We start from the raw sequence: 571,521 nt of genomic DNA on the forward strand, positions 1-571,521 counted from the left end.
ACACTCAGAGACAGACAGAGAGACTCAGAGACACAGACAGAGAGACTCAGAGACAGACAGAGAGACTCAGAGACAGAGAGACTCAGAGACACAGACAGAGAGACTCAGAGACAGACAGAGAGACTCAGAGACACTCAGAGAGTCTCAGAGAGACTCAGAGAGACTCAGAGACACTCAGAGAGACTCAGAGAGACTCAGAGAGACTCAGAGAGACTCAGAGAGACTCAGAGAGACTCAGAGAGACTCAGAGAGACTCAGAGACAGAGAGACTCAGAGAGACTCAGAGACAGAGAGACTCAGAGACAGACAGAGAGACTCAGAGACAGACAGAGAGACTCAGAGACACTCAGAGAGACTCAGAGACACTCAGAGACAGACAGAGAGACTCAGAGACAGACAGAGAGACTCAGAGACAGACAGAGAGACTCAGAGACAGACAGAGAGACTCAGAGACAGACAGAGAGACTCAGAGAGACTCAGAGACAGACAGAGAGACTCAGAGACACTCAGAGACACAGAGACAGACAGAGACACTCAGAGAGACTCAGAGACAGACAGAGAGACTCAGAGACACTCAGAGAGACTCAGAGAGACTCAGAGAGACTCAGAGACAGACAGAGAGACTCAGAGACAGACAGAGAGACTCAGAGAGAGACAGAGAGACTCAGAGAGACTCAGAGACAGACAGAGAGAGTCAGAGAGACTCAGAGAGACTCAGAGACAGACAGAGAGACTCAGAGACACTCAGAGAGACTCAGAGAGACTCAGAGACAGACAGAGACACTCAGAGAGACTCAGAGACAGACAGAGAGACTCAGAGACACTCAGAGAGACTCAGAGAGACTCAGAGACAGACAGAGACACTCAGAGAGACTCAGAGACAGACAGAGAGACTCAGAGAGACTCAGAGAGACTCAGAGAGACTCAGAGAGACTCAGAGAGACTCAGAGAGACTCAGAGACAGACAGAGAGACTCAGAGACAGACAGAGAGACTCAGAGAGACTCAGAGACACTCAGAGAGACTCAGAGACAGACAGAGAGAGTCAGAGACAGACAGAGAGACTCAGAGAGACTCAGAGACAGAGAGACTCAGAGGCACTCAGAGACAGAGGCACTCAGAGACACTCAGAGACACTCAGAGAGACTCAGAGAGACTCAGAGAGACTCAGAGAGACTCAGAGAGACTCAGAGACAGACAGAGAGACTCAGAGACAGACAGAGAGACTCAGAGACACTCAGAGACACTCAGAGACAGACAGAGAGACTCAGAGACACAGACAGAGAGACTCAGAGACAGAGAGACTCAGAGAGACTCAGAGAGACTCAGAGAGACTCAGAGACACTCAGAGACACTCAGAGACAGACAGAGACACTCAGAGACACTCAGAGACAGACAGAGAGACTCAGAGACACTCAGAGACAGACAGAGAGACTCAGAGAGACTCAGAGAGACTCAGAGACACTCAGAGACACTCAGAGACAGACAGAGACACTCAGAGACACTCAGAGACAGACAGAGAGACTCAGAGAGACTCAGAGAGACTCAGAGACAGACAGAGAGACTCAGAGACAGACAGAGAGACTCAGAGACAGACAGAGAGACTCAGAGACAGACAGAGAGACTCAGAGACAGACAGAGAGACTCAGAGACAGACAGAGAGACTCAGAGACAGACAGAGAGACTCAGAGACACAGACAGAGAGACTCAGAGACAGAGAGACTCAGAGAGACTCAGAGAGACTCAGAGAGACTCAGAGAGACTCAGAGACACTCAGAGACACTCAGAGACAGACAGAGAGACTCAGAGACACTCAGAGACACTCAGAGACACTCAGAGAGACTCAGAGACACTCCGAGAGACTCAGAGAGACTCAGAGACAGACAGAGAGACTCAGAGAGACTCAGAGAGACTCAGAGAGACTCAGAGAGACTCAGAGAGACTCAGAGAGACTCAGAGACAGACAGAGACAGACAGAGAGACTCAGAGAGACTCAGAGAGACTCAGAGAGACTCAGAGAGACTCAGAGAGACTCAGAGAGACTCAGAGAGACTCAGAGAGACTCAGAGAGATTCAGAGAGACTCAGAGAGACTCCGAGAGACTCCGAGAGACTCCGAGACAGACAGAGAGACTCAGAGAGACTCAGAGAGACTCAGAGAGACTCAGAGAGACTCAGAGAGACTCAGAGACAGACAGAGAGACTCAGAGAGACTCAGAGAGACTCAGAGACAGACAGAGAGACTCAGAGAGACTCAGAGAGACTCAGAGAGACTCAGAGAGACTCAGAGAGACTCAGAGACAGACAGAGACAGACAGAGAGACTCAGAGAGACTCAGAGAGACTCAGAGAGACTCAGAGAGACTCAGAGAGACTCAGAGAGACTCAGAGAGACTCAGAGAGATTCAGAGAGACTCAGAGAGACTCAGAGAGACTCCGAGAGACTCCGAGAGACTCCGAGACAGACAGAGAGACTCAGAGAGACTCAGAGAGACTCAGAGCGACTCAGAGAGACTCAGAGACACTCAGAGACACTCAGAGACACTCAGAGACAGACAGAGACAGACAGAGACAGACAGAGAGACTCAGAGAGACTCAGAGAGACTCAGAGCGACTCAGAGAGACTCAGAGACACTCAGAGACACTCAGAGACACTCAGAGACACTCAGAGAGACTCAGAGACAGAGAGACTCAGAGACAGACAGAGAGACTCAGAGACACTCAGAGAGACTCAGAGACAGAGAGACTCAGAGACAGACAGAGAGACTCAGAGACACAGACAGAGAGACTCAGAGACAGAGAGACTCAGAGACAGACAGAAAGACTCAGAGACACTCAGAGAGACTCAGAGACACTCAGAGACAGAGAGACTCAGAGACAGACAGAGAGACTCAGAGACAGACAGAGAGGCTCAGAGAGACTCAGAGACAGAGAGACTCAGAGACAGAGACAGAGAGACTCAGAGACAGACAGAGAGACTCAGAGACAGACAGAGAGACTCAGAGACAGACAGAGAGACTCAGAGAGACTCAGAGACAGACAGAGACACTCAGAGACACTCAGAGACAGACAGAGAGACTCAGAGAGACTCAGAGACACTCAGAGAGACTCAGAGACAGACAGAGAGACTCAGAGAGACTCAGAGAGACTCAGAGAGACTCAGAGAGACTCAGAGAGACTCAGAGAGACTCAGAGAGACTCAGAGAGACTCAGAGACACTCAGACAGAGACAGAGAGACTCAGAGACACTCAGAGAGACTCAGAGACAGAGAGACTCAGAGACAGACAGAGAGACTCAGAGAGACTCAGAGAGACTCAGAGAGACTCAGAGAGACTCAGAGAGACTCAGAGACACTCAGAGACACTCAGAGACACTCAGAGACACTCAGAGACACTCAGAGACACTCAGAGACAGACAGAGACACTCAGAGAGACTCAGAGAGACTCAGAGAGACTCAGAGACAGACAGAGAGACTCAGAGAGACTCAGAGACAGACAGAGACACTCAGAGAGACTCAGAGAGACTCAGAGACACTCAGAGAGACTCAGAGAGACTCAGAGACACTCAGAGAGACTCAGAGAGACTCAGAGACACTCAGAGAGACTCAGAGAGACTCAGAGACACTCAGAGACACTCAGAGAGACTCAGAGAGACTCAGAGAGACTCAGAGACACTCAGAGAGACTCAGAGACAGACAGAGAGACTCAGAGACAGACAGAGAGACTCAGAGACAGAGACACTCAGAGAGACTCAGAGACAGACAGAGAGACTCAGAGACAGACAGAGAGACTCAGAGACACTCAGAGAGACTCAGAGACAGAGAGACTCAGAGACAGACAGAGAGACTCAGAGACACAGACAGAGAGACTCAGAGACAGAGAGACTCAGAGACAGACAGAGAGACTCAGAGACACTCAGAGACACTCAGAGAGACTGAGAGACACTCAGAGACACTCAGAGACACTCAGAGACAGAGAGACTCAGAGACAGACAGAGAGACTCAGAGACAGACAGAGAGAATCAGAGAGACAGAGAGACTCAGAGAGACTCAGAGAGACTCAGAGAGACTCAGAGACAGACAGAGAGACTCAGAGACAGAGACACTCAGAGAGACTCAGAGACAGACAGAGAGACTCAGAGACAGACAGAGACAGACAGAGACAGACAGAGACAGACAGAGAGACTCAGAGACACTCAGAGAGACTCAGAGACAGAGAGACTCAGAGACAGACAGAGAGACTCAGAGACACAGACAGAGAGACTCAGAGACAGACAGAGAGAATCAGAGAGACAGAGAGACTCAGAGAGACTCAGAGAGACTCAGAGACAGAGAGACTCAGAGACAGACAGAGAGACTCAGAGACACAGACAGAGAGACTCAGAGACAGACAGAGAGAATCAGAGAGACAGAGAGACTCAGAGAGACTCAGAGAGACTCAGAGAGACTCAGAGAGACTCAGAGAGACTCAGAGAGACTCAGAGACACTCAGAGACACTCAGAGACAGACAGAGAGACTCAGAGAGACTCAGAGAGACTCAGAGAGACTCAGAGAGACTCAGAGAGACTCAGAGAGACTCAGAGAGACTCCGAGAGACTCCGAGAGACTCCGAGACAGACAGAGAGACTCAGAGAGACTCAGAGAGACTCAGAGAGACTCAGAGAGACTCAGAGACAGACAGAGAGACTCAGAGAGACTCAGAGAGACTCAGAGACAGACAGAGAGACTCAGAGAGACTCAGAGAGACTCAGAGAGACTCAGAGAGACTCAGAGACAGACAGAGACAGACAGAGAGACTCAGAGAGACTCAGAGAGACTCAGAGAGACTCAGAGAGACTCAGAGAGACTCAGAGAGACTCAGAGAGACTCAGAGAGACTCAGAGAGACTCAGAGAGACTCAGAGAGACTCAGAGAGATTCAGAGAGACTCAGAGAGACTCAGAGAGACTCCGAGAGACTCCGAGAGACTCCGAGACAGACAGAGAGACTCAGAGAGACTCAGAGAGACTCAGAGCGACTCAGAGAGACTCAGAGACACTCAGAGACACTCAGAGACAGACAGAGACAGACAGAGACAGACAGAGAGACTCAGAGAGACTCAGAGAGACTCAGAGCGACTCAGAGAGACTCAGAGACACTCAGAGACACTCAGAGACACTCAGAGACACTCAGAGAGACTCAGAGACAGAGAGACTCAGAGACAGACAGAGAGACTCAGAGACACTCAGAGAGACTCAGAGACAGAGAGACTCAGAGACAGACAGAGAGACTCAGAGACACAGACAGAGAGACTCAGAGACAGAGAGACTCAGAGACAGACAGAAAGACTCAGAGACACTCAGAGAGACTCAGAGACACTCAGAGACAGAGAGACTCAGAGACAGACAGAGAGACTCAGAGACAGACAGAGAGGCTCAGAGAGACTCAGAGACAGAGAGACTCAGAGACAGAGACAGAGAGACTCAGAGACAGACAGAGAGACTCAGAGACAGACAGAGAGACTCAGAGACACTCAGAGAGACTCAGAGAGACTCAGAGAGACTCAGAGACAGACAGAGAGACTCAGAGAGACTCAGAGACAGACAGAGAGACTCAGAGACAGACAGAGAGACTCAGAGACAGACAGAGAGACTCAGAGAGACTCAGAGACAGACAGAGACAGACAGAGACACTCAGAGACACTCAGAGACAGACAGAGAGACTCAGAGAGACTCAGAGACACTCAGAGAGACTCAGAGACAGACAGAGAGACTCAGAGAGACTCAGAGAGACTCAGAGAGACTCAGAGAGACTCAGAGAGACTCAGAGAGACTCAGAGACACTCAGAGAGACTCAGACAGAGACAGAGAGACTCAGAGACACTCAGAGAGACTCAGAGACAGAGAGACTCAGAGACAGACAGAGAGACTCAGAGAGACTCAGAGAGACTCAGAGAGACTCAGAGAGACTCAGAGAGACTCAGAGACACTCAGAGACACTCAGAGACACTCAGAGACACTCAGAGACACTCAGAGACACTCAGAGACACTCAGAGACACTCAGAGACAGACAGAGACAGACAGAGACACTCAGAGAGACTCAGAGAGACTCAGAGAGACTCAGAGACAGACAGAGAGACTCAGAGAGACTCAGAGACAGACAGAGACACTCAGAGAGACTCAGAGAGACTCAGAGACACTCAGAGAGACTCAGAGAGACTCAGAGACACTCAGAGAGACTCAGAGAGACTCAGAGAGACTCAGAGAGACTCAGAGAGACTCAGAGACACTCAGAGACACTCAGAGACACTCAGAGAGACTCAGAGAGACTCAGAGACACTCAGAGAGACTCAGAGACAGACAGAGAGACTCAGAGACAGACAGAGAGACTCAGAGACACTCAGAGAGACTCAGAGACAGAGAGACTCAGAGACAGACAGAGAGACTCAGAGACACAGACAGAGAGACTCAGAGACAGAGAGACTCAGAGACAGACAGAGAGACTCAGAGACACTCAGAGACACTCAGAGAGACTGAGAGACACTCAGAGACACTCAGAGACACTCAGAGACAGAGAGACTCAGAGACAGACAGAGAGACTCAGAGACAGACAGAGAGAATCAGAGAGACAGAGAGACTCAGAGAGACTCAGAGAGACTCAGAGAGACTCAGAGACAGACAGAGAGACTCAGAGACAGAGACACTCAGAGAGACTCAGAGACAGACAGAGAGACTCAGAGACAGACAGAGACAGACAGAGACAGACAGAGACAGACAGAGAGACTCAGAGACACTCAGAGAGACTCAGAGACAGAGAGACTCAGAGACAGACAGAGAGACTCAGAGACACAGACAGAGAGACTCAGAGACAGACAGAGAGAATCAGAGAGACAGAGAGACTCAGAGAGACTCAGAGAGACTCAGAGACAGAGAGACTCAGAGACAGACAGAGAGACTCAGAGACACAGACAGAGAGACTCAGAGACAGACAGAGAGAATCAGAGAGACAGAGAGACTCAGAGAGACTCAGAGAGACTCAGAGAGACTCAGAGAGACTCAGAGAGACTCAGAGACACTCAGAGACACTCAGAGACACTCAGAGACAGACAGAGAGACTCAGAGAGACTCAGAGAGACTCAGAGAGACTCAGAGAGACTCAGAGAGACTCAGAGAGACTCAGAGACAGACAGAGACACTCAGAGACAGACAGAGAGACTCAGAGACAGACAGAGAGACTCAGAGACAGACAGAGAGACTCAGAGACACAGACAGAGAGACTCAGAGACAGACAGAGAGACTCAGAGACAGACAGAGAGACTCAGAGACACAGACAGAGAGACTCAGAGACAGACAGAGAGACTCAGAGACAGACAGAGACACTCAGAGACAGACAGAGAGACTCAGAGACACTCAGAGACACTCAGAGAGACTCAGAGACACTCAGAGAGACTCGGAGACACTCGGAGACACTCAGAGACACTCAGAGACACTCAGAGACACTCAGAGAGACTCGGAGACACTCGGAGACACTCAGAGACACTCAGAGACACTCAGAGACACTCAGAGACACTCAGAGACACTCAGAGACACTCAGAGACAGACAGAGACAGACAGAGACAGACAGAGAGACTCAGAGACAGACAGAGAGACTCAGAGACACTCAGAGACACTCAGAGACACTCAGAGACACTCAGAGACAGACAGAGAGACTCAGAGACACTCAGAGACACTCAGAGACACTCAGAGACAGACAGAGAGACTCAGAGACACTCAGAGACACTCAGAGACACTCAGAGACACTCAGAGACACTCAGAGACACTCAGAGACACTCAGAGACACTCAGAGACACTCAGAGACAGACAGAGACAGACAGAGACAGACAGAGAGACTCAGAGACAGACAGAGAGACTCAGAGACACTCAGAGACACTCAGAGACACTCAGAGACACTCAGAGACACTCAGAGACACTCAGAGACACTCAGAGACACTCAGAGACACTCAGAGACACTCAGAGACACTCAGAGACACTCAGAGACACTCAGAGACACTCAGAGACACTCAGAGACACTCAGAGACACTCAGAGACAGACAGAGACAGACAGAGACACTCAGAGAGACTCAGAGACAGACAGAGACACTCAGAGACACTCAGAGAGACTCAGAGAGACTCAGAGAGACTCAGAGAGACTCAGAGACAGACAGAGAGACTCAGAGACAGACAGAGAGACTCAGAGACAGAGACACTCAGAGAGACTCAGAGACAGACAGAGAGACTCAGAGACACAGACAGAGAGACTCAGAGACAGACAGAGAGACTCAGAGACAGAGAGACTCAGAGACAGACAGAGAGACTCAGAGACAGACAGAGAGACTCAGAGACACTCAGAGAGACTCAGAGAGACTCAGAGACAGACAGAGAGACTCAGAGACACTCAGAGACAGACAGAGAGACTCAGAGACACTCAGAGACACTCAGAGAGACTGAGAGACACTCAGAGACACTCAGAGACAGACAGAGAGACTCAGAGACACTCAGAGACACTCAGAGAGACTGAGAGACACTCAGAGACACTCAGAGACACTCAGAGACACTCAGAGACAGACAGAGAGACTCAGAGACACTCAGAGACAGACAGAGAGACTCAGAGACACTCAGAGACACTCAGAGACACTCAGAGACAGAGAGATGCAGAGACAGACAGAGAGACGCAGAGAGACTCAGAGAGACTCAGAGAGACTCAGAGACAGAGAGACTCAGAGACAGAGAGACTCAGAGACAGAGAGACTCAGAGACAGAGAGACTCAGAGACAGAGAGACTCAGAGACACTCAGAGAGACTCAGAGAGACTCAGAGAGACTCAGAGACAGACAGAGAGACTCAGAGACACTCAGAGAGACGCAGAGAGACTCAGAGACACTCAGAGACAGAGAGATGCAGAGACAGACAGAGAGACTCAGAGAGACTCAGAGAGACTCAGAGAGACTCAGAGAGACTCAGAGAGACTCAGAGACAGAGAGACTCAGAGACAGAGAGACTCAGAGACAGAGAGACTCAGAGACAGAGAGACTCAGAGACACTCAGAGAGACTCAGAGAGACTCAGAGAGACTCAGAGAGACTCAGAGAGACTCAGAGAGACTCAGAGAGACTCAGAGAGACTCAGAGAGACTCAGAGAGACTCAGAGACAGGCAGAGAGACTCAGAGAGACTCAGAGAGACTCAGAGAGACTCAGAGACACTCAGAGACACTCAGAGACACTCAGAGACACTCAGAGACACTCAGAGACACTCAGAGACACTCAGAGACACTCAGAGACACTCAGAGACAGAGAGACTCAGAGACAGACAGATAGACTCAGAGACACTCAGAGACAGAGAGACTCAGAGAGACTCAGAGACAGACAGAGAGACTCAGAGAGACTCAGAGACAGACAGAGAGACTCAGAGACAGACAGAGAGACTCAGAGACACTCAGAGAGACTCAGAGACAGAAAGACTCAGAGACAGACAGAGAGACTCAGAGACACAGACAGAGAGACTCAGAGACAGAGAGACTCAGAGACAGACAGAGAGACTCAGAGACACTCAGAGAGACTCAGAGACAGAGAGACTCAGAGACAGACAGATAGACTCAGAGACACTCAGAGACAGAGAGACTCAGAGAGACTCAGAGACAGACAGAGAGACTCAGAGAGACTCAGAGACAGACAGAGAGACTCAGAGAGACTCAGAGACACTCAGAGACACTCAGAGACAGAGAGACTCAGAGACAGACAGAGAGACTCAGAGACACTCAGAGAGACTCAGAGAGACACAGAGAGACTCAGAGACACTCAGAGACACTCAGAGACAGACAGAGACAGACAGAGACAGACAGAGAGACGCAGAGAGACTCAGAGACAGACAGAGAGACTCAGAGAGACTCAGAGAGACACTCAGAGACACTCAGAGACACTCAGAGACACTCAGAGAGACTCAGACAGAGACAGAGAGACTCAGAGACACTCAGAGACAGAGAGACTCAGAGACAGACAGAGAGACTCAGAGAGACTCAGAGAGACTCAGAGAGACTCAGAGAGACTCAGAGAGACTCAGAGACACTCAGAGACACTCAGAGACAGACAGAGAGACTCAGAGACAGACAGAGAGACTCAGAGACAGACAGAGAGACTCAGAGACAGACAGAGAGACTCAGAGACACTCAGAGAGACTCAGAGACAGAGAGACAGACAGAGAGACTCAGAGACACAGACAGAGAGACTCAGAGACAGACAGAGAGACTCAGAGACAGACAGAGAGACTCAGAGAGACTCACAGACAGAGAGACTCAGAGACAGAGACACTCAGAGACAGACAGAGAGACTCAGAGACAGAGAGACTCAGAGACAGACAGAGAGACTCAGAGAGACTCACAGACAGAGAGACTCAGAGACAGACAGAGAGACTCAGAGACAGACAGAGAGAGACAGAGAGACTCAGAGACAGACAGAGAGACTCAGAGACAGACAGAGAGACTCAGAGACACTCAGAGACACTCAGAGACAGACAGAGAGACTCAGAGAGACTCAGAGAGACTCAGAGACAGAGAGACTCAGAGACACTCAGAGAGACTCAGAGACAGACAGAGAGACTCAGAGACAGACAGAGAGACTCAGAGACAGACAGAGAGACTCAGAGACACTCAGAGACAGAGAGACTCAGAGACAGAGAGACTCAGAGACAGACAGAGAGACTCAGAGACACTCAGAGACACTCAGAGAGACTCAGAGAGACTCAGAGACACTCAGAGACAGAGAGACTCAGAGACACTCAGAGACAGAGAGACTCAGAGACAGACAGAGAGACTCAGAGACACTCAGAGACACTCAGAGACACTCAGAGACACTCAGAGACAGACAGAGAGACTCAGAGACAGACAGAGAGACTCAGAGACAGACAGAGAGACTCAGAGAGACTCAGAGAGACTCAGAGACAGAGAGACTCAGAGACAGAGACAGAGAGACTCAGAGACACTCAGAGACAGAGAGACTCAGAGACAGAGAGACTCAGAGACAGACAGAGAGACTCAGAGACACTCAGAGAGACTCAGAGACAGAGAGACTCAGAGACAGACAGAGAGACTCAGAGACAGACAGAGAGACTCAGAGACAGACAGAGAGACTCAGAGACAGACAGAGAGACTCAGAGACAGACAGAGAGACTCAGAGACACTCAGAGACACTCAGAGACAGAGAGACTCAGAGACAGACAGAGAGACTCAGAGACACTCAGAGACACTCAGACAGAGACAGAGAGACTCAGAGAGACTCAGAGAGACTCAGAGAGACTCAGAGAGACTCAGAGACACTCAGAGACACTCAGAGAGACTCAGACAGAGACAGAGAGACTCAGAGAGACTCAGAGACAGACAGAGACAGACAGAGAGACTCAGAGACACTCAGAGACACTCAGAGAGACTCAGACAGAGACAGAGAGACTCAGAGAGACTCAGAGACACTCAGAAAGACTCAGAGACAGACAGAGAGACTCAGAGACACTCAGAGACACTCAGAGACACTCAGAAAGACTCAGAGACAGACAGAGAGACTCAGAGACAGACAGAGAGACTCAGAGACAGACAGAGAGACTCAGAGAGACTCAGAGACACTCAGAGAGACTCAGAGACAGAGAGACTCAGAGAGACTCAGAGACAGACAGAGAGACTCAGAGAGACTCAGAGACAGACAGAGAGACTCAGAGAGACTCAGAGACAGAGAGACTCAGAGGCACTCAGAGACAGAGGCACTCAGAGACAGAGAGACTCAGAGACAGAGAGACTCAGAGAGACACTCAGAGACACTCAGAGACAGAGAGACTCAGAGACAGAGAGACTCAGAGACAGAGAGACTCAGAGACAGAGAGACTCAGAGACACTCAGAGACAGAGAGACTCAGAGACACTCAGAGAGACTCAGAGACAGAGAGACTCAGAGACACTCAGAGACAGACAGAGAGACTCAGAGAGACTCAGAGAGACTCAGAGACAGACAGAGAGACTCAGAGACAGACAGAGAGACTCAGAGACAGAGACACTCAGAGAGACTCAGAGACACTCAGAGACAGACAGAGAGACTCAGAGACAGAGACACTCAGAGAGACTCAGAGACAGACAGAGAGACTCAGAGACACTCAGAGAGACTCAGAGAGACTCAGAGAGACTCAGAGAGACACTCAGAGAGACTCAGAGAGACTCAGAGAGACTCAGAGAGACTCAGAGAGACTCAGAGAGACTCAGAGAGACTCAGAGAGACTCAGAGACAGACAGAGAGACTCAGAGACACTCAGAGAGACTCAGAGAGACTCAGAGAGACTCAGAGAGACTCAGAGAGACTCAGAGAGACTCAGAGAGACTCAGAGAGACTCAGAGAGACTCAGAGAGACTCAGAGAGACTCAGAGAGACTCAGAGACAGACAGAGAGACTCAGAGACAGACAGAGAGACTCAGAGAGACTCAGAGACAGAGAGACTCAGAGGCACTCAGAGACAGAGGCACTCAGAGACAGAGAGACTCAGAGACAGAGAGACTCAGAGACAGAGAGACTCAGAGACACTCAGAGACACTCAGAGACAGAGAGACTCAGAGAGACTCAGAGAGACTCAGAGACACTCAGAGAGACTCAGAGAGACTCAGAGAGACTCAGAGAGACTCAGAGAGACTCAGAGAGACTCAGAGAGACTCAGAGAGACTCAGAGAGACTCAGAGAGACTCAGAGAGACTCAGAGAGACTCAGAGACAGACAGAGAGACTCAGAGACAGACAGAGAGACTCAGAGAGACTCAGAGACAGAGAGACTCAGAGACACTCAGAGACAGAGAGACTCAGAGACACTCAGAGAGACTCAGAGACAGACAGAGAGACTCAGAGACAGAGAGACTCAGAGACACTCAGAGAGACTCAGAGACACTCAGAGACAGAGAGACTCAGAGACACTCAGAGACACTCAGAGAGACTCAGAGAGACTCAGAGAGACTCAGAGAGACTCAGAGAGACTCAGAGAGACTCAGAGACACTCAGAGAGACTCAGAGACAGACAGAGAGACTCAGAGACAGACAGAGAGACTCAGAGAGACTCAGAGACAGAGAGACTCAGAGGCACTCAGAGACAGAGGCACTCAGAGACAGAGAGACTCAGAGACAGAGAGACTCAGAGACACTCAGAGAGACTCAGAGACACTCAGAGACAGAGAGACTCAGAGACAGAGAGACTCAGAGACAGAGAGAGAGACTCAGAGACACAGACAGAGAGACTCAGAGAGACTCAGAGACAGAGAGACTCAGAGACAGAGAGACTCAGAGACAGACAGAGAGACTCAGAGACAGACAGAGAGACTCAGAGAGACTCAGAGACACTCAGAGAGACTCAGAGAGACTCAGAGACACTCAGAGAGACTCAGAGACAGACAGAGAGACTCAGAGACAGACAGAGAGACTCAGAGAGACTCAGAGACAGAGAGACTCAGAGGCACTCAGAGACAGAGGCACTCAGAGACAGAGAGACTCAGAGACAGAGAGACTCAGAGAGACTCAGAGACAGACAGAGAGACTCAGAGAGACTCAGAGACACTCAGAGACAGACAGAGAGACTCAGAGACAGACAGAGAGACTCAGAGACAGACAGAGAGACTCAGAGAGACTCAGAGACACTCAGAGACACTCAGAGACACTCAGAGACACTCAGAGACAGACAGAGAGACTCAGAGACAGACAGAGAGACTCAGAGACAGACAGAGAGACTCAGAGACACTCAGAGAGACTCAGAGACACTCAGAGAGACTCAGAGACACTCAGAGACAGACAGAGAGACTCAGAGACACTCAGAGAGACTCAGAGACAGACAGAGAGACTCAGAGACACTCAGAGACAGAGAGACTCAGAGACAGAGAGACTCAGAGACAGACAGAGAGACTCAGAGACAGACAGAGAGACTCAGAGACAGACAGAGAGACTCAGAGACACTCAGAGAGACTCAGAGACACTCAGAGACACTCAGAGACACTCAGAGACACTCAGAGACAGACAGAGAGACTCAGAGACACTCAGAGACAGACAGAGAGACTCAGAGACAGACAGAGAGACTCAGAGACAGACAGAGAGACTCAGAGACAGACAGAGAGACTCAGAGACAGACAGAGAGACTCAGAGACACTCAGAGAGACTCAGAGACAGAGAGAGAGACTCAGAGACAGACAGAGAGACTCAGAGACACTCAGAGAGACTCAGAGACAGAGAGACTCAGAGACAGACAGAGAGACTCAGAGACACTCACAGACAGAGAGACTCAGAGACAGACAGAGAGACTCAGAGAGACTCAGAGACAGACAGAGAGACTCAGAGAGACTCAGAGACAGAGAGACTCAGAGACAGACAGAGAGACTCAGAGACAGACAGAGAGACTCAGAGACACTCAGAGAGACTCAGAGAGACTCAGAGACAGACAGAGAGACTCAGAGACACTCAGAGAGACTCAGAGACAGAGAGACTCAGAGACAGACAGAGAGACTCAGAGAGACTCAGAGACACTCAGAGACAGACAGAGAGACTCAGAGACACTCAGAGACACTCAGAGACACTCAGAGACACTCAGAGACACTCAGACAGAGACAGAGAGACTCAGAGACAGAGAGACTCAGAGACAGACAGAGAGACTCAGAGAGACAGAGAGACTCAGAGACACTCAGAGACAGACAGAGAGACTCAGAGAGACTCGGAGAGACTCGGAGACACTCGGAGAGACTCGGAGAGACTCGGAGACACTCGGAGACACTCGGAGACACTCGGAGACAGACAGAGAGACTCAGAGACACTCAGAGACACTCAGAGACACTCAGAGACACTCAGAGACACTCAGAGACACTCAGAGACACTCAGAGACAGACAGAGAGACTCAGAGACAGACAGAGAGACTCAGAGACAGACAGAGAGACTCAGAGACAGACAGAGAGACTCAGAGACACTCAGAGAGACTCAGAGACAGAGAGACTCAGAGACAGACAGAGAGACTCAGAGACACAGACAGAGAGACTCAGAGACAGACAGAGAGACTCAGAGAGACTCAGAGAGACTCAGAGACAGTCAGAGAGACTCAGAGACAGAGACAGAGAGACTCAGAGACACTCAGAGAGACTCAGAGAGACTCAGAGAGACTCAGAGACAGACAGAGAGACTCAGAGACAGACAGAGAGACTCAGAGAGACTCAGAGACAGAGAGACTCAGAGGCACTCAGAGACAGAGGCACTCAGAGACAGAGAGACTCAGAGACAGAGAGACTCAGAGAGACTCAGAGAGACTCAGAGACACTCAGAGACAGAGAGACTCAGAGACAGAGAGACTCAGAGACAGAGAGACTCAGAGACACTCAGAGACAGAGAGACTCAGAGACACTCAGAGAGACTCAGAGACAGACAGAGAGACTCAGAGACACTCAGAGAGACTCAGAGACAGAGAGACTCAGAGACACTCAGAGACAGACAGAGAGACTCAGAGACAGACAGAGAGACTCAGAGACAGACAGAGAGACTCAGAGACAGACAGAGAGACTCAGAGACAGACAGAGAGACTCAGAGACACTCAGAGACACTCAGAGAGACTCAGAGAGACTCAGAGAGACTCAGAGAGACTCAGAGAGACTCAGAGAGACTCAGAGAGACTCAGAGACAGACAGAGAGACTCAGAGACAGACAGAGAGACTCAGAGAGACTCAGAGACACTCAGAGAGACTCAGAGACAGACAGAGAGACTCAGAGACAGACAGAGAGACTCAGAGAGACTCAGAGACAGAGAGACTCAGAGGCACTCAGAGACAGAGGCACTCAGAGACAGAGGCACTCAGAGACAGAGAGACTCAGAGACAGAGAGACTCAGAGACAGAGAGACTCAGAGACAGAGAGACTCAGAGACAGAGAGACTCAGAGACAGAGAGACTCAGAGACAGAGAGACTCAGAGACAGAGAGACTCAGAGACAGAGAGACTCAGAGACACTCAGAGAGACTCAGAGACACTCAGAGAGACTCAGAGACAGACAGAGAGACTCAGAGAGACTCAGAGAGACTCAGAGAGACTCAGAGACACTCAGAGACACTCAGAGACACTCAGAGACACTCAGAGACACTCAGAGAGACTCAGAGACAGAGAGACTCAGAGACAGAGAGACTCAGAGACAGAGAGACTCAGAGACAGAGAGACTCAGAGACACTCAGAGACAGAGAGACTCAGAGACACTCAGAGAGACTCAGAGACAGACAGAGAGACTCAGAGACACTCAGAGAGACTCAGAGACAGAGAGACTCAGAGACACTCAGAGACAGACAGAGAGACTCAGAGAGACTCAGAGAGACTCAGAGACACTCAGAGACAGACAGAGAGACTCAGAGACACAGACAGAGAGACTCAGAGACAGACAGAGAGACTCAGAGACACTCAGAGAGACTCAGAGAGACTCAGAGAGACTCAGAGAGACTCAGAGAGACTCAGAGAGACTCAGAGACACTCAGAGACAGACAGAGAGACTCAGAGACACAGACAGAGAGACTCAGAGACAGACAGAGAGACTCAGAGACACTCAGAGAGACTCAGAGAGACTCAGAGAGACTCAGAGAGACTCAGAGACACTCAGAGACAGACAGAGAGACTCAGAGACACAGACAGAGAGACTCAGAGACAGACAGAGAGACTCAGAGAGACTCAGAGAGACTCAGAGACACTCAGAGACAGACAGAGAGACTCAGAGACACAGACAGAGAGACTCAGAGACAGACAGAGAGACTCAGAGACAGAGAGACTCAGAGACACAGACAGAGAGACTCAGAGACAGACAGAGAGACTCAGAGACACTCAGAGAGTCTCAGAGAGACTCAGAGAGACTCAGAGACACTCAGAGAGACTCAGAGAGACTCAGAGAGACTCAGAGAGACTCAGAGAGACTCAGAGAGACTCAGAGAGACTCAGAGAGACTCAGAGACAGAGAGACTCAGAGAGACTCAGAGACAGAGAGACTCAGAGACAGACAGAGAGACTCAGAGACAGACAGAGAGACTCAGAGACACTCAGAGAGACTCAGAGACACTCAGAGACAGACAGAGAGACTCAGAGACAGACAGAGAGACTCAGAGACAGACAGAGAGACTCAGAGACAGACAGAGAGACTCAGAGACAGACAGAGAGACTCAGAGAGACTCAGAGACAGACAGAGAGACTCAGAGACACTCAGAGACACAGAGACAGACAGAGACACTCAGAGAGACTCAGAGACAGACAGAGAGACTCAGAGACACTCAGAGAGACTCAGAGAGACTCAGAGAGACTCAGAGACAGACAGAGAGACTCAGAGACAGACAGAGAGACTCAGAGAGAGACAGAGAGACTCAGAGAGACTCAGAGAGACTCAGAGACAGACAGAGAGAGTCAGAGAGACTCAGAGAGACTCAGAGACAGACAGAGAGAGTCAGAGAGACTCAGAGAGACTCAGAGACAGACAGAGAGACTCAGAGACACTCAGAGAGACTCAGAGAGACTCAGAGACAGACAGAGACACTCAGAGAGACTCAGAGACAGACAGAGAGACTCAGAGACACTCAGAGAGACTCAGAGAGACTCAGAGACAGACAGAGACACTCAGAGAGACTCAGAGACAGACAGAGAGACTCAGAGAGACTCAGAGAGACTCAGAGAGACTCAGAGAGACTCAGAGAGACTCAGAGACAGACAGAGAGACTCAGAGACAGACAGAGAGACTCAGAGAGACTCAGAGACACTCAGAGAGACTCAGAGACAGACAGAGAGAGTCAGAGACAGACAGAGAGACTCAGAGAGACTCAGAGACAGAGAGACTCAGAGGCACTCAGAGACAGAGGCACTCAGAGACACTCAGAGACACTCAGAGAGACTCAGAGAGACTCAGAGAGACTCAGAGAGACTCAGAGAGACTCAGAGAGACTCAGAGACAGACAGAGAGACTCAGAGACAGACAGAGAGACTCAGAGAGACTCAGAGACACTCAGAGAGACTCAGAGACAGACAGAGAGAGTCAGAGACAGACAGAGAGACTCAGAGAGACTCAGAGACAGAGAGACTCAGAGGCACTCAGAGACAGAGGCACTCAGAGACAGAGAGACTCAGAGACAGAGAGACTCAGAGACACTCAGAGACACTCAGAGACAGAGAGACTCAGAGACAGAGAGACTCAGAGACAGAGAGACTCAGAGACACTCAGAGAGACTCAGAGAGACTCAGAGACAGAGAGACTCAGAGACAGACAGAGAGACTCAGAGACACTCAGAGAGACTCAGAGACAGAGAGACTCAGAGACACTCAGAGACAGACAGAGAGACTCAGAGACAGACAGAGAGACTCAGAGACAGACAGAGAGACTCAGAGACAGACAGAGAGACTCAGAGACAGACAGAGAGACTCAGAGACAGACAGAGAGACTCAGAGACACTCAGAGAGACTCAGAGACACTCAGAGACACTCAGAGACACTCAGAGACACTCAGAGAGACTCAGAGAGACTCAGAGAGACTCAGAGAGACTCAGAGAGACTCAGAGACAGACAGAGAGACTCAGAGAGACTCAGAGACAGACAGAGAGACTCAGAGACACTCAGAGACACTCAGAGACACTCAGAGACACTCAGAGACACTCAGAGACACTCAGAGAGACTCAGAGAGACTCAGAGAGACTCAGAGAGACTCAGAGACAGACAGAGAGACTCAGAGACAGACAGAGAGACTCAGAGACACTCAGAGAGACTCAGAGACAGACAGAGAGACTCAGAGACAGACAGAGAGACTCAGAGAGACTCAGAGACAGAGAGACTCAGAGACAGAGAGACTCAGAGACACTCAGAGACACTCAGAGACAGAGAGACTCAGAGACAGAGAGACTCAGAGAGACTCAGAGACAGAGAGACTCAGAGACACTCAGAGACAGAGAGACTCAGAGACACTCAGAGAGACTCAGAGACACTCAGAGACACTCAGAGACAGAGAGACTCAGAGACACTCAGAGAGACTCAGAGAGACTCAGAGAGACTCAGAGAGACTCAGAGACACTCAGAGACACTCAGAGACACTCAGAGAGACTCAGAGAGACTCAGAGACACTCAGAGAGACTCAGAGACACTCAGAGACACTCAGAGAGACTCAGAGAGACTCAGAGACACTCAGAGAGACTCAGAGAGACTCAGAGAGACTCAGAGACAGACAGAGAGACTCAGAGAGACTCAGAGAGACTCAGAGACAGACAGAGAGACTCAGAGAGACTCAGAGACAGACAGAGAGACTCAGAGACAGACAGAGAGACTCAGAGACAGACAGAGAGACTCAGGGAGACTCAGAGACAGACAGAGACACTCAGAGAGACTCAGAGAGACTCAGAGAGACTGAGGGAGACTCAGAGACACTCAGAGACACTCAGAGACACTCAGAGACAGACAGAGACACTCAGAGAGACTCAGAGACACTCAGAGACAGACAGAGAGACTCAGAGAGACTCAGAGAGACTCAGAGAGACTCAGAGAGACTCAGAGAGACTCAGAGACAGACAGAGAGACTCAGAGACAGACAGAGAGACTCAGAGAGACTTAGAGACACTCAGAGACACTCAGAGACACTCAGAGACACTCAGAGACAGACAGAGACACTCAGAGAGACTCAGAGACACTCAGAGACACTCAGAGACACTCAGAGAGACTCAGAGAGACTCAGAGAGACTCAGAGAGACTCAGAGAGACTCAGAGAGACTCAGAGACAGACAGAGAGACTCAGAGACAGACAGAGAGACTCAGAGAGACTCAGAGACACTCAGAGAGACTCAGAGAGACTCAGAGACAGACAGAGAGAGTCAGAGACAGACAGAGAGACTCAGAGAGACTCAGAGACAGAGAGACTCAGAGGCACTCAGAGACAGAGGCACTCAGAGACACTCAGAGAGACTCAGAGAGACTCAGAGAGACTCAGAGAGACTCAGAGAGACTCAGAGAGACTCAGAGAGACTCAGAGACAGACAGAGAGACTCAGAGACAGACAGAGAGACTCAGAGAGACTCAGAGACACTCAGAGAGACTCAGAGACAGACAGAGAGAGTCAGAGACAGACAGAGAGACTCAGAGAGACTCAGAGACAGAGAGACTCAGAGACACTCAGAGACACTCAGAGACAGAGAGACTCAGAGACAGAGAGACTCAGAGACACTCAGAGACAGACAGAGAGACTCAGAGACAGACAGAGAGACTCAGAGACAGACAGAGAGACTCAGAGAGACTCAGAGACACTCAGAGACAGAGAGACTCAGAGACAGAGAGACTCAGAGACAGAGAGACTCAGAGACACTCAGAGAGACTCAGAGACACTCAGAGACACTCAGAGACAGACAGAGACACTCAGAGAGACTCAGAGACAGACAGAGAGACTCAGAGACACTCAGAGAGACTCAGAGACAGAGAGACTCAGAGACACTCAGAGACAGACAGAGAGACTCAGAGACAGACAGAGAGACTCAGAGACAGACAGAGAGACTCAGAGAGACTCAGAGACACTCAGAGACAGAGAGACTCAGAGACAGAGAGACTCAGAGACAGAGAGACTCAGAGACACTCAGAGAGACTCAGAGACACTCAGAGACACTCAGAGACACTCAGAGACAGACAGAGAGACTCAGAGAGACTCAGAGACAGACAGAGAGACTCAGAGACACTCAGAGACACTCAGAGAGACTCAGAGAGACTCAGAGAGACTCAGAGAGACTCAGAGAGACTCAGAGACAGACAGAGAGACTCAGAGACAGACAGAGAGACTCAGAGAGACTCAGAGACAGAGAGACTCAGAGACAGAGAGACTCAGAGACACTCAGAGACACTCAGAGACAGAGAGACTCAGAGAGACTCAGAGACAGAGAGACTCAGAGACACTCAGAGACAGAGAGACTCAGAGACACTCAGAGAGACTCAGAGACACTCAGAGAGACTCAGAGACACTCAGAGAGACTCAGAGACACTCAGAGACACTCAGAGAGACTCAGAGAGACTCAGAGACACTCAGAGAGACTCAGAGAGACTCAGAGACACTCAGAGAGACTCAGAGAGACTCAGAGAGACTCAGAGACAGACAGAGAGACTCAGAGAGACTCAGAGAGACTCAGAGACAGACAGAGAGACTCAGAGAGACTCAGAGACACTCAGAGACACTCAAGAGAGACTCAGAGACAGACAGAGAGACTCAGAGACACTCAGAGACAGACAGAGAGACTCAGAGAGACTTAGAGACACTCAGAGACACTCAGAGACACTCAGAGACACTCAGAGACACTCAGAGACAGACAGAGACACTCAGAGAGACTCAGAGACACTCAGAGACAGACAGAGAGACTCAGAGAGACTCAGAGAGACTCAGAGAGACTCAGAGAGACTCAGAGAGACTCAGAGACAGACAGAGAGACTCAGAGACAGACAGAGAGACTCAGAGAGACTTAGAGACACTCAGAGACACTCAGAGACACTCAGAGACACTCAGAGACAGACAGAGACACTCAGAGAGACTCAGAGACACTCAGAGACACTCAGAGAGACTCAGAGAGACTCAGAGAGACTCAGAGAGACTCAGAGAGACTCAGAGAGACTCAGAGACAGACAGAGAGACTCAGAGACAGACAGAGAGACTCAGAGAGACTCAGAGACACTCAGAGAGACTCAGAGACAGACAGAGAGAGTCAGAGACAGACAGAGAGACTCAGAGAGACTCAGAGACAGAGAGACTCAGAGGCACTCAGAGACAGAGGCACTCAGAGACACTCAGAGACACTCAGAGAGACTCAGAGAGACTCAGAGAGACTCAGAGAGACTCAGAGAGACTCAGAGAGACTCAGAGACAGACAGAGAGACTCAGAGACAGACAGAGAGACTCAGAGAGACTCAGAGACACTCAGAGAGACTCAGAGACAGACAGAGAGAGTCAGAGACAGACAGAGAGACTCAGAGAGACTCAGAGACAGAGAGACTCAGAGACACTCAGAGACACTCAGAGACAGAGAGACTCAGAGACAGAGAGACTCAGAGACACTCAGAGAGACTCAGAGACAGACAGAGAGACTCAGAGACACTCAGAGAGACTCAGAGACAGAGAGACTCAGAGACACTCAGAGACAGACAGAGAGACTCAGAGACAGACAGAGAGACTCAGAGACAGACAGAGAGACTCAGAGAGACTCAGAGACACTCAGAGACAGAGAGACTCAGAGACAGAGAGACTCAGAGACAGAGAGACTCAGAGACACTCAGAGAGACTCAGAGACACTCAGAGACACTCAGAGACAGACAGAGAGACTCAGAGAGACTCAGAGACAGACAGAGAGACTCAGAGACACTCAGAGACAGACAGAGAGACTCAGAGACAGACAGAGAGACTCAGAGAGACTCAGAGACAGAGAGACTCAGAGGCACTCAGAGACAGAGGCACTCAGAGACAGAGAGACTCAGAGACAGAGAGACTCAGAGACACTCAGAGACACTCAGAGACAGAGAGACTCAGAGAGACTCAGAGACAGAGAGACTCAGAGACACTCAGAGACAGAGAGACTCAGAGACACTCAGAGAGACTCAGAGACACTCAGAGAGACTCAGAGACACTCAGAGAGACTCAGAGACACTCAGAGACACTCAGAGAGACTCAGAGAGACTCAGAGACACTCAGAGAGACTCAGAGAGACTCAGAGAGACTCAGAGACACTCAGAGAGACTCAGAGAGACTCAGAGAGACTCAGAGACAGACAGAGAGACTCAGAGAGACTCAGAGAGACTCAGAGACAGACAGAGAGACTCAGAGAGACTCAGAGACAGACAGAGAGACTCAGAGACAGACAGAGAGACTCAGGGAGACTCAGAGACAGACAGAGACACTCAGAGACACTCAGAGAGACTCAGAGAGAGACAGAGAGACTCAGAGAGACTCAGAGACAGACAGAGACACTCAGAGAGACTCAGAGAGACTCAGAGACAGACAGAGAGACTCAGAGAGACTCAGAGACACTCAGAGACACTCAAGAGAGACTCAGAGACAGACAGAGAGACTCAGAGACACTCAGAGACAGACAGAGAGACTCAGAGAGACTTAGAGACACTCAGAGACACTCAGAGACACTCAGAGACACTCAGAGACACTCAGCTCTTCATCCATTGTAAAAGTAGCAGTGCAGAAACCAAAACTATCTTCAAACAAATTTGGTTCTAATTGCAACCCCATCAGACTCTGGCTGAATATCTTCAAATAGCTGCTTCGTTGTTTCAGCCTCTTCCTCGTCTTCAGGCACAACTGCTCTGCTTTAAAACTAAATTTTGGACTCGAGAGTCGGGCCGGTGAGAACGCAGCTCTTCTTTCTCTCTCAAAGCTTCTCCAAACTACTGGATGAGGAGGAGGCTGTTGTTGGCTGCAAAGAGCTGGGCTGAAAAATGGCAGATGCAGTTTAACCCTGATAAGTGCGAGGAGATTCATTTTGGTCGGACAAATTTGAATGCGGATTACAGGGTCAACGGCAGGGTTCTGAGGAATGTGGAGGAACAGAGAGATCTTGGGGTTCATGTCCACAGATCTCTGAAGGTTGCCACTCAAGTGGATAGAGCCGTGAAGAAGGCTTATAAGTGTGTTAGCGTTTATTAACAGGGGTCTTGAGGTTATGCTGCAACTATACATGACCCTGGTGAGACCACATTTGGAGTATTGTGTGTAGTTCTGGTCACCTCATTATAGGAAGGATGTGGAAGCATTGGAAAGGGTGCAAAGGAGATTTACCAGGATGCTGCCTGGTTTGCAGGATAGGTCTTATGAGGAAAGGTTGAGGGAGCGAGGGCTTTTCTCTTTGGAGCGGAGGAGGATGAGAGGCGACTTAATATCGGTTTATAAGATAATGAGGGGTATAGATTGGGTGGACGTTCAGAGACTATTTCCTCGGGTGGATGTAGCTGTTACAAGGGGGCATAACTATAAGATTCAGGGTGGGAGATGTAGGAGGGATGTCCGACATAGGCCACCATCACCAGCCCCACCACCAACACCCCCCCACCACCACCACCATCACCCCCCCACCACCAACACCCCCCCACCACCAACATCATCCCCCCCACCATCAGCACCATCACCACCCCACCATCACCCCGACCCTCACCACCACCCCCCCACTATCAGTACCCCCACCACCATCACCCCCACCATCAGTACCCCCGCCACCATCACCCCCACCACCACCATCACCACACACACAAATCCATGTGAAGCTTCTCTGAACTGCTAATGCAATTATGACCTTAAATAAGGAGACCAAACCGTACCCAGTCCTCCAGATGTGGTCTTACCAATGCCTTGTATAGCTGCAGTAAAACCTACTTATTTTTATACTCTGTTCCTCTTGAAAGATTCACCAACATTCAATTTGCCATCCCAATCACTTGCTGTACCTGCATATTAACTTTTTGTGATTTACATACCAGGACACCCAGATCCCTCTGTACTTCACAGTTCTGCAATCTCCCCATTTAAATAATATGCTGCTTTCAATAATAATAATCTTTATTGTCACAAGTGGGCTTACATTAACACTGCAGTGAAGTTACTGTGAAAAGCCCCTAGTTGCCACATTCCGGCACCTGTTCGGTTACACAGAGGGAGAATTCAGAATGTCCGATTCACCGAACAGCACATCTTTCGGGACTTGTGGGAGGAAACCGGAGCACCCGGAGGAAACCCTCGCAGACACAGGGAGAACGTGCAGACTCCACACACACACTGACCCAAGCCGGGAATCGAACCTGGGACCCTGGTGCTGTGAAGCAACAGTGCTAACCACTGTGTAACCGGGCCTTTTCACATTTTCCGACATAATACTCCATCTGCCTAATTTTTCTCCCCTCACTTCGGCTGTGCCCCTTTGCAAACTCTTCATCATCTCCAGAACTTTCTACTTTTGTGTCATCAGCAAAATTAACAACCGTGCATTCGGTCTCTTCACCCATCCTGATCCCTGTGTCACTCCACTCATTACATCTTACCAACCTGAAAATGGCCCATTTATCCCATAAGACGGGCAGCACGGTAGCCTTGTGGCTAGCACAATTGCTTCACAGCTCCAGGGTCCCAGGTTCGATTCTGGCTTGGGTCACTGTCTGTGTGGAGTCTGCACATCCTCCCCGTGTGTGAGTGGGTTTCCTCCGGGTGCTCCGGTTTCCTCCCACAGCCCAAAGATATGCAGGTTAGGTGGATTGGCCATGATAAATTGCCCTTAGTGTCCAAAATTGCCCTTAGTGTTGGGTGGGGTTACTGGGTTATGGGGATGGGGTGGCGGTGTTGACCTTGGGTAGGGTGCTCTTTCCAAGAGCCGGTGCAGACTTGATGGGCTGAATGGCCTCCTTCTGCTCTGTAAATTCTATTCTATTCTAAGGCTATAAGACATAGGAGCAGAATTAGGCCACTCGGCCCATCGGGTCTGCTCCGCCATTCAATCATGGCTGATATTTTCTCATCCCCATTCTCCTGCCTTCTCCCCTTAACCCCTGTCCCCTTATTAATCAAGAACCTATCTATCTCTGTCTTAAACACTCAGTGATTTGGCCTCCACAGCCTTCTGCGGCAAAGAGTTCCACAAATTCACCACCCTCTGGTTGAAGAAATTCCCCCTCATCTCAGTTTTGCAGCATCGTCCCTTTAGTCTGAGATTGTGTCCTCTGCTTCTAGTTTTTCCTACAAGTGGAAATATCCTCTCCACGTCCACTCTATCCTGGCCACGCAGTATCCTGTAAGTTTCAATAAGATCCCCCCTCATCCTTCTAAACTCCCAACGAGCATAGACCCAGAGTCCTCAACCGTTCCTCATACGACAAGTTCTTCATTCCAGGGGTCATTCTTGTGAACCTCCTCTGGACCCTTTCCAAGGCCAGCACATCCTTCCTTTGATACGGGGCCCAAAACTGCTCACAATACTCCAAATGGGGTCTGACCAGAGCCTTATACAGCTTCAGAAGTACATCCCTGGTCTTGTATTCTAGCTCTCTTGACATGAATGCTAACATTGCATTTGCCTTCTTAACTGCCGACTGAACCTGCACATTAACCTTAAGAGAATCGTGGACAAGGACTCCCAAGTCCCTTTGTGCTTCTCATTCCTAAGCATATCCCCATTTAGAAAATAGTCTATGCCTAGATTCCACCTTCCAAAGTGCATAACCTCATACTTTTCCACATTGTATTTCATTTGCCACTTCATTGCCCACTCTCCAAGCTTGTCCAAGTCCTTCTGCATCCCCCTTGCTTCCTCAATACTACCTGTCCCTCTACAGATCTTTGTATCGCCTGCAAACTTAGCAACAGTGCCTTCAGTTCCTTCTTCCAGATCATTAATATATATTGTGAAAAGTTGTGGTCCCAGCACAGACCCCTGAGGCACACCACTAGTCACCGGCTGCCATCCTGAAAAATACCCCTTTATCCCCACTCTCTGCCTGTCAGCCAATCCTCTATCCATGCCAGGATCTTACCCTTAACACCATGGGCTCTTAACTTATTTAACAGTCTCCTATGCAGCACCTTGTCAAAGGCCTTCTGGAAATCTAAATAAAACACGTCCACTGGTTCTCCTTTGTCTAACTTCCTTGTTACCTCCTCAAAGCACCAACAGATTTGTCAGACACGACCTCCCCTTGACGAAGTTGTGCTGACTCAGTCCTATTTTACATCTTTAATAACAGACTCTAAAATCTTACCAATGATTGAAGTCAGGCTAACTGGCCTATAATATCCCGTCTTCTGCCTCCCTCCCTTCTTTTTTTTCTTTAAAAATAAATAATTTGAAGCATTTGTAATTTTCACAATTTAACATATTGAATTTTCTAAAACCGCGTGGACCGACGGACAAAATGCCCCTAAAATAACAACACAAAATAAACCATGTACCCCACTTCTCCCGACCTATCCCCAATGACTCATTACCCGTATACTAATTTCCCTGTCCTTATTTAACATTACCATGCCTCCTATTCCCCCCCCCCCCCTTTTCCCTTTCCCCCTTACGGCTGACATTCAGTTTTTGTTAAAGCGGAACTTCCGGTTGCGGCGATGCACTGCTAAGCCGCACATTTCGGCAGCTCCCGTTCTAACGGACTTTTGGGCTCTTTTCGGGAGCCCCAACGGAAATTTTTTTGGACAATTTCCGACCAAACCCAGTGTGGGGTGACGAAGGAAGGTGTCCCCCCGGGTGTGTATAGAAAGGATCGGTGGTAGTGGCCAGATTGCGAAGGATCCTCTGGAGCAGCGGCAGAGAAGAGAAGAAGCAAGATGGCGGCGGATGGAGCCCAGTCGACATGGATCCCGGACCAGCAGGAGTTTCTCCGACGGTGTGTGGAGGAACTAAAGGAGGTGGTGCTGGCGCCGATGGGCTAAAAGAAACACAAAAGGCCCAGGCGATAGAGCTCCGTGGGGTGAAGGCAAAGGCAGCCGAAAACGAGGATGAGATACAGGACCTAGTGGTAAAAATGGAGACGCATGAGGCGCTACATAAGAGGTGTATTGAAAGACTCGGAGTCCTGGAGAACAGCTCGAGGAGGAAGAACCTCCGGATTCTGGGTCTCCCCAAAGGAATGGAGGGAGCTGACGTTGGGGCTTATGTGAGCACGATGCTCCACATGCTAATGGGAGCTGAGGCCCCCTCCGGCCCCATGGAGGTGGAAGGAGCTCACCGGGTCCTTGTGAGAAGACCAAAGGCTGGAGAACTACCAAGGGCGATAGTGGTGAGATTTCACCGCTTCACTGACAGAGAGGCTGTCTTGAGCTGGGCCAAGAAGATACGGAGTAGCAGGTGGGAGAATGCGATGATACGAGTGTATCAGGACTGGAGCGCGGAGGTGGCGAGAAGGAGAGCGAGCTTTAATCGAGCCAAGGCGGTGCTTCACAGGAAGAAAATAAAATTTGGGATGCTGCGCGATTGTGGGTCACGCACCAGGGCAAGCACTACTACTTTGAAACGTCGGATGAGGCATGGACCTTCATTGAAGAGGAGAAACTGGACCAGAACTGAGGGACTGATGTTGGGGGGAGACAAAGAGGTTGATGTACAGAAATGTAAATTGGGGAATGGGAGGTTCATAGTATCGAGACGATAGACGGGGATTTTATCTCCTCTTGATGGGGGGGACACTGAGAAATGTGGGCGCCGGTGGAAAAAGGGACTGAGAGGGGGGATGGGGGAGCTGCGCCATAGGGGGCAGCGCTGATCCAGGAAAGCGCGGGGTTTATCCCGCGCTAGGGAGATAATGGCGGGAAGATAGGCGCAGGAAGGAAGAGAGTCCCACGCACAGTGGGGTCCAGGAGAGAGTGGGGGAAGCCGGGGTCAGTTAGAGTTAGCTGACTTTCGGAAGCATCATGGGGGGGAGTAACCATGCTAGATGGGGATCTAGCGGGGGGAGGGGGGGGGGGGGGGATCAACTGGGTTGCTGCTGCTGGGAGCGAGTGGGAGCTGGCAAGAGAAGAGGTGGTCGGGACGGGGGGGGGGGGGGGGCTGTCGGGCGGACGGGTGGGTGCGCGGGACCCGGACGGGGGGCTGGCCTAGAACAGGGGATGGCTAGTCGGCGGGGGGGGGGGGGGGGGGGGGGGGGGGTCGGCCCCCCAATCCGGCTGATCACGTGGAACGTGAGAGGCCATAATGGGCCGATTAAGAGGGCCCGAGTGTTCGCGCACTTAAAAAGACTGAAGGCAGACGTGGTCATGCTTCAGGAGACGCACCTGAAGGTGGCGGACCAGGTTAGGTTAAGGAAAGGATGGGTGGGACAGGTGTTCCACTCAGGGTTGGACGTGAAAAATAGAGGGGTGGCAATATTGGTGGGGAAACGGGTGTCGTTCGAGGCTAGGAACATTGTAGCGGACAGCGGGGGCAGATATGTGATGGTGAGTGGCAGACTGCAGGGAATGGCGATCGTGCTGGTCAACGTATATGCCCCGAACTGGGATGACGCGGGATTTATGAAGCGGATGCTGGGACGCATCCCGGACCTGGAGGTGGGAAATCTGGTAATGGGGGGGGGGGGATTTCAATACTGTGCTAGACCCAGGGTTAGATAGATCTAGATCCAGGACCGGAAGAAGGCCGGCAGCGGCCAAGGTGCTTAGGGGGTTCATGGAGCAAATGGGGGGGGGGGGGGGGGGGGGGGAGTGGATCCGTGGAGATTTGCTAGGCCGTTGGCCAAAGAGTTCTCCTTTTTCTCCCATGTCCACAAGGTATACTCCCAAATAGATTTCTTCATTTTGAGCAGGGCACTGATCTCGAAGGTGGCAGGAACGGAGTATTCGGCCATAGCCGTTTCAGACCATGCCCCGCACTGGGTGGATCTGGAATTAGGAGAGGAGAGGGAGCAGCGCCCACTCTGGCAGCTGGATGTGGGATTATTGGCGGATGAGGGGGGTCTGTGGAAGGGTGCGGGGATGTATTGAGAGGTACCTGGAGGCCAATGATGATGGTGAGATCCAGGTGGGGGTAGTATGGGAAGCGCTGAAGGCGGTGGTTAGGGGAGAGTTGATCTCCATTAGGGCTTACAAGGAGAAAAAGAGGGCAAAGAAAGGGAGAGATTAGTGGAGGAGATTTTGAGTGTGGATAAAAGGTATGCGGAGGCCCCGGACGAAGGACTATATAGAGAGAGGCAAAGACTTCAGGCGGAGTTTGACCTGCTGACCACAGGGAAGGCAGAGGCACAGTGGAGGAAGGCACAGGGGATGAGGTATGAGTATGGGGAAAAGGCGAGCCGGCTGCTGGCCCACCAACTTCGCAAGAGGATAGCGGCGAGGGAAATTGGGGGAGTCAGGGATTAAACGGGAACTACGGTGCGGAGTGCAGGGAAGGTAAATGAGGTGTTTAAGACCTTTTATGAGAGGCTATATAGGTCCCAACCCCCGGAGGGAAAAGAGGGAATGCAACAGTTTCTGGACCAACTAAGGTTCCCGAGGGTGGAGGAGCAGGAGGTGGCAGGTCTGGGGGCGCCAATAGAGGTGGATGAGGTGACTAAAGGGCTGGGGAACATGCAGGCAGGGAAGGCCCCGGGACCAGACGGGTTCCCGGTGGAATTTTACAGGAAATATGTGGACTTGTTGGCCCCGCTGCTGGCGAGAACCTTTAACGAGGCCAGAGAAGGGGGGACTCTACCCCCGACAATGTCGGAGGCGACGATATCACTAATTCTGAAGCAGGACAAAGATCCGCTGCAATGCGGGTCATACAGGCCTATCTCACTCCTGAATGTAGACGCCAAGCTGCGGGCAAAAGTGCTGGCAATGAGGATAGAGGATTGTGTCCCGGGGGTGGTGCATGAAGACCAGACAGGGTTTGTAAAGGGGAGACAACTGAATGTCAATGTGCGACGGCTATTGGGGGTGATAATGATGCCCCCAGCGGAGGGGGAGGCAGAGATAGTGGTGGCGATGGATGCAGAGAAGGCATTCGATAGGGTAGAGTGGGAGTATCTATGGGAGGTGTTGAGGTTTGGGTTCGGGGAGGGGTTTGTCAGTTGGGTCAGGCTCCTATATGGGGTCCCAGTGGCAAGTGTAGTCACAAATCGGCAAAGATCGGAGTATTTTCGGTTACATAGGGGAACAAGGCAGGGGTGCCCCCTGTCCCCGTTACTGTTCGCGTTGGCAATTGAACCACTGGCCATAGCGTTGAGAGACTCTAAAAAATGGAGGGGTGTGGTTAGAGGGGGAGAGGAACACCGAGTGTCACTCTACGCAGATGACCTACTGCTATATGTGGCGGATCCTGTAGAGGGGATGACAGAGGTTATGCAGATATTGAGGGAGTTTGGAGATTTTTCGGGATATTGGCTAAATATGGGGAAGAGTGAGCTTTTCTTAATACACCCTGGGGATCAGGGAAGAGGAATAGACGCCCTGCCGTTAAGGAGAGCGGAAAGGAGCTTCCGATATTTGGGGATTCAGGTAGCTAGGAGCTGGGGGACTCTACACAAACTCAATCTGACGCGGCTGGTGGAGCAGATGGAGGAGGATTTCAAGAGGTGGGATATGCTGCCGCTCTCACTGGCGGGCAGAGTGCAGGCGGTAAAAATGATGGTCGTCCCAAGGTTTCTTTTTGTGTTTCAATGTCTCCTCATTCGGATCACTAAGGTCTTTTACAAGAAAATAGACAGGAGCGTTATGAGTTTCGTGTGGGCAGGGAAGACCCCGAGGGTAAGGAGGGGGTTCCTGCAGCGCAGCAGGGACAGAGGGGGACTGGCGTTGCCGAATCTGGACGACTACTACTGGGCCACCAACGTGGCGATGGTTTGTAAGTGGATGAGGGAGGGAGAGGGGGCGGCGTGGAAGAGGCTGGAGATGGCGTCCTGTAAGGGAACGAGCCTAAAGGCGCTGGTGACGGCGCCGCTGCCGCTCTCCCCGAAAAGGTATACCACAAACCCAGTGGTGGTGGCAACCTTAAGGATCTGGGGGCAATGGAGGCGACATAGGGGTGTGACGGGTGCCTCGGTGTGGTCCCCGATCAGGAACAACCATAGGTTTGTCCCAGGAAGGATGGACGGAGGGTTCCAGAGGTGGCATCGGGCAGGAATTAGGAGATTGAGAGATTTGTTTATTGACGGGACGTTCGCGAGCCTGGGAGCGCTGGAGGAAAAGTATGAGTTGCCCCCGGGGAATATCTTTAGATACATGCAAGTGAGGGCGTTTACGAGGCAACAGGTGAGGGAATTTCCACTGCTCCCGGCACAAGAGATCCAGGACAGTGATTTCGGGGGCATGGGTGGGTGATGGCAGGGTGTCAGATATATACAGGGAAATGAGAGACGAGGGGGGAGACGATGGTAGAGGAGCTGAAGGGAAAATGGGAAGAAGAGCTGGGGGAGGAGATTGAGGAGGGGCTGTGGGCTGATGCCCTAAGTAGGGTAAATTCCTCGTCCTCGTGTGCCAGGCTTAGCCGGATTCAATTCAAGGTTCTACACAGAGCACATATGACGGGAGCAAGACTGAGCAGGCTCTTCGGAGTGGAGGACAGGTGCGGGAGGTGCTCGGGAAGCCCGGCGAACCCCACACACATGTTCTGGTCGTGTCCGGCACTGGATGAGTACAGGAGGGGAGTGGCAAAGGTGATTTCAAAGGTGGTGAAGGTCCGGATTGATCCTCTCAGAGCGAACTTGATTTTCTCCAGACTGAGAAACTCTACCATATCGCTGACCCACACTCCTGATTTCGGGGGCTCCGCGTCCCTCCATCTCAGCAAGATCCGTCTCCGGGCCACCAGGGAGAAGGCCAGGATATCGGCCTCCCCCCCCCCCCCCCCCCCCCCACTTTGCACCCGGATCTTCCAACACCCCACATTTTGCTAATTCTGGACTCGGACTTACCCTCCCTTCCAGGATTTCCGACATAACATCTGCAAATCCCTGCCAGAATTCCCTCAGTTTCGGACATGCCCAAAACATATAAACATGGTTGGCCGGCTACCCCCACACCACCCACATCTGTCCTCCACCCACACCACCCACATCTGTCCTCCACCTCCTCGAAGAACCTACTCATCTGGGCTAACGTCATGTGGGCCTTGTGGACTACCTTGAACTGAACCAAGCTGAGTCTAGCACAGGACGAGGATGCATTTACCCTTTTCAAGGCTTTTTCCCACCGTTCAGTTTCCAGCTCCCCTCCCAACTCCTCTTCCCACTTCCTCTTCACCTCTCTGATAGGGGCCCCTTCCCACTCTAACAATTCCCTGTATATGTCCGAAACCTTCCCACCTCCAACCCCTGTTTTTGACAGCACTTTATCCTGTAGTCCCCTCGGGGGCGGGGGGGGGGGGGGGGGGGGGGGGGGGGAGGAAAGCTTGGGACCTGCCTCCGTACAAAGTCCCGCACTTGAAGGTACCGAAACCCGTTCCCCCCCGGCAAGTCAAACTCCTCCTCTAATGCCTCCAAGGTCAGGAAGCCCCCCTGGATGAATAGATCACCAAACCTCTCAATCCCTGCCCACTGCCATACCTTAAAGCCCCCATCCAGCTCCCCCCGGGACAAACCGGTGATTGTCACAGATCGGTGACCACATTGACACCCCCTCCAGTCTCATATGCTGCCTCCATTGCCCCCACACCCTCAGGGCTGCCACCACCTCAGGACTTGTGGAGTACCGAGCCGGCGAGAACGGCAGGGGCGCCGTCAGTAAAGTCTCCAGACTCGTTCCTTTGCAGGATGCTGCCTCCGTCCGCTCCCAGACCGACCCCTCCCCCACTTCCTGACCATCGATATGTTGGCAGCCCAGTAATAGTTAATAAAGTTCGGGAGTGCCAATCACCCTTCCCCGTGGGCCCGTTCCAGGAGCGCCCTCTTTACTCTCGGGGTTTAACTCGCCCATATAAACCTCAATATTGCCACATTCATATTTCTGAAAAAAGCCTTTGGGACAAAAATCGTGAGACACTGAAAAAAGAAAAGCAGTCGCGGAAGGACAGTAATTTTCACCCTTCCTTCTGTCATTGCACCCCCGAGTGAGATTCGAAGAATCTCAAACTCCTCTTTTGCTCACTCTGGTCCAATCTTTCGAAACCTTACCCTGATACATTCCTGATATTGCTACTGCATTTACTTTAATTACTTTATTTTAATTACGACCGGATTTTTATGAAGGCAAGTTCCAAACATGACATTTTAACTTCATCATCTCTCCAATCAATGCTGCGAACGGGTTTTAATTCACTGTCTTCCCACCAATTGGTCATGTTTTAATTGTGATACAATTTGTTTTGCTCCAGACACCATGCCTCTCCAAGTCAACCCTGCATGCCCACCCAAATTCTGAACAACCTTATCTTTACATTTTATAGCTTCATTGATTATTTTTCCTGCAGTTTTAGTTGGTAGCTTCACCCAAACTTCCTGTATTATCAATTGTTTTAATATCTTAATTTTACCTGCATCTATTTTTATTAAATCTTTTCCTGCCATCAGATTCTCATTTCCTTATACTGCAAGTAATTCTCTTAATCTAACTTTTGATCCAATATTTGATCCAGCTGACTGCTGCCCAGTACAAACTCTTTATCCGTTTAGCCTAAGACTAATTTAGTTCTGAACATACTGATTTATCACATAATACTGATCACATTTCTACCTGCCATTTATAACTTCTAATTAATGTGAAACTCAGTTCTGCAAAATACATTTTATTTAAATACAAACACCAAAGGAAATTCACAATTCCTTATTAGACATACACACATTCATTCAGATCTTGGATCTCTACTTTGTAGGATTTCACAAATCCTTATTAAACACACACTCATTTATCCACTGAGATCTTGGACCTCTATTCAGTGGGGTTTTAGTTACTTTAACAAAAATTGAGACCCCCCCATGCTGATAAGTCTCACTTATGCAGGAGTTTTTTGCCTCTGTTAATTTTTTCCACTCTTGTTTCATTGCTTCAACTCTCTTGACCATGTTTCAGAGCAAGAGGATTATTTTAATTGCCATTTTTCAGAATTCTAAGTTCTGTTCCTGGTTGGCCCTTTCAGTTGCAATCTGAAATTAAGGATAAGTACCCTTTCTGGGCCCTATCCAAGGCTGACTAAGGCACTATATTCCTGTTTTAGTTAAGGGTCGATTGGTTATTGGTCTCTAAATATTCTAGGCATTCTCATTCCTCTAGGCTTTAAACTCACAATCCGACTTACTCTCAGGATGATTTATTTTTGGCCTCCTTTTACCAGTAATGGATGCAAGATTTTTAGTGCTGTCACCAAGATGTCTTGCAGACTTTTTCTCAGGGTCAGCATCTTCTGGTCTGCTGATTTTACACACCCAACCTGAGCTTCAGTCCCCTCGATCCACAGAATATCCTTACAAAAGTCAATCACACATGACTTTCCAGACTAAACTCGGCAGGTAAAGTCTGACTCGCACAGAGACCAGAAACTTCTAATATTCCAGCCTTTGCGCCGGTTAGAAACTTCTCATATTCCAACCGTTTCCTGGGAACTAGAAACTTCTAATATTCTAGCCCCCATTCTGCTCAACTAGAAACTTCTAATATTCTAGGTCCCTGTTCGGGCGCCATGTTTTTAAAAACTCACCACTATTCTTAGAATTCCCCTTATACCAAAAAGGGCCGACAATCTAAATGGTGATCAGGGATTCTCACTCCCCGACTCCGATGTGGGTGCTATTCAGGTCAAACTATATTTTCAAATTATCCCCTGGTTTAACCCATACCTTCACCGAAGATTTCATCTACTTACCACTAAGTAGCATCGATCCTGGGCTCCGCATTGCTAAGTAAGTAAAGTCGACTAATAACCACTGTTTCAGGTTAAAACTTTTAAGTTATTTTATTATTTTTATTTTTTTTCCTCTTTTTAAAAGATGCAATCACTGTCTTTACAGAAAAGGAAAAAGATCTTGCTTCTGGATCCTTCTGGTTGGTTGAAGGGACCTTCAGGCCCAACTTGACAATCAATCTTCTTTAAAGTCTGGCCTTCTTTAGATGTATCAGCTATTTTAGCTCGGCTGCTTTGCCCTGTCTCTTTCCCATGACCGAGCTGACTGTAATCTGACTCTGCTTCTCCCCTCACTCTCTCTCTGAGTTCTGGTTCTGGTTCTGGATAGTTCCTGCTCTGGTCTCGAGGTTTATATTTGCTTTCTAACAATTACGTTTTTATGATGTTGCTGTAAAGTAACTCTTATTTTCTTTGATTGTAAAAAGCACCTTTTGATCTAAACCTTTTAATCCAACTAAATATACATTTTGACATGACTTCATCTCATAGATCTGACTACATTGTGTCCTTTGTGATGTTCAAAATGCTTTGACTTCAAGAGGTGTTACTTTTAATTCCTGTCATTTCTATAGTTTTATTTTCCAATTGTGTCCTCAGCTCAATTTTGACTTTGATGTTGGCTTTGAATTATGTTTCTCGTAGACTGATAGTCTCCAGTTTTCTTTAATTTACCTGGTATTAGCAAATTTTCACACTTAGAATTATCACAAAATTCAACTGAACCTCATCCATTCTTTTCCAGCTGCTAACTAAGATAGTTACTTTCAATGAAGGTGTGAGCCATTGTTTTTGGCTTCATTCAAAATCCTGTTTGTCTTGTTTGCTAAGCCTGCTTGACCAAGGCTATCTGCATTTTACAATCCTTCCCTGGCACTGCTGTTAACCCTTTGTGGGATCTTTCCCTGTATCCTCTCATGTTTCTCTCAGACCAGATATTGCCAGACTTCCATGTTTGAAATGACACATCTTTCCATATTATCAATTACACCCTCCCCACCAGCGTCAGTGGGAGCATGTCCCATCTACAAAAATCCCTTCTCATTTGATCCACTGCTTTGCCCAAATTTAACTTGTGAAGCTGCCCCCAATCCTTGGCCACTTGAATCCCCAGATACCTAAAACTCTTCCCAACCACTTTAAAAGGCAGCCCCGTCAGCCTCCTTTCCTGTCCCCGTGTCAGAATCACGAACATCTCGCTTTTTCCCATATTTAACTAATAGCCTGAAAATCGCCCAAATTCTCCTTATACCTCCATGATTTCGGTCATCCCTCCCACCGGGTCCGTGATATAAAGCAGAAAATTGTCCGCATAGAGAGAGACCCTGTGCTCCATCCTCCCTCTCACTATTCCCCTCCAGGTATTCGCTGCTCTCAGGGCCATTGCTAAGGATTGTTGATCAAATCAGTTTATAACAAAGTCATACTGGGGGATGTATATATTTAATTGACCCCTTTCAGTCATCACAAGCTATTCATTTATATCAGTTACATTCATGAAATAAATAAGAGTCTGGAATCTATAAACCTTTTATTTTCAGTTACGAAACTAAAAACCCATTCAGGCAGCGACACTGCAGTTTAAACAGAAACATTATTTATCATTTACATGAAATATTTCAACAGCAAGTTTAACCACTCGTGGTTATCTGCAGACTGAACATTAGATCAGATTAGGGATGCAAAATAGCCAAAGAGAAAATATATCTTAAAGATATTAAATGGTAGAAATATTTATAGTTTTCCTTCCATTAAAAAAAACTTTCTAGATTTTGTTGCAGGAGTTTGGGGTATTGAATTACATATATGTGTACCCCGGGCCAGAGACATTTACAAATTATACAGCCACAATAATAAAATACCATAATTATTTACACAATAAAATGCTGATTTTAGACTTGTACCAGCAACAGGAATCTGGGACTTTTACAAACTTCTTCAATAAATTATCTTTTTAATCGGTTAGCCTGATCAACATTACGATCTCAATGCTACATATCAAAAATAAGGAGATCGAAGCACATCATATCCTGACTGAAATCAGTACAAGTAGCCAAGCCGTTTCAGCATTACGTTTCCAGAAACATTACAAAATAACTTTACATTTATCTGAAATGTCATTATCAGGTTTTTTTAAACAAATAAGCTCCCAGTAACTTTGCTGCTTTCTAATATCAGCTAAAAAGTATAAAAAGAAAAAGACTAGCATTCATATAGCACTTTCCCTACTTCAAAAGTCTCCAAGCCTTTGACAGCCAGTGAAGCAGATTAGAAGTGCACCACTGTAGGTGGTGATTTCGTTTTAAGTGTAGTGGGCTCGGATAAATAGTTCAAAATGTTAAAGGTGGTTAAAGTTCAAAATTGTGCCACACACTAGCGGCAATGAATGGAAGTTGCAACATGGCAATTAGTGTCTATGGAGGGACAGTGACAGCAATCAATGTGCCAGAGACTCCCCTGCTCTTTCTTCTACCACATCTCACCAACCCTCCCTTCCCGGCTGTGGAACAATACTCAGAGGAAATCAAAACTAAAAAAAGTAAAATAAAAATGATCAGATGAATGTGATCCTATTAATGAGGAATGGAATGGAGGTGTGCGGTAAACCCGAGTTCTACTCGCTTCCTTACCAGCATCAATGCCATTTAATTTCAGTGACTCAGACAGAGGACCTGCGACAAATACAGCAAGCAATATATAATAAATAAAACATAGGGACATACAATATATGCCACAGAAATAAAAAAAACAAAGTGGAAAGCAACTAGTTAGTAGATACAGAAGTTCACTTGTTTAAAAAATGTTTTTTCCATTAAACTGGAGAAATATGTGTGAAATATTGTGGCCATGTCAGTTCTGAAATCTTCAGTGAAAACCTCTTGCAGCATTTCCTAAAATTTCAGGAGCTGCTTTGTCCACTTTCCTAAATTAGGCGGGGATTCATACAATATTTACAAATGTCCCTAACATCTTAACAACCTTGAATTACTCCAAGAGATAGGGACGTCAGTTGTACACCATTAGCTAATTAAAATATCATCCGATTTTACCCTCTCGCCCAAAGATATGTACCCCTCACCGTTCACCACTTTACCCTCCGCACCAGCACTCGGGACCTTGCATTCGAGCTTTGCCGAGACGTTGGAAGCTGTGGATGGGGGTGGTCATTGTGGAGTCCAAATCTTCTCTCCCCATATCCATGCAAAAACAATTACTAGCCAAGGATCATTGGGAAAGCAAAGATACATCAGATCTGGGATGAGAATCTAGGAGGATCACAGTTTATGTCACCTTATTTCTGCTCATCCCGTGCATACCCGTTCTCCCTGTTGCGGTGTAAAAAGACAATTCCCTCCTGTAGTGACAACATGGCTTCTCGGTGGGTAGCTGAAACACTGCATCAGAACTGGTACCAATTGGGAATGTGCTGATACCTGCAAGAAGTTTCCCCAAGAATGTGACAACAGTTTTTCTAATACAGACAAGTGTGAAAGCCGACAGAAACCGAGAGTGGATTCTCCGGGTGTCGATTCCCTCCCATCCCCAGCTCAGCATCAATAAAACCAATTCAAACTACACACTCACCCCCAACACCTGTGATATCTGTAGACTGACCATTGACCAGGGACCGTGTCTGAAAGCCTCCTGCTCGAATTCCAAACCATGAGGTGCGTTTACTCACTGACCTAACCGGACAAACCAGAATGGACCTGACAGTTCTGAATTAAATATTGGACTGAAAGCTAGCCTTTTTACGAAAATGAACCTTGTTCCACCTTCAGCGTCTTAAAATGTTTAGCTTGCGTTTCGTAGCTCTGCATCCTTAACTGTATGACCTTTATTTGTGGCAGCATTCTGATAAGATGTGCATTTTAGGAGGATAATCCCAAAACTCTGTTTTTATTAAAATGGCTTTTAGAAGAAAAGTCCAAGAGTGACCGTCAGACCATTTCTTTTTGCTATTCAGTTTTCTTTATAAACCATTAACTCACAAAGCATCTTTTTAACCTTTGCAAAACAATTGTTTACATTTTGCTAATCCTTTTTTTTTAATGAACATAAAGTACCCAATTCATTTTTTTTCCAATTAAGGGGCAATTTAGCGTGGCCAATCCACCTCACCTACACATCATTGGGTTGTGGGGGCGAAACCCACGCAGACACGGGGAGAATTTGCAAACTGAACACGGACAGTGACCCGGGGCCGGGATCGAACCTGGGACCTCGGTGCCGTGAGGCTGCAGTGCTAACCACTGCCCCACTGTGCCACCCCTCATTTTCCAAATCCTTACAGAAATATCTGATAAAACAGTCCCAACACAACAATCATTAAAAATAAATCTCTTGTTTCACAATAATCCCACTTTCAACTTTCGCAAGAACCAGAGATTTGATCATCCGTGGTTGAATCATCAAGATAACATCCAAACTGCTTTGTGATGTCTCTGTGTTCTGGTCAGTCGCTTTCTAAATAATGCAGAAATCAGAGTCTCCGACCGAAGATTCTGGGGAACCTACACACTGTAGTTCTTGATGTGGAGATGCCGGCGTTGGACTGGGGTGAGCACAGTACGAAGTCTTACAACACCAGGTTAAAGTCCAACAGGTTTGTTTCAATGTCATTAGCTTTCGGAGCGCTGCTCCTTCCTCAGGTGAATGAAGAGGCCTGTTCCAGAAACACATATATAGACAAATTCAAAGATGCCAAACAATGCTCGGAATGCGAGCATTAGCAGGTGATTAAATCTTTACAGATCCAGAGATGGGGTAACCCCAGGTTAAAGAGGTGTGAAAGAGGTGGACCTGGGATTCATGTCACATTACATTCATCCCCCACCATCTGGCCTGCGAAATCCTACCAACTGTCCTGGCTTGGTACAATTCACACCTCTTTAACCTGGGGTTACCCCATCTCTGGATCTGTAAAGATTTAATCACCTGCTAATGCTCGCATTCCAAGCATTGTTTGGCATCTTTGAATCTGTCTATATATGTGTTTCTGGAACAGACCTCTTCATTCACCTGAGGAAGGAGCAGCGCTCCGAAAGCTAGTGACATCGAAACAAACCTGTTGGACTTTAACCTGGTGTTGTAAGACTTCGTACTGTAGTTCTTGTATTTCCTGATGTGCAGCACATGCACGTTGTGTGTAGTAAGCAGTGGAAGGCAGTCAGACAGCAGGTTGGCGAAACCAAACCTTTAGGATCATCAAGTGACCTTAAACTGTACAATCATTAGAGCAGACAGCAATGCGATGAGAACTGGGCCCTCGTCCTTCCATCAGGGTGGTTAGTCATGCTGCAGTACCTCCTCTTCCATCAGGGTGGTTAGTCACGCTGCAGTACCTCCTCTTCCATCAGGGTGGTTAGTCACGCTGCAGTACCTCCTCTTCCATCGGGGTGGTTAGTCACGCTGCAGTACCTCCCCGGTAGCCCAGCTGCTTTGCTTTGGGAAGTAAACATCTCTATTTGGCACTCACAATTACCAGTTCTGAACCACAGATTAACACAGCGTTAAATTGACATGTGGTTTCTGACATTAAGCTTGGAATTCAGTTTTACTGAGAGGGAGGTCCCTCCCCCCAACACCAACTGCCGAAGGTCAAAATCAAACACCTCTGTCAATTTGTGTATTTGTCAATAAAGCTAAAGTTCTCTCTCTGGTGTGACAGTGAAAATGCCTGTCCATTAATGTACAATATACATTTTAAAACTTTAAAGTACCTGAGATTGCAATAAAAGTAATGATCAGTCTTTAGCAGAGAAAGGTGTGTGTGTATTTGGTAAGGCATCCAGTGCAAAACGTTTGTCGTGAGAAGCTGCATCACATGATCATGCCACTGACACTCGGCAAACTCACATGCACATAGCAATTTTCTAGGCAAAGTCATCAGAGTGGCGAATCAGCAGCTCGAAGGAGAATGGGGAAAACTTGTATCCGGTGCCGGTGTAGAATTTGTTTTGAAATTCCACCCTGTCGATGGAGGAAAACAAAAGTGTATATTAATATTCCACCCCTCTTGCCATTCATAACAAATGTGTGCGCGACCCCCCCCCCCCCCCACGAGCCACAAGAGGAGATATTGGGCAGCATGGTAGCATTATGGATAGCACAATTGCTTCACAGCTCCAGGGTCCCAGGTTCGATTCCGGCTTGGGTCATTGTCTGTGCGGAGTCTGCACATCCTCCCCGTGTGTGCGTGGGTTTCCTCTGGGTGCTCCGGTTTCCTCCCACAGTCCAAAGATGTGCAGGTTAGGTGGATTGGCCATGATAAATTGCCCTTAATGTCCAAAATTGCCCTTAGTATTGGGTGGGGTTGCTGGGTTATGGGGATAGGGTGGAGGTGTGGACCTTGGGTAGGGTGCTCTTTCCAAGAGCCGGTGCAGACACGATGGGCCGAATGACCTCCTTCTGCACTGTAAATTCTATATAAATACTATCTATATTAGGGCAGATGATCATGGGTTTGGTCAAAGGTCGGTTGATTTCTTTTTATAAATTTAGAATACCCAATTCATTTTTTCCAATTAAGGTGCAATTTAGCGAGGCCAATCAACCTACCCTGCGCATGTTTTGATTGTGGGGGCGAAACCCACGCAAACACGGGGAGAATGTGCAAACTCTGCACAGACAGTGACCTGGGACTGGGGTCGAACCTGGGTCCTCGGCGCCGTGATCAAAGGTCGTTTCTGAACAATTTCTTGGAGGAGGATACAGAGGTCGAGACTCCAGTCCCAAGCCGACATGGTTAATTATTAATTGTCCTCTGAAGTGGCCGACCAATTAAATGGGCCACTTAATGCCAATCTTGTCAGAGATTCCCACAGCCAGCGAATAAGTAAAAAGGCTACTTGAGCATAGATTTGGGTGTCAAATGGAAAGGGGGACAATGAAAGAGGACCGGGAGGTGGAATAGGACTGCCTAAAAGATCGTCCCTTTAGTCCGAGATGGTGTCCTCTGCTTCTACTTTTTCCTACAAGTGGAAACATTCCACGTCTACTCTATCCAGGCCTCTCGGTATCCTGTAAGTTTCAATAAGGTCCCCCCTCATCCTTCTAAACTCTAACAAGTACAGACCCAGAGTCCTCAACCGTTCCTCATACGACAAGCTCTTCATTGCAGGGATCATTCTTGTGAACCTCTTCTGGACCCTTTCCAAGGCCAGCACATCCTTCCTTAGATACGGGGCCCAAAACTGCTCTCAATACTCCAAATGGGGTCTGACCAGAGCCTTATACAGCCTCAGAAGTACATCCCTGGTCTTGTATTCTAGCCCTCTCGACATGAATGCTAACATTGCATTTGCCTTCCTTTTTGTTTTATAAATTTAGAGTACCCAATTATTTTTTTTTCCAATTAAGGGGCAATTTAGCGAGGCCAATCCACCTACCCTGCACATCTTTGGGTTGAGGAAGAATGTACAAACTCTGCACAGACAGTGACCCAGGGCCGGGATTCGAACCCGGGTCCTCAGCGCCGTAGGCAGCAATGCTAACCACTGCGCCACGTGCCGCCGCATTTCCCTTCCTAACTGCCGACTGAACTTGCACGTTAATCTTAAGAGAATCTTGAACTACGATTCCCAAGTCCCTTTGTGCTCTGATTTCTTCAGCATTTCCCCATTTAAAAAATACTCTATGCCTCCATTCCTCCTTCCAAAGTTCATAATCTCACTTTTCCACATTGTATTCCATCTTTGCCCACTCTCCCAGCCTGTCCAAGTCCTTCTGCAGCCTCCTGCTTCCTCATTACTGCCTATTCCTCTGCATACCATCTGCAAACTTAGCAACAGTGCCTTCAGTTTCTTCTTCCAGATCGTTAATGTACATTGTGAAAAGTTGTGGTCCCAGCACAGATCCCTGAGGCACACACCGGCTGCCATCCTGAAAAAGACCCCTTTATCCCCACTCTCTACCTTCTGCCAGTCAGCCAATCCTCTATCCGTGCCAGGATCTTACCCTTAACACCATAGGCTCTTAACTTAATTAACAGCCTCTTATATGGCACTTTTTCAAAGGTCTTCTAGAAATCTAAATAAATCATGTCCACAGGTTCTCCTTTGACTAACTTCCTTGTTACCTCCTCAAAAAATTCTTTTTAAAAAAATAATAATTTTAGAATACCGAATTATTTTTTTCCAATTAAGGGGTAATTTAGCGTGGCCAATCCACCTAACCTGCATATCTTTGGGTTGTGGGGGCGAAATCCACGCAGATACGGGAAGAATGTGAAAACTCCATACGGACAGTGGCCCAGGGCCAGGATCTAACCCAGATCCTCAGCGTTGTAGGCAGCAGTGCTAACCACTGTGCCGCGTCAAAAAATTCGAACAGATTTGTGAGACATGACCTCTCCTTGACGAGCCATGCTGACTCAGTCCTATTTTATGATGCACTTCCAAGCACTCCGCAACCTTATCTTTAATAACAGACTCTAAAATCTTACAGGGGCTGTTTAGCACAGGGCTAAATCGCTGGCTTTGAAAGCAGACCAAGGCAGGCCAGCAGCACGGTTCAATTCCCGTAACAGCCTCCCTGAACAGGCGCTGGAATGTGGCGACTAGGGGCTTTTCACAGTAACTTCATTGAAGCCTACTTGTGACAAAATGCGATTTTCATTTCATTTCATGACCAAAGTCAGACTAACCGGCCTATAATTTCCCGTCTTCTGCCTACCTCCCTCCCTTCTGAAACAGCGGTGTTACATTCGCCACTTTCTAGTCCTCTGGGACCCTTCCTGCCTCCAGTGATTCCTGAAAGATCACCACCAATGACCTGGGGTGTAGTCCATCCGGGCCAAGTGACTTATCGACCTCCGCCCTTTCAGTTTCCCCAAAACCTTCTCCTTAGTGATGGTCACTGTACTCACCTCTGCCCCCTGGTTCTCCTGGAGCTCTGGCATCCCACTGGTGTCTTCCACCGTGAAGACTGATGCAAAGTAACTATTCAGTTCCTCTGCCAATTCTTGGTTTCCTATTAGTCTCCAGCCACGTTTTCCAGTGGTCCAATGTCTATTTTTGCCTCTCTCTTACCGTTTATATATTGAAAAAAAACTCTTCCTATCTTCCTTTATATTACTAGCTAGCTTGCACTCATACTTCATCTTCTCCCCCCTTATTGCTTTTTTAGTTGTCCTCTGCTCACTTTTAAAGCCTTCCCAATCCTCTAGCTTCCCACTAATCCTCGCCACTTTGTATGCTTTTTCTTTTGCTTTTATGCTGTCCTTGACATCCCTTGTCAGCCATGGATGCCTTGTCCTCCCCTTAGCATGTTTCCTCCTCCTTGGGATGAATTTCTGTTGTGCCTCCCGAATAACCCAAAAAAACTCCTGCCATTGCTGTTCCACTGTCTTCCCTGCTAGGCTCCTTCTCCAATCAACTCTGGCCAGCTCCTCCCTCATGTCTTTGTAGTTACCCTTATTTAATTGTAATACCGTTACATCTGATTGCAGCTTCTCCCTCTCAAACTGCAGGGTAAATTCTATCACATTGTGGTCACTGCTCCCTTAGGGGTCCTTCACCTTAAGCTCCCTAATCAAGTCTGCCTCATTACACATCACCAAATCCAGAATTGCCTGTTCCCTAGTCGGCTCTGTCACAAGCTGCTCCAAAAAAACATCTCTTAGACATTCCACAAATTCCTTTTCTTGGGATCCACTGTGGCTGGAGAAGGAGCAGGTAAGTGAAGGATGGAAAGTCAGAAGGCTTTACTTTCAGGTCTTCAATTACAATGATGCCTTTAAAGTAAGGTGGCTATTTAAACATTGCACCTGTGCTGAGGACCTTTCATAAAAAATCAAACTTGCACAGAGAACCTAATGCTCAGAGCAGCATTTATATTGGAATGTTGCAGTCACTCACCACATTTTTTATTGATGTGATAATCTTAAATATATTTTCATTTGTTTCACTACGAAACCATCTAAGGTTAAAAAGTCTGTCAAGAGAAATGAAAATAATGCAGGGATCATATTGCAACACAAATTTACCAATGCAATCGGAGAGCATGTAGGAACGCGGAGAGCCCCTCCATCACCAATAGAATGGCCACAGTAAGAACGGCAAAGAAGCCAAAGGCAGGGAATAACAATAGGGAACCATAATCGTTATCCATTCGAAGACCCATGTGCAACACCATCCCCCAGAGAACCTCAGAAAGCTCTGTTAAAAACAAAGGGAAAAAACACGCAAGTTCAGAATGTATAGTCATTAACTTGTCATTCACATAACCATTAACAAGCTATATGTATGTCACTAAACTTGGTGTATAACCATCAATAAATCCAGCATATAACCATGCAGATTAGCCCATACACTAACTGACACTAACTGGAATAACTATGCTGTGTGTACAACATTTAATGATGGCCACAATAACACTGATGAAATCAGGTGGATTTAAAAACCATTGGTATTATTCATGAATCAGTAAATGTATCTACTTACGAGCATGAGCCAGACTTAGAGCCCAAAGCCTCAGGTATGAGGCAGTATTAGATACACAACCCAGGCAATATTCAATGGTGTGAATAGCTTGATGCATGAAAATGTCACCAAAATCGAACTAGGAAAAAAAGAACAAAGGGGTCACTTCTACATCACACATTTTTTGATGAATACTTTGTGCCTCCGCCCCCCACGCCCGTCGCACGGACTCGGCTGTAAACCAAGTCAATGAGGCGTCTGGGTCGGACACGCGAAAGGACGTGACACGTGACAGAAAAATGTTCCAACGTGCAGGGGGAAATAAATATACAGCATACCACGGAGATTAAAAGCTTTTAGAAGGAAAGAAAAAAATTCCAGTAATTTTAATTAATTGACTTTGAATTCATGCAGAGTCAACGTGGTTTGAAATGAAAATGAATGGGAATGGGAAATCAGGTTTAATCAATTTCTTGAAGTAGCATGTACTGTGTGTAAAGGGGAACTGGCGGATGTCCTGGACTTAGATTTCCAGAAGTCATTTGATAAGGTGCCACGTGAAAGGCTTTTGCAAAAAATCACATGGTATAGGAGGTGACATATTGGCATGGATTGAAGATTGGCTAGCTTCCTGGAAACAGAATAGGCAAGAATTGGTCATTTTCTGGTTGGAAAAATGTAACGAGTGGTGTGCCACAGGAGTCAGTGCTCGGGTCTCAACTTGTTACAATTTATGTAAATGACTTGGATGAAAGGATCAAAGGCAGGTTGCTAAGTTTGCTGATTACACAAAGATAAGCAGGAAAGTAAATCGGAAAGATGACATAAGGAATCCACAAAAAGATATAGATAGCGTTACAACACCTTGGGCAAGTGAGCGGTCAATTCTGGCCCCGGTCGTCCTGGAGTCACAACACAAGTGAATTAAGCAATAATTCTTATGAAAATACACAAGATCTTTGGCCCTTGGCTGTCCAATAATTACAGTCAATTATATATATATAATTTACAGTGCAGAAGGAGGCCATTCGGCCCATCGAGTCTGCACCGGCTCTTGGAAAGAGCACCCTACCCAGATCCACACCTCCACCCTATCCGCATAACCCAGTAACCCCACCCAACACTAAGGGCAATTTTGGACACTATGGGCAATTTATCAAGGCCAATCCACCTACCCTGCACATCTTTGGACTGTGGGAGGAAACCGGAGCACCCGGAGGAAACCCATGCAGACACGGGGAGGATGTGCAGACTCCGCACAGACAGTGACCCAAGCCGGAATCGAACCTGGGACCCTGGAGCTGTGAAGCAATTGTGCTAACCACAATGCTACCGTGATGCCCCTTAATGGGTTTGTAAGATTAAACACGATTATTGTTTATTTGTATGCAGTAAAACAACCAGTTAGCGGCGAGCGAATACCAGTCTCCGCTTAACTACCCCCCACCCTCTACACCCACACACACATGACAAGCAAACACAGAGGGAAAAGGAAAAGGTGAACAAAAATAAGGGTCAAGGTCAAAAGGTAAGAATCCTTCGTTCAGTTGATGTGTTCTTCAGTGCACCCTATTCACAGCACGAGTGTGGTTTAAAGTCTCTGGCCCACATTGTAATATTCTTCTTTGCTCAGCAATATAATTATATCTTACACTCAGCCTTTCCAGGAAAAGCCTCACCTCAGCCTCTTTCATCAGTTTCTGGATTCTGCTTACCCAGCCTTTTCTGGAGTCAGAGAGAGCTCTAACACTGGATCCTCTGGAGAGGATTCTGAGAGAGTTAGTATTCCTCCATCCAGCTTGCAGAATTGGAAGTGAAATGAGAAAACCAGCCCTGTGACTCAAAAGCACCTCAGAGGAAAAATATCCAATCACGGCCTGCTGCCGGGCAGAATACAGCCTTTTTAGCTCATTCATTGACCACCAGATAAGTCAATCAAATTGCATCAGCACTGATGTCAGCCAATCTACCATTTTGATAGTGGGGGATCCAGCGATGGTTATGCCGTTGAATGTCAAGGGTGATAGTTAAGATTGTCTCTTGTAGGAGATGGTCATTGCCGGGCACTTGTGTGGCGCGAATGTAACTTGACACTTGTCATCCCCGAGCCTGGATCTTGTCCGGGTCTTGCTGCATTTGGACACGGGCTGCTTCAGTATCTGAGGAGTCGCGAATGGTGCTGAACATTGTGCAGTCACCCGCAAACATCCCCATTCTGAACTTATGCTGGAAACAAGGTCATTGATGAAGCAGCTGAAGATGGTTGGGCCTAGGACACTACCCTGAGGAACTCCTGCAGTGATGCCCTCGAGCTGAGAGTTTTCCCCCTGATTCACATTGTCAGGTGAGAGTACCTTTAAGAAATGGATGTTTAAGCAATGTACCTTTAAGAAATGGAGCTGATCATATTACTGAAGTGATGTCAGAGGGTGAGGGGAGCTGAGCTCACTTCTGCTTTTTTGAGTTTCAGTTTTGAGAAGGCAGCTGGGAGTGTCTGTGTGTTTTGCTGTGAGCTGCAGGAAGAAACACAGAGCTGGTCTGTGGATTTCTGCAATCCAAAGACTATAAATATATTGAATGTAACCTAATGTGTTCTTATTTTTGAAGGTTTTAAGTCTTTTGGATGTTTAAAGGAACAGTTTGAAAGATTATTTAGTGTTGTAGTCTTTGGGGTTATCTTTGAAGTAATGGGTGTTAAGATATTCAATGTTTGGTTTTAAAAGGTTAACTTGAGTTCATAGAATAAACACTGTTTTGTTTTAAAAACCATTTGTCCATTTCTGCTGTATCACACCTGGAGAGTACGCAGTGTGTTTCCCACACCACAATCTATTACAAGTTGTGGGTCGGTTGAACTCCATGAAACACTTTGGGGTTCTGTAAACCCAGACCCATAAAACCATTGACTCCAGTTTAGTTCGGGCTCCGTGATGCCACACTCGGTCAAATGCTGCCTTGATGTCGAGGGCAGTCACTCTCACCTCACCTCTGGCATTCAGCTCTTTTATCCATGTTTGACCCAAGGCTGTAACGAGGTCAGGAGCTGAGTGACCCTGGCGGAACCCAAACTGAGCGTCCGTGAGCAGGTTATTGCTGAGTAAGAGACCCTTGATAGCTCTGCTGATGACTCCTTCCCTCACTTTGCTGATGATGGAGAGGAGACTGATAGGGCGGTAATTGGCTGGGTTGGATTTGTCCTGTTTCTTGTGTACAGGACACACCTGGGCAATTTCCACATTGCCGGGTAGATGCCAGTGTTGTAGCCGTACTGGAACTGCTTGGCTAGGGGTGCAGCAAGTTCTGGAGCACAAGTCGTCAGTACTGTTGCTGGGATATTGTCAGGGCCCAGAGCCTTTGCAGTATCCACTGCCTTCAGCCGTTTCTTGATATCACCTGGAGTGAATCGTATTAGCTGAAGACTGGCATTTGTAACACTGGGAGCCTCCGGAGGCAAAGATGGATCATCCACTCGGCACTTCTGGTTGAGGATTGTAACAAATGCTTCAGCCTTGTCTTTGGCACTGATGTGCGGGGCTCCTCCATCATTGAGGATGGGGATATTTGTGGAGCCTCTTCCTCCAGTGAGTTGTTTAATTGTCCACCACCATTCACGGCTGGATAAGGCTGGACTGCAGATCTGTTGGTTGTGGAAACACTTAGGTCGGCACGTTTGCAAAGTGGTTAGCACTGCTGCCTCACAGCACCAGGGAACTACAGGCCGGTGAGCCTTACTTCAGTGGTAGGGAAATTACTGGAGCGAATTCTTCGTGACAGGATCTACTCCCATTTGGAAGCAAATGGACGTATTAGTGAGAGGCAGCATGGTTTTGTGAAGGGGAGGTCGTGTCTCACTAACTTGATAGAGTTTTTCGAGGAGGTCACAAAGATGATTGATGCAGGTAGGGCAGTGGATGTTGTCTATATGGACTTCAGTAAGGCCTTTGACAAGGTCCCTCATGGTAGACTAGTACAAAAGGTGAAGTCACACGGGATCAGGGATGAGCTGGCAAGGTGGATACAGAACTGGCTAGGTCATAGAAGGCAGAGAGTAGCAATGGAAGGATGATTTTCTAATTGGAGGGCTGTGACCAGTGGTGTTCCACAGGGATCAGTGCTGGGACCTTTGCTGTTTGTCGTATATATAAATGATTTGGAGGAAAATGTAACTGGTCTGATTAGTAAGTTTGCAGACGACACAAAGGTTGGTGGAATTGCGGATAGCGATGAGGACTGTCAAGAGGATACAGCAGGATTTAGATTGTTTGGAGACTTGGGCGGAGAGATGGCAGATGGAGTTTAATCCGGACAAATGTGAGGTAATGCATTTTGGAAGGTCTAATGCAGGTAGGGAATATACAGTGAATGGTAGAACCCTCAAGAGTATTGAAAGTCAGAGAGATCTAGTACAGGTCCACAGGTCACTGAAAGGGGCAACACAGGTGGAGAAGGTAGTCAAGAAGGCATACGGCATGCTTGCCTTCATTGGCCGGGGCATTGAGTATAAGAATTGGCAAGTCATGTTGCAGCTGTATAGAACCTTAGTTAGGCCACACTTGGAGTATAGTGTTCAATTCTGGTCGCCACACTACCAGAAGGATGTGGAGGCTTTAGAGAGGGTGCAGAAGAGATTTACCAGGATGTTGCCTGGTATGGAGGGCATAAGCTATGAGGAGCGATTGAATAAACTCGGTTTGTTCTCACTGGAACGAAGGAGGTTGAGGGGAGACCTGATAGAGGTATACAAAATTATGAGGGGCATAGACAGAGGCTTTTCCCCAGGGTAGAGGAGTCAATTACTAGGGGGCATAGGTTTAAGGTGCGAGGGACAAGGTTTAGAGTAGATGTACGAGGCAAGTTTTTTACGCAGAGGGTAGTGGGTGCCTGGAACTCGCTACCGGAGGAGGTAGTGGAAGCAGGGACGATAGTGACATTTAAGGGGCATCTTGACAAATATATGAATAGGATGGGAATAGAAGGATACGGACCCGGGAAGTGTAGAAGATTGTAGTTTAGTCGGACCCGGGAAGTGTAGAAGATTGTAGTTTAGTCGGACCCGGGAAGTGTAGAAGATTGTAGTTTAGTCGGACCCGGGAAGTGTAGAAGATTGTAGTTTAGTCGGACCCGGGAAGTGTAGAAGATTGTAGTTTAGTCGGGCAGCATGGTCGGCATGGGCTTGCCCCTTAATTGGAAAAAAACAAGAATTGGATATTCTACATTTTAAACAAAATGGATATTTTGGCCTTGGAGGGAGAGCAGCGGAGGTTTACAGAAAGTATACCTGGATTACAGGGGTTAAATTATGAGGAGAGATTACACAAATTAGGCCCGTTTTCACTAGAATTTAGTTGGTAATGGGGTGATCTGAGTGAGATTCAAGATATTAACGGGGAAAGACAGGGTAGATAAAGATAAACTATTTCCACTGGTTGGAAATTCTAAAACTAGGGGACAGTCTAAAAATCAGACGACGAGGCGGTTCAGGAGAGATGTTGGGAAGAATTCTTCACTCAAAGGGTAGTAGAGGGTTGGGACTCTCTCCCACACACAGCAGCTGAAGCTGGAACCGTTGTTAATTTTAAATCTGAGATAGATTTTTGTTAAGCAAAGATATTAAGGGATATGAGCCAAAGGCAGGTAAATGGATGTAGGTCTCAGATCAGCCATAATCTCACGGAATGGTGGAACAGGCTCGAAGGGCTGAATGGCCCGCTCCTGCCAAGCCCTCCTGTACTCTTCATTAAACTGTCGATCCTCTGGCTCGGGGTAACGGTGGAGTCGGGGGTATGTCGGGCCATGACGTTACGGGTCACGGCTGAGCACAATTCTGCGGCTGAAATAAAAATGATTAAAACAGACAAGTAAAGCCTCCTGGACAAGCAAAATCTTCTCTTACTTCCTGCTCAGCTCCATCTGCCTGGCTGGTGTGGTTTGAATGTATATCTCCCTGCTCCATTTCATGAGTTCTCAGCAGTGACACTTCCTCTTCACTCCCCCTTCGCACAAGCGTGTAACCTTTCTAAATATAAAACAGCAGAGGGATTCAGTCAGGCAGTTATTCACAGCAAACTCTACACATTTTAGATTTTATTCTAAGGTGGACATCAAGATCGTAAAGAGGTGATTTAATGGACTGGTAGCAAGAATAAGGGACTTTAGTTATATGAAGAGAACAGAGAAGCAGGGATTGTCTCCTTTAGAATGAACAAGGTTGAGGGGAGAATTGGCAAGAGTTGTTCAAAATCATGAGGGGTCTTGGTCAAGTGAGGAGAAGTTGTTTCCACTGAGAGAAGCTGAACTGGACACAGATTTGCAGCAATCGGCAAAAATGTCACAGGTAGCAGAAGCAAACATTTTTATACAGCGAGTTGCAACCTGGAGTGCACTGTCTGAAAGGACACAGTAAAAGTCTTACAGCACCCGGTTAACGTCCAACGGGTTGTTTCGAATCACTGGCTTTCGGAGCGCAGCTCCTTCCTCAGGTGAGTGGGCAGTGGAAGCAGATTCAATTGGTTCACGAGGCTGGTTTAGCACACTGGGCTAAATCGCTGGCTTTTAAAGCAGACCAAGGCAGGCCAGCAGCACGGTTCGATTCCCGCACCAGCCTCCCCGAACAGGCGGCGGAATGTGGCGACTAGGGGCTTTTCACAGTAACTTCATTTGAAGCCTACTTGTGACAAGCGATTTTCATTTCATTTCATTTTCAATTGTAACTTCCAAAGGGGAACTGGATAAATATTTGGAGGGAAGCATGGCTGTCGAGAAAGAGAAGGGGCAGCAGAACAAAATGAACAGCCCATTGGCAGAGCGAGTACAGGCACGGCGGACACAAGGTCTCCTCTGTATTGTGCTATTCGAGAATACCAATCAATTCAAAAAAAGACGAGGCAAATCAGGAAAGTTTTCAAACGGTTTAAAGTTTTCCATTGTCTCACGGCAGAACACAAACCCTTCCATTTCAACATTCTATCCCCTTATTGTCGGAGTGAACGCACAAATCCAGCTGCCAGAGGACCTGGTGACGTGGACTGGACAGTGACAGACAGGGGAAAGGTCACATCGGGTCAGTGGGAGCGCAAGTGGCGTTCCTGAGGGAGCTGTGCTCAGCATTCCACCAAATTTAATAACCATGGGAAAAGCTTCAACGATGCCCAGATATGAAGAGGAGAGCAGGCAGATTACTCAAACATTGATGCGATTCAAAGACCTACTCTGTATGTCCCAAAGTTTCTTCCTCCGTGGTGCTTCCAGTACAGATATCCCGGTTTCCCAAACAGCAAAACGGGAACAGATAATATAGAAATGACAACCAGGAATATTTGGACTCCATTCTGTTCACAAATGAATACAAATTATTACGTGTTTGTATCATTAGAAATACATAACTGAACCAAAATATCGGAATCTGATCACTTTTAAAATTGGCTATTTTTATATTAATTTATTACAAACAGATCAACTCGGAATAACTTTAGTTCTTACTGTTGGAGCAGGAGTCAGTTACAGGAGACATACTCTGAACAGTTTGAAGAATAACAAAGTGCAGTAACAGGTATACTTGTTCATATATTCAGCAATACCCCTTGGAACAATAGTGGGGGGGAAAGGATTACCAACGGATTTCACAAGAGAGGACAACACAAAAGTGCAGAAACATTTGGGGCCTCCCTCCGATCGGAAGGGATTCTATGAAAGCTACTTAACAAAATGTTCCAAGATGTGGTTTTGTGGATTGGTCATGTTAAATTGTAACTGAGTGTCCAATGGTTAGGTGGGGTTACAAGGGAGTGGGCCTAAGTGGGCTGCTCTTTCAAAGGGTCAACGTGGACTCGATGGGCCGAATGTCCTCCTTCCTCACCATTGGGATCTCTGATCATTCTCCAATGCCAGGCCTCTCGTCTCGGTCGATGGACATGAGTTCAAGCCCATATCCAATCACACAATCCAGTAACCTAGACTGACACTCCAGTGCAGTGTACTAAGGGAGCGCCGCACTGTCAGAGGGTCAGTACTGAGGGAGTGCCGCACTGTCAGGGGGTCAGTACTGAGGGAGTGCTGCACTGTCAGAGGGTCAGTACTGAGGGAGTGCTGCACTGTCAGAGGGTCAGTACTGAGGGAGTGCTGCACTGTCAGAGGGTCAGTACTGAGGGAGTGCTGCACTGTCAGAGGGTCAGTACTGAGGGAGCGCCGCACTGTCAGGGGGTCAGTACTGAGGGAGCGCCGCACTGTCAGAGGGTCAGTACTGAGGGAGTGCCGCACTGTCAGAGGGTCAGTACAGAGGGAGTGCTGCACTGTCAGAGGGTCAGTACTGAGGGAGAGCTGCACTGTCAGAGGGTCAGTACTGAGGGAGTGCCACACTGTCAGAGGGTCAGTACTGAGGGAGTGCCGCACTGTCAGAGGGTCAGTACTGAGGGAGTGCCGCACTGTCAGAGGGTCAGTACTGAGGGAGTGCCGCACTGTCAGAGGGTCAGTACTGAGGGAGTGCTGCACTGTCAGAGGGTCAGTACTGAGGGAGTGCTGCACAGTCAGAGGGTCAGTACTGAGGGGGTGCCGCACTGTCAGAGGGTCAGTACTGAGGGAGTGCCGCGCTGTCGCAACTGCTTTCTTCTTACCGGCTTAGACTGGTTGCACATGTGCCTTATTAAAAAATAAATCCAGGTAAGAGTTGCAGAAGACACATTAATGCAGTGTCTGTTTTCTCTTTCCAAGATCTTGTGTTATCATTTGAGGAATTGGCGAGTTCTCCCTAGAGTCCTGGCCAATTAATCCCAACATCACTCTGAGAAAAGAGATGATCGGGAGCTTTGGACTCTGAAGCCTGCTGGATTATGCAGACCAGGAGATAATGTAGCATCAGGTCACCGAGGCTTCGAGTGAATGAATTTAAATGGCCAAGTTATCTGGGTTGTTATAACATGATGTCTGTTAATCCTATTCATAATGCTGGTCAGTAAACATATCTCTGAGCTATTTAACTGGTCGACACAGTTCGGCATAAATTTAGCTGGAGCTTGAGCTATTCTATTTGCACACAGAATTTTAACTGAATCCTACTCAAAAGAGATGGACCCTTAGAGCTAGCTAGTTCCAAACTAAAAGTAAACTGCTTGCACACAAAACCACACACCATCAACTCTCCCCTATAATTAACTTCTTGATGAGCCTTTTTCTACTGATTATCTCCAAGGCAGCTTGGTCACATGATCGGTTTCTGGGACCAAGGTGTTTTGCTAGAAATCATCTTCTCGTTCTTAAAGGGACTATCACCCCAAATTAAACTGTAGGTCCCCCCACCACCCCCCCCCCCCCCGCCCCGAAGACGGCCATCGCAGACCATAAAACAGTTCATATTCTCTATTTTCTTCCTTACTTGAAAATAAATTAATTCTGTAGTTCTTTTTTTTTTTTTTAAATATGTTTTATTGAAATTTTTTTCCCAAACAACAATTTTTCCCCTCTTACAAAGCAAACGCAACAATAATACAGAAATTTTTAACAATACACAAGTAACAAAACCCCTTTATCTTTGACCTACACTAAACCCCCCCCCCCTCCCCCCTCGGTTGCTACTGCTGGTCATCTGTCTTCCCTCTAACGTTCCCCTAGGTAGTCGAGAAATGGCTGCCACCGCCTGGTGAACCCTTGAGCCGATCCTCTCAGGGCAAACTTTATCTGCTCCAGTTTAATGAACCCCGCCATATCGTTTACCCAGGCCTCCAGTCCGGGGGGTTTCGCCTCCTTCCACATGAGTAGGATCCTGCACCGGGCTACTAGGGACGCAAAGGCCACAACGTCGGCCTCTTTCGCCTCCTGCACTCCCGGCTCTTCCGCAACTCCAAATAGAGCTAACCCCCAGCCTGGTTTGACCCGGGCCTTCACCACCCGCGAAATCACTCCCGTCACTCCCTTCCAATACCCTTCCAGTGCCGGGCACGCCCAAAACATATGTGCGTGGTTTGCCGGGCTTCCGCTGCACCTCCCACATTTGTCCTCCACTCCAAAGAACCTGCTCAATCTTGCTCCCGTTATGTGTGCTCTATGTAGCACCTTAAATTGAATCAGGCTAAGCCTGGCGCATGAGGAAGAGGAATTTACCCTGCTTAGGGCATCAGCCCACATACCCTCCTCTATCTCCTCCCCTAGTTCTTCTTCCCACTTTCCTTTTAGTTCGCCCACCGACTCCTCCCCCTCTTCCCTCATCTCTCGGTAAATCTCTGACACCTTGCCCTCTCCGACCCACACCCCTGAAAGCACCCTGTCCTGTATCCCGTGTCGGGAGCAATGGAAATTCCCTCACCTGTTGTCTAGTAAACGCCCTCACCTGCATATATCTGAAGAAATTTCCCCGGGGCAACTTATACTTTTCCTCCAATGCTCCCAAGCTCGCAAAAGTCCCATCTATAAATAAATCTCCCACCCTCCTAATTCCCAACTGGTACCAGCTCTGAAATCCTCCATCCATTCTACCTGGGGCGAACCTATAGTTGTTCCTGATTGGGGACCCCACCAGGGCTCCCCGCACCCCTCTCTGTCGCCTCCACTGTCCCCAGATATTCAATGTTGCCGCCACAACCGGGTTCGTGGTAAACGTTTTAGGTGAGATCGGTAGCGGCGCCGTCACCAGCGCCTCTAAACTCGTCCCTTTACAGGACTTTCTCTCCAGTCTTTTCCACGCTGCTCCCTCACCCTCCATCATCCATTTACGTATCATTTCCACATTGGCGGCCCAATAGTAATCGCCCAAGTTCGGTAGTGCCAATCCTCCTCTGTCCCTACTACGCTGAAGGAACCCCCTCCTTACTCTCGGAACTTTCCCTGCCCACACGAAGCTCGTGATGCTCCTGTCTATTTTATTAAAAAAGGTAATTCTGTAGTTTTAAACCCAGCCACAATAAAAGTGTTTATTCTACCATTTCCGGAATCACGGTGTCTCCAAGCACAGTAACCAGAGGTAAATCCCTGGCTCAGCACGCCAACACAGATATTGGGCAGCTAAAGGCAGGCTCCAGTTACAGAAGTGTTCTTGGGCACCGATTCCAAGAGACGTGTGGAGTAAAGCCCGCGATCAAAGCTCATCCCCTTTCACAGTCAGCAACAAGAATTACATCATCGGCAGCAAATTAGGATACTATGGGGTCATCTCTTTAGGGTCAAAAAATGGATTTATCAGAGTTATATTTTTTCAAATGGTGAAGTAGGAAAAGGGTAACCCACGTACGTAAATCAATAAAATATATTAGGTTAAAACAAAAATCAGAAACTGGATGTGAGCTTTTATAACTAAAGGGCAAGTTTCCATTCAGCCCTAAAAAGCCCATGCTACCCCACCCCACACCTACCCTACATCTACCCCACCCCACCCCTACCGCACATCTACCCTGCACCTACCGCACATCTACCCCACATCTGCAGCACTGTGGACAGTTTCGGGCACTGCAGCTTAGACAGGACATATTGGCTTCGGAAGGAATGCAACACGGATCAACAGAATGTTATCAAAGTTCCAATGTTAGATTATCAGGAGAGATTTCATAAAGTAGGCTTATAGTCTCTGAAATATAAAGGGTTAATGGATACTTTGTTTGAAAATGTTGAGAATTTGAAAGGCACTGATGGAGTTTAATGAGTTAACTGGTCAGGAGGGAAATTGGAAAAAACTTCCTCACACAGAGGATGTAGGAAGTGTGGAGCTGGGTGTCCCAACTGTAGAAGCCAGTTCTGTAAAATACTGTAAAATACAACTAGTATAGGTAAAAGATAGCTGTTTTAGTACTCATTTTTAAGTTTGGGAGAGGCTTAGTTGATGAATCAAGTCCTGGCGCAATACGACAAGTTGTAAGATTTGTAATATTTCTAGACTATGTTAAGTTGTTCGATTCCTTGTATTATTAGACTGTGTATAGTTGAAGGAATTTATATCATCTCTGCTATTCGGTTATCAGTAGCACTTTGCGAATACTGGAACTCAGCAGAAATTTGCAGTTAAAACTTCTCAGGTGCCAAAAAGAATTTTTATTTGTAGTCGCTTGATTACAATTTGAAAGTCATTTAAAAGGCAATTCGTAGACAATTCGAAGCTTTCAGAGAATTACAGACATTATCTTTCTTTGCTTAGGCAGACAGCTCGAAAGTAACTTTTAAAAGGTCAAAGTCTGGCAATGAAACATGAAGAGAGAGAGAAAGCTAATCTTCAGCTAAACTCAAACTCAAAAGTGGACTAACATCACTGACACAGACTAACAGACTGACAGAATCCCCAAAAGACATAAAACTAAAATGGAGACTATAAAGGACAAAACTGACTAAACTAACAGAAAGACAACACAAAGACATCTTCGCACAACATACACACCCCCAAAGACAATACACACAAAGACAACACTAAAATGGCGGGCGGAAACCTTTCAGTTATACACTTTCATATCTGTTTTAAGTCATTTAATCACACCCCAATATAATCCTAATTGGTTTGGGTTAGACTCAAACACATTTGATTTGATGGCAAGCCGTCCATCTTCAATGTGCAACATCAGCTTTTCTGACCCAGCTGTTATCTGCATTCTGAACAAGGTGATTCAGCCCTTGGCTTTGACAATTAGCACAAGCAGTGTCAAATTGTCTTGCAAATGTGCTGCTATAATCTTATAATGGAATTTTATGCTGTTTCATGTATCATATTGAAGTCCTGAATTTATGTGTGCTGAAATTCTCATTTTTAAAAATGAGTACTAAAACAGCTATCTTTTACCTAGACGTTGTATTTGAAATACCTGGCTTCTACACCAGTGCAGGGTTTAAATCGGAGGCTGATACATTTTTGCCGGCAAGAATGTTAAAGAATATGGAGGCAGATGAATGAAGGTAGGATACAGATCAGCCATGATCCAATTGAATGGCAGCAGCACAGGCTCAAGGGACTGAATGGCCTTCTGTCCTATATTGGGAAGCACAGTGGTTACCACTGCTGCTTCACAGCGTCAGGGTCCCAGGTTCGATTCCCGGCTTGGGTCACTGTCTGTGCGGAGTCTGCACGTTCTCCCCGTGTCTGCGTGGGTTTCCTCCGGGTGCTCCGGTTTCCTCCCACAAGTCCCGAAAGACATGCCTGTTAGGTAAATTGGACATTCTGAATTCTCCCTCTGTGTACCTGAACAGGCGAATGTGGCGACTAGGGGATTTTCACAGCAACTTCACTGCAGTGTTAATGTTAGCCTTTTGTGACAATAATAAAGATTATTGTTATTATTCAGAGAATGTGACTTTTTCCATTAAAATATCCAATTTGAAGAAAAATTACAAGACATTGCCACAAGATGATCTTTTTAAAACCGGTGAACGTGATACACAATTTCACAAAGTATGCATCAAACGTACTCTCAATGCCTACCTGTCCAGGGTAAAGTTGAGCATCTTCATTCCTTTGCATGACGAACATGTTTATAAAATGGATCAAGATACTCGGTGCCAATTCGGAGTTCGCAGCAGAATATGCCAGCCATTTATAAATGATCATAAACACAAGATACCCAAAGAGGCACATCATGAAGAGCATTTCAGGGATAAATACCAGGTAGATGTTAAATTGCTTCTTAAAGTGCCTGGATTGTACAAAAATAAAAATAAAATTAATCAAACAACACAGTGTCAATATATGTGTCAGAAGCTTCGGCACAATCTTCATTTTCTAGCAGGGGCCTTCATTACTTATACACCATTATCTTAGTGTAATTACTGTAATTATCTTACTTTAATTATAAAAAGTTGACAGCAGACACATCATCGAAAGCTTCACATCTCCGAATGTATTGCAAAAATAGTACTATTGTCTCGAGAAAACAGGACCACAGACCACCGTCACATCTAGCCAATAGCACCTGGAACCACCGTTCAAACACTTAGATCATTCAGGCAGAAGTCATTAGAACCCAGCATTATAGGGGCAGAACGGCAGCACAGTGGTTAGCACTCTTGCTTCAAAGGCTCCAGGGTCCCAGGTTCGATTCCCGGCTTGGGTCACTGTCTGTGTGGAGTCTGCACGTTCTCCCCGTGTCTGCGTGGGTTTCCTCCGGGTGCTCCGGTTTCCTCCCACAGTCCAAAGATGTACAGGTTAGGTGGATTGGCCGTGATAAATTTCCCTTAGTGACCAAAAAGGTGGGGTGGGGTTACTGGGTTGGGGTGGAGTCGTGGGCTTAGGTAGGGGGCTCTTTCCAAGAGGCGGTGCCGACTCGATGGGCCGAATGGCCTGCTTAGGCACTGTAAATTCTATGATTCTATCGTTCATCATGTTATTACTGACCAGTAGCAAGAATGACTGATCACAAGGACCCCATGACTGAGAAAAACCCCAACTTATTAATGAACTGTACGCAGAACAATACTTTTCACTGTACCTCAGTACACGTGACAATAAACAAATCCAGACCAATCCCACCCTCCCTTACCCCAGAACAGCTCTGAGAAGCTTTGCTGCACAGTTTTAATTATTAACCTAGCCCAGGTGTGATGATATTTGTCGTCTCAGTGATCTCACACATGTAATTTGAACACTTTCTGCGCAATGTAGCGAGAGATGGTTTTTTTTGACAATGTGCCTACTCCTACCAGCTCCTTCTTAACAGCTTACATTTATGTAGCCTCTTCAATGTAGTGAAACACCAGTCTAAGGCATTCACATTAATCAGGAACATTAATCGGACAAATCGGCCTCGGAGCCACATTAGGAGATATTAGGACAGGTGACCAAAAGCTGGATCAGAGTGGTCAGTTTTAAGGAGAATTGTGAAGGATAAAAGAGACAGTGGGGGTTCAGGGCAGGAATTCCAAAGCTTCAGCAACCCCCCACCCCCCCATGGTGGAATATTTAAAACCAGGAATGGTCAACGGCCTGAACTGAAAGAGCGCAGAAATCTCGGAGAGTTATGGAGCTGGAGGAGGTCACAGAGATAGAGAGGAGCGAGATCATGGCGGAATTCCCAGCACAAGTTACTGGGCACCAGTTGTGTTTGGCAACTGGCTGACTTTGCGCCTCCCAGCTCAAGGAGCAGAGGTCTACGACCCGCATCGGCATGGAATTCTCTGATGAGCTGTAAAGCTGTACATTAATTACAATCGCTTCAACAGTGTAAGTTTGGAGAATTCTCGGAAGAGCAAAAGTGATGAGCAGGTGCGTTTTGGTGTTGCTGTACGTTTGCTCTAGAAGGACTTACAAGTGATTGAAGACTCCAAGGATGACTCCAAAGGTCATGTGAGTAATGCCCACGATGACTGACATTTTCATTTTAAACGAATTTAGAAAACTGAGGCGATTAGTTGCCAGATTCCAAATCTGAAAGACAAAACAAAAAAAAAAGTTATACAAATCCAGATTTTAGTCCACTAAAAATTATGGACCAAGACGTGGCAATCAATAGCACCAGGGATGAAATATGGAGAGAAGCGGAGAACGTATTCTCTGGCGAGCAGGTGGTGGTTCCAGAACTATCTGAGAGAGGTGTTTATACATTGTTTTCTCCAGCAGAAGCCGCGTAACCAAACAACACAAATTTAAAGTAATGGGAAAAAGGAGCAGAGGCAGGCGAGGCAAATATTTTCCTCAATGAATTATGCTGATCTCAAATGCAGTGTCTGAAAGGACGGTGGAAGCTGGTCAGGGTGGTAGAGATTAAATAGTGGGAGAAAGAGAGCTAATTTGGGAAGATGTGATAAATCAAATAAAGGGAAGACAAGGCAGAAGAGCAGGTTAGGAATAATAAACTTTTTCATAGAATTTACAGTGCAGAAAGAGGCCATTCGGCCCATCGAGTCTGCACCGGCTCTTGGAAAGAGCACCCCACCCAAGCCCACACCCCACCCTATCCCCATAACCCAGTAACCCCACCCAACACCAAGGGCAATTTTGGACACTAAGGGCAATTTATCGTGGCCAATCCACCTAACCTGCACATCTTTGGACTGTGGGAGGAAACTGGAGCACCCGGAGGAAACCCACGCACACACGGGGAGGATGTGCAGACTCCGCACAGACAGTGACCCAAGCTGGGAATCGAACCTGGGACCCTGGAGCTGTGAAGCAATTGTGCTATCCACAATGCTACCGTGCTGCCCCGCATGGAGTTCTAAAGGCTCTGTATCTGAAAGCATGTAGGATTCATGATAGAACAAAGAGAAATATACTTGTGAGATCTGCTACTCATTACAGAGACATGGCTGCAGGATGCCAAAGACTGGGACCTGAATATTCAGTGTTATAAGCTGTTTAGGAAAGATAGGAAGCGAGGAAAAGGACCTCTGTTAATTAAGGGTGACATCAGTACAATAAAGAGAGATTACCTTAGTTCTGGATATCAAGGTTTAAAATCAGTTTGGGTAGAGACGAGATTTAGTAAAGGTAAGAATTCACTTTTGAGAGAGTGGTTTATAGGCCCCCAACCCCACTGTAGTACAGGGTATACAGGAAGAAATAATGAGGGCTTGTGAGAAAGGTACAACAATAATCGTGGGTGATTTTATCCTACATATCGATTGGACAATTCAGATTGGCAACGGTAGCCTGGATGATGAGTTCAGTGTGTGTTTTGGGGACAGTCTTTTGGAGCAGCACATTTTAGCACCGACCAGGGAACAGACTGTATTAGATCTGCTAATGCCAGTAGAATCTCCACAGTGCAGGAAGCCATTCAGCCCATTGCATCTGCACCAACCTACCAAAAGAGCACTCTACCTATGCCCACCCCCTCGTCCTATCCCAGTAACCCCACCTAGCCTGCACACCGTTGGACACTAAGGGGAAACATAGCATGACCAATCCACCCAACCTGCACATCCTTGGACAGTGGGGCTAAGGGATAGGACAGTGGGACTAAGGGATAGGACAGTGGGAGTAAGGGATAGGACAGTGGGACTAAGGGACAGGACAGTGGGAGTAAGGGACAGGACAGTGGGAGTAAGGGACAGGACAGTGGGACTAAGGGACAGGACAGTGGGACTAAGGGACAGGACAGTGGGACTAAGGGATAGGACAGTGGGACTAAGGGATAGGACAGTGGGACTAAGGGACAGGACAGTGGGACTAAGGGACAGGACAGTGGGACTAAGGGATAGGACAGTGGGACTAAGGGATAGGACAGTGGGACTAAGGGATAGGACAGTGGAGATGCAGTGGCAGACATTTAAGGAGATATTTCAGAATACTCAGAAAAGATACATTCCAGCGAGAAAGAAAGACTCCAAGGGAAGGCCACGCCACCTGTGGTAACCAAGGAAGTTAAAGATAGTGTCAAATAAAAAAAAGAGGAATGGCTGGTCAGAAGATTGAACAGGATATATAGAACAACAAAGACTGACGAAAAGATTAATAAGAAGGGAGAAATTAGAGTACGAGAGAAAGCTAGGTAGAAATATAAAAACAGCCAGTCAGAGTTGATATAATTAAAAAAGGAAAAATGTTAACGTAGGCCTTTTGGAGAGAGAGAAAAAATGGACAATTAATAATGGTAAATAAGGAAATATCTGATGAATTGAGCAGATATTTTGCATCAGTCTTCAACTGTAGAAGACACAAATAATTGTGAATCCAGAGCCATGGGAGGGAGGAACTTAAAAAGAGGGGCTGGTTTAGCACACTGGGCTAAATCGCTGGCTTTTAAAGCAGAGCAAGGCAGGCACGGTTCAATTCCTGTAGCAGCCTCCCCGAACAGGCACTGGAATGTGGCGACTAGGGGCTTTTCACAGTAACTTTTCACAGGGGCTGGTTTAGCATAGTGGGCTAAACAGCTGGCTTGTAAAGAAGAACAAGGCCAGCAGCGCAGGTTCAATTCCCGTACCAGCCTCCCTGAACAGGCGCCGGAATGTGGCGACTAGGGGCTTTTTATAGTAACACCACCGGCGCCCCGCAAGGCTGCGTACGTAGCCCCCTACTCTACTCCCTGTACACACACGACTGCGTGGCAAAACTTGGTTCCAACTCCATCTACAAGTTTGCTGACGATACGACCATAGTGGGCCGGATCTCGAATAACGATGAGTCCGAATACAGGAGGGAGATAGAGAACCTAGTGGAGTGGTGTAGCGACAATGATCTCTCCCTCAATGCCAGCAAAACTAAAGAGCTGGTCATTGACTTCAGGAAGCAAAATACTGTACACACGCCTGTCAGCATCAACGGGGCCGAGGTGGAGATGGTTAGCAGTTTCAAATTCCTAGGGGTACACATCTCCAAAAATCTGTCCTGGTCCACCCACGTCGACGCTACCACCAAGAAAGCACAACAGCGCCTATACTTCCTCAGGAAACTAAGGAAATTCGGCATGTCCACATTGACTCTTACCAACTTTTACAGATGCACCATAGAAAGCATCCTATCGGGCTGCATCACAGCCTGGTATGGCAACTGCTCGGCCCAGGACCGCAAGAAACTTCAGAGAGTCGTGAACACCACCCAGTCCATCACACAAACCTGCCTCCCATCCATTGACTCCATCTACACCTCCCGCTGCCTGGGGAAAGCGGGCAGCATAATCAAAGATCCCTCCCACCCGGCTTACTCACTCTTCCAACTTCTTCCATCGGGCAGGAGATACAGAAGTCTGAGAACACGCACGAACAGCCTCAAAAACAGCTTCTTCCCCACTGTCACCAGACTCCTAAACAACCCTCTTATGGACTGACCTCATTAACACTACACCCTGTATGCTTCACCCGATGCCGGTGCTTATGTAGTTACATTGTATATGTTGTGTTGCCCTATTATGTATTTTCTTTTATTCCCTTTTCTTCCCATGTACTTAATGATCTGTTGAGCTGCTCGCAGAAAAATACTTTTCACTGTGCCTCGGTACACGTGACAATAAACAAATCCAATCCAATCCAAACTTCATTTGAAGCCTACTTGTGACAATAAGCGATTTTCATTTTCATTTCAAAACAATTACAATCAGCAGGGAAAGGGTACCAAGAAAATGAAAAAATCAGAGTGCAATGAAGCAGAGTTAACGTGGTTTTGTGAAAGGGAAATATATTGGACTAAATTATTGGAGTTCTTTAAGTAAAAAGCAAGAAGGATAAAGGGTAACCTGTGGATGTGCTGTACTTAGAGATCCAGAAGGCATTTGACAAGGTGCGACATCAAAGGTTACCAGACAATGTAAGAGCTCATTGTGTCGCAGATAACATATTATGAACATACCAGTTAGGAGTAGGAATAGGCCATTCAGCCCCTCGTACCTGCTCTGCTATTCAATAAGATATGGCTGATTGGATTGTAACGTCACAACATCCTGGGCTAGTGTGCGGTCAATTCCAGCCCCACAGGCCCCAGAGGCGCAAATGACTTAACCAATAAATCTCAGAAAAATACCCCAAAACATGGGTCCTTGGCTCTCCAATAATTAATCATCAGGTGTGTCAATTTAAACACAATTAATGTTTATTTATAACGAGAACAAATACAAAATATGCAGTGAATACAGCTGTTTAACGTCAAGCTAATATCTGACTCCCCCTCTACCCACACAAACAAGACAGACACAAATACCCCTGATAACTTTTCATCTCTGTTACTTATCAAGAATCTATCTACCTCTGGCTTAGAATATTCAAAAACTCTGCCTTTTGAAGAAGAGAGTTCCAAAGTCTCAACTCTGAGAAATAAAATCTTCCCATCTCTGGCTTAAATGGACAACCCCTTATTTTTAACCTGTGACCTCTAGTACTCCAGATGTGGCCTCACCAAAGCCCTGTGTAACTGAAGCATCACCTCCCTACTGTTACATATAGAACATAGAACATAGAACAATACAGCGCAGTACAGGCCCTTCGGCCCACGATGTTGCACCGAAACAAAAGCCATCTAACCTACACTATGCCATTATCATCCATATGTTTATCCAATAAACTTTTAAATGCCCTCAATGTTGGCGAGTTCACTACTGTAGCAGGTAGGGCATTCCACGGCCTCACTACTCTTTGCGTAAAGAACCTACCCCTGACCTCTGTCCTATATCTATTACCCCTCAGTTTAAAGTTATGTCCCCTCGTGCCAGCCATTTCCATCCGCGGGAGAAGGCTCTCACTGTCCACCCTATCCAACCCCCTGATCATTTTGTATGCCTCTATTAAGTCTCCTCTTAACCTTCTTCTCTCCAACGAAAACAACCTCAAGTCCATCAGCCTTTCCTCATAAGATTTTCCCTCCATACCAGGCAACATCCTGGTAAATCTCCTCTGCACCCGCTTCAAAGCCTCCACGTCCTTCCTATAATGCGGTGACCAGAACTGTACGCAATACTCCAAATGCGGCCGTACCAGAGTTCTGTACAGCTGCAACATGACCTCCCGACTCCGGAACTCAATCCCTCTACCAATAAAGGCCAACACTCCATAGGCCTTCTTCACAACCCTATCAACCTGGGTGGCAACTTTCAGGGATCTATGTACATGGACACCTAGATCCCTCTGCTCATCCACACTTTCAAGAACTTTACCATTAGCCAAATATTCCGCATTCCTGTTATTCCTTCCAAAGTGAATCACCTCACACTTCTCTACATTAAACTCCATTTGCCACCTCTCAGCCCAGCTCTGCAGCTTATCTATATCCCTCTGTAACCTGCTACATCTTTCCACACTATCGACAACACCACCGACTTTAGTATCGTCTGCAAATTTACTCACCCACCCTTCTGCGCCTTCCTCTAGGTCATTGATAAAAATGACAAACAGCAACGGCCCCAGAACAGATCCTTGTGGTACTCCACTTGTGACTGAACTCCATTCTGAACATTTCCCATCAACCACCACCCTCTGTCTTCTTTCAGCTAGCCAATTTCCGATCCACATCTCTAAATCACCCTCAATCCCCAGCCTCCGTATTTTTTGCAATAGCCTATCGTGGGGAACCTTATCAAACGCTTTGCTGAAATCCATATACACCACATCAACTGCTCTACCCTCGTCTACCTGTTCAGTCACCTTCTCAAAGAACTCAATAAGGTTTGTGAGGCATGACCTACCCTTCACAAAGCCATGCTGACTATCCCTGATCATATTATTCCTATCTAGATGATTATAAATCTTGTCTCTTATAATCCCCTCCAAGACTTTACCCACTACAGACGTGAGGCTCACCGGTCTATAGTTGCCGGGGTTGTCTCTGCTCCCCTTTTTGAACAAAGGGATCACATTTGCTGTCCTCCAGTCCTCTGGCACTATTCCTGTAGCCAATGATGACATAAAAATCAAAGCCAAAGGTCCAGCAATCTCTTCCCTGGCCTCCCAGAGAATCCTAGGATAAATCCCATCAGGTCCCGGAGACTTATCTATTTTCAGCCTGTCCAGAATTGCCAACACCTCTTCCCTACGTACCTCAATGCCATCTATTCTATTAGCCTGGGACTCAGCATTCTCCTCCACAACATTATCTTTTTCCTGAGTGAATACTGACGAAAAATATTAATTTAGTATCTCGCCTATCTCTTCAGACTCCACACACAATTTCCCATCCCAGTCCTTGACTCGTCCTACTCTTTCCCTAGTCATTCGCTTATTCCTGACATACCTATAGAAAGCGTTTGGGTTTTCCTTGATCCTACCTGCCAAATACTTCTCATGTCCCCTCCTTGCTCGTCTTAGCTCTCTCTTTAGATCCTTCCTCGCTACCTTGTAACTATCCATTGCCCCAACTGAAACTTCACACCTCATCTTCACATAGGCCTCCTTCTTCCTCTTAACAAGAGATTCCACTTCCTTGGTAAACCACAGTTCCCTCGCTCGATGCCTTCCTCCCTGCCTGACCGGTACATACTTATCAAGAACACGCAGTAGCTGATCCTTGAACAAGCCCCACTTATCCAGTGTGCCCAACACTTGCAGCCTACTTCTCCACCTTATCCCCCCCCAAGTCACGTCTAATGGCGTCATAATTGCCCTTCCCCCAGCTATAACTCTTGCCCTGCGGTGTATACTTATCCCTTTCCATCATTAACGTAAACGTCACCGAATTGTGGTCACTGTCCCCAAAGTGCTCTCCTACCTCCAAATCCAACACCTGGCCTGGTTCATTACCCAAAACCAAATCCAACGTGGCCTCGCCTCTTGTTGGCCTGTCAACATATTGTTTCAGGAAACCCTCCTGCACACACTGTACAAAAAACGACCCATCTATTGTACTCGAACTATATCTTTTCCAGTCAACATTTGGAAAGTTAAAGTCTCCCATAATAACTACCCTGTTACTTTCGCTCTTATCCAGAATCATCTTCGCCATCCTTTCCTCTACATCCCTAGAACTATTAGGAGGCCGATAAAAAACTCCCAACAGGGTGACCTCTCCTTTCCTGTTTCTAACTTCAGCCCATACTACCTCGGAAGAAGAGTCCCCATCTAGCATCCTCTCCGCCACCATAATACTGCTCTTGACTAGCAGCGCCACACCTCCCCCTCTTTTGCCTCCTTCTCTGAGCTTACTAAAACACCTACTCAATTGTACTCAATTCCCCTTACAATAACCCACATTCTATTGGCATAGGCAGAGGATTGGCTGGCTAACAGGAAACAGAGAGTAGGCATAAGACCCTGATGGGAGTTGATGTACAGGCCCCCTAGCAGTAGTCAGGATGTGGGGCAGAAAATAAATCAGGAGATAGAAAAGGCATGTAAAAAAGGCAATATTACAATAATCATGGGGGAACTTCAATATGCAGGCGGACTGGGAAAATCAGGTTGGTCGTGGATCCCAAGAAAAGGAATTTGTGGAATGTCTAAGAGATGGTTTTTTGGAGCAGCTTGTGACAGAGCCCACTAGGGAACAGGCAATTCGGGATTTGGTGATGTGTAATGAGGCAGACTTGATTAGGGAACTTAAGGAACCCTTAGGGAGCAGTGACCACAATGTGATAGAATTTACTCTGCAGTTTGAGAGGGAGAAGCTGCAATCTGATGTAACGGTATTCCAATTAAATAAGGGTAACTACAAAGACACGAGGGAGGAGCTGGCCAGAGTTGATTGGAAAAGGAGCCTAGCAGGGAAGACAGTGGAACAGCAATGGCAGGAGTTTTGGGGGTAATTAGGGAGGCACAGCAGAAATTCATCCCAAAGAGGAGGAAACATGCTAAGGGGAGGACAAGGCATCCATGGCTGACGAGGGATGTCAAGGACAGCATAAAGGCTAAAGAAAAAGCATACAAAATGGCGAGGATTAGTGGGAAGCCAGAGGATTGGGAAGCCTTTAAAAGCGAGCAGAGGACAACTAAAAAAGCAATAACGGGGGAGAAGATGAAGTATGAGTGCAAGCTAGCTAGTAATATAAAGATAGGAAGAGCTTTTTTCCAATATATAAAAGGTGAGAGAGAGGCAAAAATAGACATTGAAATGTGGCTGGAGAAGTAATAATAGGAAACAAAGAAATGGCAGACGAACTGAATAGTTACTTTGCATCAGTCTTCACAGTGGAAGACACCAGTGGGATGCCAGAGCTCCAGGAGAACCAGGGGGCAGATGAGAAGGTTTTGGGGAAACTGAAAGGTCTGAAGGTGGATAAGTCACCTGGACCGGATGGACTACACCCCAGGGTTCTAAAAGAGATAACTGAGGAAATTGTGGAGGTCTTAGTGATGATCTTTCAGGAATCACTGGAGGCAGGAAGGGTTCCACAGGACTGGAAAGTGGTTAGTGTAACACCGCTGTTTAACAAGGGAGGGAGGGTTCCGGTGGCGGCTGTGGAGTAAACGGTCGCACATTCAGCAGCTCTCGCCTGTAGTGGTTTTTTTTAATGGTGTCTAAGCTGGATTTTTCAGAAAATTTCTCAACATAAATTGATCGAAAGGAGAGGAAAAGGAGGTGACCCTCAATTTATGGAATCGTGTCCAAATAAGAGTCGGAAAAGGAGAAACCAAAAGACGAGTGAAAGCAAGAATCAGAGGTCATCGAGCTCAATGGTAACAAGACAACGCAGCTCACTGGTCGATGGAGCAATGGGTCGAGTTCCTGGATGAGAAGTTCGCCCGGCATCGCAAGGAGTGTGCAGAAGATGTGACCCAGATGAGAGCCTCGATTAAGGTGGTGGTTGACCGGGTGGAGGAGAAAATGACGACCCAGGGATGAGATTCTAAAGTTGCAGGAGCTGGCGACTGAACAGGAGGAGGAATGGCTTTGGAAATTAGCAGACTACAGGACAGCCAGAAACGCCTGCTTGATAAAGCGGAGGTCTTGGAGAACCGGTTTCACAGGCAAAATATCCAAATCATCGGGTTGCCAGAGGGGAAGGAGGGAGCGTATGTGGGGAAGATGTTGCAGGAGATGGTCGGGGCCGATGTGTTTGACAAGCCGCTGGAGGTGGACCGGGCGCACAGGGTGCTCGTACGTAAGCCCTAGGGTTGTGAGCCCTCGAGGGCCATGGTGGTGAGGCTACATCGATTGCTCGACAAGGAGCGTATCATGAAGTGGGCCAGGCAGACGAAACGGTACATGTGGGAAGAATCGGAGATCCGGGTGTACCAAGTAGCAAAGATCCAAGTAGCAGAGATCCGGGTGTACCAAGTAGCAAAGATCAGTGGGAGACTAGAGGACTGGGAAATCTTTAGGGGGCAACAGAAAGCTACTAAAAAAGCTATAAAGAAGAGTAAAATAGATTATGAGAGTAAACTTGCTCAGAATATAAAAACAGACAGTAAACGTTTCTACAAATACATAAAACAAAAAAGAGTGGCTAAGGTAAATATTGGTCCTTTAGAGGATGAGAGGGGAGATTTAATAATGGGAGATGAGGAAATGGCTGAGGAACTGAACAGGTTTTTTGGGCCGGTCTTCACAGTGGAAGACACAAATAACATGCCAGTGACTGATGGAAATGAGGCTATGACAGGTGAGGACCTTGAGAGGATTGTTATCACTAAGGAGGTAGTGATGGGCAAGCTAATGGGGCTAAAGGTAGACAAGTCTCCTGGACCTGATGGAATGCATCCCAGAGTGCTAAAAGAGATGGCTAGGGAAATTGCAAATGCACTAGTGATAATTTACCAAAATGCACTAGACGCTGGGGTGGTCCCAGCGGATTGGAAATTAGCAAACCGTGACACCACTGTTTAAAAAAGGAGGTAGGCAGAAAGTGGGTAATTATAGGCCAGTGAGCTTAACTTCGGTAGTAGGGAAGATGCTGGAATCTATCATTAAGGAAGAAATAGCGAGGCATCTGGATGGAAATTGTCCCATTGGGCAGACGCAGCATGGGTTCATAAAGGGCAGGTTATGCCTAACTAATTCAGTGAAATTTTTTGAGGACATTAACAGTGCGGTAGATAACGGGGAGCCAATGGATGTGGTATATCTGGATTTCCAGAAAACTTTTGACAAGGTGCCACACAAAAGGTTGCTGCATAAGATAAAGATGCATGGCATTAAGGGGAAAGTAGGAGCATGGATAGAGGATTGGTTAATTAATAGAAAGCAAAGAGTGGGGATTAATGGGTGTTTCTCTGGTTGGCAATCAGTAGCTAGTGGTGTCCCTCAGGGATCAGTGTTGGGCCCACACAGTTCACAATTTACATAGATGATTTGGAGTTGGGGACCAAGGGCAATGTGTCCAAGTTTGCAGACGACACTAAGATAAGTGGTAAAGCAAAAAGTGCAGAGGATACTAGAAGTCTGCAGAGGGATTTGGATAGGGTAAGTGAATGGGCTAGGGTCTGGCAGATGGAATACAATGTTGACAAATGTGTGGTTATCCATTTTGGTAGGAATAACAGCAAAAGGGATTATTATTTAAATGATAAAACATTAAAACATGCTGCTGTGCAGAGAGACCTGGGTGTGCTAGTGCATGAGTCGCAAAAAGTTGGTTTACAGGTGCAACAGGTGATTAAGAAGGCAAATGGAATTTTGTCCTTCATTGCTAGAGGGATGGAGTTTAAGACTGGGGAGGTTCTGCTGCAATTGTATAAGGTGTTAGTGAGGCCACACCTGGAGTATTGTGTTCAGTTTTGGTCTCCTTACTTGAGAAAGGACATACTGGCACTGGAGGGTGTGCAGAGGAGATTCACTAGGTTAATCCCAGAGCTGAAGGGGTTGGATTACGAGGAGAGGTTGAGTAGACTGGGACTGTACTCGATGGAATTTAGAAGGATGAGGGGGAATCTTATAGAAACATAAAAGATTATGAAAGGAATAGACAGGATAGATGCGGGCAGGTTGTTTCCACTGGCGGGTGAAAGCAGCACGAGGGGGCATAGCCTCAAAATAAGGGGAAGTACATTTAGGACTGAGTTTCGGAGAAACTTCTTCACACCCAAAGGGTTGTGAATCTATGGAATTCCCTGCCCAGTGAAGCAGTAGAGGCTCCTTCATTAAAAGTTTTTTAAGATAAAGAATGATAGTTTTTTGAAGAAAAAAGGGATTAAGGGTTATGGTGTTCGGGCCGGAAAGTGGAGCTGAGTCCACAAAAGATCAGCCATGATCTCATTGAATGGTGGAGCAGGCTCGAGGGGCCAGATGGCCTACTCCTGCTCCTAGTTCTTATGTTCTTATGTAAAACTGGGGACCAGAACTCGCAAAGAGAGCAAGTTTCAACAAAATTAAGGCGGCCCTGTTTGAGAAAGACATTAAATTCGGACTGTTATACCCGCCGCGTCTTTGGGTGGCCTACGAGAACTGGGAGCTGATCTTCAATTCTCCGGAAGAGGTGGTTACTTTCGTGAAAGACAATAATCTGGCTTAAGGACTCTTAAATTCTAACTGCGGTGGGCTGATTTGAGGGACGGGATGGAGTGACGGGGAGGAGAGAAACATGGTTTTGTGTTTTGCTTTGTCTTGTTTAAAATTTCAGTCTTTTAATTCTGTCAGTTAAGTTGCGATGTTCGGGAAGAAAAGGGTTTGGGTGTCTTATTTTATTTTTTTTAATGTTTTTCTCTCTTTTCTTTTCTCTCAAAACAAAGAACAAAGAACAAAGAAATGTACAGCACAGGAACAGGCCCTTCGGCCCTCCAAGCCCGTGCCGACCATGCTGCCCGACTAAACTACAATCTTCTACACTTCCTGGGTCCGTATCCTTCTATTCCCATCCTATTCATATATTTGTCAAGATGCCCCTTAAATGTCCCTATCGTCCCTGCTTCCACTACCTCCTCCGGTAGCGAGTTCCAGGCACCCACTACCCTCTGCGTAAAAAACTTGCCTCGTACATCTACTCTAAACCTTGCCCCTCTCACCTTAAACCTATGCCCCCTAATTGACCCCTCTACCCTGGGGAAAAGCCTCTGACTATCCACTCTGTCTATGCCCCTCATAATTTTGTATACCTCTATCAGGTCTCCCCTCAACCTCCTTCGTTCCAGTGAGAACAAACCGAGTTTATTCAATCGCTCCTCATAGCTAATGCCCTCCATACCAGGCAACATTCTGGTAAATCTCTTCTGCCCCCTCTCTAAAGCCTCCACATCCTTCTGGTAGTGTGGCGACCAGAATTGAACACTATACTCCAAGTGTGGCCTAACTAAGGTTCTATACAGCTGCAACATGACTTGCCAATTCTTATACTCAATGCCCCGGCCAATGAAGGCAAGCATGCCGTATGCCTTCATGACTACCTTCTCCACCTGTGTTGCCCCTTTCAATGACCTGTGGACCTGTACTCCTAGATCTCTTTGACTTTCAATACTCTTGAGGGTTCTACCATTCACTGTATATTCCCTACCTGCATTAGACCTTCCAAAATGCATTACCTCACATTTGTCCGGATTAAACTCCATCTGCCATCTCTCCGCCCAAGTCTCCAGACAATCTAAATCCTGCTGTATCCTCCGACAGTCCTCATCGCTATCCGCAATTCCACCAATCTTTCTGACCTCTCGTCTTGTGTAATTTGATTTTGATTTATTCTCTGTAACAAAGATGGTTGATTCTTGCAGGCATGATTTTGATTAAGCTGCTTGGAGCTTCTTCTATTGTATTTGATTCTCTTTGAAAGTGATGGGACTGATAAGAATCGGTCAGAGGGGGAGGGGTAGAACCTGGCAATCTGGTGTAATAACTTTTAAACTCAAACTGTGGGGGTCTGAGTTTGGGGGAGGAGGCAAGATGGCAGGGTGGTGAGGAAAATGGTTCAGTGTTTTGCTATGTCTTGTTTAAAATTTCGGTCTTTTAATTCCTGAGAGTTAAGTTGCAACGTTCTGGAAGAAAAGGGTTTTGGTGTTTTGATATTTTTCTTTCTTTCCTCCCTGCTTGTGTAATTTTGATTTTGATTTACTGCTTTATGTATGAGATCACAGAGGGAAGAACTTTTTTTTTTTTTTTTTAAATATATTTTATTAAAGTTTTTCGATCAAACAAAAATTTCCCATTTTACAACTTTGTAATAATATATACATTGATCGTTTTTTAAATAAATAATATGCTAACTAACGGCAACTGCCAACAACAAAATAAGAAACAACAGAAATAATAACTAAAATAGTAACTTTGTGAAATCAAATATAAATAACTAATATATAAACACACACATAAAACCCCTGAAGACCCAAATGAGCCCCACCCCCCCCTCCCCCCTGGGCTGCTGCTGCCTGTCCTATTTTCCCTTATCGCTCTGCGAGATAGTCGAGGAACGGTTGCCACCGCCCGGTGAACCCCTGAGCCGAACCTCTTAATGCATATTTTATCCGCTCCAGTTTTATAAACCCTGCCATGTCGTTTATCCAGGCCTCCACGCCCGGGGGTTTAGCTTCTTTCCACACAAGTAGAATCCTTCGCCGGGCTACTAGGGACGCAAAGGCCAACACGTCGGCCTCTCTCGCCTCCTGCACTCCCGGCTCATCTGCAACCCCAAATATAGCCAACCCCCAGCTTGGTTTGAACCGGACCCCCACCACCTTCGAGATCACTTTTGCCACACCCACTCAGAACCCATGCAATACCGGACATGACCAAAACATGTGGGTGTGGTTCGCCGGGCTTCCCGCGCATCTCCCGCACCTATCCTCCACTCCAAAAAATCTACTCAGCCTTGCTCCCGTCATATGCGCCCTGTGTAGAACCTTGAATTTTATCAGGCTGAGCCTGGCACACGAGGACGAAGAGTTTACCCTACTTAGGGCATCTGCCCACAGCCCCTCCTCAATCTCTTCCCCCAGCTCCTCCTCCCATTTTCCCTTCAGCTCCTCTACCATCGTCTCCCCCTCCTCTCTCATTTCCCTGTATATATCTGACACCTTGCCATCACCCACCCATGCCCCCGAAATCACACTGTCCTGGATCTCTTGCGCCGGGAGCTGCGGAAATTCCCTCACCTGTTGCCTCACAAATGCCCTCACTTGCATATAGCGAAATGCATTCCCAGGTGGCAACCCATATTTTTCTGTCAGTGCTCCCAGACTCGCGAACATCCCGTCTAAGAACAAGTCCTGCAATTTCGCAATTCCTGCTCGCTGCCAAGATTTAAATCCCCCATCTATCCTTCCCGGGACGAACCTATGGTTGTTCCTTATCGGGGACCACACTGAGGCACCCGTCACTCCCTTATGTCGTCTCCACTGCCCCCAAATTTTCAGAGTTGCCACCACCACTGGGTTTGTGGTGTATTTTTTCGGGGAGAACGGCAACGGCGCCGTCGCCAGTGCTTTTAAGCTAGTTCCCCTACAGGACGCCATCTCCAGTCTTTTCCACGCCGCTCCTTCCCCTTCCCTCATCCACTTACATATCATTGACACGTTGGCAGCCCAATAATAATCACTTTGACTCGGCAGTGCCAGTCCCCCTCTGTCCCTACTGCGCTGCAGGAACCCCCTCTTTACTCTTGGGGTCTTTCCAGCCCACACAAAGCTCATGATACTCTTGTCCACCTTCTTAAAAAAGGCCTTTGTAATCAGTACAGGGAGGCACTGGAACACAAAAAGAAACCTCGGAAGGACACCATTTTAACCGCCTGCACCCTGCCCGCCAATGACAGGGGCGCCATGTCCCACCTCCTAAAGTCCTCTTCCATCTACTCTACCAGTCGTGCCAAGTTAAGCTTATGCAAGGTTCCCCAGTTCCTGGTCACCTGGATCCCTAAATACCGGAAATCTCTTCTTACCCTCCTCAACGGTAAATCGTCTATTCCCCTGCCCTGTTCCCCGGGGTGCATCACAAACAGTTCACTCTTCCCCATATTCAATTTATATCCTGAAAATTCTCCAAACTCCCTGAGTGTCTGCATTATCTCAGGCATCCCCTCCACTGGGTCCGCGACATACAACAACAAATCATCCGCGTATAATGACACTCGATGCTCTTCTCCTCCTCTAAGTACCCCCCTCCACTCCCTAGAGCCCCTCAGCGCTATGGCCAATGGCTCAATTGCCAACGCAAACAGTAACGGGGACAGGGGACATCCCTGTCTTGTACCCCTATATAGTCGGAAGTGGTCAGATCGTTGCCTATTTGTAATGCCCCGGGGCCCTGTACAGGAGCTGAACCCATCTAATGAACCCCTCTCCAAATCTCCTCAGTACTTCCCACAGGTAGTCCCACTCCACTCTATCAAATGCTTTCTCTGCATCCATCGCCACCACTATCTCCGCCTCCCCCTCCGGTGGGGGCATCATCATCACCCCCAACAGCCTCCGTATGTTAGCATTCAATTGCCTCCCTTTAACAAACCCCGTTTGATCATCATGCACCACCCCAGGGACACAGTCCTCTATCCTCGTCGCCATCACCTTGGCCAAAAGCTTGGCATCTACGTTCAAGAGGGAAATAGGCCTGTATGACCCACACTGCAGCGGGTCTTTGTCTCTTTTCAGGATCAGCGATATCGTCGCCTCCGACATCGTCGGGGGTAGTATCCCCCTTTCCCTAGCCTCATTGAAGGTTCTCGTCAGAAGTGGGGCGAGCAGGTCCACGTATTTCCTATAGAACTCCACCGGGAACCCATCCGGTCCCGGGGCCTTCCCTGTCTGCATGTTCCCAATTCCTTTTACTACCACCTCCACCTCAATCTGCGCTCCCAGTCCTGTCATCTCCTGTTCCTCAACCTTCGGGAACTCCAGCTGGTCTAGGAAACGCATCATTCCCTCTTTCCCTTCCGGGGGTTGAGCCTTATATAGCCTCTCGTAAAATACCTTAAACACCCCGTTCACCCTCTCCGCTCCCCGTTCCATCTTTCCCTCCTCGTCCCTAATTCCTCCGATCTCTCTCGCCGCCCCCCTCTTCCTAAGTTGTTGGGCCAGCAGCCGGCTCGCCTTCTCTCCATATTCATACTGCACTCCCTGTGCCTTCCTCCATTGTGCGTCCGCCTTACCCGTGGTCAACAAGTCAAAGTCCGTGTGCAATCTCCATCTTTCCCTGTATAGCCCTTCATCTGGAGCCTCCGCATATTGCCTATCCACCCTCAAAATCTCCCCCAACAATCTCTCCCTTTCTTTACCCTCTTGTTTCCCCTTATGGGCCCTTATGGAGATCAGCTCCCCTCTAACCACCGCCTTCAGCGCCTCCCAGACCACTCCCACCTGGACTTCTCCGTCATCATTGATCTCCAAGTACCTTTCAATACATCCCCTCACCCTTACACATACCCCCTCGTCCGCCAACAGTCCCATATCTAATCTCCAGAGTGGGCGCTGTTCCTTTTCCTCTCCTACTTCCAGATCTACCCAATGTGGGGCATGATCTGAAATGGCTATAGCCGAATACTCCGTTCCTGCCACCTTCGGGATCAGCGCCCTTCCCAGGACAAAGAAGTCTATCCGGGAGTACACTTTGTGGACATGGTTGGTGGTGATGGTGGGGGTGGGGGGTGATGGTGGGGGTGGTGATGGTGCTGACTGTGGGGGGGCTGGTGGGGGTGGGGCTGGTGGGCGTGGTGCTGATGGTGGGGGTGGGGGGTGATGGTGGTGGTGATGTTGTGGGTGGGGGTGGGGGTGGTGGGGTGTTGGGGGGTGTTGGTGGTGATGTTGTGGGTGGGGGTGGTGGGGGGGGTGGGGGTGATGGGGGGGGGGGGGGGCAGGCAGAGTCTGATCCAGTGAAATTTTGGGGAATGAGAGGTGACCCGATTGAAACTGGTGAGATATTTTGGGGACTTGTGGAGACTGAAAGGATGCTTCCCCCTTCTGGGAACGAGGGCGTCTCCCATTTAAGGTGGAGTTGGGAGGATTTGTTTTCTCGGAGGGTCGGGAATCTTGAGAACTCTTTTTCCCAAGAGGCAGAGTCACTGAATGTTTTTAAGCCAGATATAGGCAGATTCTTGACTAACAAAGTTATCGGGGGTAGGTGGAATATAGATTTGAGGCCACGCTCAGGCCAGCCATGATCTTATTGAACGGCGGATCAGGCTCGAGGGGTCAAATGTCAGACTCCTGCACCTAATTTATGTTGAAAATTACTTCAAAATGTTAATAAATATATGAAAAGGAAAATGATTTCTGGGCTGAGTGAGCTGGGAGCAGGGATGAATGGGAGCCACTGAACCAGCACAGCTGTGATGGGCTGAATGGCCTCGTTGTGTGCTGTATCACTCTATGAACACTCACCGGATCAATTCCAAATGGATACGGCCCTCTGAAAACACCAGTCACATTGGGATCCAGGGTTAAGTACTGATTATGCCGAACATCAGCATTTCTAAAGAAAAAAAAAAATCCGTAAATTTGGAATTCTGACAAGAGTTCGGATCCACTCTGAAGGAGTGACACCATCCTTCATACTTTCACAAGATTTTTTTTAGCGAAACAAATAAACTTCTAAAGCATAAAGAGAGTACTATAGTTAGCTATCGCATTTCTATTAGAAATCTAGTGCTAGGAAACAGATAGTTGACAGTAACTTTGAAATTTAAAAAAATATATTTTTTAAAAAAAGACAAATTTTAATTTTAATTAATTGACGCAATGTCAGTTAGAGGGGTGCTGTGCTCTGACTGTGAGATGTGGCAGGTCCGGGAGGCTTCCAGCGTCCCGGATGGCTTCATCTGCAGAAAGTGCACCCAACTGGAGCTCCTCACAGACCGCATGGTTCGGTTGGAGCAGCAATTGGATGCACTTAGGAGCATGCAGGTGGCGGAAAGCGTCATAGATCGCAGTTATGTAAATGTGGTCACACCCAAGGTGCAGGCAGAGAAATGGGTGACCACCAGAAAGGGCAGGCAGTCAGTGCAGGAATCCCCTGTGGTTGTCCCCCTCTCGAACAGATATACCCCTTTGGATACTGTCGGGGGGGATAGCCTATCAGGGGAAAACAGCAGCAGCCAGAGCAGTGGCACCACGGCTGGCTCTGATGTTCAGAAGGGAGGGTCAAAGCGCAGAAGAGTAATAGTAATAGGGACTCTATAGTCAGGGGTACAGATAGGCGCTTCTGTGGACGTGAAAGAGACTCCAGGATGGTATGTTGCCTCCCTGGTGCCAGGGTCCAGGATGTCTCCGAATGGGTAGAGGGCATCCTGAAGGGGGAGGGCAAACAGGCAGAGGTCGTTGTACATATTGGTACGAACGATATAGGCAGGAAGGGGCATGAGGTCCTGCAGCAGGAGTTCAGGGAGTTAGGCAGAAAGTTAAAAGACAGGACCTCGAGGGCTGTAATCTCGGGATTACTCCCTGTGCCACGTGCCAGTGAGGCTAGAAATAGGAAGATAGAGCAGATAAACACGTGGCTAAACAGCTGGTGTAGGAGGGAGGGTTTCCATTATCTGGACCACTGGGAGCTCTTCCGGGGCAGGTGTGACCTGTATAAGAAGGACGGGTTGCATCTAAACCGGAGAGGCATTAATATCCTGGCCGCGAGGTTTGCTAGTGTCACACGGGAGGGTTTAAACTAGTATGGCAGGGGGGTGGGCACGGGAGCAATAGGTCAGAAGGTGAGAGCATTGAGGGAGAACTAGGGAATAGGGACAGTGTGGCTCTGAGGCAGAGCAGACAGGGAGAAGTTGCTGAACACAGCGGGTCTGGTGGCCTGAAGTGCATATGTTTTAATGCAAGGAGCATTACGGGTAAGGCAGATGAACTTAGAGCTTGGACTAGTACTTGGAACTATGATGTTGTTGCCATTACAGAGACCTGGTTGAGGGAAGGGCAGGATTGGCAGCTAAACGTTCCAGGATTTAGATGTTTCAGGCGGGATAGAGGGGGATGTAAAAGGGGAGGTGGAGTTGCGCTACTTGTTCGGGAGAATATCACAGCTGTACTGCGAGAGGACACCTCAGAGGGCAGTGAGGCTATATGAACAAAGAACAAAGAACAAAGAAATGTACAGCACAGGAACAGGCCCTTCGGCCCTCCAAGCCCGTGCCGACCATACTGCCCGACTAAACTACAATCTTCTACACTTCCTGGGTCCGTATCCTTCTATTCCCATCCTATTCATATATTTGTCAAGATGCCCCTTAAATGTCCCTATCGTCCCTGCCTCCACTACCTCCTCCGGTAGTGAGTTCCAGGCACCCACTACCCTCTGCGTAAAAAACTTGCCTCGTACATCTACTCTAAACTTTGCCCCTCTCACCTTAAACCTATGCCCCCTAGTAATTGACCCCTCTACCCTGGGGAAAAGCCTCTGACTATCCACTCTGTCTATGCCCCTCATAATTTTGTATACCTCTATCAGGTCGCCCCTCAACCTCCTTCGTTCCAGTGAGAACAAACCGAGTTTATTCAATCGCTCCTCATAGCTTATGCCCTCCATACCAGGCAACATTCTGGTAAATCTCTTCTGCACCCTCTCTAAAGCCTCCACATCCTTCTGGTAGTGTGGCGACCAGAATTGAACACTATACTCCAAGTGTGGCCTAACTAAGGTTCTATACAGCTGCAACATGACTTGCCAATTCTTATACTCAATGCCCCGGCCAATGAAGGCAAGCATGCCGTATGCCTTCTTGACTACCTTCTCCACCTGTGTAGCCCCTTTCAGTGATCTGTGGACCTGTACTCCTAGATCTCTTTGACTTTCAATACTCCTGAGGGTTCTACCATTCACTGTATATTCCCTACCTGCATTAGCCCTTCCAAAATGCATTACCTCACATTTGTCCAGGTTAAACTCCATCTGCCATCTCTCCGCCCAAGTCTCCAGACAATCTAAATCCTGCTGTATCCTCAGACAGTCCTCATCGCTATCCGCAATTCCACCAACCTTTGTGTCGTCTGCAAACTTACTAATCAGACCAGTTACATTTTCCTCCAAATCATTTATATATACTACAAAGAGCAAAGGTCCCAGCACTGATCCCTGTGGAACACCACTGGTCACAGCCCTCCAATTAGAAAAGCATCCCTCCATTGCTACCCTCTGCCTTCTATGGCCTAGCCAGTTCTGTATCCACCTTGCCAGTTCACCCCTGATCCCGTGTGACTTCACCTTTTGTACTAGTCTACCATGAGGGACCTTGTCAAAGGCCTTACTGAAGTCCATATAGACAACATCTACTGCCCTACCTGCATCAATCATCTTAGTGACCTCCTCGAAAAACTCGATCAAGTTAGTGAGACACGACCTCCCCTTCACAAAACCGTGCTGCCTCTCACTAATACGTCCATTTGCTTCCAAATGGGAGTAGATCCTGTCTCGAAGAATTCTCTCCAGTAATTTCCCTACCACTGAAGTAAGGCTCACCGGCCTGTAGTTCCCGGGATTATCCCAGGGTAGAGATATATGGGTAGAGATCAGGAATAAGAAGGGTGCAGTCACAATGTTGGGGGTATACTACAGGCCTCCCAACAGCCAGCGGGAGATAGAGGAGCAGATAGGTAGACAGATTTTGGAAAAGAGTAAAAACAACAGGGTTGTGGTGATGGGAGACTTCAACTTCCCCAATATTGACTGGGACTCACTTAGTGCCAGGGGCTTAGACAGGGCGGAGTTTGTAAGGAGCATCCAGGAGGGCTTCTTAAAACAATATGTAGACAGTCCAACTAGGGAAGGGGCGGTACTGGACCTGGTATTGGGGAATGAGCCCGGCCAGGTGGTAGATGTTTCAGTAGGGGAGCATTTCGGTAACAGTGACCACAATTCAGTAAGTTTTAAAGTACTGGTGGACAAGGATAAGAGTGGTCCGAGGATGAATGTGCTAAATTGGGGGAAGGCTAATTATAACAATATTAGGCGGGAACTGAAGAACATAGATTGGGGGCGGATGTTTGAGGGCAAATCAACATCTGACATGTGGGAGGCTTTCAAGTGGCAGTTGAAAGGAATACAGGACCGGCATGTTCCTGTGAGGAAGAAAGATAAATACGGCAATTTTCGGGAACCTTGGATGACGAGTGATATTGTAGGCCTCGTCAAAAAGAAAAAGGAGGCATTTATCAGGGCTAAAAGGCTGGGAACAGACGAAGCCTGAGTGGAATATAAGGAAAGTAGGAAGGAACTTAAGCAAGGAGTCAGGAGGGCTAGAAGGGGTCACGAAAAGTCATTGGCAAATAGGGTTAAGGAAAATCCCAAGGCTTTTTACACGTACATAAAAAGCAAGAGGGTAGCCAGGGAAAGGGTTGGCCCACTGAAGGATAGGCAAGGGAATCTATGTGTGGAGCCAGAGGAAATGGGCGAGGTACTAAATGAATACTTTGCATCAGTATTCACTAAAGAGAAGGAATTGGTAGATGTTGAGTCTGGAGAAGGGGGTGTAGATTGCCTGGGTCACATTGTGATCCAAAAAGACGAGGTGTTGGGTGTCTTAAAAAATATTAAGGTAGATAAGTCCCCAGGGCCTGATGGGATCTACCCCAGAATACTGAAGGAGGCTGGAGAGGAAATTGCTGAGGCCTTGACAGAAATCTTTGGATCCTCGCTGTCTTCAGGGGATGTCCCGGAGGACTGGAGAATAGCCAATGTTGTTCCTCTGTTTAAGAAGGGTAGCAAGGATAATCCCGGGAAATACAGGCCGGTGAGCCTTACTTCAGTGGTAGGAAAATTACTGGAGAGAATTCTTTGAGACAGGATCTACTCCCATTTGGAAGCAAATGGACGTATTATTGAGAGGCAGCACGGTTTTGTGAAGGGGAGGTCGTGTCTCACTAACTTGATAGAGTTTTTCGAGGAGGTCACTAAGATGAATGATGCAGGTAGGGCAGTAGATGTTGTCTATATGGACTTCAGTAAGGCCTTTGACAAGGTCCCTCATGGTAGACTAGTACATAAGAACTAGGAGCAGGAGTAGGCCATCTGGCCCCTCGAGCCTGCTCCGCCATTCAATGAGATCATGGCTGATCTTTTGTGGACTCAGCTCCACTTTCCGGCCCGAACACCATAACCCTTAATCCCTTTATTCTTCAAAAAACTATCTATCTTTATCTTAAAAACATTTAATGAAGGAGCCTCTACTGCTTCACTGGGCAAGGAATTCCATAGATTCACAAACCTTTGGGTGAAGAAGTTCCTCCTAAAATCAGTCCTAAATCTACTTCACCTTATTTTGAGGCTATGCCCCCTAGTTCTGCTTTCACCCGCCAGTGGAAACAACCTGCCCACATCTATCCTATCGATTCCCTTCATAATCTTATATGTTTCTATAAGGTCCCCCATAGTCCCAGTCTACTCAGTCTCTCCTCATAGGCCAATCCTCTCATCCTTCTAAATTCCAACGAGTACAGTCCCAGTCTACTCAACCTCTCCTCGTAATCCAACCCCTTCAGCTCTGGGATTAACCTAGTGAATCTCCTCTGCACACCCTCCAGTGCCAGTACGTCCTTTCTCAATTAGGAGACCAAAACTGAACACAATACTCCAGGTGTGGCCTCACTAACACCTTATACAATTGCAGCATAACCTCCCTAGTCTTAAACTCCATCCCTCTAGCAATGAAGGACAAAATTCCATTTGCCTTCTTAATCACCTGTTGCACCTGAAAACCAACTTTCTGCGACTCATGCACGAGCACACCCAGGTCTCTCTGTACAGCAGCATGTTTTAATATTTTATCATTTAAATAATAATCCCTTTTGCCGTTATTCTTACCAAAATGGATAACCTCACATTTGTCAACATTGTATTCCATCTGCCAGACCCTAGCCCATTCACTTAGCCTGTCCAAATCCCTCTGCAGACTTCCAGTATCCTCTGCACTTTTTGCTTTACCACTTATCCTCGTGTCGTCTGCAAACTTGGACACATTGCCCTTGGTCCCCAACTCCAAATCATCTATGTAAATTGTGAACAGTTGTGGGCCCAACACTGATCCCTGAGGGACACCACTAGCTACTGATTGCCAACCAGAGAAACACCCATTAATCCCCACTCTTTGCTTTCTATTAATGAACCAATCCTCTATCCATGCTCCTACTTTCCCCTTAATGCCATGCATCTTTATCTTATGCAACAACCTTTTGTGTGGCACCTTGTCAAAGGCTTTCTGGAAATCCAGATATACCACATCCATTGGCTCCCCGTTATCTACCGCACTGTTAATGTCCTCAAAAAATTCCACTAAATTAGTTAGGCACGACCTGCCCTTTATGAACCCATGCTGCGTCTGTCCAATGGGACAATTTCCATCCAGATGCCTCGCTATTTCTTCCTTGATGATAGATTCCAGCATCTTCCCTACTACCGAAGTTAAGATCACTGGCCTATAATTACCCACTTTCTGCCTACCTCCTTTTTTAAACAGTGGTGTCACGTTTGCTAATTTCCAATCCGCCGGGACCACCCCAGAGTCTAGTGAATTTTGGTAAATTATCACTAGTGCATTTGCAATTTCCCTAGCCATCTCTTTTAGCACTCTGGGATGCATTCCATCAGGGCCAGGAGACTTGTCTACCTTTAGCCCCATTAGCTTGCCCATCACTACCTCCTTGGTGATATCAATCCTCTCAAGGTCCTCACCTGTCATAGCCTCATTTCCATCAGTCACTGGCATGTTATTTGTGTCTTCCACTGTGAAGACCGACCCAAAAAACCTGTTCAGTTCCTCAGCCATTTCCTCATCTCCCATTATTAAATCTCCCTTCTCATCCTCTAAAGGACCAATATTTACCTTAGCCACTCTTTTTTGTTTTATGTATTTGTAGAAACTTTTACTATCTGTTTTTATATTCTGAGCAAGTTTACTCTCATAATCTATCTTACTCTTCTTTATAGCTTTTTTAGTAGCTTTCTGTTGCCCCCTAAAGATTTCCCAGTCCTCTAGTCTCCCACTGATCTTTGCTACTTTGTATGTTTTTTCCTTCAATTTGATACTCTCCCTTATTTCCTTAGATATCCACGGTCGATTGTCCCTCTTTTTACCGTCCTTCCTTTTTGTTGGTATAAACCTTTGCTGGGCACTGTGAAAAATCACTTGGAAGGTTCTCCACTGTTCCTCAACTGTTTCCCCATAAAGTCTTTGCTCCCAGTCTACCTTAGCTAGTTCTTCTCTCATCCCATTGTAATCTCCTTTGTTTAAGCACAAAACACTAGTGCTTGATTTTACCTTCTCACCCTCCATCTGTATTTTAAATTCCACCATTTTGTGATCGCTCCTTCCGAGAGGATCCCTAACTATGAGATTCTGAATCAATCCTGTCTCATTACACAGGACCAGATCTAGGACCGCTTGTTCCCTCGTAGGTTCCATTTCCTCGTAGGTACAAAAGGTGAAGTCACACGGGATCAGGGGTGAGCTGGCAAGGTGGATACAGAACTGGCTAGGCCATAGAAGGCAGAGAGTAGCAATGGAGGGATGCTTTTCTAATTGGAGGGCTGTGACCAGTGGTGTTCCACAGGGATCAGTGCTGGGACCTTTGCTCTTTGTAGTATATATAAATGATTTGGAGGAAAATGTAACTGGTCTGATTAGTAAGTTTGCAGACGACACAAAGGTTGGTGGAATTGCGGATAGCGATGAGGACTGTCGGAGGATACAGCAGGATTTAGATTGTCTGGAGACTTGGGCGGAGAGATGGCAGATGGAGTTTAATCCGGACAAATGTGAGGTAATGCATTTTGGAAGGTCTAATGCAGGTAGGGAATATACAGTGAATGGTAGAACCCTCAAGAGTATTGAAAGTCAAAGAGATCTAGGAGTACAGGTCCACAGGTCATTGAAAGGGGCAACACAGGTGGAGAAGGTAGTCAAGAAGGCATACGGCATGCTTGCCTTCATTGGCCGGGGCATTGAGTATAAGAATTGGCAAGTCATGTTGCAGCTGTATAGAACCTTAGTTAGGCCACACTTGGAGTATAGTGTTCAATTCTGGTCGCCACACTACCAGAAGGATGTGGAGGCTTTAGAGAGGGTGCAGAAGAGATTTACCAGATTGTTGCCTGGTATGGAGGGCATTAGCTATGAGGAGCGGTTGAATAAACTCGGTTTGTTCTCACTGGAACGAAGGAGGTTGAGGGGAGACCTGATAGAGGTATACAAAATTATGAGGGGCATAGACAGAGTGGATAGTCAGAGGCTTTTCCCCAGGGTAGAGGGGTCAATTACTAGGGGGCATAGGTTTAAGGTGAGAGGGGCAAGGTTTAGAGTAGATGTACGAGGCAAGTTTTTTACGCAGAGGGTAGTGGGTGCCTGGAACTCGCTACCGGAGGTGGTAGTGGAAGCAGGGACGATAGGGACATTTAAGGGGCATCTTGACAAATATATGAATAGGATGGGAATAGAAGGATACGGACCCAGGAAGTGTAGAAGATTGTAGTTTAGTCGGGCAGCATGGTCGATACGGGCTTGGAGGGCCGAAGGGCCTGTTCCTGTGCTGTACATTTCTTTGTTCTTTGTTCATGGCTAAACTGTAGAGTATGGTAACTCATTTGACTACTTGATGTTTAACTATATAACTGCTCATACAAATCAGTCACACATTTTATAAATCAACTATTCACTCACTCCCTGCCCAGTAAGACATCTTTGATCGTGTAAATACGGATCTTCAACTTACACAAGAGGCAAGTGCAAGAAGTAAGACTGCCTGAACCTTTGTAACAGACCAAATATTGCACCAGCTGTTCTGCCCACTCCATGCAGCCTGCGCACCAACCCTCCTCGCAGTCCCTATTGCTTCACTAGAATGCTGAGAGGGCTGTCCTGTGTTGGGAAGCTGAGTAAATTGAGGCTATATTGTCTGGCGTTTAGAAGAATAAGTTGTGATCCTATTGTGGCAGCACAGTGGTTAGCACTGTTGCCTCACAGCACCAGGGACTCGGGGTCAATTCCGGCCTTGGGTCACTGTCTGTGCGGAGTCTGCACGTTCTCCCCGTGTCTGCGTGGGTTTCCTCCGGGTGCTCCGGTTTCCTCCCACAGTCCAAAACGAAATGATGTGGAGATGCCGGCGTTGGACTGGGGTGAGCACAGTACGAAGTCTTACAACACCAGGTTAAAGTCCAACAGGTTTGTTTCGATGTCACTAGCTTTCGGAGCACTGCTCCTTCCTCAGGTGAATGAAGAGGTATGTTCCAGAAACACATATATAGACAAATTCAAAGATGCCAAACAATGCTTAGAATGCGAGCATTTGCAGTTAATTAAGTGTTTACAATCCAGAGAGAGGGGGAACCCCAGGTTAAAGAGGTGTGAATTGTGTCAAGCCAGGACAGTTGGTAGGATTTCGCAAGTCCAGACCAGATGGTGGGGGATGAATGTAATGCGACATGAATCCCAGGTCCCGGTTGAGGCCGCACTCATGTGTGCGGAACTTGGCTATAGGTTTCTGCTCGGCGATTCTGCGTTGTCGCGCGTCCTGAAAGCCGCCTTGGAGAACGCTTACCCGGAGATCAGAGGCTGAAGTGTTCCCCGACTGGAAGGGAATGCAGACGCTGCGACAACGAACGAACGGGCATCGCGCGACAATCACCAGGCAGGAATGTTCCCTTCTAGTCGGGGAACACTTCAGCAGTCAAGGGCATTCAGCCTCTGAGGCCGTTACGGGAATTGAACTGTGCTGCTGGCCTGCCTTGGTCTGCTTTCTAAGCCAGCGATTTAGCCCTGTGCTAAACAGCCCCATAGGCCGAATGGTCTCTTTCTGCACTGTAGGGATTCCATTCTATGGAAGCAAGTACTGAAAGATTGCTTCCCCTGGTCTGGGAATCTATAACGAGGGTCAGGATCCGTTCATTTAGGACTGCGAATAGGAAAGCTTTCATCCCCTTTGAGGGAAGAAGGTTTTCCTCTTCTCAGTCTTTGGAATTCTCTATCCCAGAGTGTTGGGAGTGCTCCAACGTTGAATACATTCAAGGCCAGGAGAGACAGATTTTTGTTCTTGGAGACCATTGTCTAGTGGCCATTCCATCCGACTGCCCGTACAGTTATTAGGAAGCATACTTGCTAGTTTAAAACTAGGAGTTAGTGGACCCAAATACTTACTTCCAAACGTTGCTGTTATACATACTTTTGACACTCCACCCAGACCCAAATATATTCAAGGACTTTGAAAAGCAGTCATTGTAGATAAGACCAGTGTACAAAGAAAATAGTCCCATCATCAGGATGATATAACGGCCATCAAAAAAAGTGTTCCAGATCTGTCAGCAATAGAAACAAGAAATTAGTTAACCTTCAAGCTTAATGACAAACTCACTTTAGTCTCAGTTACAGTGATAATGCCAAATGTTGGGGGCGTGATGGTGGGAGTGAAGGTGGGTGGTGGATTGATCACGAAGATTCTCTCTGACGGGCACTGGAGGAGAAGTTCGAGATGCCCCCGGGAAATGCCTTTAGATATATGCAGGTGAGGGCGTTTGTGAGGCGACAGGTGAGGGAATTCCCGTTGCTCCCGGCACAAGAAATTCAAGACAGGGTGATCTCGGGTGTATGGGTCGGGGAGGGCAAGGTGTCGGCAATACACCAGGAGATGAAAGAGGGGGAAGCGCTGGTAGAAGAGTTGAAGAGTAAATGGGAGGAGGAGCTGGGGGGAGGAGATTGAGGAAGGTCTGTGGGCTGATGCCCGAGGCAGGGTTAATTCCTCCTCCTCGTGTGCCAGGCTCAGGGGGGGGGGGGATGGGGGATTGCCTGGGAGGGTGGATGAGCAAGAGATAACATGAAGGGTTGGGGAAACTGGCACGTACGGGAGAGAGCCAGTGTACATGTATATATCTTGCTCTGTGCGATTTCTTGTTATTTTGTTACCGGGGGGGGTTATTGTTTGTAAGGGAGAAAAATTGTGTTAAAAAACTTTAATACATATATTTTTTTTTAAAAAGATTCTCTCTGACAATATTCAGACAAGTGCGTGGCACAGTGGTTAGCACTGCTGCCTCACAGCACCAAGGACCCGAGTTCAATTCCGGCCTCGGGAGTCTGTCTGTGCGAAGTTTGCACATTCTCCCGTGTCTGCGTGGGTTTCCTCCCACAGTCCAAAGATGTGCAGGTTAGGTGGATTGACCATGAAATGAAATGAAAATCGCTTATCGTCACAAGTAGGCTTCAATGAAGTTACTGTGAAAAGCCCCTAGTCGCCACATTCCGGCGCCTGTTCGGGGAGGCTGGTACGGGAATTGAACCGTGCTGCTGGCCTGCCTTGGTCTGCTTTCAAAGCCAGCGATTTAGCCCAGTGTGCTAAACCAGCCCCTTGATAAATTGCCCCTTAGTGTCCAAAAGGTTAGGTAAGGTTATGAGGATAGGGTTGAGGATTGGGCTTAGGTAGGGTGTTCTTTCGGAGGGTCAGTGCAGACCCGATGGGCTGAATGGCCTCCTTCTGCACGGTAGGGATTCTACGACTTTTAAGGCTTTAAACATCTGACATTGTTGGGGTTTTTGATCTAACTCAATCTGTGCGCTCAGTTAACCTGTAGCCTGCTCAGCCTCACCTCATTTCTCGTGCGCTTGAGTTTTGGGTTGTTTTCGGACAGTACCATCCACAATGCAAATACAGACATGATCAAACCATGTCCAAAGTCCCCAAACATCACGGCAAAGAGGAAAGGGAAGGTGACAATAGTGTACGGGCCTGGTGGAAAGTAAAGCAGAAAATATTACTGTGTCTGTGCAAACTGCTTACAGTTACAGGACCCACCAGTCCATTCAAACAAACAACTTCACACAAAAAACACAGAATGCAAAGATGAAGCTAAATTGTCACATGGGATATGCACACCCGTTATGAACAGAAGGTATTTTACAGCATAGAAACCAAATCATTCAGCCCAACAAGTCGATGCTTGTGTTTATGTTCCATGAATCTCTCCACCTCACTTTATCAGTATATCAAAAAAGAACAGATTGTCCACGTGGATGGGCCGGAGACAGAAACATGAACCGACCCAACAAACTTGGAAGTGAGTCTGGACAGGATGCTGTCCTTCTGGAAACATCGAAAGAAAACAGCAACAAAATTCAATACCAGAAAGAAACGTGGATGGCTGCTGCCTCAACATCGACCTCGGTCACCCCCGCACCCCGACCTCGGTCACCCCCGCACCCCGACCTCGGTCACCCCCGCACCCCGACCTCGGTCACCCCCGCACCCCGACCTCGGTCACCCCCGCACCCCGACCTCGGTCACCCCCGCACCCCGACCTCGGTCACCCCCGCACCCCGACCTCGGTCACCCCCGCACCCCGACCTCGGTCACCCCCGCACCCCGACCTCGGTCACCCCCGCACCCCGACCTCGGTCACCCCCGCACCCAGACCTCGGTTACCCCCGCACTCCGACCTCGGTTACCCTCACACTCCGCAGCAAAGTATAGTGCACCTGTCTGTCAAAAGTCATCTCACACATTCTGTTGACACTCAATTGAATGCAACAATGGACAGTATAACTGGAACCATCTATTCCGCTCCCCTCCCCTGGTTTCCTGTCCTTGCAAACATCACTCACGCACACATCTGCCAAACGACAAAAAGTCACCAGCTAGTTGGAAGAATCTGTGCTGCCGCTCACTTATCCACTCCATAATGACCTGCTCGACCCACCTACTGCCCGCCTTCTAACTCAGTCCCACACGGCACACCTTCCTGAGCAAGAGCTACCAACAGATCTCCTTTGGATCCAGGAATGGGAGACACAGGAAGTCACTAAATTTCCTGGTGACAAACCAGGGGCATCTTGACAAATACATGAATAGGATGGGAATAGAGGGATACGGACCCAGGAAGTGTAGAAGATTGTAGTTTAGTCGGGCAGCATGGTCGGCACGGGCTTGGAGGGCCGAAGGGCCTGTTCCTGTGCTGTACATTTCTTTGTTCTTTGTTCTAAACCACACCTGTCGAATGGCTTTGAACTACGAGAGTGAGAGTGGTCTTTGTTGAACAGGTTCCGGACAGGCCAGGGCTCCGGTGCAGCCAATCTCCATCGCTGGAGCCTCAGTTCAAATTCCTGATGCATTTTTGCAACTACATTTGAAGTGGTGCACATTACTGAGGAGTGTCCCCCAAGTGACGGATTAATCACCTGAAACTCAGCAAATGAGGAGAATATCACCTGGTTTCAGGGATTTGCGCTCACTAAATAAAATAATAAAATCATACCTTTCTATTCCTTTGTCCACCATGTGTTTATCCATCTTTCTGTGAAATGTATTAATGCTGCTTGTTACATTACTCGTGCACAATGGAACTCCCCATCCTTTCCCAGTCTCTGGGGAATGGGATTGGATTTATTGTTGATGTTATATTGACGGCTCCTAGATCTGGACTCACCACAACTGGCAACACATTATCGACACCTATCCTTTCAAACACTTTCAGAATCTCAGGGCCTCCATCAGGTCAGTCCTCAACCGAGACGGCACGGTGGCGCAGTGGTTAGCACTGTTGCCTCACGCCATTTGAGGACCCGGGTTCGATCCCGGCCCACTGTCCGTGTGGAGTTTGCACATTCTCCCGTGTCGGCGTGGGTCTCACCCCCACAACCCAAAAGATGTGCAGGGTAGGTGGACTGGTCACGCTAAAGTGGGATTGAGGGGAAGCTAAAGTGCCCCTTAATTGGAAAGAAAAATAATAATTGATACTCTTTAAAAAACTGCTACTGATCCTCCCCCCCCCCCCCCCCCCCCCCCCCCCCACCACCACCCCACCCCCCCACCCCCCACGGCCACCCTTCGAGTGGAAAGAGCCCAAAGCCTGTTCAATCTTCCCGCATAATTCTGACCTCAGTTTGGGTATCATTCTTGCAAATATTTTCCCAGTTTTCCGCTTTGTAATATGGAGACCAGAACCGTGTGCAATACACCAAGCTTCATGTACCTGGGTTAACTTCCTGATAGTTTCCGACTCCGTAAGCATCCACAATATTTTGGAATCCCGAAGTGAATTTGTTTGTTCGGAGGAGCGTTGGGGGAGTGTCTGTCGTGGGAATTCGATTCACAAACGACGGGACTGTTGCCATGCTCTTCCTCTGGAAACACACATCCACAAATCAGCATCCAGCATTACAATGAGGAAAATTCAGAACTGCACACAGCAACAGAACCCAACCCGAACAAAACTAAACACAGGTGCTGGGGACCATTCTGAGGCCGGGATCGAGGGGGAAGCGAGAGAGAGAGCGAGGTGACGGGGAGGCAGGTGCAAGGAGGAGCGGAACGGGAGCAGGGGGGCTGTGGGAGGACCACAAGGAGGGGAAAGGCGGGGGCTAGAGCAAGCGAAGCAGAGTGGCAATAAGGTGGGGAGGGGGAGGGGGGGGGGGGACGCACACCAAAAGAGAGCACACTAAAGACTGCAGAGGGAGAGAAAAGAAAGTAGAAAGACATCATTCCATGAGAACCCCCACAGTTGGATATTCAGCTTCCCCCGTGTCCAGACTCACTGTAACAATTGACACTTGGTTAAAACAACTGAAGGGACAATCTCTGGAACTCTGTCCCAGCATGCAAAGCAGCTTTAGGAGCTGCCAGATGTAAGGGAGGATGGACGCTGTCCATACTCTGGCGTAACAAGACACTCAGTTGTATTAAACCGCTGCGAAAACACAAAAAGGAATGAAACCGGACGGACCACCCGGCATCGACCCAGGCACCGGAAACGACAACAGCAAACCCAGCCCTGCCGACCCTGCAAAGTCCTTACTAACAACTGGTGTGTTGCACCAAAGTTAGGAGAGCTGTCTCACAGACTAGTTACGCAACAGCCTGACAGGGTCAGACTCACAGAATCAAACCTTACAGACAATGTTCCAGACACCACTCTCACCATTCCTGGGTATGTCCGGTCTCACCGGCAGGACAGACCCAGCAGAGGGGCCGGTACAGTGGGATACAGTCGGGAGGGAGTTGCCCTGGGCGTCCTCAACATCGACTCTGGACCCCATGAAGTCTCCTGGCTTCAGGTTAAACATGGGCAAGGAAACGTCCTGCTGATTACCACGTACCGGCCACCATCAGCTGATGAATCAGTACTCCTCCATGTTGAACACCACTTGGAGGAAGCTCTGAGGGTGGCAAGGACGCAGAATATGCTCTTGGTGGAGGACTTCAATGTCCATCACCAAGACTGGCTCGGTAGCACCACCACTGACCGAGCTGGCCGGGTCCTAAAGGACAGAGCTGCTAGACTGGGACTGCAGCAGGTGGTGAGGGAACCAACAAGAGGGAAAAACATACTTGACCTCATCCTCACCAACCTGCCTGCTGCAGATGTATCTGTCCATGACAGTATCGGTAGCAGTGACCACCGCACAGTCCTTGTGGAGACAAAGTCCCATCTTCACATTGAGGATGCCCTCCATCATGTTGTGTGGCACTACCACCGTGCTAAATGGGACATACTTCGAACAGATCTAGCAACTCACGACTGGGCATCCATGAGGCGGTGTGGGCTATCAGCAGCAGCAGAATTGTATTCAACCACAATCTGCAACTTATGGCCCAGCATATCCCCCACTCCCCCATTACCACCAAACCACGGGATCAACCCTGGCTCAATGAAGAGTGCAGGAGAGCTTGCCGGGAGCAACATCAGGCATACCGAAAAATGAGGTGTCAACCTGGTGAAGCTACAACACAGGACTCGCCAAACAGCATAAGCAGCAAGTGATAGCGGGCAGCAGGGTAGCATTGTGGTTAGCACAATTGCTTCACAGCTCCAGGGTCCCAGGTTCGATTCCGGCTTGGGTCACTGTCTGTGCGGAGTCTGCACGTCCTCCCCGTGTCTGCGTGGGTTTCCTCCGGGTGCTCTGGTTTCCTCCCACAGTCCAAAGATGTGCAGGTTAGGTGGATTGGCCATGCTAAATTGCCCTTAGTGTCCAAAATTGCCCTTAGTGTTGGGTGGGGTTACTGGGTTATGGGGATAGGGTGGAGGTGTGGACCTTGGGTAGGGTGCTCTTTTCAAGAGCCGGTGCAGATGCGATGGGCCGAATGGCCTCCTTCTGCACTGTAAATTCTATGATAATCTATGATAGACAGGCTGAGCGATTCCACAATGAACACATCAGATCCAAGCTCTGCAGCCGTGAATGGTGGCGGACAATTAAACAAGTCACTGGGGGAGGAGGCTCCACAAATATCCCCATCCTCAATGATGGAGGAGCCCAGCACATCTGTGCAAAAGACAAGGCTGAGGCATTCGCAACAATCTTCAGCCAGAAGTGCCGAGTGGATGATCTATGGACATAGATAGATTAGGAGAGTGGGCCAAAATGTGGCAGATGGAGTTTAACGTGGATAAGTGTGAGGTCATGCATTTTGGTCGAAAAATGGAAAGGCAGCCTGTTATCTAAATGGGGCGAGATTTCGGGGAGCTCCGATGCAGAGGGATCTGGGTGTCCTTGTGCAGGAGTCACAGAAAACGAGCATGCTGGGGCAGCAGATAATCAGGAAAGCAAATGGAATGTTCATAGATCATAGAATTTACAGTGCAGAAGGAGGCCATTCGGCCCATCGTGTCTGCACCGGCTCTTGGAAAGAGCACCCTACCCAAGGTCAACACCTCAACCCTATCCCCATAACCCAGTGACCCCACCCAACACTAAGGGCAATTTTGGACACTAAGGGCAATTTAGCATGGCCAATCCACCTAACCTGCACATCTTTGGACTGTGGGAGGAAACCCACGCAGACACGGGGAGGACGTGCAGACTCCGCACAGACAGTGACCCAAGCCGGAATTGAACCTGGGACCCTGGAGCTGTGAAGCAATTGTGCTATCCATAATGCTACCGTGCAACATTGCTAATGTTGGCATTTATAGCTAAAGCAATTGAGTATAAAGGTAAGGAAGTGTTGTTGCAACTGTACAAGGCATTGGTAAGACCGCACCTGGAGTATTGTGCACAGTTTTGGTCCCCTTATTTGAGGAAAGATGCAGTGGCCTTGGAGGCAGTTCAGAGGAGGGTCACTTTCTCTGGAGTTTAGCAGAATGAGGGGAGGTCTAATCGAAGTATACAAGATGCTCAAAGGCCTGGATAAAGTAGACGTGGAGCTGATGCTTCCTCTTGTGGGTCATTCTGGAACGAGAGGTCATAGTCTAAGAGGTAGCAAATTGAAAACGTATTTGAGGAGAAACTACTTCTCCCAAAGGGTTGTGAATCTGTGGAATTTGCTAGCCCAGCGTGTGGTGGATGCTGGGACAGTGAGCAAATTTAAGGAGGAGTTAGACAGATTTTTAATTGGAAAAAGGTTGAAGGGTTATGGAGAACGGGCATGACGGTGGAGTTGAGGCCAGGATGGGATCAGCCATGATCACATTGAGAGTGTGAGGCTCGGGAGGCTAAATTGCCGACTCCTGCTGCTAGGTCATGTGTTCTAGGGAGAAGATGCTCTGGCTGATTTCGCAATCCAGCTCTTGGTCTGTTACATTGTACAGTACGAAGTCTTACAACACCAGGTTAAAGTCCAACAGGTTTGTTTCGATGTCACTAGCTTTCGGAGCGCTGCTCCTTCCTCAGGTGAATGAAGAGGTCTGTTCCAGAAACACATATATAGACAAATTCAAAGATGCCAAACAATGCTTGTGACATCGAAACAAACCTGTTGGACTTTAACCTGGTGTTGTAAGACTTCGTACTGTGCTCACCCCAGTCCAACGCCGGCATCTCCACATCATGTTACATTGTAGGTAGGTGAGGAACACATCAGCCATGACAGACTGACGGAGCAGACGCGATTGGCCGAATGGCCCAATTCTGCTCTTGTATCTGATAAACTTATGGGAATCAGGGGGGAAACTCTCCGCTGGTTGGAGTCATACCCGGCACAAAGGAAGGTGGTTGTGGTGGTTGGAGGTCAATCATCTCAGCTCCAGCTATCACTGCAGGAGTTCCTCAGGGTCGTGTCCTCGGCCTAACCATCTTCAGCTGCTTCATCAATGACCTCCCTTCCATCATAAGGTCAGAAGTGGGGATGTTTGCGGGTGACTGCACAATGTTCAGCACCATTTGCGACTCCTCAGATACTGAAGCAGCCCGTGTCCAAATGCAGCAAGACCCGGACAATATCCAGGCTCGGGGATGACAAGTGTCAAGTTACATTTGCACCACACGAGCGCCAGGCAATGACCATCTCCAACAAAAGAGGATCTAACCATCGCCCCTTGACATTCAATGGCATTACCATCGCTGAATCCCCCACAATCAACATCCTGGGGGTTACCATTGATCGAAACGGAACTGGACCCAGCCACATTAATACTGTTGCTACCAGGGCAGGTCAGAGGCTGGGAATCCTGCAGAGAGTAACTCACCTTCTGACTCCCCAAAGCCTGCCCACCATCTCCAAGTCACAAGTCAGGAGTGTGATGGAATACTCTCCACTTGCCTGGATGAGCGCACCTCCAACAACACTCCAGAAGTTTGACACCATCCAGGACAAAGCAGCCCCGCTTGATTGCTCCCCTTCCACAAACATTCAATCCCTCCACCACCGACGCACAGTGGCAGCCGTGTGTACCATCAACAAGACGCACTGCAGGAACTCACCAAGGTTCCTTAGACAACACCTTCGAAAACCACGACCTCTACCATCTAGAAGAGCAGCAGATACCTGGGAACCCCACCACCTGGAGGTTCCCCTCCAAGTCACTCACCACCCCGACTGGGAAATATATTGGCCGTTCCTTCACTGTCGCTGGGGCAACATCCTGGAACTCCCTCCCTAACAGCACAGAGGCTGTACCTACACCTCAGGGACTGCAGCGGTTCAAGAAGGCAGCTCACCCCCACCTTCTGAAGGGCAACGAGGGTTGGGTGACAAACACTGGCCTAGCCAACGATGCCCACATCCTGGAAATTAATTTTTAAAAATCATGTTTGCAAACTAAAAATGTAAATAACTGGAAAACGGTGTGCAGAGTACAACCTTGTTGAAATATTAACGTCCAACTTCCCACTAACAGAGGGAAGGATCCTTTCTAAAACTCAAGGTGCCACCCGCTTGTATATCAACGCACTAGAACACAGGAAATAGGAGCTGGCTATTCCCCCATCCAGCCTGCTGTCCCATCCATCTCTCATGGCTCTCATCGCCAATTTCCTGCCCGTTCTCAAATTCTTTAATTCCCTGAGACACCAAAAATTTCCCTATCTCAGCGTTAACTATATTCATCGATGGAATATATGAACTCGCTGGGACACAGAGCACCACGGTCAAACGGTCAAGTTTAATGTAAGAAATAGGGACAGCAGCAGACCATTCAGTACTTTCAAGCCGCTGCACTCTCCGATATCATGGTTAATCTGCTACTTTAACACCATCCCCACATCCCTCAACACTTTTAATATTTAGAAATCTGTTGATTTGTGTCTGGAACATGCTCAGTGACAGAGCCTCCACAAGCCTCTGGGGTAGGGAATTCCAAAGGTTCACCTACCTCGGAGTGAAAATGTTCCTCCTCATCTCAGTCTTAAATGTCCTGCTCTTATTCGGAGATCTCGCCCCCCCCCACGAAGCTGCCATCTACCCCAGCGAGCCTGGAAATGTTTTTTATGTTTGAATGAAATCACCTCTCATTCTCCTAAACTCCAGATATTAAAGGCCCAACCTATTTAATATTTCCTATCGGACAACCCCCCCCCCATCCCAGGAGTTAGCTTGGTGAACCTTTGTTGCACTGCCTCTGTGGCAAATATATCTTCGGAGAATAAAACTGCTCCCAATACTCCAGGTGCAGTCTCAACAAGGCTCTACAGAATTGCAGCAAGACATCTCTACTCCAATACTCAGATCACCTTGAAATAAAGGCCACTATGCCATGTGCCCTCTGAATTGTTTATCGCACCTTGTTAGATTCCAGTGACTCACAAACAAGGACACCGGCGGCCCTTTCAAATTCAACACTTCACAGCGTCTCTTCAGCAATTCCCGTTTTTTTCTGTTTTCCCCCCAAAGTGGATCACCTCACATTTCACCACATTGTCTTCCATCTGCCGGATTTCTATCCACTCGTTTAGCCCCTCCAAATCCCCGTGAAGCGGCTTTGCATTCTCCTGTACTCCCCTTATCTATTCTGTTAGTTATGTCCTCTAAAAACTACAACAGGTTTGTTAAAGATGATTTCCCTTCCATTAACTCATTCGGATTCTGTCCAGTTCCACCATTATTCTCTCAGTGCCCAGTTGTCACATCCTTTATTGAAGATTCCAACATTTTTCCACTGCGGATGTCAGGCTAGCAGGTCTGTAGTTCCCAGTTTTCTCTCTCCCTCCCTTCAGACATACTGGCGTTACATTTGCCACCTTCCAACCGACAGGAACCATTCCAGAGTCTGTGGAATTTTGAAAGACCATCACCGATGCATCTAGCAATCACAACAGCCACCTCTGCCAATACTCTGGAATGCAGATCGTCATAATCAGAGCTCATCATCAAGGCTGATTTGTGGAACGCCAGTTTATTGATAATATGAACAAAATGCAAATGAAAATCCTTCATATTGAGGAGGAAAATTGACCAAGCATTTTTATTTCAGTGCACACCATTATCCCCACATGTAATAAATTTGTTTCCCCCTGCCTGATAAGTTTCCTGCCCCAACACACCTGAAATTCATATCGAACAATCTGCCATTGTATGAAATGAAATGAAAATCGCTTATTGTCACAAGTAGGCTTCAATGAAGTTACTGTGAAAAGCCCCTAGTCGCCACATTCCGGCGCCTGTTCGGGGAGGCTGGTACGGGAATTGAACCGTGCTGCTGGCCTGCCTGGGTCTGGTTTCAAAGCCAGCGATTTAGCCCAGTGCTAAACCAGCACATTTCAGCAGGTTGCTAACTGGCTTCAGGACAAAAAGCTAAGAATGAGAACAAACAAAACTCGCCAAAACCTGCCACGAAATTAACATCAATTCAAGGATTGTTGGTGTGGCAACTGAAATTTTATTTTAATCCCCACCCACCCCCCACGATGGCGCCGGATGGTGACTCTCTTTCTACATCTTTTACATCGCTTCCTACATCTTTTACCTACTTTTATTGGTGTTTCAAGTTAACATTTATTGAACACAATGCAAAAAAGAGGAGCTGGGTTTCACCCGTACAGTGTCATACAACAACAAAGAACAAAACTGTACAAAGGTCCAACCAACTAACCTCGAGCCCCTCGCCATCACCAGAGCAGTGTCCGGGGCCCTGACGCTGGATAATAGTTACATTTTTACATCGGTCTTCGAACAGTTGGTCGGGTTCCGCTGGGAACCTCTGCCGCTTGGTGGTAGCATTCCGCTGGTGGTTGGTGGGGAGGGAGGGGGGCGGCATCTATCCTATTCCCCTCTTTTTCTGCCTCCCCACCCCCAGCTAGCTGCTGGCTGCAAGCAGGTCTGTGAACAGGCTTGTGAATTTGCTCCAAGTGGTGTGGAATCTCTGCCCGGAACACTTAATTTCAAATTAGATTTCTTTTTTTCTAGCTTCAAGAATTCAGCCAGATCGGAGAGCCATTCTGAGGCCTGGGGCTGTGCTGCCCACTTCCACCCTGGCCTGGAGATGTGAGGCGAAGGCCTGCTCGTCCGCCCCCTTCCCTGTCCAGAGCTCTGGGTGCTCTGACATCCCGAAACCTCCCACAGTCGGGCACGGCTCCATCTCGACCCCTACCTCTCTGGACATGGCCTCGAAGAAGGCGGTCCAGAATTCTCGGAGTCTGGGGCAGGACCTGAACATGTGGGTGTGGTTGGCCAGGACCCCTGGCACCACCCGTACTTGTCCTCCACCTCTGGGAAGAACCCACTCATGCGTGTTTTGGTGAGGTGTGCTCTGTGCATGGTAGCATTGTGGATAGCACAATTGCTTCACAGCGCCAGGGTCCCAGGTTCGATTCCCGGCTTGGGTCACTGTCTGTGCGGAGTCTGCACGTTCTCCCCGTGTCTGCGTGGGTTTCCTCCGGGGGCTCCGGTTTCCTCCCACAGTCCAAAGATGTGCAGGGTAGGTGGATTGGCCACGATAAATTGCCCTTAGTGTTGGGTGGGGTTACTGGGTAATGGGGATAGCGTGGAGATGTGGGCTTGGGTGGGGTGCTCCTTCCAAGAGCCGGTGCAGACTCGATGGGCCGAATGGCCTCCTTCTGCACTGTAAATTCCATGATTCTATGACCTTAAGCTGCATCAGGCTTAGCCCAGCGCAGGACGAGGTGGAGTTGACCCTGTGCAGCGCCTCGATCCAGAGTCCTCCCCCTATCTCTGTGCCCAATTCCTCTCCTCACTGCAAACAGGTATAATAATATACTCCATTTTTCTTTGTTCTTCTTCCTCCAACTGAAATCCTTCTCGATTGACAGTCTCTTTGAACAAAGTCTCTGCACGATCCATCCATTCCTCCACTCCTTGGCATTTCTCTTTAGAATCAGATACTTTAGTTCAATCTGACCACAGGGCCCCTTGCAATTCTCCAATACAGGAGCATTGGTGATCACAGCTTTCAGGCAGTCAAATGCCTGTTGAAAGTCCACTGTCCATTGAAATTTTTTAGGTTTCTTTAGCAAGTCCATCAGTGGAGTAATCACTCCACAAAACTTTTGCACAAAGGTTCGATCAAATTCATTCATGTTAAGAGACCGCATTGTCTCCCTTCGACTTGAGGGTATCAGAAACTCCGCAAGGAAAGTGATTCGGGCTTCTCCAAATTCACTTTCGGCTAGGTTCATCACCAAACTCGCCTCCTGAAGTCGATCGAAGAACTCCAAACGATGTTTTAAATGTTCTTCCCATGCCTGGAAGTTGAAAATAACAGCAGATGTCCCACTTTCTCCATGCAATCCTTCAAACGTGGGACAGGATAAGAGTCCGGACTGCATTCACCTTCCTATAGTACACACACAAACGTTGGGTACTGTCTGGTTTAGGTACCATCACCATGGGTGAGCTCCATTGGCTGCAACCCACTTCAATTATGCCATTCTTCAGCATACTCTCAATCTCTTTGTTAACCTGTGCCAATTTTAAAGGATTAAGTCTATACGGATGTTGTTTGATAGGAACAGCATTTCCCACATCTACATAATCTATAGCCATTTTAGTACTTCCCAATTTATCTCTACAAACTTGCCCATGTGATATCAATAACTCTTTCAGCTCAGTTTGTTTTCCTCTGGAAGGTAACTTAACAATTCATCCCAATTTTTAAGAACATCCTCATTTTCCAATTTAATTTGAGGTATGTCAAATTCACAGTCATCTGGATTTGGTTCATCACTTTGAGTTAGAATCATTTCCTTTCAATCTGATACGGTCCAATAAAAATGTTTCTGGATTTTAGCTGGAGTTTTCCTTATTCCCAAATGACCTCCCACTGGTACCTCATGTGCAACTCGCAACACCTCCTTTCTATACCCTACCGGCAATACTACTTGATGAACTTCTGCCCACTTTTCATCCGCCTGCATATGTACAGGTCTCCATTTTCTCATCAAAACATCACTTTTACGGTAATAACACTCTGGTATACTCTCAGATTCCTCTTTCATATATGCTTTCTGATATATCCGTTTTATTTCTACATCTTTCTGCTGTAACTCCGCCAATTTTCCTGAACTAAAAATATCCGCCTCATCCTCCACCTGTTCTTGTTCTTTTTCAACCATCTGATCAAAAATCGTTTCTGATAATTGCACTTCAACTTAATCTTCACTCTTTGATTTCTCCTCTTGTCTTAATCTGTGACTTTGCGACCTTGTTACTACACAATCCGGAAAAATCCCAGGATATTCGTCCTTCAACACTTCAGTTGACTGATTTTCCACTGGCTTATCAACCACAGTAGGCATCACTCCCACCTGCGATCCAGCTATATCATTACCCAAGATAAACTGTATTCCTGGACAAGATAGTTTATCTATTACTCCTACTACCACTTCACCACTCTTCACTGGGCTTTCCAACCTTACCTTATATAATGGAATGCTGCTCCTCTCACCCTGGATTCCACATATCACCACCTTTTCTGGCAACATTCTTTCCAAACTACATAACTCCTCATCTCTTACCATTAAAGATTGACTAGCCCCTGCATCTCTTAAAATTGTGACTTCTTTACCTGCTCCTCCTGATACATGAGTAAATGGTGCTGGTTTAGCACACTGGGGTAAATAGCTGGCTTTTAAAGTAGACCAAGGCAGGCCAGCAGCACGGGTTCAATTCCCGTACCAGCCTCCCCGAACAGGCGCCAGAATGTGGCGACTAGGGGCTTTTCACAGTAACTTCATTTGAAGCCTACTTGTGACAATAAGCGATTTTCATTTTTCATTTCACTTTACCCACACAAGTAAATTCTTTAAAGACATCTGGCACCTTCTTAACAATAATCCTTGATCAGGCTGTACAATCGTTTGCACCTCCTTCCCTTCCCTTGGGCTTTCCTTTACCACTTTAACAAACCCCACTGCTTATCCTGTTTTACCACATCAGCCTGCCCAATGCTTTTCTTCAACCACCAACACTGTGACTTTACATGGCCTAGTTTATTACAGTGAAAACATCTGAAACTTTTCATTTCTTTTTTAATCTGAGGTACACTCTCTTTATTGTCTCCCATCAGATCACCTTTACCACTTCATATCCCCAGTTTCTACCCCTCACCGGCTGAAACTGATGTTGGAACCCAATCTTTGATTTATGAACTAATTCATAATCATCTGCCATTTCTGCTGCTAATCGCACAGTTTTAACCCTCTGCTCTTCCACATGGGTTCTCACTACATCAGGAATTGAATTTTTAAACTCCTCCAAAAGTATAATTTCTCTGAGAGCTTCATACGTTTAGTCTATTTTCAAAGCCCTTATCCACCTATCAAAATTACTCTGTTTGAGCCTTTCAAACTCCATGTATGTTTGACCAAATTCTTTCCTTAAATTTCTAAACCTTTGTCTGTAAGCTTCAGGCACTAGCTCATATGCACTTAAGATGGATTTCTTCACCTCCTCATACGTTCCAGATACCTCCTCCGGTAGTGATGCAAACACTTCACTAGCTCTACCTACCAGCTTTGTTTGAATCAGTAACACCCACATGTCCTGTGGCCATTTCATTTGTTTAGCTACCTTCTCAAATGAAATGAAAAAGGCTTCCACTTCCTTCTCGTCAAACGTTGGCAATGCTTGGACATATTTAAATAGATTCCCACCAAGCCTTCGACTATGACGCTCTTTCTCACTATCCTCATCACTATCATCCAACTGTACGTTTCCCTTTACGTCTGCCAATTTTAACTGATTGTCATGTTCCATGGCCATTTTCTGAAGTTAAAACTCCCTCTCTTTATATTTTTCCCTGATCTGTATCTCCCTTTCTTTTTCTTTTTGTTCTGCGAGGGCTATTCTTTCTTTTCTCCTTTCTTCTCTCTCCTTTTCTTTTTCCTCTCTCTCTTTCTCTTTCTTTTTCCTCTCTCACTCTCGTATTCAAGCCGCTTTAATTCTTTCTCATGTTCCATTTGTTTAATTTGCAACTGCATTTTTGCCATTTCCAATGAGTCAAACTCTATCTCAGGCAACTTTAAATGCTTAACCACCGCCATAATTACCTCATCTTTTCGCATTTTGTCAGGTAATGTTAACTGCAATGTTCTTGCCAAATCTAACAGTCTGCTTTTCGCTTCTTTCCGTAAAGTACTACGTGTGACATTCTCCACCCCCAAAAACTTCTGAGCCTCTGAAAGAGCCATTGTTCACAACACTCTCCCCACTAAAACTAAAATACCACACCGGAAAAGCAACAATCCTTCACTGTCTTTAAGTTCACAAAAGCCCGACTTTTATCCCGGACGAGCCCCCAATTGTTATGCGCGAGGCATTTTCAGAACCCCAAAATGTATCATGGATTTGTTGCTTTTCCAAGCACACGGCTTGTTCCCTAGGTGTGGGATTACAATTATGGACACGTGGGTTTTTAAACACAAAACACTGTTTATTCCATGAACTCAACTTAACATCTTAAATAAACATTGGATCTCTTAACACTCCTTACTTCAAGGATAACTCAGAAAATATTGCAACAGTAAATAATTCCTCAAAATGTTCCTTCAAACTTCCAAGAGATTTAACACCTTTAAACAGAATCACATCAGATTAAAGGCTTTACTATTATGAGCTTAAATCACCCAAATGATCCAGAGATAGTCTTTCATGGCAGAGATCCAGCTCACTGCAAACACAGACACTGCCAAGCTCTTTTCAAACTGCAAAACTAAACTGCAAAATGGCTGACCTGACCTCAGCTCCACCCACTCTCTGACATCACTGTTTTCTTAAAGGTACATTGCTTAAACATCCATGTCTTAAAGGTACTCTCACAGGACATAATGCTGATTGGAGGGGCAGGGAAGAGGGGCAAGGAAACAAGACTGTGCTAGCGAAAACTTGACAGCCAGAGTTGGAAAAACTGAAAGCAAACACGCTTCATTTCTATCAGAGTCTTGCCTCGGGTCAATGTGACCCACTACAGTCAAAGTCAATGCTTTAATGAAACATTAAGCAGCACTCACAGATCCTTCTTCCAATGCTTGTCGAACTTTAGGCAGATCAGCCACTGGACACCAGACCTCGGCAATCAGACACTTATTGGTGACATCAAAGCTGCAGAGGTTCAGGATGTGGTAAATGGCCTTCATTTTCCTCACTTGAATTAGCCACGTGTGGATGGATTCTGATGCCTTGGACAGAACTTGCTGAAGGTATTCCTCAGTTCTGTACAACACCTGAGGAAACAAGTTTAAAAGAAAACCTAAAACAATGCTTCTGGATTTCACCCCCCATCCCTTGTAAATAACGATTCAGACAATAAATCTGGATGGTTTTCATAAATCAATGAACCGGGGGTTCTCTGTAAGCATCATTCTCATCTCTCAGTCTGAACAGCATAAGTAATTGGGCCAAGAGGAGAGCATTTCACCCTCGTGCCTGCTCCGCCATTCAATTAAATCATGGCTGATCTTCTACCACAGGTAGGCCTTCCCTCCCAATCCCCACATCCCTCGATTCTCTTAACACCCAAGTATGTGTCGATTTCTAACTTGAGCATCCACAGGTCTCTGGGGTAGAGAATTCCAAAGGTTGAGAAACTCTCAGTGAATAAATTTCTCTTCGTCTCAGTTCGAAATGATCGTCCCCTTTATTCGGAGACTGTGATTCCGTGTTTAGGACTCTCTGGCCAGGGGAAATATTTTCTCGGAGTCTATCTGTCAAGCTCCTTAATAATCTGATGTTCCAATGATTTCACCTCATATTTTTCAAAGCTCCAAGAACTATAGGGCCAATATTCCCATACCAGCCTCCCCGAACAGGCGCCAGAATGTGGCGACTAGGGGCTTTTCACAGTAACTTCATTTGAAGCCTACTTGTGACAATAAGCGATTTTCATTTCATTTCATTTCAATATTTCCTCACAGGACAACCCGCTCAACCCAGAAATCAATCTAGTGAATCTTCATTGCAAGTCCTCCAAGACAAGCATGTTCTTCTTTCGGTAAGGATACCAAACTGTGCACAATCTGGGCTAATATCCCCTGGGCAGTCCTGAGAGAATGCTGCATTGTCAGAGGGGCAGTGCTAGAGATTGTTGCAGCACAAGTGTTGCCTTTCAGAGGAGATGTTGAACTGGGGCCTCAGTGCCTGAACCATTTGTTACAACACCCTGGGCGAGCGCACGGTCAATTCCAGCCCCACAAACCCCGGAGTCCCAACAGAAGTGAATTAACCAATAATTCATATACGTTCCTGAGATCTTAGACCCAATGACTTACAGGCACCAGATTTGTAAATAAAACACAACTATTTATTTACAACAGGAGAAGAGTTAAACATCCAATAGCGATAATAGAACAATGGTAATTACTCTCCGAACACTGCCCCATCCTCCACCCACATACACACAAGTCAGATACAAAGGAACGACGGGGAAGGAACAATGTGGACTAAACGGGAAGAGAGATGAGAATCTTCGCTGCTGAGGTAGTGGTCTTTGTAGGAAGTGATCTTCTCAGAATGCGAGGTGTTGAGAACCATTCCTTGGGTTGGATCTTCTAGTATCTGCCTTCAATTAGACCAGGCGGGCTGCAGGAATTCAGCTGGAGAGTCACCTTCACCTGTACCAGGCCTCCACCAGATTGACTCCCAGTCCGGGCGGCACAGTGGCTAGCACTGCCGCTTCACGGCGCTGAGGACCCAGGTTCGATCCCGGCCCCGGGTCACTGCCCGTGTGGCGTTTACACATTCTTCCCGTGTCTGCGCGTGTCTTGCCCAAACCCAAAAAGATGTGCCGTGTAGGTGGATTGGCCCTGCTAAATTGCCCCTTAATTGGGGAAAAAAAAGAACTGGGTATTTTAAATTTATATTAAAGAAAAAGACAGACTCTCAGTCTCACTGAGATAATATTAGAATTCTCCACCTGAGAGTTTACAGCAGGTTGACTGTCCACACTACCTTTCAGCTGCCTGTCTGGCAAAGGTTTTCGGCTGTGCTATGGAGAGATATCAGACTGATTTTTTCCCCCAGCCTTTCAGAGAATTAAACTTGCACAGGCCTGCCTGCTGCTTGTAGTCTTTCAATCAGAAATGACCTTTGCAGGCCTGGCTGGGTAGTGTTTAAAAATCACCAGCCTCAGCTGAAGGTGTTTAAATCAGATCCTGCTGATTTCCATAACCAAGCAGAAACTGAAAACAAAAGTGGAACTTGCCTTCTGTTTCAGAAACCTTCAGGAAGCTTCTGAAGGGGTCCACCAATCACAATCAAGAATGGGATAAATCCTGGAATTTCAGAAGAGCTGACTGGCTGCTAGCCAAGTCCATCAAAATGACATAGCGGGAAGCTGCCACACAGCACACTGCATGGAGGAGAATCCACTTGGGCGAGTTCAAATAGTAGCTTTGGGGGGGGGGGGGGGGTCAATAGTCTGTAGTTTAACAGCAGCCAGCAAGACGTGAATTGAAAAGAGGAAACCAGAATTTGACAAGGATTTAAAAGAGGTTCCTTACACATTTGAAGTTAGTAAAGAAGTCCCCCAGTCTTGGCTTAATATCTCTCCTTCAACTACCACCTCCAAAAACAAGGGCATTAGATCATTCACTCATTCTTTGTTGGTCTTGTTAGCAAATTGGCTAAACACAATTTCTTGTAAAGTTTGGCTGCTTCCACTCTACAGGAGTCTCCAACTGAATTTTGTGGAGTTTGTAACACCATCAGAGTGCAAACTGAAATTCTAGCCCGAACACAGGCGAGATGTGGAGTGACTTACTGTGTGGAGATCTTGTATTCGAGTGTTGAGACCTGCCACAATGTCCTTTCGCTCCTGGTTTGTGTTTGGATATGGATAGACGTGACAGTGATAACTGCAAACAATGGGTTTCAAATGGAATAGTTTAAGTGCGAATATTCACTTGTACAATTATACAATCACAATAATCTTTCTTGTCACAAGTAGGCTTACATTAACACTGCAATGAAGTTACTGTGAAAATCCCCGAGTCGCCACATTCCGGCGCCTGTTCTGGTATACAGAGGGAGAATTCAGAATGTCCAATTCACCAACAGCACGTCTTTCGGGACTGCGGGAGGAAACCGGAGCACCCGGAGGAAACCCACAGACACTGGGAGAACGTGCAGACTCCACACAGACAGTGACCCAAGCCGGGAATCGAACCTGGGACCCTGGCACTGTGAAGCAACAGTGCTAACCACTACATAGATGGAAACTCGATCCTTCCTGCTCTCACCTCCATCACACCACACTCTCAACGGTGAGCAGTGAAGCAGCTCAAAGCCCAGTCTTTGCCGAAGCTGCTTTGTAACTGGCCACGAGAGAGAGCGCGAGAGCTGCCCAGGGCAGCACGATCGGGAGTGTTTGTGTCACAGTGGTGACAGTGCTCAGCTTGTCAGAGGTCAGGAAACGCTGTCTGGAGTCCAGCACCTAGTTACACAGCTGCTGCGCGGAATCATCGGTCAGCTGGTCAGTCAGCGACACCAATGCAGCCCTGACGGTGCCCGGCCGCGCCAACGCTGACCCGGCAACATTATGACTTTCCCTGATCTGCTTTATATAATAACCAACTTACTCATTTGCTGAATTGAGTGATCAAGTTAAAAAACATTGAAAAATCAAGATATAACTGGATAAATACTTGAAAAGGACACATTTGTCGGGCTGCAGGGAAGAGCATGGAGCGATTAACTAGAAAGCTCGTTCAGAGATACAGCACAGACTCAATGAACCAACCGACCATTACTAGGGGCTGCCTGATTCGATGAAAGGGTATGTTCTCTTACCAATCACATATCTTCTTCACCTTCTGACCAATCTGCTCCCCCCAGTACGACACTAAAAACACAACCCATTTCACATCTTCACCCTAAAGGTAGAAACATAGGTTAAAAAAATGTATGACAGAGAAGAAAAGAGGGGGAAGCAGGGAGAGCAGGGGGTAGGAGAGCAGGGGGTAGGAGGGGAGGGTTCAGGGGGGTGGGGCAGCCCGAGGGATGGGGGCGGCATAGGGGCAGGGGTGGGGGGGCAGAGGGGCAGGGGTGGGGGCACGTACCAGAGAGGGGCGACAAAGAGGGAGTGCAGAGAAAGCAGCAAGGGAGAGGATGAAGTGAGAGAGAGGGTGGGTAGAGAAAGTGGGGAGAGGGTGGGTAGAGAAAGTGGGGAGATGGAGGGAGAGAACAGAGTCCATCTTGCAAATACTCACAGATTCTGGATCTTCTAGAGGTATATCTAACTCCTCATATGTAAGGATTGTATAACCCTTACAAACTCTCCACAGCATTCGCTCAAAAGGTCCAACCTTCCATGGATGAATAATGCCAGCTATGAACCTGCAGAAAAAAGCATTTCCCAACCTGAGCTCGAGACACGGCAAAGGAATAACAGCAGGATTCTGCTCCTAAAGCACCACCAAATTTAACTGGAGCCAGTGAGGGGAGTGATGTCAACAAACAGCAAAATCCGGAAAAACATTGATTTATTCAATCGCTACAAATAAATGCTCCACAAAAAGATGATTTATATGGAGATCGCTGGCAAATGTCCAATGTGCAGAGTGTGTGGAAATTGTGTTTCTCTGTGATATGTAACAACAGAAACTCCCATGGCTCAGGGACACTTTTGAAAAATAAGTTTAGACTGCCCAATTCTTTCTTCTTTCCAATTAAGGGGCAATTTAACGTGGCCAATCCACCTACCCTGCACATCTTTGGATTGTGGGGGTGAGACCCACACAGACACGGGGAGAATGTGTAACCTAGGACCGCGATTGAACCTGGGTCCACGGCGTCGTGAGGCAGCAGTGCTAACCACCGTGCTGTGAGGTGGCAGTGCTAACCACTGTGCCACTGTGAGGTGGCAGTGCTAACCACTGTGCCACTGTGAGGTGGCAGTGCTAACCACTGTGCCACTGTGAGGTGGCAGTGCTAACCACTGTGCCACTGTGAGGTGGCAGTGCTAACCACTGTACCGCCATGATGCAGCAGTGCTAACCACTGTGCCACAGTGAGACAGCAGTGCTAACCACTGTGCCGCCATGATGCAGCAGTGCTAACCACTGTGCCACCGTGGGGTAGCTGTGCTAACTACTGTACCACCGAGGGGCAGCAGTGCTAACCACTGCATCACTGAGAGGCAGCAGTGCCAATCACTGTGCCAATGTGAGGCAGCAGCGCTAACCACTGTGCCAATGTGAGGTGGTAGTGCTAACCACTGTGCCACAGTGAGGCAGCTGTGCTAACTACTGTACCACCGAGAGGCAGCAGGGCTAACCACAGCATCACTGAGAGGCAGCAATGCTAACCACTGTGCCAATGTGAGGTGGTAGTGCTAACCACTGTGCCACTGTGAGGCAGCGGTGCCAACCACTGTACCCATGTGAGGCAGCAGTGCTAACCACTGCAAAGCTGTGAGGTAGCAGTGCTAACCACTGTGCCCATGTGAGGCAGCATTGCTAACCACTGTGCCACCGTGAGGCATAAGTTTTAACCACCGTGTCACCATGAGGCAGCAGTGCTAACCACTGCACCACCGTGAGGCAGCAGAGCTAACCACTGTACCACGATGAGGCAGCAGTGCTAACCACTGCACCACCGTGAGGCAGCAGAGCTAACCACTGTACCACGATGAGGCAGCAGTGCTAACCACTGCGTCACCATCAGGCAGCAGTGCCAACCACTGCGCACCCATGCCACCCAGCTCAGGGCCATGTGATTAACGTTCTAACCAGCTTCATATCTTGGCGTGACCTCTTGAGCACAAAGTATTGTTGGGCAAACATACTATATTTATGGGCATGGTCGATAAGACGGAGAGTGCTTCAGACAACCACAGAGGACGTTAGAGGAACCATAGGGAAAGTAACAGATGGCAGCTGCCACTCACTACGTGGACTGCTACACCTGGAGAAAAATCGAGTTCTTACTCTCTGACCAGGGCAGGTTTTACGAGAGCTTGGAAACGCTGTTAAATAGGTGAGATGTGTCCTTAGAGTCTGACCATTGCACATTTACAGGAACTCCACACAATCAAATGCAAACCCCGGTAATGAACCAATTATTTAACAGGAGAAATGTCCTATTAACATACACTTTTCAGATGAAGCAAACTCAGGCACAAATTTACAAAAATTCTGGGCCCATTTCTGACAACAGATGGCAGCTGTTAAATCTGATTTATAGTCGCAACCCCAAATTTATAAAATTTACACCACACAATTTGAAGATTAAATTAAACAGATTTTTCGCTCAAGATGTCACTCACTTAAACTGGGAAAATAAATAAATAAATTCCAGGCATTTTAGTCCCTGATCAACAACACTCTAGAAACGATCACTGACAGCTGTACCAATGGAATAGGATCACTGACAGCTGTATCAATGGGATAGGATCACTGACAGCTGTATCAATGGGGAAGGATCACTGACAGCTGTACCAATGGAATAGGATCACTGACAGCTGTATCAATGGAATAGGATCACTGACAGCTGTATCAATGGAATAGGATCACTGACAGCTGTATCAATGGAATAGGATCACTGACAGTTGTATCAATGGGGAAGGATCACTGACAGCTGTACCAATGGAATAGGATCACTGACAGCTGTATCAATGGAATAGGATCACTGACAGTTGTATCAATGGGGAAGGATCACTGACAGCTGTATCAATGGAATAGGATCACTGACAGTTGTATCAATGGGGAAGGATCACTGACAGCTGTATCAATGGAATAGGATCACTGACAGTTGTATCAATGGGGAAGGATCACTGACAGCTGTATCAATGGGGAAGGATCACTGACAGCTGTATCAATGGGGAAGGATCACTGACAGCTGTATCAATGGGGAAGGATCACTGACAGCTGTATCAATGGGAAAGGATCACTGACAGCTGTATCAATGGGGAAGGATCACTGACAGCTGTATCAATGGGGAAGGATCACTGACAGTTGTATCAATGGGGAAGGATCACTGACAGCTGTATCAATGGGGAAGGATCACTGACAGCTGTATCAATGGGATACGGTCACCGACAGTTGTATCAATGGGAAAGGATCACTGACAGCTGTATCAAGGGGAAAGGATCACTGACAGTTGTATCAATGGGAAAAGATCACTGACAGTTGTATCAATGGGAAAAGATCACTGACAGCTGTATCAATGGGAGAGGATCACTGACAGCTGTATCAATGGGGAAGGATCGCTGACAGCTGTATCAATAGGAGAGGATCACGGACAGTTGTATCAATGGGAGTGGATCGCTGACAGCTGTATCAATGGGGAAGGATCGCTGACAGCTGTATCAATGGGAGAGGATCACGGACAGCTGTATCAATGGGGAAGGATCGCTGACAGCTGTATCAATGGGAGAGGATCACGGACAGCTGTATCAATGGGGAAGGATCGCTGACAGTTGTATCAATGGGGAAGGATCGCTGACAGCTGTATCAATGGGAGAGGATCACGGACAGCTGTATCAATGGGGAAGGATCGCTGACAGTTGTATCAATGGGGAAGGATCGCTGACAGTTGTATCAATGGGGAAGGATCACTGACAGTTGTATCAATGGGAAAAGATCACTGACAGTTGTATCAATGGGGAAGGATCACTGACAGCTGTATCAATGGGAAAGGATCACTGACAGCTGTATCAATGGGAAAGGATCACTGACAGTTGTATCAATGGGGAAGGATCACTGACAGCTGTATCAATGGGGAAGGATCACTGACAGCTGTATCAATGGGAGAGGATCGCTGACAGCTGTATCAATGGGAGAGGATCGCTGACAGCTGTATCAATGGGAGAGGATCGCTGACAGCTGTATCAATGGGAGAGGATCACTGACAGCTGTATCAATGGGAAAGGATCACTGACAGCTGTACCAATGGGAAAGGATCACTGACAGCTGTATCAAAGGGAAAGGATCACTGACAGTTGTATCAAAGGGAAAGGATCACTGACAGCTGTGTCAATGGGAAAGGATCACTGACAGCTGTGTCAATGGGAAACATGTTCAGGAATACAGCATAGATACGTAGAACATACAGTGCAGAAGGAGGCCATTCGGGCCATCGAGTCTGCACCGACCCACCTAAGCCCTCCCTTCCACCCTGTCCCGTAACCCAATAACCCCTCCTAACTTTTTTTGGTCACTCAGGGCAATTTATCATGGTCAATCCGCCTAAGCTGCACATCTTTGGACTGTGGGAGGAAGCCGGAGCACCCGGAGGAAACCCACGCACACACGGGGAGGATGTGCAGACTCCACGCAGACAGTGCAGACGCCACGCAGACAGTGACCCAAGCCGGGAATCGAACCCGGGAACCTGGCGTGTGAAGCAACTGTGCTACCGTGCTGCCCCCAGTCTGAGCTTGCAAAACTCAAAACCTAGTTTCCAACAGGTTCTGATTCTGCGACTGGACAGGACTTGCTAAACAATCCTGACTGTGCTAAGAATTACACTGAAAACCAATTTAAGATTATCCGTCGGGCTGGTATTGTGGTTCACCTACACATGCTGGAAGCCATATGTATTTACACACGGGGCCCTGTCCTTTACAGACAGGAGGAGCAAGTCTATGCAATGCACATTTTTCAGGTAAACAAAAGCTTGAGGGACAGCCATTCCCTGGTTCATTCCCCATGGCAATGCCTTGATCAATCAGAGCTGACCTGTCTGGTTTGAATTTAAACAAACGTTGGGCAGTTAACTGTTCCCTGGTACATTCTCCATGGCAAAGTCTTTACCAATCTGAGTGCACTTGCCAGCCAATCAGCATTTCTCATGCAGCATAAACTGTTGTTGCCTTTACAATTGGTGTTCTTGTGAATCTGTTCTGATGAGTACAAGGCAAAAAGCTTCGCCAGCCTGTCTCTTTTTCCAGCAATACTCAAGTTCTGTACTACCAAATGACTAAACATTTGATATAAAGATGAATAAATATAACCAGATCATTGTAGAATAGGACGGAGGGTTGTGGGGTCAAGGGCGAGAATGCACTTTATCGTTCTCTTTTCAGCTCTGGAAGAGGTTAGATTTAGCATTTAAAACCCGGCCCACAGTGACTCAGGGTCAAGGGGCCTTACTCGCTACACTGGAATTGTCCAGATTCACCTCCTGCAACCCAGACTGGTGACAAAGACATTAAGAACTTCATGATGGGACTGCACTGCTGGGGTTAGAGTAGAGGGAGCTTGCACCTCACTCCGGCGACGGACATGTCGCAACCTTGGTGTGCAGAAAACTTACCAAAAGGCTAAAAATGTACAGATCTTTAGAGGAAGAAAGGAACAGACGCAGAGCGAGTGCAGGAGTAGAAGAGGGAAATGAAAGTCTAGCTGCCAAATGAGGGACAGCACATATGCCAAGAGCAGGATAAAGGAAAAGATCACGATAACATTGTAAAAAAAGTACAAGTATCCCATTAAACCACTTCAAACAGTACGGAGAAAATGCTGATGATATTTAAAAGTTTTTCTGGAACATGCACTAACATTATTCCAACTTAAACTTCTCTAAACATAATAATGCATGGAGCATAATGAATGAACACTCTCTAGGAACCAGCCCCGGCCCGGGCCAGCCACCGTACATTCAGCTCACCCAGTACCCTCTCCCACACCGCAATCATCATTCCTGTCTTCACTCTGTTCAGCTCTGGTCGCCCTATTATAGGAAAGATATTGTTTAACTAGAAAGAGTGCAGAAGAGATTTACGAGGATGCTACCAGGACTCGATGGTCTGAGTTATAAGGAGAGGCTGGATAGGCAGGGACTTTTTTCCCTGGAGCGTAGGAAGCTTAGGGGTGATCTTATAGAGGTCTATAAAATAATGAGGGGCATCAATAAGGTAGACGGTCAACATCTTTTCCCAAAGGTAGAGGAGTCTAGAACTAGAGGGCAGAGGTTTAAGGTGAGAGGGGAGAGATACAAAGGAGACCAGAGGGGAAATATCTTCACACAGAGGGTGGTGAGTGTCTGGAACGGGCTGCCAGAGGCAGTGGTAGAGGTGGGTACAATTTTGTGTTTTAAAAAGCATTTAGACAGTTACATGGGCAGGGTGGGCATACTAGAGGGATATGGACCAAATGCGGGCAATTGGGACTAGCTTAGTGATAGAAACTGGGCGGCATGGACAAGCCGGGCCGAAGGGCCTGTTTCCCTGCTGTAAACATCTGTGACTCTCTGTCACTGCTTTTAGGGGAGACCATGGCATCGTGGTAATCTCACTGGACTAGCAATCCAGAGGCCCAGGCTGATGCTCTGGGAACACGGAATCAAATCCCACCATGATAGCTGGAATATGAAGCTAATCTCAGTAATGGGGGCCATGAAACTATCAATTGTCGGAAAACCCCATCTAGTAAGCCACTGAGTTCAAGAGCAATTAGAGATGAACAAGAAATGCTGGCCTTGCCAGCAATGTCCACATGTCGGATAACGCGTCATAATTCAAAATTGCTTAGTTCACATATTCTGATAATTCTGTTTTTTTGGAGCTATACAATGGAAGGAGTGTCACAGCTGACAGACCAGGTATGCTGACATACCCTAATTTAGCTCCGAGTCTCTGCATATTCGTATAATCCATTAGCGGCTCTTTATCCAAAGACGGAAACTCCTCGAATTGCGCTTGGTGGGAAAGATCAAGCTAAAGAGAGAAAAATAACATCATCAGAAAAAAAACAGTTGCGAAAAAGCAACCGGACCAACGATATTCCTCCTTCCACAGACCCGGCCTATCATGGACCCAATATCATTCCTTTTTTAAAAAATATATTTTATTCAAGATTTTTTGGCCAAACATAACAATACGTAGTGTTTCTTTTAAACAACAATAAAGCAATATAAATAACAGTGGCCAGTTTTAAACAAATAAATAAATAATATATGAACAGAAACAAAAACCAAACTAAATGGCAACTGCCTTGTCAAAAATAAATACTCTCCAAAGATACAATCCAACAGTCCAATATACATTACCTAAAACAAGTGCCTATACATATACAATAACATCCGAGAGTCCGTCCGATTCCTCCCCCCCTCCCCCTCCCCTCCCCCTCCCCCCTCCCCTCCCCCTCCACCCCCCTTCCCCCCCCCCCTCTCCTCCTCTCCCCCCCTCCCCACCCCCACCCAAAACCCCTGTAAGTGCCGGACATGACCAGAACATGTGGGTGTGATTCGCTGGGCTTCTCGAGCATCTCGCACACCTATCCTCTACGCCAAAAAATTTACTGAGCCGTGCTCCAGTCATGTGCACCCTGTGTAACACCTTAAATTGTATCAGGCTTAGCCTGGCACACGAGGACGATGAGTTTACCCTGCTTAGGGCATCAGCCCACAGCCCCTCCTCAATCTCCTCCCCCAGCTCTTCTTCCCATTTCCCTTTCAGCTCATCTACCATGATCTCCCCCTCGGCCCTCATTTCCCTATATATGTCCGACACCTTACCATCCCCCACCCATGTCTCTGAGATCACTCCATCCTGCACCTCCTGCGTCGGGAGCTGCGGGAATTCCCTCACCTGTTGCCTCTCAAAAGCCCTCAGTTGCATATACCGAAATGCATTCCCTTGGGGCAACCCATATTTTTCCGTCAGCGCTCCCAGACTCGCAAACGTCCCATCTACGAACAGATCTCTTAATTGTGCTACCCCAGCTCTCTACCATGCTCCAAATCCCCCATCCATTCTCCCCGGAACAAACCTATGGTTATTTCTTATCGGGGGACCGCACCGAGGCTCCCGTCTTTCCCCCATGCCGTCTCCACTGCCCCCAAATTTTCAATGTAGCCACCACCACCGAGCTTGTGGTGTATTTCTTCGGTGAGAACGGCAACGGTGCCGTCACCATAGCTTGTAGGCTAGTCCCCCTGCAGGACGCCCTCTCCAATCTCTTCCACGCCGCTCCCTCCTCTTCTCCCATCCACTTACACACCATTGAAATATTGGCGGCCCAGTAATACTCACTTAGGCTCGGTAGTGCCAGCCCCCCCCCCCCCCCCCCCCCGTCCCCCCGTCCCCCCCCCGTCCCTCCGTCCCTACTACGCTGCAAAAATACCCTCCTCACTCTCGGGGTCTTCCCAGCCCACACAAAACTCATAATACTCTTCTCGATTCTTTTGAAAAAAGCCTTCGTGACCACCACCGGGAGGCACTGAAACACAAAAAGGAATCTCGGGAGGACCACCATTTTAACCACCTGAACCCTCCCTGCCAGTGACAGGGACACCATGTCCCATCTCTTAAAGTCCTCCTCCATCTGTTCCACCAACCACGTTAAATTTAGCCTATGTAATGCACCCCAATTCTTGGCTATCTGGATCCCCAAGTACCGAAAGTCCCTTGTTACCTTCCTGAACGGTAAATCCTCTATTTCTCTGCTCTGCTCCCCTGGATGCACCACAAACAACTCACTTTTCCCCATGTTCAGTTTATACCCTGAAAAATCCCCAAACTCCTCAAGTATCCGCATTATCTCTGGCATCCCCTCCGCCGGGTCCGCCACATATAGCAACAAATCATCCGCATACAGAGATACCCGGTGTTCTTCTCCTCCCGAGTACTCCCCTCCACTTCCTGGAACCCCTCAATGCTATGGCCAGGGGCTCAATCGTCAGTGCAAACAATAACGGGGACAGAGGACATCCCTGCCTCGTGCCTCTATGGAGCCGAAAATAATCAGACCCCCGTCCATTCGTGACCACGCTCGCCATCGGGGCCCTATACAGCAACTGTACCCATCTGATATACCCATCTCCAAAGCCAAATCTCCTCAGCACCTCCCACAAATAATCCCACTCCACTCTATCAAATGCTTTCTTGGCATCCATCGCCACCACTATCTCCGCTTCCCCCTCTGGTGGGGGCATCATCATTACCCCTAGCAGCCTCCGTATATTTGTATTCAGCTGTCTCCCCTTCACAAACCCAGTTTGGTCCTCATGAACCACCCCCGGGACACAATCCTCTATCCTCGTTGCCATTACCTTGGCCAGAATCTTAGCGTCCACATTCAGGAGGGAAATAGGCCTATAGGACCCGCATTGCAGCGGTCTTTTTCCTTCTTTAGAAGGAGCGATATCGTTGCCTCTGACATAGTCGGGGGCAGCTGCCCCCTTTCCCTCGCCTCATTAAAGGTTCGCATCAGTAGCGGGGCCAGCAAGTCCATATATTTCCTATAGAATTCAACTGGGAATCCGTCTGGTCCCAGGGCCTTCCCCGCCTGCATGCTCCCAATCCCTTTCACTACTTCCTCCGTCTCAATCTGTGCTCCCAGTCCCGCCCTCTCCTGCTCCTCCACCTTAGGGAATTCCAGCTGATCCAGAAAGCACATCATTCTCTCCTTCCCATCTGGGGGCTGAGCTTCATATAATCTTTCATAAAATGCCTTGAACACTCCATTCACTCTCTCCGCTCCCCCTCTCCCTCCTCATCTCTCACCCCCCCTATCTCCCTCGCTGCTCCCCTTTTCCTCAGTTGGTGGGCCAGCAACCTGCTCGCCTTCTCCCCATATTCGTACTGTACACCCTGTGCCTTCCTCCATTGTGCCTCTGCATTACCCGTAGTCAACAAGTCAAATTCTACATGTAGCCTTTGCCTTTCCCTGTACAGTCCCTCCTCCGGTGCCTCCGCATATTGTCTGTCCACCCTCAGAAGTTCTTTCAACAACCGCTCCCTTTCCCTACCCTCCTGCTTTCCTTTATGTGCCCTAATAGATATCAGCTCCCCTCTAACCACTGCCTTCAGCGCCTCCCAGACCACTCCCACCTCAACCTCCCCATTATCATTGAGTTCCAAGTACCTTTCAATACACCCCCTCACCCTTAAACACCCCCCCCTCATCTGCCAATAATCCCATGTCCATTCTCCAGGGTGGACGCTGTTCTTTTTCCTCCCCTATATCCAGGTCCACCCAATGTGGAGCGTGATCCGAAATAGCTATAGCCGTGTACTCCGTCCCCGTCACCTTCGGGATCAGTGCCCTTCCCAAAACAAAAAAGTCTATCCGTGAATAAACTTTGTGGACATAGGAGAAAAACGAAAACTCCTTACTCCTAGGTCTACTAAATCTCCAGGGGTCTACTCCTCCCATCTGCTCCATAAAATCTTTAAGCACCCTAGCTGCAGCCGGCCTCCTTCCGGTCCTGGACCTCGATCTGTCCAGCACCGTATTAAAATCTCCCCCCATTACCAACTTTCCCACCTCTAGGTCCGGGATAAGTCCTAACATACGCCTCATAAAGTTGGCATCATCCCAGTTCGGGGCATATACGTTTACCAAGACCACCGCCTCCCCTTGCAATTTGCCACTCACCATCACGTATCTGCCCCCACTATCCGCCACTATGGTCTTTGCCTCAAACATTACCCGCTTCCCCACTAGTATAGCCACACCCGTTTTTTGCGTCTAGCCCCGAATGAAACACCTGCCCCACCCATCCTTTGCATAGTGTGACCTGGTCTATCAGTTTCAGATGCGTCTCCTGCAGCATAACCACATCTGCCTTAAGTTTCTTTAGGTGTGCGAGTACCCGTGCCCTCTTTATCGGCCCGTTCAGCCCTCTCACATTCCACGTGATCAGCCGGGTTGGGGGGCTCTTTACCCCCCCCTTGTCGACTAGCCATCTCCTTTTTCAATCCAGCTCCTCACCCGGTTCCCACGTAGCCGTATCTCCCCCCAACGGCCCCCTCCCGCCCCGACCACCCCACACCAGCTCCCCCTTCTCCCCAGCAGCAGCAACCCAGTTAACCCCCCCCACTAGATCCCTCACTAGCGTAATTGCACCCCCATGTTGCTCCCAGAAGTCAGCAAACTCTGGCCGACCTCGGCTTCCCCCCGTGACCTCGGCTCCCACTGTGCGAGGCCCTCTCCTTCCTGCTTCCCGCCATGATTACCAGAGCACGGGAACAAAGCCTGCGCTTCCCATTTGGCCCCGCCCCCAATGGCCGGCGCCCCCAGCTCCTCCTCCTCTCCCACGACATGGGGAAGAGAGAAAAGTTACAGGGTCGCAGGATTAACAACTTGGGAAATCATCTCTTCCCCCTTTTCACCCCACATATTCACCCCACCACTTTGTCCCAAATGTTCTTTTTCTAGCCCGCTTATTCCAGTTTCTCCTCGACAATAAATGTCCACGCCTCTTCTGCCGTTTCAAAGTAGTGGTGTTTCCCTTGATGTGTGACCCACAGTCTTGCCGGCTGCAGCATTCCAAATTTAACCTTCCTTTTGTGCAGCACCGCCTTGGCCCGATTAAAGCTTGCCCTCCTTCTCGCCACCTCCGCACTCCAATCTTGATATACGCGGATCACCGCGTTCTCCCACCTACTGCTCCGAGTTTTCTTTGCCCATCTGAGGACCATCTCTCTGTCCTTATATCGGATAAATCTCACCACTATGGCTCGAGGAATTTCTCCAGCCCTCGGTCTTCGCGCCATAACTCGATAGGCTCCCTCCACCTCCAACAAACCCGTCGGGGCCTCCGATCCCATTAACGAGTGCAGCATCGTGCTCACATATGCCCCGACGTCCGCCCCTTCTGCACCTTCGGGAAGATCAAGAATCCTTAAATTCTTCCTCCTCGCATTATTCTCCAGCACCTCCAGCCTTTCCACACACCTTTTGTGTTATGCCTCGTGCATCTCTGTTTTCACCACCAGGCCCTGTATGTCGTCCTCATTCTCAGCAGCCTTTGCCTTCACGACCCGAAGCTCCTGCTCCTGGGTCTTTTGCTCCTCCTTTAGCCTTTCAATCGCCTGTAATATCGGAGCCAGCAGCTCCTTCTTCATCTCCTTTTTAAGTTCTTCCACACAGCGCCACAGGAACTCTTGTTGGTCAGGGCCCCATATTAAACTGCCTCCTTCCGACGCCATCTTGCTTTGTGCCTGCCTTCCTGGCCGCTGCTCTAGAGGATCCACCGCAATCCGGCCACTTTCTCCTCCTTTTTCCATCCGTGTCCAGGGGGGATTCCCTTCTGGTTTACTGCACAGTGTTTTTAGCCGTTAAAATTGCCGTTGGGGCTCCTATCAAGAGCCCAAAAGTCCTTTCCACCGGGAGCTGCCGAAACGTGCGACTTAGCTGGTCATCGCCGCACCCGGAACGACCCAATATCATTCCTAATCTAAAGAAAGGTTTGCACACAGGGGTAGAGCCGCCCCACTTTGATGGGGAACATTTTTGCTGTTGTTCTGATTTGCATTCTGGAACTTCAAAAGCTGACGACATTATCACTTCAAATCCAATCTGCTGCCGAGGCTGCAGTTGGTCTTTTAGCCTGTCCAACAATCTTTTGCCAAATGCTGTAAAGTGGGACCGTGTGCATGCAACTTTTACAGACAGTGGCATGCCCGCTGTGTATTTTCTGTGTCTGTTTTCATTTTCACAGAGGCACAGTTGCTGGATTTTACACTCTGGTTTCAGTTCTGATTATTTTGAATGCAAGATCTCTTCTTAAAACAGGAATCAGATTTGAACATGAGCTAAATAATGTTTGCGATGTGGAATATAAAGTGATACTTCACCCTGGCTGCTCCTTTTGTTGGAGCAGTAAAGTAGCAGTTCCTAGCCAGTGAAATCATCGAGGAGCTGCCAACCTTTCCCAACAGAAACCACTATTCCAGACATCAAAAATCAGTATGTTGGCAGTAAAATCGGTATTTTCATTACAAAGGAAAAAATGCCCACCAATCTGAAGTCCAGCTTTATACCGTTATTGCACAAGTCGAAAACACAAATGGAAAATGCAAATCCATTGCTTTTACATCCACGTCCAGGCATCTCGATGCTGGACCGCGCAAAGGATCACATGCCACGCATGCATTGTATAGGTGGGGGCGGAGATGAGGGGGCGTGCATGGGGCCCTGTCTCCCAGCAGCTGTCGCCAAGGAAACCCCGCCCCCGACCCCACAGAGCCAGCCAGCCCTTCACAGGGAGCTGCCTCAACATTGTTTTCCATCCCTCCGAAAAACAAACTCCTCTCGCTTCAATACTCTCCTACGGAAACCAGGTGTCGGGTTGGATTTGACCAAGGGCTTGCATGTGGATTGCGTATTTCCACGCGAGAAATCGTATTGCCAGATTCAAGCAGATTTTCCGTATGAAGTACGGAAATTCCGTGCTGGTCGGCGATGTTATCGTCAGGGTTACAGCTTTAAAGACAAAATACCAGGCCCCGAGCAGGCGCCGGAATGTGGCGACTAGGGGCTTTTCACAGTAACTTCATTGAAGCCAACTTGTGACAATAAGCAATTTTCATTCATTTCATTTTCATTTCAATTACAGCAATGACAAAATGTCTCAAAGATATTCAACAGCGAAGAACCAGGTAAACTGGTCACTGCCTCAAAATACTGTCAGGAATAATGAGGGGTGATGTTTACCAGAAGAGTTTGCTTTTTGCACACCTTCTCCAGGCGGATCCCCGAGCTGGTCCTGGAGCCACGACACAGGCAGATTTGCATGAATTGCCGTGAGGAGAGAGAGCTGCCACGGAAACCAGCTCAACCATCGCTTTTCCTGCTCCTTTGAAGAATCCAACAACCTTTGACCTCCCATCTCCGACATGGAAGAGTGCCGGGCTGAGGCCATGGTGTGTGTGGAAAACAAGGAATGAGAATTCAAAATTCAAGTGCTGCATAATCAGGATCCGCTGCTCGTCAGTGAGCGGAGGGGGGCTGGATGAACAGGATTTGGTGTAAGTTAGGCCAAGGGCCTTAAAAATTTTCAGTATAGCAAGTGCATGACTCACACATCCCCACCGATTCCAGGCCGGGGGGTGGGGGGGGGGGGGGTTGGCATGTTCCCAGTGTAGAATTCAGACTCAGAGACAGCATCAGGTCTCCCGTTCATACGGTGCTCCCCCCATCCCATCCACCTCCAACCCCCCTCTCCCCCCACACCCCCCAACCCCCCTCTCCCCCCATCCCCTCCACCCCTCCCCCTCCAACCCCCCTCCCCCTCCAACCCCCCTCTCCCCCACACCCCCCAACCCCTCCCCCCACACCCCCCAACCCCTCCCCCCTCTCCCCCCCTCTCCCCCCAACCCCAACCTCCTCTCCCCCAACCCCAACCCCCTCTCTCCCCCCAACCCCTCCCCCTCCACCTCCCACCTCCCCCTCCCCACTCTCCCCCCAACCCCTCCCCTCTCTCTCCCCCAACCCCTCCCCCCTCCACCTCCCCCCTCTCCCCCCAACCCCTACCCCCTCTCTCCCCCAACCCCTCCCCCTCTCCCCTCCCCCTCCCCCCTCTCCCCCCAACCCCTCCCCCTCCCCCCTCTCCCCCCAACCCCTCCCCCTCCCCCCAACCCCTCCCCCTCCCCCCTCTCCCCCCAACCCCTCCCCCTCCCTCCCCCACTCTCCCCAACCCCTCCCCCTGCCTCCTCTCTCCCCCAACCCCTCCCCCTCTCTCCCCCCAACCCCTCCCCCCTCTCTCCCCCCAACCCCTCCCCCCTCTCTCCCCCCAACCCCTCCCCCTCTCCCCCCAACCCCTCCCCCTCTCTCCCCCCAACCCCTCCCCCTCTCTCCCCCCAACCCCTCCCCCCTCTCCCCCTCTCTCCCCCCAACCCCTCCCCACTCTCACCCCAACCCCTCCCCTCTCTCCCCCCAATCCCTCCACCCCTCAACCACTCCACCCTCTCCCCCAACACCTCCCCCCACTCTCCCCCCAACCCCTCCCCCTCCCCCTCTCCCCCAACCCCTCCCCCTCCCTCCCCCAACCCCTCCCCTGCCCCCTCTCTCCCCCAACCCCTCCCCCCTCTCCCCCAACCCCTCCCCCCTCTCTCCCCCCAACCCCTCCCCCCTCTCTCCCCCAACCCCTCCCCCTCTCTCCCCTCAACCCCTCCCCCCTCTCACCCCAACCCCTCCCCTCTCTCCCCCCAATCCCTCCACCCCTCAACCACTCCCCCCTCTCCCCCAACATCTCCCCCCACTCTCCCCCCAACCCCTCCCCCTCTCTCCCCCAACCCCTCCCCCCTCTCTCCCCAACCCCTCCCCCTGCCCCCTCCCACTCTCTCCCCCAACACCTCACCCTCTCCCCCCCCCAACCACTCACCCTCTCCCCCCATGCTCCCCCAACCCCTCCCCCCCCTCTCCCCCCAACGCCTCCCCCCCCCCCGATGTGAAATACGAGAATTCAACCCAAATCTCAAACAGTCACTCACTTCGGAAGTTCTTTTTACAAAATTCTGGGTTACTCTCAGCATATGGTTGTACTCTGTCAACTCCAGAAAATTTCTCTTCAGAGTTTCCTTGTTTTTTGTCACTTCTCTCAACTCCGCTTCCAACTGCTGAAGCTGGTCCTGAAAACAGAGAGAGAGAGTCAGGGTCGGGGTCGGGGGCGGGGGCGGGGGCAGGGGCAGGGGCAGGGGCAGGGGCAGGGGCAGAGTCAGAGTCAGAGTCAGAGTCAGAGTCAGAGTCAGAGACAGAGTCAGAGTCAGAGACAGAGACAGAGACAGAGACAGAGACAGAGACAGAGGCAGAGTCAGAGGCAGAGGCAGAGGCAGAGGTAGAGGCAGAGACAGAGTCAGAGTCAGAGACAGAGACAGAGACAGAGACAGAGACAGAGACAGAGACAGAGTCAGGGACAGGGACAGGGACAGGGACAGGGTCAGAGACAGAGTCAGAGACAGAGACAGAGACAGAGACAGAGACAGAGACAGAGACAGAGACAGAGTCAGAGTCAGAGACAGAGTCAGAGACAGAGTCAGAGACAGAGTCAGAGACAGAGTCAGAGACAGGGACAGGGACAGGGACACAGTGAAAGTGACAGAGACAGAGGCAGAGACACAGTGAAGTGACAGAGAGGCAGAGGCAGAGGCAGAGGCAGAGACAGAGACAGTGTCAGTGTCAGTGTCAGAGACAGAGACAGAGACAGAGACAGAGTCAGAGACAGAGTCAGAGACAGAGTCAGAGTCAGAGACAGAGACAGAGACAGAGACAGAGTCAGAGACAGAGACAGAGACAGAGTCAGAGTCAGAGACAGAGACAGAGACAGAGTCAGAGACAGAGACAGAGACAGAGACAGAGACAGAGACAGAGACAGAGTCAGAGACAGAGGCAGAGTCAGAGGCAGAGTCAGAGGCAGAGTCAGAGACAGAGACAGAGACAGAGACAGAGTCAGAGACAGAGTCAGAGTCAGTGACAGAGTCAGAGTCAGAGTCAGAGACAGAGTCAGAGACACAGTGAAAGTGACAGAGTCAGAGACAGAGACAGAGACACAGTGAAAGTGACAGAGTCAGAGACAGAGACAGAGACAGAGACAGAGACAGAGTCAGAGACAGAGACAGAGACAGAGTCAGAGACAGAGACAGAGACAGAGTCAGAGTCAGAGACAGAGACAGAGACAGAGACAGAGACAGAGACAGAGACAGAGACAGAGTCAGAGACAGAGACAGAGACAGAGTCAGAGACAGAGTCAGAGACAGAGTCAGAGTCAGTGACAGAGTCAGAGTCAGTGACAGAGTCAGAGTCAGAGACAGAGTCAGAGACAGAGTCAGAGACAGAGTCAGAGACACAGTGAAAGTGACAGAGTCAGAGACAGAGACAGAGACACAGTGAAAGTGACAGAGTCAGAGACAGAGACAGAGACAGAGACAGAGACAGAGACAGAGGAGACAGAGACAGAGTCAGAGACAGAGACAGAGTCAGAGACAGAGTCAGAGTCAGAGTCAGAGTCAGAGACAGAGTCAGAGTCAGAGACAGAGTCAGGGACAGAGTCAGGGACAGGGACAGGGTCAGAGACAGAGACAGAGACAGAGTCAGAGACACAGTGAAAGTGACAGAGTCAGAGACAGAGACAGAGACACAGTGAAAGTGACAGAGTCAGAGACAGAGTCAGAGACAGAGTCAGAGACAGAGTCAGAGACAGAGTCAGAGACAGAGTCAGAGACACAGTGAAAGTGACAGAGTCAGAGACAGAGACAGAGACACAGTGAAAGTGACAGAGTCAGAGACACAGTGAAAGTGACAGAGTCAGAGACAGAGTCAGAGACAGAGACAGAGACAGAGACAGAGTCAGAGTCAGAGTCAGAGTCAGAGACAGAGACAGAGACAGAGTCAGAGTCAGAGACAGAGACAGAGTCAGAGACAGGGACAGGGACACAGTGAAAGTGACAGAGACAGAGGCAGAGACACAGTGAAAGTGACAGAGACAGAGGCAGAGACACAGTGAAAGTGACAGAGACAGAGGCAGAGACACAGTGAAAGTGACAGAGGCAGAGGCAGAGGCAGAGGCAGAGGCAGAGGCAGAGGCAGAGGCAGTGTCAGTGTCAGTGTCAGAGACAGAGACAGAGACAGAGTCAGAGACAGAGACAGAGACAGAGACAGAGTCAGAGTCAGAGACAGAGACAGAGACAGAGTCAGAGACAGAGTCAGAGACACAGTGAAAGTGACAGAGGCAGAGACAGAGTCAGAGACACAGTGAAAGTGACAGAGACAGAGACACAGTGAAAGTGACAGAGTCAGAGTCGGAGTCGGAGTCGGAGACAGAGACAGAGACAGAGACAGAGACAGAGACAGAGACAGAGACAGAGACAGAGACAGAGACAGAGACAGAGACAGAGACAGAGACAGAGACAGAGACAGAGACAGAGACAGAGACAGAGTCAGAGTCAGAGTCAGAGACAGAGACAGAGACAGAGTCAGCGACAGAGACAGAGACAGAGTCAGAGACAGAGACAGAGACAGAGACAGAGTCAGCGACAGAGACAGAGACAGAGACAGAGTCAGAGACAGAGACAGAGTCAGAGACAGAGACAGAGTCAGAGACAGAGACAGAGTCAGAGTCAGAGTCAGAGACAGAGACAGAGACAGAGTCAGCGACAGAGACAGAGACAGAGTCAGAGACAGAGACAGAGACAGAGACAGAGACAGAGTCAGCGACAGAGACAGAGACAGAGACAGAGTCAGAGACAGAGACAGAGTCAGAGACAGAGACAGAGTCAGAGACAGAGACAGAGTCAGAGACAGAGTCAGAGACAGAGTCAGAGACAGAGTCAGAGTCAGAGACAGAGACAGAGACAGAGACAGAGTCAGAGACAGAGACAGAGACAGAGACAGAGTCAGAGTCAGAGACAGAGACAGAGTCAGAGTCAGAGTCAGAGTCAGAGACAGAGACAGAGTCAGAGACAGAGTCAGAGACAGAGTCAGAGACAGAGTCAGAGACAGAGTCAGGGACAGGGACAGGGACAGGGACAGGGACAGGGACAGGGACAGGGACAGGGACAGGGACAGAGTCAGGGACAGGGACAGGGACAGGGACAGGGACACAGTGAAAGTGACAGAGTCAGAGACAGAGGCAGAGGCAGAGACAGAGACACAGTGAAAGTGACAGAGACAGAGACAGAGACAGAGTCAGAGACAGAGTCAGAGACAGAGACAGAGACAGAGTCAGAGACAGAGTCAGAGACAGAGACAGAGACAGAGTCAGAGACAGAGGCAGAGGCAGAGGCAGAGTCAGAGACACAGTGAAAGTGACAGAGTCAGAGACAGAGGCAGAGGCAGAGACAGAGACACAGTGAAAGTGACAGAGACAGAGACAGAGACAGAGTCAGAGACAGAGTCAGAGACAGAGACAGAGACAGAGTCAGAGACAGAGTCAGAGACAGAGACAGAGACAGAGTCAGAGACAGAGGCAGAGGCAGAGGCAGAGTCAGAGACACAGTGAAAGTGACAGAGACAGAGACAGAGACAGAGACAGAGACAGAGTCAGAGACAGAGTCAGAGACAGAGTCAGAGACAGAGTCAGAGTCAGAGTCAGAGTCAGGGACAGGGACAGAGACACAGTGAAAGTGACAGAGTCAGAGACAGAGACAGAGACAGAGACAGAGTCAGAGACAGAGACAGAGTCAGAGACAGAGTCAGAGACAGAGACAGAGACAGAGACAGAGACAGAGACAGAGTCAGAGACAGAGACAGAGTCAGAGACAGAGTCAGAGACAGAGACAGAGTCAGAGTCAGAGACAGAGTCAGAGACAGAGTCAGAGACAGAGACAGAGTCAGAGTCAGAGTCAGAGTCAGAGACAGAGACAGAGACAGAGACAGAGTCAGAGACAGAGACAGAGACAGAGACAGTCAGAGTCAGAGACAGAGACAGAGTCAGAGACAGAGTCAGAGGCAGAGACAGAGACAGAGACAGAGACAGAGACAGAGACAGAGACACAGTGAAAGTGACAGAGTCAGAGACAGAGACAGAGTCAGAGACAGAGTCAGAGACAGAGTCAGAGACAGAGTCAGAGACAGAGTCAGAGTCAGAGTCAGAGTCAGAGACAGAGACAGAGACAGAGTCAGAGTCAGAGTCAGAGACAGAGACAGAGTGAAGCATCATTTCCATTAACACCTCTCATTAATAATAATTATTATCTTTATTGTCACAAGTAGGCTTACATTAACACTGCAATGAAGTTACTATGACAAGCCCCTAGTCACCACATTCCGGCGCCTGTTCGGGTACACTGAGGGAGAATTCAGAATGTCCAATTCACCTAACATCACGACTTTCGGGACTTGTGGGAGGAAACCGGAGCACCCGGAGGAAACCCACCCAGACACGGGGAGAATGTGCTGACTCCGCACAGACAGTGACCCAAGCCGGGAATCGATCCTCGGACCCTGGCGCTGTGAAGCAACTGTGCTAACCACTGTGCTACCGTGCCGTCCACCTGCAGCATGTGTTCTTCAACTGGTTTCAGCCAATTAAACTCCCATTATTTCAACAAAGCAGGCTTCCCTCTCTCTGCTCAATGCAGAATGTTTGTGGAGTGGAATCGATGGGCCGAATGGCCTTACTTCCGCTCCTATGTCTTATGGTCTTCTGGATATTTTCACAATCACGGCACAATTATTTTGTGCCTTCACGTTTATTGAAGCCTCGGTGAAAGAGTTCTGACATTAAACCGGGGGACGAATGTGAAAGAATTAAGGGCAGATACAATACCTCCTGGCGAGAGGGAGTGTGTCAAAGACGGGCGTCAGAGATAAATAGAAAGGCAACTATAGACCGGTGAGCCTCACGTCTGTAGTGGGTAAAGTCTTGGAGGGGATTATAAGAGACAAGATTTATAATCATCTAGATAGGAATAATATGATCAGGGATAGTCAGCATGGCTTTGTGAAGGGTAGGTCATGCCTCACAAACATTATTGAGTTCTTTGAGAAGGTGACTGAACAGGTAGATGAGGGTAGAGCAGTTGATGTGGTGTATATGGATTTCAGCAAAGCGTTTGATAAGGTTCCCCATGGTAGGCTATTGCAAAAAATACGGAGGCTGGGGATTGAGGGTGATTTAGAGATGTGGATCAGAAATTGGCTAGCTGAAAGAAGACAGAGGGTGGTGGTTGATGGGAAATGTTCAGAATGGAGTACAGTCACAAGTGGAGTACCACAAGGATCTGTTCTGGGGCCGTTGCTGTTTGTCATTTTTATCAATGACCTAGAGGAAGGCGCAGAAGGGTGGGTGAGTAAATTTGCAGACGATACTAAAGTCGATGGTGTTGTCGATAGTGTGGAAGGATGTAGCAGGTTACAGAGGGATATAGATAAGCTGCAGAGCTGGGCTGAGAGGTGGCAAATGGAGTTTAATGTAGAGAAGTGTGAGGTGATTCACTTTGGAAGGAATAACAGGAATGCGGAATATTTGGCTAATGGTAAAGTTCTTGAAAGCGTGGCTGAGCAGAGGGATCTAGGTGTCCATGTACATAGATCCCTGAAAGTTGCCACCCAGGTTGATAGGGTTGTGAAGAAGGCCTATGGAGTGTTGGCCTTTATTGGTAGAGGGATTGAGTTCCGGAGTCGGGAGGTCATGTTGCAGCTGTACAGAACTCTGGTACGGCCGCATTTGGAGTATTGCGTACAGTTCTGGTCACCGCATTATAGGAAGGACGTGGAGGCTTTGGAGCGGGTGCAGAGGAGATTTACCAGGATGTTGCCTGGTATGGAGGGAAAATCCTATGAGGAAAGGCTGATGGACTTGAGGTTGTTTTCGTTGGAGAGAAGAAGGTTAAGAGGAGACTTAATAGAGGCATACAAAATGATCAGGGGGTTGGATAGGGTGGACAGTGAGAGCCTTCTCCCGCGGATGGATATGGCTGGCACGAGGGGACATAACTTTAAACTGAGGGGTAATAGATATAGGACAGAGGTCAGAGGTAGGTTCTTTACGCAAAGAGTAGTGAGGCCGTGGAATGCCCTACCTGCTACAGTAGTGAACTCGCCAACATTGAGGGCATTTAAAAGTTTATTGGATAAACATATGGATGATAATGGCATAGTGTAGGTTAGATGGCTTTTGTTTCGGTGCAACATCATGGGCCGAAGGGCCTGTACTGCGCTGTATTGTTCTATGTTCTATGTCAGACCAAAATAAATTCTAAAAAAACACACATGGAGAGCAAGGGGCAAAGGACAGAAAGTGGTACAAGATGTAGAAAGAAATCAGGAATTGAAAATTAGGCATTATAGTAGAGACAACCCTCACCTTGAACTTGTGTCCCTTCGTAACTGACCCTTAAACAGCTGTTCCCCTTAGTTGAAGTTGAGGGTCGGGAGGTTTAGGGGGGATTTGAGGAAAAATTTTTTTACCCGGAGGGTGGTGAGGGTCTGGAACGCACTGCCTTGGCCCGGGGGGGGGGGGGGGGGGGGGGGGTACAGGCGGGTTGCCTCACATCCTTTAAAAAGATGAGCACTTGGCACGTCTTAACTTTCAAGGCTATGGGCCCAGTGCAGGAAAATGGGATCAGGTAGACAGGTCAGGTTCTTTCTTGCATCGGTGCAGACGCGATGGGCCGAAGAGCCTCTTCAGCACTGTATTATTCTGTGATTCTGTGAACCACGGAAACCCAGCACACAACAGAAAGGGAAGTAGGAGGGACCTTTAATTGGATCAAAAATAATTAAAGTGTGGCTTAACTTGCGGATGAATGGGCCATTTTGCACTTCGATGAAAAGGCCGCAGAAATCAGGGTTGTACATCACAGCAAACTGAGATTGGGACTATGGATCCTCCAAACAGGCTTCGTTCAGGCTTCCATATTGACATTCCAAAGCTGTTACATGTCCTGTGCATCCCCTTACCTCCCAAGTGTTGACAAAATATCAAGTTATGACCCTCAGCATGATAGTATCAATCAGTTATTGACACTGGGTAAGCTCCAGAAAAAGGGGATATTAACAAGCGGTCGCGGGCGGGACGCGGTCGCGGGCGGGACGCGGTCGCGGGCGGGACGCGGTCGCGGGCGGGACGCTGCTGCTGTGTTGCTGCGGAAGGGGCCATGTTCATTGGCCAACTGCCTTCTTCAGGTGGAGGGTGGACCAGAGGAGGAAGATCAGGAGAAGAGTTTCCTAACACTCCGGCTGATACCAACTCACTGTGACAACAGCTCCCAACTGTTATGGATTGTACACTTTTTCCAGCTAATTAGTTAACGCATCTTAACTAAATTGCTGTTTCTTATTAAACGTTCTTAAACTTCCTTATGATTGGTCGACTGCCTATTGAGGTACCTCTGGTCCCCAAGCCCCAGGAGATCTTATAAAGGGAACATCGCCAAACGGAACAGAAAGATTGGGAATGTGGGACTGGACACAGACATTGGGATTAATGGATGTTTTTCAGATTGGCATTACATGATAGGTCCTGGACTATCAATGTATCCCAGGTGGTAGCAGTCTTGTCTTGGAGACAGGAGATCGGGGGTTCAGGTCCCACGCCAGACTCTAAAGCATACACCCCAGGTTGACATTTAAGTGCAGTAGTGAGGGAGGGCTGCATTGTTGGGGGCACCATCTTTCATACGTGACATGAAACAAGCCCGGCATCGGCCCTCTGTTAGACATAACAGATCCATGACATCAAACTGACAAGTGAATGAGCTCTCCCATGTCCTGGCCAACATTCATCCCTCAACCAATGTCATTAAACCAATGAATTGGTCATGTAGGGCATTGCCGTTTGTGGGATCGTGTCACGTGTCAGGAAACACAGAGGTACTTTTAAATAATCAAAATTCTTTTGTGGCTATTAGAAATAAGGCAAAGCACCTGCTTATACATCACGGATCCAATGGGTGGGATGGATGAAATCATGGGAATCCTGAGGGAATTCAGCCGGTTCTCGGGGTATAAACTGAACATGGCAAAGAGTGAGTTGTTTGTAGTCCAGGCGAGGGGTCAGGCGGGTCGGCTGAGGGGGCCGCCGTTTAGGTTAGTAGGGGACAGTTTTAGATTCTTAGGGATACAGGTGGCGCGGGACTAGGGCCGGTTGCACAAGTTGAACTTATCCCGGTTGGTGGAGCAAATTAGTGTCGAGTTCCGGAGGTGGGATGTGGTCCCACTGACTCTAGCGGGGAGAGTGCAGACGGTTAAAATGATGATCCTCCCGAGATTCCTGTTCGTATTCCAGTGTCTCCCCATTTTCATTCCGCGGTCCTTTTTTAAGAAGGTCAATAAAATGATTATCGGATTTGTGTGGGCGGGAAAGTCCCCGCGGGTGAGGAGATTGATGCTCAAGAGGAACCGGGGGGGAAGGGGGGCTGGCGCTGCCAAACTTTAGTAATTACTACTGGGCGGCCAACATAGCTATGATAAGGAAGTGGATGGTGGGCGCGGGGTCGGATGGGGGCCGCTTCATGCAGAGGCACCAGTCTGGCAGCCCTGGTTACGGTACCCCTGCCGCTCCCGCCGGCCCTATGGTGGTGGCGACTTTGCGGATCTGGGGCCAATGGAGAAGGCACGTGGGGGAAGTGGGAGCATCAGTTTGGTCGTTAATTTGCGACAATCACCGGTTTGCCCCGGGGAATATGGACGGTGGGTTCCGAACATGGCGGAGGGCTGGGATTGAGAGGATGGGGGATCTGTTCTTGGAAGGGAGATTCCCGAGCAAGTGGAGAAATTCAGGCAGGCGAGAGGGAATGATTTTAGGTACTTGTAGGTGCGGGACTTCCTACGCAGACGGATTCCATCCTTTCCACGCCTGCCACTTGGGGGGATCCAGGACAGGGTAGTGACCAGTGGATGGGTGGGGAGGGGAGGGTCTCCGATATATACAAAGAGCTTATGGGGGCAGAGGAGACGCAGACCGAGGAGCTGAAGCTTAAGTGGGAAGAGGAGCTCGGGGGTGAGATGGAAGAGGGCTTATGGGCGGAGGCGTTGAGCAGGGCCAACGTGACCGCAACATGCGCTAGGCTCGGCCGGATTCAATTCAAGGTCGTCCACCGGGCCCACATGACAGTGGCCCAGATGAGTAAATTCTTTGGACTGGAGGACAGGTGCGCCAGATGTGTGGACGTTGTGTCCCGGGTACTGAAAACAAGCGTGGTGATGAGTCCAGAGGTGGCAATTCTTGGGGTTTCGGAGGACCCGGGAGTCCAGGAGGAGAGAGAGGCTGACGTTTTGGCCTTTGCTTCCCTGGTAGCCCGGCGACGAATTCTGCTGGCATGGAGGGACTCAAAGCCCCCGAAGTCGGAGGCCTGGCTATCGGATATGGCGCACTTTCTCGGTCTGGAGAAAATTAAGTTCACTCTGAGAGGGTCACTGTCAAGGTTCGCCCGGAGGTGGCAACCATTTCGAGACTTCTGCGTGGAAAATTAGGCGGGTTCTTGTAGGAGGGGAGCTGGTTTTTGCACTATGTTGATTGTTCTCTGCACACTGTTTTGTATTGTTGTTGTTTACTATGCCAAAATGCCTCAATAAAATTGTTTATCAAAAAAAAAGAAATAAGGCAAAGCTTTAAGTTTAATTTTGTGCTTCTGTATTTGAAAGGGTTAATGATTTCAGTTTGGTTTAGATGCACACATGATGAAAGCAAACAAGGTATAAAGGAAAATGAGGTTGTTGCTTAGCAACCAGGGGCCACCCTAGGACCCAAAAATAACTTTTCAGTTAGTTTCAAGCTAGAACCAGGAGATGCAGGACAGGACCCGGGAGCTGCAGACAGCAGACTTTCCAAAGGAACAGGAGAGAGTCCGCAAAACCAGGGAGTTGGGAAAAAGTTAGGTTAAAGGAACAAAGAACAATAAGCTGAACAAGGACTTGTTCAGGAGAGTTCAAGTAAAAGCAGAGAAAGTGCTGTGAGTTAAAGAGACAGAACCAGATTCAACAACAGACAAAATCAAAAGTGTGGCGACATCTTAATCGAGCCTGCGAAGCAGCAGTGTTCTGCTGACATGGCTGGCTAGTGTGGATGCTCAAAAGCACGTGGAAATACCAAGCAAAGGAGAGAATGAGATCATGGAAGTGGATCCTTGGGGAAGGCATCCGAGAGAAAGCATTGTTGAGAAAAGAGTCCAAGCATGTTCTTCAAGAGAAGTTTGGAAACACTCACGTGGAGGTCGGAGTTCCAATGAGACCAAGTTGTCAGTGTGACAAACATCTGGGAGGACTGATGAGAAACCCCGAACAGTTGTTTTAGTTGTACGGGCGGCACGATAGCACAGTGGTTGTCTCACAGCGCCAGGATCCCAGGTTCGATTCCCAGCTTGGATCACAGTCTGCAAGTTCTCCCTGTGTCTGCATCAGTTTCCTCCGGGTGCTCCAGTTTCCTCACACAAGTCCCGAAAGACGTGCTGTTAGGTGAATTGGACATTCTGAATTCTCCCTCTGTGTGCCTGAACAGGTGCCGGAATGTGGCGACTAGGGGATTTTCACAGTAACTTCATCGCAGTTAGTCGCCACATTCCGGCGCCTGTTCGGGTCAGAGGGAGAATACAGAATGTCCAATTCACCTAACAGCACGTCTTTCGGGACTTGTGGGAGGAAACCGGGGCACCCGGAGGTAACCCACACAGACACTGTGAGAACGTGCAGACTCCGCACAGACAGTGACCCAAGCCAGGAATCGAACTCGGGACTGTGAAGCAACAGTGCTAATCACTGTGCTACCATGAAGGAGTAGTGCACTATAGTTAATCTTTTAATGTTTAGTAAATGTTTTATTATTTGGTTAAAAGGTAATCGGCAGTTCTGTGACTCTCTTCATCCACATCTCTAAACAAAATATAAAAGTTACGATCTGTTGAGCGAGGGTTCCACTGTCCAATCAGCTGGGATCGTAACATACATCCAAACTGGCTGTCACGTTTCCCAACTTCACAAAAGTGACTGTGTTTCAAAAGTACCTCATTGGCTGCAAGACACTGTAAAATACGTCCTTGGGTAATAAAGCCACTGCAAAAATGCAAGGTCTTTATTTATTCATTCTTGTATATTCTTTAAACACAGACACAACAGCAACGATAGTGGAATTTGATAGAGGTAAAGAGGCATTAGAAAACTGGGAATAAATAGAAGAGAAGATGGGAAGACATCGACAGGTCTCCTAAGTGGGGAAGTGGGAAGCAACTGATGTTCAACATACAGAAATGGGAAGTAGCAGATACAAGCAAAAAAGTGAAAGGGCAAATATTTCAAATGGTAAGACTGAGCGTCGAGTCACAGGCAGATAAAGTGGAATAGATACAGAGAGCTTTAAAATGGGGGAATTCAACAAGAGGAGTCTGTGAATCACGGTGTGAGCTTTAAAGGAATGTGGGAACAGCACAGGAACAATCCAATGGACTGGAGATGGAGTTTACAGTCAGAAAGACCACCCGATAAATGGAACATTTTTGTATGAGGGTTAAGGAAGCTTTTTTACAATTTTTCACAATTCGGAGGCTGAATAGGGAGTTTCCACTGATTGGAAAAGTGAAAATGAGAAGACATCGATAGGGTTATGACAAGAGCAAAGGACAGGTTGGTGCTTTTAATTTCAGGCTATTGTCATAGAATCATTTATTTACAGTGCAGGAGGCCATTCAGCCCTTTCAAAGAGCACCTTACTGAAGCCCACCTATCTACCCTACCCCCGTAACCCCCATTTAACCTTTTTGAACACTAAGGGCAATTTATCATGGCCAATCCACCTAACCTGCACGTTAGGAAACCCACGCACACACGGGGAGGATGTGCAGACGCCGCAGATAGTGACCCAGCCGGGAATCGAACCTGGGACCCTGGAGCTGTGAAGCAACTGTGCTAACCACTGTGCTACCACGCTGCCCCCAACTGCCACTCACACTGTCATGTGAGTGTGCCTTTAAGAACCTTTTTCGTGAGGGGCAGCACGGTGACGCAATGGTTAGCACTGCTGCCTCACGGTGCCGAGGTCCCAGGTTCGATCCCGGCTCTGGGTCACTGCCTGTGTGGAGTTTGCACATTCTCCCCGTGTTTGCGTGGGTTTTACCCCCACAACCCAAAGATGTGCAGGCTAGGTGGATTGGCCACACTAAATTGCCCCTTAATTGGAAAAATTGAATTGGGTACTCTAAATTTAAAAAAAAAAATGTTTTTTGTCTCATCACATGGCTTCAGTGATGTCATTGTGTGGGTGGAGCTGGGCTGTGGCTCTGAATTTTTACTTTGAGTTTGGACTGGTTTGAACTGCACAGGTTGAAAGACGGGTCTCTCCATCTTCATTTTAAAAGCGGTTTCCAGACTGCTCGGTAACTTAAAAGAGATAATTGCTTTCTGGAAGGAATTCAAAGCTGCTGTTTGGAAAGGTGAACAGAGTATCAATAACAAGTCTAATACCAGTCAGAATGCCGTGTGCTGGGCCACACCTTTGAAAAAGGGGTTTCTGGTTTAACTTGGATCTTGTTATTGAATTGGAACAGTTAAGGGGGAATTCATTAGGGGTTATACATAGATTATTGCAGCTGTGTGGGGGTCTTTATGTTTGTAGTTGATAAAAACTCTTGCTGTGTGTATTTATACAAATGTTAACTAAGTTCTTAGAATAAAGCTTGTGTTTTTGATTTAAAGTATCTAAGAAGTCCATTGAATAACTCCTGAAAGGCAGGCTCCTGCTCATCCTACAGTTATAGGTCAGGTGAACTCCATAATATACTTTGGAGTTTTCTAAACCCTGGCCCATAACACTATGCAACACATTGGAATTCCGCTGTGTTACACCCAGAGACATGGATCCCAGTTAGTAACGTCTGGTAAAGAGACAAACGTTTCAGCATCATGAGAATAAAACTATAGAGCGTGAGCGTCATCTGAAATTCTGCTCACTGAACGGGGGCTGTCTGAATGTTGTGTGCGCACCAGCTGCGGTTTTCTAATGCCACTGAAGACCCAAGAATAAGGCCTCAGACCAGTGTCCACACCACTTCTGACTGTCCCTGTCGATTCTCCCAAGCTGGCAAACCAAGAGAAAATAAAACAAACTTTACATCACAAGCATCTCGCCCATAAAGCACCGATAACTGACAGGAACTTACTTGTATTTTTAAAACATGCTTCGGCAGAGGTGCAACAGGATTTACATCACAGTCCATCAGAGATATATCGGCCTTTTTAATTTCTTGCAACAAATAACCTGGAATACAGAAGAAAGTAATTATTCTCGTCTAATAATAGACCAGAAATGTGTATCTTGTGGGGGTTGGACAGAGTGCAACACACCATCAAACTCCTGACAACAGACAATCTTGATCATACTAACAGGGGTGGGGCCAAAGGTGAGGGGGCTATGGTACGAGAAAGTAGGAATTATCTTAGCCTCTTGCTGACACAGCAGAGAACTGTACTGCCTCTAGCCGTCCAGACCTCCCAGTGGATGTGAAGTGTATGTGGGGCCACCCTGAAGATACGGTGAGGCACTATGTAAATGCATAAATACATTTTCCTTTGGCAAGAGAAACAGACAGCACTCTGCATTGGGAGTCCTGTTCAATTCAGTATAATCATTGAATAATCTTTATTGTCACAAGTAGGCTTACATTAACACTGCAATGAAGCTACTGTGAAAAGCCCCTAGTCACCACATTCCGGCACCTGTTCGGGTACACCGAGGGAGAATTCAGAATGTCCAATCCACCTAACAGCACGTCTTTCGGGACTGGTGGGAGGAAACCGGAGCACCCGGAGGAAACCCACGCAGACACAGGGAGAACGTGCAGACTCTGCACAGAGTGACCCAAGCTGGGAATCGGACCTGGGACCTCGGCGCTGTGAAGCAACGGTGCTAACCGCTGTTCTACTGTGCCGTAACATATTTGTAACATTGTATTTGCATCATCCTGCCCGTCAAGTGCACAGCACATGTAATCCAATCAGATTTTCAAAGGAACTGACAATCAAACAAAAGTCAGACTTCCGGGTGCGACGATGACCAGCTAAGTCGCACGTTTCGGCAGCTCCCGGTGGAACGGACTTTTGGGCTCTTAATAGGAGCCTCAACGGCAATTTTAACGGCTAAAAACACTGTGCGGTAAACCAGAAGGGAATCCCCCCTGGACACGGATGGAAAAAGGAGAGGAAAGTGGCCGGATTGCGGTGGATCCTTTAGAGCAGCGGCAAGGAAGGCAAGCAAAAACCAAGATGGCGTCGGAAGGTGGCAGTTTAATATGGGGCCCTGAACAACAAGAGTTTTTGAAACGCTGCGTGGAAGAGCTTAAAAAGGAGATGAAGAAGGAGCTGTTGGCCCCGATATTACAGGCGATTGAAGGGCTAAAAGATGAGCAAAAGACCCAGGAGCGGGAGCTTCGGGTCGTGAAGGCAAAGGCTGCCGAGAACGAGGACGATATACAGGGCCTGGTGGTGAAGACGGAGATGCACGAGGCACACCATAAACGATGTGTGGAAAGGCTGGAGGTGCTGGAGAATAATGCGAGGAGGAAGAATTTAAGGATTCTTGGTCTTCCTGAAGGTGCAGAAGGGGCGGACGTCGGGGCATATGTGAGCACGATGCTGCACTCGTTAATGGGAGCGGAGGCCCCGGCGGGTCCGTTGGAGGTGGAGGAAGCATACCGAGTGATGGCGCGAGGACCGAGAGCAGGAGAAATTCCCAGAGCCATAGTGGTGAGATTCCTCCGTTTTAAGGACAGAGAGATGGTCCTAAGATGGGCAAAGAAAACTCGGAGCAGTAGGTGGGAGAACGCGGTGATCCGCGTTTATCAAGGCTGGAGTGCGGAGGTGGCGAGAAGGAGGGCGAGCTTTAATCGGGCCAAGGCGGTGCTTCATAAAAAGATGATAAAATTCGGAATGCTGCAACCGGCAAGACTGTGGGTCACATACCAAGGGAGGCACCACTACTTTGAGACGGCGGATGAAGCGTGGACTTTTATCGTGGAAGAAAAGTTGGAATGAGCGGGTTATTGAAAAAGAACGTTTGAAACAAAGTGGTGGGGCGAGTATGGGGGGCGAAGAGGGGGGTAAAAAGGGGGGAAAGAGGAGTTTTATGTTATTAATCCTGCGATGTGGTAACTTTTCTCTCTTCCACAGGTGGTGATGGGGGGAGGAAAGGAGGTGGAGGAGATGGGGCGTTGGCCATTGGGGGCGGGGCCAAGGGGGAAGCGCGGGCTTGGTTCCCGTGCTATGATAATCACGGCGGGAATAGGGAAGCAGGAAGGAGGGGGCGTCGCACGGTGCGAGCCGAGGTCACGGGGGGAAGCCGAGGTCGGCCAGAGTTTGCTGACTTCTGGGAGCAACATGGGGGGTGTAACTACGCTAGTGGGGGATCTAGCAGGGGGGATGGGAGGGGGGAATTATTGGGTTGCTGCTGCTGGGGAGAGGGGGGAGCTGGTAGGGGGTGGGGTGGGAGAGGGGGGAGCTGGTAGGGGGTAGGGTGGGAGAGGGGGGAGCTGGTAGGGGGTGGGGTGGGCGGGGGGGCACCGCCTGGGGGGCACAGCTGCGTGGGAACCGGGTGAGGAGCTGGAAAAAGGGGATGGCTAATCGACAAGGGGGGGGGGATAAAAAGCCCCCCAACCCGGCTGATCACGTGGAATGTGAGAGGGCTGAACGGGCCGATAAAGAGGGCACAGGTACTCGCACACCTAAAGAAACTTAAGGCAGATGTGGTTATGTTACAGGAGACGCATTTGAAACTGATAGACCAGGTTAGACTACGCAAAGGATGGGTGGGGCAGGTGTTTCATTCGGGGCTAGATGCGAAAAACAGGGGGATGGCTATATTAGTGGGGAAGCGGGTAATGTTTGAGGCAAAGACCATAATGGCGGATAGTGGGGGCAGATACGTGATGGTGAGTGGCAAATTACAGGGGGAGGCGGTGGTCTTAGTGAACGTATATGCCCCGAACTGGGATGATGCCAACTTTATGAGGCGCATGTTAGGACGTATCCCGGACCTAGAGGTGGAGAAGTTGGTAATGGGTGAAGATTTTAACACGGTGCTGGAACCAGGACTGGACAGATCGAGGTCCAGGACTGGAAGGAGGCCGGCAGCAGCCAAGGTGCTTAAAGACTTTATGGAGCAGATGGGAGGAGTAGACCCATGGAGATTTAGTAGACCTAGGAGTAAGGAGTTTTCGTTTTTCTCCTATGTCCACAAAGTTTATTCGCGAATAGACTTTTTTGTTTTGGGAAGGGCGTTGATCCCGAAGGTGAGGGGGACGGAGTATATGGCTATAGCTATCTCGGATCACGCTCCACATTGGGTGGACTTGGAGATAGGGGAGGAAAAAGAACGGCGTCCACCCTGGAGAATGGACATGGGACTAATGTCGGATGAGGGGGTGTGTCTAAGGGTGAGGGGGTGCATTGAAAAGTACTTGGAACTCAATGATAATGGGAAGGTCCAGGTGGGAGTGGTCTGGGAGGCACTGAAGGCAGTGGTTAGAGGGGAGCTGATATCAATCAGGGCACATAAAGGAAAGCAGGAGAGTAGGGAACGGGAGCGGTTGCTGCAAGAACCTCTGAGGGTGGACAGGCAATGTACGGAGGCACCGGAGGAGGGACTGTACAGGGAAAGGCAAAGGCTACACGTAGAATTTGATTTGCTGACTACGGGTACTGCAGAGGCACAGTGGAGGAAGGCACAGGGTGTACAATACGAATATGGGGAGAAGGCGAGCAGGTTGCTGGCCCACCAATTGAGGAAAAGGGGAGCAGCGAGGGAAATAGGGGGAGTGAGGGATGAGGAGGGAGAGATGGAGCGGGGAGCAGAGAGAGTGAATGGAGTGTTCAAGGCATTCTGTGAAAGATTATATGAAGCTCAGCCCCCAGATGGGAAGGAGAGAATGATGTGTTTTCTGGACCAGCTGGAATTTCCTAAGGTGGAGGAGCAGGAGAGGGTGGGACTGGGAGCACAGATCGAAATGGAGGAAGTAGTGAAAGGAATTAGGAGCATGCAGGCGGGGAAGGCTCCGGGACCGGATGGATTCCCAGTTGAATTTTACAGGAAATATGTGGACTTGCTCGCCCCGCTACTGATGAGAACCTTTAATGAGGCGAGGGAAAGGGGACAGCTGCCCCCGACTATGTCAGAGGCAACGATATCGCTTCTCCTAAAGAAAGAAAAAGACCCGCTGCAATGCGGGTCCTATAGACCTATTTCCCTCCTGAATGTAGACGCTAAGATTCTGGCCAACGTAATGGCAATGAGGATAGAGGATTGTGTCCCGGGGGTGGTCCATGAGGACCAAACTGGGTTTGTGAAGGGGAGACAGCTGAATACGAATATACGGAGGCTGCTAGGGGTAATGATGATGCCCCCACCAGAGGGGGAAGCGGAGATAGTGGTGGCGATGGATGCCGAGAAAGCATTTGATAGAGTGGAGTGGGATTATTTGTGGGAGGTGTTGAGAAGATTTGGCTTTGGAGATGAGTATATTAGATGGGTACAGCTGCTGTATAGGGCCCCGATGGCAAGCGTGGTCACGAATGGACGGGGGTCTGCATATTTTCGGCTCCATAGAGGGACGAGGCAGGGATGTCCTCTGTCCCCATTATTGTTTGCACTGGCAATTGAGCCCCTGGCAATAGCACTGAGGGGTTCCAGGAAGTGGAGGGGAGTACTCAGGGGGGGAGAAGAACACCGGGTATCTCTGTATGCGGACCATTTGTTGTTGTATGTGGCGGACCCGGCGGTGGGGATGCCAGAGATAATGCGGATACTTGGGGAGTTTGGAAAATTTTCAGGATATAAACTGAACATGGGGAAAAGTGAGTTGTTTGTGGTGCATCCAGGGGGGCAGAGCAGAGAAATAGAGGACTTACCGCTGAGGAAGGTAACAAGGGACTTTCGCTACTTGGGGATCCAGATAGCCAAGAATTGGGGTACATTGCATAGGTTAAATTTAACGCGGTTGGTGGAACAGATGGAGGAGGACTTCAAGAGACGGGACATGGTATCCCTGTCACTGGCAGGGAGGGTGCAGGCGGTTAAAATGGTGGTCCTCCCGAGATTCCTTTTTGTGTTTCAGTGCCTCCCGGTGGTGATCACGAAGGCTTTTTTCCAAAAGGATTGAGAAGAATATCATGAGTTTTGTGTGGGCCGGGAAGACCCCGAGAGTGAGGAGGGGATTTTTGCAGTGTAGTAAGGATAGGGGGGGCTGGCACTACCGAGCCTAAGTGAGTACTATTGGGCCGCCAATATCTCAATGGTATGCAAGTGGATGGGAGAAGAGGAGGGAGCGGCGTGGAGGAGATTGGAGAGGGCGTCCTGCAGGGGGACTAGCCTACAAGCTATGGTGACGGCGCCGTTGCCATTCTCACCGAAGAAATACACCACAAGCCCGGTGGTGGTGGCTACTCTGAAAATCTGGGGGCAGTGGAGACGGCATAGGGGTAAGACGGGAGCCTCGGGGTGGTCCCCGATAAGAAATAACCATAGGTTTGCTCCGGGGAGAATGGATGGGGGATTTGGAACATGGCAAAGAGCAGGAGTAACACAATTGAGAGATCTGTTTGCAGATGGGACGTTTGCAAGTCTGGGAACGCTGACCGAAAAATATGGGTTGCCCCAAGGGAATGCATTCCGGTATATGCAACTCAGGGCTTTTGCGAGGCAACAGGTGAGGAAATTCCCGCAGCTCCCGACGCAGGAGGTGCAGGACAGAGTGATCTCAAAGACATGGGTGGGGGACGGTAAGGTATCAGATATATATAGGGAAATGAGGGACGAGGGGGAGATTATGGTAGATGAGCTGAAAAGGAAATGGGAAGAGGAGCTGGGGGAGGAGATTGAGGAGGGGCTGTGGGCTGATGCCCCAAGTAGGGTAAACTCATCGTCCTCGTGTGCCAGGCTAAGCCTGATACAATTTAAGGTGTTACACAGGGCGCATATGACTGGAGCACGGCTCAGTAAATTTTTTGGAGTAGAGGATAGGTGTGCGAGATGCTCGAGAAGCCCAGCGAATTACACCCACATGTTCTGGTCATGTACGGCACTACAGGGGTTTGGGTGGGGGTGACAAAGGTGCTTTCGAAGGTGGTGGCGGTCCAGGTCGAACCAAGCTGGGGGTTGGCTATATTCGGGGTTGCAGAGGAGCCGGGAGTGCAGGAGGCGAAAGAGGCTGATGTTTTGGCCTTTGCGTCCCTAGTAGCCCGGCGCAGGATACTGTTGATGTGGAAGGAAGCCAAGCCCCCGGGTGTGGAGACCTGGATAAATGACATGGCAGGGTTTATAAAGTTGGAACGGATTAAGTTCGTCCTAAGGGGATCGGCTCAAGGGTTCACCAGGCGGTGGCAACCGTTTGTCGAATACCTCACAGAAAGATAGAGGGAATGGAAAAGAAGAAGACAGCAGCAGCAACCCGGGGGGGGGGGGGGACCAGAAGGACTCTCAGGGATGTTAGTGTACATGTATAATATGTATAGGTTGTTGTTATAGGTAATTGTATATTGGACTGTTGAATTGTATTTTGAGAGTATTTATTTGGGACAAGGCAGTTGCCACTTAGTTTTGTTTTTTAATTTTGATGTTGTTTATATATTATTTATTTCTTGCTTAAAACTGGCCATTGTTATTTATATTGTTATATTACTGTGTAAAGGATACACAATGTACTGTCATGGTTGGCCAAAAATTTTGAATAAAATATATATATTTTTTAAAAACAAACAAACAAACGTCAGTCTTACAGAAGCAGCGGGTGAATCGTGTACTTATTTTATCACCATGACAGCATCGATAAGGGAACAGGCACGTGCTCAAATTAAATAGGAACCAGAGACATCTTCAGGGTCCCTCCTCTTAACTCTAACCAGAACCAATCAATTCTCGACACACTGTAGGATGTTAAACCGCAAACAATCTGTGTAAACAAAAACAGAAAATACCGGACAATCTCAGCAGGTCTGACAGCATCTGTGGAGAGAGAGGGGAGCTGACGTTTCCAGTCTGGATGAGTCTGACAAAGCAGCTTTGACAAAGAGTCATCCAGGCTCAAAACGTCCGCTCCCCTCTCTCTCCACAGACGGTCAGGCCTGCTGAGATTGTCCGGTATTTTCTGTTTTTGTTTCAGATTCTAGCATCCGCAGCAATTTGCTTTCATTTAGTCTGTTTAAACGATGGATTCAATTCTGCCAAGATCTTCTTATACTTTGTTCCACCAAAATCTAAATGATTTGAAAAAGACTGAAAGGCAAAAATGCTCAGGTCATCGAAAAGGCTGCTTTTGAATCACAATGTGGCAACACAAGCTTGATGGGCGGAATGGCCTCCCTCTGAGCTGTTATCATTCTGGATGGGGGGGGGGCCTAAACCCCCTTCTTAAACATTGACTTCCTCCACCAGCAGTGCACAGTGGCCACAATATGTACCATCGACTCACACAGTAACTCCCTCAACAACATTCCATGGGAAGGTGTGACGGGTCGAAATCTGCATTGTTGGAGCAGACACTCGAGCGTTCAATGTTATAACAATCTTTATTGTCACAAGCAGGCTCACATTAACACTGCAATGAGGTTAGTGTGAAAAGCCCCTAGTCGTCACACTGCGGCGCCTGTTCGGGTACACAGAGAGAGAATTCAGAATGTCCAATTCACCGAACAGCACGTCTCGCGGGACTTGTGGGAGGAAACCGGAGCACCCGGAGGAAACCCACGCAGACACGGTGAGAACGTGCAGACTCCACTCAGACAGTGACCCAAGCCGGGAATCGAACCTGGGACCCTGGGGCTGTGAAGCGACAGTGCAAACCACTGTGCTACTGTGCCGCCCAATGTAGACACAAGTTCAGGAAAGCAGAAATTGCGCAGACAATAACCCTACTTCAGCAACAACAATCACTCAGTCATTGATGACGGAACTGCGGCTCCGAGTACACCGGCCAGACACAAATTCCGGTTTAAGTGGCCGATTGTCTGACAAAATAAAAGTGAAAAACTGGTAATTATATTTACATCCTGCCAGAACAGCCTGGCATTATTCTCAAAACTCACAAACTCGTAAACAGTGGTCTAAGACAGCTGGCTTGTAATGCAGAACAAGACCAGCAGCGTGGGTTCGATTCCCGTACCAGCCTCCCTGAACAGGCGCCGGAATGTGGCGACTAGGGGCTTTTCACAGTAACTTCATTGAAGCCTACTTGTGACAATGAGCGATTATTATTATATTAACCATTTATTTCCCTGCCTGACAAGAAAAATATAAGTTTCGAAAAAACACCTTTAAAGGGGCCGGTATTTGCGGAGTGATATTCAAAAGGCAGCTGGAGGCCCAGTTAATGCAGCAAAATTGAATACCTGTGCGCCAGGTTTCATTCGCATCTGTTCTAGATTTCAAAGAGAGGGAGACATGAACCCAATTATTGCTTTTTAAATATCAGGTTGCCGGCAGGGTTAGTACCCGTACTCCTCCCAACCCCATCACTCAGTTGAAAATGAAATGAAATGAAAATCGCTTATTGTCACGAGTAGGCTTCAATGAAGTTACTGTGAAAAGCCCCTAGTCGCCACATTCCGGCGCCTGTTCAGGGAGGCTGGTACGGGAATTGAACAGTGCTGCTGGCCTGCCTCGGTCTGCTTTCAAAGCCAGCGATTTAGTCCTGTGTAACACAGCTTTGTGCAAACTTTCCATTCGGGGGCCACATTCACTTATTATTCTCACTCAAAGGGCCAAAGAACAAATTTCAGAAAGATGAAGTTTGGCACAGCAAGGAATTGAATAATTTAAAAAATTTCAGGCTTTAAGGAATAAAACAGCTGCTGAGCAAAAGTTCAGCAATGTCAGTGCAATAAATTAAGTTCCAAAAGAATAAATAATAAAAAATGACCAGAATAGGAGAGTGTGAATGTGGGTTGGGAGTCTGAGTGTGTGTGTGTGTGTGTGAGACAATGAGAGTGAATGGGAAACTTTAGACTGGGCACGCAAGGCAGACTCGCTCTCCCCCACATGGCAACGCCACCGCTCTCCCCCACACGCACACGCCACCGCTCTCCCCCACATGGCAACGCCACCGCTCTCCCCCACACGCACACGCCACCGCTCTCCCCCACACGCACACGCCACCGCTCTCCCCCACACGCACACGCCACCGCTCTCCCCCACACGCACACGCCACCGCTCTCCCCCACACGCACACGCCACCGCTCTCCCCACACGCACACGCCACCGCTCTCCCCCACACGCACACGCCACCGCTCTCCCCCACACGCACACGCCACCGCTCTCCCCCACACGCACACGCCACCGCTCTCCCCCACATGGCAACGCCACCGCTCTCCCCCACACGCACACGCCACCGCTCTCCCCCACACGCACACGCCACCGCTCTCCCCCACACGCACACGCCACCGCTCTCCCCCACACGCACACGCCACCGCTCTCCCCCACACGCACACGCCACCGCTCTCCCCACACGCACACGCCACCGCTCTCCCCCACGCCCCACACGCCACCGCTCTCCCCCACGCCCCACACGCCACCGCTCTCCCCCACGCCCCACACGCCACCCACTCTCCCCCACGCCCCACACGCCACCCACTCTCCCCCACGCCCCACACGCCACCCACTCTCCCCCACGCCACCCACTCTGCCCCACGCCACCCACTCTGCCCCACGCCACCCACGCCACCCACTCTGCCCCACGCCCCACACGCACCCACTCTGCCCCACGCCCCACACGCACCCACTCTGCCCCACGCCCCCACTCTGCCCCACGCCCCACACGCACCCACTCTGCCCCACGCCCCACACGCACCCACTCTGCCCCACGCCCCACACGCACCCACTCTGCCCCACGCCCCACACGCACCCACTCTGCCCCACGCCCCACACGCACCCACTCTGCCCCACGCCCCACACGCACCCACTCTGCCCCACGCCTCACACGCACCCACTCTGCCCCACGCCCCACACGCACCCACTCTGCCCCACGCCCCACACGCACCCACTCTGCCCCACGCCCCACACGCACCCACTCTGCCCCACGCCTCACACGCACCCACTCTGCCCCACGCCCCACACGCACCCACTCTGCCCCACGCCCCACACGCCACCACTCTCCCCCACACACACGCCACCGTTCTCCCCCACACGCACACTCCACCGTTCTCCCCCACACGCAACCGTTCTCCCCCACACGCAACCGTTCTCCCCCACACGCACACGCCACCACTCTCCCCCACACGCACACGCCACCACTCTCCTCAACACGCACATGCCACCACTCTCCCCCACACGCCACCACTCTCCCCCACACGCACACTCCACCACTCTCCCCCACACGCACACTCCACCACTCTCCCCCACACGCACACGCCACCACTCTCCCCCACACGCACACTCCACCACTCTCCTCAACACGCACATGCCACCACTCTCCCCCACACACACGCCACCACTCTCCCCCACACACACGCCACCACTCTCCCCCACACACACGCCACCACTCTCCCCCACACACACGCCACCACTCTCCCCCACACACACGCCACCACTCTCCCCCACACACACGCCACCACTCTCCCCCACACACACGCCACCACTCTCCCCCACACGCGCACGCCACCACTCTCCCCCACACGCGCACGCCACAGTTCTCCCCCACACATGCACGCCACCAGTCTCCCCCACACGCACACGCCACCGCTCTCCCCCACACGCGCACGCCACAGTTCTCCCCCACATACGCACGCCACCGCTCTCCCCCACATATGCACGCCACCATTCTCCCTCACCCGCACACGAACCCGCTCTGCCCCACACGCCACCGCTCTGCACCACATCCACACGCACCCACTCTGCCCCACACGCACCCACTCTGCCCCACACGCACCCACTCTGCCCCACACGCACCCTCCACCGTTCTCCCCCACACGCAACCGTTCTCCCCCACACGCAACCGTTCTCCCCCACACGCACACGCCACCACTCTCCCCCACACGCACGCCACCTTTCTCCTCCACACGCACACGCCACCACTCTCCTCAACACGCACATGCCACCACTCTCCCCCACACGCCACCACTCTCCCCCACACGCACACGCCACCACTCTCCCCCACACGCACACTCCACCACTCTCCCCCACACGCACACTCCACCACTCTCCCCCACACGCACACGCCACCACTCTCCTCAACACGCACATGCCACCACTCTCCCCCACACGCCACCACTCTCCTCAACACGCACATGCCACCACTCTCCCCCACACGCCACCACTCTCCCCCACACGCACACGCCACCACTCTCCCCCACACGCACACTCCACCACTCTCCCCCACACGCACACGCCACCACTCTCCCCCACACACACGCCACCACTCTCCCCCACACACACGCCACCACTCTCCCCCACACACACGCCACCACTCTCCCCCACACACACGCCACCACTCTCCCCCACACACACGCCACCACTCTCCCCCACACACACGCCACCACTCTCCCCCACACACACGCCACCACTCTCCCCCACACACACGCCACCACTCTCCCCCACACACACGCCACCACTCTCCCCCACACACACGCCACCACTCTCCCCCACACACACGCCACCACTCTCCCCCACACGCGCACGCCACCACTCTCCCCCACACGCGCACGCCACCACTCTCCCCCACACGCGCACGCCACCACTCTCCCCCACACGCGCACGCCACAGTTCTCCCCCACACATGCACGCCACCAGTCTCCCCCACACGCGCACGCCACCGCTCTCCCCCACACGCGCACGCCACAGTTCTCCCCCACACATGCACGCCACCAGTCTCTCCCACACGCACACGCCACCGCTCTCCCCCACACGCGCACGCCACAGTTCTCCCCCACATACGCACGCCACCGCTCTCCCCCACATATGCACGCCACCATTCTCCCTCACCCGCACATGAACCCGCTCTGCCCCACACGCCACCGCTCTGCACCACATCCACACGCACCCACTCTGCCCCACACGCACCCACTCTGCCCCACACGCACCCACTCTGCCCCACACGCACCCACTCTGCCCCACACGCACCCTCCACCGTTCTCCCCCACACGCAACCGTTCTCCCCCACACGCAACCGTTCTCCCCCACACGCACACGCCACCACTCTCCCCCACACGCACGCCACCTTTCTCCCCCACACGCACACGCCACCACTCTCCTCAACACGCACATGCCACCACTCTCCCCCACACGCCACCACTCTCCCCCACCCGCACACTCCACCACTCTCCCCCACACGCACACTCCACCACTCTCCCCCACACGCACACTCCACCACTCTCCCCCACACGCACACGCCACCACTCTCCCCCACACACACGCCACCACTCTCCCCCACACACACGCCACCACTCTCCCCCACACACACGCCACCACTCTCCCCCACACACACGCCACCACTCTCCCCCACACACACGCCACCACTCTCCCCCACACACACGCCACCACTCTCCCCCACACACACGCCACCACTCTCCCCCACACACACGCCACCACTCTCCCCCACACACACGCCACCACTCTCCCCCACACACACGCCACCACTCTCCCCCACACACACGCCACCACTCTCCCCCACACGCGCACGCCACCACTCTCCCCCACACGCGCACGCCACCACTCTCCCCCACACGCGCACGCCACAGTTCTCCCCCACACATGCACGCCACCAGTCTCCCCCACACGCGCACGCCACCGCTCTCCCCCACACGCGCACGCCACAGTTCTCCCCCACATACGCACGCCACCGCTCTCCCCCACATATGCACGCCACCATTCTCCCTCACCCGCACACGAACCCGCTCTGCCCCACACGCCACCGCTCTGCACCACATCCACACGCACCCACTCTGCCCCACACGCACCCACTCTGCCCCACACGCACCCACTCTGCCCCACACGCACCCACTCTGCCCCACACGCACCCACTCTGCCCCACACGCACGCCACTGCTCTCCCCCACAGTCACCTGCTCGCACTCGCTCCCACATATACACACGCTTACTTAGTCCCTCTTGCACACTCCCTCTGGTGCCCTGGCCCCCTCTGCGCCCCCCCCTTCCCAATGCCCTTGCCCTGGCCCTGGCCCCCTCTGCCCCCACACGCACACTCCCCTGCCCCCACACGCACACTCCCCTGCCCCCACACGCACACTCCCCTGCCCCCACACGCACACTCCCCTGCCCCCACACGCACACTCCCCTGCCCCCACACGCACACTCCCCTGCCCCCACACGCACACTCCCCTGCCCCCACACGCACACTCCCCTGCCCCCACACGCACACTCCCCTGCCCCCACACGCACACTCCCCTGCCCCCACACGCACACTCCCCTGCCCCCACACGCACACTCCCCTGCCCCCACACGCACACTCCCCTGCCCCCACACGCACACTCCCCTGCCCCCACACGCACACTCCCCTGCCCCCACACGCACACTCCCCTGCCCCCACACGCACACTCCCCTGCCCCCACACGCACACTCCCCTGCCCCCACACGCACACTCCCCTGCCCCCACACGCACACTCCCCTGCCCCCACACGCACACTCCCCTGCCCCCACACGCACACTCCCCTGCCCCCACACGCACACTCCCCTGCCCCCACACGCACACTCCCCTGCCCCCACACGCACACTCCCCTGCCCCCACACGCACACTCCCCTGCCCCCACACGCACACTCCCCTGCCCCCACACGCACACTCCCCTGCCCCCACACGCACACTCCCCTGCCCCCACACGCACACTCCCCTGCCCCCACACGCACACTCCCCTGCCCCCACACGCACACTCCCCTGCCCCCACACGCACACTCCCCTGCCCCCACACGCACACTCCCCTGCCCCCACACGCACACTCCCCTGCCCCCACACGCACACTCCCCTGCCCCCACACGCACACTCCCCTGCCCCCACACGCACACTCCCCTGCCCCCACACGCACACTCCCCTGCCCCCACACGCACACTCCCCTGCCCCCACACGCACACTACCCTGCCCCCACACGCACACTCCCCTGCCCCCACACGCACACTCCCCTGCCCCCACACGCACACTCCCCTGCCCCCACACGCACACACACCTCTAAACTCCCACATATTCACAGCAGCACCATCTCTTCCCTAAATCTGCCAAGACATTTCCCTCCCCGGGCCCAACTTGACCTCGCCCCTCCCCGGGTTACAGCCGAGCTGTTGTTTCCCTTCCCCGGGACCAGCAGCCGGGGGGCTCACTCGCCAATGCTGCCCCTCCCCTCAAATCCTGTTGCTCTCACAGTCCACCGATCAGAAGCTGAGGCCTGTGATTGGAGGAGCAGCTGCAAGAATCCCTGTTCACTGCAACCCACCTGTGGGACAGGAGTTTGAGAACTGGAGCTGGGGGCTGTACAGACGGACCGAACATCGGCCAAGCCTGAATCAGCATCATCTGGAAATAGAAATCAATCTGCTCGTGACCTACCCAGAGTTTTCTCCATCTCTTCACACCTCCTCATCTCACTGACAAATTTACGTTGAAAGGTTGTAACGTTCGGATTGAGCTGAAGCAGAAATGGATATTAAATTAGTTGCATTAGCAGAATAAAGTCCAGTGTAAGCATTCAAAATTCCATCACTTACAAAACTGTACAATAATTAACTTCATTAAATCATAATTTGCGAATAAAATACCCATTTGTTATCACTTGGCTTGTTAAATGGGTGTTAATGGGCCTGTCCTCTTGAAAGTGAACTTTCGGAAAGCTACGGGTTCTGGTGGAGTCCCTGGTCGCGAACTCAGGCCATGCGCGCACCAACAGGTGGGTATGTTCGCGGACATCATCACCTGTCCCTACTCCGTTCCAAGGTTCCCATCTGCTTCAAGAAGCCCACCATCATACCGGTGCCAAGGAAGAACCAGGCAACGTGCCTCAATGACTACCGTCCAGTGGCTCTGACATCTATCATTATGAAGTGCTTCCAGAGGTTGGTCTGGAGACATATCAATTCCATTCTCCCAGAACGCCTTGATCCACTGCAATTCGCATACCGCCGGAACCAGTCTACAGCAGACGCCATCTCCCTTGCCCTACACTCATCCCTGGAGCATCTCGACAAGGACTGCTACATCAGACTCCTATTTATTGACAACAGCTCCGCCTTCAACACCATAATCCCAGCCAAGCTCATATCAAAGCTTCAAAACCTAGGACTTGGCTCCCCAATCTGCAACTGGATCCTCGACTTTCTGACCCACAGACCACAATCAGTAAGAATGAACAACAACACCTCCTCCACAATAGTCCTCAATACCGGGGCCCGCAAGGCTGCGTACTTAGCCCCCTGCTCTACTCCCTGTACACACACGACTGTGTGGCAAACTCCGGCTCCAACTCCATCGAAATGTTTGCCGATGACACGACTGTAATAATAATAATAATCTTTATTGTCACAAGTAGGCTTACATTAATACTGCAATGAAGTTACTGTGAAAAGCCCCTAGTCACCACACATCGGTGCCTGTTCGGGTACACAGAGGGGGAATTCAGAATTGTGGGAGGAAACCGGAGCACCCGGAGGAAACCCACGCAGAAACGGGGAGAACGTGCAGACTCCGCGCAGACAGTGACCCAAGCCGGGAATCAAACCTGGGACTGAGGCGCTGTGAAGCAACAGTGCTAACCACTGTGATACGGTGCAGCCCTATGGTGGGTCGGACCTCAAACAACGATGAGTTAGAATACAGGAAGGGATAGAGAACCCAGTGGAGTGGTGTAACGACAACAATCTATCCCTCAACGTCAGCAAAACTAAGGAGCTGGTCATTGAAGCAAGTACTGTACATACCCCTGTCTGCATCAACGGGGCCGAGGTGGAGATGGTTCACAGCTTCAAATTCCTAGGGGTGCACATCACCAACAATCTGTCTTGGGCCACACACGTCGTCGTTACGACCAAGAAAGCACAACAGCGCCTATACTTCCTCAGGAAACTAAGGAAATTCAGCATGTCCACATTGACTCTTACCAACTTTTATAGATGCACCATAGAAAGCATCCTATCGGGCTGCATCACAGCCTGGTATGGCAATTGCTCAGCCCAAGACCGTGGGCAGCACGGTAGCATTGTGGATAGCAAAATTGCTTCACAGCTCCAGGGTCCCAGGTTCGATTCCGGCTTGGGTCACTGTCTGTGCGGAGTCTGCACGTTCTCCCCGTGTCTGCGTGGGTTTCCTCCGGGTGCTCCGGTTTCCTCCCACAGTCCAAAGATGTGCAGGTTAGGTGGATTGGCCATGATAGATTGCCCTTAATATTCCAAATTGCCCTTAATGTTGGGTGGGGTTACTGGGTTATGGGGATAGGGTGGAGGTGTTGACTTTGGGTAGGGTGCTCTTTCCAAGAGCTGGCGCAGACCCAATGGGCCAAATGGCCTCCTTCTGCACTGTAAATTCTATGAAAAGACAGCCCAGTCCATCACACAAACCTGCCTCCCATCCATTGACTCCATCTACACCTCCCGCTGCCTGGGGAAAGCGGGCAGCATAATCAAAGACCCCTCCCACCCGGCTTACTCACTCTTCCAACTTCTTCCATCGAGCAGGAGATACAAAAGTCTGAGAACACGCACGAACAGACTCAAAAACAGCTTCTTCCCCACTGTCACCAGACTCCTGAATGACCCACTTATGGACTGAACTGATCTCTTCACACATCTTCTCTACTGAGTAGTACTGCACTCCTGTATGCTTCACCCGATGCCTGTGTCTATGTATTTACATTGTGTATTTATTGTATGTCCTAGGTTTTGTTTCATGTATGCAAAGTTGCCACCCAGGTTGATAGGGTTGTTAAGAAGGCGTATGGTGTGCTGGCTTTCATTAACAGGGGGATTGAGTTTAAGAGCCGCGAGGTTTTGCTGCAGCTTTATAAAACCCTGGTTAGACCACACTTGGAATATTGTGTCCAGTTCTGGTCGTCTCATAGGAAGGATGTGGATGCTTTGGAGAGGGCACAGAGGAGATTTACCAGGATGCTGCCTAGACTGGAGGGCATGTCTTATGAAGAAAGATTGAGGGAGCTAGGGCTTTTCTCACTGGAGCGAAAAAGGCAGAGAGGTAACTTGATAGAGGTGTACAAGGTGATGAGAGGCATGGATAGAGTGGATAGCCAGAGACTTTTCCCCACGGTGGAAATGGCTGTCACGAGGGAACATAATTTTAAGGTGATTGGAGGAAGGTATAGGGGAGATGTCAGAGGGGGGGGGGGTGACTGGAACTTGGTGCAGGAGCCAAGGTTGGACAGGTATGCAGTAGGTTAGCAGTATTACGGTGGCGGAGAGGATGCTAGATGGGGACTCTTCTTCCGAGGTAGTATTGGCTGAAGTTAGAAACAGGAAAGGAGAGGTCACCCTGTTGGGAGTTTTTTATAGGCCTCCTAATAGTTCTAGGGATGTAGAGGAAAGGATGGCGAAGATGATTCTGGATATGAGCGAAAGTAACAGGGTAGTTATTATGGGAGACTTTAACTTTCCAAATATTGACTGGAAAAGATATAGTTCGAGTACAATAGATGGGTCGTTTTTTGTACAGTGTGTGCAGGAGGGTTTCCTGAAACAATATGTTGACAGGCCAACAAGAGGCGAGGCCACGTTGGATTTGGTTTTGGGTAATGAACCAGGCCAGGTGTTGGATTTGGAGGTAGGAGAGCACTTTGGGGACAGTGACCACAATTCGGTGACGTTTACGTTAATGATGGAAAGGGATAAGTATACACCGCAGGGCAAGAGTTATAGCTGGGGGAAGGGCAATTATGATGCCATTAGACGTGACTTGGGGGGGATAAGGTGGAGAAGTAGGCTGCAAGTGTTGGGCACACTGGATAAGTGGGGCTTGTTCAAGGATCAGCTACTGCGTGTTCTTGATAAGTATGTACCGGTCAGACAGGGAGGAAGGCGTCGAGTGAGGGAACCGTGGTTTACCAGGGAAGTGGAATCTCTTGTTAAGAGGAAGAAGGAGGCCTATGTGAAGATGAAGTGTGAAGTTTCGGTTGGGGCGATGGATAGTTACAAGGTAGCGAGGAAGGATCTAAAGAGAGAGCTAAGACGAGCAAGGAGGGGATATGAGAAGTATTTGGCAGGAAGGATCAAGGAAAACCCAAAAGCTTTCTATAGGTATGTCAGGAATAAGCGAATGACTAGGGAAAGAGTAGGACCAGTCAAGGACAGGGATGGGAAATTGTGTGTGGAGTCTGAAGAGATAGGCGAGATACTAAATGAATATTTTTCGTCAGTATTCACTCAGGAAAAAGATAATGTTGTGGAGGAGAATGCTGAGCCCCAGGCTAATAGAATAGATGGCATTGAGGTACGTAGGGAAGAGGTGTTGGCAATTCTGGACAGGCTGAAAATAGATAAGTCCCCGGGACCTGATGGGATTTATCCTAGGATTCTATGGGAGGCCAGGGAAGAGATTGCTGGACCTTTGGCTTTGATTTTTATGTCATCATTGGCTACAGGAATAGTGCCAGAGGACTGGAGGACAGCAAATGTGGTCCCTTTGTTCAAAAAGGGGAGCAGAGACAACCCCGGCAACTATAGACCGGTGAGCCTCACGTCTGTAGTGGGTAAAGTCTTGGAGGGGATTATAAGGGACAAGATTTATAATCATCTAGATAGGAATGATATGATCAGGGATAGTCAGCATGGCTTTGTGAAGGGTAGGTCATGCCTCACAAACCTTATTGAGTTCTTTGAGAAGGTGACTGAACAGGTAGACGAGGGTAGAGCAGTTGATGTGGTGTATATGGATTTCAGCAAAGCGTTTGATAAGGTTCCCCACGGTAGGCTATTGCAGAAAATACGGAGGCTGGGGATTGAGGGTGATTTAGAGATGTGGATCAGAAATTGGCTAGCTGAAAGAAGACAGAGGGTGGTGGTTGATGGGAAATGTTCAGAATGGAGTACAGTCACAAGTGGAGTACCACAAGGATCTGTTCTGGGGCCGTTGCTGTTTGTCATTTTTATCAATGACCTAGAGGAAGGCACAGAAGGGTGGGTGAGTAAATTTGCAGATGATACTAAAGTCGGTGGTGTTGTCGATAGTGTGGAAGGATGTAGCAGGTTACAGAGGGATATAGATAAGCTGCAGAGCTGGGCTGAGAGGTGGCAAATGGAGTTTAATGTAGAGAAGTGTGAGGTGATTCACTTTGGAAGGAATAACAGGAATGCGGAATATTTGGCTAATGGTAAAGTTCTTGAAAGTGTGGCTGAGCAGAGGGATCTAGGTGTCCATGTACATAGATCCCTGAAAGTTGACACCCAGGTTGATAGGGTTGTGAAGAAGGCCTATGGAGTGTTGGCCTTTATTGGTAGAGGGATTGAGTTCCGGAGTCGGGAGGTCATGTTGCAGCTGTACAGAACTCTGGTCCGGCCGCATTTGGAGTATTGCGTACAGTTCTGGTCACCGCATTACAGGAAGGACGTGGAGGCTTTGGAGCGGGTGCAGAGGAGATTTACCAGGATGTTGCCTGGTATGGAGGGAAAATCTTATGAGGAAAGGCTGACGGACTTGAGGTTGTTTTCGTTGGAGAGAAGAAGGTTAAGAGGAGACTTAATAGAGGCATACAAAATGATCAGGGGGTTGGATAGGGTGGACAGTGAGAGCCTTCTCCCGCGGATGGATATGGCTGGCACGAGGGGACATAACTTTAAACTGAGGGGTAATAGATATAGGACAGAGGTCAGAGGTAGGTTCTTTACGCAAAGAGTAGTGAGGCCGTGGAATGCCCTACCTGCTACAGTAGTGAACTCGCCAACATTGAGGGCATTTAAAAGTTTATTGGATAAACATATGGATGATAATGGCATAGTGTAGGTTAGATGGCTTTTGTTTCGGTGCAACATCGTGGGCCGAAGGGCCTGTACTGCGCTGTATTGTTCTATGTTCTATGTTCTAGGTCACGGCCGCGCTCGCTGGTCCCATCGGGGGGGCGTTGGCTGCGCTTACGTTTTTCTCAGCAGTCCATAAGGTATACTCGCAGATTGATTTTCTTGTGGTGGGGAAGGCTTTGTTGGCTGGGGTTAAGGGGTCGGAATACTCTGTAATTGCAGTGTCAGATCATGCTCCGCATTGGGTGGATATGGTACTGGAGCAGGGGGTAGCGCAGAGGCCGGGGTGGAAATTAGATGTGGGACTTTTGGGGGACCAAGTGTTCTGTGAGAAAATTGAAAAGGTAATTAAGGAATATGTAGGTTTTAACTGTACGGGTGAGGTGTCGAAGGCAGTTGTCTGGGAGGCTCTAAAGGCAGTGGTGAGGGGTGAGGTGATTTGGTTTAAGGCCAGGGTGGACAAAGAGGAGAGGTTGGAGCGGCAGAGGGTAATAGATGAGATGTTGGAGGTAGATAGGAGTTATGCAGAAGTGGGGGACCCGGCGAAGCTGGAATAGAGGAAGAAACTACAGGCGGGCTTTGACCGACTATCTACCAGGAAGGCGGTGCGCCAACTGAGGCGGGTAAGGGTGCAATTTACGAACATGGAGATAAGGCGGGGCATATATTAGCAGGTCAGCTCCGAAGGGAAGCGGCGGCAAGGGAAATTGTTCAGGTGAGGGATAAGGCAGGGAAGTTGGTGGTGGCTCCGGATCTGATTAACAAGGGTTTTGAGGAATTTTATGAGAGGTTGTACAGGTCAGAGCCACCTGGGGGAGACCAGGAGATGCAGGAATTTCTAGATGGGTTGGAGTACCCAGGGCTAGGGGAGGGGGACAGTGCTACATTAGAAGGAGTGATAGTGGAGCAGGAGATAAAGGATGCGATTGGGAGGATGCAGTCGGGGAAGGTGGCAGGGCCGGATGGGTTTCCGGTGGAATATTATAAAAAATTCAAGGATAAGCTGGCACCCCTGATGGTGGGGATGTTTGAGGAGGCGATAGGGAAGGGGGTTGTTACCACAAGCTTTGGGGCAGGCGTCGATTTCCCTGTTGCTAAAAAAAGATAAGGATCCGACGGAGTGTGGGTTGTATAGGCCCATATCACTTCTGAATGTGGACGCAAAAGTGTTGGCGAAGGTACTGGCGGGTAGGCTGGAGGAGTGCCTTCCGAAGGTGAGAGGGGAGGGTCAGACGGGGTTCGTGAAAGGGAGGCAGCTGTTTTCGAACATTAGGAGGGTTTTGAACGTTGTTATGGCACCGGCGGAAGGGAAGGAAATAGAGGTGGTTGTGGCATCGGACGCTGAGAAGGCGTTTGACCGGGTAGAATGGGTAGAATACCTGATGGCAGTCCTAGAGCGGTTTGGGATTGGACCCAGATTTGTGAACTGGGTAAAGCTACTATATAATGAGCCGAGGGCGAGTGTCCGCACAAACAACATCAGCCCGAGATATTTTCCTCTCCACTGTGGGACTAGGCAGGGATGTCCTTTGTCCCCCCTGCTGTTTACACTCTTGTAAAACTCTACTGGGGATCCATCCAGTCCCGGGGCTTTCCCCGACTGCATGGCCTTTAGGCCCCCCAGTACCTCCTCCGCTCTAATCAGGGCCCCAGCCCGTCCACTAGTCCCCTGCCTACTTTTGGGAAGGTTAGTCCGTCCAGGAACCGTTTCATCTCCTCCGGCAGAGCATAGGGTGTCCTTATATGCCGGTGATTTGCTGTGATAGGTGTCGGAAACGAGTGTGTCGCTTGGGGGAATATTGGAGCTGCTTCGAGTGTTTGGGTCTTTCTCCGAGTACAAATTAAATCTAGACAAGAGTGAGTATTTTGTGGTGTCACGGCTGGGAGGGGGTGGGGGGGCTGCAATTCCGTAGGGCAGGGACTCACTTTAGGTACCTGGGGCTGCAGGTTGCCTGGGAGTGGGGGGGGGGGGGGGGGGGAAAGAGAGAGAGAGAGAGAATCACTATCTCGGACCATGCCCCGCACTGGGTGGACCTGCAGGTCGGGGGGGGGGGCAAATTACCAACGCCCGCAATGGAGGTTAGATTTAGGATTGTTGTCGGAGGAGGGGATATGTGAGAGTCTTCGGAAGTGTACGCAAAATTACTTGCAGGTGAACGATACGGGGGAGGTTTCAGCAGCGACCCTGTGGGAGGCACTGAAGGCAGTAGTGAGCGGGGAGCTGATCTCAATTCGGGCTCACAGGGTCGGGGCGGACAGAGCAGAAGTGGGTAGATTGGTTAAGGAGATTCACCGGATAGACGAGGAGCATGTGGGGTCCCCGGGGGAGGACCTACTCGGGGAGACGGAGATTGCAGGCGGAACTGGGGGTGCTATCCACGAGTAGGACCGTGGAACTTAGGAAGGCGAGGGGAGAGGTGTATGAGCATGGGGAGAAGGCCAGCAGATTGCTCGCACAGCAACTCAGGAAGAGGGAGGCGGCCAGGGAAATAAGTCGAGTGGTGGATGGGAAGGGGAGCAGAGTGGAGGACTCGGCTGGACTGAATAAGGTATTTCGGGACTTTTATAGTAAGCTTTCCACTTCAGAACCCCCGGAAGAGCCGGAGGAGATGAAACGGTTCCTGGACGGACTAACCTTCCCAAAAGTAGGCAGGGGACTAGTGGACGGGCTGGGGGCCCTGATTAGAGCGGAGGAGGTACTGGGGGGCCTAAAGGCCATGCAGTCGGGGAAAGCCCCGGGACTGGATGGATCCCCAGTAGAGTTTTACAAGATGTTCTCGGAGATAGTGGGACCGGTCCTGACAAGGGTTTTTAATGAGGCAAGGGACAGAGGGACCCTGCCTCCGACAATGTCTAATCCTGCGGGTCATACAGGCCAATCTCCCTGATCAATGTGGACGCCAAGCTTCTGGCCAAGGTCCTGGCGGTTAGAATTGAGGACTGTGTACCGGAGGTGATTGGGGACGATCAGACAGGGTTTGTGAGAGGCAGGCAGCTGACAGCCAACTTGAGAAGATTGCTTAATGTGATTATGATGCCCCCGACGGGCAAGGAGGTGGAGGTGGTGGTGGCAATGGACGCTGAGAAGGCCTTCGACCGGGTGGAGTGGGGCTATTTGTGGGAGGTACTCGGATTGTTTGGGTTCAGGGAGGGACTGGTTAATTGGGTCAGACTATTGTACCAGGCCCCAAAAGCTAGCGTAAGGCCGAACAGGATAATGTCAGATTATTTCAGGCTACATCGTGGGACCAGACAGGGATGCCTACTCTCCCCGTTGCTGTTCGCGCTGGCCATAGAACCGTTGCCGATTGCGGAGAGCTGCAAAGTGTACTGGAAACATTGAGAAAGTTTGGCCAGTTCTCAGGGTACAAATTAAATATGGCCAAGAGTGAGATGTTTGTGGTGCAGGCGAGGGGCCAGGAGAATAGACTGAAGGAGCTGCCATTTAGGCTGGTGGAGGGAAGTTTCCAGTACTTGGGGATACAGGTGGCACGAGACTGGGGCAGGTTGCATAAGTTAAATTTGACTAGAGTGGTGGAACAAATGAAGAGGGAGTTTCGGAGATGGGATGCACTCCCACTGTCACTTGGGGGAGGGTGCAGATGGTAAAGATGACAATCCTCCCTAGATTCCTGTTCATCTTCCAATGCCTCCCGATCTTTATCCCACGGTCCTTCTTCAAAAGGACCAGCAAAATCATCATGAGCTTTGTCTGGGCGGGAAAATCCCCGCGGGTGAAGAAGGCGATGCTTGAAAGGAGCCGCAGCGAGGGGGGACTGGCATTGCCAAATCTGATCAACTACTACTGGGCAGCTAACATAGCCATGATAAGGAAGTGGATGGTGGGTACGGGGTCTATCCGGGAGCGGGTGGAGGCGGCTTCCTGCAGGGGCGCTCTTTGGCAGCCCTGGTCATGGCTCCCCTACCGCTTGCGCCAGCCAGGTACTCCACCAGCCCGGTAGTGGGGGCGGCCCTGCGGATTTGGGGCCAGTGGAGAAAGCATGCAGGGGAGGTGGGTTCGTCGGTCTGGGTTCCAACTTGTGATAACCATTGATTCGCTCCCGGGAACATGGATGGAGGGTTTCGAACATGGCGGCGGGCGGGGTGAGGAGGGTGGGCGATATGTTCCTGGAGGGGAACTTTGCGAGTTTGAGGGAGTTGGAGGAGAAAGCTGGGCTGGAAAGGGGAAATGTCTTTAGGTACTTACAGGTGCGGGACTTTGTACGCAGACAAGTCCCATCCTTCCCACGCCTCCCGCCAATAGGGATCCAGGACAGAATAGTCTCTAGAGGAGAAGGAGGAGAGGGTAGAGTCTCGGATATCTACAAGGTGCTCATGAAGGGAGAAGAGTCCCAGACGGAGGAACTGAAACTCAAATGGGAGGAGGAGCTCGGCGGGAGATGGAGGACGGGGTATGGGCAGAAGCCCCGAATAGGGTAAACTCAACCGCAACATGTGCCAGGCTCGGCCTGATTCAGTTTAAGGTCATTCACCGGGCCCACATGACGGTGGAGATTAGAGTAGAGCAGGAGGGATAAATAGGCAGGTAGTGTCTATGGGAGAGGAACGGGCATGTGCAGTATGGTTTGATTGAAGTATTGGTTTTATATTGATGTTTGCACATTTCTGTAATCTGTAACTATTTACAATGCCAAAAAATACCTCAATAAAATTGTTTGTTTAAAAAAAAGGAATGGGCAATAAATGCTGGCCCAGTCAGCCACACATCAGAACACTGAATTTTTATAAAGGTGATTAAATGGATGGTCAAAGACAAAGCTTTTAAGGAGCATCTTTTGTTTTCTTTTCGTTTTTTACATTTAGATACCCAATTCATTTTTCCCAATTAAGGGGCAATTTAGCGTGGCCGATCCTCCAATCCTGCACATCTTTGGGTTGTGGAGGCGAGACCCACACAGACACGGGGAGAATGCGCAAACTCTACACGGACAGTGACCCAGAGCCAGGATCGAACCTGGGACCTCGGTGCCGTGAGGCAGCAGTGCTAACCGTGCTGCCCAGAGGAGCATCTTTCAGGAGTAGTTTAGGGAGGGAATTGCTTAGCTCGGGGCGGAGGCTGCTAAAGGCACAGCCGGTAACTGTGCAGCGATTAAAATCAAGACGCTAGCTGGAGCGGTTTGGGATTGGACCAAAGTTTGTGAACTGGGTAAAGCTATTATTTAAGGAGCCGAAGGCAAGTGTCCGCACAAATAATATCAGTTCGAGATATTTCTCTCGCCACCGTGGGACGAGACAGGGATGTCCTATGTCCCCCCTGCTGTTTGCACTTGCGATTGAGCCTCTGGCCATCGCATTGAGAGGTTCGGGAGCATGGAAAGGAATAGTGCGGGGGGGGGGGGGGGGGGGGGGGACAGAGCATAGGGTGTCCTTATATGCCGATGACTTGCTGCTGTATGTGTCGGAGCAGAGTGCGTCGATAGGAGGAATATTGGGGCTACTGCGGGTATTTGGGTCTTTCTCGGGGTACAAGTTGAACCTGGACAAGAGTGAGTACTTTGTGTTGTCTCGGCCGGGGGTGGGGGCAGGGGTGGGGGGGCTGCCATTCCGTAGAGCAGGGACTCATTTTAGGTATCTGGGGGTGCAGGTTGCCCGGGAGTGGGGGAGGCTTCGCAGGTACAACATCACTAGTTTGGTGGGGAGAGTGAAAGCCGATCTGGCAAGGTGGGACGGCCTTCCTCTGTCACTGGCAGGTCGGGTACAGGCGGTTAAAATGAATGTGTTGCCGCGATTCCGGTTTATTTTTCAATGCCTACCGATTTTCCTGCCAAAGACTTTTTTCAGGGAGATTGAGGGAAGGATTATCTCATTCATTTGGGGAGGGAAGGTGGCCAGAGTGAGAAAGGTGCTGCTACAGAGGGGAAGGCAGGCAGGTGGTTGCAGGCAGGTGGTTTGGGTCTCCCGAACCTGTTGTACTACTACTGGGCGGCGAATGTGGAGAAGGTGCGGAGCTGGGTCAGAGGGGTTGATTCCCAGTGGGTCAGAATGGAGGAGAGTTTGTGCAGGGCGTCGGGGCTGAAGGCACTTGCAACAGCGCCGCTCCCGATAGCTCCGGGGAAATATTCAGGGAGTCCGGTAATAATAGCTTCATTGAAAATCTGGAGGCAGTTTCGCCAACACTTCGGGTTGGGGCAGGGTCAAGGGAAATGCCGATTCGGGGGAACCACAGATTTGAGCCAGGGAGGTGGGATGGAAGTTTTCGGAAATGGGAAGAGAGGGGGATTAAGACGCTAAAAGATTTGTTTCTTCGGGGTCGGTTTGCAGGATTGAGGGAGCTGGAAGCGAAGTATGGGCTAGAGCAGGGAGAAGGGTTTAGGTACATGCAGGTTCGGGATTCTGCCAGGAAGGAGATACAGAGCTTCCCAGAGGAACCGGCCTCCACATTGCTGGAGGAGGTGCTGACGACAAGAGGACTGGAGAAGGGGGCAGTGTCAGCGGTGTACGGAGCTATTCTGGAAGAGGATAAGGCACCACTGGAAGGGATCAAAGCAAAGTGGGAGGAAGAGCTGGGAGAGGTTATAGAGGAGGGGGTCTGGTGTGAGGTGCTCCGGAGAGTGAATGCCTCCACCTCATGTGCGAGGTTGGGGCTGATACAGCTGAAGGTGGTATATAGAGCGCACCTCACGAGGACGAGGATGAGTCGATTTTTTGAAGGAGTAGAGGATTTGTGTGAGCATTGCTTGGGGCGCGATTCACGTTCATATGTTTTGGTCCTGTCCAAAGCTAGGGGAGTACTGGAAGGAGGTGTTTAGGGTAATTTCCAAGGTGGTGCGTGTGAAACTGGACCCGGGTCCCCAGGAGGCCATATTCGGGGTGTCGGACCAGCCAGGGTTGGAAACGGGAGCGGAGGCAGATATCATAGCCTTCGCCTCGTTGATCGCCCGAAGGCGGATCCTGCTGGGATGGAGAGCAGCCTCTCCACCCAGTGCCCTGGCGTGGCGACCTGTTGGAATACTTGACCCTTGAGAAGGTTAAGTTCGAACTGAGGGGAAGCTCGGAAGGGTTCTACAATTCATGGGCGTTATTCATTAAGCACTTTCAAGAACTGGATAACATCGAACATTAGTTTGGGGGGGGGGGGCTGTGCAAGATTAAGGGTGACTATGGGTAATCCCTGATTCCTTTCTGTCATTTGTTTGTATAAACATGTGGGCTGAGGTTTGGGGGTTGGTGGGCGGATGGGATCGTTGTTATGGGGATTGACATATATTGCTGATTATTGTTTATTGTTGATGGGTGTAAATGTGGGACAAAATGTGAAAATGGAGGAGAATTAAAAAACATTTTTTTTTTTTTTTTTTAAATCAAGACGCTCAATAGGCCGAAGGTGTAGTATGTCGACTGGTCAGGGAAATCAACATGGCCGCAGTTAAGTGGAAGCTCGATAGGCAAAGGAGAGAAGCAGATATTTGATGGGCGAGTTGTAGGGATAGAGAATGTGAATCAGAAACATCGAAGGTTGCAGCAAGTGGTCAGTGTTCGAATGTCTACAGACACGGCCACTCACAGCAGACTGCTTCATCCAGGTAGTTACGCTCTAACTACCTGGCGGGCCAGAGGGGGCCGGTCAGGGCGGGCCAGAGGGGGACCGGTCAGGGCGGGCCAGAGGGGGACCGGTCAGGGCGGGCCAGAGGGGGACCGGTCAGGGCGGGCCAGAGGGGGGCCGGTCAGGGCGGGCCAGAGGGGGGCCGGTCAGGGCGGGCCAGAGGGGGGCCGGTCAGTGCGGGCCAGAGGGGGACCGGTCAGGGCGGGCCAGAGGGGGACCGGTCAGTGCGGGCCAGAGGGGGACCGGTCAGTGCGGGCCAGAGGGGGGCCGGTCAGGGTGGGATATTAAAGGGTGCGGGGAGTGAGGGGGAGAGTGGGATTAGACTGGGTGGGATATTAAAGGGTGCGGGGAGTGAGGGGGAGAGTGGGATTAGACTGGGTGGGATATTAAAGGGTGCGGGGAGTGAGGGGGAGAGTGGGATTAGACTGGGTGGGATATTAACGGGTGCAGGAATCGAGAAGGAGAGTGGGATTAGACTGGGTGGGATATTAAAGGGTGCGGGGAGTGAGGGGGAGAGTGGGATTAGACTGGATGGGATATTAACGGGTGCAGGAATCGAGAAGGAGAGTGGGATTAGACTGGGTGGGATATTAAAGGGTGCGGGGAGTGAGGGGGAGAGTGGGATTAGACTGGGTGGGATATTAAAGGGTGCGGGGAGTGAGGGGAAGAGTGGGATTAGACTGGGTGGGATATTAACGGGTGATTTTATGACTTGCTGCCTATTTTTAGTGTTTCAGATGTGTTTTGCTTTTTCTGATGTATGAATAATCAGCCTGGGAGATAGAGAGATGTGAATGATGAATATTGTTGCTGATTGTGTAGTTCTGGGATGTGAACAGCCAGGAGCAAAATAACTCCTGATGCTGGAAAATTATAATTGCTAACCGGCAGGGAAGTTTAAAGTAAGGACTCGGTTTCTCTCGCAGTAAACACCAGAGTAATGTCGAACATCTCAATGAAGGAGTCACAAAGATCAAGTTGCAAAGTCACAACAAATTATCCTGCGCAGGGGCACTGATCAAGGTACAAAGCAGGACAGTCGTGTGATAGATATACTGCTGGATGTGTTTTAGGAGGTTGGAATGAAATGAAAAGCAAACAATTGGATAATAAAAATAAGCTTTAGATAAAATAAACTGCAGATTCAGCTGCAAGGAGGACTTGTGAGATGCAGATTAGCCCAATCGCAGGTGAAACAGGTGCTTAGGTCAGCAAAGTGGAGACTCGCAGTCTAGATACCCAGATCGCAGTCATGCCCTGTTGCAAAGCAGAGCTCCCCGGGAATCAAGCTGTTGTATAGAAAATAAAGCAGCAGAAGTCGGTCTGTGTGAGACAACAAGTTCTACTGTAAACAAGAGGAACAGTTCCCGAAAGAAAGTTACAGGTCTTGTGTGCAATTTATTTGCTGGATTTGATTCAGTGTTAGAACCTATGGGATGTTGTTTTGGGGATGGTGTATTCTTGGAGCTTGGGGAAGATAGGTTTGGATTGAGAGGGGTAATTTAATAATACTGTCTGGATAACCATTATTATAGTTAATTGTAAATGTTGTTCTTTACTGTTGCCTTTCTTGTGTTTTAAAGTTGCATCAATGTTTTGTTATTTGAATCATTTACAACACGACTGACCCCTTTTCCTCATTGGGTTTCAAATCTTATCACTCATTTATTCCAAATCGCAATAACAAGGAACAAAGAAATGTACAGCACAGGAACAGGCCCTTCGGCCCTCCAAGCCCGTGCCGACCATGCTGCCCGACTAAACTACAATCTTCTACACTTCCTGGGTCCGTATCCCTCTATTCCCATCCTGTTCATATATTTGTCAAGATGCCCCTTAAATGTCACTATCGTCCCTGCTTCCACCACCTCCTCCGGTAGCGAGTTCCAGACACCCACTACCCTCTGCGTAAAAAACTTGCCTCGTACATCTACTCTAAACCTTGCCCCTCTCACCTTAAACCTATGCCCCCTAGTAATTGACCCCTCTACCCTGGGGAAAAGCCTCTGACTATCCACTCTGTCTATGCCCCTCATAATTTTGTAGACTTCTATCAGGTCTCCCCTCAACCTCCGTCGTTCCAGTGAGAACAAACCGAGTTTATTCAACCGCTCCTCATAGCTAATGCCCTCCATACCAGGCAACATTCTGGTAAATCTCTTTTGCACCCTCTCTAAAGCCTCCACATCCTTCTGGTAGTGTGGCAACCAGAATTGAACACTATACTCCAAGTGTGGCCGAACTAAGGTTCTATACAGCTGCAACATGACTTGCCAATTCTTATACTCAATGCCCCGGCCAATGAAGGCAAGCATGCCGTATGCCTTCTTGACTACCTTCTCCACCTGTGTTGCCCCTTTCAATGACCTGTGGACCTGTACTCCTAGATCTCTTTGACTTTCAATACTCGAGGGTTCTACCATTCACTGTATATTCCCTACCTGCATTAGACCTTCCAAAATGCATTACCTCACATTTGTCCGGATTAAACTCCATCTGCCATCTCTCCGCCCAAGTCTCCAAACAATCTAAATCCTGCTGTATCCTCTGACAGTCCTCATCGCTATCCGCAATTCCACCAACCTTTGTGTCGTCTGCAAACTTACTAATCACACCAGTTACATTTTCCTCCAAATTATTTATATATACTACAAACAGCAAAGGTCCCAGCACTGATCCCTGTGGAACACCACTGGTCACAGCCCTCCAATTAGAAAAGCATCCTTCCATTGCTACTCTCTGCCTTCTATGACCTAGCCAGTTCTGTATCCACCTTGCCAGCTCACCCCTGATCCCGTGTGACTTCACCTTTTGTACTAGTCTACCATGAGGGACCTTGTCAAAGGCCTTACTAAAGTCCATATAGACAACATCTACTGCCCTACCTGCATCAATCATCTTAGTGACCTCCTCAAAAAATTCTATCAAGTTAGTGAGACACGACCTCCCCTTCACAAAACCATGCTGCCTCTCACTAATACGTCCATTTGCTTCCAAATGGGAGTAGATCCTGTCTCGAAGAATTCTCTCCAGTAATTTCCCTACCACTGAAGTAAGGCTCACCGGCCTGTAGTTCCCTGGATTATCCTTGCTACCCTTCTTAAACAGAGGAACAACATTGGCTATTCTCCAGTCCTCCGGGACATCCCCTGAAGACAGTGAGGATCCAAAGATTTCTGTCAAGGCCTTAGCAATTTCCTCTCCAGCCTCCTTCAGTATTCTGGGGTAGATCCCATCAGGCCCTGGGGACTTATCTACCTTAATATTTTTTAAGACACCCAACACCTCGTCTTTTTGGATCTCAATGTGACCCAGGCTATCTACACACCCTTCTCCAGACTCAACATCTACCAATTCCTTCTCTTTGGTGAATACTGATGCAAAGTATTAATTTGGTACCTCACCCATTTCCTCTGGCTCCACACATAGATTCCCTTGCCTATCCTTCAGTGGGCCAACCCTTTCCCTGGCTACCCTCTTGCTTTTTATGTACGTGTAAAAAGCCTTGGGATTTTCCTTAACCCTATTTGCCAATGACTTTTCGTGACCCCTTCTAGCCCTCCTGACTCCTTGCTTAAGTTCCTTCCTACTTTCCTTATATTCCACGCAGGCTTCGGCTGTTCCCAGCCTTTTAGCCCTGACAAATGCCTTTTTCTTTTTGACGAGGCCTACAATATCTCTCGTTATCCAAGGTTCCCGAAAATTGCCGTATTTATCCTTCTTCCTCACAGGAACATGCCGGTCCTGAATTCCTTTCAACTGACACTTGAAAGCCTCCCACATGTCAGATGTTGATTTGCCCTCAAACATCCGCCCCCAATCTATGTTCTTCAGTTCCCGCCTAATATTGTTATAATTAGCCTTCCCCCAATTTAGCACATTCATCCTAGGACCACTCTTTTCCTTGTCCACCAGTACTTTAAAACTTACTGAATTGTGGTCACTGTTACCAAAATGCTCCCCTACTGAGAGTTAAGAACTGGCATTCCAGGTTTCCCCCCTGGGATTTGGGACGCCGTCGCATTGAACATCAACGGGCCGGCTCACAACAGGAGGCAAGAGGACACGAGGCATCAGAGCTGATCCTCACAGCGAGCTTGTGCAAAGCCCCCGAATAATGAAACTTTTTCAATGTAAGAACAGGATGTTGCTAAACCAATCCAATAAAGGCCATTTCCCAACGTGTGGCCACGTCAGTAACACTGCAATCAGACACTGTCCATAAACACAGAAATCAGAGAAAAGTGAGACTCAGAGCCTGTGACCAACTACAGAATGTTGAGTATCTGAAGCAGGGCTGGTCCCATGACCCTGCGAATGGACACCGGATAGTTGCTACCATTTAGAACATAGAACATAGAAAAATACAGCACAGAACAGGCCCTTCGGCCCACGATGTTATGCCGAACCTTTGCCCTAGATTAATCATAGAGTATCACTGAATTTACAGTGCAGAAGGAGGCCATTCGGCCCATTGAGTCTGCACCGGCTCTTGGAAAGAGCACCCTACCCAAGGTCAACACCTCCACCCAACACTAAGGGCAATTTTGGACACTAAGAGCAATGTATCATGGCCAATCCACCCAACCTGCAAATCTTTGGACTGTGGGAGGAAACCGGAGCACCCGGAGGAAACCCACGCAGACACGGGGAGGACGCGCAGACTCCGCACAGACAGCGACTCAAGCCGGAACCGAACCCGGGACCCTGGAGCTGCGAAGCAATTGTGCTATCCACAATGCTACCGCGCTGCCCTTAAGAACAAATTAATCTACAATATATCATTTTACAGTAATCCATGTACCTATCCAATAGCTGCTTGAAGGTCCCTAATGTTTCCGACTCAACTACTTCCACAGGCAGTGCATTCCATGCCCCCACTACTCTCTGGGTAAAGAACCTACCTCTGACATCCGCCCTATATCTTCCACCTTTCACCTTAAATTTATGTCCCCTTGTAATGGTTTGTTCCACCCAGGGAAAAAGTCTCTGACTGTCTACTCTATCTATTCCCCTGATCATCTTATAAACCTCTATCAAGTCGCCCCTCATCCTTCTCCGTTCTAATGAGAAAAGACCTAGCACCCTCAACCTTTCCTCGTAAGACCTACTCTCCATTCCAGGCAACATCCTGGTAAATCTCCTTTGCACCTTTTCCAAAGCTTCCACATCCTTCCTAAAATGAGGCGACCAGAACTGTACACAGTACTCCAAATGTGGCCTTACCAAAGTTTTGTACAGCTGCATCATCACCTCATGGCTCTTAAATTCAATCCCTCTGTTAATGAACACTAGCACACCATAGGCCTTCTTCACAGCTCTATTCACTTGAGTGGCAACTTTCAAAGATGTATGAACATAGACCCCAAGATCTCTCTGCTCCTCCACATTGCCAAGAACTCCACCGGTAACCCTGTATTCCGCATTCATATTTGTCCTTCCAAAATGGACAACCTCACACTTTTCAGGGTTAAACTCCATCTGCCACTTCTCAGCCCAGCTCTGCATCCTATCTGTGTCTCGTTGCAGCCGACAACAGCCTTCCTCACTATCCACAACTCCACCAATCTTCGTATCATCTGCAAATTTACTGACCCACCCTTCAACTCCCTCATCCAAGTCATTAATGAAAATCACAAACAGCAGAGGACCCAGAACTGATCCCTGCGGTACGCCACTGGTAACTGGGATCCAGGCTGAATATTTGCCATCCACCACCACTCTCTGACTTCTATCGGTTAGCCAGTTCGTTATCCAACTGGCCAAATTTCCCACTATCCCATGCCTCCTTACTTTCTGCAGAAGCCTACCATGGGGAACCTTATCAAATGCCTTACTAAAATCCATGTACACTACATCCACTGCTTTACCTTGATCCACATGGTTGGTCACCTCCTCAAAGAATTCAATAAGACTTGTAAGGCAAGACCTACCCCTCACAAATCCGTGCTGACTATCCCTAATCAAGCAGTGTCTTTCCAGATGCTCAGAAATCCTATCCTTCAGTACCCTTTCCATGACTTTGCCTACCATCGAAGTAAGACTAACTGGCCTGTAATTCCCAGGGTTATCCCTATTCCCTTTTTTGAACAGGGGCACGACATTCGCCACTCTCCAATCCCCTGGTACCACCCCTGTTGACAGTGAGGACGAAAAGATCATTGCCAACGACTCTGCAATTTCATCTCTTGCTTCACATAGAATCCTTGGATATATCCCGTCAGGCCCGGGGGACTTGTCGATCCTCAAGTTTTTCAAAATGCCCAACACATCTTCCTTCCTAACAAGTATTTCCTCGGGCTTACCAGTCTGTTTCACACTGTCCTCTCCAACAATATCGCCCCTCTCATTTGTAAATACAGAAGAAAAGTACTCGTTCAAGACCTCTCCTATCTCTTCAGACTCTATACACAATCTCCCGCTACTGTCCTTGATCGGACCCACCCTCGCTCTAGTCATTCTCATATTTCTCACATATGTGTAAAAGGCCTTGGGGTTTTCCTTGATCCTACCCGCCAAAGATTGTTCATGCCCTCTCTTAGCTCTCCTAATCCCTTTCTTCAGTTCCCTCCTGGCTATCATGTATCCCTCCAGCGCCCTGTCTAAACCTTGTTTCCACAGCCTTACATAAGTCTCCTTTTTCCTCCTAACAAGACATTCAACCTCTCTTGTCAACCATGGTTCCCTCACTCGACCATCTCTTCCCTGCCTGACAGGGACATACATATCGAGGACACGTAGTACCTGTTCCTTGAACAAGTTCCACATTTCACTTGTGTCCTTCCCTCACAGCCTATGTTCCCAACTTATGCACTTCAATTCTTGTCTGACAACATCGTATTTACCCTTCCCCCAATTGTAAACCTTGCCCTGTTGCACGTACCTATCCCTCTCCATTACTAAAGTGAAAGTCACAGAATTGTGGTCACTATCTCCAAAATGCTCCCCCACTAACAAATCTATCACTTGCCCTGGTTCATTACCAAGTACTAAATCCAATATTGCCTCCCCTCTGGTCGGGCAATCTACATACTGTGTTAGAAAAGCTTCCTGGACACACTGCACAAACATCACCCCCACCCAAACTATTTGATCTAAAGAGTTTCCACTCAATGTTTGGGAAGTTAAAGTTACCCATGACTGCTACCCTGTGACTTCTGCACCTTTCCAAAATCTGTTTCCCAATCTGTTCCTCCACATCTCTGCTACTATTGGGGGGCCTATAGAAAACTCCTAACAAGGTGACTGCTCCTTTCCTATTTCTGACTTCAACCCATACTACCTCAGTAGGCTGGTACTCCTCGAACTGCCTTTCTGCAGCTGTTATACTATCTCTAATTAACAATGCCACCCCCCACCTCTTTTACCATCCTCCCTAATCTTATTGAAACATCTATAACCAGGGACCTCCAACAACCATTTCTGCCCCTCTTCTATCCAAGTTTCCGTGATGGCCACCACATTTCATAGAATTTACAGGGCAGAAGGAGGCCATTCGGCCCATCGAGTCTGCACTGGCTCTTGGAAAGAGCACCCTACCCAAGCCCACACCTCCACCCTATCCCCATAATCCAGTAACCCAATCCAACACTAAGGGTAATTTTGGACACTAAGGGCAATTTAGCATGGCCAATCCACCTAACCTGCGCATCTTTGGACTGTGGGAGGAAACCGGAGCACCCGGAGGAAACCCACGCAGACACGGGGAGAACGTGCAGACTCCGCACAGACAGTGACCCAAGCCGGAATCGAACTTGGGACATCGTAGTCCCAAGTACCGATCCATGCCTTAAGTTCACCCACCTTATTCCTGATGCTTCTTGCTTTGAAGTATACACACTTCAACCCATCTCCGTGCCTGCAAGTACTCTCCTTTGTCAGTGTTCCCTTCCCCACTGCCTCACTACACGCTTTGGCGTCCTGAATATCGGCTACATTAGTTGCTGGACTACAAATCCGGTTCCCATTGCCCTGCCAAATTAGTTTAAGCCCTCCCGAAGAGTACTAGAAAACCTCCCTCCCAGGATATTGGTGCCCCTCTGGTTCAGATGCAACCCGTCCTGCTTGTACAGGTCCCACCTTCCCCAGAATGCGCTCCAATTATCCAAATATCTGAAGCCCTCCCTCCTACACCATTCCTGCAGCCACGTGTTCAGCTGCACTCTCTCCCTATTCCTAGCCTTGCTATCACGTGGCACCGGCAACAAACCAGAGATGACAATTCTGTCTGTCCTGGCTTTTAACTTCCAGCCTAACTCCCTAAACTTGTTTATTACCTCCACACCTCTTTTCCTACCTATGTCGTTGGTACCAATGTGCACCACGACTTCTGGCTGCTCCCCCTCCCCCTTAAGGATCCTGAAGACACGATCCGAGATATCCCTGGCCCTGGCACCCGGGAGGCAACATACCTTGTGGGAGTCTCGCTCGCGACCACAGAATCTCCTATCTATTCCCCTAACCATTGAATCTCCTACAACTATTGCTTTTCTATTCTCCCCCTTCCCTTCTGAGCCCCAGAGCCAGACTCAGTGCCAGAGACCTGGCCGCTAGGGCCTTCCCCCGGTAGGTCATCCACCCCCAACAGCATCCAAAATGGTATACTTGTTTTGAAGGAGAACGGCCACGAGGGATCCCTGCACTGTCTGCCTGTTTGTTTTCTTTCCCCTGACTGCAACCCAGCTATTCTTGTCCTGTACCTTGGGTGTGGTTACCTCCCTGTAACTATTCTCAATCACCCCCTCTGCCTCCCGGATGATCCGAAGTTCACCCAGCTTCAGCTCCAGTTCCCTAACACGGTCTTTGAGGAGCTGGAGTTGGGTGCACTTCTAGCAGGTATAGTCAGTGGGGACACCGGTGGTATCCCTCACCACCCACATCCTTCAGGAGGAGCATGCAACTGGCCTAGCCTCCATCCCCTCTTACCTTACAGAATATAGCTGCCCTGTGGACCAACTGGATCTCCGCCCTCCGACTCTGCTCCCAGTCAGCTGCACTCTCTGTAAACTCCTGGCTCTCTTCTCACTCTTTGCGGAAATGTAGGAAACAAAATGAAAGGAGCACCTTACTCCCTCCTCACCTAACTCCCTCGGTCACCAAACTCTTACTATAGCACTCAAAAAGCACCAAATTCAGCACTCCCTCGGTCACCAAACTCTCACTATCGCACTCAAAAAGCACCAAATTCAGCACTCAGTGCAAACAAAGTCTGCACTGTAGGGGATCACTATTATACTGTGAATCTCGCCTCTGAAAACTGGCCTAATCCAATTAACTAATTAACAAGCTCCAGCTGCAAGTGCCTAGAAGTAGAAGCCTGTTTAAAGCTGATTGAAAATTGACCTTCTTCTAAACCAAACAGCAGCTTTTAAGTTGTAGAAACCTCTATTTTTACAATGACAACAGTGACAGCAGAGCTCATCGAACCAATAAAGGAACTCAGAAGCAGTCGCACTCCCGCCCCGCCGGTCCCCGCACTCCCGCCCCGCCGGTCCCCGCACTCCCGCCCCGCCGGTCCCCGCACTCCCGCCCCGCCGGTCCCCGCACTCCCGCCCCGCCGGTCCCCGCACTCCCGCCCCGCCGGTCCCCGCACTCCCGCCCCGCCGGTCCCCGCACTCCCGCCCCGCCGGTCCCCGCACTCCCGCCCCGCCGGTCCCCGCACTCCCGCCCCGCCGGTCCCCGCACTCCCGCCCCGCCGGTCCCCGCACTCCCGCCCCGCCGGTCCCCGCACTCCCGCCCCGCCGGTCCCCGCACTCCCGCCCCGCCGGTCCCCGCACTCCCGCCCCGCCGGTCCCCGCACTCCCGCCCCGCCGGTCCCCGCACTCCCGCCCCGCCGGTCCCCGCACTCCCGCCCCGCCGGTCCCCGCACTCCCGCCCCGCCGGTCCCCGCACTCCCGCCCCGCCGGTCCCCGCACTCCCGCCCCGCCGGTCCCCGCACTCCCGCCCCGCCGGTCCCCGCACTCCCGCCCCGCCGGTCCCCGCACTCCCGCCCCGCCGGTCCCCGCACTCCCGCCCCGCCGGTCCCCGCACTCCCGCCCCGCCGGTCCCCGCACTCCCGCCCCGCCGGTCCCCGCACTCCCGCCCCGCCGGTCCCCGCACTCCCGCCCCGCCGGTCCCCGCACTCCCGCCCCGCCGGTCCCCGCACTCCCGCCCCGCCGGTCCCCGCACTCCCGCCCCGCCGGTCCCCGCACTCCCGCCCCGCCGGTCCCCGCACTCCCGCCCCGCCGGTCCCCGCACTCCCGCCCCGCCGGTCCCCGCACTCCCGCCCCGCCGGTCCCCGCACTCCCGCCCCGCCGGTCCCCGCACTCCCGCCCCGCCGGTCCCCGCACTCCCGCCCCGCCGGTCCCCGCACTCCCGCCCCGCCGGTCCCCGCACTCCCGCCCCGCCGGTCCCCGCACTCCCGCCCCGCCGGTCCCCGCACTCCCGCCCCGCCGGTCCCCGCACTCCCGCCCCGCCGGTCCCCGCACTCCCGCCCCGCCGGTCCCCGCACTCCCGCCCCGCCGGTCCCCGCACTCCCGCCCCGCCGGTCCCCGCACTCCCGCCCCGCCGGTCCCCGCACTCCCGCCCCGCCGGTCCCCGCACTCCCGCCCCGCCGGTCCCCGCACTCCCGCCCCGCCGGTCCCCGCACTCCCGCCCCGCCGGTCCCCGCACTCCCGCCCCGCCGGTCCCCGCACTCCCGCCCCGCCGGTCCCCGCACTCCCGCCCCGCCGGTCCCCGCACTCCCGCCCCGCCGGTCCCCGCACTCCCGCCCCGCCGGTCCCCGCACTCCCGCCCCGCCGGTCCCCGCACTCCCGCCCCGCCGGTCCCCGCACTCCCGCCCCGCCGGTCCCCGCACTCCCGCCCCGCCGGTCCCCGCACTCCCGCCCCGCCGGTCCCCGCACTCCCGCCCCGCCGGTCCCCGCACTCCCGCCCCGCCGGTCCCCGCACTCCCGCCCCGCCGGTCCCCGCACTCCCGCCCCGCCGGTCCCCGCACTCCCGCCCCGCCGGTCCCCGCACTCCCGCCCCGCCGGTCCCCGCACTCCCGCCCCGCCGGTCCCCGCACTCCCGCCCCGCCGGTCCCCGCACTCCCGCCCCGCCGGTCCCCGCACTCCCGCCCCGCCGGTCCCCGCACTCCCGCCCCGCCGGTCCCCGCACTCCCGCCCCGCCGGTCCCCGCACTCCCGCCCCGCCGGTCCCCGCACTCCCGCCCCGCCGGTCCCCGCACTCCCGCCCCGCCGGTCCCCGCACTCCCGCCCCGCCGGTCCCCGCACTCCCGCCCCGCCGGTCCCCGCACTCCCGCCCCGCCGGTCCCCGCACTCCCGCCCCGCCGGTCCCCGCACTCCCGCCCCGCCGGTCCCCGCACTCCCGCCCCGCCGGTCCCCGCACTCGCGCCCCGCCGGTCCCCGCACTCGCGCCCCGCCGGTCCCCGCACTCCCGCCCCGCCGGTCCCCGCACTCCCGCCCCGCCGGTCCCCGCACTCCCGCCCCGCCGGTCCCCGCACTCCCGCCCCGCCGGTCCCCGCACTCCCGCCCCGCCGGTCCCCGCACTCCCGCCCCGCCGGTCCCCGCACTCCCGCCCCGCCGGTCCCCGCACTCTTGCCACATCGTTCCCACACTCCCGCCCCCCCGTTCCCACACTCTTGCCACACCGTTCCCACACTGCTCCCACATTCCTGCCACATTTACTTTCTGAACATCTTGAGCAATCCCAAAATTGTTTTTTCCCCAGTGTAATTAATCTTTCAGTCCAGTTACCAAATATTTAAAACACAGATCTACCTGGAACAAACACTTCTGATTTACAAGGATGGAGTTAGAACAGTGAACAAGCCGGAGCTCTTTTCCCAAAAAAATTATCAAGATGATTTGATAAGCGAAGTATAGAGATGATGTTTCCACTTGTGGATGGGCAGCATTCCTTCAGTACTGACCCTCTGACAGTGCAGCACTCCCTCAGTACTGACCCTCTGACAGTGCGGCACTCCCTCAGTACTGTCCCTCTGACAGTGCGGCACTCCCTCAGTACTGACCCTCTGACAGTGCAGCACTCCCTCAGTACTGACCCTCTGACAGTGCAGCACTCCCTCAGTACTGACCCTCTGACAATGCGGCTCTCCCTCAGTACTGACCCTCTGATAGTGCGGCACTCCCTCAGTACTGACCTTCTGACAGTGCAGCATTCCCTCAGTACTGACCCCTCTGACAGTGCGACACTCCCTCAGTACTGACCCTCCGAGAGTGCGGCGCTCCCTCAGTACTGACCCTCTGACAGTGCAGCACTCCCTCAGCACTGACCCTCTGACAGTGCGGCACTCCCTCAGTACTGACCCTCTGACAGTGCAGCACTCCCTCAGTACTGACCTTCTGACAGTGCAGCACTCCCTCAGTACTGATCCACTGACAGTGCGGCACTCCCTCAGTACTGACCCTCTGACAGTGCAGCACTCCCTCAGCACTGACCCTCTGACAGTGCGGCACTCCCTCAGTACTGACCCTCTGACAGTGCGGCACTCCCTCAGTACTGACCCTCTGACAGTGCAGCACTCCCTCAGTACTGACCCTCTGACAGTGCAGCACTCCCTCAGTACTGACCTTCTGACAGTGCAGCACTCCCTCAGTACTGATCCACTGACAGTGCGGCACTCCCTCAGTACTGACCCTCTGACAGTGCGGCACTCCCTCAGTACTGACCCTCTGACAGTGCAGCACTCCCTCAGTACTGACCCTCTGACAGTGTGACACTCCCTCAGTACTGACCCTCTAAGAATTTAAAGCTGCCAACCATCTTCACCTCGGCCCTGTTGATGCTGACAGGGGTCTGTACAGTACTTCGCTTCCTGAAGTCAATGACCAGCTCTTTAGTTTTTCTGGCATTGAGGGATAGATGGTTGTCGTTACACCACCCCACTAGGTGCAGAAAGGCAGTTCGAGGAGTATCACCCGACTGAGGTAGTATGGGTTGAATTCAGAAATAGGAAAGGAGCAGTCACCTTGTTAGGAGTTTTCTATAGGCCCCCCAATAGTAGCAGAGATGTGGAGGAACAGATTGGGAAACAGATTTTGGAAAGGTGCAGAAGTCACAGGGTAGTAGTCATGGGCGACTTTAACTTCCAAATATTGAGTGGAAACTCTTTAGATCAAATAGTTTGGATGGGGTGGTGTTTGTGCAGTGTGTCCAGGAAGCCTTTCTAACACAGTATGTAGATTGTCCGACCAGAGGAGGGGCAATATTGGATTTAGTACTGGGTAATGAACCAGGGCAAGTGATAGATTTGTTAGTGAGGGAGCATTTTGGAGATAGTGACCACAATTCTGTGACTTTCACTTTAGTAATGGAGAGGGATAGGTACGTGCAACAGGGCAAGGTTTACAATTGGGGGAAGGGTAAATACGATGTTGTCAGACAAGAATTGAAGTGCATAAGTTGGGAACATAGGCTGGCAGGGAAGGACACAAGTGAAATGTGGAACTTGTTCAAGGAACAGGTGCTACGTGTCCTTGATATGTATGTCCCTGTCAGGCAGGGAAGAGATGGTCGAGTGAGGGAACCATGGTTGACAAGAGAGGTTGAATGTCTTGTTAAGAGGAAAAAGGTGACTTATGTAAGGCTGAGGAAACAAGGTTCAGACAGGGCATTGGAGGGATACAAGATAGCCAGGAGGGAACTGAAGAAAGGGATTAGGAGAGCTAAGAGAGGGCATGAACAATCTTTGGCGGGTAGGATCAAGGAACACCCCAAGGCCTTTCACACATATGTGAGAAATATGAGAATGACTAGAGCGAGGGTAGGTCCGATCAAGGACAGTAGCGGGAGATTGTGCATAGAGTCTGAAGAGATAGGAGAGGTCTTGAACGAGTACTTTTCTTCTGTATTTACAAATGAGAGGGGCGATATTGTTGGAGAGGACAGTCTGAAACAGATTGGTAAGCTCGAGGAAATACTTGTTAGGAAGGAAGATGTGTTGGGCATTTTGGAAAAACTTGAGGATAGACAAGTACCCCGGGCCTGACGGGATATATCCAAGGATTCTATGGGAAGCAAGAGATGAAATTGCAGAGCAGTTGGCAATGATCTTTTCGTCCTCACTGTCAACAGGGGTGGTACCAGGGGATTGGAGAGTGGCGAATGTCGTGCCCCTGTTCAAAAAAGGGACTAGGGATAACCCTGGGAATTACAGGCCAGTTAGTCTTACTTCGGTGGTAGGCAAAGTAATGGAAAGGGTACTGAAGGATAGGATTTCTGAGCATCTGGAAAGACACTGCTTGATTAGGGATAGTCAGCACGGATTTGTGAGGGGTAGGTCTTGCCTTACAAATCTTATTGAATTCTTTGAGGAGGTGACCAAGTATGTGGATGAAGGTAAAGCAGTGGATGTAGTGTACATGGATTTTAGTAAGGCATTTGATAAAGTTCCCCATGGTAGGCTTATGCAGAAAGTAAGGAGGCATGGGATAGTGGGAAATTTGGCCAGTTGGATAACGAACTGGCTAACCGATAGAAGTCAGAGAGTGGTGGTGGATGGCAAATATTCAGCCTGGATCCCAGTTACCAGTGGCGTACCGCAGGGATCAGTTCTGGGTCCTCTGCTGTTTGTGATTTTCATTAATGACTTGGATGAGGGAGTTGAAGGGTGGGTCAGTAAATTTGCAGACGATACGAAGATTGGTGGAGTTGTGGATAGTAAGGAGGGCTGTTGTCGGCTGCAAAGAGACATAGATAGGATGCAGAGCTGGGCTGAGAAGTGGCAGATGGAGTTTAACCCTGAAAAGTGTGAGGTTGTCCATTTTGGAAGGACAAATATGAATGCGGAATACAGGGTTAACGGTAGAGTTCTTGGCAACGTGGAGGAGCAGAGAGATCTTGGGGTCTATGTTCATACATCTTTGAAAGTTGCCACTCAAGTGGATAGAGCTGTGAAGAAGGCCTATGGTGTGCTCGCGTTCATTGACAGAGGGATTGAATTTAAGAGCCGTGAGGTGATGATGCAGCTGTACAAAACTTTGGTAAGGCCACATTTGGAGTATTGTGTACAGTTCTGGTCGCCTCATTTTAGGAAGGATGTGGAAGCTTTGGAAAAGGTGCAAAGAAGATTTACCAGGATGTTGCCTGGAATGGAGAGTAGGTCTTACGAGGAAAGGTTGAGGGTGCTAGGCCTTTTCTCATTAGAACGGAGAAGGATGAGGGGCGACTTGATAGAGGTTTATAAGATGACCAGGGGAATAGATAGAGTAGACAGTCAGAGACTTTTTCCCCGGGTGGAACAAACCATTACAAGGGGACATAAATTTAAGGTGAAAGGTGGAAGATATAGGAGGGATATCAGAGGTAGGTTCTTTACCCAGAGAGTAGTGGGGGCATGGAATGCACTGCCTGTGGAAGTAGTTGAGTCGGAAACATTAGGGACCTTCAAGCAGCTATTGGATAGGTACATGGATTAAGGTAAAATGATATAGTGTAGATTTATTTGTTCTCAAGGGCAGCACGGTAGCATTGTGGATAGCACAATTGCTTCACAGCTCCAGGGTCCCAGGTTCGATTCCGGCTTGGGTCACTGTCTGTGCGGAGTCTGCACGTCCTCCCCGTGTCTGCGTGGGTTTCCTCCGGGTGCTCCGGTTTCCTCCCACAATCCAAAGATGTGCGGGTTAGGTGAATTGGCCAATGATAAATTGCCCTTAATGTCCAAATTGCCCTTGGTGTTGGGTGCAGATGTTGAGTTTGGGTAGGGTGCTCTTTCCAGGAGCCGGTGCAGACTCAAAGGGCCGAATGGCCTCCTTCTGCACTGTAAATTCAATGATAATCTATGATTAATCTAGGACAAAGGTTCGGCACAACATCGTGGGCCGAAGGGCCGGTTCTGTGCTGTATTTTCTATGTTCTATGTTCTCTATCTCCCTCCTTTACTCTGAGTCATCGTTGTTTGAGATCCAACCCATCACGATCGTGTCATGAGCAAACATGTAGATGGAATTGGAGCCAAATTTTGCCATGCAGTCGTGTGTGTAAAGGGAGAATAGTAGGGGTCTAAGTACACAGCCTTGCAGGGCCCCGGTACTGAGGACTATTGTGGAAGAGGTGTTGTTGTTTATTCTTACTGATTGTGGTCTGTTGGTCAGAAAGTCGAGGATCCAGTTGCAGAGGGAGGAGCCAAGTCATAGGTTTTGGAGCTTTGATATGAGCTTGGCTGGGATTATATAGTGTTGAAGGCGGAGCTGTAGTCAATAAATAAGAGTCTGATGTAGGTATTCTTGGTGTCGAGATGCTTCAGGGATGAGTGTTGGGCCAGTGAGATGGCGTCTGCTGTGAACCGGTTGTGGCGGTGTGCGAATTGCAGTGGATCAAAGCGTGCTGGGAGTATGGGTTGATGTGCCTCACGACCAGCTGCCTCACGACCAGCCTCTCGAAGCACTTCATAATGATTGATGTAATCCGGACGATAGTCATTGAGGCACATTGTCTGGTTCTTCTTTGGCACCGGTATGATGGTGGTCTTCTTGAAGCAGGTGGGGAAGTACGGAATGGAGTAGGGAGAGATTGAAGATGTCTGTGAACACACCCACCAGTTGGTCTGCGTAAGCTCGGAGTGCACGACCAGGGATTCCATCAGAACTCATTGCTTTCCGTGGGTTCACTTTCAGGAAGGCCAATGGGTATGGGTGTGTCCGGGGCTGCTGACATCGGTTTGCATAGAATGCATTAAGTTCATCAGGGAGGGGAGCTCTGTTACCAGAGATTCTACTTGGTTTTGTTTTGTAGCTGTTATGTTGTTCAGCCTTGCTACAACCGACAACGGTTTGCGTCGTTAGTCTGGGACTCTACCTCAGTCTGGTTTTGTCTCTTGGCATCCCTGATGGCTTTGCGGAGGTGGTACCTGGATTTCTGATATAGGTCAGGGTCACCCGCCTTGAACACTTCAGACCTGGACTTCAGTAGGGAGTGAATCTCCCAGTTAAACCAGGAGTTCCGGTTGAGGAATGCACCTTCTTTGGCACGCAGTCCTCAACACACTTGCTGATGAAGTCTGTGACGGTGGGGCATACACGCCTAGGTTGGCCACCAAGTTCTTGAATATGGACCAGTCCATTGACTCCAAACAGTCACTTAGAAGCTCTTCCATTGCCTCGGATCAGCACTGCACAATCTTTTTCAACGGATTCTCCCTCTTAAGATTCTGCTTGTATGCCGGGAGAAGGAGTACTATCGTGTGGTCCAATTTTTCCAAATGTACTCGGGGAATGGACCGGTTTCCATCCTTGATGTTTGTGTACTAGTGGTCAAGGATGTTGGGGCCCTGGTGGGACAGATGTGCTGGTGGAATTTTGGCAGTACACTCTTGAGGTTGGCCTTGTTGAAGTCTCCGGCCACAACGAACAAGGCCTCCGGGTGTTCTGTTTCACTGTTATTTATAACTGTGTACAATTCGTCCAGCACCTTCTTCACTTCTGCCTGGGGTTGGATGTAGACCGCTGTGATAACGGCCGAAGTGAACTCCCGCGGAAGGTGGTTTGGGCGGAACTTCACGGTCGGGTATTCCAGGTCCGGGGAGCAGTAGGTCACCAGCGTCGCTACATCTGAGCACCAGGAGGAGTTGACGAGGAGGCAAACGCCTCCACCCTTCGCCTTGCCCAAGGACACTGTCCAGTCCATTCGGTTAATTGAGAAGCCCTCAGATTGTACAGGTCTTCCCTTTGGCGTGTTCGAGGTCTGCACTCCCTCGGGCTGGTTAGGTGGTGTTTGGGTCGCTGGCAGGGTCTTTTCTGGCCAAGGTCAGGCTGATGATACTGCATTAGCTGGAAAGCGAGGGAGATGCCCTAAGGCTATGGAAGATGCTATAGAAATACACAATCACTTATTCTGCTGCTGTGTGCTATCACGAGGTGTGTGCATTTGAGAAAATGCTGTTGTGTGTCGGGAAGAGAGATGGAACCTGGGGGCAGGGACCCCTTTTACTGATAGCCCTGTGCAGCAGAAAGTTTCACATTAATTTGAAACATGTGCTGTAAAATAGTCACTATCACACAAGCAGCATCTTAACAAACCTAACCACAACTTCTGACTACTCTTTTATCTGTCTCATCTTTGCTTAGATATTTATCTCCTCTCTCTGCTGAGCACAAACGATAATAAACTCTTACACATTCATATTAGTGCAAATACAATTGCACTAAATACGTCCAGTCAAACCCAGCACTTGAAGCCTGCACACTAACTCTACCCAGTGAAACACGCCAAAGTGAGCAGCGTTTCCAGTTGGTTCCCAGATATCTTCACAGTTGATCTAGAAAACATACGTGGCATTTGGCATCTCATTAAAGTTGCCTCCTGATTGTTCTTCATCCGATTCAAAAATTCCCACAGAGAATGAATAACTTTGAGGGCCAATTGCAGGTCTGAAATTTACAACGTTTACCAGCGCCACCCTCTCAAGTCCAAACTAGCAGAAGACTGTTCTCCCCCACGTTCCAAGATGGGCTAATTCGCTCTCCAGTTCAGGCAGGTTGTCGAAGTACCGGGTAAAACCTGCCCTCAATGTCTCATTCTTCTTTTTTTTTTATATATATGTTTTTATTCTCCATTTTCCTTCAAAATTTACCCCCCACCCACAGACAGTAATGGTAACAAATACAAAATCAATCCCCTTAACAATAACAACGATCCCTTCCTCCCACCACCCCAAACAACGGCCCACCTGTCAATATATGCATCCAATAAAACAAACCCTCCCACGGTGGAAACAAGAAACAAAGGAGAAAAAGAAAAAGGGAGTCCGGGACCGCCCATGGTCACCATTAACCTATAGAGTCCACCACCCCCCCTCCCTCCAACTCCTCCCGTCCACTGACTCATGTAAAACTCCTCCCCCCAACCCCAGTTCCTTCCCCCCAACTTTCCACCCCGGCTAGACCACTCATAGAACATAGAAAATAGAACATAGAAAATACAGCACAGAACAGGCCCTTCGGCCCACGATGTTGTGCCGAACTTTTGTCCTAGATTAATCATAGATTATCATTGAATTTACAGTGCAGAAGGAGGCCATTCGGCCCTTTGAGTCTGCACCAGCTCTTGGAAAGAGCACCCTACCCAAACTCAACACCTCCACCCAACACCAAGGGCAATTTGGACATTAAGGGCAATTTATCATTGGCCAATTCACCTAACCCACACATCTTTGGACTGTGGGAGGAAACCGGAGCACCCGGAGGAAACCCACGCAGACACGGGGAGGACGTGCAGGCTCCGCACAGACAGTGACCCAAGCCGGAATCGAACCTGGGACCCTGGAGCTGTGAAGCAATTGTGCTATCCACAATGCTACCGTGCTGCCCTTGAGAACAAATAAATCTACACTATATCATTTTACCTTAATCCATGTACCTATCCAATAGCTGCTTGAAGGTCCCTAATGTTCCCGACTCAACTACTTCCACAGGCAGTGCATTCCATGCCCCCAGTACTCTCTGGGTAAAGAACCTACCTCTGATATCCCTCCTATATCTTCCACCATTCACCTTAAATTTATGTCCCCTTGTAATGGTTTGTTCCACCCGGGGAAAAAGTCTCTGACTGTCTACTCTATCTATTCCCCGGTCATCTTATAAACCTCTATCAAGTCGCCCCTCATCCTTCTCCGTTCTAATGAGAAAAGGCCTAGCACCCTCAACCTTTCCTCGTAAGACCTACTCTCCATTCCAGGCAACATCCTGGTAAATCTTCTTTGCACCTTTTCCAAAGCTTCCACATCCTTCCTAAAATGAGGCGACCAAAACTGTACACAATACTCCAAATGTGGCCTTACCAAAGTTTTGTACAGCTGCATCATCACCTCACGGCTCTTAAATTCAATCCCTCTGTTAATGAACGCGAGCACACCATAGGCCTTCTTCACAGCTCTATCCACTTGAGTGGCAACTTTCAAAGATGTATGAACATAGACCCCAAGATCTCTCTGCTCCTCCACATTGCCAAGAACTCTACCGTTAACCCTGTATTCCGCATTCATATTTGTCCTTCCAAAATGGACAACCTCACACTTTTCAGGGTTAAACTCCATCTGCCACTTCTCAGCCCAGCTCTGCATCCTATGTATGTCTCTTTGCAGCCGACAACAGCCCTCCTTACTATCCACAACTCCACCAATCTTCGTATCGTTTGCAAATTTACTGACCCACCCTTCAACTCCCTCATCCAAGTCATTAATGAAAATCACAAACAGCAGAGGACCCAGAACTGATCCCTGCGGTACGCCACTGGTAACTGGGATCCAGACTGAATATTTGCCATCCACCACCACTCTCTGACTTCTATCGGTTAGCCAGTTCGTTATCCAACTGGCCAAATTTCCCACTACCCCATGTCTCCTTACTTTCTGCATAAGCCTACCATGGGGAACTTTATCAAATGCCTTACTAAAATCCATGTACACTACATCCACTGCTTTACCTTCATCCACATGCTTGGTCACCTCCTCAAAGAATGCAATAAGATTTGTAAGGCAAGACCTACCCCTCACAAATCCGTGCTGACTATCCCTAATCAAGCAGTGTCTTTCCACTCGGACCCTGTTCTGCCAGGCTCCGATGGCCGCAGCCCCTCCCCCCACCTCACCCCCATTCACTGGCCGGCTTAAACCGGCCAGCGTGGAGGCCCCCGCCCGGGTCCCTTTCCCCCTTGCCCGGCCCGAGGAAAGCCCAGAAATCCCCTTTTAGCACACAAACCCCGCATATCCACCTACACCCCAAAGAGCCCTCATTTCGAGTGAAAGTCCCATCACTTCCCTTGTCCAAATATATACCACATTGGCTCCTTTAGCCCATACACCCGCACGCAGTGATACAAAAAAGAAGAAAATACAGTCCTGAGGTTACATCGGCACATGGCCATTCCTCAGTTTGTCAGTTCTGCCACAGTCCTTCTGCTTTCGCAAACTCCTCCGCTGCTTCCGCCATTCCAAAATAAAAGTCCCTGAGCTTGTAAGTCACCCTCAGCTTCGCTGGATATACAATGCCGCACCGCACCTTGCCAATGTACAGTGCCCTCTTCACCCGGTTGAAGGCAGCCCGCCTCCTTGCCAGCTCCACCGTAAAGTCCTGGTATACACGCATACCAACTCCAGCCCACTGCACCACCCGCTTCTGCTTGGCCCAGCACAGGACCTTCTCCTTCGCACTGTACCTACGGAAGCACAGAGTCACTGCCCTTGGCGGCTCACTCGCCTTCGGTACAGGCCTCCACGACCGATGAGCCCGATCCAGTTCATATCGGGAGGGATCCTCCCCCTCCCCCAATAGTTTTGCCAACATCGCGGCAAAATACTCAGTCGGCTTCGGTCCTTCAACTCCTTCGGGCAGCCCCACAATCCTCAAATTCTGTCGCCTGGATCTGTTTTCCAGGTCTTCCATTTTTCCTCGCAGATCCTTGTTAGTATCCATCACCTTCCGCATCTCCTTCCCCATCTCGGTAAGTTGATCACCGTGCTGCAATAATGTCTCCTCCACTTCCTTCAGCGCCTCCCCTTGCTCCCGCACCTCCGCTACTGCGCTCTCCACCGCTATCGTCACCGGGGAAATCGTCTCCTCCACCAGCATACTCAAAACCTCCCTCATCTCCTTCCTCACCGTCTCCATGCATTTTGTAAACTGCCTTTCGAATTCCGCAGGCATCACCTTAGTTATTTCTTCAGCCGTAAGCAATGCGGCCTCCCCCAATGCTCCAGCTTCCATTTTCCTTGGTGACCTTTCCACTCCCCGGCGGACCTTCAGCTGTTTTTTTTTACGGCCGTTTTTTTGCTCACCCTCGACATTCTTCTTTACTGTGCCTTCACTGTGCCTCCTCTGTGCCTTCTCCCTGCTTTTGCCGCCTCCGTGGACCCTGGGACCGGGCTTATAGCCCCGAAAATGCCGTTCCCGAACGGGAGCCCTCCATTGTGCGGCCGCCTCCCACCCGCCGTCACCGGAAGCCTTAAATGTCTCATTCAAAGTTTAGGGAAGCTCGCTAATGTGAGATTCGGGAGTGCAACAGTTCAGCAATTGTAGCACAATCAATCACTGCTGAGACCAGATGAGGAGGAGTCAATCGATGGCTTTATTACGCAGACTTGTTCCCCAGCAGCACAGTTACAGAATGCGGCTGCTGGGAGAACCCGGGCTCTTATACTCCGCCTTACTGGGTGGAGCCAGTAGGCGGATGATCCAATTGGGACCCGGCGTCTATCCACCAATAGCCTCCCGGCATCATAGGGTACCGTAATACCCCTAATGCATACCATCACAGCAATAAAGATTCTGCATTTTTGATTCAGCACAAAGTGAACTCTTGAGGCAAGCACCGACTCGGAGCCCAGGAGCACAAATCACATCAAACATCTTCTTAAAACATTTCAAGTCTGACATGTTAAATTGAGCTGTTTTAAAGAGGGGAATTCGCCATCCAGTCATTGAAGTACAGGTTTAATCGGAGCAGAGCAGGATGGGATTTATCCTAGGATTCTCTGGGAAGCTAGGGAGGAGATTGCTGAGCCTTTGGCTTTGATCTTTAAGTCATCTTTATCTACAGGAATAGTGCCAGAAGACTGGAGGATAGCAAATGTTGTCCCCTTGTTCAAGGAGGGGAGTAGAGACAACCCCGGTAACTCTAGACCAGTGAGCCTTACTTCTGTTGTGGGCAAAATCTTGGAAAGGTTTATAAGAGATAGGATGTATAATCATCTGGAAAGGAATAATTTGATTAGAGATAGTCAACACGGTTTTGTGAAGGGTAGGTCGTGCCTCACAAACCTTATTGAGTTCTTTGAGAAGGTGACCAACAGGTGGATGAGGGTAAAGCAGTTGATGTGATGTATATGGATTTCAGTAAAGCGTTTGATAAGGTTCCCCACGGTAGGCTACTGCAGAAAATACGGAGGCATGGGATTCAGGGTGATTTTGCAGTTTGGATCAGAAATTGGCTAGCTGGAAGAAGACAAAGGGTGGTGGTTGATGGGAAATGTTCAGACTGGAGTCCAGTTACTAGTGGTGTACCACAAGGATCTGTTTTGGGGCCTCTGCTGTTTGTCATTTTTATAAATGACCTGGAGGAGGGCGTAGAAGGATGGGTGAGTAAATTTGCAGGTGACACTAAAGTCGGTGGAGTTGTGGACAGTGCGGAAGGATGTTACAGAGGGACATAGGTAAGCTGCAGCGCTGGGCTGAGAGGTGGCAAATGGAGTTTAATGCAGAAAAGTGTGAGGTGATTCATTTTGGAAGGAATAACAGGAAGACAGAGTACTGCGCTAATGGTAAGATTCTTGGCAGTGTGGATGAGCAGAGAGATCTCGGTGTCCATGTACATAGATCCCTGAAAGTTGCCACCCAGGTTGAGAGGGTTGTTAAGAAGGCGTACAGTGTGTTAACATTTATTGGTAGAGGGAATGAGTTTCGGAGCCATGAGATCATGTTGCAGCTGTACAAAACTCTGGTGCGGCCGCATTTGGAGTATTGCGTGCAATTCTGATCGCCGCATTATAGGAAGGATGTGGAAGCATTGGAAAGGGTGCAGAGGAGATTTACCAGAATGTTGCCTGGTATGGAGGGAAGATCTTATGAGGAAAGGCTGAGGGACTTGAGGCTGTTTTCGTTAGAGAGAAGAAGGTTAAGAGGTGACTTAATTGAGGCATACAGGATGATCAGAGGATTGGATAGGGTGGACAGTGAGAACCTTTTTCCTCGGATGGTGATGTCTAGCACGAGGGGACATAGCTTTAAATTGAGGGGAGATAGATATAAGACAGATGTCAGAGGTAGGTTCTTTACTCAGAGAGTAGTAAGGGTGTGGAATGCCCTGCCTGCAACAGTCGTGGACTCGCCAACACTAAGGGCATTCAAATGGTCATTGGATAGACATATGGACGATAAGGGAATAGTGTAGATGGGCTTTAGAGTGGTTTCACAGGTCGGCGCAACATCGAGGGCCGAAGGGCCTGTACTGCGCTGTAATGTTCTATCGCCGAGTTTCTAACCACACCCGCCACTGACATTTTCACTTAATGGAAAGTGGAAGACTGACTTCAAATTGCTTCTTTAAACATTCACAAGGCTAACGCTCTTGTGGTCACCAGCTCAAATTCCACAACAGCAGCAGCTGAAGTTTAATTCAATTCATTAAAAATCTGGAATTGGAAGCTCGCGTCAGTAATAGGGAGATTGAAGCTATGAATTGTCATGGGTGTTTAGGGCAGGAAATCTACTACCTTTCCCCGGCCCACCTGTGATATTAGACTCACGGCAGTTAACCCACAAGTAAAAGTTGACTTTGAACTGCCCTCTGAAGCAGCCTAACAGGCCACGTGATTAGGGATGGACATCTCTCTGCCAGCACCTCCCACATCCCCTGAAAGAATTTTTTAAATTGCAGTAGTTAGTATGAAGGCAGATGGACACAGTGGATGAGTTTCAATACCCACATGATTCAACCTCAATCACATCACATCCTGAAAATACAATCTGCAATGCCCAATGCAGTCTATACTTTAGCTATAAAGCACCAGAAAAATTAAATCACTCCTGTATTTAGCAAAACAAATCTGCACAAGGTTCTAAAATGTTAATTTGATGACTGTCCAAGATTAAAACTGAGGCTGCTTCCGGATGTGGAAGGGGAGGAAAGAATTGGGGATATATAGAAGTGGCTGGAGGAGCAGGGAGGCGAGCGGGTGGTGAAGATCAACGAGAAATGGGAAGCGGAGTTGGGAATGGAAATCAATTGGGGAGTATGGAGTGAGGCACTGCGAAGGGTAAACGGGACCTCCTCTTGTGCAAGGATGAGCCTGATACAGTTTAAGGTGGTGCACAGGGTGCATAAGACTCGGGCGAGAATGAGTGGGTTCTTTCAAGAGGCAGCAGATGAGTGTGAGAGGTGTGGGCGGGGGCCAGCGAATCACACGCACGTGTTTTGGGGTTGTGAAAAATTGGGAAGTTTCTGGGCGGGAGTGTTAGTGGTCTGAGCCAGGATAGTGGAGGAGGGAGTGGACCCGGACCCTTTGGTGGAGATATTTGGTGTTTCAGAGAAGCCAGAGCTCATGGAGAGGAGGAAGGCCGATGTTGTGGCCTCCCCCTCTCTGATTGCATGGCGGCGAATTTTGCTGGAGTGGCGGTCGGCATCGCCACTGACTGGGGTAGCAGCTTGGTTGGGTGACCTGTATTACTTCCTGCGGTTAGAGAAGATAAAGTATGAGTTAAGCTCAGCAGGGGAGTTTGAGAAAAGGTGGGGGATGTTTGTGACCGTGTTTGAGGAGCTGTTCGTCGCAAAGGGGGTGGGGAAGAGAAAAATCTGTACAGACTGTATAGTTGATTGTTGGGAAGAATGTTTCCCGGGGTGTTTATTTGCTGTAACCTACTTTGATACAAGTTTGAATAAAATGCGTTTCGGAAAAAAAAGATTAAAGCTGAGAATTATCGAGATCTGCAATAGCATTTTATTTCTGTTTTTAATTTCGAGCACCCAATTATTATTTTTTTCCCAAGGGGCAATTTAGTGTGGCCTATCCACCGACCCTGCACATCTTTGGGTTGTGGGGGTGAGACCCACACAGACACGGGGATGAAATCTGGCTGTGAAATCATGAAGTTATTTTTGGAGATATGGTTTCGTTTATATTACAGTGAAGGAGCTACTAGATCTTTATCTGCTCAAATTGTGACTTTAATATTTTTATTGCAGGATGTTGTAAACTGCAATATGGACAGACCTGAATATTACAGGCTCACCAGTTTAACATCAGATAACGGAGCTTTCAAAACCAATAACCTGGAAGAATATTAACAGGCAGTATGAGAAACATGGCCTAATACAAGAGGGTGAGCAATTTGTTAAATATAAATCATGTTTCGCTAACTTGATTTGTGTTTTTGATGGTAACAGAGAGGATGGATCAGGCGTGTGCATGTTGTGTGCACTATCGTTCAAAAGGAGCTTGAAAAAGTAGATTATTTTTTGACTTATTAGCAAAACCGAAGCTCGTGGATATGGGACATGGCTCAGTTGGTAATTCTCTAGTTTCGGAGTCAGGAGATGCAGGTTCAAATCCCTGGCAGTATACTGAGGGTTACTGTCAGAGGCACTATCTTTCCGATGAGATATTGAAGCAAGGCTCTATCTGTCCTTTGAAGTGGACATTAAAGATCCCATGGCATTGCTTTGAAGAGCAGGCAAGTTATCCCTGGTGTCCAGACCAATATTTAACCGCAAAATATCACCAAACTCACCATGCTGCCTTCGACAGCACCTTCCAAACATGCGACCACTACCATCTCGAAGGACAAGAGCAGCAGATACCTGGAACCCCACCACCTGGAGGGTCCCCTCCAAGTCACTCACCACCCCGACTGGGAAATATATCGGCCGTTCCTTCACTGTCGCCAGGGCAACATCCTGGAACTCCCTCCCTCAAAGCACAGTGGGTGTACCTACACCACATGGACTGCAGCTCAATCTGCCAAGGCAGCAGCTCACCACCACCTTCTCAAGGGGCAATTAGGGATGGAGAACAAGTACGGGCTAAGCACATATCCCATTAAAAAAATATATTTCAATGTAAGGCTGAATATCTGGTCAGTTGCTGTCTATGGAGAGAGGTGGAAGCAGAGACGATGAATGATTTCAAAAGGAAGTTAAATGGGCACAAGGAAAATGAACTTGTACGGTTAGAGGGTTTAAAGAGGGGGGATGACTCTGCAGAGAGGCAGCATAAACTCGATAGGCCGAATGGCCTCCCTCAGTGCTGTAACGACTCTGCGCCTTCGATGGTCCCAGGTGTGAAGGATTGCATTCAGCTGGATATGCTGGAGAAGCCGGGATTATTCTCCTTAGAGAAAAGAAGGTGGTTAAGTGGGGATTTTATTGACGTGTTTAAAATTATGGATGGTTTCGGGAGACAGAGAAACTGTTTCCAATGACTGAAGAGTCAGCAATGAGAAAGTGCGATGTTACAATGAACCAGAGAAATCATGAAGTCAACTACTTTTTTTTAAAAACAGGAGTGATTAGGATTTGGAATGCACTGGCTGACAGCAAGGAGAATACTGAGGTTTAGACATCTGCAATAAATGCCCAGTATAGTCAACAATCACATCTCCAAGTAGAACATTCCATGTCATCACCAGAAACTGCTATTCTTACTTACATAGCCGAGCATTTATTAAATTCAACTCCCTACATAGTGGGGCGGCACGGTAGCACAGTGGTTAGCACTGTTGCTTCACAGCACCAGGGTCCCAGGTTCGATTCCCGGCTTGGGTCACTGTCTGTGCAGAGTCTGCACGTTCTCCCCGTGTCTGCGTGGGTTTCCTCCGGGTGCTCCGGTTTCCTCCCACAAGTCCCGAAAGACGCGTTGCTCGGTGAATTGGACATTCTGAATTCTCCCTCGGTGTACCCGAACATCATAATCTTTAATGTCACAAGTAGGCTTACATTAACACTGCAATGAAGTTACTGTGAAAATCCCCTAGTCTCCACACTCCGGCGCCTGTTTGGGTACACAGCGGGAGAATTCAGAATGTCCAATTCACCTAACAGCGCATCTACTTGTGACAATAAAGATTATTATTATTATAGTAAACTATAAACAAACATCAAATAACATTAGCAACACTTGATACATTTTTAGGAATCACTTCTCCATTTATAGTTAAACTTTAGATTATTTAGCAATGGTTTACAGATTAAATCTTCTAAGTAATAGCAAACCTCATTAGACAATGTCTTGCTACGCAGTAACTTTATAGATATTATATATTAATGATTTTTAGATTAAATAACCATACACATTATACAACAACTTATACATTAAATAATAATGCCAATGCTTTAAACTGGTAACTAGTCAGCAGGTGGATTGTCAGTTGGTATTCCACCAGTCAGTCAGTAAGCTGGTTACCAGTCAGTGAGCTGGTTACCAGTCGGTGAGCTGGTTACCAGACAGTCGGTGAGCTGGTTACCGGACAGTCAGTAAGCTGGATACCAGTCAGTCAGTGAGTGAGCTGGTTACCAGACAGTCGGTGAGCTGGATACCAGTCAGTCAGTAAGTTGGTTACCAGTCAGTAAGCTGGTTACCAGACAGTCGGCGAGCTGGTCACCAGTCAGTCGGTGAGCTGGTTACCAGACAGTAGGTGAGCTGGTTACCAGACAGTCGGTGAGCTGGATACCAGTCAGTCAGCAAGTTGGTTACCAGTCAGTAAGCTGGTTACCAGACAGTCGGCGAGCTGGTCACCAGTCAGTCGGTGAGCTGGTTACCAGACAGTCGGTGAGCTGGTTACCAGACAGTCGGTAAGCTGGATACCAGTCAGTCAGTGAGTGAGCTGGTTACCAGACAGTCGGTGAGCTGGTTACCAGACAGTCAGCTGGTTACCAGTCGGTGAGCTGGTTATCAGACAGTCGGTGAGCTGGATACCAGTCAGTAAGCTGGTTACCAGTCGGTGAGCTGGTTACCAGACAGTCGGTAAGCGGGTTACCAGTCAGTCAGTAAGCGGGTTACCAGACAGTCGGTAAGCTGGTTACCAGTCAGTCAGTAAGCGGGTTACCAGTCAGTCAGTAAGCGGGTTACCAGTCGGTCAGTAAGCGGGTTACCAGTCAGTCAGTAAGCGGGTTACCAGACAGTCGGTAAGCTGGTTACCAGTCGGTCAGTAAGCGGGTTACCAGTCAGTCAGTAAGCGGGTTCCCAGTCAGTCGGTGAGCTGGTTACCAGTCAGTCGGTAAGCTGGTTACCAGACAGTCGTTAAGCTGCTTACCAGTCAGTCGGTGAGCTGCTTACCAGACAGTCGGTAAGCTGGTTACCAGTCAGTCAGTAAGCGGGTTACCAGTCGGTCAGTAAGCGGGTTACCAGTCAGTCAGTAAGCGGGTTCCCAGTCAGTCGGTGAGCTGGTTACCAGTCAGTCGGTGAGCTGCTTACCAGACAGTCGGTAAGCTGGTTACCAGTCAGTCAGTAAGCGGGTTACCAGTCAGTCAGTAAGCGGGTTACCAGACAGTCGGTAAGCTGGTTACCAGTCGGTCAGTAAGCGGGTTACCAGTCAGTCAGTAAGAGGGTTCCCAGTCAGTCGGTGAGCTGGTTACCAGACAGTCGTTAAGCTGCTTACCAGTCAGTCGGTGAGCTGGTTACCAGACAGTCGTTAAGCTGCTTACCAGACAGTCGGTGAACTGGTTACCAGTCAGTCGGTGAGCTGCTTACCAGACAGTCGGTGAACTGGTTACCAGTCAGTCGGTGAGCTGGTTACCAGACAGTCGATGAGCTGCTTACCAGTCAGTCGGTGAGCTGGTTACCAGACAGTCGGTGAACTGGTTACCAGACAGTCGGTGAGCTGTTTACCAGTCAGTCGGTGAGCTGGTTACCAGACAGTCGATGAGCTGGTTACCAGACAGTCGATGAGCTGCTTACCAGTCAGTCGGTGAGCTGCTTACCAGACAGTCGGTGAGCTGGTTACCAGACAGTCGATGAGCTGCTTACCAGTCAGTCGGTGAGCTGCTTACCAGACAGTCGGTGAGCTGCTTACCAGACAGTCGATGAGCTGCTTACCAGTCAGTCGGTGAGCTGCTTACCAGACAGTCGGTGAACTGGTTACCAGTCAGTCGGTGAACTGGTTACCAGACAGTCGGTGAGCTGGTTACCAGTCAGTCGGTAAGCTGGCTACCAGACAGTCGTTGAGCTGGTTACCAGACAGTCGGTGAGCTGGTTACCAGACAATCGGTGAGCAGTCGTTGAGCTGGTTACCAGTCAGTCGTTGAGCTGGTTACCAGGCAGTCGGTGAGCAGTCATTGAGCTGGTTACCAGTCATTGAGCTGGTTACCAGTCAGTCGGTGAGCTGGTTACCAGTCAGTCAGTAAGACGGTTACTAGTCAGTCAGTGAGCTGGTTACCAGTCAGTCGGTAAGACGGTTACTAGTCAGTCGGTGAGCTGGTTACCAGACAGTCATTGAGCTGGTTACCAGACAGTCGGCGAGCTGGTTACCAGACAGTCGGTGAGCTGGTTACCAGACAGTCAGTAAGCTGGATACCAGTCAGTCAGTGAGTGAGCTGGTTACCAGACAGTCGGTGAGCTGGTTACCAGACAGTCAGCTGGTTACCAGTCGGTGAGCTGGTTACCAGACAGTCGGTAAGCGGGTTACCAGTCAGTCGGTAAGCGGGTTACCAGACAGTCGGTAAGCTGGTTACCAGTCAGTCAGTAAGCGGGTTACCAGTCAGTCAGTAAGCGGGTTACCAGTTGGTCAGTAAGAGGGTTCCCAGTCAGTCGGTGAGCTGTTTACAAGACAGTCGGTAAGCTGGTTACCAGTCAGTCGGTAAGCTGGTTACCAGACAGTCGGTAAGCTGCTTACCAGTCAGTCGGTGAGCTGGTTACCAGACAGTCGATGAGCTGGTTACCAGTCAGTCGGTGAGCTGCTTACCAGTCGGTGAACTGGTTACCAGTCAGTCGGTACACTGCTTACCAGACAGTCGGTGAACTGGTTACCAGTCAGTCGGTGAACTGGTTACCAGTCAGTCGGTAAGCTGGTTACCAGGCAGTCGGTGAGCTGGTTACCAGACAATCGGTGAGCAGTCGTTGAGCTGGTTACCAGTCAGTCGTTGAGCTGGTTACCAGGCAGTCGGTGAGCAGTCATTGAGCTGGTTACCAGTCATTGAGCTGGTTACCAGTCAGTCGGTGAGCTGGTTACCAGTCAGTCAGTAAGACGGTTACTAGTCAGTCAGTGAGCTGGTTACCAGTCAGTCGGTAAGACGGTTACTAGTCAGTCGGTGAGCTGGTTACCAGACAGTCATTGAGCTGGTTACCAGTCAGTGAGCTGGTTACCAGTCGGTGAGCTGGTTACCAGTCAGTCAGTAAGCTGTTTACTAGTTAGTCAGCGGTACTCACGTCTCTGAACTCCACCAGGCCGTCCTCCCCCAGCTCACTGACACAGTCATAGGCCGAGGCTGCCTGCAGGAAGAGCTGGGCCAGGCACATCTCCTCACTGCGGAACACCGAGCCCATCCTCCCCGCCCGGCCTGCCCGCCCGCTGCTCGGCCCCCGGAGCCTCTCTCAGAGCCGGAGGCGGGACACACACACCACTTCCGGGTAGGCGCGGTGACGCAGCACGCTGGCCCAGCCCCCTGCAGTCTGATTGACAGCTGGAGCTCAGGCCCCGCCTCCTGCAGTCTGATTGATAGCTAGAACGCAGGTCCCGCCCCCGGCACTGATTGACAGCTGGGTCTCGTGCCCCGCCCCCTGCAATGTGATTGGCAGCTGGAGCACAGGCCCCGCCCCCTGCAGTCTGATTGACAGCAGGAGCTTAGGTCCCGCCCCCTGCAGTCTGATTGACAGCTGGAGCTCAAGCTCCGCCCCCTGCAGTCTGATTGACAGCTGGGATACCGGCCCCGTCCCCCGCAGTGATTGATAGCTGGGACCGAGGCCCCGCCCCCTGCAGTCTGATTGACAGCTGGAGCTCAGGCCCCGCCCCTGCAGTCTGATTGACAGCCCGGACCTAGACCCCGCCCTCTGCAGTCTGATTGACAGCTGGAGCTCAGGCCCCACACCCTGCAGTCTGATTGACAGCTGGAGCTCAAGCCCCGCCCCTGCAGTCTGATTGACAGCCCGGACCTAGACCCCGCCCTCTGCAGTCTGATTGATAACTGGAGCTCAAGCCCCGCTCCCTGCTGTCTGATTGACAGCTCAAGATCAGGCCCCACCCCCTGCAGTCTGATAGACATCTGCACACTGGCCCCATGCGCAGCAATGCATCCAGAGCTCCCTGACTGCATTGATGTGGTTGCACTGGAGGCTCTGAGCAATTGGGAGGGAGTGGATAGGCTGGGGCTGGTTTCCTTGGAGCAGCAAAGGTGGAGTGTAAGCCTACTTGTGACAATTAAAAAAGATTATTTATTTATTCCTACTTTTCTCCCCTCTTAAGTTCCTTTACAACATATGTAATGCTTAAGTTCTATATTTTGATTTTGATTTACAACAACATGTTAACATTTAATTTTTGCAATTTAACTGTCTTTAACTGCTTCTGGTTTTGTAATTAACATTTTGGTTTTGATGTTTAGATGCTTACTCCTTTCATTGCGAGTGTAACAGCTTCCAAAAGAAAATCTTCAAGCTGAAATCTGCAGGACCATCTGCTTTTCTTTGGTTCCTGGACTGTTTATTGCTTTTAGCTTCATGTGTTTTTATGCGTCACAATAAATTTGGAATCTGACAGTGCAGTCGGAGTGATGCATCACTGACCTGCAACACACACAGACACATCATCTTGTTCACTTATTAGTTTTACTTATGTGAATGGGGTGGGTGAATCTAGATTTTCTCTTTCTCACCTTTGAACACAGAGTGACCAACTGACCACGTTCTAACGGCTTGTCCTTTGACAGTTTGCCTCTTTGCTCTGTATTTTCTGGAACAGCCAGCGGCAGACTGATCGTGGGAGTCTCCCGGGCAAGTTTGATTCGAGTGGGCGAGTCAGCCAGTGTATTGGAAATGTCACACTCATTGCCGTGATTTATTGCTTCATGTCCCATTTTAAAAAGATATGTTTACTCGGCCGCTGAAACAGAATTTTCCCTCAATCTGCTGTGAGCTTTTATCACTTCTGCTCCATTGGATTTTTGAACCTGCGACGGCACATCAGAATCCCAATTTGTATGTGTCTGGAGAAATCAAGATAGTGCCACGCAGTGCCCACAATTAAGAAAAGATAACATTTATTCAAAAACCCATGCTTACAAATTTACTTACATCTCAACACCTCACAGAACGCCAACATAAAAATGCAGGAAAATCCATTGGCCTGGACTCTGCTGTCAGTGACAACACAAAAATGGTCACCCCTGACTTTGCAGAAAGCTACTTACAAAGATCTACTAATCTGTGTGACATGGATTTCTCTCTCCCAACAACAGTTTGATTCTAATACATCATCCAGATAATCTCCAGCTGCCCAGCAGCAATGAAATCATCAATCAGGGCAGCATGGTGGCACAGTAGCACAGTTGCTTCACTGCCCCAGGGTACCAGGTTCGATTCCCCGCTTGGGTCACTGTGCGGAGTCTGCACGTTCTCCCCGTGTCTGCGTGAGTTTCCTCCGGGTGCTCCAGTTTCCTCCCATACTCCAAAGACGTGCAGCGGTGGATTGGCCATGATGAATTGCTCTTAGTGTCCAAAAAAGGTTTGGTGGGGTTACGGGGATAGGGTGGAGAGGTGGGCTGAAGTAGGGTGCTCATTCCAAGAGCCGGTGCAGACTCGATGGGCCGAATGGCCCCCTTCTGCACTGTAAATTCTATCAATCACATTGAAGTATTCTCAAAGACAGCAAACCAGCAAGTAAAATGCACAGATTACCGTTCAGTTTTACAGAGCAAAATAAATGATTGGAATATTCATATAGCACACTGGGCTAAATCGCTGGCTTTGAAAGCAGACCAAGGCAGGCCAGCAGCACGGTTCAATTCCCGTACCAGCCTCCCCGAACAGGCGCCGGAATGTGGCGACTAGGGGCTTTTCACAGTAACTTCATTGAAGCCTACTTGTGACAATAAGCAACTTTCATTTCATTTCATTAAGGCAGCTGAAATATCAAACTTAAATGTGGAATTTATCGGAATGGAGAGGTTTAACAATCCAGGGCCAAGAGATTTCACAGCAGTAATCATGAACACACTTAACAATTCAATTCATTCAACAAGGTACAACTTTTTCCAAGAGCTTTTAACAGTAAGACTAAGTGTAAAACAGAAAATTCTGATGAATTCAGTGATTTTTATTTGATTGCAGTATGTCAGCAGAACACTCTCTGACGAAGCACAGAATCACTGACACAACTTGTGGATTTCTCAGTTTAGCTGCGAATGTTTCAGGGTGATCTTGGTAAATTCTGACAGCCTCAGTCAGTAGTACTGCAAAACCCAGGCCAATATTTACACGATAAAACAGCTAATGAAATTGTACATATGTACACACAAACAATATTAGAATAGATGCATGGGGCAAAAGATAATTCTCAGACCCGCACCAAACCAGTTTTCGCTAAAGAAGTGATCACCTTGTGGAACAGGCAAAAACTACAGAACCATCTCAGAATCTACTGGGTGACAGAGAGGGACTGTAGCTTTCAATTCAAGTAAATGAGCAAAATGGCCCTGTGTTTCTCTGCACTTTTCTGTGGAGCAAGTCGAGTAAAAATGATGCAATTAAATGGCTGTGGAATGGATTTGCTGCAGCTGTCTAATAAAACGTGGTGCTGTTCCAAGCTTTGCGGATTTTATCCCAGGGGTCTCCCAACACTGCAGTCACCAGGAAGATTATCACCAGCAACATTGCCTGAGCAATCGACTGCGAGTATGTTTCTTCTGGCAAAGAAAACAGAAATCTCAAATTACATTGGATGGGCAATATTTTGATCCCTTTTAAGAGGGAACGCAAACTTTCCAGTTATAAATAAATGACAGAAGTCAACTTGGTCTGTACTCCAGGTTTTCAATTTCTGTATGAGAGGTCCCTGCAAACAGCAATGCACTCAAGAAATGATACAAGCTCCTAATTGAGACTGACACTGCGATGCAGTACTTGCAGAGTGCTACATGGTCAGTGGTGCCATCCATTGAATACAGAATTACATAAAGGTCCCATGTGCCTTCTCCACTGGATAGTCACCACTGTCACTATTTGAAAGGGAAGGTGTTCTCATGGCGGTCCTGACCCACATTCCTTCCTCAAAACCAGCATTAAACAAATTATCTGATCAATTAGTTACCACTTGTGGAATCTTGTGTACACTCATTTGGCTCCATGTTTGCCTACAGAACAGTGGCTACACTTTGAAAATAATTCATAGCTTGGAAACACTTTGGGAAATACCAAGGATACGACACGACATTATACAACTGCAAGTTTGTTATTCTTTGCAATCAGACCATAGGATATAGATAAAGGAGCAGAATTGGGCGATTCGGCCCATCGGGTCTGCTCCGCTATTCGACCAAGGCTGATATGTTCCTCATCCCCATTCTCCTGCCTTTTCCCCATAACCTCTGATTTTCATATTAATCAAGAAATCCCTTTATTAATAAAGAACACCAGATTTGTGCTTGAGGTGCTGTTAGCTACAGGACTGCAGACCACGAGCTGAAGGGTGGAATTAGACAGAATAATTCTTTCTTAGAACACAAGAACTAGGAGCAGGAGTCGGCCATTCAACCTCTCGAGCCTGCCCCACCATTCAATACGATCATGGATGATCACATCATGGCCTCAACTCCACTGTCCTGCCCGTTCTCCATAACCCTTCAACCCATTACCAATTAAAAATCTGTTGAACTCCTCCTTAAATTTACTCGCTGTAATCCCAGCATCCACCACACTCTGGGGTAGCGAATTCCACAGATTCACAACCCTTTGGGAAAGTAGCTTCTTTCTCCTCAACTCTGTTTTAAATGTGTTACTCCTTACCCTGAGACTATGACCTCTCGTTCTAGAATGCCCCACAAGAGGAGCATCCACTCCACGTCTACTTTATCCATGCCGTTTATCATCTTGTATAACTCTATTTAATCTCCACTCATTCTTCTAAACTCTAGAGAGTATCGGCCTAAACTGTTCAAACCCTCCTCGTACGACAAACCCCTCATTTCTGGAATCATTCTAGTGAACCTCCTCTGAACTGCCTCCAATGCCACTACATCTTTCCCCAAATAAGGGGACCAAAACTGTGCACAATACCCCAGGTGCGGTCTTACCAATGCCTTGTATAGTTGCAACAACACTTCCTTACCTTTATACTCAATTGCCTTAGCTATAAATGCCAACATTCCATTTGCTTTCCTGATTATCTGCTACACCTGCATGCTCGTTTTCTGTGACTCCTGCACACGGACACCCAGATCCCTCTGCATCGGAGCTCCCCGAAGTCTCGCCCCATTTAGATAACAGGTTGCCTTTCCATTTTTCCGTCCAAAATTGATAACCTCACACTTATCAACGTTAAATTCCATCTGCCACATTTTGGCCCACTCACCTAACCTATCTATATCCATTGTAAATTTCTTATTTCCTCATTGCAACTTGCTGTCCCACCTATTTTTGTGTCATCTGCACATTCGGCTACAGAACCTTCTATCCCTGTATCCAAGTCATTAATATAGATTGTAAATAGTTGGGGCCCAAGGACCGAACCCTGTGGCACCCCACTAGTTACATCTTGCCATCCAGAAAATGACCCATTTATCCCAACTCTCTGTCTTAGGGAGATAGAGAACCTAGTGGTGGAGTGGTGCAATGATAACATTCTCTCGCTCAACGTCAGCAAAACTAACGAGCTTGTCATTGACTTCAGGAAGCAGTACTGTACGCACCCCTGCCTGCATCAACGGGGCCGAGGTGGAGATGGTTAGCAGTTTCAAATTCCTAGGTGTGCACATCACCAACAATCTGTTCTGGTCCACCCACAAACAAACAAAGAACAAAGAACAAAGAAATGTACAGCACAGGAACAGGCCCTTCGGCCCTCCAAGCCCGTGCCGACCATGCTGCCCGACTAAACTACAATCTTCTACACTTCCTGGGTCCGTATCCCTCTATTCCCATCCTATTCATGTATTTGTCAAGATGCCCCTTAAATGTCACTATCGTCCCTGCTTCCACCACCTCCTCCGGCAGCGAGTTCCAGGCACCCACTACCCTCTGCGTAAAAAACTTGCCTCGTACATCTACTCTAAACCTTGCCCCTCTCACCTTAAACCTATGCCCCCTAGTAATTGACCCCTCTACCCCGGGGAAAAGCCTCTGACTATCCACTCTGTCTATGCCCCTCATAATTTTGTAGACTTCTATCAGGTCGCCCCTCAACCTCCTTCGTTCCAGTGAGAACAAACCGAGTTTATTCAACCGGTCCTCATAGCTAATGCCCTCCATACCAGGCAACATTCTGGTAAATCTCTTCTGCACCCTCTCTAAAGCCTCCACATCCTTCTGGTAGTGTGGCGACCAGAATTGAACACTATATTCCAAGTGTGGCCTAACTAAGGTTCTATACAGCTGCAACATGACTTGCCAATTCTTATACTCAATGCCCCGGCCAATGAAGGCAAGCATGCCGTATGCCTTCTTGACTACCTTCTCCACCTGTGTTGCCCCTTTCAGTGACCTGTGGATCTGTACACCTAGATCTCTTTGACTTTCAATACTCTTGAGGGTTCTACCAGTCACTGTATATTCCCACGTTGATGCTATGACCACGAAAGCACAACAGCGCCTATACTTCCTCAGCAAATAAGGAAATTCGGCATGTCCACTTTGACTCTTACCAATTTTTACAGATGCACCACAGAAAGCATCCTATCTGGCTGCATCACAGCCTGGTATGGCAACTGCTCAATCGAAGACCACAAGAAACTTCAGAGACTCGTGAACACAGCCCAGTCCATCACATGAACCTGCCTCCCATCCATTGACTCTGTCTACATCTCCCGCTGCCTTGGGAAAGTGAGCAACATAATCTGAGGGTTATGGGGAGAAGGCAGGAGAATAGGGATGAGAAAATATCAGCCATGATTGAATGGCGGAGCAGACTCGGTGGGCCCAGTGGCCTAATTCTGCTCCTATGTCTTATGGTCTCATAATCAAAGACCCCTCCCATCCGGGTTATTCTTACTTCGAACTTCTTGCATTGGGCAGAAGATACAAAAGTTTGAGAACACGCGAGTTTGAGAACACGCACTAACAGGTTCAAAAACATTTTCTTCTGCTGTTACTAGACTCCTGAATGATCCTCTTATGGACTGAACTGATTTCTCCACAAATCTTCTTTACTGAGTAGCAGTACACTCCATATGCTTCACCCGATGTCTGTGTCTATGTATTTACATTGTGTATCTATCGTATGTCCTATGTTTTTTTCATGCGTGGAATATGTCTGGACTGTATGCGGAACAATACTTTTCACTGTATCTCGGTACACGTGACAATAAACCCAAGTCCGTTAGCTGTCTTCTATCCAAGCTTACAAATGACCCCTAATCACATGTAATCTAACCTGGTGTATTAGCCTTCTGTGCGGCAAACACCTTCTGGAAGTCCAGATACACTACGTTTACAGGATTCCCATTATCCACTTGGCTTGTTACATCTTTGAAGAACTCTAGCAAATTAGTCAAACACGATTTACCCTTCATAAAACCATGCTGCCTCTGATGGATTGCGTTTTGACTTTCCAAATGTCCTGATATTACTTCCTTAATAATTGATTCTCACAATTTCCTAACAACAGATGTTAAATTAACTGCTCTATAGTTTCATACTTTCTACATTCTTCCAATCCACTGCCCTTCTGCCTTCAGAGACCTATGGACAAAGACGCCAGGGTCCTTTTGTTCCTTGTAACTTCCCAGTGTCAGGCCATTCACTGAATACTTTCTTGTTAAATTACTCCTTCCAAAGTGTATCTCTCTTTTCAGGATTAAATTCCATCTGCCACTTTTTTGCCCATTTGACCATCGCTCACTGTTAACCACCCGCCAATCTTTGTCATCCGCAAACTTACTGATTCTACCTCCCCACCTCAGCCCCCCCCCCTCCCTCCCCTCCCCCCCCAAACCCCCCCAACACAGTCATCTATGTCGTTTATATAAATGAGAAACAATAGGGGACCCAGCACAGATCCCTGTGGGTACGCCATGGGCACTGGCTTCCAGTCACTAAAGCAGCCGTCTGTCATCACCATCAGTCTCCTACAGATAAGCCAATTTTGAATCCACCTCATCCACCTTATCAAGGTACCTTGTATCCATGGGGCCTTGTCAAAGACTTTGCTGAAATCCATATGAACTACATCAACTGCACCACCCTCATCTACACTCCTGGTCACATGCTCAAAAAATACAATCAAATTTGTTAGGCATGACCTGCCTCTGATAAAGCCATGCTGACTATCCCTGATCAAACCTTGCCTCTCTAAGTGATAGATTCTCTCCTTCAGAATTTTCTCCAATAGTTTCTGTACCACTGTTGCGAGACTCACTGGTCTGTAGTTCCCTGGCTTGTCTCCACAACCTTTCTTAAATAGTGGGACCACATTAGCTGTTCTCCAGCCCTTTGGCACCTCCCATGTGGACATTGAGGAATTAAAAATTTGTGTCAGAGCCCATGCAATCTCCTCCTCCCCTGCACATTAGGAACGACAGAACGTCCTTACCTGTGTAACCTCTTGTCAATGGAAAAGCAAGCTCAGGCCAGCAAACATCATTTCGAGAACAGTCATATTCAAAATAATTCATCTGGAAACTAGTCAACAAAATTATTTCAGTGGTTAACTGATAATAGTTTGGTTGCATACATAATAATTTTAAAGAACTTAAGAAAAATTGTGTCTTTGCAGATACGAATGCAGCATTTAAGAGGCATTTAGCGGAATAAATTAAAAGGGTGGTGGATCGCCATTGCACACCTACTTTTACAAGAACATCCTTTCTTAGACAAGGAGACCAAAACTGTACACAATACTTTGCAGAAGACAACAATATAAACATAGAAAATAGGAGCAGGAGGCCATTCGGCCCTTCAAGCACGCTCCGCCATTCATTATGATGATGGCTGATCATCCAACTCAATCGCTTAATCCTAATTCTTACTTCGAACTTCTTCCATTGGGCAGAAGATACAAAAGTTTGAGAACACGCCATATCCTTCCCCCCCATATCCTTTGATCCCACTCTCCCCAAATGCTATATCTAATTGCTTCTTGAAAACATGAACTCAACTATTTCCTGCGGTAATGAATTCCACAGGCCGACCACTCTCTGGGTGAAGAAATCCCGTATCCTCAGACTGTGACCCCTGGTGCTGGACACACCCACCATCGGGAACATCCTTCCCACATCCACCTTGTCTAGTCCTGTTAAAATTTGATAGGTTTCTATGATATCCCCCTCATTCACTCCAGCATTTACAATCCGAACTGATTCAATCTCTTCTCATAAATCAGTCCACGAATCAGTCTGGTAAACCTTCGCTGCACTCCCTCTATAGGAAGAACGTCCTTCCTCAGAGAAGGAGACTAAAACTGCACAAAATATTCCAGGTGTGGCCTCACCAAGGGCCTGTATAATTGCAGCAAGACATCCTATACTCGAAACCTCTCGCAATGAAGGCCAACATACCATGTGCCTTCTTTACCGCCTGCTGCACCTGCATACTTACCTTCAGTGACTGGTGCACAAGGACACCCACATCTCGTTGCACATTCCCCTCTCCTAATTTATGGCCATTCAGATAATAGTCTGCCTTCTCGTTTTTGCTACCAAAGTGGATAACCTCCCATTTCGCCACATTATACTGCACCTGCCATTCATTTGCCCACTCACTCAACCTGTCCAAATCACAATGGGTGAAGGTGCACAATTTGCTGGTCTCCTTTTTCTTTGGGCCCTCTTCTTAGCTAACTGAACTTTCTGTTTGTCCTCGTCCAAGTAAACTTCTATACTTATTACAGGGCTTCACAGGGTAGAAGCCGAGAGGTTATATACCCCAGCTGGACAATCTCAACTATCTCAGGATTAGGGGTTAGTCATTCAGGACTGAGATGAGCAGACTTCTCTCAGAGGATTGTGAATCTTTGGAATTCCCCACCCCAGGGAGTTGTGGGCGTTCAGTTGCGGAGTATATTCAAGAGAAAGATAGACAGATTTAGACTAAGGGATATAAGTGATAAAGTGGAGTCGAGAAAGAACATCAACTATGATCATAATGATGGTGGAACAGATTCAAGGGGCTGAATGGTCTACTCAAGCTCTTGCTTCCCATGTAATAATAATAATCTTTATTGCTGTCACAAGTAGGCTTACATTAACGCTGCAATGAAGTTACTGTGAAAAGCCCCTAGTTGCCACACTCCGGCGCCTGTTCAGGTACACAGAGGAAGAATTCAGAATGTCCATTTCACCTAACAGCACGTCTTTCGGGACTTGTGGGAGGAAACCGGAGCACCCGGAGGAAACCCACGCAGACACGGGGAGAACGTGCAGACTCCGCACAGAGTGACCCAAGCTGGGAATCAAACCCGGTTCCCTGGTGCTGTGAAGCAACAGTGCTAACCACTGTTCTACCGTGCTGACCATGTTTCATTTATGTATCTTCCTTCCTTAATATAAGGTGGCAGCTTGCTGTAGCTTAACGCCTGCCATAGCAAAGAATGAAGATTTGGAAATCACCGTGTGTGGATAGGGTTGCAAATCCTATAGGATCACCTGGGGATCTCCAAACATTAAAGACCAATTTTCAGGACATTGATACAAGTAAACCTATAGAAAGATCATGGGGACGATATAAAGATATTTTAAATCTTTGAACACTCTAGTTCTAAAACTATCAGAGATGGGCCTGTTTAACCGATGGACAAAAATCACCCAATCGAGTAACAGAGTTTATCAAACTGAGGGTGAGGTGATCAATGGGTGGATGAAAGTGCCGGACGGCTAATGGTTGCATTGTGAAGGTGGGGCAGGGGGAGGGAGTCACTGTGATGACATTGCCAGCAATATTTCACCATGCGGGGAATCTGCTGTAGCATGTTTGGATATCACCGTCTCTCTTATTGGAGGTCAATGTAATTTTGTTTTGTAATAGAAGAATATTTATACATCTATCCTCAATAATGAAATGCCTTCATTGGGAATCTGACACAATCCACACGGCCGTTTCCCCCTACCTGGTTTTCTTTGGTTCTGGCTCTGCTGGAACTTGGATAAAGTGGACCGATGTGGTGACCCAAAAGGGCTGTGAAAGGGAACGGTTCTGGCAGAACTCTGTGTTACCTCCTCCACAGTTGATTTGCCAGGTCACTGTGGAAAAACTGAGAAGACATATAATTCACCCAACTGGTTACAATAAGACAAGGAGAGCAAAGGAGAATTTTTTTAATGCAATTAATTGTTGTGATTTAGAATGTGCTGTATGAAAAGGTGGTTTTTATAACCCCACGGAGACCACAGGGGGAAATCACTGAATTATCTCCCTGTGTGCCTCGTGGAGTTAGAGTTTCCTTATTGAGTGGCCGCCCAATAAGGACTCATTGGCTGGGCATTAAATACTGAACCAGATCGGGGAGTTGCCGTTGGTCCCCAGGCTGGGACGTTTGCTCTGTAATCCGCCCCCCCCCCCCCCCCCCCCCCCCCCGGGATATTTGCTCTGTACCTGCCCCCCCCCCGGCTGGGACGTTTCTCCTAGCCCGAGTTGGCCATTACTGTTGTGGACGGTCATTAACAGAATTGTTACAGTACAGGAGGGTCATGCAGCCCATTGTGTCTGCACCAGCTCTCTGAATGAACAATGCACCTGATGCCATTCCACTGCCCTTTCCCCATAACCCTGCATACGTTTCCTTTCTGATAATTATCCAAGTTTCTTCTTAATGCTTTGATTGAACTGCCTCCACCAAAACATAGAAAATAGGAGGAGTAGGCCATTCGGCCCAGAGCCTGCTCTGCTGTTCATCATAATCATGGCTGATCTCCGATCTCAATGCCGTACACCCGCGCTCTCCCCATGTCCCCTGACTACTTTAATGTAGAGAAATCAATTTCCTTTTTAAATATATTCAGTGACTCAGCCTCCCCAGCCTCCTGGGGTAGAGAATGCCATAGATTCACCGCCCTCTGAATGAAGACATTTCTCCTCATCTCTTCCTAAATGGCCTACTCCATATCCTGAGACCGAGATCCCTAGTTCTATACCTACCCCCACCCCCCGGAGCTCCTCTCATTCACTTAAACTCCAGTGAACACAGGCCTAGTCAACCAAATCTCTCTTTGTTTGACAATCCTGCCAAACCCGGAACTGAAACACAATAAACAGCTGTGGTCTCACCAAGGCCGGGTACAGCTACAGTAAGGACGATCAGATCCTTTTCTATGTCAATATCCCCCAATCCATCACCATTTAAATAACACTCTGCCATTGTTTTTCCTTCTGAAATGGATAATTTCACATTTATCCACGTTATACGCTATCTGCCATGTATTTACCCAGTCATTGAACTTGTCCAAATCTCCTTGAAGCCTCTCAACATCCTCCTCACCACTCACATTCCACCTAGGTGGCACGGTAGCATTGTGGATAGCACAATTGCTTCACAGCTCCAGGGTCCCAGGTTCGATTCCGGCTTGGGTCACTGTCTGTGCAGAGTCTGCACATCCTCCCCGTGTGTGCGTGGGTTACCTCCGGGTGCTCCGGTTTCCTCCCACAGTCCAAAGATGTGCGGGTTAGGTGGATTGGCCGTGATAAATTGTCCTTAGTGTCCAAAATTGCCCTTAGTGTTGGGTGGGGTTACTGGGTTATGGGGATAGGGTGGAGGTATGGGCTTGGGTAGGGTGCTCTTTCCAAGAGCCGGTGCAGACTCGATGGGCCGAATGGCCTCCTTCTGCACTGTAAATTCTATGATCCTATGATAGGTTTGTGTTGTCAGAAAACTTGGAAATATTACATTTGGTTCCCGCATTCAAATCATTGTCATGCATTGTGACTGGCTGGGGCTCCAGCCCTGATCCCTGCTCTACCTCTCTAGTCACCGCCTGCCACTACAAAAAGTTTCTGCTTCCATCTGCTAACCAATTCTCAATCTATGCCAAGATATTAGCCCCAATCCCATGTGTTTAAATTTTGTACACTAATCTCTTATGTGGAACTTTATCAAAAACGTTCTGAAAATCCAAATATACAAGATCCACTGGTTCAACCATATCTATACTCCTAGTTCCATCCTCAAAAACCTCCAGTAGGTTTGTCAAATATGATTTCTCTTTCATAAATCCAAGTTGACTTTGTCTAATACAGTTGATATTTTTCCATGTCCTGTTATTACATCTTTCACCATAGACTCTAGCATTTTCCCTACTACTGACGTTAGGCTAACCGGTCTCTATAATTCCCCATTTTCTCCCTCCTTCCTTTATTAATTGGTAGGGTTACATTCGCCACCCCCCCAATCTGCCAGGACTGTTCCAGAATCTACAGACTTTTGGAAGATGACAACCATTGCATCCACTATTTCCAGGGGCACCTCCTTTAGTACCCTGGGATGTAGATTATCAGACCGTGGGCATTTATCAGCTTTCAGTCCCATTAATTTCTCCAGCAATATCTTTTTATTGAAAGTTACTTCCTTCAATAGTAAATTTCAAAAGGGAACTGGGTACACACTTGAAAATAAAAAAAATGTGCATGTGCAGGGCTATTGGGAAAAGGCAAGGGGTGTGGGATTAACTGGATAGTTCTTACAAGCAGTCAGTACAGGCTGATGGGCAGAATGGCCTCCTATCTTTCAGTACTAGTACAATACGTGGTGGTAAGGCTCACAGTCCTCAGGTATTGAGCTACTCATCTCAGTTAATATCTCTGTGTCACGATTTCAGGCAGAAAACAACTACCGTCAAAGAGTTGTGACAAGTTTTAATAACTTTCATCATACTTTAATTTTCTTCTTTCATCCACATCCATTTCTTCATTGATTTATTAGGTCTACCCTAGGAATAACAAACAGCAATATGGCAATGTGAAGAGAGCAGGACGCAAAGTGATAGGAAAGTTGTCAGGAAAATTGAAGTGTCTAAAAGTGAGTCCCAAGTAGTTTGGTAGTTATAACTTGAGTATTGTTGAAAAAAAGGACACATGCTATCAAAGCTTTTTGTCTTGGGGAAGCCCACACAAAATTACTAGCAGTAAACAGGAAACAACTTACGATGGGCACTTACAAAAGCTAGAAGCCACACATATTCACAAACATAGCACTGTCCTTTGCAGATAGAAAGAACATGTCCACACTTTGTGCATTTTCAGCTGAACGAAAGCTTAGGGAGCAGTCAGTCCCTGGTTTATTCGCCATGGCAAGGTTGGGCAGTTTACTGTTCCATGTTGCATTCTCCATGACAACACCTCCCCAGAGTCCACTTGCCAACCAATCAGCAATCTCTTCTCATTAATTGTTCTATCCCCTTTAATGTTGGTAATTTCTTGCAAGCTGCCCTGAGGAGTGCAAGATGAAAAGCTTTGACAGCATGTCTCTTTTTTCAGCAATACACGAGTCTCAAATGTGAAAAATCAGAGGCAGAAAGATCAAGTTAGGGCAGAAATAGACAGTTGAAAAATCCATTGCCTAGGGTAATCTTTCTTACCCTCATGCAATATTATAAGGGAGGACATGCTGGTGAAGAATAGAAACTACAGGTGTGCAAGCTGCGTCGCCTCTACCCACCCAAAAATGAAATAATATGTTTTATAATTGGAAAAACCTGGGGCAGCATGGTAGAACATAGAACATTACAGCGCAGTACAGACCCATCGGCCCTCGATGTTGCGCCGACCTGTGAAACCAATCTAAAGCCCATCTACACTATTACCTTATCATCCATATGTCTATTCAATAACCATTTGAATGCCCTTAATGTTGGCGAGTCCACTACTGTTGCAGGCAGGGCATTCCACGCCCTTACTACTCTCTGAGTAAAGACCTACCTCTGACATCTGTCCTATATCTATCTCCCCTCAATTTAAAGCTATGTCCCCTCGTGCTAGCCATTAACATTCGAGGGAAAAGGCTCTCTGTTGTCAGGTGAGAGTACCTTTAAGAAATGGATGTTTAAGCAATGTACCTGTAAGAAAATAGTGATGTCAGAGAGTGGGTGGAGCTGAGCTCAGTTCGGCCATTTTGAGGGTAGTTCTGGGTTTTTAGTTTAAGTTTGAGACAGCAGCTTGGATGTGACTGTGTTTTTTGGCTGTGAGCTGCAGGAAGAAAAGCAAGGTGCTGGAGCTGAAGTCAACCAAGCTGACATATCTCTGCCATCCAACAGAAAATATATATTAGCTGTGACCTGGTGTGTTACTGTTTCTGTGAAGGTGAAGTCTTTTGGATGTGTAAAGGAACAGTTTGCAGGATTGGGTAGTGTTGTATTATTTTCAGGGTTATCTTTGAAGTAAGGGGTGTTAAGAGATCCAATGGTTTTTTAAAAGGTTAATTTGAGTTCATGGAATAAACATTAAAAAACACGTTTTACTATCGTAATACTACACCTGCGGAACAAGCCGTGTGCTTCAAAAGCAACAATCCATTAATGGGGGGGGGGGGGAGGTTGGTTGAACTCCATGATACATTTTGGGGTTCTGAAAACACCTCTCCCATAACAACTGGGGGCTCATCCGGGATAAAAGTCTATCTATTGGACTGGCTTTTGTGAACTTAAAGACAGTGAAGGATTGGTGCTTTTCCGGTGTGGTATTTTAGTTTAAGTGGGGAGAGTGTTGTGAACAATGGCTCTATCGGAGGCTCAGAAGTTTTTCGGGGTGGAAACGGTAACATGTGATACCTTACTGACAGAGACTAAAAACAGACTGTTGGGTTTGGCAAAAGCATTGCAGTTAACACTGTCTTGCAAAATACGAAAAGATGAGGTACTTAACACGGTATCTGCACATTTACATTTGCCTGTGATACATTTTGACTCATTAGATATGGCAAAGCTCCAATTGCAGATTAAGCAATTTGAACATGCAAAAGAATTAAAGCGGCTCGAATATGCAATGATAGAAAAACAAAGAGATAGAGAGGAAAAAGAAAAGGAGAGAGAAGAAAGAAACAAAGAAAGAGATAGAGAGGGAAGGGAAAAAGAGAGAGAGCTTGAACTTCGGAAAATGGCTCTGAAACATGAAAATCAGTTAAAATTGGCAGACGCAAAGGGACACGTACAGTTGGAGCAGATGGATGAGGATAATGAGACAGAGCGTCATAGTCGAAGACGTGGTGGGGATCTATTTAAATATGTCCAAGCATTGCCAAGGTTTGACGAGAAGGAGGTAGAAGCCTTATTTCATTTGAGAAGGTAGCTAAACAAATGCAATGGCCACAGGACATGTGGGTATTACTGATTCAAACAAAGCTGGTAGGTAGGGCTAGTGAAATGTTTGCATCACAACCAGAGGAGGTATCTGGAAAGTATGAGGAGATGAAGAAATCCATCTTAAGTGCATCTGAGCTAGCGCCTGAAGCTTACAGACAAAGGTTTAGAAATTTAAGGAAAGAATTTGGTCAAACATACATGGAGTTTGAAAGGCTCAAACAGAGTAATTTTGATAGGTGGATAATAGACCAAACGTATGAAGCTCTCAGAGAAATTATACTTTTGGAGGAATTTAAAAATTCAATTCCTGATGTAGTGAGAACTCATGTGGAAGAACAGAGGGTTAAAACTGTGAGATTAGCAGCGGAAATGGCAGATGATTATGAATTAGTTCATAAATCAAAGATTGGTTTCTGACATCAGTTTCAGCCGGTGAGGGATAGAAACTGGGGATATGAGAAATACTCAAGTGGTAAAGGTAAAGGTGATCTGATGGGAGACAATAAAGAGAGTGTACCTCAGATTAAAAAAGAAATCCAGGAGGGTGGAAAAGAAATGAAAAGTTTCAAATGTTTTCAGTGTAATAAACTAGGCCATGTAAAGTCACAGTGTTGGTGGTTGAAGAAAAGCACTGGAAAGGCTGATGTGGTAAAACAGGATAAGGCAGTGGGATTTGTTAGAGTGGTAAAGGAAAGCCCAAGGGAAGCGAAAGAGGTGCAAACGATTATACAGCCTGTTCAAGAAGTAATTGTTAAGAAGGTGCCAGATGTCTTTAAAGAATTTACTTGTGTGGGTAAAGTTTACTCATGTGTATCAGGAGGAGCAGGTAAGGAAGTCACAATTTTAAGAGATACAGGGGCTAGTCAATCTTTAATGGTAAGAGATGAGGAATTATGTAGTTTGGGAAGAATGTTGCCAGAAAAGGTGGTGATATGTGGAATTCAGGGTGAGAGGAGTAGCGTTCCATTATATAAGGTAAGGTTGGAAAGTCCAGTTAAGACTGGTGAAGTGGTAGTAGGAGTATTAGATAAACTATCTTGTCCAGGAATACAGTTTATCTTGGGTAATGATATAGCTGGATCGCAGGTGGGAGTGATGCCTACCGTGGTTGATAAGCCAGTGGAAAATCAGACAACTGAAGAGTTGAAGGACGAATATCCTGCGATTTTTCCGGATTGTGTAGTAACAAGGTCGCAAAGTCACAGGTTAAGACAAGACGAGAAATCAAAGAGTGGAGATGAAGGTGAAGTGCAATTATTAGTAATGATTTTTGATCAGATGGTTGAAAAAGAACAAGAACAGGTGGAGGATGAGACGGATATTTTTAGTTCAGGAAAATTGGCGGAGTTACAACAGAAAGATGTAGAAATAAAACGGATATATCAGAAAGCATAAACGGAAGAGGAATCTGAGAGTATACCAGAGTGTTATTACCGTAAAAGTGATGTCTTGATGAGAAAATGGAGACCTGTACATATGCAGGCGGATGAAAAGTGGGCAGAAGTTCATCAAGTAGTATTGCCGGGGACTTCCGGGTGCGGCGATGACCAGCTGAGTCGCACGTTTCGGCAGCTCCCGGTGGAACGGACTTTTGGGCTCTTAATAGGAGCCCCAACGGCAATTTTAACGGCTAAAAACACTGTGCGGTAAACCAGAAGGGAATCCCCCCAGGACACGGATGGAAAAAGGAGGAAAGTGGCCGGATTGCGGAGGATCCTCTAGAGCAGCGGCAAGGAAGGCAAGCACAAAGCAAGATGGCGTCGGACGGTGACCGTCTAGTATGGGGCCCTGACCAACAAGAGTTCCTGCGGCGCTGTGTGGAAGAACTTAAAAAGGAGATGAAGAAAGAGCTGCTGGCTCCGATATTACAGGCGATTGAAAGGCTAAAGGAGGAGCAAAAGACCCAGGAGCAGGAGCTTCGGGTCGTGAAGGCAAAGGCCGCTGAAAATGAGTACGAAATACAGGGCCTGGTGGTGAAGACAGAGATGCACGAGGCACAACACAAAAGGTGTGTGGAAAGACGAGGTGCTGGAGAATAATGCGAGGAGGAAGAATTTAAGGATTCTTGATCTTCCCGAAGGTGCAGAAGGGGAGGACGTCAAAGAACAAAGAACAAAGAAATGTACAGCACAGGAACAGGCCCTTCGGCCCTCCAAGCCCGTGCCGACCATGCTGCCCGACTAAACTACAATCTTCTACACTTCCTGGGTCCGTATCCCTCTATTCCCATCCTATTCACGTATTTGTCAAGATGCCCCTTAAATGTCACTATCGTCCCTGCTTCCACCACCTCCTCCGGTAGCGAGTTCCAGGCACCCACTACCCTCTGCGTAAAAAACTTGCCTCGTACATCTACTCTAAACCTTGCCCCTCTCACCTTAAACCTATGCCCCCTAGTAATTGACCCCTCTACCCTGGGGAAAAGCCTCTGACTATCCACTCTGTCTATGCCCCTCATAATTTTGTATACCTCTATCAGGTCTCCCCTCAACTTCCTTCGTTCCAGTGAGAACAAACCGAGTTTATTCAACCGCTCCTCATAGCTAATGCCCTTCATACCAGGCAACATTCTGGTAAATCTCTTCTGCACCCTCTCTAAAGCCTCCACATCCTTCTGGTAGTGTGGCGACCAGAATTGAACACTATACTCCAAGCGTGGCCTAACTAAGGTTCTATACAGCTGCAACATGACTTGCCAATTCTTATACTCAGTGCCCCGGCCAATGAAGGCAAGCATGCCGTATGCCTTATTGACTACCTTCTCCACCTGTGTTGCCCATTTCAGTGACCTGTGGACCTGTACTCCTAGATCTCTTTGACTTTCAATACTCTTGAGGGTTCTACCATTCACCGTATATTCCCTACCTGCATTAGACCTTCCAAAATGCATTATCTCACATTTGTCCGGATTAAACTCCATCTGCCATCTCTCCGCCCAAGTCTCCAAACAATCTAAATCCTGCTGTATCCTCCGACAGTCCTCATCGCTATCCGCAATTCCACCAACCTTTGTGTCGTCTGCAAACTTACTAATCAGACCAGTTACATTTTCCTCCAAATCATTTACATATACTACAAAGAGCAAAGGTCCCAGCACTGATCCCTGTGGAACACCACTGGTCACAGCCCTCCAATTAGAAAAGCATCCTTGCATTGCTACTCTCTGCCTTCTATGGCCTAGCCAGTTCTGTATCCACCTTGCCAGCTCACCCCTGATCCCGTGTGACTTCACCTTTTGTACGAGTCTACCATGAGGGACCTTGTCAAAGGCCTTACTGAAGTCCATATAGACAACATCCACTGCCCTACCTGCATCAATCACCTTAGTGACCTCCTCGAAAAACTCTATCAAGTTAGTGAGACACGACCTCCCCTTCACAAAACCGTGCTGCCTCTCACTAATACGTCCATTTGCTTCCAAATGGGAGTAGATCCTGTCTCGAAGAATTCTCTCCAGTAATTTCCCTACCACTGAAGTAAGGCTCACCGGCCTGTAGTTCCCGGGATTATCCTTGCTACCCTTCTTAAACAGAGGAACAACATTGGCTATTCTCCAGTCCTCCGGGACATCCCCCGAAGACAGCGAGGATCCAAAGATTTCCGTCAAGGCCTCAGCAATTTCCTCTCCAGCCTCCTTCAGTATTCTGGGGTAGATCCCATCAGGCCCTGGGGACTTATCTACCTTAATGTTTTTTAAGACACCCAACACCTCTTCTTTTTGGATCTCAATGTGACCCAGGCTATCTACACACCCTTCTCCAGACTCAACATCTACCAATTTCTTCTCTTTGGTGAATACTGATGCAAAGTATTCATTTAGTACCTCGCCCATTTCCTCTGGCTCCACACATAGATTCCCTTGCCTATCCTTCAGTGGGCCAACCCTTTCCCTGGCTACCCTTTTGCTTTTTATGTACGTGTAAAAAGCCTTGGGATTTTCCTTAACCCTATTTGCCAATGACTTTTCGTGACCCCTTCTAGCTCTCCTGACTCCTTGCTTAAGTTCCTTCCTACTTTCCTTATATTCCACGCAGGCTTCGTCTGTTCCCAGCCTTTTAGCCCTGATAAATGCCTCCTTTTTCTTTTTGACAAGGCCTACAATATCTCTCGTCATCCAAGGTTCCCGAAAATTGCCATATTTATCCTTCTTCCTCACAGGAACATGCCGGTCCTGAATTCCTTTCAACTGACACTTGAAAGCCTCCCACATGTCAGATGTTGATTTGCCCTCAAACATCCGCCCCCAATCTATGTTCTTCAGTTCCCGCCTAATATTGTTAGAATTAGCCTTCCCCCAATTTAGCACATTCATCCTAGGACCACTCTTATCCTTGTCCACCTGTACTTTAAAACTTACTGAATTGTGGTCACTGTTACCGAAATGCTCCCCTACTGAAACATCTACCACCTGGCCGGGCTCATTCCCCAATACCAGGTCCAGTACCGCCCCTTCCCTAGTTGGACTGTCTACATATTGTTTTAAGAAGCCCTCCTGGATGCTCCTTACAAACTCCGCCCCGTCTAAGCCCCTGGCACTAAGTGAGTCCCAGTCAATATTGGGGAAGTTGAAGTCTCCCATCACCACAACCCTGTTGTTTTTACTCTTTTCCAAAATCTGTCTACCTATCTGCTCCTCTATCTCCCGCTGGCTGTTGGGAGGCCTGTAGTAAACCCCCAACATTGTGACTGCACCCTTCTTATTCCTGATCTCTACCCATATAGCCTCACTGCCCTCTGAGGTGTCCTCTCGCAGTACAGCTGTGATATTCTCCCGAACCAGTAGCGCAACTCCGCCTCCCCTTTTACATCCCCCTCTATCCCGCCTGAAACATCTAAATCCTGGAACGTTTAGCTGCCAATCCTGCCCTTCCCTCAACCAGGTCTCTGTAATGGCAACAATATCATAGTTCCATGTACTAGTCCAAGCTCTAAGTTCATCTGCCTTACCCGTAATACTTCTTGCATTAAAACATACGCACTTCAGGCCACCAGACCCGATGTGTTCAGCAACTTCTCCCTGTCTGCTCTGCCTCAGAGCCACACTGTCCCTATTCCCTAGTTCTCCCTCAATGCTCTCACCTTCTGACCTATTGCTCCCGTGCCCACCCCCCTGCCATACTAGTTTAAACCCTCCCGTGTGACACTAGCAAACTTCGCGGCCAGGATATTTATGCCTCTCCGGTTTAGATGCAACCCGTCGTTCTTATACAGGTCACACCTGCCCCGGAAGAGCTCCCAGTGGTCCAGATAATGGAAACCCTCCCTCCTACACCAGCTGTTTAGCCACGTGTTTAGCTGCTCTATCTTCCTATTTCTAGCCTCACTGGCACGTGGCACAGGGAGTAATCCCGAGATTACAAGCCTCGAGGTCCTGTCTTTAACTTTCTGCCCTGAACTCCTGCTGCAGGACCTCATGCCCCTTCCTGCCTATGTCGTTAGTACCAATATGTACAACGACCTCTGCCTGTTTGCCCTCCCCCTTCAGGATGCCCTTTACCCGTTCGGAGACATCCTGGACCCTGGCACCAGGGAGGCAACATACCATCCTGGAGTCTCTTTCACGTCCACAGAAGCGCCTATCTGTGCCCCTGACTATAGAGTCCCCAATTACTATTACTCTTCTGCGCTTTGACCCTCCCTTCTGAACATCAGAGCCAGCCGTGGTGCCACTGCTCTGGCTGCTGCTGTTTTCCCCTGATAGGCTATCCCCCCCGACAGTATCCAAAGGGGTATATCTGTTCGAGAGGGGGACAACCACAGGGGATTCCTGCACTGACTGCCTGCCCTTTCTGGTGGTCACCCATTTCTCTGCCTGCACCTTGGGTGTGACCACATCTACATAACTGCGATCTATGACGCTTTCCGCCACCTGCATGCTCCTAAGTGCATCCAATTGCCGCTCCAACCGAACCATTCGGTCTGTGAGGAGCTCCAGTTGGGTGCACTTTCTACAGATGAAGCCATCCGGGACGCTGGAAGCCTCCCGGACCTGCCACATCTCACAGTCAGAGCACAGCACCCCTCTAACTGACATTGCGTCAATTAATTAAAATTAAAATTTAAAATTTTAATTTTTTTTTTATATTTCAAAGTTACTGTTGACTATCTGTTTCCTAGCACTAGATTTCTAATAGAAATGCGAAAGTCGGGGCATAGTGAGCACGATGCTTCACTCGTTAATGGGATCGGAGGCCCCGACGGGCCCGTTGGAGGTGGAGGGAGCTTATCGAGTTATGACGCGAAGACCGAGGGCTGGAGAAATTCCTCGAGCCATAGTGGTGAGATTTCTCCGATATAAGGACAGAGAGATGGCCCTCAGATGGGCAAAGAAAACCCGGAGCAGTAGGTGGGAGAACGCGGTGATCCGCGTATATCAAGATTGGAGTGCGGAGGTGGCGAGAAGGAGGGCAAGTTTTAATCGGGCCAAGGCGGTGCTTCACAAAAGGAAGGTCAAATTTGGAATGTTGCAGCCGGCAAGACTGTGGGTCACACACCAAGGGAAACACCACTACTTTGAGACGGCAGAAGAGGCGTGGACATTTATTGTGGAGGAGAAGCTGGAAGAGGCGGGCCAGAAAAAGAACGTTTGGAACAAAGTGGTGGGGTGATTACGAGGGGTGAAGGGGGGGAAAAAGGGGGAAGGGATGATCTCTCAAGTTGTTAATCTTGCGACCCTGTAACTTTTCTCTCTTCCCCATGACGTGGGGGAGGGGGGGGAGGGAGGATGAGGAAATGCGGGCGCCGGCCATTAGGGGTGGGGCTAAGTGGGAAACGCCGGCTTTGTTCCCGCGCTATGGTAATCATGGCGGGAACAGGGAAGCAGGAAGGAGGGGGCCTCGCACAGTGGGGGCCAAGGTCACGGGGGGAAGCCGAGGTCAGCCAGAGTTTGCTGACTTCTGGGAGCAACATGGGGGGTGCAATTACGCTAGAAAGGGATCTAGCGGGGGTGGGGGGTTAACTGGGTTGCTGCTGCTGGGGAGAAGGGGCAACTGGTACGGGGTGGGGTGGTCGAGGCGGGGGGGCGCCGTCGGGGGGAGATACGGCTACGTGGGAACCGGGTGAGGAGCTGGATTAAAAAAGGGGATGGCTAGTCGACAAGGGGGGTGGTAAAGAGCCCCCCAACCCGGCTGATCACGTGGAATGTGAGAGGGCTGAACGGGCCGATTAAAAGGGCACGGGTACTCGCACACCTAAAGAAACTAAAGGCAGATGTGGTTATGTTGCAGGAGACACATTTGAAACTGATAGACCAGGTCGGACTACGCAAAGGATGGGTGGGGCAGGTGTTTCATTCGGGGTTAGACGCGAAGAACAGGGGGGTGGCTATATTAGTGGCGAAGCGGGTACTGTTTGAGGCAAAGACCATAGTGGCGGATAGTGGGGGTAGATACGTGATGGTGAGTGGCAGATTGCAAGGGGAGGCGGTGGTTCTAGTGAACGTATATGCCCCGAACTGGGTTGATGCAAATTTTATGAGGCGTATGTTGGGACGTATCCCGGACCTAGAGGCGGGAAAGTTGGTAATGGGGGGAGACTTCAGTACAGTGCTGGACCCAGGGCTGGACAGATCGAGGTCCAGGACCGGGAGGAGGCCGGCTGCAGCTAGGGTGATCAAGGACTTTATGGTGCAGATGGGAGGAGTAGGCACCTGGAGATTTAGCAGGCCTAGGAGTAAGGAGTTTTCGTTTTTCTCCTATGTCCATAAAGTATATTCACGGATAGACTTTTTTGTTTTGGGAAGGGCACTGATCCCGAAGGTGACAGGGACGGAGTACACAGCTATAGCTATCTCGGACCACGCTCCACACTGGGTGGACCTGGAGATAGGGGAGGAAAAAGAACAGCACCCACCCTGGAGAATGGACATGGGATTATTGGCAGATGAGGGGGTATGTTTAAGGGTGAGGGGGTGTATTGAAAGGTACTTGGAGCTTAATGACAATGGGGAGGTTCAGGTGGGAGTGGTCTGGGAGGCGTTGAAGGCAGTGGTTAGAGGGGAGCTGATATCTATTAGGGCACATAAAGGAAAGCAGGAGGGTAGGGAAAGGGAGCGGTTGTTGAAATAACTTTTGAGGGTGGACAGACAATACGCGGAGGCACCGGAGGAGGGACTGTACAGGGAAAGGCAAAGGCTACATGTAGAATTTGACTTGTTGACTACGGGTAATGCAGAGGCACAATGGAGGAAGGCACAGGGTGCACAGTACGAATATGGGGAGAAGGTGAGCCGGTTGCTGGCCCACCAACTGAGGAAGAGGGGAGCAGCGAGGGAGATAGGGGGGTGAGAGATGAGGAGGGAGAGATGGAGCGGGGAGCGGAGAGAGTGAATGGAGTGTTCAAGGCATTCTACGAAAGATTATATAAAGCTCAGCCCCCGGAAGGGAAGGAGAGAATGATGTGCTTTCTGGATCAGCTGGAATTCCCTAAGGTGGAGGAGCAGGAGAGGGCGGGACTGGGAGCACAGATTGAGATGGAGGAGGTAGTGAAAGGGATTGGGAGCATGCAGGCGAGGAAGGCCCCGGGACCAGACGGATTCCCAGTGGAATTTTATCGGAAGTATATGGACTTGCTGGCCCCGCTCCTGACGAGAACTTTTAATGAGGCTAGGGAAAGGGGGCAGCTGCCCCCGACTATGTCAGAGGCAACGATATCGCTCCTCCTAAAGAAGGAAAAAGACCCGCTGCAATGCGGGTCCTATAGGTCCATTTCCCTTTTAAACGTGGATGCTAAGATTCTGGCCAAGGTAATGGCGACGAGGATAGAGGACTGTGTCCCGGGGGTGGTTCATGAGGACCAAACTGGGTTTGTGAAGGGGAGACAACTGAACACGAACATACGGAGGGTGCTAGGGGTAATGATGATGCCCCCGCCAGAAGGGGAAGCGGAGATATTGGTGGCGATGGATGCCGAGAAAGCATTTGATAGAGTGGAGTGGGATTATCTGTGGGAGGTGTTGAGGAGATTTGGCTTTGGAGATGGGTATATCAGATGGGTACAGTTGCTGTATAGGGCACCGATGGCGAGTGTGGTTACGAATGGACGGGGGTCTGATTATTTCCGGCTTTACAGAGGGACAAGGCAGGGGTGTCCCCTGTCTCCGTTATTGTTTGCACTGGCGATTGAGCCCCTGGCCATAGCACTGAGGGGTTCCAGGAAGTGGAGGGGAGTGTTTAGGGGAGGAGAAGAACACCGGGTATCTTTATACGCGGATGATTTGTTGTTATATGTGGCGGACCCGGTGGAGGGGATGCCAGAGATAATGCGGATACTTGGGGAGTTTGGGGATTTTTCGGGGTATAAATTGAACATGGGGAAAAGTGAGTTGTTTGTGGTGCATCCGGGGGAGCAGGGCAGGGAAATAGAGGATTTACCGCTGAGGAAGGTAACAAGAGACTTCCGGTACTTGGGGATTCAGATAGCCAAGAATTTGGGTACTTTACACAGGCTTAATTTAACACGATTGGTGGAACAGATGGAGGACTTCAAGAGATGGGACATGGTGTACAGGTCCACAGGTCATTGAAAGGGGCAACACAGGTGGATAAGGTAGTCAAGAAGGCATACGGCATGCTTGCCTTCATTGGCCGGGGCATTGAGTATAAGAATTGGCAAGTCATGTTGCAGCTGTATAGAACCTTAGTTAGGCCACACTTGGAGTATAGTGTTCAATTCTGGTCGCCACACTACCAGAAGGATGTGGAGGCTTTAGAGAGGGTGCAGAAGAGATTTACCAGAATGTTGCCTGGTATGGAGGGCAGAAGCTATGAGGAGCGATTGAATAAACTCGGTTTGTTCTCACTGGAACGAAGGAGGTTGAGGGGCGACCTGATAGAGGTATACAAAATTATGAGGGGCATAGACAGAGTGGATAGTCAGAGGCTTTTCCCCAGGGTAGAGGGGTCAATTACTAGGGGGCATAGGTTTAAGGTGAGAGGGGCAAGGTTTAGAGTAGATGTACGAGGCAAGTTTTTTACGCAGAGGGTAGTGGGTGCCTGGAACTCACTACCGGAGGAGGTAGTGGAAGCAGGGACGATAGGGACATTTAAGGGGCATCTTGACAAATATATGAATAGGATGGGAATAGAAGGATACGGACCCAGGAAGTGTAGAAGATTGTAGTTTAGTCGGGCAGTATGGTCGGCACGGGCTTGGAGGGCCGAAGGGCCTGTTCCTGTGCTGTACATTTCTTTGTTCTTTGTTCTTTGTCCCTGTCACTGGCAGGTAGGGTGCAGGCGGTTAAAATGGTGGTTCTCCCGAGATTCCTCTTTGTGTTTCAGTGCCTCCCGGTGATGGTCACGAAGGCTTTTTTTAAGAGAATCGAGAAAAGTATTATGAGTTTTGTTTGGGCCGGGAAGACCCCGAGAGTGAGGAGGGGGTTCTTGCAGCGTAGTAGGGATAGGGGGGGGCTGGCACGACCGAGCCTAAACGAGTATTACTGGGCTGCCAATATTTCAATGGTGTGTAAGTGGATGGGAGAAGGGGAGGGAGCGGCATGGAAGAGATTGGAGAGGGCGTCCTGCAAGGGGACCAGCCTACAAGCAATGGTGACGGCACCGTTGCCGTTCTCACCGAAGAAATACACCACAAGCCCGGTGGTGGTGGCTACATTGAAAATTCGGGGGCAGTGGAGACGGCATGGGGGAAAGACGGGAGCCTCGGTGCGGTCCCCGATAAGAAACAACCATAGGTTTGTTCCGGGGAGAATGGATGGGGGATTTGGAGCATGGCAAAGAGCTGGGGTAGCACAATTGAGAGATCTGTTCGTAGATGGGACGTTTGCGACTCTGGGAGCGCTGACGGAAAAATATGGGTTGCCCCAAGGGAATGCATTCCGGTATATGCAACTGAGGGCTTTTGCGAGGCAACAGGTGAGGGAATTCCCGCAGCTCCCGACGCAGGAGGTGCAGGATAGAGTGATCTCAGAGACATGGGTGGGGGACGGTAGGGTGTCGGACATATACAGAGAAATGAGGGACGAAGGGGAGATCATGGTAGATGAGCTGAAAGGGAAATGGGAAGAAGAGCTGGGGGAGGAGATTGAGGAGAGGCTGTGGGCTGATGCCCTACGTAGGGTAAACACGTCGTCCTCGTGTGCCAGGCTAAGCCTGATACAATTCAAGGTTCTACACAGGGCGCATTTGACTGGAGCACGGCTCAGTAAATTTTTTGGGGTAGAGGATAGGTGTGGGAGATGCTCGAGAAGCCCAGCGAATCACACCCACATGTTCTGGTCATGTCCGGCACTACAGGGGTTCTGGGTGGGGGTGGCGAAGGTGCTTTCGAAGGTGGTGGGGGTCTGGGTCGAGCCGAGCTGGGGGTTGGTTATATTCGGGGTAGCAGAAGAGCCGGGAGTACAGGAGGCGAGAGAGGCTGATGTTTTGGCCTTTGCGTCCCTAGTAGCCCGGCGCAGGATATTGCTTATGTGGAAGGAAGCCAAACCCCCGGGCATGGAGACCTGGATAAACGACATGGCAGGGTTTATAAAGTTAGAACGGATCAAGTTCGTATTAAGGGGTTCGGCTCAAGGGTTCACCAGGTGGTGGCAACCGTTCGTCAACTTCCTCACAGAACGATAGAGGGAATGAAAAAGAAAGAAGACAACAGCAGCAAACCCAGGGGGGAGGGGGGGGAGGATCCGGGCGGGCTCTCAGGGATGTTATTGTATATGTATAGACATTTGTTATAGGTAATGTATATTGGACTGTTGGATTGTACTTTTGGAGAGTAACTATTTTTTACAAGGCAGTTGCCATTTAGTTTTCTTTTTGTTTCTGTTCATATATTATTTATTTATTAGTTTAAAACTGGCCACTGCTATTTATATTGCTTTATTGTTGTTTAAAAGAAAAACTATGTACTGTTATGTTTGGCCAAAAAATCTTGAATAAAATATATATATTTTTAAAAAAGTAGTATTGCCGGTAGGGTATAGAAAGGAGATGTTGCGCGTTGCACACGAGGTACCAGTGGGAGGTCATTTGGGGATAAGGAAAACTCAAGCTAAAATCCAGAAACATTTTTATTGGCCTGTTGTTAAAGATGTAGTTAAATTTGTTCAATCATGTCACACACGTCAAGTGATCGGGAAACCTCAAGCAGTGATAAAACCAGCGCTCTTAATACCCATTCCAGCATTTGAGGAACCTTTTATGAGGGTCCTAATTGATTGTGTAGGACCGCTTCCTAAAACAAAAAGTGGAAATCAATATCTTGTGACTATAATGGATGTGTCAACTAGGTTTCCAGAGGCCATTCCAGTACGTAATATTACAGCTAAAAGGATTGTGGAGGAGTTACTTAAATTCTTCACTAGATATGGACTACCCACAGAAATTCAATCGGATCAAGGATCGAATTTTACTTCAAAGTTATTCAAAAAAGTTATGGATAGCTTAGGAATAAAATAATTTAAAACAACTGCGTACCATCCAGAATCGCAGGGAGCGTTAGAAAGGTGGCATCAGACATTAAAGACAATGTTGAGGGCGTATTGTCAAGATTATCCAGAGGATTGGGATAAAGGAATCCCATTCGTATTGTTTGCAATTAGGGATGCACCTAATGAGTCTACCAAATTTAGTCCTTTTGAACTAATTTTTGGTTATGAGGTCAGAGGACCACTTAAATTGATTAAGGAAAAATTGGTGGGTGAGAAATCGGAAATTACACTCTTGGATTATGTGTCAAATTATAGGGAACGATTAGAGCAGGTGAATTGGCTAGACAACATTTGAAAGTTGCACAAAATGTGATGAAACAGGTAGCGGACAAAAAATCCAAAGTTTGTAGTGGGGATAAAGTTTTAGTGTTGTTAGTGGTAGGTGAGCCTTTAAAAGCTAGGTTTTGTGGACCGTATCAGATTGAAAGGAAATTAAGTGAGGTGAATTATGTGGTAAAAACGCCAGATAGAAGGAAGACTCGCCGAGTGTGTCATGTGAATATGCTTAAAAGGTACTTTGAAAGGGAAAGAGAGAAAAAGGAGGTTTTAATGATTCTAACTCAAAGTGATGAACCAAATCCAGATGACTGTGAATTTGACTTACCTCAAATTAAATTGGAAAATGAGGATGTTCTTAAAAATTGGGATGAATTGTTAAGCTACCTTCCAGAGGAAAAACAAACTGACTTGAAAGAGTTATTGATATCACATGGACAAGTTTGTAGAGATAAATTGGGAAGTACTAAAATGGCTATAGATGATGTAGATGTGGGAAATGCTGTTCCTGTCAAACAACATCCATATAGACTTAATCCTTTAAAATTGGCACAGATTAACAGAGAGTTTGAGAGTATGCTTAAAAATTGCATAATTGAAGTGGGTTGCAGCCAATGGAGTTCACCCATAGTGATGGTACCTAAACCAGACGGTACCCAACGGTTGTGAGTGGACTATAGAAAGGTGAATGGTTACAAGAACGGACTCTTACCCTATCCAACGTTTGAAGGATTGCATTGAGAAAATGGGACAATCTGCTTTTATTTACAACTTCCAGACATGGAAAGAACATTTAAAACATCGGATGGAGTTCTTCGATCAACTTCAGGAGGCGGGTTTGGTGATGAACCTAGCCGAAAGTGAATTTGGAGCAGCCCGAATCACTTTACTTGAGGAGATTCCGATACCCTCAAGACAAAGGGAAATAATGCGATCTCTTAGGATGAATGGATTTGATCAAACCTTTGTGCAAAAGATTTGTAGCGTGGTTGCTCCACTGATGGAATTGCTGAAGAAACGTAAAAAGTTTCAATGGACAGGGGACTTTAAACAGGCATTTGACTGCCTGAAAGCTGTGAGCACCAATGCTCCTGTATTGGAGAATTGCAAGGTGCTCTGTGGTCGGATTGAACTAAAGTATCTGATTCTAAAGAGAAATGCCGAGGAGTAGAGGAATGGATGGATCGTGCAGAGACTTTCTTGTTCAAAGAGACTGTCAATCGAGAGGGTTTTCGGTTGGAGGAAGAAGAACGGGAAAAATGGACGATATTATTATGCCTGTTTGCATGTGTTGTTTTTTTTTAAACGAAAAAGTATTTTTACTGTGTGCATTTCTTAATTGATGGTGCAAGGTTAAAAATGAAACCATCTTGAAGTTGATGATTTTTTTTTTCTTGGGGGGAGGTGTCATGTGAGAGTACCTTTAAGAAATGGATACCTAAGCAATGTACCGTTTAGAAAATAGTGATGTCAGAGAGTGGGTGGAGCTGAGCTCAGTTCGGCCATTTTATGATTAGTTCTGGGTTTTTAGTTTCAGTTTGAGACAGCAGCTTGGGTGTGACTGTGTTTTTTGGCTGTGAGCTGAGGAAAAGCAAGGTGCTGGAGCTGAAGTCAACCAAGCTGATATATCTCTGCCATCCAACAGAAAATATATATTCACTGTGACCTGGTGTGTTACTGTTTTTGTGAAGGTGAAGTCTTTTGGATGTGTAAAGGAACAGTTTGCAGGACTGAGTAGTGTAGTATTATTTTCGGGGTGATCTTTGAAGTAAGGGGTGTTAAGAGATCCAATGTTTATTTAAAAGGTTAATTTGAGTTCATGGAATAACATTGTTTTGTTTTAAAAACCACGTGTCCATAATTGTAATACTACACCTGGGGAACAAGCCGTGTGCTTCAAAAACAACAATCCATTACAGGTGGGGGGGTTGGTTGAACTCCATGATACATTTTGGGGTTCTGAAAACACCTCTCCCATAATACTGTCCACCCTATCTAATCCTCTGATCATCTTGTAGGCCTGAATTAAGTCACCTCTTAATATTCTTCTCTCTAACGATAACAGCCTCAAGTCCCTCAGCCTTTCCTCATAAGATCTTCCCTCCATACCAGGCAACATTCTGGTAAATCTCCTCTGCACCCTTTCCAATGCTTCCACATCCTTCCTATAATGCGGCGACCAGAATTGCACGCAATACTCCAAATGCGGCCGCCAGAGTTTTGTACAGCTGCAACATGACCTCATGGCTCTGAAACTCAATCCCTCTACCAATAAAAGCTAACACACCATACTACTTCGAAACAACCCTTTCTTTTTTTTAAAATATTTTATTGAAAATTTTTGGTCAACCAACACAGTACATTGTGCACCCTTTACACAATATTATAACAACACAAATAACAATGACCTATTTTATAAACAGAAAATGAATAAATAATAAATAACAAAAATGAAAACTAACCCTAATTGGCAACTGCCTTATCACAAGTAACACTCTCCAAAAATATAATTTAACAGTCCAATATATAATTATCTGTAGCAACGACCTATACATATTATACAGTATATATTAACAACACTGAGAGTACTTCTGGTCCCTCCTCCCCCCCCTCCCCCTCCCCCCCCCCCCCCCCCCCCGATCCTGGGCTGCTGCTGCTGCCTTCTTTTTTCCATTCCATCTATCTTTCTGCGAGGTATTCGACGAACGGTTGCCACCGCCTGGTGAACCCTTGAGCCGACCCCCTTAGGACGAACTTAATCCGCTCTAGCTTTATAAACCCTGCCACGTCATTTATCCAGGTCTCCACCCCCTGGCTTGGCTTCTTTCCACATTAGCAATATCCTACGCCGGGCTACTAGGGACGCAAAGGCCAAAACATCGGCCTCTCTCGCCTCCTGCACTCCCGGCTCTTGTGCAACCCCAAATATAACCAACCCCCAGCTTGGTTCGACCCGGACCCCTACTACTTTTGAAAGCACCTTTGTCACCCCCATCCAAAACCCCTGTAGTGCCGGGCATGACCAAAACATATGGGTATGATTCGCTGGGCTTCTCGAGCTCCTCGCACACCTATCCTCCACCCCAAAAAATTTACTGAGCCGTGCTCCAGTCATATGCGCCCTGTGTAATACCTTAAACTGAATCAGGCTTAGCCTGGCACACGAGGACGACGAGTTTACCCTGCTTAGGGCATCTGCCCACAGCCCCTCCTCGATCTCCTCCCCCAGCTCTTCTTCCCATTTCCCTTTTAGTTCATCTACCATAGTCTCCCCTTCGTCCCTCATTTCCCTATATATATCTGACACCTTACCATCCCCCACCCATGTCTTTGAGATCACTCTGTCCTGCACCTCTTGTGTCGGGAGCTGCGGGAATTCCCTCACCTGTTGCCTCGCAAAAGCCCTCAGTTGCATATACCTGAATGCATTCCCTTGGGGCAACCCATATTTCTCGGTCAGCGCTCCCAGACTCGCGAACTTCCCATCCACAAACAGATCTTTCAGTTGCGTTATTCCTGCTCTTTGCCACATTCCATATCCCCCATCCATTCCCCCCGGGGCAAACCTATGGTTATTTCTTATCGGGGACCCCCCCAAGGCTCCAGTCTTTCCCCTATGCCGTCTCCACTGTCCCCAAATCTTCAGTGTAGCCACCACCACCGGGCTTGTGGTGTAGTTCCTCGGTGAGAACGGCAATGGGGCTGTCACCATAGCCTGTAGGCTAGTCCCCCTACAGGACGCCCTCTCTAATCTCTTCCACGCCACTCCCTCCTCCTCTCCCATCCACTTACTCACCATTGAAATATTAGCGGCCCAATAATACTCACTTAGGCTCGGTAGTGCCAGCCCCCCGCTATCCCTGCTACGCTGTAAGAATCCCTTCCTCACTCTCGGGGTCTTCCCGGCCCACACAAAACCCATGATGCTCTTTTCGATCCTTTTAAAAAAAGCCTTCGTGATCACCACCGGGAGGTACTGAAACACAAAGAGGAATCTCGGGAGGGCCACCATCTTAACCGCCTGCACCCTCCCTGCCAGTGACAGGGATACCATATCCCATCTCTTGAAATCCTCCTCCATTTGTTCCACCAACCGCATTAAATTTAACCTATGCAATGTGCCCCAATTCTTGGCTATCTGGATCCCCAGGTAACGAAAGTCCCTTGTTACCTTCCTCAACGGTAGGTCCTCTATTTCTCTACTCTGCTCCCCTGGATGCACCACAAACAACTCACTTTTCCCCATGTTCAATTTATACCCTGAAAAATCCCCAAACTCCCCAAGTATCCGCATTATTTCTGGCATCCCCTCCTCCGGGTCTGCCACATATAGTAACAAATCGTCCGCATACAAAGATACCCGGTGTTCTTCTCCTCCTCTAAGTACTCCCCTCCACTTCTTGGAACCCCTCAACGCTATCGCCAGGGGCTCAATCACCAGTGCAAACAATAATGGGGACAGAGGGCATCACTGCCTTGTCCCTCTATGGAGCCGAAAATATGCAGATCCCCGTCCATTCGTGACCACGCTCGCCATCGGGGCCCTATACAACAGCTGCACCCATCTAACATACCCCTCTCCAAAACCAAATCTCCTCAACACCTCCCACAAATAATCCCACTCCACTCTATCAAATGCTTTCTCGGCATCCATCGCCACTACTATCTCCGTTTCCCCCTCTGGTGGGGGCATCATCATTACCCCTAACAGCCTCCGTATATTCGTGTTCAGCTGTCTCCCCTTCACAAACCCAGTTTGGTCCTCGTGGACCACCCCCGGGACACATTCCTCTATTCTCATTGCCATTACCTTGGCCAGGATCTTGGCATCTACATTTAGGAGGGAAATAGGTCTATAGGACCCGCATTGTAGCGGGTCCTTTTCCTTCTTTAAGAGAAGCGATATCGTTGCTTCAGACATAGTTGGGGGCAGTTGTCCCCTTTCCTTTGCCTCATTAAAGGTCCTCGTCAATACCGGGGCGAGCAAGTCCACATATTTTCTATAGAACTCGACTGGGAATCCATCCGGTCCCGGGGCCTTTCCCGCCTGCATGCTCCTAATTCCTTTCACCACTTCTTCTACCTCGATCTGTGCTCCCAGTCCCACCCTTTCCTGCTCTTCCACCTTGGGAAATTCCAGCCGATCCAAAAAGCCCATCATTCTCTCCCTCCCATCCGGGGGTTGAGCTTCATATAATTTTTTATAAAATGTCTTGAACACTCCATTCACTCTCTCCGCTCCCTGCTCCATCTCTCCTTCCTCATCCCTCACTCCCCCTATTTCCCTCGCTGCTCCCCTTTTCCTCAATTGGTGTGCCAGCAACCTGCTCGCCTTCTCCCCATATTCGTACTGTACACCCTGTGCCTTCCTCCATTGTGCCTCTGCAGTGCCCGTAGTCAGCAAGTCAAATTCTACATGTAGCCTTTGCCTTTCCCTGTACAGTCCCTCCTCCGGTGCTTCCGCATATTGTCTGTCCACCCTCAAAAGTTCTTGCAGCAACCGCTCCCGTTCCATACTCTCCTGCTTCCCTTTATGTGCCCTTATTGATATCAGCTCCCCTCTAACCACCGCCTTCAGTGCCTCCCAGACCACTCCCACCTGGACCTCCCCATTATCATTGAGTTCCAAGTACTTTTCAATGCACCCCCTCACCCTTAGACACACCCCCTCATCTGCCATTAGTCCCATGTCCATTCTCCTGGGTTGGCGCCCCCCTGTTTGCTCCCCTATCTCCAAGTCTACCCAGTGTGGAGCGTGATCCGAAATGGCTATAGCCGTATACTCCGTTCCCCTCACCTTCGGGATCAACGCCCTTCCCAGCACAAAAAAGTCTATTCGCGAGTAGACTTTATGGACATAGGAGAAAAACGAGAACTCCTTACTCCTAGGTCTGCTAAATCTCCCCGGGTCTACACCTCCCATCTGCTCCATAAAATCTTTAAGTACCTTGGCTGCTGCCGGCCTCCTTCCAGTCCTGGACTTCGACCTATCTAGCCCTAGTTCCAACACCGTATTAAAATCTCCCCCCATTATCAGCTTTCCCATCTCTAGGTCCGGAATGCGTCCTAGCATCCGCCTCATAAAATTGGCATCATCCCACTTCGGGGCATATACGTTTACCAAAACCACCGTCTCCCCCTGTAGTTTGCCACTCACCATCATGTATCTGCCCCCGTTATCCGCCACTATAGTCTTTGCCTCGAACATTACCCGCTTCCCCACTAATATAGCCACCCCCCCGTTTTTCGCATCTAGCCCCGAATGGAACACCTGCCCCACCCATCCTTTGCGTAGCCTTACCTGGTCTATCAGTTTCAGGTGCGTTTCCTGTAACATAACCACATCTGCCTTAAGTTTCTTAAGGTGTGCGAGTACCCGTGCCCTCTTTATCGGCCCGTTCAGCCCTCTCACGTTCCACGTGATCAGCCGGGTTGGGGGGCTTCCTACCCCCCCCCCCCCCCTCCTTGTCGATTAGCCATTCCCTTTTTCCAGCTCCTCACCCGGTTCCCACGCAGCTGTATCTCCCCCAGGCGGTGCCCCCCCGCCCATCCCCTCCCATACCAGCTCCCCCCTCTCCCCAGCAGCAGCAACCCAGTAATTCCCCCCTCCCACCCCCCCCCCCCCCGCTAGATCCCCCGCTAGCGTAATTACTCCCCCCATGTTGCTCCCAGAAGTCAGCAAACTCTGGCCGACCTCGGCTTCCCCCCATGACCTCGGCTCGCACCGTGCGACGCCCCCTCCTTCCTGCTTCTCTATTCCCGCCATGATTATCATAGCGCGGGAACCAAGCCCGCGCTTCTCCCTTGGCCCCGCCCCCAATGGCCAACACCCCATTTCCTCCACCTCCCCCCATCACCACCTGTGGAAGAGAGAAAAGTTACCACATCGCAGGATTAGTACATAAAACTCCTCTTTCCCCCCTTTTTAACCCCCCTCTTCGCCCCCCACATTCGCCCCACCACTTTGTTCAAACTTTCTTTTTAATAACCTGCTCATTCCAGTTTTTCTTCCACAATAAAAGTCCACGCTTCATCCGCCGTCTCAAAGTAGTGGTGCCTTCCTCGATATGTGACCCACAGTCTTGCCGGTTGCAGCATTCCAAATTTTATCTTCTTTTTATGAAGCACCGCCTTGGCCCGATTAAAGCTCGCCCTCCTTCTCGCCACCTCCGCACTCCAGTCTTGATAAACGCGGATCACCGCGTTCTCCCATTTACTGCTCCGAGTTTTCTTTGCCCATCTAAGGACCATTTCTTTATCCTTAAAACGGAGGAATCTCACCACTATGGCTCTGGGAATTTCTCCTGCTCTCGGTCCTCGCGCCATCACTCGGTATGCTCCCTCCACCTCCAACGGACCCGCCGGGGCCTCCGCTCCCATTAACGAGTGCAGCATCGTGCTCACATATGCCCCGACGTCCGCTCCCTCCACACCTTCAGGAAGACCAAGAATCCTCAGGTTGTTCCTCCTTGCATTGTTCTCCAGTGCCTCCAACCTTTCCACACATCGTTTCTGATGTGCCTCATGCATCTCCGTCTTCACCACCAGGCCCTGTATGTCGTCCTCATTCTCGGCTGCCTTTGCCTTCACGACCCGAAGCTCCCGCTCCTGGGTCTTTTGTTCCTCCTTTAGCCCTTCGATCGCCTGTAGTATCGGGGCCAACAGCTCTTTCTTCATTTCCTTTTTGAGCTCTTCCACACAGCATTTCAAGAACTCTTGTTGTTCAGGGCCCCATGTTAAACTGCCACCTTCCGACGCCATCTTGGTTTTTGCTTGCCTTCCTTGCCGCTGTTCTAAAGGATCCACTGCAATCCGGCCACTTTCTCCTCCTTTTTCCATCCGTATCCAGGGGGGATTCCCTTCTGGTTTACCGCACAGTGTTTTTAGCCGTCAAAATTGCCGTTGGGGCTCCTATCAAGAGCCCAAAAGTCCGTTTCACCGGGAGCTGCCGAAACGTGCGACTCAGCTGGTCATCGCCGCACCCGGAAGTCTCCTCCGAAACAACCCTTTCAACCTGGGTGGCAACTTTCAGGGATCTATGTACATGGACACCGACATCTCTCTGCTCATCCACACTACGAAGAATCTTACCATTAGCCCAGTCCTCAGTATTCCTGTTACTCCTTCCAAAATGAATCACCTCACACTTTTCTGCATTAAACTCCATTTGCCACCTCTCAGCCCAGCTCTGCAGTTTATCTATGTCCCTCTGTAACTTGCAACATCCTTCCGCACTGTCCACAACTCCATCGACTTTAGTGTCATCTGCAAATTTACTCACCCATCCTTCTACGCCCTCCTCCAGGTCATTTATAAAAATGACAAACAGCAGTGGTCCCAAAACAGATCCTTGTGGTACACCACGAGTAACTGAACTCAAGGCTGAACATTTCCCATCAATCACCACCCTCTGTCTTCTTACAGCTAGCCAATTTCTGATCCAAACTGCTAAATCACCCTGAATCCCATGCCTCCGTATTTTCTGCAATAGCTTACCATGGGGAACCTTATCAAACGCTTTACTGAAATCCATATACACCATATCAACTGCTTTACCCTTGTCCACCTGTTTGGTCACCTTCTCAAAGAACTCAACAAGGTGTGTCAGGCACGACCTACCCTTCGCAAAACCGTGTTGACTATCCCTAATCAAATTATTTCTTTCTAGATGATTATAAATCCTATCTCTTATAAACCTTTCCAAGACTTTGTCCACAACAGAAGTAAGGCTCACTGGTCTATAGTTACCGGGATTGTCTCTACTCCCCTACTTGAACAAGGGGACAACATTTGCTATCCTCCAATCTTCTGGGACTATTCCTGTAGACAATGACAACATAAAGATCAAAGCCAAAGCCTCAGCAATCACCTCCCTAGCTTCCCAGAGAATCCTAGGATAAATCCCATCTGCCCCAGGGGACGTATCTATTTTCACACTTTCCAGAATTGCTAACACCGCCTCCTTATGAACCTCAAGCCCTTCGCGTCCAGTAGCCCGAATCTCAGTATTCTCCTCGACAACATTGTCTTTTTCCTGTGTGAATACTGACAAAAAATATTAATTTAGCACCTCTCCTATCTCCTCGGACTCCACGCACAACTTCCCACTACTGTCCTTGACTGGCCCTACTCTTACCCTAGTCATTCTTTTATTCCTGACATACCTATAGAAAGCTTTAGGGTTATCCTTGATCCTACCCTGCCAAAGATTTCTCATGCCCCCTCCTGGCTCTTCTTAGCTCTCTCTTTAGGTCCTTCTTAGCTAACTTGTAACTCTCGAGCGCCCTAATTGAACCTTCATGTCTCATCTTTACATAAGCCTCCTTCTTCCTCTTGACAAGTGATTCAACTACTTTAGTAAACCACGGTTCCCTCGCTCAACCACTTCCTCCCTGCCTGACAGGTACATACTTATCAAGGACACGCAGGAGCTGTTCCTTGAACAAGCTCCACATTTCAATTGTGCCCATCCCCTGCAGTTTCCTTCCCCATCCTATGCATCCTAAGTCTTGCCTCATCGCATCATAATTGCCTTTCCCCCAGCTATAACCCTTGCCCTGCGGTATATACCTATCGCTAAAGTAAACGTAACCGAATTGTGGTCACTATCACCAAAGTGCTCACCTACCTGCAAATCTAACACCTGTCCTGGTTCATTACCCAGTACCAAATCCAATGTGGCCTCGCCTCTTGTTGGCCTATCTACATACTGTGTCAGGAAATCCTCCTGCACACATTGGACAAAAACGGACCCATCTAAAGTATTCGAACTATAGCGTTTCCAGTCAATATTTGGAAAGGTAAAGTCCCCCATAACAACCTATCGAAAAGACAGGGAGGTGGGCAGAGGGGGCGGGGTTGCCTTGTTAATTAGGAATGAAATTAAATCAATAGCACTAAATGACATAGGGTCAGATGACGTGGAGTCTGTGTGGGTAGAGTTGAGGAACCACAAAGGCAAAAAAACCATAATGGGAGTTATGTACAGGCCTCCTAACAGTGGTCAGGACCGGGGGCACAAAATGCACCACGAAATAGAAAGTGCATGTCAGAAAAGCAAGGTCACAGTGATCATGGGGGACTTCAATATGCAGGTGGACTGGGTAAATAATGCTGCCAGTGGACCCAAGGAAAGGGAATTAATTGAATGTTTACAGGAGGGCTTTTTGGAACAGCTTGTGATGGAGCCCACGAGGGAACAGGCCATTCTGGACTTAGTGTTATGTAATCATAGAATCATAGAATTTACAGTGCAGAAGGAGGCTATTCAGCCCATCGAGTCTGCACCGGCTCTTGGAAAGAGCACCCTACCCAAGCCCACACCGCCACCCTATCCCCATAACCCAGTGATCCCACCTAGCACTAAGGGCAATTTATCATGGCCAATTCACCTAACCTGCACATCTTTGGACTGTGGGAGGAAACCGGAGCACCCGGAGGAAACTACGCACACACGGGGAGAACATGCAGACTCCGCACAGACAGTGACCCAAGCCGGGAATCAAACCTGGGACCATGGAGCTGTGAAGCATTTGTGCTATCCACTATGCTACCGTGCTGCCCCAGCCTGGCTAATGAGTCAGACTTGATTAAAGATCTTAAAGTAAGGGAGCACTTAGGAGGCAGTGATCATAATATGGTAGAATTCAATCTCCAATTTGAAAGAAAGAAGGTAGAATCAGATGTAAAGGTGTTACAGTTAAGTAAAGGTAACTACAGGGGCATGAGGGAGGAACTGACGAAAATCGACTGGGAGCAGAGCCTAGTGGGAAAGACAGTAGAACAGCAATGGCAGGAGTTTCTGGGAGTAATTGAGGACACAGTGCAGAGGTTCATCCCAAAGAAAAGAAAGGTTAACAGAGGGGGGATTAGGCAGCCATGGCTGACAAAGGAAGTTAGGGAATGCATCAAAGCAAAAGGGAAAGCCTATAATGTGGCAAAGAGTAGTGGGAAGTCAGAAGATTGGGAAGGCTACAAAAACAAACAGAGGATAACAAAGAGAGAAATAAGGAAAGAGAGGATCAAATATGAAGGTAGGCTAGCCAGTAACATTAGGAATGATAGTAAAAGTTTCTTTAAATACATTAAAAACAAACGGGAGGCAAAAGTTGACATTGGGCCGCTCCAAAATGACGCTGGTAATTTTGTGATGGGAGACAAGGAAATAGCTGAGGAACTAAATAAGTACTTTGCGTCAGTCTTCACAGTAGAAGACATGAGTAATATCCCACCAATTCCGCAGAGTCAGGGGGCAGAGTTGAATATGGTAGCCATCACAAAGGAGAAAGTGCTAGAGAAACTAAGAGGTCTAAAAATTGATAAATCTCCGGGCCCAGATGGACTACATCCTAGAGTTCTACAGGAGATAGCTGAAGAAATAGTGGAGGCGTTAGTTATGATCTTTCAAAAGTCACTGGAGTCCGGGAAAGTCCCAGAGGATTCGAAAATCGCTGTTGTAACCCCCCTGTTCAAGAAGGGAACAAGGAAAAAGATGGAAAATTATAGGCCAATTAGCCTAACCTCGGTTGTTGGCAAGATTCTAGAATCCATTGTTAAGGATGAGATTTCTAAATTCTTGGAAGTGCAGGGTCAGATTAGGACAAGTCAGCATGGATTTAGTAAGGGGAGGTCGTGCCTGACAAACCTGTTAGAGTTCTTTGAAGAGATAACAAATAGGTTAGACCAAGGAGAGCCAATGGATGTTATCTATCTTGACTTCCAAAAGGCCTTTGATAAGGTGCCTCACGGGAGACTGCTGAGTAAAATAAGGGCCCATGGTATTCGAGGCAAGGTACTAACATGGATTAACGATTGGCTGTCAGGCAGAAGGCAGAGAGTTGGGATAAAAGGTTCTTTTTCGGAATGGCAACCGGTGACGAGTGGTGTCCCGCAGAGTTCAGTGTTGGGGCCTCCTCTTTATATATTAACGATCTAGATGACGGGACTGGGGGCATTCTGGCTAAGTTTGCCGATGATACAAAGATAGGTGGAGGGGCAGGTAGTATGGAGGAGGTGGGGAGGCTGCAGAAAGATTTAGACAGTTTAGGAGAGTGGTCCAAGAAATGGCTGATGAAATTCAACGTGGGCAAGTGCGAGGTCTTGCACTTTGGAAAAAAGAATAGAGGCATGGACTATTTTCTAAAGGGTGACAAAATTCATAATGCTGAAGTGCAAAGGGACTTGGGAGTCCTAGTCCAGGATTCTCTAAAGGTAAACTTGCAGGTTGAGTCCGTAATTAAGAAAGCAAATGCAATGTTGTCATTCATCTCAAGAGGCTTGGAATATAAAAGCAGGGATGTACTTCTGAAGCTTTATAAAGCATTAGTTAGGCCCCATTTAGAATACTGTGAGCAATTTTGGGCCCCACACCTCAGGAAGGACATACTGGCACTGGAGCGGGTCCAGCGGAGATTCACACGGATGAGCCCAGGAATGGTAGGCCTAACATACGATGAACGTCTGAGGATCCTGGGATTATATTCATTGGAGTTTAGGAGGTTGAGGGGAGATCTAATAGAAACTTACAAGATAATGAATGGCTTAGATAGGGTGGATGTAGGGAAGTTGTTTCCATTAGCAGGGGAGACTAGGACCCGGGGGCACAGCCTTAGAATAAAAGGGAGTCACTTTAGAACAGAGATGAGGAGAAATTTCTTCAGCCAGAGAGTGGTGGGTCTGTGGAATTCATTGCCACAGAGGGCGGTGGAGGCCGGGACGTTGAGTGTCTTTAAGACAGAAGTTGATAAATTCTTGATTTCTCGAGGAATTAAGGGCTATGGAGAGAGAGCGGGTAAATGGAGTTGAAATCAGCCATGATTGAATGGCGGAGTGGACTCGATGGGCCGAATGGCCTTACTTCCGCTCCTATGTCTTATGGTCTTATCCTGTTGCTTTCGCTCCTATCCAGAATCATCTTTGCAATCCTTTCCTCTACATCTGTGGAACTTTACGGAGGCCTACAGAAAACCCCCAACAGGGTGACCTCTCCTTTCCTGTTTCTAACCTCAGCCCATTCTACCTCAGTAGACGAGTCCTCATCAAACGTCCTTTCTGCCACCATAATACTGTCCTTGACTAACAATGCCACCCCTCCCCCACTTTTACCACCTTCCCTGAGCTTACTGAAATATCTTAACCCCGGAACCTGCAACAACCATTCCTGTCCCTGCTCTATCCATGTCTCCGGAATGGCCACAACATCGAAGTCCCAGGTACCAATCCATGCTGCAAGTTCACCCACTTTATTCCGGATGCTCCTAGTGTTGAAGTAGACACACTTTAAACCACCTTCCTGCCTGTCGGTACACTCCTGCAACCTTGAAACCTTACTCATGACCTCACTACTCTCAACCTCCTGTATACTGGAGCTACAATTCAGGTTCCCAACCCCCTACTGAATTAGTTTAAACCCTCCCGAAGAGCATTAGTAAATTTCCCCCCCAGGATATTGGTACCCCTCTGGTCCAGGTGTAGACCATCCCGTTTGTAGAGGTCCCACCTACCCCAGAATGAGCCCCAATTATCTGAAACCCTCCCTCCTGCACCATCCCTATAGCCACATGTTCAACTGCTCTCTCTCCCTATTCCTCGTCTCGCTAGCACGTGGCACGGGTAACAACCAGAGATAATAACTCTGTTTGTCCTAGATCTAAGTTTCCACCCTAGCTCCCTGAATTCCTGCCTTACATTCCTATCCCTTTTCCTACCTATGTCGTTGGTGCCTATGTGGACCACGACTTGGGGCTGCTCCCCCTCCTCCTTAAGGATCCCGAAAACGCGATCCGAGACACAGTGGCACAGTAGTTAGCACTGCTGCTTCACAGCAAAGGACCCGGATTCGATGTTGAGTACATGTTGAGTTTGCACATTCTCCCCGTTTCTGCATGGATCTCACCCCCACAACGCAAAGATTTGCAGGGTAGGTGGATTGGCCACACTAAATTGCCCCTTAATTGGAAAATTAAAAATTGGGTACTCTAAATTTATTTTTAAAAATAAAAAATAATAATTGGATATTATTCAGCACTGATTTGGGTGTAATTAATTAGCAAAATATTAAATGTTAATTCCTCAGCAACATTTAAATCTGAAGGTTTATTTTGCTAGACGTCAACTAGCCAATGCAATAACAATGCCCAACTTCTTACTTAACTTCAGATGCAAGTATCTCTCGTTGTGGTACGCCTTCAATTGCACCAATAACTGCTGTGAAGAACCAAAGTTTCAAGTTGGCAGGAATCCCAGTGCATAATCCATTCAAAACCTCTTCAGTGCTGGATGACATAGTAGGTGAAACTGAATTGAAATATTTTTAAAAGTTAAGTATTAGTGCAGGAATTCTTGCCCAATTTGTAAAACTAAGGCATCTTCCAGCCCTAGAATATAAATGGACATCAGAAGAACTTGAATTCATATAGCATGTGATCATGTCCTTTGGGAATTTCTAAATGCTAAACAATCAATGAATTGGTTTTGAAGTGCAGTCATTGTAGTTCTGCAAAGACAGCTAATTTACGCACAGGAAGCTCCCACAAACAGCAAGAGAGATATACAATTAGGTTATCTGTTTTTGGCAGAGTCGGGTCGAGGGACAAATGTTGGCCAAGGCACAGAGGATACTCCCTGTTCTTTAAATAGAATAATTTGTTTCCACATGAACAGGCAACTGGGGCTTTAATTTATCCTACCCTTGAACATCAGTCCCAGAGAAAGCAATCCCTTAATACTGCACTGAAATGGCAACTCAGATTATGTACCTGGGAGACTTGATTTCATTACCTTCTGACTGAAAGTTGAGTGTTACCCGGGAGCAAATATCTTCTACTTTCGATGATAGGTTTCTGGGCTCCATAATTACTTCCACTAGTTTACTGAAATAGTAAACACGGTTTCTGGTTCAACAAACACACCATCAGACAAAAGTCTGGTGTGATGCAGTGAGGTTAGAAATTTGACTGCTACATCTGACAGTTAACCTTTCTGGATGACTGGAAAGAAGCAGAACAAAGGCCCCAATCAGGGAGCCTCAGGTACACCTCGCAGTGTTGGGGAGGGTGACACACTCTTTGTAAAGATCAATTCTCTAATCCAGCCAGGCAGGATATCACTATGCTGTCACTAACTACATCTACACATGTGCAGGAAAGTGCTGCCACCAGCATTGCAGCATCAACAGAAGTAGCCAGCTGGAAAAAAATCCCTTCCGGATGCAGTGCTGCATTGTCAGAGCTGCCTCCCTTCAAACAGGATGTTAAACCCATGACCTCACCTCCCTCTTTCAGATGAATGCAGGAGATCCCACAGTATTAATCAAGGAGTAGCTATTTTCTCCCTCAACCTATAGCTGTAAGCAAATTAACTAGTCAGTCACCTCACATCTGGAGCACTGAGAGTATTGGTCTCCTTCTTTAAGGATGGATGGAAATGGAAAGAAGCAGTTCAGAGAAAGTTTACTAGGCATACCAGGAATGGGCAGTTTAAGAGGAGAGGCTGGACAGGTTAGACGTAACCACTGGAATTGAATAGTCACGGGCGACTTCATTAAAATCTTCAAGGTCCTGAGGAGTCTTGACAGGATGGATGTGGAGAGGATGTTTCCTCTTGTGGGAGAATCTACAACTAGCGGCCGCTGTTTGAAAATAAGGGATAATTAATTTGAAACAGAGATGAGGAAAGATTCTCTCAGATGGTTGAGAGTCTCTGGAACTCTCTTCCTCAAAAGGCACCACCACCACTGACCGAGCTGGCCGGGTCCTAAATATGTTCCACTGAATATGTTTAAGGCAGAGCGAGATAGGTTCTTGGTAACAAAGGGCAAAAAGGTTATCAGGGTAAGCAGGAATGTGGGGTTGAGGTTACATTCATGATCTAATGAAATGGTGGGGCAGGTTCAAGGGGCAGAGTGGCCTACTCCTGCTCCTGGTTTGCACACATTGCTGCAGTGACTGTCTTCAGAAGTAATTCATTTGCTGTGAAGCACTTTAGGATGTCGTGAGGACCATATATACAAAGTTTTTTTCATTTTGACAATTGCTTATGATACATGAACAACAATTAAATAGGAATTTGCTCAACGTTTTATACAGCATGTTATAACGGTATTAAATAAATAAATGCAGCAAATGCTACACTTCACCAATAGAGGCAGTGGGGTAGTGATATTGTCGCTGGACTAGTAATCCAGGGACCCAGGGTAATGATCTGGGGTCCCGGGTTCGAATCCCACCCCGCAGGTGATGGAATTTAAACTCAATAAAATATCTGGAATTAAAAGTCTAATGATGACCATGAAACCATTATCGATTGTTGTAAAAACCCAATCTTTAGGGAAGGAAATCTGCCAACCTTACCTGGTCTGGCCAACATCTCCAGACCAACAACACTCTGGTTAACTATTAAATGCCCTCTGAAATGACATTCAACTGTTACGAAAACACAAAAAAGGAATGAAACCGGATGGACCACCCAGCATCGAACCAGGCACCAGAAACGACAACAGCAAACCCAGCCCTGCCGACCCTACAAAGTCCTCCTTACTAACCACTTGTGCCAAAGTTGGGAGAGCAACAGCTTGACATAATCATACCTTACAGACTATGTCCCAGATCCCACTATCACCATTCCTGGGTATGTCCTGTCTCACCGGCAGGACAGACCCAGCAGAGGGGCCGGTACAGTGGGATACAGTCGGGAGGGAGTTGCCCTGGGCGTCCTCAACATCGACTCTGGACCCCATGAAGTCTCCTGGCTTCAGGTTAAACATGGGCAAGGAAACGTCCTGCTGATTACCACGTACCGGCCACCATCAGCTGATGAATCAGTACTCCTCCATGTTGAACACCACTTGGAGGAAGCTCTGAGGGTGGCAAGGACGCAGAATATGCTCTTGGTGGAGGACTTCAATGTCCATCACCAAGACTGGCTCGGTAGCACCACCACTGACCGAGCTGGCCGGGTCCTAAAGGACAGAGCTGCTAGACTGGGACTGCAGCAGGTGGTGAGGGAACCAACAAGAGGGAAAAACATACTTGACCTCATCCTCACCAACCTGCCTGCTGCAGATGTATCTGTCCATGACAGTATCGGTAGCAGTGACCACCGCACAGTCCTTGTGGAGACAAAGTCCCATCTTCACATTGAGGATGCCCTCCATCATGTTGTGTGGCACTACCACCGTGCTAAATGGGACATACTTCGAACAGATCTAGCAACTCACGACTGGGCATCCATGAGGCGGTGTGGGCTATCAGCAGCAGCAGAATTGTATTCAACCACAATCTGCAACTTATGGCCCAGCGTATCCCCCACTCGACCATTACCACCAAACCACGGGATCAACCCTGGCTCAATGAAGAGTGCAGGAGAGCTTGCCGGGAGCAACATCAGGCATACCGAAAAATGAGGTGTCAACCTGGTGAAGCTACAACACAGGACTACTTGCGTGCTAAACAGCATAAGCAGCAAGTAATAATAATAATATTAGCAATATTAGTAATAATAGACAGAGCTAAGCGATTGCACACAAATGCATCAGATCCAAGCTCTGTAGTGAATGGTGCGGACAATTAAACAACTCACTGGAGGAGGAGGCTCCACAAATATCCCCATCCTCAATGATGGAGGAGCCCAGCACATCTGTGCAAAAGACAAGGCTGAGGCATTCGCAACAATCTTCAGCCAGAAATGCCGAGTGGGTGATCCATCTCGGTCTCCTCCAGAGGTCTCCGGCATCACAGATGTCAGTCTTCAGCTAATACGATTCACTCCACGTGATATCAAGAAACGGCTGAACAGAGGTGCGGGCTTGGTTCCCGCGCTATGATAATTATGGCGGGAATAGAGAAGCAGGAAGGAGGGGGCGCCGCACGGGGCGAGCCGTGATCACGGGGGGAAGCCGAGGTCAGCCAGAGTTTGCTGACTTCTGGGAGCAACCTGGGGGGAGTAATTACACTAGCGGGGGGTCTAGCGGGGGGGGGGGGAATTACTGGGTTGCTGCTGCTGGGGAAAGGGGGGAGTGGGTACGGGAAAGGATGGGCGGGGGGGCACCGTCTGGGAGAAATACAGCTGCGTGGGAACTGGGCGAGAAGCTGGAAAAAGATGATGGCTAACCGGCAAAGGGGGGGGGTGGGAAGCCCCCCAACTCGGCTGATCACGTGGAACGTGAGGGGGCTTAACGAGCCGATAAAGAGGGCACGAGTACTCGCACACCTTAAGAAACTTAAAGCAGATGTGGTCATGTTACAGGAAACGCACCTGAAACTGATAGATCAGGTTAGGTTGCGCAAAGGATGGGTAGGGCAGGTGTTCCATTCGGGGCTGGATGCGAAAAACAGGGGGGTGGCTATATTAGTGGGGAAGCGGGTAATGTTCGAGGCAAAGACTATAGTGGCGGATAACGGGGGCAGATACGTGATGGTGAGTGGCAAATTACAGGGAGAGATGGTGGTGTTGGTAAACGTGTATGCCCCGAATTGGGACGATGCCAATTTTATGAGGCGAATGCTAGGACGCATCCCAGACCTAGAGACCGGAAAGCTGATAATGGGGGGAGACTTTAACACGGTGTTGGAACCAAGGCTGGATAGGTCGAAGTCCAGGACTGGTAGGAGGCCGGCAGCAGCCAAGGTGCTTAAGGATTTTATGGAGCAGATGGGAGGGGTGGACCCGTGGAGATTCAGTAGACCTAGGAGTAAGGAGTTCTCGTTTTTCTCCTATGTCCATAAAGTCTATTCACGCATAGACTTTTTTGTGTTGGGTAGGGCATTGATCCCGAGGGTGAGGGGAACGGAATATACGGCTATAGCCATTTCGGATCATGCCCCACACTGGGTAGACTTGGAGATAGGGGAGGAAACAAGAGGGCGTCCACCCTGGAGAATGGACATGGGACTAATGGCGGATGAGGGGGTGTGCTTAAGGGTGAGGGGATGCATTGAAAAGTACTTGGAACTCAATGATAATGGGGAGGTTCAGGTGGGAGTGGTCTGGGAGGCGTTGAAGGCGGTGGTTAGGGGGGAGCTGATATCAATAAGGACACATAAAGGGAAGCAGGAGAGTAAGGAACGGGAGCGGTTGTTGCAAGAACTTTTGAGGGTGGACAGACAGTATGCGGAAGCACCGGAGGAGGGACTGTATAGGGAAAGGCAAAGGCTGCATGTGGAATTTGACTTGCTGACCACAGGCACTGCAGAGGCACAATGGAGGAAGGCACAGGGTGTACAGTATGAATATGGAGAGAAGGCGAGCAGATTGCTGGCACACCAATTGAGGAAAAGGGGAGCAGCGAGGGAAATAGGGGGGGTGAGAGACGAAGATGGAGAGACGGAGCGGGGAGCGGAGAGAGTGAATGAAGTGTTTAAGACATTTTATAAAAAATTGTATGAAGCTCAACCCCCGGATGGGAGGGAGAGAATGATGGAGTTTTTGGATCGGCTGGAAATTCCCAAGGTGGAAGAGCAGGAAAGGATGGGATTGGGAGCACAGATCACGGTAGAAGAAGTGGTGAAAAGAATTAGGAACATGCAGACGGGAAAGGCCCCGGGACCGGACGGATTCCCAGTTGAATTTTACAGAAAATATTTGGACTTGCTCGCCCCGCTACTGACGAGGACCTTTAACGAGGCAAAGGAAAGGGGACAACTGCCCCCGACTATGTCAGAAGCAACGATATCGCTTCTTTTAAAGAAGGAAAAGGATCCGCTACAATGCGGGTCCTACAGACCAATCTCCCTCCTCAATGTAGATGCCAAGGTATTGGCCAAGGTAATGGCAATGAGAATAGAGGAATGTGTCCCGGGGGTGGTTCATGAGGACCAAACTGGGTTTGTGAAGGGGAGACAGTTGAACACGAACATACGGAGGTTGCTGGGGTAATGATGATGGCCCCACCAGAGGGTGAAACGGAGATAGTAGTGGCGATGGATGCCGAGAAAGCATTTAATAGAGTGGAGTGGGATTATCTGTGGGAGGTGTTGAGGAGATTTGGGTTCGGAGAGGGGTATGTTAGATGGGTGCAGCTGTTGTATAGGGCCCCAGTGGCGAGTGTGGTCACGAATGGACGGGGATCGGCATATTTTCGGCTCCATAGAGGGACAAGGCAGGGATGTCCTCTGTCCCCATTACTGTTTGCACTGGCGATTGAGCCCCTGGCGATAGCGCTGAGAGGTTCAAGGGATGGAGGGGAATACTTAGGGGAGGAGAAGAACACCGGGTATCTTTATATGCGGATGATCTGCTACTATATGTGGCGGATCCAGCGGAGGGGATGACAGAAATAATGCGGATACTTGGGGAGTTTGGGGATTTTTCAGGGTATAAATTGAACATGGGAAAGAGTGAGCTGTTTGTGGTGCATCCAGGGGAGCAGAGTAGAGAAATAGAAGACCTACCGTTGAGGAAGGTAACAAGAGACTTTCGTTACCTGGGGATCCAGATAGCTAAGAATTGGGGCACATTGCACAGGCTAAATTTGACGCGGTTGGTGGAACAGATGGAGGAAGATTTCAAGAGATGGGATATGGTAGCATTGTCAATGGCAGGGAGGGTGCAGGCGGTTAAGATGGTGGTCCTCCCGAGATTCCTCTTTGTGTTTCAGTGTCTCCCGGTGGTGATCACGAAGGCTTTTTTCAAAAGGATAGAAAAGAGTATCATGGGTTTTGTTTGGGCCGGGAAGACTCCGAGAGTGAGGAAGGGATTCTTACAGCGTATAGGGATAGGGGGGGGCTGGCACTACCGAGCCTAAGTGAGTATTATTGGGCCGCTAATATTTCAATGGTGAGTAAGTGGATGGGAGAGGAGGAAGGAGCGGCGTGGAAGAGATTAGAGAGGGCGTCCTGTAGGGGGACCAGCCTGCAGGCTATGGTGACAGCCCCATTGCCGTTCTCACCAAGGAACTATACCACGAGTCCGGTGGTGGTAGCTACACTGAAGATTTGGGGACAGTGGAGACGACATAGGGGAAAGACCGGAGCACTGGGGGGGTCCCCGATAAGAAACAACCATAGGTTTGCCCCGGGGGGAATGGATGGGGGATATGGAATGTGGCAAAGAGCAGGTATAACGCAATTGAAAGATCTATTTGTGGATGGGAAGTTTGCGAGTCCGGGAGCGCTGACCGAGAAATATGGGTTGCCCCAAGGGAATGCATTCAGGTACATGCAATTGAGGGCTTTTGCGAGGCAACAGGTGAGGGAATTCCCGCAGCCCCCGACACAAGAGGTGCAGGACAGAGTCATCTCAAAGAAATGGGTGGGGGACGGTAAGGTGTCGGATATATATAGGGAAATGAGAGACGAAGGGGAGACTATGATGGACGAACTAAAAGGGAAATGGGAAGAAGAGCTAGGGGAGGAGATTGAGGAGGGGATGTGGGCAGATGCCCTAAACAGGGTAAACTCGTCGTCCTCGTGCGCCAGGCTAAGCCTGATTCAGTTTAAGGTATTACACAGGGCACATATGACTGGAACACGGCTCAGTAAATTTTTTGGGGTGGAGGATAGGTGTGCGAGGTGCTCGAGAAGCCCAGCGAATCATACCCATATGTTTTGGTCATGCCCGGCACTACAGGGGTTTTGGATGGGGGTGACAAAGGTGCTTTCGAAAGTAGTAGGAGTCCGGGTCGAACCAAGCTGGGGGTTGGCTATATTTGGGGTTGCACAAGAGCCGGGAGTGCAGGAGGCGAAAGAGGCCGATGTTTTGGCCTTTGCGTCCCTAGTAGCCCGGCGCAGAATATTGCTAATGTGGAAAGAAGCCAAGCCCCCGGGGGTGGAGACCTGGATAAATGATATGGCGGGGTTCATAAAGTTAGAGCGGATTAAGTTCGTCCTAAGGGGGTCGGCTCAAGGGTTTACTAGGCGGTGGCAACCGTTCGCCAAATATCTTGCGGAAAGATAGATAGGGGAGAACAAAGAAGGCAGCAGCAGCGGCCCAGGACTTGGGGGGGGGGGGGGGGGGGGGGGCGGGGGGGCCTGAGACAAGGCAGTTGCCAATTAGGGCTAGTTTTTATTTTTTGTTATTTAATATTTATTTATTTGTTGTTGTTTTTGTTTAAATTTAAAAAGGTCATTATTATCTGTATTGTTACAATGTTGTGTAAAGGATGCACAATGTACTGTGTTGGTTGACCAAAAATTTTCAATAAAATATTATTTAAAAAAAAAAGAAACGGCTGAACATAGAACATTACAGCGCAGTACAGGCCCTTCGGCCCTCGATGTTGCGTCGACCTGTGAAACCACTCTAAAGCTGAAGGCATTGGATATTGCAACGGCTACGGTCCCTGACACTATTCCAGCAAAAATACCAATACGTGGGCTTCAGAACTTGCCACGCCCTTAGCCAAGCTGTTCCAGTACAGCTACAACACTGGTATCGACCCGGCAATGTGTAAAATTGCCCAGATCTGTCCTGTACACAAAAAACAGGACAAATTCAACCGAGCCAATTCCCATCCTGTCGGTCAACTCTCCATCATCAGCAAAGTGATGGAAGGAGTCACCAACAGTGCTATCAAGCAGCACTTACTCAGCAATAACCTGCTCACAGACGCGCAGTTTGGGTTCCGCCAGGGTCACTTAGCTCCTGACCTCATTAAAGCCTTGGTTCAAACATGGACAAAAGAGCTGAATGCCAGAGGAGAGGTGAGAGTGACTGCTCTTGACATCAAGGCAACATTTGACCGAGTGTGGCATCACAGAGCCCAAGCTAAACTGGAGTCAATGGGAATCAGGGAAAACTCTCCACTGGATGGAGTCATACCTGGCACAAAGGACAAAGATAAAGCAGGAGTAAAAATTTGAACTGGGGAAGGTAAATTTTGTAGAAACGAGAAGGGACTTGGCTGAGGTGAACTGGACAGCATTGTTAGAGGATAAATCTGTCGGAAACCAGTGGGAAGCTAAAAGGAGAGATCCTAAATGTACAAAGTAGACATGTCCCCTCCAAAAATAAGAGTCATGATGTGGAGATGCCGGCGTTGGACTGGGGTGAGCACAGTACAAAGTTTTACAACACCAGGTTAAAGTCCAACAGGTTTGTTTCGATGTCACTAGCTTTCGGAGCGCTGCTCACCTGAGGAAGGAGCAGCGCTCCGAAAGCTAGTGACATAAAAATAAGAGTGGCACTGCCAAATCTAGACCCCCCTGGTTGTCTCGAGGAATACAGGGGAAGATCGAACAGAAAAAGAAAGCGTATGATAAGAACAAAGAACTAAGCATTGCAGATAGCCTAGACGAGTCTCGAAAGTGCAGGGACGACGTCAAAAAGGAAATCAAAGAGGGAGCATGAACAAAGATTAGCAAGTAAGGTTAAAGAAAACCCAAAGATGTTTTACTAATATATGAATGGTAAAAGGACAGTTAAGGAAAAAGTGGGACCTATCAGAGATGAAGAGAGGAACGTGTGTAGATGCAGAGGCTGTGCGAAGGGTTTTATATGAATATTTTGTCTCCTTGTTTACAAAGGAAATGCAGATATAGTAGTCCAGGAGGAACACCATTGAGGTAATCATAAAGAGAGAGGGAGTACTCAAAGGATTGAAATCTTTGAAAGTTGATAAGTCACCAGGGCCAAATGGATTGTTTCCGAGGCTACTGAAGGAGGTCAGGGAGGTGATAGCAGATGCTCGGATAATTTTATGCTCCTCACTAGACACAGGGGAGCTCCTGGAGGACTGGAGAAATGAAAACATGGTTCCATTGTTTAAAAAGGGATCAAAGGAAATGCCAAACAATTATAGGTCAGTTAGTCTTATGTCAGTGGTGGGCAGATTTGTTGAATCAATCCTGAGAGATAGAATTAACTGTCACACAGAGAGGCATGGCCCAGTCGGGATAGTCAGCCTGGATTTGTTAAAGGAAGGTCTTGCCTCACAAATTTGATTGAATTCTTTGAGGAAATGAGAAGAAGGGTTGATGAAGGTAGTGCAGTGGATGTGGTGTACATGGATTTTAGCACGGCGTTGAAAAAAGTCCCACATGGCAGATTGGTCAAGAAAGTGAAAGCCCATGGGATACAGGGCAATGTAGCAAACTGGATAAAAAATTGGCTTAGTAACAGGAAACAGATGGTCGACGGCTGCCCTTGCAATCAGAAAGTTGTTTCAAGTGGTGTTCCACAGGGCTCAGTGTTGGGATCCTTACTGTCTGTGTTATATATTAACGATTTAGATGTGAACGTGAGGAGGACGATTGGGAATTTTGCAGACGACACAAAGATTGACAGAGTGGTAGACAATGTAGTGGATAGCTATAATCTCCAAAATGATACAGATGGATTGGTGGAGTGAGCGATAAAGGGGCATATGGAATTTAACACCGAGAAGTGTGAGGTTATGCATTTAGGGAGGTCAAACAGTTGTAGGGAGCACACAATAAATGGAAATTTACAAAGCGGCTAGATGAAGTGAACGATCTTGGCGTACAGGTACATGGTCCCTAAAGGCAGCAGTTCAAGTAGACAAGATTATGAAGAAAGTGTATAGAATGCTCTCCTTCATTGGCAGAGATATAGAATATAAAATTAAAGAATTGTATAAAACATTGGTGAGGCCACAATTGGAGTAATATGTGCAATTCTGGTCGCCACATTACAGGAAGGACGTTATTGCTCTGGAGAGAGGACACAGGAGGTTTACAAGAATGTTGCCAGGGCTGTGGCTACGAGAAGAGGTTGGGTAGGTTGGGGTTATTTTCCTTGGAACAAAGAAGGCTGAGGGGGGACTTAATTGAGGTGAACAAAATTATGAGGGGAAGTGATAGAGTGGACAGGAGAAAATTGTTTCCCTTGGTGGGGAATTCTAGAACCAGATGACATAGATTCAAGATAAGTGGCAGAAGGTGTAGCAGGGACATGAGGGGAAATCTTTGTAGAGGGCAGTGGGAGCCTGGAATTCGCTACCCGAGTTGGTGGTGGAGGCAGACATCCCAAACTCTTTGAAAAAGTACCTGGATCTGCATCTTAGTGCTCTAAGCTCATAGACTCATAGAATTTACAGTGCAGAAGGAGGCCATTCGGCCCATCGAGTCTGCACCGGCTCTTGGAAAGAGCACCCTACCCAAGGTCAAAGCCGCCACCCTATCCCCATAACCCAGTAACCCCACCCAACACTATGGGCAATTTGGGACACTAAGGGCAATTTATAATGGCCAATCCAGCTAACCTGCACATCTTTGGATTGTGGGAGGAAACCGGAGCACCCGGAGGAAACCCACGCACACACGGGGAGGATGTGCAGACTCCGCACAGACTGTGACCCAAGCTACAGGGCTATGACCAGGTGCAGGAAGATGGGATTAGAAAGGACACCTGGGTGTCCTCGGGCTGGCATGGACAAGATGGGCCGAATGGCCTCCTTCAGTGCTGTAACTTTCATATGATTCTACGGTGGTTGGAGGACCATCATCTCAGCTCCAGGACATCACTGCAGAAGTTCTTCAGGGTAGTGTCCTCGGCCTAACCATCTTCAGCTGCTTCAGCAATGACCTCCCTTCCATCATAAGGTCAGAATGGGGATGTTTGCGGATGACTGCACAATGTTCAGCACCATTCGTGACTCCTCAGATAATGTCCAAATGCAGCAAGACCTGGACAATATCCAGGTTTGGGCTGATAAGTGTCAAGTTACATTCGCACCACACGAGTGCCAGGCAATGACCATCTCCAACAAGAGAGGGTCTAACCATCGCCCCTTGACATTCAATGGCATTACTGTCATAATATTCACTCATGTATATAATAACCAATGAACACACACGACACGGAACAACCAATCACCAGACAGGACACCACCACTATAAAGCCCACAGGGCATCAAGACTCTCCCTCTCTCACAGGACACAGCTACTGAGATAGTTAGAGTGCACAAGCCAGTGAGCACTATCTCCATGTGGTAGAGAGCTAGTCTGGTCAAGCCAGTAGGAGGTTATCAGTTAGATTAATAGTGTGTCAATCCACAGCAGATTATGTACAGCAATCAGCAAGTTCAGTAAAACAGTGTTGGACCATCTCCTGTGTCGGAAGCCTGTTTCTATTTTCACTGCATCCAGTTGCAGTCAACGATGAACCAACTCACATAACACATCAATTACCATCGCTGAAACCCCCACAATCAACATCCTGGGGGTTGCCATTGATCAGAAACTGAACTGGACTAGCCACATTAATACTGTGGCTACCAGGGCAGGTCAAAGGCTAGGAATCCTATCGCGAGTAACTCACCACCTGACCTCCCAAAAGCCTGTCCACCATCTACAAGGCACAAGTCAGGAGTGTAATGGAATACTCTCCACTTGCCTGGATGAGTGCAGCTCCAACAACACAAGACCATTCAACACCACCCAGGAGAAAGCTTGATTGCTCCTCCTTCCACAAACATTCAAACCTTCCACCACCGATGAACAGTGGCAGCCGTGTGTACCATCTACAAGATGCACTGCAGTAACTCACCAAGGTTCCTTAGACAGCACCTTCCAAACCCACGACCACTACTATCTAGGAGGACAAGAGCAGCAGATACCTGGGAACCCCACCACCTGGAGGGTCCCCTCCAAGTCACTCGCCATCCTGACTTGGAAATATATCGGCCGTTCCTTCACTGCCGCTGGGGCAAAATCCTGGAACTCCCTCCCTAACAACACAGTGAGTGTACCTACACCTCGAGGACTGCAGTGGTTCAAGGAGGCAACTCACCACCACCTTCTGAAGGGCAAGTAGGGATGAGCAACAAATGCTGGCCTAGCCAGCGACGCACATATCCCCTAAATGAATTTTAAAAAGAAAATACCTTTGTATAATGGCACCCATTCTGTCAGATCAGTCGGGTTTGAATTGCCTCTCCTTGATATATTTCCTGGCACAAGATTCAGAAGGCCTTTATAAACAATAGACCTGCCATAAAGCAGAAGAGTATTATTATTTATTTTTTCGTAATCACATACAAAAAAATCGTAAGGGTTTGTCGTTTAACCCCTCGAGCCTGCTCCACCATTCAACAGGATCATGGCTGTTCCGATATTCCTGAAGTCCACCTTCTTACCAATTCCCGTACCGGTGATTCCCTTACTGAGCAAACTATCTCTGCCTTAAATATACACACAGACTCTGCCCCACTGCTCTCTGTGGCGAGGAATTCCAAAAGCTCCCAACACTCTGACAGAGGAAATTCCTCCTCATCTCAGTCTAAAATTAACACCCCTTTATTCTGAGACTCTGCCCTCTGGTCTCAGACTCTCCCATGACAGGAAACATCCTCTCGGCATTCACTCTGTCAAACCCCTTAAGAATCTGACATGTTTCAACGCGATCATCTCTCATTCTTCTAAATTCCAACGAGTAGGGTCCCAACCTGTTTAACCTTTGCTCACAAGACAATCCCTCCATACCAGGGATCATCCTAGTGAACCTTCTCCGAACCGCCTCCAATGAGATAATATCTTTCCTTTAATAAAGGGACCAAAACTGCTGCCAGTGCTCCAGATGTAGTCTCACCAGTACCTTGTACAGTTGCAGCAAGACTTCCCGACTCTCATACTCCAACCCCATTGAAATAAACACCAACATTTCATTACCCTTCCTGATTACCTGCTGCCCCTGTGTACTAACTTTGTGTTTTACACACAAGTCCCCCCCCACCCCACCCCCAAGTCCCTTTGTGTTGCAGCTTTCTCCAGTTTTTCTCCATTTAAATATTGTTCTGTTCTTTTGTTCTCCCTTGCAAAATGAACTTTTCATCAAAGTGGAAAATAATTTTCCCACATTATACTCCTTTTGTTAACTTATTTAACCCATTAATATCTCTTCTCCACACATCTTCTCCTCTGTGTAGCACTACACTCTGTATGCTTCATCCGATGTCTGTGTCTATGTATTTACATTGTGTATTTATGTATGTCCTATGTTTTTTCATGTATGGAATGATCTGTCTGGACTGTACACAGAACAATACTTTTCACTGTGCCTCAGTACGCGTGACAATAAACCCAAGACCCTTCTCGACGCATTTGGTTGCCTGGGTTATTTCAATCGCTTTGTCTAGGGTATTCTTCATTTCAGCCAGAAGCTTTTTTGCACATTTATGCTGTTAATACCGTGTACTAACCAGTCACGCAGCATGTCTCTGTGCGCTGTGCCGAACTCACAATGCTTGGCCATTTGGCAGAGTCTGACAATGAAGGTGGGGGTCGTCACTCCTGGATCCCTGACAGCTGAATTAAACTTGTATTGCTGTAGTAGGATTGAGGGTCTGGGGTTGAAATGCTCCCTGACCAGTGTCACTAATTGGTCTAATGGCTGTCGGGAATGTCAAATTCCTTCAGAGGTTGTCGGTCTGGGGCCCACAAACTTTAATAAACCTTCTATTTATCCTTCCCCATTATCTCATTTGCTGCAAAAAAGTAATGGAGCCGCTTAATATACTGGCTCCAATCTTCGGCCCCCTGGTCAAATGGTCAAGCTTCCACATCATGGGCATTTTTCACTCACAGTTTTATGATGCCGTCAATGCTTTTCGATTTCTCTGTTAGTTTTGTAGGCTTTTCCCTTCCCCCTTGAATTATGAACTACTGAGGACTTGTAATCAATCCAGTTTATACTCATCGCCAAAGTGGTGGCTTGAGGCAATACTCGGGAGACTTTCAGTATAACTGAACAAGGGTTTATTGGCAACAAGTAAAGGTACACTATACACAGACACAGAGTCACTAAACAGGCCTTCACTCTCTGGCTCCATGGTCCATTCTGCCTGGGACCCAGCTCCCAGGGCTCCGTGCTTTTTCTCTATTGGTCGGGATTTGTGCGCTCCTGCACGATTGTCATGTGGGCCGTTAAAGGAGCTACGCTACCACACAGGCACTGCGTGTAACATCGCTAAAGGTACAGTTACACATAGCCTCAGAGCTCCTCTTTCAGTGGTGAGAGACAACAAGCAGTTTTGTCCGAAGACAAAGATTAAATAAATTACAATTTCTTGGAATCATGCAGCACAGAAAAAGGCCATTTGGTCCATCTTGCCCATGCTGGTTCTTTGTAAGATCTATCCAATATGTCCCAAAACCCAGCTCGTTCCATTATCCCTGCAAGTTTCCCCATTGAAAGTTTACACAGAAACTGCTTCAACCGTTGTGTCAGGTAGTTCATTTCAGATTGTAACCTCGCTGTGCAAAAATAAAAAAATTTCCTCTGCTTCTCGTCATCAACTATAAACCTGTATCCTCAGGTTATTAACCGTTTTGTCACTGGAAACAGTTTCCCCTTATTTACTCTATTAAAACGGGTTATGATTTTGGACACATCTGCTAAATCATCCCTTAACCTTCTCTGCATTCAGGAGAACAATCTCAACTTATCTAGTTACTTAACTAGAAGTCCCAGCATGTAGATGGAGGAAGGAAATTAAAAATAGCCATGGGGAGAGAACGGAGCTAACATTTCGAGTCTGAAATGTTAGCTGTGTTCTCTCTCCACAGATGCTGCAAGAATGGCTGAGATTGTTCAGCATTCTCTAACTGTTTCAGATTCCAGCATCCGCAGTAATTTGGTTTGAAAAATTGTCATATTGGATCTGAGTTTTGCAATCCTTACATTTCTGAGCTAATGTCGTTGGTTTATACCATTGCATTTCATAGAGTTCCTTTTCATTTTATTTCCCGACAGTGCCTACCCTTCTTAAATATTTAATTGAAGCACTTTGGACATCCTATGGTCAGAAAAGCGTTTGGAACAAATTCTTTCTTTATTGTATCATTTAATTTAGAACATAGAACATAGAACGATACAGCGCAGTACAGGCTCTTCGGCCCACGATGTTGCACCGAAACAAAAGCCATCTAACCTACACTATGCCATTATCATCCATATGTTTATCCAATAAACTTTTAAATGCCCTCAATGTTGGCGAGTTCACTACTGTTGCAGGTAGGGCATTCCACGGCCTCACTACTCTTTGCGTAAAGAACCTACCTCTGACCCCTGTCCTATATCTATTACCCCTCAGTTTAAAGCTATGTCCCCTCGTGCCAGCCATTTCCATCCGCGGGAGAAGGCTCTCACTGTCCATCCTATCCAACCCCCTGATCATTTTGTATGCCTCTATTAAGTCTCCTCTTAACCTTCTTCTCTCCAACGAAAACAACCTCAAGTCCATCAGCCTTTCCTCATAAGATTTTCCCTCCATACCAGGCAACATCCTGGTAAATCTCCTCTGCACCCGCTCCAAAGCCTCCACGTCCTTCCTATAATGCGGTGACCAGAACTGTACGTAATACTCCAAATGCGGCCGTACCGGAGTTCTGTACAGCTGCAACATGACCTCCCGACTCCGGAACTCAATCCCTCTACCAATAAAGGCCAACACTCCATAGGCCTTCTTCACAACCCTATCAACCTGGGTGGCAACTTTCAGGGATCTATGTACATGGACACCTAGATCCCTCTGCTCATCCACACTTTCAAGAACTTTACCATTAGCCAAATATTCCGCATTCCTGTTATTCCTTCCAAAGTGAATCACCTCACACTGCTCTACATTAAACTCCATTTGCCACCTCTCAGCCCAGCTCTGCAGCTTATCTATATCCCTCTGTAACCTGCTACATCCTTCCACACTATCGACAACACCATTGACTTTAGTATCGTCTGCAAATTTACTCACCCACCCTTCTGCGCCTTCCTCTAGGTCATTGATAAAAATGACAAACAGCAACGGCCCCAGAACAGATCCTTCTGGTACTCCACTTGTAACTGAACTCCATTCTGAACATTTCCCATCAACCACCACCCTCTGTCTTCTTTCAGCTAGCCAATTTCTGATCCACATCTCTAAATCACCCTCAATCCCCAGCCTCCGTATTTTCTGCAATAGCCTACCGTGGGGAACATTATCAAACGCTTTGCTGAAATCCATATACACATCAACTGCTCTACCCTCGTCTACCTGTTCAGTCACCTTCTCAAAGAACTCGATAAGGTTTGAGAGGCATGACCTACCCTTCACAAAGCCATGCTGACTATCCCTGATCATATTATTCCTATCTGGATGATTATAAATCTTGTCTCTTATAATCCCCTCCAAGACTTTACCCACTACAGACGTGAGGCTCACCGGTCTATTGTTGCCGGGGTTGTCTCTGCTCCCCTTTTTGAACAAAGGGACCACATTTGCTATCCTCCAGTCCTCTGGCACTATTCCTGTAGCCAATGATGACATAAAAATCAAAGCCAAAGGTCCAGCAATCTCTTCCCTGGCCTCCCAGAGAATCCTAGGATAAATCCCATCAGGACCCGGGGACTTATCTATTTTCAGCCTGTCCAGAATTGCCAACACCTCTTCCCTACGTACCTCAATGTCATCTATTCTATTAGCCTGGGTCTCAGCATTCTCCTCCACAACATTATCTTTTTCCTGAGTGAATACTGACGAAAAATATTCATTTAGTATCTCGCCTATCTCTTCAGACTCCACACACAACTTCCCATCCCTGTCCTTGACTGGTCCTACTCTTTCCCTAGTCATTCGCTTATTCCTGACATACCTATAGAAAGCTTTTGGGTTTTCCTTGATCCTACCTGCCAAATACTTCTCATGTCCCCTCCTTGCTCGTCTTAGCTCTCTCTTTAGATCCTTCCTCGCTACCTTGTAACTATCCATCGCCCCAACTGAAACTTCACACCTCATCTTCACATAGGCCTCCTTCTTCCTCTTAACAAGAGATTCCACTTCTTTGGTAAACCACGGTTCCCTCGCTCGACGCCTTCCTCCTTGCCTGACCGGTACATACTCAATTTAGTGAGTATTGTTACGCCACCCTGGGCTAGCGCGTGGTCAATTCCAGCCCCATTTAACCCGGAGTCACAACACAATTGTATTAACCAATAATTCATAGAAAAGTACCCAAAGTCTTTGGCCCTTGGCTGCCCAATAATTACAGTCGCCAAGATTGTAAATGTTTTTTTAAAAGATTTTTATTCAGGATTTTGATATTTTTATATTTTGAACACCCAACATAGGAAAGAAAAAACAACACAAAATAAACCCCCAACACCTCCCCGTAACCTCAACCAAACACCCCACTTGGCTCCTCCTCAACAGCTGACTGTAATCAGTTGCTTAAAACGTAGTAGAAGCAAACCCCATCTCTCAAGGAGCCCCTCACTCACCCCCCTCAAAGCAAATTTCACATTTTCCAGGTACAAAAACTCCATTAGTTCCCCCAGCCACACAGAGGCACAGAGTGGAGCAACTGACCTCCATCACAACAGGATCCGCCTGCGAGAAATCAATGAGCTGAAGACTCCTGTCTGCAGCTCCAGCAAGTCACAGAATCCCAGTGCAGGAAACCATTCAGCCCATCGGGTCAGCACAGATCAGTCGAAAAACCACCCTACCTCGGCCCTATTCATGCAACCCTACCCTCAGGGACAATTTAGCATGGCCAATCCACCTAACCAGCGCACCTTTAGACCGTGGGAGGAAACCGGAGCACCCGGAGGAAACACAGACAGACACAGGAGAACATGCAAACTCCGTACACACAGTCACCCAAGGTCGGAATCGAACCCAGGCCTCTGGTACTGTGAGTCAACAGTGCTAACCTATTAGGTTGTGAATGTCAACAGTGACACAGCCTGCACATTCCATTAATATGAACTTTAATATGGGTAAGCTACACACCTGAGATCAGTACAGTTTGCAAAGTTATCAACGCTGAGCCTCAACATGCAGCCAGAAATGGCGTCCTTTCCAAACAACACTGATGTTGTTTGTGCTGATGAACACAGCCCATTTCCAACTGCAAAACAAAAAGGGATGAAAATGGGGAGAGACAAGTAGAAAGTTAAAGTTATTGATGTTTTGCTAACACAGTTAAAACCCCATCGGGCTCTGGCCTTGATTTCTATGAGGCTGGTGCGAGAGTTTCTGGAGCGGCATGGAGGCCAGTCCTTGCTCACCTCAACATTAGCATAGTCAGGAGATGCTCTAAATGAGCCTCTGCTATGGACACACGTGGTCAGAACTCCCACTGTACACAAAGAGGGATAAAATCAGTGATGTTTGAGGAGCACAGTGCAATAGGGCACGGGTGACATGTGAGAACAGCAGAGCAGAATGGACAGCTTCAGTGTCGGTGTTTCAATACTCAAAACTAGTGTTACATTTTAATATCTAATGATAATTAATTTATAGTAGGATTTTGCGAAATGTAATTAGGAATAGGATTTTAATCACAATGAATGGAGCAGCAGGCTCGATGGGCAAATGGCCCACTCCTGCTCCTATTTTCTATGTTTCTAAGGAATAAGAAATTTGTAACCTTTGCACTTCAGCTGATGTGTTTTCTCCCGCTAACTGATGAACTCAGGACAGGAGTTAATGCTCACAACTATTTCAAAACAATTTTAGTTTCCCCGTTCTCCAGATTATCACCTTACATCTATTTTTACTCATTTTCCTTGACAGGACTGTCCCTGTACCACTGGACGGCAACAACAGTATCAGAATTTGTAGAGCAGTCTGCGAACCATTAGCTTTCTTACCCCAGCATCCCTAAAGACTAAATTTTAATGTCCACAGGAAATATATTACCTGGTTGCCATATGTTTACAGGAGCCTTTTGTAAAGTCTTGCCATTTTCAAAAGCGCCTAAAACGGGCTTGCCGATCTGGTAACCTGAAATCAATAGATACCTTTACATCAGAGTGTATTTTACAGAATAAAAGAGTAAAGAAAGAGGCCATTCTGCCATCATGCTGGTCACATCTCTTTGAAAGAACTATTCAATTAGTCCCACTCCTCCTGCTCTTTCCCCACAGTCTCTGTATATCTATTCCCTATATGCATTCATCCAATTACCATTTGAAACTTATATTGAATCTGCTTCAAGTTCTCACATCCCCTCTTTCTTTTGCCAATCACCTCCCCTCACCCTCATTCTTCATTGAATCAGAGCAGCTCCCCGGGGGCTTGATGATAATGGTAGAGTGAGGGATATGCCAAGTCACGGGTTTACAGACTGTGGTTGAATACAATTTTTCTATTGCTGATGGCCCACACCACCGTTGGATGCCCAGTTCTGTGCTGCTACATCTGTTCTTAGTCTTATCACAATACTTCAGCTAAGGTTGAACCAGCGATTATAAGTTTAGCATTACTTCCTTGCTTTAGTGCTGTTATGTTCTATTAATAAAGCAAATTATCATGTATTTTTTTAAACAGTTAACCTTTCTTGCAACCTTTAGTTAGCCCCAGGTCTCTGCTTCTGCATTCCTTCAAAATTCCACCATTTAGTTCATATTCTCATTCTGCCTCCTAAAATGTATCACTTCACACTGCGTTCAATTTTGTCCACTCTGTGTCTGCCCTCTCGCCGCTCTATGCCCTCCAAATAGTTTACTCCATTTTCTAGTTGTCTGCAAACTTTGAAAATATGTTCTGTAAACCCTAGTCCAGGTTTATCTCAGAGCCACTTCCTTTAATCTAAGTAATCCAATTAATTTTGTCCAGGATTACTGTCTCTAACGGCTGCCTGACCATCAACAATAGGTCACTTGGCTGGATTTGATTGCTCTCCCTGGTTTGAGCAGAAGTGTCTGTAATGTTGAAAGTTTGCAATGAAAACACAAGTTGGTCTAATTTCAAATGTGCAAGTGTCATAACAAACTTGGTACAGGAAGAGCCAAGAGCTGACTGGCCTGCTCCTGTTCCTATAACCCCAAGAGGAATTAACCTAAATAGGTTAATCACTGGGTTTTTGCCGAGGGAAATTTGCAGATAACCAAGTGCTTGTAAATTTCTAGCTCTAGGTCATTCTGAAAACTTCACCTGCCAAAAGAAGCTAACTTGCAATTAATTTTAGCATGAAATAACTCTTTTTATGCTTACATGTTTTAATTCCAAACTTGCACTGATTAAAAAAACCTTTACTGGAATGTGATGCAAGAAGCTGTAATAAGCTGCAGTCTCACCTGGATTGCCAGACCAAGTCACATTGGGTGGATGGTCAGTTACTGAGTTAATAAAAGTCACACTGAATCGCTGGGTCAAAGCAGCTGGAAAGAAAGAGAGTGGGATGAAGTGGAGGTGGGGTGACAAAGACAGACTGCAGGCAAGCAGTTAAATTCCATCAGTAAAAAGTGTAAAACTGGCTACTACTAAATAACCAAATAGAAATTTACAATCAGGATCACTGCGATGGAAAGAACATCGTACCTGGAGAATTTAAGGGAACATTTCCCACTGTGACAAGCAAAGTGACGTTAGAAATCGTGTTTCCTTTCCAGCGGAAGACATATTCTGCCCCCAGAATCATATTTTCACACATTTCGTTGAGAAGTGTGGGGTCTGATTTACTAACCAGTTCTGTGTTGAAGAAAACAAACAAATCACAATATTTGTTCAGCTCAAACCACTGGATTCATTTTGAATAATTTTAGCAGTCAGCATTCAAGGTGGGACCAGTGGCTTATGACCAGGCTATAAACTCCAACGGTTTGACAGCAACCCTACAGGTGACACCAAACCTGGAAGGGCACGGTGGAGTACTCGGAAAAGAGCTGATCAAGATTTGTACCTGGTCAATCGGTGACAAATCATGGTTATTCAGACAAGTGGACATTACCATATACCGGGAAGCAGGAAAAATGAGACACATGTGAAGGAACAGAAGTAAAGCAAAGGAGCATTAACTGACTCGTTGCTCCCCATCTCCCAACTCTTGCACGGTGACAGTTAAGTAATGGGTTAAGAGACATTGCAATTAGTTGTCTCATTTATGTTAAGTATCCATTAATTGACACTGATATGTAAAGGGGCTTCAGGTGGCCTCTGTCAGGTGGTGTGTTGTTAAGAATTTTGTGCAGAGGCTGTGGAAGTGAAATAAATGGTGATTGGTGAAAAGGAAGAAGAACTTTAGACTCTTCATTTCACAGCAACTAAAACGTCTAACAATGGTAAGCAAATCTGGCAAGGTCAAATCTCCAGATTTCCTGCTAAAACTGCACACTGTCCAGGTCACGTTGCTGTGTGTACTATCCAGCCGTCCCAAAATGAGGAGACTCTCAGACCCTCATGACAGTGCAAAGGAGAGCAACAACTCCAATCCAGGTGTCAAGAGTAGTTGATAAACTGGAGATTTTGATCCTCAAAAAGACACATATTATTAGGTCTTATGGAACTACAATATATTTGAGGATGCAGAAGGCAAAGCCAAAAAAATAGCTCCAGATGCACTGATGCAGAGGAGACAGGGTCAGGATGTGACAAAAAAGTTTGACGTTTAGGGTAGAGACTAAGAGATATTTCCTTACAGAGTCGGCCAAAAGGTTGGAACCAAGAAAAGTAGTTGAGCAGAGAATACAGACTCGGTTAGCTACCAGACGATGTAATGGGAAGACTGGAGGGTTGGAGATCAAATGGGCTGAAGATATTCTTCAACCACAAAGTCCATCTAATGGTATTGAGATCTGTCCAGTTCATTTGGCAGAGATTACCATTCACATCAGTATTTATATGCAAGAGCTAACGATTGCTCTCCCCTGCACATTGGTGTGACCTATGGCGGCATGGTAGCACAGTGGTTACACTGTTTCCTCACAGCGCCAGGGTCACAGATTAGATTCCCGGCTTGGGTCACTGTGTGGAGTTTGGCGTTCGCCCCGTGTCTGCGTGGGTTTCCTCCGGGTGCTCCGGTTTCCTCCCTCAAGTGCTGAAAGACGTGCTGTTCGGTGAATTGGACATTCTGAATTCTCCCTCTGTGTACCCGAACAGGCGCCGGAATGTGGCGACTAGGGGCTTTTCACAGTAACTTCATTGCAGTGTTAAAGCCGACTTGTGACAATAATAAAGATTATTTCCGCCAAAGTGGTCAAGATAAAATTGCCAATATCATCCTCAAGGGAATCCCAAAATAAAATTGCAGCAGAAGCTGAGAATCAAGCTCCTGGTTATCATTTAAGCCCCGTATTTGATGGGTTACTCATCATGAACATGCTGAAATGAAGATTAATTTAAAACATAGCAAAAAATATCAACAAACTCATGCTGGGATTTCATACCGAAAGAAGTTGAGATATCCTGCAGCTCAGGAAACAAGGATTGGCTCGCAGGACTTGGCTCTAAAGTAGTGAAATTGCTGAGGTCTGTGGATTTCTGGTAGAAATTGCTGAGGTCTGTGGATTTCTGGTAGGTTACAACAGTCGGTAGCAACACTACATGGAAGAAGAGGCAATCGAATTGTTATTTCATCCTCATTCCTATACCTTTCATTTCAGTTGACTGCCATTTAAAACAAACATTCACTTTATTTCACTTTTGCAATTGGACACTTTAGCAGAAAATTACATGGGAGGCCAATTAATAATCATTGCATAAATTTGAAAATGGTAGAATTTTTAAACGGTTTTATAAAGATGCAGACATTTAAGTGAGCAGTGTACCCATCACATCAGGTAGTGGAAGTCATGCAGCAAAGTTCATTCATGCCGTTGGTGTCCTAAACTCATGTCTCAATTCTTACTGAGTTAATGTCCTATTATCACTCAAAGGGTTGTGAGTCTTTGAAATTCGCAACCTCAGAGGGTTATGGGTAGAAACATAGAAAATAGGTGCAGGAGTAGGCCATTCGGCCCTTCGAGCACCACCATTCAATATGATCATGGCTGATCATGCAAATTCAGTATCCCACTCCCTCTTTCTCCCCATACCCCTTGACCCCTTTAGCTGCAAGGGCCACGTCCAGCTCCCTCTTGAATACAGCCAACAAACCGACCCCAACAGCTTTTTGCGGTGGAGAATTCCACAAGCTCACAACTCTGAGAGAAGAGGTTCTTCCTCATCTCAGTCCTGAATGGCTGACTCCTTATTCTCAGGCTGTGACCCCTAGTTCTGGACATCCTTCTGGAAGAAGGAACTGAAGGCACGGTTGCTAAGTTTGCAGATGATACAAAGATCTGTAGAGGGACAGGTAGTATTGAGGAAGCAAGGGGGCTGCAGAAGGATTTGGACAGGCTAGGAGAGTGGGCAATGAAGTGGCAAATCAGATACAATGTGGAAAAGTGTGAGGTTATGCACTTTGGAAGGAGGAATGGAGGCATAGACTATTTTCTAAATGGGGAAATGCTTAGGAAATCAGAAGCACAAAGGGACTTGGGAGTCCTTGTTCACGATTCTCTTACGGTTAATGTGCAGGTTCAGTCGGCAGTTAGGAAGGCAAACGTAATGTGAGCATTCATGTCAAGAGGGCTAGAATACAAGACCAGGGATGTACTTCTGAAATGAAATGAAATGAAATGAAATGAAAATTGCTTATTGTCACAAGTAGGCTTCAAATGAAGTTACTGTGAAAAGCCCCTAGTTGCCACATTCCAGCGCCTGTTCGGGGAGGCTGTTACGGGAATTCAACCGTGCTGCTGGCCTACCTTGGTCTGCTTTCAAAGTCAGCGATTTAGCCCTGTGCTAAACAGCCCCTATACTTCTGAGGCTACACAAGGCTCTGGTCAGAACCCATTTGGAGTATTGTGAGCAGTTTTGGGCCCCGTATCTAAGGAAGGATGTGCTGGCCTTGGAAAGGGTCCAGAGGAGGTTCACAAGAATGATCCCTGGAATGAAAAGCTTGTCATATGAGGAACGGTTTAGGACTCCGGGTCTGTACTTGTTGGAGTTTAGAAGGATGAGGGAGGATTGTATTGAAACTTACAGGATACTGCGTGGCCAGGATAGAGTGGACGTGGAGAGGATATTTCCACTTGTAGGAAAAACTAGAAGCAGAGGACACAATATCAGATGAAAGGGACGATCCTTTAAAACAGAGATGAGGAGGAATTTCTTTAGCCAGAGGGTGGTGAATCTATGGAACACTTTGTCGCAGAAGGCAGTGGAGGCCAAATCACTGAGTGTCTTTAAGACAGAGATAGATAGGTTCTTGATCAATAAGGGGATCAGGGGTTATGGGGAGAAGGCAGGAGAATGGGGATGAAAAATATCAACCATGATTGAATGGCGGAGCAGACTCGATGGGCCGAGTGGCCTAATTCTGCTCCCATGTCTTATGGTCTTATGATCCCCAACATCAGGAACATTCTTCCCGCATCTAGCCTGTCCAATTCCATCAGGATTTTATATTTCTATGAGATCCTCTCTCTTTCTTCTAAACTCCAGTGAGTACAAACCCAGTCGATCCAGTCTTTCTTCATATGTCAGTCCTGCCATCCTGGGAATTAGCCTGGTGAACCTTCGCTGGACACCCTCAATAGCGAGAATGTCCTTCCTCAATCTAGGAGACCAAAACTTCACACAATACTCAAGGTGTCAGAGGCTTTTCCCCAGGGTAGAGGGGTCAATTACTAGGGGGCATAGGTTTAAGGTGAGAGGGGCAAAGTTTAGAGTAGATGTACGAGGCAAGTTTTTTACGCAGAGGGTAGTGGGTGCCTGGAACTCACTACCGGAGGGGGTAGTGGAGGCAGGGACGATAGGGACATTTAAGGGGCATCTTGACAAATATATGAATAGGATGGGAATAGAAGGATACGGACCCAGGAAGTGTACAAGATTGTAGTTTAGTCGGGCAGTATGGTCGGCACGGGCTTGGAGGGCCGAAGGGCCTGTTCCTGTGCTGTACATTTCTTTGTTCTTTGTTCTTTGTTCTTTGTGTAGTCTCACCAAGGCCCTGTATAACTGCAGCAAGAAATCCCTACTCCTATACTCAAGTCCTCTCGTTATGAAGGCCAGAATGTCATTAGCTTTCCTCACTGCCTGCTGTACCAGCATGCCAACCTTCAGCGACTGTTCCACCATCACACCCAGGTCTCGTTGCACTTCCCCTTTTCATAAACTGCCCCCATTCAGATAATAATCTGCCTTCCTGTTTTTGCCACCAAAGTGGATAACCTCACATTTACCCACATTATACTGCATTTGCCAAGTATTTGCCCACTCAGCCACCCTGTCCAAGTCACCCTGCAGCCTCTCTGCATCCTCCTCACAGCACACACTGCCACCCAGCTTAATGTCATCTGCACATTTGGAGATATGAAATGCAGTTCTTTGTCCAAATCATTCATGTACATTGCGAACAGCTGGGGTCCCAGCACTGAACCTTGCGGTACCCCACGAGTCACAAAGTCGATAAATGGTTTTGATCTCCGGGCAAACACCTGCCACAAGGCAAACTTGATTTTTTTCCAACTCAAGGGATTCCATGAGGTCGCTCACCCACACCCGCGGTTTTGGCAGCCCCGAGTCCCTCCATCCCAACAGGATCCATCTCCGGACTACCAGAGAGGCAAAGGCCAAAACGTCGGCCTTTCTCACCCCTTGGTCTCCCGGGTCTTCCGACACAAATCCAAGCTCGGGAAGCTGCCCCCCACGATTAGGACTCCAAACCGCTCAATGCCCGCCCATCGCCATGTCCGGAACCCCGCGCCCAGTCCCCCCGGAACAAGCCGGTGATTCCTGCAAATCTGGTGGTCAGTGGTGGCAAACCGAGCCCAAACTGAGGCACCTTTCAGCTTCAGATGCTGCCGCCATTGTCCCCACACCCTCAGGGCAGCTACCACGACCGGACTTGTGGAATACGGTGAGAATGGCAGAGGTGCCGACAATAATACCCCTAAACTAGTGTCCTTACAAGTAGCTGCCTCCCACACTGACCCTTCCCCCACTACCCACTTGCTGACCATGGCTTAATTTGCTGCCCAGTAGTAATTCATCAAATTTGGAAAGGCCAGCCCTCCCCCACCCATGTCCCCGTTCCAGCAGCACCTTCTTCAATCCCTCCTTTTGTCAAACCATTTGAACTCTTCCAGAGTCTATGCAGTCTTCTAAATTCTATGATTCTATGAATGCTGGAAAATGATCACCACTGCGTCCACTCTTTCTAGGGCCACTTCCTTTAATATGTTAAGTAATGGGTTAAGAGACATTGCAATTAGTTGTCTCATTTATGTTAAGTATCCATTAATTGACACTGATATGTAAAGGGGCTTCAGGTGGCCTGTGTCAGGTGATGTACAGTGAGAGTTTTGTGCAAAGGCTGTTGGAATGAAATAAATGTGTGTTTGTGAAAAAGGAACAGAACTTTAGACTCTTCATATCACAGCAACTAAAACGTCTAACAAAGTACTCTGGGATGCAGGGCATCAGGCCCTGGGGACTTACTGGTTTTAATCCCATCAATTTCCTGATTAATAAGGATTTCCTTCAGTTCCTCCTTCATGCTAGACCCTAGTATTTACGGAAGGTTATTTGTAGCTTGGGCAGAGAGATGGCAGATGGAGTTTAATCCGGACAAATGTGAGGTAATGCATTTTGGAAGGCCGAATACAGGTAGGGAATATACAGTGAATGGTAGAACCCTCAAGAGTATTGACAGTCAGAGAGATCTAGGTGTACAGGTCCACAGATCACTGAAAGGGGCAACACAGGTTGAGAAGGTAGTCAAGAAGGCATATGGCATGCTTGCCTTCATTGGCTGGGGCATTGAGTATAAGAATTGGCAAGTCATGTTGCAGCTGTATAGAACCTTTGTTAGGCCACGCTTGGGAGTGTAGTGTTCAATTCTGGTCGCCACACTATCAGAAGGATGTGGAGGCTTTAGAGAGGGTGCAGAAGAGATTTACCAGGATGTTGCCTGGTATGGAGGGCATTAGCTATGAAGAGAGGTATTATCGGTTTGTTCTTACTGGAACGACGGAGGTTGAGGGGCGACTTGACAGGGGTCTAAAAAATTATGAGGGGCATAGACAGAGTGGATAGTCAGAGGCTTTTCCCTAGGGTAGAGGGGTCAAATACTGGGGGGCATAGGTTTACGATGCGATGGGCAAGGTTTAGAGTAGATGTACGAGGCAAGTTTTTTTACACAGAGGGTAGTGGGTGCCTGGAACTCGCTACCGGAGGAGGTGGTGGAAGCAGGGACGATAGTGACAGTTAAGGGGCATCTTGACAAATACATGAATAGGATGGGAATAGAAGGATACAGACCCAGGAAGTGTAGAAGATTGTAGTTTAGTCGGGCAGCATGGTCGGCACGGGCTTGGAGGGCCGAAGGGCCTGCTCCTGTGCTGTACTTTTCTTTGTTCTTTGTTCTCCAGTCCAAGACTGAGTGAGAGGGGTTCAGGGACTCGGTGATCCGTTCAGCTAGACTCAGTATACAACAGGGAGAATTGCAGCTGAAGAAGCAAATGTTCGGAGCTTCCAAAGCACAACACGGGACACAACAACCAACCCGTGCCAATTTCCTTCTATGCCCAAAGCTGTAAGACTATGACTATTCTGTGCTTCACAAATTACCCAAGCTTTCGAGGAACAACAGGGCTAATCGAGGACAGCATTTTCTTACCTCATAGAAACCTTAGTGATGCTCCATTTAGACTCTTCTAGTTTGAATAGCTTGACATCAGAACGGGAATCAAATCTTACTTATAGAATAGCATAGCACAGGGTCAGCCATTTAGCCTATGGCAGTTCTTGGAAAGAAAATCCAATTGGCCCCAAAACCCTCCTTTCTCCCCTGCAGCCCTGTGATTTCCACCGCCACTGACCACCATGTATTTATCTGTGATAACCCTCACAAAGATCACAAGGAATCAGTCATTGATCTGCGTGGGGCTCGTTTAAGAGTTCCCACGGTAATGGGCGGACCAGCTGGGACTCGTTATCAAGTACTGTCCCAGACCCGGACTGGGAGGTCTTGTTCGTCCTGGGCTGGGACACCAGTGTTGTATGCCGCTGGGGTGTCTTTACTTTTGAGCAAAACAAATTTAATTTATCCTTTATCTTAGTGTCACCTGGATTACTCCACTATCCAATTTCATATGATGGCACAGTGATTAGCACTGCTACCTCACAGCTCAGGGGACCCGGGTTCAATCCGGGCCTTGGGTGACTGTCTGTGTGGAGTTTGCACTTTCTCCCCGTGTCTGCGTGGGTTTCCTCCGGGTGCTCCGGTTTCCTCCCACAGTCCAAAGATGTGCAGGTTCAGTGGATTGGCCGTGCTAAATTGTCCCTTAGTGTCCAAAAGGTTAGGTGGGGTTACGGGGATAGGGAGGAGGCATGGGCTTAAGTAGGGGGCTCTTTCGATGGGCAAAATGGCCTCCTTCTGCACTGTAAACTCTTTATGTTTCACTGCCTTTCAGGAAGCTCATTCCAGATCACAAGAACTCACTGGGGCGAAAGAATTCTCTTGTCCAATCTGGTTCTTTTATTAAATTACCCAAAATATGTGTCCTCTTGTTTTTGATCCTCCTGCCACAGGAAATAGTTTCTACTTATTCTATTAAAAACCCGCAATTTAATCAAATGAGGCAAATGAAAGTAAACAGTGCCATTCTTTCGAATCACGAGCTTTCTTTTTTTTTTAAATAATTTTTATTAAGGTTTTCATAAAATATCAATAACAAAATGAAAAAGGAACCCAACAGGGTTAAGTACAAAACATGATCTAGAAAAGCAACCCTCCCTCCCCCCTGTACATAAATAATAAATTAACATTAACACCCGACTTAACACAACTGGTATATACATCCCCCTGGACCCTCCAGTGTAAATAACAGAAACAGAAATAAAGTAAAGTAACGCCCCCCCCCCCCGAGTTGCTGCTGCCATTGACCAATGTCTACCGTTCTGCCAGAAAGTCTAGGAACGGTTGCCACCGCCTAAAGAACCCTTGTACCGACCCTCTCAAGGCGAATTTCACCCTCTCCAATTTAATGAACCCCGCCATATAGCTGATCCAGGATTCCACGCTTGGGGGCCTCGCATCCTTCCACTGAAGGAGAATCCTTCGCCGGGCTACCAGGGACGCAAAGGCCAGAATACCGGCCTCTTTCGCCTCCTGCACTCCCGGCTCCTCTGCTACCCCAAATATTGCGAGCCCCCAGCCCGGTTTGACCCTGGATCCTACCACCCTCGACACCGTCCTCGCTACGCCCTTCCAAAATACCTCCAGCGCTGGGCATGCCCAGAACATATGGGTGTGATTTGCTGGGCTCCCTGAGCACCTAACACACCTGTCCTCACCCCCAAAAAAACAGCTCATCCTTGTCCCGGTCATGTGTGCCCTGTGCAGCACCTTAAACTGTATGAGGCTGAGCCTCGCGCATGATGAGGAATAGTTCACCCTCCCTAGGGCATCTGCCCACGTCCCTTCCTCAATCTCCTCTCCCAACTCCTCCTCCCACTTACCTTTCACTTCCACCAACGAGGCCTCCTCCTCCTCCTGCATCACCTGGTAAGTTTCCGAGATCTTCCCCACTCCCACCCACCCCACCGAGAGCACCCTGTCCTGTACTGTGTGTGGCAGTAGCCGCGGGAATTCCACCACCTGCCGTCTGGCAAACGCCCTAACCTGTAAGTACCTGAAGGTGTTCCCCAGGCTCGTGAACTTCCCGTCCACAAACAGGTCCCGCAACTTTCGTATCCCTGCCCTGTGCCACCCAAAAAACCCTCCACCTGCTCTCCCTGGGGCGAACCGGTGGTTCCCCCGTATTGGGGTCCACGCCGAGGCCCCAACTTCCCTCCTATGCCGCCTGCACTGCCCCCAGATTTTGAGGGCAGCCACCACCACCGGGCTCGTGGTATATCTCCTTGGAGGGAGCAGCAGCGGTGCCGTTGCCAGCGCCCCCAGACTCGTACCCACACAAGACGCCGTCTCCAGCCTCTTCCATGCAGCCCCCTCTCCCTCCATCACCCACTTGCGCACCATCGTCGCATTGGCGGACCAGTAGTACCCACACAGGTTGGGCAGCGCTCCAGGTACACCCTTCTCACCCTCTGAGTCCCTCGCGCCCACACAAACCCTATTATACTCCTGTTAACCCGCCTAAAAAAAGCCTTCGGGATAAACAGGGGGAGGCACTGGAACAGGAACAAAAACCTTGGCAGCACCGTCAGTTTGTTTAACTGCACCCTACCCGCCAAGGACAGCGGCAACGCGTCCCACCTCTTGAACTCCTCCTCCATTTGCTCCACCAGCCTTGTAAAATTAAGCCTATGCAGGGCCCCCCAGCTCCTGGCCATCTGGACCCCCAAATACCTGAAGCTCCTCTCCACCCTTTTTAGTGGGAGCTCGCCAATCCCCCTCTCCTGGTTCCCTGGGTGAACCACGAACAGCTCGCTCTTCCCCATGTTGAGCTTGTACCCCGAAAAGTCCACGAATTCCCTAAGAATCCTCATTACCTCCGGCATTCCTCCCACCGGGTCCGCCACATACAGCAACAGGTCGTCCGCATAGAGCGACACCCTATCCTCCTCCCCACCCCACACCAACCCCCTCCAGTTCCTTGACTCCCTCAGTGCCATAGCCAGGGGATCAATCGAAGAGCAGGGGGGACAGGGGACACCCCTGCCTCGTCCCTCGGTGCAACCGAAAGTACTCGGACCTCCTCCTGTTTGTGGCCACACTCGCCATCGGGATCTCATACAACAGCCTAACCCACCTGACAAACCCCTCCCCAAATCCGAACCTCTTCAGCAACTCCCACAGGTACCCCCACTCTACCCGATCAAAGGCTTTCTCAGCGTCCATCGCCACCACTATCTCCGCCTCCCCCTCCCTCGCCGGCATCATGATAACGTTCAAAAGCCTTCGCACATTCGCGTTCGACTGCCTCCCCTTCACAAATCCCGTCTGGTCTTCATGGATGATCTGCGGCACACAATCCTCAATCCTCGTGGCTCAGACCTTCGCCAGCACCTTGGCATCTACGTTTAACAACGAAATCGGTCTGCAAGACCCACATTGCAGGGGATCCTTGTCCCGCTTCAGAATCAAGGAGATCAGTGCCCGGGACATCGTCGGGGGCAAGGCCCCCCCTCCCTTGCCTCATTGAAGGTCCTGACTAGCAACGGGCCCAACAGGTCCATATATTTTTTATAGAATTCGACCGGGAAACCATCCGGCCCCGGTGCCTTCCCCGCCTGCATGCTTCCTATCCCTTTGATCAGCTCCTCCAGCCCAATCGGGGTCCCCAATCCCGCCACCAGTCTCTCTTCCACCTTTGGAAACCTCAATTGGTCCAGGAAGCGGCCCATCCCTCCCTCCTCCCATGGGGGCTCGGATCGGTACAATTCCTCGATTTTTGGCATCCAGCCCCGAGTGAAACACCTGACCTACCCACCCTTTCCTCAGTCTTACCTGGTCTGCCACCTTCAGGTGTGTCTCCTGGAGCATAACCACATCCACCTTCAGCTCCTTCAGGTGCACGAACACCCGGGCCCGCTTAACCGGCCCATTCAGTCCCCTTACATTCCAGGTTATCAGCCGGATCAGGGGGCTACCTGACCCCCTCCCCCGCCGACTAGCCATAACCCCTCCTCGGCCAGCCACACGCCCGCACCCCACACCCGGCCCGTTCCCCACGGCGGCATACCCCGGTCTCGACCCCCCCCCCCCCCCCCCCCCCCCCCCCCCCCCCACTCGCTCCAGCTCCCCCTTGACCATAGCAGCAGCAACTCGATTCCCCCCCACGGCTAGGACCCATCCTAGCTGTTTTACTCCCCCCATTGCACTTCCGCAACTCAGCTGACTCCTGCTGACCCCGGCCACTTCCGCCTCTCCTTTGACTCCTCCCATTGTGTGGCACACCCTCCTCTCCCGCTCCCCATCCATAGGCTCTCCCCCTCCCCCTTCCATTCTAAGCACGGGAAACAACCCTCGCTTCCCTGCCCCGGCCCCGCCCCCTCCAGTCTTCAGCACGGGGAAAAACCCGCGCTTTCCACCTACCCAGCCCCGCCACCTCTGACGCAGCTCCTTTTACAGGCCCTGTCCCCTCACCCCTGACTCGGGCCTCCCCCTCCCCCGCGGGGCCCCATCTCACCGTTGGCCACCACCCCCGTTCCGTTTACCTACCCCCCTCCAAGAGTCCCCCCGATCAACCCAACCAAAACAGTGCCCAACCCGCCCCAACCACCCTCACCAACCCGAGAGAGAAAAACACAGAGAAAAAGAAACCAGGAGCAAAGCAAAGGCCCCCCACCTCAAAAAAAATAACATATCAACCGCAGTCCCTAAACACCCATCCCGACCCTCAATCTGTCCAACTTCTCGGCCTGAACAAAGGCCCACGCCTCCTCCGGAGACTCAAAATAATGGTGCCGGTCCTTGTAGATGACCCACAGTCGCACCGGCTGCAACATGCCAAACTTCACCCCCTTCCTGTGCAGCACCGCCTTCGCTCGATTGTACCCGGCCCTCCTCTTCGCCACCTCCGCACTCCAGTCCTGGTATAGGGGCTGTTTAGCACAGGGCTAAATCGCTGGCTTTGAAAGCAGACCAAGGCAGGCCAGCAACACGGTTCGGTTCCCGTAACAGCCTCCCCGAACAGGCGCCGGAATGTGGCGACTAGGGGCTTTTCACAGTAACTTCATTTGAAGCCTACTTGTGACAATAAGCGATTTTCATTTCATTTTTCATTTCATTTCATATTCGAACCTCCGCATTCTTCCACCTGCTGCTCCGCTCCTTCTTGGCCCAACTGAGCACACACTCCCGATCAACGAACCGATGGAACCTCACCTGCACCGCCAGCGGAGGCTCGTTAGCCTTGGGCCTCCTCGCCAGCACTCTATGGGCCCCTTCCAGCTCCAGGGGCCCCTGGAAGGACCCCGCTCCCATCAGCGAGTTCAACATGGTGACCACATAGGTCCCCACGTCCGGCCCCTCCAGCCCCTCCGGGAGGCCCAGAATCCGCAGATTCTTCCACCTCGACCGATTCTCCATCTCCTCGAACCGCTCCTGCCATTTCTTGTGGAGCGCCTCGTGCGGCCTAAGATCTCGTCCTCGTTGTCGGAGATCTTTTGTCGAGCCTCGCGGATCGCCACCCCCTGGGCCGTCTGTGTTTCCAGCAGCTTATCAATAGAAGCCTTCATCGGCTCTAGCAGGTCCGCTTTAATCTCTGAAGCAGCGCTGGATACCCTCCTGTTGCTCCTGCGCCCACTGCATCCACGCTGCTTGGTCTCCGCCCGCCACCATCTTGTTCTTCTTCCCTCGCACCTTCTTCGGGTCCACCACCACCTTTTTAGTCGCCCTGCTCCTAGTAGAAGCCATATACTATCGGGGAACTGTTATAATCTCCTTCCCACACCGGGAAACGTCAAAAAAGTTCCGTTAGGGGCCCTGAAAAGAGCCCAAAAGTCTGTTTTTTGCGGGAGCCGCCGAATGTGCGACTTAGCTCCGCATAGCCGCAACCGGAAGTCCGAATCACTAGCTTTCTGAGCACTGCTCCTTCCTTAGGTGAATGCATTTACCTGAGGAAGGAGCAGTGATCTGAAAGCTAGTGATTTGAAACAAACCTGTTGGACTTTAACCTGGTGTTGTAAGACTTTTTACTGTGCCCACCCCAGTCCAACGCCGGCATCTCCACATCATTCTTTCTAATAAACATGGAACTTACATCCCTGGCCATTCTCGATATCGTCACCAAGTCCGTGGAAACCTGTACAAGCTGCAGCAGTGAGAGGAGTCACACAACGGGTGTCAAAATCTTCAAGATAGGCCACGGGTGCATTCTTTAAGCATTGACCACTCAAAGATCTCTACAGCAGAAACATACATCCAAAAAGTAAGAGGTGAAACAGCTTTGCCCTTTACCCAGTTTCTCAAATTATCATTTCATAAACATAGAACATACATGCAGGAGGCCATTCGGCCCATCGAGTCTGCACCGACCCATTTAAGCCCTCACTTCCACCCCATCCCCGTAACCCAATAGCCTCTCCTAACCTTTTTGGTCACTTAGGGCAATTTATCGTGGCCAATCCACCTAACCTGCAGGTTTCTGGACTGTGGGAGGAAACCGGAGCACCCGGAGGAAACCCACGCAGGCACGGGGAGAAAGTGCAGACTCTGCACAGACAGTGACCCAAGCCGGGAATTGAACCTGGGACCCTGGCGCTGTGAAGCCACAGTGCTAACCACTGTGCTACCGTGCTGCCCACCATTCAACATTCAAGGTTCTCACAATTTCTTAGGTTACTTGACTTAATGCCACTTACCATTCAAAAATATCAGAAACCAGAGGTGTATTATTTCTTATCCATAGCCTCTGTAGACCAGCTGGATGGAATAGACTATTTCTGTGCTGTGCATTGTGTGATACTCAAGTTGGCAGCAGTAAATAGCAATTTGTGATTTTCACCGGATGATCCTCATTTTTACCTTGCACAATCTTAAGGTGTAAGAAAATAGTTTCTCTTACTAGTTACATTTAAGGAATTTCAAAAGGTGCTTTTCACCAAAGGTTCTATTTAAAAGCTGCCTTAATTGAATAATCTGCCAGGTCCTATCCAGGATCATCTGCAACTCGGAAGGTTGGTTAAATTGTGCAAGTTCTCAGATACTGGAACAGGAACAGATGTGACGTGCACGTTGCTGTACCTATGACGATCCCAGATCAGACCCCAACATATGTTAGGATACTGGACAAGAACCATGGTTAAGCACACTGGGCTAAATCGCTGGCTTTTAAAGCAGACCTAGGCAGGCCAGCAGCACGGTTCAATTCCGGTACCAGCCTCCCTGAACAGGCGCCGGAATGTGGCCACTAGGGGCTTTTCACAGTAACTTCATTTGAAGCCAACTTGCGACAATAAGCGATTTTCATTTCATTTTCACCACTTTTTTTAAGTTTGTAAATCTGTGAGGAAAGATACTTCACTCCAGGAGTAATTCTATGCACATAAGACCATTAGACATAGAGGCAGAATTAGGCCACTCGGCCCATCGAGTCAGCTCCGCCATTCAACCAAGACTGATATTTTTCTCATCCACCATTCTCCTGCCTTCTTCCCTTAACCACTGATCCCCTTATTAATCAAGAACCTATCTATCTCGGTCTTAAAGACACTTAGTAATTTGACCTCCACAGCCTTCTGCGGCAAGGGGTTCCACAGATTCACCACCCTCTGGCTGAAGAAATTCCTCCTGATCTCCGTTTTAAAGGATCGTCCCTTTAGTCTGAGATTTGTGTCCTGTTTATTTTAATATAACATTATTATTATGATCCCAGGCGAGACCCCAACAGTTGCTAGGATACTGGACAGAAACCCCAATATTTTATTTTAGTTTTGTAAGGAAAGGATACTTCGCTCCAGGAGTGATTTCACACAAAACAGGGTTACGGTATATTAAAACAAACTTTATTACTAACTCAGTATTAAAATATCTTTTGCATCACACAAGAAAATAGCTTATAATGACCACTTAAATAATGCTAATCAATACAGTAAGAAGTCTTGCAACACCAGGTTGCCAACGGGGTTTGTTTTGAATCACTAGCTTTTGGAGCACGGCTCCTTCCTCAGGTGAGGTCCATTCACCTGAGGAAATAGCTACGCTCCGAAAGCTAGTGATTCAAAACAAACCTGTTGGGCTTTAACCTGGTGTTGTAAGACTTCTTAATGTACTAACCCAGTCCAACGCCGGCATCTCCACATCAATCAATACAGTGACACAATAACCCTTAACTGCTATCTTTATTCCCACTCAAACAACAAAATCATCTCCGATCACAATCCACTTTTAAATACAGTTAACAGTCAGGAATATTTTGAGAAAGAGAGAACTTTTCAGACTGTTTGAAACAAAACGACCCAATCTGGTCAGGATAATGCAGAATCTCTGGCTTTATTTCTTCAGAAACCTTCTTAGCTCACCTTCCAGCCAAAACTAACTCTGAAATTCTCAACACCCGACTGCTTCAACCCCTGCCTCCTCTCATTCACAACATCATCTTACTAAGTGGATCATAATGTCTCTAATTATCTACTCCCCAAACTTTTACACTGTTTTAATCACACCTCTGGCTCCAAAAAGCCTAGCTGTCTTTTTTTCAAACCAGGATTTTTAAAACATGACTGCAAAAGTCACAGTAACCCAGGCTTTTACCCTCACAGGACCAAATACATATAATACAATATATCTGAAATTCCTACATTATAAACACAGTTTTAAATTATCGTTAACAGCACAAAAATATAGCTTAGAATTACCAGTTAAACAATGGTTAATAATAAAATGAAACGCTAATTTGTTTCTTTTATTCTTTTATTCCTGACATATCTATAGAAAGCTTTAGGGTTATCCTTGATCCTACCTGCCAAAGACTTCTCATGTCCCTTCCTGGCTCTTCTTAGCTCTCTCTTTAGGTCCTTCCTAGCTAACTTGTAACTCTCGAGCGCCCTTACTGAACCTTCATGTCTCATCTTTACATAAGCCTCCTTCTTCCTCTTGACAAGTGTTTTGACTGCCTTAGTAAACCACGGTTCCCTTGCTCGACCACTTCCTCCCTACCTGACAGGTACATACTTATCAAGGACACGCAGTAGCTGTTCCTTGAACAAGCTCCACATTTCCATTGTGCCCATCCCCTGCAGTTTTCCTCTCCATCTGATGCATCCTAAGTCTTGCCTCATCGCATCATAATTGCCTTTCCCCCAGATATAACTCTTGCCCTGCGGTATATACCTATCCCTTTCCATCACTAAATTAAACGTAATCGAATTGTGGTCACTATCACCAAAGTGCTCACCTACCTCCAAATCTAACATCTGTCCAGGTTCATTACACAGTACCAAATCAAATACGGCATCGCCTCTCGCTATCTACATACTGTGTCAGGAAACCCTCCTGCACACATTGGACAAAAGCGGACCCATCTAAAGTACTCGAACTAGACTAGAAGGGCTTAAGGTTCATAAGGAGGAGGTGTTAACAATTCTGGAAAGGGTGAAAATAGATAAGTCCCCTGGGCCGGATGGGATTTATCCTAGGGTTCTCTGGGAAGCTAGGGAGGAGATTGCTGAGCCTTTGGCTTTGATCTTTAAGTCATCTTTGTAAACAGGAATAGTGCCAGAAGACTGGAGGATAGCAAATGTTGTCCCCTTGTTCAAGAAGGGGAGTAGAGACAACCCCGGTAACTATAGATCAGTGAGCCTTACTTCTGTTGTGGGCAAAATCTTGGAAAGGTTTATAAGAGATAGGGTGTATAATCATCTGGAAAGGAATAATTTGATTAGACATAGTCAACACGGTTTTGTGAAGGGTAGGTCGTGCCTCACAAACCTTATTGAGTTCTTTGAGAAGGTGACCAAACAGGCAGTTGATGTGGTGTATATGGATTTCAGTAAAGCGTTTGATAAGGTTCCCCACGGTAGGCTACTGCAGAAAATACGGAAGCATGGGATTCAGGGAGATTTAGCAGTTTGGATCAGAAATTGGCTAGCTGGAAGAAGACAAAGGGTGGTAGTTGATGGGAAGTGTTCAGACTGGAGTCCAGTTACTAGTGGTGTACGACAAGGATCTGTTTTGGGGCCACTGCTGTTTGTCATTTTTATAAATGACCTGGAGGGTGTAGAAGGATGGATGAGTAAATTTGCAGATGACACTAAAGTCGGTGGAGTTGTGGACAGTGCGGAAGGATGTTGCAAGTTACAGAGGGACATAGATAAGCTGCAGTGCTGGGCTGAGAGGTGGCAAATGGAGTTTAATGCAGAAAAGTGTGAGGTGATTCATTTTGGAAGGAATAACAGGAAGACTGAGTACTGGGCTAATGGTAAGATTCTTGGCAGTGTGGATGAGCAGAGAGATCTCGGTGTCCATGTACATAGATCCCTGAAAGTTGCCACTCAGGTTGAGAGGGTTGTTAAGAAGGCGTACGGTGTGTTAGCTTTTATTGGTAGCGGGATTGAGTTTCGGAGCCATAATGTCATGTTGCAGCTGTACAAAACTCTGGTGCGGCCGCATTTGGAGTATTGCGTGCAATTCTGGTCGCCGCATTATAGGAAGGATGTGGAAGCATTGGAAAGGGTGCAGAGGAGATATACCAGAATGTTGCCTGGTATGGAGGGAAGATCTTATGAGGAAAGGCTGAGGGACCTGAAGCTGTTTTCGTTAAAGAGAAGAAAGTTAAGAGGTGACTTAATTGAGGCATACAAGATGATCAGAGGATTGGATAGGGTGGACAGTGAGAGCCTTTTTCCTCAGATGGTGATGTCTAGCATGAGGGGGCACAACTTTAAATTGAGGGGAGATAGATATAAGACAGACGTCAGAGGTAGGTTCTTTACTCAGAGAGTAGTAAGGGCGTGGAATGCCCTGCCTGCAACAGTAGTGGACTCGCCAACACTAAGGACATTCAAATGGTCATTGGATAGACATATGGACAATAAGGGAATAGTGTAGATGGGCTTTAGAGTGGTTTCACGGGTCAGCGCAACATCGAGGGCCGAAGGGCCTGTACTGTGCTGTAATGTTCTATGTTCTAATTAACTGCTACCTTTTTTATCTCCAATCAAGCAAACTCCATCACAGATCAAAACACACTTTTTAATAAAGTAAACAAACACAGGATTACTTGCCAGCCTCTGGATAAAGAATTCCTTTAACAGACTGCTTGGAAAGAGAGATCCTGCCAGGAAACAGCATGCCCATTCTGGTCCATGTCAGACTACCGCTTAACTTAACCGTATCTGCAGAAGCTACTGTTCAGCTCCCAGTCAAAACTGACTACTACGACCCTGGCTCCTCCTATTAATTACAGCAACCCCATTCCACTCAAATTCCATGACTTGATTACTTAAGTTTAAACACAATGTCTTTAATTATCTACTCCCAGAAGTCATAACAAAACCCCGTTAACCCTCTCCTTGTAAGCATACGCATGGGTTGAAATAATGATGCTCTCACTTTTACAACATCTTAATTGCACCTTCTGCAGATCCAGTGCCTGCTTTACTTTTAAACCAGGATTTAAAAAAAATATTACTGCAGCAAAAAAAATACTGCATATATGTAGGGGAGGCATAGCGTAGTGGTATTGTCGCTGAAACCAAAGAGAAAATGCTGGAAAATCTCAGCAATACATTTATTGGATTTTAATATTTTATCTTCTAATTAATCAACTCTGAATTCTCGGGGCAGCATGGTGGCAAAGTGGTTAGCACAGCTGCATCACAGTGCCGAGGTCCCAGGTGCAATCCCGACTCTGGGTCACTGTCCATGTGGAGTTTGCACATTCTCCCCGTGTCTGCGTGGGTTTCGACCCCACAACCCAAAGATGTGCAGGGTAGGTGGATTGGCCGCGCTAAATTGCCCCTTAATTGGAAAAAATGAATTGTGTACTAATTTATTTATTTTTTAAATCAACTCTGAATTCCCAGCAGCTTTGGCACAGATTGAATTTACCGCCCTAGATCTTTAGGCTTGGTGTATGATTACTGGACTAGAACCATAATCCCAGATAATAATGTCAAAAGTTCAGGAAGTATTTCATTGATCCACTGTGAGATGGTTAGAGGTTGCAATAAGGCACTGTGCAAATGCAAAATATTTTTTCCACCTCTCTTAGGCATAGTTTTTTAAATAAATTAACCTTAATTCAGACACAGTCCAATGAGAGCAGTGATAAGTTTGACTATTGATCCACTGAATATTATGAAATTCATTTACAATCTTAGCAAAGTTTAATTTATCTTTTGTCTCCCTTGAAATTACTATGTTATAGCAATAATGCACTGTTATTCCTACCTGTGGAATAATAAGGTACTCATCATCATTTTTAACAATAGGGTCTCCTTGATGGTAGCCAACTGGTGTATGTGCCATTGGAGGCGTCACTGCCCGAAAGGAAAGGTCACCAGAAACCTTGCTGTTGAAAGCAAGTTCAAAAGGAGATTAAATCCCAGTGCTTAGGAATTTACCACATTGCTTCACAGGCATAGACGCAAGGATATGGGGGATACAGTCAACTGCATTTATTATAGAGATTTCAAAGAGACAACATGAACTTCAATAGTGGGTAGCACGGTGGCGTAGTGGTCAACACTGCTGCCTCAAGGCGCTGAGGTCCCGGGTTCGATCCCGGCTCTGGGTCACTGTCCGTGTGGAGTTTGCACATTCTCCCCATGTTTGCATGGGTTTCAACCCCACAATCCAAAAAGATGTGCAGTGTAGGTGAATTGGCCATGCTAAATTGTCCCTTAACTGGAAAAAAAGGTGGCCAGAATTTGAAAGGTGCTGCTACAGAGGGGAAAGCAGGCAGGCGGTTTGGGTCTTCCGAACCTGATGTATTACTACTGGGCGGCGAATGTGGAGAAGGTACGGAGCTGGGTCAGAGGGGTTAGAATCATAGAATTTACAGTGCAGTAGGAGGCCATTCGGCCCATCGACTCTGCACCAGCCCTTACAAAGAGCACCCTACTCAAACCCACGCCTCTACCTTATTCCCGTAACCCCCACTTAACCTTTTTGGACACCAAGGGCAATTTAGCATGGCCAATCCACCTAACCCACACGTCTTTGGACTGTGGGAGGAAACCGGAGCACCCGGAGGAAACCCACGCAGTAACTGGGAGAAAGTTCAGACTCCGCACAGACAGTGACCCAAGCCGGGAATCAAACCTGTGACCCTGGAGCTGTGAAGCAACTGTGCTAACCACTGTGCTACCGTGCTGCCCGTTGCTTCCCAGTGGGTCAGAATGGAGGAGAGTTTGTGCAGGGGGTCGGGATTGAAAGCACTAGCAACAGGGGTCGGGATTGAAAGCACTAGCAACAGCGCCGCTCCCAATGGCCCCGGGGAAATACTCAGGGAATCTGGTAATAATAGCTTTATTGAAAATTTGGAGGCAGTTTCGCCAACACTTCGGGTTGGGGCAGGGTCAAGGGAAATGTCAATTCGGGGGAACCACAGATTTGAGCCAGGGACGTGGGACAGAAATTTTCGGAACTGGGAGGTGAAGAGGATTCTTGGGGGTCAGTTTGCAGGATTGAAGGAGTTGGGAGCGACGTACGGGCTGGAGCAGGGGGAAATATTTAGATACATGCAGGTTCGAGATTTTGCCAGGAAGGAGATACAGAGCTTCCCGGTGGAGCCGGCCTCCATATTGCTGGAGGAGATTGCTGAAAGAGGTGCTGACGACAGGGGGACTGGAGAAGGGGGTAGTGTCGGCAGTTTACGGGGCTATTTTGGAGGAAGAGAAGGCACCATTGGAAGGGATCAAAGCAAAGTGGGAGGAAGAGTTGGGAGAGGGTATGGAGGAGGGGTTCTGGTGTGAGGTTTTCCGGAGAGTGAACGCCTCCACCTCGTCCACGAGGTTGGGGCTGATACAATTGAAGGTGGTATATAGAGCACACCTCTGTTTTGGTCCTGTCCAAAGCTGGAGGATTAATGGAAGGAGGTTTTTAGGGTAATCTCTAAAGTGGTGCACGTGAAACTGGACCCGAGCCCTCGGAGGCCACATTCGGGGTGTTGGACAAGCCGGGGTTAGAAACGGGTGCGGAGGCAGATGTTGGAGCCTTCGCCTCGTTGATCGCCCGAAGGCGGATCCAGTTGGGATGGAGAGCAACCTCTCCACCCTGTGCCCTGGCATGGCGGGGGGACCTGCTGGAATTCTTACTCTTGAGAATGTTAAGTTTGAACTGAGGGGAAGGATGGAGGGATTCTACAATTCATTTTTTTTTTTAAAAATATTTTATTGAAAATTTTTGGTCAACCAACACAGTACATTGTGCATCCTTTACACAATATTATAACAACACAAATAACAATGACCTATTTTTTAAACAGAAAATGAATAAATAATAAATAACAAAAATGAAAACTAACCCTAATTGGCAACTGCCTTATCACAAGTAACACTCTCCAAAAATATAATTTAACAGTCCAATATATAATTATCTGTAGCAACGACCTATACATATTATACAGTATATCAGTATATATTAACAACCCTGAGAGTCCTTCTGGTTCCTCCTCCCCCCCCCACCCCCCCCACCCCCGATCCTGGGCTGCTGCTGCTGCCTTCTTTTTTCCGTTCCATCTATCTTTCTGCGAGGTATTCGACGAACGGTTGCCACCGCCTGGTGAACCCTTGAGCCGACCCCCTTAGGACGAACTTAATCCGCTCTAGCTTTATAAACCCTGCCATGTCATTTATCCAGGTCTCCACCCCCGGGGGCTTGGCTTCTTTCCACATTAGCAATATCCTACGCCGGGCTACTAGGGACGCAAAGGCCAAAACATCGGCCTCTCTCGCCTCCTGCACTCCCGGCTCTTGTGCAACCCCAAATATAGCCAACCCCCAGCTTGGTTCGACCCGGACCCCTACTACTTTTGAAAGCACCTTTGTCACCCCCATCCAAAACCCCTGTAGTGCCGGGCATGACCAAAACATATGGGTATGATTCGCTGGGCTTCTCGAGCACCTCGCACACCTATCCTCCACCCCAAAAATTTTACTGAGCCGTGCTCCAGTCATATGCGCCCTGTGTAATACCTTAAACTGAATCAGGCTTAGCCTGGCACACGAGGACGACGAGTTTACCCTGCTTAGGGCATCTGCCCACAGCCCGTCCTCGATCTCCTCCCCCAGCTCTTCTTCCCATTTCCCTTTTAGTTCATCTACCATAGTCTCCCCTTCGACCCTCATTTGCCTATATATATCTGACACCTTACCATCCCCCACCCATGTCTTTGAGATCACTCTGTCCTGCACCTCTTGTGTCGGGAGCTGCGGGAATTCCCTCACCTGTTGCCTCGCAAAAGCCCTCAGTTGCATATACCTGAATGCATTCCCTTGGGGCAACCCATATTTCTCGGTCAGCGCTCCCAGACTCACGAACTTCCCATCCACAAACAGATCTTTCAGTTGCGTTATTCCTGCTCTTTGCCACATTCCATATCCCCCATCCATTCCCCCCGGGGCAAACCTATGGTTGTTTCTTATCGGGGACCCCCCCAAGGCTCCAGTCTTTCCCCTATGCCGTCTCCACTGTCCCCAAATCTTCAGTGTAGCCACCACCACCGGGCTTGTGGTGTAGTTCCTCGGTGAGAACGGCAATGGGGCTGTCACCATAGCCTGTAGGCTAGTCCCCCTACAGGACGCCCTCTCTAATCTCTTCCACGCCGCTCCCTCCTCCTCTCCCATCCACTTACTCACCATTGAAATATTAGCGGCCCAATAATACTCACTTAGGCTCGGTAGTGCCAGCCCCCACTATCCCTGCTACGCTGTAAGAATCCCTTCCTCACTCTCGGGGTCTTCCCGGCCCACACAAAACCCATGATGCTCTTTTCGATCCTTTTTAAAAAAGCCTTCGTGATCACCACCGGGAGGCACTGAAACACAAAGAGGAATCTCGGGAGGACCACCATCTTAACCGCCTGCACCCTCCCTGCCAGTGACAGGGATACCATATCCCATCTCTTGAAATCCTCCTCCATTTGTTCCACCAACCGCGTTAAATTTAACCTATGCAATGTGCCCCAATTCTTGGCTATCTGGATCCCCAGGTAACGAAAGTCCCTTGTTACCTTCCTCAACGGTAGGTCCTCTATTTCTCTACTCTGCTCCCCTGGATGCACCACAAACAACTCACTTTTCCCCATGTTCAATTTATACCCTGAAAAATCCCCAAACTCCCCAAGTATCCGCATTATTTCTGGCATCCCCTCCGCCGGGTCTGCCACATATAGTAACAAATCGTCCGCATACAAAGATACCCGGTGTTCTTCTCCTCCTCTAAGTACTCCCCTCCACTTCTTGGAACCCCTCAACGCTATCACCAGGGGCTCAATCGCCAGTGCAAACAATAATGGGGACAGAGGGCATCCCAACTTGTCCCTCTATGGAGCCGAAAATATGCAGATCCCCGTCCATTCGTGACCACGCTCGCCATCGGGGCCCGAGACAACAGCTGCACCCATCTAACATACCCCTCTCCAAAACCAAATCTCCTCAACACCTCCCACAAATAATCCCACTCCACTCTATCAAATGCTTTCTCGGCATCCATCGCCACTACTATCTCCGTTTCCCCCTCTGGTGGGGGCATCATCATTACCCATAACAGCCTCCGTATATTCGTGTTCAGCTGTCTCCCCTTCACAAACCCAGTTTGGTCCTCGTGGACCACCCCCGGGACACATTCCTCTATTCTCATTGCCATTACCTTGGCCAGGATCTTGGCATCTACATTTAGGAGGGAAATAGGTCTATAGGACCCGCATTGTAGCGGGTCCTTTTCCTTCTTTAAGAGTAGCGATATCGTTGCTTCAGACATAGTCGGGGGCAGTTGTCCCCTTTCCTTTGCCTCATTAAAGGTCCTCGTCAATACCGGGGCGAGCAAGTCCACATATTTTCTATAGAATTCGACTGGGAATCCATCCGGTCCCGGGGCCTTTCCCGCCTGCATGCTCCTAATTCTTTTCACCACTTCTTCTACCTCGATCTGTGCTCCCAGTCCCACCCTTTCCTGCTCTTCCACCTTGGGAAATTCCAGCCGATCCAAAAAGCCCATCATTCTCTCCCTCCCATCCGGGGGTTGAGCTTCATATAATTTTTTATAAAATGTCTTGAACACTCCATTCACTCTCTCCGCTCCCCGCTCCATCTCTCCTTCCTCATCCCTCACTCCCCCTATTTCCCTCGCTGCTCCCCTTTTCCTCAATTGGTGTGCCAGCAACCTGCTCGCCTTCTCCCCATATTCGTACTGTACACCCTGTGCCTTCCTCCATTGTGCCTCTGCAGTGCCCGTAGTCAGCAAGTCAAATTCTACATGTAGCCTTTGCCTTTCCCTGTACAGTCCCTCCTCCGGTGCTTCCGCATATTGTCTGTCCACCCTCAAAAGTTCTTGCAGCAACCGCTCCCGTTCCTTACTCTCCTGCTTCCCTTTATGTACCCTTATTGATATCAGCTCCCCTCTAACCACCGCCTTCAGCGCCTCCCAGACCACTCCCACCTGGACCTCCCCATTATCATTGAGTTCCAAGTACTTTTCAATGCACCCCCTCACCCTTAGACACACCCCCTCATCTGCCATTAGTCCCATGTCCATTCTCCAGGGTGGGCGCCCTCCTGTTTTCTCCCCTATCTCCAAGTCTACCCAGTGTGGAGCGTGATCCGAAATGGCTATAGCCGTATACTCCGTTCCCCTCACCTTCGGGATCAACGCCCTTCCCAGCACAAAAAAGTCTATTCGCGAGTAGACTTTATGGACATAGGAGAAAAACGAGAACTCCTTACTCCTAGGTCTGCTAAATCTCCACGGGTCTACACCTCCCATCTGCTCCATAAAATCTTTAAGTACCTTGGCTGCTGCCGGCCTCCTTCCAGTCCTGGACTTCGACCTATCCAGCCCTGGTTCCAACACCGTATTAAAATCTCCCCCCATTATCAGCTTTCCCATCTCTAGGTCCGGAATGCGTCCTAGCATCCGCCTCATAAAATTGGCATCATCCCAGTTCGGGGCATATACGTTTACCAAAACCACCGTCGCCCCCTGTAGTTTGCCACTCACCATCACGTATCTGCCCCCGTTATCCGCCACTATAGTCTTTGCCTCGAACATTACCCGCTTCCCCACTAATATAGCCACCCCCCTGTTTTTCGCATCTAGCCCCGAATGGAACACCTGCCCCACCCATCCTTTGCGTAGCCTAACCTGGTCTATCAGTTTCAGGTGCGTTTCCTGTAACATAACCACATCTGCCTTAAGTTTCTTAAGGTGTGCGAGTACCCGTGCCCTCTTTATCGGCCCGTTCAGCCCTCTCACGTTCCACGTGATCAGCCGGGTTGGGGGGCTTCCTATCCCCCCCCCCCTTGTCGATTAGCCACCCCCTTTTTCCAGCTCCTCACTCGGTTCCCACGCAGCTGTATCTCCCCCAGGCGGTGGGATTCTACAATTCATGAGCGTTATTCATTTTGCACTTTCAAGAATTGGATAACATCGAACATTAGTGGGGGAGTGGGGAGGTGGACTGAATGTGTTACTGGTGACTATGGGTAATTCCTGATTCCTTTTTGTTATTTGTTTGTGTGAACATGCAGGCTGCTGTTTGGGGGTTTGGTGGGAGGATGGGATTGTTGATGTTGATATGGGGATTGACATTACATTCGTTGCTGATTATTGTTTATTGTTGGTGGGTGTAAAGTTGGGAGGAAATGTTGGGAGAATTTTTTTTTTTTAATTTTTAATTGGAAAAAAAGAACTGGATACTCTAAATTGAAAAAAAAACATGAACTTCAATCTGGAATTGAATGTGGAACTTGCATCTACATGGACTGGCTAAGGAAGATGGCATTGATGCATTGAAAGTGAAGGTAGAGAAGTAAATAAGGAGTGAGGATTCAAAGGATATGTTGATTGGAGAAGAAATAAAGACGTTGTAAGGAGGCTCATGTGGAGTAAGCAGGCCAATACTGATCCATGGGGCTGCATGGCCTGTTTATGTGCTGTAAATTCCATATCATATTTTCAAAGATTAATTACAAATAGCTTTTCATGTTCGTCATTCACTGTACCAGAACTGATTGGAGAATGAAGACTGGCCTGGAAGAGTTACCAGGTCACCTGAGCCAGTTCGCAAATTTAACATCAGCCCAGCTTTTGCACCATCTCTCTGACATCACTTCAGCCCTCTTACAATTGCAAAATCTTCACAGCTAGTTTCCTGCATGCACCTCAGTCTGAACCTTCAGGTATGGGAAGCTAATTTCAACAACACAAGAATCAATGGAGCCACACATCATGTGGGTGGAGACCCAGAGTTCTAGTAACAGGAGCTGCCAGACTGGAATACGTTTCATTTCAGGAGTGATGCTTTGGGGGGTGGGGGATTGTGGGAGTGAAGGGGACGTCATTATTAGATGTCCTCTGGGTTTTTCCACAGTAAATCAAGTGATCAATTGCCCTTAGTGTCCAAAAGGTTAGGTTAGGTAGGGTTACTGGGTTAAGGGGATAGGGTGCGGGGCCTGACCCTAGGTAGGATACCCTTTTAGAGGGTCAGTGCAGACTCGATGGGCCGAATGTCCTCCTTCTGCACTGAAGTGATTGTGATCCTAAGATCAGAATATTCGTTAAGGAGTCTTTTAGGCTACAAAATCTAATAATAATAATCGCTTATTGTCACAAGTAGGCTTCAATGAAGTTACTGTGAAAAGCCCCTAGTCGCCACATTCCGGCGCCTGTTCGGGGAGGCCGGTACGGGAATTGAACCCAGGTTGCTGGCATTATTCTGCTTAACAAGCCAGCTATTTAGCCCACTGTGCTAAACCAGCCCCTAACCCCCAGTCTAACTGTTAAATAAGTCAGAGTCCAAGTAAAATTAAATATGAGTGGGAAAAACAAATACCACCAAGGTAAATAATGCAAACGTACAGTTTGTCAGTCAGCTGTCACAGAGAGAAAAGATGTAGAGATGCCGGCGTTGGACTGGGGTGGACACAGTAAGAAGTCTTACAACACCAGGTTAAAGTCCAACAGGTTTGTTTCGAATCACTAGCTTTCGGAGCGCTGCTCCTTCCTCACATGAATGAATCCGCAAACCTGGCAATAGTGCATTCACTGCCCTTGTCCAAGTCACCAAAATAATTGTGGCCCCAGCACGGATCCCTGCGGCACTGCACCAGACACAGGTTGCCATCCTGAAAATGCCTTTCCCGTCATACTCTGTCTTCTTCAGTTAGCCAATCCTCTATCCACATCAATTAGGTTTAGCATAAGGGTTGGAGGTGAAGATCAGAAACCTGCATCATTTCACAGTTGTTCTGCACCTGTATAAATGCGGCAGATTGTTTACATATTTATGTGCAAATTCAACTGTGCAACACTATAAAGCGTCGAACCAGAGAAAGAAATCAGGCCAATCATCAAAGATGAACACCAGAGGTTAAGGCACAACAGATTATGTGGATTAATATATTTCATGAATTATAGTTGTTTTAACATCTGTTACACAAACTTACACGGTATTGCCCTCATAGAATAGGCCCAAGTACGGCGAGTTAGCAAGAGAAGATTGCACGCAGAGGAATGGAAACCAGTCAGGAGCATCAACTGCATTCTGAACAGAGCACAATTGGTCAAAAGGTTGGGACACATTCCCTCCAAAAACTCCTGGAAAGCAGTCAGAGTGGAACAGCTGTATCATTCTGGGTGAGCATTCCTGAAAAAAGGAACATTTACCGAACATAATTCATGTTTCAGAATGACATCAAATAAATAAGAGACTAGCAGTTTTATAATATATATATATACATATACACGTTATAGTATCACACCAGTGACAATTTATATTTATACAGCATCTTTAATATAATAATTCTTTTAAAGCACAGAATTCTTAATGTATTGTTTGTGAAAATTACTAATTTGAATTTCTTCCGTAAACTGGTTGAAAAACATCAGAAATTCTCGCCCTGACTGCAGGGTAGGTGGATTGGGCACGCTAAATTGCCCAATCGGGAATTTTTTTTTTACAAAGATAAACATCAGAATCTGGTTGACCCAAAATAAGTACCAGATCAACCAGCTGATAAATCAGCATCAGCGTTTCCGAAGTAACACAAACTCTAAGAACACTACTAATATACTACCACCTTCATCTCATGTTCAAACAACAGCATTTACAAAGAGTTGTTGAACCACAACACATCACAGGTGCTTTACAGAGAGAGGATGAAAAAAAAAGCAGGAAAAGGAATGGTCAATGAACCAAAGTGCTCGAGTTAGCAAAGGTAACCAGTCAAAAAGATGCAATTTGAAAAGGTGAGAAAAGTTGAGAGGCAGAACAATTCAAAGAGGGAGTTTCAGAGGTAGGAATAAGGCAGATAAAGGCTCCAACAATAATGGTGGTGCAACGGGCACAAATGACTCCAAACTCAAAGTGCAGCAGGAAGGGATTTTAAATTAATTGGGTTGGAAAACAAGAAGCAATTTGACAAAGGGCCATCTGGACTCGAAACGTTAGCTCTTTTCTCTCCCTACAGATGCTGCCAGACCTGCTGAGATTTTCCAGCATTTTCTCTTTGGTTATTTATGAGGAAGCCATTGAAGGTTAGTGAGAATTCGAGCAATTAGCAAGCAGGGCAGCAGAGGCTAAACAAACAACCTGCTAACAAGCCCTTCCTGCTACCAGATACCAGAAGGATGTTCAACTGTTGCTTTTTACTGTTAAAGGGAAATCATGCTTTGGAAATCTCACTAGTATTCCCTGACAGCAGAGTACTGTAGCCACTTAAAATGGCCAACTCCCAATTTAAAATGGCGAATGGCAAAGGCTGATGGGAAAGTCAGCCAACAGGACAAAAACGAGCAGCTGCAGGTTGGCTGTGTAGTTACCTCTGGAAAGGCCAGGCAAGATCAATACCAGCAACCATCAGCATAACAAAACACCAGCCATCTGCATACTAATGAGCAATCCCCGGGAACAATAAGCAACATTTAGACACACAAAGCAAAACCAGACTCTTCAGCGCCAGCAGAAGCCTACACAAAAGGAGCTGAACGAGCACCTCAAGACCGCCCATCGATCAGGGAACCGCTCCAGCATTGGAGAAAATTGAACCAAGTGATTGGGACAAAATCCAATCACTTGGGACCAGGTACAGGGTCCGCCCCGAAAGGCGGGAAGCCCCTGGGGACTATAAGAATTGAGCCCCAAGTTCAAGTTGCTCCCTTCTTCTTCGGCTCGCTTCCAGCTCTTCCAGCTCTCGTCACTCTTAAGCAGCCGATTGAACCTGTAAGTCTTACTTCAACGCTCGCTACGAGATAGGCGCTCCTAGCTATCAATCTGTACCAACTTCGAATCCCGCAGGCTCAGAACCCGAACGAAAGGCCATTTGTTTCCCTGACCTGGTGGGCCAGATCCAAGTTAAGTAAGGGCCTGTTAGTTGTAGAAGTAGCTTAGACGTAGAATTTATGCATGAGTAGTGATTACTGTGTATAATAAATGTGCTTTGATTTAAATCTTACTAAGCGGTGTGTTGGATTATTGATCATTACTCGGACCTGAACCACGTGGCGGTATCATATAGATACCTGGCGACTCAAGAGCAAAGGTGATAAAACAGAGCAATTAAACTAAGGCAAAATCAGCAACAGTACAACCAAGAGTCCTTGTAGAACTAACTGCCTCTGCTGAACCATGCTTCCTGATAGCAGTGCTGTTGCCTCATGGCACTGAGGACCCGGGTTCGATCCCAGCCCCGGGTCACTGTCTGTGTGGAGTGTGTACATTCTCCCCGTGTCTACGTGGGTCTCACCCCCACAACCCAAACATAAGCAGGATAGGGGTGTTGACACCGCTAAATTGTGGGCCTGCTCATGTAGAGCGAAATGCTTAAATTTCACAATATAAAACAGTTTAAAATCTACCTATGGCTATATAATTTGACAACATCATTAAAATATAGAAATACCTTATCACAGCAGCATCGTATATCACAGGCTCTTGCTGTTAAGTTGCATGGACATGGGCCAAGGGGATGGTATTTCTGATCAGGAATCAGCGTCTTAGTTTCTGATCAAACAAAAATAACAATGTTCAATAGTTAGCATGATAGCCCTTTGTTACGACATCCTGGCGAGTGTTGTTACTGAAAATATGGAAAGATGTGTCATTTTGGAAGTCTGGCAATATCTGGTCTCAGAGAAACATGAGAGGATACAGGGCAAGGTCCCACAAAGGGTTAACAGCAGCTGCAAAGAGCAGGATTATAAAATGCAGATATCCTTGGTCAAGCAGGCTTAGCAAACAAGACAAACAGGATTTTGAATGAAGCCAAAAGCAATGGCTCACACCTTCATTGAAAGTAACTATCTTAGTGAGCAGCTGGAAAAGAATGGATGAGGTTAAGTTGAATTTAGGACAATTCTAGGTGTGAAATTTTGCTAATACCAGGTAAATTAAAGAAAACTGGAGACTATCAGTCTATGAGAAACGTAATTCAAAGCCAAAATCAAAGTCAAAATTGAGCTGAGGACACAATTGGAAAATAAAACTATAGAAATGACAGGAATTAAAAGTAACACCTCTTGAAGTCAAAGCATTTTGAACATCACAAAGGACACAATGTAGTCAGATCTATGAGATGAGGTTATGTCAAAATGAGTATTTAGTTGTATTAGAATGTTTAGATCAAAGATACTTTTTACAATCAAAGAAAATCAAGAGTGACTTTACAATAAAGTCATAAAAACTAGATAACTGTTAGAAAAATATATAAACCCGAAGAAAGGAGACACAGGCAGAACCAGAACCAGAACTCAGAGGGAGAGCGAGAGAAGTAGAGAAGGAACAAGCAGCTCAGAGTCAGATTACAGTTAGCTCGGCCATGGGAAAGAGACAGGGCAAAGCAGCCAAGCTAAAATAGCTAATACATCCAAGGAAGACTAGTATTTAAAGAGTAGGCAGAGTTAGCTCAGAGACAGTCAGCTCAGAGATCGCCAGCTCCGACTGCTCGGTACATGGGAAAGATAGGACACAGCAACCGAGCTCATCAGCGAATACATCTAAAGAAGACCAGACTTTAAAAAGAAGATTGATTGTCAAGTTGGGCCTGAAGGTCCCTTCAACCAACCAGAAGGATCCAGAAGCAAGATCTTTTTCCTTTCAGTAAAGAAAGTAATTGCAGCTTTTAAAAGAAAAAATATAATAAAATAACTTAATTTAACCTAAAATAGTGGTTATTCCAAAGTCTACTTTACTTACTTAGCAATGCGGGACCCAGGATCGATGCTACTAAGTGGTAAGTAGATGAAATCTTCGGTGAAGTTATGGGTTATACCGGGGGATAACTTGAAAACAGTTTGACCTGAATAGCACCCACTGAAGCCTGCATCGGAGTCGGGGAGTGAGAATCCCTGATCACCATTTAGAATGTCGGCCCTTTTTTGTATCGGGGGACTTCTAAGAATAGTGGTGAGTTTTCAAAAACAGTGTGCGGTCAATTTCAGCCCCACAAACCCCAGAGTCCCAACATAAGTGAACTAACCAATAATTTGCACTTTCCGAAGGTCTTTAACCCTTGACTGCTCCAATGAGTTACAGACACCAGATTTAAAACACTAACAAACTGTTTATTAATAAAAGGAGAAAACATGAACATGAGGAAACAATAGGATAACCGTCTACCAGACGACCTAATCCCAAGGCCCCGTCCCACCCTCTACCCAGACACAAGGTAAGGGTTGGTGAGAAATCAAAAAAACAAGGAATAAAGGGGTAAGTCTGAGATGAGTCTTCACTACTGCAGTTGCAGCTTCTGAGACATCGATTTACTCGAGAGGTACGGGTTGGTGTGAGTGTGAGAGTGTGAGAGAGTGAGCGTGAGAGTGTGCGTGAGAGTGAGCGTGAGTGAGCGTGAGCATGAGAGTGAGAGTCAGCATGAGAGTGTGAGAGGGAGTGTGTGAGTGTGAGTGTGAGCGTGAGTGAGTGTGAGCGTGAGTGAGTGAGTGTGTGTGAGTGTGATAGAGAGTAAGAGCGTGCGAGTGAGCGTGAGAGTGAGTGAGCATGAGAGTGAGCGTGAGAGGGAATGTGAGAGTGAGCGTGAGAGTGAGCGTGAGAGTGTGAGAGGGAGTTTGAGAGGGAGTTTGAGAGGGTGTGTGAGAGAGAGTGTGAGAGGGAGTGTGAGCATGAGAGTGAGCGAGAGTGAGCTTGAGAATGAGCGTGTGAGAGGGTGTGTGAGAGGGAGTGTGAGCGGGAGTGTGAGCGTGTGAGTGAGAGAGTGAGAGTGTGAGAGGGAGTGTGAGAGTGTGAGTGAGAGGGAGTGTGAGAGGGAGTGTGAGAGGGAGAGGGAGAGAGTGAGAGTGAGAGTGAGTGTGAGAGTGAGTGTGAGAAAGGCACTCTCCAGGCGACCTGCCTTTAGGCCCCGATAGAAGAACATTACAAATTGCACCTACACCAATTGGCTGCGCGCCAAGTCTATCACAAATTCTGGCACAAAATCGAAAGGGGATGTTTTTGGACCAGCCCATCAGAAAAAGGGGGGGGGTTCCCAGTGTCCAAACGCTACAATTTAAACAGAAATCCCAAAGACTGCAGTAACTTTGTAGCATTCACCCCGAAGAATGTATATCAGAAAGGTAGCAGGACGGGCATTAAAAGGGAACACAGGGCAGACAGACAATATCCTAACATCTTACTGGGGAAGCAAAGTGGCACAGAGCCATTAAGAGCAGGGTGGTACCACTATGAACCACTGGTGTGTTCTGAGTTAGCCAATCTTAACCAGAATAATTGCCTCAACATTCTCAGGTTCAAGAGGGAGAATTATTTGGGAATTCCCTCCTCTGGATCACCATCCAATGACTCTTGCTGAAAATGCACATGTGGATGCAAGTTAAAGGGCCAGGTCAGACAGATGTGGCAATACCACACTCAGTTGCTCAGGCTTCTACTTGGAGGGTCTAGTGGGCACCAGTACTTGTGGAACCATCCCCAATTAAAAAGAATTTCAGTAGTAGTTAGTTTTATTTGAAGTGAAAGAGCTATTCTCACTGTGGTTTTCTCGCTATTTATTAGTCAAACAGGAAGAGACATTCATAGTTTAAACACAAAGAAATGGAAACATTTGACCATGGATATTCATGAAGTGCAATACAATAATTTGTTCAAAAAAATCTGACATTCAGAACAGTATCTTGCACTGTTGAAAGTGAAGCTCCTCTTTCAACCATTTATTTAAAACCCCAGGCATTGCTGCAATAGTCTTAATCATTGGCGACTGATTTTTATTATTTTGTTCATACTGATTTTTAAAGTTAAATTTAACACCCGTGCTTTACCAAATAGAAAGTAATCAAATCCTCATGACTATTTTCTTTTGATTACTGGGACTGACTAACATTTTCCAGTCAACCTGCTTACAGGAACAATGTTGTATTTAATAGGGAGCCATTTGGAGTCTCATAGGCCCAGTTATCGGCACAATCGTCACCACCTTACAAAGGTGACTTGCTGAAAGAAAGCTGCAATGGAATTTCTTAGAAGCAACACTGATTTTGGTACTTGCCCACATTTTTTTTTGTTAAATTTAGAGTACCCAATTATTTTTTCTCCAATTAAGGGGCAATTTAGCGTGGCCAATCCACCAAACCTGCACATCTTTGGGTTGTGGGGGTGAAACCCACGCAGACATGGGGAGAACGTGCAAACTCCACATGGACAGTGACCCAGGGCCGGGATTCGAACCCAGGTCCTCAGCGCCGCAGTCCCAGTGCTAACCACTGCACCACATACCACCCTTGGTACCTGTCCACATGACATAATATATTCCGCAGCCAGTCCAGCTTCACTTTAAATAAAACTGTGAATCATTGAGTACATAAGGTTATCATTCAGCCCACAAAGAAAACAAAATACTGTGGACACTGGAAATTTGATATAAAGACAGCAAATGCTGTAAATACTCAAGTCAGTCAAGCAGCAGCTGTGGAGAGGGAAACAGGGCAACGTTTCAGGGCGATATTTCATCATTTGAACCATCCAGTCAGAGCTGGATCTTTGAAAAAAACGATCCTAATTAGCTCATAACCCTACTCTTTCCCCAAAGCCTTGCAAATCTTTCCCCTTCACGTATTTATCAAAAGAAGGTTACTAAACTGACGAGGAAGTGGAGGCTAGCGAAAGAACAGGAAATGAGACACCTCGAAATAAAACACTTCCTTCGCAAAGAGACAGTAGGGTACCGTGGGGCCCCAGAAAGCACACTACTAGAGGACCCGATAGGCACAAGCAATGAGAAGAGGGGGCTATGTGGGAAAATATATGGACAGCTACTGGACAGAGCCCGAACACCACTGAACGAGATCAGACAAAAATGGGAGGACAAACTGGGGACAGAGGTAGGATGGGGACTCTGGAGCGAAGCACTGAGCAGGGTGAACTCCACCACCTCCTGCGCAAGGCTGAGCCTAATGCAGCTCAAAGTGGTGCACAGAGCGCACCTGACCAGAACCCGAATGAGCAGGTTCTTCCCGGAGGTGGAGGACAAATGTGAGCGGTGCCAGAGGGGCCCGGCCAACCACACCCACATGTTTTGGGCTTGCCCCACGCTTGCTGGGTTCTGGGCAGCCTTCTCCGAGGCAATGTCCAAGGTTGTGGGTGTGAGAGTGAAGCCATGCCCAATAGTGGCAATCTTCGGGGTACCGGAGCAGCCAGAGTTACACATGGGGAAGGGGCCAACGCCCTTGCTTTCGCTTCCCTAATCGCACGCCGGAGAATCCTGCTCGGCTGGCGATCGGCAGCACCGCCCACAGCTGCAGACTGGCTCGCTGACCTCTCGGAATTTCTCCACCTGGAGAAGATTAAGTACGCCACCCGAGGGTCAGAGGAAGGCTTCCTGGAATCTTGGGGGCAGTTTGTCGGTCTGTTCCAAAACCTGTTTGAGGCCAACAACGAGGGGTAACCTAATAAGAATTTTTCGAAGGACAAACTAAACCTCTTATTAATAAAGGAAATTAGCACAGGCGAGAAAAATGTGATGTGTATATATACAACTGTTTATAAATATGAGAAACGCCAATAAAAAAATTTTTTTTAAAAGGTTACTAATGAATTTGCTTCTATTCCTCTTTCTCACAGCACATCCCAGATCATCGAATTTTTTAAATTCTCATCTCCCCTCAGGTTCTTTTGCCAATTATCTTAATTGTGTCCTCTGGATACGAGCCCACCAGCCAGTTTAAAATTCAGCATCACCTCCTCACTTTTGCACTCCACGGCTCCATTTATAAAGCTAAGAATCCTGTTTGCTTTTCCAATGTCGTTCTTAATTTGTCCCGCCAACTTCAAAGATTTGTTTAGAGCCCTCCAGCTTGCTCTGCTTCTCCAGCCTCGTTTAAAATACTATTTTATTTATACTGTCTCTCATCATTCTTCAGACCAAAATGAATCACATCACAATTCTCTGCATTAAATTTGAACGGCCACGTTCCTATCCATTTCACCAGCTCTGACTGTCCTACTCACTGTTTATTACATTGCTGAGTTTGGAGTCATCCGCAGACTTTGACATTGTGCCCAGTCCATCCAAATCCAGGTCATTAATATATGTCAGAAAGATACTGACCCCTGGGAACACCACTGTAAATTCCCTCCAGCCTGAAGAACATTCTCCCTTTACTCGCTATTTCTGTCCCGTTGTCAATCCCATCTCCAACCTTAGTACCATCGGTTTCAACGTTTGAAACAAGTGTATTATACAGTACTTTATGAAATGCCTTTTGACAGCCATACACACATCGACCTTCACTTAACCTCTTTAACCCTCTCCAAAGAATTCAATCTGGTTCCTCAGACATAATGAGCGGCACGGTGGCACAGCTGTTAGCACTGTTGCTTCACAGCGCCAGGGACCCAGGTTTGATTCCCGGCCTGGGTCACTGTCTGTGCGGAGTCTGCACCTTCTCCCAGAGTGTTGCTTCCGGGTGCTCCGGTTTCCTCCCTCAAATCAAAGATGTGCAGGTTAGGTAGATTGGTCACACTAAATTACCCCGCAGTGTCCAAAGGTTAGGTGGGATTACTGGGTTACGGAGAAAGGGTGGAGGTATGAGTTTAGGTAGGGTGCTCTTTCAGGGTCCGGTGTAGACTCGATGGGCCGAATGGCCTCCTTCTGCACTCTAAATTCCACATTTTAAATAATTTGCCTTTAAGAAATCCATGCTATTTTCACTATATTATTAGACTCACTTGAAGCATTGCACTCGATGTAGGCGGAATGACAGATTAGTGATCAAGGGGTGACACAGTAATTACCACTGCTGCATTACAGCTCCAAGGTCCCGGGTCCCTGTCTGTGTGGAATTTGCACTTTCTCCCCATGTCTGTGTGGGTTTCCTCCCACAGTCCAAAGATGTGCAGGTTAGGTGGACTGGCCATGCTAAATTGCCCCTTATGTCAAAAAAAAAACAGTTAGGTGGAGTTACTGGGTTAAGGGAATAGGGTGGGGGCATGGATTTAAATAAGATGCTCTTTCCAAGCGTCAGTGCAGACTCGATGGGCCGTATGGCCTCCTTCTACACTGTAGAGATTCTATGAATTGCCTCCCATGTTACCAGTGAGTAATAAAGCAATGTGTCATGTGAGAATACCTTTAAGACATGGATGTTTAAGCAATGTACCTTTAAGAAAACAGTGATGTCAGAGAGTGGGTGGAGCTCAGCTCAGTTCAGTTCAGCCATTTTGCAGTTTGGTTTTTGCAAGTTTGAAAGGTGCCTGGCTGGTTTTGCTGAGAACAGTTTAAAAGTAGAAAGCCAGTTTGAGACAGCAGCTTGGGTGTGTCTGTGTGTTTCCAGAGAGTTTGCAGGAAGAAAGCAAGGTGCTGGAGCTGAAGTCACCCAAGCTAATATATCTCTGCCATTCTACAGAAAATATATATATCCTTTAACCTGATGTGATACTGTTTAAAGGTGTTAAGTCTCTTGGAAGTTTGAAGGAACATTTTAAGGAGTTATTTACTGTTGCAATATTTTCTGAGTTATCTTTGAAGTAAGGGGTGTCAAGAGATCCAATGTTTATTTAAGATGTTAAGTTGAGTTCATGGAATAAACAGTATTTTGCATTTAAAAACCCACGTGTCCATAATTGTAATCCCACACCTAGGGAAAAAGCCGTGTGCTCGGAAAAGCAATAAATCCATTAAAGGGAGAGGTTAGTTGAACTCCATGATACATTTTGGGGTTCTGAAAATGCCTCGCCCATAACAAATGTTAATCTATTAGTGTCTCCCGACATTGAAAATAGGAGAAGGCCATTCGGCCCTTCGAGTCTGCTCCACCATTCATTATGATCATGGCTGATCATCTAACTCAATAGCCTAATTCCGCCTTCCCTCATATCCGTTAAATCCCTTTGCCCCAAGTGCTATATTTAATGCTTTTTGAAAACATGCAATGTTTTGGCCTCAACTACTCCCTGTAGTAACGAATTCCATAGTCCGACCACTCTCTGGGTGAAGAAATGTCTCCTCATCTCTGTCCTAAATCCGTATCCTCAGACTGTGCCCCGTGGTTCTGGACACACCCACCATCGGGAACATCCTTCCTGCATCTACCCTGTCCAGTCCTGTTAAAATTGTATAGGTTTCTATGAGATCCCTCCTCATTCTTTTAAACTCCAGCGAATACAATCCCAACCGACTCAATTTCAACCTCATAAGTCAGTCCTGCCATCCCAGGAATCTGGTAAACCTTTGCTGCACTCCCTCTGGAGCAAGAACATCCTTCCATAGATAAAGGAGTGCAACACTGCACACAATGTTCCAGATGTCTCCTCACCAAGGCCCTGTAAATTGCAGCATGAAATCCCAGCTCCTGATAGGGAAGCACGGTAGCACAGTGGTTAGCACTGTTGTTTCACAGCGCCAGTGTCCCAGGTTCGATTCCCAGCTTGGGTCACTGTCTCTGTGGTGTCTGCACGTTCTCCCCGTGTCTGCGTGGGTTTCTTCCGGGTGCTCCGGTTTCCTCCCACAAGTCCCGAAAGACGTGCTGTTAGGTGAATTGGACATCTGAATTCTCCCTCTGTGTACCCGAACAGGCGCCGGAGTGTGGCGACTAGGGGCCTTTCACAGTAACTTCATTGCAGTGTTAATGTAAGCCTACTTGTGACAATAACGTTTAATATGATTTTTAGAAACAGCCAGCAAAATTCAATATATTTCTTGCTGCTGACACAATCTACAATGCACACCTTGGAAAATATGCAGGAGCTGAAAGCAATGATTTGGGGATCAGATTTTCAGCCTCTCACCACTGTTGCTATGTTTTTAGTCACAGCTCAGAAAATGTTTCTCATTTTGAGTTAGTATTGGCTGTCGCCAGTTTTCTCAAAAGCACTCAGCAAGCACTTACCATTTACAATCCCATGGAACGTCGAATTCACGTAGATTTCAACTTGAACAAGCAATGTCGCTGAAAGTTGGCCATTCAGACAGGCAGTCACACGGAGAGTTTCAACAATGCACAGAGGTTCTGGACAGCAGTTGGTGTCATTTAATACATTTTCACAAAGTACTAGCGGTCGGTCTAGGATCAATGCCACATTGAGATTTATCTGCAATAACATTAACACGGAACTAGCGTTTCAGCAATTGGGCAGAAGATGGGCAATACATTTTCCAACCAGAAATCAGCAATCAAGAAAACTAACTAATTAAAACATTCACAACCATCTTCAATACCACTTTATTTTTCAGCCAGCTGATTACTTATAATTAATAACATAAGGTGCAGAAACTTTAATCATCCCCAGTCACTGTATATCTCTGGAGTAGATTGGTCAACATTCCTGGATTGTCAAGATGAAGGCAGCTTTGTTATACGCTACAAATGCATACTGTCCAATACTACAATAAATACGAGTCAGGAGTTTCTGCACCTCAACTAGACCCTTATTCCTGTAATCTGTCGTGATTTTTACACAATGTCGCTAACCAGGCCAGCATTTGTTTGGTGTGTTTTAAATTATTTTAAATTTATTTTTAAAATTGTTTAAATCAAAAAAAGTCAGATTGTCCAGCAGGTAAATGAGTTCAATCTACTGACATGACTCCTTTTAATATTACACAAGTCTAACATTCCAGAAATCTGGTTGAAGAAAGTTTTTATCACAAATAGAAGGCTCTATAAAAGAAAGAATACAAGAAAAAGTACTAACTATGTTATTCTAAGTCTGAATAAAGATTATAGACTTCCAGTTAACACAAATACTTTATTCAATGGGTTTGTTCTGTTTCCAGAGCTTAACTAGATATAATACAGTCAAGAGGTATGACCAGTGAAGCTAAGGTAAGCTGCCTCCGTGTGCTGCTGCTCACTAGCCCTGTGCTTCTGAAAGAGGCGGATCCTCCCTTGGGCTAGACCCTTTATATGCTGCCCTCTAGTGATGCTGTGGCTGTTACATCTGTCTGTAGTCCCTGGTGTATGTGCAGATGATATCACTACATCCCCCCCCCCTTTTATTTGACATGTTTTCTAGACTGGCCTCAAGAAACTGTACATAACAATTGGTGAGAATATGCAAATCTGCACACTGTGAAAATGATAAAAGTAATACAGAAACAAGTAACTGTGTTGTGAGTCCATCGTGAGAAATGGCCATATCCGTCTTGTGCGTGTGTTGAAGTGTCATTACAAATCTAACGGGTCGGGTGCCATTCACCTTCTGGGTCCCTGATTCTGATGGTGTCACCTATTGTCAGTGGCTTGAGTGGGATGGCATGTTGATCGTAGTATAGTTTTTGTTTGGAGCATAGTGCCTGCATGTCGTCGAGAACCTGTGCGTTGCCGGGGTCTCAGAATTGCTTTGCCGGTAGGGTTGTCCGGATGTCTCTGCCGAAGAGCATTTGCACTGGCAACAGTCCTGAGCTCAATGGGGTTGCCCGGTACGATAACAGAGCGAGGTTGATGTCGGAACGTGACTCGGCTGCCTTGCTGATGAGTCGTTTAATGATGTGGACACCTTTTTCCCCTGTTCCATTTGATTGTGAGTAGCGATTCTGTGTCACACTGTTGTCTGACCTCGACTTTTTCCTGTGTTTGTGGTATTGATTCTGTATGTCATCGTCCGTGAAAGCTGTTTTGCTTGTTTGTTCTGGAGCAGAAGTGAATTTGTGAGATTCTTTATCATGCCATGGCATATTTGTAGTCTTGTCATTGTTTCGCAGTGTGCTGTGGCATTGTCCTTCACGTGCAGAGTTGTACCATGTTGTACAGCTCGTTGTTTCAATGTTGTTGTTTCTGTCGTTTCTGTCTTTGTTGTTTCCGTTGTCGTTCGTTGTTGTTGTTTTTGTCGTGCTTGTTGATTCTGTTTTCGTTGGGTTTTAAAAAATGTTTTTATTCTCCATTTACACATTTTCCTTCAAAATTTACACCCCAACCACAGACAGTAAACGGTAACAAATACAAAATCAATCCCCTTAACAATAACAAACAAAGAACAAAGAACAAAGAAATGTACAGCACAGGAACAGGCCCTTCGGCCCTCCAAGCCCGTGCCGACCATACTGCCCGACTAAACTACAATCTTCTACACTTCCTGGGTCCGTATCCTTCTATTCCCATCCTATTCATATATTTGTCAAGATGCCCCTTAAATGTCCCTATCGTCCCTGCCTCCACTACCTCCTCCGGTAGTGAGTTCCAGGCACCCACTACCCTCTGCGTAAAAAACTTGCCTCGTACATCTACTCTAAACTTTGCCCCTCTCACCTTAAACCTATGCCCCCCCGAGCTGCTGCTGCCATTGCCAGAAAGTCTAAGAACGGTTGCCACCGCCTAAAGAACCCTTGTACCGACCCTCTCAAGGCGAATTTCACCCTCTCCAATTTAATGAACCCTGCCATATCGCTGAACCAGGATTCCACGCTTGGGGGCCTCGTATCTTTCCACTGAAGGAGAATCCTTCGCCGGGCTACCAGGTACGCAAAGGCCAGAATTCCGACCTCTTTCGCCTCCTGCACTCCCGGCTCCTCTGCCACCCCAAATATTGCGAGCCCCCAGCCCAGTTTGACCCTGGATCCTACCACCCTCGACATTGTCCGCGCTGCGCCCTTCCAAAATTCCTCCAGCGCTGGGCATGCCCAGAACATATGGGTGTGATTTGCTGGGCTCCCTGAGCACCTAACGATCCCATCCTCCCAACACTCCAAACAACGGCCCACCTGTCAATATTTGCATCCAATGAAACAAGCCCTCACACGGTGGAAACAAAAAACAAAGGAGTCCGGGACCGCCCATGCTCACCAGTCCACCCCCCCCCCCCCCCCCCCAAAAGCACACTCACCGTCATTCAACCTCTGAAAGAGTACCATACATGATACCCAAGAGTTGTAAACACCCCTCCCCCTCCCGCTCTCTAACTCCTCCTGTCCACTGCCTCTTGTAAAACTCCTCCCCCCAGCCACAGTTCCTTCCCCCCAACTTTCCACCCCGGCTAGACCATTCGGACACTGTTCTGCCAGGCTCCGATGGCCGCAGCCCCTTCCCCCACCTCACTCCCGGCTCCGATGGCCCCCGCCCGGGTCCCTGTCCCCCTTGCCCGGCCCTAGGAAAGCCCAGAAATCCCCTTTTAGCACACAAACCCCGCATATCCACCTACACCCCAAAGAGCCCTCATTTCGAGTGAAAGTCCCATCACTTTCCTTGTCCAAATATATACAACATTGGCTCCATTAGCCCATACACCCGCACGCAGTGAAACAAAAAAAGAAGAAAATACAGTCATGAGGTTACATCGGCACATGGCCATTCCTCAATATCTCAGTTCTGCCACAGTCTTTCTGCCTTCGCAAACTCCTCCGCTGCTTCCGCCGTTCCAAAATAAAAGTCCTTGAGCTTGTAAGTCGCCCTCAGCTTCGCTGGATATACAATGCCGCACTGCACCTTGCTAATGTTTTTTGATTTTTTAAATAATTTTTATTAAAGGTTTTCATAAAATATCAATAACAAAATGAGAAAGAAAAAAGAACCCAACAGGGTTAAGTACAAAACACAATCTAAAAAAGCAACCCCCCAAACCCCTCCCCCCCTGTACCTAAATAATAAATTAACATTAACACCCCGACTTAAGACAACAGGTGTATACACCCCCTCAGACCCTTCCAGTGTAAATAACATAAACAAAAATAAAGTAACCCCCCCCCCCCCCGAGCTGCTGCTGCCATTGCCAGAAAGTCTAAGAACGGTTGCCACCGCCTAAAGAACCCTTGTACCGACCCTCTCAAGGCGAATTTCACCCTCTCCAATTTAATGAACCCTGCCATATCGCTGAACCAGGATTCCACGCTTGGGGGCCTCGTATCTTTCCACTGAAGGAGAATCCTTCGCCGGGCTACCAGGTACGCAAAGGCCAGAATTCCGACCTCTTTCGCCTCCTGCACTCCCGGCTCCTCTGCCACCCCAAATATTGCGAGCCCCCAGCCCAGTTTGACCCTGGATCCTACCACCCTCGACATTGTCCGCGCTGCGCCCTTCCAAAATTCCTCCAGCGCTGGGCATGCCCAGAACATATGGGTGTGATTTGCTGGGCTCCCTGAGCACCTAACACACCTGTCCTCACCCCCAAAGTACCTGCTCATCCTTGTCCCGGTCATGTGTGCCCTGTGCAGCACCTTAAACTGTATGAGGCTGAGCCTCGTGCACGAAGAGGAAGAGTTCACCCTCCCTAGGGCATCTGCCCACGTCCCCTCTTCGATCTTCTCTCCCAACTCCTCCTCCCACTTACCTTTCAACTCCACCACCGAGGCCTCCTCCTCCTCCTGCATCACCTGGTAAGTTTCCGAGATCTTCCCCCCTCCCCCCCCCCCCCCCGAGAGCACCGTCCTGTACTGTGTGTGGCAGTAGCCGTGGGAATTCCACCACCTGCCGTCTGGCAAACGCCCTTACCTGTAAGTACCTGAAGGTGTTCCCCGGGGGGGAGCCCGTACTTCTCCTCCAGCTCACCCAAGCTCGCGAACTTCCCGTCCACAAACAGGTCCCCCAACTTTCGTATCCCTGCCCTGTGCCACCCCGAAAACCCTCCACCTGTTCTTCCTGGGGTGAACCGGTGGTTCCCCCGTAATGGGGACCACGCCAAGGCCCTAACTTCCCCCCTATGCCACCTCCACTGCCCCCAAATTTTGAGGGCCGACACCACCACCGGGCTCGTGGTATACCTCCTTGGAGGGAGCGGCAGCGGCGCCGTTGCCAGCGCCCCCAGACTCGTACCCACACAGGACGCCGTCTCCAGCCTCTTCCATGCAGCCCCCTCTCCCACCATCACCCACTTGCGCACCATCGTCGCATTGGCGGACCAGTAGTACCCACAGAGGTTGGGCAGCGCCAGCCCCCCCCATCTCTACTCCGCTCTAGGAACACCCTTCTCACCCTCGGAGTCCCTCGCGCCAACACAACCCCTTTATACTCCTGTTAACCCGCCTGAAAAAAGCCTTTGGGATAAAAAACCGGGAGGCACTGGAACAGGAACAAAAACCTTGGGAGCACCGTCATTTTGATTGAATGCACCCTACCCGCCAGGGACAGCGGCAGCGCGTCCCACCTCTTGAACTCCTCCTCCATTTGCTCCACCAGCCTTGTAAAGTTAAGCCTATGCAGGGCCCCCCCAGCTCCTGGCCACCTGGACCCCCAAATATCTGAAGCTCCTCTCCGCCCTTTTTAGTGGGAGCTCGCCAATCCCCCTCTCCTGGTCCCCTAGCTGGACTACGAACAGCTCGCTCTTCCCCATATTGAGCTTGTACCCCGAAAAGTCCCCGAATTCCCTAAGGATCCTCATTACCTCTGGCATTCCTCCCACCGGGTCCGCCACATAGAGCAGCAGGTCGTCCGCATAAAGCGACACCCTATGCTCCTCCCCACCCCGCACCAACCCCCTCCGTTCCTCGACTCTCTCAGTGCCATAGCCAGGGGTTCAATCGCCAGTGCGAAGAGCAGGGGGGACAGGGGACACCCCTGTCTCGTCCCTTGGCGCAACCGAAAGTACTCGGACCTCCTCCTATTTGTGGCCACACTCGCCATCGGGACCTCATACAACAGCCTAACCCACCTGACAAACCCCTCCCCAAACCCGAACCTCTTCAGCACCTCCCACAGGTACCCCCACTCTACCCTATCGAAGGCTTTCTCAGCGTCCATCGCCACCACTATCTCCGCCTCCCCCTCCCTCGCCGGCATCATGATAACGTTCAAAAGCCTCTGCACATTCACGTTCAACTGCCTCCCCTTCACGAACCCCGTCTGGTCTTCGTGGATGATCTGCGGCACACAATCCTCAATCCTCGTGGCTAAGACCTTCGCCAGCACCTTGGCATCTATATTTAGCAAGGAAATCAGTCTGTAAGACCCACATTGCAGGGGATCCTTGTCCCACTTCAGGATCAAGGAGATCAGTGCCCGGGACATCGTCGGGGGTAAAGCCCCCCCTCCCTTGCCTCATTGAAGGTCCTAACTAACAGCCTGCCCAACAGGTCCATATATTTTTTATAGAACTCAACCGGGAAACCGTCCGGCCCCGGTGCCTTCCCCGCCTGCATGCTTCCTATCCCTTTGATCAGCTCCTCCAGCCCAATCGGGGCCCCCAGTCCTGCCACCAGTCCCTCTTCCACCTTTGGAAACCTCAATTGGTCCAGGAAACGGCCCATCCCTCCCTCCTCCCGTGGGGGCTCGGATCGGTACAATTCCTCGTAAAAGTCCCTGAAGACCCCATTGATGCCAACCCCACTCCGCACCACGCTCCCTCCCCTGTCCTTAACTCCCCCGATCTCCCTAGCTGCGTCCCGCTTCCGAAGCTGATGCGCCAGCATCCGGCTTGCCTTTTCCCCATAGTCGTAGACCGCCCCCTGGGCCTGCCTCCACTGCACCTCCGCCTTCCTGGCGGTCAACAGGTCGAATTCGGCCTGGAGGCTGCGCCTCTTCCTCAACAATCCTTCCTCAGGTTCTTCCGCATACCTCCTGTCTACCCTCACCATCTCCCCCACCAGCCTCTCCCTCTCCCCCCCGCTCCTTGTGAGCCCTGATGGAGATCAGCTCTCCCCTCACCACCGCCTTCAGTGCCTCCCATACCATCCCCACTCAGACCTCCCCGGTGTCATTGGTCTCCAAGTACCTCTCTATACTTCCTCGGACCCGCTCGCTCACCTCCTCGTCTGCCAACAGCCCCACCTCCAAGCGCCACAGCGGGTGCTGGTCCCTCTCCTCCCCCATCTCAAAGTCCACCCAATGCGGGGCGTGGTCCGAAATGGCTATTGCCGAATACTCGGTATCCTCTACTCTCGCTATCAGCGCCCTACTCAAAATGAAAAAGTCGATTCAAGAATAAGCCTTATGGACATGTGAGAAGAATGAAAATTCTCTAGCCCCCGGCCTTGCAAATCTCCAAGGGTGCACCCCTCCATTTGGTCCATAAATCCCCTCAACACTCTAGCCACCGCCGGCTTCCTACCCGTCCTAGACCTGGAGCGATCCAGTGCAGGATCCAACACCGTGTTAAAGTCTCCCCCCATTATCAGGCCCCCCACTTCCAAGTCTGGGATCCGACCCAACATACGCCACATAAAACCCGCATCGTCCCAGTTCGGAGCATACACATTGACCAGTACCACCCTCTCTCCCTGCAACTTACCACTTACCATTATGTACCTACCGTCATTATCTGCCACAATGCTCGACGCTCAAATAACACCTTCTTTCCCACCAAGATCGCCACCCCTCGATTTTTGGCATCTAGCCCCGAGTGAAACACCTGACCTACCCACCCTTTCCTCAGTCTTACCTGGTCTGCCACCTTCAGGTGTGTCTCCTGGAGCATAACCACATCCACCTTCAGCTCCTTCAGGTGCACGAACACCCGGGCCCGCTTAACCGGCCCATTCAGTCCCCTTACATTCCAGGTTATCAGCCGGATCAGGGGGCTACCCGCCCCCCTCCCCCACCGACTAGCCATGACCCCTCCTCGGCCAGCCACGCGCCCGCACCCCACACCTGGCCCGTTCCCCACAGTGGCATACCCCCGTCTCGACCCACCCCACTCGCTCCAGCTCCTCCTTGATCTTAGCAGCAGCAACTCGATTCACGTATACACATTTACCAGCTCCAGCCCACTGCACCACCCGCTTCTACTTGGCCCAGCACAGGACCTTCTCCTTCACACTGTACCTACGGAAGCACAGAGTCACTGGCCTTGGCGGCTCACTCGCCTTTGATACAGGCCTCCACGACCGATGAGCCCGATCCAGTTCATATCGGGAGGGATCCTCCCCCTCCCCCAATAGTTTCACCAGCATCGCGGCAAAATACTCAGTCGGCCTCGGTCCTTCAACTCTTTTCGGGCAGCCCCACAATCCTCAAATTCTGTCGCCTGGATCTGTTTTCCAGGTCTTCCATTTTTCCTCGCAGATCCTTGTTAATCTCCATCACCTTCCGCATCTCCTTCCCCATCGAGGTAAGTTGATCACCGTGCTGCAATAATGTCTCCTCCACTTCCTTCAGCGCCTCCCCTTGCTTCCACACCTCCGCCACTGCGCTCGCCACCGCTATCGTCACCGGGGAAATTGTCTCCTCCACCAGCACACTCAAAACCTCCCTCATCTCCTTTCTCATTGTCTCCATGTATTTTGTAAACTGCCTTTCGAATTCCGCAGCCATCACCTTAGTTATTTCTTCAGCCGTAAGCAATGCGGCCTCCCCCAGTGCTCCAGGTTCGTCTGTTTCCAGAGCTAGATATAATAGTCAAGAGGTATGACCAGTGAAGCTAAGGTAAACTGCCTATGCTGAGCTTTCTCTGTCTGCTGCTCACTAGCCCTGTGCTTCTGAAAGAGGCGGATCCTCCTTTGGAATGGACCCTTGATATGCTGCCCTCTAGTGATGCTGTGGCTGTTACATCTGTCTGTAGTCCCTGGTGTATGTGCCGATGTATGTACAGATGTACAGATCACTACACTAACCTCATCAACAGAGGTAGTCAGTATCCACTGATCAGCGGCTCTTGTCGTCACACAGGTAGATTGGGTCAAATCTAAATGGAAAACAAACCAAAAGTTTACTCATGAGACTGATCCCTGTTCTCTTGATCCCAATTTCCTCTAAACCACTGACCACCCAACTTCCCACGTTAGTCCACTCCAGGGTTTGAGCACAAAACTTTACGCTGACAGTCCAGTGCAGTACTGAGGGAGCACTGCACTGTTGGAGGTGCCATCTTTCGGATTATATGCAGACAGATGTGATAGATCCCCAGCACGATTTCAAAGAGTAACAGGGAGTTTTCCACCAATGTCCTGACCAATATTTATCACAAAAAGTAGATTATCTGATCTGTGACCTAATCCCACATATTTGCTTATTCTCATTATTCCTTAATACCTCTGGTCAACAAAAAATTATCAATCTCAAGTTTTAACACCAACAATTGATCCAACACCAATCTTTCCCCACTTTTTTTACACTAATAACTTTAGTCCGAGACTCCCCAAATAACGGAAGATGTAAATAGAGAGAAACCGTTTGTACACAAGCACACACTTTCAAAATCCTTCTCGAAACCCAGATCTTCATCGACACCTTCAGACACTTCTCCCAACATAGAACATTAGTCCTCCAATACGGGTCTGATCTTCAACTGTGATGTGATTGAGATGTTTTATTTCTTGTTAAAGTCACTACACAAATGCAAGTTGCTGCTCCCCTTACATGGCTGCAACCTTATCAGGTGCCTGAACCCATTACAGGACAAGTTGCAATTAGCACTGATCACCTGACTAGTGTAGTCCCAGTGCACAGATTACAAGGGTGGAGGCAGAACAATTTTAAAATGAGAATTACATATCTTGATGCAGAAGATTTCGTTTCTTGGGAGTCGGTTTGCAGGATTGGAGGAGCTAGGAGCAAAGTATGGGCAGGAGCAGGGGGAAATGTTTAGATACATGCAGGTTCGAGATTTTGCCAGGAAGGAGATAGAGCTATCCAGTGGAGCCAGCCTCCATATTGCTGGAGGAGGTGCTGACAACAAGGGGACCTGGAGAAGGGGGTAGTGTTGGTGGTTTACGGAGCTATTTTGGAAGAGAAGGCCCCACTGGAAGGTATCAAAGCAAAGTGGGAGGAAGAGTTGGGAGAACGTTCTGGTGTGAGATGCTCCAGAGAGTGACGCCTCCACCTCGTGCGCGAGGTTGGGGCTGATACAGCTGAAGGTGGTATATAGAGCACACCTCACGAGGGCGATGATGAGCCGGCTCTTTGAGGGGGTAGAAGACGTGTGAACGTTGCGGGGGGGGGGGGGGGGGGGGGTCACATTCATATGTTTTGGTCCTGTCCAAAGCTGGAGGATTACTGGAAGGAGGTTTTTAGGGTAATCTCTAAAGTGGTGCACGTGAAACTGGACCCGGCACCTCGGGAGACCATATTCAGGGTGTTGGGACCAGTCGGGGTTGGAAACGGGTGCGGGGGCAGATGTTGTAGCCTTCGCCTCATTGATCGCCCGAAGGTGGATCCTGGTGGGATGGAGAGCAACCTCTCCATCCTGTGGCCTGGCATGGCGGGCGGACCTGCTGGAATTCTTAACTCTTGAGAAGGTGAAGTTTGAACTGAGGGGAAGGATGGAGGGGGTCTTATAATAATTGTTTATTGTCACAAGTAGGCTTCAATGAAGTTACTGTGAAAAGCCCCTAGTCGCCATATTCCGGCGCCTGGTCAGGGAGGCTGGTACGGGAATTGAACCCACGCTGCTGGTCTTGTTCTGCATTACAAGCCAGCTGTCTTAGACCACTGTGCTAAACCAGCCCCAATTCATGGGCGTTATTCATTATGCACTTTCGAAAATTGGATCACATCGAACATTGGGGGAGTGGGGGGCTGGGAGGGTTGGGGGGAGAGGGACTGTATGTGTTAAGGGTGACTATGGGTGATTCCTGATTCCTTTTCGTTATTTGTTTATGGTAACATGCGGGCTGCTGTTTGGGGGTTTGGTGGGAGGATGGGATTGTTGTTATTGATATGGGGATTGGCATTGCTTTCGTTACTGATTATTGTTTATTGTTGGTGGGTGTAAATTTGGGAGAAAATGTGAAAAAGGAGAATAAAAATATATATTTTTTTAAAAATCATTCTTCCCTTGCTATTTGAGGTTCAATTTGTTTAGAATTGAAAAGATTAGAAATTGAAAAAATTAACAAAGCCATACCTCACAAACTCATCTTTATAATTATAACAATCTTTATTATTGTCACAAGTAGGCTTATAAGATCATAAGACATAGGAGCAGAAATAGGCCAATATTTTTCTCATCCCATTGCTCCCGATTTCAGTCTTTTCTTTGTTGGTTGTTCACCAGAAGCTCTGGAGTTCTGTACAGAGCTGCTCTGTCCTGCTGTGGACTCTCCGAGCAGCTCTCTCCAACAGATTCAGTTGTGAGATCCATGCCTGTTTGTGTCTCTGGCCTTCTCTTCCTTATAACTAAACAATCTATCTTCAGTTTTTCACAGCCCAGTTGCCTTGCTTGCTCACAGCTAGAAAATGGAGGAATCTCTCCACCCTGAATTTGTACCAAAACCACAGATGTACAGGGCGCATGATGTCAGTGTACATGCCAGGCGCATGACCTGCTCTCTGCGACCGCCTTCTGGCCAGAAGACTGCGTCATTCCGTTTAAAAGCATATCGCGGCCGGCATTTTCAATTTAAATAAGCTTTTGGAGGGGGGGGGGGGGAGATGGGGAGAGGGGGGTCAGGATAGGGGCGAGGGGGGTCAGGGTAGGGGCGAGGGGGGTCAGGGTAGGGGCGAGGGGGGTCAGGGTAGGGGCGAGGGGGGTCAGGGTAGGGGCGAGGGGGGTCAGGGTAGGGGCGAGGGGGGTCAGGGTAGGGGCGAGGGGGGTCAGGGTAGGGGCGAGGGGGGTCAGGGTAGGGGCGAGGGGGGTCAGGGTAGGGGCGAGGGGGGTCAGGGTAAGGGCGAGGGGGGTCAGGGTAAGGGCGAGGGGGGTCAGGGTAAGGGCGAGGGGGGTCAGGGTAAGGGCGAGGGTCAGGAGTGGGGCGAGGGTCAGGAGTGGGGCGAGGGTCAGGAGTGGGGCGAGGGTCAGGAGAGGGGCGAGGGTCAGGAGAGGGGCGAGGGTCAGGAGAGGGGCGAGGGTCAGGAGAGGGGTGAGGGTCAGGATAGGGGCGAGGGTCAGGGGAGGGGCGAGGGTCAGGGGAGGGGCGAGGGTCAGGATAGGGGCGAGGGTCAGGATAGGGGCGAGGGTCAGGATAGGGGCGAGGGTCAGGATAGGGGCCGAGGGTCAGGATAGGGGGCGAGGGTCAGGATAGGGGGCGAGGGTCAGGATAGGTGGCGAGGGTCAGGATAGGTGGCGAGGGTCAGGATAGGGGGCGAGGGTCAGGATAGGGGGCGAGATCCAGGATAGGGGGCGAGGGTCAGGATAGGGGGCGAGGGTCAGGATAGGGGAAGAGGGTCAGGATAGGGGAAGAGGTTCAGGATAGGGGGCGAGGTTCAGGATAGGGGGCGAGGTTCAGGATAGGGGGCGAGGTTCAGGATAGGGGGCGAGGGTCAGGATAGGGGGCGAGGGTCAGGATAGGGGGCGAGGGTCAGGATAGGGGGCGAGGGTCAGGATAGGGGGCGAGGGTCAGGATAGGGGGCGAGGGTCAGGATAGGGGGCGAGGGTCAGGATAGGGGGCGAGGGTCAGGATAGGTGGCGAGGGTCAGGATAGGGGGCGAGGGTCAGGATAGGGGGCGAGATCCAGGATAGGGGGCGAGGGTCAGGATAGGGGGCGAGGGTCAGGATAGGGGGCGAGGGTCAGGATAGGGGAAGAGGTTCAGGATAGGGGGCGAGGTTCAGGATAGGGGGCGAGGGTCAGGATAAGGGGCGAGGGTCAGGATAGGGGGCGAGGGTCAGGATAGGGGGCGAGGGTCAGGATAGGGGGCGAGGGTCAGGATAGGGGGCGAGATCCAGGATAGGGGGCGAGGGTCAGGATAGGGGGCGAGGGTCAGGATAGGGGGCGAGGGTCAGGATAGGGGAAGAGGTTCAGGATAGGGGGCGAGGTTCAGGATAGGGGGCGAGGGTCAGGATAAGGGGCGAGGGTCAGGATAGGGGGCGAGGGTCAGGATAGGGGGCGAGGGTCAGGATAGGGGGCGAGGGTCAGGATAGGGGGCGAGGGTCAGGATAGGGGGCGAGGGTCAGGATAGGGGGCGAGGGTCAGGATAGGGGGTGAGGGTCAGGATAGGGGGTGAGGGTCAGGATAGGGGGCGAGGGTCAGGATAGGGGAAGAGGGTCAGGATAGGAGGCGAGGTTCAGGATAGGGGGCGAGGGTCAGGATAGGGGGTGAGGGTCAGGATAGGGGGTGAGGGTCAGGATAGGGGGCGAGGGTCAGGATAGGGGAAGAGGGTCAGGATAGGAGGCGAGGTTCAGGATAGGGGGCGAGGGTCAGGTGGTGAGGGGCGAGGGTCAGGATAGGGGGCGAGGGTCAGGATAGGGGGCGAGGGTCAGGTGGTGAGGGGCAGGGTCACCCGCATACGTGGTTCGTTTGGCAAATCTACCATTTGATTGAGGGGGGAGAGGTTGCCCATGTCTGCATTGTCAATGGGAGATGTTGAGTCACACAAGCTCACTTTGAGATCATGGCACCCTTTCAAAAGGCGCCCCAATCTCGGAGGAACCCAAGCTTATTTTCCAACTGCAGAAAAATTGGCTTGACCAGGGTGGAAGTCCCAAGCCCCCAAAAGATGAATCCAGGTCTAGATCTCACCCAAAAAACCAGAGGGAAACTCGGAGTCATTTTTGGGGTGAATTGCTATTTTGCAATAAGGTTCTTCTAGGTTATTTAAACCCAATTATAATTTCTGTAAACTGACTGTCCCACTTCTGAAACTACTGAAGCAGTAAACCACAATAAGGAAGACATACCATCAGTGGGAGCAACTGTTTCCACGCCAACTTGAGCCAAAGAGCTGCTTTCGCCCACCAGGTACACATTTACCTCAGGTCCAGATGCAATCAGGAAAGATGGTTGGAACACTGAATGGAAAATAGAATAGTTACTTGATACCATTAAAGCGAAGAACCTTACTGCACAGGCGGCCATTCACTCATATAGTCACACTATAGTCCTCAAGTACTTAGGCATTTCCCAGAACCATGGGCATTCAGGGGTTTGAGGCAAAGGTGGATAATTGGAGTTAAGTCACAGGAAGCTATGATCTCAATTATGGCAGAGGATTCTCAAGGGGCTCGTGGTAGAGGCGATGGGGTAGTGGCATTGTCACTGGGTTAGTAATCCAGAGACCCAGAGTAATGCTCTGGGGACCCGGGTTCAAACCCAACCACTGCAGATGGTGAAACTTGAATTAAATTGAAATCTGGAATTAAAAGTCTCATGATGACCATGAAACCATTGTCAATTGTGTAAAAACCCATCTTGTTCACTAATGCCCGTTTAGGAAAGGAAATCTGCCGTCCTTACCTGGTCTGACCTACATGTGACTCCAGACCCACAGCAATGTGGCTCAACTCTTAACACACAGTGACCCGGGACTGGTATCGAACCCCAGTCCTCAGATGCTGTCAGTCTTAAACTATTAAAATTGGTCTTCCTCCAGTTCAGAACTTTTATTTCCCGCCCATCTTTGTCCCAATTCACAACTACCTTTTTCTGTTAAAAATATTGTGTTCAGGCATTTTCACATGAACAAGCCGAAGTAGAAGCTAAATTATACAATGTTTTAAATGACAAACATCCACTCCCCCCCCCCCTTTTGCCTCCTTCTCCTGTCTTGCCTTCCCCATTTTAACCCCTAGCCCCCCTTTTGCTAACTCCTCAATCCTCCTTAAAGAAGTCAATGTATGGCTTTCACGTCCGAGTGAACCCATCAACCAACCCCCTCAGGATGAACTTTCTCCAGCCTCAGGAATTCCGCCAGGTTGCTCACCCACACCCCCGCTTTCGGCAGCTCCGAGTCCCTCCATCCAAGTAAGATCCGTCTCCGTGCTATCAGGGAGGCAAAGGCCAAGTCATCAGCCTCTCTTGCCCCCTGGACTCCCGGATCTTCCGACACCCCAAATATCACAACTATTTTAAATCCTATTGAGTCATGGTCACTCTCACCAAAATGCTCACCCACTGAAACTTCAACCATTTGCTCAGCTTCTTCCCTAAAACATTGTTTAGCACACACCCACCTCTTGTAGGACTTTCTACGTATTGGCATAAAAAGTTCTCCTGGATGCATTTCCAGAATTTCACCCCCTCTAAGCCTTTCATACTTTGACTATCCCAGTTAACATTGGGGAAATTGAAATCCCCGACTATCAGTTCCCTATTATTCTTACATTTCTCAGGGAAAGGGGTAACATTATCCGAGGAGAAAGACAGTTCACAACATTGGCAGACCTGGGAGCCAGGAAGGGAAGTGGGGTGATCAGCAGTTTAGTGGGAATAGGGTTGAAAGAGAGGGAGGGGGGACTCATGGGCAAGAGGAGTTAAGAGAGGGATTGTTTTTTTAAATAATTTTTATTAAAGTTTTCACAAAATATCAACAACAAAATGTAAAAGGAAGCCAATTGAATTAAATACAAAACAAAACAAAATCCAGTGCCCCCTCCCACCTAAACATAAATAATAAATTAACACCCGCCGAAACACATAGTAAACATAGCAAATATATACACCCCTCAGATCCCCCAGGATAGACAAACAAAAATAAAGAGAACCCACCTCCCCCACCCGGGTTGCTGCTGCTGCTGACCATTGTCTACCGTTCTGCCAGGAAGTCTAAGAACGGTTGCCACCGCCTGAAAAACCCTTGTACCGATCCCCTTAAGGCAAATTTCACCCTCTCCAATTTAATAAACCCCGCCATATTGTTGACCCAGGATTCCATGCTTGGGGACCTCGCCTCCTTCCACTGAAGAATTCTTCGCCGGGCTACAGGGACGCAAAGGCCAGAATACCGGCCTCTGTCGCCTCCTGCACTCCCGGCTCCCCTGCAACCCCAAATATTGCAAGCCCCCAGCCCAGTTTGACCCTGGATCCTACCACCCTCGACATCGTCCTCGCTCCGCCCTTCCAAAATTCCTCCATCACTGGGCATACCCAGAACATATGGTGTGGTTTGCTGGTCTCCCTGAGCACCTAACATACCTTTCCTCACCCCGAAAAAACGGCTCATTCCTGTCCCGGTCATGTGTGCCCTGTGCAGCAACTTAAACTGTATGAGGCTGAGCCTCGCGCACAAGAGGAAGAGTTCACCCTCCCTAGGGCATCTACTCATGTCCCCTCCTCGATCTCCTCCCCCAACTCCTCCTCCCACTTACCTTCAGCTCCTCCACCTCCTGCATCACCTGGTATGTTGCCGAAATATTCCCCCCTCCAACCCACCCCCCGAGAGCACCCTGTCCTGTACCGTGCGTGGCGGCAGCAGCGGGAATTCCACCACTTGCCGCCTGGCAAATGCCCGTACCTGTAGATACCTAAAGGTGTTTCCCGGGGGGAGCCCGTACTTCTCCTCCAGCTCACCCAGGCTCGCGAACTTCCCATCCACAAACAGGTCCCCCACCCTTCTTATCCCTGCCCTGTGCCACCCCGAAGACCCTCCATCTATTCTCCCTGGGACAAACCGGTGGTTCCCCTGTATCGGGGTCCACACCGAGGACCCCACTTCCCCCTGTGCCACCTCCATTGCCCCCAAATTTTGAGGGTAGTCGCCACCACCGGGCTCGTGGTATACCTCATTGGAGGGAGCGGCAGCGGCGCCGTTGCCAGCGCCTCCAGGCTCGTACCCTCACAGGACGCCGTCTCCAGTCTCTTCCATGCCGCCCCCTCCCCCTCCATCACCCACTTGCGCACCATCGTCGCATTGGCGGCCCAGTAGTACCCACAGAGGTTGGGCAGCGCCAGCCCCCCCCATCCCTACTCCGCTCAGGAACACCCTTCTCACCCTCTGAGTCCCTCGCGCCCACACAAACCCGTTATGCTCCTGTTGACCTGCCTAAAGAAGGCCTTTGGGATAAGAATGGGGAGGCACTGGAACAGGAACAAAAACCTTGGAGCACCATCTTGACTGACTGCACCCCACCCGTCAGGGACAGCGGCACGCGTCCCACCTCTTGAACTCCTCCTCCATTTGCTCCACCAGCCTCGTGAAATTAAGTCTATGCAGGGACCCCCAGCTCCTGGCCACCTGGACCCCCAAATACCTGAAGCTCCTCTCCGCCCTTTTTAGTGGGAGCGCGCCAATCCCCCCTCTCCTGGTCCCCTGGGTGAACCACGAACAACTCGCTCTTCCCCATGTTGAGCTTGTACCCTGAGAAATCCCCAAACTCCCTGAGGATCCTCATTACCTCCGGCATTCCCCCCACTGGGTCCACCATATATAGCAGCAAGTCGTCCGCATAGAGCGACACCCTATGCTCCTCCCCACCCAGCACCAGCCCCCTCCAGTTCCTCGATTCCCTCAGTGCCATAGCCAGGGGTTCATTGCCAGTGCGAAGAGCAGGGGGACAGGGGGGACCCCTGCCTCGTCCCTCGATGCAACCGAAAGTACTCGGACCTCCTCTTGTTCGTGACCACACTCTCCATCGGGACCTCATACAACAGCCTAACCCACCTGACGAATCCCTCCCCAAACCCGAACCTCTTCAGCACCTCCCACAAGTACCCCACTGTACCCTATCAAAGGTCTTCTCAGAAGAGAGGGACTGTTGCGAGATACTCGAGAAAAATGAGTTTCAAGACAAGGTCAGGGACGAAAGAGGCAGATCAATCTCAAAAACCCAAATCTAGTGAGCTCAGGTGCCAAATAGCAATTTTTCAGAGACTCCAAAATTGAACCAGAAATGAAAGGAGTTTAACCAACTACTGGTGTGTTGTCACTGTCCGTGTGGAGTTTGCACATTCTCCCAGTATCTGTGTGGGTCTCAACCCCACAACCCAAAGATGTGCAGGGTAGGCTAAATTGCCCCGTAACTGGGAAAAAAAAGAATTGGGTACTCTTAATTTTTTTAAAAAGCTACTAGTGTGGAACATGTTGGTACAAGGCAGTGGGGAACTACCCACCATCTGTCCAGGCACCAAGACATGACCCATCAAGGCACTGGTTTTTAGTACATCCCATCCATCCACACTCCAGTCCCAGCCGCACTGAACCAATATTACCCATTGTCAACCTCTCAACAGCACGCAACAGCCCGTTTCCAATCGGCCCAGAGCCAAACCCACCAACTCCTCTCCCTCATCCCTCTCCCATCCCATCTCCCCTACCCCCCCCCACCCCCGCCGTCACATCTCCCCTACCCCCCTTCCATCTCTCCTACCCGCCCCCGCCATCACATCTCCCCTCCCACCCGTCACATCTCCCCTACCCCACCTCCCATCTCCCCTGCCCCCTCCCACCCCATCTCCCCTCCCATCCCCCCTCCCAATCTCACCTACCCCCACCCCATCTCCCCCAACCCCCCTACCCCATCTCCCCTACCCCCCCCCACCCCAACTCCCCTCCACCCCATCTCCCCTGCTCCCCTCCCATCTCCCCTACCCCCCACCCCAACTCCCCTACCCCCCCACCCCAACTCCCCTACCCCCCCCACCCCTACCCCCAGCCCCATCTCCCCAACAAACCCCCCCACCCCATCTCCCCTACCCACCCCATCTCCACTACCCACCTCCCCACCCCATCTGCCCTACCCACCCCCCATCTCTCCTACCCACCCATCTGACCTACCCACCCATCTCTCCTACCCACCCCCCATCTCCCCTACCCACCCCCCATCTCCCCTACCCCCCCCACCTCCCCGACCCATCCCATCTCCCCTACCTCCCCCATCCCATCTCCCCTACCTCCCCCATCCCATCTCCCCTACCTCCCCCATCCCATCTCCCCTACCTCCCCCATCCCATCTCCCCTACCCCCCACCCCATCTCCCCTACCCCCCCACCCCATCTCACCTACCCCCCCCACCCCATCTCCCCTACCCCCACACCATCTCCCCTACCCCCACCCCATCTCCCCTACCCCCCTTCAATTTCCCTACCCCACCCTTCGATCTCCCCTACCCCCCCTTCCATCTTCCCTACCCCCCCTTCCATCTCCCCTACACACCCCTTCGATCTCCCCTACACCCCCCTTCGATCTCCCCTAACCCCCCTTCGATCTCACCTACCCCCCTTCGATCTCCCTACCCTCCCTTCGATCTCCCCTACCCTCCCTTCGATCTGCCCTACCCCCCCCTTCGATCTCCCCTACCCTCCCTTTGATCTCCCCACACCCCCTTCGATCTCCCCTACCACCCCCCTTCGATCTCCCCTACCCCCCCACCCCATCTCCCCTACCCCCCCCTTCGATCTCCCCTACCGCCCCTTCGATCTCACCTACCCCCCCCTTCGATCTCCCCTACCCCCCTTCATTCTCCCCTACCCCCCCCTTCGATCTCCCCTACCCCCCCCTTCATTCTCCCGTACCCCCCTTCGATCTCCCCTACCCCCCCACCCCATCTCCCCTACCCCCCCACCCCATCGCCCCTCCCCCCCCTTCGTTCTCCCCTCCCCCCCCCCTTCGATCTCCCCTACCCCCCTTTGATCTCCCCTACCCCCCTTCGATCTCCCCTACCCCCCCTTCGATCTCCCCTACCCCCCCACCCCATCTCCCCTACCCCCCCTTCGATCTCCCCTACCGCCCCTTCGATCTCCCCTACCGCCCCTTCGATCTCACCTGCCCCCCTTCGATCTCCCCCTACCCCCCCTTCGATCTCCCGTACCCCCCTTCGATCTCCCCTGCCCCCCCACCCCATCTCCCCTACCCCCCCCACCCCATCGCCCCTCCCCCCCTTCGTTCTCCCCTACCCCCCCCTCGATCTCCCCTACCCCCCCTTCGATCTCCCTACCCCCCTTCGATCTCCCCTACCCCCCTTCGATCTCCCCTACCCCCCCCTTCGATCTCCCCTACCCCCCCTTCGATCTCCCCTACCCCCCCTTCGATCTCCCCTACCCCCCCTTCGATCGGCCCTACCCCCCCACCCCATCTCCCCAACCCCACGCCCCTCCCCCCTTCGATCTCCCCTACCCCCCCTTCGATCTCCCGTACCCCCCTTCGATCTCCCTGCCCCCCCACCCCATCTCCCCTACCCCCCCACCCCATCGCCCCTCCCCCCCCACCCCATCGCCCCTCCCCCCCTTCGTTCTCCCCTACCCCCCCCCTCGATCTCCCCTACCCCCCCTTCGATCTCCCCTACCCCCCTTCGATCTCCCTACCCCCCTTCGATCTCCCCTACCCCCCCTTCGATCTCCCCTACCCCCCCCTTCGATCTCCCCTACCCCCCCTTCGATCGGCCCTACCCCCCCACCCCATCTCCCCTACCCCCACGCCCCTCCCCCCTTCGATCTCCCCTACCCCCCCCTTCGATCGGCCCCTACCCCCCCACCCCATCTCCCCTACCCCCACGCCCCTCCCCCCCTTCGATCTCCCCTACCCCCCCTTTGATCTCCCCTACCCCCTCTTCAATCTCCCCTACCCCCCCTTCGATCTCCCCTACCCCCCCTTTGATCTCCCCTACCCCCCCCCTTTGATCTCCCCTACCCCCTCTTCAATCTCCCCTACCCCCCCCCCGATCTCCCCTACCCCCCCCCGATCTCCCCTACCCCGATCTCCCCTACCGCCCCCCCCCCCCCCTTCAATCTCCCTTCCCCTCGACCCAGCGACCGACCACCCGACCCGCCCCCGCTCCGCCGGCTGTAACCACACTTCACCCAGGCGGCCGCGGCCCGTCCCCAGCAGGAGGCTGCAGCAGATCCTGAGGAGAATCCAAGCGGGCAGCGGGAGCCGGCGGCCCATCTCTCACATTCCCCGCGCCGGCACCCGGCAACAAGGAGGCCCCTCATTGGCCCGTGCGCCGCACAAACCAATCAGAGCCCGCCATCAATCACGGCCGGTTGCGATGGAAACCGGGACAACTTCAACACAGAGGGTCAGTACTGAGGGAGGGCCGCACTCTGAGGGAGGGCCGCACTGTCAGAGGGTCAGTACTGAGGGAGTGCCGCACTGTCAGAGGGTCAGTACTGAGGGAGTGCCGCACTGTCAGAGGGTCAGTACTGAGGGAGCGCCGCACTGTCAGAGGGTCAGTACTGAGGGAGTGCTGCACTGTCAGAGGGTCAGTACTGAGGGAGTGCCGCACTGTCAGAGGGTCAGTACTGAGGGAGCGCCGCACTGTCAGAGGGTCAGTACTGAGGGAGTGCCGCACTGTCAGAGGGTCAGTACTGAGGGAGTGCCGCACTGTCAGAGGGTCAGTACTGAGGGAGTGCCGCACTGTCAGAGGGTCAGTACTGAGGGAGTGCTGCACTGTCAGAGGGTCAGTACTGAGCGAGTGCCGCACTGTCAGAGTGTCAGTACTGAGGGAGTGCTGCACTGTCAGAGGGTCAGTACTGAGGGAGTGCCGCACTGTCAGAGGGTCAGTACTGAGGGAGTGCCGCACTGTCAGAGGGTCAGTACTGAGGGAGTGCCGCACTGTCAGAGGGTCAGTACTGAGGGAGTGCTGCACTGTCAGATGGTCAGTACTGAGGGAGTGCCGCACTGTCAGAGGGTCAGTACTGAGGGAGTGCCGCACTGTCAGAGGGTCAGTACTGAGGGAGTGCTGCACTGTCAGATGGTCAGTACTGAGGGAGTGCTGCACTGTCAGAGGGTCAGTACTGAGGGAGTGCTGCACTGTCAGAGGGTCAGTACTGAGAGAGTGCTGCACTGTCAGAGGGTCAGTACTGAGGGAGTGCCGCACTGTCAGAGGGTCAGTACTGAGGGAGTGCCGCACTGTCAGAGGGTCAGTACTGAGGGAGTGCTGCACTGTCAGAGGGTCTGTACTGAGGGAGTGCTGCACTGTCAGAGTGTCAGTACTGAGGGAGTGCCGCACTGTCAGAGGGTCAGTACTGAGGGAGTGCCGCACTGTCAGAGCGTCAGTACTGAGGGAGTGCCGCACTGTCAGAGGGTCAGTACTGAGGGAGTGCTGCACTGTCAGAGGGTCTGTACTGAGGGAGTGCTGCACTGTCAGAGTGTCAGTACTGAGGGAGTGCCGCACTGTCAGAGGGTCAGTACTGAGGGAGTGCCGCACTGTCAGAGCGTCAGTACTGAGGGAGTGCCGCACTGTCAGAGGGTCAGTACTGAGGGAGTGCCGCACTGTCAGAGGGTCAGTACTGAGGGAGTGCCGCACTGTCAGAGGGTCAGTACTGAGGATGTGCCGCACTGTCAGAGGGTCAGTACTGAGGGAGTGCCGCACTGTCAGAGGGTCAGTACCGAGGGAGTGCAGCACTGGCAGAGGGTCAGTACTGAGGGAGTGCCGCACTGTCAGAGGGTCAGTACTGAGGATGTGCCGCACTGTCAGAGGGTCAGTACCGAGGGAGTGCCGCACTGTCAGAGGGTCAGTACCGAGGGAGCGCCGCACTGTCAGAGGGTCAGTACCGAGGGAGCGCCGCACTGTCAGAGGGTCAGTACTGAGGGAGCGCCGCACTGTCAGAGGGTCAGTACTGAGGGTGTGCCGCACTGTCAGAGGGTCAGTACTGAGGGAGCGCTGCACTGTCAGAGGGTCAGTACTGAGGGAGTGCCGCACTGTCAGAGGGTCAGTGCTGAGGGAGTGCTGCACTGTCAGTGGGTCAGTACTGAGGGAGTGCTGCACTGTCAGAGGGTCAGTACTGAGGGAGTGCTGCACTGTCAGAGGGTCAGTACTGAGGGAGTGCTGCACTGTCAGAGGGTCAGTTCTGAGGGAGTGCCGCACTGTCAGAGGGTCAGTACTGAGGGAGTGCCGCACTGTCAGAGGGTCAGTACTGAGGGAGAGCCGCACTGTCAGAGGGTCAGTACTGAGGGAGTGCCACACTGTCAGAGGGTCAGTACTGAGGGAGTGCCACACTGTCAGAGGGTCAGTACTGAGGGAGTGCCGCACTGTCAGAGGGTCAATACTGAGGGAGTGCCGCACTGTCAGACGGTCAGAAGACCAGAAGTCATAGGAGCGGAAGTAAGGCCATTCGGCCCATCGAGTCCACTCCGCCATTCAATCATGGCTTATTTCAACTCCATTTACCCGCTCTCTCTCCATAGCCCTTAATTGCTCGAGAAATCAAGAATTTATCAACTTCTGTCTTAAAGACACTCAACGTCCCGGCCTCCACCGCCCTCTGTGGCAATGAATTCCACAGACCCACCACTCTCTGGCTGAAGAAATTTCTCCTCATCTCTGTTCTCAAGTGACTCCCTTTTATTCTAAGGCTGTGCCCCCGGGTCCTAGTCTCCCCTGCTAATGGAAACAACTTCCCTACATCCACCCTATCTAAGCCATTCATTATCTTGTAAGTTTCTATTAGATATCCCCTCAACCTCCTAAACTCCAATGAATATAATCCCAGGATCCTCAGACGTTCATCGTATGTTAGGCCTACCATTCCTGGGATCATCTGTGTGAATCTCCGCTGGACCCGCTCCAGTGCCAGTATGTCCTTCCTGAGGTGTGGGGCCCAGAATTGCTCACAGTATTCTAAATGGGGCCTAACTAATGCTTTTTAAAGCTTCAGAAGTACATCCCTGCTTTTATATTCCAAGCCTCTTGAGAGGAATGACAACATTGCATTTGCTTTCTTAATTACGGACTCAACCTGCAAGTTTACCTTTAGAGAATCCTGGACTAGGACTCCCAAGTCCCTTTGCACTTCAGCATTATGAATTTTGTCACCGTTAAGAAAATAGTCCATGCCTCTATTCTTTTTTCCAAAGTGCAAGACCTCGCACTTGCCCACGTTGAATTTCATCAGCCATTTCTTGGACCACTCTCCTAAACTGTCTAAATCTTTCTGCAGCCTCCCCACCTCCTCCATACTACCTGCCCCTCCACCTATCTTTGTATCATCGGCAAACTTAGCCAGAATGCCCCAGTCCCGTCATCTAGATCGTTAATATATAAAGAGAACAGCTGTGGCCCCAACACTGAACCCTGCGGGACACCACTCGTCACCGGTTGCCATTCCGAAAAAGAACCTTTTATCCCAACTCTCTGCCTTCTGCCTGACAGCCAATCGTCAATCCATGTTCGTACCTTGCCTCGAATACCATGGGCCCTTATTTTACTCAGCAGTCTCCCGTGAGGCACCTTATCAAAGGCCTTTTGGAAGTCAAGATAGATAACATCCATTGGCTCTCCTTGGTCTAACCTATTTGTTATCTCTTCAAAGAACTCTAACAGGTTTGTCAGGCACGACCTCCCCTTACTAAATCCATGCTGACTTGTCCTAATCTGACCCTGCACTTCCAAGAATTTAGAAATCTCATCCTTAACAATGGATTCTAGAATCTTGCCAACAACCGAGGTTAGGCTAATTGGCCTATAATTTTCCATCTTTTTCCTTGTTCCCTTCTTGAACAGAGGGGTTACAACAGCGATTTTCCAATCCTCTGGGACTTTCCCGGACTCCAGTGACTTTTGAAAGATCATAACTAACGCCTCCACTATTTCTTCAGCTATCTCCTTTAGAACTCTAGGATGTAGTCCATCTGGGCCCGGAGATTTATCAATTTTTAGACCTCTTAGTTTCTCTAGCACTTTCTCCTTTGTGATGGCTACCATATTCAACTCTGCCCCCTGACTCTCCGGAATTGTTGGGATATTACTCATGTCTTCTACTGTGAAGACTGACGCAAAGTACTTATTTAGTTCCTCAGCTATTTCCTTGTCTCCCATCACAAAATTACCAGCGTCATTTTGGAGCGGCCCAATGTCAACTTTTGCCTCCCGTTTGTTTTTAATGTATTTAAATAAACTTTTACTGTCATTCCTAATGTTACTGGCTAGCCTACCTTCAAATTTGATTCTCTCTTTCCTTATTTCTCTCTTTGTTATCCTCTGTTGTAGCCTTCCCAATCTTCTGACTTCCCACTAGTCTTTGCCACATTATAGGCTTTCTCTTTTGCTTTGATGCATTCCCTAACTTCCTTTGTCAGCCATGGCTGCCTAATCCCCCCTCTGATAACCTTTCTTTGGGATGAACCTCTGTACTATGTCCTCAATTACTCCCAGAAACGCCTGCCATTGCTGTTCTACTGTCTTTCCCACTAGGCTCTGCTCCCAGTCGATTTTCGTCAGTTCCTCCCTCATGCCCCTGTAGTTACCTTTATAGTAACACCTTTACATCTCATTCTACCTTCTTTCTTTCAAATTGGAGATTGAATTCGACCATATTATGATCACTGCCTCCTAAGTGCTCCCTTACTTTAAGATCTTTAATCAAGTCTGGCTCATTACATAACACTAAGTCCAGAATGGCCTGTTCCCTCATGGGCTCCATCACAAGCTGTTCCAAAAAGCCCTCCTGTAAACATTCAATGAATTCCCTTTCCTTGGGTCCACTGGCAGCATTATTTACCCAGTCCACTTGCATATTAAAGTCCCCCATGATCACTGTGACCTTGCCTTTCTGACATGCACTTTCTATTTCGTGGTGCATTTTGTGCCCCTGGTCCTGACCACTGTTAGGAGGCCTGTACATAACTCCCATTATGGTTTTTTTGCCTTTGTGGTTCCTCAACTCTACCCACACAGTGAGGGAGTGCCGCACTGTCAGAGGGTGGGATAGTGGGTTTGTAGGCTGCTCTGCGGTTTCTGCTCCCTTCGGCTTCTCCGCCGCATGCCCCGCATCACCTGGAATGGCCCACCTTCAGTCGACGTATCCTACCTGGCTGACTCAGTCTTAGACCATCAGACCTGACCTTGGTGGTGATTGGTTCAGGGTGTGGCTCCAGGTTACCATTTTGGGCGGTGCCATATGCCAGGACAGGGCACGTTCTGCACTGTTCACGTCCATCCTCTGGAATTCCTGCACCCCCTTCTCTGCACTTTCATTGAAAGGGAGATTTCTACGGCTTCCTTCAAATCTATCAATGACTCGGCCAGTAACTTTTGTTTGGTCGCCATATTGTTTCTGCCACAGACCAATTGGTCCTGTAGCATCTTTGGCAGGGAAGGGCCATTATTGCAATACTCAGCTAGTTTCTTCAAACACATTAAGAACTTGGTAACAGGCTCCCTGGCATCTGTTTCACAATGACCGATGGCTTGGGGTCATAATGGTTTGCTACTCGCATTACCAGCTCCTCGAAGGTCTTGAAGTCCGGGTTTGTGGGGTACGTGAGGCTCTTGATCACGCTGAAGGTGGGGCTCCACAGGCAGTCAAGAGTATTACTGTCTGTCGCTCATCTCCACTTGTAGCTTTAGCCCTGAAAAAATAGCACATAGAACAATACAGCGCAGTACAGGCCCTTCGGCCCACGATGTTGCACCGAAACAAAAGCCATCTAACCTACACTATGCCATTATCATCCATATGTTTATCCAATAAACTTTTAAATGCCCTCAATGTTGGCGAGTTCACTACTGTAGCAGGTAGGGCATTCCACGGCCTCACTACTCTTTGCGTAAAGAACCTACCTCTGACCTCTGTCCTATATCTATTACCCCTCAGTTTAAAGTTATGTCCCCTCGTGCCAGCCATTTCCATCCGCGGGAGAAGGCTCTCACTGTCCACCCTATCCAACCCCCTGATCATTTTGTATGCCTCTATTAAGTCTCCTCTTAACCTTCTCTCCAACGAAAACAACCTCAAGTCCATCAGCCTTTCCTCATAAGATTTTCCCTCCATACCAGGCAACATCCTGGTAAATCTCCTCTGCACCCGCTCCAAAGCCTCCACGTCCTTCCTATAATGCGGTGACCAGAACTGTACGCAATACTCCAAATGCGGCCGTACCAGAATTCTGTACAGCTGCAACATGACCTCCCGACTCCGGAACTCAATCCCTCTACCAATAAAGGCCAACACTCCATAGGCCTTCTTCACAACCCTATCAACCTGGGTGGCAACTTTCAGGGATCTATGTACATGGACACCTAGATCCCTCTGCTCATCCACACTTTCAAGAACTTTACCATTAGCCAAATATTCCGCATTCCTGTTATTCCTTCCAAAGTGAATCACCTCACACTTCTCTACATTAAACTCCATTTGCCACCTCTCAGCCCAGCTCTGCAGCTTATCTATATCCCTCTGTAACCTGCTACATCCTACCACACTATCGACAACACCACCGACTTTAGTATCGTCTGCAAATTTACTCACCCACCCTTCTGCGCCTTCCTCTAGGTCATTGATAAAAATGACAAACAGCAACGGCCCCAGAACAGATCCTTGTGGTACTCCACTTGTGACTGTACTCCATTCTGAACATTTCCCATCAACCACCACCCTCTGTCTTCTTTCAGCTAGCCAATTTCTGATCCACATCTCTAAATCACCCTCAATCCCCAGCCTCCGTATTTTCTGCAATAGCCTACCGTGGGGAACCTTATCAAACGCTTTGCTGAAATCCATATACACCACATCAACTGCTCTACCCTCATCTACCTGTTCAGTCACCTTCTCAAAGAACTCAATAAGGTTTGTGAGGCATGACCTACCCTTCACAAAGCCATGCTGACTATCCCTGATCATATTATTCCTATCTAGATGATTATAAATCTTGTCTCTTATAATCCCCTCCAAGACTTTACCCACTACAGACGTGAGGCTCACCGGTCTATAGTTGCCGGGGTTGTCTCTGCTCCCCTTTTTGAACAGAGGGACCACATTTGCTGACCTCCAGTCCTCTGGCATAGTCCTGTTGCCAATGATGACATAAAAATCAAAGCCAAAGGTCCAGCAATCACTTCCCTGGCCTCCCAGAGAATCCTAGGATAAATCCCATCAGGTCCCGGGGACTTATCTATTTTCAGCCTGTTCAGAATTGCCAACACCATCTATTCTATTAGCCTGGGGCTCAGCATTCTCCTCCACAACATTATCTTTTTCCTGAGTGAATACTGACGAAAAATATTCATTTAGTATCTCGCCTATCTCTTCAGACTCCACACACAATTTCCCATCCCTGTCCTTGACTGGTCCTACTCTTTCCCTAGTCATTCGCTTATTCCTGACATACCTATAGAAAGCTTTTGGGTTTTCCTTGATCCTTCCTGCCAAATACTTCTCATGTCCCCTCCTTGCTCGTCTTAGCTCTCTCTTTAGATCCTTCCTCGCTACCTTGTAACTATCCATCGCCCCAACTGAAACTTCACACCTCATCTTCACATAGGCCTCCTTCTTCCTCTTAACAAGAGATTCCACTTCCTTGGTAAACCACGGTTCCCTCGCTCGACGCCTTCCTCCCTGCCTGACCAGTACATACTTATCAAGAACACGCAGTAGCTGATCCTTGAACAAGCCCCACTTATCCAGTGTGCCCAACACTTGCAGCCTACTTCTCCACCTTATCCCCCCCAAGTCACGTCTAATGGCATCATAATTGCCCTTCCCCCAGCTATAACTCTTGCCCTGCGGTGTATACTTATCCCTTTCCATCATTAACGTAAACGTCATAGACCCTGGGCATTGCACCCAAACTTCTACGCTACCATCGAATTCATCCAGTCTCCCAAAGAGCATTATTTTGAAATCAGTACAAACCTTACTCCAGCAGTACGAGTAGAGATGACCCTGCTTCCAAAGGTTAGCAGTGCTGCCTGTAGCTCCACGTTTACCCTTGTCGCCAATTCACAGAGTAATCCGCAAAGAGAATCGGAAAGAAACCTGCTATTATTAATAAACAACTATTTACACAGTAGCTTCAGGTCCCAGCCGGGACTACTCTGCTCGGCTCCCATTCGTTATGGTAGCACAGTGGTTAGCACTGTTGCTTCACAGCTCCAGGTTCCCAGGTTCGATTCCCGGCTTGGGTCACTGTGTGGAGTCTACACGTTCTCCCCGTGTCTGTGTGGGTTTCCTCTGGGTGCTCCGGTTTCCTCCCACAAGCCCTGAAAGACGCGCTGTTAGGTGAATTGGACATTCTGAATTCTCCCTCGGTGTACCCGAACAGGCGGTGGAATGTGGCGACTAGGGGCTTTTCACAGTAACTTAATTGCAGTGTTAATGTAAGCCTACTTGTGACACTAATAAAGTTTATTATTATTAATTATTTTATAGCCAGAGTCCATTGAAATGGGTTATCTTGTGAGGAAGGGTTGGACAGGCTCGGCTTGTATCGGCTGGAGTTTAGAAGAGTAAGAGGCAACTTGATTGAAACATACAAGATGCTGAGGGGTGTTGACAGGGTGGATGTGGAGAGGATGTTTCACCTTGTGGGAGAAGCTAGCCCCTTAAAAAAATAAGGGGTCGCCAACTTAAGACAGAGATGAAGAGGAATTATTTCTCCGAGGGTACACAGTCTTTGGAACTCGCTTCCTCAAGAGGCAGTGGAAATAGAGTCTGAATATTTTAAAGTTAGAGGTGGATAGATAGGGGCGGGGGTTACTGTAAGTGGGATACAGATTTGAGGTTACTGTCAGTTCAGCCGTGATCGGCTGAGCAGCGGCGGAGCAGGTTCAAGGGGCCGAATGGCCTACTCCTTGTTTATATGTGACACTACCACCACACCACAGCTTTGCCATGCACAAGTTACTGAAGTTGACAAGGCAGGTTGAGAAAGCAGTTAAAAAGACAAACAGGATCTTATAAACAGAGGTATTGGGTACAAAATCAAATACGTGATAATCAACCTTTATAAAATACTGGTTTGGCCTCAACTGGAGTATTGTATCCAAATCTGTAATAATCTTGTGTTTTTCTGGTGTGACACTGGAACAGAGTGACAAAGGAACCGAGATGATTACTGTTCTTCAAGTTTCAAAGAGATCCAGTTACTGTGCGTGGTTCCCAGCTGGGGGCAATGCCAATGCTGGCACCTAGATTAATATTTAATACATCCCGCGGTGACACCCAGCAGTTAGATCACATTCTTTCATCGCTTACTTTCTTCATTTGTGTCGCACCAACGTAGTTTTCTCACTCTGCTGATTTTGTTCTGAAGGTTGAACCTAATGATAAGATCAGTGAGCTGTCAGGCTTCCTGCTGTGTTCCGGGCTTGATCATTGGGCATTAACAGAACGCACCAGCTGTTTGAACCTGTGCTTTATTCCAGACAGATGGGGATTGAATCAGTCATTGTATTCATTCAGTAAACAAGAAAAATCTCCAGTAAAATAAATATAAATAATTTAAGCAAACATTAAATGTTGCAGTTTTGATTTCATCTACTTGGGTGAGGAATATCACAGGGAAAGATCAATGTTTTCATCAGATGCACGATTAATCACCGATTCTCAGTAAAAAGCAGACTCACAAAGCAAATAATAGGGACAAGCTGTTACTTGTTAATCCTTTGGGTAATGTTTAACGCCAATAAAGAGTGTTGGCAAATCTTTGGAATTGGTTGAGTGCGTGTTAAATCCGGTTAAAACCATCTTATTAACGAACCGATTTCCTGCTGATAAATCCCTGCTCCCATCCCACTGAATCAGTATTTCACTTTGCCCTGCCCTGTTCCCCTTCGGATGATCCAACAGCATTTTGTACCCATGGATCGTAAGTTAAAAAGTACTTTGGGTCCTGTTTCAAGGATGGCAAATGATGTAGAGACTAGAATGCAACTGTCTTTATCTTTCTTATGCAAAAATGATCCCGTCTATTCTCTTTGTGTTGCTGATATGATGACAGCACCCCAGTCTGTTCATAACCAGTTTATTAAGGACCAGAGAGCCCTGCTGGAGGTACAATTGTTTCTTTCCTATAGCTTATTTTAAGTCAGTGAAAATAGTAATAATTATTAACTGCCTGCCCAGATCAGCAGAAAAAGTGACTGAAGAGTGTTGCTAACTCTGTAACTTTAAATAGGAAGTTCTCAAAATGTATCTCTAATCTGAATGTATTTTATCGGAAAGTATATTGTGAAGAGGACATAAGGAGTTTGCAGTTGGATATAGATAGGTTGAGTGAGTGGGCAAAAACATCTGGCGGATGGAGTATAACGTGGGGGAATGTGGAGTTGTTCACTTTGGCAGGAAGAATAAAAAAGCAGAGTATTATTTTAACAGAAAATGGCTGCAGAATTCTACGGTGCAGAGGCATTCTAGTGCATGAGTCACAAGGTTGGCATGCAGACACAGCAGGTAATGAAAGCTAATGTTGGAATGCTATCCTTTATTATGAGAGGAATTGAAAATATAAGTAAGGATGCTATGGTTCCGTTATACAGAGCATTAGTGAGACCAAATCTCGAATACTCTTGTGTACAACTTTGGTCTCCTTATTTGTCTTGGAGGTAATTCAGAAGTTTAATAGATTGATGCCAGGAATAAACGGGTTATCTTATGAAGAAAGCCAGGTAAACTAGGCTTGTTTCAATTAGAGTTCAGTAGAGTGAGGGGTGACTTGATTGAAGTTTATAAGATCCTGAGCAGTGTTGACAAAGTAGATGTGGAAAGGATGTTTCCTCTTGTGGGTGAGTCCAGAACTAGGGGGGCCACTGTTTTAAAATTGGGTGTTGCCATTTTAGGAGCGAGATGAGGAGAAATCATTTCTCTCCGAGGGTTGTGGAACTTTGGAACCCTCTGCCTCAGAAGGCAGTGACGGTAGAGTCACTGAATATTTGTAAGGGAGAGGTAGATAGATGCTTGTGGACAAGAGAATCAAGGTTATTTGGGGGTAGATGGGACTGTGGAATTTTAAACACAAACAGATTAGTCATGATCCAATTGAATGGCGGAGCAGACTCGAGGGTCGAATAGCCTACTTCTGCTCCTATTTTGTATGTTTGTCTAATAGGCAGGAACTCTTAAATGTCAACTCTAAGTTGTTAGTTGTAGCAATCTTACTTGAGAGTCAGGAGGTACATGAGTGCATAATCTAGACTTGTATATCCAGTCCACCTTTCAGATGAGGGGTGTGATCTAACCAAAATGTTTCTAAGTGTGGTAGCGAGCGGGAACTGCCGGGTGTTCCCCGACAAGGCGAGGCTGTCACCGGTATCTAACGTTAATTAGAGCATTTATGTTGCCCCACGAGTTTTACATCACAAATGACTGTCCCGCCAGCTGATTCGTCTGGACCGCGCTCGGCAGCTCCATGAAAACGAGGGGGAGCAGCTCTTAAATCGCTCCCACAGAGCAAACCGCAGACAGCACGCAGCCATGCCACCGCGGAAACCAGCCCCACGTTTCGGTGATGCCGACCTGGCCCAACTGTTGGCCGCGGTGGAGTCTAGACAGAATGCCCTGTTCCCCCAAGGGGGTCGGAGGGCCAACCACAGGGCAGCCAGTGGTGTGACAGGTTTAGGTACACCGGATCCGATAATACAATCTTACAAACTTAAGATTGAGGTTAAGCCACCAAAAGAGGGAAATCTGTTTCTCTCCTACGACCCAGAATAGCTCTCACTAGGGGAGGATACCTTTCTCTATCTCAAACAGCCAAACAAGATTTCAGTTACTTTCTCGTGGAAGAAGTTTAGATACGTCACTCATCCTTATCTCTGTCGGTCGTGGGTCCTTGTCATTTAAGACTTCCTAAATGAGTGTCTAAGATCTAAAAATTTATTGAGAGTAAGTCTACACAGTTTAATTACTAATAATAGTATTTTTATTATAAAATACTCAATTGAAACATACAGAATTGCAGAGTTAAAAATATAAATTGATTAACAGTCCTTAGTTATCTGTTAAAGATATAAAACAGTTAACAGTCCTTTGCTATCTGCTAACAAACTAACTTCTCGAAGAGAATGATATATCCAAACATGGAAAATCCTAAAGTATCTCATATCAATTTCTAATACATTTCTAAGAAGTTTAATAGAAACATAGGATATTTAGTCAAGGGTTTTTCTGTTAACTTATCACTTAAAGTTGGCTAATTTCCTGCAGCCAAATGGTCAGGTTTGTTGTATTATCAACAATATGTGCTTTGCACATTCTCCCCGTGTTTGCGTGGGCTTCGCCCCCACAACCCCAAGGTGTGCAGGTTAGGTGGATTTGCCACGCTAAATTGCCCCTTAACTGGAAAAATGAATTGGGTACACTAAATTTATTATTAAAAAAACAATATGTGATTTAATGATCTCAGTGTCTGCTTGAAAGACAGGTGTCTAAGATATATGGGTGGACAGAGGGTTGTTTAAGAGATCTTTCTACTTCTGTCTATTTTCAATGTGTCAAGTTTCTTAGATATATAGATGGTCAGATAGACACTATTCCGAAGTGTGTTATCTTAAGTGTCAAAAGTTATATAGCTAAGGAAGGAATTTTTGTTTTGCTATTTTAGAATGTTCTTCCCACGGTCTAGCTTTTGGTCATAATTGCAGGAAGGTAATTTAAAGAATTTATGGACTGTCAATTCAAGGATCTTTCTCATCCCACATTTGTCTGGAATGGTTTAATGATCCTTGGGGTCAGCTAAAGTTTCTTGCAGCAAATGGTGATTTTTGAAAGACCTTTTATTTCACTTTGAATTAAAATACTTGATGTATTCATTTCTGCTGCTTATACTTGTCCTTATTCTAAACCGAATTCTGCGGCGAGCGTGATCTCCATCACAGTGCCACATGGGAGGCAGTGGCAGCGGCCGTCAGTGCGGGGAGTGTCATCAGGACTGTCACCCAATGCCGTAGGCTAAATGACCTCCACTGGGCCGTATGGGTGAGTTGCGTCAGCCCGCTGGCACTGGTCTCGCCTGCCTCCCCCACTCCGCGACGGCCCTGCGGTTGGCACTGCCCCCCCACCCCAGCACGATACCACTGCCCCCCCACCCCAGCACGATACCACGCCTGACCCCCACCATAGCAACCCCCCCCCCCCTCTCCACGATGCATGAATCGTGCAGCTCATGATGCCCTCTCTTTGTCCCCAGTTGACCCACAACAGACAGGAAAGGGCCCAGACAGGCGGCAGGGTGCCAGACACCAGAATCCTTTATTTCCCCTAAGAGAAAGTGGCCCTGAGGTCACGGGCATGGCCGAGGACCGATCGGTCACCAATGTCGAGCTTGGCTTGTGCCGCAGATGTGAGTATCTATCGGCCCCCATCCAACTGACCTGTCACATAATGATCCTTGCCCCTCACTGACCACGTGTCTATTCTGGGTCCCAGTCCGATGTCAAGCCTCTGGACCAGGTTTTCCTGGAGCTGATTGTGGTAGTCACCACTGATTGTATAGTAATTGTAATGATTATTATTAGAGGTAATACGGTAAGGCTCCTGTACTATAGGTACGGGAGTAAATCCCTGCCTGCTAGCTCCGCCCAGTAGGCGGAGTATAAATGTGTGTGCACACCCCAGCTGCTTCCATTCTGGTAGCAGCTGCAGGAGGCCACACATCTCTGCTTAATAAAGCCTCGATTATTCTCTACTCTCGTCTCGTAGTAATTGATGGTGCATCAATTTATTAAGCAGAGATATTGTAGCGATGGAACTTCGTATCAAGCCTGATCGCCTGCAGCTGCACCCTCAAGCAGCCAATGCCACGTCGGCCTTCGACCACTGGCTAGCTTGCTTCGAAAGCTACCTCAGATCATCGACTGAACAACCCTCGGTCGCACAGAAGCTCCAGGTCCTGTACTCACGGGTGAGCTCCAATATTTTTCCCCTTATCCGGGATGCGCCCACTTACACTGAAGCAATGGAGCTTCTGAAAGGACATTATATTCGGCCGATCAACAAACTCCACGCCAGGCACCTCCTGTCCACGAGACAGCAACTCCCCTGTGAGTCAATAGACGATTTCTGGCGTGCTCTGCACATCCTGGCAAGGAACTGTGATTACCAGGCAGTTTCAGCAGTTGAACATACAGAACTTTTAATCAGGGACGCTTTTGTTACGGGAATGGGGTTGGCGTACATCCGCCAGCGTCTATTCAAAGGGGTTACGTTCGACCTCGCGGCGACCAGACAGCTCGTGAACTCACTAACAGTAGCCTCCCGTAACGTACAGTGGTACGCCCCCGACCGCACGGCACCCTCATGGACAACGTGGACCCCACCAGCTACAGCTACCGCCCCCAACCTACCCCAAGCCTATGCCACGCGGCAGCCAGCCAACCCCGGGGGGCCCAAATGCTACTTCCGCGGGCAGACCAAACACCCCCGGCAACGCTGCCTGGCGCCGGGTGCAACCTGTAAGGCCCGCGGAAAGAAGGGACATTTTGCTGCAGTGTGCCCGATCGATCACCGCAGTTTCTATCCCCAGCGTTCCTACGCCCCCCATGTGCAACCCGTGGGTGCCACCATTTTCGTCCCCGCAGACCAAGTCGGCCCGTGGGTGCCGCCATCTTTGACACCGCCCGCCATGGGCGCCGCCATCTTCGGCGCCATTTTGGACGGCACCCCAGGACCCCTGCTCATCGGGAACTTCGTCTGGCCATTCACCGTCTGCCTCCAATGCCTACCAGCACCAGCCGCAGCTCGCCTCCATCACGCTCGACCAGTCCCGGCCTCACAACCTCGCAACTGCGACGTCAACGGTGAAAGTCGATGGGCACAAGACTTCCTGCCTTCTTGACTCCGGGAGCACGGAAAGCTTCATCCACCCCTCTATGGTAAGGCGCTGCTCCCTAGCGGTACACCCCATTACCCAGAGAATCTCCCTGGCCTCCGGATCCCATTCCGTGGAAATCCGGGGGTACTGCATCGCCACCCTCACCGTCCAGGGCGTAGAGTTCAGCAACTTCCGACTCTACGTCCTCCCCAACCTCTGCGCTACCATGTTACTCAGCCTGGACCTCCAGTCCCACTTCCAAACCTTAACCTTAAAATTCGGCGGACCCCTACCACCCCTCACCATATGCGGCCTCACCACCCTTAAGGTGGACCCGCCTTCCCTGTTTGCAAACCTCAGCCCGGATTGCAAACCCGTCGCCACCAGGAGCAGACGGTACAGTGCCCAGGACAGGACCTTCATCAGGTCGGAGGTCCAACGGCTACTGCGGGAAGGCATCATCGAGGCCAGCAACAGCCCCTGGAGAGCCCAAGTGATAGCAGTTAAGACTGGGGAGAAACACAGGATGGTCATTGACTACAGTCAGACTGTGGTAGTCACCACAGTTTGTATATATTACATATATGAGAAGTAATACGGTAAGGCTCCTGTACTACAGGTAAGGCCCAGTAGGCGGAGTATAAATGTGTGTGCTCACCGAGCTGCAGCCATTTCGGCAGCAGCTGCAGGAGGCAACACATCTCTGCTTAATAAAGCCTCGATTACTCTCTACTCTCGTGTCGTCGTAATTGATAGTGCATCAATTTATTAAGCAGAGATTTTACAGCGATGGACCTACACATCAAGCCAGATCGCCTGCAGCTGCACCCTCAAGCAGACAACGCCACGTCGGCCTTCGACCACTGGCGAGCTTGCTTTGAAGCCTACATCGGATCAGCCACAGAACCACCCTCAGAAGCACAGAAACTCCAGATCCTGTACACATGGTTGAGCTCCGATATTTTTCCACTTATCAGGGACGCGTCCAACTACACTGAGGTCATGGCGCTTCTGAAAGAGAACTACACCCGGCCGATCAACAAACTCTACGCCAGGCACCTCCTGTCCTCGCGGTAACAACTCCCCGGTGAGTCATTGGAAGATTTCTGGCGTGCCCTGCACGCCCTGGCGAGGAAATGCGATTGCCAGGCAGTTTCGGCCGTTGAACATACCAAACTCCTAATCAGGGACACTTTCATTACGGGCATAGGGTCGGCATACATCCGCCAGCACCTCTTAGAAGAGGGTACGCTCGACCTCGCGGCGACCAAGAAACTCGTGACCTCACTAACGGTAACCTCCCGTAATGTACAAGCATACACCCCCCGACCGCACGGTACCCCCCTCCTGGACATCGTGGACCCCACCAGCGACCGCCCCCAGCCAGCCAACCCCGGGGGGCACAAGTGCTATTTCTGGGGGCAGACAAAGCACCCCTGGCAGCGCTGCCCAGCGCGGAGCGCAATCTGCAAAGCCTGATCGGTCGATCGCCGCTGTAACCAGGCCCATTGTTCCTGCACCCCCCCATGTGCGACCCGCAACCTATGTACAGCCCGTGGGCGCCACCATCTTCCTCGCATCAGAACACGTGCGGCCCGTGGGCGCCGCCATCTTCCCCCATCAGACGCTGTGCGGCCCGTGGGCGGCGCCATCTTTAACGCCGCCATTTTTGGCACCATTTTGGACGGCGCCTCAGGACCCCGGCTTGTCGGGCACCTCATTGGGCCACTCATCGCCCGCAACCACCGCTGACCAGCCCGTGGCCCACCAACACCAGCCGCAGCTCGCCTCCATCACGCTCGACCAGTCCCGGCCACACAACCTCGCAACCGCGACAACAACGGTGAAAGTCGATGGCCACAGGACACCTTGCCTTCTCGACTTCGGGAGCACGGAAAGCTTCATCCACCCCGCTACGTTAAGGCGCTGCTCCCTCGCGGTACACCCCGTTACCCAGAGAATCTCCCTGGCCTCCGGATCCCACTCCGTGGAGATCCGGGGGTACTGCATCGCCACCCTCACCGTCCAGGGCACAGAGTTCAGCAACTTCCGGCTCTACGTCCTCCCCAACCTCTGCGCTGCCTTGCTACTCGGCCTGGACTTCCAGTACAACCTCCAAAGTCTAACTCTGAAATTTGGCGGGCCCCTACCATCCCTTACTGTATGCGGCCTCACGACCCTTAAGGTCGACCCACCTTCCCTGTTTGCAAACCTCACCCCGGATTGCAAACCCATCGCCAACAGGAGCAGGCGGTACAGCGCCCAGGACAGGACCTTCATCAGGTCGGAGGTCCAGCGACTACTGCAGGAAGGCATCATCGAGGCCAGCAACAGCCCCTGGAGAGCCCAAGTGGTAGTTATAAAGACTGGGGAGAAACGCAGGATGGTCATTGACTACAGTCAGACCATCAATCGGTACACGCAGCTCGACGCGTACCCCCTCCCACGCATATCTGATATGGTCAATCAGATTGCACAGTATCAGGTCTTTTCTACAGTGGACCTGAAATCTGCCTACCACCAGCTGCCCATCCGCAAGGCGGACCGCCAATACACTGCGTTCGAAGCAGACGGCCGCCTTTACCACTTCCTTAGGGTGCCCTTCGGCATCACTAATGGGGTTCGGTTTTCCAATGGGAGATGGACTGAATGGTTGACCAGTACGGACTGCGGGCCACCTTCCCGCACCTGGATAACGTCACCATCTGCGGCCACGACCAGCAGGACCACGACGCTAACCTTTCCAAATTCCTCCACACCGCTTAACTCCTCAACCTAACCTACAACAAGAAGAAGTGCGTGTTCAGCACCAACCGCTTAGCCATCCTTGGCTATGTGGTGCAAAATGGAGTTCTAGGGCCCGACCCCGACCGCATGCGCCCCCTCATGGAACTCCCCCTCCCCCACTGCCCCAAGGCCCTCAAATATAGAACATAGAAAAATACGCACAGAACAGGCCCTTCGGCCCACGATGTTGTGCCGAACCTTTGTCCTAGATTAATCATCGATTATCATTGAATTTACAGTGCAGAAGGAGGCCATTCGGCCCATTGAGGCTGCACCGGCTCTTGGAAAGAGCACCCGACCCAAAGTCAACACCTCCACCCAACACTAAGGGCAATTTTGGACACTAAGGGCAATTTATCATGGCCAATCCACCTAACCTGCACATCTTTGGACTGTGGGAGGAAACCAGAGCACCCGGAGGAAACCCACGCAGACACGGGGAGGACGCGCAGACTCCGCACAGACAGCGACCCAAGCCGGAACCGAACCCGGGACCCCGGAGCTGCGAAGCAACTGCGCTATCCACAATGCTACCGTGCTGCCCTTAAGAACAAATAAATCTACACTATATCATTTTACCGTAATCCAATAGCTGCTTGAAGGTCCCTAATGTTTCCGACTCAACTACTTCCACAGGCAGTGCATTCCATGCCCCCACTACTCTCTGGGTAAAGAACCTACCTCTGACATCCCCCCTATATCTTCCACCATTCACCTTAAATTTATGTCCCCTTGTAATGGTTTGTTCCACCCAGGGAAAAAGTCTCTGACTGTCTACTCTATCTATTCCCCTGATCATCTTATAAACCTCTATCAAGTCGCCCCTCATCCTTCTCCGTTCTAATGAGAAAAGGCCTAGCACCCTCAACCTTTCCTCGTAAGACCTACTCTCCATTCCAGGCAACATCCTGGTAAATCTCCTTTGCACCTTTGCCAAAGATTCCACATCCTTCCTAAAATGAGGCGACCAGAACTGTACACAGTACTCCAAATGTGGCCGTACCAAAGTTTTGTACAGCTGCATCATCACCTCATGGCTCTTAAATTCAATCCCTCTGTTAATGAACGCGAGCACACCATAGGCCTTCTTCACAGCTCTATTCACTTGAGTGGCAACTTTCAAAGATGTATGAACATAGACCCCAAGATCTCTCTGCTCCTCCACATTGCCAAGAACTCTACCGTTAACCCTGTATTCCGCATTCATATTTGTCCTTCCAAAATGGACAACCTCACACTTTTCAGGGTTAAACTCCATCTGCCACTTCTCAGCTTAGCTCTGCATCCTATCTATTCTCTTTGCAGCCGACAACAGCCCTCCTCACTATCCACAACTCCACCAATCTTCGTATCGTCTGCAAATTTACTGACCCACCCTTCAACTCCCTCATCCAAGTCATTAATGAAAATCACAAACAGCAGAGGACCCAGAACTGATCCCTGCGGTACGCCACTGGTAACTGGGATCCAGGCTGAATATTTGCCATCCACCACCACTCTCTGACTTCTATCGGTTAGCCAGTTTGTTATCCAACTGGCCAAATTTCCCACTTATCCCATGCCTCCTTACTTTCTGCAGAAGCCTACCATGGGGAACCTTATCAAATGCCTTACTAAAATCCATGTACACTACATCCACTGCTTTACCTTCATCCACATGCTTGGTCACCTCAAAAGAATTCAATAAGACTTGTAAGGCAAGACCTACCCCTCACAAATCCGTGCTGACTATCCCTAATCAAGCAGTGTCTTTTCAGATGCTCAGAAATCCTATCCTTCAGTACCCTTTCCATGACTTTGCCTACCACCGAAGTAAGACTAACTGGCCTGTAATTCCCAGGGTTATCCCTAGTCCCTTTTTTGAACAGGGGCACGACATTCGCCACTCTCCAATCCCCTGGTACCACCCCTGTTGACAGTGAGGACGAAAAGATCATTGCCAACGGCTCTGCAATTTCATCTCTTGCTTCCCATAGAATCCTTGGATATATCCCGTCAGGCCCGGGGGACTTGTCTATCCTCAAGTTTTTCAAAATGCCCAACACATCTTCCTTCCTAACAAGTATTTCCTCGAGCTTACCAGTCTGTTTCACACTGTCCTCTCCAACAATATGGCCCCTCTCATTTGTAAATACAGAAGAAAAGTACTCGTTCAAGACCTCTCCTATCTCTTCAGACTCAATACACAATCTCCCGCTACTGTCCTTGATCGGACCTACCCTCGCTCTAGTCATTCTCATATTTCTCACATATGTGTAAAAGGCCTTGATCCTATCCGCCAAAGATTGTTCATGCCCTCTCTTAGCTCTCCTAATCCCTTTTTTCAGTTCCCTCCTGGCTATCTTGTATCCCTCCAACGCCCTGTCTGAACCTTGTTTCCTCAGCCTTACATAAGTCTCATTTTTCCTCTTAACAAGACATTCAACCTCTCTTGTCAACCATGGTTCCCTCACTCGACCATCTCTTCCCTGCCTGACAGGGACATACATATCAAGGACACGTAGTACCCGTTCCTTGAACAAGTTCCACATTTCACTTGTGTCCTTCCCTGACAGCCTATGTTCCCAACTTATGCACTTCAATTCTTGTCTGACAACATCGTATTTACCCTTCCCCCAATTGTAAACCTTGCCCTGTTGCACGCACCTATCCCTCTCCATTACTAAAGTGAAAGTCACAGAATTGTGGTCACTATCTCCAAAATGCTCCCCCACTAACAAATCTATCACTTGTCCTGGTTCATTACCAAGTACTAAATCGAATATTGCCCCTCCTCTGGTCGAACAATCTACATACTGTGTTAGAAAAGCTTCCTGGACACACTGCACAAACACCAGCCCATCCAAACTATTTGATCTAAAGAGTTTCCACTCAATGTTTGGGAAGTTAAAGTCGCCCATGACTACTACCCTGTGACTTCTGCACCTTTCCAAAATCTGTTTCCCAATCTGTTCCTCCACATCTCTGCTACTATTGGGGGGCCTATAGAAAACTCCCAACAAGGTGACTGCTCCTTTCCTATTTCTGACTTCAACCCATACTACCTCAGTAGGCTGATACTCCTTGAACTGCCTTTCTGCAGCTGTTATACTATCTCTAATTAACAATGCAACCCCCCCCCACCACCACCTCTTTTACCACCCTCCCTAATCTTATTGAAACATCTATAACCAGGAACCTCCAACAACCATTTCTGCCCCTCTTCTATCCAGGTTTCCGTGATGGCCACCACATCGTAGTCCCAAGTACCGATCCATGTCTTAAGTTCACCCACCTTATTCCTGATGCTTCTTGCGTTGAAGTATACACACTTCAACCCATCTCCGTGCCTGCAAGTACTCTCCTTTGTCAGTGTTCCCTTCCCCACTGCCTCACTACACGCTTTGGCGTCCTGAATATCGGCTACCTTAGTTGCTGGACTACAAATCCGGTTCCCATTCCCCTGCCAAATTAGTTTAAACCCTCCCAAAGAGTACTAGAAAACCTCCCTCCCAGGATATTGGTGCCCCTCTGGTTCAGATGCAACCCGTCCTGCTTGTACAGGTCCCACCTTCCCCAGAATGCGCTCCAATTATCCAAATACCTGAAGCCCTCCCTCCTACACCATTCCTGCAGCCACGTGTTCAGCTGCACTCTCTCCCTATTCCTAGCCTCGCTATCACGTGGCACCGGCAACAAACCAGAGATGACAACTCTGTCTGTCCTGGCTTTTAACTTCCAGCCTAACTCCCGAAACTTGTTTATTACCTCCACACTCCTTTTCCTACCTATGTCGTTGGTACCAATGTGCACCACGACTTCTGGCTGCTCCCCCTCCCCTTAAGGATCCTAAAGACACGATCCGAGACATCCCTGGCCCTGGCACCCGGGAGGCAACATACCTTCCGGGAGTCTCGCTCGCGACCACAGAATCTCCTATCTATTCCCCTAACCATTGAATCTCCTACAACTATTGCTTTTCTATTCTCCCCCCTTCCCTTCTGAGCCCCAGAGCCAGACTCAGTGCCAGAGACCTGGCCGCTAGGGCCTTCCCCCGGTAGGTCATCTCCCCCAACAGCATCCAAAATGGTATACTTGTTTTGAAGGGGAACGGCCATGAGAGATCCCTGCACTGTCTGCCCGTTTGTTTTTTTCCCCCTGACTGTAACCCAGCTATTCTTGTCCTGTACCTTGGGTGTGGTTACCTCCCTGTAATTCTTCTCTATAACCCCCTCTGCCTCCCGGATGATCTGAAGTTCATCCAACTTCAGCTCCAGTTCCCTAACACGGTCTTTGAGGAGCTGGAGTTGGGTGCACTTCCCGCAGGTATCGTCAGCGGGGACACCGGTGGTATCCCTCACCACCCACATCCTACAGGAGGAGCATGCAACTGGCCTAGCCTCCATCCCCTCTTACCTTACAGAATATAGCTGCCCTGTGGACCAACTGGATCTCCGCCTTCCGACTCTGCTCCCAGTCAGCTGCACTCTCTGGAAACTCCTGGCTCTCTTCTCACTCTTTGCGGAAATGTAGGAAACGAAATGAAAGGAGCACCTTACTCCCTCCTCACCTAACTCCCTCAGTCACCAAACTCTCACTATAGCACTCAAATGCACCAAATTCAGCACTCCCTCAGTCACCAAACTCTCACTATAGCACTCAAATGCACCAAATTCAGCACTCCCTCAGTCACCAAACTCTCACTATAGCACTCAAATTCAGCACTCAGTGCAAACAAAGTCTGCACTGTAGGTGGATCACTTTTATACTGTGAATCTAGCCTCTGAAAACTGGCCTAATCCAATTAACTAATTAACAAGCTCCAGCTGCAAGTGCCTACAAGTAGAACCTTTGTTTAAAGCTGATTGAAAATTCACCTTCTTCTCAACCAAACAGCAACTTTTAAGTTAATTAACTAAATAAAAGAAAGACTAGACTTTAGGTAAAAATGAAGCCTTAAACTCCCTCAGTCACCAAACTCTCACTATAGCACTCAAATGCACCAAATTCAGCACTCAGTGCAAACGATGCCTGGGGTTCTTCTCATACTGTGCCCAGTGGGTCCCTAACTATGCGGACAAGGCCCGCCCGCTCATTCACTCCACAGTATTCCCCTGACGGCCGAGGCTCACCAGGCCTTCCACCGTATCAAGGCCGACATCGGCAAGGTCGCGATGTACGCGGTCGACGAGACCCTCCCCTTTCAAGTCGAGAGCGATGCATCAGACCTCGCTCTGGCCGCCACCCTCAACCAGGCGGGCAGGCCAGTGGCATTCTTTTCCCGCACCCTCCACGCCTCCGAAATTCGGCACTCCTCCGTTGAAAAGGAGGCTCAAGCTATTGTAGAAGCTGTGCAGTATTGGAGGCATTACTTGGCCGGCAGGAGATTCACTCTCCACACTGACCAACGGTCGGTTGTCTTAATGTTCAATAACACACAGCGGGGCACGACTCCGGGCCCTACACGATGGTCTCTGTCACCCAGGGATCACCCAGTTCTTTCACTTCATAAAGTCCCGCAACCTACCCTACTCCATTGTGGAAGTTAGGGCAGTCACCAAAAACTGCGAGGTTTGCGCAGAGTGCAAACCGCACTTCTACCGGCCAGACCGAGTGCACCTGGTGAAGGCCTCCCGTCCCTTTGAACGCCTCAGCATGGATTTCAGAGGGCCCCTCCCCTCCGACCGAAACACGTACTTCCTGAACGTGGTCGATGAATACTCCAGATTCCCCTTCGCCATCCCATGCCCCGAGATGACGTCTGTCAGTCATCAAAGCCCTCAATAGCATCTTCACCCTGTTCGGTTTCCCCGCTTACATCCACAGGGACCGGGGATCCTCCTTTATGAGTGATGAGCTGCGTCAATTCCTGCTCAGCAAGGGCATTGCCTCGAGCAGGATGACCAGCTACAATCCCCGGGGAAACGGGCAGATGGAGAGGGAGACGGGGACAGTCTGGAAGGCCGTCCTGCTGGCCCTACGGTCTAAAAATCTCCCGGTCTCCCGCTGGCAGGAGGTCCTCCCCGACGCCCTCCAATCCATCCGATCGCTACTTTGCACTGCGACTAATGCAACCCACATGAACGTCTCCTTGTCTTCCCCAGGAAGTCCACCTCCGGGGTTTCGCTCCCCACGTGGCTGGCAGCTCCAGGACCCGTTCTCCTCCGCAAGCACGTGTGGCTCCACAAAGCGGACCCGTTGGTCGAGAGGGTACAACTACTCCATGCGAACCCGCAGTACGCCTATCGCGTACCCCGCTGGCCGCCAAGACACAGTCTCCCTCAGGGACCTGGCACCAGCTGGTTTCCCCCCCCCCCCCCCCCCAACTACCCCGGCACCAGCCATCCTCCCCCCAGCGCACCTCACCACAGCCCCCGCTCCAGGACGATCCGTCCCCCTTGGTCCCACCCGGGGATGCAGATGAGGACTACACACTCCCGGAGTCACCAGCGACCCAGCCGGCGCCTGCATCGCCCCTGGGTCTGCAGCGCTCACAACGGAGGAGCAAGGCACGCGACCGCCTAAACTGTACACTTTAAAAATGCTCACATACCATGTGAATAGTTTTTCACCACCCCCGCTGGACTCTTTGTTTTTAAATATATTTTATTGAAAATTTTTTCCAAACAACTATTTTTCCCTCTTACAAAGCAAACGAAACAATAACAAAACAGAAATTTTTAACAATACACAGGTAACAAAACCCCATTGTCTATTGACCTAAACTAAACTAAACTCCCCCCCCCTCCCCCCCCTCCCCCCCTCCCCCCCCCCTCCCCCCCTCCCCAATGTTCCGCACCAACCGCTTAGCCATCCTTGGCTATGTTGTGGAAAACGGAGTTCTAGGGCCCGACCCCGACCACAGGCGCCCCCTCATGGAATTCCCCCTTCCCCCACGGCCCTGAAACGCTGCCTGGGGTTTTTCTCCTATTATGCCCTAACTATCCCTAACAATGCGGACAAGGCCCGCCCACTCATTCACTCCCAGTTTTCACCCTGGCGGCTGAGGCCCACGAGGCCTTCAACCGCATCAAGGCAGACATCGCCAAGGCCACGATGCACGCGGTCGACGAGTCCCTCCCTTTTCAGGTCGAGAGCGATGCATCGGACGTCGCTCTGGCCGCCACCCTCAACCAGGCAGGCAGGCCCGTGGCATTCTTTTCCCGCATCCTCCATGCCTCTGAAATTCAACACTCCTCTGTCAAAAAGGAGGCCCAAGCCATTGTGGAAACTGTGCGGCATTGGGGGCATTACCTGTCCGGCAGAAGATTCACTCTCCTCACTGACCAACAGTCGGTTGCCTTCATGTTCAATAATACACAGCGGGGCAAGATCAAAAATGATAAAATCTTAAGATGGAGGATCGACCTCTCCACCTACAATTAGGAGAATTATATCGCACCTGGAAGCTCACCGGCCCACCACCCGACACCCCCCTCCGATTGCCCCGGCGCCACTCACCCTCCCCCCAGCGCACCTCACCACAGCCCCCGCGCCAGGATGATCCGTCCTCCCACTGGTTCCACCCAGGGATGAAGACGAGGACAACACGCTCCTGGAGTCACAGGCAACCAAGTAGGCGCCTGCATCACCACTGGGACCGAGGCGATCACAGCGGAGGATCAAGCCACCCGACCGGCTGAACTATTAAATGTCGCCTGAACTGTAAATTTTTCAACCAAACTGTAAATTTTTCCACCACCACCGCTGGACTCTTTTTTTAACAAGGGGTGAATGTGATAGTCACCACTGATTGTATAGTAATTGTAATGATGATTATTAGAGGTAATACGGTAAGGCTCCTGTACTATAGGTACAGGGGTAAATCCCTGCCTGCTGGCCCCGCCCAGTAGGTGGAGTATAAATGTGTGTGCATACCCGAGCTGCCTCCATTCTGGTAGCAGCTGCAGGAGGCCACACATCTCTGCTTAATAAAGCCTCGATTATTCTCTACTCTTGTCTCGTCGTAATTGATAGTGCATCACTGATGCAATGCTAGGGTGCGGTCATGAGATTCAGAGGGAGTTGTCAGCGACACTCCAGCGGGTCTATAGTCGATTGGAGGAGTCCCAAAGGCTACGAGCGCAGGAGATGGTGCCGGCAATGCGTGACACTGAGGCCAACACTGCTGGGGTGGCAACCACAGTGGAAAGCCTGGAGCACCATATTCACAGCATGAGTGGAGGTGTCCAAGGCATTGCTCAGTCAGTGACGGCCATGACTGAGCGCCTCAACAGCATGTCCCAGTTTCTGGGGGATGAGTCCCAGTCTCAGGTGGGCATTGCCAAGGCACTGTGGACCATGGCCCAGTCACAGGTGGGCATTGCTGAGGCACTCCAGAGCATGTCCCAGTCACTGACGTGTCATAATATCCACTCATGTATATAATGAGATGCAGACAGGCAGTGATTGACACATAGGATGACCAGTAAGCATACAACACAGCACAGCCAATCACCAGACAGGACACTACCACTATAAAGCCAGAGGGAACTAGGTTTCCTGCTCTCTTGGGACCCAGCTACTGAGACAGTCAGAGTCCACGAGCTAGCACAGTGCAAACACCATGCGGTAGCTAGTACGTCTGGTCAGGCTACTACAAGGTCACTAGTCAGATCAGTACAGTGTCGACCCACAGCTGAATATGTACAGCAGTTCATCTAGTTGAATAAAACAGCATTGGATCTTATCCTGTGTTAGACGTCTGTTTCTAGCTTCCCTGCATCGAGTGCAGTCCACATCGAACCAACCTGCCTAACACATCATGGTACCAGAGTGATACTGATCTTGACGGACCTTCCTCGAGTGAATCAGCATCGGCCAGCAAGCAGCCATCCAGCGAAATGGAAAACATCCAGCGTCCTCCGCAACTCCGCATTCCGGCAACCTCGGCGCCAACTGGAAAATCTTCAAGCAAAAGTTCCTCTTGTACATCGAGGACTCCGACCTCGAGGCAGCATCAGATGCCAGGAAGATCACGCTATTTCTCTCCACTACGGGGGACCACGCCATCCATATCTACAATTCGCTTACTTTCGCCGACGGTGAAGACAAAGCAAAATTCAATACAGTCCTGCTGAAATTCAACAGCCACTGCGACATTGAGGTGAATGGGAGCTTTGAACGGTACATCTTCCAGCAGAGGCTTCAGGGTAAGGATGAACCTTTTCAGTCCTTCTTGACCCATCTCCGCATCCTCGCGCAGTCCTGTAACTCTGACTCGACGGCTGATTCCATGATCCGGGATCAGATCGTTTTCGGGGTCCACTCCGACTCCCTGCGGCAGCAGCTCCTTAAAATCAAAGTTGACCCTCTCTGTCGCTATCGAGACGTGCGTTGTCCATCAGCATGCCAAGAATCGTTACTCCCACATCAGGGCGGCAGAAACTGCAAAGCTGGCCTCCCACGAGGCGGCCTGAGCATCGAGGAGAGTGGCCGTTTCGCGCGCTTTTCTCGGATCCCTGCGCATGCGCGCCACGATCGAGTGGACAACGAGACCGAAAACCCGACTGCGCTGGTGCGTACGTCGGCCGACCACACTGCGCATGCGCGATGGCGCACGGAATGCGCTGACGTCAGCGTCATGACGTGTCCGAATTGTGGCTCCGCCCACTTAAAGCGGCAATGTCCGGCAAGGGGATGCCGATGTTTCCAGTGTGGCCACTGTGCAGCCTTGTGCAGATCCGCTCCACCGCTCAGCAGCCTGCGATCCCAGCTGCGGCGCAGACGTCTCCGCTCAATACAACAAGGCATGCCAGATTCTGATCCCAACAGCCCAACGGACCCTGATGCTGACTGCCTCAAGTCCCCATACCGGGTGGGCATCATAACCACACATGAGCTGGCCTCCACCACAACGGCGAAACGCCTCTCGATCCTCAGTGTGGATCCCGACGACGAGTGGTGTGCTGTCCTCACAGTGAACAAGGCTCACATCCGATTTAAACTGGACACCATCGCGTCTGCGAACCTCATCTCACAATCCGACCTCGACACCATCCGGGCCCGACCAAGCATTCTTCCACCGGCCTGCCAGCTCCTTGACTACAATGGCAATGCCATAGCTGGCAGTGGCTCCTGTCAACTCGGGGTATCCAACAAGGTGATCAAGGCGACGCTGCGGTTTGAAATCGTCGGGCCTGACAGAGCGTCCCTGCTCGGTGCTCGAGCCTGCAAGCTCCTGAACCTGGTTCAGCGAGTCCACACCATGTCATCGTCACCGGCGACGGCCTCGCCCGATGGAAATTTGCAAGCCGACATAGACGACATTATCACGCAGTAACACAGTGTATTCGATGGAATGGGCGCGCTCCCATACCGATATAAAATCCTGCTCAAGCCCAACGCCACCCCTGTAATTCATGCACCACGCCGGGTGCCGGCACCCCTCAAGGATCGTCTGAAAAAGCAACTACAGGACCTTCAAGACCAGGGCATCATCTCGAAGGTCACAGAGCCAACAGACTGGGTCAGCTCCATGGTCTGCGTAAAGAAGCCGTCAGGGGAGCTCTGCATTTGCATTGACCCGAAGGATCTAAACCGCAACATCATGCGGGAGCACTACCCGATCCCGAAGCGTGAAGAATTAACCAATGAGGTGGCTCATGCCAAATTCTTCACGAAGCTGGACGCCTCCCGAGGTTTTGGGCAAATACAGCTGGAAGCGTCCAGTCACAAGCTGTGCACGTTCAACACCCCGTTCGGTCGCTACTGGTACAACCGGATGCCTTTCGGCATCATATCTGCCTCCGAAGTGTTTCATCGCATCATGGAGCAGATGATGGAGGGCATCGAGGGGGTGCGAGTATACGTGGACGATGTGATTATCTGGTCCACAACGCCCCAGGAACACATCGCTCGCCTCAAGCAGGTCTTCCAGCGAATTCATCAACATGGTATACAGCTCAACAGGGCCAAGTCCTCATTTGGTCAATCGGATATAAAGTTTCTGGGTGACCACATCTTGCGGCAGGGTGTGCGGCCAGACAGCGACAAGGTCTTGGCGATCAACGCCATGAAGACCCCGGAGGACAAGAAGGCGCTTCCTCGGGATGGTCAACTTCCTTGGGAAATTCATTCCCAATATGGCATCCCACACCACGGCCCTCCGCCATCTCGTCAAGAAGTTAAACGGAATTCCAGCTCACTGCAAAACACATGAAGCGGAATGGCGTGAGCTGAAGGCATAGCTCACCACAGCCCCAGTTCTCGCGTTCTTCAACCCAACCAAGGAAACCAAGATATCGACTGATGCAAGCCAGGACGGCATTGGGGCGGTGCTCCTCCAGCGAGATGACTCCTTGTCCTGGGCTCCAGTGGCATATGCCTCCAGGGCCACGACACCCACTGAGCAACGGTATGCTCAGATCGAAAAGGAGTGTCTGAGTCTCCTGACAGGAAAAGTCAAGCTTCATGACTACGTTTACGGCCTGCCGAAATTCATGGTGGAAACGGACCACAGGCCTCTAGTCCACATAATCCAGAAGGATTTAAATGACATGACACCTCGGTTACAGCGAATTCTTCTTCGACTCCGCCGCTATGACTTCGAACTTGTCTACACGCCAGGCAAAGAGCTGATCATTGCAGATGCCCTATCCCGGTCCATCACCACACCGTGTGAACAAGGTGACTTCATCTGCCACATAGAAGCGCAAGTGCAATTTTGTGCCACCAACCTCCCAGCCTCTGACGAACGGGTGGTCCAAATTTGTGAGGAGACGGCCAAGGATCCTTTACTGCAGCATGTGATGCAGCACCTTCCCCATGGCTGGCAGAAGGGACAATGTCCCCAATTCTTTAATGTTAAAGACGAGCTGAAGGTCGTGGAAGGAATCCTTCTGAAACTCGACAGGATCGTTATTCCTCAAAGCATGCAGGCTATGGTGCTGGGTCAGCTCCATGAGGGTCACCTTGGAGTTGAGAAATGCCGACGCAGAGCTCGGGAGGTGGTCTACTGGCCGGGCATTAACCAGGTTATTGCCAACACGGTCCTCAACTGCCCCACCTGTCAAAAGTTTCAACTGGCTCAACCCAAGGAAACACTGCAACAGCACAAGATCGTGACCTCTCCGTGGTCCAAAGTAGGTGTAGACCTTTTTCACTCCAAGGGGCGTGACTACGTACTCCTGGTCGACTACTTCTCCAGTTACCCAGAAGTGGTGAAACTGTCGGACCTCACGTCGAAGGCGGTCATCAAAGCCTGCAAAGAAACGTTCGCCAGGCATGGGATACCGCTCACGGTAATGAGCGACAATGGTCCATGCTTTTACAGCCAGGAATGGTCTGATTTTGCACAGTCCTACAACTTCCGTCACGTTACCTCCAATCCCCACTACCCGCAGTCAAACGGGAAGGCCGAGAAAGGGGTCCATATTGTCAAGCGGTTGCTGTGCAAAGCTGCAGACTCAGGCTCCGACTTCAACCTGGCGAAGCTGGCATACAGGGCGACCCCACTGTCCACTGGGTTGTCTCCAGCGCAGATGCTCATGAATCGCACTCTGAGGACCACAGTTCCAGCTGTCATGCGAGAGTACCTTTAAGACATGGATGTTTAAGCAATGTACCTTTAAGGAAACAGTGATGTCAGAGAGTGGGTGGAGCTGAGGTCAGGTCAGCCATTTTGCAGTTTAGTTTTTAGTTTCAGTTTTGAAAAAGAGCTGGTGTGTGTCTGTGTTTTGCAGTGAGCTGGATTTGCTGTGAGCTCTGCCATAAAAGACCATCTCTGGATCATTTGGGTGATTTAAACTCATAATAGTAAAACCTTTAACCTGATGTGATTTTGTTTAAAGGTGTTAAGTCTCTTGGAAGTTTGAAGGAACATTTTAAGGAATTATTTACTGTTGCAATATTTTCTGAGTTATCTTTGAAGTAAGGGGTGTCAAGAGATCCAATGTTTATTTAAGTTGAGTTCATGGAATAAACAGTGTTTTGTGTTTAAAAACCACATGTCCATGATTGTAATATCACACCTGGGGAAACTATATAGAACAATACAGCGCAGTACAGGCCCTTCGGCCCACGATGTTGCACCAAAACAAAAGCCATCTAACCTACACTATGCCATTAACATCCATATGTTTATCCAATAAACTTTTAAATGCCCTCAATGTTGGCGAGTTCACTACTGTAGCAGGTAGGGCATTCCACAGCCTCACTACTCTTTGCGTAAAGAACCTACCTCTGACCACTGTCCTATATCTATTACCCCTCAGTTTAAAGTTATGTCCCCTCGTGCCAGCCATATCCATCTGCGGGAGAAGGCTCTCACTGTCCACCCTATCCAACCCCCTGATCATTTTGTATGCCTCTATTAAGTCTCCTCTTAACCTTCTTCTCTCCAACGAAAAGAACCTCAAGTCCATCAGCCTTTCCTCATAAGATTTTCCCTCCATACCAGGCAACATCCTGGTAAATCTCCTCTGCACCCGCTCCAAAGCCTCCACGTCCTTCCTATAATGCGGTGACCAGAACTGTACGCAATACTCCAAATGCGGCCGTACCAGAGTTCTGTACAGCTGCAACATGACCTCCCGACTCCGGAACTCAATCCCTCTACCAATAAAGGCCAACACTCCATAGGCCTTCTTCACAACCCTATCAACCTGGGTGGCAACTTTCAGGGATCTATGTACATGGACACCTAGATCCCTCTGCTCATTCACACTTTCAAGAACTTTACCATTAGCCAAATATTCCGCATTCCTGTTATTCCTTCCAAAGTGAATCACCTCACACTTCTCTACATTAAACTCCATTTGCCACCTCTCAGCCCAGCTCTGCAGCTTATCTATATCCCTCTGTAACCTGCTACATCCTTCCACACTATCGACAACACCACCGACTTTAGTATCGTCTGCAAATTTACTCACCCACCCTTCTGCGCCTTCCTCTAGGTCATTGATAAAAATGACAAACAGCAACGGCCCCAGAACAGATCCTTGTGGTACTCCACTTGTGACTGTACTCCATTCTGAACATTTCCCATCAACCACCACCCTCTGTCTTCTTTCAGCTAGCCAATTTCTGATCCACATCTCTAAATCACCCTCAATCCCCAGCCTCCGTATTTTTTGCAATAGCCTACCGTGGGGAACCTTATCAAACGCTTTGCTGAAATCCATATACACCACATCAACTGCTCTACCCTCGTCTACCTGTTCAGTCACCTTCTCAAAGAACTCAATAAGGTTTGTGAGGCATGACCTACCCTTCACAAAGCCATGCTGACTATCCCTGATCATATTATTCCTATCTAGATGATTATAAATCTTGCCTCTTATAATCCCCTCCAAGACTTTACCCACTACAGACGTGAGGCTCACCGGTCTATAGTTGCCGGGGTTGTCTCTGCTCCCCTTTTTGAACAAAGGGACCACATTTGCTGTCCTCCAGTCCTCTGGCACTATTCCTGTAGCCAATGATGACATAAAAATCAAAGCCAAAGGTCCAGCAATCTCTTCCCTGGCCTCCCAGAGAATCCTAGGATAAATCCCATCAGGTCCCGGGGACTTATCTATTTTCAGCCTGTCCAGAATTGCCAACACCTCTTCCCTACGTACCTCAATGCCATCTATTCTATTAGCCTGGGGCTCAGCATTCTCCTCCACAACATTATCTTTTTCCTGAGTGAATACTGATGAAAAATATTCATTTAGTATCTCGCCTATCTCTTCAGACTCCACACACAATTTCCCATCCCTGTCCTTGACTGGTCCTACTCTTTCCCTAGTCATTCGCTTATTCCTGACATACCTATAGAAAGCTTTTGGGTTTTCCTTGATCCTTCCTGCCAAATACTTCTCATGTCCCCTCCTTGCTCGTCTTAGCTCTCTCTTTAGATCCTTCCTCGCTACCTTGTAACTATCCATCGCCCCAACCGAAACTTCACACTTCATCTTCACATAGGCCTCCTTCTTCCTCTTAACAAGAGATTCCACTTCCTTGGTAAACCACGGTTCCCTCGCTCGACGCCTTCCTCCCTGTCTGACCGGTACATACTTATCAAGAACACGCAGTAGCTGATCCTTGAACAAGCCCCACTTATCCAGTGTGCCCAAAACTTGCAGCCTACTTCTCCACCTTATCCCCCCCCAAGTCACGTCTAATGGCATCATAATTGCCCTTCCCCCAGCTATAACTCTTGCCCTGCGGTGTATACTTATCCCTTTCCATCATTAACGTAAACGTCACCGAATTGTGGTCACTGTCCCCAAAGTGCTCTCCTACCTCCAAATGCAACACCTGGCCTGGTTCATTACCCAAAACCAAATCCAACGTGGCCTCGCCTCTTGTTGGCCTGTCAACATATTGTTTCAGGAAACCCTCCTGCACACACTGTACAAAAAACGACCCATCTATTGTACTCGAACTATATCTTTTCCAGTCAATATTTGGAAAGTTAAAGTCTCCCATAATAACTACCCTGTTACTTTCACTCATATCCAGAATCATCTTCGCCATCCTTTCCTCTACATCCCTAGAACTATTAGGAGGCCTATAAAAAACTCCCAACAGGGTGACCTCTCCTTTCCTGTTTCTAACTTCAGCCCATACTACCTCGGAAGAAGAGTCCCCATCTAGCATCCTCTCCGCCACCGTAATACTGCTCTTGACGAGCAGCGCCACACCTCCCCCTCTTTTGCCTCCTTCTCTGAGCTTACTAAAACACCTAAACCCCGGAACCTGCAACATCCATTCCTGTCCCTGCTCTATCCATGTCTCCGAAATGGCCACAACATCGAAGTCCCAGGTACCAACCCATGCTGCCAGTTCCCCTACCTTGTTTCGTATACTCCTGGCATTGAAGTAGACACACTTCAAACCACCTACCTGAACACTGGCCCCCTCCTGCGACGTCAAATCTGTGCTCCTGACCTCTATACTCTCATTCTCCCTTACCCTAAAACTACAATCCAGGTTCCCATGCCCCTGCTGCATTAGTTTATACCCCCCAAAAGAGCACTAACAAATCTCCCCCCCAGGATATTTGTGCCCCTCAGGTTCAGATGTAGACCATCCTGTCTGTAGAGGTCCCACCTTCCCCAGAAAGAGCCCCAGTTATCCAAAAATCTAAATCCCTCCCGCCTGCACCATCCCTGTAGCCACGTGTTTAAATGCTCTCTCTCCCTATTCCTCATCTCACTATCACGTGGCACGGGCAACAACCCAGAGATAACAACTCTGTTTGTTCTAGTTCTGAGCTTCCATCCTAGCTCCCTGAAAGCCTGCCTGACATCCTTGTCCCCTTTCCTACCTATGTCGTTAGTGCCAATGTGGACCACGACTTGGGGCTGCTCCCCCTCCCCCTAAGGACCCGGAAAACACGATCCGAGACATCACGTACCCTTGCACCTGGGAGGCAACATACCAAACGCGAGTCTCTCACGCTCCCACAAAATCTCCTATCTGTGCCCCTGACTATAGAGTCCCCAATTACTAATGCTCTGCTCCTCTCCCCCCTTCCCTTCTGAGCAACAGGGACAGACTCCGTGCCAGAGGCCCGTACCCCATGGCTTACCCCTGGTAAGTCCCCCCCCCCACAAGTATCCAAAGCGGTATACTTGTTTCTCAGGGGAACGACCGCAGGGGATCACTGCACTGACTGCTTTTTCCCAGTCCCTCTTACAGTTACCCACCTATCTCCAATCTTTGGTGTAACTAATTCCCTGAAGCTGCTATCTATGACCCCTTCTGCCTCCCGAATGATCCGAAGTTCTTCCAACTCCAGCTCCAGTTCCCTAACTCGGTCTTGGAGGAGCTGGAGATGGCAGCACTTCCTGCAGGTAAAATCAGCAGGGACACTAACTGCACCCCTCACCTCAAACATCCTGCAAGAGGAACATTGCACTCCCTTCCCTGCCATTCCTCTAACTTTCTACCAAGATCTGGCTAACAACTAAATTAATTTTTTAATAAAAAATAATAATAATATAATAAAATATGGTACTTACCTCAGACCAATGGGTTTTATTATTAGGTTAGAGGAGGAGGGCGGGTGGGAGACACTACACGTGTAGTGTCTCGGGTTTCCTCTCCACCAGAATTTATTGGTGAGGGTCTTCCCAGACATCCGCGGGTCGACTTCCTGTTCCCGCCTAAAACACTAATTTTTTTTTAAAATTCTCAGCTCCTGCTGAAATTGACTAACCAGCCAGCTCCACTCCCGCCGAAATCGACTGGCCTGCCCCTGCAAAGACAAGTGCTTTTAAAGGTTGACTTACCTCCCAGCAACCTCCTTCAATGCCGTGTGCTCAGAAAAGCAACAAATCCATTAAAGGGAGAGGTTGGTTGAACTCCATGATACATTTTGGGGTTCTGAAAACGCCTCGCCCATAACACAGCCATCCATGTTCCAGACCTTGACCACCTCACGGTCCTACAAAAAGTGCAGCAGTCCCGGGCCCAACAGAAGGCCACATACGATGCTCATGCCACGGATTTACCTGAGCTGGCTCCAGCCAATCATGTTCGCGTCCAGTTGCCTGAGGGCGGTTGGTCAGCCACAGCTGTTGTTGTCAAACAAGTTGCCCCGAGGTCTTTCATTGTTTGCATGGCTGATGGCTCCCTGCTACGGCGCAACAGACGGGCATTGCGAAGAGTTCCACACCCACCACCTGACCACAGTGCTTCGCCGGCTATCTTGCTTCCTCCGGATGTACCCTGCCACGAGGCCACCGATCTGCCAGCGATCCTGCCGGCCCACGCGACCACCACAATGGCAGCGATCCCACATCAAAGCAAAAGAGAAAGCCTATAATGTGGCAAAGAGTAGTGGGAAGTCAGAAGATTGGGAAGGCTACAAAAACAAACAGAGGATAACAAAGAGAGAAATAAGGAAAGAGAGGATCAAATATGAAGGTAGGCTAGCCAGTAACATTAGGAACGATAGTAAAAGTTTCTTTAAATACATTAAAAACAAACGGGAGGCAAAAGTTGACATTGGGCCGCTCCAAAATGGTAATCTAGTGATGGGAGATGAGGAAATAGCTGAGGAACTAAATAAGTACTTTGCGTCAGTCTTCACAGTAGAAGACATGAGTAATATCCCAACAATTCAGGAGAGTCAGGGGGCAGAGTTGAATATGGTAGCCATCACAAAGGAGAAAGTGCTAGAGAAACTAAGAGATCTAAAAATTGATAAATCTCCAGGCCCAGATGGGCTACATCCTAGAGTTCTAAAGGAGATAGCTGAAGAAATAGTGGGGGCGTTAGTTATGATCTTTCAAAAGTCACTGGAGTCAGGGAAAGTCCCAGAGGATTGGAAAATCGCTGTTGTAACCCCCCTGTTCAAGATGGGAACAAGGAAAAAGATGGAAAATTATAGGCCAATTAGCCTAACCTCGGTTCTAGAATCTATTGTTAAGGATGAGATTTCTAAATTCTTGGAAGTGCAGGGTCGGATTAGAACAAGTCAGCATGGATTTAGTAAGGGGAGGTCGTGCCTGACAAACCTGTTAGAGTTCTTTGAAGAGATAACAAATAGGTTAGACCAAGGAGAGCCAATGGATGTTATCTATCTTGACTTCCAAAAGGCCTTTGATAAGGTGCCTCACGGGAGACCGCTGAGTAAAATAAGGGCCCATGGTATTCGAGGCAAGGTACTAACATGGATTGACGATTGGCTGTCAGGCAGAAGGCAGAGAGTTGGGATAAAAGGTTCTTTTTCGGAATGGCAACCGGTGACGAGTGGTGTCCCGCAGGGTTCAGTGTTGGGGCCACAGCTGTTCTCTTGATATATTAACGATCTAGATGACGGGACTGGGGGCATTCTGGCTAAGTTTGCCGATGATACAAAGATAGGTGGAGGGGCAGGTAGTATGGAGGAGGTGTGGAGGCTGCAGAAAGGTTTAGACAGTTTAGGAGAATGGTCCAAGAAATGGCTGAAGAAATTCAACGTGGGAAAGTGCGAGGTCTTGCACTTTGGAAAAAAGAATAGAGGCATGGACTATTTTCTAAACGGTGACAAAATTCTCTAAAGGTAAACTTGCAGGTTGAGTCCGTAATTAAGAAAGCAAATGCAATGTTGTCATTTATCTCAAGAGGCTTGGAATATAAAAGCAGGGATGTACTTCTGAAGCTTTATAAAGCATTAGTTAGGCCCCATTTAGAATACTGTGAGCAATTCTGGGCCCCACACCTCAGGAAGGACATACTGGCACTGGAGCGGGTCCAGCGGAGATTCACACGGATGATCCCAGGAATGGTAGGCCTAACATACGATGAACGTCTGCGGATCCTGGGATTATATTCATTGGAGTTTAGGAGGTTGAGGGGAGATCTAATAGAAACTTACAAGATAATGAAGGGCTTAGATAGGGTGGACGTAGGGAAGTTGTTTCCATTAGCAGGGGAGAGTAGGACCCGGGGGAACAGCCTTAGAATAAAAGGGAGTCACTTTAGAACAGAGATGAGGAGAAATTTCTTCAGCCAGAGAGTGGTGGGTCTGTGGAATTCATTGCCACAGAGGGCGGTGGAGGCCGGGACGTTGAGTGTCTTTAAGACAGAAGTTGATAAATTCTTGATTTCTCGAGGAATTAAGGGCTATGGAGAGAGAGCGGGTAAATGGAGTTGAAATCAGCCATGATTGAATGGTGGAGTGGACTCGATGGGCCGAATGGCCTTACTTCCGCTCCTATGTCTTATGGTCTTATGTTCTTATGGTCTCCACGTGCAGGCGGCTCCTGATCCATCTCTGCGGCGATCGACAAGAATTCGTCGCTCGCCACAAAGACTGAATCTGTAGACTTAACTTTTGTAAATTTTTGTGACTGATTCCATCGACTTAACTCTTGTAAATATTGCTTAGTTTGCCATATATCTGCACTATCTTATTGAGTTCTTTGAGAAGGTGACCAAACAGGTGGATGAGGGTAAAGCAGTTGATGTGGTGTATATGGATTTCAGTAAGGAGTTTGATAAGGTTCCCCACGGTAGGCTACTGCAGAAAATACGGAGGCATGGGATTCAGGGTGATTTAGCAGTTTGGATCAGAAATTGGCTAGCTGGAAGAAGAAGGGTGGTGGTTGATGGGAAATGTTCAGACAGGAGTCCAGTTACTAGTGGTGTACCACAAGAATCTGTTTTGGGGCCACTGCTGTTTGTCATTTTTATAAATGACCTGGAGGAGGGCGTAGAAGGATGGTTGAGTAAATTTGCAGATGACACTAAAGTCAGTGGAGTTGTGGACAGTGCGGAAGGATGTTACAAGTTACAGAGGGACATAGATAAGCTGCAGCGCTGGACTGAGAGGTGGCAAATGGAGTTTAATGCAGAAAAGTGTGAGGTGATTCATTTTGGAAGGAATAACAGGAAGACAGAGTTCTGGGCTAATGGTAAGATTCTTGGCAGTGTGGATGAGCAGAGCGACCTCGGTGTCCATGTACATAGATCCCTGAAAGTTACCACCCAGGTTGAGAGGGTTGTTAAGAAGACGAACGGTGTGTTAGCTTTTATTGGTAGAGGGATTGAGTTTCGGAGCCATGATGTCATGTTGCAGCTGTACAAAACTCTGGTGCGGCCGCATTTGGAGTATTGCGTGCAATTCTGGTCACCGCATAATAGGAAGGATGTGGAAGCATTGGAAAGAGTGCAGAGGAGATTTATCAGAATGTTGCCTGGTATGGAGGGAAGATCTTATGAGGAAAGGCTGAGGGACTTGAGGCTGTTTTCGTTAGAGAGAAGAAGGTTAAGAGGTGACTTAATTGAGGCATACAAGATGATCAGAGGATTGGATAGGGTGGACAGTGAGAGCCTTTTTCCTCGGATGGTGATGTCTGGCATGAGGGGAGATAGCTTTAAATTGAGGGGAGATAGATATGACAGATGTCAGAGGTAGGTTCTTTACTCAGAGAGTAGTAAGGGCGTGGAATGCCCTGCCTGCAACAGTAGTGGACTCACCAACACTCAGGGCATTCAAATGGTCATTGGATAGACATATGGACGATAAGGGAATAGTGTAGATGGGCTTTAGAGTGGTTTCACAGGTCGGCGCAACATTGAGGGCTGAAGGGCCTGTACTGCGCTGTAATGTTCTATGTTCTATCGACACCTTCCCATGTATATACGTTTGTTCAATCACCGTTTGTATATAGTCAGGCATACACATATATATATATATATATATATACACACCTCAGTATTTATTTAACTCAAAAAAAAGGGGGCAGCTGTCATAATATCCACTCATGTATATAATGAGATGCAGACAGGCAGTGATTGACACATAGGATGACCAGTAAGCATACAACACAGCACAGCCAATCACCAGACAGGACACTGCCACTATAAAGCCAGAGGGCACTAGGTTTCCCGCTCTCTCGGGACCCAGCCACTGAGACAGTCAGAGTCCACGAGCTAGCCCAGTGCAAACACCATGCGGTAGCTAGTAAGTCTGGTCAGGCTACTACAAGGTCATTAGTCAGATCAGTACAGTGTCGACCCACAGCTGAATATGTACAGCAGTTCATCTAGTTGAATAAAACAGTGTTGGATCTTATCCTGTGTTAGTCGTCTGTTTCTAACTTCCCTGCATCAAGTGCAGTTTCCCATCGAACCAACCTGCCTAACACCTCATGAGGAACGTGTCCCAGATTCAGGTGGACAAAGGAGAGGCACTACAGAGTGTGGCCTGATTAGAGAGGGGCATCGCTGAGGACATCGACACCATGGTGCAGACAATGGGGCGACGGCAGGGCTGGCAAAGCTGGATGATGTAGGGGCTCTGGAGCTCTATCCAGCACCCCCTCCATCCCTCTGTCACGTTACGCCGCACGTCACGTTACCAGGCTGACCTGTTCCCCCCGGTGCCCTCACCCAGCCCCAGCCCCCAGACACTGTGGTCCTAGATCTGCCCCCCTCTCCACCCCCCTCCCCCCACCCAAGGCATACCACATGCAGGTGATGGGTGTGAGCGCAGTGTCAGCAGACCGACAGGAGCCAGACTATGGCACAGATTGAGGAGCACCAGACTCACCTCACAGCGTTGAGGTGCTTCTGCCTCGTACATTGACCCGCTGACAGTGCCGACACAGGCCCATCACCCTGGAGTGACGTAACACAGACCCTGAGAGGATGGTTGAGTGGGGGGAGGGGGAGGGAGGAGGGGGACAGTGGGTGAGATGGGGAGAGGGGATGAGATGACAGACGAAGCTACGTCCTATGAGACGTGGTCGAGGATGAGGGCCTCCCTGGCCCACCAGGCATGCCGGACCCTCGCTGCCACCTGTCCTCCATCCTCTGGTTGCTCCGTGGGTCCTCCCCGTTCTAGTCCTCCAGCCCCTCCTGGTCCAGCTCACCCTTGTCATTCTCCTCTTACGAGGCCGTATGTTCCCCTCCTCCAGCACATCACCCCACTGCTGTGCCAGGTTGTGGAGGGCACAGCAGACCACCACAAAGAACAAAGAAATGTACAGCACAGGAACAGGCCCTTCGGCCCTCCAAGCCCGTGCCGACCATGCTGCCCGACTAAACTACAATCTTCTACACTTCCTGGGTCCATATCCCTGAGCGGGTGCCCCTCCGGGGGGTGTAGTGCAGGGCACCACCAGAGCTGTCCAGGCATTGGAACCGCACTATAAGCAGTCTGTTGCACTGGTCAATGACAGCCCAGGTGGCCACATGAGCCTCATTATATCGGGTCTCTGCATCGGTCATCGGCCTCCACACTGGCGTCGTTGGCCAAGTCTTAAGCAGGTACTCTTATCCCCCAAGAGCCAACAGGTCATCCTGGTGTGCTCCCGGACCAGCCAGTCACGCAAGGCGACATGCGGGCCATCTCTTACCCCCTGGACCTGGGGCATCTGGCGATGGCAGAGAGTCTTGTGGGCTGTGATTATTATAGAATTTACAGTGCAGAAGGAGGCCAGTCAGCCCATCGAGTCTGCACCGGCTCTTGGAAAGAGCACCCTACCCAAGCCCACACCCTATCCCCATAACCCAAAGACCCCACCCAACACTAAGGACAATTTTGGACACTAAAGGCAATTTATCATGGCCAATCCACCTAACCTGCACATCTTTGGACTGTGGGAGGAAACCGGAGCACCCGCAGGAAACCCACGCACACACGGGGAGGATGTGCAGACTCCGCACAGACAGTGACCCAAGCCGGAATCGAACCTGGGACCCTGGAGCTGTGAAGCAATTGTGCTATCCACAATGCTTCCATGCTGCCCCACCGTGCTGCCCACAACATGTGATGTGTTGGGTACTCTGCTACGCAGACGAACCAACACGGTTGCGAATGGTACAACTCAGTTTTATTGCTAACATTTATTTACAGTGGTAAACTGGTTACTGAGGTTCGATCATAACCCTAGAATCTGTGGACCTATTCCTAATACTATCTTGTAGTGGCACTCAGCACATGGTGGATGTCTGAGTGGCTTGCTGTGAGCTCTGTGCTCTGAACTGTCTCCTGCTGAAATGCTCAGGAAGTGTTGTGTTCCCTGTTTTGTACTGTGTATGCTCTTGCCTGTGATTGGCTGTGGTGTTGTGTGTGTGTTGATTGGTCCGTTGATCTGTCCATCAGTATGTATGTGCTATGATGTTTACCTGAATATCAGGACAGGCTGTTGTTTGGGAAATGCCACAAAAGACCCCACTCGAGCCTGTAATGAACCCGAGGCGTAGAGGTTCAAGGCCGAGGCGGCCATAGGGAGTGGGTATCCTCCTCCTCCATGTGGTGCCCAGTCCGCAAGGATGTGGCAAAGTGCAGCACCATCTCATTATTCAGGCGGATCCTCCTAGGGCACATACTGTCCGACATCTCTTTCAGCAACCAGCAATGCCTGTACACTTGTTGGGCCGTTGCTGGCCTCCTCCTCTGGGTCCCTCCCTGGCCTGTTGGCGGCCGGGTCCTCAGGGTATGTGGTGGGCCCCTGCACATAGACTGCTGCCATGACCCTGTGTTGATGCTGCTGCCGCCGCCTTCCCCAGCGTCTGGCCGTCTGCACGGCCAATGCTGGGACAGCTGCTGCGGGGTCCACAACATCATCCATCATGTGATATCTGTGAGGAATTGGAGAGTGTGTGAGAGTTATGGCTTTCACCTGGTACCCTCTCAACTCCCTGAGCCTCCCCCATCCTTACATTCCCTGCCATCTCTCAGAGTGCCATCCAACGAGCTGCTTGTGTTGGGGACCCCGCCCTACACACGTCCCTGGTCACAGCAGGGGCCCCTGGCCACCAGACCCCCAGTGGGAACATCACTGGGACCATTATTGCCCATCCCTAATTGCCCTTGAGGGGCAATTAAGAGTCAACCACACTGCTGTGGGTCAGGAGTCACGTGTAGGCCAGGTAAGGACGGCAGATTTCCTTCCCTAAAGGACATTAATGAACCAGATGGGTTTTTATGACAATCGACAATGGTTTCATGGTCATTAGACTTTTAATTCCAGGTTTTGTTGTTATTCAAATGTCACCATCTGCAGTGGCGAGATCGCCCTCGATTATTCTGGGCCTCTGATTTACTAGTCCAGTGAGAACACCATCACGCCACCATATTACCACTGGCGGGCTCTATCCTGGAGGTGTTTGGTGGGATGGACAGACAGAAGCTGAAGTTGCCCCTGGTAAGATTATACATGATCTGGGGGGTGGCATGTCAGAACCGCAGGCTGAGCCCCTCGCCCCCCCAGCCCAGGGTGACCCACCGATGGCCGAGCCCCCCCCCTCCCAAGTTCTGGGGCAGCAGCCATAGGGCCCCTGGGCTGACTGCCCTTTTTCCAAGATGGCTACTCACCTCCTCCGATCCCCACGGCAGCAATTGCGCTAGCTTCACGTTCTTAAATAGGTGTGCTGAAGGGCGCCCACGTGACCACTCGCTGGGAGCCAGTTAGATCACAGGAGGCCATTAGAGAGGGAGGCCTTCCTGTTAACGGGATGGAGATTGGCCTTAGTTGGTGATGATTGGTTTCTCTCAATGTCACAACGAGATCCGGTTCTCACCAACGGGAGCGAGCCGGTTAGATCAGAAACCGATCGGTGCCTGGCTCAGTTCCTGATTTCGGACTCTCCTGCGATCTAACCGCTCGTTCGGATTTACACCCGGCACGACATGGCTGTTAGATCGTGCCCGAGATGTGAAGATCACCATGGGCGCGACGCGGACTGCGTAAAGGTCCATTGACATCGGGCGGGAATTCCCAGTCGCCAGGCAGGAGCAGCTGGAGAATCCCGCCATCCGTCTGCTCAGGTGGATATAAAGTCTCATGTCACTATTTTGAAGAAAAGTAGAGAGGAGCTCTGGCCAATTTTTATCCCTTAGTCAATGTCACTATACCAAATTATCTGGTCCTTTTCGCATTATTGTTTGTGGTTTCTTGCTATACACAAATTATCAGGTGTATTTTCTACATTACAATGACTACATTACAAAAGAATTTAATTGTATGTGAAACATTGTGGGACACCTGAACTTGCAAAAGGCGCTGCCGGTACAGAAACACAAGGTTTTCGTCAGATTTTTTTAAAAATCTTTTCACTAACAGATGTTGACTCACCTGTTATGTCTGTGCAGCATTTTTTGTTTTGGTTTTATATCTTATCCACCCACGCTTCTTTTGGAGATCAGGTAAGAAAGAACCTTCATTTATATAGAAACTTATCCTGAGGATATCCCAAGGCACCTTCCAACCAATGAATTACTTTTGATGGGAGGTCACTTTTTTCAGATAAATATTTTACAAGAAAATTAGACGCAGCAAGATTGTGGTAACAAATGAGCAGTTCATTTGGTGATGTTTGTTTTGGGCAAGTGCGAGAAGAATGTTTTCCCTGCCCTTTGAATAGTAACCTGGATCATTTGCTTTCAACTGAACAGCCAAAGAAGAGATTAGGAGAATAAAAGGGTGAATTAAGAGGAGTGTGGGTTGGTGTTTTAGGGAGGGGGAATGTGGAATAGATGAGTCAGAGGAATGGAAGGTTTTAAGACCATAAGACATAGGAGCGGAAGTAAGGCCATTCGGCCCATCGAGTCCACTCCGCCATTCAATCATGGCTGATTTCAACTCCATTTACCCGCTCTCTCTCCATAGCCCTTAATTCCTCGAGAAATCAAGAATTTATCAACTTTTTGTGGGTGGGCAAGGATTGTAGAGTTGAATGATCGGGGATGAGAGATTTTAAAGACAAACATTTTACATTGGAAATGTTGCGAGAGTGGGATCAAAGGTAGGTCAACGAGACTACTAATAATAATCTTTATTGTCACAAGTAGGCTTACATTAACACTGCAATGAAGTTACTGTGAAAATCCCCTTGTCGCCACATTCTGGCACCTGTTCGGGTACACAGAGGGAGAATTCAGAATGTCCAATTCACCGAACAGCCGTGCTACCGTGCTGGCCACAAAGTCGAGTATTGTAGGATAGCATTTTGGGCGAACTGAATTTTATAGAGGGTAGGGGATGAGAGGCTAGCAAGGAAATTAATGGATTAATACAGTCACACATGGTAGCACAGTGGTTAGCACTGTCACTTCACAGCGCCAGGGTTCCAGGTTCAATTCCCGGCTTGGGTCACTGTCTGTGCGGAGTCTGCACGTTCTCCCTGTGTCTGCGTGGGTTTCCTCCGGGTGCTCCGGTTTCCTCCCACAAGTCCTGAAAGACGTGCTGTTAGGTAATTCGGACATTCTGAATTCTCCCTCAGTTGGGCAGCACGGTAGCACAAGTGAATGAAATGAAATGAAAATGGCTTATTGTCACAAGTAGGCTTCAAATGAAGTTACTGTGAAAAGCCCCTAGTCGCCATATTCCGGCGCCTGTTCGGGGAGGCTGTTACAGGAATTGAACCGTGCTGCTGGCCTGCCTGGGTCTGCTTTCAAAGCCAGCGATTTAGCCCTGTGCTAATCAGCCCCTAGTGAATAGCACTGTGGCTTCACAGCGCCAGGGTCCCAGGTTCGATTCCCCGCTGGGTCACTGTGCAGAGTCTGCACGTTCGCCCCGTGTCCACGTGGGTTTCCTCCGGGTGCTCCGGTTTCCTCCCAGTCCAAAGATGCGCAGGTTAAGTGGATTGGCCATGCTAAATTGCCCTTAGTGTCCAAAAAGGTTAGGAGGGGTTATTAGGTTACGGGGAGAGGGTGGAAGTGGGCCGGTGCAGACTCGATGGGCCGAATGGCCTCCTTCTGCACTGAATGTTCTATGTATCCAAACAGGCGCCGGAATATGGAATTTTCACAGTAACTTCATTGCAGTGTTAATGTACGCCTACTTATGACAAAAATAAGGATTTAAAAAAAAAAATCCTCTAAAAAAGTAAGTGGAGTAATATTGGTCTCCCTTTTAGAATTTAAGGAGGCTGGAATATCAAAAAATAACCAGAATGCGGCAGCTCAATGAAGAAAGACAGCACTTCGCTCTTCTGATGAAAAGGAGATTGGCTCCCAGGGTCAACAGGTGGGCTTCCCTTCCACAATGCCCCCCCAAAAAACCCCTCCGAGCCACTTACTCTACTGTAAACCTCTCTGAAAACAAAGACACCAAGACTCTGGTTGAGTGTCCATCTGAGGCCAGATCAGAGGTTGACATCACCAAATCTAAACTCTTGAAGGTAAGTATGAATCTAACTAGAAACTGGTGTTGAGCTGTAGTTTTGAACAGATTTGCAAACAAAGTTATTCTTCGTCCCGTCTTTTTTCACTCGATCTGCCTTTTCCGTTGCATTTACAATTCCTCTCCCAGTTGGGATAGCAACTATTTCATAGATTTTTCATAGAATAGAATTTACAGGGCAGAAGGAGGCCATTCGGCCCATCGAGTCTGCACCGGCTCTTGGAAAGAGCACCCTACCCAAGGTCCACACCTCCACCCTATCCCCATAACTCAATAACCCCACCCAACACTAAGGGCAATTCTGGACACTAAGGGCAATTTATCATTGGCCAATCCACCTAACCTGCATATCTTTGGACTGTAGGAGAAAACCGGAGCACCCGGAGGAAACCCACGCACACACGGGGAGGATTTGCAGACTCTGCCCAGGCAGTGACCCAAGCCGGAATCGAACCTGGGACCCTGGAGCTGTGAAGCTACCGTGCTGTCCAGAGGATTTTGTAACTTGTCAACAGCTGTGGAACTAACTGCTGGCTTTCCACTAGGGTGCTAATGGCTGGTATCCACCCAACAGCCTTTTCAGTAGCCGAGTGGATTTAAAGACGGTCCACTTTTCTCTCGGGCACTGCACAGTTAACCAACAGAAACGGCCTCAATTCAAATTAAAATATGGGGCTTGCTAAGATTCCATACTCTAAATATCCAGAGCAATAATTCCTGAAAATATCTTGGAATACAATGAGATTTTATTTTTTCTTATTCATTCTCGGGAAGTAAGCATTGCTGATGTATCACCAATCCCTGGTTGCCGAAAAGGTCAAGAATGGTTCAAAGCGGGCAGCACGGTGGCGCAGTGGGTTAGCCCTGCAGCCTCACGGCGCCGAGGTCCCAGGTTCGATCCCGGCTCTGGGTCACTGTCCGTGTGGAGTTTGCACATTCTCCACGTGTCTGCGTGGGTTTCACCCCCACAACCCAAAGATGTTTAGCACAGGGGCTGTTTAGCACACTGGGCTAAATCGCTGGCTTTGAAAGCAGACCAAGGCAGGCCAGCAGCACGGTTCAATTCCTGTACCAGCCTTCCCGAACAGGCGCGGAATGTGGCGACTAGGGGCTTTTCACAGTAACTTCATTTGAAGCCTACTTGTGACAATAAACGATTTTCATTTTTTCATTTCATGTGTAGGGTAGGTGGATTGGCCACGCTAAATTTACCCTTAATTAGAAAAAATTAATTGGGTACTCTAAATTTATTAGGAAAAAAAAGGTTCAAAGATACATACGAGGAGCGGTTGAGGACTCTGAGTCTGTACTCGTTGGGAGTTTTGAAGGATGAGGGGAGATCATACTGAAACTTACAGGACATTACGAGGCCTGGATAGAGTGGACGTGGAGAGGATGTTTCCACTTGTAGGAAACACTAGAACCCAAAGGCACAGCCTCAGACTGAAGGGGCGATCCTTTAAAACTGAGATGAGGAATTTCTTCAGCCAGAGGGTGGTGAATCTGTGGAACTCTTTGCCGCAGAAGGCTGTGGAGGACAATTCACTGAGTGTCTTTAAGACAGAGACAGATAGGTTCTTGATCAATAAGAGGATCAGGGGTCATGCGGAGAAGGCAGGAGAATGGGGATAAGAAAATATCAGCCATGATTGAATGGCGGAGCAGACTCAATGGGCCGAGTGGCCTAATTCTGCTCCTATGTCTTATGGTCTTGTACAGCCACATGTCTCAGATTGAGAACTAACTACAATTACTATCAATCAGAATGGAATAAAAAATAAACTTTAATTCTTTTTTAAAATAAATTTAGTGTACCCAATAAATTGTTTTCCAATTAAGGGGCAATTTAGCGTGTTCAGTCCACCTACCCTGCACATCTTTAGTTTGTGGGGGCGAAACCCACGCAGAGACGGGGAGAATGTGCAAACTCCACACAGACAGTGACCCAGAGCCGGGATCAAACCTGGGACCTCTGACCCTGCTGCCCTAAACTTTAGTTCTTAGGATGAGTTTGTGAAATGAAAAGTACATTACTTTGCAAAGTTGTACTCTGGCTAGAACTGAATAACTCTGAATGGAAACCTTTTATTAAATTTCAGGTATCGTATTCTCACTTTACTGCAAAGTTTCCCAAGATCACCTGCACCTGCTCACATAAAAAGCTTCTGAAAAGAACAAGTTCTCTCCCCAATCTCCAGTTTGCCATCTCGGATCTTTGAGACAAAACACTGGAACTTTTTTGTTGGAGGGAAGAAAATGCTTCCTTTTTGTTTCATGTAAAAAACACAAAATAAAAAGGTCATTAAAAGTTGCCGGCTTCTCATTTCTGATTTTAGTGAACAGTAAACGATAAGTGGGCTCTGTGTCTGTGATCTGAAGGCAGTGTTGTTCAATACTTACCAGTAGCCACGTGAAGGAGGTGGGACTAACTGCATATCTGATTTGTGAATAAAAATGAGAATTAGATATGCACCTGTGATCTCTCTCATATTCACAGTGACACAACCTGAATTTTAATCTTTTTGTATACCTGTTGGTAAAACAGTTATTGAATGATGTGAAATGTTTAAAGAAATACAAAGTACATTTGGCCGCATTGTAAACTATTTTCTACTAAAATCAGTGCATGAGCTAAAACGCGTCTCTGTAGCAACAGCTGTGGTTAGTCAGTGGTTTGGCCTCCAGAAAGACGGATTTAAAATCTGGGCTAATCCAACAGTTCTCACCACCAGAGACATCAAACTAAAGTCACTGGATGAACTTCATATTTGTTTAATAACTAAATGGACAGCTTGGCTGTAATGGACGTTTAGAACCAGTTTCTTTCTGAACCCCGGTTCAATTCCTGATTTGTTCTCCAGGAACAAACACAGTTATTCTCTTTCCTAGTGCTTTCCTCCCTCTTCCTGTGCCAGACAAAGGGGGTGATTCTCCGAGCCCCGCGCCGGGCCGGAGAATCGGCGCAACCGCGCCTTGACGCCGGCGCGCGATACTCCGAGGTGCGGAGAAGTGTTTGGCACGGCGCCGGCCGCTGGAATCAGCAGGGCCGCCGATTCTTCGGCCCGAGCGGATCCGACAGAGTCCCGCCGGCGCCGTTCACCCCTGGTCCGGGGGGGGGGGGGGGGGGGGGGGGGGGGGGGGGGGGGGGGGCCTCCGATGGGGTCTGGCCCGCGATCGTGGCCCACCAATCGGCGGGCCACCCCCCCCCCCCCCCAAACCGGGCCTACTTTCTGGCGCGGCCGGCCCCTGAGCAGCGACGCCATGTTGAGTCGGGGCCGGCGCGCTAAAGAAGTCCCCCGCGCATGCGCAGGTTGGCACGGCGCCCATTTGGCGCCAGGAAAGGAGGCTGGAGCGGCGTGAACCGCTCCAGTGCCGTGCTGGCCCCCGTGGGGACCAGAATCGGTCGTACCCAGGCACGGTTCGCGCCGTCGTGTAATGCGACGGCGTTCACGACGTCGCGAACACTTGGGCTCCATATTGGAGCATCGCCCCCAATATTCCCTGGGTCAGATTTGAACATGCGCAGGGAGTTTTTTAAAATGTAATCTTTCATAGGACATGGGCATCAGACACGGTGGCCAGAACGGCATTTGTTACCGATCACGAACTGCCCTTGAAATGAGTGGTTTAGTCGACCATTTCAGAGGACAGTTCGGAGTCAACCACATTGCTGTGCTTGGAGTCACATGTAGGCCAGGTTGGGTAAGGACAGCAGATTTCCTTTCCTGCAGGACATTAGTGAATCAGATGAGTTTTTATAGCAATCGATGACAATTGTTGTGGTCACCATTACTGAGAATTTGCACAATCTCCCCGTGTTGCGTGGATCTCACCCCCACAACGCAGAGGTGCAGTGATTGGCCAGGCTAAATTGCACCTTAATTGGAAAAGAAAATAATTCGGTACTCTAAATTTATTTTTAAAATTCCAGATTTATGAATTGAATTGAATTCCACCAGCTGCCATAGTAGGATTTGAACCCGTGTTCCCTGAGCATTAACCCAGGCCTCTGGATTACCAATAAGTAGATTACCACTACATCACTGCACCCCCCCCGCCCCAAAGAAAACACTACCTCCACTGGGAAAGTCCTCACCTGTGGTACATCTCATGAATGGTGAATTATGGTGCAAACGTGATCTCCCAATTAATGCACAACCTTTAGCAGCTGGACCCAACACCAGGGAACAAAAATTTCCCAAAACTAAACAATTGGAATCAGGATCAATTTCCCACATCTCACTGTGCTGGTTTCAGCTGCACAGTGAGATGGAGCCTAGTCACTTAAGATCTCACTGATGCACAACTTCAGCAGCCTCCTGGGATGGGAGTGGGATTTATGCTCCCTCTCTGCTGTGTAAGACAAGGAAAAAAACCTAAAACCAACCTGTGGACAGGAGCTGAAAATCGTGAGTTTGGACCAGGGGATTTCTGAATTCTACCAACGTCTTTTCCAGCGCGGTATGTTTATTCTCTAACCAACGGCAGGGTGTACAAAAAGCGACACAACAAATTGGTCAAAGAAACTTGCGAAAATAATTTTTTCCAGATCTGTGACTACGTTAACCACACAATATAAAGAGTTTAACACTGTCACAGTCTGAACTCCTCGTGTCGTTTTATCGGCTGCAGAAGTAATAAGTGGGAATGTTCTGGATTATTGTGCTGATTCCAGTGAATACCCGAGACAGGTAAAAGTCAGAGATTCCAAGAGAAAAATGGGGTTGACGGAACGTTCACTGGTGTCAGCTGGTCAAGTAGTTCAGTGTCGGCAGTTTGGATTTCTTCTTCTTGGTTTTCAATATCGGCGGAAGAGCAATTCTGAAAGCAGTCCTGGATTTAAAACAAAAAATTAATCATCAAATCATAATGAACAAACATAAAGTATCGAGCATCTGAACTTTGTACTCACTCGCATGTGGTGCAGATGGGACTAAAGTTGCAGAATACTGTTAATTGAAAAGAAAAATGAATTAAAATCACAAGCCATTCAATTAAAAAGAAACACGATTTGCTGTATCGAAACTTACTTGACAGGCAGACGGAACACACATAACCAATTTCAATCAGATTCCGATGGCAGAAGCAGGCAGCTCGATAATCCACATGAACTGGAGGAGGAAGGACAAGCTTGGACCTCTGCTCAGGATCTGGTAAAAACACCCACTAGAAGGGAAAACATCAAAACAGCAAGAAGATTAAATTCTAAAAACCCACAAGGACGTACAATATAACCTGTTGAGAGCTGAGAAAAAGGAAGCTTTCGCTACTTTGCTAGATTTTTCTGGAATAGGCTATCAGGGGCTATAGAGCAATACAAAGTAAATGAGGTTGAGGCACAGATGAGCAATGATCTAAAAATGAATGGATGTTCAGGCTTAGAGACTGAATGGCCTCCTTCTGTTCTTATGATCGCACAAAGAATGCTCCAGAGATACATCCGAGGGGGATAAAAAAGACTTGCATTTATACAGACCCTTTCACAACCACCAGGTAGCCCAAAGCACTTTACAGCTAATTTTACTTTTGAAATCTAGTCAGTGTTGTAGGAAACGCAGCAGTCAATCTCCCACAACTGGCAATGTGATAACACACTTCCGACAATCAACAATCCTCAATTTTCAATCAAATAGCTCGAACATAATACTCAGACTCTGAACTATCCTATTACCTCCCGAGCCCTCATGGCTCCAAGTGCAATGTGGAGGTCCCAGGTTCGAACCCGGCTCTGGGTCACTGTCTGTGTGGAGTTTGCACATTCTCCCCGTGTCTGCGTGGGTTTCGCCCCCACAACCCAAAAATGTGCAGGATTGGCCACACTAAATTGCCATTAATTGGAAAAAAAAAAAATTGGGTACTCTAAGTTTATAAAGAAAAGAGTAAGTGCACTCTTTTTGGAGGATATTTTGCCCAGTTTATTGAATTAAAAATCACAATTTGCTATGGTGAGGTTTGATCTCCTAATCTCCAGGTTGCTAATCCAGGATTTTCACCTAATTTTACTCCTTGGGATCCATCCAGAATGATGTGGAGATGCCGGTGTTGGACTGGGGTGGGCACAGTAAGAAGTTTTACAACACCAGGTTAAAGTCCAACAGGTTTGTTTCAAACACTAGCTTTCGGAGCGCTGCTCCTTCCTCAGGTGAATGAAGAGGTTAAACACACACAGCATATATTGACAAAGCCAATGATGCAAGATGTTACTTTGAATGCCAGTTCTTGCAGGTAATTAAATCTTTACAGGTCCACACGGTGTAACTGGAGAGAAGGATAATCACAGGTTAAGGAGGTGTGAATTGTCTCAAGCCAGAACAGTTGATAGGATTTGCAAGCCCAGGCCAGATGGTGGGGGATGAATGTAATGTGATATGAATCCCAGGTCCCGGTTGAGGCCGCACTCATGCGTGCGGACCTTGGCTATCAGTTTCTGCTCAGCGATTGTGTTGTTGCGCATCCTGAAGGCCGCCTTGGAGAACGCTTACCCAAAGATCAGAGGCTGAATGCCCTTGACTGCTGAAGTGTTCCCTGACTGGAAGGGAACCTTCCTGCCTGGTGATTGTCGTACAATGTCCGTTCACCTGTTGTTGCAGCGTCTGCATGGTCTCGCCAATGTACCACGTCTGGCTGCAGAAAAGGATGTCCCAAGGCATGGTACATTGGCAAGGCCACACAGACGCTGCGACAACGGAGGAACGGACAATTCACACCTCTTTAACCTGTGACTATCCCTCTCTCCAGTCACACCGTCTGGACCTGTAAAGACTTAATTACCTGCAAAGATTTGCATTCAAAGTATCATCTTGCATCATTGGCTTTGTCTATATGTGCTGTGTTTGTGTAACCGACCTCTTCACTCACCTGATGAAGGAGCTGCACTCTGAAAGCTCGTGATTCCAAATAAACCTTTTGGACTTTATTAATAATAATAATAAAAGCTTATTGTCACAAGTAGGCTTCAATGAAGTTACTGTGAAAAGCCCCTAGTAACCACATTCCGGTGTCTGTTCGGGGAGACTGGTACGGGAATTGAACCCACGTTGCTGATCTTGTTCTGCATTACAAGCCAGCGGTCTTCGCCCACTGTGCTAAACCAGCCCCGTGTGTGTAATGTGGTGTTGAAAGACTTCTCACTGCGTCCATCCAGAATGGCAGTCATGTTGAATGGAACAGCTCCTCAAAAAGGAGTGGTGGCAAAGGATGCAGACGTGTGGAATCACAAACTCATGGTCCTGAGGAACAACAACACATTCTTGCAATTCACATTTTACTTCCAATGCTGGCAGTGTCGAACAGCAAAAAGCTCCCACTTGTCCCATCCACTTAGCAAAACAACAAGTAACTGCCAAACAAATCAGGAAGAAGAAAATGCTGTTTTTAAGTAATTAGAACTTACCAGCAAATATTGAGAGAGTGACTGAATCTGTGGTATTTTTAAATATAACCCTCCGGTTATATCAGAAGCCTAAAGACAAAAACAGGACAATAATAGTCATACAGCACAGAAAAGACCATTTAGTCCATCGAGTCTGCGCCGGTCAAAAACAACTAGCTAACTATTCTAATCCTATTTCCCAGCACTTGGGATCACAAGTGAGCATCTATAAGAGTCAAAATGTTTAAATGTTTAATGAAAGGTTTAAAAATCTGTGGTAGTTCATGGAGGCCTGCCTCCTTACTTACCCCATGCTTAGTATGGGGTTGTGCCCCTGAAGGCATTTGCCGCTCACTAATGGAGAGAAATGTCCTTTGTGGATTATGGGCAATTACTCAAAGAGGCGAGAGCTGCTCAGGGAGAACACAGGGCTCTGTTTGAATCCAGCATTCCACGGTAAATATAAGAGTACCTGAACTGCTCTGCTGTTACTATTGGATTATTCCAATATGAGAGAAATGAGGAAATGAATATTTAGTGATTTAGTCGTGCTTTGATGCAGAAAGTTTTTTGTCAAGAGATGAACAGAATTACTTACTTGCTGCAGTAACCCAGATTCAGAATCCAAAACACATGCATCAATCAGAATATTCTGAAAAAAGAAAGTAAACGTAAAAATAAACATATTGCAAAATTATAGGCATGTACACTAACTCAAACCCCCACTCCCTTCATCGCTGGCACATAGTGCACTGCACTATCTACTGAATGCAGCAACCACCCAAGGCTCATTTGACAGCACCTTCCAAATCCACAACCCCCACCACTTAGAAGGACAAGGGCAGTAGAAGAATGGGAACACCGCCACACACCATCCTCCACTGTCACTGGATCGAAATCCTAGAGTTCCCTTCCTAACAGCACTGTGGATGTACTTACACCAACCACATGGCTACAGGTGCTTCAAGAAACATAGGGCTGGATTCTTTGGCCGCGCCCGCTGCAAGATGGCCGGCGGGACGCGGACTGTGTAAAGGTCCGTTGACCTCGGGCGGGAATTTCCAGTCGCAGGGCGGATGTGGCCGGAGTCCCACCCATGGGAAATAGGAGCAGGAGGCCATTCGGCCCTTCGAGCCTGCTCCATCATTCATTATGATCATGGCTGATTATCCAACTCAGTAACCTGCTCTCTCTCTCTCTCTCTCTCCCCCCCCCAGCCGCATATTCCTTTGGCCAAAAGAGCTTTAGCCAAGAAGGCAATTCTTTTCAATGAGAAATTAGGGATGGGCAATGATAACTGGGTAAGATTATTAACCTAAAAGGGAAAGTGACTTCAGCACTGACTCTGTATCTAAGAATCATTGGGATGTCTTCCAACTCTCCCTTTGACTAAAGAGGTACCAGATTTACATCAACCCGGGTCAGTTATATAAATAAAGAAAAACAGCATGGTGTAATTTCTATTCTTGGACTGGTGTACACCACATGTTATTGGGACCAGATGAAGCCCACACCTACAACAGGAAATTATTCATCGTTTGTGGGGCTTTCTGATCTCTGGGATATAACCAACGAGGTCTCTGCAACTAAAAAAGGAATTCAAACTTACTTTTAAAAAAGTAGAACAACAGTTCTTGTTTGCAAAGTATAAATGGCTATAAAATAGCGTTCAACTCTGGGCAGAGGCAATTAGGGTTGGACAATAAATACTTATGTTGCCAGCAATGCCCAAATCCCATGAATCACTTGAGGGCGGGATGTGTAAATGCACCAACAACCTGTGGTACTGGTCCGCACAGATCAGTCACTTACTCAAGTTGGATTCCCTGTCTGGGCAGGTGGAGTTTATGTAGCAGCTTCACCACTGACAACAGAGCTGTGTGGTCGGTGTCAGCGTGGTCCAGTGGACGACGATCGCATCTCAGAGTCAGGAGGCTGTGGGTTTGAGCCCCGTTCTGGACAACTGAGCACATGATCCAGGCTGACACTGAAGGGATGGACTAATGGAAAGGCTGCCTTTGGTTGAGGCATCAAACCAAGGGCCTGACCTTCCCTCTCAGATCCCTTGGCACTATTTGAAGAAAAGCAAGGACGTTCTCGCCAATGTCCTGTCCTTAACCAACATTACTAAAAACAGGTAATCTGGCCATTATCACATGGCTGTCAGTGCGGGCTTGTTGGCTGCCAATTATTTGCCCCATTTCCTACATGAGAACAATGCCTGAATTTCATTGGTTGCAAATCACTTCAGAAAGTCCTGAGGACGTGACACGTGCGATAGAAATGGAAATTCTTTCGTTTTACTCGCCGGTTTAAAAAAATGACAATTTTAGATTTATTTCTCTGCACAGCCCAATATTCAGAGTATTAACGTGAATAAATAAAGATGCAGATAATCTACCTGTTTCTGTGCTGCAAAGATAACATTCATAAAATTCATGTATTGAGCAGCAGAGTCCTCAGCAGCTTTAATAACCTGTAGGGGAAAAAAACAAATGACTATAAACTGAACTGATGCCAACATTGTAAAAGTAAAGTGGCCACAGTCCCAGATGACCATCGGCTGCTTTCCCCTTTGAGGGGGAGAGCTGACTGGTGGCGGTTTTGCCTGAGGGTCACCACATCTCAGACGAGCATTCATGAATAACCTCAGTCCGGTACGGAAATAGAACCCGAGCTGCGGGCCTCGCTCTGCATCACAAACGGAGCTAAACTGGCCCCAACATTGCATTGTACTAATAGGTGGCAAAGGTTTAAATCCCGCAACCAAAGGTGATAGGTTTGCTGGAGGGTGTGTAGGTTATTGAAAGGCTGTTGTTCTCTGGCCGCCCTCTCCCAAACCACGCTCGTTCTGTCGCCAGACAGCCGCTTGCCTGAAGCTCATAGATGTTCTGTGCAGAAATCTCTTCGCCGCTCAAATCTGAGGATGAAGAATTTTTTATTATTTTTTAAATTTAGTGTACCCAATTAATTTTTCCCAATTAAGGGGCAATTTAGCGTGGCCAATCCACCTACCCCGCACATCTTTGGGTTGTGGTGGCGAAACCCACGCAAACACGGGGAGAATGTGCAAACTCCACACGGACAGTGACCCAGAGCCGGGATCGAACCTGGGACCTCGGCGTTGTGAGGCAGCAGTGCTAACCACTGCGCCACCGTGCTGCCCCAGGATGAAGAATTATTAAACCTTCACCCTCTCGCTCCTTGACAGCAGCAGCACTTACTCCACCCCTTACACAAAATGACATGACAAACTTTTAACACTTACCAATATCCGTGATTTCAGCTCGCGTCCGGCTGTATTTTATGAAAAGAAAGAAAACCTTTTTTGTAACAAGTCCGAAGGTGTAATTTACAAAACAAACTCAAAACCAGTTCCTAAGTCTGGACACCGTCAACCCCATGTTCACCGTACACTTCTCATCTAGAACATTAAAACTAACCTATAATACGTTTTAACTTTTTTTATTTTAAATAGATTTAGTGTACCCAATTATATATATTTTTTCCAATTAAGGAGCAATTTAGCATGGCCAATTCACCTAATCAAGGAGAACATGCCCAATTTCTCCAATCTTTCCTTGTATCTAAAATTCCTCATTCCTGGTATGCCATTCCAGGTGGGCAGCACGGTAGCATTATGGATAGCACAATTGCTTCACAGCTCCAGGGTCCCAGGTTCGATTCTGGCTTGGGTCACTGTCTGTGCGGAGTCTGCACATCCTCCCCATGTGTGTGTGGGTTTCCTCCGGGTGCTCCGGTTTCCTCCCACAGTCCAAAGATGGGAGGTTAGGTGGATTGGCCATGATAAATTGCCCTTAAGTGTCCAAAATTGCCCTTAGTGTTGGGTGGGGTTACTGGGTTATGGGGATAGGGTGGAGGTGTAGCCTTGGGTAGGGTGCTCTTTCCAAGAGCCGGTGCAGACTCGATGGGCTGAATGGCCTCCTTCTGCACTGTAAATTCTATGATAATTCTATGAAAAATTCAATTGGATCCTGACTGATCTGTATCATAACTCCAGTTGCCCGTCTTGGTTCTGGAATCATTAATACCTTTACCCAACATTTTAGTTTTGAAATTTTCAATTAACTCCCCCAGCCTCCATTAGGAGGAAAAAGTGCTTCTCGTCATCGCCACTGAATGGTCTAAGCTCTAATGTGAAGTTTATGCCCCCTTGCTAGTACTCCTCCAGCAGGGGATATAGTTGATAAAATCCTTTCAAACATTATGAACAATTTGCAGGTCTCGAATGATGGCGGTCCTGAACTTGAACAAGCCTTAGCTGTCATTAAAATCCAAGTACTGGTATTTTCCATTGTCCTAACTATTCGTGGCAGGATTCTGCAATTCCATTAGAAGGAAAGAGTGAAATGATTTAGACTGATATCATAAAGTAGACAAGCTTTGTTAAATTCAATGAAAATAACATTAATATATCTAAATCTACTTTTGTTGGTTATGATTAGCTAAGAATGGTAATACTTAGAGATCAGTAAACTCAGATACCTTCCAACTCTTTATTCACCTTGTAAATATCTTATTTCAGAAGTGTTAAGAAAATATATCAACTGTTTCAGGAAGAGAACCATTATTTGTGATAGCAGAGAATTGAAAAGCTATTGTTCAATAAATTAATCTAGAAAACTGATTCATTTCAGCCCAGACCGCACTAGTCAATAGAGTAAACACCCAAACACAGTCAGTTGTTAGAGGGAATCTTTGAGGAATCTAAGAGAAGATTGGTGTCCATCAAGTAGCGAGTGGTGGGGTGTGACCCGCTTCGCAGACAGTGGCAGCGGAATTTGACCATGTGTCCTCAGGTGAGCTCAGGGAGGACAGAAACCTCCCGTGGAACAGAAGGGCAAAAGCTCGCTTGATCTTGATTTTCAGTACAATTGGACTGTGAAAGCGGAGCCTCACGACCCTTCTGACCTTTTGGGTTTTAAGCAGGTGTCAGTAAAGTTACCACAGGTATAACTGGCTTGTGGCGGCCAAGCTTTCATTGCGACGTCGCTTCTTGATCCTTTGATGATGGCTCTTCCTATCATTGTGAAGCAGAATTCACCAAACGTGAATTGTTCACCCACTAATAGGGAACGTGAGCTGGGTTTAGATTGTGGTGTGACAGGTTAGTTTTACCCTGTGTTGTGAGAGGAACTGCAGGTTCAGAAATTTGGTACCACAGAATACCAACAGTGCAGAAGGAGGCCATTCAGCCCATCGGGTCTGCACCGACTCTCTGAAAGAGTATTACACCCAAGCTCACTTCCCCATCCTATCTCAATAACCCCTTAACCTAACCTACATATCTTTTTTATAATAATAATAACCTTGATTAGTGTCACAAGTAGGCTTACATTAACACTGCAATGAAGTTACTTTTTTTGAACACTAAGGGGCAATTTAGTATAGTCAATCCATCTAATCTGCACATTTTTGGACTGTGGGAGGAAACCGGAGCACCCAGAGGAAACCCACGCAGACACGGGGAGAACGTGCAGACTCCGCACAGACAGTGACCCAAGCCGGGAATCGAACCTGGGACCCTGGAGCTGTGAAACAACTGTGCTAACCACTGTGCTACCGTGCCGCCCATTCTGTTATATGCTTGGCTGAGGAACCAATGATGTGACGTTACCATCTGTGGGATTCCTGAATGGCTCTCAGTAAGAATTCTCTGTCTAAAAACACCAAGTCATAATGCTCATTCGGGGAACCGATGCAGACACAAAGTGAATAGTCTTCTTCTGCACCTTAAAAATTCAGTGATTCTGTTCACAGGTTTAACTTTGCATCTAAAACACAGACACAATAAAAAAGACCATTTACACTTTTCTATTAACGTTTTGTCAAGTAATGATGGTCTATCTCTTTTACACAAAGTGGCAATGTGTCTAATTGATGAACATTCCACAGGGCAGGATTCCTGCTGTTCGGTATTTACACAATGGCTTGTATTGAGAAAAAGGCCGGTCTGCAAGCTTGTTGTAAATAACAATCAATAACTTATTTCCCACATGGACAATACTAATGACACCCTGTAAATTATGTAACTAACAGGTAAAAACCTGTAAATTACAGACGGTTAACTTGTGAAAACTGCTAAGTTTTACATCGGTGACTAATGAAAATATGTGAATTATGAGTAAAAACTTTGCAAAGTTGGCCACGTTGTAATGAAGACAAGAAATCTCAAAGCTTTTGAAGTTATTCCTGGTGCAAGGATACAACACAGTGCTTTTGCCAGAGATCCAGCCAGCAAGGTCTCTGTTAGCTGTGCTCTTACTTCAGCTGTAACACACAAAAGGAAAATGTCACACACACCATCCATGCCCCAAATCCTGGGCAAAAGGATGTCTCAAACATTTTACATGGTATCAAATAGTGAAGACATTTACTCTTTGCCATTAGATCTTTGATCTCCTCAGTGATGATGTCATTTCCTATGGCCAGGAGCTCATATTTACCATCCTTACTACCAGAAGAGGTGGATTCGGCAGAGTTAACGTCTCCACTTTCCGCAAAGCTCCCCAATTTCCAGTGTTTACCCGGATACAGGAAGCGGCTGCAGGAACAAAAAGGATAAAACATTGTGGCGTATTGGTATTGTGGTCCTGGAGAAGCCGGTCGTGAGCAATACAACCGTGGTTCTCTGATGTAAAATAGATCTGGCTGGTTTAGCACAGTGGGCTAGACGGCTGGTTTGTGATGCAGCAGTGTGGGTTCAATTCCTGTACCAACCTCCCCAAACAGGTGCCGGAACGTGGCAACTAGGGGCTTTCACAGTAACTTCATACTTGTGACAATAAAAGATTATTATTAGGGGCTGGTTTAGCACACTGGGCTAAATCGCTGGCTTTGAAAGCAGACCAAGGCAGGCCAGCAGGACAGTTCAATTCCTGTACCAGCCTCCCCGAACAGGCGCCGGAATGTGGCGACTAGGGGCTTTTCACAATAACTTAATTGAAGCCTACTTGTGACAATAAGCAATTTTCATTTTTCATTTAATTTTCATTTAATTTCATTTTCATATCTGGCACTGATCCTTACCTTTCCTGACTGTGACTAGCTATAATCGCCAGCCTGTTACTGCGCCTCATAACTAAGTGCGAGTTTCCCATCACCATCACCGCATCCATACATTTTGATAGGGTGAACTGTAAAACATGTGAAACCCGGTTCATTAAACACATCACTTAAAGACAGAATAAGTTCAGAGAATGCTGAAAGGACACAAGGCCTGTCAGTTAGTGTGCTGGGTGTGGTTTAGGGTTGGATCCAGCTCTGCACTGCATGTTGCCAAATACGCCAAGCTCCAGTCTCTCCCACCCACAACAGGTGAATTGAAATTTCAACTCCTTTTCCCATGAAATGTACACAAGGTGTGAAACCTAATAATGCATCAGCGGCTGGAAGTGATGTTTTTTTCAGGGAAACACAAATGCGTCAGCTTGGCATGATTTCAAGCACCTTCCAAAACCTTGTTTCACACCCAACCTTGAAATTTGCGAGCGGCAGACTGTGTCACCAGAGTAATACTGGGGGTAAATTGTTTGGATTATGGAGGGTAGGTTGCACTGAATTTGTATTCCTTGAATATAGAGGATTAAACGGTGTTCTAATTCAAGACTCCTCTCCGGATTCCTTTCCAATTCTTTGCCGCCCTGAGTGCGATCACTAATAGTTCGATTGCTAGGGCGAGCAGCAGTGGGTAACGGGCATCCCTGCCTTGTACCTGTATGCAGTTGGAAGAACAAAGAACAAAGAAATGTACAACACAGGAACAGGCCCTTCGGCCCTCCAAACCCGTGCCGACCCTGCTGCCCGTCTAAACTACAATCTTCTACACTTCCTGGGCCCGTATCCCTCTATTCCCATCCTATTCATGTATTTGTCAAGATGCCCCTTAAATGTCACTATCGTAATTTGACCTTCCAAAATGAATCACTTCACATTTATCCAGGTTGAACTCCATCTGCCACTTTTCAGCCCAGCTCTGCATCCTGTCAATGTCCTGTTGTAACCTGCAACAACCCTCAACACTATCTACAACTCCCCCAACCCTTGTGTCATCGGCAAACTTACTAACCCACCCTTCCACTTCCTCATCCAAGTCATTTATAAAAACCACAAAGAGCAGAGGCGTCATTCTCCGCCGGCGGGAGTCTCCGTTTTGCCGGCGCCCGGGGGTTTCCCGACGGCGTGGGGCTGCCCCACAATGGGAAACTCCATTGACCGGCCGGTGTAACGGAGCATCCCGCCGGCGAGTCGGGGCAGAAATGTGGATGGAGAATTTTGCCCCCCGGAAGTCTCAAAACAGGGGCGCGATTCTCCGACCCTCCACCGGGTCGGAGAATCGCCGGGGGCCGGCGTGAATCCCGCCCCCGCCGAATTCTCCAAAGGGAGAAAAGTTTGCGGGGCGTCAATCGCGCCGCCCGCCTCAGAGAATGGCAGGGGCGGGTGCGAGGCAATGTACTCCGGAGCTGCCGATATTCTCCCGTCCGGATGGCCCGAAGTCCTGCCGACGTGATCACGGGTCACGTCGGCGTAAATCAAACCACCTATTAATTGGCTTCAACCAGTGCTGATGGTTGGCGCCGTCCAGCGTGGAGGTGGATGATGGCCTGGGGGGTTGGCCGCAGGAGAGGTGATGGCGTGGCTGCAGTCTGTGTGTGTGGGGGAGAGGTGTGTGTGGGTGTGCGCGCGGCCGGGGGGCGTGGGGTGGGCTTCGGGGGAGTGCCGAGAGGGGGGGGGAGATGGGTGCCGGGGTAGGGGACGGGGAGGTGCGTGCCGGGGAAATCGCTTAAAGGTGGTGGTGTTTGTCCGTACGCTTGGCGTGGGAGCGTTGACCATGCACTTCTAAGTACTCAACAATCTCATCCTTAATAATGGCCTCTAAAATCTTACCAACAACCAAAGTCAGGCTAACCGGCTTATAACTTCCCATCTTCTGCCTCCCTCCCTTTTTAAACAGCGGTGTTACATTAGCCACCTTCCAGTCCTCTGGGACCCTTCCTGCCTCCAGTGATTCCTGAAAGATCATCACTAATGCCTCCACAATTTCCTCAGCTATCTCTTTTAGGACCCTGGGGTGTAGTCCATCCGGTCCAGGCGACTTATCCACCTTCAGACCTTTCAGTTTCCCCAGAATCCTCTCCTTACGCCACTGGTGTCTTCCACCGTGAAGACTGATGCAAAGTAACTATTCAGTTCCTCTGCCATTTCTTTGTTCCCTGTGATACCCACAACATCGTACCAGCCAATTTCAATGTGCGCTACAAGCTCATTTACCTTGTTCTGTATACTGCGTGCATTTCGGTACAACACCCTCACTCCTGCATTGACCGCCCCGCTTCTCGTACTTGTCACCTTTTTGCTCTGCCTGAAGATTCTTGCCACTTTACTCTGTTCTATTACTTGTTCTGGAAACTTTATTCATCTCTCCTGAGCTCCCGGCCCCTTTAACTCATTTAAAGTCCTCATCATTAACCTGCACTCTCACCTTATAAGTTCATAAGATAAAGGAGCAGAATTGGGTCACTTGACCCATCAAGTCTGCTCCACCATTCTATCATGGCTGATATGTTCCTCATCTGCTACCTACAATGGTAGCTCCTTCTCCTTTAACTTTGGTTTTTAATTTTCCATACAGATGAATACTATCCCCACACTATTTAGAATAAAGCCCAATCTAAATAATTCACATTAAACCCTCCCAGATTAAGCAAAGCCGGATATGGAAGAAAGCTGCTCTCCTCACCTGGGATTCCTTCAGGATCTGCTGGCCCCACCAAATAGGATTGACGTCTACTACTATGACAAGCAGGTCCGTGTCCTCATCTGAGTGGGAAAAAAGGAAAATGTAAGCATTAATCTGTTCCTGCTGTTCAAGGGCGGCACGGTAGCACAGTGGTTAGCATTGTTGCTTCACAGCTCCAGGGTGCCAGGTTCGATTCCCGGCTTGGGTCACTGTCTGTGCAGAGTCTGCACGTTCTCCCCGTGTCTGCGTGGGTTTCCTCCGGGTGCTCCGGTTTCCTCCCACAAGTCCCGAAAGATGTGCTGTTCGGTAATTTGGACATTCTGTATTCTCCCTCCGTGTACCCGAACAGGCGCCGGAGTGTGGTGACTAGGGGATTTTCACAGTAACTTCATTGCAGTGTTAATGTAAGCCTACTTGTGACAATAATAAAGATTATTATTTTAAAGTCTTATGAAGTAATCAGCAGTTCTTCAAATCTAGGTTTATTTAGTGATGTTAGAGAGATACCAATGTTATTGTGAACATCAATGCACAATGATTCAATGGGTGTTACTTCCGCAGGATTCCCAGCCTCAGATCTGCTGTTTGAGCCACAGTATTTCAATGGTTATATTTACATGGAGAATGGGCAGGAAAGTGGAGTTGAGGGCAAGAGGAGGCCAGTCATGGTCGTAGAGACTTGTGGAGCGGGCTCGAGGGGCTGGAGTTCTTTATCTTCTTATGGCTCTGCCAGTTCAGTTTCTGGTCAATGGTAATCCCCAGGATGTAGATTGTGGGGGATGATAATGCCATTGAATGTCAAGAGGCATTATCTTGTTGGCGATGGTCATTGCCTGACAGTTGTGTGACGTGAATGTAACTTCCCACTTATCAGCCCCAAGCTTGGATATTGTCCAGGTCTTGCTGCATTTGGACACAGACTGCTTCAGTATCTGAGGAGTCACGAATGGTGCTGAACATTTGCTGTGCAGTCATCCGCAAACATCCCCACTTCTGACCTTATAATGGAAGATAGGTCATCAATGAAGCAGTTGAAGATGGTTGGGCTGAGGTTTTAACCATGGTTTTAACCATGTTTCATTGAACAGCATTCTCACCTTGGGTCAGAAGGCAATGGATACAAGTCCCACTCGAGAGACGTGAACGTATATTACAGGCCAACACTCTCAATGCAATTCTGACTGTGTGCCACACTGTCAGAGGGTCAGTACTGAGGGAGTGCTGCACTGTCAGAGGGTCAGTACTGAGGGAGCGCCGCACTGTCAGAGGGTCAGTACTGAGGGAGTGCCGCACTGTCAGAGGGTCAGTACTGAGGGTGTGCCGCACTGTCAGAGGGTCAGTACTGAGGGAGCGCCGCACTGTCAGAGGGTCAGTACTGAGGGAGCGCCGCACTGTCAGAGGGTCAGTACTGAGGGAGTGCCGCACTGTCAGAGGGTCAGTACTGAGGGAGTGCTGCACTGACAGAGGGTCAGTACTGAGGGAGTGCCGCACTGTCAGCGGGTCAGTACTGAGGGTGTGCCGCACTGTCAGAGGGTCAGTACTGAGGGAGCGCCGCACTGACAGAGGGTCAGTACTGAGGGAGCGCCGCACTGTCAGAGGGTCAGTACTGAGGGAGTGCCGCACTGTCAGAGGGTCAGTACTGAGGGAGTGCTGCACTGACAGAGGGTCAGTACTGAGGGAGTGCCGCACTGTCAGAGGGTCAGTACTGAGGGTGTGCCGCACTGTCAGAGGGTCAGTACTGAGGGAGCGCCGCACTGACAGAGGGTCAGTACTGAGGGAGCGCCGCACTGTCAGAGGGTCAGTACTGAGGGAGTGCTGCACTGTCAGAGGGTCAGTACTGAGGGAGCGCCGCACTGTCAGAGGGTCAATACTGAGGGAGCGCTGCACTATCAGAGGGTCAGTACTGAGGGAGTGCTGCACTGTCAGAGGGTCAGTACTGAGGGAGTGCCGCACTGTCAGAGGGTCAGTACTGTGGGAGTGCCACACTGTCAGAGGGTCAGTACTGAGGGAGTGCTGCACTGTCAGAGGGTCAGTACTGAGGGAGTGCTGCACTGTCAGAGGGTCAGTACTGACGGAGTGCCGCACTGTCAGAGGGTCAGTACTGTGGGAGTGCCACACTGTCAGAGGGTCAGTACTGTGGGAGTGCCGCACTGTCAGAGGGTCAGTACTGAGGGAGTGCTGCACTGTCAGAGGGTCAGTACTGAGGGAGTGCTGCACTGTCAGGGAGTCAGTACTGAGGGAGTGCTGCACTGTCAGGGAGTCGGTACTGAGGGAGTGCTGCACTGTCAGAGGGTCAGTACTGAGGGAGCGCCGCACTGTCAGAGGGTCAGTAATGAGGGAGTGCTGCACTGTCAGAGGGTCAGTACTGAGGGAGTGCTGCACTGTCAGAGGGTCAGTACTGAGGGAGTGCCGCACTGTCAGAGGGTCAGTACTGAGGGAGTGCCGCACTTTCAGAGGGTCAGTACTGAGGGAGCGCTGCCCTGTCAGAGGGTCAGTACTGAGGGAATGCCGCACTGTCAGAGGGTCAGTACTGAGGGAGTGCTGCATTGTCAGAGGGTCAGTACTGAGGGAATGCCGCACTGTCAGAGGGTCAGTACTGAGGGAGTGCTGCACTGTCAGAGGGTCAATACTGAGGGAGCGCTGCACTGTCAGAGGGTCAGTACTGAGGGAGTGCTGCATTGTCAGAGGGTCAATACTGAGGGAGTGCTGCACTGTCAGAGGGTCAGTACTGAGGGAGTGCCGCACTGTCAGAGGGTCAGTACTGAGGGACTGCTGCACTGTCAGAGGGTCAGTATTGAGGGAGTGCTGCACTGTCAGAGGGTCAGTACTGAGGGTGTGCCGCACTGTCAGAGGGTCAGTACTGAGGGAGTGCTGCAGTGTCAGAGGGTCAATACTGAGGGAGTGCTGCACTGTCAGAGGGTCAGTGCTGAGGGAGTGCCACACTGTCAGAGGGTCAGTACTGAGGGAGTGCCGCACTGTCAGAGAGTCAGTACTGAGGGAGTGCTGCACTGTCAGAGGGTCAATACTGAGGGAGTGCTGCACTGTCAGAGGGTCAGTACTGAGGGAGTGCCGCACTGTCAGAGGGTCAGTACTGAGGGAGTGCCGCACTGTCAGAGGGTCAGTACTGAGGGAGTGCTGCACTGTCAGAGGGTCAGTACTGAGGGAGTGCTGCACTGTCAGAGGGTCAGTACTGAGGGAGCACCGCACTGTCAGAGGGTCAGTACTGAGGGAGCACCGCACTGTCAGAGGATCAGTACTGAGGGAGTGCCGCACTGTCAGAGGGTCAGTACTGAGGGAGTGCCGCACTGTCAGAGGGTCAGTACTGAGGGAGTGCCGCACTGTCAGAGAGTCAGTACTGAGGGAGTGCCGCACTGTCAGAGGGTCAATACTGAGGGAGTGCCGCACTGTCAGAGGGTCAGTACTGAGGGAGTGCCGCACTGTCAGAGGGTCAGTACTGAGGGAGTGCCGCACTGTCAGAGAGTCAGTACTGAGGGAGTACCGCACTCTCAGAGGGTCAGTACTGAGGGAGTGCTGCACTGTCAGAGGGTCAGTACTGAGGGAGTGCTGCACTGTCAGAGGGTCAGTACTGAGGGAGTGCCGCACTGTCAGAGGGTCAGTACTGAGGGAGTGCCGCACTGTCAGAGGGTCAGTGCTGAGGGTGTGCCGCACTGTCAGAGGGTCAGTACTGAGGGAGTGCCGCACTGTCAGAGGGTCAGTACTGAGGGAGTGCTGCACTGTCAGAGGGTCAGTACTGAGGGAGCACCGCACTGTCAGAGGGTCAGTACTGAGGGAGCACCGCACTGTCAGAGGATCAGTACTGAGGGAGTGCCGCACTGTCAGAGGGTCAGTACTGAGGGAGTGCCGCACTGTCAGAGGGTCAGTACTGAGGGAGTGCCGCACTGTCAGAGAGTCAGTACTGAGGGAGTGCCGCACTGTCAGAGGGTCAGTACTGAGGGAGTGCCGCACTGTCAGAGGGTCAGTACTGAGGGAGTGCCGCACTGTCAGAGGGTCAGTACTGAGGGAGTGCCGCACTGTCAGAGAGTCAGTACTGAGGGAGTACCGCACTCTCAGAGGGTCAGTACTGAGGGAGTGCTGCACTGTCAGAGGGTCAGTACTGAGGGAGTGCTGCACTGTCAGAGGGTCAGTACTGAGGGAGTGCCGCACTGTCAGAGGGTCAGTACTGAGGGAGTGCCGCACTGTCAGAGGGTCAGTGCTGAGGGTGTGCCGCACTGTCAGAGGGTCAGTACTGAGGGAGTGCCGCACTGTCAGAGGGTCAGTACTGAGGGAGTGCCGCACTGTCAGAGGGTCAGTACTGAGGGAGTGCCGCACTGTCAGAGGGTCAGTACTGAGGGAGTGCCGCACTGTCAGAGGGTCAGTACTGAGGGAGTGCCGCACTGTCAGAGGGTCAGTACTGAGGGAGTGCCGCACTGTCAGAGGGTCAGTACTGAGGGAGTGCCGCACTGTCAGAGAGTCAGTACTGAGGGAGTGCCGCACTGTCAGAGGGTCAGTACTGAGGGAGTGCCGCACTGTCAGAGGGTCAGTACTGAGGGAGTGCTGCACTGTCAGAGGGTCAGTACTGAGGGAGTGCCGCACTGTCAGAGGGTCAGTACTGAGGGAGTGCCGCACTGTCAGAGGGTCAGTACTGAGGGAGTGCCGCACTGTCAGAGGGTCAGTACTGAGGGAGTGCCGCACTGTCAGAGGGTCAGTACTGAGGGAGTGCTGCACTGTCGGAGGGTCAGTACTGAGTGAGCGCCGCACTGTCGGAGGGTCGGTACTGAGGGAGTGCCGCACTGTCAGAGAGTCAGTACTGAGGGAGTGCTGCACTGTCAGAGGGTCAGTACTGAGGGAGTGCTGCACTGTCAGGGGGTCAGTACTGAGTGAGCGCCGCACTGTCAGAGGGTCAGTACTGAGGGAGTGCCGCACTGTCAGGGGGTCAGTACTGAGGGAGTGCTGCACTGTCGGAGGGTCAGTACTGAGAGAGCGCTGCACTGTCAGGGGGTCAGTACTGAGTGAGCGCCGCACTGTCAGAGGGTCAGTACTGAGGGAGTGCCGCACTGTCAGAGGGTCAGTACTGAGGCAGTGCCGCACTGTCAGAGGGTCAGTACTGAGGGAGTGCTGCACTGTCGGAGGGTCAGTACTGAGTGAGCGCCGCACTGTCGGAGGGTCGGTACTGAGGGAGTGCCGCACTGTCAGAGAGTCAGTACTGAGGGAGTGCTGCACTGTCAGAGGGTCAGTACTGAGGGAGTGCTGCACTGTCAGGGGGTCAGTGCTGAGGGAGTGCTGCACTGTCAGAGGGTCAGTACTGAGGGAGTGCCGCACTGTCAGAGAGTCAGTACTGAGGGAGTGCTGCACTGTCAGAGGGTCAGTACTGAGTGAGCGCCGCACTGTCAGGGGGTCAGTACTGAGGGAGTGCCGCACTGTCAGGGGGTCAGTACTGAGGGAGTGCCGCACTGTCAGGGGGTCAGTACTGAGGGAGTGCCGCACTGTCAGGGGGTCAGTACTGAGGGAGTGCCGCACTGTCAGAGGGTCAGTACTGAGGGAGCGCTGCACTGTCAGAGCGTCAGTACTGAGGGAGCCCCACACTGTCAGAGGGTCAGTACTGAGGGAGTGCTGCACTGTCAGGGGGTCAGTACTGAGGGAGTGCCGCACTGTCAGGGGGTCAGTACTGAGGGAGTGCCGCACTGTCAGGGGGTCAGTACTGAGAGAGCGCTGCACTGTCAGGGGGTCAGTACTGAGGGAGTGCTGCACTGTCAGGGGGTCAGTACTGAGGGAGTGCCGCACTGTCAGAGGGTCAGTACTGAGGGAGTGCCGCACTGTCAGAGGGTCAGTACTGAGGGAGTGCCGCACTGTCAGAGGGTCAGTACTGAGGGAGTGCCGCACTGTCAGCGGGTCAGTACTGAGGGAGTGCCGCACTGTCAGGGGGTCAGTACTGAGGGAGTGCCGCACTGTCAGAGGGTCAGTACTGAGCGAATGCTGCACTGTCAGAGCGTCAGTACTGAGGGAGTGCCGCACTGTCAGGGGGTCAGTACTGAGGGAGTGCCGCACTGTCAGGGGGTCAGTACTGAGGGAGTGCCGCACTGTCAGGGGGTCAGTACTGAGGGAGTGCCGCACTGTCAGGGGGTCAGTACTGAGGGAGTGCTGCACTGTCAGGGGGTCAGTACTGAGGGAGTGCCGCACTGTCAGGGGGTCAGTACTGAGAGAGCGCTGCACTGTCAGGGGGTCAGTACTGAGGGAGTGCTGCACTGTCAGGGGGTCAGTACTGAGGGAGTGCCGCACTGTCAGAGGGTCAGTACTGAGGGAGTGCTGCACTGTCAGGGGGTCAGTACTGAGGGAGTGCCGCACTGTCAGGGGGTCAGTACTGAGGGAGTGCTGCACTGTCAGGGGGTCAGTACTGAGGGAGCCCCACACTGTCAGGGGGTCAGTACTGAGGGAGTGCCGCACTGTCAGGGGGTCAGTACTGAGAGAGCGCTGCACTGTCAGGGGGTCAGTACTGAGGGAGTGCTGCACTGTCAGGGGGTCAGTACTGAGGGAGTGCCGCACTGTCAGAGGGTCAGTACTGAGGGAGTGCCGCACTGTCAGAGGGTCAGTACTGAGGGAGTGCCGCACTGTCAGAGGGTCAGTACTGAGGGAGTGCCGCACTGTCAGCGGGTCAGTACTGAGGGAGTGCCGCACTGTCAGGGGGTCAGTACTGAGGGAGTGCCGCACTGTCAGAGGGTCAGTACTGAGCGAATGCTGCACTGTCAGAGCGTCAGTACTGAGGGAGTGCCGCACTGTCAGAGGGTCAGTACTGAGCGAATGCTGCACTGTCAGAGCGTCAGTACTGAGGGAGTGCCGCACTGTCAGAGGGTCAGTACTGAGGGAGTGCCGCACTGTCAGAGGGTCAGTACTGAGCGAATGCTGCACTGTCAGAGCGTCAGTACTGAGGGAGTGCCGCACTGTCAGAGGGTCAGTACTGAGGGAGTGCTGCACTGTCAGAGGGTCAGTACTGAGGGAGTGCCGCACTGTCAGAGGGTCAGTACTGAGGGAGTGCCGCACTGTCAGAGGGTCAGTACTGAGGGAGTGCCGCACTGTCAGAGGGTCAGTACTGAGGGAGTGCCGCACTGTCAGAGGGTCAGTACTGAGGGAGTGCCGCACTGTCAGAGGGTCAGTACTGAGGGAGTGCCGCACTGTCAGAGGGTCAGTACTGAGGGAGTGCCGCACTGTCAGAGGGTCAGTACTGAGGGAGTGCCGCACTGTCAGAGGGTCAGTACTGAGGGAGTGCCGCACTGTCAGGGGGTCAGTACTGAGCGAATGCTGCACTGTCAGAGGGTCAGTACTGAGGGAGTGCCGCACTGTCAGAGGGTCAGTACTGAGGGAGTGCCGCACTGTCAGAGGGTCAGTACTGAGGGAGCGCTGCACTGTCAGAGGGTCAGTACTGAGGGAGTGCTGCACTGTCAGAGGGTCAGTACTGAGGGAGTGCCGCACTGGCAGAGGGTCAGTAATGAGGGAGTGCCGCACTGTCAGAGGGTCAGTACTGAGGGAGTGCCGCACTGGCAGAGGGTCAGTACTGAGGGAGCCCCACACTGTCAGGGGGTCAGTACTGAGGGAGTGCCGCACTGTCAGGGGGTCAGTACTGAGAGAGCGCTGCACTGTCAGGGGGTCAGTACTGAGGGAGTGCTGCACTGTCAGGGGGTCAGTACTGAGGGAGTGCCGCACTGTCAGAGGGTCAGTACTGAGGGAGTGCCGCACTGTCAGAGGGTCAGTACTGAGGGAGTGCCGCACTGTCAGAGGGTCAGTACTGAGGGAGTGCCGCACTGTCAGCGGGTCAGTACTGAGGGAGTGCCGCACTGTCAGGGGGTCAGTACTGAGGGAGTGCCGCACTGTCAGAGGGTCAGTACTGAGCGAATGCTGCACTGTCAGAGCGTCAGTACTGAGGGAGTGCCGCACTGTCAGAGGGTCAGTACTGAGCGAATGCTGCACTGTCAGAGCGTCAGTACTGAGGGAGTGCCGCACTGTCAGAGGGTCAGTACTGAGGGAGTGCCGCACTGTCAGAGGGTCAGTACTGAGCGAATGCTGCACTGTCAGAGCGTCAGTACTGAGGGAGTGCCGCACTGTCAGAGGGTCAGTACTGAGGGAGTGCTGCACTGTCAGAGGGTCAGTACTGAGGGAGTGCCGCACTGTCAGAGGGTCAGTACTGAGGGAGTGCCGCACTGTCAGAGGGTCAGTACTGAGGGAGTGCCGCACTGTCAGAGGGTCAGTACTGAGGGAGTGCCGCACTGTCAGAGGGTCAGTACTGAGGGAGTGCCGCACTGTCAGAGGGTCAGTACTGAGGGAGTGCCGCACTGTCAGAGGGTCAGTACTGAGGGAGTGCCGCACTGTCAGAGGGTCAGTACTGAGGGAGTGCCGCACTGTCAGAGGGTCAGTACTGAGGGAGTGCCGCACTGTCAGAGGGTCAGTACTGAGGGAGTGCCGCACTGTCAGAGGGTCAGTACTGAGGGAGCGCTGCACTGTCAGAGGGTCAGTACTGAGGGAGTGCTGCACTGTCAGAGGGTCAGTACTGAGGGAGTGCTGCACTGTCAGGGGGTCAGTACTGAGGGAGTGCTGCACTGTCGGGGTTTCCCGGCTGTTATCTGTGTTGAGTCTCTGAGCCGCTCACTCACCTTCCGCCATTTGCGCCGGGCTGGGGGTTGGGCGCGGACGCGGCGGGTGCAGCAGTGAAATGGGGCCGGGTGAGTGCCGGAGCCGCAGCGTCTCTGCCCCGGGGACTGGGCCCCGAGCTCCCCGCCCCTCACACAGCGGCCTGGGTGTGACTGGAGGCCCCGGGCCGACCCTCCCGTCCCCCGGGACCCGGCCTCACTCCCCCCTCCCCCCACACCAACCCGACCCGGGTTGTCGGGGGACGGCTGAGCGGACGGAGCCCGACGGCCTGGCGGCGGCGGCGGCGGGATGGAGCGGGGAGGTACCGTCTGATCCGGGGGGGGGAGAGAGTGGGGAGGCTGAGGGGGGGGGGGGGGGGGCTGAGGGGTGAGGGGAGATGGGGTGGGGGCTGAGGGGAGATGGGGGGGGGGGCTGAGGGGGGAGGGGGGGCTGAGTGGAGATGGGGGGGGGGGGTGGGGGCTGAGGGGAGAAGGGGGGGGCGCTGAGGGGAGAAGGGGGGGGGCTGAGGGGATGAGGGGGGGGGTGGGGGCTGAGGGGAGAGGGGGGGCTGAGAGGAGGGGGGGGTGGGGGCTGAGGGGAGGGGGGGGGCTGAGGGGAGGGGGGGGTGGGGGCTGAGGGGAGAGGGGGGGGTGGGGGCTGAGGGGAGAGGGGGGGCTGAGAGGAGGGGGGGGTGGGGGCTGAGGGGGGGGTGGGGGCTGAGGGGAGAGGGGGGGGTGGGGGCTGAGGGGAGAGGGGGGGGGTGGGGGCTGAGGGGTGAGGGGAGATGGGGTGGGGGCTGAGGGGAGATGGGGTGGGGGCTGAGGGGAGATGGGGGGGGGTGGGGGCTGAGGGGAGATGGGGGGGGGGGTGGGGGCTGAGGGGAGGGGGGGCTGAGGGGAGATGGGGGGGGGTGGGGGCTGAGGGGAGGGGGGGCTGAGGGGAGATGGGGGGGGGTGGGGGCTGAGGGGAGAAGGGGGGGGCGCTGAGGGGAGAAGGGGGGGGGGCTGAGGGGATAAGGGGGGGGGGCTGAGGGGAGAAGGGGGGGGCTGAGGGGAGAAGGGGGGGTGGGGGCTGAGGGGAAAGGGGGGGCTGGGGGCTGAGGGGAGGGGGGGGTGTGAGGGCTGAGGGGAGGGGGGGGGTGTGGGGGCTGAGGGGAGGGGAGGGGTGGGGGCTGAGGGGAGGGGTGGGGGCTGAGGGGAGGGGGGGGGTGGGGGCTGAGGGGGGGGGGGTGGGGGCTGAGGGGGGGGGGTGGGGGCTGAGGGGAGGGGGGGGCTGAGGGGAGAGGGGGGGGTGGGGGCTGAGGGGAGAGGGGGGGGTGGGGGCTGAGGGGGGGGGGGTGGGGGCTGAGAGGAGGGGGGGGTGGGGGCTGAGGGGAGGGGGGGGCTGAGGGGAGAGGGGGGGGTGGGGGCTGAGGGGAGAGGGGGGGGGTGGGGGCTGAGGGGAGAGGGGGGGGGTGGGGGCTGAGGGGAGAGGGGGGGGGTGGGGGCTGAGGGGTGAGGGGAGATGGGGTGGGGGCTGAGGGGAGATGGGGTGGGGGCTGAGGGGAGGGGGGGGGCTGAGGGGAGATGGGGGGGGGTGGGGGCTGAGGGGAGGGGGGGCTGAGGGGAGATGGGGGGGGGGTGGGGGCTGAGGGGAGGGGGGGGCTGTGGGGGCTGAGGGGAGGGGGGGGCTGAGGGGAGGGGGGGGCTGAGGGGAGGGGGGGGCTGAGGGGAGATGGGGGGGGGTGGGGGCTGAGGGGAGGGGGGGGCTGAGGGGAGATGGGGGGGGTGGGGGCTGAGGGGAGGGGGAGGCTGAGGGGGGGTGGGGGCTGAGGGGAGGGGGGGGCTGAGGGGGGGTGGGGGCTGAGGGGAGAGGGGGGGGCTGAGGGGAGGGGGGGGCTGAGGGGTGGGGAGGGAGGGGGGGCTGGGGGTGGGGAGGGAGGGGGGGCTGGGGGGAGAGGGGGTCTGAGGGGTGGGGGGAGAGGGAGGGGTGGGGGAGAGGGAGGGGGGGCTGAGGGGTGGGGGGAGAGGGGGGGGGCTGAGGGGAGAGGGGGGGGCTGAGGGGAGAAGGGGGGGGCTGAGGGGAGAGGGGGGGGCTGAGGGGAGAAGGGGGGGGTGGGGGCTGAGGGGAGGGGGGGTGGGGGCTGAGGGGAGATGGGGGGGGGTGGGGGCTGAGGGGAGATGGGGGGGGTGGGGGCTGAGGGGAGATGGGGGGGGATGGGGGCTGAGGGGAGATGGGGGGGGGGTGGGGGCTGAGGGGAGATGGGGGGGGGGGTGGGGGCTGAGGGGAGAGGGGGGGGTGGGGGCTGAGGGGAGAGGGGGGGTGGGGGCTGAGGGGGGGTGGGGGCTGAGGGGAGAGGGGGGTGGGCGCTGAGGGGAGAGGGGGGGTGGGGGCTGAGGGGAGAGGGGGGTGGGGGCTGAGGGGAGAGGGGGGGTGGGGGCTGAGGGGAGAGGGGGGGTGGGGGCTGAGGGGAGGGGGGGGTGGGGGCTGAGGGGAGAGGGGGTGGGGGCTGAGGGGTGGGGGAGGGGGGGTGCTGAGGGGTGGGGGAGGGGGGGTGCTGAGGGGTGGGGGGAGAGAGGGGGGCTGAGGGGTGGGAGGAGACAGGGGGGGTGCTGAGGGGTGGGGGGAGAGAGGGGGGCTGAGGGGTGGGGGGAGACGGGGGGGGGGGGCTGAGGGGTGGGGGGAGACGGGGGGGGGGCTGAGTGGTGGGGGGAGACAGGGGGGGGGCTGAGGGGTGGGGGGAGACAGGGGGGGGGCTGAGGGGTGGGGGGACAGAAATTACTAGGGGGCATAGGTTTAAGGTGAGAGGGGCAAGGTTTAGAGTAGATTTATGAGGCAAGTTTTTTACACAGAGGGTAGTGGGTGCCTGGAACTCGCTACCGGAGGAGGTGGTGGAAGCAGGGACGATAGGGACAGTTAAGGGGCATCTTGACCAATACATGAATAGGATGGGAATAGAAGGATACGGACCCAGGAAGTGTAGAAGATTGTAGTTTAGTCGGGCAGCATGGTCGGCGCGGGCTTGGAGGGCCGAAAGGCCTGTTCCTGTGCTGTACATTTCTTTGTTCTTTGTTGAGAGGTGGGGGGTCTGAGGGGTGGGGGAGAGAGGGGGGCTGAGGGGTGGGGGAGAGAGGGGGGCTGAGGGGTGGGGGGGAGAGGGGTGGGGGGAGAGAGGGGGGGCTGAGGGGTGGGGGGAGAGAGGGGGGCTGAGGGGTGGGGAGAGAGGGGGGCTGCGGGGTGGGGGGATGGAGAGGGGGGCTGAGGGGTGGGGGGAGAGAGGGGGGCTGAGGGGTGGGGGAGAGAGGGGGGCTGAGGGGTGGGGGGGAGAGAGGGGTGGGGGGAGAGAGGGGTGGGGGGAGAGAGGGGGGGCTGAGGGGTGGGGGGAGAGAGGGGGGCTGAGGGGTGTGGAGAGAGGGGGGCTGCGGGGTGGGGGGAGAGAGGGGGGCTGAGGGGTGGGGGGAGAGAGGGGGGCTGAGGGGTGGGGGAGAGAGGGGAGGGGTGGGGGGAGTGAGGGGAGGGGTGGGGGAGAGGGGGGCTGAGGGGTGGGGGAGAGGGAGGACTGAGGGGTGGGGGAGAGGGAGGACTGAGGGGTGGGGGAGAGGGAGGACTGAGGGGTGGGGGGGAGAGGGAGGACTGAGGGGTGGGGGGGAGAGTGGGGGGGCTGAGTGGTGGGGGGGAGAGTGGGGGGCTGAGGGGTGGGGGGGAGAGTGGGGGGGCTGAGGGGTGGGGGGGAGAGTAGGAAGGCTGAGGGGTGGGGGGGAGAGAGAGGGGGGCTGAGGGGTGGGGAGAGAGGGGGGGCTGAGGGGTGGGGGGAGAGGGGGGGCTGAGGGGTGGGGGAGAGAGGGGGGCTGAGGGGTGGAGGGGAGAGAGGGGGGCTGAGGGGTGGGGGGAGAGAGGGGGCTGAGGGGTGGGGGGGAGAGAGGGGGGCTGAGGGGTGGGGGGAGAGAGGGGGCTGAGGGGTGGGGGGGAGAGAGGGGGGCTGAGGGGTGGGGGGAGAGGGGGGGCTGAGGGGTGGGGGAGAGGGGGGCTGAGGGGTGGGGGGAGAGAGGGGGGCTGAGGGGTGGGGGGACAGAAATTACTAGGGGGCATAGGTTTAAGGTGAGAGCTGCAAGGTTTAGAGTAGATGTACGAGGCAAGTTTTTTACGCAGAGGGTAGTGGGTGCCTGGAACTCGCTACCGGAGGAGGTAGTGGAAGCAGGGACGATAGTGACAGTTAAGGGGCATCTTGACAAATACATGAATAGGATGGGAATAGAAGGATACGGACCCAGGAAGTGTAGAAGATTGTTGTTTAGTCGGGCAGCATGGTCGGCACGGGCTTGGAGGGCCGAAAGGCCTGTTCCTGTGCTGTACATTTCTTTGTTCTTTGTTGAGAGGTGGGGAGGCTGAGGGGTGGGGGGAGAGAGGGGGGCTGAGGGGTGGGGGAGAGAGGGGGGCTGAGGGGTGGGGGGGAGAGAGGGGTGGGGGGAGAGTGGAGGGGCTGAGGGGTGGGGGAGAGAGGGGGGGGTGGGGGGAGAGAGGGGGGCTGAGGGGTGGGGGAGAGAGGGGGCGGCTGAGGGGTGGGGGGAGAGGGGGGCAGAGGGGTGGGGGGAGAGGGAGGTCTGAGGGGTGGGGGGGAGAGGGAGGACTGAGGGGTGGGGGGGGAGAGTGGGGGGGCTGAGGGGTGGGGGGGAGAGTGGGGGGGAGAGTAGGGAGGCTGAGGGGTGGGGGGAGAGAGAGGGGGGCTGAGGGGTGGGGGGAGAGAGAGGGGGGCTGAGGGGTGAGGGGAGAGAGAGGGGGGCTGAGGGGTGGGGAGAGAGGGGGGGCTGAGGGGTGGGGGGAGAGAGGGGGGCTGAGGGGTGGGGGGGAGAGGGGGGCTGAGGGGTGGGGGAGAGAGAGGGTGGGGCTGAGGGGTGGGGGGAGAGAGAGGGGGGGCTGAGGGGTGGGGGGCGAGAGAGGGGGGCTGAGGGGTGGGGGGCGAGAGGGGGCTGAGGGGTGGGGGGGAGAGAGGGGGGGCTGAGGGGTGGGGGGGAGAGAGGGGGGGCTGAGGGGTGGGGGGGAGAGAGGGGGGCTGAGGGGTGGGGGGAGAGGGGGGGCTGAGGTGTGGGGGGGGAGAGAGGGGGGCTGAGGGGTTGGGGGAGAGAGGGGCAGCTGAGGGGTGGGGGGAGAGAGGGAGGGGTGGGGGGAGAGAGGGGGGGCTGATGGGTGGGGGGAGAGAGGGGGCTGAGGGGTGGGGGGAGAGAGAGGGGTGGGGGCTGAGGGGTGGGGGGAGAGAGGGGGGCTGAGGGGTGGGGGGGGAGAGAGGGGGGCTGAGGGGTGGGGGGAGAGAGGGGGGCTGAGGGGTGGGGGGAGAGAGGGGGGCTGAGGGGTGGGGGGAGAGAGGGGGGCTGAGGGGTGGGGGGAGAGAGGGGGGCTGAGGGGTGGGGGGAGAGGGGGGGCTGAGGGGTGGGGGGAGAGAGGGGGGCTGAGGGGTGGGGGGAGAGAGGGGGGCTGAGGGGTGGGGGGAGAGAGGGGGGCTGAGGGGTGGGGGGAGAGAGGGGGGCTGAGGGGTGGGGGGAGAGAGGGGGGTTGAGGGGTGGGGGGAGAGAGGGGGGCTGAGGGGTGGGGGGAGAGAGGGGGGGCTGAGGGGTGGGGGAGAGAGGGGGGCTGAGGGGTGATGGGGGGAGAGAGGGAGGGCTGAGGGGTGGGGGGAGAGAGGGAGGGCTGAGGGGTGGGGGGAGAGAGGGAGGGCTGAGGGGTGGGGGGGAGAGAGGGAGGGCTGAGCGGTGGGGGGAGAGAGGGAGGGGAGGTGGGGCTGAGGGGTGGGGGGGAGAGGGTGGGGGGAGAGAGGGGGGGCTGAGGGGTGGGGGGAGTGAGGGGGGGCTGAGGGGTGGGGGAGAGAGGGGGGGCTGAGGGGTGGGGGGAGAGATGAGGGGCTGAGGGGTGGGGAGAGAGAGGGGGGGCTGAGGGGTGGGGGAGAGAGGGGGGCTGAGGGGTAGGGGGGCTGAGAGGGGGGCTAAGGGGTGTGGGGGGAGAGGGGTGGGGGGAGAGAGGGGGGGCTGAGGAGTGAGGGGTGGGGGTAGAGGGGGGGCTGAGGGGTGGGGGAGAGAAGGGGTGCTGAGGGGTGGGGGGAGAGAGGGGGGGCTGAGGGGTGGGGGGAGAGAGGGAGTGGTGGGGGGGAGAGAGGGGGGTCTGAGGGGGTCATCTGCCTTACCTGCTACACTTCTCGCATTGAAACAAATGCACCTCAGTCCACCTGTCCCTTTGCGTTCATCATCTCTTCCCTGTCTACTCTTCCCCTTAGTCACATTGAGTTTATTATCTAGTACCTTACTGGCTTTAGTTGCTGCCTCTTCACTGACCTCTAACTTCCTAATCTGGTTCCCATCCCCCTGCCACATAAGTTTAAAACCTCCCCAACAGTGTTAGCAAAAGCTCCCCCTAGGACATTGGTTCCAGTCCTGCCCATGTGTAGACCATCCGATTTGTAATGGTCCCACCGCCCCCAGAACCGGTTCCAATGTCCCAAAAATCTGAATCCCTCCCTCCTGCACCATCTCTCAAGCCACGTATTCACTCTGACTATTCTTGAATTTCTACTCTGACTGTCTCGTGGCACTGGTAGCAATCCTGAGATTACTACCTTTGAGGTCCTATTTTTTAACTTATCTGCTAACTCCCTAAATTCTGATTGTAGGACCTCATCCTGTTTTTTACCTATATCGTGGGTGCCTATATGCAACACGACATCTGGCTGTTCACCCTCCCCCTTCAGTATGTCCTGCAGCCGATCTGAGACATCCCTGACCCGTGCACCCGGGACGCAACATACCATTTGGGAGTCTCGTTTTCGACCACAGAAACGCCCGTCTACTCCCCTTACGATTGAATCCCCTATGACTATCGCCCTGCCAGTCTTTTTCCCACCCTTCTGTACAGCAGAGCCAGCCATGGTGCCATGAGCCTGGCTACTACTGTCTTCCCCTGGTGAGTCATCTCCCCAACAGTATCCAAACGGTATACCTGTTTTGGAGGGAGATGACCGTAGGGGACACCTGCACTGCCTTCCTGCTCTTTCTCTGCCTTTTGGACACCCATTCCCTGTCTTCCTCACCAACTCTAATCTGCGGTGCTATCCACGACCTCCTCAGCATCGCGGCTGCTCCAAAGTGAGTCCATCCGCAGCTCCAGAGTCGTCATGCGGTCTAACAGGAGCTACAGCTGGACACACTTCCCGCACATGAAAGAGTCAGGGGCATCGGCCGTGTCCCTGAGCTCCCACATTGAGCACGAGGAGCATAATTAGGGTCTGGGATCTCCTGCCATTTTTACACTTTAGGGAGGCTGGAGGGTGGAGGGGGGGGGAAGGCTGGGGGGGGAGAGGGAGGGAAGCTGGGGGGGGGGGGAGAGGGAGGGAGGCTGGGGGGGAGAGGGAGGGAAGCTGGAGGGGGGGGGAAGGCTGGGGGGGGTGAGGGAGGGAAGCTTGTGGGGGGGAGAGGGAGGGAGGCTGGGGGAAGGCTGGGGGGGAGAGGGAGGGAAGCTGGGGGGGGGAAGAGGGAGGGAGGCTGGAGGGGAGAGAGGGAGGGAGGCTGGAGGGGAGAGAGGGAGGGAGGCTGGGGGGGGGAGGGAGGGAGGCTGGGGGGGAGGGAGGGAGGCTGGGGGAGGGAGAGGGAGGGAGGCTGGGGGAGGGAGAGGGAGGGAGGCTGGGGGAGGGAGAGGGAGGGAGGGAGAGGGAGGGAGGCTGGGGGAGGGAGAGGGAGGGAGGCTGGGGGGGGGAGGGAGGGAGGCTGGGGGGGGAGAGGGAGGGAGGCTGGGGGAGGGAGAGGGAGGGAGGCTGGGGGAGGGAGAGGGAGGGAGGCTGGGGGAGGGAGAGGGAGGGAGGCTGGGGGAGGGAGAGGGAGGGAGGCTGGGGGAGGGAGAGGGAGGGAGGCTGGGGGAGGGAGAGGGAGGGAGGCTGGGGGGGAGAGGGAGGGAGGCTGGGGGGAGATGGGAGGGAGGCTGGGGGAGGGAGAGGGAGGGAGGCTGGGGGAGGGAGAGGGAGGGAGGCTGGGGGGGAGAGGGAGGGAGGCTGGGGGGAGATGGGAGGGAGGCTGGGGGGGGAGACGGAGGGAGGGAGGCTGAGGGGGGGAGAGGGAGGGAGGCGGGGGGAGAGGGAGGGAGGCAGGGGGGAGGGGGGGACCCGGGGACCGGCCCCGCACCGAGACCCCGGGCAGGTCATGCCCAAATCACAATGATACAGGGTTTCTGTGGCCTGGACCTTCTCTATTGCTCGGAATGTGAGCTTTGTTGACAAGGCCGCCAACAATACAGCCTTTACCGGACATTCCAAATTGCCCTCAAGAAGGTTGTGCTAAGAGTAGCACGGTGGCGCAGTGGTTAGCACTGCTGTCTGACTGCGCCGAGGTCCCAGGTCACTGTCCGTGTGCAGTTTGCACGTTCTCCCCATGTCTGTGTGGGTCTCGCCCCCACAACCCAAAAAGATATGCAGGTTAAAAGCAAATTACTGCGGATGCTGGAATCTGGAACGAAAGTGAAAATGCTGGAAAATCACAGCACGTCTGGCAGCATCTGTAGGGAGAGAAAAGAGCTAATGTTCCGAGTCTGATGGCTCTCTGTCAAAGCTCACGTTTACATTGGTTTTCTCCGGGTGCTCCGGGATCCCCTCCCAAGTCCTGAAAGATGTGTAGCGTAGGTGGATTGGCCACACTAAATTGCCCCTCAATTGGAAAAAAGAACTGGATACTCTTAAGTTTAAAAAAAAAAAAGAAAAGCCCCTCGTCGCCACATTCCGGCGCCTGTTCGGGTACACTGAGGGAGAATTCAGAATGTCCAAATCACCTAACAGCACGTCTTTCGGGACTTGTGGGAGGAAACCGGAGCACCCGGAGGAAACCCACGCAGACACGGGGAGAACGTGCATACTCCACACAGACTGACCTAAGCCGGAAATCGCACCTGGGACCCTGGAGCTGTGAAGCAACAGTGCTAACCACTGTGCTGCCCATGATATGTGTGTCCATTAAAATGATGTTGATATGGGGCGAGGCTAAGCACGTTCTTTGGGGTGGAGGACAGGTGTGGGAGGTGCTCGGGGAGCCCAGCAAATCACACCCACATGTTCTGGGCGTGCCTGGCGCTGGATGGGTTCTGGAGGGGTATTGCGAGGACGGTGTCTAAGGTGGTGAACACCCGGGTTAAGCCGAGCTGGGGGTTAGCACTATTTGGGGTATCGGACGAGCCGGGAGTGCAGGAGGCGAAAGAGGCCGGTATTCTGGCCTTTGCGTTCCTGGTAGCCCGGCGGAGGATTCTGCTACAGTGGAAGGATGCGAGGCCCCCGAGCGTGGAAACCTGGATCAGCGACATGACAGGGTTCAGTAAATTGGAGAGGGTAAAATTTGCCTTGAGAGGGTCTGTACAATGGTTCTTCAGGCGGTGGCAACCGTTCCTAGACTTTCTAGCAGGGCGTTAGGAGGAGGTCAGCAGCAACCCAGAGGGGGGTGGGGGGTGTACTTGGTGTTTTCTACTATGTTTATTATTGCTTAATGGGGGGTTTGTATATTGAGGGAATTTGTGATGTAGTTGTAAGATGTTTATTTATGTGTTTGTTTTTCTTTTTTCTGTAAGGGGGGGGGGTTGTTGAAAATAGGTAAAAATTTGAATAAAAATATATTTAAAAAAAAATAATAATGTTGATATATTAATTGTATTTGGAAACATTAATTGGCTGTTACAGAGCTTGTGGACTATTTCAAAACCCAAATGAAAGAGAATGAAGATGTTGCTTCAGCTGTTGCAGCCATTCGCACCTTGTTGGAGTTTTTGAAGAGAGACAGAGGTAACAGAGAACCAAATTATTATAATTAGAACAGAATTTTAAACAGCTTCCAAACACATTGATTTCTGAATTTCTAAAATCATCCTGGGGTTTATGTGAAGAAAAAGACTTGCAGGAGTATGTTCAGATTTTTGAAACTGAACAACAAGAATGCTCACTGGAGAATAGCCAATGTTGTTCCTCTGTTTAAGAAGGGTAGCCAGAATAATCCAGGGGACTACAGGCCGGTGAGCCTTACGTCAGTGGGAGGGAAATCATTGGAGAGAATTCTTTCAAGACGGGATCTACTCCCATTTGGAAGCAAATGGACGTATTAGCGAGAGGCAGCATGGTTTTGTGAAGGGGAGGTCGTGTCTCACTAACTTGGGAGAGTTTTTCGAAGAGGTCACAAAGATGATTGATGCAGGTAGGGCAGTGGATGTTGTCTATGTGGACTTCAGTAAGGCCTTTGACAAGGTCCCTCATGGTAGACTGGTAGCAATGGAAGGGTTGTTTTCTGATTGGAGGGCTGTGACTAGTGATGTTCCGCAGGGATCAGTGCTGGGACCTTTGCTGTTCGTAGTATATATAAATGATTTGGAGGAAAATGTAACTGGTCTGATTAGTAAGTTTGCAGACGACACAAAGGTTGGTGGAATTGATGATAGCGATGAGGACTGTCAGAGGATACAGCAGGATTTAGATCGTTTGGAGACTTGGGCGGAGAGATGGGCAGAGGGCGGTGGAGGCCGGGACGTTGAGTGTCTTTAAGACAGAAGTTGATAGATTCTTGATTTCTCGAGAAATTAAGGGCGATGGAGAGAGCGGGTAAATGGAGTTGAAGAAGGTTAAGAGGAGACTAAATAGAGGCATACAAAATGATCAGGGGGTTGGATAGGGTGGACAGTGAGAGCCTTCTCCCGCGGATGGAAATGGCTGGCACGAGGGGACATAGCTTTAAACTGAGGGGTAATAGATATAGGACAGAGGTCAGAGGTAGGTTCTTTACGCAAAGAGTAGTGAGGCCGTGGAATGCCCTACCTGCTACAGTAGAACTCGCCAACATTGAGGGCATTTAAAAGTTTATTGGATAAACATATGGATGATAATGGCATAGTGTAGGTTAGATGGCTTTTGTTTTGGTGCAACATCGTGGGCCGAAGGGCCTGTACTGCGCTGTATCGTTCTATGTTCTATGTAAATCAGCCATGATTGTATGGTGGAGTGCACTCGATGGGCCGAATGGCCTTACTTCCGCTCCTATGTCTTATGGTCTTATGGCAGATGGAGTTTAATCCGAACAAATGTGAGGTAATGCATTTTGGAAGGTCTAATGCAGGTAGGGAATATACAGTGAATGGTAGAACCCTCAAGAATATTGACAGTCAGAGAGATCTAGGAGTACAGGTCCACAGGTCACTGAAAGGGGCAACACAGGTGGAGAAGGTAGTCAAGAAGGCATACGGCATGCTTGCCTTCATTGGCTGGGGCATTGAGTATAAGAATTGGCAAGTCGTGTTGCAGCTGTATAGAACCTTAGTTAGGCCACCCTTGGAGTATAGTGTTCAATTCTGGTCGCCACACTACCAGAAGGATGTGGAGGCTTTAGAGAGGGTGCAGAAGAGATTTACCAGAATGTTGCCTGGTATGGAGGGCATTAGCTATGAGGAGCGGTTGAATAAACTCGGTTTGTTCTCACTGAAACGACGGAGGTTGAGGGGCGACCTGATAGAGGTATACAAAATTATGAGGGGCATAGACAGAGTGGATAGTCAGAGGCTTTTTCGCAGGGTAGAGGGGTCAATTACTAGGGGGCATAGGTTTAAGGTCCGAGGGGCAAGGTTTAGAGGAGATGTACGAGGCAAGTTATTTTTACACAGAGGGTAGTGGGTGCCTGGAACTCGCTACCGGAGGAGGTGGTGGAAGCAGGGACGATAGTGACATTTAAGGGGCATTTTGACAAATACTTGAATAGGATGGGAATAGAGGGATACGGACACGGAAGTGTAGAAGATTTTAGTTTAGACGGGCAGCATGGTCGGCACCCGCTTGATGGGCCGAAGGGCCCGTTCCTGTGCTGTACTTTTCTTTGTTCTTCAAAACATTCTTTTCCGTTCTTGCTGAGCTTTAAAAGGTCACTTGTTTCTCTCCTGGAATTAGGTGAAACCATTCAGGGTCTGAGGGAGAATCTGAAGGACGCCATTAAAACCCTGAGCAGTGTGGATTCTTCAGTGGCAGTGTCTTCAGGCGGTGAACTTTTTCTCCGGTTTATCAGTCTCACTTCCCTGGAACACCCGGTATGTACTGAATGTGCAGAACCCTTGTATATTTTGAAATAAACTCTGGAATTCACCCCCTAAACCTTTCCGTCAAATTTGCTCCTATAAGGCACACCTTAAAACTACCTTTTTGATCGTGGTTTTGGCCATCTGTCCCAACATCCCCTCATGTGTCTGTGTCGTATTAAACCTGATAATCGGTTGTGTGAAGAGCCTTGGGATGGTTTACTGCATCCACTCTGCCAAGTCCCTCAGGATCTTTATGTTTCAATAAGATCACCTCCCAATCTTCTAAACTTTAATGGATACCGGCCCAGCCCATCAACATTTCCTCATAACTAAGGGCGGCATGTGGCGCAGTGGTTAGCACTGGGGCTGCGGCGCTGAGGACCCGGGTTCGAATCCCGGCCCTGGGTCACTGTCCGTGTGGAGTTTGTACATTCTCCCCGTGTCTGCGTCACCCCCACAATCCAAAAAGATGTGCTGGTTAGGTGGATTGGTCACGCCAAATTGCCCCTTAATTGGAAAAGAAAAATAATTGGCTGCTCTAAATTTTTAAATAAAGTTAAATAAATCCCAGGAATCAGGCAAGTGAACTCTCTGAACTTCTAATGCAATTGCTTTCTAAGGAGAGAGAAATGCACGCAGTACTCCGTGGTCTCAGCAATGTAGCAAAACATCTCTACTTTTACATTCCTTTCCTCTTGCAAAAAACAAAAGCATTCTTTTTGTCTTCCTGATCATTTGCTGTGGCTGCATACTAACATTTTTTGATTCCTGTACCAGGACACCCAGGTCCCTCTGCTCCACACAGTTCTGAAATCTCTCAATTTAAATAATATGTTGCTTTTCCATCCTTCCTGCCAAAGGAGAAAATTATATTTTGGAAGTGGAAATAGAACAAAGAACAAAAAAAGTACAGCACAGGACCCCAACTGTTCACGTTATGTATTAATGATTTGGAGCGAGGGAACTGAATGTATTATCTTCAAATTTGCAGATGATGCAAAGTTGGGTGGGCTGTGAGCAGGATGCAGAGATGCTTCAGTGGGATTTGGACAGGCTGAGTGAGTGGGCACATGCCTGGCAGATGCAGTATAATGTGGATAAATGTGAGGTTATCCACTTCGGTAGCAAAAATAGGAAGGCAGATTATTATTTGAATGGGTGTAAATTGAGAGAGGCGGATACTCAGCGAGACCTTGGTGTCCTCGTGCATCAGTCGCTGAAAGTAAGCGAGCAGGTACAGCCGGCAGGAAAGAAGGCAAATGGTATGTTGGCCTTCATAGTGAGTATCGGAATAGAGATGTTTTGCAGCAATTGTATCGGGCATTGGTGAGGCCACACCTGGAGTGTTGTGGGCAGTTTTGGTGTCCGTATCTGAGGAAGGATGTTCTTGCTACGGAGGGAGAGCAGTGAAGGTTTACCCGGCTGATTCTTAGGATGGCGGGACTGTCATATGAGGAGAGACTAAGTTGGTTGTGATTACCTAATGACTTCAGTCGTAATGAAGTGCTTCGAGAGGTTGGTCATGAAGCGCATCATCTCCATTCTCCCAGGCACCTTGATCCACTGCAATTCGCATAACGCCGCAACCGGTCCACAGCAGATGCCATTTCCCTGGCCCTACACTCATCCCAAGAACATCTCAACAACAAAGACTCCTACATCAGACTCCTATTTATGTATTTTTTAAAAAAAATTGTGTAAATTTAGAGTGCCCAATTCATTTTTTCCAATTAAGGGGTAATTTAGCGTGGCCGATCCACCTACCCTGCACATCTTTGGGTTGTGGGGGCGAAACCCACGTGAACACGGGGTGAATGTGCAAACTCCACACGGACAGTGACCCAGAGCCGGGATCGAACCTGGGACCTCGGCGCCGTGAGGCAACAGGGCTAACCCACTTTGCCACCGTGCCGCCCAGACTCCTATTTATTGACTACAGCTCCGCTTTCAACACCATAATCCCAGTAAAGCTCATATCAAAGCTCTAAACCCTCTGACATGGCTCCCCACTCTGCAACTGGATCCTCGACTTCCTGACCCACAGACCACAATCAGTAAGAATAAACAATAACACCTCCTCCACAATAGTCCCCAACACCGGCGCCCCACAAGGCTGCGTACTTAGCCCCCTACTCTACTCCCTGTACACACACGACTGCGTGGCAAAACTTGGTTCCAACTCCATCTACAAGTTTGCTGACGATACGACCCTAGTGGGCCGGATCTCGAATAACAACGAGTCCGAATACAGGAGGGAGATAGAGAACCTAGTGGAGTGGTGCAGCGACAACAATCTCTTCCTCAATGCCAGCAAAACTAAAGAGCTGGTCATTGACTTCAGGAAGCAAAATACTGTACACACCCCTGTCAGCATCAACGGGACCGAGGTGGAGATGGTTAGCAGTTTGAAATTCCTAGGGGTGCACATCTCCAAAAGTCTGTCCTGGTCCACCCACGTCGACTCTACCACCAAGAAGGGGCTGTTTAGCACAGGGCTAAATCGCTGGCTTTGAAAGCAGACCCAGGCAGGCCAGCAGCACGGTTCAATTCCCGTAACGGCCTCCCCGAACAGGCGCCGGACTGAGGCGACTAGGGGCTTTTCGCAGTAACTTCATTGAAGCCTACTTGTGACAATAAGCGATTTTCATTTCATTTCATTTTCATTTTCATTTCATTTCATTTTTCATTTTCAAGAAAGCACAACAGCGCCTATACTTCCTCAGGAAACTAAGGAAATTCGGCATGTCCACATTAACTCTTACTAACTTTTACAGATGCACCATAGAAAACATCCTATCTGACTGCATCACAGCCTGGTATGGCAACTGCTCGGCCCAAGACTGTAAGAAACTTCAGAGAGTCGTGAACACAGCCTAGTCCATCACACGAACCTGCCTCCCATCCATTGACTCTACACCTCCCGCTGCCTGGGGAAAGTGGGCTGCGTAATCAAAGACCCCTCCCACCCGGCTTACTCACTCTCCCAACTTCTTCAAAAGTCTGAGAACACGCATGAACAGACTCAAAAACCTCTTCTTCCCCGCTGTTACCAGACTCCTAAATGACCCTCTTACGGACTGACCTCATTAACACTACACCCTGTATGCTTCACCCGATACCGGTGTTATGTAGTTACATTGTGTACCTTGTGTTGCTCTATTATGTATTTTCTTTTATTTCCTTTTGTTTTCGTGTACTTAATCATCTGTTGAGCTGCTCGCAGAAAAGTACTTTTCACTGTACCTCGGTACACGTGATAATAAACAAAGTTCAAATCCAAATTATATTCATTGGAGTTTAGAAGAGTGAGAGGGGATCTCACAGAAGCTTACAAACTTCTAACAGGATTAGACAGGGTAGATTCAGACAGAATGTTCCCGATGGGTGACACGGTAGCACAGTGGTTAGCACTGTTGTTTCACAGCTCCAGGGTCCCAGGTTCGATTCCTGGCTTGGGCCACTGTCTGTACGGCGTCTGCGCGCTCTCCCCGTGTCTGTGGATTTCCTCCGGGTGCTCCGGTTTCCTCCCACAGTCCAAAGATGTGCAGGCTAGGTGGATTGGCCATGATGAATTGCCCTTAGTGTCCAAAAAGGTTAGGTGGGGTTACAGGATTACGGGGATAGGGCGGAGATTGGCCTTAAGTAGGCTGCTGTTTCCAAGGGCCAGTGTAGACTCGATGGGCCGAATGGCCTCCTTCACTGTAAATCCTATTCTATTCTATGATGGTGAGGAGTCCAGAACTAGGCGTCATGGTTTGAGGATAAGGTGTGAACCTTTAGGACTGAGGTGAGGAAACATTTCTTCACCCAGAGAGTGGTGAATCTGTGGAATTCACTCCCACAGAAAGTAGTTGAGGCCAAAACCTTGTGTCATTTCAAGAAGGAATTAGATATAGCTCTTGGGGCTAAAGGGATCGAGGGATACGGGGGGAAGGCGGGATCAGGGTATTGAACGTGATGATCAGCCATGATCCTGATGAATGGCGGGGAAGGCTCAAAGGGTCGAATGGCCTCCTGTGTCTGTTTTACATGTTTCTCTATCTGTAAGGTATAGCTGGGGTGAAGGAATAGTGTATTATAGTTGAACTTTTCTTGTTTAGTAAATGCTTTCTAAACTTTCTCCAATTAAGGGGCAATTTAGCATGGCCAATCCACCTACCCTGCACATCTTTGGGTTGTGGGCTGAGACCCACGCAGACACAAGAATGTGCAAACTCCACGCGGACAGTGACCCAGAGCCGCGATTGAACCCGGGTCCTCGGCACCATGAGACACAGTGCTAACCACTGCGCCACCGTGCTGCCCCCTTCTTTGGCAATCCTGCGACTCTGTTCATCCACGTAACTAAACAAAAAGTAAAAGTTAGGATCCATCAAGCCAGGTTCCATCCTGGGACCTGATTTTTCTAATAGTGAGAGTAGCTGCGGTTGTAACACAACAAATCTGCCCCTTGTGTCTGAACATTCTCTGCTACTCCTGTACTCGAGGGAGGCTCCTTTCCCGCAAGTACCCTCTTCATTGGTTAACAATTCCCCAGTTCTGGGCTTTGTTTAATGTTTTTCATGTCGGATTATGGGTCTACAGACTTTCAATAGTGAGCAGTGTCTCATGGGGTGTGGCTTTCACCCACGGCCCTACAGAAACAAAGTCTTCATCAAAACATAACTGGGCAGCTGTTACAAATCATCAACTGAGCTCTGGTGACTGTAAACTGTTGCCTGTCTGAAGTGCAGTGGCTTAGAACACAATTTGTTCTATGAAGGTACCAACCTATCTGTGTAAAACCTTGTGCCTCAAACACTTGCTGTCAATTTTTCCCGATTATACATTCCGACATCCACATTTATAATGAAAACGGCTGATTTGTGCCGAGCTGTGATCCCATTCCTCCTCCACTGGAGGCGCTGTGGTGTCACACTAGCTGCCGAGGATGTCGTTACAACATGTTCGTATTATAGATATAGAAATGTACAAAGAAAATATAAAGCCCAAATGTATAATGTTAAAGTGGGACTGAATTCCGTCTCTATCCCGGTCTAATTCATCCCCGAAGCCCCACTTCGAGTGAAGGCTGCACAGAATGTTGACTTGTCTGTGATGCTACAGGTGGTCGATTAGTGCAGCATTGGATAATTTTGAGGTTTTTTTTTATGACACAGCAAATGGAGTTTGAACTGATGTAACTTTGTTACTGCAGGACTTTTCAAAATGCAAAAAGACAATGATAGACAGAGGAGAGCTTTACTTGGAGAAGATATCCGTTTCGAGGAATAAGATTGCAAACCTGTGTCACGCATTTATAAAAGATGGAGCTGTAAGTACTGAATCAACCCCAACCAAGATCTACTTTACAGAGATCCAGACCCACCGATCCCTCCCAGCTCGCCCAGTCTGAACTGCCTCACTCCGAGTTATGTATGCAGCAGTCACTACAGCACAGGAGGCCATTCTGCCTATCACTTCCATGCTGTCTCTCTCTCTACAGTTCTCCTCTTCCCTGTAAGGTTGAAAATCTACTTCACTCAACTGCCCACCTAATTTCTTTTTGAAAACACGCTGTTTCCACCACCTACGTAGGCGGTAGGTTCCATAGAACAGCACAGTACAGGCCCTTCAGCCCACAATGTTGTGCCGACCATTTATCCTAATCGAAGGTCAACCTAACCTACACCCCTTCAATTTACTGCTGTCCATGTGCCTGTCCAAGAGTCGCTTAAATGTCCCTAATGACTCTGACTCCACCACCTCTGCTGGCCGTGCATTCCACACACCCACCACTCTCTGTGTAAAGAACCTACCTCTGACATCTCCCCTATACCTTCCTCCAATCACCTTAAAATTATGTCCCCTCGTGACAGTCATTTCCGCCCTGGGGAAAAGTCTCTGGCTATCCACTCTATCCATGCCTCTCATCACCTTGTACACCTCTATCAAGTCACCTCTCTGCCTTTTTCGCTCCAGTGAGAAAAGCCCTAGCTCCCTCAACCTTTCTTCATAAGACATGCCCTCCAGTCCAGGCAGCATCCTGGTAAATCTCCTCTGCACCCTCTCCAAAGCATCCACATCTTTCCTATAATGAGACGACCAGAACTGGACACAATATTCCAAGTGTTGTCTAACTAGGGTTTTATAAAGCTGCAGCAAAACCTCGCGGCTCTTAAACTCAATCCTCCTGTTAATGAAAGCCAACACACCATACGCCTTCTTAACAACCCTATCAACCTGGGTGGCAACTTTGAGGGATCTATGTACGTGGGCCCCAAGATCCCTCTGTTCCTCCACACTTCCAAGAATCCTGCCTTTAACCCTGTATTCAGCATTCAAATTCGACCTTCCAAAATAAATTACTTCACATTTATCAAGGTTGAACTCCATCTGCCACTTCTCAGCCCAGCTCTGCATCCTGTCAATGTCCTGTTGTAACCTGCAACAACCCTCAATACTACCTACAACTTCACCAACCTTTGTGTCATCGGCAAACTTACTAACCCACCCTTCCACTTCCTCATCCAAATCATTTATAAAAATCACAAAGAGCAGAGGTCCCAGAACAGATCTTTGCGGGACACCACTGGTCACCGACCTCCAGGCAGAATACTTTCCATCCACTACCACTCGCTGTCTTCTTTCGGCCAGTCAATTCTGTATCCAGACAGCCAAATTTCCCTGTATCCCATGCCCACTAACTTTCTGAATGAGTCTACCATGGGGAACCTTATCAAATGCCTTACTGAAATCCATATACACCACATCCACTGCCCGACCTTCATCAATGTGTCTCGACACATCCTCAAAGAATTCAATGAGGCTTGTGAGGCATGGCCTGCCCCTCACAAAGCCATGCTGACTATCTTTAATCAAACTATGTTTTTCGAAATAATCATAAATCCTATCTCTCAATCCTTTCCAATATTTTGCTCACCACAGACGTAAGATTGATGGGTCTGTAATTCCCAGGGATTTCCCTATTCCCTTTCTTGAACAGGGGAGCAACATTCGCCTCCCTCCAATCATCCGGTACTACTCCAGTGGAGAGTGAGGACGCAAAGATCATCGCCAACGGCGCAACAATCTCCTCCCTCGCTTCCCGTAGTAACCTTGGGTATATCCCGTCAGGCCCACATCCTGATGCTTTTCAAAATTTCCAGCACATCCTCCTTAATATCAACCTGTTCGAGTCTATTAACCTGGTTCACACTGTTCTCATGAGCAACAAGGTCCCTCTCTCGAGTGAATACTGAAGCAAAGTATTCATTTAGGGGCCCCCTACTTCCTCAGACTCTAGGCACAAGTTCCCTCCACTATCCCTGATCGGCCCTACTCTCACTCTGATCATCCTCTTATTTCTCACGTAAGTGTAGAGAACACCTTGGGGTTTTCCCTAATCCTTCCCGGCAGGGCTTTTTCATGCCACCTTCTAGCTCTCCTTAGTCTATTGTCACAAGTAGGCTTCAATTGAAACCTACTTGTGACAATAAGCAATTTCCATTCCATTCTATTTCCATTCCATTTTTGAGTTCCGAGTCATGAACACTCGCTGCATTCCAATGTTCTCCCGCACATTCTAGGTGATAAAGAAGGCAAATGGAGTTTTGTCCTTCATTGCTAGAGGGATAGAGTTTAAGACTAGGGAGGTTATGCTGCAATTGTTAGTGAGGCCACACCTGGAGTATTGTGTTCAGTTTTGGTCTCCTTACCTGAGAAAGGATGTACTGGCGCTGGAGGGTGTGCAGAGGAGATTCACTGGGTTAATCCCAGAGTTGAGTGGATTGGATTACAAGGAGAGGTTGAGTAGACTCGGATTGTAATCGTAATTTAGAAGGATGCGGGGGGATCTTATAGAAACATATAAGATTATGAAGGGAATAGATAGGATAGATGCGGGCAGGTTGTTTCCACTGGCGGGTGAAAGCAGAACTAGGGGGCATAGCCTCAAAATAAGGGGAAGTAGATTTAGGACTGAGTTTAGGAGGAACTTCTTCACCCAAAGGGTTGTAAATCTATGGAATTCCCTGCCCAGTGAAGCAGTAGAGGCTCCTTCATTAAATGTTTTAAAAATAAAGATAGATAGCTTTTTGAAGAATAAAGGGATCAAGGGTTATGGTGTTCGGGCCGGAAAGTGGAGCTGAGTCCACAAAAGATCAGCCATGATCTCATTGAATGGTGGAGCAGGCTCGAGGGGCCAGGTGGCCCACTCCTGTTCCTAGTTCTTATGTTCTTATTCCCTCTCCCTTGTAGCTCTGGCGCCAAACCATAAATCTGTGCCCCCAAGTCTTTGTGCCATCAACTAATGGGAACAGCTTTTCCTTGCCTATTTTATCTAAACCTATCTTAATAATTCTGTACACCTCGACCTTGTACAAGAATTTTGTAAATTTATGACTAACCTCTGCAACGTCCTCCCCTTTTAAACACCCTGGGTTGGAAGCCATCCTTGTCTTGCAGGTTCATCTATTTTAATTTCCATTATTTTTTCCAATACCGTTTTGTTTTACTTGTATGAAATCCAATAGGTTCCTCCCTTGACTTCATTTAATGTTCACTGTCCATTGGTATTACATCGTCTTTCAATACTGTGAAAACTGAAACATAGTACAGAGGTGACGGGTAGAATGTCCATGTTGTTTAGGAGATCCCTTTCTGAAGAAATCCTTTGCCTCCATTCGATAATTTACATGGTGGACAGGAGGTTTAAACCAGGAACAAACATCCTGCGTGACAATTCGAGCCGAGAATTTGGCACCTTGTGTTTAGAAAATCTAATTTGTTTATTACAGAAAATCTTAACCCATGCTTCTTCGCGGGTTGTACTGCGAGTGTTGGAGAGAGCAGCTGAAGCCAAGAAACGCTTCAGTGTTTACATCACTGAATCACAACCCGATTCATCGGGGTGAGTAAGACGTTGTGTGGCGTGTACGTTTTTTATAATCGTCACTTGAAGAAACTCCGAGGTGGCATCCATTCCAAAGATGCATTTTTCTGTTGTGTTATTCTATCTACATTCTACAGCTGACTGATGATCAGCTCATCTCACATTACCGGCCCAGACGGCAGTGTTGTCTGGTACACTGTTAGCTTGATGTCCTTAAGAAGAATCATTTTACCAGACCATGATCTTAAATACTGTCACTGGATGTACTCCGAGCCTCGTGGGCCTCTTGAGTGTTACACTGTGTTGTACTGTAACCCCACTGCACTTGATTGTGACTCCTGTCCAGTGTCATGGAGATCAACTAGCATGTTATTGAAAGCCCTCTGCAGTGCGTGTACGTCCCGTCTCCACTTGTCACGACTTTTGGTTCAATTTTTGCATCAAGTTTATCATTTGCTTTTTCTACGTCAGCTGCATCACAAAGTAATGCTGGGTTCTGTAGAGTATTGTCAATGCTCTTGCCATTTTGTATGCTAAAAATTCACATTCATCAACTTACTGGGCAAGTTAGTTGTATAGAAGTAATATTTTGAAGTGTTGTGAGTTATGTGGAGCGAGTCAGGCTTTCTTGTTTGCCTTCCAGCCTCAAAAGTGCAGCACGCCTGCGAAAGCTGAACATTCCCCTAACAGTGATTTTGGATGCTTCAGTTGGGTATGTTGAGAAATATTGTTCCTGCTGGACAAAAGGGTCCTGTTTATACCAGATGTGAAACATCATTTAGACAAGTTATTTATTAGTTAACTATAACTATTATAGTTAGTTTAGCTATGCTGATTAAATTATTAGTTTAGTGATAGTGAAACATAATTTCCCCTTTTCCAGGTACATTATGGAGAAAGTGGATTTGCTACTGGTTGGTGCTGAAGGGGTGGTGGAAAGTGGAGGAATCATTAACAAGGTAACATTCTTTTCCATTCGCTTGGTTAGAGAAAGAGTCAATCACCTAACTAATCAGTGACAGGCAGAGGAACAAATCATTGCAACGTGAGGTTGTTTAGTCCTTGGGCTTGTACTGCTATTCAATTAGATGACAGCTGTTCTGCACTTTAACACCATTTACCTGCCTTAGTTCCAGAATTATTGATATCCTTGCCCAACAGAATCTGATCTCAGTCTTCACATTTCCAATTCGCCCTCACACCGCAGCCTCAACAGCGTTTTGGGGGAGAGAGTTCCAGGTTTCAACTTCCTTTTGTGTGAAGAATTTCTTCCTGGCGTCAATGCCTCGCGCTAAATTTAAAGGTTCTGCCCCCTGAAATGACGGTGCCAGATTTGGCTAAATGACAGCACACTTGCCTCTGGTCAGAAGGTCATGGGTTTGAGCCCAGCTTCACTGGCGGTGAAATGCTTTGGGTCATGCTGAGGTGGTGAAATACAAATTATTTCACTCTAGTTCAATTCTTCTACTTCAAGTTATTTCCCAGCCCTTTGAACCATAAAATCCGGGAAAAACCTCCGATTCGCAGGCTGGTAGTATTCCAGGCAACGGGTTTGATTCCTCGCAGAGCTTCTGCACACTTGTGTTTCCTGGTAACATCTATACATCAGGTACTCCGCACCAGCATAGACAACATTTGCTCATATAAACTCCTCCGTAAGGACCACTTTAGATGTGGCCACTGTTAGTGCCTCTCCAGTCTGATGTCGGGCAGGAATTTTCCCTTCTTTGGAATTTACCAGGAGCAGGAGTTGGCAGTTCCGCCCCCGCAGCTCGCTCCGCCATTCAATATCATCGCGGCTGACCTCGCCTCAACTCCGCTTTCCTGCCCGCTCCCCATAACCATTCAACCCATCACTAATTAAAAATCTGTCTTAACTCCGCAAGTTTTCTTCATGTCCCGGCATCCACTGCACTCTGGGGTTAGTGAGTTCCACAGATTCACGACCCTTTTGAGAGAAGTAATTTCTCCTCATCGCTGTTTTAAATCTGCTACCTCTGATCCTGCCTCACCTGAGGGAGCATTTGCTCGACAACTACTTTATCCATACCGTTTAGCATCTTTTATCCCTCAATTCGATCTCCTCGCATTCTTCTAAACTCGAGAATTCATAGGCCTAAACTGCTCAATGTCTCCATAAAACAGACTCCTCATCTCTGTAATCAATCTAGTGAACCTCTTCTGAACTGCCCCTAATGCCACTGCATCCCCCCTCAAATAAGGGGACCAAACTGGACACAATACTCCAGGTGCGCTCACAGATATGTCGTACAGTTGCAGCAACACTCCCTACTTTTATACTCGATGGCATTGCCATAAATGCCAAAATTCCATTTGCCTTTTTTATTGCCTGCTAAACCTGCATTCTAGTTTTCTGCGATTCATGCACGAGGACCCCCAGATCCCTCTGCACCAAAACAGTCTGAAGCTTCCCTCCTTTTGGATAATAAGTTGCCTTTCTGTTTCCGACCAAAATGCATGACCTCACACTTATCCACGTTAAACTCCATCTGCCACATTTTGGCCCACTCTCCTAACCTATCTATCCATTTGTAAGGTTCTTATTTCCTCATTGCAACTTACTATCCCACCTATTTGAGTGTCATCTGCAAATTTGGGTCTAGAACCTTCTATCCCTGATCCAAGTCATTAATATAGGTTGTAAATAGTTGGGGCTCGACGACTGAACCCTGTGGCACCCCACTGGTTACATCGCGCCATCCAGAAAGAGACCCATTTATTCCCAACTCTTTGATAAATTACCCCATATCCCAAAAAGCTTTGACAAAGAGTCAGCGGACTCGAAACGTTCGCTCTTTTCTCTCCCTACAGAAGCTGCCAGACCTGCTGAGATTTTCCAGCATTTTCTCTTTGGTTTCAGGTTCTAGCATCTGCAGGAATTTGCTTTTACACCATATCCCATGTGACCTTACCTTGTGTATTAACATTCAGTGCGGCACATTATTAAATGCCTTCCAGAAGTCCAGATATACCACATCTACACCTTTGCATTGAGTATAAGAATTGCCAAGTCATGTTGCAGCTGTATAGAACCTTAGTTAGGCCGCACTTGGTGGATAGTATTCAATTCTGGTCGCCACACTACCAGAAGGATTTCATAGAATTTACAGTGCAGAAGGAGGCCATTCGGCCCATCGAGTCTGCACCAGCTCTTGGAAAGAGCACCCTACCCAAGGTCCACACCTCCACCCTTTCCCCATAACCCAGTAACCCCACCCAACACTAAGGGCAATTTTGGACACTAAGGGCAATTTATCATGGCCAATCCACCTAACCTGCACATCTTTGGACTGTGGGAGGAAACCGGAGCACCCGGAGGAAACCCACGCAGACACGGGGAGGATGTGCAGACTCCGCACAGACAGTGACCCAAGCCGGAATCGAACCTGGGACCCTGGAGCTGTGAAGCATTTGTGCTATCCACAATGCTACCGTGCTGCCCTACCGTGTGGAGGCTTTAGAGAAGGTGCAGAAGAGATTTACCAGGATGTTGCCAGGTATGGAGGGCATTAGCTATGAGGTGCGGTTGAACAAACTCGGTTTGTTCTCACTGGAACGATGGAGGTTGAAGGGCGACCTGGTAGAGGTCTACGAAATTATGAAGGGCATAGATAGAGTGGATAGTCAGAGGCTTTTCCCCAGGGTAGAGGGGTGAATTACTAGAGGGCATAGGTTTAAGGGGCAAGGTTTAGAGCAGATGTACGAGGCAAGTTTTTTACGCAGAGGTTAGTGGGTGCCTGGAACTCGCTGCCGGAGGAGGTGGTGGAAGCAGGGACGATAGTGACATTTAGGGGGCATCTTGACAAATACATGAATAGGATGGGAATAGAGGGATACGGACCCAGGAAGTGTAGAAGATTGTAGTTTAGTCGGGCAGCATGGTCGGCACGGGCTTGGAGGGCCGAAGGGCCTGTTCCTGTGCTGTACATTTCTTTGTTCTTTGTTTACAGGATTCCCATTATCCACTTGGCTTGTTACATCTTTGAAGAACTCTACCAAATTAGTCAAACACGATTTACCCTTCATAAAACCATGCTGCCTCTGATGGATTGCGTTTTGACTTTCCAAATGTCCTGATATTACTTCCTTAATAATTGATTCTCACAATTTCCTAACAACAGATGTTGAACTAACTGGTCTAAAAAGTAGGACAATTGATTAGCAGTCGTGGCAGTTGTTTAAGGAGATATTCAATTCCTCCCAACTAAAATATATTCCAAAGAGGAGGAAAGGTCGCAAGAGGGGGCAAAATATCCATGGCTAAGCATGAAAGATAACAGAAAGACGAGGGTAGCACGGTGGTGCAGTGGATAGCACTGGGACTGCGGCGCTGAGGACCTGGGTTTGAATCCCAGCCCTGGGTCACTATCCGTGTGGCGTTTGCACATTGTCTGCGTGGGTTTCGCCCCCACAACCCAAAGATGTGCAGGTTAGGTGGATTGGCCACGCTAAATTGCCCCTTAATTGGAAAAAATAATAATTGGATACTCTAAATTTATAAAAAAGAAAGATAACATAAAGACAAAAACTAAGATATACCATGTTGCAAAGGCCAGTGGCAGACTGGAAGATTGGGAAACTTTTCAAGATGAACAAAGGATTACTCAAAAAGAGCAATGGTAAATTATGAAAGAAAACTAGCGCAAGATGTAAAGAAAGTCTGTCCACAATCTACAAGGCACAAGTGAGAAGCGTGATGGAATCCTCTCTAGTTGCCTGGACGAGTGCAGCTCCAACACTCGAGAAGCTCGACACCATCCAGGACAAAGCAGCCCTGCTTGATTGCTCTCCCTTCCACAAACATTCAAACCCTCCACCTCCGACATACAGGGGCAGCCGTGTGTACCGTCTACAAGATGCACTTCAGGAACTCGCCAAGGTTCTTTAAACAACATCTTTCAAACCCACTACCATGTAGGAGCAGATAGATGGAAACACCACCACGTGGAAGTTCCCCTCCAAGCCACTCACCATTCTGACTTTGAACTATATCATCATTCCTTCACTGTTATTGGGTCAAATTCCTGGAATTCCCTTATGGCACTCTGGGAACTGCAGTGGTTCAAGAAGGCAGCTCACCACCACCTTCTGAAGGGTATTTAGGGTTGGGCAATAAATGCTGGCCTAACCCCAGTGTTGACCACATCTCTTGAATTAATTTTTTAAAAAAAAATTCCTCATTGTTTCTGCCTGAATGAATAGCATTTATCTTTCCCTTCCCTTGCAGATTGGAACTTATCAAATGGCCGTGTGCGCAAAATCACACAATAAACCCTTCTACGTGGTCGCAGAGAGTTTCAAATTTGTCCGGCTTTATCCTCTTAATCAGCAAGATGTTCCCGATCGATTTAAGGTGAGAACTATTTGAAGTATCTGTATAAACTGAAGTTCAATTTCAGGGGGTATAGATCTTAACGTGGTTAATTAAGAACCAACAAATCTTTATTTTTGTACATTTAGAACCCTGTGCATGTTTATTGTCTGTCATCAGCAGCGGAGGAATTCGGATTTTGATGCAAAGACTACGGCACCTTTTAAAGGATAAATATTTGAAGCAAAGGGAAATGGGGGTGGGGGGTGCGCGAGGAAGCGGGATTTTCTTTGAATTGTTCCACCAAAGAGCTGAATCGCCCCCTCCTGTGTTCCGTGACTGAACATAAAATATTCATTTCCAACAGTACAAAGCAGACACGTTGAAGTCGGTGAAGAATCTTGCAGATGAGCATCCAACAGTGGACTATACACCCCCGTCATTCATTACACTTCTATTCACAGATCTCGGTGTTCTCACTCCATCTGCTGTCAGTGATGAATTAATTAAATTATATTTGTAATAATCAGTAATGTGGACTTTTTTTGAAAACCGTACAGTAATTAACCACAGAAATCATCTAAAGCTGAGGCAAGGCGGGAGATAAAACCCGGTGGACCAATCACTATGCTCCACAGATCAATCCTCTTTATTCTTCCACGGGATGTAGGTGTTGCTGGCCGGGCCAGCATTTGTTGCACGTCCCTAATTGCCCCCTGAACTGATTGGTGTGCTGGGCCGTTTCAGAGGGCAAGTCAACCACATTGCTGTGGGTCTGGAGTCACGTGTAAACCAGATCGGATAAGAATTTCCTCCCCGAAAGGGCACTCGTGGACCAGATGGAATTTTACGACAATTGATGATAGGTTCGATGTCACGGATGCTGAGGCTAATTTTCAATTCCAGATTTTATTAATTGAATTTAAATTCCACCAGCTGCAGTGGTGGGGTTTGAACCCGTATCTCCAGAGCATTAATTAGCCTGGGTTTCTGGGCTACCACCACCCCACCCTTCCCCTCTTACTAAATAATATTCATGAAGTGCCAAAAAATACAGGGACTAGTTCTAACCAGAGGGTAACAAACAATGAGAGACAGGAAATGACTCTCTGGGCCCATCCAGCCTCTCCCACCACTGCCATCCCTGGACGATCACAGTAACTCCCCAACCCATATATAAAAATCCAGGGCAATTCAAAGGAAACTTTTTCAAAAATATTTTTATTGTAGAAATTTTTCATTGTAACAAAATAAACAAACTAAACATCAATGTACAATGCATGAATACCACAATCAATAATTAACCACCCCACTAAACCCAACCCTTATGGGTATGATTCACTGCCCTGCAGAACTGCCGACCCTCCGAAAGAGCACCCCACCCAGGCCCGCAACCCCACCTAGGCCCGCAACCCCACCTAACCTGCACATCTTTGGACTGTGGGAGACTTTAGAGAGGGTGCAGAATAGATCTACCAGGCTATTGCCTGGTATGAAGGGCATTAACTATGAGGAGCGGTTGAATAAACTCGGTTTGTTCTCAGTGGAATAACGGAGGTTGAGGGGCGACCTGATAGAGGTCTACAAAATTATGAGGGGCATAGACAGAGTGGATAGGCAGAGGCTTTTTCCCAGGGTAGAGGGGTCAATTACGGGGGGCATAGGTTTAAGGTGCGAGGGGCAAAGTTTAGAGGAGATGTACAAGGCAAGTCTTTTACACCGAGGGTAGTGGGTGCCTGGAACACGCTGCCGGAGGAGGTGGTGGAAGCAGGGCCGATAGTGACATTTAGGGGGCATCTTGACAAATACATGAATAGGATGGGAATAGAGGGATACGGACCCAGGAAGTGTAGAAGATTGTAGTTTAGTCGGGCAGCATGGTCGGCACGGGCTTGGAGGGCCGAAGGGCCTGTTCCTGTGCTGTACATTCCTTTGTTCTTTGAAACCGGAGCACCCGGAGGAAACCCACGCAGACACAGAGAGAACGTGCAAACTCCACACCGACAGTCACCCGAGGCTGGAATTGGGCCCGGAATTGAACCCGGGCCCCTGGTGCTGAGGCAGCTGTGCTAACCACCCAAATTCTCCAAAGATCTATCACGCTTGGTGAGGAAGACAGCTCCAGATTTTCATGTGGGAAACATGCTTCCTGATCACTGGTGATTCTGGTGAATGTGCGCTGCACCCATTCCAAGGCCAGTTCTGCCACTGGTGTGTTCAGATCTGACGGCAGTGCTGCCAATGGGGATCTCTGTACAGCTAAAGCATCATTTCCTCCACTTTATATTCTAGGATTTATGAGATGACAGCCCACAGTCAAATTGTCACTTTGTGAACTTGTAACATTGCGTGAGCTTTCAGACACTCCAGGGCAGCGGTGAGTCACATGCAGCCCATCTGGGTTCTGAGCGCGGCCCACAAGGTATTTTGTTGACCGTTGACCACGTGCAGGGTTGCCACATTCCTCCGATTTCTGTTCCTCTGAGTGGACACCACTACCGGACTCGAGGTAAATTATTTAGGGGAAAACAGAAGCAAGGCCCTCAAGCCAGACCCACTACAAGAGATCGCCTCCATCTACCCCCAGATGGAATTCAGATCCTGGAGCCGTCCCAGTACTTCCTCAATATTAGCTGTAATAAAATAACAAATTAGGTAAAGCTATGCCACCGACTGCCTCTCTCTGAAGAAACACCCTACGAATCCTCGGTCTTGCCCGCCCAAATGAAGGAAGCTAGCACCTTGATCATTAATAACGCAAAGAAAGAACATAAGAACTAGGAGCAGGAGTCGGCCATCTGGTACCCTCGAGCCTGCTCCACCATTCAGTGAGATCATGGCTGATCTTTTGTGGACTCAGCTCCACTTTCCGGCCTGAACACCATAACCCTTAATCCCTTTATTCTCCAAAAAACTATCTATCTTTATCTTAAAAACATTTAATAAGATTGGGGAAGACACCGAAAAAGAAATAAAAACCTCGGGAGGACATTCATTTTAACGGTCTGCCAAGGACAGGGCAAGGTCACCCCAATCTGGAAATCAGATTTAATCCCATTCCCCAGACGAGCATGATTTAATTTATGGAGCGAGGCCCAATTGTGGAAACCCAGAGTCCCAGATAATGAAAGCCAGATTGGTCCAGGTGAAAAGGTAACAACCCCAGATTGGCTCCCCTCCCTGGGGGACAAGGGAAACTTTGTTAAAGTAACTTTACCTGCAATTATATTGAAGTAAATCAGGAAAACATAACTAAAGATCACTCTAAGAACAAAGGGAAAGGTTCGGATAATTTATCTTTATACACACGGAGGGAATATTCAAAAGAATACAGTGGCAGAAACGGAATCCAGTTTTTTAAAAGGCAGTGGATAAATAATGACAAATAAAAATTGGAAGGGGAGCAGTGAGAGGGTCTGTCAGCTGACCCAGGCGTGATGCATCAAATGCAGATTCTTTAGTTGCTGTGATCAGAAAGATAGGTTGATGGAAAAATGAGCGGGGTCATCAAATATTTGTATTTTGAGCCCAGCAATTGAACTAAATGGGAACTATGTCCCGTAGCGAGTGCGTTTAGCCGCGTGTTTCCTGGCGCTCGCAGCTATCCAACACTACTACGGTTAAATACGGGGCCTCAGCAGGGAACTCACTCCCAAGGCTGCACTTAGTCCCATTTCCTGTACTAAGGAGCCCCACTCGTCAAAACTCAGTGCAGGGAGAGATCGGTGTCCTGATCTCTCAATCCCGCCAAAGCCCAAACTCACCTATAAGGGGGTCCTCGCCCCCAGGTGCACAGGGGTACCCCATGGCCCGATCACCGTTGTGTTAAAATGACAACTGGGCACTGGCAAGCACCTGGGAGCCTCCGATCCCCTGGGAGATCCCCACGAGTGCCGTTCTGTCTGGTCCGTGGAGACCAGTACTGAACGCCATTCACGTTAGCTCTCCAAGGCGAAGGGGACTGATCCCAGCCCCTCCTCAGCTACCTCGGGAAACAGCAGATTAGAGACTAGCAGACCGTGCAGCACTCCATCAGTACTTAACACTAGGTCAGTAACTGCTGAGCCACAGCTGGCACGCACATTGTTTTCTCACATTTTCCAGAATAATTATTTTAATTTTAATATTTAATTAGTATTTGGTGTAGCCACAAATAAGCAGATTTTAATCCCAGGTACCACAATACAGCCCAGTGGTTAGCTCTGTTGCTTCACATCTCCAGGGTCCCAGGTTCGATTCCCGGCTTGGGTCACTGTCTGTGTGGAGTCTGCACGTTCTCCCAGTGTGTGCGTGGGTTTCCTCCCAGTCCAAAGACGTGCTGTTAGGTAAATTGGACATTCTGAATTCTTCCTCTGTGTACCCGAACAGGCGCCGGAATGTGGCGACTAGGGGCTTTTCACAGTAACTTCATTGTAGTGTTAATGTAAGCCTACTTGTGACACAAGTTTATTATATTTATATTTTAAAAATTTACACACAATGCTCCCGGTAATAGCACAAATTTATTTTACATAAAATAAAAGCAAAATATTGCTGATGTGCTGGAAAACTCAGCAGGTTTCACGTTTCAACTCCATGTGACTTCTTCAGAGCTCAGAAATTTATTTTACAAATTGATTTTCTACAGTTAAGTCCAGGAATTAAATAAAAGGAATTGCTTTCACAGAAAGTTACAGTCAGACATCTTCCAGTTCACCTGTCCCCATCAGTTGCTTTTCAAACTCCTCTTCATTGATCTTCCCCCTTTTCAGTTTCTTCAGCAATCGGGTATCATTGAGAAGCTCGTCGATATTCTCCTCCTCCATGTCAGGTCCCTGCAAAATGGAAGTGTTAGTAACTTGGAATGAGAGGATTTGTTTTGAGGCTGAGCAAGTCAGAGTTAACTTTCTAATCAGCGCACAACGCTCAGGATAGTTTATCAACTGCACGAATGGTGAAAAAATAGATCAGAGCAGACATTTGCACTTTAATTTGTTAAGGATTACAGGATGTTTGTTTGGGAGCATGGCTGAGGCCGTCATTACAGGTAAAGGATGGAGAAAAGTGATTTGATGAGATGGTGGCGCAGTAGTATTGTCACTGGGTTAGTAATCCAGAGGCACGGCAATACTCTGGGAATCCAGCTTCGAATCCCGTCACGGCAGATGGTCGCAATTTAAACTCAATAAAAAACCTGGAATTAAAAGTCCAATGATGACCATGAAACCTTTGTTTTTTTTTTAAAATAAATATTTTATTGAAAATTTTTGGTCAACCAACACAGTACATTGTGCATCCTTTACACAATATTATAACACCACAAATAACAATGACCTATTTTATATAAGCAAAAAAACAAAAAATGAATAAATATTAAATAACAAAAATGAAAACTAGCCCTAATTGGCAACTGCCTTGTCACAAGTGACACCCCCCCCGCCCCAAATCCTGGGCTGCTGCTGCTGCCTTTTTTCTCCCCTTCCATCTATCTATCCGCAAGGTATTCGACGAACGGTTGCCACCGCCTGGTGAACCCTTGAGCCGACCCCCTTAGGACGAACTTAATCCGCTCTAGCTTTATAAACCCTGCCATGTCATTTATCCAGGTCTCCACCCCCGGGGGCTTGGCTTCCTTCCACATTAGCAATATCCTGCGCCGGGCTACTAGGGACGCAAAGGCCAAAACATCGGCCTCTCTCGCCTCCTGCACTCCCGGCTCTTGTGCAACCCCAAATATAGCCAACCCCCAGCTTGGTTCGACCCGGACCCCCACTACTTTTGAAAGCACCTTTGTCACCCCCATCCAAAACCCCCGTAGTGCCAGGCATGACCAAAACATATGGGTATGATTCGCTGGGCTTCTCGAGCACCTCGCACACCTATCCTCCACCCCAAAAAATTTACTGAGCCGCGCTCCAGTCATATGCGCCCTGTGTAATACCTTAAACTGAATCAGGCTTAGCCTGGCACACGAGGACGACAAGTTTACCCTGCTTAGGGCATCCGCCCACAGCCCCTCCTCGATCTCCTCCCCCAGCTCTTCTTCCCATTTCCCTTTTAGTTCATCTACCATAGTCTCCCCTTCGTCCCTCATTTCCCTATATATATCTGACACCTTACCATCCCCCACCCATGTCTTTGAGATCACTCTGTCCTGCACCTCTTCGGGAGCTGCGGAAAATCCCTCACCTGTTGCCTCGCAAAAGCCCTCAGTTGCATATACCTGAATGCATTCCCTTGGGGCAACCCATATTTCTCGGTCAGCGCTCCCAGACTCGCGAACTTCCCATCCACAAATAGATCTTTCAGTTGCGTTATTCCTGCTCTTTGCCACATTCCATATCCCCCATCCATTCCCCCCGGGGCAAACCTATGGTTGTTTCTTATCGGGGACCCCCCCAAAGCTCCAGTCTTTCCCCTATGCCGTCTCCACTGTCCCCAAATCTTCAGTGTAGCTACCACCACCGGGCTTGTGGTGTAGTTCCTCGGTGAGAACGGCAATGGGGCTGTCACCATAGCCTGCAGGCTAGTCCCCCTACAGGACGCCCTCTCTAATCTCTTCCACGCCGCTCCCTCCTCCTCTCCCATCCACTTACTCACCATTGAAATATTAGCGGCCCAATAGTACTCACTTAGGCTCGGTAGTGCCAGCCCCCCCTATCCCTGCTACGCTGTAAGAATCCCTTCCTCACTCTCGGGGTCTTCCCGGCCCAAACAAAACCCATGATGCTCTTTTCAATCCTTTTAAAAAAAGCCTTCGTGATCACCACCGGGAGGCACTGAAACACAAAGAGGAATCTCGGGAGGACCACCATCTTAACCGCCTGCACCCTCCCTGCCATTGACAGGGCTACCATATCCCATCTCTTGAAATCTTCCTCCATCTGTCCCACCAACCGCGTTAAATTTAACCTGTGCAGTGTGCCCCAATTCTTAGCTATCTGGATCCCCAGGTAACGAAAGTCTCTTGTTACCTTCCTCAACGGTAGGTCCTCTATTTCTCTACTCTGCTCCCCAGGATGCACCACAAACAGCTCACTCTTCCCCATATTCAATTTATACCCTGAAAAATCCCCAAACTCCCCAAGTATCCGCATTATTTCTGGCATCCCCTCCGCCGGATCCGCCACATATAGTAGCAAATCGTCCGCATACAAAGATACCCGGTGTTCTTCTCCTCCCCTAAGTACTCCCCTCCACTTCTTGGAACCCCTCAGCGCTATCGCCAGGGGCTCAATCGCCAGTGCAAACAGTAATGGGGACAGAGGGCATCCCTGCCTTGTCCCTCTATGGAGCCGAAAATATGCCGATCCCCGTCCATTCGTGACCACACTCGCCACTGGGGCCCTATACAATAGCTGCACCCATCTAACATACCCCTCTCCAAAACCAAATCTCCTCAACACCTCCCACAAATAATCCCATTCCACTCTATCAAATGCTTTCTCGGCGTCCATCGCCACTACTATCTCTGTTTCACCCTCTGGTGGGGCCATCATCATTACCCCTAACAGCCTCCGTATATTCGTGTTCAGCTGTCTCCCCTTCACAAACCCAGTTTGGTCCTCGTGAACCACCCCTGGGACACATTCCTCTATTCTCATTGCCATTACCTTGGCCAGGACCTTGGCATCCACATTTAGGAGGGAAATTGGTCTGTAGGACCCGCATTGTAGCGGGTCCTTTTCCTTCTTTAAGAGAAGCGATATCGTTGCTTCAGACATAGTCGGGGGCAGTTGTCCCCTTTCCTTTGCCTCATTAAAGGTCCTCGTCAGTACCGGGGCGAGCAAGTCCAAATATTTTCTATAAAATTCGACTGGGAATCCGTCCGGTCCCGGGGCCTTTCCCGTCTGCATGCTCCTAATTCCTTTCACCACTTCTTCTACCTCGATCTGTGCTCCCACCCTTTCCTGCTCTTTCACCTTGGGAATTTCCAGCCGATCCAAAAAGTCCATCATTCTCTCCCATCCGGGGGTTGAGCTTCATATAATTTTTTATAAAATGTCTTGAACACTTCATTCACTCTCTCCGCTCCCTGCTCCATCTCTCCTTCCTCGTCCCTCACTCCCCCTATTTCCCTCGCTGCTCCCCTTTTCCTCAATTGGTGTGCCAGCAACCTGCTCGCCTTCTCCCCATATTCATACTGTACACCCTGTGCCTTCCTCCATTGTGCCTCTGCAGTGCCTGTAGTCAGCAAGTCAAATTCCACATGCAGCCTTTGCCTTTCCCTGTACAATCCCTCCTCCGGTGCCTCCGCATATTGTCTGTCCACCCTCAAAAGTTCTTGCAGCAACCGCTCCCGTTCCTTACTCTCCTGCTTCCCTTTATGTGCCCTTATTGATATCAGCTCCCCCCTAACCACCGCCTTCAACGCCTCCCAGACCACTCCCACCTGGACCTCCCCATTGTCATTGAGTTCCAAGTACTTTTCAATACATCCCCTCACCCTTAGACACACCCCCTCATCCGCCATTAGTCCCATGTCCATTCTCCAGGGTGGGCGCCCTCCTGTTTCCTCCCCTATCTCCAAGTCCACCCAGTGTGGGGCGTGATCCGAAATGGCTATAGCCGTATACTCCGTTCCCCTCACCTTCGGGATCAATGCCCTACCCAGCACGAAAAAGTCTATGCGCGAATAGACTTTATGGACATAGGAGAAAAACGAGAACTTCTTACTCCTAGGTCTACTGAATCTCCACGGGTCCACACCTCCCATCTGCTCCATAAAATCCTTAAGCACCTTGGCTGCTGCCGGCCTCCTTCCAGTCCTGGACTTCGACCTATCCAGCCCTGGTTCCAACACCGTGTTAAAGTCTCCCCCCATTATCAGCTTTCCCGTCTCCAGGTCCGGAATGCGTCCTAGCATCCGCCTCATAAAATTGGCATCGTCCCAGTTCAGGGCATACACGTTTACCAAAACCACCGTCTCTCCCTGTAGTTTGCCACTCACCATCACGTATCTACCCCCGTTATCCGCCACTATAGTCTTTGCCTCGAACATAACCCGCTTCCCCACTAATATAGCCACCCCCCTGTTTTTCGCATCTAGCCCCGAATGGAACACCTGCCCCACCCACCCTTTGCGCAGCCTAACCTGGTCTATCAGTTTCAGGTGCGTTTCCTGTAACATAACCACATCTGCTTTAAGTTTCTTAAGGTGTGCGAGTACCCGTGCCCTCTTTATTGGCCCGTTGAGCCCTCTCACGTTCCACGTGATCAGCCGAGTTGGGGGGCTTCCCACCCCCCCCCTTGCCGATTAGCCATCATCTTTTTCCAGCTTCTCACCCAGTTCCCACGCAGCTGTATCTCCCCCAGGCGGTGCCCCCCCGCCCATCCTCTCCCATACCAGCTCCCCCCTCCCCAGCAGCAGCAACCCAGTAATTCCCCCCTCCCACCCCCCCTGCTAGACCCCCCGCTAGCGTAATTACTCCCCCCATGTTGCTCCCAGAAGTCAGCAAACTCTGGCTGACCTCGGCTTCCCCCCGTGACCACGGCTCGCACCGTGCGACGCCCCCTCCTTCCTGCTTCTCTATTCCCGCCATAATTATCATAGCGCGGGAGCCAAGCCCGCGCTTCTCCCTTGGCCCCGCCCCCCATGGCCAACGCCCCATCTCCTCTCCCTCCCCACCTCCCCCCATCACCACCTGTGGGAGAGAGAAAAGTTACCACACCGCAGGATTAGAACATAAAACCCCTCTTCGCCCCCCCCATTCGCCCCACCACTTTGTCCAAACATTCTTTTTAATAATCCACTCATTCCAGTTTTTCTTCTACAATAAAAGTCCACGCTTCATCCGCCGTCTCAAAGTAGTGGTGCCTCCCTTGATATGTGACCCACAGTCTTGCCGGTTGCAGCATTCCAAATTTTATCTTCCTTTTATGAAGCACCGCCTTGGCCCGATTAAAGCTCGCCCTCCTTCTCGCCACCTCCGCACTCCAGTCTTGATAAACGCGGATCACCGCGTTCTCCCATTTACTGCTCCGAGTTTTCTTCGCCCATCTAAGGACCATTTCTCTATCCTTAAAACGGAGGAATCTCACCACTATGGCTCTGGGAGTTTCTCCTGCTCTCGGTCCTCGCGCCATAACTCGGTATGCTCCCTCCACCTCCAACGGACCCGCCGGGGCCTCCGCTCCCATTAACGAGTGCAGCATCGTGCTCACATATGCCCCGACGTCCGCACCCTCCACACCTTCAGGAAGACCAAGAATCCTCAGGTTGTTCCTCCTTGCGTTGTTTTCCAGTGCCTCCAACCTCTCCACACATCGTTTCTGATGTGCCTCCTGTATCTCCGTCTTCACCATCAGGCCCTGTATATCGTCCTCATTCTCGGCTGCCTTCGCCTTCACGACCCGAAGCTCCCGCTCCTGGGTCTTTTGTTCCTCCTTTAGCCCTTCAATCGCCTGTAGTATCGGGGCCAACAGCTCTTTCTTCATTTCCTTTTTTATCTCTTCCACGCAGCATTTCAAGAACTCTTGTTGTTCAGGGCCCCATGTGAAACTGCCACCTTCCGACGCCATCTTGGTTTTTGCTTGCCTTCCTTGCCGCTGTTCCAAAGGATCCGCTGCAATCCGGCCACTTTCCTCTCCTTTTTCCATCCGTGTCCAGGGGGAATTCCCTTCTGGTTTACCGCACGGTGTTTTTAGCCGTTAAAATTGCCGTTGGGGCTCCTATCAAGAGCCCAAAAGTCCGTTTCACCGGGAGCTGCCGAAACGTGCGACTCAGCTGGTCATCGCTGCACCCGGAAGTCCGAAACCTTTGTTGATGGTCATTAAAACCCATCTGGTTCACTAATGTCCTTTCGGGAAGGAAATCTGCCGTCCTTACCCGGTCTGGTCCACACGTGACTCCAGACCCACAGCAAAGTGGGTCCTCTGAAATGGCCGAGCAAAACACTCGGTTCAAGGGCAATTAGAAATGGACAACAAATGCTGCATTCGCCCAGCGATGCCCACGTCCCAAAGAGTCAACAAAATGATTAAACCAATCAATGGGTCAGAAGGTTCAAGCTCACCACTTCGAGATTGTTATGGGGGTGGAGAGCAGGGCTGTCATAAGAACTAGGAGCAGGAGGAGGCCATCTGGCCCCTCGAGCCTGCTCCACCATTCAATGAGACCATGGCTGATCTTTTGTGGACTCAGCTCCACTTTCCGGCCCGAACACCATAACCCTTAATCCCTTTATTCTTCAAAAAACTATCTATCTTAACTATCTATCCAGGAACAACTATCACCAAATGCTGGAACCTTGATTATCTGATGGTGATATTTTAATGATATATCTAACCTGAATGCTTAGTGCAGCGAGATCTGGGCTCTCGTGTCAGCCACATTTTCTACATTATTATTCATTTGTGTGGTGTGGGTGTCGCTGGCTAGGTCAGCATTGCCCATCCGCAATTGCCCTTGAAAAGGTGCAGGTGAGCTGCCTTCTTGAACCGCTGCAGTCCATGTGGTGTAGGTACATCCACTGTGCTGTTAGGTAGGGAGTTCCAGGATGTTGCCCCTGCGACAGTGAAGGAACGGCCGATATATTTCCCAGTCAGGGTGGTGAGTAACTTGGAGGGGAACCTCCAGCTGGTGGGGTTCCCAGGTCTCTGCTGTTCTTGTCCTCCTAGATGGTAGTGGTCATGGGTTTTGATTTGATTTATTATTGTCACATGTATTGATATACAGTGAAAAGTGTTGTTTCTTGCATGCTGTACAGACAACGCATACCGTACATAGGGAAGGAAGGAGAGACTACAGAATGTAATGTTAGTCATAACTCGGATGCTGAGAAAAGATCAACTTAATACGAGGTAGGTCCATTCAAAAGGCAGTAGGGAAGATGCTGTTCTTGAGTCGGTTGGTACGTGACTTCAAACTTTGGTATCTTTTTCCTGACGGAAGAAGGTGGAAGAGAGTATGCCCGGGGTGCGTGGGGTCCTGAATTATGCTGGCTGCCTTTCCGAGGCAGCGGGAATTATAGAAGAGTCAATGGATGGGAGGCTGGTTTGCGTGATGGACTGGGCTACATTCATGACCTTTTGTAGTTTCCTGCGGTCTTGGGCAGAGCAGGATCCGTACCAAGCTGTGATATAACCAGAAAGAATGCTTTCTATGGTGCATCTGTAAAAGTTGGTGAGAGTCGTAGCTGACATGCCAAATTTCTGAGAAAGTAGAGTCGTTGCTGAGCTTTCTTTTTCCTTTAAAAAAAAAAAAAATTTAGTGTACCCAATTCATTTTTTCCAATTAAGGGGCAATTTAGCGTGGCCAATTCATCTACCCTGCACATCTTTGGGTTGTGGGGGCGAAACCCACGCAGACACGGGGAGAATGTGCAAACTCCACATGGACAGTGACTCAGAGCCGGGATCAAACCTGGGCCCTCGGCGCCGTGAGGTAGCAGCACTAACCACTGTGCCATGCTGGGCTTTCATAACTATAATGGCGACATGGGGGGGGGGGGGGGACCACCAGGACAGGTTGTTGGTGATCGGGACACCTAAAAACTTGAAGCTCTCGACCCTTTCTACTTCGTTCCCATTGATATAGACAGGGGCATGTTCTCCTCTACGCTTCCTGAAGTCGATGACAATCTCCTTCGTTTTGTTGACATTGAGGGAGAGATTATTGTCGTCGCACCAGTTCACCAGATTCTCTGTCTCATTCCTGTACTCGGTCTCGTCATTGTTTGAAATCCGACCCACTACGGTGGTGTCATCAGCAAATTTGAAAATCGAGTTGGAGGAAAATTTAGCCACACAGTCATAGGTGTACAAGGAGTATAGTAGGGGGCTGAGGACACAGCCTTGTGGGGCACCGGTGTTGAGGGTGATCGTGGAGGAGGTGTTGTTGCCTATCCTTACTGATTGTGGCCTGTGGGTTAGAAAGTTCAGGACCCAGTCGCAGAGGGAGGAGCCGAGGTCAAGGCCACAGAGTTTGGAGATGAGTTTTGTAGGAATGATGGTGTTGAAGGCTGAGCTGTGGGGTTTGGAAGTTGCTGTCGAAGGAACCTTGGTGAGTTCCTCTAGTGCATCTTATAGATGGTACACACGGCTGTTACCATGCATTGGTGGTGGCGGGAGTGAATCGTTGTGGATAGAATGCCAATCAAGCAGAATGCTTTGTCCGGATGGTATCAAACCTCTTGAATGTTGATGAGCTGCACTCATCCAGGCAAGTGGAGAGTATTCCATTACACTCCTGACTTGTGCCTTGTAGAACAAAGAAAAGTACAGCACAGGAACAGGCCCTTCAGTCCTCCAAGCCTGTGCCAACTATGCTGCCCGACTAAACTACAATCTTCTACACTGCCTGGGTCCGTATCCCTCTATTCCCATCCTATTCATGTATTTGTCAAGATGCCCCTTAAATGTCACTATCGTCCCTGCTTCCACCACCTCCTCCGGTAGCGAGTTCCAGGCACCCACTACCCTCTGCGTAAAAAACTTGCCTCGTACATCTACTCTAAACCTTGCCCCTCACACCTTAAACCTATGCCCCCCCTAGTATTTGACCCTTCTACCCTGGGGAAAAGCCTCTGACTATCCACTCTATCTATGCCCCTCATAATTTTGTAGACCTCTATCAGCTCGCCCCTCAACCTTCGTCGTTCCAGTGAGAACAAACCGAGTTTATTCAACCGCTTCTCATAGCTAATGCCCTCCATACCAGGCAACATTCTGGTAAATCTCTTCTGCACCCTCTCTAAAGCCTCCACATTCTTCTGGTAGTGTGGCGACCAGAATTGAACACTATACTCCAAGTGTGGCCTAACTAAGGTTCTATACAGCTGCAACATGACTTGCCAATTCTTATACTCAATGCCCCGGCCAATGAAGGCAAGCATACCGTATGCCTTCTTGACTATCTTCTCCACCTGTGTTGCCCCTTTCAGTGACCTGTGGACCTGTACACCTAGATCTCTCTGACTTTCAATACTCTTGAGGGTTCTACCATTCACTGTATATTCCCTACCTGCATTAGACCTTCCAAAATGCATTACCTCACATTTGTCCGGATTAAACTCCATCTGCCATCTCTCCGCCTCTTGTCTCCAAACAATCTAAATCCTGCTGTATCCTCCGACAGTCCTCATCGCTATCCGCAATTCCACCAACCTTTGTGTCGTATGCAAACTTACTAATCAGACCTGTTACATTTTCCTCCAAATCATTTATATATATTACAAACAGCAAAGGTCCCAGCACTGATCCCTGCGGAACACCACTAGTCACAGCCCTCCAATTAGAAAAGTATCCTTCCATTGCTACTCTCTGCCTTCTATGACCTAGCCAGTTCTGTATCCACCTTGCCAGCTCACCCCTGATCCCGTGTGACTTCACCTTTTGTACTAGTCTACCATGAGGGACCTTGTCAAAGGCCTTACTGAAGTCCATATAGACAACATCCACTGCCTTACCTGCATCAATCATCTTTGTGACCTCTTCGAAAAACTCTATCAAGTTAGTGAGACATGACCTCCCCTTCACAAAAACAAAAGATGTAGGTGGTGGACACGCTTTGGGGGGTCAGGAGGTGAGTTACTTGCCGTAGGATTCCCAGCCTCTGACTTGCTCTTGTAGCCACAGTACTAATATGGCTGGTCTAGTTCAGGTCGGGTCAATGGTAACCCCAGAATGTTGATTGTGGGGGATTCAGCAATGGTAATGCCATTGAATGTTAAAGGGGGAATGTTGGCTTATATCTTGTTGAAGATAGTTAAACTAAAAAGTAGGACCTCAAAGGTAGTAATCTCAGGATTGCTACCAGTGCCACGTGATAGTCAGAGTAGGAATGACAGGATAGCTAGGATGAATACGTGGCTTGAGAGATGGTGCAAGAGGGAGGGTTTCAAATTCCTGGGACATTGGGACCGGTTCTGGGGGAGGTGGGACCTGTACAAATCGGACGGTCTGCATCTGGGTGGGACCGGAACCAATGTTCTCGGGGGGGTGTTTGCTAGTGCAGTTGGGGAGGGTTTAAACTAATGTGGCAGGGGGATGAGAACCGATGTAGGAAGTCAGTGGGGACGGAAACAAAAGGCAGGAAGGGAGAGTGTGTAAAGCATGACCAGAGAAAGCAGGGCAGAGAGCAAGGAAAGTCTACATTAAACTGCATTTATTTCAATGCAAGGGGCCTGACGGGCAAAGCGGATGAACTCAGGGCATGGATGGGCACATGGGACTGGGATAGAACAAGAACAAAGAACAAAGAAATGTACAGCACAGGAACAGGCCCTTCGGCCCTCCAAGCCCGTGCCGACCATACTGCCCGACTAAACTACAATCTTCTACACTTCCTGGGTCCGTATCCTTCTATTCCCATCCTATTCATATATTTGTCAAGATGCCCCTTAAATGTCCCTATCGTCCCTGCCTCCACTACCTCCTCCGGTAGTGAGTTCCAGGCACCCACTACCCTCTGCGTAAAAAACTTGCCTCGTACATCTACTCTAAACTTTGCCCCTCTCACCTTAAACCTATGCCCCCTAGTAATTGACCCCTCTACCCTGGGGAAAAGCCTCTGACTATCCACTCTGTCTATGCCCCTCATAATTTTGTATACCTCTATCAGGTCGCCCCTCAACCTCCTTCGTTCCAGTGAGAACAAACCGAGTTTATTCAATCGCTCCTCATAGCTTATGCCCTCCATACCAGGCAACATTCTGGTAAATCTCTTCTGCACCCTCTCTAAAGCCTCCACATCCTTCTGGTAGTGTGGCGACCAGAATTGAACACTATACTCCAAGTGTGGCCTAACTAAGGTTCTATACAGCTGCAACATGACTTGCCAATTCTTATACTCAATGCCCCGGCCAATGAAGGCAAGCATGCCGTATGCCTTCTTGACTACCTTCTCCACCTGTGTAGCCCCTTTCAGTGATCTGTGGACCTGTACTCCTAGATCTCTTTGACTTTCAATACTCTTGAGGGTTCTACCATTCACTGTATATTCCCTACCTGCATTAGCCCTTCCAAAATGCATTACCTCACATTTGTCCAGGTTAAACTCCATCTGCCATCTCTCCGCCCAAGTCTCCAGACAATCTAAATCCTGCTGTATCCTCAGACAGTCCTCATCGCTATCCGCAATTCCACCAACCTTTGTGTCGTCTGCAAACTTACTAATCAGACCAGTTACATTTTCCTCCAAATCATTTATATATACTACAAAGAGCAAAGGTCCCAGCACTGATCCCTGTGGAACACCACTGGTCACAGCCCTCCAATTAGAAAAGCATCCCTCCATTGCTACCCTCTGCCTTCTATGGCCTAGCCAGTTCTGTATCCACCTTGCCAGTTCACCCCTGATCCCGTGTGACTTCACCTTTTGTACTAGTCTACCATGAGGGACCTTGTCAAAGGCCTTACTGAAGTCCATATAGACAACATCTACTGCCCTACCTGCATCAATCATCTTAGTGACCTCCTCGAAAAACTCTATCAAGTTAGTGAGACACGACCTTCCCTTCACAAAACCGTGCTGCCTCTCACTAATACGTCCATTTGCTTCCAAATGGGAGTAGATCCTGTCTCGAAGAATTCTCTCCAGTAATTTCCCTACCACTGAAGTAAGGCTCACCGGCCTGTAGTTCCCGGGATTATCCCTGCCACCCTTCTTAAACAGAGGAACAACATTGGCTATTCTCCAGTCCTCCGGGACATCCCCTGAAGACAGCGAGGATCCAAAGATTTCTGTCAAGGCCTCAGCAATTTCCTCTCCAGCCTCCTTCAGTATTCTGGGGTAGATCCCATCCGGCCCTGGGGACTTATCTACCTTAATATTTTTTAAGACACCCAACACCTCGTCTTTTTGGATCACAATGTGACCCAGGCTATCTACACCCCCTTCTCCAGACTCAACATCTACCAATTCCTTCTCTTTGGTGAATACTGATGCAAAGTATTCATTTAGTACCTCGCCCATTTCCTCTGGCTCCACACATAGATTCCCTTGCCTATCCTTCAGTGGGCCAACCCTTTCCCTGGCTACCCTCTTACTTTTTATGTAAGTGTAAAAAGCCTTGGGATTTTCCTTAACCCTATTTGCCAATGCCTTTTCATGACCCCTTCTAGCCCTCCTGACTCCTTGCTTAAGTTCCTTCCTACTTTCCTTATATGCCACACAGGCTTCGTCTGTTCCCAGCCTTTTAGCCCTGACAAATGCCTCCTTTTTCTTTTTGACGAGGCCTACAATATCACTCGTCATCCAAGGTTCCCGAAAATTGCCGTATTTATTATAGCTATGACTGAAACATGGCTAAGGGAGGGGCAGGACTGGCAGCTCAATGTTCCGGGGTACAGATGCTATAGAAAGGATAGAACAGGAGGTAAGAGAGGAGGGGGAGTGGCGTTTTTGATTAGGGAGAACATCACGGCAGTACTTAGAGGGGATATATCCGAGGGTTCGCCCACTGAGTCTATATGGGTGGAACTGAAAAATAAGAAGGGAGAGATCACCTTGATAGGACTACTACAGGCCCCCAAATAGTCAGCGGGAAATTGAGGAGCAAATATGTAAGGAGATTACAGATAGCTGCAAGAAAAATAGGGTGGTAATAGTAGGGGACTTTAACTTTCCCAACATTGACTGGGACAGCCATAGCATTAGGGGCTTGGATGGAGGGAAATTTGTTGAGTGTATTCAGGAGGAATTTCTCATTCAGTATGTGGATGGACCGACTAGAGAGGGGGCAAAACTTGACCTCGTCTTGGGAAATAAAGAAGGGCAAGTGACAGAAGTGTTAGTGAGGGATCACTTTGGGACAAGTGACCATAACTCCATTAGTTTTAAGATAGCTATGGAGAATGATAGGTCTGGCCCAAGAGTTAAAATTCTTAATTGGGGCAAGGCCAATTTTGATGGTATCAGACAGGAACTTTCAGAGGTAGATTGGGGGAGACTGTTGGCAGGCAAAGGGACGGCTGGTAAATGGGAGGCTTTTAAAAATGTGTTAACCAGGGTTCAGGGTAAGCACATTCCCTTTAGAGTGAAGGGCAAGGCTGGTAGAAGTAGGGAACCCTGGATGACTCGAGATATTGAGACTCTGGTCAAAAAGAAGAAGGAGGCATATGACGTACATAAACAACTGGGATCAAGTGGATCCCTTGAAGAGTATAGAGATTGTCGAAATAGAGTTAAGAGGGAAATCAGGAGGGCAAAAAGGGGACATGAAATTGCTTTGGCAAATAATGCAAAGGAGAATCCAAAGAGCTTCTACAGATACATAAAGGGAAAAAGAGTAACTAGGGACAGAGTAGGGCCTCTTAAGGATCAACAAGGACATCTATGTGCAGAGCCACAAGAGTTGGGTGAGATCCTGAATGAATATTTCTCATCGGTATTCACGGTGGAGAAAGGCATGGATGTTAGGAAACTAAGGGAAATAAATAGTGATGTCTTGAGAAGTGTGCATATTACAGAGGAGGAGATGCTGGAAGTCTTAAAGCGCATCAAGGTAGATAAATCCCCGGGACCTGATGAAATGTATCCCAGGATGTTGTGGGAAGCTAGGGAGGAAATTGCGGGTCCCCTAACAGAGATATTTGAATCATCGGCAGCCACAGGTGAGGTGCCTGAAGATTGGAGAGTGGCGAATGTTGTGCCCTTGTTTAAGAAGGGCAGCAGGGAAAAGCCTGGGAACTACAGACCGGTGAGCCTAACGTCTGTAGTAGGTAAGTTGCTAGAAGGTATTCTGAGAGACAGGATCTACAAGCATTTAGAGAGGCAAGGACTGATTCGGGGCAGTCAGCATGGCTTTGTGCGTGGAAAATCATGTCTCACAAATTTGATTGAGTTTTTTGAGGGGGTGACCAAGAAGGTAGATGAGGGCAGTGCAGTAGACGTTGTCTACATGGACTTTAGCAAAGCCTTTGACAAGGTACCACATAGTAGGTTGTTGCAGAAGGTTAAAGCTCACGGGATCCAGGGTGAGGTTGCCAATTGGATTCAAAATTGGCTGGACGACAGAAGACAGAGAGTGGTTGTAGAGGGTTGTTTTTCAAACTGGAGGCCTGTGACCAGTGGTGTGCCTCAGGGATCGGTGCTGGGTCCACTGTTATTTGTGATTTATATTAATGATTTGGATGAGAATTTAGGAGGCATGGTTAGTAAGTTTGCAGATGACACCAAGATTGGTGGCACAGTGGATAGTGAAGAAGGTTATCTAGGATTGCAACGGGATCTTGATCAATTAGGCCAGTGGGCCGACGAATGGCAGATGGAGTTTAATTTAGATAAATGTGAGGTGATGCATTTTGGCAGATCGAATCAGGCCAGGACCTACTCAGTTAATGGTATGGCGTTGGGGAGAGTTATAGAACAAAGAGATCTAGGAGTACAGGTTCATAGCTCCTTGAAGGTGGAGTCGCAGGTGGACAGGGTGGTGAAGAAGGCATTCGGAATGCTTGGTTTCATTGGTCAGAACATTGAATACAGGAGTTGGGGCGTCTTGTTGAAGTTGTACAAGACATTGGTACGGCCACACTTGGAATACTGTGTGCAGTTCTGGTCACCCTATTATAGAAAGGATATTATTAAACTAGAAAGAGTGCAGAAAAGATTTACTAGGATGTTACCGGGACCTGATGGTTTGAGTTACAAGGAGAGGCTGGATAGACTAGGACTTTTTTCCCTGGAGCGTAGGAGGCTTAGGGGTGATCTTATAGAGGTCTAGAAAATAACGAGGGGCAAAGATAAGGTAGATAGTCAACATCTTTTCCCAAAGGTAGGGGAGTCTAAAACTAGAGGGCATAGGTTTAAGGTGAGAGGGGAGAGATTCAGAAGGGCCCAGAGGGGCAATTTCTTCACTCAGAGGGTAGTGAGTGTCTGGAATGTGCTGACAGAGGTAGTAGTAGAGGCGGGTACAATTGTGTCTTTTAAAAAGCATTTAGATAGTTACATGGGTAAGACGGGTATAGAGGGTTATGGGCCAAGTGCGGGCAACTGGGACTAGCTTAATGGTAAAAACTGGGCTGCATGGACTGGTTGGGCCGAAGGGCCTGTTTCCATGCTGTAAACTTCTATGATTCTATGTCACTGCCTGGCACTTGTCTGGGCGCGAATATTACTTGCCACACTAAGTCTGGATATTGTCCAGGTCTTGCTGCATTTGGACACAGACTGCTTCAGTATCTGAGGAGTCGCGAATGGTGCTGAACATTTGCTGTGCAGTCATCCGCAAACATCCCCACTCCTGACCTTATCATGGAAGGCAGGTCATTGATGAAGCAGCTGAAGTTGGTTGGGCTGAGGACACTACCCTGAGGAACTCCTGCAGTGATGTCCTTGATGACTTATCTCCAATGTTCACACTACTAGCTTTCCAATAATTTGAGCAAGGACCAATGGTGTAGTTTTAGGGTCTGTCCCACTGGACCAGATGTTCTGGGTTTGAGTCTAACGCCAGGACGTGTTAGACATGGAAGGAGCTCGGGAATCCTTCCACCACCTCCCCCCACTATTCCCCAAAGGATACAAAAGTGTGGGTATGAGGAAACGCTAAAAAAATTGTGTCAAAAGATTAGAACTTGGCTATATTTCAGTTACCAGAAGCTCCATCACTTACAACACACAAACCATGAGACGCCCCACCCATTCCTCCCCTTCCCACTTCAACAAACACACCTCATCACGCCTTCTTTTGTCTGCTTGTTTTTTCCTCTTGTCTCTCTTGGTTTTCTGTTTTGACCAGGGCTTATTTTTCACAAATTTCCTTTTCCCTTCGTTTTGCTGCCTCTCCTGCTGCTCTGCCAACATCTTCTTCCTCTGTTTCTCTCTGTTTTTGTCTTTGTATCGGATGGAGTTTGTGTCTATGTTCTCAGGAACAAAACCAGGAAAACTTTTCCCTCTTAACTCCGGCATCTTGGGCAGTTTAAGTAAACCAAAGCCCCTGGCGACGGCTGCAAAATCCAGATCTGGAAAATAAATCATTGTGACAATCATTACTGGAGAAGTCACGGCTGATCATCCAACTCAATAGCCTAATCACGCTTTCCCCCAAATCCTTGATACCCCTTCGCCCTAAGTGCGAGAGGAACAGCAATGGTAATGCCATTGAATATCATGGGGCGATGGTTAGATCCTCTCTTCTAGATAGTCATTGCCTGGCACGAATGTAACTTGCCACTTGTCAGCCCAAGCCTAGATACTGTCCAGGTCTTGCTGCATTTTGACATGGACTGCTTCATTATCTGAGGAGTGGCAGAGAACATCCCCACTGCTGCCCTTATGATGGAAGGCAGTTCATTGATGAAGCAGCTGAAGATGGTTGGGCCGAGGACACTACCCTGAGGAACTCCTGCAGTGATAGCTGGAGCTGAGATGATTGACCTCCAACCACCACAACCATCTTCCAGGTATGACTCGAACCAGCAGAGCGTTTTTCCCTGATTCCCATTGACTCCATGTTTAAACCAAGGCTGTAATGAGGTCAGGAGCTGAGTGACCCTGGCGGAACCCAAACTGAGTGTCCGTGAGCAGGTTATTGCTGAGTAAGTGCCGCTTGATAGCACTGTTGATGACCCCTTCCATCACTTTACTGATGATGGAGAGTAGACTGATGGGACGGCAATTTGCTGGGATTTGTGTACAGAACATACCTGGATAAATTTCCACTTTGTCAGTGTTGTAGCTGTACTAGAACAGCTTGGCTAGGGGTGTGGCAAGTTCTGGAGCACAAGTCTATTGCCGGGATATTGTCAGGACCTATAGCGTTTGCAGTATCCAGTGCCAATAGCCACCTCTTGAATCAAATTAGCTGAAGACTGACATCTGTGATGCTGGGGACCTCAGGAGGAGACCGAGATGGATCATCAATCTAAGATTGCTGCGAATGCTGCAGCTTTATCTTTGGCACTGATGTGCTGGGCTCCTCCATCATTGACGTTGGGGATATTTGTGGAGCCTCCTCCAGGAAGCGTGGGAAACGTGCAGGCCTGCAGGGGAGAGTGAAACAACGCGGCCCCAAAGCCCCTCTGCCGAGCTTACTCCCAGCTAATGTCCAATCTCTGGAAAACAAGCGAGATGAACTTAAAGCCAGACTCACTTTTCAAAGAGAACTAAGGGACTGCTGAGTGCTCTGTTTCACGGAGACATGGCTCACTCCTGCTTCACCGGACTGTGCCCTACAACCAGAGGGCTTCTCACTCCACTGCATGGACCGTACGGCGGCCTCAGGCAAGGCTCGGGGAGGTGGGGTCTGCTTCCTAATCAACACCTCCTGGTGCCTAGATGTAGCAACACTGGCGAGTTTCTGCTCCTCAGACCTAGAATACCTGACGCTAAAATGCCGCCCCTACTACCTTCCGCGGGAGTTCAGCTCCGTTATCCTGACGGCAGTTTACATCCCACTCCATGCGAACGTGAAAATCGCACTGGACAAAATATTCACCACCACAAATAGCCTTGAAACGAAACATCCCGAGGCCTTGTTCATTGTAGCTGCGACGTCAATCAGGCCAAGCTCAAGAGCGTACGACCAAGTTACCACCAACACGCCACCTGTTCCACCAGAGGCCCAAACATCCTGGGCACTGCTACACAAATATCAAACATGCCGATCGCTCTATCGCCCGCCCACACCTTGGCAAATCTGACCACAAGGCTGTGCTCCTGCTCCCGGCTTATGAGAAAAACTGAAGCGGGAGAATCCGTCAAAGAAAGTCGTGCATTGTTGGTCTGAGGAATCGGATGATCTCCTACGGGACTGCTTAGAGTCAGTGGACTGGTCAGTATTTAAAAACTCTGCGACCAGCCTGAACGAGTACGTCACTACAGTAACTGACTTCATTAGTAAGTGTGTAGAAGACTGTGTGTCAAAGAAGCAAATCCGCGTGTTCCCCAACCGGAAACCCTGGATGAACGGGGATATCCACTGCTTGCTGAAGTCTGGGTCTGAGGCGTTCAAGTCAGATGACCCTGACCCCTACAAGAAAGTCAGAAATGCCAAAAGACAGAACCGGACCGAGCTCGAGTCCCAGGCTCGCCACACGGACCCCCGCCGACTATGGCAAGGTCTGCAAGACGTAACAGGCTACAAGATGAAGGCATGTAAAATCGATGGCTCCAACACACCCCTCCCTGATGAGCTCAACGCATTCTATGCCCACTTTGAGCAAGGGGTCAGCGAGAGCGAGCCCTCCACCCCAGAAGCCGTGGATGAACTTGTCTCTGAGATCATCGTTACAGACGTCAGAGCAGCCTTAAACATAGAACATAGAAAATACAGCACAGAACAGGCCCTTCGGCCCACGATGTTGTGCCGAACCTTTGTCCTAGATTAATCATAGATTATCATTGAATTTACAGTGCAGAAGGAGGCCATTCGGCCCTTTGAGTCTGCACCGGCTCTTGGAAAGAGCACCCTACCCAAACTCAACACCTCCACCCAACACCAAGGGCAATTGGGACATTAAGGGCAATTTATCATTGGCCAATTCACCTAACCCGCACATCTTTGGACTGTGGGAGGAAACCGGAGCACCCGGAGGAAACCCACGCAGACACGGGGAGGACGTGCAGACTCCGCACAGACAGTGACCCAAGCCGGAATCGAACCTGGGACCTTGGAGCTGTGAAGCAATTGTGCTATCCACAATGCTACCGTGCTGCCCTTGAGAACAAATAAATCTACACTATATAATTTTACCGTAATCCATGTACCTATCCAATAGCTGCTTGAAGGTCCCTAATGTTTTCGACTCAACTACTTCCACAGGCAGTGCATTCCATGCCCCCACTACTCTCTGGGTAAAGAACCTACCTCTGATATCCCTCCTATATCTTCCACCTTTCACCTTAAATTTATGTCCCCTTGTAATGGTTTGTTCCACCCGGGGAAAAAGTCTCTGACTGTCTACTCTATCTATTCCCCTGATCATCTTATAAACCTCTATCAAGTCGCCCCTCATCCTTCTCCGCTCTAATGAGAAAAGGCCTAGCACCTTCAACCTTTCCTCGTAAGACCTACTCTCCATTCCAGGCAACATCCTGGTAAATCTTCTTTGCACCTTTTCCAAAGCTTCCACATCCTTCCTAAAATGAGGCGACCAGGACTGTACACAGTACTCCAAATGTGGCCTTACCAAAGTTTTGTACAGCTGCATCATCACCTCACGGCTCTTAAATTCAATCCCTCTGTTAATGAACGCGAGCACACCATAGGCCTTCTTCACAACTCTATCCACTTGAGTGGCAACTTTCAAAGATGTATGAACATAGACCCCAAGATCTCTCTGCTCCTCCACATTGCCAAGAACTCTACCGTTAACCCTGTATTCCGTATTCATATTTGTCCTTCCAAAATGGACAACCTCACACTTTTCAGGGTTAAACTCCATCTGCCACTTCTCAGCCCAGCTCTGCATCCTATCTATGTCTCTTTGCAGCCGACAACAGCCCTCCTTACTATCCACAACTCCACCAATCTTCGTATCGTCTGCAAATTTACTGACATACCCTTCAACTCCCTCATCCAAGTCATTAATGAAAATCACAAACAGCAGAGGACCCAGAACTGATCCCTGCGGTACGCCACTGGTAACTGGGATCCAGGCTGAATATTTGCCATCCACCACCACTCTCTGACTTCTATCGGTTAGCCAGTTCGTTATCCAACTGGCCAAATTTCCCACTATCCCATGCCTCCTTACTTTCTGCATAAGCCTACCATGGGGAACTTTATCAAATGCCTTACTAAAATCCATGTACACTACATCCACTGCTTTACCTACTTCCACATGCTTGGTCACCTCCTCAAAGAATTCAATAAGACTTGTAAGGCAAGACCTACCCCTCACAAATCCGTGCTGACTATCCCTAATCAAGCAGTGTCTTTCCAGATGCTCAGAAATCCTATCCTTCAGTACCCTTTCCATTACTTTGCCTACCACCGAAGTAAGACTAACTGGCCTGTAATTCCCAGGGTTATCCCTAGTCCCTTTTTTGAACAGGGGCACGACATTCGCCACTCTCCAATCCCCTGGTACCACCCCTGTTGACAGTGAGGACGAAAAGATCATTGCCAACGGCTCTGCAATTTCATCTCTTGCTTCCCATAGAATCCTTGGATATATCCCGTCAGGCCCGGGGGACTTGTCTATCCTCAGGTTTTTCAGAATGCCCAACATAAGGTCAACCCATGGAAAGCCACTGGCCCGGATGGGGCACCCGGACGAGCACTCGGGTCTTGCGCGGAGCAGCTGGCGGGGGTATTCGCAGACATCTTCAAACTCTCTTTACAACAATCTGAGGTCCCTACCTGCTTCAAGAAGACGACCATCATCCCTGTCCCCCCCAAAAAAGTCAAGCAGCATGGCCTTAATGACTATCGTCCAGTGGCTCTGACATCCATCATCATGAAGTGCTTCGAAAGGTTAGTCATGGCACAAATCAACTCCAGCCTCCCGGATTGCCTTGATCCACTACAGTTCGCCTACCGCTGCAACAGGTCCACAGGAGACGCCATCTCCATGGCCCTGAACTCTACCCTGGAACACCTAGATAACAAAGACACCTATGTCAGACTCCTATTTATCAACTACAGCTCAGCCTTCAACACCATCATTCCTACAAAACTCATCTCCAAACTCCGTGGCCTAGGCCTCGGCTCCTCCCCCTGCGACTGGATCCTGAACTTTCTCACCCACAGGCCACAATCAGTAAGGATAGGCAACAACACCTCCTCCACGATCACCCTCAACACCGGTGCCCCACAAGGCTGTGTCCTCAGCCCCCTACTATACTCCTTGTACACCTATGACTGTGTGGCCAAATTCCCCTCCAACTCGATTTTCAAATTTGGTGATGACCCCACCGTAGTGGGTCGGATTTCAAACAATGACGAGACCGAGTACAGGAATGAGATAGAGAATCTGGTGAACTGGTGCGACGACAATAATCTCTCCCTCACTGTCAACAAAACCAAGGAGATTGTCATCGACTTCAGGAAGCGTAGTGGAGAACATGCCCCTGTCTACATCAATGGGAACGAAGTAGAAAGGGTCGAGAGCTTCAAGTTTTTAGGTGTCCAGATCACCAACAGCCTGTCCTGGTCCCCCCATGCCGTCACTATAGTTAAGAAAGCCCACCAACGACTCTACTTTCTCAGAAAACTAAGGAAATTTGGCATGTCAGCTACGACTATCACCAACTTCTACAAATGCACCATGGAAAGCATTCTTTCTGGTTGTATCACAGCTTGGTATGGGGCCTGCTCTGCCCAAGACCGCAGGAAATTACAGAAGGTCGTTAATGTAGCCCAGTCCATCACGCAAACCAACCTCCCATCCATTGACTCTTCTATAATTCCCGCTGCCTCGGAAAGGCAGCCAGCATAATTCAGGACACCACGCACCCCGGACATACTCTCTTCCACCTTCTTCCGTCAGGAAAAAGATACCAAAGCTTGAGGTCCCGTACCAACCGACTCAAGAACAGCTTCTTCCCTACTGCCTTTTGAATGGACCTACCTCGTATTAAGTTGATCTTTTCTCTACACCTTGCTATGACTGTAACATTATATTCTGCAGTCTCTCCTTCCTTCCCTATGTACGGTCTGCATTGTTTGTACAGCATGCAGGAAACAACACTTTTCACTGTATACTGATACAGACGACAATAATAAATCAAATCAAATCAAAAATCCTCCTCCAGTGAGTTTAATTGTCCACCACCATTCACGGCAGGACTGCAGAGCTTGGATCTGATGTGTTAGTTGTGGAATCGCTTCGCTCTGTCTATCACTTGCTGCTTTTGCTGTTTGGCACAAGTAGGCCTGTGTTGTAGCTTCACCAGGTTGACACCTCATTTTCCGGGCTGCCTGATGTTGCTCCTGGCACGCTCTCTTGCAATCTTCATTGAACCAGGGTTGGTCCCCTGGCTTGGTGGTAATGGTAGAGTGGGGGATATGCCAGGCCATCAGGTTGTAAGACCATAAGACAGAGGAGCAGAATTAGGCCACTCGGCCCATCGAGTCTGCTCCGCCATTCAATCATGGCTGATATTTTTCTCATCCCCATTCTCCTGCCTTCTCCCCATAACCCATGATCCCCTTATTAATCAAGAACCTATCTATCTCGGTCTAAAAGACACTCAGTGAATTGGCCTCCACAGCCTTCTGCGGCAAAGAGTTCCACTGATTCACCACCCTCTGGCTGAAGAAATTCCTCCTCATTTCTGTTTTAAAGGATCGTCCCTTTAGTCTGAGATGGTGTCCTCTGCTTCTAGTTTTTCCTACAAGTGGAAACATCCGCTCCACACCCACTCTATCCAGGCCTCTCAGTATCCTGTAAATTTCAATAAGATCCCCCCCTCATCCTTCTAAACTCCCAACGAGCATAGACCCAGAGTCCTCAAGTTCTTCATTCCAGGGATCATTCTTGTGAACCTCCTCTGGACCCTTTCCAAGGCCAGCACATCCTTCCTTAGATACGGGGCCCAAAACAGCTCACAATACTCCAAATGGGGTCTGACCAGAGCCTTATACAGCTTCAGAAGTACATCCCTGGTCTTGTATTCTAGCTCTCTCGACATGAATGCTAACATTGCATTTGCCTTCCTAACTGCCGACTGAACCTGCACATTAACCTTAAGAGAATCGTGGACAAGGACTCCCAAGTCCCTTTGTGCTTCTGATTTCCTCAGCATTTCCCCAGTTAGAAAATAGTCTATGCCTAGATTCCTCCTTCCAAAGTGCATAACCTCACACTTTTCCACATTGTATTCCATCTGCCACTTCATTGCCCACTCTCCTAGCCTGTCCAAGTCCTTCTGCAGCCCCCCCTGCTTCCTCAATACTACCTGTCCCTCCACAGATCTTTGTATCATCTGCAAACTTAGCAACAGTGCCTTCAGTTCCTTCTCCCAGATCATTAATATATATTGTGAAAAGTTGTGGTCCCAGCACCGACCCCTGAGACACACCACTAGTCACCGGCTGCCATCCTGAAAAAGACCCCTTTATCCCCACTCTCTGCCTTCTGCCAGTCAGCCAATCCTCTATCCATGCCAGGATCTTACCCTTAATACCATGGGCTTTTAACTTATTTAACAGTCTCCTATGTGGCACCTTGTCAAAGACCTTCTGGAAATCCAAATAAAACAGGTCCACTGGTTCTCCTTTGTCTAACGTCCTTGTTACCTCCTCAAAGAACTCGAGCAGATTTGTCAGACCGACCTCCCTTTGACGAAGCCGTGCTGACTCAGTCTTATTTTACCATGCACTGCCAAGTACTTCGTGATCTCATCTTTAATAAGATGAGCAGCACGGTAGCATTGTGGTTAGCACAATTGCTTCACAGCTCCAGGGTCCCAGGTTCGATTCCCGGCTTGGGTCACTGTCTTTGCGGAGTCTGCACGTTCTCCACGTGTGCGCGTGGGTTTCCTCCGGGTGCTCCGGTTTCCTCCCACAGTCCAAAGATGTGCAGGTTAGGTGGATTGGCCATGATAAATTGTCCTTAGTGTCCAAAATTGCCCTTAGTGTTGGGTGGGGTTACTGGGTAATGGGGATAGGGTGGAGGTGTGGGTTTGGGTAGGGTGCTCTTTCCAAGAGCCGGTGCAGACTCAATGGGCCGAATGGCCTCCTTCAGCACTGTAAATTCTATGATATAACTATGATATAAAATCTTACCAATGACTGAAGTCAGGCTAACCGGCCTATAATTTCCCATCTTCTGCCTCCCTCCCTTCTTAGACAGTGGTGTTACATTAGCCACTTTCCAGTCCTCTGGGACCCTCCCTGCCTCCAGTGATTCCTGAAAGATCATCACTAATGCCTCCACAATTTCCTCAGCTATCTCTTTTAGGACTCTGGGGTGTAGTCCATCCGGTCCAGGTGACTTATCCACCTTCAGACCTTTCAGGTTCTGGGGGACTTCAATATGCAGGTGGACTGGGAAAATCAGGTTGGTAGTGGATCCCAAGAAAAGGAATTTGTGGAATGTCTAAGAGACGGTTTTTTGGAGCAGCTTGTGACAGAGCCCACTCGGGAACAGGCAATTCTGGATTTGGTGATGTGTAACGAGGCAGACTTGATTAGGGAACTTAACGTGAAGGGACCCTTAGGGAGCATCTTTCATTCTCACTCCACAGTATATTTCCCACTTTCTCTGTATCCCAGCTATGACTAAAAGACATCGGACTCTGAACGTTAGCTCTTTTCTCTCCCTACAGATGCTGCCACACTTTAGATTTTCCAGCATTTTCTCTTTCGTCCGCCATGATTATTGTAATATTGCCTTTTTTACAGCCTTTTCTATCTCCTGATTTATTTTCTGCCCCACATCCTGACTACTGCCAGGGGGCCTGGACATAACTTCCAGCAGGGTCTTTTTATCTTTGCGATTTCTCAACTCTACCCAGAGATTCTATGCCTTCTGATCCTATATCGCTCCTTGCTATCGATTTAACTTCATTCCTGACTAACAATGCAACCACACCTCCTTTGCCCATCTGCCTGTCCTTTCGATAGGACATATATCCAAGGATATTTAGATCCCAGCCAGGATCCCCTTGCAGCCACGTCTCTGTGATGCCCACATCGTGCCGGCCAATTTCACTGTGCGCATTGCAGATTGTGGTTGATACAATTGTGCTGCTGCTGCTGGCTCACGGCGCCTCATGGAGGCCCAGTCTGGAGTTACTGGGTCTGTTCGAAGTCTGTCCCATTTAGCACGGTGGTAGTGCCACACAATACTGGAGGGTATCCTCAATGTGAAGATGGGACTACATCTCCACAGGAACGGTGCGGTGGTTCCTCGTACCAATGGTGAGAGACCAGGAAATGCTTAGGAACAAAGAACCTGGGTGATCAGATAAGAAATCACTAAAAACAAATGCATAAAACATATCAATGCGAACGGAATGTTGGCCATTGTCTCAAGAGGGCTGAAATACAAAGGAAATTGTGTATCAGTTGTACAGAACCTGGTTAGACCCTATCTGGTGTAACTGCATTCAGCTCTGGACACCAAGCCTCTAGAAGGGTTTATTAGCTTTGGACAGGGAGCTGTGTAGATTCACCAGATATCAGGGCACAAGTTACACAGACTCGATATGTAATCATTTGACTACACCTTGCTCCTATAAAGGGGTGGGACAATCAAGGTGTTTCAAATTATGAAAAGGATCCTCCAGGATAGAGAGAAACTATTTCCTCTGTTGGGACAATTCCAGAATAAAAGGGGGAGAAACTGAAACAGGGAACCAGGTCGGCTGGGAGTGAAATCAGAAATCAGGTGGTAAAAATTCAGAATTCTCTTCTGCAAAAGACTGTGGATGCTGTGGGATTGTGGATGCTGTGGGATTATGGACATTTTCAAAACTCAGTTGGAGAAATGCAATAAAGCACATACTTTAAAAAAAAACACGATAGTAACTTCCTCGTACTGAATATCAGGTTCCTCTGTACCGCCCTGGACTCACTTATTTTGCAAAAAGTGAGCTGAATAGCTCGATCACTTGCTCAATAAAACTGACCCTGAGCTTTCCGTCTAGTTACCTTTCAGTCGGAATATCAAGCTGCAGTCGTGTTTTGCATAGGACTGGATGAAAGACACAAATGCCTTCATCCCCTTTTCAAAGATGGCTCGGTCAGACACAGCCAACCTCTTCAGTTTCGGTAGGACATCAGCAGGATCTTTCAGCAGTTTCATCTCTTCCATTGGACACTGACGAGAGAAAAACGCAATTAAACAAATTGAGAGAGACAGAAGTTTACGACCTGTAACATCAACTCTGCTGTTTAATTGAGGTGCAGCAAGTTGATCACTGCCGTGGCAATTTTGCAGCAACTGCACCTTTTCGTAATAAAACATCCCCAACGTTTTATGGGAGACACCAGATGATTGATTTTGGAATATTATAGGCATGGGTAATATGAAAGTGGTTTTAATACAGTATCTCAACTTCAAATAGTAGCCTTTTCTCTTTAGGCCCAAATTATCACCAGTTTCTACTTTTGTGTAAGTGTCCCTTTGCCAGAACCACAAACACAAGTTTTAGGTTTTATCAGAACCGGTCACTGGTATAAATAGCAGCAATGCTTCCTGAACAAATCTCCAGCAGACAGCCGTTCAACAGCCCTGCTAGATCCCTCAAATTTGTGTATTAAATGTCAAATTAGGGGCTGTTTAGCACAGGGCTAAATCGCTGGCTTTGAAACCAGACCCAGGCAGGCCAGCAGCACGGTTCAATTTCCGTACCAGCCTCCCCAAACAGGTGCCGGAATGTGGCGACTAGGGGCTTTTCACAGTAACTTCATTTGAAGCCTACTTGTGACAATAAGCGATTTTCATTTCATTTCATTCAAATTACAAAGACGAAGAAACCCGAGATCAAAACAAGAATTTGCATGATTACATTTTAAAACATTTAAGGAAAAGCAAGCGATCATACTTTCTGATTAATGGAAAGAAAGTTGACATAAGCCATTTCCATGGGAAGCAGGAATACAAGGGCGCTGCCACGGTGACCAATGCGAGCTGTCCGTCCACAGCGATGGACAAAGGCACTTAATATAAACAAAAACAACATCCATTAAATATCTACTCAACTCCAAAAACATTCACTGGACACCAGCAACCCACAAGGTACACTGGAGACGGACAACTGTAATATCATCGAATCACTGGATCTCTACAGTGCAGAAGGAGGCCATTCTGCCCATCGGGTCTGCACCGGCCCTCTGAGAGAGCACCGTATCCAGACCCAATTCCCCACCCTATCCCCGGTAACCCCATCCAGGGGCAATTGATCATGGCCAATCCACCTAACCCGCACATCTTTGGACTGTGGAAGGAAACCGGAGCACCCAGAGGAAACTCACGCAGACACAGAGGTATGTGCAAACTCCACACAGACAGTGACCCAAGGTTGGAATCAAACCTGGGTCTCTGGCGCTGTGATGCAGCAGTACTGACCACTATTATGTTATCTAATAGTTGATTTAATATCACCATCTGTGCGCTATTTCACCGGCAACCTACAACATAACTATGATCACAACTATTGTCTTTTAAAAAATAAATTTAGTGTACCCAATTCATTTTTTCCAATTAAGGGGCAATTTAGCGTGGCCAATCCACCTACCCTGCACATCTTTAGGTTGTGGGGGTGAGACCCACGCAAACACGGGGAGAATGCAAACTCCACACGGACAGTGACCCCGAGCCGGGATCGAACCTGGGACCTCAGTGCTAACCCCTGCGCCACCGTGCTGCCCCCATCACAACTGTTGTCACTCGAATTCCTGTTCTCGCAAAGCCCCCGAGCTACACTAGCTTCTGTAGTTACTACTTCCATCAATTAAAGTACTAGTTTCAAGACTGAAGAATTGTTTTTACTTCCACTGTTTTCCATTCAACAAGATTCATTCTGCCTCTTAGCTCCAACTGCAGAGTGTGGTGAACTCAGCCCAACGCCTCACACAAGCTTGCCACCCCAACATTGATTCTGTCTACACCTCCCGCTGTCTCAGGAAAGCAGACAGCATTGTCAGAGACCCCTCCCACCCAGGCATTGCCTTCTTCCAGACCCTTCCATCAGGCAGAATGTACAGAAGTCTGAAGACCCGCACATCCAGACATAGGAACAGCTTCTTCCCCACAGCTACAAGACTTCTCAACGACTCCCCCTCGGACTGATCTGTTCCCTGTAAGAACACTATTCACGACGCCCTATGCTGCTCTTGTTTGGCCCCTTGTTCCGCACTGTAACCAATCACTGTTTGTCGATGCAACTCCGTCAATGTACTCTGTTGATTATTCTTTTGTCTACTATGTACGTACTGTGTACGTTCCCTTGGCCGCAGTAAAATACTTTGCACTGTACTTCGGTACATGTGACAATAAATATCAATCAATCAATCAATATAGTGACTGAGTTAAAGTACCTGGCATTGTTGGCAGGGTCGTACTGCAGAACCCAGTCAACCTCAGGGATGTCTATACCACGAGCCATGACATCTGTGCAAACCAAAATACCACTGGGATAGAAAAGAAAGATTGTTCAATGCAATGTTTAGGCAGTGCACACGAGGGTATAAAGCATTGGAAAATCATGCCATGTCCTACACGACCAGTAGGGTCAATCCTTACAGTGTCCAGCAGGACATGAATTGATGGATTTAGGATCCGGAGTGGAAACTTTTGCAATCCCTTAAACCAGGAGCAGCAAAATCTGTCACTCCTCCAATTGAAATGAGCTAACTCAGCAGCAGTCACAAATCAAAGCTGGAGACGTGGGTGCTGATCGATACGCTTCACGTACTGGCGGTTTGAGCTTTCTGGATGAGCTGTACGAATGGTGTCCTTAAAATTAAAAACCTTTAAGTGGGATGTGAGTTTTCAGAGATGGGAGGAGAAGGGAGTCAGGGCATTAAAAGGATTTATTTCTCGGGGGCTGGTTTGCAGGATTGAAGGAGCTGGGGGCGTAATATGGGTTGGGGCAGGGGGAAATGTTTAGGTATATGCAGGTCCGAGATTTCGCTAAGAAGGAGATACAGAGCTTTCCGGTGGCGCCGGCCTCCACACTGTTGGAGGAGGTGCTGACGGCAGGGGGAATGGAGAAGGGGGTGGTGTCGGCGATTTGCAGGGCGATTCTGGGAGAAGAGAAGGCATCACTGGAAGGGATCAAGGTAAAGTGGGGGGAAGAGTTAGGAGAGACCATGGAGGAGGGGTTGTAGTGTGAGGTGTTCTGGAGGGTAAATGTTTTAGCCTGCGCCTCGCTGATCGCCCGAAGGCGGGTTCTGTTGGGATCGGTCTGTGTATGTTGTTGGTTACTATGTATGGGGTGGATGGTGGATTCCTGAATCCTTTTCTTTGATGTTTGTATTTTGTATTTAAAATGTTGATGGTTGTTTGGGGGTTGGTGGGAGGGAGGAATTGACATTGTATTTGTTACCGTTGATTGTTTGTTGATGGGTGTAAATTTGGGTGAAAATGTGAAAAAGGAGAATAAAAATATTTATTAAACCATATCAAAATCCTTTACCTTTGAAGTTGTCGAAACTCTATGAAAATCTTGTTCCGTTTGTGTTTCATTTTTCCATGAATACACATTATTCGTACATTTTTCACCAAGGCGTCTAGTGCAGCCCCATAATATTCCACACACGCACAGGTACTGAAACAAGGAGGAACTTAAATCAAACTCTGCAATAAATAACCAAAGGAGAAAATGGACAGCTTTTCTCCAGCTATCCAGATTGACCCAGCAAGAGGTCTGATTAGCAAATAAATAATGAGTAACTGGCAATGTCATTGGGTCTGTGATCTCACTACTCAGTCACATGCGAGAAATGTTAGTTAAATGATGTTCCTTTTCATGGGACACTGGCATCAGTTTTGGGACAGGGGGGACCTATACCGTTGGGATGGTCTCCTCCTGAACCGAGCTGGGACCAGTGTTCTGGCGAAAAGAGTAAATAGGGTGGTCAATAGGACTTTAAACTAAAGATTGGGGGGGGGGGGAAGGGAAAGTCAGGGAACCAAGAGGTGAAGTAATCAGCGGGGAGCGTAGCTGCTTAGGAATTTAAAAAAACACGAACAGACAAAACTCAAGAGTGGTTACGATTGTCCCCATCCCACAAAATATGACACACTGTATGGAAAGGCTCAGTAAACCAAGGTCCACCACACTAAGAAAACAAAAAGGGACGGTTAATAGAGAATTAAAGGTGCTATATTTAAATGCGCGCAGTATACGGAACAAGGTAGATGAGCTTGTGGCCCAGATTGTGACTGGCAGGTATGATGTGGTAGGCATCACAGAGACATGGTTGCAGGGGGTTCAGGACTGGCATTTAAACATCCAGGGATTCACAACCAATCGAAAAGACAGAGGTGGGCAGAGGGGACGGGGTTGCCTTGTTAATTAGGAATGAAATTAAATCAATAGCACTAAGCGACATAGAGTCGGATGATGTGGAGTCTGTATGGGTAGAGTTGAGGAACCACAAAGGCAAAAAAACCATAATGGGAGTTATGTACAGGCCTCCTAACAGTGGTCAGGACCAGGGGCACAAAATGCACCACGAAATAGAAAGTGCATGTCAGAAAGGCAAGGTCACAGTGATCATGGGGGACTTTAATATGCAAGTGGACTGGGTAAATAATGCTGCCAGTGGACCCAAGGAAAGGGAATTCATTGAATGTTTACAGGAGGGCTTTTTGGAACAGCTTGTGATGGAGCCCATGAGGGAACAGGCCATTCTGGACTTAGTGTTATGTAATGAGCCAGACTTGATTAAAGATCTTAAAGTAAGGGAGCACTTAGGAGGCAGTGATCATAATATGGTCGAATTCAATCTCCAATTTGAAAGAAAGAAGGTAGAATCAGATGTAAAGGTGTTACTATAAAGGTAACTACAGGGGCATGAGGGAGGAACTGACGAAAATCGACTGGGAGCAGAGCCTAGTGGGAAAGACAGTAGAACAGCAATGGCAGGCGTTTCTGGGAGTAATTGAGGACATAGTACAGAGGTTCATCCCAAAGAAAAGAAAGGTTATCAGAGGGGGGATTAGGCAGCCATGGCTGACAAAGGAAGTTAGGGAATGCATCAAAGCAAAAGAGAAAGCCTATAATGTGGCAAAGACTAGTGGGAAGTCAGAAGATTGGGAAGGCTACAACAGAGGATAACAAAGAGAGAAATAAGGAAAGAGAGAATCAAATTTGAAGGTAGGCTAGCCAGTAACATTAGGAATGACAGTAAAAGTTTATTTAAATACATTAAAAACAAACGGGAGGCAAAAGTTGACATTGGGCCGCTCCAAAATGACGCTGGTAATTTTGTGATGGGAGACAAGGAAATAGCTGAGGAACTGAATAAGTACTTTGCGTCAGTCTTCACAGTAGAAGACATGAGTAATATCCTAACAATTCCGGAGAGTCAGGGGGCAGAGTTGAATATGGTAGCCATCACAAAGGAGAAAGTGCTAGAGAAACTAAGAGGTCTAAAAATTGATAAATCTCCGGGCCCAGATGGGCTACATCCTAGAGTTCTATAGGAGATAGCTGAAGAAATAGTGGAGGCGTTAGTTATGATCTTTCAAAAGTCACTGGAGTCAGGGAAAGTACCAGAGGATTGGAAAATCGCTGTTGTAACCCCCCTGTTCAAGAAGGGAACAAGGAAAAAGATGGAAAATTATAGGCCAATTAGCCTAACCTCGGTTGTTGGCAAGATTCTAGAATCCATTGTTAAGGATGAGATTTCTAAATTCTTGGAAGTGCAGGGTCGGATTAGGACAAGTCAGCATGGATTTAGTAAGGGGAGGTCGTGCCTGACAAACCTGTTAGAGTTCTTTGATGAGATAACAAATAGGTTAGACCAAGGAGAGCCAATGGATGTTATCTATCTTGACTTCCAAAAGGCCTTTGATAAGGTGCCTCACGGGAGACTGCTGAGTAAAATAAGGGCCCATGGTATTCGAGGCAAGGTACTAACATGGATTGACGATTGGCTGTCAGGCAGAAGGCAGAGAGTTGGGATAAAAGGTTCTTTTTCGGAATGGCAACCGGTGACGAGTGGTGTCCCGCAGGGTTCAGTGTTGGGGCCACAGCTGTTCTCTTTATATATTAACGATCTAGATGATGGGACTGAGGGCATTCTGGCTAAGTTTGCCGATGATACAAAGATAGGTGGAGGGGCAGATAGTATGGAGGAGGTGGGTAGGCTGCAGAAAGATTTAGACAGTTTAGGAGAGTGGTCCAAGAAATGGCTGATGAAATTCAACGTGGGCAAGTGCGAGGTCTTGCACTTTGGAAAAAAGAATAGAGGCGTGGACTATTTTCTAAGTGGTGACAAAATTCATAATGCTGAAGTGCAAAGGGACTTGGGAGTCCTAGTCCAGGATTCTCTAAAGGTAAACTTGCAGGTTGAGTCCGTAATTAAGAAAGCAAATGCAATGTTGTCATTCATCTCAAGAGACTTGGAATATAAAAGCAGGGATGTACTTCTGAAGCTTTATAAAGCATTAGTTAGGCCCCATTTAGAATACTGTGAGCAATTTTGGGCCCCACACCTCAGGAAGGACATACTGGCACTGGAGCGGGTCCAGCGGAGATTCACACGGATGATCCCAGGAATGGTAGGCCTAACATACGATGAACGTCTGAGGATCCTGGGATTATATTCATTGGAGTTTAGGAGGTTGAGGGGAGATCTAATAGAAACTTACAAGATAATGAATGGCTTAGATAGGGTGGATGTAGGGAAGTTGTTTCCATTGGCAGGAGAGACTAGAACCCGGGGGCACAGCCTTAGAATAAAAGGGAGTCACTTTAGAACAGAGATGAAGAGAAATTTCTTCAGCCAGAGAGTGGTGGGTCTGTGGAATTCATTGCCACAGAGGGCGGTGGAGGCCGGGACGTTGAGTGTCTTTAAGACAGAAGTTGATAAATTCTTGATTTCTCGAGGAATTAAGGGCTATGGAGAGAGAGCGGGTAAATGGAGTTGAAATCAGCCATGATTGAATGGTGGAGTGGACTCGATGGGCCGAATGGCCTTACTTCCGCTCCTATGTCTTATGGTCTTATGGATAAGATGTTGATTGTGTGACCATTTTACTTCCTTGATTACTTAATGGGAGATGCTTTTCAGTAAATCTCCATGTGGAAATAAATTTACCTGTATTGTGTGTGAGGTGTGATTGCAACTGGAGCATTGGGAACACAGAAGTCAGTGTTTTCACTCTCACGCCACAAACTACATTTCCTAGTCAAACTACCCATTTCCCTGGCAACTGGCGGAGATTTAGCACAGTCAGTCAGCTCAGTTTGGCCTTCGCCGGTTTAACTCAGTGGGCTAGACAGCTGGCTTGTAATGCAGAACAAGGCCAGCAGCGCGGGTTCAATTCCCGTACCAGCCTCCTTAAACAGGCACCGGAATGTGGCGACTAGGGGCTTTTCACAGTAACTTCATACTTAGAACTTAGAAAAATACAGCACAGAACAGGCCCTTCGGCCCACGATGTTGTGCCGAACCTTTGTCCTAGATTAATCATAGATTATCATTGAATTTACAGTGCAGGAGGAGGCCATTCGGCCCATTGAATCTGCACCGGCTCTTGGAAAGAGCACCCTACCCAAAGTCAACACCTCCACCCAACACCAAGGGCAATTTTGGACACTATGGGCAATTTATCATGGCCAATCCACCTAACCTGCCCATCTTTGGACTGTGGGAGGAAACCGGAAGGGCTAAATTGCCCTTAAGAGTCCAAAAAGGTTAGGAGGGGTTATTGGGTTACGGGCATCGGGTGAAAGTGAGGGCTTAAGTGGGCCGGTGCAAAAATATATATTTTGTTTAAATTATTTTTTTTAAGTGGGCCGGTGCAGACTCAATGGGCCGAACGGCCTCCTTCTGCACTGTATGCTCTATGGTCTATTATTAGATTAAGCCAGATGTTTTGGAAGCTCGGAAGGCACAGTGGTTAGCACTGTTGCATCACCGCGCCAGCGTCCCAGGGTCGATTCCCGACTTGGGCCACTGTCTGTGCGGAGTCTGCACGTTCTCCCCGTGTCTGCGTGGGTTTCCTCCGGGTGCTCCGGTTTACATAGATACATAGAAGATAGGAGCAGGAGGAGGCCTTTTGGCACTTCGAGCCTGCTCCACCATTAATCACGATAATGGCCGAGCATCCAACTCAATAGCCTAATCCTGCTTTCTCCCAATAGCCTTTGATCCCATTCTCCCCAAGCGCTATATCCAGCCGCCTCTCGAATATATTCAAAGTTTTAGCATCAACTATTTCCCGTGGTAATGAATTCCACAGGAAGTAGTTGATGCAAATCCCGAAAGACATGCTGTTAGGTGATTTGGACATTCTGAATTTTCCCTCTATGTAACTGAACAGGCGCCGGAATGTGGCGACTAGGGGCTTTTCACAGTAACTTCATTGCAGTGATAATGTAAGCCTATTTGTGACAATAAAGATTATTAATTAAGATCGGTGTCATATTTGACCACGGTGAGCTTCCGAACACAATCCCATGCATTTAACAGCACCACCTACTTCCTGTTTTGTAACATGAGTCAAGTCTACCCCTGCCGCAGCTCCTCCTCCATGCCTTTGCTACCTCCAGACTTGACTGGTCCAAGGCCTCTTGGCCAGCCTCGCACTTTCTACAATCCATCAACTGAAAATCATCAAAAATTCTGCTGCCCATGTGTTGGATGATCAGCCATGGTCATAATAAATGGCGGAGCCGGCTGGAGGGGGCGAATGGCCTCGTCCTGCCCCTATTTCTATGTAACCCTCACCAAATCCTGCTCAGTCACCACCCCTGTGCCTGCTCCTGGTTAACCAGTCCCTCAACTTGAAAATTCTCATCCTTGTTTTAAGAGCCTTGCTCTATCTGTGAGCGCTCTCCTAATCTCTCCTAATCTCACCTTCGGTGATATCGATACTCCTCGAATTCTGTCTTCTAGAACATTCCCTCTTTTAATTGTGCCACCATTGGAGGTGGTCTCCAGTTGCCAAGGCCCAAAGCTCTTGAATTCCCCAAATCTCTCTCATTCTCCCCTTTAAGAAGCCCCTTAAAACCGACCACTTTGTCCAAGCTTTTGGTCACCTCGATTAATATCTCCTTACGTGACCGTCAACCTCTGTTTGTCAATTCTCCTGTGAAGCAAGCCGGTGTGTTTTACCAAATGAAAGTTGGTATATCAGTACAAGTTCTTGTTGTGAGATCAGTGCAGGCACTGAAACAGTAGCCACGCCGATGGTTAGTCAGTGATTGTACCGGACAGGCCCAGAGTATTGACAGTGATTTGTGCTCAGCCCAGTTGAGAGAACCACTCGCGAAGAGGGAGAGCTTCACTTCTCTAAAATAGCAGCTTCTCACCCAGGTGTGAGGGCCGAGGGCTTCAGTCCCAGTGCAGCTTGGGTGTCTTTTTAGCGTTTATTAACAGGGGGCTTGAGTTTAAGAGCCGCGGGGTTATGCTGCAACTGTACATGACCCTGGTGAGACCACATTTGGAGTATTGCGTGCAGTTCTGGTCACCTCATTATCGGAAGGATGTGGAAGCATTGGAAAGGGTGCAAAGGAGATTTACCAGGATGCTGCCTGGTTTGCAGGATAGGTCTTATGAGGACAGGTTGAGGGAGCTAGGGCTTTTCTCTTTGGAGCGGAGGAGGATGAGAGGCTTAATAGAGGTTTATAAGATAATGAGGGGTATAGATTGGGTGGACATTCAGAGACTATTTCCTCGGGTGGATGTAGCTGTTACAAGGGGGCATACCTATAAGATTCAGGGTGGGAGATATAGGAGGGATGTCCGAGGTAGGTTCTTTACTCAGAGAGTGGTTAGGGTGTGGAATGGACTGCCTGCTGTGATAGTGGAGGAACTTTCAAGCGGTTATTGGATAGGCACATGGAGCGCACTAGAATGATTGGGAGCAGGTTGATTTTGATCATAGTTTCAGACTAATTCGGCACAACATCGAGGGCCGAAGGGCCTGTACTGTGCTGGACTGTTCTATGTTCATCGAGGCCGACCCTAGGAAGTGCTGCTCTATCGGAGATCCAGAACATCTCCTCAAGTTCCCTCCCGGTTTGCCTAATCTAATGAGCGCGGAAGGCTCATGGTGTTATTCGAAAGAAGGTGTCCTCCCAATTCTCAAGTCAACATTCCTCCCTCAAACACCATCAAAACTAGGTTAACTTGTCATCGACTGCATTGTTTATATGCGATCTTGCTGTGTGTAAATAACGACCACATTTGTCTCCTAACAGTTACTATACTCAGAGAATCATAGATCATAGAATTTACAGTGCAGAAGGAGGCCATTCGGCCCATCGAGTCTGCACCGGCTCTTGGAAAGAGCACCCTACCCAAGCCCACACCTCCACCCTATCCCCATAACCCAGTAACCCCACCCAACAATAAGGGCAATTTTGGACACTAAGGGCAATTTATCACGGTCAATCGACCTAACCTGCACATCTTTGGACTGTGGGAGGAAACCGGAGCACCCGGACGAAACCCACGCACACACGGGGAGAACGTGTAGACTCCGCACAGACAATGACCCAAGCCGGGAATCGAACCTGGGACCCTGGAGCTGTGAAGCAATTGTGCTATCCACAATGCTACCGTGCTGCCCTAAAGTATGATGTGGAGATGCCGGCGTTGGACTGGGTGGGCACAGTAAGAAGTCTTACAAAACCAGGTTAAAGTCCAACAGGTTTGTTTCAAATCACTAGCTTTCGGAGCATGTTTCAGGCCACATTTGGAGTAATGTGTGCAGTTCTGGTCGCCTCATTTTAGAAAGGATGTGGAACTTTTGGAAAAGGTGCAAAGGAGATTTACCAGGGTGTTGCCTGGAATGGAGAGAAGATCTTACGAGGAAGAAGGATGAGGGGCGACTTGATAGAGGTTTATAAGATGATCAGGGGAATAGATAGAGTAGACAGTCAGAGACTTTTTCCCCGGGTAGAACAAACCATTACAAGGGGACATAAATTTAAGGTGAAAGGTGGAAGATATAGGAGGGATATCAGAGGTAGGTTCTTTACCCAGAGAGTAGTGGGGGCATGGAATGCACTGCCTGTGGAAGTAGTTGAGTCGGAAACATTAGTGACCTTCAAGCGGCTATTGGATAGGTACATGGATTATGATAGAATGATAAGAGTGTAGATTAATTTGTTCTTAATCTAGGACAAATGTTCGGCACAACATCGTAGGCCGAAGGGCCTGTACTGTGCTGGACTGTTCTATGTTCATCGAGGCCGACCCTAGGAAGTGCTGCTCTATCGGAAATGTGAACTTAAAGAGATCCAGAACATCTCCTCAAGTTCCCTCCCGGTTTACCTAATCTAATGAGCGCGGAAGGATCATGGTGTTATTCGAAAGAAGGTGTCCTCCCAATTCTCAAGTCAACATTCCTCCCCCAAACACCATCAAAACTAGGTTAACTTGTCATCGACTGCATTGTTTATATGCGATCTTGCTGTGTGTAAATAACGACCACATTTGTCTCCTAACAGTTACTATACTCAGGGAATCATAGATCATAGAATTTACAGTGCAGAAGGAGGCCATTCGGCCCATCGAGTCTGCACCGGCTCTTGGAAAGAGCACCCTACCCAAGCCCACACCTCCACCCTATCCCCATAACCCAGTAACCCCACCCAACAATAAGGGCAATTTTGGACACTAAGGGCAATTTATCACGGTCAATCCACCTAACCCGCACATCTTTGGACTGTGGGAGGAAACCGGAGCACCCGGGGGAAACCCACGCACACACGGGGAGGATGTGCAGACTCCGCACAGACAGTGACCCAAGCCGGAATCGAACCTGGGACCCTGGCTCTGTGAAGCAATTGTGCTATCCACAATGCTACCGTGCTGCCCTAAAGTATGATGTGGAGATGCCGGCGTTGGACTGGGTGGGCACAGTAAGAAGTCTTACAAAACCAGGTTAAAGTCCAACAGGTTTGTTTCAAATCACTAGCTTTCGGAGCATGTTTCAGGCCACATTTGGAGTAATGTGTGCAGTTCTGGTCGCCTCATTTTAGGAAGGATGTGGAAGTTTTGGAAAAGGTGCAAAGGAGATTTACCAGGATGTTGCCTGGAATGGAGAGAAGGTCTTACGAGGAAGAAGGATGAGGGGCGACTTGATAGAGGTTTATAAGATGATCAGGGGAATAGATAGAGTAGACAGTCAGAGACTTTTTCCCCGGGTGGAACAAACCATTACAAGGGGACATAAATTTAAGGTGAAAGGTGGAAGATATAGGGGGGATGTCAGAGGTAGGTTCTTTACCCAGAGAGTAGTGGGGGCATGGAATGCACTGCCTGTGGAAGTAGTTGAGTCGGAAACATTAGGGACCTTCAAGCGGCTATTGGATAGGTACATGGATTATGATAGAATGATAAGAGAGTAGATTAATTTGTTCTTAATCTAGGACAAATGTTCGGCACAACATCGTGGGCCGAAGGGCCTGTTCTGTGCTGTATTTTCTATGTTCTGTGCTCTATACTCAGAGTAGGTGAGGCTTTCGGTGGCTGAGGATAAATATTTGAGAATCTCTGAGAAAAGATCGTCTTTCTCCCCAAATCAAATAGCCTCACTTGTTGTTGCGCCTGAAATCGCCAAAATAAAAACGATACGATTAAATCCCCAATATAAAATAGGAAACAGGTAAGGAGGTAAAAACAGTTAATACATCACAGAGAGGAAATTTCAAAAGAGAAGTTAATGAACATTTCAAAAAAGTCCTGTTTACTGAGTGAGATGGATTATTACCTGAAGAAGAGGAGCTGCTTCTCTTGTTTATGTTGGCGCAAGAAAGTGACTAATTGGTTAAACTTCTGATCTGCTCGACATGTCTGAGTAGAAAACACCAGAAAAATTAATAATAAACACGTCACAGACAACAGGAGTTGTATCAGAGTCAGACACAGACAGCAGGAGCTGTATCAGAGTCAGACACACAGACAGCAGGAGCTGTATCAGAGTCAGACACAGACAGCAGGAGCTGTATCAGAGTCAGACACACAGACAGCAGGAGCTGTATGAGAGTCAGACACACAGACAGTAGGAGCTGTATCAGGGTCAGACACACAGACAGCAGGAGCTGTATCATGGTCAGACACACAGACAGCAGGAGCTGTATCAGATTCAGACACAGACAGCAGGAGCTGTATCAGAGTCAGACACACAGACAGCAGGAGCTGTATCAGAGTCAGACACAGACAGCAGGAGCTGTATCAGAGTCAGACACACAGACAGCAGGAGCTGTATCAGAGTCAGACACACAGACAGCAGGAGCTGTATCAGGGTCAGACACACAGACAGCAGGAGCTGTATCATGGTCAGACACACAGACAGCAGGAGCTGTATCATGGTCAGACACACAGACAGCAGGAGCTGTATCAGATTCAGACACAGACAGCAGGAGCTGTATCAGAGTCAGACACACAGACAGCAGGAGCTGTATCAGAGTCAGACACAGACAGCAGGAGCTGTATCAGAGTCAGACACACAGACAGCAGGAGCTGTATCAGAGTCAGACACACAGACAGCAGGAGCTGTATCAGGGTCAGACACACAGACAGCAGGAGCTGTATCATGGTCAGACACACAGACAGCAGGAGCTGTATCAGAGTCAGACACAGACAGCAGGAGCTGTATCAGAGTCAGACACACAGCCAGCAGGAGCTGTATCAGACTCAGACAGCAGGAGCTGTATCAGAGTCAACACAGAGACAGCAGGAGCTGTATCAGAGTCAGACACACAGACAGCAGGAGCTGTATCAGGGTCAGACACACAGACAGCAGGAGCTGTATCAGATTCAGACACACAGACAGCAGGAGCTGTATCAGAGTCAGACACAGACAGCAGGAGCTGTATCAGAGTCAGACACACAGGCAGCAGGAGCTGTATCAGAGTCAGACACAGACAGCAGGAGCTGTATCAGAGTCAGACACACAGACAGCAGGAGCTGTATCAGATTCAGACACACAGACAGCAGGAGCTGTATCAGACTCAGACACAGACAGCAGGAGCTGTATCAGAGTCAGACACACAGACAGCAGGAGCTGTATCAGAGTCAGACACACAGACAGCAGGAGCTGTATCAGAGTCAGACACACAGACAGCAGGAGCTGTATCAGAGTCAGACACAGACAGCAGGAGCTGTATCAGAGTCAGACACACAGACAGCAGGAGCTGTATCAGAGTCAGACACACAGACAGCAGGAGCTGTATCAGAGTCAGACACACAGACAGCAGGAGCTGTATCAGAGTCCGACACACAGACAGCAGGAGCTGTATCAGAGTCCGACACACAGACAGCAGGAGCTGTATCAGGATCAGACACACAGACAGCAGGAGCTGTATCAGAGTCAGACACAGACAGCAGGAGCTGTATCAGAGTCAGACACACAGGCAGCAGGAGCTGTATCAGAGTCAGACACAGACAGCAGGAGCTGTATCAGAGTCAGACACACAGACAGCAGGAGCTGTATCAGATTCAGACACACAGACAGCAGGAGCTGTATCAGACTCAGACACAGACAGCAGGAGCTGTATCAGAGCCAGACACACAGACAGCAGGAGCTGTATCAGAGTCAGACACACAGACAGCAGGAGCTGTATCAGAGTCAGACACACAGACAGCAGGAGCTGTATCAGAGTCAGACACAGACAGCAGGAGCTGTATCAGAGTCAGACACACAGACAGCAGGAGCTGTATCAGAGTCAGACACACAGACAGCAGGAGCTGTATCAGAGTCAGACACACAGACAGCAGGAGCTGTATCAGAGTCCGACACACAGACAGCAGGAGCTGTATCAGAGTCCGACACACAGACAGCAGGAGCTGTATCAGGATCAGACACACAGACAGCAGGAGCTGTATCAGAGTCAGACACAGACAGCAGGAGCTGTATCAGAGTCATACACACAGACAGCAGGAGCTGTATCAGAGTCAGACACACAGACAGCAGGAGCTGTATCAGGATCAGACACAGACAGTAGGAGCTGTATCAGAGTCAGACACACAGACAGCAGGAGCTGTATCAGGGTCAGACACACAGACAGCAGGAGCTGTATCAGAGTCAGACACACAGACAGCAGGAGCTGTATCAGAGTCAGACACACAGACAGCAGGAGCTGTATCAGGGTCAGACACACAGACAGCAGGAGCTCTATCAGGGTCAGACACACAGACAGCAGGAGCTGTATCAGGGTCAGACACACAGACAGCAGGAGCTGTATCAGGATCAGACACACAGACAGCAGGAGCTGTATCAGGGTCAGACACAGACAGCAGGAGCTGTATCAGAGTCAGACACAGACAGCAGGAGCTGTATCAGAGTCAGACACACAGACAGCAGGATCTGTATCAGAGTCAGACACACCGACAGCAGGAGCTGTATCAGAGTCAGACACACAGACAGCAGGAGCTGTATCAGAGTCAGACACAGATAGCAGGAGCTGTATCAGAGTCAGACACACAGACAGCAGGAGCTCTATCAGAGTCAGACACAGACAGCAGGAGCTGTATCAGAGTCAGACACACAGACAGCAGGAGCTGTATCAGAGTCAGACACAGACAGCAGGAGCTGTATCAGAGTCAGACACACAGACAGCAGGAGCTGTATCAGGGTCAGACACAGACAGCAGGAGCTGTATCAGAGTCAGACACACAGACAGCAGGAGCTGTATCAGGATCAGACACACAGATAGCAGGAGCTGTATCAGAGTCAGACACAGACAGCAGGAACTGTATCAGAGTCAGACACAGACAGCAGGAGCTGTATCAGAGTCAGACACACAGACAGCAGGAGCTGTATCGGAGTCAGACACAGACAGCAGGTGCTGTATCAGAGTCAGACACACAGACAGCAGGAGCTGTATCAGAGTCAGACACACAGACAGCAGGAGCTGTATCAGGGTCAGACACACAGACAGCAGGAGCTGTATGAGAGTCAGACACACAGACAGCAGGAACTGTATCAGGGTCAGACACACAGACAGCAGGAGCTGTATCAGAGTCAGACACAGACAGCAGGAGCTGTATCAGGGTCAGACACACAGACAGCAGGAGCTGTATCAGAGTCAGACACAGACAGCAGGAACTGTATCAGAGTCAGACACACAGACAGCAGGAGCTGTATCAGAGTCAGACACACAGACAGCAGGAGCTGTATCAGAGTCAGACACACAGACAGCAGGAGCTGTATCAGAGTCAGACACACAGACAGCAGGAGCTGTATCAGGGTCAGACACACAGACAGCAGGAGCTGTATCAGAGCCAGACACAGACAGCAGGAGCTGTATCAGGGTCAGACACACAGACAGCAGGAGCTGTATCAGAGTCAGACACACAGACAGCAGGAGCTGTATCAGAGTCAGACACAGACAGCAGGAGCTGTATCAGAGTCAGACACACCGACAGCAGTAGCTGTATCAGAGTCAGACACACAGACAGCAGGAGCTGTATCAGAGTCAGACACAGACAGCAGGAGCTGTATCAGAGTCAGACACAGACAGCAGGAGCTGTATCAGAGTCAGACACACAGACAGCAGGAGCTGTATCAGAGTCAGACACACAGACAGCAGGAGCTGTATCAGAGCCAGACACAGACAGCAGGAGCTGTATCAGAGTCAGACACACAGACAGCAGGAGCTGTATCAGAGTCAGACACACAGACAGCAGGAGCTGTATCAGGGTCAGACACACAGACAGCAGGAGCTGTATCAGAGTCAGACACAGACAGCAGGAACTGTATCAGAGTCAGACACAGACAGCAGGAGCTGTATCAGAGTCAGAGACACAGACAGCAGGAGCTGTATCGGAGTCAGACACAGACAGCAGGAGCTGTATCAGAGTCAGACACACAGACAGCAGGAGCTGTATCAGAGTCAGACACACAGACAGCAGGAGCTGTATCAGGGTCAGACACACAGACAGCAGGAGCTGTATCAGAGTCAGACACAGACAGCAGGAGCTGTATCAGGGTCAGACACACAGACAGCAGGAGCTGTATCAGAGTCAGACACACAGGCAGCAGGAGCTGTATCAGAGTCAGGCACAGACAGCAGGAGCTGTATCAGGGTCAGACACACAGACAGCAGGAGCTGTATCAGAGTCAGACACACAGACAGCAGGAGCTGTATCAGAGTCAGACACACAGACAGCAGGAGCTGTATCAGAGTCAGACACACAGACAGCAGGAGCTGTATCAGGGTCAGACACACAGACAGCAGGAGCTGTATCAGAGCCAGACACACAGACAGCAGGAGCTGTATCAGAGTCAGACACACAGACAGCAGGAGCTGTATCAGAGTCAGACACACAGACAGCAGGAGCTGTATCAGAGTCATACACACAGACAGCAGGAGCTGTATCAGAGTCAGACACACAGACAGCAGGAGCTGTATCAGAGTCAGACACACAGACAGCAGGAGCTGTATCAGGGTCAGACACAGACTGCAGGAGCTGTATCAGGGTCAGACACACAGACAGCAGGAGCTGTATCAGAGTCAGACACACAGACAGCAGGAGCTGTATCAGAGTCAGACACACAGACAGCAGGAGCTGTATCAGGGTCAGACACACAGACAGCAGGAGCTGTATCAGAGCCAGACACACAGACAGCAGGAGCTGTATCAGAGTCAGACACACAGACAGCAGGAGCTGTATCAGAGTCAGACACACAGACAGCAGGAGCTGTATCAGAGTCATACACACAGACAGCAGGAGCTGTATCAGAGTCAGACACACAGACAGCAGGAGCTGTATCAGAGTCAGACACACAGACAGCAGGAGCTGTATCAGGGTCAGACACAGACTGCAGGAGCTGTATCAGGGTCAGACACACAGACAGCAGGAGCTGTATCAGAGTCAGACACACAGACAGCAGGAACTGTATCAGAGTTAGACACACAGACAGCGGGAGCTGTATCAGGGTCAGACACACAGACAGCAGGAACTGTATCTGAGTCAGACACACAGACAGCAGGAGCTGTATCAGGGTCAGACACACAGACAGCAGGAGCTGTATCAGAGTCAGACACACAGACAGCAGGAGCTGTATCAGAGTCAGACACACAGGCAGCAGGAGCTGTATCAGGGTCAGACACACAGACAGCAGGAGCTGTATCAGATTCAGACACACAGACAGCAGGAGCTGTATCAGAGTCAGACACAGACAGCAGGATCTGTATCAGAGTCAGACACACAGACAGCAGGAGCTGTATCAGATTCAGACACACAGACAGCAGGAGCTGTATCAGAGTCAGACACAGACAGCAGGAGCTGTATCAGAGTCAGACACACAGACAGCAGGAGCTGTATCAGAGTCAGACACACAGACAGCAGGAGCTGTATCAGAGTCAGACACAGACAGCAGGAGCTGTATCAGAGTCAGACACAGACAGCAGGAGCTGTATCAGAGTCAGACACAGACAGCAGGAGCTGTATCAGAGTCAGACACACAGACAGCAGGAGCTGTATCAGGGTCAGACACACAGACAACAGGAGCTGTATCAGAGTCAGACACACAGACAGCAGGAACTGTATCAGAGTCAGACACACAGACAGCAGGAGCTGTATCAGAGTCAGACACACAGACAGCAGGAGCTGTATCAGAGTCAGACACACAGACAACAGGAGCTGTATCAGAGTCAGACACAGACAGCAGGAGCTGTATCAGGGTCAGACACACAGACAGCAGGAGCTGTATCATGGTCAGACACACAGACAGCAGGAGCTGTATCATGGTCAGACACACAGACAGCAGGAGCTGTATCAGATTCAGACACAGACAGCAGGAGCTGTATCAGAGTCAGACACACAGACAGCAGGAGCTGTATCAGAGTCAGACACAGACAGCAGGAGCTGTATCAGAGTCAGACACACAGACAGCAGGAGCTGTATCAGAGTCAGACACACAGACAGCAGGAGCTGTATCAGGGTCAGACACACAGACAGCAGGAGCTGTATCATGGTCAGACACACAGACAGCAGGAGCTGTATCAGAGTCAGACACAGACAGCAGGAGCTGTATCAGAGTCAGACACACAGCCAGCAGGAGCTGTATCAGACTCAGACAGCAGGAGCTGTATCAGAGTCAGACACAGAGACAGCAGGAGCTGTATCAGAGTCAGACACACAGACAGCAGGAGCTGTATCAGGGTCAGACACACAGACAGCAGGAGCTGTATCAGATTCAGACACACAGACAGCAGGAGCTGTATCAGAGTCAGACACAGGCAGCAGGAGCTGTATCAGAGTCAGACACACAGGCAGGAGCTGTATCAGAGTCAGACACAGACAGCAGGAGCTGTATCAGAGTCAGACACACAGACAGCAGGAGCTGTATCAGATTCAGACACACAGACAGCAGGAGCTGTATCAGACTCAGACACACAGACAGCAGGAGCTGTATCAGAGTCAGACACAGACAGCAGGAGCTGTATCAGGGTCAGACACACAGACAGCAGGAGCTGTATCAGATTCAGACACACAGACAGCAGGAGCTGTATCAGAGTCAGACACAGACAGCAGGAGCTGTATCAGAGTCAGACACACAGACAGCAGGAGCTGTATCAGAGCCAGACACACAGACAGCAGGAGCTGTATCAGAGTCAGACACACAGACAGCAGGAGCTGTATCAGAGTCAGACACACAGACAGCAGGAGCTGTATCAGAGTCATACACACAGACAGCAGGAGCTGTATCAGAGTCAGACACACAGACAGCAGGAGCTGTATCAGGGTCAGACACAGACAGCAGGAGCTGTATCAGGGTCAGACACACAGACAGCAGGAGCTGTATCAGAGTCAGACACACAAGACAGCAGGAGCTGTATCAGGGTCAGACACACAGACAGCAGGAGCTGTATCAGATTCAGACACACAGACAGCAGGAGCTGTATCAGAGTCAGACACAGACAGCAGGAGCTGTATCAGGGTCAGACACACAGACAGCAGGAGCTGTATCAGAGCCAGACACACAGACAGCAGGAGCTGTATCAGAGTCAGACACACAGACAGCAGGAGCTGTATCAGAGTCAGACACACAGACAGCAGGAGCTGTATCAGAGTCATACACACAGACAGCAGGAGCTGTATCAGAGTCAGACACACAGACAGCAGGAGCTGTATCAGGGTCAGACACAGACAGCAGGAGCTGTATCAGGGTCAGACACACAGACAGCAGGAGCTGTATCAGAGTCAGACACACAGACAGCAGGAACTGTATCAGAGTCAGACACACAGACAGCGGGAGCTGTATCAGGGTCAGACACACAGACAGCAGGAGCTGTATCAGAGTCAGACACACAGACAGCAGGAGCTGTATCAGGGTCAGACACACAGACAGCAGGAGCTGTATCAGAGTCAGACACACAGACAGCAGGAGCTGTATCAGAGTCAGACACACAGGCAGCAGGAGCTGTATCAGGGTCAGACACACAGACAGCAGGAGCTGTATCAGATTCAGACACACAGACAGCAGGAGCTGTATCAGAGTCAGACACAGACAGCAGGATCTGTATCAGAGTCAGACACACAGACAGCAGGAGCTGTATCAGATTCAGACACACAGACAGCAGGAGCTGTATCAGAGTCAGACACACAGACAGCAGGAGCTGTATCAGATTCAGACACACAGACAGCAGGAGCTGTATCAGAGTCAGACACAGACAGCAGGAGCTGTATCAGAGTCAGACACACAGACAGCAGGAGCTGTATCAGAGTCAGACACAGACAGCAGGAGCTGTATCAGAGTCAGACACAGACAGCAGGAGCTGTATCAGAGTCAGACACACAGACAGCAGGAGCTGTATCAGAGTCAGACACACAGACAACAGGAGCTGTATCAGGGTCAGACACACAGACAGCAGGAGCTATATCAGAGTCAGACACAGACAGCAGGAGCTGTATCAGAGTCAGACACACAGACAGCAGGAGCTGTATCAGGGTCAGACACACAGACAACAGGAGCTGTATCAGAGTCAGACACAGACAGCAGGAGCTGTATCAGAGTCAGACACAGACAGCAGGAGCTGTATCAGAGTCAGACACACAGACAACAGGAGCTGTATCAGAGTCAGACACACAGACAGCAGGAGCTGTATCAGAGTCAGACACACAGACAGCAGGAGCTGTATCAGAGTCAGACACACAGACAGCAGGAGCTGTATCAGAGTCAGACACAGACAGCAGGAGCTGTATCAGAGTCAGACACACAGACAGCAGGAGCTGTATCAGGGTCAGACACACAGACAACAGGAGCTGTATCAGAGTCAGACACAGACAGCAGGAGCTGTATCAGGGTCAGACACACAGACAGCAGGAGCTGTATCAGGGTCAGACACACAGACAGCAGGAGCTGTATCAGAGTCAGACACAGACAGCAGGAGCTGTATCAGAGTCAGACACAGACAGCAGGAGCTGTATCAGGGTCAGACACACAGACAGCAGGAGCTGTATCAGGGTCAGACACACAGACAACAGGAGCTGTATCAGAGTTAGACACAGACAGCAGGAGCTGTATCAGGGTCAGACACACAGACAGCAGGAGCTGTATCAGGGTCAGACACACAGACAGCAGGAGCTGTATCAGAGTCAGACACAGACAGCAGGAGCTGTATCAGAGTCAGACACAGACAGCAGGAGCTGTATCAGAGTCAGACACACAGACAGCAGGAGCTGTATCAGAGTCAGACACAGACAGCAGGAGCTGTATCAGAGTCAGGCACAGACAGCAGGAGCTGTATCAGGGTCAGACACACAGACAGCAGGAGCTGTATCAGAGTCAGACACACAGACAGCAGGAGCTGTATCAGAGTCAGACACACAGACAGCAGGAGCTGTATCAGAGTCAGACACAGAGACAGCAGGAGCTGTATCAGAGTCAGACACACAGACAGCAGGAGCTGTATCAGAGTCAGACACACAGACAGCAGGAGCTGTATCAGAGTCAGACACACAGACAGCTGGAGCTGTATCAGAGTCAGACACACAGACAGCAGGAGCTGTATCAGAGTCAGACCGACTGTCCGGTGTGACTGACTCTGGTCGGGGACCGGCCGAATGTCCAGGCTGACTGACTCTTATCAAGCTGCTCTTGCCCACTTTGCTGTACAGGAAGCAATTTACACACCCTGAAATCTTACCATGTAAAAGTTGCGCAGTCGGACTGGAGTTTTTTGTGTATTGTCTGCCGCCACTCCCTTCTCCTTGACACTGATGCGAACAGGGTTACGGAGACCTGCGCGGATCAAGCTCTCCACATCTTGTGTCTGTGTAGCTGAGAAGAGACCTGTTCTCCGCTGTTTTGGCAAAAATCCCAGGATAGTGTTCAGGCTGCAGAGTTAGAACGGAAAAGACACTTGGGTTTGAAACAAAGAAAAGTACAGCACAGGAACAGTCCCTTCGGCCCTCCAAGCCTGTGCTGACCATGCTGCCCGTCTAAACTAAAATCTTCTACACTTCCGGGGTCCGTATCCCTCTATTCCCATCCTATTCATGTATTTGTCAAGATGCCCCTTAAATGTCACTATCGTCCCTGCTTCCACCACCTCCTCCGGCAGCGAGTTCCAGGCACCCACTACCCTCTGTGTAAAAAACTTGCCTCGTACATCTACTCTAAACCTTGCCCCTCTCACCTTAAACCTATGCCCCCTAGTAATTGACTCTTCCAGACAAAATGTTTGTCACAGTACAGCCGTAGTAATTAGTGATATTAGCGTACAACCTTTCATCAGAAATTCATAGATTAATACAGTTTAGGAGGCCACGTGGCCCCTCATGTCTGTACTAGCTCTCTGAAAGAGCTACCCAATTAATCCCACTCCTCTGCTCTTTTTCCACTGACCTGCAATTTGTTTCCCTTCCAATATTCACCCAATTCCCTTTTGAACATTACAAATTAATCTGCTTCCGTGGCCCTTTCAGGCCCTTATTCACGGGCTAACACATACATAATGTTGGCCATTCAGCCCCTCCAGCCTGCTCCACGTAAGATCATTGCTAATAACCTATCCCTGCCTTGCTCACCATAGTCTCTGCAGCCTCTGTCGTAAACATACTCAAATACTCGACTCCCAAAGACTCCAGACCCCCCCGAGTCACATCTCCGTTTTAAATGGACGACCCCTTATTTTCTAAGTGACCCCGGGCCGTCCTCAGTCACAAGTCAGCACAAGCACTTTCAAGTTTCATTTTCACAATTTTAATCGGTTAGAATTTTTACCGATAAACAAACAGGTGGTGGGTGCTGGGAAATTAAATCGTCGAGTACTTATATAATTACAAAATGCTGAACTGAAACGTTCCTGTTCTTTTCCGCTTTCAAACTGCTGCTATTACAAGGAAAACGGGAAACTAGTTTAGAAGACAACCCGTCTGGTTGTTGAACAGGGGGTTCACTAATTAATTCAGGAGGCTGGGACCTTGGTTACCACAGCAACACACAGGATTGTGTATCCGTGCGTCATGCATTGACCTAATAGCTTTCTACACGAGACGTACTGTCTAAGCTATAGACTGGAATATTGACATGTTTACCATGAATGGGCTCACGGTAACACTGCCCACGGTGACGCTGCCCACGGTGACGCTGCCCACGGTGACGCTGCCCACGGTGACGCTGCCCACGGTGACGCTGCCCACGGTAACACTGCCCACGGTGACGCTGCCCACGGTGACACTGCCCACGGTGACGCTGCCCACGGTGACACTGCCCACGGTGACACTGCCCACGGTGACACTGCCCACGGTGACACTGCCCACAGCGACGTTGCCCACGGTAACACTGCCCACGGTGACGTTGCCCACGGTAACACTGCCCACGGCGACGTTGCCCACGGTAACACTGCCCACGGCGACGTTGCCCACGGTGACGCTGCCCACGGTGACGCTGCCCACGGTGACGTTGCCCACGGTAACACTGCCCACAGCGACGTTGCCCACGGTAACACTGCCCACGGCGACGTTGCCCACGGCGACGTTGCCCACGGTGACACTGCCCACGGTGACACTGCCCACGGTGACGCTGCCCACGGTGACGCTGCCCACGGTGACACTGCCCACAGCGACGTTGCCCACGGTAACACTGCCCACGGCGACGTTGCCCACGGTAACACTGCCCACGGTGACGTTGCCCACGGTAACACTGCCCACGGTGACGCTGCCCACGGTAACACTGCCCACGGTGACGTTGCCCACGGTAACACTGCCCACGGTGACGTTGCCCACGGTAACACTGCCCACGGTGACGCTGCCCACGGCGACGTTGCCCACGGCGACGTTGCCCACGGTAACACTGCCCACGGTGACGTTGCCCACGGTAACACTGCCCACGGTGACGCTGCCCACGGTAACGCTGCCCACGGTGACGTTGCCCACGGTGACGTTGCCCACGGTGACGCTGCCCACGGCGACGTTGCCCACGGCGACGTTGCCCACGGTAACACTGCCCACGGTGACGCTGCCCACGGTGACGCTGCCCACGGCGACGTTGCCCACGGCAACGCTGCCCACGGTGACGCTGCCCACGGTAACGCTGCCCACGGTGACGCTGCCCACGGTGACGCTGCCCACGGTGACGCTGCCCACGGTGACACTGCCCACGGTGACACTGCCCACGGTGACGCTGCCCACGGTGACACTGCCCACGGTGACACTGCCCACGGTGACACTGCCCACGGTGACACTGCCCACGGTGACACTGCCCACGGTGACACTGCCCACGGTGACACTGCCCACGGTGACACTGCCCACGGTGACACTGCCCACAGCGACGTTGCCCACGGTAACACTGCCCACGGTGACGTTGCCCACGGTAACACTGCCCACGGTGACGCTGCCCACGGTAACGCTGCCCACGGTGACGCTGCCCACGGTAACACTGCCCACAGCGACGTTGCCCACGGCAACACTGCCCACGGTAACATTGTACTAACACTCAAATTCAGAACTCAAATTCAAAATGCTGCTGTCTGATTTGACAGCTGATAGTTACAACATGAAGATCTGATTAGACCGTTCACCATCACCAATGCATTTACATATTCAGAGAATCTCTTTGTTCTATTGTTTTAAAATTGCAAAAGATCAATTAAAAAGAACTGCCAGGTTTTAGGCCTGTGAACTTTACATAGTAGAAACTTAGCTGTGGATATCAGCCGTGGCTCCAGGTTAGCTCCCTGGTGTGGGGTCAGGAGGTTGTGGGGTCAGGAGGCTGTGGGTTCACGCTCCACCCGAGACGCTGAGGGAATGCTACATTGTCAGATGAGCCATCTTTAAACTGCCTGATAGAAATATTTTTACATATCCCACAGCGCTATTCTAAGAGCAAGGAAGGACAGGCATTCTCCCAGTATCTCCGTTAACATTCTCCAGAACCAACACCACAAACAGTTCTTGGACCATGTCTATGGAATCTTGCTGTGCCCAACTTGATTATCGCATTTCTAATAATAATCTTTATTATTGTCACAAGTAGGCTTACATTAACACTGCAATGAAGTTACTGTGAAAAGCCCCTAGTCGCCACATTCCGGCGCCTGTTCGGGTACAAAGGGAGAATTCAGAATGTCCAATTCACCTAACAGCCCGTCTTTCAGGACTTGTGGGAGGAAACCGGAGCACCCGGAGGAAACCCACGCAGAGAGAACGTGCAGACTCCGCACAGACAGTGACCCAAGCCGGGAATCGAACCTGGGATCCTGGAGCTGTGAAGCAACAGTGCTAACCACTGTGCTATGCCACCCTATAATTTACAAAAGAACGCCACTTCAAAACAAAAATGACTTTATTGCTTTTGGGAAGTCCCAAAGGTGCTATTTCAATGTGAGTTCTGCTGACGATCCATTGTCTGCCGAGCCCATTATCCATGACAATGACACAAAATGGGGCCACGGTATGGGGGTAACAGAAAAGTTCTCTTTTTAAAAATAAATTTAGAATACCCAATTATTATTTTTCCAATTAAGGGGCAATTTAGCGTGGCCAATCCACCTACTCGGCACATTTTTAGGCGGTGGGGGTGAAACCCACACAGGCACTGGGAGAATGTGCAAACTCCACACAGACAGTGACCCAGAGCCGGGATCGAGCCTGGGACCCCAGTGCTAACCACTGCGCCGCCCCTGGAAAGTTATTATTTTGATCTAAATGACTGATATTTTCAATTGGCCAGTGAAGTTTAAAAGTGAATGGTTCAGCCTTCCCAGCGCCTGGGCATGGGAAAGGGTTTGGGAAAAGCAGGATACATTTCCCAGAAGCTGCATTAAAACAAACAGCCAAGGGAAGCCCTCTCACCAGTGACCCCCCCAAAACGTAACTGTTTTTACAGAGTCACTAATCCCTGGCCGATGATGCTGCTGCCGTGTTACCTTGCTTCAAATCCCATCTCCAGAAGCCTGTCCGCTTCATCCAGCACCAAGACTTCCAAAGTCTTCACACAGCTGGGTAAATCCAGGCCATCAGACTGCCGTCTGAACATGTCGACTAACCGCCCAGGAGTCCCCACAATGATGTTCCCTCTGTGAAAAAGACACACTTATCAAACCTGTAATCACTTCTGTTCAAATTCAAGTGCATTCTGGGGCGTATCCAGTTATCCCATCATTCAATTTTTCCAAAAAGGCAGCAGGCAGTAAAACTCTCGCCCGAATCAGAAAGCCTCACGCCACAGAATCCAGGCTAACACCTCCTGTGCAGCATTGAGGGAGCGCCGAGCATTAAAACAAGGCCCCATCTGCTCTCTTGGGAGGGCATAAAAGATCCAACTTCATGTGTGTTTGGGGCAAATACAGAAAGCAGATCTAGAAAGAGGGTTGCTGGGGACCGTGGAGCTGTTACTTTCTCACTGCTAACCGCCTTAAATGATTTGGTTGGTAACCAGCCTGGCTGATCTCATTCTGGACACTGGGGAGACAAAAATAAATCAGCAATTTCCTTTCCATTTCCTAACATTATTCTGGCAATGACATGGATACGGGCACGGATCGAACACACACTCAGCTGTGATGCCCAAACAGCCTGCCGACAATCACTGTCTGGCTCACACATGAAGTGAAGCAGTGTGAACGCAGTACGGGAGCAAGACTGCAGAATAATAACCGAGCGAGAGAGAAATGGAGCAGGACAGAATCAATCAGATAAACTCCAATTATTCCAAATCCTGAATGTGCCAGAACCAGACATAACAAAGCCGAGAGTGGTTCAGATGGATCGTCAGTGAAATAAATAATGGATAAACCAACAAATTGGCAGGAAGATAGAAATGCTGAAAGACAGGAAAAGAGTCTCTGGTGCAGGCAGCTGCTGGTGAACCAACAGAAGCGGCGTCGATTCCACACTTACCCCTGCTTCAGGAATTTCTCAACATCCTCTATCGGATTGCTCCCGCCGATGAACAGGATCTGGCTGAATACAAAGTCCAACATTTATTAAGTCTGTCGAGAGAGTCCTTATCACACGGGGAATACGCGGCTAGGGGGCTGCTTTGCAAACTCACCTGAACTGTGGGAAGTGAAACGTGAAGTGTCTCAGCACCTCGTCAATCTGAATAGCGAGCTCGCGTGTCGGAGTGATAATGAGTGCCCCAACCTAAAGACAGCCGAAAAGAGGACCCATCAGCCACCAGGACTTGTTCCAACCAAATGAACAACTTCAATAAAGATTGCGGTCTCTCGCAGACAAAGGGCATGAAAACCTGGCAGGAAAATGGCGGTCACGCTGAAGAGCAGCCATGATCTCAGTGAATGGCGGAGCAGGTTCGAGGGGCCGAAAGGCCGACTCCTGCTCCTAGTTCTGATGCTCTGGGGCACGTCTCATGACCTCAGGTTGTGCGGAGGTTTTCCTACTATTTTCAAGTGTAGTCCCAGTTGCAATGTCGGAAACAAATCAGGGCTTTGTGTGTTCACCAATAGTTTGATAGAACACATCGATTTGGACACATGGTCCCGATTTGCCTCAAACGATGGCTAATTGCAGGAGTTACTAAGAATTCCCAGTCCTCGGGGAGGGGATTGCGCTGCGGGCCAACATAGTGTTCTTTCACTTCAGGCAAACCTGGGTTCAAGCACAGCTCTGACTTGGCTCCTTGGGCATGGCCTGGGCGACAGGGAGTTTGGCTCATCTGAATGAATGTTAATGCGAGAATTATGTCAACAAACAGCAGCAGGTAGGATGTACCACAGAGAGAGAGAGAGAAAGAGAGAAGGGGAGGGTTGAGAGCGATGGGTCTGAGAGAATTTTTGCAGACTGGATAGTTCGGAATTGTTGGGGGCACTCGTATCTAGTAACTAAAGAAGTTACAGAGAGGAGCTGATCTTAGGATATAATAGAACAATAGCGAACTTTGCTGATGACATCAACTGGGGAGAGGTATGGCAAACTGTGAAAGGTTGCAGGGGTGTGTGTGTGTGTGGGGGGGATATAGTTAACCTGGTCAACGGCAGCCTTGCAGCCGATAGGCTGTGCTCACATCCCTTTCCAGTGATACCAGGAGTTGCAGCAAACACATTAAAAGAACAGTAAGAAGTCTTACAACACCAGGTTAAAGTCCAACAGGTTTGTTTCAAATCACTAGCTTTTGGAGCACTGCTCCTTCCTCAGGTGAATGGAATGGAATGCACTCCGAAAGCTAGTGATTCGAAACAAACCTGTTGGACTTTAACCTGGTGTTGTCAGAATTCTTACTGTGCTCACCCCAGTCCAACGCCGGCATCATTAAAAAAAACACGTGAAGGAAAAATATAACATTTTTCTGCAATAACGTTGTGACCTCAAGACATCCTCAAATGCTTCACAGAAACGTTATTACTTTTGAAATGCATTCAATGCAGTATTGTAGGAAACACAGTATTCAATTTACACACAGCAAGATCCCAAAACCAGTAATGAGATCATGAATATGTTTTTGCCATTTGGCTGCAGAATGAATATTATTTGATTTCTCATCTGAAAGTCAGCACTTCAGACAGTGCAGCACTCCACCAGAACTAGAGTGGGAGTGTCAACGTGGATTACACGCCCATGTCCCTGGGGTGAGGATTACACCCATCACATTCAGACTCAGAGACGAGAGATTTAACAATGAGAGAAGTAATTCCTCCCATATTTCCTTCCTGCGTCGGTTTCCTCCGGGTACTGCGGTTTCCATTACAGAGACCTGGTTGAGGGAAGGGCAGGATTGGCAGCTAAACGTTCCAGGATTTAGATGTTTCAGGCGGGATAGAGGGGGATGTAAAAGGGGAGGCGGAGTTGCGCTACTTGTTCAGGAGAGTATCACAGCTATACAGCGAGAGGACACCTCAGAGGGCAGTGAGGCTATATGGGTAGAGATCAGGAATAAGAAGGGTGCAGTCACAATGTTGGGGGTATACTACAGGCCTCCCAACAGCCAGCGGGAGATAGAGGAGCAGATAGGTAGACAGATTTTGGAAAAGAGTAAAAACAACAGGGTTGTGGTGATGGGAGACTTCAACTTCCCCAATATTGACTGGGACTCACTTAGTGCCAGGGGCTTAGACGGGGCAGAGTTTGTAAGGAGCATCCAGGAGGGCTTCTTAAAACAATATGTAAACAGTCCAACTAGGGAAGGGGCGGTACTGGACCTGGTATTGGGGAATGAGCCCGGCCAGGTGGTAGATGTTTCAGTAGGGGAGCATTTCGGTAACAGTGACCACAATTCAGTAAGTTTTAAAGTACTGGTGGACAAGGATAAGAGTGGTCCGAGGATGAATGTGCTAAATTGGGGGAAGGCTAATTATAACAATATTAGGCGGGAACTGAAGAACATAGATTGGGGGCGGATGTTTGAGGGCAAATCAACATCTGACATGTGGGAGGCTTTCAAGTGTCAGTTGAAAGGAATACAGGACAGGCATGTTCCTGTGAGGAAGAAAGATAAATACGGCAATTTTCGGGAACCTTGGATGACGAGTGATATTGTAGGCCTCGTCAAAAAGAAAAAGGAGGCATTTGTCAGGGCTAAAAGGCTGGGAACAGACGAAGCCTGTGTGGCATATAAGGAAAGTAGGAAGGAACTTAAGCAAGGAGTCAGGAGGGCTAGAAGGGGTCATGAAAAGGCATTGGCAAATAGGGTTAAGGAAAATCCCAAGGCTTTTTACACTTACATAAAAAGTAAGAGGGTAGCCAGGGAAAGGGTTGGCCCACTGAAGGATAGGCAAGGGAATCTATGTGTGGAGCCAGAGGAAATGGGCGAGGTACTAAATGAATACTTTGCATCAGTATTCACCAAAGAGAAGGAATTGGTAGATGTTGAGTCTGGAGAAGGGGGTGTAGATAGCCTGGGTCACATTGTGATCCAAAAAGACGAGGTGTTGGGTGTCTTAAAAAATATTAAGGTAGATAAGTCCCCAGGGCCGGATGGGATCTACCCCAGAATACTGAAGGAGGCTGGAGAGGAAATTGCTGAGGCCTTGACAGAAATCTTTGGATCCTCGCTGTCTTCAGGGGATGTCCCGGAGGACTGGAGAATAGCCAATGTTGTTCCTCTGTTTAAGAAGGGTGGCAGGGATAATCCCGGGAACTACAGGCCGGTGAGCCTTACTTCAGTGGTAGGGAAATTACTGGAGAGAATTCTTCGAGACAGGATCTACTCCCATTTGGAAGCAAATGGACGTATTAGTGAGAGGCAGCACGGTTTTGTGAAGGGGAGGTCGTGTCTCACTAACTTGATAGAGTTTTTCGAGGAGGTCACTAAGATGATTGATGCAGGTAGGGCAGTAGATGTTGTCTATATGGACTTCAGTAAGGCCTTTGACAAGGTCCCTCATGGTAGACTGGTACAAAAGGTGAAGTCACACGGGATCAGGGGTGAACTGGCAAGGTGGATACAGAACTGGCTAGGCCATAGAAGGCAGAGGGTAGCAATGGAGGGATGCTTTTCTAATTGGAGGGCTGTGACCAGTGGTGTTCCACAGGGATCAGTGCTGGGACCTTTGCTCTTTGTAGTATATATAAATGATTTGGAGGAAAATGTAACTGGTCTGATTAGTAAGTTTGCAGACGACACAAAGGTTGGTGGAATTGCGGATAGCGATGAGGACTGTCTGAGGATACAGCAGGATTTAGATTGTCTGGAGACTTGGGCGGAGAGATGGCAGATGGAGTTTAACCTGGACAAATGTGAGGTAATGCATTTTGGAAGGGCTAATGCAGGTAGGGAATATACAGTGAATGGTAGAACCCTCAAGAGTATTGAAAGTCAAAGAGATCTAGGAGTACAGGTCCACAGATCACTGAAAGGGGCTACACAGGTGGAGAAGGTAGTCAAGAAGGCATACGGCATGCTTGCCTTCATTGGCCGGGGCATTGAGTATAAGAATTGGCAAGTCATGTTGCAGCTGTATAGAACCTTAGTTAGGCCACACTTGGAGTATAGTGTTCAATTCTGGTCGCCACACTACCAGAAGGATGTGGAGGCTTTAGAGAGGGTGCAGAAGAGATTTACCAGAATGTTGCCTGGTATGGAGGGCATAAGCTATGAGGAGCGATTGAATAAACTCGGTTTGTTCTCACTGGAACGAAGGAGGTTGAGGGGCGACCTGATAGAGGTATACAAAATTATGAGGGGCATAGACAGAGTGGATAGTCAGAGGCTTTTCCCCAGGGTAGAGGGGTCAATTACTAGGGGGCATAGGTTTAAGGTGAGAGGGGCAAAGTTTAGAGTAGATGTACGAGGCAAGTTTTTTACGCAGAGGGTAGTGGGTGCCTGGAACTCACTACCGGAGGAGGTAGTGGAGGCAGGGACGATAGGGACATTTAAGGGGCATCTTGACAAATATATGAATAGGATGGGAATAGAAGGATACGGACCCAGGAAGTGTAGAAGATTGTAGTTTAGTCGGGCAGTATGGTCGGCACGGGCTTGGAGGGCCGAAGGGCCTGTTCCTGTGCTGTACATTTCTTTGTTCTTTGTTCTTTGTTCCTCCCACAGTCCAAAGATGTGCAGGTTAGGTGGATTGGCCATGCTAAATTGCCCTTAAATGTCCAAAATTGCCCTTAGTGTTGGGTGGGGTTACTGGGTTATGGGGATAGGGTGGAGGTGTTGACCTTGGGTAGGGTGCTCTTTCCAAGAGCCAGTGCAGACTCGATGGGCCGAATGGCCTCCTTCTGCACTGTAAATTCTATGATAATCTATGATTAATCTAGGACAAAGGTTCGGCACAACATCGTGGGCCGAAGGACCTGTTCTGTGCTGTATTTTTCTATGTTGAACAACAATAAAAAAGTGACATTTATTTTACAAGCACAAAAACTCATTTCACCTGCCATCCAGAAAAGTTTTTTTTTTAAACACAGGAAGCAAATTTCCATTGGGTACAAACCTGCAACTTCTTTAACTTCTCCCGTTTTAAAAGGATTTCCAAAATAGGAATGACAAAAGCCAAGGTTTTCCCACTGCCGGTTATCTGTGTCAAAATAAAGACTGAACTTTATCCCATGTTGGCAGAGCACTGAACCATTAACAAAAGAGAATAAGGTTTTTGAGTAACTTACAGCTTCAGCAGCTACATCCTTGTTGCTCATAAACAGGGGGATTGTTACAGACTGCAAGGAAACACAGAGTTACATTCCGGTTTCAGCTGCCTTCCACTCCTGAAGTCACTGAACCATTCCCAGTTATTTATTCCCAATTTTTGATTCAGCATCTGGTAAATTCTGGAATTCCTTTCCCAAATCACTGTCCTCCATCAAGATGCTTCCTGAACCCTCTTGCTTTGTTCAAGTTGCCCTAATTTCTCCTCAAGGGGCTCAGTTTGAAGCAGCTTGGAATGTTTGACTAAGTAAATGCTCCCGGGTCTGTTTGCTCGAGATGGATAAAATCCACCGGTTCTCATCCAGATAAGAACATAAGAACGAGGAGCAGGAGTAGGCCATCTGGCCCCTCGAGCCTGCTCCACCATTCAATGAGATCATGGCTGATCTTTTTGTGGACTCAGCTCCACTTACCTGCCCGCTCACTGTAACCTTTTATTCCTTTACTGTTGAAAAATCTATCTATATTTGCCGTGGACAGCACAAGTGGATAGCACTGTGGCTTCACAGCGCCAGAGTCCCAGGTTCGATTCCCCGCTGGATCACTTTCTGTGAGGAGTCTGCACGTTCTCCCCGTGTCTGCGTGGGTTTCCTCCAGGTGCTCCGGTTTCCTCCCACAGTCCAAAGACATGCAGGTTAGGTGGATTGGCCATGGATTGGGAGGTGGTGGAAGCAGGGACGATAGTGGCGTTTAAGGGGTATCTTGACAAATACATGAATAGGATGGGAATAGAGGGATACGGACCCCGGAAGTGTAGAAGATTGTAGTTTAATCGGGCAGCATGGTCGGCACAGGCTTGGAGGGCCGAAGGGCCTGTTCCTGTGCTGTACTTTTCTTTGTTCTAAATTGCCCTTGGTGTCCAAAAAGGTTAGATGGGGTTATTGGGTTAGGGGGATAGAGTGGAAGTGAGAGCTTAAGTGGGTCGGAACAGACTCGATGGGTCGAATGGCCTCCTTCTGCACTGTATGCTCTATGTTCAAATCATTCAACAAGGTAGCCTCAACTGCTTCACTGAGCAGGGAATTCCACAGATTTACAACCCTTTGGGTGAAGAAGTTCCTCCTAAACTCAGTCCTAAATCTGCTCCCCCTTATTTTGAGGCTGTGTCCCCTAGTTCTGCTTTCACCTGCCAGTGGAAACAACCTGCTCGCATCTATCCTATCTATTCCCTTCATAATTTTATATGTTTCTATAAGATCCCCCATAGTCCCAGTCTACTCAGTCTCTCCTCATAGGCCAATCCTCTCAACTCCGGAATCAACCTAGTGAATCTCCTCTGCGATGGTGTAGTGGCATTACACTGGACTAGTAATCGAGACACCCAGAGTCATGCTCTGGGACTCAGATTTGAAACCTGCCACTGCAGATGGTGAGGTTTTAATTCAATAAAAATCTGGAATTAAAAGTCTAATGACAACCATGAACCCACCTGGTTCACTAATGTCCTTTAGGGAAGGAAATCTGCCGTCCTTACCCGGTCTGGCCTACATGTGACTCCAGACCCACAGCAATGTGGGTGACTCTTAACTGCCTCTCAAGTGCAATTAGGGATGGGCAATAAATGGAGGCATAGCCTGCAACACCCACGTACCATGAATGAATGTTTTTTAAACCCTTCAGTGCCAGTACATCCTTTCTCAAGAAAGGAGACCAAAAGTGTACACAGTACTCCAGGTGTAGCCTCACCAGCACCCTATACAGCTGCAACATAACCACCCTGCTTTTAAACACCACCCCTCTCTCAACAAAGGGGCAGCACGGTAGCATAGCGGTTAGCGCAATTGCTTCACAGCTCCAGGGTCCCAGGTTCGATTCCCGGCTGGGTCACTGTCTGTGCGGAGTCTGCACGTTCTCCCCGTGTGTGCGTGGGTTTCCTCCGGGTGCTCCGGTTTCCTCCCACAGTCCAAAGATGTGCAGGTTAGGTGGATTGGCCATGCTAAATTGCCCTTCGTGTCCAAAATTGCCCTTAGTGTTGGTTGAGTGGGGTTACTGGGTTATGGGGATAGGGTGGTGTGGGCTTGGGTGGGGTGCTCTTTCCAAGAGCCGGTGCAGACTCGATGGGCCGAATGGCCTCCTTCTGCACTGTAAATTCTATGAAAGGACAACATTTCATTTGCCTTCTTAATTACCTGCTGCACCTGCAAACCAACTTTTTGCAAGTTATGCACAAGGACACCCAGGTCCCTCTGCACAGCAGCATGCTGCAATTTTTTACCATTTCAATAATCGTCCATTTGCTGATATTCCTACCAAAATCGATGATCTCACATTTACCAACATTGAAACTCCATCTGCCAGACCCTTGTCCACTCACTGAAACTATCCCTCTGCACACTTGGCTCTACCACTCATATTTATTGACTACAGCTCCGCCTTCAACACCATAATCTCAGCCGAGCTCAGATCAAAGCTCCAAAACCTAGGACTTGGCTCCTCCCTCTGCAACTGGATCCTCGACTTCCTGACGCACAGACCACGATCAGTAAGAATAAACAACAACACCTCCTCCACAATAGTCCTCAATACCGGGGCCTCGCAAGGATGCTTATGTAGCCCCCTACTCTACTTCCTGTACACACAACTGTGTGGCAAAATCTGTCTCTAACTCCATCTACAAGTTTGCTGACGACACGACCATAATGGGTCGGATCTCGATTAACGACGAGTCAGAAATCAGGAGGGAGATAGAGAACCTAGTGGAGTGGTGCAGCGACAACAATCTATCCCTCAATGCCAGCAAAACTAAAGAGCTGGTCACTGACTTCAGGGCACACCCCTGTCAGCAACAACGGGGCCGAGGTGGAGATGGTTAGCAGTTTCAAATTCCTAGGGGTACACAACTCCAAAATCTGTCCTGGTCCACCCACGTCAACGCTACCATCAGGAAAGCACAACAGCGCCTATACTTCCTCAGGAAACTAAGGAAATTCAGCATGTCCACACTAACTCTTATTTTTAAATTTAGAGTACCCATTCCATTTTTTCAAATTAAGGGGCAATTTTAGCGTGGCCAATCCACCGACCCTGCACATCTCTGGGTTATGGGGGTGAAACCTATGCAAACAATGGGAGAATGTGCAAACTCCAGACGGACAGTGACCCAGAGCCGGGATCGAACCTGGGACCTCATCGCCGTGAGGCAGCAATGCTAACCACTGCGCCACCGTGCTGCCTATGTCCACACTAACTTACCACCTTTTACAGATGCACCACAGAAAGCATCCTATCGGGCTGCATCACCGCCTGGTATGGCAACTGCTCGGCCCAGGACCGCAAGAAACTTCAGAGAGTCGTGAACACCACCCAGTCCATCACACAAACCTGCCTCCCTTCCATTGACTCCATCTACACCTCCCGCTGCCTGGGGAAAGCGGGCAGCATAATCAAAGACCCCTCCCACCCGATGCCAGTGTCTATGTAGTTACATTGTGTACCTTGTGTTGCCCTTTTATGTATTTTCTTTTCTTCCCATGTACTTAATGATCTGCTCGCAGAAAAATACTTTTCACTGTACCTCGGTACACGTGACAATAAACAAATCCAATCAAATCATCTTAGTGTCATCTGTGAACTTTGACACATTGTACTTGGTCCCCAACGCCAGACCATCAGTGTAAACTGAACTAACGGTGAATTTATATCGAAACTCGTGCAGAGAACTGAGCCCCTTGCCTCCACACCCCATCCCTCTCTCCCCTCAGAACCCCCTCACCCCCCTGACGCTCCCTCTCCCCTCAGGGTGACACCCGCCCCCTCCAGTCGCGCCCGGGTTACCTGGACCGGGGTCATGTGAGTGAAGTGCAGCTCCCGCAACGTCTGCAGAATCAGCGGGTGGAGCCCATTCTCCACATTGTCCCACACACCGGAGTCCGCCATTGTGCCCGAACCGGTTTCCGGTCCGTCACCCTGTACCTCCCGGCCGGCTTCCGGTCCGTCACCCTGGAACATCCGGCCGGCTTCCGGTCCGTCACCCTGGAACTTCCGGCCGGCTTCCGGTCCGTCACCCTGGACTTCCGGCCGGCTTCCGGTCCGTCACCCTGGAACTTCCGGCCGGCTTCCGGTCCGTCACCCTGGAACTTCCGGCCGGCTTCCGGTCCGTCACCCTGTACCTCCCGGCCGACTTCTGGTCCGTCACCGTGTAACTCTGATTCGTCTTCCGGTCCGTTGCCGTGTACCTCCCGGCCGACGTCCGGTCCGTCACCGTGTACCTCCCGGCCGACATCCGGTCCGTCATCGTGTACCTTCTGACCAACTTCCGGTCGTTCACCGTGGGCCTTCCGGCCGATACCGTGTAGCTTCCGGTCCGTCACCGTGTACCTCCGGCCGACTTCACGTTCCGGTGTGGAAGGGTCCCGGTCTCGGGCCGCTCTGGTCGCCGCCGATTGATTGATTATTGGGTCCATTATCGATTGATTTTATAATGAAGCTGCTTTTCTCATTGGGTCAATAAGTTAACCCGGAAGCCGCTGGACAAACCTTCTGGCGGATTTTATTCGATAAGATTTTAGATTCTGGCAGAAAGTGTCCGGCTGTTAATTCCCCTCATCCCGTGTCCCCTCACCCCCATGACCCCTCACCCCGTGTCCCCTCACCCCCATGACCCCTCACCCCGTGTCCCCTCACCCCCATGACCCCTCACCCCGTGTCCCCTCACCCCCATGACCCCTCACCCCGTGACCCCTCACCCCCATGACCCCGTGTCCCCTCACCCCCATGACCCCGTGTCCCCCCACCCCCTCCAGCCGGTGGCTGGGTGAAGGGTTTTTGCACCGATACCAATGTGTCTCCCTGGCTGTGCCCAGCCCCACCCCCACAGCACAAACCCCAGCCACGCGGTGCACCAAGATATCCACAGTGGGGAAATCAGCACCAACTTGATCTAACCGGCATCAAACCGGAATCTCCCGGCTCACTGTGCGGAGTCTGCACGTCCTCCCCGTGTCTGCGTGGGTTTCCTCCCACAAGTCCCCGAAAGACGTGCGGGTTAGGAGGATTGGCCATGATAAATTGCCCTTAGTGTCCAAAGCGGTTAGAAGGGGTTATTGGGTTACGGGGATAGGGGGGGGAAGTGAGGGCTTGAGTGGGTTGGTGCAGACTCGATGGGCCGAATGGCCTCCTTTATGTTCTATATTCTCGTCATGGGCAAATGTCCTGTGCTGATGCTCTACCATCGAGCAGGGGAACGGGCTCTCCTGCTCAAACTTGTCTTGTCTCTGCCAGAGGGAAGGGCAATGGCCAGGATGTGTGTGTTGGAAAGATTGTGACCCCATACTGTGAGAAATGAACATTTAGTGTTGTTTTTACATGTATAAACTCTGGTTCACAATTAAGATGTCAACAATGAAGCATGATGGGAAAATTAACATGTCAAGTTCTGAGTAAGCTATAGTGAGCGAGTTGTTGTAACTATGTACCAGAATGACCTTCGGGGCAGAACGGGATGTACAATAACAGAGCTTGCTAAGCAAGGGGGAAGATAGCAGGTGTAAACAGGGGGCCTCATTTGTATCTTTAATTGACGGTCCAAGGATAGACCAGGAGCGGACAGAAACCACTATGCAAGTGGGAGGCCAAATAAGGGATCACTGATAAGGGAACTGCCCTTTCTATAGTTTGTGGGATGTGTTTCTCAGGGATGGTTTCCCACGGATTGTATTTTCATGGATTGTATATAACAAAGTGAGGCTGTGTGAATTCTGTGTGTCTGCTATTGCTTACTGGAGGCACCCGCTCTTGCAAGATCGATAATAAATACTTCTTCAGAATTTGACTAAGTGTAAATTATTAACAGGTGAGCGGTGTTTCTCACAATTGGGGGCTCGTGGCCGGGATAGTTTTCATTGATCGAGGGGGGCGGCTCAAGAGGAACCGAGAAGACGCGTCCCGTTATTTAAACGGTCTCGTACTTCATCTTGAGTAGTTACCCACGGTCAACTGAACACGCTCCTAGGGTAGTCATTCTGAAGAAGCAAGTAACGGATTATAGTGGCAGGCACGCCGTGAGTGAAAGTCAGGCAACTCTGTGCACGGAGCAAGGTAAGAAAAACGGCTTTTAAGTACTACCTTGTTGACTTGGGTTCGTATCTAAACATCCGCAAGGGCGGGTTGATGATATAAGGACTCTGGAGTTTATATCTAAACATCCGTATAAGTGTATGGGCGGATTGATGATATAAGTACTTTCAGGATTGTGATTGTTTGACGGACCGGTCATAACTAGACACTTTACTTAGAAATAAGTGAAAGTTGAGTACATCACAATGGGAAGTAAAAACTCGAAACAAGGAGACGGCGCCGATAAGAGAATCCCTAAGAATATCCCACCAGAAAGTCCAGTGGGTCGGATGTTAGTGAATTGGGATTTTGAGAGCCACGTACAAAAAAATAAGGACAGGAAAACAATGATAAAATGTTGTTGCTTCACATGGATAAAAGAAGCAATCCATAAACCCTCTGTCTTTTGGCCGAAATATGGTTCGGACGAAGGTTGGGTGTGCCAAATTTTGAATATATATGTCAATGATAAAAGACCCTGTTCCGATAAAGAAGTAAGCTACGCGAGTTGTTGGCTTCCCAGCAGGGACGCCACCCGAATATATCCATTAATCCCACAGGGCGAAGACGTTCGCACAGCCCCTCTTAAACAATGGGACGTCCTAGATAATTTGCCACCCCCTTATAAGAATAAGTCAAACGACAAGGACTCGCAAAATGACCAACAAATGAATAAAGGCAAATCAGAGAAAGTCCCTGAAAAAGGAGAGAGTCAAATGATATTAAGATCCACGAAAGGACAGGGAAAGGAACCAGAAATAACAAAAATGAACCTCCTTCGGGAAGTCCCTATTGGAGAGGGAGAAGTAGGATTTGTAAATTCTCCTTTAAATTCAGAAGTCAGATCATTCAAAAAAAAGATATCTATGTACGTTAATGGAAGACCCCTTAGGACTGGCGGAACAATTCAATCAGTTCTTAGGTCCTAATATATACACATGGACCGAATTAATGTCCATTATGAGTATCCTATTCACGGGGGAAGAAAGGGGTATGATTAGAAGAGCAGGCATGCGACTGTGGGAGAATAAACACCCGACAGGGGGAAGAGAGAGACAGAGAGACGGGCAGAGAGAGAGAGAGATACAGAGACAGAGAAAGAGAACAGAGAGACAGAGAAAGAGAACTGAGAGACAGAGAAAGAGAGACAGAGAGAGAGAGAACAGAGAACAGAGAGAGAGATACAGAGAGAGAGAGAACAGAGAAACAGCTACCAATGAGACCCCTCACGAACGTGTGTTTGCCTTTCCTAGGAAGTCCACCTCTGAGGTCTTACTCCCAACCTGGCTGACAGTTCCTGGGCCCGTCCTCCTCCGGAAGCATGCGAGGAGCCACAAATCAGATCCCCTCGTCAAAAAAGTCCTCCATGCGAACCCACAGTACGCCTACGTGGCTCACCATGACGGGCCGCAGGACACTGTCTCCCTCCGGGACCTGGCACCCGCTGGTTCCCCATCCACCACCACCCCCAACCTGGTACCATCCCCTCCCCTTCCAGTTGCCACCCCTGCCCCTGCACTGTCCACGCCCCCTCCAGCGACTAACACCGCAACCCCCACCCCAGCAGCACCCATCCTCCCACCGGATCCACTACTGGGTGAAGGAGAGGACAACGCGCTCCCGGAGTCGCAGGTACCCACATCGGCGCCCACACCACACCCGGATCGCGGCGGAGGGTCAAAGCCGACAGACTCAACCTGTAACGTTGCTTTACCCCCACTGGACTTTTTTTTAAACAGGGGGTGAATGTGGTAAACACCACTGGTCATACACTACGTGATTTACGGTACTGCCATTGTATTACAGTCCATACAGTAAACCCCGGTCTGCTGGCTCCACCCAGCAGGCTCTGTATAAAAGTGTGCCTCACCATCAACGTTTTACAGGTCAGCATTGACCAGAAGATCTACTGGACCAGCCATAATACAGTGGCTACAGGAGTAGGTCAGAAGCTGAGTATTCTGAATCTACAAGGCACAAGTCAGGAATGTGGTGGATCCGATTACGACCCCCTGGGCTGGTGAGTGGTCAATTCCAGCCCCACTTGACCCGGAGTCGCAACACAATTGAAATCAACAAATAATTCTTAGAAAAAAACACCTGACGTCTTTGTAGCTGTCACCAGGTTTGTAAATTTAAACAATTTTAATAAACATAATTAAACATATCGCAAATACAGCTGGTCCATAAGACCATAAGGCATAGGAGCAGAATTAGGCCATTCAGCCCATCGGGTCTGCTCCGCCATTCAATCATGGCTGATATTTTCTCGTCCCCATTCTCCTGCCTTCTCCCCATAACCCCTGATCCCCTTATTAATCAAGAACCTATCTAGCTCTGTCTTAAAGACACTCAATGATTTGTCCTCCGCAGCATTCTGCGGCAGAGTTCCACAGATTCACCCCCCTCTGGCTGAAGAAATTCCTCATCTGTTTTAAAGGATCGTCCCTTTAGTCTGAGATGGTGTCCTCTGGTTCTAGTTTTTCCTCCAAGTGGAAACATCCTCTCCATGTCCACTCTATCCAGGCCTCACAGTATCCTGCAAGTTTCAATAAGATCTCCCCTCATCCTTCTAAACTCCAACGAGTGCAGACCCAGAGTCCTCAACCGCTCCTCATACGACAAGCTCTTCATTCCAGGGATCATTCTTGTGAACCTCCTCTGGATCCTTTCCACGGCCAACACATCCTTCCTTAGATACGGGACCCAAAACTGCTCACAATACTCCAAATGGGGCCTTATACAGCCTTAGAAGTACATCCCTGGTCTTGTATTCTGGACCTCTCGACATGAATGCTAACATTGCATTTGCCTTCCTAACTGCTGACTGAACCTGCACATTAACCTTAAGAGAATCGTGAACAAGGACTCCCAAGTCCCTTTGTGCTTCTGATTTCCTACCATTTTCCCATTTAGAAAATAGTCTGTGCGTCTGTTTTTCCTTGATGTTCCTCATTTTTCATTGAGCCTCACCACTCCAGGGACCCGGGCAGCAGTGGTTAGCACTGCTACCTTACCACTCCAGGGACCTGGGTGGCATGGTGACACAGTGGTTAGCACTGCTGCATCGCAGCTCCAGGGACCCTGGTTCCATTCCGAACTCGGGTGACTGTGTGGAGTCTGCACGTTCTCCCCGTGTCTGTGTGGGTTTCCTCCCACAGTCCGATGACGGGCCGCAGAATGGAGCTGAGTCCACAAAGATCAGCCATGATCTCTTTGAATGGCGGAGCAGGCTCGAGGGGCCAGATGGCCTACTCCTGTTCCTATGTTATGTTCTTATGATGTGCAGGTTAGGTGGATTGGCCATGGTAAATTGCCCCATAAGTGTTCCAAGGTTAGGTAGGGTTACTGGGATAGGGTGGAGCCATGGGCTTGGGTAGGGTGCTCTGTCCCAGGGCCGGCGCAGACTCAATGGGCTTAATGGCCTTCTGCACTGTAAATTCTATGATTCTAATTCCATAACTTCATAGCCCAATGGGAAAAATGCCTGCCACATCCTGTCCTGATAAATACTACACAGTGCGAACAAAATATCACTGTGCATAGAGGTGTATAAATAACGGATGGAGATTAGGGGAAAAGTAAGAGAGGTGGAAAAGAGCTATGGAATTGTGCAGCAGAATGAAGGGATGGACAACAGAATAGATGCAAAAAAATTACAAACTGAGAAAATAAATCAACAAAATATCCAGTTATTTTCTTTATTCAACATTTCAAAATTTTATGAAAAAGAGCAGCTGGCCCAGGTCTGCTTAATTTCAGCTCCCACGCCATAACGTACAAAACCTGATCGGTAAAAAAAGGATTCCACGCTTGATAACGGAATTAGAATTTTGAATAAAGGTAGTCACATCGAAAAGTCAACTGAACACATCCAATCACATAAATGGGCAGCTTCATTACAAGGTTTTGTTTTAAAAGTTACAGAAATTAACTCTGCGTGCTCATGTTCCCCATTTGTGAGCATATGGAGGGAGTCTGCACTAAAGCAGGTGGAAGGACACTTACACAGAAGATTCAAATTACAGGAACAAACAGCCCGAGCGGGTTGCCTCAAACTCTGATGTATATTAGCCTGGCTTAGTGATCAAGCAAAAGTCTCCTTTCAATACTATGGGAACCCAATTATACATTTCATTAAGGCAGGGGAGTTCTCCCCGATGTCCTGCCACCAATATCTATTCTTTTAACCAGTTTCATTAAATAGATTAGCTGCTCATTACCATATTGATGGCTTATGAAAACATTTCAACACTGATAAAACTTCCATTTCATCGGCTGTTAAGTGCTTTCATATGCCCCGAGGCGTTTTATAAATGCTAGTTCTTCCTTTAAATCTGTACCTCCCGCCAAACGAGTAGTTGTTCCTTTAAGATAGAGTCTGAATGCTCAAACTCCAAAGTAAAGTACAGTTGCTGAACTCCACAAGCTTGTGGAAAACAGTTTGTGGTAACCAACAATCACAAGACTTCACAGGGATAATAACTGAGCAACGGGCACATTCAAAAATGGTGAAGGAAATTTATTGGATCCTCTTTCCGGTCTCCCAATTTATTCCCCATCTCTCCTGATAGTAGTGTCAAGCAGAGGTGCAACCCCATCCCACCCATGAGTATCTTCTCAGTGACCATTCACAAAAGATGAGCCACAGTAGGTTCCAGGAGCAGAGGAAGAAAGGTTTAGCACAGGGCTAAAGAGCTGGCTTTTAAAGCAGACCAAGGCAGGCCAGCAGCACGGTTGAATTCCCATACCTGCCTCCCTGAACAGGCGCCGGAATGTGGCGACTAGGGGCTTTTCACAGTAACTTCATTTGAAGCCTACTTGTGATAATAAGCGATTTATTTCATTTCATTTCATTTTAGCTGAGCTCAAACCTGTCCTCATCCAATGTACGTCCTAATTAGGGGGTAGAAATTCGGACTGATTTAACCCGAGCACAGAGGGCAATTCCTGTGGTCCCATTACGGCCTCCTTTATCAGCGAATGTATCACAGGCCGAAGCTCAAACAGATTTTGAATTGTACCAACTCACACGCCAGGAAATCCTTCAATATTAAATGTAATGATTTGGCAATTTAGTTAATTTAATTTAATTCTGACTGCAAGGTCACTGAAAGAGCAGTTAACAGTCACAATCCATATCAAAACCATGAACGGGAGGAAATTAATGCTACAGCCCAGACCCCTTGTGTTCAAAGAAGAAAATCAGCAAACCATTTCAAAATCTTACGGTGACGGATTAAAAAATCTCATTGCAGTAAAATCTGCAGAACCAAAAATTAGACAAGGGTGGACGGCTAAATCGACAGCCACATGCCGTCTGGACACCTCCCTTTCCCCATTTTGTTGGCTTAGGAAATTCAACAGGATTGTCCTGATTTACTGTAAATTCCTTTAATACATATATTTCTCATTTGCAAGTACACTTCTGTGGAAAATACAAATAGGATTGGAATTCAATTCTATCTGAGTGGTTAGATACCGGCCGTTGTATGGAGGCTTTCAGAGTTGGAAGACCAGGTGTCTTTGTGATGGTGACTGTACAAGAATAGTTGAAAAAAGTTATTAAATAGTCAAAGCACTGGTTAATAATCACAATGACATAAACCAGCTCATTTGCAGCACTATTCGTAGCATCTGTAACAAGGAGACGGAAAGCATTTCAGTGCTTGGCTGTTCATCAGGATTGTCTCCCCCCCCCCCCCAACATCGACACTTCGGTCCTCAGTATTTCCAGAATTTCTGTTTCAGATTCCCAGGGTTTGCAAATTTCCCCTCTTTCATATTACAACTAATTTGGCCGACTTTATTGTGAGACGGAGTAAAATTGCACCTGCAGCACGAAATAAAAACATTCATTGTGTGTCTACCTTTAGTGATTCTTCCTGCACCCGATCACCCAGATCAATAATACTCACCACTGACAAACTACAGACTTTCAGCAACCATGTTAATACTGACTCAAAATCATTCACAAATCTATATGCTCATCGGGGTGGACGGGGAGTGGGGCGTGTTGCAAAGAGCAGAGCAGCTGGGGGCATGTCCCGTTGGTTACACAGCATTGGTCGGCTCTTGGTTTTGAATGTTACAGCAGTTCGAGCCTATTGGATCAGATGATTGAAATTCCTAACAAAGCTGCACATTACAAAGTACATCTGAATTGATCAAATAAAGAATGAACTCACAAGGTTTGGCAAGTTTTTATATATCTATCTATATATATATATATATACTTCCGTTTGAGTTATTAAAAATGAATTGGAATTTTGTTTTCCGTAATGATGTTTACCTGTACAGGTGCAGGCACCAACACGTTTACAAAGGATAGAATACAAACACGGATAAAGACCACTGCTTCTCCGCACCTTATTGATCGTTTAAAGAGAATGTTACATTAATTACTCATTGGCTTGGGGGTCATTTTATTGGAGTCACACTTTTGACTTTACATCATATCACATCCAATCCATTTAAGATGTGATGTTACACAAACATTTTGAAAATAATTGACAGACAGCTGCTTCGGGTTAAAAGGTGAAGTTTTATAAACCTGTTCTTTTTGAAAGTTTCACAACCCCCACAAGTTTTTAATCCATCAAAGGTCCTTCCCAGGCAGAGTGTGCACCAGCCAAATTCCAAATCATTGCAGATGCTCCCTGATCCAAATTAACAATAGCATTTATTTATACAATATTTCCAGCCATTGAAATATCTGCAACCTTCTAAAAACTGTGGTGACGATCGATTCGAGATTGTGGTGGTGATCAGTTTGAACTGGGAAATTAAATTGTAAGTTTCCAACAAACAGACCCTGGAATATTTTAATACCTAAATGGGCCACTGTTCTGGATGTGTCAGTTTGGAACGAAAGTGTCACCCACCCTTCCTCAGAATATCTCGACTCTCCCTAGGAGCTTTCACTTCCCTGTTTTTGCAATAGAGAGTGTTTCAGTTCATGGGGAAATTGCTACCAATTACTTCACAAACAGTCAGAGAGCAAGAAATGAAGTTCCTGAACCCTCAAAATCATCCCTCACATCACAGCCAAGGATTGGACACATTGTCCGCTAGAAAGGTTACAGGTCATCAGCGAGGAATCAACAAACTGAGTGCAATCGGGCCACCGGGTAGCCCCTGGCACAGAAGATTATTTTAAACTGTTTCCAGAATCAAGTAGCATGGGCTTTATTTTTAATATAAATAAAATAACCTTTAATAGTGTAAAGTTGTGGGGTTGTGGGGCTCCATCTGCTGTACCCACAGTTTGCTGCTCTGAAGTAAATGCAAGTTGACTTCTAAACATGGAGGGAAACCAGAAATGTAAATAAATTGTACAAAATTGTTGAGTGAAAGATTTTCAAAAGACTTATTCACAGCAGTCACGTCTTAATTAGCAACCCACACACCTAATGCTTTTCCTTTTCGTTTGCAGTTTAAGCCCATCATCAATGTTACCAACAAATTACAGCAAAGCAAATAAAAAGCGTATCCATATGGATTTTTATAAAAACATCCACATCCATAACCAATCACTAAACACCCAGAGGCAAATTTAGTTCCAGTGGTGAAAATAGATAATGAAAGGAGAAAGAAAATCAGATGCAACAACATTAAAGTGGCTGGACAGAGTTACAGTAAATCTATACCTTAGGTACTAAACTAATTGTAAATTTGGGGAAATCCTCCACAGAAATGCACAGCCACTTTAAAAAAAAACATAGTTGCAGGGAATGACTAATGTTCCAAAAAGCAGAGGCAATCTATGTACAGCATTGCAAACAAATTAACCTGCTTACAGACTGTAACAGAAATGCTTTAAAAACATTAGGTGGGTTTGTGTATCAGTCAGATCCCTTTCTTGATACGAGATGTTTTGGAGCATTAAAAATCCCCTACATTGTAATTTGAGGCCTCTGCAAATTATTCTTTTAAACCCACAAACTCCCAATATTGTACTACAAAGGGTTTTAAATAAACAGCAGTAAATGAAGACCATTAACACCGTGCGTGGAAGGTTTTCAGTCACGTGACAAAGTATTAAAAGCTGTTGTGACCAGATACTTCTCAGATTGGGGTTCCGATGCCGAACTTCTACAAGGGCCACTAGACAACCCTCCGGACTTCAAAAAACCTCTTCAGGTAGTAGATCTGTCCAAGGGTCATGGCAACTAGCACCAGAGCTTCAAAGAAAGACCAGAGGACCACTCTGCTGTTTGTGTTGTCGTTGACTGCAGAGAAAACAGACAGAATAAACAGGACTGACCCAGTCACACAATTCACAGTAACTTCATTGATGTAAGCACACTTGTGACACTAATAAAGATTATTAAAATTAACTTTTCAAAAAAAAATCACGATGAAACGTACAGATCAAATTCATGCCAGCGTCATTGACAGTTGTATTCTGCATTCAGATTATTCCTGTTCATTCAGTTCCAATTCACCATTGTTTGTTATCGTTTTCTTCCAACAACTAAAGGTTGGTTTCAGTTCTCTCACCTCTCATTCTCCAGCAGCCAGCGCTGCAACTGCTACTGTTCAGACTTCTGACACTTTGTAATAAGCTCTTAAGATAACGCACTGGCAGACTTTCCACCATTCCTTTCCGATAGGAATTGTCTCTGAACAATGATGGGCTCCTCGGGATGATGTGATAGTCAAGTGATTATGGCACTGGGCTAGCGATCCAGAGGTTTGGAATTCAAATCTCACCGTAGCAAGTTAGAAAATTGTATTTATTAAATATGGCACAGAAACAGCGACTATAAAACCTGCTGCTGTCATAAAATCCCAACTTCACAAATATCCTCAGGAAATGGAACCTGTCACACCTACTAGATATGTGTGAACATAGACCTCACCAGCATGTTCAAGGCCAATAGCGACTTGGAAAGGGGGGGGCGGAAATGGAGGAAAACAAATCAGGACGCACACAATGGAAAGGGGCAGAGGGGAAGAGAGGAGGGAACCCATGGGAGTCACAGAACAAAACCCTCTCCCCAGCAAGAACTAAAAACCGCAACAGAAAGAAGCAGAACACAGTATGTGACGTCGAGGACAGAAGTCAGCACAGAGAGGGAAGACTAGACCAACGGGGGTAAGGGATGGGGACCACATGTAAAAATCTCTGTAAATAAGAATAAACTTTATATGTAAATATCCGGTACACCATAGATTGAACTGTTACTCTGTAAAAACTGGGAAAATACCAATAAAAATATTTTGGAAAAAATGTCTGAACATGGGTAGAGGACCATTTAGCCCAGGCTTGTCCAACCAGTTCTCGAGTGGCCACATTTCAGTCTTTCAGACAGACGGGGTTGGAGGTGACGATGAGGCAAACATCGAAAAGATACGGTTTGATACAGGGTAAAAGATGAATTTTTTAAATGCTGACATATGATTAGAAACAACTTGCTGGGCAAAAAAAAAATCACAACAGCAAACTGTAATTAGGGGCTGGTTTAGCACAATGGGCTAAACCGCTGGCTTGTAATGCAGAACAATGCCAGCAGCGCGGGTTCAATTCCCGTACCGGGATCAAACCTGGGACCTCGGTGCCGTGAGACAGCAGCGCTAACCACTCCACCACCGTGCTGCCCTTAAACAAACGGGGCAGCACGGTAGCCTTGTGGATAGCACAATTGCTTCACAGCTCCAGGGTCCCAGGTTCGATTCCGGCTTGGATCACTGTCTGTGCGGAGTCTGCACATCCTCCCCGTGTCTGCGTGGGTTTCCTCCGGGTGCTCCGGTTTCCTCCCACAGTCCAAAGATGTGCACGTTAGGTGGATTGGCCATGCTAAATTGCCCTTAGTGTCCAAAATTGCCCATAGTGTTGGGTGGGGTTACTGGGTTATGGGGATAGGGTGGAGGTGTTGACCTTGGGTAGGTTGCTCTTTCCAAGAGCCGGTGCAGACTCGATGGGCCGAATGGCCTCCTTCTGCACTGTAAATTCTATGAAATCTATGAAAGACAACCATTAGTGGGTGTGTGTGTCAGGACCTCATTCACAATGCAGACCGGGGCCACGGAGAAAGGCTTCACGGATCACAATGCAGGCCGGGGGTCACAGGGAGGAGCATCGGGGGTCATAATGCAGGTCAGGGCCACAGGGAGGGGCTTCGGGGGTCACAATGCAGGCCGGGGGTTACAGGGAGGGGCTTCATGGGTCACTATGCAGCCCAGGGGCCACAGGGAGGGGCTTTAGGGGTCACAGGGAGGAGCTTCACGGGTCACAATGCAGGCCAGGGGTCACAGGGAGGGGCTTCACGGGTCACAGGGAGGGGCTTTGGGGGTCACAATGCAGGTCGGGGTTCACAGTGAGGGGCTTCATGGGTCACTATGCAGCCCAGGGGCCAAAGGGAGGGGCTTTGGGGGTCACAGGGAGGGGCTACGGGGGTCACAATGCAGGCCAGGGGTAACAGGGAGGGTCTTCGGGGGTCCCAATGCAGGCTAGGGGTCACAGGGAGGGTCTTCGGTGGTCACAATGCAGGCCAGGGGTCACAGTGAGGGGCTCCACGGGTCACAATGCAGCCCAGGGGCCATAGGGAGGGGCTTTGGGGGTCACAATGCAGGCAAGGGGTCACAGGGAGGGGCTTCATGGGTCACAGGGAGGGGCTTCACGGGTCACAATGCAGACCGGGGGTCACAGGGAGGGGCTTTGGGGGTCACAGGAAGGAGCTTCATGGGTCACAATGCAGGCCAGGGATCACAGGGAGGAGCTTCACGGGTCACAATGCAGCCCGAGGTCAAAGGGAGGGGCTTCGGGGGTCACAATGCAGCCCAAGGGTCACTAAGCAGGCCGGGGTCACAGGGAGGGGCTTCGGGGGTCACAATGCAGCCCAAGGGTCACTAAGCAGGCCGGGGTCACAGGGAGGGACTTCACGGGTCACTACGCAGCCCAGGGGGTCACAGGGAGGGGCTTTGGGGGCCACAGGGAGGGGCTTTGGGGGCCACAGGGAGGAGCTTCACGAAAATGAAATGAAATGAAAATCGCTTATTGTCACAAGTAGGCTTCAAATGAAGTTACTGTGAAAAGCCCCTAGTCGCCACATTCCGGCGCCTGTTCGGGGAGGCTGGTATGGATCACAATGCAGGCCGGGGGTCACAGGGAGGGGCTTCGGGGGTCACAATGCAGGCCGGGGGTCACAGGGAGGAGCTGCACGGGTCACAATGCAGGCCAGGGGTCATAGGGAGGGGCTACGGGGGTCACAATGCATGTCGGGAGTCACAGGGAGGGGCTTCGGGGGTCACAATGCAGGCCGGGGGTCACAGGGAGGAGCTGCACGGGTCACAATGCAGGCCGGGGGTCACAGGGATGGGCTTCGGGGGTCACAGGGAGGGGCTTCGGGGGTCACAGGGAGGGGCTTCGGGGGTCACAGTGGAGCTCCGAGCCGCGGGTTGGAGCTTGATTTATCCCTTCAAACCCGTTCTGCTGCTCAGCGAGATGATATCCAATCTGCGGCAATGTATCTACCTCTGCCCCCTATCCCTTGATAGAATAGAATCCCTACAGTGCAAAAGGAGGCCATTCGGCCTATCGAGTCTGCACCGATTCTTGGAAAGAGCAACCTACTTAAGCCCACACCTCCACCATAACCCAGTAACCCCAACTAACCTTTTGGACACTTAAAGGCCAGTCCACCGAACCTGCACATCTTTCAACTCATACATTTGGAGAACAGAAAATCTCAGGTTTTCAAATTTTGTTTCAAACTTCTCCCGCCCTTTATAGAAGTGTTTCCAATTTCACTCCCAAAAGATATGGTTCTAATTTTTAGGCTATGCCCAGTGGTTCTCGACTCCCTGACCAGTTCCCCTTATTGTCCTGAAAGCATTGATCTAAACACACACACACCCCCACAATTCCAGGGGATACTACTTCAATCTGTGTCATTTCTCAACTTTAAAAAAATATAAATTTAGTATACCTAATTCATTTTTTCCAATTAAGGGGCAATTTATCGTGGCCGTTATCTGCACCCCTCACAGCGTATTCTCTGACTGAAGTAATGTCTGGTGAATTTGAAAGGTATATGAAGGTTATGCGAAGACAAATGATGGCTGTGATGACACTGCGGGTGGAGGAGACGAAGGCCCCGGTAAAGGTGACGGAGTTGGAGAATGAGGCTGAGATAAGAAAGCAAGGAGATAGTTTGCAATACTTCGCAAAGATGTTGGCAGAGTTGATGGGGAGGGAGAAGAACCCTCCCAATACGAGCTGGACAGGGCACATCGGTCGCTAAGGCCGAAGACGAAAGCGAACGAGCCCCAACAGCAGTTCTACTTCACTTCCACGAATATCATACCAAGGAAAAGGTCCTGAACTGGGCAAAGCAGAGAGGTGAAATGGAAGGGTGCTGGTATACGGATTTACCAAGAGTTCACAATGGACTTGGTGAAAAGGCGGACGGCTTTTGGACGGGCGAAGGTGGCACTCTACAACAAAGGCGTGCAGTTTGGACTGGTCCATCCCGCAAAGTTGAGGGTGACGTACAACTCGAAGGATCTCTATTTCGGAACAGTGGAGGCGGCGGTGAAGGCCGAAGGATTGGGACTGAAATGAGAGATGCGACTGGAAATGTGATCTGATTTGAGGGGAAGGGGTTTGGTTTAGTCTGTGTTTGTTTTTACTAGAGTTTTACATTTGTGTACTGGGTGGTGGGAAAGTAGGGGTCTTGGGGTTGCCTGAATGTGGGAGGGTAGGTAGTCTGGCTGTGTTCGGAGTTTGTTAGAATCATTTTGGATTTGGGAATATGTGCATTGGCTTTGATGGGTGTAGTTGGGTGTGGCATCTTTTTCCCTGGATTGGGTTATGGAAGAGGGGATTGGGGGGGGACGGAGTCTGGGTAGGGGCCCCCGCACTAACAAGCAGAGTCTGGTTAATGGACGGGAGTTTGGTGGGGGAGGGGCTGCAGCTGTCGAAGTCTGGCTGAACAGGTTTCAATGGGCCTGGGGGGTGTGAAAGGGAGAGGGAGAGATGCAATACTGGGCGAGGGGTTAGGCCTGAGACACAGGACCTGGAGATATAGTGATTGGGGGGGGGGGGGGGGGGGGGGAGAAGAGACAGAGAGCCAGACAGAGAGAGACAGACACCAAGTCAGAACAGTAAGTGGTTAGGGGGAACTGGTGATGAGATTGAAGTTTCTCACACGTTTGAAGAGCTTAAAGGCTGATGTGATGATTCTGCAGGAGACGCATCGGAGGATGAATGATCAGGTGAGGCTTAGGAAGGGCTGGGTGAGTCAGGAATTTCACTCGGGGTTTGACAGTAGGGCTTGGGGTAGGCAAGAGGGTACGGTTTCAGATGGAGACGGTGAAGGCGGACCAGGGGGGCAGGTACATAGTAGTGACTGGTGCACTGGAGGGTAGGTTGGTGGAATTTGTGATCACATACGGTCCCAACTGGGACAGCGCGGGGTTTGTAAAGGAGGTAATGGGTGCTGAGCCGATCTGGATACCCATGAGCTGATAGTAGGGGGAAACTGGAACATGGTGTTGGATCCGAAGGTGGACAAGTCCCAGCCACGCTCGCTGTCCCAATTTGTTTGGGGGGTGGGGGCGAAGAGAGAGAACGAGACAAAAGCATTGGCTGGGCTTATGGGGGAGCTTGGAGGGGTTGTTCCATGGAGGTTTCTACATCCAGAGGTACAGGAGTATTCTTTTTTCTCCCCAGTGCACAAGGTGTACTCAAGAATTGACTTCTTGGCAGTGGGAAAAGCACCACTGGCTGGGATTCAGAGATCTGAGCGCTCAGCAATCGTGATTTTGGATCATGCCCCACACTGGATGGACGTGGTACTGGAAAAAGAGGTAGCTCCGAGGCTGTGGTGGTGAATGGATATGGGGTTACCAGCAGACCAGAGCTTCTGTGAGAGGATTGGGAAGGTGATCGAGCAGTATGTGATTTTTAATGTGGGAGAGGTCTCGCAATCGGTGGTCTGGGAGGCATTGAAGGTGGTACTAAGGGTCAAAGTGATCTTGCTCAAGGCCATGGAAAATAGGGTGGAGAGGGAAGAATGTCAACAACTGACAGAGGAGATTTTGGAAGTCGATGGAAAACTCACTGAGGGCACAGACCCGTGTCTCCTGGTTAAGAGGAAGGAGCTACAAGCGAGGTTCGTTCAGCTGTCAACGAGGAACGCGGTACGTCAGGTAAGAAAGGTGACAGGGCAGCACGGTGGCGCAATGGGTTAGCACTGCTGCCTCACGGCACTGAGCTCCCAGGTTCGATCCCGGCCCTGGGTCACTGTCCGCGTGGAGTTTGCACATTCTCCCTGTGTTTGCGTGGGTTTCACCCTCACAATGCAAAGATGTGCAGGGTCGGTGGATTGGCCACGCTAAATTGCCCCTTAATTGGAAAAAATGAATTGGGTACTCTAAATTTATTTTTTAGAAAGCTAAGAGGTGAAAGGGACGGTATGTGAGTATGGGGAGAAGGCAGGATGCATGTTGGTGGGTCAATTCCAGAGCAAGGCAGCAGAGAAAGAGATAGTCCAGATACGGAATAAGGCGGGGAAGTTGGCAATGGCACCGGGGCAGATTAATCAAGTATTTGAAGAATTTTATAGAGACCTGTATAGGTCGGAGCCTCCAGAGGACAATTGGGAGATGAGGGAGTTCTTGGATGGGTTGGAGTACCCAAGGTTGAGAGAGGAGGATAGGGTTTGGAGGAACACAGTGAGGGTGCAAGAAGTGAAAGAGGCAATTGGGAGGATGCAGGCAGGGTCCGACGGGTTCCCAGCCCAATTCTATAAAAAAATTAAGGACAAGCTGGCTCCGCTGATGGTGGGCATGTTCAAGGACGTGATGGACAGGGGTGTGTTGCTACAAACGATGGGGCAGGCCGCCATCTCGTTACTTCTGAAGAAGGATAAGGACCCGGTGGAGTGTGGACCCATTTCACTGCTAAATGTAGATGCCAAAATTTTGGCAAAGGTGCTAGCGTTAAGGCTGGAGGGATGTTTCCTGAAGGTGATCGGGGAGGATCAGAGGGGATTTGTTAAAGGAAGGCAGATGTTTGAAAACGTGAGGTGGTTGCTGAATGTGGTCCTCTCTCCAGCAGAGGGAAGGGAGATGGAGATGATGGTGGCTCTGGATGCGGAGACGGCATTCGATCGGGTAGATGGGGTTCTGATGGCAGTATTGGAGAGGTTTGGGATCAGGCCAAAGTTTGGGGCATGGGTGCGTCTGCTATACAAGGAACCAAAGGCTAGTGTGCGTACAAATAATTTGAACTCACGATATTTTGGATAGCATCGGTGTATGTGCCTCATACCCCCTCTTTTGTTTGCATTGGCGATAGAATGCTTGGTCATTGCTCTAAGGAACTCGGGCTGTGGAAGGGATAGCGAGAGGTGGGTTAGAACATAGGGGTGCCTGTATGCGGACGATCTGCTCAGATACCTTCCAGAGCCGACGGGATCGATAGGGGTTATAATGGAGCTGCTCCAGAGGTTTAGGAAGTTCTCCGGGTAAAGGTGAAACCTAAAAGTGAGGGTTTCACTGGGAGTGGGAAGGTTGCCATTCCACTTGGCGTCACCTCACTTTAAGTATCGGCGGTTCATGCTTGTGTTCCAGTGTCTGTCAGTCTTCCTACCCACCCCTTTTCGGGAGGGGGAGGGGGAAGAGAGAGAGAGAGTGTCATGTGAGAGTACCTTTAAGAAATGGATGTGTAAGCAATGTACCTTTAAGAAAACAGTGATGTCAGAGAGTGGATGGAGCTCAGCTCAGTTCAGCCATTTTGAAGTTTCAGTTTGGAAAAGTGCCTGGCTGGTTTTGCTGAGAGCAGTTTAAAAGTGCCTGGCTGTTTTTGCTGTGAGCAGTTTAAAAGGAGAAAGCCAGTTTGAGACAGCAGCTTGAGAAGTTCTGGTTTGCTGTGAGTTGCTTGAAGGGAGAAAGCCAGTTTGAAAAAGCAGCTTGTGTGTGTCTGTGTGTTTCCAGAGAGCTGCAGGACGGAAAGCGAGGTGCTGGAGCTGAAGTCAACCAAGCTGATATATCTTTGCCACACAACAGAAAATATATATTAACTGTGACCTTTTGTGTTACTGCTTTGAAGGTTTGAAGCCTTTTGGGTGTTTGAAGGAACATTTTGAGGGATTATTTAGTGTTGTATTATGTTCGGGGTTATCTTTGAAATAAGGGGTGTTAAGGGATCCAATGTTTATTTAAAAGGTTAAGTTGAGTTCATAGAATAAATATTGTTTTGTGTTAAAAACCACGTGTCCATAATTGTAATACCGCACCTGGGGAACAAGCCGTGTGCTTCAAAAGCAACAATCCATTAAAGGGAGAGGTTGGTTGAACTCCATGATACATTTTGGGGTTCTGAAAACACCTCGCCCATAACAATTGGGGGCTCGTCCGGGATAAAAGTCTATCTATTAGATTGGCTTTTGTGAACTTAAAGACAGTGATGGATTATTGCTTTTCTGGTGTGGTATTTTAGTTTAAGTGGGGAGAGTGGTGTGAACAATGGCTCTTTCGGAGGCTCAGAAGTTTTTGGGGTTGGACGCGGTAACATGTGATACCTTACGGACAGAGACTAAAGACAGACTGTTAGGTTTGGCAAAAGCATTGCAGTTAACACTGCCTACAAACTACGAAAAGATGAGGTACTTAACGCGGTATCTGCGCATTTAAGTTTGCCTGTGATATACTCTTACTCATTAGATGTGGCAAAGCTCCAGTTGCAGATTAAGCAATTTGAACATGAAAAATAATTAAAGTGGTTTGAATATGCAACGAGAGAAAAAGAAAGAGATAGAGAGGAAAAAGAAAAGGAGAAGAAACAAAGAAAGAGATAGAGAGGAAAGGGAAAAAGAGAGTTTGAAATTCGGAAAATGGCCCTGAAACATGAAAATCAGTTAAAATTGGCAGACGCAAAGGGACACGTACAGTTAGAGGAGATGGATAAGGATAATGAGACACAACGTCATAGTCGAAGACGTGGTGGGGATCTATTTAAATATGTACAAGCATTGCCAAGGTTTGCCGAGAAGGAGGTAGAAGCCTTTTTCATTTCATTTGAGGAGGTAGCTAAACAAATGAAATGGCCACAGGACATGTGGGCATTACTGATTCAAACAAAGCTGGTAGGTAGGGCTAGTGAAGTGTTTGCATCACAACCGGAGGAGGTATCTGGAACGTATGAGGTGGTGAAGAAATCCATCTTAAGTGCATATGAGCTTGTGCCTGAAGCTTACAGACAAAGGTTTAGAAATTTAAGGAAAGAATTTGGTCAAACATACATGGAGTTTGAAAGGCTCAAACAGAGTAATTTTGATAGATGGATAAGGACTTTGAAAATAGACCAAATGTAGGAAGCTCTCAGAGAAATTATACTTTTGGAGGAGTTTAAAAATTCAATTCCTGAATGTAGTGAGAACTCATGTGGAAGAACAGAGGGTTAAAACTACGAGATTAGCAGCGGAAATGGCAGATGATTATGAATTAGTTCATAAATCAAAGATTGGTTTCCAACATCAGTTTCAGCCGGTGAGGGATAGAAACTGGGGACATGAGAAATACTCAAGTGGTAAAGGTAAAGGTGATCTGATGGGAGATAACAAAGAGAGTGTACCTCAGATTAAAAAAGAAATCCAGGAGGGTGGAAAGAAATGAAAAGTTTCAAATGTTTTCATTGTAATAAACTAGGCCATGTAAAGTCAGTGTTGGTGGTTGAAGAAAAGCACTGGAAAGGCTGATGTGGTAAAACAAGATAAGGCAGAAAGGTTTGTTAGAGTGGTAAAGGAAAGCCCAAGGGAAGCGAAGGAGGTGCAAATGATGGGACAGCCTGTTCAAGAAGTAATTGTTCAGAAGGTGCCAGATGTATTTAAAGAATTTACTTGTGTGGGTAAAGTTTATTCATGTGTATCAGGAGGAGCAGGTAAAGAAGTCACAATTTTAAGAGATGCAGGGGCTAGTCAATCTTTAATGGAAAGAGATGAGGAATTATGTAGTTTGGGAAGAATGTTGCCAGAAAAGGTGGTGATATGCGGAATTCAGGGTGAGAGCAATAGTGTTCCATTATATAAGGTACGGTTGGAAAGTCCAGTGAAGAGTGGTGCAGTGGTAGTAGGAGTAATAGATAAACTATCTTGTCCAGGAATACAGTTTATCTTGGGTAATGATATAGCTGGATCGCAGGTGGGAGTAATGCCTACTGTGGTTGATAAGCCAGTGGAAAATCAGACAACTGAAGGGTTGAAGGACGAATATCCTGGGATTTTTCCGGATTGTGTAGTAACAAGGTTGCAAAACCACGGGTTAAGCCAAGAGGAGAAATCAAAGAGTGAAGATGAAGTTGAAGTGCAATTATCAGAAACGATTTTTGATCAGATGGTTGAAAAAGAACAAGAACAGGTGGAGGATGAGGCGGATATTTTTAGTTCAGGAAAATTGGCGGAGTTACAACAGAAAGATGTAGAAATAAAACAGAGATATAAGAAACCATATATGGAAGTGGAATCTGAGTGTATGCCAGAATGTTATTACCGTAAAAGTGATGTTTTGATGAGAAAATAGACATCTGTACATATGCAGGCGGATGAAAAGTGAGCAGAAGTTCATCAAGTAGTATTGCCGGTAGGGTATAGAAAGGAGGTGTTGCGAGTTGCACATGAGGTACCAATGGGAGGTCATTTGGGAATCAGGAAAACTCAAGCTAAAATCCAGAAACATTTTTATTGGCCTGGACTACATAAAAAAGTAGTTAAATTTTGTCAATCATGTCACACATGTCAAGTGATAGGGAAACCTCAAGCAGTAATAAAACCAGAGCCCTTAATACCCATTCCAGCATTTGAGGAACCTTTTACGAGGTTCCTAATTGATTGTGTAGGACCGCTTCCTAAAACAAAAAGTGGGAATCAATATCTTTTGACTATAATGGATGTGTCAACTAGGTTTCCAGAGGCCATTCCAGTTCGTAATATTACAGCTAAACAGATTGTGGAGGAGTTACTTCAATTATTTACTAGATATGGACTACCCACAGAAATTCAACCGGATCAAGGATCAAAATTTACTTCAAAGTTATTCAAAAAAGTTATGGATAGTTTAGGAATAAAACAATTTAAATCAACTGCGTACCATCCAGAATCGCAGGGAGCGTTAGAAAGGTGGCATCAGACATGAAAGACAAGGTTGAGGGCGTATTGTCAAGATTATCCAGAGGATTGGGATAAAGGAATCCCATTCGTATTGTTTGCAATTAGGGATGCACCTAATGAGTCTACCAAATTTAGTCCTTTTGAACTAATTTTTGGTCATGAGGTAAGAGGACCACTTAAATTGATGAAGGAAAAATTGGTGGGTGAGAAATCGGAAATTACACTATTGGATTACGTGTCAAATTTTAGGGAACGATTAAATAGAGCAGGTGAATTGGCTAGACAACATTTGAAAGTTGCACAAAATGTGATGAAACAGGTAACGGACAAGAAATCCAAATTCGTAGTTTTGCCAGTGGGGATAAAGTTTTAATGTTGTTACCAGTGGTTGGTGAACCTTTAAAAGCTAGGTTTTGTGGACCGTATCAGATTGAAAGGAAATTAAGTGAGGTGAATTATGTGGTAAAAACGCCAGATAGAAGGAAGACTCACCGAGTGTGTCATGTGAATATGCTTAAAAGGTACTTTGAAAGGGAAGGAGAGAAAAAGGAGGTTTTAATGATTCTAACTCAAAGTGAAGAAACAAATCCAGATGACTGTGAATTTGACAAACCTCAAATTAAATTGGAAAATGAGGATGTTCTTACAAAATGGGATGAATTGTTAAGTTACTTTCCGGAGGAAAAACAAACTGACCTGAAAGAGTTATTGATATCACATGGGCAAGTTTGTAGAGATAAATTGGGAAATACTCAAATGGCTACACATGATGCAGATGTGGGAAATGCTGTTCCGATCAAACAACATCGATATAGACTTAATCCTTTAAAATTGGCACAGGTTAACAGAGAGATTGAGAGTATGCTTAAAAATGGCATAATTGAAGTGGGTTGCAGCCAATGGAGCTCACCCATAGTGATGGTACCTAAACCAGATGGTACCCAATGGTTTGTGTGTACGCTACAGAAAGGTGAATGCAGTTACAAGAACGGACTCTTACCCTATCCCACGTTTGAAGGATTGCACTGAGAAAGTGGGACAATCTGCTTTTATTTCCAACTTCCAGACATTTAAACCATCCTATGGAGTTCTTTGGTCGACTTCAGGAGGCGGGTTTGGTGATGAACCTCGCCAAAAGTGAATTTGGAGAAGCCCGAATCACTTTCCTTGCGGAGTTTCCGATACCCTCAAGACGAAGGGAAATAATGCAATCTCTTAGCATGAATGAATTTGATCGAACATTTGTGCAAAAGATTTGTAGCGTGGTTGCTCCACTGATGGACTTGCTAGTGAAACGTCAAAAATTTCAATGGACAGCGGACTTTCAACAGGCATTTGACTGCCTGAAAGCTGTGATCACCAATGCTCCTGTATTGGAGAATTGCAAGGGGCTCTGTGGTCACATTGAACTAAAGTATCTGATTCTAAAGAGAAATGCCGAGGAGTAGAGGAATGGATGGATCGTGCAGAGACTTTGTTCAAAGAGACTGTCAATCGAGAAGGATTTCGGTTGGAGGAAGTAGAACAAAGAAAAATGGACCTGTTTGCGTGTGTTTTTTTTTTAAAAACAAAAAGGTATATTTACTGTGTACATTTCTTAGTGGATGGTGCAAAAGTGAAAAAATAACCATCTTGAAGTTGATGGTTTATTTTTTTTTCTTGGGGGGGGGGGGGGGGGGGGGGGGAGGGAGGTGTCATGTGAGAGTACCTTTTAGAAATGGATGTGTAAGCAATGTATCTTTAAGAAAACAGTGATGTCAGAGAGTGGGTGGAGCTCAGCTCAGTTCAGCCATTTTGAAGTTTCAGTTTGGAAAAGTGCCTGGCTGGTTTTGCTGAGAGCAGTTTAAAAGCGCATGGCTGTTTTTGCTGTGAGCTGCTTAAAAGGAGAAAGCCAGTTTGAGACAGCAGCTTGAGAAGTTCTGGTTTGCTGTGAGTTGCTTGAAGGGAGAAAGCCAGTTTGAAAAAGCAGCTTGTGTGTGTCTGTGTTTCCAGAGAGCTGCAGGAAGGAAAGCAAGGTGCTGGAGCTGAAATATCTCTGCCATAAAACAGAAAACATATATTAACTGTGACCTTGTGTGTTACTGTTTTGAAGGTTTGAAGCCTTTTGGATGTTTGAAGGAACATTTTGAGGGATTATTTAGTGTTGTATTATGTTCGGGGTTATCTTTGAAGTAAGGAGTGTTAAGGGATCCAATGTTTATTTAAAAGGTTAAGTTTATTCATAGAATATACATTGTTTTGTGTTAAAAAACACGTGTACATAATTGTAATATCACAAGCCGCGTGCTTCAAAAGCAACAATCCATTAAAGGGGAGGTTGGTTGAATTCCATGATACATTTTGGGGTTCTGAAAACGACTCGCCCATAACAAGAGGGAGATAGAGAGAGGGGGTGGGGGAAGAGAGACAGAGAGAAAGTGAAAGAGAGAGAAAGAGAGAGGACAGACAGAAATAGAGAAAGGAGGCCCCCAGGATTAGGAAGGTGGTATTACAGAACTCGCTTTCCTATTATTGGCCGGCAATAGAGAAGGTGAGAGGATGAGATAAGGAGGAGGGGGCCTTGTGGGTAAGGATGGAGGCAGGCTCTTGCAGGGGGTCGGGGGTGCGGGCATTGGCAATGCTCCCGATGGCCCCAGGAAAGTATTCAGGGAGTCAGTTGGTGATGGCCACACTGAGGATTTGGAGGCAGTTTAGGTCACACATAAAATTGAGGGCAGGGTCAGTGGGGATGCCGATTAGGGGGAATCACGGGCTTGGGCCAGGAAGGATGGATGCGAGGTTTGCGGGCTGGGAGGAGAAAGGTCTCAGTGAAATGAAGGATTCGTTTCTTGGGTGCCGATTTGAGAATCTAGAAGAATTGGGAGAGGGATATGGATTGACACACAGAGAGGGGTTTAAATATATGCAGGTGCGGGACTTCGCAAGAAAAGTGTTCCCGACATTCCCGGTAGCACTGGATCATTCGTTGTTGGAGGAAATGTTGTCAGCGGAGGGACTGGAGAAGAGAGTCCTTTCGGTGATTTACGGGAAGATCCTGGAGGAGGTACCCAAGGAGGGGATTAAGATGAAATGGAAGAGCTGGGGATGGTGCTTGAAGAGGGATGTGGTGTGAGGTGCTACGGAGGTGAATGCCTCGACTTCTTATGCGAGGTTGAGGCTGATACAGCTGAAGGTAGTGTATAGGGCTCACCACACTAAATCAAGAATGAGCAGGCTATTTGTGGGTGTAGAGGATACCTGTGAGCGATGTGGGAGGGGTCCTGCAAATCAGTTCACATGTTTTGGTCCTGTCTGAAACTAAAACATTTTGGATGTTGGTATTCAGGACAGTTTCAGGGGTCCTGGACGTGAAACCCGGCCCCCTAGAAGCCATTTTTGGGGTTTCGGACGAGCTCGAGCTGCAGGTGGACACGGGGTCAGATGTCTTAGCCTTCGCCTCGTTGATCGCTGGAAGGTGGGTTTTGTTGGGGTGGAGGTCAGCCTCTCCACCCTGCGCCTCAGCGTGGCAGGGGGATTTACTGGAGTTTTTAACCCTGGAGAAGGTGAAGTTCGAACTGAGGGGCCCCATCTTTTCTCAAACTCCCCTGCTGAGCCCCTTAAATCATTCTCTATCTTCTCTAACCGCAGGAAGTCATACAGGTCACCCAACCATGCTGCTGCCCCCGGTGGCGATGCCGACCGCCGCTCCAGCAAAATTCGTCACCGTGCAATCAGAAAGGCGAAGGCCAAAACATCGGCCTTCCTCCTCTCCATGAGCTCCGGCTTCTCTGAAACCCCAAATTTCGCCACCAAAGGGTCCGGGTCCACTCCCTCCTCCACTATCCTGCCTATGACCACGAACACTCCCGCCCAGAAACTTCCCAATTTTTCACAACCCCAAAATATGCGCGCATGATTCGCTGGCCCCCGCCCACACCTCTCACACTCATCTGCTACCCCCTGAAAGAACCCACTCATTCTCGCTCGAGTCATATGTGTGCACCTTAAACTGTATCAGGCTCATCCTTGCACAAGAGGAGGTCCCGTTTACCCTTCGCAGTGCCTCACTCCATACTCCCCAATTGATTTCCATTCCCAACTCCGCTTCCCATTTCTCGTTGATCTTCACCACCCGCTCGCCTCCTTGCTCCTCCAGCCACTTATATATATCCCCAATTCTTCCCTCCCCTTCCACATCCGGAAGCAGCAGTTGCTCCAGCAGGGTGTATCCCGACAATCTAGGGAACCCCTTCCAGACCTTTCGTGCAAAGTCCCTAACCTGTAAATACCTGAACTCACTACCCTCTCGGCAGCTCTACCCTCTCCCTTAGCTCCTCCAGACTGGCGAACCCTTCCTCCAAGTACAAATCCCTCACCTTGACCAGCCCCACTTCCCTCCACCTCTGTATACAGTATCCACCCACCCCCCCCCGGCTCAGACCTATGATTCTCGCACAGCGGCGTTAGCACCGACATCCCTTCCCCCCTAAAATGCCTCCTCAGCTGATTCCATATCTTCACCGTGGACTGCACCACTGAGCTCCCTGAATACCTACCCGGAGCCATTGGCAATGCTGCTGTCACCATAGCCCTCAAACTGGACCCCTTACAAGATTCCTCCTCCATCCTAACCCACTCTACCCTTCTCCTTCCCACCACCGCCGCACCTTGTCCACATTCGCCGCCCAATAATAATGAAGCAAGTTTGGCAACGCCAATCCCCTCTGCTGCCGAATGTTGAAAGTTTGTTGACTAAAAATACTTTAATAACACCAATAGATGTACGTACTTGCTCTGTGTATCCTCTCGCGTACTTCCATGTACTCCTGCTCGTGCTTCACTGCTGTCATGGCCACGGCCAGTTCATTGATCATCTCTTCTAACTTGTTCTGGTGAGCTTTATCAATAAATGGGAAAATCAGTGTGCAATCTCAATTTATGCATCATATGTTCAATCACTAAAGCCATTCCTCAAAGCAAACAGCCAATTTTCTGAAGCTCCAAACTTTGCATGTGCTCTCTCCAAAATGGCTTGCAAGACCGGTCGCAAATTAGTCTCGAAAATGTTGTAAAATGAAAAAAGTTAAAAGGGACAATTTTGGAAGGTAGAATATAAAGTTTTTGAAATGGCAATTACTCATTTCTAATCAATTTTTACATTTTTAAAATAAATTTAGTGTACCCAATTATTTTTTTCCAATTAAGGGACAATTTAGTGTGACCAATCCACCTAGCCTGCACATCTTTGGGTTGTGGGAGCGAAACCCAAGCAAACACAGGAGAATGTGTAAACTCCACACGGACAGTGACCCAGAGCCGGGATCGAACCTGGGACCTCGGTGCCGTGAGGCTGCAGTGCTAACCCACTGCGCCACCGTGCTGCCCACTCATTTCTAATCTGTTGTGAAATGGAAGTAGCTCAAAAAACAGATCCATCTAATCAAAGTTACAGTGACATTCGCCCACTGCTATTCAAGGCTTGAAAACGAATTGCACACTTGAGTATTTTAGTAAGATCACTGAGCAGTAATCTGAATGATAAGAAGAATGCAGTAAATATTGTATACCTTTCTCATACAAAAAGTAACAGTCCCTGTTCATGGTCACAATTGAAAACAAATATTCAGAGGGTGACCCAAGATTCACTAATGGTTGTAACTGTGGTTTGAAGTGAAAGTTGAGGCAGATTGTACAGCTGGTTGCTGTGTTGTTTTAATGTAAACACTTCCAAAATGTCAGCAGCAACTCCCCATTTCCAAACTCTGCCTACATCCCTGGGTTAGTAATCGTTAGCACGAACGGCCATTACACAACACTGGAAACATTGACACTATGATTCCTACAAGGGAAGAGGCAAAGAATTCATTCACAAGTACAAAAAGAAGTTCCAAAAGCCTGTTTTTGCATTCGCCAGGTGTTTAAGGGAATTACAAAACAAAGATAAAGAGACAGCTGAAAAATGTTTACGGTTGACGTACCATCCCATGTATCCCCACCACCTGAAGGAAAGGGTAAAGAAGGACAAGGGATAAATAAAAGTTCAAAGTAAAGACACAGTAAGTAAAAGGGGACAAAGTGAAAAACAGGATGCTTTTACATTGCACCGGTGCCTCTGGGCTTCAGAAGTGTGGGTCGGCTGCCGCTGTAAGACATGCTGTGACAGTCAGAGGACCTAGGGCCACGAACAAGCCCTCAATTGCTTCGACAATTTTTACATCAGCCGGCTGCGCAAGACCCACGTTCCAGGTCCCAGACTTGCACAGGTTGTGCACAATAAAAGCTGACAATCTAATCACAAATGATTATGTGGAGCAGAATATTGTAATGTGCAGCTTCAAATGATAAAGAAACAGGAGACTTGGTAAGATGCCAAACAAAAGAAGCAATGGTGACAACTACAATAAAACAGGTTCTCAAGTGAAAGCAGAGGATTTTTCATGCACTAGAGGTTTTACAAATGTGCTCTGTGTTCATCATCCAAACCGACACAAGAGAAATCTTGGAAATGATGAATTCTCTGAAGTGTTAGTCAGACCAGTTGCATTTAACCTGCTCTCCTTTGACACTGGCACTTTCAAGCGTGAGATCTATTTATATCGATATTTGAGTGTGAAAGTGTCACACTGGAAGAAATAGACTTGTTGCAATTAAATTTGAATATACCTGCAGAGATTCAGGTATTTTAAAACGTTGGGGCAGCACGGTAGCACAAGTGGATAGCACTGTGGCTTCACAGCGCCAGGGTCCCATGTTCGATTCCCGGCTTGGTCACTGTCTGTGTGGAGTCTGCACATTCTCCCCTTGTCTGCGTGGGTTTCCTCCGGGTGCTCCGGTTTCCTCCCACAGTCCAAAGATGTGCAGGTTAGGAGGATTGGCCATGATAAATTGCCCTCAGTGACCAAAACGGTTAGAAGGGGTTATTGGGTTACGGGGATAGGGCGGAAGTGAGGGCTTAGGTGGGTCGGTGCAGACTTGATGGGCTGAATGGCTTCCTTCTGTACTGTATGTTCTATGTAACCCCATTATGTTTGAACCCCACAAAAACCACATATTGTATAATATAAATTAATCCTTCATCATATTAATTCAAAATGGGAAGTAGACCAGGGAGTCTAATGTCGGTAGTAGGGAAGTTGCTGGAGTCAATTATCACTGGTTTTATAGCACAGCATTTGGAAAGCAGTGGTGTAATCAGACAAAGTCAGCATGGATTAACGAAAGGAAAATCATGATTGACAAATCTACTAGGATTCTTTGAAGATGTAACTAGTAGAGTTGACCAGGGAGAACCAGTGGATGTGGTTTATTTAGACTTTCAGAAGATCTGACAAGGTCTTGCATAGTAAATGACTATGTAAAGTTAAAGCGCATGGGATTGCGGGCAGAACATAGAACATTACAGCGCAGTACAGGCCCTTCGGCCCTCGATGTTGCGCCGACCTGTGAAACCACTCTAAAGCCCATCAACACTATTCCCTTATCGTCCATATGTCTATCCAATGACCATTTGAATGCCCTTAGTGTTGGCGAGTCCACTACTGTTGCAGGCAGGGCATTCCACGCCCTTACTACTCTCTGAGTAAAGAACCTACCTCTGACATCTGTCTTATATCTATCTCCCCTCAATTTAAAGCTATGTCCCCTCATGCTAGACATCACCATCTGAGGAAAAAGGCTCTCACTGTCCACCCTATCCAATCCTCTGATCATCTTGTATGCCTCAATTAAGTCACCTCTTAACCTTCTTCTCTCTAATGAAAACAGCCTGAAGTCCCTCAGCCTTTCCACATAAGATCTTCCCTCCATACCATGCAACATTCTGGTAAATTTCCTCTGCACCCTTTCCAATGCTTCCACATCCTTCCTATAATGCGGTGACCAGAATTGCACGCAATACTCCAAATGCGGCAGCACCAGAGTTTTGTACAGCTGTAACATGACCTCATGGCTTCGAAACTCAATCCCTCTACCAATAAAAGCTAACACACCGTACGCCTTCTTAACAACCCTTTCAACCTGGGTGGCAACTTTTAGGGATATATGTACATGGACACCCAGATCTCTCTGCTCATCCACACTGCCAAGAATCTTACCATTATCCCAGTACTCTGTCTTCTTGTTATTCCTTTCAAAAATGAATCACCTCACACGTTTCTGCATTAAACTCCATTTGCCACCTCTCAGCCCAGCGCTGCAGCTTATCTACGTCCCTCTGTAACTCGTAACATCCTTCTGCACTGTCCACAACTCCACCGACTTTAGTGTCATCTGCAAATTTACTCACCCATCCTTCTACGCCCTCCTCCAGGTCATTTATAAAAATGACAAACAGCAGTGGCCCCAAAACAGATCCTTGTGGAACACCACCAGTAACTGGACTCCAGTCTGAACATTTCCCATCAACCAGCACCCTTTGTCTTCTTCCAGCTAGCCAATTTCTGATCCAAACTGCTAAATCACCCTGAATCCCATGCCTCCGTATTTTCTGTAGTGTCTTGAGATGAAAAGAAAGCTGGTTAGCAGGCAGGGACTAGTGGGGTACCGCAGGGATCTGTGCTAGGACTCCAACTGCCACGTTATATATTAATCAGATAAATGAGGGAATTAAATATATCACCAAATTTGCAGATGATACAAAGTTGGTTGGGAGGGCGAGCTGTGAGAGGGATGCAGAGATGCTTCAGCGGGATTTGGACAGGCTAAGTGGCCATATGCATGGCAGATGCAATATAATGTGGATAAATGTGAGGTTATCCACTTCGGTAGCAAATTTGGAAGGCAGATGGGTGCAAATTGAGAGAGGTGGATACTCAGCGAGACCTTGGTGCCCTTGTGCATCAGTCGCTGAAGGTAAGCGTGCGGGTGCAGTAGTCGGTGAAGGAGGCAAATGGTATTTTGACCTTCATAGCGAGAGGATTTGAGTATAGGAGTAGAGATGTTTTACTGCAAATGTATACGGCATTGGTGACGCCGCATCTGGAGTATTGTGGGCAGTTTTGTTCTCCTTATCTGAGGATGTTCTTGCTATGGATGGAGGGAGTGCAGCGAAGGTTTACCAGGCTGATCCCTGGGATGACGGGACTGCCAGATGAGGAGAGACTAAATTGGTTAGGATTATATTCATTGGAGTTTAGAAGAGTGAGAGGGGATCTCATAGAAACTTACAAAATTCTTACAGGATTAGACAGAGTAGATTCAGAAAGAATGTTCCCGATGGTGGGGGAGTCCAGAACTAGGGGTCATAGTTTGAGGATAAGGGCGAAACCTTTTAGGATGGAGGAGAAATTTCTTCACCCAGAGAGTTGTGAATCTGAGGAATTTGCTACTACAGAAAGTAGTTGAGGCAAAAACTGTGTGTAATTTCAAGGAGGGATTAGTTATAACTCTTGGGGCTAAAGGGATCACGGGATATGGGAAAGGCGGGATCAGGATATAGAACATAACAGCGCAGTACAGGCCCTTTGGCCCTCGATGTTGCGCCGACCTGTGAAACCACTCTAAAGCCCATCTACACTATTCCGTTATCGTCCATATGTCTATCCAATGACCATTTGAATGCCCTTAGTGTTGGCGAGCCCACTACTGTTGCAGGCAGGGCATTCCACGCCCTTACTACTCGCTGAGTAAAGAACCTACCTCTGACATCTGTCTTATATCTATCTCCCCTCAATTTAAAAGTATGTTCCCTCGTGCTAGACATCACCATCCGAGGAAAAAGGCTCTCACTGTCCACCCTATCCAATCCTCTGGCAGAGCAGGCTCAAAGGGCCGAATAGCCTCCTTCCTCTTCTATTTTCCAAGTCTCTACGGTGACATCTGCACAAATCGAAATCTACGAGGAGCATTGGCATTTTTGGTCATCATGAAGCAATTACTTGTTGTAAAGACCTAATTTGTTCAGTAATTTTCTTCAGAAACATCACTGGACCATACCCAGTCTGAAATTCCTGACTCTTAGAATCATAAGAATGTTAGAACACAGAAGGAGGCCATTTGGCCCATCTTGTCCATACCAGCCCAAGGACACCCAGATGCCCGTTCTTATCCCACCTTCCTGCACCGGGCCCACAGCCCTGTAGCTGACAGCACTAAGGTGCAGATCCAGGTACTTTTTGAAATAATTTAGGGTCTCTGCCTCCACGAGCACCCTCTGCATAAAAACGTTTTTCCTCATATCCCCTCTACACCTTCTGCCACTTAGCTCTTTTTAAAAAAATTTAGAGTACCCAATTCATTTTTCCAATTAAGGGGCAATTTAGCGTGGCCAATCCACCTACCCTGCACATCTTTGGGTTGTGGGGGCGAAACCCACGCAAACACGGGGAGAATGTGCAAACTCCACGGACAGTGACCCAGAGCCAGGATCGAACCTGGGACCTCAGCGACTGCAGTGCTACCACTGCGCCACTGTACTCCCCTATCTGCCACTTATCTTGAACACCCTCTGCTTAGCTTTGCAGTGGTTAAAGGAAACGTGCCAGCACACGAACCTCAAAACAGTAAACTCATTAATTTAAAGTATTGTTTTATAATTCATAGGAATTTTGTAGAAGGAGAAGCTGCCTACAAAGAAAACAGAATAGAACACAGATCAAAGACAATGGTCAGTTTATAATCAAGAGATTGAGCCCTTTGCCTTTTGTGTTTCCCGGCTACATGAGCACATTCACTTACTGCAAAGTTTGTCTTTTTATTTAAACAGAATATAAATCACAGAATTGGTCCAAAGCAGGCCATTGGGCCCCATCATGCCCAATCTCTCCAAATGAGCATTGTGACTTGGTGTTATTCCCCAGTCCGTCCGTCAGCCCCCCCCCCCCCCCCCCCCCCAAGTAACCCTGCACATTTTTCGAATTTAAATAATCATCTCATGCCCTCGAACGATTGAACCTGCCTCCACCACACTTCCAGGCAGTGCATGGTTAACATCAAGGCTTGGGTCAACCCCACATGTGGTAAAACATTTCACTTTCTGTTGCTCTAATCGTCAATGGCCCCATTTAATCAAAAAAGGAAATAGCCAACACCCGTCCTAGGAGCTACGCCCCCTACCAGCGAGTGTAAAATCCCACCTTCTGTCTCCATATCATGTCCTTTTGGTGCCTCTCCAATGTCGATAGTGAACATCACAATCTTGGGGGTCATTGTGGACATTCTGTTGCTGAAACAGAATTTATATGTTCCATCCATGTGTGCTGCAAATGTGTATTTCCCACTCGACTCCCGGTCCCCCTTATAAATATTTTTGCCATCTGGTCCTGTTATCTGTAGGAAACAAAAATAAATATCACTGAATGCGTCACAGGTTCTGGCAACTGTGAAGCTTCCATTTAAAGTACATGGGAAAAACTTTTATTTCACCCCCCAAAAGGGCACTCTGTATATTAAAGACTGATAATAAAAGATGTACAACTTTCACACCAGCAATATGATACAACTTCTTGTCACCACCCCAACTAGCCATCGAAACAATGATGGAAATTGCCAAATTGCAATACAAGGGCTCGTTAATAGTCAACTCTTCCAGAGAAGTGGGAACTCAGCTTCAGCACTGTAATATTACCTTGGCTGAAATCAGCAGGAGACCAGGATCAAAGCTGAGGCCTCACGTGAGCTGTGTGGACTATACCACTCCTCACCACTAGATTATCAGGCAGGGGAGCAAGTGTGTCCAGCAGCAAGGACGTGGTTAGAGGTACAACACAATTTGCCCGAATATAAAAACAGAAAAATTCTGGGAAAACTCAACATGTCTGGCAGCATCTGTGGAGAGAGAAAGAGTTAACCTATCAGCCGAATATGCCTGAATACACTATCTACAAAGAAACACATTTAAACTCCAAGTTGATGCAGGGGTAGTCATGGGAGTTTAACTCATGAAAAGTATAGAACCCAGCAGTAGGGGACACTGAAAAACCTGCTGCTGCTTGTCTTAGTTAATCAGTTCAGAGACTGATTTTCAGAGTGATCTGCCACCGACAAAGATGAATCCCAACCCACAGTGACACATCTAATGTTCCAGGCATAGTGAGCAATGCCAGTTGTTCAATCACAAGCATCCTTTAGTGCTGTGCACCTGTCCTTCAGGCACTGGACTGAATGCATTTACTATCAATCCCAAAGAGCCCCCAAGGAAAGCAAATCAGCTGTACATATCTACATATTTAAAAAAAGCTTCCATTAAAAATCCCATCTCCATAGTTCGAATGGAAACTGCCCGTGTAACTTTGTCACGTTAATCCACTCTCCTACCAGCTGAGGTGCTGGTGCCACAATAGTCAGGAGGGTGGAATTAGAGTGTGACAACTTCGATGGTGGATTTTGGAACTTAGTGGAACCAGAGAGAAAATGGATTCTTGTTGGGCATCTAGAATGCACTTTCAGACACATGGGGAAAGAATACTGAATATTAACTTTTGAAAGGGAATTGGATAAATACTTCAAAAGGAAAAATGTGAGGAGCAGCTGGGGAGGAATTCAAAGCGGTGGCACAAACGTAATAGATTTCATCCTATGCAGCCCAATTCTAAAATTCCACATAAACACAAGGTCAGAATGCACAACTTTAAAATGAGCACTGAACCACACCAGCATGCACTGGTCCCACTATCCGCATGTCATCTGAACACTATTTTAGGACTTCACTTCTCCTGCATTACTCAGGGAAGTGTTGGGTATTTACTAGGGTCTTTTTCTAGAGCAGTGAATTTTCAGAGGTCACCTCAAAAAAAAAACCTCAACACTGCTGATATTCCAGGATGTTGGAGCCCTGAATGACAACCTTTAGAATTAAACTTGTGGGAAAGTAACACAGGATTACCTCCAGGCCTGGATTTTTATACTCGAAACGCATCTACATTTTTAAAAATTGGAATAATGTGGTTTGAGAGAAGCAACAGCAGAACATCTCTGCTCACACGCTATGTCCATGCAAAAAAACTATTTGGCACAATTAGATTTCAATACAGCATCAAAAAGGTCTTGGGCCAAGGGCTGTAGTTGCTGCGGCTCCCATTTTAATTCAGGAGTTTGACTTCACTTCTCCAACTGTTCAAGAGGAGGGGGATTTTCGGATTCCAAGAGTTCTGATTCAGAATACATGTCCGGTTCACAAGCTGACAAAAAGCACCTCTGCACAACTTAAGATGCTTTTATAGATTTTTTTTAAAAATGTGAACCAACTTAAAAGGAGCACTTTGCATTTGCACACAATCTGTCAGACTGAAACATTTAAACTTGAAGTGTTTGCAGGGCCAGCATTAATGCAGAATATTAGGACATGAACTCTTAAAAGGGGTGGCGGCGGTATGGGAGTGAAATTTGAAGAATAATAATCTTCAGTATTGTCACAAGTCAGCCTACATTCACACTGTGAGAAGTTACTGTGAAAAGCACCTAGTCGACACATTCTGGCGCCTGTTTGAGTGCAGAGGGAGAATTCAGAATGTCCAATTTACCTAACAGCACGTCTTTTGGGAGGAAACCGGAGCACCCGGAGGAAACGCACACAGACATGGGGAGAACGTGCAGACTCCGCAGACAGTGACCCAAGCCAGAATCAAACCTGGAGCTGTGAAGCTATAGTGTTAACCACTCTGCTACTGTCCCGAATATAGGGAAAGGGGAGGGCCTCGGGGCTCTGATTAGCGCTTTAAAAAACACCGGTGCAGAGGTGATCAGATGAATGGTTTATTCTGCACTGTAAGATTCTGACTATGAAATAGTTTGTACAGTCTCCACCCCAAACTTAAACAAACAATCTTCTCTTTGCAAAATGTGATGTACCTGTCAATTTCCAGTCATTCCGGTATCCACAATTGATATTGATCAAACTTTCCATCGTGCACAATTTATAACACGCCAGTTATTTTTAAGTAATTTATCATTCTGTCTTTCTACAAAACACAAAATGGGGATTGATTCACATTTGTTCTGCTAACGGCCTTAGCGAAAAGCTTCGCCAAGACAACCAACTTTAGAATGGCTCAAAAACTATCTGCAATCTACTCACTAATTTTAATTGGAAGGCCCCAACAAAGTAACCATTTTTATCAAATGAAGGAAAATGTGTTAACTCTACCAAAAATGCCAACCTGGTTGAATTTAACCCGATATCTGAACAGTAATGAGCTCGCTCACCATCCTGCTATCACACAACCATCAACAATCATTCCACACTAAACACTGATCGGGTGTCAGAGACATTATCAGAATTTAAGTAAAATATAAAGAGAAAGTGTTGTAAATATCCACAGGTAAATCACCTAGAAAGATAATGGACAGGCCAACAGAATGGATAGTCAAAATGTCCATATGCACCAGCTACTTGACAAACTTCAATGGCATATTAACATATTTTACTGAAGGAAGTTTAAATTTGTGAAACCAATCAAAGTAGAAGTTTGCGTTAGCAATATGTGGGACACAGCATGGAAAGATATCCCCCCGTAGGAGGCATACAGGCAGCAAAATTCAGTCTTCAAAATGAATGACGTGGAGATGCCGGCGTTGGACTGGGGTGAGCACAGTAAGAAGTCTTACAACACCAGGTTAAAGTCCAACAGGTTTGTTTCAAACACTAGCTTTAGGAGCACTGCTCCTTCCTCAGGTGAATTAAGAGGTCTGTTATACACTTCTTACTGTTCAAAATGAATGTTTGACCGCACAAACATTTCTACAAATTAACTCCACAACAGATAGAGCAGCGAGGTTCAGAAACTACCTCTCTGCAATGTGGTACACAAAACTTAAACAGATGAACATTGAGCATGTTTGCACTGAAGAGACACAGTGAGGAGGGGGTTAAACTCCCACCGGCCTTGTGGTGAAGACACAGGCAACTTGTCAGAATTCAGAGCCCTGCATCAAAGTTCACTCAAAACTCCTTTCCACATCGAATAACCATTTTATGTGGATATGAATGAAGTAACATCACAAAAAGCAGTTTCCAAACCTTATCACTGAAAGGGACTCTCCAGTCCCCCCCCCCCCCGTCCCCCCCGGCACGGGCTCTCCAGTCTCCCCCCGGCACAGACTCTCCAGTCTCCCCCTGGCACAGACTCTCCAGTCTCCCCCTGGCACAGACTCTCCAGTCCCCCCCGGCACAGACTCTCCAGTCTCCCCCTGGCACAGACTCTCCAGTCCCCCCCGGCACAGACTCTCCAGTCCCCCCCGGCACAGACTCTCCAGTCTCCCCCGGCACAGACTCTCCAGTCTCCCCCCGGCCCTCATACACAATGAGCAATAGGTTACACAGCGGTTACCGGGCTACCCCAGCCCAAAGGCCGGCCTGAGAGGAGGGAATGTCTGACCGGGGCCTCCTTCCACCGGCCCAGCTGCTCTCCAGTCTCCCCCTGGCACAGGCTCTCCAGTCTCCCCCAGGCACAGGCTCTCCAGTCCCCCCCAGGCACAGGCTCTCCAGTCTCCCCCTGGCACAGACTCTCCAGTCCCCCCCGGCACAGACTCTCCAGTCTCCCCCCGGCACAGACTCTCCAGTCTCCCCCCGGCACAGACTCTCCAGTCTCCCCCCGGCACAGACTCTCCAGTTTCCCCCCGGCACAGACTCTCCAGTCTCCCCCCGGCACGGACTCTCCAGTCTCCCCCTGCACAGAGTCTCCAGTCAGTCTCCCCCCGGCAAAGAGTCTCCAGTCAGTCTCCCCCCGGCACAGCCTCTCCAGTCTCCCCCCGGCACAGCTTCTCCAGTCTCCCCCCGGCACAGACTCTCCAGTCTCCCCCCGGCACAGACTCTCCAGTCTCCCCCCGGCAGAGACTCTCCAGTCTCCCCCCGGCACAGACTCTCCAGTCTCCCCCTGCACAGAGTCTCCAGTCAGTCTCCCCCCGGCAAAGAGTCTCCAGTCAGTCTCCCCCCGGCACAGACTCTCCAGTCAGTCTCCCCCCGGCACAGCCTCTCCAGTCTCCCCCCGGCAGAGACTCTCCAGTCTCCCCCCGGCAGAGACTCTCCAGTCTCCCCCGGCACAGAGTCTCCAGTCAGTCTCCCCCCCGGCAAAGAGTCTCCAGTCAGTCTCCCCCCGGCACAGAGTCTCCAGTCAGTCTCCCCCCGGCACAGACTCTCCAGTCAGTCTCCCCCCGGCACAGACTCTCCAGTCAGTCTCCCCCCGGCACAGACTCTGCAGTCAGTCTCCCCCCGGCACAGACTCTCCAGTCAGTCTCCCCCCGGCACAGACTCTCCAGTCAGTCTCCCCCCGGCACAGACTCTGCAGTCAGTCTCCCCCTGGCACAGACTCTCCAGTCTCCCCCCGGCACAGACTCTCCAGTCTCCCCCCGGCACAGACTCTCCAGTCTCCCCCCGGCACAGACTCTCCAGTCTCCCCCCGGCACAGACTCTCCAGTCTCCCCCCGGCACAGACTCTCCAGTCTCCCCCCGGCACAGACTCTCCAGTCTCCCCCCGGCACAGACTCTCCAGTCTCCCCCCGGCACAGACTCTCCAGTCTCCCTCCGGTACAGACTCTCCAGTCTCCCCCCGGCACAGACTCTCCAGTCTCCCCCAGGCACAGACTCTCCAGTCTCCCCCGGCACAGACTCTCCAGTCAGTCTCCCCCGGCACAGCCTCTCCAGTCTCCCCCCCGGCACAGACTCTCCAGTCTCCCCCGGCACAGACTCTACAGTCAGTCTCCCCCCGGCACAGCCTCTCCAGTCTCCCCCGGCACAGAGTCTCCAGTCTCCCCCGTCACATAGTCTCCAGTCAGTCTCCCCCTGGCACAGCCTCTCCAGTCTCCCCCCGGCACAGAGTCTCCAGCCAGTCTCCCCAGGCACAGACTCTCCAGTCTCCCCCGGCACAGACTCTCCAGTCTCCCCCGGCACAGACTCTACAGTCTCCCCCGTCACATAGTCTCCAGTCAGTCTCCCCCCGGCACAGCCTCTCCAGTCTCCCCCGGCACAGAGTCTCCAGTCAGTCTCCCCCTGGCACAGCCTCTCCAGTCTCCCCCCGGCACAGAGTCTCCAGTCAGTCTCCCCCCGGCACAGCCTCTCCAGTCTCCCCCAGGCACAACCTCTCCAGTCTCCCCCCGGCAAAGACTCTGCAGTCTCCCCCTGGCAGCCTCTCCAGTCAGTCTCCCCCAGGCACAGCCTCTCCAGTCTCCCCCCGGCACAGACTCTCCAGTCTCCCCCCGGCCCTCATACACAATGAGCAATAAGTTACACAGCGGTTACCGGGCTACCCCAGCCCAAAGGCCGGCCTGAGAGGAGGGAATGTCTGACCGGGGCCTCCTTCCACCGGCCCAGCTGCTCTCCAGTCTCCCCCCAGCACAGGCTCTCCAGTCTCCCCCCGGCACAGGCTCTCCAGTCTCCCCCCGGCACAGGCTCTCCAGTCTCCCCCTGGCACAGACTCTCCAGTCTTCCCCGGCACAGGCTCTCCAGTCTCCCCCCGGCACAGGCTCTCCAGTCTCCCCCCGGCACAGGCTCTCCAGTCTCCCCCCGGCACAGGCTCTTCAGTCTCCCCCTGGCACAGACTCTCCAGTCTTCCCCGGCACAGACTCTCTAGTCTCCCCCCGGCCCTCATACACAATGAGCAATAAGTTACACAGCGGTTACCGGGCTACCCCAGCCCAAAGGCACAGACTCTCCAGTCTCCCCCGGCACAGACTCTCCAGTCTCCCCCGGCACAGACTCTCCAGTCTTCCCCCGGCACAGACTCTCCAGTCTTCCCCCGGCACAGACTCTCCAGTCTCCCCCGGCACAGCCTCTCCAGTCAGTCTCCCCCCGGCACAGTCTCCAGTCTCCCCCCGGCACAGACTCTCCAGTCTTCCCCCGGCACAGACTCTACAGTCTCCCCCCGGCACAGACTCTACAGTCTCCCCCGGCACAGCCTCTCCAGTCAGTCTCCCCCCGGCACAGCCTCTCCAGTCTCCCCCCGGCACAGACTCTCCAGTCTCCCCCCGGCCCTCATACACAACGAGCAATAAGTTACACAGCGGTTATCGGGCTACCCCAGCCCAAAGGCCGGCCTGAGAGGAGGGAATGTCTGACCGGGGCCTCCTTCCACCGGCCCAGCTGCTCTCCAGTCTCCCCCCGGCACAGGCTCTCCAGTCTCCCCCTGGCACAGACTCTCCAGTCTTCCCCGGCACAGGCTCTCCAGTCTCCCCCCGGCACAGGCTCTCCAGTCTCCCCCTGGCACAGACTCTCCAGTCTTCCCCGGCACAGACTCTCTAGTCTCCCTCCGGCCCTCATACACAATGAGCAATAAGTTACACAGCGGTTACCGGGCTACCCCAGCCCAAAGGCACAGACTCTCCAGTCTCCCCCGGCACAGACTCTCCAGTCTCCCCCGGCACAGACTCTCCAGTCTCCCCCGGCACAGACTCTCCAGTCTCCCCCGGCACAGACTCTCCAGTCTCCCCCAGGCACAGACTCTCCAGTCTCCCCCGGCACAGACTCTCCAGTCAGTCTCCCCCGGCACAGACTCTCCAGTCTCCCCCGGCACAGACTCTACAGTCAGTCTCCCCTGGGCACAGCCTCTCCAGTCTCCCCCCCGGCACAGACTCTCCAGTCTCCCCCGGCACAGACTCTACAGTCAGTCTCCCCCCGGCACAGCCTCTCCAGTCTCCCCCGGCACAGAGTCTCCAGTCTCCCCCGTCACATAGTCTCCAGTCAGTCTCCCCCTGGCACAGCCTCTCCAGTCTCCCCCCGGCACAGAGTCTCCAGCCAGTCTCCCCCAGGCACAGACTCTCCAGTCTCCCCCGGCACAGACTCTCCAGTCAGTCTCCCCCGGCACAGACTCTCCAGTCTCCCCCGGCACAGACTCTACAGTCAGTCTCCCCTGGGCACAGCCTCTCCAGTCTCCCCCCCGGCACAGACTCTCCAGTCTCCCCCGGCACAGACTCTACAGTCAGTCTCCCCCCGGCACAGCCTCTCCAGTCTCCCCCGGCACAGAGTCTCCAGTCTCCCCCGTCACATAGTCTCCAGTCAGTCTCCCCCTGGCACAGCCTCTCCAGTCTCCCCCCGGCACAGAGTCTCCAGTCAGTCTCCCCCCGGCACAGCCTCTCCAGTCTCCCCCAGGCACAACCTCTCCAGTCTCCCCCCGGCAAAGACTCTGCAGTCTCCCCCTGGCAGCCTCTCCAGTCAGTCTCCCCCAGGCACAGCCTCTCCAGTCTCCCCCCGGCACAGACTCTCCAGTCTCCCCCCGGCCCTCATACACAATGAGCAATAAGTTACACAGCGGTTACCGGGCTACCCCAGCCCAAAGGCCGGCCTGAGAGGAGGGAATGTCTGACCGGGGCCTCCTTCCACCGGCCCAGCTGCTCTCCAGTCTCCCCCCAGCACAGGCTCTCCAGTCTCCCCCCGGCACAGGCTCTCCAGTCTCCCCCCGGCACAGGCTCTCCAGTCTCCCCCTGGCACAGACTCTCCAGTCTTCCCCGGCACAGGCTCTCCAGTCTCCCCCCGGCACAGGCTCTCCAGTCTCCCCCCGGCACAGGCTCTCCAGTCTCCCCCTGGCACAGACTCTCCAGTCTTCCCCGGCACAGACTCTCTAGTCTCCCCCCGGCCCTCATACACAATGAGCAATAAGTTACACAGCGGTTACCGGGCTACCCCAGCCCAAAGGCACAGACTCTCCAGTCTCCCCCGGCACAGACTCTCCAGTCTCCCCCGGCACAGACTCTCCAGTCTTCCCCCGGCACAGACTCTCCAGTCTTCCCCCGGCACAGACTCTCCAGTCTCCCCCGGCACAGCCTCTCCAGTCAGTCTCCCCCCGGCACAGTCTCCAGTCTCCCCCCGGCACAGACTCTCCAGTCTTCCCCCGGCACAGACTCTACAGTCTCCCCCCGGCACAGTCTCCAGTCTCCCCCGGCACAGCCTCTCCAGTCAGTCTCCCCCCGGCACAGCCTCTCCAGTCTCCCCCCGGCACAGACTCTCCAGTCTCCCCCCGGCCCTCATACACAACGAGCAATAAGTTACACAGCGGTTATCGGGCTACCCCAGCCCAAAGGCCGGCCTGAGAGGAGGGAATGTCTGACCGGGGCCTCCTTCCACCGGCCCAGCTGCTCTCCAGTCTCCCCCCGGCACAGGCTCTCCAGTCTCCCCCTGGCACAGACTCTCCAGTCTTCCCCGGCACAGGCTCTCCAGTCTCCCCCGGCACAGGCTCTCCAGTCTCCCCCTGGCACAGACTCTCCAGTCTTCCCCGGCACAGACTCTCCAGTCTTCCCCGGCACAGACTCTCTAGTCTCCCCCCGGCCCTCATACACAATGAGCAATAAGTTACACAGCGGTTACCGGGCTACCCCAGCCCAAAGGCACAGACTCTCCAGTCTCCCCCGGCACAGACTCTCCAGTCTCCCCCGGCACAGACTCTCCAGTCTCCCCCGGCACAGACTCTCCAGTCTCCCCCGGCACAGACTCTCCAGTCTCCCCCGGCACAGCCTCTCCAGTCAGTCTCCCCCGGCACAGAGTCTCCAGTCTCCCCCGGCACAGAGTCTCCAGTCTCCCCCGGCACAGCCTCTCCAGTCAGTCTCCCCCCGGCACAGTCTCCAGTCTCCCCCAGCACAGACCCTCCAGTCTCCCCCCGGCACAGACTCTCCAGTCTCCCCCCGGCACAGTCTCCAGTCTCCCCCCGGCACAGAGTCTCCAGTCTCCCCCGGCACAGAGTCTCCAGTCTCCCCCGGCACAGAGTCTCCAGTCTCCCCCGGCACAGCCTCTCCAGTCAGTCTCCCCCCGGCACAGTCTCCAGTCTCCCCCGGCACAGACCCTCCAGTCTCCCCCCGGCACAGACTCTCCAGTCTCCCCCCGGCACAGTCTCCAGTCTCCCCCCGGCACAGACCCTCCAGTCTCCCCCCGGCACAGACTCTCCAGTCTCCCCCGGCACAGACTCTCCAGTCTCCCCCGGCACAGACTCTCCAGTCTCCCCCGGCACAGACTCTCCAGTCTCCCCCCGGCACAGACTCTCCAGTCAGTCTCCCCCCGGCACAGACTCTCCAGTCAGTCTCCCCCCGGCACAGTCTCCAGTCTTCCCCGGCACAGACCCTCCAGTCTCCCCCCGGCCCTCATACACAATGAGCAATAAGTTACACAGCGGTTACCGGGCTACCCCAGCCCAAAGGCCGGCCTGAGAGGAGGGAATGTCTGACCGGGGCCTCCTTCCACCGGCCCAGCTGCTCTGTGCCCGGCGGTGGCCCTCAGGCCGGGACAGGAGCGGTGTGTCGGTGCTGCTGACCCCGGCTCGGGCCCCGGCTCTCGGGCCGGCCTGAGGCCTAGGCGGCGCCGGGCGCTCGCTCACCTCCACATCGATGTCCAGGAAGCCGCCCTCGGCCACCTCGAAGATCAGCCCCATCTTGGTGCCGGACGTGACCTTCTCGAAGAAGCACTCCTCAGCGTGGGCATCAATGCTGACGAAGTAAGCCGAGGCGCCGCACAGGTAGGTGAGGAGGCCGAACAGCAGCGAGCACTCGCCGAGCGTCAACATCTTGAGACCGCGGCCTATCCGCGCCGCCCGGAGCCCGCCTCACCCACTGCCACGTCACAACATCAGGCCGCCAGTGCGCCTGCGCGCCCGCTCCGAGCTCCCGGCACTGCGCCTGCCCGCCAGCTCCACCGCACTGCGCCTGCGCGGCCGCTCCGAGCTTAGCCACTGCGCCTGCGCGCCCGCACCGAGATCCCGCTACTACGCCTCCGAGCTCCCTCCGCCCCGCACTGCTGCACACCAGTTCCCATCACTGCGCCTGCGCGCCCGCTCCAGCATCCCAGCATTGCGCCTGCGCATCCGCTCCAACAACCCCGCACTGCGCCTGCGTTTCCGGTCCGACCTCCCAGGCTGTGCGCCTGCGCGCCCGCTCCAACATCCCCGCACTGCGCCTGCGCGCCCGGTCAGAGGTCCCAACTGCCCGGCACTGCGCATGCGCACTCCCTAACAGCCCTGTCCGTCTCCCATCAACACCATGGTGTCTTCTGCGCAGGCGTAGCTCTCCCCATGCCTGACGCGCCGGACAAGCCGCCATTGACACCTCAGATCAGAGCCAGGTCCAACCTCAACCCACACCATCAGCCTCAGCTCCACCGCCTGTATTCACATTCCTGCTTTATTGTAAAGCAGAAGGTCACGGATTCCACTCCTACTCCACAGAAGGATTGCTGGAGGTATTAAAGCGCATCAAGATAGATAAATCCCCAGGGCCTGATGAAATGTATCCCGGGACATTGTGGGAGGCGAGGGAGGCCCCCGAGCTGAGATATTTGAATCATCGACAGCCACAGGAGAAGGGCCTGTGCCCTTGTTTAAGAAGGGCTGTGGGGATAAGCCTGGGAACTACAGACCGGTGAGCCTTGCTTCTGTAGTGGGTAAGTTGTTAGAAGGTATTCTGAGGGACAGGATCTACAGGCATTTCGACAGGTAAGGGCTAATTAGGGACAGTCAGCACGGCTTTGTAAGGGGAAAGTCATGTCTCACCAATTTGATTGAGTTTTTTGAAGGGGTAACCAAGAAGGTAGATGAGGGCAGTGCGGTCGACGTTGTCCAAATGGACTTTTGCAAGGCCTTTGACAAGGTACCACATGGTAGTTTGTTCCAAAAGATTAAATCTCAATGAATCGAGGGTGAGGTAGTCAATTGGATACAAAATTGGCTTGGCGACCGAAGACAAAGGGTGGTTGTGGAGGGTTGTTTTTCAAACTGGAGGCCTGTGACCAGCGGTGTGCCTCCGGGATCGGGGCTGGGTCCACTGTTATTTGTTATATATATTAATGATTTGGATGAGAATGTAGGAGGCATGGTTAGTAAGTTTGCAGATGACACCAAGATTGGTGGCATAGTGGATAGTGAAGAAGGGAATGGCATAGTGTAGGTTAGATGGCTTTTGTTTCAGTGCAACATCGAGGGCCGAAGGGCCTGTACTGCGCTGTATCGCTCTATGTTCTAAGGTTATATAAGATTGCAACAGGATCTTGACCAATTGGGCCAGTGGGCCAATGAATGGCAGATGGAGTTTAATTTGGATAAATATGAGGTGGTGCATTTTGGTAGATCAAATCAAGGCAGGACCTATTCAGTTAATGGTAGGGAGTTGGGGACAGTTACAGAACAAAGAGATCGAGGGTGCAGGTTCATACTCTTTGAAGGTAGAGTCGCAGGTGGACAGGGTGGTGAAAAAAGCATTCAGCATGCTAGGTTTTATTGATCAGAATATTGAATATAGGAGTTGGGACGTCTTGTTGAGGTTGTACAAGATTCCCATGTCTGTGTGGGTTTCACCCCCACAACCCAAAGATGTGCAGATTAGGTGGATTGGCCACGCTAAATTGCCCTTTAATTGGGGAAAAAAAAATAATTGGGAACTCTAAATTTATTTTTAAAAAGAAGTTGTACAAGACATTGGTAAGACCACACATGGAATACTGTGTTCAGTTCTGGTCGCCCTATTATAGGAAGGATATTGTTAAACTAGAAAGAGTGCAGAAGAGATTTACAGGGATGCTACCAGGACTTGATGGTCTGAGCTACAGGAGAGGCTGGATAGGCTGGGACTTTTTTCCCTGCAGCGTAGGAAGCTTACCGATGATCTCATAAAATAATGAGGGGCATAAATGAGGTAGATAGTCAACATCTTTCCCCAAAGGTAGAGGAGTCTAGAACTAGAGGCCATAGGTTTAAGGTGAGAGGGGAGAGGTACAAAAGAGACCAGAGGGGACATTTCTTCACACAGAGGGTGGTGAGCATCTGGAACTAGCTGCCAGAGGCAGTGGTAGAGGCGGGTACAATGTTATCCTTTCAAAAACAGTCAGACAGTTACATGGGCAGGGTGGGTATAGAGGGATATGGGCCAAATGCGGGCAAGTGGGGCTAGCTTAGTGATAGAAACTGGGCGGCATGGACCAGCTGGGCCGAAGGGCCTGTTTACATGCTGTAAACATCTATGACTCTGTATGACAATCATATTGATGTACATTCAAGCATTAAATTGGCTTTACTCATATTTTCAACAACATATTGATTCTAAGATGCCTCATGAATGAGGTGATAATTCTGATTTTGCATACAGATTTCCTGTGGAAAGCAACTGACCCAATTACTCTCACCTTTGACCCTGTTTGGGACATTGTGGCACGGTAGCACAGTGGTTAGCACTGTTGCTTTACAGCTCCAGGGTCCCATGGACAAGCTGGACCAAAGGGCCTGTTTCCATGCTGTAAACATCTGTGACTCTGTGACATTAACTACAAATCTAGTCAGACACTCATTGCAGTACTGAGGGAGTGCCGCACTGTCAGAGGGTCAGTACTGAGGGAGTGCTGCACTGTCAGAGGGTCAGTACTGAGGGAGTGCCGCACTGTCAGAGGGTCAGTACTGAGGAAGTGCTGCAGTGTCAGAGGGTCAGCACTGAGGGAGTGCCGCACTGTCAGAGGGTCAGTACTGAGGGAGTGCCGCACTGTCAGAGGGTCAGTACTGAGGGCGTGCTGCACTGTCAGAGGGTCAGTACTGAGGAAGTGCTGCAGTGTCAGAGGGTCAGCACTGAGGGAGTGCCGCACTGTCAGAGGGTCAGTACTGAGGGAGTGCCGCACTGTCAGAGGGTCAGTACTGAGGGAGTGCTGCAGTGTCAGAGAGTCAGTACTAAGGGAGTGCCGCACTAGAGGGTCAGAACTGAGGGAGTGCTGCACTGTCAGAGGGTCAGTACTGAGGGAGTGCTGCACTGTCAGAGAGTCAGTACTGAGGGAGTGCTGCAGTGTCAGAGGGTCAGTACTGAGGGAGTGCCGCACTGTCAGAGGGTCAGTACTGAGGGAGTGCTGCAGTGTCAGAGGGTCAGTACTAAGGGAGTGCTGCACTGTCAGAAGGTCAGTACTGAGGGAGTGCTGCACTGTCAGAGGGTCAGTACTCAGGGAGTGCTGCACGGTCACAGGGTCAGTACTAAGAGAGTGCTGCAGTGTCAGAGGGTCAGTACTCAAGGACTGTAACATTGTCCTTGGGTCAGTACTGAGAGAGTGCTGCACTGTCAGAGGGTCAGTACTGAAGGAGTGCCGCACTGTCAGAGGGTCAGTACTGAGGGAGTGCCGCATTGTCAGAGGGTCAGTACTGAGGTAGTGCTGCAAGGTCAGAGGGTCAGTACTGAGGGAGTGCCGCACTGTCAGAGGGTCAGTACTGAGGGAGTGTAGCATTATCCTAGGGTCAGTACTGAGGGAGTGCTGCACTGTCAGAGGGTCAGTACTGAGGGAGTGCCGGACTGTCAGAGGGTCAGTACTGAGAGAGTGCCGCATTGTCAGAGGGTCAGTACTGAGGGAGTGCCGCCCTGTCAGAGGGTCAGTACTGAGAGAGTGCTGCACTGTCAGAGGGTCAGTACTGAGGGAGTGCCGCACTGTCAGAGGGTCAGTACTTAGGGAGTGCTGCACTGTCAGAGGGTCAGTACTGAGAGACTGCTGCACTGTCAGAGGGTCAGTACTGAGGGAGTGCTGCACTGTCAGAGGGTCAGTGTTGTGTTCCGTGTTCTTTGTCTCGCAATGAACCTACAGAACGGTCGGTGACTTAGCCAGAACCAGGATTTATTAAAGTACACGTGGTAAGATAACAAACAGATACAGAGCATGTTATGGTAGAGTTAATTTGGACTCTCCTGGAACTACCCCTATGCACGACTGTCCTCATGTACGCCTTACAACCTTCTGCCGACAGCTGGATGTGGGATGACTTATACCTGACGCCACCTGCTGGTGGGAGGTCACACTGCTGAGTACATGGCCACCTGCTGGTGGGAGCTCACACTGCGGAGTACATGGCCACCTGCTGGTGGGAGCTCACACTGTTGAGCACATGGCCACCTGCTGGTGGGAGGTCACACTGCGGAGTACATGGCCACCTGCTGGTGGGAGGTCACACTGCGGAGTACATAAGAACGAGGAGTAGGAGTCGGCCATCTGGCCCCTCGAGCCTGCTCCACCATTCAATGAGATCATGGCTGATCTTTTGTGGACTCAGCTCCACTTTCGGGCCTGAACACCATAACCCTTAATCCCTTTATTCTTCAAAAAACTATCTATCTTTATCTTAAAAACATTTAATGAAGGAGCCTCAACTGCTTCACTGGGCAAGGAATTCCATAGATTCACAACCCTTTGGGTGAAGAAGTTCCTCCTAAGCTCAGTCCTAAATCTACTCCCCCTTATTTTGAGTGTTTGCCCCCTAGATAATATTTTATCATTTAAATAATAAACCTTTTTGCTGTTATTCCTACCAAAATGGATAACCTCACATTTGTCATCATTGTATTCCAGCTGCCAGACCCTAGCCCATTCACTTAGCCTATCCAAATCCCTCTGCAGACTTCCAGTATCCTCTGCACTTTTTGCTTTACCACTTATCTTAGTGTCGTCTGCAAACTTGGACACATTGCCCTTGGTCCCCAACTCCAAATCATCTATGTAAATTGTGAACAATTGTGGGCCCAACACTGATCCCTGAGGGACACCACTAGCTACTGATTGCCAACCAGAGAAACACCCATTAATCCCCACTCTTTGCTTCCTATTAATTAACCAATCCTCTATCCATGCTACTACTTTACCCTTAATGCCATGCATCTTTATCTTATGCAACAATCTTTTGTGTGACACCTTGGCAAAAGCTTTCTGGAAATCCAGATATACCACATCCATTGGCCCCCCCGTTATCTACCGCACTGGTAATGTCCTCAAAAAATTTCACTAAATTAGTTAGGCACGACCTGCCCTTTATGAACCCATGCTGCGTCTGCCCAATGAGACAATTTCCATCGAGATGCCTCGCTATTTCTTCCTTGATGATAGATTCCAGCATCTTCCCTACTACCGAAGTTAAGCTCACTGGCCTATAATTACCCGCTTTCTGCCTACCTCCTTTTTAAAACGGTGTCAGGTTTGCTAATTTCCAATCCGCCGGGACCACCCCAGAGACTAGTGTATTTGCAATTTCTCTAGCCATCTCTTTTAGCACTCTGGAATGCATTCCATCAGGGCCAGGAGATTTGTCTACCTTTAGCCCCATTAGCTTGCCCATCACTACCTCCTTTGTGATAACAATCATCTCAAGGTCCTCTCCTGTCATAGCCTCATTTCTATCAGTCACTGGCATGTTATTTGTGTCTTCCACTGTGAAGACCGACCCAAAAAACCTGTTCAGTTCCTCAGCCAGTTCCTCGTCCCCCATTATTAAATCTCCTTTCTCATCCTCTGAAGGACCAATATTTACCTGAGCCACTCTTTTTTGTTTTGTAGAAACTTTGACTATCTGTTTTTATATTCTGAGCAAGTTTACTCTCATAATCTATCTTACTCTTTATAGCTTTTTTAGTAGCTTTCTGTTGCCCCCTAAAGATTTCCCAGTCCTCTAGTCTCCCACTAAACGTTGCCACTTTGTCTGCTTTTTCCTTCAATTTGATACTCTCCCTTATTTCCTTAGATATCCACGGTCGATTTTCCCTCTTTCTACCGTCCTTCCTTTTTGTTGGTATAATCCGGAATAAGGTGGGTGAACTTGAGGCATGGGTTGGTACCTGGGACTTCGATGTTGTGGCCATTTCGGAGACATGGATAGACCAGGGACAGGAATGGTTGTTGCAGGTGCCGGGGTTTAGATATTTCAGTAAGCTCAGGGAAGGTGGTAAAAGAGGGGGAGGAGTGGCATTGTTAGCCAAGGACAGTATTACGGTGGCAGAAAGGATGTTTGATGAGGACCCATCTACTGAGGTAGTATGGGCTGAGGTTAGAAACAGGAAAGGAGAGGTCACCCTGTTAGGGGTTTTCTATAGGCCTCCGAAAAGTTCCAGAGATGTAGAGGAAAGGATTGCAAAGATGATTCTGGATAGGAGTGAAAGCAACAGGGTAGTTGTTATGGGGGACTTTAACTTTCCAAATATTGACTGGGAAAGCTTAGTTCGAGTACTTTAGATGGGATCGTTTTTGTCCAATGTGTGCAGGAGGGTTTCCTGACACAGTATGTAGATAGGCCAATAAGAGGCGAGGCCATATTGGATTTGGTACTGGGTAATGAACCAGGACAGGTGTTAGATTTGGAGGTAGGTGAGCACTTTGGTGATAGTGACCACAATTCGATTACGTTTACTTTAGTGCTGGAAAGGGATAGGTATATACCGCAGGGCAAGAGTTATATCTGGGGGAAAGGCAATTATGATGCGATGAGGCAAGACTTAGGATGCATCGGATGGAGAGGAAAACTGCAGGGCACAATGGAAATGTAGAGCTTGTTCAAGGAACAGCTACTGCATGTCCTTGATAAGTATGTACTTGTCAGGCAGGGAGGAAGTGGTCAAGCAAGGGAACCGTGGTTTACTAAGGCAGTCAAAACACTTGTCAAGAGGAAGAAGGAGGCTTACGTAAAGATGAGACATGAAGGTTCAGTTAGGGCGCTCGAGAGTCCCAAATTAGCTAGGAAGGACCTAAAGAGAGAGCGAAGAAGAGCCAGGAGGGGACATGAGAAATCTTTGGCAGGTAGGAGCAAGGATAATCCTAAAGCTTTATATAGATATGTCAGGAATAAAAGTATGACTCGGGTAAGAGTAGGGCCAGTCAAGGACAGTAGTGGGAAGTTGTGCTTGGAGTCCAAGGAGATAGGAGAGGTGCTAAATGAATATATTTTGTTAGTATTCACACAGGAAAAAGACAATGTTGTCGAGGAGAATACTGAGATTCAGGCTGCTAGACTAGAAGGGCTTGAGGTTCATAAGGTGGAGGTGTTAGCAATTCTGGAAAGTGTGAAAATAAATACGTCCCCTGGGCCGGATGGGATTTATCCTCGGATTCTCTGGGAAGCTAGGGAGGAGATTGCTGAGCCTTTGGCTTTGATCTTTAAGTCAGCTTTGTCTACAGGAATAGTGCCAGAAGACTGGAGGATAGCTAATGTTGTCCCCTTGTCCAAGAAGGGGAGTAGAGACAACCCCGGTAACTATAGACCAGTGAGCCTTACTTCTGTTGTGGGCAAAATCTTGGAAAGGTTTATAAGAGATAGGATGTATAATCATCTGGAAAGGAATAATTTGATTAGAGATAGTCAACACGGTTTTGTGAAGGGTAGGTCGTGCCTCACAAACCTTATTGAGTTCTTTGAGAAGGTGACCAAACAGGTGGATGAGGGTAAAGCAGTTGATGTGGTGTATATGGATTTCAGTAAAGCGTTTGATAAGGTTCCCCACGGTAGGCTACTGCAGAAAATACGGAGGCATGGGATTCAGGGTGATTTAGCAGTTTGGATCAGAAATTGGCTAGCTGGAAGAAGACAAAGGGTGGTGGTTGATGGGAAATGTTCAGATTGGAGTCCAGTTACTAGTGGTGTACCACAAGGATCTGTTTTGGGACCACTGCTGTTTGTCATTTTTATAAATGACCTGAAGGAGGGCGTAGAAGGATGGGTGAGTAAATTTGCAGATGACACTAAAGTCGGTGGAGTTGTGGACAGTGCAGAAGGATGTTACAAGTTACAGAGGGACATAGATAAGCTGCAGTGCTGGGCTGCGAGGTGGCAAATGGAGTTTAATGCAGAAAAGTGTGAGGTGATTCATTTTGGAAGGAATAACAGGAAGACAGAGTACTGGGCTAATGGTAAGATTCTTGGCAGTGTGGATGAGCAGAGAGATCTCGGTGTCCATGTACATAGATCCCTGAAAGTTGCCACCCAGGTTGAGAGGGTTGTTAAGAAGGCGTACGGTGTGTTACCTTTGATTGGTAGAGTTTTTGCGTTTCGGAGCCATGAGGTCATGTTGCAGCTGTACAAAACTCTGGTGCGGCCGCATTTGGAGTATTGCGTGCAATTCTGGTCGCCGCATTATAGGAAGGATGTGGAAGCATTGGAAAGGGTGCAGAAGAGATTTACCAGAATGTTGCCTGGTATGGAGGGAGGATGTTATGAGAGAAGGCTGAGGGACTTGAGGCTGTTTTCGTTAGAGAGAAGAAGGTTAAGAGGTGACTTAATGAGGCATACAAGATGATCAGAGGATTGGATCGGGTGGACAGTGAGAGCCTTTTTCCTCAGATGGTGATGTCCAGCACGAGGGGACATAACTTTAAATTGAGGGGAGATAGATATAGGACAGATGTCAGAGGTAGGTTCTTTACTCAGAGAGTAGTCAGGGCGTGAAATGCCCTGCCTGCAACAGTAGAGGACTCGCCAACTCTAAGGACATTCAAATGGTCATTGGATAGACATATGGACGATAAGGGAATAGTGTAGATGGGCTTTAGAGTGGTTTCACAGGTCGGCGCAACATTGAGGGCCGAAGGGCCTGTATTGCGCTGTAATGTTCTATGTTCTAAACCTTTGCTGAGCACTGTGAAAAATCGCTTGGAAGGTTCTCCACTGTTCCTCAACTGTTTCACCATAAAGTCTTTGCTCCCAGTCTACCTTAGCTAGTTCTTCTCTCATCCCATTGTAATCGCCTTTGTTTAAGCACAAAACACGAGTGTTTGATTTTACCTTCTCACCCTCCATCTGTATTTTAAATTCCACCATATTGTGATCGCTCCTTCCGAGAGGATCCCTAACTATGAGATCATTAATCAATCCTGTCTCATTACACAGGACCAGATCTAGGACCGCTTGTTCCCTCTTAGGTTCCATTACATACTGTTCCAGGAAATTATCACAGATACATTCTATAAACTCCTCCCCAAGGCTGCCTTGACCGAGCTGGTTAAACCAATCGACATAGAACATAGAACGATACAGCGCAGTACAGGCCCTTCGGCCCACGATGTTGCACCGAAACAAAAGCCATCTAACCTACACTATGCCATTATCATCCATATGTTTATCCAATAAACTTTTAAATGCCCTCAATGTTGGCGAGTTCACTACTGTTGCAGGTAGGGCATTCCACGGCCTCACTACTCTTTGCGTAAAGAACCTACCTCTGACCTCTGTCCTATATCTATTACCCCTCAGATTAAAGCTATGTCCCCTCGTGCCAGCCATTTCCATCCGCGGGAGAAGGCTCTCACTGTCCACCCTATCTAACCCCCTGATCATTTTGTATGCCTCTATTAAGTGTCCTCTTAACCTTCTTCTCTCTAACGAAAACAACCTCAAGTCCATCAGCCTTTCCTCATAAGATTTTCCCTCCATACCAGGCAACATCCTGGTAAATCTCCTCTGCACCCGCTCCAAAGCTTCCACGTCCTTCCTGTAATGCGGTGACCAGAACTGTACGCAATACTCCAAATGCGGCCGTACCAGAGTTTTGTACAGCTGCAACATGACCTCCTGATTCCGAAACTCAATCCCTCTACCAATAAAGGCCAACACTCCATAGGCCTTCTTCACAACCCTATCAACCTGGGTGGCAACTTTCAGGGATCTATGTACATGGACACCTAGATCCCTCTGCTCATCCACACCTCCAAGAACTTTACCATTAGCCAAATATTCCGCATTCCTGTTATTCCTTCCAAAGTGAATCACCTCACACTTCTCTACATTAAACTCCATTTGCCACCTCTCAGCCCAGCTCTGCAGCTTATCTATATCCCTCTGTAACCTGCTACATCCTTCCACACTGTCGACAACACCACCGACTTTAGTATTGTCTGCAAATTTACTCACCCACCCTTCTGCGCCTTCCTCTAGGTCATTGATAAAAATGACAAACAGCAACGGCCCCAGAACAGATCCTTGTGGTACTCCACTTGTAACTGAACTCCATTCTGAACATTTCCCATCAACCACCACCCTCTGTCTTCTTTCAGCTAGCCAATTTCTGATCCACATCTCTAAATCACCCTCAATCCCCAGCCTCCGTATTTTCTGCAATAGCCTACCGTGGGGAACCTTATCAAACGCTTTGCTGAAATCCATATACACCACATCAACAGCTCTACCCTCGTCTACCTGTTCAGTCACCTTCTCAAAGAACGCGATAAGGTTTGTGAATCATGACCTACCCTTCACAAAGCCATGCTGACTATCCCTGATCATATTATTCCTATCTAGATGATTATAAATCTTGTCTCTTATAATCCCCTCCAAGACTTTACCCACTACAGACGTGAGGCTCACCGGGCTATAGTTGCCTGGGTTGTCTCTGCTCCCCTTTTTGAACAAAGGGACCACATTTGCTATCCTCCAGTCCTCTGGCACTATTCCTGTAGTCAATGATGACATAAAAATCAAAGCCAAAGGTCCAGCAATCTCTTCCATGGCCTCCCAGAGAATCCTTGGATAAATCCCATCAGGCCCCGGGGACTTATCTATTTTCAGCCTGTCCAGAATTGCCAACACCTCTTCCCTACGTACCTCAATGCCGTCTATTCTAATAGCCTGGGTCTCAGCATTCTCCTCCACAACATTATCTTTTTCCTGAGAGGATACTGACTGGTCCTACTCTTTCCCTAGTCATTCGCTTATTCCTGACATACCTATAGAAAGCTTTTGGGTTTTCCTTGATCCTACCTGCCAAATACTTCTCATGTCCCCTCCTTGCTCGTCTTAGCTCTCTCTTTAGATCCTTCCTCGCTACCTTGTAACTATCCATCGCCCCAACTGAAACTTCACACCTCATCTTCACATAGGCCTCCTTCTTCCTCTTAACAAGAGATTCCACTTCTTTGGTAAACCACGGTTCCCTCGCTCTACGCCTTCCTCCCTGCCTGACCGGTACATACTTATCAAGAACACGCAGTAGCTGTTCCTTGAACAAGCTCCACTTATCCAGTGTGCCCAACACTTGCAGCCTACTTCTCCACCTTATCCCCCCCAAGTCACGTCTAATGGCATCATAATTGCCCTTCCCCCAGCTATAACTCTTGCCCTGCGGTGTATACTTATCCCTTTCCATCATTAACGTAAACGTCACCGAATTGTGGTCACTGTCCCCAAAGTGCTCTCCTACCTCCAAATCCAACACCTGGCCTGGTTCATTACCCAAAACCAAATCCAACGTGGCCTCGCCTCTTGTTGGCCTGTCAACATATTGTGTCAGGAAACCCTCCTGCACACACTGTACAAAAAACGACCCATCTAATGTACTCGAACTATATCTTTTCCAGTCAATATTTGGAAAGTTAAAGTCTCCCATAATAACTACCCTGTTACTTTTGCTCTTATCCAGGATCATCCTCGCCATCCTTTCCTCTACATCCCTAGAACTATTTGGAGGCCTATAGAAAACTCCCAACAGGGTGACCTCTCCTTTCCTGTTTCTAACCTCAGCCCATACTACCTCGGAAGATGAGTCCCCATCTAGCATCCTGTCCGCCACTTAAATACTGCTCTTGACTAGCAGCGCCACACCTCCCCCTCGTTTGCCTCCTTCTCTGAGCTTACTAAAACACCTAAACCCCGGAACCTGCAACATATATTCCTGTCCCTGCTCTATCCATGTCTCCAAAATGGCCACAACATCGAAGTCCCAGGTACCAACCCATGCTGCCAGTTCCCCTACCTTATTTCGTATACTCCTGGCATTGAGGTAGACACACATCAAACCACCTACCTGAACACTGGCCCCCTCCTGCGATGTCAAATCTGTGCTCCTGACCTCTATACTCTCATTCTCCCTTACCCTAAAACTACAATCCAGGTTCCCATGTCCCTGCTGCATTAGTTTAAACCCCCCCAAAGAGCACTAACAAATCTCCCCCCCAGGATATTTGTGCCCCTCAGGTTCAGATGTAGACCATCCTGTCTGTAGAGGTCCCACCTTCCCCAGAAAGAGCCCCAGTTATCCAGACATGTAGATTAAAATCCCCCATGATAACTGCTGTACCATTTCTACATGCATCAGTTATTTCTTTGTTTATTGCCTGCCCCACCATAATGTTACTATTTGGTGGCCTGTAGACTACTCCTATCAGTGACTTTTTCGCCTTACTATTCCTGATTTCCACCCAAATGGATTCAACCTTATCCTCCATAGCACCGATGTCATCCCTTAATATTGCCCGGATGTCATCCTTAAATAACAGAGCTACACCACCTCCCTTACCATCCACTCTGTCCTTCCGAATAGTTTGATAATATTACATATACTCAGCAGTGTGACCTCCCACCAGCAGGTGGCCATAGTGCATGGCCACCTGCTGGTGGGAGGTCACACAGCTGCATACATGGCCACCTGCTGGCGGGAAGTGACACTGCTGCATACATGGCCACCTGCTGGTGGGAGGTCACACAGCTGCATACATGGCCATCTGCTGGTGGGAGGTCACACAGCTGCATACATGGCCACCTGCTGGCGGGAGGTCACACTGCTGCATACATGGCCACCTGCTGGCGGGAAGTGACACTGCTGCATACATGGCCACCTGCTGGTGGGAGGTCACACTGCTGAGCACATGGCCACCTGCTGGTGGGAGGTCACACTGCTGAGCACATGGCCACCTGCTGGTGGGAGGTCACACTGCTGAGCACATGGCCACCTGCTGGTGGGAGGTCACACTGCTGAGCACATGGCCACCTGCTGGTGGGAGGTCACACTGCTGAGCACATGGCCACCTGCTGGTGGGAGGTCACACTGCTGAGCACATGGCCACCTGCTGGTGGGAGGTCACACTGCTAAGCACATGGCCACCTGCTGGTGGGAGGTCACACTGCGGAGTACATGGCCACCTGCTGGTGGGAGGTCACAGTGCGGAGTACATGGCCACCTGCTGGTGGGAAGTGACACTGCTGCATACATGGCCACCTGCTGGTGGGAGGTCACACTGCTGAGCACATGGCCACCTGCTGGTGGGAGGTCACACTGCGGAGTACATGGCCACCTGCTGGTGGGAGGTCACACTGCTGAGTACATGGCCACCTGCAGGTGGGAGGTCACACTGCGGAGTACATGGCCACCTGCTGGTGGGAGGTCACACTGCTAAGCACATGGCCACCTGCTGGTGGGAGGTCACACTGCTGAGCACATGTAATATTATCCTCAGGCATATCATCACATGCCACGTCCTTAGGATATATTGATGTTTGTATACAAACATGATCACTATCTTTACTTTATACATTGGTAATATGCATAAACAATATAAACAGATTTAACCAGTGTTTCCACAGACATGATATGCCTGGTCAATGTCTGTCCCTTTCGCACAGCTCATTGCGCCTCCCGCAGGGGATCGCCCCTGTGATCACTTGTGCTGTTGCTAGCCTTTTCAAAGACAGGTTACCGTGCCGGTCTTGTGATTTCTGTCCTCTTTACACTGTGCCTCTGGAAGGCGTGCGTCCGGGATTGCCACCTGTGCATCACCAGCTTCTTCTTTGTTCGTGTCTTCCCCCGATGGCATTTGCTGCTTCATTGTGTGTTTTTTGTCTTTGCTATCTCTGTCTTGTAAATCATCACATCACCTTCTCTTTTGTTTTTGTCAGTGGGATGAGCTAGCTCTCCCATTCTTCTCCGCTTCCTCCTTTTTGTTTTAACGATCATGTTGCAAATTATTTTCTTTTTATGTTTGGATTTGGCAGCCCCTGGTTCGGTGCTGGTCTGCACTCTGTGCAGGAAGTATGTGGATGCTCAGGTAGGACGTGTGGCGCTGGCGTGTCACCGAGAGATTGTGTGGCCACACCCAATTGTGCGCCCTCATCTGGAGGTTGTAGCACCTCGCTCTCTGGTGCCTGGTGGAGGTTAGATCTACGACAAAAGGTGCTGTCCCTTCTTGGCTTGCCGGAGCAACAATCAATGGCTCCTCATCACCAGAAATGATGATGCAGACGCTCTCTGGCCCTGACGATCCAGGCGTTGGGTCACCCAGGTCTTGCTCAAGTAGATGTGTGTGATCCGTTGAGCTGTATAGCGAGATAGTCATCACTTCCTTCCACTCATTTCCCAGTGGAGCAGCCTCAAGGATTAGGGAGTCGACTGCCGGAACCACTTCAGAGGCCTGAAACGATTCACCAAGTGCTTCTGGAGAAAGCTTCTCTAAGATTGATACAATGTCGTCTGTAGCTGGTTCAGGAATTGTTCACCCGAGGTATCGGACAATGCGATCTCACTTTTTATTTTGAAGTGCGCCATCTCAGAGCTCTCCGCTGACTCTCTCTCGGAATGATCATTTTCGTCCTCATCAGAGTTAATATCGTCGTACGCTTCATCAATACCTTCCCACTCATCATCATCAATACCTTCCCACTCATCATCATCAATACCTTCCTACTCATCATCATCAATATCTTCCCACTCATCATCATCAATATCTTCCCACTCATCATCATCAATACCTTCCCACTCATCATCATCAATATCTTCCCACTCATCATCATCAATACCTTCCCACTCATCATCATCAATACCTTCCCACTCATCATCATCAATATTTTCCCACTCATCATCATCACTACCTTCCCACTCATCATCAATACCTTCCCACTCATCATCAATACCTTCCCACTCATCATCAATCTCTTCCCACTCATCATCAATCTCTTCCCCCTCATCATCATCAATCTCTTCCCACTCATCATCAATACCTTCCCACTCATCATCAATACCTTCCCACTCATCATCAATCTCGTCCCACTCATCATCAATCTCGTCCCACTCATCATCAATACCTTCCCACTCATCATCAATCTCTTCCCACTCATCATCAATACCTTCCCACTCATCATCATCAATCTCTTCCCACTCATCATCATCAATCTCTTCTCACTCATCATCATCAATCTCTTCCCACTCATCATCATCAATCTCTTCCCACTCATCATCATCAATATCTTCCCACTCATCATCATCAACATACTCATCATCAGATTCAGCATCGTCTACAATGATTTCTCCTGTAAAATACAACATTGCTCACGGAGTTATTTGTTCACGCAGGAGGCAGCCAATTTCGAGATCAGCATCGCATTTTGCTGCTGAACTCTTATTTAACATTCCAGGTTGTGGAACTTCGGGAGGACTGAATAAATTAAAGAATGATTCATTTGGTACAGTTTTCATAACCATTCTCAAGTAGTTTGATGCAGAATCCGATGAAAATGAAATGAAAATTGCTTATTGTCACGAGTAGGCTTCAATGAAGTTACTGTGAAAAGCCCCTCGTCGCCACATTCCGGCACCTGTTCGGGGAGGCTGGTACGGGAATTGAACCGTGCTGCTAGCCTGCCTTGGTCTGCTTTAAAAGCCAGCGATTTAGCCCAGTGAGCTAAATGATGAATATTACGAAGATATATATGATGACTTTGAAGATGATGCGGAAAGTAATGGTGTGAAAGGTGAGTCAGATGAAGACAAATATGAAATGCTCGTAAATCTATTTTGCAGGAGCAATGATGGGCTTAATGAAGAGTCCCAAGAAGCGCTACTCCGGTGGTTTGGCGGGAGTGACAAAGTGGTCACGGGGGACACCGAGACCGTGCTGGACATTGAGAAGGGTGGGAGCTCTGAGATGGCGCACTCCACAATGAAAACTGAGATCACAGTGGCTGATAGCTCGGCGGACCAACTACTGAACAAGCTGGAAAAAGATGACCAATCTTAAGAGAGGCTTGCTCCAGAGGCACTTGGTGAATCGTTTCAGGCCTCTGAAGTGATTTTGGTCGTCGACTCCCTAATCCTTGGTGATATTGATGATGAGTGGGAAGATATTGATGATGAGTGGGAAAATATTGATGATGAGTACTATGATATTAACTCTGATGTTGAGGGAAATGACAATTCCGAGGGTGAAATTGATGATGAGCATTAAGATACAGTGCAGAAGGAGACCATTCGGCCCATTGAGTCTGCACCAGTCCATGGAAAGATCACCCTACCTAAGCCCACATCTCCACCCTATCCCCGTAACCCCACCTAATCTTTTTGGACACTAAGGGGCAATTTAGCATGACCAATCCACCTAACCTGCACATCTTGGGACTGTGGGAGGAAATCGCAGCACCCGGGGGAAACCCGCGCAGACACGGGGAGAATGTACAGACTCCGCACTGACAGTGACCCAAGCGGGGAATTGAACCTGGGACCCTGGAGTTGTGAAGCAACAGCACTAACCACTGTGCTACCGTCCCGCCCATTGATGAATATGATGAGACCAGCTCTGATGATGCCTAAAATTATGACCCTGGGTCCGAGAGTGAAATAGATGATGAGCATGAAGTTATTGATGATGAATACGATAACATTGATACTGATGATGATGAGTGGGAAGGTATTGATGATGAATACGATGAGACCAGCTCTGATGATGTTGATAATTATGACTCTGGGTGTGAGTCAGCGCAGGAACTGATGACTATCGTGCTGTGTACCTCGATGGATCACACACATCTACTCGAGCAAGACCAGGATGACCCAACGCCTGGATCGTCAGGGCCAGAGAGCGTCTGCATCGTTATTTCCAGTGATGAGGAGCCATTGAGCGTTGCTCCGGCAAGCCAAGAAGGGACAGCACCTGCTATCGTAGATCTAACCTCCACCAGGCACCAGAAAGCGAGGGGCTCCAACATCCAGTTGAGGGCGCAGAATTGGGCATGGCCACACAATCCTGCGATGACCTGTCGGTGCCTCAGGCCCCACCTGAGCATCCGCAGACTTCCATGCAGAGCGTGCAGACCAGCCCCGAACCAGGGGCTGCCAAACCCCAACATAAAAAGGGAAAAGAATTTGCAAACTAAGAAAACAAGAAGGAGGAAGAGGAGAAGACTGGGAGAACTAGCTCATCTCACTGACAAAAACAAAAGAGAAGAAAGTGATGTGATGATTGACAGAAGAGACAGGAACACACAGAGAAGCAGCAAACAGCGTTGTGGCAAGAAACAAAAAGAAAGAAGCTGGTGATGCACGGGTGGCAATCCCGGATACACGCCTTCCAAAGGCACGGTGTAAAGAGGACACAAAGCACGAGACCGGCACACTAACCAGTCTTCGAAAAGGCTGGCAACAGCCCAAGTGGTCACAGGGGCGATCCCGTGAGAGAGGCACAGTGAGCTGTGTGAAAGGGACAGACATTAACCAGGCATATCATGTCTATGGCCACACTGGTTAAACCTGTGGTAATGTTTATGCTTATTACTTATCATTACTAGTAATGATAGTAAACATGTTTGTAAACAAACTTCAATATCTCCTAAGGAAGGGGGTTGTGGTGATATGCCTGTAGATGGTGTTGTATATAGTTGGTGGAGCAGGTGGCGATACCGATCCACCATGCATCTCAAGACAGTGGTCATGTGACCAGGCACTCAGATATAAGTCAGGGCAGATCCGGTGATTATCAGAAGGTTGTAAGACTTCCATGAGGACAGTCGTGCAAAGGAGTAGTTCCAGGGAGTATACAGAAACTCCATGATAACATGCTCTGTGTCAGATTGTTACCTTACCACGTGTGCTTTAATAAAGATCCTGGTTTGGACAAGTCGCCAGCAGTTCTGTGGATTCCTTGCTAGACAACGAACACACTGAGCAGCAAAATGTGTCTAGATCATGGAATTTACAGTGCAGAAGGAGGCCATTCGGCCCATCGAGTCTGCATCGGCTCTTGGAAAGAGCACCCTAACCAAGCCCACACCCCCACCCTATCCCCATAACCCAGTAACCCCACCCAACACTAAGGGCAATTTTGGACACTAAGGGCAATTTATCATGGCCAATCCCCCTAACCTGCACATCTTTGGACTGTGGGAGGAACCCGGAGCACCCGGAGGAAACCCACACACAGGGATGTGCAGACCTCGCACAGACAGTGACCCAAGCCGGAATCGAACCTGGGACCCTGGAACTGTGAAGCAATTGTGCTATCCACAATGCTACCATATTCGGTTGGGTCTTTGTCTTTCTTGGGTATTAGCGATATGGTGGCTTGTGCTAGCATTGGAGGCAGGATGCTCCTCGCTAGTGAGTCTGCAAACATCTTCCGGAGATTCGAGGCCTGTGCTGCCGCGTATTTTTTGTAGAAGTCCGCTGGGAACCCATCTGATCCCGGAGCCCTCCCCGCCTGCATGGAGCTGATGCTCTCCATGACTTCTCCCAGTCCTTGCGGTGCTTCCAGCCCTCTTCTATCTTCTCCCGCAACTGGCATGTCCAGTCCATCGAGGAACTGTTTCATCCCCGAGTCCCCGTCAAGGGGTTCGGAGGTGTACAGCCCCTGGTAGAAGGCCTCGAATGCTTTGTTGACATTTTTTGGTTTGGGTCCAATCCGCCTTTGCTGTCCTTAACCTGCGCTATTTCCCTTGTGGCTGCCTGCTTTCTCAGCTGATGAGGGAGAATTCAGAATGTCCAATTCACCGAACAAGCACGTCTTTCGGGACCTGTGGGAGGAAACCGGAGCACCCGGAGGAAACCCACGCAGACACGGGGATTTACCTTGGCACCCAAGGCCAGTTCGAACTGGTCGCAGATGTTGATCAGTCTGTGCACGAGCAGAAGACGGTGACGTCCATGTACAGGGAGGCTTTGACTTGAGTGCCTCCCTTGCCTGGGATCGTCACTCCTCTTATGCCCTGATGGACTCAGCAAAGGGTTCTATACATCACAGCGAATAGGACGGGAGAGAGAGGGCAGCCCTACATGACTCCAGATTTTATTGGAAAGCTTTCCGATTCCCACCCATTGATCAAACTATTTCTCACCTATTTCTTACCATACAGCTATCCTGTCCACTTTCCAATGGAGAACATGACACAGTTTGGAGCCAAAGGGATTTGACAGAACTTCAATGGAGTGTCCAACTGTCCTGTAGGTCAGGTGAGTGTGAACAATTTCTTAATACTATTGAAAGGCAGGAAGCTCCGATCAAATATTCTTCTCTGAACTGAAAAACAAAGTATTCCACTTAGAATTTGCTGGATTTACCACCACAATTTCCTACAAGACAAATAAGACCCTTTCAAAGTAGTTCATTGTATGTGAAATGATTTGGATGTTTCTGAAGCATTGAGAAGGTTCTTTCGAAGTGCAAGTCTTTCCTTCAGTCAAACATGTTCACACTTGTACAGACATTCATATACATAAACAACCATTCACAAATTGGTTCATCTGGGACTCTGAAAATGTCATGTCAAACCAAGAAGTCATTGAAACCTCAAAAACAACTCCCTGATTATAGGGTCTTGAATATAGCAACATTTCCCAAGGTGCTTCACAAGAGCATAATCAACAAGGTTTGACACCGAGTCACATGAGATATTCGGTAGGTAACCAAATGTTTGGTCAAGAAGTATGTTTTAAAGAGCAACTTAAAAAGGAAAGAGCGGGGACGGCACTGTGGTGCAGTGGTTAGCACTGCTGCCTCACGGCACCGAGGATCCGGGTTCGATCCCAGCCCCGGGTCACTGTCCGTGAGGAGTTTGCACATTCATAAGAACTAGGAGCAGGAGTAGGCCATCTGGCCCCTCGAGCCTGCTCCACCATTCAATGAGATCATGGCTGATCTTTTGTGGACTCAGCTCCACTTTCCGGCCCGAACACCACAACCCTTTATTCCTTTATTCGTCAAAGAACTATCTATCTTTATTTTTAAAACATTTAATGAAGGAACCTCAACTGCTTCATTGGGCAGGGAATTCCATAGAATCACAATCCTTTGGGTGAAGAAGTTCCTCCTAAGCTCAGTCCTAAATCTACTTCCCCTTATTCTGAGGCTATGCCCCTTAGTTCTGCTTTCACCCGCCAGTGGAAACAACCTGCCCGCATCTATCCTATCTATTCCCTTTATAATTTTATATGTTTCTACAAGATCCCCCGCATCCTTCTAAATTCCAATGAGTACAGTCCCAGTTTACCCAACCTCTCCTCGTAATCCAACCCCTTCAGCTCTGGGATTAACCTAGTGAATCTCCTCTGCACACCCTCCAGTGCCAGTATGTCCTTTCTCAGGTAAGAAGACCAAAACTGAACACAATACTCCAGGTGTGGTCTCACTAACACCTTATACAATTGCAGCATAACCTCCCTAGTCTTAAACTCCATCCCTCGAGCAATGAAGGACAAAACTCCATTCACCTTCTTAATCACCTGTTGCACCTGTAAACCAACTTTCTGCGACTCATGCACTAGGACACCCAGGTCCCTCTGCACAGCAGCAAGTTTTAATATTTTATAATTTAAATAATAATCCCTTTTGCTGTTATTCCTATCAAAATGGATAGCCTCACGTTTGTCAACATTGTTTTCCATCTGCCAGACCCTAGCCCATTCACTTAAACTATCCAAATCCCTCTGTAGATTTCCAGTATCCTCTGCACTTTTTGCTTTACCACTCATCTTAGTGTCGTCTGCAAACTTGGACACATTGCACTTGGTCCCCAACTCCAAATCATCTATGTAAATTGTGAACTGTGTGGGCCCAACACTGATCCCTGAGGGACACCACTAGCTACTGATTGCCAACCAGAGAAACACCCATTAATCCCCACTCTTTGCTTTCCATTAATTAACCAATCCTCTATCCATGCTACTACTTTACCCTTAACGCCATGCATCTTTATCTTATGCAGCAACCTTTTGTGTGGCACCTTGTCAAAAACTTTCTGGAAATCCAGATATACCACATCCATTGGCCCCCCGTTATCTACCGCACTGGTAATGTCCTCAAAAAATTCCACTAAATTAGTTAGGCACAACCTGCCCATTCTTCCCGTGTCTGCTTGGGTCTCACCTCCACAACACAAAAAGATATGCAGGCTAGGTGGATTGGCCACGCTAAATTGCCCCTTTTTGGAAAAAAGGAATTGGGTACTCTAAATTAACAAAAAAGGAAAGAGCGACAAATACGGAGGGGTTTAGGGAGTTTCAGAGCTTTGGGTGGAGACAGCTGAAGGCACAGCCATCAATTGGAAGGTGATTAAAATTGGGGCAGTGGAAGAGACCAGAATTGGAAGAGCACAGGGATCTCAGAGGATTGTAGGACTGGAGATTACAGAAACAAGGAAGAAGAAGGCTACTTGGGGTTTTGAAAACATGGATGCAAATTTTAAAACCAAGGGCCCAGACCTTCAAATCTCTGGATGGTCATATCCTGGAAGATGTGCTGTGGGACCCCTCGGAAGTCCCAATGTATGAACTCCATGGAAATTGCCCGTGATGTTTCAAATTCCGATGGAGAAATCCCGTGTGCTGGAATTCTCTGAAAAGATCTTCAACTCTTGGGTTAGAGTTGGAGACTTTGGAGAGTTCCAGCTCACTTAACGAGATAGTTACACAGGAAATATTCTGCAGAAAAAAATTATGCCCCCACCCTCTGATCCCCCCAGGATCATCCAACACTCTCCCGTGACCCTCTGACCCTGACCCGGTCCCCCCAACCCTCCCTGACCTTTCAACTCCCCCACCTACCACCCTATCCATCCTGTCACCAACCACCCACCTACCCTGCCACCCTCGCCACTTTGCCACTTACCCATTACCTCACTTACACTTATTCACTAACACAGTGAAAAAATGTCCCAAAGCTTCTCAGTGTGTTGGTGAATAAAGACTTACCAAAATGCAAAAGCAAGGCTTTCTCTTAATGTTGGGAAACAAGGAGAATTTTTGTTGGTTAGTTTTACCGATGGAGTAAATTAGACTTGGCATTGCATTAGCTCATGATTTCTTTGATTGTTAATCTTTTGATTGTTAATCTCATTAAAAAGAAACATTTGATTTGTGTTTTATAAAGTGCCACTTTTCTGTTGAATAACCATATCATTTATTGCCACATGGCGTAGTTGAGGCAATTACCTTAGATCCTTGAAGAGGGCTGGATGAGGGAGAAAGGAATAAAAAGGTATGCAGACAGAGTGAGATGATATAAGGTGACAGGAGGCTTATGTTTTCAAATTCAGGGTCACGATCCGCGGTGGGTGTCTGGAGAGTTGTGGATCGATCGGTTGTGGCGTTCCCGATCACGGGAAGACCCCCCCAACGGCAGCCACCAGTTGTTAAGATTGCCGGCTGCGGGCAGTCACCGATTGGTTGTGGCCTTTGAGGGGGCGGGTCGGTGCGAGGCGGGGCTGTGTGCTGGTCACTGCACCGGTGGGGGGGGGGGGGGTCCACGTGGGTTTGCGATGCTGACAGTGGTGGCCCCAGCTTGGAGCTCCGCCCTGGTGCTCATCCTCTGCGCACTGCTCGTCTCGTCCCCCGACACCGATTGGTAGTATGCGACCTGTGGCTCCGTGGTCAAGTTATTCAATGGCCGGCACAACATCCGCTTGCACTCCCACGATGTGGAGTACTGGTAGGGAAGTGGTCAGCAGTCTGTGACTGGGTTGGATACAGCTCCTGGACACAGAGGGAAGCCAGGCCAGGTTTGTCAGCCCAGAATACCGATCAAACGAGGCCAGTCAATATGGCCGACGCATGTCAACACAGGAAGAAACCGACACAGTCGTCACTGTCTGGAAATCCGGAAGTCAGTGCTTTTGGTGAGAATGGAGAAGGAGATATTTGGATAGTGCGATGCAATTACACCAGTAAGAAATCTTGTGACATTGTGTTGTGTTTGGAAGTTACTTCATCTTGGCTAAAATAGTTTGTAAAGTAAAAACAAGATTGTACTTTTTTCTACACACTTGTTTAAATTTCTAAAGAAATGGGAATATATTAAAAGCAAAGATTGTGTGTAAATGTAAGGACGTGCATGTTCAACTGAAATTGTTTTAATTTTCAGGAGTAAAAAGTAATAAACTTGGAAAAATCAGATATTGGAAATAAAGTTTCAAAGCAAAAAACAGAATGCCGGCCGCGACCAGCATTTAAATATGAACGGTGAAGTCTTTCCGCCAGAGGGATGCTACACAGCTTGGTACACCCCCCACCATTGCGCCTCTGCAGCGGTTACCCCAAGCTTTAGTGTATCCCTCAGCACGTAGTCCTGGCCTTTGCAGTGTGCCAGTCTGCAACACTTGGTCGGGGACACGCTGTGCTGGAAGATCAACAGGTTTCAGACAGACCAAAGAGCGTCTTTCACCAAGTTTATGATCCTGCAGCAACAGCTGAGGTTTGTGCGTCCCTGGGAACAGTCTGTATAGCACCGAGTCCTGTGTCATAGAGCTGCTCAGGATGAACCTGGACAGAAACCTCTGCATCTCTGTGGTGAATGCGGCAACCATTCACCACTGTATTGCATTGTACTATGTTGTTGCCCTTGTGGGCCCCACCTATGGACCATTGTATCACATTACACCGTACTGTATCGTGTTGGTGCCCTTGTGGGCTCCACCCCCCTTGGGGGAGGTATATAAATCTGCTGCCCTGCAGGCAGCTCTCTGTGCAGAGCAGTCGCAGGCAGGCACAGCTCTAGCTGAATAAAACCACTGTTCACTTCAACTCTCCGGCTCGTGTGAATTGATGGTCGCATCAATTTAATCAGCTACAACAACACGATGGAAGCAGCCCTCAAACCTGATCGACTGGAACTCGACCCACAGGCCGCTGAAGCCAAAGGGATTTTTTCGTACTGGCTCCGCTGTTTTGAGCCCTACCTCGCCGCCTCCTTCTTGCCCTCTGTCACCGACGAACAGGAACTGAGCCTCCTCCACTCCCGGGTGACCAACAGAATCTCCGTGCAAATCGAAGAAGCGATCACGTACACAGACGCGGTCGCGATCCTAAAAAGGCAATACGTGAGGCCGGTGAACGAAGTGTTCGCGCGGCATCTCCTCACCACTTGCCACCAACGCCCCGGGGAATCGCTGGAGGAGCACCGACGCGACCTGAAAGTATTCGCGCTGCAACTACAAGGCCGTCACGGCCTCACAACACATGGAACACGACATCCGGGACGCCTACGTGGCTGGGGTCCGGTCCAACTACATCAGACAACGCCTGCTCGAGAAGGGCGCCCTCGACCTAGCAGACGGTAAAACTAGCCACCTCCCTAGAAGTAGCTTTTCAGAGCCTCAACGCTTTCCCCCCCGACCACGCGACCCCCCCTCGTGGACACCCGACCAGAGGGTGCCCCAGGCCTGTGCCGCGCGGCTGCCCGCCCAACCCGGGGGGCTGCCCTACTATTTCTGCGGCCAGCACCAACACCCCAGGCAGCGTTGCCCGGCTCGGAACGCGACCTGTAGCGACTGCGTCAAGAAAGGACACTTTGCCAAAGTTTGGCTGGCCAGGCCCAAAACCTGCGAATCTCAGGCCCGACTCTCAGACTCACAGGCCCGCAGACCCCGCAGCGCGGCTGCGTGCCTGCCGGCTCCTCCACCCTCCGGACGCATCATCTGCCTCGTGTTGTCCGTGGGGGCAGCCATCTCCGACTTTACTTAACACGTGCGACTCACGGGGGCTGCCATCTTGGCCGCTGTCTCCCACACGGCCCAACACGTGCGACTCATGGGGGCTGCCATCTTGGCCGCTGTCTCCCACACGGCCCAACACGTGCGACTCATGGGGGCTGCCATCTTGGCCGCCATCTTCATCGCCGCCCGACACGTGCGACCGACGGGGGCAGCCATCTTGGCCGCCATCTCCATGGCCGCCATCTCCATCATCGCCCGACACGTGCGACCGACGTGGGCAGCCATCTTGGGACCACCTCATCACCTCCGACCACACCGGGTACCCGCAACTCGGCGCGGTCACCCTCGACCAGTCACGCCCGAAGCACCTCAGGAACTCGATGATGACCGTCCGGGTCAATGGGCACGAAACGCCCTGCTTGTTTGACTCCGGGAGCATGGAGAGCTTCGTACACCCAGACACGGTGAGGCGCTGTTCTCTCCCAATTTCCCCCGCATCTCAAACAATCTCCCTCACTTCCGGATGCATTCAGTGCAGATATGGGCGTACTGTGTCGCGAACCTCACGATACAGGGCGCCGAGTACGCCAATTTTAAACTCTATGTCCTCCCCGATCTCTGCGCTCCTCTCCTGTTGGGACTAGACTTCCAGTGCAACCTCAGGAGCCTGACCCTGAAGTTCGGCGGGTCCCTATCCCCTCTCACTGTATGTAGCCTCGCGACCCGAAAAGCCGACCCTCCCCTGCTCTTCGCGAACCTCACCGCCGACTGTAGACCCGTCGCCACCAGGAGCAGGCGGTACAGTATCCAGGACTGGACTTTTATCAAGTCCGAGGTCCAGCGGCTCTTGAGGGAAGGGATCATCGAGGCCAGTAATAGCCCCTGGAGAGCCCAGGTGGTGGTCCTCCGGACTGGGGAGAAGAACCGGATAGTTGTAGACTACAGCCAAACCATAAACCGGTACACACACCCCGGATAGCGGACATGGTGAATCAGATTGCACACTATCGGGTGTTCTCCACGGTAGATCTGAAGTCGGCATACCATCAGCCCCCAATCCGCCCGGGGGACCGCCACTACACAGCCTTTGAGGCAGACGGCCGCCTCTTCCATTTCCTCCGGGTCCCCTTCGGCGTCACCAACGGGGTCTCGGTCTTCCAAAGAACGATGGACTGAAACGTGGACCAGTACAGGCTGCGGGCCACATTTCCGTACTTGGACAACGTCGCCATCTGCGGCCACGACCAGCAGGACCACCAAGCCAACCTTCAGAAGTCTCTCCAAACCGCCCAAGCCCTCAACCTCACTTATAACAAGGAGAAATACGTTTTCCGCACAACCTGACTGGCCATCCTCGGTTATGTCGTGGAAAACGGAGTCCTAGGGCCCAACCCCGACCGCATGTGCCCCCCCCTGCAACTCCCCCTTCCCCACTGCCCCAAGACCCTGAAAAGATGCCTCGGGTTCTTTTCCTATTATGCCCAGTGGGTCCCCAAGTATGCGGACAAAGCCCGCCCACTGATCAAAGTCACCATCTTCCCACTGATGGCTGAGGCCCGCCTGGCCTTCAGCCGTATCAAAGCAGACATTGCAAAGGCCACGATGCGCGCCATCGACGAGTTCCTCCCCTTCCAGGTCGAGAGCGATGCGTCCGATGTAGCTCTGGCGGCCACCCTCAACCAAGCGGGCAGGCCCGTGGCTTTCTTCTCCCGTACCCTCCATGCTTCCGAAATTCGCCACTCCTCGGTTGAAAAGGAGGCCCAGGCCATAGTAGAAGCTGTGCGACACTGGAGGCATTATCTGGCCGGCAGGAGATTCACTCTCCTCACTGACCAACGGTCGGTAGCTTTCATGTTCGATAATGCACAGCGGGGCAAGGTTAAGCACAAGTGGACCGCCTCCGATCCCTCCACGAGGACCTCTGCCACCGGGGGTCACTCACTTTTTCCATTTTATCAAGACCCACAACCTGCCCTACTCCATCGAGGAGGTCAGGACAGTCACCAGGGACTGCCAAATCTGCGCGGAGTGCAAACCGCACTTCTACCGGCCAGAGAGGGCGCACCTGATAAAGGCTTCCCGTCCCTTTGAATGCCTCAGCATGGACTTCAAAGGCCCCCTCCCCTCCACCGACCGCAACACGTACTTCCTTAACGTGATTGACGAATACTCCCGGTTCCCATTCGCCATCCCCTGCCCAGACATGACCACAACCACCGTCATCAAGGCCCTCCAGGGTATCTTTACACTGTTCGGTTTCCCCGCGTACATACACAGTGATAGGGGGTCCTCCTTTATGAGCGACGAACTGCATCAATTCCTGCTCAGCAGGGCATTGCCTCGAGCAGGACGACCAGTTACAACCCCCGGGGAATCGGGCAGGTGGAGAGGGAGAACGGAACGGTCTGGAAGACTGTTCTGCTGGCCCTACGGTCCAGGAATCTCCCAGTCTCCCGCTGGCAGGAAGTCCTCCCCGTGGCCCTCCACGCCATCCGGTCGCTGCTCTGTACAACCACAAATCAGACACCTTACGAACGTCTCCTTGTTTTCCCCAGGAAGTCCTCCTCCGGGACCACGCTCCCAACCTGGCTAGCGACACCTGGACCCATCCTGCTTCGGAAACATGTGAGGGTGCACAAGTCGGACCCGTTGGTCGAGAGGGTCCACCTGCTGCTCGCCAACCCCCAGTACGCCTACGTAGCGTTCCCTGACGGCCGGCAAGACACAGTCTCCCTTCGGGACCTGGCGCCTGCCTGAACCCCACGCGCACCCGAACCATTGCCCCCACCCCCACCCTCCCCATAGCACCAAACTGGAGGGTCAGTACTCCCACCGCTCCTGCCTAGGCCCGACCACACACCGACGCCCCGTACAGGCGCCTTCCCCCCTGTCAACCCTTTGCCCCAACAGCACCGCCTAGGGGTGACAAAGCTGCCAGGGAGGACGACATCAAGCTCCCGGAGTCGCAACCGCCGGGACCCCCATCAGAATCACCGCCGAGGCCCAGACGCTCCAGAATGACGACCAGGCCACCCGATCAACTGATTGCTGCACTATGAACACTTTGTAAATACCCTCAACATCACGGTACCTCCATACCTGGTCATACCATGCGAAAGGCGACTATTAACGCTGGCCACCACCCCCGCCAGGCTCTTTTTTAACAGGGGGTGAATGTGGTAGTACCAGGTATTGCGGTACCTAAGAGGTGGATGACCATTGGTTAGACCCAGGAGTCTACCATTGGCTGTTGTACGTAGCTGCGCACTGACAGGCGGAGTATAAGAACCGGTGCCGTCCCAGCAGCCTTCACTTTCTGTACCGAAGCTGCTGGGGAAGAGTTCTAGCAGATTAAAGCCTTCAGTTATGAATCACTTCGCCTTGAGTGTAATTGATTGCGCATCAGGGTGCGGGCGCGTGGCTGGCCGAGGAGGGGTTATGGCTAGTCGGCGGGGGAAGGGGGTGGGTAGCCCCCTGATCCAGCTGATAACCTGGAACATAAAGGGACTGAACGGGCCGGTCAAGCGGGCCCGGGTGTTTGTGCACCTGAAGGGGCTGAAGGCGGATGTGGTCATGCTCCAGGAGACACACCTGAAGGTGGCAGACCAGGTAAGATTGAGGAAGGGGTGGGTAGGTCAGGTGTTTCATTCGGGGCTGGATGCCAAAAATCGTGGGGTGGCGATCTTGGTGGGAAAGAGGGTGTCGTTCGAGGCTTCGAGCATTGTGACAGACAATGGCGGCAGGAACGTAATGGTAAGTGGTAAGCAGCAAGGGGAGAGGGTGGTGCTGAACACAGCGGGTCTGGTGGCCTGAAGTGCATATGTTTTAATGCAAGGAGCATTACGGGTAAGGCAGATGAACTTAGAGTTTGGATTAGTACTTGGAACTATGATGTTGTTGCCATTACAGAGACCTGGTTGAGGGAAGGGCAGGATTGGCAGCTAAACGTTCCAGGATTTAGATGTTTCAGGCGGGATAGAGGGGGATGTAAAAGGGGAGGCGGAGTTGCGCTACTTGTTCGGGAGAATATCACAGCTATACAGCGAGAGGACACCTCAGAGGGCAGTGAGGCTATATGGGTAGAGATCAGGAATAAGAAGGGTGCAGTCACAATGTTGGGGGTTTACTACAGGCCTCCCAACAGCCAGCGGGAGATAGAGGAGCAGATAGGTAGACAGATTTTGGAAAAGAGTAAAAACAACAGGGTTGTGGTGATGGGAGACTTCAACTTCCCCAATATTGACTGGGATTCACTTAGTGCCAGGGGCTTAGACGGGGCGGAGTTTGTAAGGAGCATCCAGGAGGGCTTCTTAAAACAATATGTAGACAATCCAACTAGGGAAGGGGCGGTACTGGACCTGGTATTGGGGAATGAGCCCGGCCAGGTGGTAGATGTTTCAGTAGGGGAGCATTTCGGTAACAGTGACCACAATTCAGTAAGTTTTAAAGTACTGGTGGACAAGGATAAGAGTGGTCCTAGGATGAATGTGCTAAATTGGGGGAAGGCTAATTATAACAATATTAGGCGGGAACTGAAGAACATAGATTGGGGGCGGATGTTTGAGGGCAAGTCAACATCTGACATGTGGGAGGCTTTCAAGTGGCAGTTGAAAGGAATACAGGACCGGCATGTTCCTGTGAGGAAGAAAGATAAATACGGCAATTTTCGGGAACCTTGGATGACGAGTGATATTGTAGGCCTCGTCAAAAAGAAAAAGGAGGCATTTGCCAGGGCTAAAAGGCTGGGAACAGACGAAGCCTGCGTGGAATATAAGGAAAGTAGGAAGGAACTTAAGCAAGGAGTCAGGAGGGCTAGAAGGGGTCATGAAAAGTCATTGGCAAATAGGGTTAAGGAAAATCCCAAGGCTTTTTACACGTACATAAAAAGCAAGAGGGTAGCCAGGGAAAGGGTTGGCCCACTGAAGGATAGGCAAGGGAATCTATGTGTGGAGCCAGAGGAAATGGGCAAGGTACTAAATGAATACTTTGCATCAGTATTCACCAAAGAGAAGAAATTGGTAGATGTTGAGTCTGGAGAAGGGTGTGTAGATAGCCTGGGTCACATTGAGATCCAAAAAGACGAGGTGTTGGGTGTCTTAAAAAATATTACGGTAGATAAGTCCCCAGGGCCTGATGGGATCTACCCGAGAATACTGAAGGAGGCTGGAGAGGAAATTGCTGAGGCCTTGACAGAAATCTTTGGATCCTCACTGTCTTCAGGGGATGTCCCGGAGGACTGGAGAATAGCCAATGTTGTTCCTCTGTTTAAGAAGGGTAGCAAGGATAATCCAGGGAACTACAGGCCGGTGAGCCTTACTTCAGTGGTAGGGAAATTACTGGAGAGAATTCTTCGAGACAGGATCTACTCCCATTTGGAAGCAAATGGACGTATTAGTGAGAGGCAGCATGGTTTTGTGAAGGGGAGGTCGTGTCTCACTAACTTGATAGAGTTTTTCGAGGAGGTCACAAAGATGATTGATGCAGGTAGGGCAGTGGATGTTGTCTATATGGACTTCAGTAAGGCCTTTGACAAGGTCCCTCATGGTAGACTAGTACAAAAGGTGAAGTCACACGGGATCAGGGGTGAGCTGGCAAGGTGGATACAGAACTGGCTAGGTCATAGAAGGCAGAGAGTAGCAATGGAAGGATGCTTTTCTAATTGGAGGGCTGTGACCAGTGGTGTTCCACAGGGATCAGTGCTGGGACCTTTGCTCTTTGTAGTATATATAAATGATTTGGAGGAAAATGTAACTGGTCTGATTAGTAAGTTTGCAGACGACACAAAGGTTGGTGGAATTGCGGATAGCGATGAGGACTGTCAGAGGATACAGCAGGATTTAGATTGTTTGGAGACTTGGGCGGAGAGATGGCAGATGGAGTTTAATCCGGACAAATGTGAGGTAATGCATTTTGGAAGGTCTAATGCAGGTAGGGAATATATAGTGAATGGTAGAACCCTCAAGAGTATTGAAAGTCAAAGAGAGTACAGGTCCACAGGTCATTGAAAGGGGCAACACAGGTGGAGAAGGTAGTCAAGAAGGCATACGGCATGCTTGCCTTCATTGGCCGGGGCATTGAGTATAAGAATTGGCAAGTCATGTTGCAGCTGTATAGAACCTTAGTTAGGCCACACTTGGAGTATAGTGTTCAATTCTGGTCGCCACACTACCAGAAGGATGTGGAGGCTTTAGAGAGGGTGCAGAAGAGATTTACCAGAATGTTGCCTGGTATGGAGGGCATTAGCTATGAGGACCGGTTGAATAAACTCGGTTTGTTCTCACTGGAACGAAGGAGGTTGAGGGGAGACCTGATAGTGGTCTACAAAATTATGAGGGGCAGAGACAGAGTGGATAGTCAGAGGCTTTTCCCCAGGGTAGAGGGGTCAATTACTAGGGGGCATAGGTTTAAGGTGAGAGGGGCAAGGTTTAGAGTAGATGTACGAGGCAAGTTTCTTACACAGAGGGTAGTGGGTGCCTGGAACTCGCTACCGGAGGAGGTGGTGGAAGCAGGGACGATAGTGACATTTAAGGGGCACCTTGACAAATACATGAATAGGATGGGAATAGAGGGATACGGACCCAGGAAGTGTAGAAGATTGTAGTTTAGTCGGGCAGCATGGTCGGCACGGGCTTGGAGGGCCGAAGGGCCTGTTCCTGTGCTGTACTTTTCTTTGTTCTACCATTGTGCTACCGCGCCGCCCTGCACTTCTTTGGGGTTGTGGGGATGAGACAAACACGGAGAGAATGTGCAAACTCCACACGGGCAGTGGCCCAGAGCCAGGATCGAACCCGGGTTCTCGGTGCCGCGAGGCAGCATTGTTAACCACTGCGCCACCGTGCCACCCTGCTCAGAGTGCAACTGGATCTGTGTGGAACACCTGAATAGTATTGCACTCTCTGTGATGCCTTTTTGAAATATTTGTGATGTTCTTTCAGATATTTCATGAATTATATTTTTGCAAAAGAAAATCTTGGCTGACACAAAGGAGAGCTGCACTGTTGGAAGTCATGGAATCCTTAGAATCCCTATAGTGCAGAAGGAGGCCATTCGGCCCATTGAGTCTATACTGACCCTCCGAAAGAGCATTCCACCCTGGCCCACTCCCTACCCTATCCCCGTAACTCCACCTCACCTGCACATCTTTGAACTGTCAGCGTGAGTGTTACACCAAAGCCTGTCTTTCCTCTGAGGTAGATGTAAAAGATAACATGGCCATATTACAAAGCAAAAAACAGGTGTTCTCCGGGTTAAATATTTATCCCTCAGCCAACATTAAAAACAAAATATAAAGTTATTTCATTGCTTTTGTGGGAGCTTGCTGTGTATAATTTTGCTGCCACATCACAGTTCATCAATAACTATACGTTAGAAGGACTTTATTGACTGTAAAGTTGCTTTGGGGTGTCCTGCAAAGGCCAGTTCTTGGTTTCTATGGAATCATAGGTTCTCTACAGTGCAGAAGGAGGCCATTCAGTCCATCGAGTATGCACCGACCCTCTGAAAGAGCACACTAACCTAGACCCACTCACCCACCCTATCCCTATAGGATCCCTGGGAGCGGGAGAGAGAGAGCCGGGACATTGAAAACAGCACAGGAGATTTAAAAAGCGCGGGAGCTGCGAGTCAGAGCGGAGAGTTTAAATGTTTGCGGCCTGGGAGAGGTAAGTACTGTTTAAAAACCTCCTTACCTTGCAGGTCAGCTGGGAGCAGGAGAGAGAGAGAGCCGGGACATTGAAAACAGCGCGGGAGATTTAAAAAGCACGGGAGCTGCGAGTCAGAGCGGAGAGTTTAAATGTTCGCGGCCTGGGATAGGTAAGTACTGTTTAAAAACCTCCTTACCTTGCAGGTCAGCTGGGAGCAGGAGAGAGAGAGAGCCGGGACATTGAAAACAGCGCGGGAGATTTAAAAAGCGCGGGAGCTGCGAGTCAGAGCGGAGAGTTTAAAAGTTTGCGGCCTGGGAGAGGTAAGTACTGTTTAAAAACTTCCTTACCATTGCAGGTCAGCTGTTAGTTTCGGGAGATCAGTTTCGGGAGCAGGCCTATTGGCTGACTGTAAATCAGGAAGGATACAAAAGGTGTGGCTGAAGTGCCTTTAGAAACTAGTGCTGGAAGCAAACAGAGTGTATCTGAGTTTGGGTAAGGCTGAGTTCGGGTAAGAGGTGAGTGAGGGCTGTGTTTTTTTGGAGTTTGGTGTTTGGGGTTGAGTTTCAAAAAAAAAAAAAAAAAATCCAATTAATTAAGTAAATTAATTAACTAGTTAAGGGAATTTGGTGCTCATCTTAAGGAGGTGCAGAGAAGCAGACCTGTGAAGGAGTCTCAGGAGCAATTACATCACAGCCAGCAGGTAAGTGATTGGCTTGTGACTGATAAGTGATTTTTCTCTCTTTGACTTTCTCTTAGCTGTGTAGTGTAGTTCAAATTTAACTTCAGGTTTAAGTCATGGCAGGAGAGCTCAGACCCGTGTCATGCTCCTCTTGTGAGATGTGGCAAGTCAGGGACCCTTCTGGTGTCCCTGACTCCTTCATCTGCAAGAAGTGTGTCCAACTGCAGCTCCTGTTAGACCGCTTGACGGCCCTGGAGCTGCGGATGGATTCACTTTGGAGCATCCGCGATGCTGAGGAAGTTGTGGATAGCACATTCAGTGAGTTGGTCACACCGCAGATTAAAATTACTGAGGCAGATAGGGAATGGGTGACCAACAAACAGGGGAAGAGTAGGAAGGCAGTGCAGGGATCCCCTGCGGTCATCTCCCTCCAAAACAGATTTACCGTTTTGTAAACTGTTGGGGGAGATGGCTCACCAGGGGAAGGTGGCAGCAGCCAGGTTCATGGCACCGTGGCTGGCTCTGCTGCACAGAAGGGCGGGAAAAAGAGTGGCAGAGCTATAGTGATAGGGGATTCAATTGTAAGGGGAATAGACAGGCGTTTCTGCGGACGCAAACGAGAATCCAGGTTGGTATGTTGCCTCCCTGGTGCATGGGTCAAGGATGTCTCGGAGCGGCTGCAGGGCATTCTGGAGGGGGAGGGTGAACAGCCAGCTGTCGTGGTGCATATAGGCACCAACGATATCGGTAAAAAACGGGATGAGGTCCTACAAGCTGAATTTAGGGAGTTAGGAGTTAAACTAAAAAGTAGGACCTCAAAGGTAGTAATCTCAGGATTGCTACCAGTGCCACGTGATAGTCAGAGTAGGAATGACAGGATAGCTAGGATGAATACGTGGCTTGAGAGATGGTGCAAGAGGGAGGGTTTCAAATTCCTGGGACATTGGGACCGGTTCTGGGGGAGGTGGGACCTGTACAAATCGGACGGTCTGCATCTGGGTGGGACCGGAACCAATGTTCTTGGGGGGGTGTTTGCTAGTGCAGTTGGGGAGGGTTTAAACTAATGTGGCAGGGGGATGGGAACCGATGTAGGAAGTCAGTGGGGACGGAAACAAAAGGCAGGAAGGGAGAGTGTGTAAAGCATGACCAGAGAAAGCAGGGCAGAGAGCAAGGAAAGTCTACATTAAACTGCATTTATTTCAATGCAAGGGGCCTGACGGGCAAAGCGGATGAACTCAGGGCATGGACGGGCACATGGGACTGGGATATTATAGCTATGACTGAAACATGGCTAAGGGAGGGGCAGGACTGGCAGCTCAATGTTCCGGGGTACAGATACTATAGAAAGGATAGAACAGGAGGTAAGAGAGGAGGGGGAGTGGCGTTTTTGATTAGGGAGAACATTACGGCAGTACTTAGAGGGGATATATCCGAGGGTTCGCCCACTGAGTCTATATGGGTGGAACTGAAAAATAAGAAGGGAGAGATCACCTTGATAGGACTGTACTACAGGCCCCCAAATAGTCAGCGGGAAATTGAGGAGCAAATATGTAAGGAGATTACAGATAGCTGCAAGAAAAATAGGGTGGTAATAGTAGGGGACTTTAACTTTCCCAACATTGACTGGGACAGCCATAGCATTAGGGGCTTGGATGGAGGGAAATTTGTTGAGTGTATTCAGGAGGAATTTCTCATTCAGTATGTGGATGGACCGACTAGAGAGGGGGCAAAACTTGACCTCGTCTTGGGAAATAAAGAAGGGCAAGTGACAGAAGTGTTAGTGAGGGATCACTTTGGGACAAGTGACCATAACTCCATTAGTTTTAAGATAGCTATGGAGAATGATAGGTCTGGCCCAAGAGTTAAAATTCTTAATTGGGGCAAGGCCAATTTTGATGGTATCAGACAGGAACTTTCAGAGGTAGATTGGGGGAGACTGTTGGCAGGCAAAGGGACGGCTGGTAAATGGGAGGCTTTTAAAAATGTGTTAACCAGGGTTCAGGGTAAGCACATTCCCTTTAGAATGAAGGGCAAGGCTGGTCGAAGTAGGGAACCTTGGATGACTCGAGATATTGAGACTCTGGTCAAAAAGAAGAAGGAGGCATATGACGTACACAAACAACTGGGATCAAGTGGATCCCTTGAAGAATATAGAGATTGTTGAAATAGAGTTAAGAGGGAAATCAGGAGGGCAAAAAGGGGACATGAAATTGCTTTGGCAAATAATGCAAAGGAGAATCCAAAGAGCTTCTACAGATACATAAAGGGAAAAAGAGTAACTAGGGACAGAGTAGGGCCTCTTAAGGATCAACAAGGACATCTATGTGCAGAGCCACAAGAGACAAGAGTTGGGTGAGATCCTGAATGAATATTTCTCATCGGTATTCACGGTGGAGAAAGGCATGGATGTTAGGAAACTAAGGGAAATAAATAGTGATGTCTTGAGAAGTGTGCATATTACAGAGGAGGAGGTGCTGGAAGTCTTAAAGCGCATCAAGGTAGATAAATCCCCGGGACCTGATGAAATGTATCCCAGGATGTTGTGGGAGGCTAGGGAGGAAATTGCGGGTCCCCTAACAGAGATATCTGAATCATCGGCAGCCACAGGTGAGGTGCCTGAAGATTGGAGAGTGGTGAATGTTGTGCCCTTGTTTAAAAAGGGCAGCAGGGAAAAGCCTGGGAACTACAGACCAGTGAGCCTAACGTCTGTAGTAGGTAAGTTGCTAGAAGGTATTCTGAGAGACAGGATCTACAAGCATTTAGAGAGGCAAGGACTGATTCGGGGCAGTCAGCATGGCTTTGTGCGTGGAAAATCATGTCTCACAAATTTGATTGAGTTTTTTGAGGAGGTGACCAAGAAGGTAGATGAGGACAGTGCAGTAGACGTTGTCTACATGGACTTTAGCAAAGCCTTTGACAAGGTACCGCATGGTAGGTTGTTGCAGAAGGTTAAAGCTCACGGGATCCAGGGTGAGGTTGCCAATTGGATTCAAAATTGGCTGGACGACAGAAGACAGAGGGTGGTTGTAGAGGGTTGTTTTTCAAACTGGAGGCCTGTGACCAGTGGTGTGCCTCAGGGATCGGTGCTGGGTCCACTGTTATTTGTGATTTATATTAATGATTTGGATGAGAATTTAGGAGGCATGGTTAGTAAGTTTGCAGATGACACCAAGATTGGTGGCACAGTGGATAGTGAAGAAGGTTATCTAGGATTGCAACGGGATCTTGATCAGTTAGGCCAGTGGGCCGACGAATGGCAGATGGAGTTTAATTTAGATAAATGTGAGGTGATGCATTTTGGCAGATCGAATCAGGCCAGGACCTACTCAGTTAATGGTATGGCGTTGGGGAGAGTTATAGAACAAAGAGATCTAGGAGTACAGGTTCATAGCTCCTTGAAGGTGGAGTCGCAGGTGGACAGGGTGGTGAAGAAGGCATTCGGAATGCTTGGTTTCATTGGTCAGAACATTGAATATAGGAGTTGGGTCGTCTTGTTGAAGTTGTACAAGACATTGGTACGGCCACACTTGGAATACTGTGTGCAGTTCTGGTCACCCTATTATAGAAAGGATATTATTAAACTAGAAAGAGTGCAGAAAAGATTTACTAGGATGTTGCCGGGACTTGATGGTTTGAGTTATAAGGAGAGGCTGGATAGACTGGGACTTTTTTCCCTGGAGCGTAGGAGGCTTAGGGGTGATCTTATAGAGGTCTATAAAATAATGAGGGGCATAGATAAGGTAGATAGTCAACATCTTTTCCCAAAGGTAGGGGAGTCTAAAACTAGAGGGCATAGGTTTAAGGTGAGAGGGGAGAGATTCAGAAGGGCCCAGAGGGGCAATTTCTTCACTCAGAGGGTAGTGAGTGTCTGGAATGTGCTGCCAGAGGTAGTAGTAGAGGCGGGTACAATTGTGTCTTTTAAAAAGCATTTAGATAGTTACATGGGTAAGATGGGTATAGAGGGTTATGGGCCAAGTGCGGGCAACTGGGACTAGCTTAATGGTAAAAACTGGGCGGCATGGACTGGTTGGGCCGAAGGGCCTGTTTCCATGCTGTAAAGTTCTATGATTCTATGATTCTATAACCCCACCTAACCTGTATATCCCTGGACACTAAGGGGCAACTTTATCATGGCCAATCCACCTAACCTGCACATCTTTGGACTGTGGGAGGAAACCGGAACACCCGGAGGAAACACACGCACACACGGGGAGGATGTGCAGACTCCGCACAGACAGTGACCCAAGCCGGGAATCGAACTCAGGTCCCTGGTGCTGCGAGGCAGCCGTGCTAACCACTATGCCACCCCAGTTTCCTTTGTACCTAACAAGAGAGTGTTCAAAGAAAAAAATAAACATTATTAAAGCCTCTATTTCTCCTTCAGGCACTGTCCGGAGTTTCATCTTTGCCGTGGGTTGGTAGGAGCAGCTAACCTGGCAGGGCAGACACACACACACACACACACACACACACACACACAGTGCACTGTGGTAAACCACTGTGTTCCTATATTAAGAAGTCTTACAACACCAGGTTAAAGTCCAACAGGTTTGTTTCGATGTCACTAGCTTTCGGAGCGCTGCTCCTGCCTCAGGTGAAAGCTAGTGACATCGAAACAAACCAGTTGGACTTTAACCTGGTGTTGTAAGACTTCTTACTGTGCTCACCCCAGTCCAACGCCAGCGCCTCCACATCATTCCTATATTAAGGGTTGTACGGTAGAACCTGCACTACAGGTTCACCTGGGCCCCTGCATGCTAGCTCCGCCCAGGAGCCGGGTTCTAAATATGCGTGGCCTTCAGCTCGCAGCCATTTCGTCAGCTGCTGTAGGAGGCCACACTTCAGATACTAATAAAGCCTCAGTTTGAATTCAAATTCATCTCCAGCCAAATTGATCGTGCCTCATGCACTCTGGCAGGGCAAACACACACTGTGCACTCTGGCAGGGCAGAGACACACACACTGTGCTCTCTGGCAGGGCAGAGACACACACACTGTGCTCTCTGGCAGGGCAGACACACACACACTGTGCACCCTGGCAGGGCAGACACACACACTGTGCTCTCTGGCAGGGCAGACACACACACACTGTGCTCTCTGGCAGGGCAGACACACACTGTGCACTCTGGCAGGGCAGACACGCACACACTGTGCTCTCTGGCAGGGCAGCCACACACTGTGCACTCTGGCAGGGCAGACACACACACTGCTCTCTGGCAGGGCAGACACACACACTGCTCTCTGGCAGGGCAGACACACACTGTCTGTGCTCTCTGGCAGGGCAGAGACACACACACTGTGCTCTCTGGCAGGGCAGAGACACACTGTGCTCTCTGGCAGGGCAGAGACACACACACACTGTGCTCTCTGGCAGGGCAGACACACACACTGCTCTCTGGCAGGGCAGACACACACACTGCTCTCTGGCAGGGCAGAGACACACTGTGCTCTCTGGCAGGGCAGAGACACACACACACTGTGCACTCTGGCAGGGCAGACACACTGTGCACTCTGGCAGGGCAGACACACACACTGTGCACTCTGGCAGGGCAGCCACACACACACTGTGCTCTCTGGCAGGGCAGACACACACTGTGCTCTCTGACAGGGCAGAGACACACACACACTGTGCTCTCTGGCAGGGCAGACACACACTGTGCTCTCTGGCAGTGCAGACACACACACACTGTGCTCTCTGGCAGGGCAGAGACACACACACTGTGCTCTCTGGCAGGGCAGACACACACTGTGCACTCTGGCAGAGCAGATACACACACACTGCTCTCTGGCAGGGCAGACACACACACACTGTGCTCTCTGGCAGGGCAGACACACACTGTGCTCTCTGGCAGGGCAGAGATACACACACTGTGCTCGCTGGCAGGGCAGACACAAACACACTGTGCTCTCTGGCAGAGCAGACACACACTGTGCTCTCTGGCAGGGCAGAGACACACACACTGTGCTCTCTGGCAGGGCAGACACACACACACTGTGCTCTCTGGCAGGGCAGACACACACACACTGTGCTCTCTGGCAGGGCAGACACACACTGTGCTCTCTGGCAGGGCAGACACACACTGTGCTCTCTGGCAGGGCAGAGATACACACACTGTGCTCTCCGGCAGGGCAGATACACACACACTGCTCTCTGGCAGGGCAGAGACACACACACACTGTGCTCTCTGGCAGGGCAGACACACACACACTGTGCTCTCTGGCAGGGCAGACACACACTGTGCTCTCTGGCAGGGCAGACACACACACATTGTGCTCTCTGGCAGGGCAGACACACACTGTGCTCTCTGGCAGGGCAGAGATACACACACTGTGCTCTCTGGCAGGGCAGACACCCACCCACACACTGTGCTCTCTGGCAGGGCAGAGACACACACACACTGCTCTCTGGCAGGGCAGACACACACTGTGCACTCTGGCAGGGCAGACACACACTGTGCACTCTGGCAGGGCAGAGACACACACACTGTGCACTCTGGCAGGGCAGACACACACTGTGCTCTCTGGCAGGGCAGAGACACACACACTGTGCTCTCTGGCAGGGCAGACACACACACACTGTGCACTCTGGCAGGGCAGAGACACACACACTGTGCTCTCTGGCAGGGCAGAGATACACACACTGTGCTCTCTGGCAGGGCAGACACACACTGCTCTCTGGCAGGGCAGACATACACACTGTGCTCTCTGGCAGGGCAGACACACACTGTGCACTCTGGCAGGGCAGACACACACACACACCGCTCTCTGGCAGGGCAGACACACACTGTGCTCTCTGGCAGGGCAGTGATACACACACTTTGCTCTCTGGCAGGGAGAGACACACACACACTGCCCTCTGGCAGGGCAGACACACACTGTGCTCTCTGGCAGGGCAGACACACACACACTGTGCTCTCTGGCAGGGCAGAGACACACACACTGTGCTCTCTGGCAGGGCAGAGACACACACACACTGTGCTCTCTGGCAGGGCAGACACACACTGTGCTCTCTGGCAGGGCAGACACACACTGTGCTCTCTGGCAGGGCAGAGATACACACACTGTGCTCTCTGGCAGGGCAGACACACACCCACACACTGTGCTCTCTGGCAGGCAGAGACACACACACGCTGCTCTCTGGCAGGGCAGAGATACACATACTGTGCTCTCTGGCAGGGCAGACACACACCCACACACTGTGCTCTCTGGCAGGGCAGAGACACACACACACTGCTCTCTGGCAGGGCAGACACACACTGTGCACTCTGGCAGGGCAGACACACACTGTGCACTCTGGCAGGGCAGAGACACACACACTGTGCTCTCTGGCAGGGCAGACACACACTGTGCACTCTGGCAGGGCAGACACACACTGTGCACTCTGGCAGGGCAGAGACACACACACTGTGCTCTCTGGCAGGGCAGAGACACACTGCTCTCTGGCAGGGCAGACACACACTGTGCTCTCTGGCAGGGCAGAGACACACACACTGTGCTCTCTGGCAGGGCAGACACACACACACACTGTGCTCTCTGGCAGGGCAGACACACACACACATTGTGCTCTCTGGCAGGGCAGACACACACACACATTGTGCTCTCTGGCAGGGCAGACACACACACACTGTGCTCTCTGGCAGGGCAGACACACACTGTGCACTCTGGCAGGGCAGACACACACACACTGTGCTCTCTGGCAGGGCAGACACACACTGTGCACTCTGGCAGGGCAGACACACACACATTGTGCTCTCTGGCAGGGCAGACACACACACACTGTGCTCTCTGGCAGGGCAGACACACACTGTGCTCTCTGGCAGGGCAGATACACACACACTGTGCTCTCTGGCAGGGCAGATACACACACACTGTGCTCTGTGGCTGGGCAGGCACACACTGTGCTCTCTGGCAGGGCAGACACACACACACACTGTGCTCTCTGGCTGGGCAGACACACACTGTGCTCTCTGGCAGGGCAGACACACACACACACTGTGCTCTCTGGCAGGGCAGAGGCACACACACACTGTGCTCTCTGGCAGGGCAGACACACACTGTGCTCTCTGGCAGGGCAGAGACACACACACTGTGCTCCCTGGCAGGGCAGACACACACTGTGCTCTCTGGCAGGGCAGAGATACACACACTGTGCTCTCTGGCAGGGCAGACACACACTGTGCACTCTGGCAGGGCAGAGACACACACACACTGTGCTCTCTGGCAGGGCAGACACACACTGTGCTCTCTGGCAGGGCAGAGACACACACACACTGTGCTCTCTGGCATGGCAGACACACACTGTGCACTCTGGCTGGGCAGACACACACACTGTGCACTCTGGCAGGGCAGAGACACACACACTGTACTCTCTGGCAGGGCAGACACACACTGTGCTCTCTGGCAGGGCAGAGACACACACACACTGTGCTCTCTGGCAGGGCAGACACACACTGTGCACTCTGGCAGGGCAGATACACACACACACTGTGCTCTCTGGCAGGGCAGATACACACTGTGCACTCTGGCAGGGCAGATACACACACACACTGTGCACTCTGGCAGGGCAGAGACACACACACACTGTGCTCTCTGGCAGGGCAGACACACACTGTGCACTCTGGCAGGGCAGATACACACACACACTGTGCTCTCTGGCAGGGCAGATACACAAACACTGTGCTCTCTGGCAGGGCAGACACACACACACTGTGCTCTCTGGCAGGGCAGACATACACACACTGTGCTCTCTGGCAGGGCAGACATACACACACTGTGCTCTCTGGCAGGGCAGACATGCACACACTGTGCACTCTGGCAGGGCAGATACACACACACACACTGTGCTCTCTGGCAGGGCAGATACACACACACTGTGCTCTCTGGCAGGGCAGACACACACACACTGCGCTCTCTGGCAGGGCAGAGATACACACACTGTGCTCTCTGGCAGGGCAGACACACACACACTGTGCTCTCTTGCAGGGCAGACATACACACACTGTGCTCTCTGGCAGGGCAGACATGCACACACTGTGCACTCTGGCAGGGCAGATACACACACACACACTGTGCTCTCTGGCAGGGCAGATACACACACACTGTGCTCTCTGGCAGGGCAGACACACACACACTGCGCTCTCTGGCAGGGCAGAGATACACACACTGTGCTCTCTGGCAGGGCAGAGACACACTGTGCTCTCTGGCAGGGCAGACACACACACACTGTGCTCTCTGGCAGGGCAGAGACACACACACTGTCCTCTCTGGCAGGGCAGACACACACACACTGTGCTCTCTGGCAGGGCAGACACACACTGTGCTCTCTGGCAGGGCAGAGACACACTGTGCTCTCTGGCAGGGCAGACACACACACACTGTGCTCTCTGGCAGGGCAGAGACACACACACACTGCTCTCTGGCAGGGCAGAGACACACTGTGCTCTCTGGCAGGGCAGACACACACACACTGTGCTCTCTGGCAGGGCAGACACACACTGTGCTCTCTGGCAGGGCAGAGATACACACACTGTGCTCTCCGGCAGGGCAGATACACACACACTGCTCTCTGGCAGGGCAGAGACACACACACACTGTGCTCTCTGGCAGGGCAGACACACACTGTGCTCTCTGGCAGGGCAGACACACACACATTGTGCTCTCTGGCAGGGCAGACACACACTGTGCTCTCTGGCAGGGCAGAGATACACACACTGTGCTCTCTGGCAGGGCAGACACACACCCACACACTGTGCTCTCTGGCAGGGCAGAGACACACACACACTGCTCTCTGGCAGGGCAGACACACACTGTGCACTCTGGCAGGGCAGACACACACTGTGCACTCTGGCAGGGCAGAGACACACACACTGTGCACTCTGGCAGGGCAGACACACACTGTGCTCTCTGGCAGGGCAGAGACACACACACTGTGCTCTCTGGCAGGGCAGACACACACACACTGTGCACTCTGGCAGGGCAGAGACACACACACTGTGCTCTCTGGCAGGGCAGAGATACACACACTGTGCTCTCTGGCAGGGCAGACACACACTGCTCTCTGGCAGGGCAGACATACACACTGTGCTCTCTGGCAGGGCAGACATACACACTGTGCACTCTGGCAGGGCAGACACACACACACACCGCTCTCTGGCAGGGCAGACACACACTGTGCTCTCTGGCAGGGCAGTGATACACACACTTTGCTCTCTGGCAGGGAGAGACACACACACACTGCCCTCTGGCAGGGCAGACACACACTGTGCTCTCTGGCAGGGCAGAGACACACACACTGTGCTCTCTGGCAGGGCAGAGACACACACACACTGTGCTCTCTGGCAGGGCAGAGACACACACACTGTGCTCTCTGGCAGGGCAGAGACACACACACACTGTGCTCTCTGGCAGGGCAGACACACACTGTGCTCTCTGGCAGGGCAGACACACACTGTGCTCTCTGGCAGGGCAGAGATACACACACTGTGCTCTCTGGCAGGGCAGACACACACCCACACACTGTGCTCTCTGGCAGGCAGAGACACACACACGCTGCTCTCTGGCAGGGCAGACACACACTGCTCTCTGGCAGGGCAGAGATACACATACTGTGCTCTCTGGCAGGGCAGACACACACCCACACACTGTGCTCTCTGGCAGGGCAGAGACACACACACACTGCTCTCTGGCAGGGCAGACACACACTGTGCACTCTGGCAGGGCAGAGACACACACACTGTGCTCTCTGGCAGGGCAGAGACACACTGCTCTCTGGCAGGGCAGACACACACTGTGCTCTCTGGCAGGGCAGAGACACACACACTGTGCTCTCTGGCAGGGCAGAGACACACACACTGTGCTCTCTGGCAGGGCAGACACACACACACACTGTGCTCTCTGGCAGGGCAGACACACACACACATTGTGCTCTCTGGCAGGGCAGACACACACACACATTGTGCTCTCTGGCAGGGCAGACACACACACACTGTGCTCTCTGGCAGGGCAGACACACACTGTGCACTCTGGCAGGGCAGACACACACACACTGTGCTCTCTGGCAGGGCAGACACACACTGTGCACTCTGGCAGGGCAGACACACACACATTGTGCTCTCTGGCAGGGCAGACACACACACACTGTGCTCTCTGGCAGGGCAGACACACACTGTGCTCTCTGGCAGGGCAGATACACACACACTGTGCTCTCTGGCAGGGCAGATACACACACACTGTGCTCTGTGGCTGGGCAGGCACACACTGTGCTCTCTGGCAGGGCAGACACACACACACACTGTGCTCTCTGGCTGGGCAGACACACACTGTGCTCTCTGGCAGGGCAGACACACACACACACTGTGCTCTCTGGCAGGGCAGAGGCACACACACACTGTGCTCTCTGGCAGGGCAGACACACACTGTGCTCTCTGGCAGGGCAGAGACACACACACTGTGCTCCCTGGCAGGGCAGACACACACTGTGCTCTCTGGCAGGGCAGAGATACACACACTGTGCTCTCTGGCAGGGCAGACACACACTGTGCACTCTGGCAGGGCAGAGACACACACACACTGTGCTCTCTGGCAGGGCAGACACACACTGTGCTCTCTGGCAGGGCAGAGACACACACACACTGTGCTCTCTGGCATGGCAGACACACACTGTGCACTCTGGCTGGGCAGACACACACACTGTGCACTCTGGCAGGGCAGAGACACACACACTGTACTCTCTGGCAGGGCAGACACACACTGTGCTCTCTGGCAGGGCAGAGACACACACACACTGTGCTCTCTGGCAGGGCAGACACACACTGTGCACTCTGGCAGGGCAGATACACACACACACTGTGCTCTCTGGCAGGGCAGATACACAAACACTGTGCTCTCTGGCAGGGCAGACACACACACACTGTGCTCTCTGGCAGGGCAGACACACACTGTGCTCTCTTGCAGGGCAGACATACACACACTGTGCTCTCTGGCAGGGCAGACATGCACACACTGTGCACTCTGGCAGGGCAGATACACACACACACACTGTGCTCTCTGGCAGGGCAGATACACACACACACTGTGCTCTCTGGCAGGGCAGACACACACACACTGCGCTCTCTGGCAGGGCAGAGATACACACACTGTGCTCTCTGGCAGGGCAGAGACACACTGTGCTCTCTGGCAGGGCAGACACACACACACTGTGCTCTCTGGCAGGGCAGAGACACACACACTGTCCTCTCTGGCAGGGCAGACACACACACACTGTGCTCTCTGGCAGGGCAGACACACACTGTGCTCTCTGGCAGGGCAGAGACACACTGTGCTCTCTGGCAGGGCAGACACACACACACTGTGCTCTCTGGCAGGGCAGAGACACACACACACTGCTCTCTGGCAGGGCAGAGACACACTGTGCTCTCTGGCAGGGCAGACACACACACACTGTGCTCTCTGGCAGGGCAGAGACACACACACACTGCTCTCTGGCAGGGCAGAGACACACTGTGCTCTCTGGCAGGGCAGAGACACACACACTGTGCTCTCTGGCAGGGCAGAGACACACACACACTGCTCTCTGGCAGGGCAGAGACACACTGTGCACTCTGGCAGGGCAGACACACACTGTCTGTGCTCTCTGGCAGGGCAGACACACACACACTGTGCACTCTGGCAGGGCAGACACACACACACACTGTGCTCTCTGGCAGGGCAGAGACACACACACTGTGCTCTCTGGCAGGGCAGACACACACACACTGTGCTCTCTGGCAGGGCAGAGACACACACACACTGCTCTCTGGCAGGGCAGAGACACACTGTGCACTCTGGCAGGGCAGACACACACTGTCTGTGCTCTCTGGCAGGGCAGACACACACACACTGTGCACTCTGGCAGGGCAGACACACACACACACTGTGCTCTCTGGCAGGGCAGACACACACACACACTGTGCTCTCTGGCAGGGCAGACACACACACACACTGTGCTCTCTGGCAGGGCTGACACACACTGTGCTCTCTGGCAGGGCAGACACACACTGTGCTCTCTGGCAGGGCAGAGACACACACACTGTGCTCTCTGGCAGGGCAGACACACACACACACTGTGCTCTCTGGCAGGGCAGACACACACACACACTGTGCTCTCTGGCAGGGCAGACACACACACACTGTGCTCTCTGGCAGGGCAGAGACACACACACACTGTGCTCTCTGGCAGGGCAGAGACACACACACACTGCTCTCTGGCAGGGCAGAGACACACACACACTGTGCTCTCTGGCAGGGCAGACACACACACACTGTGCTCTCTGGCAGGGCAGACACAGACTGTGCTCTCTGGCAGGGCAGAGACACACACACACTGTGCTCTCTGGCAGGGCAGAGAGACACACACACACTGTGCTCTCTGGCAGGGCAGACACACACACTGTGCTCTCTGGCAGGGCAGAGACACACACACACACTGTGCTCTCTGGCAGGGCAGAGACACACACACACTGTGCTCTCTGGCAGGGCTGACACACACTGTGCTCTCTGGCAGGGCAGACACACACTGTGCTCTCTGGCAGGGCAGAGACACACACACTGTGCTCTCTGGCAGGGCAGACACACACACACACTGTGCTCTCTGGCAGGGCTGACACACACTGTGCTCTCTGGCAGGGCTGACACACACTGTGCTCTCTGGCAGGGCAGACACACACACACACTGTGCTCTCTGGCAGGGCAGACACACACACACTGTGCTCTCTGGCAGGGCTGACACACACTGTGCTCTCTGGCAGGGCAGACACACACTGTGCTCTCTGGCAGGGCAGAGACACACACACTGTGCTCTCTGGCAGGGCAGACACACACACACACTGTGCTCTCTGGCAGGGCAGACACACACACACACTGTGCTCTCTGGCAGGGCAGACACACACACACTGTGCTCTCTGGCAGGGCAGACACACACACACACTGTCTGTGCTCTCTGGCAGTGAGCTGGAGTTTGTCGTTGGAGTGAAGCTTGGGAAAATATGCAGCCCCTCCCGTGTCCGGGGGAGGCTCATGCGCAGTTGCCTGTCTGCCTGCACTGATTGTTGCAATGTCGGATGGAGCAGCAGGAGGTTCCCGCACTGAGCTGGCCAGCGCAGGAGAACAAGTACATTTGTAAAAAGGAGAGTCCGAGAGATTGTGTTCAAGTATCAACGCAGAGAGATTAAGGATAGAGGGAAGGTGAGCAGACAAAGGGAGGAATAGAGGGAGGGGGAGAGAGAGGGGGGGGAAGGAGAGAGGGACAGACTGAGAGAGAGGGGGGACAGAGAGGGAGGGAGTCAAGGTCGGAGGGTGTGAGAGAAAGACTAAGGAGAGAGTGTGGGAGGGAGTGAGGGAGGGACAGGCAGAGGGAGGGAGTGAGGGACAGGCAGACAGAGGGAGGGAGGGACAGGCAGACAGAGGGAGGGAGGGACAGGCAGACAGAGGGAGGGAGGGACAGGCAGACAGAGGGAGGGAGGGA

At 49.4% G+C, this 571,521-nt stretch overlaps 6 protein-coding genes and 1 long non-coding RNA gene across 19 annotated transcripts; 2 read left to right on the forward strand and 5 right to left on the reverse strand.

Moving 5' to 3' along the window:
- Positions 1 to 40,335: 40,335 nt before the first annotated feature.
- LOC140426618 (V-type proton ATPase 116 kDa subunit a 2-like) lies at positions 40,336 to 196,141 on the reverse strand. Of its 4 annotated transcripts, XR_011948248.1 has the most exons (21): positions 194,829 to 195,023; positions 151,017 to 151,095; positions 136,651 to 136,748; positions 123,556 to 123,693; positions 114,950 to 115,050; positions 108,602 to 108,728; positions 108,183 to 108,265; positions 107,155 to 107,248; positions 104,408 to 104,620; positions 91,762 to 91,912; positions 89,383 to 89,522; positions 87,941 to 88,098; positions 78,204 to 78,294; positions 60,923 to 61,041; positions 59,104 to 59,314; positions 52,931 to 53,050; positions 51,616 to 51,738; positions 45,744 to 45,861; positions 45,287 to 45,458; positions 40,720 to 41,271; positions 40,336 to 40,681 (listed from the first exon to the last, which is right to left on the reverse strand). XR_011948248.1 is itself a non-coding variant. In XM_072511769.1 (20 exons), the coding sequence occupies exons 1-20, from the start codon at positions 196,015 to 196,017 to the stop codon at positions 41,175 to 41,177; spliced, it is 2,442 nt and encodes an 813-aa protein (XP_072367870.1). In that variant the 5' UTR covers positions 196,018 to 196,141; the 3' UTR covers positions 40,337 to 41,174. The 4 variants fall into 4 exon arrangements, 3 of the variants coding, with proteins under 3 accessions (XP_072367944.1, XP_072367870.1, XP_072367761.1); XM_072511769.1 differs by lacking the exon at positions 194,829 to 195,023 and adding an exon at positions 196,009 to 196,141 and having other exon boundaries at positions 40,337 to 41,271; XM_072511660.1 differs by having other exon boundaries at positions 40,337 to 41,271.
- Positions 196,142 to 196,637: 496 nt separating this feature from the next.
- tctn2 (tectonic family member 2) lies at positions 196,638 to 317,610 on the reverse strand. 4 transcript variants are annotated; one of them, XM_072512053.1, is made up of 18 exons: positions 317,500 to 317,610; positions 310,668 to 310,778; positions 305,731 to 305,801; positions 297,146 to 297,347; positions 288,715 to 288,815; positions 286,261 to 286,460; positions 278,045 to 278,165; positions 271,914 to 272,055; positions 260,583 to 260,735; positions 258,739 to 258,888; positions 258,495 to 258,578; positions 257,116 to 257,199; positions 256,204 to 256,321; positions 250,321 to 250,424; positions 237,689 to 237,836; positions 205,648 to 205,791; positions 203,137 to 203,225; positions 196,638 to 198,298 (listed from the first exon to the last, which is right to left on the reverse strand). In XM_072512053.1, the coding sequence occupies exons 1-18, from the start codon at positions 317,582 to 317,584 to the stop codon at positions 198,174 to 198,176; spliced, it is 2,232 nt and encodes a 743-aa protein (XP_072368154.1). In that variant the 5' UTR covers positions 317,585 to 317,610; the 3' UTR covers positions 196,638 to 198,173. The 4 variants fall into 4 exon arrangements, with proteins under 4 accessions (XP_072368154.1, XP_072368308.1, XP_072368066.1 ...); XM_072512207.1 differs by having other exon boundaries at positions 317,495 to 317,513; XM_072511965.1 differs by lacking the exon at positions 317,500 to 317,610 and adding an exon at positions 314,815 to 314,958.
- Positions 317,611 to 366,915: 49,305 nt separating this feature from the next.
- Positions 366,916 to 388,407, reverse strand: gtf2h3 (general transcription factor IIH, polypeptide 3). Of its 6 annotated transcripts, none has more exons than XM_072512491.1 (12): positions 388,259 to 388,407; positions 379,620 to 379,699; positions 376,910 to 377,016; positions 376,258 to 376,424; positions 376,013 to 376,150; positions 373,128 to 373,156; positions 372,261 to 372,335; positions 370,458 to 370,511; positions 369,881 to 369,949; positions 367,518 to 367,653; positions 367,400 to 367,436; positions 366,916 to 367,320 (listed from the first exon to the last, which is right to left on the reverse strand). In XM_072512491.1, exons 1-12 carry the CDS (start codon positions 388,266 to 388,268, stop codon positions 367,233 to 367,235), a joined length of 990 nt encoding a protein of 329 aa, XP_072368592.1. In that variant the 5' UTR covers positions 388,269 to 388,407; the 3' UTR covers positions 366,916 to 367,232. The 6 variants fall into 6 exon arrangements, with proteins under 6 accessions (XP_072368592.1, XP_072368680.1, XP_072368429.1 ...); XM_072512579.1 differs by lacking the exon at positions 388,259 to 388,407 and adding an exon at positions 374,366 to 374,395 and having other exon boundaries at positions 376,088 to 376,150; positions 376,327 to 376,424; XM_072512328.1 differs by lacking the exon at positions 388,259 to 388,407 and adding an exon at positions 374,366 to 374,395 and having other exon boundaries at positions 376,088 to 376,150.
- On the forward strand, positions 388,244 to 415,007 carry eif2b1 (eukaryotic translation initiation factor 2B, subunit 1 alpha). 2 transcript variants are annotated; one of them, XM_072512870.1, is made up of 9 exons: positions 388,244 to 388,327; positions 397,906 to 398,007; positions 400,147 to 400,283; positions 405,472 to 405,588; positions 409,052 to 409,164; positions 409,790 to 409,858; positions 410,030 to 410,105; positions 414,395 to 414,520; positions 414,846 to 415,007. In XM_072512870.1, the coding sequence occupies exons 1-9, from the start codon at positions 388,318 to 388,320 to the stop codon at positions 414,999 to 415,001; spliced, it is 906 nt and encodes a 301-aa protein (XP_072368971.1). In that variant the 5' UTR covers positions 388,244 to 388,317; the 3' UTR covers positions 415,002 to 415,007. The 2 variants fall into 2 exon arrangements, with proteins under 2 accessions (XP_072368971.1, XP_072368935.1); XM_072512834.1 differs by lacking the exon at positions 388,244 to 388,327 and adding an exon at positions 388,399 to 388,557.
- Positions 415,008 to 415,681: 674 nt separating this feature from the next.
- ddx55 (DEAD (Asp-Glu-Ala-Asp) box polypeptide 55) lies at positions 415,682 to 481,411 on the reverse strand. Its single transcript, XM_072513220.1, has 14 exons — positions 481,265 to 481,411; positions 477,451 to 477,501; positions 477,279 to 477,362; positions 472,436 to 472,527; positions 472,282 to 472,344; positions 471,309 to 471,458; positions 467,085 to 467,274; positions 457,697 to 457,779; positions 448,434 to 448,565; positions 447,334 to 447,426; positions 445,839 to 445,953; positions 444,943 to 445,111; positions 435,072 to 435,361; positions 415,682 to 419,292 (listed from the first exon to the last, which is right to left on the reverse strand). The coding sequence occupies exons 1-14, from the start codon at positions 481,364 to 481,366 to the stop codon at positions 419,155 to 419,157; spliced, it is 1,752 nt and encodes a 583-aa protein (XP_072369321.1). The 5' UTR covers positions 481,367 to 481,411; the 3' UTR covers positions 415,682 to 419,154.
- A 5,820-nt stretch (positions 481,412 to 487,231) lies between these two features.
- On the reverse strand, positions 487,232 to 524,112 carry tmed2 (transmembrane p24 trafficking protein 2). The gene is made up of 4 exons (XM_072513358.1): positions 523,866 to 524,112; positions 513,711 to 513,903; positions 507,428 to 507,535; positions 487,232 to 491,775 (listed from the first exon to the last, which is right to left on the reverse strand). The coding sequence occupies exons 1-4, from the start codon at positions 524,049 to 524,051 to the stop codon at positions 491,651 to 491,653; spliced, it is 612 nt and encodes a 203-aa protein (XP_072369459.1). The 5' UTR covers positions 524,052 to 524,112; the 3' UTR covers positions 487,232 to 491,650.
- Positions 524,113 to 524,564: 452 nt separating this feature from the next.
- LOC140427943 (uncharacterized) lies at positions 524,565 to 556,863 on the forward strand. The gene is made up of 3 exons (XR_011948672.1): positions 524,565 to 524,722; positions 543,129 to 543,225; positions 556,395 to 556,863. It is a non-coding gene; the product is annotated as an uncharacterized lncRNA (long non-coding RNA).
- The last annotated feature ends 14,658 nt before the right edge of the window (positions 556,864 to 571,521 follow it).

The sequence above is a fragment of the Scyliorhinus torazame genome, chromosome 1, assembly GCF_047496885.1.
Source record: "Scyliorhinus torazame isolate Kashiwa2021f chromosome 1, sScyTor2.1, whole genome shotgun sequence".
Classification (NCBI taxonomy): domain Eukaryota; kingdom Metazoa; phylum Chordata; class Chondrichthyes; order Carcharhiniformes; family Scyliorhinidae; genus Scyliorhinus; species Scyliorhinus torazame.

Excerpts from the sequence above, each read along its gene's own strand:
- tctn2 (XM_072511965.1), bottom strand. The coding sequence starts at position 314,917 with ATGGGTAATATTGGTTCAGTGCGGCTGGGACTGGAGTGTGGATGGATG. Across the intron at positions 310,779-314,814 it reads TCTTGGTGCCTGGACAGATG|TGTTCCAACCATCTTTCCTG; the intron begins GTGGGTAGTTCC and ends TTTTCCATTCAG. Across the intron at positions 278,166-286,260 it reads TTCTATGAGGGCAATACCGT|CAAGGTTTCTGGTGACCTTT; the intron begins GTAAGTTTGTGT and ends TGCTTTCAACAG.
- LOC140426618 (XM_072511660.1), bottom strand. The coding sequence starts at position 194,945 with ATGGGCTCGGTGTTCCGCAGTGAGGAGATGTGCCTGGCCCAGCTCTTC. Across the intron at positions 115,051-123,555 it reads TTGTAAAAAGAACTTCCGAA|CTTGATCTTTCCCACCAAGC; the intron begins GTGAGTGACTGT and ends TTCTCTCTTTAG. Across the intron at positions 53,051-59,103 it reads CTCAACTTTACCCTGGACAG|AATGGAGTCCAAATATTCCT; the intron begins GTAGGCATTGAG and ends ATTTGTGAACAG.
- eif2b1 (XM_072512834.1), top strand. Across the intron at positions 400,284-405,471 it reads TCACTTCCCTGGAACACCCG|GACTTTTCAAAATGCAAAAA; the intron begins GTATGTACTGAA and ends TTGTTACTGCAG. Across the intron at positions 410,106-414,394 it reads GTGGAGGAATCATTAACAAG|ATTGGAACTTATCAAATGGC; the intron begins GTAACATTCTTT and ends CTTCCCTTGCAG.
- tmed2 (XM_072513358.1), bottom strand. The coding sequence starts at position 524,051 with ATGTTGACGCTCGGCGAGTGCTCGCTGCTGTTCGGCCTCCTCACCTAC. Across the intron at positions 507,536-513,710 it reads ACATGATATGGAGACAGAAG|CTCACCAGAACAAGTTAGAA; the intron begins GTGGGATTTTAC and ends TTATTGATAAAG. Across the intron at positions 491,776-507,427 it reads CGAGAGGATACACAGAGCAA|TCAACGACAACACAAACAGC; the intron begins GTACGTACATCT and ends TTTTCTCTGCAG.
- gtf2h3 (XM_072512491.1), bottom strand. Across the intron at positions 370,512-372,260 it reads TCTTTGCAGCACAGAAACAG|AATATTCTGATTGATGCATG; the intron begins GTAGATTATCTG and ends TTCTTTTTTCAG. Across the intron at positions 367,437-367,517 it reads GTGTTCCGTCTGCCTGTCAA|TATTCTGCAACTTTAGTCCC; the intron begins GTAAGTTTCGAT and ends TTCAATTAACAG.
- ddx55 (XM_072513220.1), bottom strand. The coding sequence starts at position 481,366 with ATGGCGGACTCCGGTGTGTGGGACAATGTGGAGAATGGGCTCCACCCG. Across the intron at positions 472,528-477,278 it reads AGAAGTTAAAGAAGTTGCAG|GTTGGGGCACTCATTATCAC; the intron begins GTTTGTACCCAA and ends GGCTGTCTTTAG. Across the intron at positions 445,112-445,838 it reads TTCTTTCCATTAATCAGAAA|TGTCCAATGGAAGAGATGAA; the intron begins GTATGATCGCTT and ends TTCTCTCGTCAG.